The sequence below is a fragment of the Balaenoptera musculus genome, chromosome 14 (assembly GCF_009873245.2).
Source record: "Balaenoptera musculus isolate JJ_BM4_2016_0621 chromosome 14, mBalMus1.pri.v3, whole genome shotgun sequence".
Classification (NCBI taxonomy): domain Eukaryota; kingdom Metazoa; phylum Chordata; class Mammalia; order Artiodactyla; family Balaenopteridae; genus Balaenoptera; species Balaenoptera musculus.
The window spans coordinates 12,890,210-13,466,925 of NC_045798.1; the positions used below are offsets into that span (position 1 = coordinate 12,890,210).

Consider the following 576,716-nt stretch of genomic DNA (forward strand, 5'->3'; position numbering starts at 1 on the left):
GGAGTGTTTTGTTTCCAAGATGCTACAGTGAAAGGCAATGAAAGGTAACAGAGGAAAATCCCTCACTTGAACTCAGACATGCGGGCCAATTTTCCTGTTCCGGCCAAATAACATAGCAGTGGAGAACTTGGGTTTTGTAGTCTCTGCCACCTGCTAGCTTTCTGACCTTGGGCAAGGCATTTTTCACCCCTCTGAGCCTCAGTTTCCTCATCTACAAAAAGTGGTTACTAATAGCCACCTGAAGGTGGAGATAATAGGTAGCATGGTTCTTCGCACAGGGCCAGACTCAGTAAATGCGCAGTAACAGGTAGCCATCACGCTTACCGTTACAACATCACCTTGGCCTCTGTGCCTTGCTTATCTGTTTACTTTGGTTTCCCAGCCAGACTGTGAGTCCCTGAGGGCTCACTGGTGTTTACAGTCCCAGCCCAGAGCACAGAGCCGACCCAGGGAATGCGGGATGTCTTCTGGACTCCACACAATGCACCCCACACAATATGGTGAAGGGAGCTGGGAGGGGGGATTCCATATGCCCTCGGGGATCTTTTCCTTCTTCCTTCAAATTGCAATCCCAGGAGCTTCCTTGCTATCTCTGGGGGCGGGAGGGAAAGCAATCCCCACCTCCTCCCTTTCTGGTGAGATGTGCAACCCACGTTTCTCTGTGCCCCACCCTTCCACTCAGGGGTAGATGGAACACGCTGGTAAACATCTTTTACCCCCAAGCACTGGGGACTCAAAGGGGCAGATTTGCATTTTAAGAAACCACTGAGGAGCGAGGGCAGTGCTAAACACAGAGAAAGTGCTCGCTAATGCTAATGGGCCAGCTATCTAGGGAGACTTTCCTAAAGAGAATAATCTCCTACCTGCTCAACCTACAGAGGGCTGGTGCTGTCAGCACCCTAAGTATTGGTTTCTGTCCCCTAAACAAAAGTTGACAGAGACCAGAACTTGGAGAGGAAAGAAAATAACTTTTACGACACCTATTTCATCTCTGACTTCGAATCTTGCCGAATCCCCCAACTCCCAGCAGTATGACCTCCACTTTGCAGATTAGGAAACTCCTGCTCAGAGAGGTTAAGTGACTGGTTGGAGAACACACAGCCTACAAGCTGCAAAGCCGGGATCCAGACCTGATCTGTGCCACACCAAGGCCAGTGTGCTTTCTTGCATCTTTCCCTCAGGCAGAGGCCATGAGGCCAACTCAGAGGAATGGAATGTCTGACATTCATGGGCCTCTCTGACTCCCCTAGAAGCTCCTGGGGGATCTTGACTCATGTGTAGGAAGTCAGTCCCCTCAGCCCCCAGCCTGCCTCTTCCCCAAATCCACCAGACGTCTCAGCATTCTCAGAACTCACCTTGTACTCCTCGCGGTGCTTTGGTACACACTGTTCCTGAGTCTGGTTTTCCCTTTCCCCACCCTTTTGCCTTGAAAACTCCTTTATCTCCTTAATGATCCAGATCAAGTGTCTCCCTGACCCTACACATATAACTCACACCCTTATTTTTTCTCCCATTCAAGCAAGGCTTCCATGTACCTTTGTACAGGTTGTGCACTGCACAGCTCTAGAGGCAGCATTTGCAAAGATCACAGTGGTATTGTCTAGATGTTCCTTTATATGGGTTGCAATAATGTCTGTTTGTGGCTGTAAATCTGAGGGTAAGGATGAAGTCGTGATAGGCACCACACCCAGTGCCTAGTACAGGGCCTACTGCTTAACAAATGTTGAATGAATGAATGAATGAATAGATGAATGAATGAATCTTACAAGATACAACTCTAATGTACAGAGACCACAAACGTCCCAGTACTTGCCCTTCCAAACAAGTGTTTCCCCTGCCATAGTCATCTCTCCAGGGACTTACTCTCTTATTCCAGGAAAGCTCTCAATGCTTAAAGCCCTTTTGGAACTCCTCTCTGGGGATTTCCTTCAGAGCCAGGCTCCAAGCCACGCAAGTCACCCCTGCTCGTTATTTTGCAATCACGGATCTTTTCTCACCCAGAGCGATTCCAGCCAGCTTCATCTCCTACCTTGTTCATCAGACCGGGCTCCATTTAACTTTGGGCTCCATCCAGAAAGCAAGTCCACTCTCCAAGAGCAAGGACCTGCCTGTCTCTGAGGAAACATCAGGACAAACTGCTGAGGTGCCGAAGACTAGTCAGCAGCCAGATCCCGAAATACTGTGCCAGGGCTGCTGTGTCCGGGCAGCCTGGCTGGCCAGGAGTCGGGCTTCCCAGGGACCTCCTTTGAAGGAGCATGTTTACTTCGCCATGTATGTTCTGGTGTGCAGACTTCAAAAATTCACTTTTAATTTCACAGCCTTGTCAGGAACTAACTGTGTTAGTTACTGAGCACTCACTGGGTGCTACAATTTTTATGAAAATTGTCTCCTTTAATCTTTGTAACCATTGGGTGGGATGGATCTAACTCTCCCCATTTTACAGATGAGGAAATTGAGGCTTGGAGAGGTAAAGAGACCTTCCCAGGTGCTGTACTGGGTCACTGGGGAGCTGAGACTTGGACCCGGATCTGTCTGCCTTCAAAACCAATGTTTTTTGTTGTTGTTGTTTTGTTTTACTATAAGCACCAGCATTGCCCTTTTACCCTTCAGACACGGTTTCCTGTGCTGTTTTACCGTCCGGGAGGTAGAAATCTGGATTTCATGTGATTCGCCACTCATGAGGCATCGATGGCTCCTCTCCGTTGCCAGCAGGACGTGCTGGGCTCCTGCCCCCAGTGCTCCTCTGATGAGGTTCATTTGTGTAAATCCCTCCACACTCCTCCCTCGTCCTCCTTGTGATCATGGGCGCCCAGATCTCCAGCTAGGACAGGGGTGCTGTCACTAGATATGAAACCAGGCTCAAAATGTGGGCCACATTTAGCCCTAGGCTCTAAAACAGGTAAAACTCACAAACTGGATTTTTTTTTGCGGTTAGATACCACAATTCTTCACCCTTGCATATTCAAGAGTGTGGGTCACAGAGCATTAGTGATGAGTTTTAGTTGTTTATTAATTTCTGTCCTGAGTCCATCCTCTGTGTTCAATACATTTCAAACACACTGAGGATTGAAGACTCAATCAACACTTACTAAGCACTTCTCCATGTTCTAGAACAGGGGTCAGTGATCTGTAGCCCTTGGGCCAAATCTAGACAGACACCTGTTTTTGTAAATAAAGTTTCATTGGAACGCAGGCACCCCCCATTTGTTTACAGAATGTCTATGGCTGTTTCCATGCTACAAGGGCAGAGTTGAATAGTTAACTGTATGATTCTCAAGGCTGAAAATATTTACCCTCTGACTCTTTACTGAAAAAATATTGTGACTGGGACTTCTCTGGTGGTCCAGTGGGTAAGGTTCCGAGCTCCCAATGCAGGGGGCCCAGGTTCGATCCCTCGTCGGGGAACTAGATCCCGCATGCATGCTGCAACTAAAGATCCCACACGCCACAACAAAGGATCCCGCATGGCACAACAAAGGATCCTGCATGCCGCATGAAGATCCCGAGTGCCACAGCCAAGACCCAGTGCAGCCAAAACAAATTAATAAATAAATAAATATTTTTAAAAAAGAAGTCTTTAAAAAAATATTGTGACCCCAGTTCTAGAAGACATTGGATGTTTTTCTGACTGCCCAGCCTCTGAACCCCCTTCTTATAATTAAGGAATCTCCCATCTAGTGAGGTGGGGCTCACTGCCTACTTTAGAACCTGAAAACACAGATACTCACTGCAGTGGGTTGAATAGTGGCCCCAAAAGATATGTCCACATCCTAAACCCTGGAACCTGTGAATGTGACCTTATTTGGTAAAAGGGTCTTTGCAGAAGCAATTAAGTTAAGGGTCTGGAGGTGAGATCTTCCTGGATTATCCAAGTGGGCCCTAAATCCAATGGCAGATATCCTTATAAGAGACACACAGAGGAGAGACACAGAGAGAGAAGAGGAGAAGGCCATGTGGAGACAGAAGCACAGAAAGGAGTGACATAGCCACAAGGAATAGTGACAGCCACCAGAGTCAGAAGAGGCAGGGAAGGATTCTTCCCTAGAACCTCCAGAGGAAGGGCAGCTCTGCCAACACCTGGAATTTGGACTTCAGGCCTGCAGAACTGTGAGAGAATAAACTTCTGTGGTTTCAAACCACCTCATTGGTGGTTATTTGTTACAGCAGCCACAGAAAACTAATATGCTCACTTTCCCAGCTCCCCTTGCAGTGAGGCACAGACATGTGACTCAAATCTACCAATCAGATGTACCTTCCTAGGTTAAATGGAAGCTAATGATGAGAGGAAGCAGGGACCACACCTGTCCCGTACCTTCTCTATGCTGGCGAGAATGGCATTAGGAGCAGCTCTGTGGTGTTTTCAGAGATATCAGTGGCTGCAGTTTTAGCGGCATTGACCAGTGTCCAGAACTGTTGGTGGTGACAGACATGTTACTGTAGCTGTGCCAGAGGGGACAGTAGCAGCATCTTCACTATTAGACTGCTTCTCCAGTGATTTAGGGTATAACTCCTGGCTGCACAAACTCCAAGTTTAATTTACCAGCTGGAAATTCTGCAAGCTACCCCATATCCTCTGGGTGCATTTTCTTTTGTGATAAAATTAGCCAGAGTTTGTGTCTGTTGTCTTCAGGGCTGTACTCACGCGGGCTCACTCATCTCAGCTCAGAAGACCCAGTGGTTCACTCCTCTTCCCAACTCCTCATTCAGCAATGTCATGTCGGTAGCTTAAAATTGGCAGCAATGGGAGTATTTACACCATAGAAATTGGCAAGTGCTACAAATCAGAGCTTTTTCTTTTTCAAGGAGTTGATTTATCAGCAGCACCACAGGATCTTTCCAACTAAAGCTCTGATTGATAGCCATGGAGTATCTCATTTCATCCTTGTATCCCTCCAATAAGATTTTTAAAATATATATATATTTATTTATTTGTTTATTTGGTTGCACTGGGTCTTAGTTGTGGCTCGCTGGCTCCTTAGCTGCGGCAGGCGGGCTCCTTAGTTGCGACTTGCTGGCTTCTTAGTTGCGGCACATGGGCTCCTTAGTTGTGGGATGCGAAGTCTTAGTTACGGCTTGCATGTGGAATCTAGTTCCCTGACCAGGGATCGAACCCAGGCCCCCTGCATTGGGAGCGTGGAGTCTTAACCACTGTGCCACCAGGGAAGTCCCCCGCCAATAAGATTTTATGATCATCTTTCTACAATGAGCAATCCAAGAGATGAAGGGACTGTTCAATGTCATATGTCTATGAGGTGATAAATCAGAGACCTGAACTTCTGATTTCCCATCCTCTAAATCAAGATAAGGCTAATGACCACTTTTTTTTTGAAAGTGAAGATTTAAAGATAGACTGCACCAAAAAACAAACAACAAAAACCCCACAAACCTCCACAATACCCAAGGGACACTGTCTGGCCTAAACTCATCCAAATCACCAAGGGTCTTGCAGAAGAGGGGTCCCTCCTGGCAGAAAGTTTTCAGGTGAGAGCCTGGATTCAGAGGCATTTCAATTGGATCTGAAGCGCAGTCTGCTTTGCAGTTAAAACTCCCTTGATGCTCTCAATGAAGAAGGAGACAGCCTTCCACGTTTGGAGAGGAGTAGATTGCAGGTGCAATGAACAGGCTTGAGGGAGGCAGACAGTCTCACCTTGATGCTCTCAGAGTCCAGGTCTTGCGCTGTGGGCGCTGACAGATTTACCATTAGCAGGAGACATAGAGAGCCTCGGTGCTCATCTCCAGGGGAGAGATTTATAATGCCCACACAGCTGTTGGAGCGCAGCTCTAGCCAGATACCATGTCCTGGGCAGCTTCCGGTCTGAAGACACATCTTCACTCGTGCCGGCTCAGCCTGGAGTCTGGAACTTGGGAACAACAGAAGGAATCCTGTGGACGTTTCCCTGATGGAATCACACCACCTTATCCCTTTGGCTTCCCCTGGACACGTGCTTGCCTATTGTGAAGAATGCCACATCCTGACCTCTGCCCAGAAGACGGGCAGGTGCACAGGGGTGCTGGAGGTGAGGACAGGAGACTGCGCGTGACCCTATGCCTGCGTTCCGCTGCTCCCTGCAGGTGCCTGGGGGCGCTGCTGTGGGTCAGGCTGGAAACACCTGGAGCCAGAGCTTTATACCAGCTGCAGGGGGTGGGCACCTCCAAGACAAGAGTCCTGCAGCAATAAAGATAAAGGCCTCTTCTGTTTTGTGAGACGTACTACGTGCTCTACATACATGAGTTCAAATCTTTACAACGGCCCTGCTGGGCATGCACTATACCCCCATTTTTCTGATGTTGAAACAGAGGCCTGGCGAGATTAAGAAGTATACCCAAGTCCACAATCTGTAAGTGCAAAGGCAGGATCAGAACCCAGGACTGTACGATTCCAGTGCTTAGGTGTTGAACAGGGTTGAACAGTGTCCCCCCAGTTCATGTCCACCCTGAACCTGTGAATGTGACCTTAGTTGGAAATAGTTTGTGATTAGTTAAGATGAGTTCAGGCTGGAGTAGGGTGGTGTCCTTGTGAGAAGAGGGAGATTTGGGCACAGAGACCACAGGGAAGGCAGTGATGGGAAGATGGAGGGGTTGAGACGGGGGTGATGTGTCTCCAAGGAACACTAAGGATGGCAAGCAACCACCAGAAGCTAGAAAGATCAAAGAAGGATCCTCCCCTAGAGACTTCGGTGGGAGCACGGCCCTGCTGACGCCTTGCTTTTAGAATCCTGGCTTCCACAACTGTGAGAACAAATTTCTAGTGTCTTCAACCATTAGTTTGTGGTACTCTGTTACGGCAGCCCTAGGAGACTAAAACAGCTACTTTGGCAGGATGGGCTTTCATGCCAGGGGGCCTGGGAGAGGCAGGGGAGACTGCTCACACACCCTGCCCTCTTCTGTCCTGACTTCATCTGTGCTCATCTCCTCTCTGCCAGGACCACACCTGGGAAGCTGTAGGACCGGGCTGCTTCCCGGCCCCTGACCAGAGAGAAACCCAAGAGAACTCTCACTGGGCCCGAAGACCCAAGGCCCAATGACTAGCCCCTTCCCCTTCCCTTTCCTTTTCCTCAGAAACCCTCCTCAACCAACCCTGTGGGCCTCTGCAGCTGCAGGTTTGATGTAAGGTGGAGGCGTTGTGGGGGAGGGAGACCCACTTCCGTCAGTAAACAGCCCTCTGGGGGCTTCTTGACTGGTAGCTGGTGGCCTGGAGGGCCTTGTGTCAATTTGGTGTGATGCTGGGCGAGTCATTTTACCTCAGAGAGGTTCCTGAGGAACCGAGCTGCACCTCAGCCTTCCAAAAACAGGTTCCACAGGCAGGGACGCCCTCCTAAGTGACAGCTCGGCAATGTTTTTCTTCTTCTGTTCTTGTTTGTTTGTCTGGGATGGGAAAGCCCTCTGCTGTCACCCTGTGTCTCTGGAGACCACCACAGCAGTTCCAAGACTCTGTGATTGGGTCCACCCTCCCAGTGGGCCCGTCTGCCAGGGAAGCACTGGAAAGGAGCGTGCCACCCTCTGCTTGAGCAAATGTCTCTCAGGAGAGGCATGGCGAGCAGACTACATATGTAACCACCATTCAATGGCATCCTTCTCTCCTAGACGGTGGTCCAGTCTCATTTCCCATTGAGTTCCCCAGATCGGGCACATAACAGTTTCTTTGTAAACATGTGTGGACTGAACAAACCCCCAACTCACCATAATCATTTTGATTGTCTCAAACCAGTCCATTCACTGATTGAATTGATCCAACCAACAGAGCTGCCATTTTGGACCTCCTACTATGGGCCTGCAGTCTGATATTTGTCATCCCAAGAGAGTGTATTACTATGGCATTGTTTGCTCAGGCCCACACAGCTGAGATGCAACAGAGGCAGGATTTGAAGCCAGGTCTGTAGAACTCTGGGGTTCCCTCCAAACCCAATCCCTTTCCAGGACACCTACTCCCCTCAAGCCAGTCACCTATTTGGGGTCTGTGGACACACAGCCTTAGTCCAGATCTTTCAGAGAGTAAATTTTTAAAAGTTCCATCTTGAAGTCAAACATTCTTGATACGGGGTTTCTCAGAAACTCTTCAGCCCACAAAATTCCCCGGGAAGCTGGGGGACGGCGACCTCTTACCAGGAAATCTTGTCGCTATTTTTATGGAGTTGATCTCATCCCTCAGCAAAAGTGACCTGGAGGGTCCAGGAGTGTGGGGTGAGTTTTCTTAGCCCCCTCAGATCATTGAGCTTTGAGTTTCTCAGGATCTCCATTGCTAGGGAAGTAGTCTTTTCATGGGGAGATGATGATGATGATGATATTATGACACTAACGATTACGACTTCTTAGGTCTGCGCCATACACTGTGCTAAACTCTTCCGCATCTACTTAGTCCTCAGTGAATCCTGTGCCAAAGGACACTATCCCCATTTCACAGACGAGAACACTGAGGTCACTCTCACAGGATTCAAACCTTATTCCAACCAATAAGCTGCCTCTTATTCGATGACACACGGATGCCTCTGGACAGAGCTGACCACAGAAGGGTCTTTCGGAATGATCTAACAGTAGCCTGCCTCCTTGGCCTGCAGAGTTTTGCCCTGGAGACATCAATAAGAGACTCAATTTACTTCTGTCCAGAAACCAGCAGGGCCTCCTTGTGCCGTGGCCCCCAGGTAAGTGGGACCCAGCATGGGGCCAAGGTTTCCTTGAGGCTCCCTTTGACCTGTCAGTGGATTCCTTCAAATCAGCCCAGTTTTCCTGTGTTTAAAAGGAGACTAATCACAGCTAAGCAGTTTGAAGTCCTGGTCTGAAAAGCATCATTATTACTCGCTTGAGGGTCTTGGCATCTCAGGGCCTGAAAAAAAAAAAAAAAAAAAAAAAAAAAAACCCACATTGATTTCTAATGCAAATTGGGTTTGAAGAGGATCCCAGGCTCTCTGGAGTTCCCAGTCACCCACAGAGGAGGGCATACCCCAGGGGGGACTGTTGCCTCAGGCAAAGAATTTCCTCTTGTCAAGACAAAACCCAGATATGGTCCTTTCCCGCTTTCAGACCCCACCCGCTGCCTGCCCCTAGGAATGTGCAGCCTCGACTTGACTTAAGTCAAAGCAGAATTCCCATGTCTGTGATCAGAGGGCTGCTTTTCTCTCCCTCCCCCTTCCCTCCCACCGCCCTGCCCACCATGTGTGCACACACGTCCTCACATATACACGCACGTGCGTGCACTCGCAAACACACATAGTTCTCACACGGACACATACAACACACTTACAGACATTCACACACACACACACACACACACACACACTCATTCCCTCCCTGACCCTTCCCTGTTAGTACTTGTTTCTCTGTGGCATCATTTTCCTTGCCGTTTTCTTTGTGGTTTTGCCTGCTAATCACTCCCTCTCCCCAGACCCTGGGATCTTCAGCCAATATGTCGAAATACCTGATGTATTCGCTCAGAAAGACAAGAGCAAATGCAACTCGGGTTTGATGGAAATTTGCTTCTCGTAAGTCTGCTATCAACTTCACCCTGCCCCCACCCTGCCGAAAAAGAACAAAGGGAAGGAAGTGGATTCTTGAAGACCTTCTCCCTTCCTGGCACCGGGCACAGGCTTCTCTCCCTCCCATCCACCCTCAGAGATCGAGATTATTTTTCCCATGTCTTGGTTGAGGAAGTCAAGGCACAGAGAAGCTCGGTGATTCATGTTAGGTTAATTAATTCTTTCAAAACATATTTCTTGAGTACCTACTGTGTGCCAGGCCCTGTTCTGGCAGTGGAGGGTGCCACGTTGAACAGGACAAAGAACCTGGCCCCTGCGCGCACGCTCCAAGACCAGTGAGTCGGAGAACAAGGAGCCGCCCTCTGGTTTCTGTAACTCCAGGTCCTTAATTTTTCTATGTCCCTGCAGGGCCACTTTGGTGTGCCTTACTCACTTTTGCCTTTGTGGATCCCTTCCTCCATAATTACATTTTATGGCTTCTTTGGTATAAAGACAAATATAATCTAGGCCAAATTCAAAATTAAAACATTTTCTTTGACTCTGGAAGTCAGGTTTTTTTACTTCTGATTTTCAAAGAAATGAAGACATTTTCCTGGGCCCTAGGCACTGTGCTGCTGTACATAACAGGTCCGTCGGGGCCCTGTGTCCCTAAACACCAGGGCGGGGTTACCTCCCCTTAAAAAGTGAGCCTTGGGACTGTTCACCGTAGCTGAAAGGTGAAAATACCCAGATATCCATCAACGGATGGATAAACAAAATGTGGTCCATCCAATGGAATATTACTCAGCCATAAAAAGCAATGAAATAATGACGGATGCTACAGCATGGAAGATCTTTGCAGACATGACGCTAAGTGAAAGGAGCCAGTCACAAAAGGCCACGTATGGTAGGATTCCATCTATCTGAAAGGTCCAGAATAGGTAAATCCATAGAGGTAGAAAGCAGAGTAGTGGTTGCCGGGGGCTGGGTTGGGGGGACAGGGAGTGACCACTTAACAGGTACGGAGTTTCCTTTTGGGGGTGATGAAAGTGTTTTGGAACTAGATCAGGATGGTTGTACGACCTTGTGAATGTTAATGTTATGTTCTGTGAATTCCATCTCAATTAAGACAAAATAACACTGGTGCCTGCGATTTCCCTCTCTAACTCACGCTGGAGGCTCTGGGTAGGAGCCTCTGGCCGTTCCCCCCATACTTCCACTCCCACCTCCCTCCTCCCATGTCGTGGCCTTTTCCTGGCGTGATAGAAATTACCTTGGCCGAGGAATCCTGGCTGTGCTTCCGATGTCCTGTGGGGCACAGGCCAGAGATTGCACGTGGTGACCCCAGGGCCCAATCTGGCCTGCTGATATATTTTCCTTGGCCTGTACAGCGTTCTTAAGAATTTCCAGTTAGGTGCCAACATTTCAAAACCGAGAGATTTCACATGAAACACACCCGCATATTTCCAGCTTCTCAGGAGAATTTTAGAGGCGCTCACCACTCTGGGCCCCCTTCCCTCATGGCTGTGGGAAACAGGCCGCTGCTGCTGCCCCGTTAAGAGGGGCCCTCCTCTCCAGTTTGCCACAGTTCCCACCACTCCTCATCATCTTGGACAGTGTTGGTTGCTCCTGGCTGACCCCTGTGGCATTGGATTTTGTGACCCCAGCCTTAGACAAATGACCGAACCTCTCCAGGCCTCCTCAGCAAAATCAGAAGGTGGATTAGGGGATCGTTAAGGGTCTTTTCAGCTGACAGTCTGTGATTCTTAGCTGCAAACTTGATTGTCTACCTGCAACTTTGCTGGACCTGGGAGTCTGCCTGATGTGAAGGTTTGGGGATGGAGAGTGAGAAGTTGTTCAAGGATACTCTTGGTGCCTTGCTTAAAATCCCTTTAGAGTGGTGATGTGCACCGCCCCCCACCCCCGACTCTGGGAGGAACTGGGAGTGTTGACTGTCCTTGAGAGGCATCCGTCAGACACCATCACAGTCTCCCCTTCTAGGACTGCCAGATTTAGTGAAAGACAAAAACACCTGGCACCCAGTTCGTTTGGCGTTCCAGAGGAACAATATTTTTAGTATAAGCGTATCCCATGCAGCAGTTGGGATATACTTATACTAACAAGGCAGCTTGTGTTTTATCTGGCAGCACCCCTTTTACAGAGGAGGAAAAGGAGCCTGGGAAGGGTGAGTCAGTTTCCCCAGTAAGTGGCAGATCCAGGAGCCCAAGCTGGGTCAGTCTGAGTCTAGAAGACTCCTCAAGCCTGTGGCCACTAAGACTTCTGGGAGAATCAAAGTACTTGATGCACAGGAAACATGATTTTAAAAGAATAAGCCCCGCTCAGGTGGGAGAGGTGGCTACTTTTTTGTGCATCTCTCTTGCTCTCCAGACTCTTCTGTTGCCTTTCTGTTGGCACAGCGTCCAACATGGGACCCAGCACACAGTAGGTGTTCGTGCAGCATTTTGTCCCAGGGAAGCGAAAGATGGGTTCTGCAACGTCCTGGCATTCAGCACAGTGCCTGGTGCATAGTGGGTGCTTGATAAATATTTGATGACTGGGTGATCGTTTTTACAAGGACAGGTGACATTTCCCTGTCTGATCACTGTCAGAGGCCACCACAGTGCAGGAAGCCCACGGTGGCCGCCCACTGAAACCCATAAATCACCGCATACCTTAACGGCTGTGCCGCCACCTACGTCTGTCTCCCTCGCCTGTGAACATTCTCTGAAACTCACTCATAATCATGACTGAAAGCAACATGTTCCCGATTTCCATATTATTAGAAAGAGGTGGAGCTCGCCATAAATGATTCAAGACGTGTCAATCAAATGACAATACAAATGATGCATTTATTTATTTTCGCCTCTCGCAGCAGACTTGCTTTGTTCCCACGTTCTCCTTCTTGGGGGTTTCTCGCGCCCTCCTTTTCTCTTTGAAGTGCGTTGGCTAATATTTTATTCATTATAGAATTTAACAAAGGCTGCATGGTGAAAGAATCCAGCGTGGTATCTCTAAGACAGTGGTTAGCAATACCATGTGGAGACCTCAGGGCTCCACTTGGTTCCAGAAAATTCTGGTTCTTCTTCTGAGTTGATTCGGTCATTGGGGGAGCAGGGACACAGCAGTGAGCAGGGCAGACACAATCCCCACCCTCGTGGAGCTGACATTCCAATGGTGACGATTTTTGTGTGCCCTAGATGGGAGTCTCAGCCCTTCTGGGCCTCTCCTCTCTGATGGTTGATTAGGCTGCCAACTCCTACTTCAGCAGAAATCCCATGTAGCCCATTTTAAACAGTTCCTGAGTGGGGAAGGAATGAACAAATCCATCAAAATGTGCATCCTCTTTGACACTGAAGTTGCACTCCCAATAATTTATCCTGAAGAAACAATTAAGGATGTACCCAAAGACTTAACCATAAGGGGCTTCCTCTTGCTGTCTTTCTCAGTGGAGAGAAAACAGAAACCCTCTATCCGTGCAACAGACTTACAAAGTGGCTCCAGAGCCTGTGGTCTGAAGCTCTGCACCATACGCACTTGGTACGTAGCTTCTAGAAAACTCTGGAAGGGTAAAGGCAAGAGCAGTGCTCTCTGGTGATTGGACCATAGGTGGTTTTGATTTTTTTCCTTTTGGCCTATGTGTGTTTTGAGTTTTCTACTAAGACCATCCACTACTTACATACCTTACCGAAAATAGAAAGTAAAAAAGAAATATCAGTATTGAAGCCAATCAATCGATGTGCTATTTCCGTGCGCCTTCTGTTGTGAATGAACCACCCCGTGTCACAGCCAGAGGCACTTGTCCCCAGACCTTGTGGCCACGGGGGTTCCCTCCCTGTGCCGTCAGCCAGGGTGTACATCGCAATCCAAGTTGCCTCCTGGTGCCATGTGGGGCTTTTGAAATCAAGGCAGGTTGCATAAGGGTGGCTTGCCCTGGAGACACAGAGCTGTTTATCACCCCTGAGTTATTTTTATTGGTGTGTAAACCGAGCTCTCCTCCTTGGGAACTTCCTGAGGCTGTAGAGAATCCTGAAACCCCTGCCGAGGGAGGATGGGGTTGGCCAGAGCTGGCCTGGGATTTTGCAGGAGGCCCCCTGTCCAGAGTCAGAAAAAGGTGTCAAAAGGAACTTGACGCCTGGCCTGGCATCCTGGGTGTCTGCCAGACCTGTCTGGTGGAGGAGATGATGATGATGATCACGGTGATGTTACAAATAAAGCAGATAGTCCTTGCTTTACACAGTCATGCAGACCGTAAGAACATGCAGCTGAAATTGTTCAAAACGATCTTTAAAATCAATGCGATAAAATAAGATTATTCTGTGACCTTTAACATTTTTTGTCAAAACATTGAAAACTCTCTTACTGTCAGTTATAAACGTTTAAGGAAATGAAAAACTAGTAAAACTAACATGTATTTAGTATACTTCAATTTAGAACATTGCAAACGTTTAGAACTAAGTGTGGTATTTCCTTGTATAAAAATTATCAAGAATAGTTGGAACAGCAGTTGCCTTCTTCTTCTGGTTGTTTAACTCATAATACAGAGGGAGCATCTTTTATATGCCTTGGCAAATTGTCATCTTCCTTTCTAAGACTGGCTCGGTTTCCAACATTTTATCCTTTGTACTTTCAATGTTGTGAAATATCTCAGAGTTCCTGCCGGCCTCACTTCCTCTGGGATACCTTCACCCTTTCTGTCACAGCCACTTCCCTCATTCATGTCAGTAAATCTGTCTTCCTCTGGCAGCAGGTCTAGAGGCTCTTAAATGGATACAGTGTCAACATTCCCATGACGATCTATTTCTTCTATAAGCCTGTAATCCTCTCATGGTTAATTTTATATCAATTTGGCTGGGCCCCGGTACCCAGATATTTGGTCAAACATTATTCTGGATACTTCTGTGAAGGTATTTTTCAGATGCAATTAACATTTAAATTGGCGGACTTTGAGTAAAGCAGATTACCCTCCTTAATATGGGTGGGCCTCATCCAATCAGTTGAAGGTCTTAACAGAAGAAGACTGACCTCCCCCAAGGAAGAGAGAATTCTGCCAGCAGATGGCTTTTAGACTTAAGCTGCAGCATGAACTGTCTCTCTAATCGGCCAGCCTACCTTGGAGATTTTGTACTTACTAACCTCCTTTATCTGTCTATCCATCTATCTATCTATCTATCTATCTATCTATCTATGGAGAGTATATCATATCTGTGCATAACTGATATATATGTGTATATATACATGTATCTCATATGTATACATATATACCTCATATATCATCTATTATTCCTGTTTCTCTGGAGAAGCCCAACCCCTGATGTTCCCCAATGACAAACCCCATTGAAGCTTGATTCAAATCTCATTTCCAGCTTCACTTCTTCATTTCTTTGCTGCACTGCACTTTCATCTTTGTTGGCCAATTCTTTCTTTTTATTATCTATTTGTGTAAAATGTCTGAGAGACAGGGAGGGAACACAGCTACACGCTCAGCTGTCCGTATGTCGACTGAATGGCAGATGCTCAGTGACCAGTCACCAACAGACTTGGAAAGAAGTGACGTGACGGGTCACTGACCGTGACGCACATCAGTGATTTACATAGTGATATGGGAACTGAAGAGCTAGCAGCAAAGTTTGTACTTTGTGCAATCACTCACACTTAATATGCTGTGGTCAGTGAAATTTGAACCATATGGTGGGGGGGCGGCCAGTGCTATTTTTTTAAACTTGGTAACTGAAGTTCATGCATATCACAACCATGCAAAAGCAAGGACTGCTGTAATAATAAATAATAGCCAAGACTTCATGCCACCTATGAGTCATGAGCCCTTGGGCCAAAGACATGGCCTTTCAGAGCCTTTCAGAGCCTCAGCGTCCCCATCTGTAAAAGGAAGGATCAAGTCCTACCTCATAAAGATCAAATGAGATAATAATACATGTAAAGTGCATCATAACTGGCACACGGCAAGTACTCAATAAATGTGAACTCGCCTCCTTGTTACCAAGCAGACGTTCCAGCACTTACACCGAACTGGAATTGTCTGCTCTCCATCTCCCCAGTGCACTGGGAGCTACTTTAGGAAAATGAACTTTTCAAGCTCTGGCCTCTGCTTCCAGAGCAGTGCCTGGCACAGAGTAGGTGCCCATTAAATGCTTGTTAAATGAGTGAATAAAAACCAAGACGAGCTTGTTCCCCAGCTGCCCATGTTAAATGTAGCTGCAGAGAGTAGCCAATAACATTTACTGAGAACTTGCCATGTGCCAGCAACTCATGGTGCCAGGTCCTTTATGTGCATTATCCAGTTCACCATCCAAGCAGCCCCGTAAGGTGGGTGTTGTTACCATCTATGTATTTAAGTTCCAGAGAGGCAGGGCTGGGGTTTCCACCCAGCCTGCAGGACCCACCAGTGTATGAGCCCTGTCCAGCAGGGTCCGGCATGCCAGCAAGTGGCAGGGGGAGGCAACGGGGTGCGGGAGGGGCGGGGGAGTGCTTTCTAAAGGGTGGGTCCTCATCCACAGGGTGCAGACCTGCAGTGATTGTGGAGCTATACCAGCCTTTGGTACTGCCCTTTTTGCTCAGAGAGGCTTCTTGCTGTAACACTGCACCTCGCCAGTCCTTACCACCTCCCGCTGAGTCCCTTCCCTTGTGTCTCCTCCCGTCCAAACCTGCCCGCCCGGCCCAGGTTTCATGGCTCCAGGCTCCTGCTCCCTGTGCTGATCATGGGCGGTGCTGGGTTACTCAGCTAAACAGATCCTTGCTCCCCCTTGACCACCCAAGTCACTGCTGAAGCAATTAATTAGGGAACCAGATGCAGCCGCGGGACAACTCATCTGTTGCTAAATCGAGCCGTTATTTAATTTTTTATTGTTCTTCAAGTTTTCACAAGTGGGTTGTTTTGTAAGCTTCCCTTACACTCCCTGAAGTGGCTCTCCCTGCCACTCCAGGCGCAATGCACAATAGGTATTCAAGAAATTCTTGTTTGGTTTTCCTGTTGTATTATCTCTCCTGGAAAATCGAACAGCTTGCACCTCCAGAGATAGAAGAAAGGGGAGTAGATCTTGTCGCCATGTCTGGGGAGCCCGAGGACTAGTGCCACCCACCTGTCAACCCTCTCCCACCTCCCAGTACCCAGGGGACCCCTAGGGCACCAAGTTTGAAAAGCCCTCAACCATTTTCTCAATTGGCTGACTTGTCTTGTTTTCTGTAAACTTCCTGAGAGCAGCAGGGATGAAAAAACAAAACAAAAAAACAGCAAGAAATTGGAGCCAGACCCAATTTGCCTGCTCGCTCTGCTACTTACTACATGCTTGAATTGCAATAAGCCCCTTAACCCTTAACCTCATGGGGCCTCAGTTTTCTCCTCTGCAAAATGGGGAGAGTCATAAATACCTGCTTTATAGCATTGTTATGATGATCAAATTAGCTACTCAAATACCGTTTAAAATTACCAAACATGAGTGGATCTTTCTCCCACAATGGTCTGTACGCAATAGGCACTAAAGAGGTATTGGATGAGAGTAAGTTGACAGATCACATTTCCTGAGACCTTTAGGAGCAGACTGAATGGTGGAAATCTCAGGTGCAGTGACTGGCCTGTTGGTGATTTGGGGGTGGGGGGGTGGGAGGGGGGATTCCTCTGTGCCCCTTCAATCATCTCCATGGAACAACTACTACTCTGTTTACACGTCAGACTAGTCTTGTCTCCAATACCTCTCTGGGTCTAGGCAGCAGTTCTTCCCTAAGAGGGAGAAAGAGGAACTAGTGAATTCATAGATAGCATCATCCCACCCCACTTCCCAGGGCACCCCTCCAAGCTTCCTTCTCTGCTTGGCATATGTTGGGTGGAGCCAGCTTCCTGTGGCCCCAGAAAGGAAAGCTGGGCTCCAGTCTACACGAATTTAGGTGCCTGGGGTTTGCCAGCTCACAACTGGGTGATCTATTCCAATACGTTTCTCGAGAGATGCATTAGCTGAGCATTTACTATGTGCTAAGAATTTTACATGTGTTCATGAATCCTCACAACAAACCTGCAAGATGAGCACCATTGTTAACCCCATTTTACAGATGAGAAACTGAGGCTTAGCAATGAAAGGGAACCAGGAAGGGGCTGAGTCAGGATTTTGGGCCAAATCTGATGGACTCCAGAGCACTTGCACTAACCACTGCCCTGCACTGCTCCTAATGCCTAAGCCTCCCTCAGGACCCATGGTCACACCGTCATGGTCTGGGTAATGCTCACACTTCCAATGGGGCTCCCTTGTTGGTCCTCATAAAAGGAGAAAAACAGGCTATTTCAGCCCCAGGCTCTGACCTTGTGCCTGAGGGTCTTCAGGTCTGACTCTTTGTGTTTTGCAGCTGGGTTTCCCTGATCCTCTGGGGGCCTTGGCGCTCACTCATCAGTTTAAAATTTGACACATGATGATGGATCAGTCATACTATGCCATGCAATATGCAGGGCACTGAGATTATAGATATGGTGCCTGCCTGCAGGGGACAGAAAGTAAACAGATGATGGTCTTTGGGATGAAGGCCCTCCTGCTCTCTCATGGGGTGGAGTCCAAACCCAGTAAAGGAGACTCATAGAATCCCAAAGTTTGGCAATCTGTCCTTTTCTTTTAGTTATCTATAGCTGCCTAAAAATATTCCCATGGCTTAGAGGCTTCAAACAACACATATCTATTATCTCACAGTTTTTGTGGATCTGGAGTCCAGGCAAGGTTTATCTTGGCCCTCTGCTTAACATCCCTTACTACAGTCAAGAGGTCAGCTGGGGCTGTGATCTCATCTGAAGCTGCAGCTGTGGAAGGAGAGGGGCAAAGGCACCCATTAGGGTCTTGCCTCAGAGGGAATAGCTAAAAGGTACCTTTATCGCTGGGAATACTAACCCCCATTGGCTTTTCTACAACTTACCAAGCTGGAAGAGTATCTATCTTCTTCGTAGCCTTAACTTACATTACAAAATATCCTCCACCAAATGCAAATTAAGAAACAATGAGATACCATTTTACACCCATTAGATTATCAAAAATGAACAAAATCTTATGATTTCAAGTGTTGGCAAGAATGTGATGAAATTAGAATTCTTATTTGTTGCTGGTGGGTTGGCAGTTGCTAGTGGATTAGAAATTTGGAAATATCAAGCAAAACTAAAGATACATATACCCTATGCCTCAGCAAATACATTTCTACATGTATGTCCTAGAGAAGCTCTCACATGCATACACAGACACACGCAAAGATGTTTATTATAGTATTATTGATAAGAACAAAAAATTAGTAAACAATAACTGTCTCTTACTAAGAGGGTAGATTAATAAATGGTGGTTTATTTACAAGTTAAATACTATTCAGCAGTTAACATAAATAAATTTGGTCTCAACATACATATAAAAAGGAAACCATAAGAGAACAAGTGGACTGTTAAATTTTATACATGTATGGGAGCACTTCCAGAATGGGAAAGGACCTCTGAAATCCTGCCTCTCCATAAAAGCAATGAGAACACTAAAAAAAATTTGTCAAAATCAACTTTTTGAGGACTCTGGAAATTAACTAAAGGCTTACAACAACCTAAAGATGATTTTTTTAATGGCTGAATTTCAGCGACAACAGTGAGCTTCGCAATGTTTTAACTTACCCTAATTCCATCCTCCTCCCCCTAGCAGCTGCTGGAGGGATCAGATGAGTTTAGAGCTCCCCAGAAGTCCCATCCCCAGAGAACTGTCATCATTTAACCAGTCTGGTGGCTTGCTGGAAAGCTCCATTCTTAGGGCTTTTCTTTATCTGACCTGACTCAGAACTCACCCAGTTCTATAGCCATGGCATTTGTCAAAAACAGTCAGTGGCAATTTTTTAACATCACAGTCACCCAAGGCAGATTTACCATTTAGGGTTAAAAGAGGCTGACCAGGGACTTCCCTGGTGGTCCAGTGGTTAAGAATCCACCTTCCAATGCAGGGGACGTGGGTTCAATCCCTGGTTGGGGAACTAAGATCCCACATGCCATGGGGCAACTAAGCCCATGTGCCACAACTAGATAGCCTGTGCGCCGCAATGAAGGATCCCACATGCCACAACAAAAGATCCTGCGTGCCGCAATGAAGATCCCACATGCTACAATGAAGATCCCGTGTGCCGCAACTAAAAAAACCCGATGTAGCCAAATAAAGAAATATTAAAAATACATATATATTTTTTAAATGGCATTAAAAAAAAAAAGAGGCTGACCAAACAACTGAAAAAAAAAAAAAAAAAAAAACCAAAAAAACAGAGCTATCAGCTGTCTGTAGGGGGCTTTGAAAAGCTCTGATATAAACCTGGGAATCTAGAAGGCCATGCACGCATGCAAGACTATGTGTATGCTCAAGAAATACGTTAGAAGGCCCTTATGTCTCAACTCTAGCTGACCTTGAGGAGCTTTACAAGCAGAAGTGAAGGTATTTAAGGTATTTATAAAAACTGCCTGCCACAGCATGGAACATATACCCCAACACACATAAGCCTTCAGCAAAGATTGGGAGACTAACTGGTTCAAGGCATTTAAGAAAATCTCTGTTCAATAAAAAACTGACCACTAAGCTAGCCAAGTAGAGATTTCAGTGACCATGCACAACAAAAATCAAAGACTTCACAGAATAAGTACAGGAAAGTCACTAAACAAACAATAACAACAACAAACAGCAAAAGCAAAAGCCCTGGGGGAGGAAGTCTGATTTCTAGAGTTGCCATATTATATTACTAAAAATGTCCAGTTTTCTATAAAAAATATAAGACATTCAAAAAACCAGGAATATATGGTTCATACACAGGAATTAGTCCCTTGGAAAACCAAGACATGGGACTTACTAGACAAAGATTTTAAATCAGCTGTTTTAAATTTGTTCAAAGAACTAAAATAAACTATGTCTAAAGCATATAAGGAAAGTATGAGATGAGGTATTGCCAAATAGAGATATCAATAAAGGGATAGAAATTATTTTTTAAAGACCCACATAGATATTCTTGTGTTGAAAATTGCAGTGCCATAATTAGAATGAAAAGTTCAGTGGAGGGACTCAAGAGCAGATCTGAGTTGGCAGAAGAAAGAATTAGCAAACTTGAAGACAGGTGAGTTGAGAGCATCCAGTTTGAGCAACAGAAAGAAAAATGAAGATAAATGAACAGAGCCTCAGAGACCTGTGGTATACCATCAAACGTACTAACTATGCATAATGGGAGTCCCAAAAGGAAAAGAGAGAAAGGGGCAGAAGGAATATCTGAATAATAATAAAATCACAAATTTGATTTAAAACAAGCTAATCTCACATCCAAGAAGCTTAACAAACTCCAAGTAGGGTAAACTCAAAGAATCCATATCTAGACACAGATATGTTGCAGATAGTCAAACTGTCAAAAGGGAAGACCAAGAGAAAATCTCGAAAGCAGAGAAAAGTGGCCCATCACCTCAGTAAGATTCACAGTGGATTTCTCATCAGAAATCATGAAGTTTGGGAAGCAGTGGGATGACATATTCAGGATACGGAAAGGAAGACTGCCAACAAAGGATTCCATACACAGTATATCTATCCTTCAAAAATGAAGGTGAAATTAAGACATTGACAAATAAACAAAAACAAAGAATATTTATTGCTAGGAGGCCTGCCCTACAAGAAATACTTTAGCATTAATCATTCCGGTTAAAATGAAAGGAACCTAGGCATTAGCTTGAATCCACAGAAAGAAATTAAGAGCACATGTACAGGTAATTACATAGGTAAATATAAAATAATGCATAAATGTATTTTTCTTTTCCTTTCTTATTTAAAAGACAACTGCAGGGCTTCCCTGGTGGCTCCGCAGTTAAGTATCCTCCTGCCAATGCAGGGGACATGGGTTCGCGCCCTGGTGCAGGAAGATCCCACATGCTGCAGGGCAACTAAGCCCGTGCACCACAACTACTGAGCTTGCGCTCCAGAGCCCACGAGCCACAACTACTGAGCCCACATGCCACAACTACTGAAGCCCACGTGCCTAGAGCCTGTGCTCCGCAACAAGAGAAGCCACTGCAATAAGAAGCCCGCGCACCACAAGGAAGAGTAGCCCCCGCTCGCCACAACTAGAGAGAGCCTGTGCGCAGCAATGAAGACCCAACGCAGCCAAAAATAAATAAAATAAATAAATTTATTTATTTATTATTATTAATAAAAGACAACTACATAAAGTCATAAGTACTAACTTGTGTTAATGGGCTTATAATGTGAAAGATGTAATTTTTCTGTGCATTGTGTTCTGAGACAGCAATGCACAAAGGAGGGAGTAAAGAACAAGCTATATTGAAATAAACTTTTTTTTTAATAAATTTATTTATTTTATTTATTTATTTTTGGCTGTGTTGGGTCTTCATTGCTGCACATGGGCTCTCTCTAGTTGCAGCGAGCGGGGGATACTCTTCATTGCAGTGCACCTGCTTCTCATTGTGGTGGCTTCTCTTGTTGTGGAGCATGGGCTCTAGGCATACAGGCTTCAGTAGTGTGGCTCGTGGGCTCTAGAGCTCAGGCTCAGTAGTTGTGGCTCACGGGCTTAGTTGCTCCGCGGCATGTGGGATCTTCCCGGACCAGGGCTCGAACACATGGCCCCTGCATTGGCAGGTGGATTCTTAACCACTGCACCAACAGGGAAGCCCTGAACTAGATTGTTTTAAATGAAGGTGTTATATGTAATCCCCAGGGCAACCACTAAAAAATAACTCAAAAAATATAGTAAAAGAAATAACAAGGGAATTAAAATGGTATACTAGAAAATATCTATTTAACACAGAAGGAGGCTGTAATAGAGAAAAAGAGGTAAGAAAAAAGGACATAGACTCATAGAAAACAAATAGACAAATTACAGACACCTCATCTGTAATTACATTAAACTCTACCTTGTCGGTAATTATATTAAATGTAAGTGAACTAAACATGCCACTCAAAAGGCAGAAATGAGCAGGGTGAATTTTAAAAATCCAACTACATGCTATCTACATAGACACAGTTTAGATGCAAAGATACAAGTAGATTGAAAGTAAAAGGATAGAAAAAGATATACCATGCAAACAGTAGCCAAAAGGAAACTGGAATGGCTATACAAATATCAGGCAAAATGGACATTAAGAAAAAAAACTGTACTTGAGACAAAGAAGGACATTTCATAATGATAATCAATCACGGAGGCAACAGAGCCCTGAAATGCATGAAGCAAAAACTGACAGAAATGCGAGGAGAACTAGACTACTCAGCAATAAAAGCTGGAGCCGTCAGTACTGTACTACCCAAAAGGGAGAAGATTAACAGAGAAATAGAAGACTTGAACAGTACTATAAACCAACCAGGCCTCTTAGATGTCTAGAACACTTCACCCCAAAACATCAGAAACCATTCTTCTCAAGTGCACATGGAACATTCTCTAGGCTAGACCATATGCTAGGCCTTTGAAAAATTCTCATTAAATTTTAAGGGATTTGATATGTAACTAAATAAACTTCCTGTGAAGAAAAGCCCAGGCACAGGTGGCTTCACTGGTGAATTCTACCTAACATTTTTTTTTTTTTTTGGCTGTGTTGGGTCTTCGTTTCTGTGTGAGGGCTTTCTCCAGTTGCGGCAAGCGGGGGTCACTCTTCATCGCGGTGCGCGGGCCTCCCACTATCGTGGCCTCTCTTGTTGCGGAGCACAGGCTCCAGACGCGCAGGCTCAGTAGTTGTGGCTCACAGGCCCAGTTGCTCCGCGGCATGTGGGATCTTCCCGGACCAGGGCTCAAACCCGTGTCCCCTGCATTAGCAGGCAGACTCTCAACCACTGCGCCACCAGGGAAGCCCTCTACCTAACATTTAAAGAATAATTAACACTGATCCTTCATACACTCTCCCAAAAAATAGAAGAAGAGAGAATACTTCCCAAATCATTCTATGTGGCCAGCATTACCAAGATACCCAAACCAAAGACATCAAAAGAAAAGTATAGACCAATATCTCTTGTGAATATGGATGCAGAGCTTCTCAACAAAGCAAACCAAATCCAGCAACATATAAAATGGATTATACACCATGACCAAGTGGGATTTATTCCAGGAATGCAAGATTGGTTTAACATATTAAAAAACTAATCAATGTAATGTGCCATATTAATAGAATAAAGGGGAAAATCCACACAGTCATTTCAATAGGTGCAGAAAGAGTATTTGACAAAGTCCAACATCCTTTCATGATTAAAAAAAACACTCAAAAACTAGGAATAGAAGGGAAACTTCTCAATCTGAGAAAGGGCACATCTATGAAAAAAACCCCACAGCTAACCTCATACTTAATGATGAAAGGACTGAATAATTTCTCTCTAAGATCAGAAGCAAGACCATGATAATCCACTGTCACCACTTCTATTCAACATTGTAACTGAGGTTTTAGCTGGGCAATTACGCAAGAGGAAGAAAATAAGAGGAAACCCAGATTAGAAAGGAAGATGTAAAACTATCTCTGCAGATGGCATGATCTTGTACAATAGAAAATCCTAAAGGAATCCACAAATGCAAAAAGCAAAGACAAAAAACTATTAGAACTTTAAAACGAGTTAAGCAAGCTTGTAGGTACAAGATCAATATACAATAATCAATTGTATTTCTATACATTAGCAATAAACAGTCTGGAAATAAAATTAAGAAAACAGTTCCACTTACAATGGCAAAAAAAGGATAAAATACTTAGGGATACATTTAACAAAAGAAGTACAAGACTTGAATATTAAAAACTATAAAATGCCATTGAAAAATTAAAGACCTAAGTAAATTGAAAGAAATCCCATGATTATAAGCTGAAAGACATAATATTATTACGATGGCAATACCACCCAAATTAATCTACATATTCAATACAATCTCTATCAAAATTCCAGCTGCCTTTTCCATAGAAATTGACAAGCTGATGTTACTATTTAGATGGAAATGCAAGAGATCTAGAAGAGCCAAAACTCTTGAAAAAGAAGAACAGGGGACTTCCCTGGCAGTCCAGTGGTTCAGACTCCGCACTTCCACTGCAGGGGGCTTGGGTTTGATCCCTGGTCGGGGAACTAAGATCCCACATGCTGTGCGGCACGGCCAAAAGAAAAAGAAGAACAAAGTTGGAGGACTTACATTTCCTGATTTCAAAACTTACTGCAAAGCTAAAATAATCAAGACAGTGTGGCACTAGTATAAGAACAGACATACAGATCAATGAAATAGAATTAAGAGTCCAGAAATTAACCTTTACATTTTGTTCAATTGATTTTCAACAAGGGTGCCAAGACAATTCAGTGGACAAAGAACAATCTTTTCCACAAATTGTGCTGGGACACGTGTAAGAATGATGTCCACATGTGTAAGAATGAAGCTGGAACCCTACTTTATACCATCTACAAAAATTAACTCAAAATGGATCAAAGGTCTCAACATAAGAGCTAAAACTGTAAAATTCTTAGAAGAAACCATAAGCATAAATCTTCATGACCCTGGACTAGGTGGTGGTTTCTTAGAAATGACATGAAAGTAAAAGCTAAAGTGACAAATGGAAAAAATAAATTGGACATTATCAATATTTAAAACTTTTGTGCACTCTTCCCCAGAAAGGGAGAAAATATTTGCAATTCATATATCTGACAAAGGACCTGTATCCAGAATATATTTTTATTTATTTATTTATTTTTAATTAGGAAATATATTTTATTTTTTTAATTAAAAGAATTTTTTAATGTCTTTATTGGAGTATAATTGCTTTACAGTGTTGTGTTAGTTTCTGCTGTACAACAAAGTGAATCCGCTATATGTATACATATATCTCCATATCCCCTCCCTCTTGAGCATCCCTCCCACCCTCCCTATCCCACTGCTCTAGGTCATCACAAAGCATCGAGCTGATCTCCCTGTGCTATGCAGCAGCTTCCCACTAGCTATCTATTTTACATTTGGTAGTGTATATATGTCAGTGCCACTGTCTCACTTTGTCCCAGCTTCCCCTTCTCCCCCGTGTCCTCAAGTCCATTCTCTACGTCTGCCTCTTTTTTTTTTTTTATAAATTTATTTTTGGCTGTGTTGGGTCTTCGTTTCTATGTGAGGGCTTTCTCTAGTTGCGGCAAGCGGGGGCCACTCTTCATCGCTGTGTGCGGGCCTCTCATTGTCGCGGCCTCTCTTGTTGTGGAGCACAGGCTCCAGATGCGCAGGCTCAGTAGTTGTGGCTCACGGGCCCAGTTGCTCCGTGGCATGTGGGATCTTCCCAGACCAGGGCTTGAACCCGCGTCCCCTGCATTGGCAGGCAGATTCTCAACCACTGCGCCACCAGGGAAGCCCTACGTCTGCATCTTTACAGAATATATTTTTAAAAATTCTTACCACTCAATAATAAAAAGAAAAATAACCCAATTTTTTAAATAGGCAAAAGGATTTGAATAAATATGTCTCAAATGAAAATATACACAAATGGCCAATAAACACATGAAAAGGTGCTCAATATCATTAACCAACAGAAAAATGAAAATCTAAACGTCAATGAGATACCACTTCACATGCACTAGGATGGCTAAAATCAAAAAGATAGCCAGTAACAAGTATTGGCAAGGATGGGGAGAAATTGGAACCCTTATCATTGCTGGTAGCAAAGTAAAATGATGCAGACACTTTGGAAAACAGTTAAGCAGTTCCTCAAAAAGTTAAACATAGAGTTACCATGTGACCTAGTAATTCCACTCCTAAGTATATACTGAAGAGAATTGAAACACATGTCCACACAAAAACGTGTACACGAATGTTCACAGCAGCATTATTCATAATAACCAAAAAGTGGAAAGAACCCAAATGTCCACCAGCTGATGATAGGATAAACAAAATGTGGTCTATCCATACAATGGAATATAATTCAGCCATAAAAAGGAATGAAATATTGATACATGCACGCTACAACATAGGTGAACCTTGAAAACATTATGCTAAACTAAAGATCCCCAATGACCACATATATTTCATTTATATGGAGTGTCCCAAATAGACAAATCCATAGAGACAGGAAGTAGACTAGTGCTTGCCAGAGGTAGGAGGGAAAGGAAAGGTGGGAGCAGGGGTGTGATTGTTAATAGGTATGGGCTTCTTTCTGGGGTAATGAAGATGGTCTGGAATTAGATACTGGTGATGGTTTTACAATTCTGTCAATATACTAAAAGCCACTGAATTGTACACTTTAAAAGGATGAGTTTTATGATGTGTGAATTATATCTTTATAAAGCTGCAGATTTAAAAAGGGATAAATACCATGTGATACCATTCATGTAAAATTTTAAAAACATACAGGAACTGTCAATTGTTTAAAGTTACATACACATGCAGTGAAAGTATAACAACATGCACGAGAGTGAAAGACCAAATTCAGGACTGTGGTTCTCTCTAAGGAGAGAAGGAAGGGAAGGGATGTGTTTGTTATGTTTTATATCTTTTTTTTTGTTTTGTTTTCCGAGACAGAGATCAGGACAATTACGGGAAAATGTTAACATCTGTTAAATTGGGGTTCTGGGTAGATGGATGTCTGTTATTTTATGTTCTGTACTTTTTAATGTTTAGAAGCATTAATGATTATAAGTTTTAGGGGGCAAATGAACCCTTCTATTTCCTAAGCCTGTAGCAAGTTGAATGGTGGCCCCCAAAAGATATTTCCACTTGTGGATGTGACCTTATTTGAAAAACAGGTCTTTATAGATGTAATAAAGTTAAGGATCTCAAGATGAGATTATCCTGGATTGGGGGGGGGTGTCCCTAAATCTGAAGACAAGTGTCCTTATAAGAGGAGAAAAGAGAAGGCGGGGAGACGCACATAGAGGAGAAGGCCACGTTAAGACAGAGACTAGTTTGCGGTCATTTGTTACAGCAGCCACTGGAAACTCATACACTGCCCGTTTCTTCCTGCTCAGCTGGCCCCTCCTCCCAGGCACTGCTCGCACCGTCCCAGAAGTCCACAGCGTTTCCTCTCTGCTCAGTTTCCCTCTTGCTTAGCCAAATCATCTTCCCCGCTGAAAGTAGAAAGGAGTGGTGCCTTTGTGGCTATACCCAGTGGGGCCACATCACACGTGATCTAGGGGACCACTTTCACTGGTTTTGCTGGTGGATTTGGAGGTCTCATCGCTCATCCCGCCAAGCTCTCTTCACCCTTCTATGGCTGCTTCCTACTTCCTCCAACCCCTGCCAACGCTCTCAGGCCCCTTCTGATCGGCTGCTTCCTGGCCTCGGCACCCCAGAGTCTCTGACACACCCAGACACGGGAGCAGACCTCTGCTTCCAGCTGCCAGCAGCCCGAATAATGCCTTACAATTAAAACAACATGCAAGATGAAATGCAGTAAGAGCAAATGATCATTTAGCTATGTTCACATATATCATCTCACTTAAATTTATAAACTACGTACTATTACTCTTCTTGTCTTCAGATGCTCAGAGAAGTTAAATAAGTTGCCCAAGATCATACAGCCAAGCTGAGCTGGGCTTTGAACTGGGACCTGGCTAATTCCAGACATGCTGGGTGAGCATCCTGGCACAGCTGCTTGCTGGTTCTGTGAAATCAAACCTGTTACTGAACGTCTCTGCTCCTCCATCTCTGCATGTGTACAAGAGGTAATAATGGTCATTTCTGTCTCAGAAGTGTGTTGTGAGGATTAAACGAGGTTTCTGTAGAAAGCCATCAATTGGCACCTAGGAAGTACTTGATAAATGTCAGATAGTATTCTCAATGTCAGTGATGGCTCCAGCAGACTTTCGGTCAGCATACATTTTACTCAGTTCAGCACTCTGTGGGGAAATAGTTTTGTTTGGTTGGTTAATTTTTAAAAAACAATGGCTCCGGGCTTCCCTGGTGGCGCAGTGGTTGAGAATCTGCCTGCTAATGCAGGGGACACGGGTTCGAGCCCTGGTCTGGGAAGATCCCACATGCCACGGAGTAGCTGGGCCCGTGAGCCACAACTACTGAGCCTGCGCGTCTGGAGCCTGTGCCCCGCAACGGGAGGGGCCGCGATAGTGAGAGGCCCGCGCACCGCGATGAAGAGCGGTCCCCGCACCGCGATGAAGAGTGGCCCCCGCTTGCCGCAACTGGAGAAAGCCCTCGCACGAACCAAAGACCCAACACAGCCAAAAATAAATAAATAAATAAATAAAGTAGCTATAAAAACAACAATGGCTCCTTTTAATTTTATTCCGAGCCAACATTATCTCTCCGAGTGCACCTAGATGTGCATTTCAGGGTTTCTGTTCACAGCCTGAAGTCAGGGTTGGTGCTTGTGGCTGTCTGTGCCCCTGTGCTCTGGGACTAAAGGGAAGGTTCTCAAAGGGGCTGGCTGTGAGTGGTGAGGGGCTCCGCAGTGCAGCACACCTTTTGCAGCAAGCTTGCTTCCTTGCAAAGTTGAAGATCTCCCAGGCTCTAAGGACTCTGTCAGAGGGAAAATGCCTTCTTCTCTGGCTTATTTGCTCAGGGTTTAAAAGGTATTTCTGGGCTTTGGCTAAGAGGAAATTTAGCTTTCGAGCAAATCCTCGTGCACTGGTTTTCTGTAAACATCTGAATGTAGTGTGTGCAGCCTGGAGCCCAGTCTGCTTGGCTTTTCCCAGATTTGACGGCCAGTTAGGATGGAATGAAGTCAGCTTGATATTTGTAGAATGACGTCAGCCTTGACAAGCAGGTTCTAGATGTTACTGCTGGGGTTGTCTCCCCAGCACCGTACTGGGGACATGCAGGGAGGTAGATGAGGTTAGTTAGCATGAGTATAGGGAAAGGATGAAGGATTAGGTGGCATGATTAAGACCTCCTTCCTGCATCACCATCCAGGAAGCTTCCCAGTGGTCCAAGGGCCTCTGAGATGGGAGGTGCATTTGGTCACTTCCACAAATATTTCCTGAAGACCTACTGTGTGCCAAGCCCTGCACTTGACACAGGGGACTCTATTTTTATGAAGCTTGAGTTCTGGTGTAGGTGAGTCCTTTCCCAAGGAAACCCTAGACCAGAATCTCATTGTATCAAAAACCCTTCCAGTAATATCTGTATGAGTGAGGATAGTCTAGCTGCTGTAACAAACCCCCATCTCAGTGGGTACCCCAATAAAGGTTGAGGTGCACATTAAAGTCCAGTATGGCTCATTGGAAGATCTTGTCTCCAGACAGTCACTCAGGGACCCAGACATCTTCCAGTTCAGTGGTTCCACCCTCCCCTAGGGTCTCCGAATCTTCCATGGGATCCTCTGCATCTAAGCAGCAGATAGAGGCTCATGGGCTTTTTTCAGAGCCAGGCTTGGAAGTGACCCTCATCACTTACCCCACATTCCATTGGTCAGAATTCAGTGGCATGAACCTGCCTAACTGCCAGGGTCCATCTGTGTGTCTTAGAGAATGAGGACATGGGGTTTGGTGAGCACACGGCACTGTCTCTGTCACAGGATCTATGTGCCCACGACAATGTAAGGGTCCCAGAAGGAGTGTCCATGGTGCTGATGGTGAGTGTGGCCAACAAGAACGGGACACACACGCTAAGTGCCAGGCTCTCTGCTCACAATGAGGACAGAACGTCTTCTGAGCCCAGAGTGCCTGCTCTCCACCCAGCTCTTCTGGGTAATAGCCATGCCTCCTTGGGCAAGTTGCCCTGCTTCTCCAAAACGTAGTTTGCTCAGCTGGAAAACAGATGCTGATTGCAGTCCCGACGTCACAGGTTCCTGTGAAGAACCAAGTGGGCTGGGAGTGGAGAAGCAGGTTGTAAGTCCAGTGCCTGCTACGTGGTCAACACCTTATAAATATGGGTCATGATAAGAGGAACCTGGGCTTGACTTCCCTCTGCCACTTATGAGACGTGTAATGCCTGTGGCCAGGTCACCTTGACCCCTTTGAGCTTCAGTCTCTGAATCTCCAAAACAAAGATAATAATCATCCCTGCCCCAGAAAGCAGCGTCAGGATTAAAGGCATTGAATAAAGCCTGCTTAATTTATTGCCTTATTTATTTTAAAAAAAGCTTAGCATCAGCTTGACACATAGTAAGTGCTCAATGAGGATTAGCTATTATCATTATTATTGTCATTATTGTTATTATTTAAGCCTTTTTACATATATTACCTCATTTAAGCCTCACATCTACTCCCTGAGATAGAAAACAATCAGTGAGTCTGCCCACGTGTGTCTGTGAGAGATGATTACGTGCTCTGGGAATAAATGAATGAATGCAAGGAGGAATGAATGAATCACCACAATAACCTGTCTTCTGCGGCAGTAGGTGCACAGTCTCCATTTCTCAGAGCAATGGTGAAGTCTGCCAAAATAAATTAACTTTCCCACATCAATGACTCATTTGGCAGGAATAACAGCCTTGCAAACCGAATAGAGAATGGAGAGGGGGGAGGCCACAGGACTGAGGGTGGGATGGGAAGAGGAGCTTGGTGATGACTCAAGATAGAAGAAGCAGCTTCTCGTTCTCTCGCTCTCCCTCTCTCTTCCTTTTTAACCAAAAACATATTATCAATATATAAATGTGTACGCTTAAACTTTTGAAGTGGGGGACGTAGAGGCTCCAAGCTATCGAGTGGCTTTGGATCTCAGGAGCAAAGAAGGGGGCTTAGATACTGCATCATCAAACCCCTCGGGGGTGGTGAGGGTCCAGGGATCACCATGGCTACATCGTGTGTGGCCAGGACAGGCCTCCAGCCAGTGCTCCTTCCTTATCCCAGTGGCTCTGGGTGAGTCCTGGGTCTCCTCGGACACTTGCCCTTGCCCAGCCATTCTCACACCCTGCTATTCTCACACCCTGCTCACGCCTCCTTCAGTGGCTGGGGAAGCTTTAGGGCAGAGGGAGGAAAGATCAAAGACTGAGACCACAGGTCCTAGAAAAGAAGGGACTTAATTACCTGCTTCTCGTCCAAGGGGGGGTTTATGAGGAGGCCTCTAGGAGGGGTTCTGCCTGTCTCCTAGAAACCAGGCCAGGGGCAGTGAGCCTAGGATAAAAGAGATTGACGACAGACACAAAAAGGAACTTTTTGATCTCTGCAATGATGACATTCCACCTGAAACGTGGCTCGGACGGGCCACGCAAACTTTCTCCAGCTCCCAGCTGCCTGCAGTATACAATCCATTTTAGACTTATTGGTTAAGACCATGGGCTTTGGGGTCAGAGAGACCTGGGTTGGAATCAGTGCTTGGGAAATTCACTCAACTTTCCCAGCCATTACTCTGTAAACTGGTGTCTTCTTTTGCTAGGTCTGCCGTAACAAAGTACCACAAACTGGGTGGCTTAAACAACAGAAATGCATTGTCTCACAGTTCTGGAAGCTAGAAGTTGGAAATCAAAGTGATGGCAGGGTTACTTCCTTCTGTGGGCTGTGGAAGGAAGGATCTGTCCCAAGGAAGGATCTGTCCCAGGCCTCTCTCCCTAGTGTGTAGTTGGCCATCTCCTCCTTGTATCTCTTCCTACTGCCTTCCTTCTATGTGTGTCCAAATTTCCCCTTTTTATAAGGACAACAGTCACATTGGATAAGGTCCCACCCTAATTACATCATCTTATCTAATTACATTTTTTTAAATTAATTAACTTGTTTTTGGCTGCGTTGGGTCTTCATTGTTGCACGCAGGCTTTTCTCTAGTTGCAGCAAGCAGGGGCTACTCTTCGTTGCGGTATGCGGACTTCTCATTGTGGTGGCTTCTCTTGTTGTAGAGCACAGGCTCTAGGCGCACGGGCTTCAGTAGTTGTGGCATGCGGGCTCAGTAGTTGTGGCTCGTGGGCTCTAGAGTGCAGGCTCAGTAGTTGTGATGCACAGGCTTAGTTGCTCTGCGGCATGTGGGATCTTCCTGGACCAGGGCTCGAAGCCACATCCCCCTGAATTGGCAGGTGGATTCTTAACCACTGTGCCACCAGGGAAGTCCTAACTACATCTGCAATGACCCAAATAAGATCACATTCTGAGGTACTTGGCAGGGGGGCGGGGGGGGAGTAGGACTTCAACATATGAATTTGGGAAGGACATAATTCAACCCATAAAAAATGGGTACTAGGTAGAACATATCTCATAGGGTGGCTGCAAAGAGTGAATGACATAATGCCTGTGCAGTGCTTAGCCCAGAGGCCGGTGGGTTGTAAGTGTCCCCCAAAAATGTGACCTAAGATAATCATCATTATGGTCGTGGACACTCTTGGTCACTTGCCCAATGACCCCTTCTTTTTTCTTTCTTGATAAATTCCCCTGACGTTTTTCAGGATAGCAGTCTGTCCAGGCCCAGTAATGGGTCATGTCTAAATTAGAAACAAACAAAAAAAGGCAGTGTTGTTTCTCTTTGCCAGTAATTTGTTTAGAGGTAGGCAGGTGACCTAGTTCTGCCCAAATAGATATAACAAGAAGTCTTCTGTGGGAGTGGTCTTGGAAAGATTTTCTTTCCCAAAAGAAAAAGAATTGCCTAAGAATAGCACATGTAAAAACTCAGTGAATACCTATCAAATGAATGACTAAAAGAGGCTTTAATAAATAACAGAAACCCAATACAAAATGACTTAAGTAGTACACAGTATTTATTAGATTATACAACTAAAATTTCCATAGGGAAAGTTTCAGGCAAGGCTGGATCTAGGGGCTCACACAGTGTCATCAAGGCCTGGAATCTCTATCTCATGGTGCCATATTATTTCATTCTCAAGTAGATCCTCTTCACAAGGTAGTCTTTGGCAGCTCCCAACTCCAAGACCAATGGACAGAGCATCTCTTCCCTCTCTGATCTTATAATAGTGCCAGGATTAGTCCTAACCCTAACGCTAACACTAAATCACATGGACAGCCCCGAACTAATCATTGTAGCTGGGGGAATGCAATGCTCTGGTTGATTAGAGCATGTCTACCCTGTCTTAGTTATCTATTACTACATAACAAATTATCCCCAAACTTAGCAATTTAAAACAGCTCACATTTATTATCTCATAGTTTCCATGGGTCAGGAACCCGGGCACAGCTCAGCTGGGTCCTCTGCTTCACATTTTCTCACAAGGCTGCTATGAAGGTGTTAGCCCTGAGTCCACAGTCTCATCTGAAGGCTCGACTGGGAAAGGATCCACTTCCAAACTTACTCAGTGGTTGTTGGCAGGGCTCAGTCTTTTACAGGATGTTGGACTGAGGGCCTCAGACTCTCACTGACTGCTGCCTTGGCTGGAGGTTGCCCTTAGTTCCTCACCACATGGTGGCTTATTCATCAAAGCATGCAATCTGAGAGGGAACTAGAGGTTGCCTGCTAGCATCACAGAAATCACCACCGTTTGTAACTTAATCACAGACATGACATCCATTACTTTTGCTGTATTCTATTGATTAGAAGCCAATCATTAGGTTCAGCCCACACTCAGGAGGAGGGGATTATACAAAGGTGTAAACACCAAGAGACAGGGATCATGGGGTTGGGGGACAAGGGGAGATCTTGGAAGTCTGTCTACCACACACCTGTACAAGCCAGAGGTGAAAGCAGTTCCTCCTGAACTATGGTGGATGGAGAGTGGAGGGAGTAATCCCCGCAAGGAATATTGGGATGCTTTTACCAGAAGAAGGGAGAAGGGGTCCAAGATGGACAAAACAGCAAAGGCCTCTGCAAAGCAACTGAGGACATTTGTGGTGAACACCAAGATCAGGATAAGCGTTATCTACCTGGCTTGTTTCTGAAAGGTTGTACCGTTTACCCTGAATGAAAACTGACTGGCTCACCAAATCCTCACCAGCATTGACCACCGTTGGGGTTTTTTTTTCCCCTTAACTTTGCTAGCTTGAAAGTCTAGGGACTTCACTGGTGGTCCAGTGGTTAAGACTTCACGTTCCAATGCAAGGGGTGTGGGTTCGATCCCTGGTTGGGGAGCTAAGATCCCACATGCCTTGCGGCCAAAAAACCAAAACATAAAACAGAAGCAATATTGTAACAAATTCAATAAAGACTTTAAAAATGGTCCGCATCAAAAGAAAAAATCTTAAAAAAAAAAAGTCTATACAAATGATTTCCAAGTGTTGTTTGAGGTTGCCTCTCTTGAATAATAGTTGTTGAATTGCCCTCCAGATTTTTAAAATATCTGCATCTCCTCTCTCACTTTTCTTCAACCATTTAGTATAGGGTTGCCTTCGAGTCCCCAACAAGATTATAAAATTCCCAGGAGCAAGCATCTGGTCTCTCCAAGGGCACCCAGGCCAAGGTCTCTGCCCTCCTAGACACAGAACAAATGATATTTACCAACCGATGAGTTTCAGGCTTTTCTGATATTTGCTGAGCTCATGATTCTTTCACAAGAGGGACCTTGAATCTACATAAAAATACATGTGTAACTGAAAGAAGCAACAAACCATGCCGGGTCCACAGAGTTCAGAAGAACTGTAGTTGCAGTCTGCGATTAATAACGTTAATTTAACACCGCACCTCATCATTTGAAAACAGTGGGTGGGAATTTTGTTTTGTTCTTGGGATAAATGAAAGATTAATTTTTAAGGCTTCTTTAAGTAACCTTCAAAGAGACGCTAGAGATGAAATTACCTTTAATTGGCCAACTTAGCACTAGCTCTTGAAGGCTCAGGTGAGTGGAATGTGATTTCAGTCTGTTGAAAACTTGACCTTGTCTCTTTTTGTCTCTTTCTCTCCCTCCTTTCCAGGCCAAGGATTTACCTACCACTCTTCTCTCTGAATCAGAGGACTTTTGCATGACTGGCGTCTCCAACCACCTTCAGATTTTACTCACCAAACACAAGGCAGCACCTGGAGGTTGGGGTAGGTTGGAAAGGAGTGAGCTTCTGTATTTGTTTCCTATCTTCAGTAGACATGAAGGTGTATCAGTGCAGTGGAAATGGCATGAACTGGGATCTTATCCCAGCCCCATCACTTTCTAGCAGTTGACCTTGGGCAAATCACTTAGCACCTCTGAGCCTCAACTGCTTCATCTGTTCAAAGGGGATGATTAATACCTACCACAAATGTTGTGATCGGTGGTATGCAGGTAAAATTTTGATAACCGACTTCCCAGAGGAAACCCCTGATTTGCAGCATTTGCCAATTACAATGGTGTAAATACTCCCGCCATGGCCAGTTTCAAGCTACCAAAATGAAGTCACTGAATACAGAGTTGGGAAAAGATTGCAGATGTACAATAGCAAATACCATATAGTATTTTCACCATACAGACATAATAGACATAAAAAATCTCAAGAGCATAGATAATAGAATAATGCAGTCAATTTATTAAGTGAGGAGTTTTGAATACTTATTTCCTTTGTTTTTAATAGAATTTATTTAATTGTAAATTTATATAATTTCTTTTAAAAAATGATAGCTGTGCTTCTCTGCTTTCTCAGAGTCTATACCCTAGGGGACATGGGGACCCAAGGTTGAGAGAGCGGGAGAAGTCTGCAGGTAACTGAAGTACAGGATGGCTTATTGGGAAATTTAGGACCCAGAATGTGAAGTCGAACAGAATTGTTTTCAAACCCTGCCTCCCTGGGTGGGTGAGCTTTGTCAAGTAGCTCATTCTCTCTGTAAAATAATCCTCTAGCAGAGAATAATTATTTTACACTCATCTGTAAAATAATCCTCTTCTCTTGGGGTTACCGCCAGGTCTAAATGAGGTAACGTAGGAAAGCTTTTAGCACAGTGCCTGGCACATAGTAACAGCTCAATAAACGATAGACGTGCTCATTAAGAATGCGATAATTGTGCTAATGGAAAAGTGTGAACCTCACATCGGGAGCCTGGCAGAGGGACAGATTAAGGAGCTGGGTTCAAGCCAGACGTGAGCAAGCAGGCGGGGGCTGTAGTTTGAGCTGGAAGATTGGGAGGGGGTTGCCTTGGGCTGATGGGCATCCACACCCTTAAGAGAAAAAAATACCCAAATAGGAACCTGGAGCCTGCCCCTTGCTTTGGATGTTCTCTGTCTGGGTCAGGAGGGCAAATCAATGAGCTTAAAAAGTAAGAGCAGGTAAACGATGTGAGGCCCTGTCTTCCTTCCTCACCGGGTGGGCGGCAGTTGTGGGGCCTGGCAGCCCACTTGCCGTCAGCCCGGAGAATTGTGAACTCATGGTGGTGAGGACAGGAACCTCCACCACGGGCAGGGCATCAGCCAGAGCTGAACTTTAGAAGAGATCTGTCGCTCGGATAAGGAACAAATTTGGTTGCTCAACCCAACCTGTCCTTGTCGCCAGGGACCCAGCCCGATGTCCCCTCTGGCTCAGACAGAAACGCCAGGACACTGGGAGGTGACCAGCTCACATCCTCAGAGCTGAAACTGGGGTACCTGGGACTCTTTCTCCAGCGCTCCCCTACCTGGAGATGGTCCGGGCGGTGCCCACAGGAACTTCATGGCTCCCGTCCAGACAGGAGGAATTGGCTGGCAAGTGTGCCTCCCTGCAAAGGGCTGTGAAGATTCCTAAAGAGCTGTGTGCACCAGCTGCCTCGCCCTTCCAGTCTGAGCCTGGATTTTTCTTAAACAAGAAATTACCAGTTATCGTTCACTCTGAAGCTACACCCAACCGGCTCGTCCACTTGGCTGGCCACCTCTGATCTGCCAACAGATGCAGCCATTACTCACGTTGCTACCCCCCAACTTCCTCTTTCCGAGCTGCAAATATGGTAGCAATAGCTTTAACCAAGTGCCAGGCATTTCTTGTGTCAACTCATTTAATCCCCACCACAACCGATGAGGTAGGTTTTAATCTATTATCCCCATTTTATAGATGAGAAAACTGAGTTCAAATAAGAGAACAGACCCATCCACGGTCATCCAGCTAGTAAGCGGCTAAAGCCAGGATTTACACCCAGATCTGTGTGGCTCCACAGCCCACTTGCTGCCAGTAGCCCAGAATGCCCTCTGTTCCTCTGATAAGTTACCCCCAGGGCAGGCCAGGACTGGGGTGAGGCAAGCAAAATATAAGGAGGCACTCACTCTCAGGTTCATGCCACCCGGGACTGGGCCCTGGCATGACCCCGAGAGCAAGTGCCTCCTTGAATTCTAGGTCCTGGGCACCTGCCCCAGCCCTGCCTCTAGGTAAATACCCAGGTTTAGTAGCAAGGTCAGGGCAGCTCCTAGACAGGAAGACCAGCTGTGACCAGAATTTCTTTCTCTCACAATTACACTGGTGGAATTTTCAAACCCCACCCCCACCCCCGGCCCCGCCCCCGCCCAGGGACTCTCAGCCTAGGAAAGGATCCCTGAGATCCCATCTGTCAGACCCCTCAGCACAGCTACCTTGACAGCCTCTTAGCTGGGGGCAAAGGAAGCCAGCACTTGCCTTCCCTTCCATCTTTCACAACATCTGACCCCTGCAGAAATGTCCCTCCTGGGTGAACTCAGCAGAACAGGCTCCGGGGACCAGAGTTAGACCTGGGTTTGAATCCTGCCTTCACTTCCAACCAGCCTGTGTGATTTTGGACAAAGGACTTTCCCCTCTCTGTGCTTCGACTTCCCCATCTGTAAAATAGGACCAGTGATGCATGCTTGGCAGGGTGTATTAGTTCCTGTGGCTGCTGTAACAAATTACCACCAACTGGGTGGGTGAAAACAGCAATTTTTACTGTCTCACAGTTCTGGAGGCCAGAAGCTGAAAATCAAGGTCTGAGCAGGGCCGCACTCCCTCTCAAGGCTCTAGGGGAGGATCCTTCCTTGCTTCTTCCACCTTCTTGTGGCCCCAGGCGTTCTTTGGCTTGTGGAGCATCACTCCAGTCTCCGCCTCTGTCTTCACAGGGCCTTCTTCCTTGTGTCTGTCCTTTTCTTCTCTTATAAGGATATTCTCATTGGATATAGGGCCCAACCTAATCCACTATGGTCTCATCTCAATTCTAGCTTAACTGTGTCTGCAAAGACCCTATTTCCAATGAAGGTCACATTCTGAGGTTCTGGGTAGAAATGGATTTGGGGGGGACACTAGTCAACCCCACTGCACAGAAATGGGCCTGACGCTCAGCCCTCAAGCAGCCCTCTCCTCTGCTCTCTCCTACCCCAGTTGGAGGCTGTGATGTTCAATTTCCTGTGTCAACTTGATGAAGCCCCAGGGTGCCCAGTTATTTGGTTAAACATTTTCTGGGTATGTCTACGAGGGTGTTTAAGGATGCGATTAGCATGTGGATGGGTAGACTGAGTAAAGCAGATGGCCCTCCCACATCCAATCCCTTGAGGGCCTGAATAGAACAAAAAGGTGGAGAAAAAGAGAATTCACTCTCTGCCTGATGATTTTTGAGCTGGGAGGCAGTCTTTTCCTGCCCTCAGACTGGAACTTACACCACTGGCTCTCCCGGGTCTCCAGCTTACAGACAGCAGACTGTGGGACTTCTCAGCCTCTATAATTGTGCAAGCCAATTTCTTATAATAAAATCTCTTTCTCTCCCTCTCCCTCTCAATAGATAGGTAGATAGACAGATAGGTAGATATAGATATAGATAGATGTATAGGTATATGTGACATCTGTATCATATATATATTTACAGTTGTCCCTTGGTATTCGTGGGCGATTGGTTGCAGAGCCCCAGCAGATACCAAAATTCAAAGATGTGAGTTTCCTGGTGGCCTAGTGGTTAGGACTCTGCGCTTTCAATGCCGTGGCCCTGGTTCAATCCCTGTTTGGGGAACTGAGATCCCACAAGCTGTGCGGTGCGGCCAAAAAAAACAAACAGGGCTTCCCTGGTGGCGCAGTGGTTAAGAATCCGCCTGCCAATGCAGGGAACACGGGTTCGAGCCCCGGTCCGGGAAGATCCCACATGCCGTGGAGCAACTAAGCCCGTGCGCCACAACTACTGAACCTGCGCTCTAGAGTCCGCGAGCCACAGCTACTGAGCCCACGTGCCACAACTACTGAAGTCCGCGTGCCTAGAGCCCGTGCTCCGCAACAAGAGAAGCCACCGCAGTGAGAAGCCCGCACACCGCAACGAAGAGTAGCCCCCGCTCACCGCAACTAGAGAAAGCCCGCGCGCAGCAACGAAGACCCAACACAGCCAAATATAAACAAATAAATTAATTTTAAAAAAAAACACAGAAGAAACAACAAAAAAAAGATGCTCAAGTCCCTTACATAAAATGTCATAGCACAGAGAATACAGGCAGCCTCCTGTATCCGCGGATGAGAAGTCCACGGATAAGGAGGGCCGACTGTACATCTAAATCTATATATGGATTTATCTATATCGTATCTATCCTACATATAGGGTTTCTATCTCATATCTATATCTATATCTCTACGTACAGAGTATCTATATAGATACAATTATAGAGAAACGCATGTCTCCATATGGATAGTTCTGTTTGTTTCTCTGGAGAACCCTAAGACAGAGGCTTTTCTTTCCCCTGTGGAAAGAGAAAGGATGCTTCCAAGAGCCCTGTACTTGGACGGGTGGCAGACGTTCCCTGTGCGGGTAGCCAGTTCCCGCCTCATCCCAGCTTTCCTCTCTGGCTTCTGAGTAAGTGTGGAGGAGGGTGAATCCAGGCCAGATCCTCCCCTCATCTGAACTGTACTTTCCATGGAAATGAACTTTCCCAAGGAGGCCACTGCCCCCCACTATTCTTCGCCCAGAGGCTGAGTTGACAACCATGTCAGTCAGAACAGGAGAGACACCCTCGCGAGGTCCCGGCTTGTGGAGTGTCACATCCAGTTGTCACAGGCCCGTCGGGGAAGCATGACAATGGCAGTTTGCAGGGGAAGAGCTGAGGGTCGGGAGTCCAGTAAGGAGCCCAGGGGCACACAGCTTCTATTTCCGGGGTGCGGGGGGTGGTTTGAAAGTTACGACAATTGCACTCCACCCCAGCCCTGAGCCCAGGCCGCTTGAGATGAGACACGCTTTGTGCCGGGCTGGGCACGATGATTTGCGTTCACCTGCTTCATCCTCATAGCCGCCTTGCGAGGTGGCTGTCACCCTCCGTCTGCGAACAGGGCTCAGAGAGGCTCGAAGAAGGGCTCTCCTGACTCCGGGCTCCCGCAGCTGTCAGAGCCAGGGTCCAGCCTGAGTCCGCCCATCCCCAGAGCTCTCCTCCTCCCTCTCCCCGACCCCCTTCCCAGCTCACACTTCTCTATCTTCCTGATCCTTCCCCGGGTGGGGCAGGTGAGGGAGGAAGGGCTCCCTGAGGAGGGGGCGGGGCAGGTGGGCCCGCTCCTTCATCTGGTCTGCTTTCTGCAGAGAGCGAGAAAGCGCCTGGATGTGTGAGTGTGTGAATGTGTGTGACTGGGGGTCTGGGTGTGTGTGAGCCTGAGTGTGTATGTGAGAATGTCTCCGTGTGTGAGTGTGTGTGTGTGTGTGTGTGTGTGTGTGTGTATGTGTGTGTGGGTGGCTTGGGTGGGGGGAAGGGAAGGGACAAGGGTGGGAACGGACATTCCTGGGAGGTTGGGCCAGGGCTGGGGAGGTACCCCCCTCCCCCCTCCCTCCCCTCTCTCCGCCTCTCCTCTCCTTTTCCTCCCCTGGCCCATTCCCCGAGGATTCTGTCGGGCAGCCTGGGACAAATGAAGAGAGCGAAGCTAGGGTGGACACACCGCAGGGGGGTCAACGGGGGCTAAGCCCTCGTCAGGGGTCAGGGCCCTCGTCTCTGCCTCCCCGGGTTCCTGAACGCCGAGGATTACAGCTTCAACTTCTGCTGTTTAATCAGCTGGTAGCAATTTAACCATTACACCCCAGTGAGAGAATCCAAGACATTTCCTACAGGAGGGGGAGAGGGAAGACTAAGATGGGAGGAATGCAGGAAGGGGGAAGCGGTGGAGACACAAAACGGCTTTATGAAAAAGAAAAAGGGGGGAAGAAAAGGAACATGATCTGTAATTGTATCTCAGATTGAAATAGAGCTCCCAGGGCTGGGTGGGGAAGCAGACCCCTGGAGACGCTGGGGAGGGGGAGGCTGCAGGGTTGAAATGGGGAAGTGGGTGCTGGTGGGGGGCAGGGGCGGGGGACACCAGAGGAGCTTGGCTGTGGGATGTGGGAAGTTTTGTCTCCTGCATTGAGGGGCGGTCTCCAGACCCAAGGAAGGCCCTGCCCCTTGCAAGCCGTGCTGGGTCTGGCCCCTCTGAAACTGCAAACAGCAGAGCAGCTAAGCAAGGATTGATTCACTTTACACCACGGGTTTATCTGTAAAGTGCTTGGAAGATGAGATGGGCAGGCTAGGTGAGATTCTTTATCAAATGCATTTTCATTCTGTAAAAACCAAAAATTTTCTCCAGCCCACTCCCTTTTTTTCTGGGCCTCAGTGCGCCTTAAATGCTCACACCTGAGTCCAGGTGGCCCTGTTGTCAGCTACTGCACTTGGCCCCCAAGCCAGGTGGGAGGGAGCCTCCTCTGTGTGGCTTGATGCCGAGCACTGGGGAACATCTGTGGAAGGGGACTTGGAAGAAAGCCAGGATGGCATTTGGAGCATAGAAAGGGCACCACTTTGATGCCTGGGGTTCCAGGTTTGAACCCCAAGGCTGTCCTTGGCTGGCTGAGTTAACCGGGGCAAGTTGCTAAGCCTCTCTGAACTTCAGGTCTTTACTTTGATTTACAGAGGCCAGCATACTTTTTCTACAAAGGATCAGATAGTAAATATCTTTGCAGGCCATGTAGTTTCTGTGGCAACTATTCAACTCTGTCTCTGTAGCATGAAAGCAGCCGTGGACATACAAAAATGAACAAGCATAACTGTGTCCAACACAACTTTATTTACAAAAACAGGCAGCTGGCCCACAGGCTGTAGTTTGCTTTCCCATAATCTAGAAAATGGAAATGATGATGCTTCTGGGGCTCCATTAATTAAACACAGTGTGATAGCACATTGTCAGGGTCTGAAACGCAAGGGCTGATTGTCATCCAGCTGGGGTGAGCAAGACAGCTGAGACTTCTCTGACCAACAAACTTTCCACCAACTTTCCATCATTTCATGGCAGGCACGGGCAGATGCTATGATTAAGTCAGTAAAGAAGCCACTAATGGGAGTCTAAAGGGACAAGGGCCTGGACATTAAGGAGCTGGGCTTTGCAGGGTGAATAGGAGTTTTCAGAGAGAGAGGATGTAGGGTGTAAAGGGAAGGTCACTATGTTCCCTTGAGTAGGGAACATACATGCATGCATAGACACAGAGGCAGGAGGGTCCAGGGTGGGCAGTGGGTGTGGGAGAGAAAGGGGAGGGAGAAAGGCAGGTGTCAAATATCAGGCCCCTTCCCATGCCCTACCATGGGATTGTTCCAGGCTGGAGCCAGTGTTCGAGGCCTGACAACCAGAGGGCTTCTCAGCTCTGCCCACTGACCTTCCCTCTCCATTTCTTCTGTAATGCCTTACAGCCCCAAGTGACGCTTCACTCCTTCCAGCCAAGGAGGCTACAGGGCATTGTGCTAAAAAGCATGGACATTGGGGTAACACTGATGGGGTTTCAAATGTCCCATTGAACATTTGCTTGCTGTGTAGCCTTTGGTAAATGTCTTCACCTCTCCGGGTCTCCATTTCCTCATCTGCAAAATAGGGGCTATGATCTCACTTACCCAGCAGGTGTCCTGCTGGGGGGTTACATGGGATGAGGAAGGACAGTGCTTTCCTGGCACATAGTAAGCACTTAATAAACAGAAGCCATTATTAGTATTACCATTATTACTATAATATTTTATAATTATAAAATATTTTACAATGTAAATATACTGCTTTATAATTATAATATAGTACCATTATTATTATTACACCTCTTGTGCTCCTCAGCCCCCACTGCCAAAGGGTCTAAATGAGCATGGGGACACGTTGGTGCCCAAGACTGGGAGGTCTGGGTGGTGGCCTCAGCCCTTCACTCTGCCACAGGACATGGATTTTGAGCACTTCAAAAGCATCCGGTGGGACTCCCTCATTGTTAGTTCAGGGAACCAGGAGACTATGTAGTAGGTGTAGAACACACATCGCTTCCTCCATCAATTACAGCACTTCTGCGCAATATACTTTCTCAGCCCCATTTTCCAGATGAGGAAACTGAGGTTTAGTGAGGGCTTAAGTGACTTCCTCAGATTCAAATGACTATTATAGCATTGGCAGAGCTGGGGTTTGAAACTAAGAAGAGGGCATTCCAAACTCTGGGCTCTTTCTATGTCACACCAAGAGCTCCCCCACCTGCTAAGAACCAGCCTATTCAAGCATCAAACCTGCCGTCTTGGTAGGGTGACCAACCATCCTGCTTTGTCCGGAACTGAGGGGGTTCCCGGGTGCCAGACTTTCAGGGCTAAATGGAGCAGAAGCTCTAGGCGAACACAGGTTCCCCCTACATCTTGGTGTTACGGACACCAGGCCCGTAAGCCATTGGCCTCCCCAGTCTGCCTTCAAGTGTGTCTGCTTCCTGCCCTGTATTCAGACCCTCTTTCCTCTGTGCCGTGCTGTGTGTGGGTAGAGCCTCCAACGGCCACCACTGTGAATCCCTGTTGATTTTCCAAAGTGAACTTTTGTGAAATCACCAAAGGGCACAACATCGTAAAATTAAAGCATAAGTTAAAATACATAAAACATGAAACAGCAAAAGCAATGGAAACAGCTGAAATAGTATAATAAAACATGTCATTACAGCAGATTAGGATGAAAAATAGTTCTTGCATTATGCCCCGAAGGTTGGCAAACTGGGACTTCGTAAATATGTCAAGAAATGTACACACAAACGCACACACAGAGATATTTATATACGAAATCTCAGAAGCAGTGGAAACAGCTGAAATGGTAGAATGATGTGCGTTTCGAGTATATAGTGTGCGTTCTTGCCCCGGTTTATATAACACAATCAGGTACATATTGCGGAGTGGGGTGCAGAGATTCTGGACTCTGCAGAGTGTCACCGGGCTCTGCAATTTTCCATCAAGAGTTCTCTGGGAAGTTAAAAGCAGTCTGTACAAGATCAGCTTTCGGACCCCCGCGCCTTTGCCTATCAGAGGTCTCCCTGGACGTTTACCTCGGTGTGTGCAGCTCTCCTGCACTAGTCCCACGTGACCCCACATTCCTGCTACTAATGGGTTCACAGTCTGTTTTGCCATATGGGGGGAGGTAGAATTTCTAACGGGGAAGCCACAAGCCAGCTTCTGCCCACTATTACCCTGACCAGGATTGACTGATACTCATACTTGGGGCCTGGGGGAGGGGACATAAGCAGGGTGACCAACAATCCCTGTTTGCCCGGGACTGTCCCAGCTCTAGCACTGAAACCCCTCAGTCCCAGGCAAACCGGGATGACTGGTCCCCCTACAGTCAAGTCCCAATGCCACTGGCTCTTCTATTACCTTTTTAAATCAAAGATGGACAAAGCCAGTGAAATCACCTCAACCCATTCCTGAGTCATCTTTCCCCCGCTGGATGCAAAAAGGAACGCGTAACTCAGGTTATAAAAATTAGCAGAAAGACATGAATTTTTGGTGTGCCACCAAAATCCTACTGTCCACTGCTGATCAGCAAATTAGCGAATTGCTTCTGGGTTGATCTTTCCGGTGGGTCTTAGTGTCTGTTTTATTTAACTGACGGCATCTGTCTCTGATAGCAGGGCTCTCTTGGAGTGATAAATTGCGTCCATATTTACTCTTCTTCCTAAAGCTAATTGTTGGGGGGTTGTGTTTTAAATACCTTTTTGATGTGCTAAGAGCTCCCCGTGAGGTAAATAAACAGACCGTTAGGTTTCGCCCAGAAGTGTCTGCAGAAGCGCCATCTCCTAATTCGTGGTAGTTAATGGACATTAACCTCTCCGGCTCCCTCTCTCTGCTCAACCCTCATCCTATAATCATTGTCATTACTTATAATAACATTTTACACTTGTAGGTCAGCTTTTCTTTCTAAGTGCCCGAGTCTCGCCTAATGAGTAGCTTTTGAATCTAAATAATGAAGTATTTGCCCTTCTCAAGTTTCCATGTCTAGGAACAAGAACGCTCTTCCCCTGACCTTTGGCTGGAGCCTGTGCGCGAGTGCACAGACACACATATTCACACTCACGGGCACAGGCACACATGCGTACATGCACTCGAACACACATGCGCACACACACACAAACACACACACACACCCTGAGTTACCAACGGGAACTAATACCACTTGTCATTTCCTTATCTTCAACATGCAAATAATCATGATAGCCACCATTTCTGGAGCGCATCGGCCCAGTTACTGTGCTAAAGGCACTCAGCATTCGTTTCATTTTTATAGCAACACTTTGAAGTAGATAATCAGCCCATTCTCCAGGCGGGGAAACTGAGGGTCCCAGAGATGCAGTAACCTTCTCAGGTTCACACAGCTAATAAGTTCCTAAACACCATCCCAACCCCCATGACTGTCACCAGGGCCCACACTCTTAAGCCACCAATGACCCAAATGACCCCAGCCGACTCAGATCCTTCAAATGCCCTTGACCACTGTCCTGGGGCAAATCCCAGTGAGATAAGAGTGCCGGGGAGCCCCTTCTTCTGGGTAGCATTTTGCAGCTCCAGACCACTGGAGACAGTTTGCCCAATTACAGGGGCCAGGAATGGCGCCAACCTTTCTGGACCCAGCATGGGGTTGGGGCAGTCTGGACCCGGAGCTGCCATCTCCCAGAGGAGGCTGAGATGGGCCTGGCTGGACCCTACTGAGCCCCGACCCAGTCCCCTGCCTCCCCTTCTGGAAGGATATAGCACTCTTCCCTCTTCCCAGCCAGGAAGGAGGAGAATGTCTGTGGTCTGTGTCACAGCTGCTACCACAAGGGAAGGGCCTCCGAGGGACAGAAGCCCTACAGAGACAAGACTGTGGCAAAGAGAAAAAGAACCAATCCTCTCAGCATCCTTTCTGCTGGCAGCTTGAAGCTATTTGAGGCGTCAAACGTCCCCCATTTGGTTTCGAGGCAAACGCCACTTGGCTGGGGAGGGGCCCCATTTTCAGCAAGTGTTCTAGCAGAATGCCAGAGACCAAAATTATATGCCTTCCCCTCACGGCTTAAAAAGCAGCCTTCAAGGGGGTTTTGCCCATGTATAATTCAAGAAGCGCCAAAGCTGGAAACTGCAAACTCGGTTAGATTTTCCTTCCCCGGGAGGATCTTTGTCTCAAGCCACAATTGTTTAAAATTGCAGTGTCGCGTGCGTGGAAGGGAATGGCTCTGACCCCTCGTTCAGGTGACACTTGTCAGGACCTCCTCCTTGAGGAGCCCGCAAGAGGACACACAGCGGAAAACCTGAGTGGCTTTGGTCTGCATCCAGAGTTCTTTTTCTCTCTTTTTCTTTGTCCTTTTGAAGAACACAGAAGCATGAAGCAAATAGCAACCCGGTCTGCTGGAGTTTGGTACTCGGTGTCTCAGAGGCCCTGAGGACATCTTGCTGCTTGGGGGTGGCAGCTTAAACGCCCAGAGACTCTCAAACAACCAACTTGAGCATGTCACCCAGCCCCCACCCAAATTAGCAGGCAACCAAGAGGCCAGGACACTGGGGTCCTCCTGCAGGTTGCTTCCACATTATGGGCCTCGCAGGAGCTGGCCCTGAATATAATCATAGTTTCCATAACCGAGGGACACAGTCACTCAGGGTTGGCAGCCCTCCAGATTATCTCACTTCCTGGGGCATGACAGCAAGGCAGACTCCAGAATCAGGGGATCTGGATTCAAATCTCTGCCCTGCTACTCAGTGGCTGTGTGACCTTGAGCAAGTTGCTCAGCCTCTCTGGGCCTTCTTTTCATCATCTATAAAATGGAGCTAATAATGTCTGCCTTGTGGCATTGTGAAGATTAAAAGATTAAGTGCTTGCCTGTAGTGCCCAGCACTGACCTCTCCATCCGGCACAGCAAGCACAGTGCCGCGGCCATGGTACTTTCAGGAGCACCCCCCCCAAAATACTTTACTTCTTGAAATAAGCAAGATGCATACCTTGACTGCATTGGTATAAAGGTGAATATAATTGAAGCAGATTGCATTCATCTTTATAACTATACAGGGATAAAAAATAATTTTTAGTATTTTTAACGGAGAAAGGAGCCCACAAAAATCAAGATGTGGCCCTGTTGAGTCCCACTGAGCACATTATAATCATCTCCTGTAAACCTCACAGCCCACGGTGGCAAATATTGTGAGCCCCATTCTAGAGGTAAAGAGTTTGGCACTCAGAGAGGTTTGGTGACTGTCAAGGCCACACTACTGATAAGCCGTGTTCTCTTCTTCTTAAGCTCCTGCTTTAAATCAGAAGTCACCTTCATACAACAAGGAATAGAAGAGAAGGTTAGCTTGGCCCTGCCTTCGGAGGGGTCACAGGTGGAGCCTTTGCCCAAGTATCCCCCCACCAGGATCTTGGCACCATCCACAGACCACTGGCGCTATTATTCACTAAATAAATTTCTTTAAATTATTTATTGAAATTAATGTATTTTAAAAAGAAAAATGGTATATCTCTACCACGAATAGAAAGCTGGGATCGCTTGCCATAATTTAAAAAAAAATACATAAGTATTAAAATTTTAAATGTTCGCATGTGAACCACTTAAAATCATCTTGCATTAAGGCTGGAAATATAGAGAGATGAGTGAGGGTCAAGAACATGCAAGTGAGGGTCAAGGCCATGTGAGTGAGTGTCAAGGTCATGTCAATGAGGGTCAAGGTCATTTGAGTGAGGGTCCAAGTAGACTGAGTAAGGATAAGATCCCTGTCTTTATTATAAATTTTGTTATTATGTTCATCAGGGATTTTTTCATTAATCTTATTTTTTTTTATATTGCCTGTATTTATTTTATCTTGATGACTGAGTTTTTTGTCAACCCGTTAAGTTTTGGACCAGAGGCGAGTGCCTCACTTGCGTTATGTCACCTGTGTTGCATACAGAAGGAACGTGCTCCCCACTTTGAGAAACCCAGTCCAAGGTCAGTGACTTCCTGGGCCGGTGCCTTGGAGTAAATCAGACCAAGGAACAGTGAATGGAGATGTTCCAGGGAGGCATGGGCAGGGTGTGGAGATCAGTGTGGGCCGAAGTGGTCAGCAAGTGGATTTTGAGAACTATTTTCAAGGCCGAATTAACTACCAGGCCTGGAGGGACCATTAACTTCTGCTCTCAGACTCCCCTTAATGGACTGAAGGCTCGCTCCCGACACAAGGTAAGCCGTTTACCCCACCTCCCTCGCGCTCGCCCTAGGCCTGGTGTTTATAAAGCCATTTGCACTCCCAGGAGAAGGGAGAATGAATGGTGATTGTTTCATCATTAAGTTAACTCTGCGACAACTCAGACGCAGCACGGGGGTGTCCCCATTCCTGTCCTCCTGCTGACCCACGAGTGTCTACTGTCTGTAAATACCACCCAGCGCTGTGAACAGGTGTAAGATCCGGCTGAGTGAGCCCAGGCTGGGGCTGGAATGCAGAATTGCACCTTGAGTGTGCAGGGTTCTCCGGCTGCAGAGTTCCAAACATTTCACAGGCCCTTTCTAGCAAAGCTAATTAACTTCCCACTCCCCCAGTCACCGGTGTAGAGCAAGGCATAGGAATTATTGATGTGACCGAGTTTCCTAGTAGCTGGTGGGTTGGGGTCGCCTTCTTGCACTGATCTGAGGGGGGAACTGAGGACCTCGAGGTATACACACGTGCATGTGAGCACAGGAACGTACGGGCCTGAAATCCCACCATTTGATGTCATTAAGCTTGTGGGGAGCTTTCTGAAATGCACTATGCAAATGCAGGTCTCCTTGAAAAGGGGGCCCCTGAGCCTTTGTGGGTAAATAATCTCACATGGTTGAGGGACATTCTCAAAGCTAGGGTTTGGGATGCATGGGACACCAAAGGGAAGACAGGAAGCCTCGGGGGTGGGGGGGAAAGAGATGCTAAAATACGTACAGGGAACGTGTCAAGAACGTAGGAGGCAGTGTGGGAACACATTCGTCCATGGATTCAGCCAATATTTACTGAGTACCTGCCATGTGCCGAGCACTGGGCTAGAGGCTAGGGTTACAGTGGTGAACAAGAAGGACAAGGGCCCTGCTCTCATGGAGCTCACAGTCTAGGTGGGAGACAAACCACAAACAATGAACCAACTCCTTATCTCAGCCTCTAAGGCCTTTTATGATCTGGCCCCGGCCTTGTCTCATCTCCTGTCACCCTCCCCTGGACTGCCAAGCTCTAGCCACTTGGCTTTCTTTTACTTCTTGAACACACCAAACTCATTCCCACCCCAGGGCCTTGGCACGTGCTTTTCCTTCTGCTTGGAGCATGCTTTCCTGGATTTTCATATGACTTTCTCCTTCTCACTTCTCAGATCTCATCAAAAACATCACCTCCCCAAAAAGCCTTCCCTAACCACCCACATCTAAATTTCCCTTTCTCTCTCTGGCACTTTCCAGTCCGTTGCCTAGTTTTATTTTCTCCTCAACACTTATCACCATCCTGGATAACTATTGGTTTCTGGGTTCCGTGTCTTTCTTCTCCATGTAAATGTGAGCTCCTTGGAAGTAAAGCCTTTGTCTAGATAAAGGAAGCAAACAAAAAGTTAATAAGTGATTGTGCTTGTGACGCAGTGAGCAGCTCAGTGAGAGAGGATAACGTGGACAGGTGTGGCCTGTTCAGGGCTTGGGGGATGGGGGTGGTCAGGAAAGGCCTCCCCAAAGGGCGATGTTTAAACTGGAGCCTGCAGGGCAAGAAGGAGCCAATGTGGAAAGCAGATGGGGGCTGGGGAGGGTTCACCCGGAGGAGAGGCACCTGCAGGAGAAAACCCCAAGATGGCATTCTTTAGTTGACATTTTTCAAGGAACCGAAAAAGACACCCCTCTGGACAGTCAGGCCTGGGTTTGAATTTCAGCTCAGCTGCCTCCAGCTGTATGACCCTCGGGCAAGTCACCTCCCTCTCTTGGCATTAATCTCTGTCTTTATAAAATAGGGATTAAAATGCCTTCCTTGAACTGTTACTAAAATTACATAAGATAATATATAGAGAGAGTTTGGTACATAGTTGGAGCTTAATAGATGTTCACTTCTACCTCCCTACCCTTCACAAGGTTGCTAGGAGACACCCCAGGCTCCTAGGATTGGCCTCCTTTAAGACAGGACCCTCTCCACCCCCATGCCTCATACCTGCTACCTTTGCCCCTCTCCTCGTGTCTGAATCCCAAGCCTCCCCCCACCTCCACCCCCGCTTCTTCCATCTGTACAGCCCACTTGGCCCCCCGCGGGCCTTTGTCTACACTCCCCTCACTGAAGGCTGCTCAGAGATGGCAGTGACAGCCTGTCCCACATCAGAGCTGAGCTGGAATCAGACCCCAGATCATCTAAATCCAAGACCAGCGTTCCTTCCATTATACCAGACTGAGGTTCAGAGCCGGGAGGTTGTAGTTGTTCACTATCAAGGATGCTCCCTCCTTCGCGTTCAAGACCCAGGGAGTAATAACGCTGACCTGCCCACTCTTGAGCTGAGACATCGCCAGCAGGATACTAGTAACTACCAGTTACCAAGCACTGTCAAGGAGCTAGGTGTGCTTCTAAGTTCTGTACAGACATAATCTGATTTTGCAGTCTCAGTAATCACAGGAGGTATTATATAGTCCCTCTTTATAAATGAGCACGTTAAACTCAGAGGTGAAGTGACTTGTACAAGATCCCATAACTCTGAAGACACAGAGTTTATAACCGAAGCAGGGGTAATGTTACAAGTCTTTAATAACTGGCACAGCATGACCACTGGCCAATCAGAAGAGACATCAGCTTTGCAGACCTGGCATGGCATACCTATGAACATCAGCTCCCATGAGGCCGACTGCAACCCATGATGCCGTGGGGCCCCCTGGGGAAGCCAGTGCACTTGGGGTAAAAATGAGGAAGCTCCCTGCCGGGTTAGACAGTTTGGGAGAAGACCAGAGAGCTGGCCCCAGCACCAGGGTGTAGAGAATATGATATCCAGACAAGAGGTCATCTCCCTGAGGCCACTTAGCACAGTTTGAAGTAGGAGGCAAATCCCAGAAGCATGGCCCAGAGTCTGGGTGCAGTCAGGTGGAGGGACATGGCCTGGCAAATCCAAGTAGAGGAGCTGAGGTTGGTGTTCAGAGACCCACAGGGGCCTGAAGCCACCAAAGCAAGTGAGGCCTGAACATCTAGGCCAAGGTCCATGTCTCTGAACCCAGTTTGAGTTCCTTCACATTATTCAGCCATAATTCCTTTACTTTCATCCAAGACGGCAGCCCTTTGGTCAAACTGCCTGGACTTAAAGCCCAGATTCATTATCTGTTAGCTCTGCAACCTTGACTAAGTTGCTTAATCTCCTTGTGTCTCACATTCTTCATCTACAAAATTGTATTGCAGCAACGATTACATAAATTGTACTTTTTAAGCCCTGTGAGTAGTACTCAATAAATAAATAATTTTCCAGGATGCTTTATGAAACACCAATCATACCAAACTATTTGCTTTTCTCCTGTCACTTTCACACCTTGTATTGGTTAGGAATTGTGCCTGGCTGCTGGTAACAGAGACCTAAAATAACAGTGGTTTAAACAAGATAGGGGTTTATTTTCTTCTCACTTAGAAAGAAGTCCAGGCCTGGCATACTATGTCCTCAAAATCATCAATGTCCCATGTTCATTTTTTTTTCCATTATCCTTGGTGCATGGTTTCCATTATCAAGGTCACAAAATCGCTACTGCAGCTCCAGCCATCATGTCTTCATTCCAGGCACACAGAAAGAGGAAGAGAGAAAAGCAAAAGGGCGCAGTGGCTGAGTCAACCCATCTTTACGGAGCTTTCCTGAAAGCTCCACCCAATTACTTTCCACATACTATTGATTGGAAATGGCTTGTGTATCTGCAAAGGAAGCTGGGAAATATAGTTTTTTTAGTTGGTCTGTTGCCACTTAACAAAATCAAAGTTAGATTGCTAAAGAAGGGGGATATAGATATTGCGTGGGCAACCAGCAGACTTTGTCTCTTTTTGTCCATGGTGGTTTGTGTACTTGACATATTCTCTCCCCGTTAAAATCATACTGATCCTTTGAGGTTTGGCTCAAATGCATCACTTCCTTAAAGTCTTACCTGGAATCCTCTATCTAGCACACATCCCTTTCTACCTGCATTGCTCAACACAGTAGCAGCCACTGAGCAATGAAATGTGGCTAGTGCAACTGAATAATGGAATTTTAATTAAAATGACTTAATTTTAATTAATTTAAATTTAAGTTAAAAAAACTAATATTGCATTCAGTTATTGGAAAACTTTAAGTATGTTTGGTACAACTTGGGTAGGCAAATCTAGCTTTTCAACCATAAATTATATAATCTAAATACAGATCAAGTATTTTCAAGGAAAATTTAACATCTGAATTGAGATGTGTTATATTTACACACAGATTTCAAAGACGTAGTACCAAAAAAAAAAAAAAGAACGTAAAATATCTCATTAATTTTTATATTGATTACATGTTGAAATGATACTGTTTGGGGTATATCAGCTTAGATAAAATATCTTATTAAAATATTTCATCTGAAAAAATATAATTGCATCTGTTCCATTTTACCTTTTGGATGTGGCTACTAGAAAAATTTTAATTATATATGTGGCTCTGAGTATATTTCTACTTCACATCTCTGCTTTCTATTTTCTGTATTTCTTTCTATTTTCTGTCAGTTATTAATATATCTGTCTCTCTCCTCCATGTACATGGCTACATAAGAGCTGGAATCCTAGTAGGATTTATAGCAGCTATTTACTGAGCACTCGTTCTGTGCTAGAAACTATGCTTTTTTTTTTTTTTTTAAACTTAAGAAAAAAATTTAAAGTAATTATAGATTCACAGGAAAGTTTCAAAAAAAAGGACAGGGAGGTCCCATGTACCCTTCACCCAGTTTCCCCCAATGAGAACGTCTTGCATAACTATAGTATAATATCCAAACCAGGAATTGGCATTGATACAATTGACCAATTATTCAGATTTTGCCAGCTTCAGGTGTACTCGTTTGTGTGTATGTGGACATTTCTATGCAGTTTTAACACATGCAGATCTGTGTAAACATCAGCACAATCAAGATACAGACTGTTCCATCACCACAAAGCTCCCTCATACTACCTTTTATAGCTACTATTCCCCTCCCCCAGTCCCTGACAACCATTAATCTATTCTCCATTTTGTTATTTTGAAAATGTTACATAAATGAAATCATACAGTATGCAAACTTTTGAGATTGGCTTTTTTCACTCACTGGAGATACATCTGAGTCATTGTATCAATAGCTCATTCTTTTCCATTACTGAATAATATTCCATTGTATGGATGTACCACAGATTTTTTATCCATCCTCTAATTGAGGGACATTTAGGTTGTTTCTAGTTTTGGGTAATTATGAATAAAGCCACAGTAGACATTCATGTACAGGTTTTTGTGTGAACATTGGTTTTTATTTCTCTGGGATAAAGGCCCATAAGTGTGACTGTGCACTACGTTTTTTCATGTGACATCATTCCACTATATACTCTCTATTGTGGTAAACAGCATGTGAGAGGAGAGGGAAGAATATGGACTTTGAAGAAACACACCAGGATTCAGATCTTGACTCCATCACCCACGGTGGGCAGTGCTCAGTTTGCGCCTCTGTAAAATGGGTGTGTTTAACACAACTCTCAGGGTTCCTGAGGCCAGCATATAAGCAAAGGCAATTGTGTGGCAGGTGGTAGGTGTTTTACTAATGCAGATTTCTTTCCTTGTACCCCCTGTGGATCTAGCATAGGCACTAGCATAGTGCCTATGGCGTGGAAGGTGTGGGATCAAGGAAGGAAGCTGGGGGTGGGAGGTGGGACAGGCAAGAACGGAGCCAGCTGGGTTTCAGAACAGGTGGGTGGGCTCACGTACTCAGCACACAGCCAGGATCTGGCCTAGGATGGAGGCCGCCTGCTCTGGCTGGATTGAAATCCCTTCTTGGAGTGGCAGGTGGCAGGTGCACGCTGCCTGCTTAGCAGGTGCTTGTGGCTGGCAGTGTCAACAGAGGCTCAGAATTGTTGGTTAGAACCACAGTGAAGGCTTTCAGAGCCCTCGCCTCCATTGTCCCCACATCGCACCGGAGGCCGGGGAAGAGAACCCATCTCTTCTACGGTGGGTTGTCTAGAATTAGCTAATGGCTGCTATTTCTTGAGCATTAACTATGCACCAGACACTGAGCATAAAACATCCATACAATGGGGAGAGACTTTCATTCTTCCCGTGTTACAGATGAGAGAAGTGAGGCTCAGAGAAGTGATGTTAGTTGCCCAGCCCTATCTAACCCCAGTACCCTTCGTTTGATCCTTGTGCTCTACCACTCCAGAAGAACCGGTCTCCTCTATCTGTCACCTATATGCCATCACACCAACACTTCCCTCCCTCCACCAACTAGGCAGAAGGAACCAGTAAGAAACCACACAGGAAGGGTCTAATGTAGCCTTAAATCCATCCTTGAGAGTAAGAGTAAGCCTTGCCTGGTGGTTGGATATATAAGAGATGACTCTTTTTACCAAGTTAACAGATACTCAGCCTGATCTGACTTACACCAAAATGAAAATATATTGGCTCCATTGACTAAAATGTGCAGGGCACAGCTGGATCCAGGTGCTCCAACAACATTATCAGAAATCTGTCTCTCTCTTTTTTTTTAGTATTGACTTCATTGTTGAATAGCTTCTTTCTCTCTTTCTTTTTGTCTTTTTGTGTCTGGTGTATTTCACTTAGCATGTTTCAAGTCCATTCATGTTATAGCACATATCAGAACTTCATTCCTTTTTATGGCTGAATAATACATACAGACATATCTATACATTCCTGCCTGTCTGTCTACCTATCTATCTATCATCTCACATTTTATCTATTCATCTATTCTTATTTTCAGAACGGTTGGGTTATATGGTAATTCTGTTTAACTTTTTGAGGATGCTTTTTTTTTTTAACATCTTTACTGAAGTATAATTGCTTTACAATGCTGTATTAGTTTCTGCTTTATAACCAAGTGAATCAGCTATACATAAAATATATCCCCATATCTCCTCCCTCTTGCATCTCCCTCCCATCCTCCCTATCCCACCCCTCTAGGTGGTCACAAAGCACTGAGCTGATCTCCCTGTGCTATGCAGCTGCTTCCCACTAGCTATCTATTTTACATTTGGTAGTGTATATATGTCCATGCCACTCTCTTACTTCGTCTCAGCTTACCCTTCCGCCTCCCCATGTCCTGAAGTCCATTCTCTACATCTGCGTCTTTATTCCTGTCCTGCACCGAGGTTCTTCAGAACCTTTTTTTTTTCTTTTTAGATTCCATATATATGTGTTAGCATACGGTATTTGTTTTCTCTTTCTGACTTACTTCACTCTGTATGAAAGACTCTAGGGCCATCCACCTCACTACAAATAACTCAATTTGCTTTCTTTTTATGGCTGAGTAATATTCCATTGTATATATGTGCCACATCTTCTTTATCCATTCATCTGTCGATGGACACTTAGGTTGCTTCCATGTCCTGGCTATTGTAAATAAAGCCGCAATGAACATTGTGGTACATGACTCTTCTTGAATTATGGTTTTCTCAGGGTATATGCCCAGTAGTGGGATTGCTGCAGCTTCTTTATAGGGGCAAAGATGGTCACCATCAGCTCCATGGCTGCTTTCTATCAGTTTAGCAATCTCAGTGAGAAAGAGAGCACCTATTCTCACAGAGTTCCCATCAGTGTCCCAGGATTGACCCTCACTGGACCACACATGCATGACATGCCCAGTCCTGATCGGTCACTGTGTAGCCAGGAGAATGGGACATGCTAATCGCCAGGCATGGGACACATACCCATCTCTAGAGTTGGTGGAGGGCTCCCCCCTCCATTCAAACAAAGACTGACAGTGATGACAGGATGATTCCCCAAAGGAAAAAAAATGGATGCTATTCCCAGGAGATAAAATGGTATCTGGCCAAACCAAACAAACAACGTAGAGTGTCCCCCTGCCCCCCAATTCCCATGAAATATTTCAGCTGTGTCACATCTCTGCCTGTGCCAGTTTGGGGAGGAGGGGTTCCCTGTGGTGAGAGATGTTGGAAAAATTCCTAGTGGCTTTAGGAGACCAAATAGGCAGTGTCATAGGAGCTGCCAGACATTTCAAGGGCAATTGTTTGAGAAGGACAAGCTTTTAGGGTGTGTGAAGCTTGAAGTTATCTATTTTGTTACCTCTACATAAGCTTTCTCTCTCGTTTCTAATAGATTTCAACTCTTCAGAGGTATTGAAATTGGGAACTTCACACTGAGGGGCCAATTGCCAGAAGCTCACAAGTCAGGGAACTTGATTCTCTCTTTGCCTTGAACCTGGCAAAGAGAGGTAGGGAAAAGCCAGGGAGGCCCCAACCTCCTATGCTTGCATTTCTTTCGCTTTGGAGTCAAGATCACAGCCAAAGACTTCTACTAGCTAGCTGGCTCACAGAGTTTGGGTCAGGCTGGGGCTTCTCAGAAACCACTAAGCTGCAGAGGTTCGTGAAGTCCCCATGGCTCATTTGGAATTCACCGCTTTCCCTCATGTCGTTTTTGTTCAAAACACCAGTCAACCATAAGTAAAGGGATAGAGCCGCCACACAGAGAACAAAATGCTCTTCGGCCCTGCGTCTTTCAGCTCTGGCTGTACAAGAGCACTTTTCTTTTCCCCTAACAGGAAATTCAGGAAACCAGCACCAGCTGATTTTTTTTAAGGGGCTCACACATTAATAAAAATAAAAATAAAAAAAAAAATAATAATAATAATAATAATAATAATAATAATAATAATAATAATAATAACAATAATAAAGCTTTTCAACTTATCCAGAAACTTGCCCAGGGCAATTCTGACCACGTTTGGGCTGGGCCTTTGTGACGTCACACTAGCAATCAGCCAATGGACAGGTGGCTCCGACTTCCTAATCTGCATATTGCCTCGCATTGGTTCAAATTTCAGGACCATCTGTATTGTGGTGGTTTCTTTATGTTCAAGGTTACCCACGTCAGGCAGAAGAGAAACTCCGCTTCTGGCCTTCCTGCCTGGTTAGATTTAAGGATCGGAATCAAGGCAGTCAGTCGCTTCTGGGAAAGGGGCCTCGTGGTTATGAAATCCAGCGGGGCGTGGAAGGAGAAAGTGTTGGCAATCCAGAAGGGTTGGAGGCAGGAGTTGGCTCGGTGAACCCGTCTTTATTTTCTTGACCCTACCAGCACTCCCCCTGCATTTCCCAAGTGATTTAATTATCTATTCTTTGGCTCAAGGGCGGTCAGCCCTGAAATTTGGGTGAGGAGAAGTCAGACAGGTTACTTAAATTATTATGCTTGATTTTATCTTGCTGACTGGTAGCTCAGGCATGTGAATTGAACACATGCAAATGTGAGCACAACAACATGCATAATTTAAGATCCTCAAATTAACAAGAGGGAAACAATTGCAATCTTACTGCTTTCGCAGAAGCCCAGTTTTCTGAGAATGTTGTAACTTTTTTTTTTTTTTCCAGCTGTCTGAAAGGAGGGCTTGGAAAACAAGGAATTTGAAACAGAAGGGTGTATGTAGCTACCAGTGGCAAGGGAAAAAAGCAGGAAGACTGTGATATTAAAATATAGTCAGATTTCACATAGGTATCATTTAATTTGGGTCTGGTGTAAATAAACTCAAACAAGCTTTTCTTTACTTTGTACAATCAATAAATATGGCATCTACTAGAGCTCTGGTTCTCAACCCCCCAAGGTTTTAATTCAACAGGTCTGGGCAGAAATAAAGACATTTAAACAGATGTCCCAAGTGTTTTCTGCCAGAAGAGGACTACCCTTGAGAAGCTCTGCCTTGATTTTTTAAATATTTACCCCAATGGTCTTCAGAAACTATTGAAATATCTCAGCAACTGAAATATTTTTGCATGCAGTCTTTATCTCTTCAGTTGCCTCTCATACCCAAAAGCTATGCAGAAACCCCTAATCCAGACCTTCACAGATCTGAAGTGGAAACTGGAGCCACCCTAACTATGAAGAGAGGTGGAGCAACCATGACAATGTGCCTTGAGGACCTCTTGCCGCAGGGCTTGTAACTGATCAAGGGCCCCAGGGCTGGCCCTGACGTTCCCACTGCTGCTCCCAGCCAATGATTGAGCACAGCAGCTGTGCTCCGTGGGCCTTGCCGCACCTTCCTCAGACTGCATGGTGGTCCAGGATGCTTCCCACAAGACCTTTCTTCCCTCTCCTCTTCACTGGGGGTCTGATGGTCCTCCTAACTTCCCTGGCTCCCTCCCTGTTTTTTCTCACAGGGACCTTCCCCCTAATAAAATCCTTCTGCTTTAAATCCGGCAAGGTTTTGACAAAGAAATTAATAGTGTAACAAGTATAACAGGGATGGCATTTTTGGACCTTCCTTTATTGAGAAGCTTCTCCCCCTGCACCTTGTCTACCTTATGTTCTAAGAGGAAGAGCAGAGTGAATGTCATCTCAAGAAAGCAGACCATATGATGTAGGGGAAGCCCATCCAGACAGGAAGAGGAAGGGCAAGCACTTTCCTGAGGACTTCAGGCATCATTTCATGAACACAATTATGTTCTATTACCAAATAAGCTTCCTACATTCATTTGAGGAGACCCCTCCCCCACTTCCTGACATTCCTTCTTTGGCAACTATACTTTCTTCCAGGTAATTAAATCGTTTCTTTCCAAATAAATTCTAGCATTTGAACTACTTACTCGTTTAGACTTTCTCTCCTCACACAGGTCATATTAGTGAGTTCAGATTTCCAGGTGCCATGCTGTGAGTATTAGCTAAGAATAGGCATGTGGGAGAGGGGAACAAACCTTACTTTTATGGCATTTATTTTGCTCTTTCCTTTAACTTGGTCGGACCCCAGGACTTCCATACTGCATTGTCTCTTGGTTTCTCATCTCATGGAGACAAAGAGCTCAGCTTCCTTCTAATTTTTTTCTTAGAATCAAGGAGCTCTTTCAAAGCCCTGTCCCCATTATCTCAGGGCAGAATTTAACATCATTGTGTTTTCAGTAATTTCTCCAACTCTTTCCTTTTAGGCAGAAACACCATGTTTGCTTTAGAGCAATATTTCTTTGGAGAGGGGGGGCTCGATAAAGTCTCCCTCTGTGCGGACAGTGGCTGGCTGGCCCTCCAGAGTCTATTTATCAGACCAGCTCACGTGGCCTTGGTGGTTGCCATTCTTGGACCATCAGTACTTCCCCCCCAGAGGAGGAAGTGGCTCTGGTTTCCAGGGCAGGGAACTCTGGGGCAGTAATTCCCTGGGGTTTCCATTTGGAGCCCATTTGGCGTCTGGCACCATTTTCATCTCCTTTATTCTAGTTCTGACTTCTCCTTGTTGGGAGGTGCTGTGATGGTTCACAGAGCTCTCATCCTTCTGTTTTGGCTCTTAACAGCTGCATTGCAGTTGCCTGTTTACATATCTGTCTCTTTGAGAGGTTTTCATGTAATGACTGTATATGTCCAGGCTGCAATTAAATCCCTCAGGCCTGGTACAGTGCCTGACACATAGTAGGTATTTGATAAATGTTTGATGAAGGAACGCTGCCAAGAGAGATCAGGAAAGGCTGGTGTTGGGGACCTAAGCAGATCCACAGGTGTAGACATCCTCCTCTCATTCCTAAGGCCAGATGGACCCAGGAGAGAGAAGGCTACAAGATGCTATGGGTGTAGGGTCCTGGATTTGGCTGAATGTTAACCCAAAGCTGCCAAGGGTGATGTAATCAAAGGGATTGGCATGCACCTTCATTGAGGAGAGAAGGCAGAGCTCAGTGACACAGTTTTGGTGTAGGAAGTCAAGTGTGACCCATTGTCCCAGAGGGAACTATGAGATCACTGCCAATATGGAAACATAAATCAATCTGGGGGTTAATATAGGGGCTGGAGCCAAGATACCTAGAGGATATTAGGAACAAAAGCCAAGCTAACCAGGTCAAGGTGAATGATCCATGACAAAGGCTGTGAATGAGTTGACAGTGTCAGTGGTTCATCTGGATTGAATGCTAGCCATGTGGCTAGGGTGAGACCTGCCAGCTTAAAGGCACATGGCCAGGCCAGGCCCCATCAAATGTCTAAACATTGAAACAAGCCCAGGAACCAGGCATCCTAGACCCAGGCACACAGGGCCAAGAATCCCCAGCTGAGTTGGGCACTTGGGATTCTTTCCAGGGGAAAGTAGAGCCTATTAATCAAGATCCAAGTGAACCCGGTCCCAGCCCAAACAGAAGGGTCAGTCAGTGGAGATCCAGGTGGATGGAGTCAATACATCAGCAATTATCTCTGAAGAACCAAGATTTGAGACTCGGGACATTTTTTTTTAACATCTTTATTGGAATATAATTGCTTTACAATGGTGTGTTAGTTTCTGCTTTATAACAAAGTGAATCAGTTATACATATACATATGTCCCCATATCTCTTCCCTCTTGCATCTCCCTCCCTCTCACCCTCCCTATCCCACTCCTCTAGGTGGTCACAAAGCACCGAGCTGATCTCCCTGTCGGGACATATTGTATAGAGTTCATCCACCCACCCATCCATCCATCCAACCATTCATTCATTCATTCATTCACTCATTCTTTTATGTATTGGGCAAGCAGGAGGATAATGCAGTATCCCTGTATCTGGTATACTAACCTGGGAACCTAGTCCGTGGCATTGAGGTCCTGAAGTCTGAGCAGGACCAGGTGTAATCACACTCCTTTCTGGATCTTTGAAGCTGTAGACTATCTTGTAACTCTCAGAACAGTGACAGGATAGGTCAGAAAGTCTAGACCAAGACTGAGCTGGAAGGCAGGGTTTTAAGTAGATCCAGTTTCCATGGATTGGCTAATGCAGAAAGAGGATACCAGGCACACACAGACACACACATATGCACACACACTCCCCATGCTTCAAATATCAGTCTAGTTGACCTTCCTGATATAGACAGCTCTTGACTGCCAATATATGGATTATCTACCTAACGATCCCAACACCTAGCAAACTTCCCTCCGCCATCACTCAATCTGTGCAAAGTAAGTTCTGTGTTAGCCAAAGAAGGACCTAATTAGGAAGGTAAATTTGCAGAATTCAAATTATATAATGCACTCCAAAGTCAAATAGAAATTATTACGGATTAGCACAGACAGTAGCAGGATGGAATCTGCAGGACCTGCTCCTTCATGCATTCAGTCACTCACTCAGCAAATGTTTATGCATGGGGGGGGGCAGTGGGGAGAAGGAACTACAGCCCCTTGGAGTTTTAAGCCTGCTGCCCTACCATCTTTCTACCTTATTCTGAGCAGCAAGTGAATAAAGGGAGAAGGTTGTAAAAATAAGACCTCATGAGAGGCAATCAGAGAAACAAAATGCCAGGTCTATTGAGGAAACAGGGCATGTGGTAGAGTGGGAACCTCAGATCCAGTCAGGTGTCAGGGTGTTTGAGCCCCTCTTGTCCCAGCTGGAGACCCATTCTTCTGACCTCGACATGCCCCAACCTGCCAGGTTGGATGGAGGCACTTCTTCCTCCTCCAATTAATCTGCTGCCGAGTTTCTGGCTTAGGAAAGGGGCAGTCAGCTTCTCTGTGTTCCAGTCTTGGCCTTACTGCCAGGACCGGAGTTCTAAGTTGCTGAGCTTGCCTGGTAACCTGGCTCTAGGCCCCAGACTCCCATGACTTGGTGCTTTGGTTTGGTGCTCTTGGCTCTGAACAGAAAGCCTGTCCATGAGCAACCCTGCTCAACCAGTCAGGATCACCTTTGGCACTGACTGTAACCAAAACCATTACAATGGCTAAACACATGAGGGTCTATCTTTTCACCAAAAAATTGTGGTGTTGGTTGAGTGGCTCAGTCATGTCAGGACTAGTCTCTGAGAGTCTCTTGACCACTTGCTCATGACCACATTGAGGCTGCCACAGCTCCAGCCATCACTTTCCCAATTCAATTCAGGAAGACGATGGCAGAGGCAATGCCAGCTGGGACCTCATTTGTCAAGAAAGCAAAAGCCTTCTGCTTTGGTCTCATTGGCCAAAACTGGGTCACATGGCCAGACTGGCTTAGACCCATCACCACCCAATCTCAGAGGCTGGCACATTGCTAACCCAAACAAAATTGTATTCTGTTAGCAAGGGAGAATGAGGGAATGGATATTGGGTAAACAACTAACAGGCTCTACACAACTGTCAAAGCTGCTAAAAGGCAGGAGTCAGATTCCTCTCCGAGACATAGTCATTAATAAATAATAACTGTCAGTATCATTTAGTAACTGTCTAGCATCCATCCCCCCTTCTCTTGACTGTGGGTGGGGAGTAGGCAGGAGGGAGCAGTTGGTAAAGATAAATATACATAACAATATCTAGCTTTTACTAGCCCCTAAATGTTTTGCTGCATCGTTACCTTTTATCCCGATGACAGCCCTGCGGAGCTCTCTCATCACCTCCACCGTTTAGATGTGGAAACTGAAGCACAGAAAAGCTTCAGCATCTCACCCGGCCTCCCACAGCAGCCAAGCGTCAGACATTGTGGGTCTAACCAAAAAAAGGCAGGGACCTAGCAAGCCTTTCAAACTACATTCAAGAAGGAGCTACCGGTGTAACAATATGCCAGAATCACAAGGACCGTCTCTACTTTTCCCTTGCGCTGGCATTTGGATGCCTGAGCCCCCTTCACATCTGGGCCACCCCCCATTTATCCTTCAAGGGCAACTCACACTCTTCCCCCTCTAAGAAGCCCCTTGGGCTGAACCTTTAGGGTGAACCGATTCCTCTTTCCGGCAAGCCCCCTGCACTGTGTGCCTGGCCACCTCTCTCAACTTTCAGCTCCTTGACACGTCACTCTTGTCTAGAACAGTGCTTCGTCGCTTAGATGTTCAGTGACACAGTTTTGCTAAGTCTATTTTTTTTCTTTTTCTTTTTTTTACTTTTAAAAAACGTCAGTGTCTCTAGTGCCTATAGAAGAGTCCAAGTTACTTAACATGGTACGGAAGCCCCTCACTGTTGAATGAATGAATGAATGAATGAATGAAAGAAATTGATTATGAACCATTTTGGTACGGCAAGATATTGATTGCATTTGGGGTGATGAAGTTTGACCAATAGACAGTCCATACCCCTGGGAATAGGGACAAGCCTGCAAATCGTAGGCACTGCTATTTAACACATCTACTGAAATGATACTAACAGCTGTCCACCAAGCCCCACCGTGGGCCAGGCACCAAGCCAGGCCCTTCATGTACTTTGCCTCATTTAATCCACCCAAAAAGCCTATGATGGAGGCATCATTAATCCATTTTACTTTTTGGTGGTCTGCTGTGACAGAATGAAGTGGAAGAATTGGGGGGCATGAAAAACTAGGTGAAGCTGAATAAAACTGGAAGGTTAAGACATGGGGTGTTCTACTCAAAGGGCACAGGTGGGTGATACAGGAGGTTGGGTGGTGAAAATTTCAGGAAAACTGCAGTGAGAACAGAGGCAGAGCGATAAGGAAACAGCAGAACCCACAGGCTCTGTTGAGTCAGGGGCTTTCGGTCACATATGAGGCATCCGCTGTCTAATATTTGTTTTTATTTCCCCACGTGGTTAATTATTGTAGCCAGTGTCTGATAAGGCAGGTTCCCTCCCGCCCAGAGAGCCAGAGTTATCTGCAGTTTTATGGCCCTGTCACACAGTAATGAAGCAGATAAGCTGCTAGGTGGCGGCTGCTTGGACAGTCATTACAAACCCTGCTGAGAAATATGAGTGAGAAGTGGGGATTATGGATGGCAGAATGAGACAAAGGGGTGATGAGAACAGAAGTAGTGATCAGAGCTGGTCCAGCAGCCCCTGGGCCTCCAGAGCGAGCTGCCTGGGGCCTGGCTCAGCACCCCTGCTCCTGATGATGTGGGGAAACTCAATCTTGACACCCCAAAGGGAAATTCTGTTCTAGGTGCATAGCCCGTATTCCCCCAACTTATCCCCAAGTATTATAGGTATTAATACGATAGGTATGGGCAGGTAGCCCATCATCTGTTCAAGGAAACAGCCTCAGAGAGGCCAGTGGACTCCTTTAAGCTTAAACCATTGCTCGTCAGGTTTTGCGTCAAGCGTTTGCCATGTTTTAACTCAGGAGTCAGCAAATTATGACCCGTGGACCAAATTGGGACTGTCATCCATTTTGTATCACCCATGAGCTAAGAATGTTTATACACCTATAAATTGGAGGAGTGAAATCAAAAGAAGAATACTTTTGTGATATGTGAAAATCACATAAAATTCAAATTTCAGCCACAAATAGTTTTTAAACAGCTCCACTGAGATATAATTTTTATATTTTAAAGGTCTTTTGAAAGTGCACATTTCAATGCTTTTCAATACAATTAAGGGGGTGCCAAAAAAATTGGGATCAAGGTAAGTAATATTTTAATATGATATTTTTAAAAAATAAAAATCGATGCTCCCAAATCTGTAATGAATAAAACATCAGCATTTTATTTATTTATTTATTTTTAAACATCTTTATTGGAGTATAATGGCTTTACAATGATGTGTTAGTTTCTGCTTTATAACAAAGTGAATCAGCTCTACATATACATATATCTCCATATGCCCTCCCTCTTGCATCTCCCTCCCACCCTCCCTATCCCACCCCTCTAGGTGGTCACTAAGCACCGAGCTGATCTCCCTGTGCTATGCGGCTGTTTCCCACTAGCTATCTATTTTACATTTGGTAGTGTACATAAGTCCATGCCACTCTCTCACTTCGTCCCAGCTTCCCCTTCCCCCTCCCCAATATCAGCATTTTAAATAAGGAGAGTCACAGTGCAGTGCCAAGCCATATTGTGCCCTGAGGCAAAAGGAAAAATCAGTCATACTGATCCTGTCTTTATTTAAAATGTTAATATTTCATTCATTATGAATTTTTCCCATTTTAATTTTTGAAAAATGCAGTATTAAAATATTTATCGTGACCACTGAGTTTTTTGGTGTCACCTTAAATTTTGAACCCAAAGCAAGAGCCTCAGTCCCCTCGTGACCTCAAGCCTGTGTCAGAGAGCCTCAGGCTGGAGGATGTAGCATTTAAGGTGGAGGCAGTGTTACAAGGCGGCCAGCAGCTGGGAGGGGACATTTTTACTCAGATTCCTGTGACTTTGGCTGCGTTGTAAATGGCACATTTTTCTTTTTTACTGTAAAAACATTTTAACAACATTAAAAGAAGTTTTTATGAGAATACTTTCTGATTCTAAAAATAATAAATGGTCCTTGCAAAAAAAAACCCTAAATCTTCAAATAGCAAAAAGAAAAAAATTCACCCCAAATCCCATCACCCAGAGATACCTGCTGTAAGCATATTCGATGTCTCTCCTTCCAGATTGTTCTCCACCCTTATACATAGAGATGGATCCGTATTCAATGTAAAGGCGAGACACTTTGGGTTCAGTTCTAAGATCACTGTGCTAAAGCGAATATCGCCATAAAGCGAGTCACACACAATTTTTGGTTTCCCGGTGCAAATAAAAGTTATGTTTATACTATACTGTAGTCTATTAAGTGTGCAATAGCATGATGTCTAAAAAAATAATGTACATACCTTAATTTAAGAATACTTTATTGGGACTTCCCTGGCGGTCCAGCGGTTAAGACTCCACGCTTCCACTGCAAGGGGCACAAGTTCCATCCCTGGTCAGGGAACTAAGATCCCGAATGCATGCGGTGCCCTGTGGTGTGGTGAGGAGGGGGTGGGGTGTGTGGCAGAATACTTTGTTTCTAAAAAATGCTAACCACCACCTGAGGCTTCAGCAAGTCAATCTTTTTGCAACAGTGACATCAGAGTTCACTGGTCACCACAACAAATATAATAACAAAAAAGCTGAAAATATTGCTAGAATTACCAACCTGTGACACAGAGACACAAAGTGAGCAAATGCTATTGGAAAAATGGCACTGTTGCTACAAACCTCGAATTTGTAAAACATGTAACATCTGCAAAGCACAGTAAACCAAAGTGCAATAAAACGAGGTGTGCCTGTATTTAAATGAGATCACACTGCACATACTGCTGTATAACGTGCCTTTTCACTTGACATATGTCATGAGTATCTTTCCATCTCAGTAAGTACAGACCCACAGCATCCATTCTTGATGGCTGCATAGTACTCCATCATAAGGCCACAGCATTTACACAATAAACTCCCTACCCTTGAGCATCTGGGCTGTTTCCAATAAGAAGGAATTCTTTTAAGAAAAATAAATCATTTAAAATTACTCCCAAACAACAGGTTTCATTTTCTGCCTTCTCTTCCTCTCTGTATGGCATGACATATTTTTACATGGTTGATATCATAGCAAGCACTCCATTTATATTTTGCAAAGCTTATTATAAACATTTCCCCGTGTTGTTTTACGGTCTTCATGCAGTTTTCTCTTCCTCCAGGGTCTGCACTTCACATATCCTTTGTTTGCTTGCTTGTTTTAACAATCTTTTCAGAATGCTTTAAAAAAAATTTTTTTTTTAGCTTGTTGGCCATATAAAAACAGGTCTCAGGCTGAACTTTGTCCAAAGATTTGCCAGCCTACAGGTTATTTTGCCACCCCTGTCTCTATGCTGCCGGGAAGGTCTCTATGTATACAGCTTTTTCCTTCTTTTGAACCACTTCCTTTGGATAACTTCCCAGGAATGAGATTACTGGATCAATGGACAGCACTGTTTTTAAAGGCCCCTGTTATATATTGCCGTACTATAAAACTGTGCCAACCAGCAACTTGTGAACATATAAGTTTCTTACAACCTCACCAAAACTTGTTATTATCAGGTTAAATCTTATGCTAATTTAGTAGATATAAAATGACACCTTGTTTTTATCTCCACATCCAATTGTTCTCAAAGTAGGGGATTTTTTTCATGTGTTTGATTGCTCTTTGTTGAGTAACTTTAGAGAAGCCGAACGTTAGAATCAGCTAAAAAGGAGCTATCCCGAGCCCCTTTCTTCAGTTCAAGAAATGAGATGCTCCTTTGGTTCAAATTTGAGTTTGCATGTAACTTCTCAGTGAGTTCTGCTGCATTAAAATGACAGAGAGAAACCCAGTGAGGCCTTATCCCTCTGTGGCAGCAAAAAGGACTGGAAAGTAGGTCGAGGAATTAATCCTGCTGGTTCCAGTAATTAGAGTAGACAATGGGGTCGAAAGTTCAGGCTGAGCTGGGGAATGCAGCTGAAGAGTCTCTTACCAGCCTTGGACGCATTGCCCCCGGCCCTCTGCGCTGTCCCTGGACCAGGCTTCCCCATCATGGCAGTCCCAAAGTGTATTTTCTTTTTCCCGCTCTTTAGAGAGGCATTTTTTTGCTTTTCCTCCCATGAGAAGTCAGGTGGTCCCAGAGGTAGAAATGATTCCCACTGAGAACCTACTCCCTTCCAAAGGGGAACACCCGAGGTTATTTTCCTCCTCAAGCTTCAGCAACTGGTGAGAAGTATTAGTTCTCCATCTGTGATTGAGTCCAAAACAATGTGAGATGCTCCTTTTGCTTTCAATGCAGGTTTGCACCTAACTCTTTAGCAAGTTAGATGCATGAAAATGATGAACAGAGGCTGATAAGGTGGGAGGGACTCTGGTAGAAAGATTTCAACTGTGAAGTCAGGGTTGAACTTAATGATAGAGTCCTTCTAACCCTTTCTTACCAGGTTTTTTTTTTACATAAAGCACAGATGGTAATCTCAGTTGGCTGCAGAAGCCAGACAAGGGAAGGAAGCATTGGATGGAAGATAATAGGGAGTGGTGAGGACTATGGTGAACAAAAGTGCTTTCCTACCCCAAAGCATTTACACTCAAATGTTTGAAAATCATAGTTCCAGCCCAAACAAACATGTTTGCAAGGCTGAAGTTGGGCCCCCAGTCACCCCAGTTTCTGAATTCTAGAAGCACTGCCAGCCTCTTCCATCCATCCAGCAGCCTCCATTGTCATGTTTCCATTTCATGTCTCCACTTCCCTATCCTTCCTCAGCTCTTCTCTACTAGGCTCACCTTGACTCCACTATGATAAAAAGCCAAACCTTCTAGTTGAACACTCTCCCAAAGGATCAGCTTAGGGTGGGCAGACAGTACTTCTCCAGATAATGACACTCTGGGCTCTACTGGATAACACAACTGAGGGCAAAATTGAAAGCGGGTGGTCTAGTCTGAACGTAAGAAACAGAGACCCACTCAGTCTCCCCAGAGCAATACAAGATTTATTGTAAAGACACAATTCTCTCGGGAATCAATAAAGAACTGAGAAGCCTCCTGAGAAACAGAAAGCCACTGGGAAGCATTCCAGGGCAGGGTGGAGGCAGGACCTCAGCAATGGGACCTCTGGGCAGGCAGGTGTCTTAAAACGAATCAGTTTCATAGGATTTAGGAGCAGATTTTTCATTCAGTTTAATAAGCTTGGGATTTTGACTGTTTTAAACTGAAGATCCAATGAGTGCCCACCAGGAATTCAACTTACGGCTGAGAACCACGCAGACACACCCACCCATCTGTTTTCCCAGCCTGCACGTAGAATTCAACTTTACACCAAGGCATCAGAAATAAGTTGATAAAGGCTCATTAATTAAGCTTAACGAGCTGTGTGTGGCCACTAATTAAGAGATATGTGGAAGGATTTCTCCTTCCCTGGTGCTGAATTGGAGCTCCACAAAATGAGCCTGGCTAGTGGGATGGGGAGAAAGCCCACCTTGTCTGATGCCTGGCCTTGTGTTTTCAGAGGGTCTCCACTGGGTTCAGGCTGGGGTTTTGTTCATGGGGTCAGAACTGGAATGGGCAAGTATGATACCCCAAATAACTAAGAGTGGGATGAGCCAGAGACAACTGAAAGCTGAGTCCTTAGAGAACTGGATGGTCAAGGAGAGTGAATCTGAGTTGGGTCAGCAAGTCCAAGGACATGAGAGTGGCACCAGAAACATGAGTCCAAGCTAAAGGCTTGAAAATAGAGAAAATGGAAACAGATTGAGGATGTTCAAGCCATGCTGACCTTCTTTCAATTCCTAAAAAATGCCAGGTGCTTTCCTACTTCAGATCTTTGAGCATGTGATTCTCTGACCTAGAACACTTCACCTGATTCTTTGACTGCCTGATTACTTTGCAAGCTTTAGGCCTCAGCATTTTTTGGTCACTTTCTCAGCAAGGTTTTCAATAGTTGACACCCATTAATTTTGCCTGCCCAACATCCATACCAATTTTGGGGTACCAGCATCATTTTCAGTGTATTGGTCAGTTTTGTTGCAGTAACAAACAGCCCCAAATTTTGTGGCTTACAACAACAAAGATTTATTTCAGATTTGGCCCATTTCAGCTGCTGCAGCTCAGCTCCATGCATCTCTCATTCTGGGACACAGGCTGAAGGAGCAGCCTGCATTTGGGACAAGTTGCCTTGCGGTTGACAGAAACAGCAGGTAACAACTGAAATGCATAATCTCTCTTAAAGCTTTTAGTTTGGACTTGGCATGTGAAAGACAGTCATATCTGCTGACATTCCATTGGCCAAAATAAGTCACATGCCCAAGTCTGTCAGGATGGGGAAGGATAGAACACCTCTGGGAGGGACTGCAATTCATGTGGCAGTGGACAGGGATGTATAATCTTGCTATAGGGAAGGGAGCAAATGGTTGGGAACAGTGATACAATCTACCACAATTTGCTGAAAATATGGTTGGCTGCAAGTAACAGGAGAATGCCTGACAAACAATGGCTTAAAAAAAGTGGTTTATTTTTCTCACGTAACAAGGTCTCAGGTGATTCCAGAGTTTGTTTGGCGACACAGCAATATCCAGACCAGTATCTCTGTAATTCTCTTGGGCTTTCTCTCGTGGTTGTTAAGAAGGCTAATGGCTGCCATTCCAAGCTTTTTTTCCACATTCAAACCAGGAAGAAGTGGGAAGTGGTAGTACTGGCAACTTCTGTCCCTTTTTATTCAGAAACAAAAGCTTTTCCAGAACCCTCTGCCTGACCCCCAGCTGCTTGTTTCATTGGCCAGACCTGTGTCATATGGCCACCCCTTCCTGCAAGGGAAGCTGGGAAGGCAAGGAAGTAGCTTGCATTAGCTTTGACAATGGAAACATGCAGAAGGGAAGGAGGTGGAGACGTATATTGGTCTGGCCAGCCAAGGGGATCTGCCATAGAACCCCTATTTCCCTCCCCCTGTTCCATGTGGTCTTGGAACAACTGTCAGTCAAGGTGTCCTGCCCTTTCACTACTTCTCCAGCAAGGGAGGGGCCCTTGACTCAAATGAACCAGGAATGGGAAATGGTCAGCCCTGATAAATCCTGTCTATGAGACATTTAAGACACTCCATTCCTCTTGCACCCTAGATCCCCAGCATTTCCCTGGTTCCTGTTCTTCCTGCACCTTGTCTAGTTTTTCCATTGCTTCTGTGAGCCACCTCACATCCTTCCAACCAAATACCAGCATCATTTTCTGTTGCTTGCAACCACAGAAGCCTGGCTGATAACACCTTCGTTGACACGCGGTGTTTAAATAGGGCCTCCCCTGCTATTCTCTACGTCAATACCTTGTTTAGTATTTTAAGCCCCTAGAATTGTATAACTGCTTTGCTGTTCACTTGTGTCATGTCTTTTTCTGACACCAGACTGTAAGCTTAATGCAGACAGGGAATGTGACAGACAATTATCACTGTAATGCCCCAGAACTAACACATACCTTATACATTTTAAAGTCTTAATGAATATTTATTAAATGTATGAAGGAGGTCTTAGGCATCTGGAGGTCAGAACTGGAATTTTAATGTTATTTACGGATACTTGTTGTCTAAAACGTGTTGTGTGGGTAACTCATGGTTTAAATGTGTGGAGTCAGTATGATGTAGGAGCAGCTGGAAATGTCAGGGCTACTGAAATGTGTTGTGGGAGCACTAAAGCACCCCAGAGAGGGGATTTCTGAATTTCCAGATCCTAGAAGAGTGGCTCTCAAGTTCTTTTGACCTTTGGCTCACTTAGGCATGGCCAAAGACCCTCCATCCCGTCTCCATCACCAGTTCCCACTTTCTGATTTGTGCAGTAGGAGTTTTACAATGTTGGCAAACATGGAGCAGGAGCCAGACTTCCAAGAAGAACACTGCAGCTGAGTTCTTAGTAAAGCCTAGTAACGTACTAATTTTAGTTATGAGTAGTAAATTGTAGTAACTCAGTTAGTAGTTTCCTAGAAAGTGGCACTTAGTCATGCATAAAGCTGGAAATCCATGGATGTACTTGTTACGTTCTCGGAAGAACTAGAAGAAGAGATGGCCTTTCGGGACCAGGTCACGGCCTTCAGGAGGGAGCGGCAGACCCTCTCAGTGGGCTGCAGGCCACAAACTGAGAACGGCTCCATTGTGACCTCCAGGCGGCAGACGTCTGGGGTGGGTGGGCTCCAGAGTCACAGCGAGTCACAGCCTGCACGTCCAAAGTGCAGCTGGAGTTGTCCATAGAATGAATAAACAATACCTCCCACACAAAGACATATGACTAGATTTTCAGCGCTAGTGAAATGAAAAAAAAATTCCTTTAAAAGCAGAGAATAATTCATAGTGGCTTTTTGTTGTTATGCCTTCTTTCAAGCAACTGTTTCATGAGCAGGTTGGTGAGATTTTGAGAGGTTTTAAAAAGGGCATCCGAAGGTGCTGAACATTGGGATGGTTGGGAACCAGAGGGGAGAAGGGAGGGGCTTGGCTTCGAGCCTCCCTCGGCTATGGACGCCACTGAGGGACAGATTCAGTCCTCACCTTTCCAGCGGGCACCCAGCACCTCCTACCTGGCCCTTTGCTTCCTGAGGACTGCACTCACTTCCTCATCACCAAGGCGAGCATGTAGAATTGGATTTGCATAAGTTAAATGTGTGTATGGTGCAAGCCCCTGGTAGTCAGTTTTTTGGGTTAATTTGGGGGGGGTAGTTTTTAAAGTTACATTTTTTAAAAAGTCGTCACTTTCTGTCCACCTCTCAGCTCTGCCTTCTCTGGGTTGGCTTCCTTTGCAGGCGGGACCTCCCACAGATGGCCCCCAGCAGCTCCCGGCTCACATCCTACCAGTTTAGCAATCCTACGGAGAAAAGAAAGCCTCTCTCCCCATGGTTTTGGCCAAAAAATAGCTGCCATTCATTGAGTGCTTCTTCAGAGCCAAGCCCACCTCCTGAGCACGTTCCAGGATTCGCTCACTGATTCCTCACAATGACTGTCTGATGTCTTTGCTATTATTATCCCACTTAAAAGCGAGGAGACTGAGGTTACATAAACTAGCCCAAGGTCACAGGGCTACTAAATGACAGCTGATGCTCTTAATCATCACGCTTTACTGCCCGCTGCTACCTCGGACTTCCCTGTAGTTATTTCCCAAATCTCTGGGATTGGGCAGGGCCTGTTTTTAACACTTACTGAGTATTAGCTCTGTTCCACCTGCTTTGTGGGTATTATCTAATTTTTATCCATTTCCCATATAAGGAAACTGAGGCTCAGTGAGGTTAATTAACTTTCCCAAGCTCACACAGACAGAAAGTAGAGCATTAGCAATTGGAACCCCGATCTGCTGGATTCTAAAGCTCTTCACTTAGGGACATTGCACTTATGGGCCTGCAACACCCTTACTCCAGGCACCCGTGTGACGCAGCAGCTGTTCTTTCCTCCAATTTCTCCTTAGTGAGGCCACCGCTGGCTGAGTACAGGTAGACCTCGTTTACTGTGCTTCGCTTTATCGTGCTGCACAGATACTGCAATTTTTTTTTTTTTTTTAAATTCAAGGTTTATGGCAACTCTGCATCAAGCAAATCTATAGGCGCCATTTTTCCCAATAGCATTGGCTCACTTCGTGTCTCTGTGTCACATTTGGATAATTCTCACAATATTTCAGACATTTTCATCACTGTGTGTGTGATGGTGATCTGTTACCAGTGATCTTTTATGTGACTCTGGCAAAAAGATCCCGACTCATGGAAGGCTCAAATGATTGTTATCATTTTTTAGCAGTAAAGTATTCTTAAATTAAGGAATGTGCATCGTTTTTTGACATCATGCTATTGAATACTTAATAGACTACAGTATAGTGTAAACATAACTTTTACATGCACTGGGAAACCAAAAAATTCATGTGACTCGCTTTATTGCAATATTTGCTTTATTGTGGTGGGCTGGAACTGAACCCACAACATCTCAAGGAATGCCTATAATCTGTTTAAAACTGTAACCTGCCCCTCTACTTCTTCCTAATCTCCTTACCTTGTCTGACTTTTTCTCCTAGAGGATTTATAACCTTTTAATATACTAGATTATTTGCTCATTTATTATGATCTGTTACTTATTATTTATTCCTCCTGCTGTAAGCTTGACAAGGGCAGGGATCTGATATATCCCAACTTTCCAGAACAGGGCCAGGCATAGTAGGTGCTCAATAAATATTTGATAAATGAATGATGCTAAGACATGACTCTTGACAGATGGCAGGTCAAGAAATCATCTCAACATTATGTCATAGATTCTGTAGAGTCCAGTGAGAGTTGACAGGAGCGTGGAAAGGGGCTAAGGGCATGTGGGACCAGAACATCAGATGGACCGTAATAGGTGTAGGAGCCAGGAGGAACCCAAGCCCGAGAAGAGAGTGGCTTAGTTTTGTGTCTCCTTCAGTTATGGAAGCCACCAAGGAACAAATTCAGTCCTCACCTTTCCAGATGGCATGCAGCACCTCCTACCTGGCCCTTTGCTTCCCGAGGATTACACTCACTTCCTCATTACCAGGTGGAGGTCAGGCTGCCAACAAAAGGGTGGGCACTTGGAAAACAGAGTAAAAGGGCTGCGTCTTGTTCTAAGTTGGCTATTGACCAGCCAAGCTCAACAGGAACTCAGGAAAAGCTCCTCAAAGCCCACAGGTGATGCTGGCTCTGGGATGTGGGGCAAACCCATGCCTCAGTTTCCTCCTCTGCAAATGAGCAAATGAGCCTTAGTTATGAAGATCAGTATATGGTTAGAGTTCTGTGATGGAGGAGCAGAAACAGTCACATGGACAAAGAAAGAATTGATTAGAAGGTTGTAGGGTAGTTCTGGAATTAAAGAAGAGATGAGCCCCTGGGTCCCAGGAAGAGGGTGGACCAAAGCAGACCTGCAGCCCTCAGCCATGACCAATGACCACCAGATGACTGGGCAGGTACCCAACTCCTGGGTGAAATCTTTCACTGGCCTTGCTTACGTGACATCCCCAAGACTGGGTCAGTTGAGACAGGTTTTTTGAGCCCCTACAGTATCTGAGGCTCTGTTCTAGGAGCTGGGGATGCAGCTGTGAACAAGACAGACAAGATCTCACCCCAGGAGCCTCATGGTAGGGAAGACAGATCATAATCACATAAACAAGTAAGGGAGCCTTAGGTCCTGACCAGTGCTTTGAAGAAAATAAAAGAAGGCAGATCAGGAAAAGGTTCCTGGAAAAGGTGGCCTTCGTGACGGGCTTGTAGGATTTCCATAGGGAGAGACAGAGGGAGGAACATGCTGGACTTGAGAAATAGAGTAAACGCACAAAGGACAGAAAGTACAGGGCACATCCTGGAAATGGGAAGAAGCCAAGGAGGAGTGTGTAGAAGAAGGAAAAGAATGTTGGCCTCACACCATGGAGAGGCCCTAAGGGCTGAAGGGTTTATCCTTTACCTCTCAGTTCAGGTGGGTCTAGGGGACAGCACCAACTCATACGAAGTGGAATCTGCCTTCCTCCTGCCAAAACTACATTTTAGAATTACCCACTGGGGCTGCTGCTACCAGAAAAAGGAGGAAGGAGTACTGAACACAGTATAAAAAGAGATCCGTTGTAAGCAAATCCATTCATTCATTCAACAACAAACACATACTGAGCCCCTACTCTGATGCTGCAAGCCTGGGCTTGACATAGAGCCGTGGAATCTTGGGCTACAGACTCTTCCCTTCCCACCAATGGACTCAGCTCTCTCCACTTGCCTTCAGTTGTTTCACTTCTTCAAGTTCAAATCCCCCAAAGATGTCTGATTCTCTTGTGTTTTGAGTCCAACTAAATTACAGGACCCACCATGGGACACAAAATAGCCGACAGTGGCTCCTCAAAGCATGGCTGTTTCCATACAAAGGGAAGTTGGGTGGATGGGCGCCATGTCAGCGTAACACTCACAGCCATAAGCTAGGATCATTATAGCAGGTCAGCCTCATATCCTCCTTTACTGAAGCCAGTGCGTAACTCCTGACTCGTAACCAGAGTTACCTTAATGGTACTGGCCAGAGTCCTGTGCCAAGACTGTGGATCCAGTCCCACAGGCTGGGGGAAAACGGGTTATGAACTCTCCCAGCGCAAGCAGTAATGATGAAAGGGGTGCAAATTGTTACTGACAGATTTTTACCGCTGCATTTTCATTAAACCATTTGAATACTATTAAAGAATTTATACTTTGAAAAGGTCCCCATTCCCCATTACAGGGGGTGGGAGGCACAGTTAGCTAAGGACCAGTAATCTCTGAGGAAGAGGCATAATGGGACAGAGTGCAAAAGCAGAAACTCATATGTTGCTGTGGGATTGTACACTGGGCCTGCCTTCCTAAAGAGCAACTTGGCAATACACTAAAACACTAAAAATACCCAATCCCTTTGATCCAGCAATTCTAGGAATTTATCCTAAGGACGTAATCAGAGATGTATTTGAAAATGTTCCTCCAAGGTGGCTCACTGTAGCACTTAATATAATCCTGAAAAATTAGAAGTAACCTAAATGTCCAATAATCAGCAATTAGTTGAGTAAATTATGGCACATCCATATGACAGATTCAATCAGTCCAAAAAAATTGCATAGAAACATATTAAATAACATGGGGAAATGTGCTATATGAAAAAGCAGGCCATAAAACATTATGAACAATATGTCCTTTTTGTAAGGTTAATTTTGGAAATCTTTGGGTAATAGGATAGAGTGGAGGAGTAATAGAGGGGGTAAGGATGAAGGCTTGGAGATCAGATTCAGTTTCCAGTTCTACCACTTATCAGCTGGAATGCTGTAAGCCTCAGTTTCCTCATCTGTGAAATGGGGCTAGGATGGTTCCTGGACTATACCTAGGGCAAGGTACTCATTAAATAGATATTTCTAACTAAAATGGTGGATGATGGTATTTCTAACTAAAATGGTGTATATGTGTGTATGTGCTCACTGTGGTGCTTTCTGGATGTGTTCAATTCTTTCTGAATTAGGTCGATATTGCTTTTGTAATTAGGAGCAAAGTCCATAACATAAAAATGGAGAGGCAGAAAGGAACCCTGAGAATATTATTCAACATAAGAAATGTCATCAGGACCAGAGGAATGTCAACAGTGTGTTAATTTGCCATCTCTGTCTGCTCTCAGAGTTGTCTGTTTTGAATCCTTCTGTGGCATTTCTGTTCCTCTTTTTTTAAGGACTAGTTCCAAGAATTAGAAAAACAAAAAACAAAAAAAAGAAAGATAGAAAGAAAACCCCCCAAACTTCAAGCCATGTGGGTGAGTGCAATTTGCAGAAAACCATTTCCAAAATGTTGCAGCCAATACAGGTCACATTTTAAACCTCAGATATCTAAGCAAATATCTAAATTATGCTTGTAAAGTTTCTCTGCTTGATAACACCTTGCTTGTTGGAGATAATTTAGAGAGAAGGTTCCAAGGACATTCATTGGTTTTGCCTGCCCAGCATTCACCCCCTCTGTACCCCTGCCCCCATTGTCTGGAATCAGAATTTGGATACTTCTCTGGGAAAATGCTCCTGTCCCCCTTGATCCTTGTGGCTCCAAGTGGGCCTGCCCATGTCTTGGCTTTAGAGGTAGGCATGATCCAGTCCTGACTAATAAGAGTACAGTGTTGTTCTGGCCACTGGGATTGGCTCAGGGATGGACATGTGACCCAAGCTGGGCCAATTAGAGCCAAAGAATCTTAGCCCTGTGATTTTTTTTTGGTGGAAGTATTGATAACAAGAGTGCTCTCTTTCCACTGGGATGCTAAGCTGGTAGAATGTAAAGCTGAAACTGCCAGGAATGGCTTTAACATCATTTAAGGGAAGCCTGCTTGAGAATGGAGCAAACACAAAGGAAGAAAAGCCAGGAAACGACAAAGTCAGATTCCTGCTGACATCCTTTAAGCACAGGGATTCAGCCCTGCCTAATGCTAACAAACATTCCTTTCTGTTTAAGCCAATTTGAGTTGGTTTTCTGCTGCTTGCAATTGAAAAAGTCCTGACCGCTCCAGAAGATCAGTCTGAAGTGGCAGATACATTCATTTCATTTTAAGTTCTAAGAGTCTATAGTGTTTATAGTATTTCAGGTGCTAATGACTCATTCAGTGTTTCTTAAGTAGAGCTCCTCCAGGACTGGCTGCAGTGAACACCTAAGAGCCCTTTGCAATTAGCTCATTAAAGGAACCCTGGCAAAGTGGTTGTCAACTTGCTTGAAAACAGTTGTCTTGAGTAGGCTAAGCCTTTTCCCTGCTACCTTGCATACACGATTGGGCTTTGCAATGCATTTTTCAGAGTTAGGACAAATATAGGCCCACATTCAACTCCTGGCCCAATTAATAGAATTCTCACTAAAATATTTAACTCTTTATTTGTAATCCTTTCACACTAACAGAAACAGTAACACAAACAAAACATTGCAAAGAGGTTGTGTTTTCTATAGAGAGCAGACCAGCCACTGTTATGCATTATAATGTGCTCTGCAGATAATGGTAAGGCTATTTATATTTCATTTCATCACCCTGTTTCCACTCCTTTTGGTGTGTTTACCAAGCTATAGATTGCTTGAAATGTTGAGCTCCTGTGTAATTGTTCTTTTTGCCTTGTCAACAATCTAAGAGGTTGATTCACGTGAAAACAAGCTTTATTGAATTCCTAGGGTCAGGTTTGGGGGAAACAGAATGATGAGGAACTCTAATCTAAATCTCCTGCGGATCACTGCCTAGCTGGGGAGAAGGGAATATGGTTTAGTGTAGATGGCCCAGTCTCTTGGGGTTCAAATACTGGTTCTGTCACTTCCTAGCTAAGTTCTTGGGCAAATTATGGAATCTCTCTATACCTCAGTTTTTTCATCTGTGAAATGGGGATAATAATGATAGTACCTACCAAATAGGCACGTTTGTTTGATGATTAAATGAGTTAGTATATATGAACTTCATAGAACAATGCCTAGCACTCAAAAAAATATCAAAGTTGTCTTTCTTTCTTGTTTTATGTCTTCATAGATCTCTTGCATAAGGTCTGGTTTTGATGTTTTCCCAATAATTCTCAGGTATATCTTGGGATCAGAAATCGGCATATTTGGTGATAGTCACACACATCCCTCAAAAATCCCTTAGGAAGCAGCCACGTTGGTCATCCACAGACAATCTCTCAATACAGTAAGTTCTGCCCAGCCAGTTTATCCCACATTATTCTTTGGTTTAGTACCAGATGAAGCAATATCCTTGTATTTAGGGGTCAGATTGGATGAGAAATGATGACCCTTAAATACTTTAAAAGCATTTATAAACACTGGACTCCCACTCAGGGCAGCCAAAGGACACATATGAGAAGAGGCCGATAATTCCTCAGATTGGGAATCAAGGGATCAGCCATCCTCGTGCCCCACCCAAAAGGCACCACGGACATGCCCACATCCCATAGCTTGCTATGAGAACTACCTGTACTCGTTACATTGTTCTCTCTCTCTCTCCCCAAGCATGTGTGGCTGAATCCATGAACATTAAAGGCTTGTAGGAAGCAATTTCCCTATGTTTAATTTGCTTCATAGTAAGACAGTTCAGAAACGTTAGACATCAGGGCCAATGCTAGCACCTGGGGTTCCCAACCCACCTTTACCTTGGAAGCCCTTATTGTAAAAAAGCATGAGATCTGGGGTTCAAAGCCTGAGACTTGAGTCCACAGTTTTCCACAGGGTGACCTTGTTACTGGTCACTTTATCTTTCTCAACTTCTATCTCTTCCTATGAAAAAGAGGCTCTTGAAAATATATGCCACCCACAATTAATGAGAGAGTGGAGATAAGGTATGCGTGTTAGGTTAAAAAGTGTATTCATGTATTATTCACTAACTCAACAATTGTAGTATGGGACCAGGGTCTAGTGATGATGAGTAAGTTGGTCCCTGACCTCAAGAAGCACTCAGCCATGTGGGAAAATGTAGTAGCAAATGTGTAATGATACTACGATGTGGCAAGTATGATGGTGATTATTTTATAGTACCTGCCAATACTCCAGTCTTTCCGTAGTTCCAAAGGAAATGATCTATTTTATTTTGACAGTTAGTTAATGCATGTTTCGGTAGCTTCTGTTTTGTGTTTTAGAAGAGAAACACAGTTTGGGGTGTATATACGTATATATCCTGAATATCCCTGCCCTTGCTAGCCATGAGGTTAGGAGGATTGCGCAATCCAATCAGGCTTCTTCTCTTCAGGGAAAGAATTTTGAATAACTGCTCGTGATCAAATTAGACAGATTTGTTTCCCACTAGTAAACAGTCACTAATAGTTATTGAGTGTATGCTGTGCATATTTTCTTCTGAAAAGCCATACAGCTTGGCATCAGATGGGTTCCACCGTCTACTAGCTGTGTAATTTGTGACAAGTTATTTAACCGGTGTGAGCCTCAGTGTCTCCTCTTGAAATGCGGCAGAAAAAGTACCTACCTCACGGTGTCAACGTGAGGATTTAGTGAGATGGTGGGACACCAGGGGAAGTGTTCAATAATGGCAGCTGTCACCTTTGACTTCATGGGAAAGGCCTGGGCATGAGAGAGATTCTATGCTGGAAAGATCTTTGTGATCACTGCAGGGCTCTTCAGGAGACCAGTGGTGTTAAATTTAAAGGAGGTTTTAGGTTCTCATGTCAGCACATAAGGCAAAAAAGGATGCAGTCAAGTTAGCCTTGAAAATGTCCTGCCCATAAAGTTGGGTATATATGGTATTGTGTATAAACCACTAAGGTTTGAAAACCACTGAGTCAGACCATAGGAGGGAATAAAAGGAATGTTTATCTACTGCTGCCTGAGGATTCAAATCATTCTGTCTCTAAGGAAGAGGGTCTCAACTGGGGGCAATTTTGCTCTCCCAGAGTACGTTTGGCAATGTCTAGAAGGCATTTTTGGTTGTCATAACTAGGACGGGGTATACTATTGGCATCTAGTGGGTAGTGGCCAGGGACACTGCTAAATATCCTACAATGCACAGGACAATCTCCCAAAACAAAGAATTATCCAGCCTAAAATGCCAATAGTGCTGAGGTTGAGAAACCCTGCTGTAAGGTAACTATCAAATCCACGTTTAGGAATGAGAGATGAAGGAGTCTGCTTGGATGGTTCTGCTTGTCAAGGCTGGAGGTTGAGGTGGGGTGGGGAGATTAATGAGATGCCATATGTAAGGGTCCTTAGTACGGGGCCTGGCACAAAGTAGGTGCTTAATAAATATTTGCTGGGTTTATAGTTAAATCTTGCTTGATGGGTCCCATCACATACACTCAGTTTTTGAGATGTGGTGGAGAAATGCTGGGCCACCTGCTTCCTGTCTTCCCAAGCTGGCACTTCCACTTTTGCCCCACTAATCAGTGATGGACCTCATGTGGGTATCTTCCATGAGGGGGAGGTTCTGAAGCCAGCACCAAATTCAGATGTGATTCTGCTATATCATTATTACCCAAATTTTCTAATTTGGATTCAAAATTAATGACCTCTCACCTCTCCGTGGAAAGCCTTCCCTCACAGCCACATGATTTTAAAAAGGAGCTCTCACGAATACAAACTCCATTTTCCCCCCAAACAGAATGGGTCTGAAATAGGAGTCCATGTGTCCAAAGCAAAGCTGGGGGATGGTGGTTGGCACTCACAACCTAGGAAATTCTCAAGGACCACAAAGGCCAGAAAATTGCTTTTAAATGAAAGAGATATTTCCATTTCATTGTAGCCCCTAATGTATCACATAACTCTAATATCATTCCTTGTCCAACTGAAATACTTGAATCCAAATAATTCTTAAGTCATTTGGACTCTATTCAAATGTGAATTCATCTCTTTAATCATCCTTCCCCTTATTTTTGAAATAAAGACTAATATTGAAAGTTGAGTCTATTTGTGGATTCTTTTTTTTCACTCTAAGGTGTTTCTTTTTTTATGGTCACTGTTGCTTTCTTCCCCATCATTACTTACTCATCAGTGTCTTGAAAATCCTAAACTTGTCTTTTTCCATTTTTTCATTTCCCTTCATTTAAATATTGTGGACAGCAAGCAGACTGAATAATGATGAATATGATTAATATTCAGACTTAATAAGTCTTATGAAAAGACCTTTTTATTCCAAGGAAGGAGGATGTGTTGTTTTGGCAGCATATGGTGTCACGGTGACAGAGTCGAATGTAGGGTAACCGGATGGGGGGAAACGGCATGTCCTGGCCATACTGACCCTGAGACGGGGGGGTCACACATATGGTATCATCTTCCAACATGTCCAGAGGAGGAAGGGAAATGTCCCCCAGAAGTGCGTTTCTATGTCATGTCTGTCTTGGGAACTTTCTTGAATTGAAAGATTGTCTTGGTGTGTCTCTGTGACATGGAGTGAGACACATCATGCTCAGATGTGCAGCACCTTCTCCTGATGTTCTCCTTTTCCTAAAACACCTATGATAGAGAAGACCATATGAGTATCCAGAAATGGCAAATACTCAGCTATTTCACCACAACTCTCCACTACTCTGCCTATGGCAGACATCACCAATTGATCATAGCACTGTTTTCCAAAAACCACACATACAGCCACTACCAGTTTATTGCAGAGTAAGCACACAAGATAAAGAAGATTTTCTGCCTCTACTAAGTAAAGAAGGATAATACTTAGAAGAGCATTGGAATGTCACCACCACTGTATCCTTTTCCAGAAACCTCTTCAGTGCTCCAAATCCCAGTTGCCCAAAGGTTTGAAAGAGAAGGGGGAGAGGTCAGCTTTGCTTTCTACATAGCAATTTGGTTTGAAAACTTGTCTCCAAGTCTCTGAGTGTGTAGAAACAAGCAAATTGAATGAATTCACTTTTTTTCTTAATAGAACCCCAGTCCATAGCTTTTGAGCAAGGTGCAGATTTATCTTTATTTATTTGCAATTTTCCTCTTGAAATCATATAAGATTACCCCTCCCCCCTCCCAAACCCTACAACTACTGTTTTTTCCTCAAATTCATGATGTTTTTACTACAGGGATTTTTTTTTTTTTTCAAATAAGTTCCTGATGTTACTTTATCCATGAGGCCTCAGTCTGAGGTGGAGTTTTAGTATCAATCTAGAACCAAAATTAATTCTGCCATCTTATAATTTGCCCAGTCAGATGCAAAAAGAAAAAAAGTATATGATTTTCAAGTACTTTCTACACTTGAGGCTAAAAATGGCATTTTTTTTTTTCTTTAAGCAAATGCAACTCTCTGGGTACTTACTGTAAGAGGATTTTAGTCACTGGAGACTTTTAAAAAAAGATCTCAAGCGAGAAGCTTCATTTTTTTTTTTCAAAAGGATATTTACTTTGGAAAATGCTACGTTTAGAAAAATTGTGCCTTGGATGACAACTGGCCCACTAAGTTTCACTGTTTTTTGAGGGGTAGAGTGGGGCGGAGGTTGGAGACTGTGTGAAGGCAGTTCTGTTCACCCACCAGCCAAGCAGGATTTGGGAGTTCATTTTCATTCATTTATTTTCATTCATTCATTCAGTCAGTCAGTCAACAAATGCATATTTAGGGTCCGCCATATACAGAGCGCTGTGCTAGACAATGGGACTATAGCCATGGGCAAAACACTTTCCTTGACTTCCCACTCTTCTCAGCTGGGCACGCCAGAGGATGATGCCCTAATGTCCTAAGGCAGTAGTTCTTGTAGGGGCAATGTTGCCTCCCAGGGGACCTTGGGCAATTTCTGGAGATCTTTTTGGATGTCACAATTGGGGGATGGTGCTACTGGCATCTAGTGGGCAGAGGCCAGGGATGCTGCTAAACATCCCACAATACACAGCCCCTCAGCACAAAGAGTTATCCAACCCTGAATGTCAACAGTACGGCTGTTGAAAAACCTTGCCTTAAGGCATACAAGATGTTTAAGGAACTAACTTCTAGTCAGTGCTTCTAGTTAAGCACCATCCTTAGGAGAACTGAGAAGATAGTAGCTCAACTCATCTTCTGTCAGGCTTTCTTCTCTCACCGAACTGTGATTGAGCGAGGTTGGTACCATTGCTCTCAGGGTGTGGTCCATAGACCAGCAGCACCAGTATCCCCCGGGAGCTTGTTAGAAGTGCACACTCGCAGACCCCACCCCAGGTCAGCTGGATCAGAATCTGCACGTTAACACAATCTCAGATGATTCGTGTGCACGTTATAGTTTGAGAAGTTACAGCTCTAATCAAACATGAAACAGAAGTTTTAAGTTACAATTTTGATAAGTGCTAGTGCCATGGACTGAACGTTTGTGTCCTCCTCAAATTCATATGCTGAAATCCTAACCGCCAATGTGAAGGTATCAGGAGGTGGGGTCTTTAGGAGGCAATTAGGTCATGAAGGCAGAGTCCTTACGAATGGGATTAGTGCCCTTGCAAGAGAGACCTCAGAAAGCTCCCTCATGCCTTCCATCATGTGAGGACATGGCAAGAAGACAGCCATCTATGAACCAGGAAGTGAGCCCTCATCAGACACTGACTCTGCCTTGATTTTGGATTTCCCAGCCTCCAGAACTGTGTGAAATTAATGTCTGTTGTTTAAGACACCCAGTCTATGGCATTTTTGTTACAGCAGCCCAATGGACTAAACAGCTACAAGGAACCCAGTCTGAGGGGTCAGGGAAGCCTTCCATGAAAAATCAGCCTGTAAATTGAGGGATAGATTAGGAATCAGCCAGGAGAATAGGGTTCCTGGCAGGGGGAATATCACGTGCAAAGGCTCAGAGGCAGGAGAGAGCTTGGTCAATGGAGGATCTGAAAGAAGATGCTTTGTGTCTAGAGTCCTTTAGCGTGGTGTCCTAAGTAGCTGAGCGAACTGGTCAGACCAGGGTTGGAATCCCATGAATGAGAATTGTCCCAGGTGCCCCAAGTCTTCTGTGAGACAAAGCAAGAATGATCCTGATGAGAACAAATGCTGCTCCCCAAGCCCTCTGACTTAAGGCTACAGAGCCATTATGTCGATACATCTCAGTACAGATTTTGTAGTTTATGACACATTCTGGCAACGTTTAGATGCAATTTCAATGAGCCAGAATGTAGTATTGTAAACCTAAAACTGGATATCCCTTGAAGCTGTTAGAATCTGGCAGGAGACCTGCTCCCAATTACAAGCACAGTTTCCAACTTCACTGTTCCGTCCTCAAAGCGTTGAAAACAAAATCAATTTTTAATGAGGGACTACTAAACACTTTGCATTCTATTAACGTCCCCTTTGGACTTCCAAGCCCCAGTATATCTTACACCCAAGAAATGAAATGACCCCTGCTAACTGATTTGCCAGGGCAAGCGGGTATCCTGGGGACCTTGCTGCCAGTGCAAATATGGCAACAAATGGATGGGAACTAAAGCATTCTGTTCCCATCCCCCCTGATTCCCATCAGCGCGTGGCCAGCCTCCCAGGGCTGGGTGGGAAATCGGGATCAAGAGAAGTAATTTCAATACGCACAGACAGTATACCCTTGGCTGCTTGACTCCTCATCCCTAGCCTATTACTAAACTTACAAACCATCCATTATCCACTCGGTATCTGGCAAATGTGAACTTGGCCCACGTCAAAGCCGAATGATGAGATCCAAGTTAGAAGAAGTGGGAGAAAGAAGAGAAAGTACAAAGATGAGCCAGACGGTTTTCCAACCTGTAAGGACGTGTTGTATTTACCAGGCCGGCTACGAAAGCCAAGCTCTGTTCCCGTTGTTTGTCTTCTGCTCGGGGCCTGGGTTATGTTTGGTGCAAACAGGTCAATGCTCCCCCTCACTTCCATCTGATGATTGGCGTATTGTTTAGAGCCGACGAGGGATGATCTTGTGCTCTGGAGGAAGTTGGCAAGAAAGTTTAATTCTATAAAAAGAAACGCGCGGTCAGGATACGGTTTTCTATTCTGAGTCAAGGCAGAGAAGGGAGTCAGAAATTCCAACCCAGAGGGTCAGGACGGGCTCCAGGACCTGTTGAATCACATCTGAAACATGTTCCCCATGCTCCTTTCTCCTCCCTGTTCTTACAACTGGCCAACTGGGATTACACAACTCGCACTAATTTTATTCCACATGTGGCTGTTTCTTATTAGGAGGCTGTATCTTATTTTTTCCTGTACCATGTCATCTCTCCCGATTCAGGTGAGTAATTCCATTTCTTAACAGGGGGATTCTGTTCACACTCCTGGCTGGACTCAAAAAAACATGTGCACTCGAACTTTTTCATAAGGTGAGAACCTTTCTGTGTCTTTTAACCCTAGAATCTTTGTGGCAGAGCCTTTGTTTCCCCATTCTGAAGAGCTCAACTCTTCAACAGGAACCGATGGAAAAGTGAATATTTGAGTCAATCAGCAGAATGGTTTTGGTCACCCAATACCCAACAACTGTTTCTAAAGGGTTTTGTCCCCACCTCCACCCCCCAGCCCCCAACTGGAGTGGCGCGTTTTCTTTTTAACTGAATTCGCCAGATGTTTTGGCGGTGCATAAACCTGGCTTTCCTGTCTTCCAAGTAGATGAAATAGGATCCAAATCACAGCATGTCGCCTCAGCTTCTCCAACCAAGTACTTAATGGTTCTTGAGAATAATGTAAAGATTGAGTCCAGTTTTCTTTAGGCCTTGGGCCTATCGGATCCAGGTGTTGGCATTTTCTGGCCTTTGCCTTAGAAGGTTTCTAGGGAAACCCCAGATTCATGAGTATGAGTCGATTTCCCCCCTGTTACCTTTCTCTATCACTTTAATGTTTCCGTCCATGTATCACAAACTGTAAAAGTACACCCCCAAATCCCCCGAAGGGTGAGCTTCAGGAGTGGCACACACATGATTCAACCACATCTGGAGAAAAACTGCTCGCGATTCCCCTTCTGTCTTTGCAGCTCCGGGCCCCCCCGAACCAAAGGGGAAATAGGACCCTTTCATCGGCCTCCAACCTCCCCCTGCCTCATGCCCTGTTTTGCTTCGAACAAGCCTCAGCATGCCATGCCACCTCGCCAGCCCTTTGCCAAAATCCACGAATGGCACAGAGAGCACATTAAACAGATGGAATGCAACATACATGTAAAGAAATAAGAGCTCTGCCAGGAAAGTTGGCAGCAGCGCTGGAATGCTTTAAACAGTGTGTGTGTGGGTAGAAAGAGTGAGCCCAGAGTCGGCGAGGCTGCCTCATTCTCAAGAGCTGTTTCTTTTACAGCCATGACCTGTTTTGCCAGTCAAAATAAATACGGTGTTAAATGCCCCCTTTTACTGGCTCCCGATACCTTGGCAATGCAGTTTGAAATATGACCTGCTCTCACTGGAAAAATGGCCTTTTAACTGAGTGGAAAGGATGTGCCCCTTCTAGGCAGTAAGTAGGAGGGTCATGGATGGCGGGGCCTTCTGAACACAGACCTACTCAGGAAGCAGGAGCAGGAATGGCTGTGGAGTCAATATTGCTTGTTTAGAAGTCACTGCCTTTAGAAGGTTCCTGGCAGACACAGGGCGACACTTTGGAAGCACAGGGCTGACTTGCAAGGCTTTCTGTCCCCTTTGATTTCAGCAGGAACAATAAAGCAGGAGGCCTGAGTGTGGGCTACCTCACGAGGCACCTCGAGACAGTCAGGCCCTTCCTTCTAGCCATGCTAACCAGGAACGGCCACAGGGTCAACCCGCTCATGCCATTTAGCTTTGTGCACACCCCATGGCCACAGTCACCCCATAACCACATTAGCATCTTGCCTAGATGGAAGTAGGTGGATTTCCCCCCAAGAGTCATCATCGCATTTTCTGCATACTAGGCACATCAGATGTATTTTCTGAATCATCCCATTACCTCATGAGATAAGGATATTGCTACTCCTATTTTATATATGAAGAAACTAAAGTTCAGAGAGGTTGAGTCACCTGTCCAAGATCGCACAGTGGTTAAAAGGGAAGCTGGAATTTGAACCCAAGTCTGTCTGTTCTCAATGATCAGGCTGTAAGGGCCCCATGCTAGCTTCTACCCAAACAGCTCAAGGCAGGAAACCTGCAGAATCACCCTTCTTCATCCTCAGAACCGCCCTGTGAGGCAAGGTATTGCATTCCCCATTAAGGATGCCATAGGATGTGTTAGTTTTCTGGGGCGGCTGTAACAAATGATCACAAACTGCGTGCTTAAAACAACAGAAGTATATTTGCTTGCAATTCTGGAGGGAGGCCAGAAGTGAAGGTGTTGGCAGGGCCATGCTCCCTCTGAAGGCTCTGGGAGAGGATCCTTCCTTGTCTTTGAGTGGTGGCCGGCATTCTTTGGCTTGTGGCTCCATCACTCCAATCTCTGCCTGTGTCTTCACGTGGCCTTCATATGTGTCTCCTCCCTTTCTCTTCTCTTCTAAGGACACTTGAATTGGACTTAGCGCCCCTTCTTATCCCAAGACGCTTAACTTAATTACATCTGCAAAGATCCTTTTTCCAGTAAGATCACATTCCCAGGTTCCAGGGATTTGATTCTAAATCTTGGCGGGGGCATGAGGGGGCATTTTTCAGTCTACCACGTTGGGAGATGATTTATGCAGTGAGGGTCTTCCTGATTTTGCAGGTCTGCAGGGTATATTATAAAATTTTTAAGTATTTTTGCCATCCCATATCCTTTTTTTAAAAAAGATTTATTTATTATTTATTTATTTATTTTCTTTATTTTTGGCTGCATTGGGTCTTAGTTGTGGCACGTGGGATCTTTCGTTGTGGCGTGTGGGCTCTTACTTGGGGCACGCGGACTCCTCTCTAGTTGTGGCGTGCAGGTTTTCTCTCCCCAGTTGTGGTGCGCAGGCTCCAGGGCACATGGGCTCTCTAGTTGTGGCCTGCGGGTTCTAGAGCGTGTGGGCTCTGTAGTTTGCGGCACGTGGGCTCTAGTTGAGGCGCACGAGCTTAGTAGTTGTGGCGAGTGGGCTTAGTTGCCCAGCGGCATGTGGGATCTTAGTTCCCTGACCAGGGATCGAACCCTCATCCCCTGCATTGTAAGGCAGATTCTTTACCACTGGACCACCAGGGAAGATCCCCCATATCCTCTTTTTTTAAAACAATGAGTATAATAACAACCAACGCTTCATGAAATCTCACCAAGTTCTGCCACTTAGTGTCACTTAGTCCTCACAGAAACTCTACCATATAGACATTGTTCTTTCCTTGCCGGACAGCATAGGAAAATAAAACTGTGACAGGTTAAGAGCCTTGTCCAAGATCTCACAGCCAGGAACTGGTAAGGGTAGGATTGGAACTCCAATCTGATTCTGTAGTCTGAGTTCTCAGGCGGGATACAAAACTGCCTTTTCTTGGAAATTCAGGACTTGGTTGGGAGACCGTGGTTTGGAAAGAGGTGGAAGTATGGGGGCAATGGGACAATTTATGCCATGTTTAGCCAAGAATTATTCTTGGACAGAATATCCATAAAGGCAGAAAACAAGGCGTTTGATTGGGAAGGCAATCAGTGCATTGGTTTCTCTCTTTATTTTTGTGATTGAGGACCACTGTCTTCTCTCTCTGGGCTGAAATTGGAGTCTTCCTACAGAGAAACAAGAAGGTGGATGCCAACGAGGAAATGCCCATTTTTATTGTCTTCCAGATTTCGGTTCAGTGACATCTGCCAATAGTTATATTCTTATTGCAGAGAAATTTTCACTTTTGTTGTGCAATCATCTGACGCAGATGAGGTAGACCATGGAAGACAAAAGTCAGAGCTGCCTATCTGAGGATGGCTGCGAATGGCAGACGACTTCTTTTCCTATCATCCAGTGACCACATCTACCGATTCAGGCTCCCTGGTGAACAAGATCCAACTTCTCTTTCAGTCAGAGCTACTGATGGCTAAGTGTTTTGCAGATATTGTCTCCTTTGGGCTTCTCAACAACCCTGTGAAGCCAGTTCAATACTGACCTGGTCTGATGCTCAGGGAGGTCAAGTCTTTGCCTGAGCATGCCAACCAGCAAGTGCTAGGATCTCTCCAGGTTGCCTGAGTCCAGAGTCTGAGATCTTAGCTGCTGCAATACCCTCTCACCAAACCCATGTACTAAGTCTCCCCACTGCCTCAATTAAAGGAACTATAGATAAGGTAAAGAGGACATTTCACTCATTCATTCGTTCACACATCCATTCACACGTGTGTATCTGTGTCTGCACCATGTGCCAGGAAAGCCAAAAGAAAACCCTTTCACTCATGTGTGCACCCTGGTCTCTGTGGGTCTGGCACCTTGCTGGACTTTGGGAATAGGAAGACACCAGCTCAGCCTTAAAGAAGTGGAGAAGACAGATGTCAGTTCATCTAGGACAGCGTGCTAGATGCTATTATGGAGATATGGAAGGAGAGATCAAGAGAGAAGATGGGGTCAGGGAAGGCTTCGTGGAGGAGAAGACCCTTAAGCTGAGATTTGAAGGAGGAGGAGGAAAGTGTCAGCCAGAGAAGGAAGGACTGGCCCGCATTTTAGGCGGTGAGTTGAAGATCAGGAGGCACATACGAATGTGGCTCTGCCAGGTCACGTGTTTGGTTACCTCTGTATTGATTGGTAAATAGCCAGTGCCTGCAGCCCACCATGTGCCTCTCTCCCCACCCTCTCTCCCCTGGGACTCCATCCGCTTCCCTGTAATGTGGAAATGGAAGGGTTAACACCCAGTACAGCAGGAAGCTCCAGGACTCCAGTCCAGCTCCTTAGTCCTTTCCAGGTAGTGCTGATGCCCTACCGGTTATTAGTATTTGATTTTTTACTCCTGGGTGGCCAGGAAGCAGTTGAGTAAGAAGGCACAGAGGTGGGGCACGCTGCAGCCAGCACAGCTAAAAAATAGGGAGCCACAGAAGTGCTGGAGGTGAGACTGGAAAACTACGAATGGCCCCCTGGGGAAGGACCTTGTGTGACATATAACAAAAACAGACTTTATCTTGAGGTTAATGTGGAGCTATTGGGGGTTTCTTAGGCACGCTATTTCTTATTTGATGTGTAATGATACTCAGTGTAATGCAGTCCTCTGAAGTCTAGTTTGATGAGTTTTGACAAGTGTTTATGCCCCGTGACCACCACCCCTACATCGATATAGAACATTTCTGTTCCTCCAGAAGGTTCCCTCTGTCCCGTCCACAGGAGGACAGGGGAGCTCCATGATGACGCTCTGCATTTTTCAGGCTTGCATTTGGAAAATTCTTTTGCTCATTTCTTGAGCCCCTCTTGGATGCCGCACACTGTTCCAGCTGTAGAGAAGAGGGATGGGGTGCTTTCTGGTGGGGAGATGCCTTTGGGGAAAAGGCAAAAGGCGATCATGGTATGCAGAACTGGCTTCACCGGCAGGTGACCTAAGCAGTCACGGGGCCCCACGTTGGATTTAATACTCTGCTGTCACCATCTTGAAATCCCACATAATTTTTAACCAAGGGGATCCATGTTTTTATTTTGCACCAGACCCCGCAAACAATGCAGGTGGGCCTGGTGGTACAATAGAAATTAACAGTGAGCCACGAGAGAGAGGATATAGAGGGTCTTACAGAGAAGACCATCTCAGGAGGAGTAAGGAAAGAGGTCAGGTGAAGAATGAATGTCACCCGAAGGATCCAATCCCCCAGAGTTCTCTTTCTAGGCATAAGCGCAAGGTGGTGGAGACCTTTCATATCTGCTACTGTTCCTATAACTCTCCCCACGGCACCAGTAAATGTACATGGACTCAATTAATTACAATGACTAACACATCTGACAAGCCAAATATTAGCTCGCAAGAACTGAGCACACTTATAAGTATTAAGTACAGATACAAACAATTAACAATAATCTCACTGGCATTATTATCTTCTAAACAACTGTAAAAAAAAAAAAAATCACACCTTAATCCAGAGCAAAATGAAAAAAAAAAAGGGAAATGAGACCTTTGCCAGCTCTAGAAATGCGATTTCCAGGTGATATAACGAAGAGAGATACGGTTTGGTAGGTTTTATTTGCTCTCATGATGAATTTAATCAGCCTTCCTTTGCTGATGTCAAAACCAAAGTAAGTGCCTTGGTCCCCGGTTCTCCCTGCTGGGGCCAGATGTCTGATGGGAAGAGGCTGGCAGAAGGCTTCCAGGAGGCATAATTACCAGAGGCTCAAGGAGTGATGCTGGCATCCCCCTTGGAAAAATCCATCTGATCAGCCTCAGAAACGAACTCTTGTCTCGTCTCTGGAATTTGGAACGAAGAGAAGGTGAGTGGCAAGGAATCCAGTTGACTCTTGGCGATTGCTTCTTCTTCTTAAAAGGAATTCTGGAGTTAGGCATTCAATCGAAAACCCCAAAATAAATACCTGGGCTGCAATGATATTGCAAGTAAATATTTCCAAAGCCAGGGAATCTCGAAACAAACATTTTTCCCAACTGATGTTGCCTTCCACACACTATGAGAAGGAAGCTTTTGCAATTATCTGAAAAGCTTGCCCCTAAAAATCTCTATTTTGGCCTAAATGATGTGGTTTTGCTGCTTTGGGCTTCCCAGTTCTCTGGAAGGTGCAGAAGCCCTTGTCTTCATCATGTTAAAGTCTTGTTACCTTTGGTGGCCTTATGACTCACTGCAAATCACACAGGAAACTGAATACGTTCTCTCTTGCCCACCTTGATAACAATGGTGGCTACCATTATTTTGTATGAACTACATGCAGGCTCTATGATGAGAATTTTGCCTGCATTATCTTATTTAATCCTCCCAATAGGAAATTGTGTTGGCTCTGCCTTCAGAATGTATTCTGAACCTGGCATTTCTCACCACCTCCGTGCCAGCACCCTGGTCCAAGCCCCCAACTTCTCTCACCTGCATGACTGCAGTGTGTGCCTAACTGGTCTGCCTGCTGCTGCCCCTGTCTGTCTGTGGTCTACTTTCAACATAGCAGATTAAATAATGCCTTTGAGACAGAAGTCAGCTCAGGTCAAAAACCTACAAGGGCTCGTTATCTCTCTCAGAGTAAAATCGAAAGTCCTCAGCATGGCCCACAAAATCAGCTCCTTCCGTTCTCCCCCAAATGCACGCTAGGCCCGGCACACCAGTTTCCTCTGCTTTCTGTGAGCGTGGCAGAACACTCGTGCCTCAGGGCCTTTGCACGACCTGTTCCTCTTCCTTCCCCGATAGCCACATGACTTATCCTCTTTCTTTCTTCAAGTCTTTGTTCAAATGTCACCTTCTTAGTGGGGCTTATGCTGATCACACCATTTAAAATGCAGACCTTCCCTCAGCTCTCCTGGTCTACTTTTTTCCTCATAAAATGTATCACCATCTAACTACTTCATAACTACTTATTGTTATGTTTACTTTTTGTCTCTCCCCACAAGGCCAGGGACCTCTTTCTGTTTTAGTCAGTGCTGGTTAACAGTATGTGTTGCACAGTAGGTGTAGTGATATAATAAATGTTTGTCAAATGAGCCATGAAGTATGTCCTATAACCATATTACAGAGGATGGAACTGGGGGACTCAGAGGGGTTAAGTGACTTTCCCAAGGTAAGTTAGTTGACGGCAGAGTTGGGACTTGAACCCAGGTCCTACTGTCCCAAAGCAATTTAACTACTACGGCTTTACTGATCCCAAGTTAAGCCCACCTTAAGATACGCTGATTATTGCAAGCTACCGTTCAGCAAAAGCCCATTTCAAGACCCTGCTCACCTGGTCTGGTATTTGGACAATTCAAGGTTAGTGCGATTGTGCTTAGTCATAGTCAGAAATGTTAAATTTCCACAAGTGTAACAGAAAGTGAAACTTACATGAGAAATCCTGGGTTAACCGTTTGATTAGTGTACTTTGAATAACAGTTCCCCAGTTGCTCATGTGATAGTGATAGTTGGAATATTCTAAAAGTGAGATCTTAGCAGATGGAGTTTAAAGCATAGATAAGGTAATTACATAGTAATTATCTTCATCTATGTACTTACCCGCCTAGACTCGGGGGACGTGATAGAGAAACTTAGGGGAAGTTTTTCCCACTCAAGCTATGTCCTCTATGGTCAGGAGACCAGCCTTCTGAGATTTTAAAAGCAAATCTTGGGCTTCCCTGGTGGCGCAGTGGTTGAGAATCTGCCTGCTAATGCAGGGGACACGGGTTCGAGCCCTGGTCTGGGAAGATCCCACATGCCACGGAGCAGCTGGGCCCGTGAGCCACAACTACTGAGCCTGCGCGTCTGGAGCCTGTGCCCCGCAACGGGAGGGGCCGCGATAGTGAAAGGCCCGCGCACCGCGATGAAGAGCGGTCCCCGCACCGCGATGAAGAGTGGCCCCCACTTGCCGCAACTAGAGAAAGCCCTCGCACAGAAACGAAGACCCAAAACAGCCAAAAATAAATAAATAAATAAATAAAGTAGCTATAAAAAAAAATTAAAAAAAAAAAAAAAAAAAGCACATCTTGATAAGGTTAAACATATCACCCCACAATTCCATTCCTACGTATATACCCAAAAGAGTAGAAAACAGGTGCTCAACAAAAATATGTATGGGAATGTTCATAGCAGCGTTATTCATAATATCTAAAAGATAAAATCATCCAAAATGTCGATCAACTGATGAATACATGAATTGCGGTCTATCCATACAATGGAATATTAGCCATAAAAAAGAATGAAGTACTGATACATGCTACAACATGGATGAACCTTGAAAACATTATGTTATGCCAAAGAAGCCAGTCAAAAAGGCCACGTGTGGTATGATTCCATGTGTATGAAGTGTCTGGAATAGGCAAATCCATAGTGACAGAAAGCAGGTTAGTGGTTTAAGAGGGGCTGGGGAGAGGGGAATGAAGAGTGACTGTTAATGTGTATGAGGATTTCTTTTGGAGTGATGAGAAAATTCTAGAACCACACAGTGCTGGTGGTTGCTTAACACTGTGAAAGTACACAATGCCACACTTTCAAAGTACACTTGAAAATGGTTAAAATGGTACATTTTATGTTACATATTTTTTTGCCACAAATTTTTGAAGTAGATCTTTAAATCCTGGCCTTGGTAGCAGGACATTTTGGTTTGGTTCTGATTTGGTACGCAGATAGCTAAGGTTGAAGTCTCTTTGTGACAACTCTAGACTAAGAAGAGCTACAACCTGTCAGATTAGGCTGTGTAACAGCCTTACATCTGTGGCTTGATTGGATGGTAAGCACTGTGGAATAGAGGCCTGATTCTCTGCACCCTCAGAAATGGTGGTGAGTACAGTGCTATTAAGACATGCCGGAAAGCCAATTCTTCATTTCCTTTACCATTGCCAAAGTCATATACCCTGTTGTAAAAAATCTAAATCTATAGAAGGGATGTTTTCCCTCTCATCTGCACTATTCCCACTTCTGGGTTTAGCCACCACCATCTACAACCATGTGTATATCCTTTTAGACCTTTCTCTACTCAGGTAGAATCATCTACATACAAATGTGCACATCGTTGAATAGGTTTTTTTTTTTTTTTTAACAAAAACAAACTTATACTCTACGTATTGGTCTGCAGTTTGCTTTTTTTCACTCAATATCATATCACAAAAATCTTTCCACATGAATACATACAGATTTATCTGTTTCTTCTTAATGGCTACGTAGCCTGGAAATAACAGCATTTATTTAACCAGTCTCCTCTTGTTGGACAAATTATCTTTCACCCTCACAAACCAGGTTGTGAGGAACACCCTGTTCATGTATTCTTGCTTACTCGTGGGAGTTTTTCAGTGGGAGAGATTCCTAGAAGTGAAATTGCTGGGTTGAAGTCAGATCCTTTCTGTTCTGTGACTTTTCAAGATCACGTCAGTTTGGGACACAAATGTGTACTGTCTGTGGCCTTAGGACAAAAAGTCTAGAACTTAGAGCTTGTGATCAGGCTTTGCTCAGCTCTACGTTCTACCCTGCATTTTGCAACTGTAGCTATTTTCATTCATTTTATAGGCTCACTGTCTTCAGATTGATTCCAGCAGAGGGAAAAGAAATCAGGTCCTTCTGTGCCATTCTTCAAACATTTAGAGGAAATTGATTTTCCACATGGGCTGTAGCCAAGCGAGGGATGCACTGGCACAGAAGTCCCTGCGACAGGCTATTACAACCAACACTTGCAACAATTAGACTCAACCCAACTTGAGATACTTTATTAGTGAGTGTAATTCCTCATCAGGCTAATATTGCAGATTGCCAAAAGCAGCAGCAATTCTAAAATAGGATTTCCTTCATAATCCCTTTTAAAGGGAAGAACTTGAGGAGACTTGAAGTGTCTGGAGAAAGAAAGCTTTTATTCTCTTGACTGAGGAAAGAAAGCAGTTGGTCCAAGAAGCTGATAGCCTACCTTCCCTTTCTGCTCTTACCTCTTTAAGGTGCTTTCTCATGGCATTAGCTAGGAGGATTTCACCTGCAAAGAACAGAAACAGGCAGGTTTGGGGTTGGTTGACTCAGCATCTCAACAATCTCACTGGAAATCCAGGTTCTTCCCAAACTGCTTAAGAACACTGACTCTGGAGCCAGACTTTTTGGTAGTGAATCTCAAGTCTACCTCGTAATAGCTGTGTGACCTTGGACAAGTTACTTAACCTCTCTGAGCCTCAGTTTTCTCATCTGTTAAAAACAGGATAGTAATAGTACACCAACTCATAGGGCTGTTGTCTCTGCTAAAGCAAGGGCAGGCAAACTTCATAAAGGACCAGGTAGTAAATATTTTAGGCTTTGCTCTTGGCAAGGTAGTTGGTAGTTTCTGTCCAACCACTCAGCTCTGCTCTTGTAGCATGAAAGCAGCCGTAGACACCAGATAAATGAGTGGGCATGGCTTTGTTCCAATGAAATTTTATTTATGGACACTAAAAGTTGAATTTTATATAATTTTCATGTGTTGTGAAATACTGTTGCTTTGATTTTTCTTTAACCATTACAAAATGTAAACACCATTCTTAGTTCACGGGCCACCAAAATAGGTATGACCACCCCTCTAAGCTAAAGCACATAATACATTTAGAATAGTACCTGGCAAGCCCTAAATGCTCAATAAATGTTTGCTGCTATTATTGTTGTTATTATTACCACATCCACCATCATCCTCTGGCCATTCTTCCACCTCTCCATGTTGCCTTCATCCCCCAGCCTGATAGCAAGATGGTGGCCAGAGTTCAAGGTGGGGCATCCAGAGGGAAAAGAAAGACTCTCCTTTCCTGTGACACTTTGTTAGGAGCAAGGAGATCTTTCCTCACATGTCTCACACGTGCCCACTGTCTCAGTCACCAGCGTGGGGTCACATGGCCTCTGCAGAACCAATCACTGGTAAGAGGAGGGATTATTCTTTGACCAATCAGGCCCACCCCTGCAGCTGGGGGTGGAGTCAGTTTACCCTGAGTCACGTGCTGAATGGGGACTTACTTGGCAAATGCCTGACCCAAACAGAGCTTTTGTTAGGACAGAGCAAAATAGGACACGGATACTGGGTAGACAACCAGCAAAGCCTGCTACACCCACTCTTTCAAATCCCCATGAATTTATCACAAGCAGAGGACCTGCTAATCCGGTTTATATATTGATATATCATCTTTAACAAGAGCCAGCCTTTTAAAGATTTGGGCTGGAGAGCATTGGCTCTGCTGACCTTTAAGTCTTTTTAAATAGACACTGTGGTCGTAACTCACTGGATCATAAGCATTCCAAATAACTTTATGGCTCTTTTGAGTTTACTACACACCCTCCCCATCTGATCCCTCGTTTGACCTTCACAGTTCTCTGAAGCAAGGACTATGGTCCTCATTCTCCGGGAAAGAGGAGAAGTGACATGACCAAGGGCATGCAGTTAGGCCCTGAAGCTGGACCCTGAGCCCTGGTTTCCAGCCTCCAGATTCCTGGCCCTTTTTTACTCTACCTCCTGGTTGCAGTGGCAGCTGCTGTATGGCAGGAAGAGTTGGTGGCTGAGAAGGTACTGGTGACAAATAGGGGATTTGCTGGGAGTCAACACAGCCCAAAACATTTGTTTTGGGTGAAGACGTTTAGGTATAATTAAAGATTTTCTCTGGAGCATCCACAGGTTTTGTATACTATGAAATCTCAGGAAATAGTAAAATAATTATTATAATAATAATAATAACAATAATATTATATTATTATAATAATAGCAATAATTATTCTGATGGAGTACAAACGTGCCTTTTTCTGATCTCAAAAGGGAAACATAATTGTCCAAGCATCTCTTTATATTTAAGTCATAATTGTAATGTGTGCCTCCTTACATTTAAGCCCTGTTTTGGGCTTACTGACTTGCAAGATGAGAAAAGGGAATTCCCCCTCAAATAAAAGAAATCTCGTTCAGTAAACTGGGTGTACACAAGTGAAGGAATATTATGCAACCATTAGCTTTAATGCTTATGAAAAATTTTTAATGCCTTGAGAACCCTCTGAAGATAGAGCATTAAGGGATAGAAGCAGGGCACAAAATTACATGCAGAGATGAGATCAACTTTGTTATAAAGACCATGGAAAAGATTGGCAGTCAAGAAACCAAAGCATTAACCCATTTGCCTCTGGGTCGTGAAGTCATGAGTGGTTTCTTCCCCCCAGCTTCTTTATATATTTTTTCTATTCTTTCTAGTCTGTCTACAATACTCATTTTTATGATCAAAGAAAAACATAAAGTAAAAGCCAGAGGAAGACTGGGTAGTTTTGCAGGCTAGGATTTCTTATTATATAGACAGATCCTGGCAAGAAAGGACTAAGTGAGGCAAACCAGGGCTGTTTGCAGAGTGAAAGGATGAAAACCGCATCTCGAAGGATGCTCGTCCTCCAGAAGTAGCTGTGCAGCCTCAGCACAGCTGGCTGACAAGGAGAAAATGGACAGAATCCTCCAGCTGTGGAGTTGGAAACTCACAAGCCGTGTGGCTTTGAGCAAATTAACCACTCTGACCTTCAGTTTCTTCATCTGTTACATGAGAATAATAACACCTAGTACATTCGGTTGAACTTCTTTCAATTACATAACATATTTTTATTGAGTTCTTACTGTCGTAGGAGCTAAAGATGCAACAGTGATCAAAGAAATAAGGTCCCTGTTCTCCAGCGCATTCATTCTAGTGGAGGGTTAGGGTGGGGAGATGAGTTGAGTATTGGGGGAGCAACAAAAGCAAATGTCCTGGGACAGACAATAGCTTGGCACTTTATATCAGAGAGGGGTCTTATGTGTCTGGAGTTTAGTGCGTAGGTGGGGAGTGGAGCAGTTAGGGAGAAGTAGACAGGGGGCGAGCCTGGCAGGCCAGGGCAAGAAACTTTGATTTCATTCTAAATATAATGGGAAGCCACTTAAAGGTTTTTAGCCATAGACTAGCATGATCTGATTTAGAGTTTATGTCTTAAAAAGGCCACTTTGCTGCCATGTAGAGAATGGATTGTAAGACTGTGTGGGACAATCAATACACGAAAGCACTTAACATTGGGTCTGGCACAAAGTAAGTGTCTTAATAAGTGGTAACTGTTTTTCATTATTATCATCATTATCCTCATTATTATTACTACTCTTTTGTCTGCCTAGAGCTGGCTCATGATTCTTGGACATTTAGCTTCATGAGATATTGACAAAGCATTCTGATGAGCCGGTGAATTTTTCAAATTTGTTTTCCAGGTGTTTTCACATCCTCAGAGAGGTGATAGTTAGATGCCAAACACAAGCTGATACTGTAAACTGAAAAGAAAAAACCAAACAAACAAAAACAGTGAACACTTGCCTGAATCCAGTATTCTTTCATCCTTCGAGGGTGAGCTCTGGTTATCTCGTAGCTCAAAGAAGACCCTGGGTCTTGATTACAGGTTTTAATCTCCACCAAAGTACTGACGAAGCACCATCCCTGTTGTGAAATCCAGCATATTTGGGTATATTTAAGAATACCTCCCCTCCTGCCAACTTCTCCTTCCTCCAGACTTGGCTCAGAGATGACTTTCTCTGGGAAGCCTCCTGTGACCTTGTCCCAGGCCACACCCCACGCCAAGGCTGTCTTCTCTTCTCTATGCCCTTGGAACTTGGGCAGAGCCATAGCATAACACCTACTGCCTTGATTAACGTGAATTTCTTCATCTAGACTCTGAGTTCCTAGAACTGTACTAGTTAATGCAAGAGCCACCAGCCAACTGTGGCTATTTAAATCTACATTGAAATTAATACAAATTAAATAAACTTTAAAATCCAGTTCCTCGGTGGCATTAGCCACATTTCAAATCCTCAGTAGCCACTGTATTGGACAGCACAGAGAGCAAATATTTCTGTCATTGCAGAAAGTTCTAGTGGACAGAACTGCCCTGAGGAGGTGGGGCAGGAATCATGTGTTATTTATTAGTTTAGAGCTAGCAGAGTGTTTAAGACATAGACTTGAGAGGTGGGCAGACCCTAGTTCAAATCTCAGCTCCTAATCTTACTAGCTGTGTGATCTTGGCCAAGTTCATCTTCTCAGTACAGGTGTCCCCTGCTTATCAGAAGTTTGCTTAACACCACTTCACTTTTACCAAAGACCTACATCAGTACCTGTTTTGCTAACTGAAAGAAATCTGAAGAGGATTTTCACTTTTACGGAAAAAAAGGCTAAAAGCCAAAATAGGGTTCAGTGTTCGTTTTGCTGTTTGGTTGTTTATAGAGGCAACAGGTGTCCCAAGCAGCAAGAGTGGTGCCGCCAGTCTCCTTCCCCGGGAGCTACGCTTGGCATCTCGGCATCAAGTCACCATAGCGCTGGACTGTGTGAGCGTCTGTGCTTTATCTCGATTTATTTTGTGCAACCGTTAGCAAGATGTGTCCTAAGGTAATTGCTTCTTTTCTTTAAGCCGTTTTGGCTTGCAAAGGTGTCATAGGAACGCTGTACTTTCAGACAGCGGGGGGAAAATGTACCCACCCCACAGTGTGCTTGTGAAGCTTGTATAAGTTAATATATGTGAAGGGCTTGCAACAGAGCTTAACTCAGAGTACGCCCCAAGCAAGTGATAGCGGCTATTATCATCGCCTCCAGTAAAATAACCAGCACATAGTAGGCCCTGATCACTGTTTACTGATTGCCTGAACAAATGAATGAAAGAACAAGTGAATGAATGGACTTTAATTCTGGCTTTAATGAAAACAGACTACCTCTTCTGAAACCAAATATATTGCCATTAATAATAGCTTCTACTTATTCAGCACTTACTACATACCAGGCGCCGTGCTAAATGCGTTGCACACATTTCTCCCAACAGCCCCGTGAGCAAGGGACTATTATTAACCACCTCTTTTTAGTGATGAGGGCGCTGAAGCTCAGAGATCGGAGGCCAAAGGGTGTAACGCTAGCACGATGGGGAGCTGCGCCTCTCTGCCTTGGTGGAGATATTACTGCTTCTAGAGTATTGGCTGCCGTGATTGCTTCTAGAAGTGATTCAATCTCACCCTCTCTGCTTCCTCTCTCTTGGAGGGATGGGGGCTGTGGGCAAATGCAGGCAGGGGCCTTGATGCTCCCCTTCCTCCCTGACCCTTGGGGAGGGCCATGGCTCCGCACGGTGAGAACACACCTGCAAGGAGCAAGGCGGCCTGCTCAGTTTTCTTTCCTCTTCCCAGAAAGACTTTTGACCCTGGTTTCTCGGATTCTTTTCTTTCCCTATCCATCCCCAGGGTTGCTGGCCCTCTGGCCATGCCCACCCCTCCCCACCGCCCCACGCGTACCACCGAGCAATGGCCAGGCCGCAGACAAGGGCGCCTTTCTTCAAAGTGGTTCCCCTTCATCTCATAAATTCTCAGCCCCGGCCTGATTGGCTGCGACAAAAAGGAGCTAGGCCCCCGCTCTGCTCCTCAGATACAAAGTGAGTTGTGTGCAGTTTTTGCCCACATGAGGCCAATCACAGGGGCCTGTGCCTCTCAGAAATCCCAAAGGACAAAATACCAGCAAGCCCTCAACACAGCAACTGCCCGGTCACAGGATCAAAATTATCTCTGGCCAGACAATGGACAGCAGATAGCTGGGAAAACCAAGACAATGAAGGGCACCTCCCCAGTCACTTCTAACCTGAAGACTGGAAGGACGTTTAACCCTTTCCCACCTGAACCTTTTAACTTCCAGCCACATTGAGTCTGTGTACAGATTGGGATGGTGCCCATACCTTAAGGGAACGGTTCCCAATTCAACCCATCCTGATGGTTCCTTTTGCCACTTTCGAGAACTTGCCTTTCCTATGAAGCGTGATTCCAATGTTTCCAATTTTTAGGCACTAAAATTAGTCCAACTGTGCCTTCTAATTCTGTAGACACAACCCAGCTTGTGCAAATGTCCCTCTCTCCCATTTCTGGGTGAATTTTTGCATAGTACAGACTGCCAATTTTGTCGCGTGTTCTTGGGGGAAGATAGAAGTTTAAAATCATCTAGCTGCTTACCATGAAACAAATGCTGTGGAACACAAAGTTCTGATTTAGAATGCTGCATGTAACACTCTCATGAAGAGAAAAATACAAATGTCTTACATGGATCACTGCTGAACATAGCAGTAGGAATATGAACTAGAAGTTATTGAACAGTTACTATATACCTACTCATTCTCCAGGCTTTTATTTCTTTGTCAGAATTTTATTTGATCCTCCCAGCCACCTTTCCTCTGAGGTAGATAACCCTTTATCCCCATTTTACAGACGAGGAAACTCAGTCCCAGCAAGATTAAGTAACTTGCCCAAAGGTATAGCTAGAAATTGACTGAGCCGAGATTGGAACCCAAATCTGTCTACAAAGGCTGAATTCTTAACCACGTGCTTAATAAATGGCAATCATTATTGTTATTGTCATAAAATACAACACTTTATCTGCAGGAATACAAAGATGCTCCCAACATATAAGCGAAAATACAGGCAACAAGATTGCACATAGTCTGTGGTACTATTAAAAATAGGTAAATGATAGATAGATGGATAGGAGGAAAACTACTAGAACAATCTTTGCCAAAAGCTTGAGTGATTTTCTCTCGTGATTTTTTGCTTTTTTCTCCCCCTTGGTGCTTTTCTTTGCCTTCCAATGTTCTTCGTGAAGCATGTATAAATTTTGCCATTAGGAAAGACGTGTGTGAGTGTGTGTGTGTGTGTGTGTGTGTGTGTGTGTGTGTGTGTGTGCTTTAAAAGCCAGAGGGAATAGAGAAGATGGCAAAGTAGGCCAAAGAAGCTGGAATTGCAGTTATTTAAATCTTGCCCACAATTGCAATTTGGGGAGTTCAAAGTTATCTCAAAATGATGAAGCAAAAGTCTTAAGCCATCTGCCCGCTAGACCAAGTGAAGCCAAGTGACAGTGACAGAGAGAAAGTCCTTTAAACAATGACCTAAAGGGTGTGCTGTGAGCGGGGAAACAGAATGAGGGGAAAGTGGTAAAGTTCATCTAAGGAATGATAGAGGTTTTCTTCCTAACGACCCTCCCTCCTAAGCCATTGTATTTGCTGCTTGGATTCAGTCAGCTCCAGCTTGACTGAGAAAGACCAGAGCAGTCAGGGGAGAAGGGGCAGAAAACCTTCAGCCTGGCCCCCAAGACAAATCCCTAGGAGTCTGGCAGGAGGCAGCCTTGCTGATTCCAGGCCTATATTTTTCATTTCTTGTTTTAACAGTCATAAACGCCTTCCGATGCCAAAGCAGAACATGACTTTAATCCAGATAAAATAAAATTCCCAAACCCTGAAAACTATACAGAGATTTACAAGCCAATTTTAAAAAGCAAAAGCCTCGGTTCCAAGAATGGCACATTCCACATGGCCAGCACCGGGGGCTGCCCGGTGGCCTGGCCTCCTGGGGACGAGGTCCCAGGGCTCACCACTCAGCCCCCAAATCCACAGCCCCTTTGGCAAAGAGAATGCAGGCAAACTCGGCCCTTGACGTGGACTCTTCTCAGATTCCTGGGCTCTGGGGTCTCTTGGCTTTCAGGAGTCCTAATAGATTCCAGCTCCCCTCTCTCCGCCTCCCCTCCACCCCCCAGCTGTTGCAGAAAACCACAGTCAACCTCTTCTTGCTCTCAGCTGCCAACTTTTCTCTAAGTAAACACAGAATGTAGCAGGAGATCAGCTCAGTTCCATTCCCAGCACTGGAGGTTGGGTCAAGCCTGGCCTGATACCAACCTCAAGAACCCAGGCTAGGGTGGGTTCTGAGGTAACCACGGGCTGCCACTTAGCGAAGCCTTATTATGTGCTAAATGCCGTATGGATATGAACTCAGTTAACCCCATTGATCCTCTGAGGTGGGACCTTTGTATATTAGATTTCATCGCTTTGCTCCTCTAGGTCTTCTGGCCCCTTTCACCTCTTGCTCTGAGCCCAGGAGGCTGACCTGTGTGAATGGCACCACTGGGCTCGCATGCATTCTGGCCTCTGGTTGGGTTTGCCCAAGAAGAGAAGAGGCGCTGGCAGGAGATCAGAGGAAGGAAGCCAATGAGTTGGGGCCGTTCATCCCCCAGATTCCTCCTTGCTGTGTGGCTATGGGCTGGCTGTGCCTCTTCCAAAAGCCACAGCTCCTGTTGAGTGATTCTCTCCATACGGCTCCCCTTTCCAGGTTCTGGAATTAACCCTTCTCCTTGCTCCTGCGGACCCAGGGCAGGAACAGCGCCTCCCTCTGCTAGCCCCAGGTACTGCACTCTGCCTTGATCTCTCCCAGCACTGCCCACACCTGCGCAAATAATCTCTCTATTAAACTCCCCTCAGATTACCTGACTTCAGTGCGCCCTCTGTTTCCTACCAGGCTGCTGACCAGTGCATTTGCATCATCTCTGGTTTATAGAGGAGGAGACTGAAGCTTGGAGAAATTAAGTCACTTGCCCAGGGGCAATTATCTGGGATTTGAATTTGGATCAGCCTGACTCCAGAGCCCATGCTCTTAACCTCCTAACTACTTTGTAAAAAATAAAATGAAATAAGCTTTTATTCGGTGCCTATTGTGTGCCATACAGTGTGCTAAGCCCCTCATGCCTTCGTTTCGCAGGCACTCTGTGGACAATACTATTAATGCTTACTATCCCCATTTCACAGATGAGAAAACTGAGGCTCAGAAAGGGGAATTCATCTGCCCATGGACACAAAGTTAAAGAGAGGCAGAGCTGAGGCATGAACTCAGGGCTACCCCAGCCTTCTCTCCAGCTTAGGTAACCTGCTTTCCACAGAAACCGTGGGGATCAGTGGAAGCCAGAAGAGAGAATGAATCCATGTTCCAAGAGGACCTCCCAGGGTAGGGCTGGAGAAGTGGATTCATTCATCATGTCCAAGAGACAAGCTGGAGTGGAAGCTGGAAGGCAGAGCCAGAGGCTGGGGGACTGTGGGAACAGAGGCAGGGCCAGGCCAGGAGTGGGAAGGTGGTCCAGGCCTTTGCCAGGAGGAGGGCTGGGTCCCTTGGGACACCTGTGTGATAGTGCTGACTGCATGAGGCTCCGATGGGGACTGTTCATATTGACGAACATTTACTGAGTGCCCACTGTGTGCCAGGCAGAGTGCTTGGCTCTGGGGCCACCTGTGTTGGGGCTGAGGGGCCAAGCACAGGTCCATCCCGTGGACGGAAACTACTGTGGTTTGGGGCTCAGATATGAGGCCATTTGCCTTGCCCATCTCCTCATCCCTAGAAGCCCTACCATTCAAGGCTACCCCCAAAACACCTCTCCACACTGTGGTGTCCCACTGCAGTCCATATTATACTCGACTCTTCCTTTTTCCCCAGTCCCCAGCCCAACAAACTAAACCGGTCTCTGCCGGATCTCTTTTCTCTTGTTGACCTTAAAATGTACCACCCCCCAAATGTCTGTCTATCACCATCTATTTTATAGCTTTATTCAATTATAACTGACATGCAATAATCTGCTTGCATTTAAACTTTGTAATTTGATACATTTTGACATATGTATATACCTGTGAAAATATCGCCACAATCAAGATGATGAATATATTACCACTCAGAAAGCTTCGTCGACCGCCTTTGTCATCCCTCCTGTCTACCTCACATCCCAACACCCAGGCAACTGTTGATCTGCTTTCTATCTCAGATATTATATAAATGGAAGAATATATATATACATATATATATATATATATATATATATGTATATATATATAGAGAAGTCTGGCTTCTTTCACTCAGCATAATTAATTTTAGATTCATCCATGTTGTTGTGTATATCAGTACTTCATTCCTTTTTACTGCTGAGTGGTATTCTATTGTACGGACATACCACAATTTACTTGTTTATTTGTTTCTCTGTTTATTTCCTTCCTTCCTTCCTTCTTCCCTCCTGTCTATCTATTTATCTACCTACCTATCATCTATCCTTCGTCCACCTATCTATTCACTTCCTTTAGAATTGAGCCTATTTGTAAGGATGTTCATCACAGCATTTATATTTAATAGCAAAAGCACTTATAACAACCTACATGTCTGCCCATAGGGAAATGATTAAATAAAGTTTAATGAGGCCTTGGAACCTCGTCAGAGGAGAGCCAAATACAGAATCCTAAGCCAGCTTGCTGCAGTTGCCAGGAGGGCTGTGTAATTCTTGGTTCATGGCTAACTTTCTACTGTGCCCTGCCACAGTTCTTGATTGGATGGAGATAAAACCATTCACTGACACCTGGCTAGCATGTCCAAAGTGCCACCTCTCCTTGTTTCTTTGCTTTGTGAATATCTATCTATCCGTCCATTCATCCATCTATCATCTATGCACCCACACATCCATCAATCCATCCATCCATCCCTATCTATCATCTATCATTTCTTTATTTATGTATATTTTCTTCCTTTTCCTTTGACCATCCTTTATCTGTCCACTGATACCCATGAGGTCAATAGATGTCAATGTCCTCCTGTAGCTGGAAGAAGACACAGATTACTTTAATAGTAAATATGACCATCTAGTAAGAACCTATTAGTTACCAGGCACAGCATGAAGAAATCAGAAAGTGCTTAGCACGCAGCCTGACACACGTAAGTGTCATGGTAAAGAACATTATATTGAGTTCCTTCCTTTGTTGGTGGTTGTAATTACAGATCTTTGCTACTGCTTAAATAAAACCTCATTCATTCATGACAGTATGTATGAAGGGCAGGTTAAGAGATCCGTCTGCGTTAAAAGACCTGTTTAGAATCCTTAAACAAAATGAACCTTTCTTTCTTTTGGTACAGAGCAGAATTTGACAAAGAAAGAGTTCCCAAGTAGTATTACTTCCTGGCTGCTCTAATCAACATTTAAAACTCATCTGGATTTGGCAGGAATTTCTTTGGGTAAGATGAGGTGCTAAAAGCCTTAAAACAGTTTATTCTTTTAAAGACATGAAACGCTCCTTACACAGTCTTTACATGGTTATGCCGATAAAGTTTTCTTCACAGGTGGAGCAAAGGTAAACTGCAACTTAGGCCAGGCTGACTTATAACAAATTCCATTATTAGCACAGTTCAAATTAATGAGATTTTCCTTTACTTGGTTTCAAAAGAGGCTCAAAGCCACTTAGTAACTTGAGACCTCTTGTGACTCTCATTACTAGAAGAGTTTTTAAAACACAGTTTGGTCTTTGGTTACCATAGGAAATTGCGAAGGCCCAATGACTGTGTTTCATTCTGGATCCAAGTTTCATGTCGGGTGATTCATTTAAGCTTTGATGATTTTTTAATTTAAAAAATTCCCCATTAATGCTCAAAAAAAGAAAAAAAATCTATTAGCACACGGTGAACACATGAGAGGGATACTGACCAGTCGAGTTCATTGTCTGAGTTCTATGCCAAAAAAAAAGGATGAAAAGTAAACAAAACTTTCAAACTTTACAATATTTACCTTTAAGCTCTTAGTAGCCACAGATGCAAAAGTCTTTACTTGTGTTTTAAGTCGGGAAACCTCCTAAATTAAGTTGGATTTGTCCCAAGGACCAAATCAGAAAATTAATTCATGAACTAAGGCCCTCCAGAAGGTTTTTTCCTTTCATTTTGTTTAATCACTTTTATAGTCCTTTCCTTCTTCGAAGTAATTTGGATTTGATTGCTTCTTCGTGAAATTCTAATGTCAAGACTGTGTCTAATTTCTGTTTTATGAAGAAATCTGGAAACTATACAAAGGAATGAATTGAGATGCAGAGTCAAATAAAATCTGTAATGTGATAACTCTATCAACCCTGCCTGGAAAGATACTGTATTTCAATTAGATCTTGAGACATGTTCTTACATAAACTGACAGCATCGGATTGACAGTGTTCATCTTCCCAGAGAACACAATTTACAAGGACAGAGTAGTGAATTTGGTTCGGTATTCCAAAGGTACGTTGGATTGCTTACCCCACCCCAGCCTGAATAGAGGTGTGATTTAACAGACAGGCTCCCTTTCAGCATAAAATAAAAATGGCAAATATATGAAAAATTCCCACCAGCACGCAAAAAAAGGTATTTAAGATTTAAAGTAATAATAATAATAATAATAATATTTAGCATTTAAACAGTACTTTACATCTTCAAAGCACTCCATAAACATTGGTTCCAATTCTCCAGGCGTTCAGTGGTCTTTGATGTGGAGAAGAACTCCAGGCACAGTGGGGGAGGTAAAGCTACATCCAGAAGAACTGAGTCCAATTAGCTAATTGTAACACTTTCATTTCTTCCCTCGTTCAGTTTCATTTTTTTTCCAACTACTTTTTGTTGTTCTCAGGTAAAGCCCTTGCAGGGTCACCTATGCAGGCCTGCTGGTATTAACCAGGCTCCCATCCAAACTCATCTGCAAGACCCGGCTGCATTCTTTTCCATTCTTTTCCCCAATTCACGGTGAAACGGAAAAACCAAGTCCAACTGGATGACAATTAGACTGATTTTATTCTCAGAGTTTGCCTTTCCAATTTTTCAATGGAGCGAAATATCCTTTTATTTATAAGACCATAGGAGATACTATGTTTTATAGATAGATTTATTTTAGTCTTGATGCTTTTTTTTTTTTGGTCTTTTCTTAGCAAAACAAGAAGCTAGCTGTCTTGTGTCAGTCTCCACCATTCTTTCTGGAGAGTATGAAATCCAAAAATCCAGGAAGCCCTGGTCTTGATGACTCTGACACCTCCAGCAGCAAAGATTTAACGCTTATCCCAACTGGCCATCCTCACTGTAGGTAAGGCTGTGGCGAAGCAGGTAATCTCTTGCAGCAGGCTATGTCCTCCACTCTTGGCAGAAGTGTAAATTGGTGTAACCTTTTTGCAGAATCTATGAAAGTTGCAATCTTTTGTATCCTTTGACTCAGCAGTTCTACTTCCAGGAATTTGTTTTAATGAAAAACTCACACAAGTTTGCAAAGAAATATGCAAGCCCATCAATTTAGCCTTGTCTTGAAGTGAAAAACTGGAGGGTACCAAGGACTCACAGCAAGGGAACTAGTGGAGACAAGTGAGACACAGCCAGACAGCAACATCCACGGCGCTGGCGCTGGTGGGTTAATTACATGGTTCTATGTTTCCTCACACGGAGGGAGGTCTGTGGGCTCAGGACTCATTCATCCTACTCAAGTTTCTTGAGCACATACTATGTTCCAGGCACTGTTCTAGAAAAAGGATGCAGGAGTGAAGAAAGGAGACAATGTCCTTGCCCTCATGGAGCTTACGTTCTGATGGGAACGTTTTTCACAAACAAATAAATACGTATTATCAGGTAATAACATATCTGCTAAGTCAAAAGTAAAAACAAGGAGTGTGGAAAAGCCCCTTTGGAACAGAGTTTGGCAGTTTCATATAAAGATAAATATATATTTACCATATGGTCCAACCATCCCACTGGTGAGTATTTACCCAAGAGAAATGAAAACTTATAGTCACCCCTAAAACTTGTGTGTGAATGTTTATAGTGACTTTATTTGTAATCACCCTCAAAATGGAAACAACCCTAATGTCATTCAACTGATGAATCGGTAAACAAAATATGGTATATCCATACAATGGAATATTATACACCAAAAAAAAGAAGGAGCCACTAATTCATGCAACAAAATGGAGGAAACTCAAATACATTATGTTGAGTGGGAGGCCATGTACTCTGTAATTTCATTTATAAGACATTCTGGCAAAGGTAAAACATAAGGACAGAGAACAGCTTAGTCATTGCCAGGAGCTTGGGGTGAAGGAAGGGGTTGATTACAAAGGGGCAATTGGGAGGATATTGGAACTGTACTAAATCTCTATTGTGGTGATGCTTACACAACCCTAGATGTTTTGTCAAAACTTGTAGAACTCTACACTAAGGCCAGTGGATTTTACTATATGTAGATCATACCTCAATAAACCCGATTAAGGGAAAAAAGCAAAGTGCAAAAGCTGTATACAGTATGATCCCATTTTTGTAAGTAATAAGAATAATAGCAAATGTTAGAATATGCTTAGGGGGAAAAAAATCTAGATGAATATCCAGTACGCTGAATTGTTAACAGTTAAGTGACCTGGGTTGGGGGAAGGCGTGTTTCATTTTCTAAATTACACATTTCTTTGATGCTTGAATATTTTATAGGGCATGTGTTACTTTCAGAATTACAGGGAAAATCGAATTACGATACAAAATTTAATCGTCCGTGCAGGCCAGTCTGTTGTGGTGAGGCACAGAACTCACCTGAGATGCGCAGGCTACATCATGTGACTCTGATTCTGGCTCTGGAGGGCAACTGTCTGCTCAGGCTATTAAAGATACACTGCGACTTTGCAGACCCCTGAGAAGCCTTGGGAGACGCCCTCCTCTTTGGCTTGGGACCTCTGCCCCGCCTCCAGGCAAGGAGGGGCTGCTGTCCCCTCTAAGCTGCTCCTGGGGAGAGCCAGCCCTTTGGTAGCTCCCATGGGACTGATTTTTCTGGACAGAGGTGGAATGAGGCTCAGGGCTGGCGCTGCCCCAGTCCTCCTGCCATGGAGAAGAGCTGTCTGTGGCCCAAGGTGGTTTAACACCTCTGATAATAACAGACAATGTTTATTGACACTTGCTCTGCGCCAGGCACTGGCCAAGGACTTACTACTTAGTATCAGTTTGTAATTCCTTCGTTTAACAAACATTTGTTAAACACCAACAATGTTCTAGGCACTGAGGATACAGTAGTGAACAAAGAGGAGAAAAAAAAAACAACCTTATATTCTATCACCCTGATATTCTAATAGGAGGAGGGGGAGACAGCAAAAATATATAAAAACGAATATATGTCAGGGGATTTTAGATGCTAAGAGAAAACTAAACAGAGTGAGGGGTGTAAGAAGGAGGGATGGGGCACACTGTCTTAGGTACAGTGGTCCGAGAGGGTCTTTCCACTGTGGGGGCCATCTAAGCCAAGGGGAGGAGAGGCCTGCAAGGCCCAGGGCCCTGAGGCTGAGTCTGTGAGAAGAGCTCCAGGGAGGTCACGGGCCTGCAGCAGAGTATGCATGGGGGACTCTGGCAAGAGAGCAAGAGGCCAAGTCACACGGGGCCCTGCAGGCGCTGATGGAGTGTTTGGCTTTTACCTTGAATGAGGTGGGAGTCATGGAAGGGTTTAGAGCAGAGGAGTGACATGATCTGACTTAGGTTTGATTAGGCTCCCTCTGACTGCTGTGTGGAAAAGAGAACATAGTTGGGGTGGGAGCAACAGAGGGGCCAGTGGCTTAGGCTTGGAGGTGGCACATTCTGGATATTTCCATCTCAGCCTTCACTTTCCCAATCTGCAAAATGGGATGATAATAGTATCTCCCTCACAGGAGGATTAAACAAGCTCATGGTATTAAAGTACCTGGGCCAGGGCCTGGCACATGGGAAGTGCTCAATAAATATGCCCGTGCTTGTTATTATTATTACCAACGTTCCCATGAAGCCAGGATAATTATGCCCACATTTTGGATGAGAAGACTGAGGCTCAGAGGGGTGAGGCTGCTTCTCCAAGAGCAGATGGCTGGTAAGTGGCAGAGCTGCATTGCTCCAGACCCCTGTGGAACATTTGTGGGGAGGCACAGTGGGCCTATGAAGAAGACAGGAAGCCCAAATAAGGGGCAGAGGGTGTCTAAGCATGGGGGGGCCCTCTAACCTCATCTTAGTACAGATGGCAGCAGTGGCCAAGCTTCAGGTAGGATAGGATCCTAGGATAGGGGTAGGATCTACCTCATAAGATAGTTCTGACAAGTAGATACCTGGCATAAAATGAGCTCTGTAAGCACGTCCAGAAGACAGCCCCCTCCTGAAAAGGTGGTACAGTAAGTAGGAGTGTAACTGGGTATATGGTTGGTGGCATGTCTTTACTGGCCTCCTTCTGGTTGCACCACACGGCAGTGCCTGGGAGAAGAAAGCCCGTCTTCTGCTGGGATTTTGAGAAGTGGCTGATTAGATTATAATGAACAGGCGCATTGGGGTGCACGTGCTGTGTAAACAGTGACCTCGTCATAAAGCCACAGATATAGAACAACGCAAAGTGTGGTTTGAGTTATGGCATGGTTAACATGAAATAAAGTCTGCTCACTGGAAAATCGTTTTAAGGGTCTATTATTTTTTTAAGTGAGGGGAATATTTACCGAGGTATTTTTGGTAGAATAAAGAAGGGGCTTCTATGTTCAGTAACCGTTGTGAAATGCCGGTAGCAAATCCCCATAACACAACTCGCTAACATTTACAGAAGCTGTTGTGATTAAGTGGGAACCAAGCTACCGGAAAATCTACAAGAAGTCAGCAAAGTAAGATCAAGAGACTATAAAGTAAACAATATATAGAGAATGAAATGTAATTTATGTCCTTGGGGAAGGGATCTGTACCGACAATAGCAACAGAGTGACTCTGTAGATATACTCCATTTCCGTCCTCAACCAACTATTGCAGTCAGCACATTTGAAAATGGAGAAATTGTGTACGCAATTTAAAAAAAACACCAATGGATTATAACTCACCAGCGTCCTGAGAGGTTGGCAGCCCATTTTAAAAAGGAAAAACTGAGACTCAAGCGGGAGATATGAGTTGCTTGCCTCATCCTTGCTGAGAACCTATAACCCAGGTGACCGGAGGAGCCCAGTGAACCTGTCACTGAGGCCACGTGAAGACCTCAAGAAAATGATGACTCAAGTTTCACATGTGGCATTTTTCCTGCCTCCAAAGTGCTGCCTGAGCAAAGGAGTGTGCTCTTTCCAAGGTTTGCTTTTAAATAAAATGATCTGTTGCAGAAAAGCAAGATCTGGCCCCCAGGCAGGGACCCAGCCAGCAAGGAGCTGGCACCCCTGTGCCAGGGAGCAGGAAAAGTGTCCTCTCAGGCTGGGAAGTTAAAGTGCCAGATAGTTTGGAGGGAACTGGTCTGGTCCCTGGAGGATGGTGGCCTTTGTCTAATATGCCAGGACCTGGATGTCACTTCTCAAAGAGCAGTATCACACGGGTGGGGGGGCTCCATCAGTTGCCTTCTCACCTATCCAGACCTCAGCTGAAGTCCCTGATTTAGGCCACCAGTGAAAAGACCTTTTCTTCCTTACAAAACCCCTGGACACTTGGGTCTGGCCAGGAGCACAGAAAGCAGAAAGGGTGAGATAGGCTGGCACAGTTGCCAGAGAAGTTGGCATCTCCCCTCCCAGTGCACAGTCTGGCTCTGGGCCACCCGGGCAGGCCGTTTCTTTCGTGAACATTGAATTCGCACTTGCACAGCCCTGGAGAGGAAAAGTTATGGAATCCACCTTGTGAACACCCTCTTCTCTTAGAGGTGATTTTGTTCACCCTAAAACCAGAGTTGGCTGTCGTAAGTGAGGCCGTTCAGATTCCAAGAGAGTGTGTGTGTGTATGTGTGTCCATCCAGAGGAAGCAGAATTTAGTTTCATGTGATACATTTCACCACCTGCCACGGCCAGAGCGTGCAATATGTAAACTTAGTGGAGGCCGAAGATTTATGAATGTGGTCACTTGTTTTTGGTCAAGTGGCAGCGTAGTCAAAGAAAAATTTCAGGGGACATTCACACACTTCTTTATTATTGGCTATTAGAAAGCAATTTATCGTGGGCTGCTAAATTCATTCAAAAATCAGCACTACCAGAAGCAAGAGTCCTTTGTATGTAAGTGTAGGTAAAATGCCAGTGAGTACAGTTAATTTAAGCTCATTGGGATTTTTAAAAACTCAAATCATGGCTTAAATGATCTCTTTGGTGGTGTTTCTTGGAGTTCCATCTCTGCCTACATTTTATAAAAAGCTCTGGGTCTGAAGAGTCACTGGCATTTATTGAACACCTATTATGTGTTGGGTGGGTGCTGAGTGCTTTGTGTGCAGTAACTCATTGAATACTCACATTGGCTGTAAGAGGCAGATACAAGAATGACCCTGCTTTAGGGATGAGGAAACTGAGGCACAGAAAGGTTAAATCACCGTCCAAGAGGTCAAAAATTCAGTGGCGGGCTTCCCTGGTGGCGCAGTGGTTGAGAATCTGCCTGCTAATGCAGGGGACACGGGTTCGAGCCCTGGTCTGGGAAGATCCCACATGCCGCGGAGCAACTGGGCCCGTGAGCCACAATTGCTGAGCCTGCGCGTCTGGAGCCTGTGCTCCGCAGCAAGAGAGGCCGCGATAGTGAGAGGCCCGCGCACCGCGATGGAGAGTGGCCCCCACTTGCCGCAACTAGAGAAAGCCCTCGCACAGAAACGAAGACCCAACACAGCCATAAATAAATAAATAAATAAATAAAATTAAAAAAAAAAAAAAAAGTAAAATAACCCAAACTATTGAGTTGGGGAAATGAAACAACTAAAAAAAAAAAAAAAAAAGTCAGTGGCAAGGCTGGGATCTGGACCAGGTGTCCTCCAGCCCTAAAGTTCTTGCCCTTCGCCAGACCTCAAGCTGCGCTCTGAGCCAGCAACAACTGCTATTGTTTTTACTTCATCCTCTGCACCGCCTTAGGGGAGGGGTTGGAACAGTTAGGAAATCCTTGATGGTTATGAGCAGAGCTGTTATTGCCCAAGGCACCACAGCTTGACTGGTATAAGACCATTCTCTCAGAGGGAACGTAAAACCTCAACTTAAAAACTGAATTATGAAAATGAAGGAATGAAAAGGATAGGCCTGCTTCGTGGAAGCGTCTATAAGTGTCTTTATGGAATTATGGAATAAATGGCCTTGTCCACACCATGTGAGAGCGACCCAAGACCAGTGTTTGTCATTGTGCCAAACCCCTGACTGATCTCACTGGGACTGCCTTTGTTTCTCTTTTTGTTCTCAGCTGCTGACTTGAATAGCAAAAAAAAAAAACCTCAAGAGGAAATGCAAATGGTCAAGAGACCTAAGAGAAGATCTACCTCACTGGAGTTTGGGAAAGCAAATTCAAACAGCAATGACACCATTTTTCACCATCAGGTTGGCAAAAATTAAAACAAGATTGGCAACATCCAAATGCTGGCAAGGTGGTGAGGAAGTATCCTCTCTTCCGGTATTGCTTGAGGGAGTGTGAATTGCTACAATGTTTGGGGACAGACTTCTGGTTGTATTTCTTAACAGTAAAAATACACATTTATTAACAATAAAAAAGCAATCCTATTTTGGGGACTTTATTCTACAGAAATAAAAGTGTCAGTACATAAGGATATATGGATAAGGATATTTACTGAACCCTTATTTATAGTAGGAAAAAACTGGAAACCACCCGAAGGTTCAGAAATAGGGGAATAATTGGATAAATTATGGCACAGGTGTTCTATGAAACACTATACAACGAATAAAAGATGGAGTTGGATCTAGATATATAGGCCTAGAAGTATATTTGTGATAAATTAAGTGAAAAAAAAAGCCGCTTGCAAAGTAATATATGTGACATGATCCCTTTTTCATAAAAAGTAAAAAAAAAAAATTCCCTTAGGAGTGTGTGTTTACATTGCATGATTTGGTATGAGCTTGTAGAAAGCAGAGTAAGGATTCATAACAATTTGGTTGAGTTTGGATAACTCAGTGGTAGAGAAAAGAGTGTTCCTTTTTCCTTGGCATACTCCTGTGTTGTTTAACTTGTTACAGCTAGCATTTTGTAACTTTTGTTATTTACAATAAGATAAATCTAATAAAGCTGAGGTTAAAGGGAAAAAACCCCCAGGTGATGTGATTGGGTGCCACTTTCCATTGTTCGAGGATGGCCAAGTGACTGTGCTTGTTATAATTTATTGATCACTGCCGATGGGGCTGTGCAATGTGCTAAGACCTCGCCCTGTGCGGTCACTCTGGGAGGTCAACCCACCGGGAGAAATGGGGGTCACAGGGCTTAAGTGACCTGCTCAAGGCTGCACAGTTAGTGCACCACAGAGCAGAGATGGGAACCCAGGTCTGTCTTACTCTGAAGCTGTATTCTTAACTCCTACAAAATACTCCCACCCTGCAGCTGTGGCGACTTCCTGTGGTCTTTCTAATAGGGTGGTTCCTCCTCTGGTTATATTTTTGCTTCCATTTTCTCTCTGCCATTACATTTGGTAACCATGAAAGGGAACTAAACTGTCATTCTCAGAATAAGACCTGAGACTTGTGCAGAGGGGCACGGTCTATTTCCTGCCTGGGCAGTTAGGCGTTTTCACAAATGGGGAAACTTGGTCATGAACAAGGATGCTTCTGACGAGCCCCCCACATGGGGAACTGGACTCAGAAGTACCTGGTGTCTTGCTGCTTCCTAGTCACCAGTATGGGTTTGGGTTGGTTTTGATCTTATCTCCTGAGGCTCTCCATCACCTCCCATTGCTTTCTCTATTAAAGACTTTGCAGATATTTATCAGTCATCTCCACAGTGCAGAGTCAAGGGTTTCTTTGCTAGAAATGACCTAGCATGGAGTATCACCCAGGTTGCCTTTTCACACAGGAGGAAACTGAGGCCCAGAACAGTCGGGAGGCTTGTCTAAGATAACAGGGCCACTCAGTGGCACATCTGAGACTAGAACCTGGTTCCCTTGGGTCCTCATTCTGTACTTATGTTGCCAGGGCAATTGCACACTGCACTTCTGACCTTTTCTCTTCTACTCCGGGGCCTTGGCTTTGACAGTCAAGGAAATCTCCCCAGATGAAGTTTTTATCCCTTTTGCATTGTTTATTTGCTTTTTTGATTGATTATTCTGTTTTCAATTTTATTGATTGATTTGTGTTGTTTATAACTTATTGTATTCAATAGGTAATATATATATTTGGCTAAAAAAATGTAAACAGTACAGTGAAAAGTAATTTCTCTTCCCACTGTTACTCTGTATCCCCAGAGGCAACTGATATTACCATTGTCTCTGGTGCAACCTTCCGTGGATATCTCAATTAATAATCTCTTTTTGTGCTAATGATAGTTAGCACTCTCAGTACACATAGTGCTAACTCATTATTTTTAATGGCTGCATGGGATTAAATTATACTGTTAACTACTCCCCAAATAACGGGCATGTAAGTTGATTTCTACAAGCAGTACTATAGTTCACGTCCTTGCACTACAGGTCTTTATACATCTGTGCAAGTATCTCTGTAGGATAACCTCCTAGAAGTAGAATTGCTCGGTCAAAGGGAATGTCCATTATAAATTTTGATATTTTCCAAATTGACACCCAAAGCTGTGGTGCTAATTTATATTCCCACTGACAGAGTTCTGCTTCCCTTCACAGTTGCCTAAGCTTTTAAAATATTGTCAATATTTATTATGCTTTTTTTTTGTTTTTTGGCTGCACCACATGGCATGCGGGATCTTAGTTCCCCAACCAGGGATCGAACCCACGCCCCCTGCAGTGGAAGCTCAGAGTCTTAATGACTGGACCGTCAAGGAAGTCCCTTATTATGGTTTTAATTGCTGTTTTTCTTATGATGAGTGTCTTAGTCTGCTTGTTGGGCTGCTCTAACAAGTTATCATAGACCGGGTGGCTTAAACAAGAGAAATTTATTCCTCACAGTTCTGGAGGTTGGGAAGTCTAAGATCAAGGTGCCAGCCAATATGGTTCCTGGTAAGAACCCTTTTCCTGGTTCTGTCTTCACAGGGCAGGGGGGTTGGGGGGTGGGGCAAGGTGGGGAGAGAGTGAGATGGAGGGAGGTTAGGAGGGAGGGAGGGAGAGTGTTTGAAGGCTGGAAATCTTTCCTGTCTCTTCATACAAGGGCACTAATCCAATCATGAAGGCTATACCCTTGTGACCTAATTACCTGCCAAAAGCTCTGTCTCCAAATACCATCACAATGGGAAAGTTACAGCGTATTAATTTTAGGGGGACACCAACATTCCGTCCATTGCAGCAAGTGAGGTTGAACATCTTTTTACATATTTGAAAGCCATATGTCTTTCCTACTCTGTAAACTGTCCATGTCCTGTTCTCATTTTTCTAATATTAGGTTGCTTTGGGAGACTTTTAAAAAACTTACTGAAGAATGAGAATTTGGTGACCAGGTGTGTAAGATGATATCCTGGGATATAAACACACCTGGATATGATGGACCATCACACTGTCTGATTGCTCAGGCCGAAGTAACACCATGCATGTTGATAAAGTGGTTTGACTGTTTTTTCCTAAACATTTTCATCAACAAATCTTAATAGAAATGCACAAAATTGGCCTGAGGTCAGTGGGTCAGCAATTGGGACCCCTTTTTGACAGATTGAGAAATGAGGGTCAGAGAGTTGAACCATGGTGGTCAAGGTAACACAACAGGGGGTGCCAAAGTCATCTACAGGCCTCTGCTCACAGAGCCTTCTGGATTCAGGTTTGGGCTCTGGAGCCACATACACCTGGGTTTGAGCCACTCACTAACTGGAGAGTTTGGAGGTGTCACTGCACTTCTGAGCCTTGACTTACAGTCTAAGGATAATAACAGTATCTTCTTTATGTGACTGTTCTGAGGACTATGTGAAATAATGTAGGTACATTCGTTATAACAGTGTCGGTGGGTTATAACATAGTGTCAGCCATGATAATACTACACTTTATAACATGCTGCTCCTGGGTTTTGCTTTAGCAGTTACTTGTGGTAGTTCCAAAGCTCAATTCGCATGTCTAAGACTTCTTTCCTTTTATTACACTCCATCTTTCTGCTGTTTTCCCACTCTTCCTTTTTTTTAATCCAATCTACATGGCTCTTCCACGTTTGGGGGCTTATTAATGAAGTTATCTCCTCCCCACCTTTGCAGGGAGCACACACCTTGAGGGCTGGGAAAGAGCCTCCTTATACTGGCATTCCTTCGGACTCCCATGCCGTATGCTCAAGAACTGTTGGTTATTGACTGAATGGAGCCAGGAGGGAAGGTCTGCTCCCAACCAGCCCTAGTACAGTGTCTGGTAGTTTAAAAAAAAAAAAAAAAAAAAAAAAAATATATATATATATATATATTCTTGCACAAAGCAAGAGATCAGGAAGCATTTATGCAAAGAATGAATGCATACACACACTGCCTAGGAGTAAGGGCTCGAAAGGCATTTCTGTATTCACAGTAAGCGCTCCCTGGGTGAGGCTTATAAACCTTAACGCAAGACCTTAGCTGCGCTGTGCCTGGGTGCAGGGGTTCGAATCCCACCTCCTCCTCTTCCCAGCTGTGCAACCTCGGGCAAGTGACTTAATCTCTTTGTGCTTCAGTTTTCTCATCTGCAAAACGCGGAGGACGGAGTGAGACCTCGAGGAGACACCCCCGAAGCACTTGGATCTTCTGCTTGGCCCACGGCGAGCCCTTGCCACCCAGCCGGCCGGGGCGGTACGGGGCACAGGCAAGGGGCCCCGAGCCCTCCGCAGCCACCTCCACGGGCATTCCCGGGGCTCGCAGTCGCGCCCAGCGGAGGTCTGTGCACCCGAGGGGGCGGGGCGCGGGGCCGCCGGCCCGGCCGCTGCCCGCGCGCCCTCCCCAGAGCCGCGCCGCCTGCACTTCTTTCTCTCCCTCTTCGTCTCGGTCTCCGTCTCCCTCCCTCTCTCGGCCGGAGAATCCGGCCCCACTCGGCTCAGCAGCGCCTCCCGCGAGCCGCGGCGGCCGCCGCTCCGGCCCCTCCCCCGCCCCCTTCGTCCCCCCCCCGCGCGGCCGGCGCCCGTCACGTGACGCAGCGCCAGCCAATGGCGGGCCGAGCCGCGGTCGGCGGCCGCCATTGCTGTCAGAGCGAGAGAGCCCCGGGAGGGAGGAGAAGCGAGGCTGACTGGGGAGGAGGGGGGGGTGGGGGAGGAAGAGGAAGGAGGGGACGTCGCTCGGCTGCCGGGGTCGCCCGCTGGCTTCGTCCGCACCCCCCCCTTCGCGAGTTCGCGCTCCGCGGCGGCGGCGGCTCCGAGGCGGCGGCGGCGACTCCGGGGCTCGCCTCCCCTCACGCGCCGGCGGGGGCCGAGGGGGAGTCGGTGGCTGGAGATAAACAAGGCGGCGGCGGCGGCGGCGGCGGCGGCTGAGGAACAGGGAAGGCGGAGGCGGCGGCCGGCCCGCAGCGCCGGCCCGGGAGGCAGCGGCGGCCCTGAGAGGCGGGGAGGGCGCCGGGCCGCGCGGACAGCGCCCCCCGCCGCCGCTGGAGCCGCGGGAGCCGCCGCCGCCGCCCGAGCAGGAAGGAGCCGCGCGGTCGCCGCGCACCCCCCCGCCGGCCCGGGCCCGCCGCCCCCAGCGCGGCGTCGCCGCGGCGCCTCCCGCCCGCCCGCCGGCCCTCGCGCCCTCCACCGGCGGCGGCGGCGGCCCGGCCGCCCCGCGCTCCCCGGCGAGGCGCCGCCGCCCGGCCCGGCCTCGCCTCGGACGCCTCGCTCCGACATGCCCCGCTCTGGCGGCCGGGCTCGCGGAGGATCATGACTGCGGCAGCGAACTGGGTGGCGAACGGGGCGAGCCTGGAGGATTGTCACTCCAACCTCTTCTCGCTGGTGAGTAGTCGGGCTGCGGGGAGGGGGTTGTGTCGGGGGGGGGGTCCCCGACCTCTGCCGCCGACCTCCGCCGCCGACCAACTTTCTCCTCCCGCCGCCGGGACTTCGCCCCTCCCTCGCCTCTCCCCGCCGTTCGCCTCTCGCCGATTCTCCCCCTTTTGGATCGTCTCTCCCTCGCCTTGGATCCCATCCAGTGTTTATTTGGCTCTTTAAAAATCATTTGTGAGCGCGGCGCTCGGCGTGGAATTTGCATGTGGAAGTCTCAAAGCTGCGGATTCTGGGTCGCACTTCGAACGCCCACCCTCTGTTGCAATCGCACTCCCCTTCCCCTCCCATTTCCCCCCTTTTCTTCCCTAAATGTGGAAGGCTTTGCCTTGTGATGCCCGCGCCTGCGATAAGCAGCTTTTTCCCCCTTGTGTCGGATCGGCTGCCCGCCCGCCCGCCTTTTGAATTTTAAAAAAATTCCATAATGACACCTGCAATTTCGCCCGAAAACAGTTGATTGAATGCGATTGTGTCAGTAAAGGACTCTTGCACCCGAAGCTCCCGGGATTGTAAACATCGACAGCCGTCTGCCTCTCGGGGCTTACTACGCTGGAGAGCCGTAAAGCCATTGCACCGAGCCGACGGAAGGTGGAGAAAGCTTTTTCTTCTTTCTCTCCTCCTGTGTCTTTTAAAAACTGTTTTCTCTCTCCTAACAACGAATCCACACACACACACAAAAGCAACAAGCTGGGCGGTTTGATAACATCGCTTTTATCTGCCTTCGCCTCTCTCGCGCTGTCTCTCTGATAATTGACAACTTTTCCTTCGGATTTGAATCGCCTGCCTTAATCTTGAAGCAGTTAGGGTGTCAATTGTTCTTCTGGAAGCCTGGCACCCGACGACGCCGTCTAGGTTCATCGAAATTAAAAATGCATAGGGCTCCAGCAACTCTTTCCTGGCGGTGGCAGTGACATTTGGTGGTAAATGCCATCTTTGCTTTTTATTGGGTCGTATTACCTAGCTCTGAAAACATTCACGTTGTTAAACCTGGCGTTTAGGCTAATAATTGCAGTGCGTGGTCTTTAAATATGTGCTTTGTGCATGAGTTACTGTATGTAGAGCTATGTGCCCGGGAGACTACGAATTTGTTTAAATATTGAGCAAAGATTTGTAAACAGATGTAGGGCAATTATGTTTCAAGCGTAGAATATAATTGGAAAATTGGCTGAACGGTTTAATTTAGGCTTGAAAAAACCCAACTTAGTTTAAGTTGTGTACCCTTTTGGGGGGACTGGCTTTGGGGAACATGCATTTTGGAAATGTTTTCTGTAACCTCTGCTGTAGATAGAGCTTTATTTCCTCTTAATCCTTGTTTACACTGGATAAATAATTTAGTGTTCAAATTGTAATTAGTTACATTTAATTATGGGTAGCATAGATTTTTTTTTCTTTGCGACTAGTGGAGAAATACAAATTCTTGCCAACTTTTCAAATGGAAGCTTTATTTTATTAAATATATTTCATTATGCAGATAAAAAAAGTCAAAACGTGATTTTTACCTACAAAGACCGAGTGACATAGTATCTGTGCTTTGTGTACTAGGATCAGGTCATTTTTTTTTCCCAACATTTTTATTCGGATATTTAATCTTAAAATTCAATTATAAGTTGCGATTCTTACTCTCCGTACTGTGATAATTTTCCCTTGATCTTTTGATATATGGGAATAAAACTCATTTTGTCTCCTGTTTTCTTCTCTCAGTCTATCATTTAGTATTAGTCAGATTCAGGGACTTCCATAGATTAGCAAACATATTGATTAAGGGGTATTTAAAAGGTTTTTGTTTGGCGGCTGGTGACCACGTTGACACTTTATCAGGGAATTAAAATAACCAAGTAGACCAATATTAGTGAGGAGAGATCCCCCAAATTACCATATATCATGCTGACTGGTAATGGCTTGTATATATGTGGCTAATTTATATACAGTATGTTTTGTAGACAAATGAAAATCCATGTGTAGCCAGTCTTTAGTATATATCATTTCTTCTACCTTTTTTCTTTTTCTTTTTTTTTTTTTTTTTTAAAGCTTAAGTAAGGATGATAATGTTGATAGAGATAAAGATGTTTAAGATTCTTTTGTAGAAACAATTTGTGGGAGCGGACTCTGTGCTTTATGACTGACTAAAGGTTTGTGCTTTGGGTATTTCTCTCCTAAACCTTTAAACCAGGAATTGATTTTTGAATATACTTTTTTTTTTTTTAAACAGAATTGCTCTTTAGGTAGCAACTTTGAAATGCAGAAATGCATGGGTTGATTTTTTTAAAGGACTATAGAATGTCTACATTCTCTTTTAGGTGGAGGGTGGATTGGTGCTAATTAAAAAAATTACGAATGGGTTAAAGAACTGCTGATATTGTAAATTTTTCTCATTCCAAATTGAGCATTTTCTTGTAAATTAGATATAGTAGCAACCTGGAATATCAAAAATATGTTGCCTGAAGTACATTGTATAGAATAATTCCAAAGGAGATAAAATCATTACCCGTTCAAAATAAAGCATGTATTATAAGAGCCCTTGGTGCTTTATAATGGCATGTATTTTTCTTTTTGGCCTGCAGTTTTTTTGAGCAGAGAAAAGTATTGCTTATAGAGAATTTACCTAGATACTCATATTAATGTAGATTGAAATGTAAGCTAGAGATTATAAAATTCTGTAACACAGTAATGACCCACCCACTTTCTGTTACCTTGAGGTGTTCATATGGCTTAGCAAAAGTTGATTTGTGCAGTCAGATGCCTTAAGGTTTTTGTCAGTCCTTTACTTATTTTGCTTTCTGATATTTCTGCTGCATGGCATCACATTTCCTAAATTCTTTGTCACCCCCTGCCCCCTTTTCCTAACATGTGAAAGATGCCATTGTGTATATATGATATGGGTCATTGTATGTGTTTCTTATTCTTACAGTTGTGAAATTTGTAGCTACTGCATTAAATGCATGCCTGGCTGTGCCTTTGTGACTCAAAACTGTTTTCTCATGCTGTCCATCACATTTCCGGGAGACTCTTGTTATATATTCACACAGTTATAATTCAGTTAAGTGTGTTAAATCTGCCCTTTTGGAAAGTGTACCAGTGCACCCTATGGTATGTCAACTCACCCTTGTGGAAAGACATATTATAATTTCCAGATGTAAGTATATCTTTAGTTTTGTTTCTTTACTTTTGTTTCTCAGTCGAGGTGATATGGAGAAAAGTGATATTGTGTCCTTTAACTAGATTTAAGTATATATTCTTTGACACACAGCAGTCTAATTCTTAGTTATGTGTGCTCCACATTCATGTTGTTTTATTTGCTTAGCATCTTCCGGACTATGGGGTAGTTGGGGGATGGTATCATTCTTCCTTCCTCAATTGAAACACACATTAGTACATAATTCCTATTAAGGACCACTCATTCTATGTTTGAAGATTTTAAGGTAATCTGTTGTTGACCTGCTTTCTTTTTTCTGAGGAGATTTATTATATTTTTTGCAGAGAAGGAAGATAGTTGTAAATATAGAAACTTTGAGATCTATTCCTTTGAGTTAGAACCAGATGGGGAGGACTATCAATTGAAAATGAGGAAGAAGGAATGATTAATCTTCTCAAGTGCCAGTAAATATACAGGGTATTTTTTCATCCCAATTTCCAATTTTAGTATTTACACGTAAAGCATCTTTTTTTCATGATGGTTCATTTTGTTTAATGAAAATGTTTATAATTTGCTAATGTATGTTTTCTGTTCAGTGTTTTGTTGTTAGTAGCACATGGTGTTGCAGTATTTATATATTTTTAATAGCAATAATAGCTACCCAGTAATAATTGCCATATTAACCTCCAATTGCTAGTAAATATTTTTAAGTACATAATAGACAGCAATTTAAGGCATAGTGTAGCAGTTTACTGGACCGTTTTAAAGAGCCATTTGTACATGTGATGAGTTCATAATTTTAAAGAGAAAATAATGTACCTAAGACTTGTATGCTGCAAAATATGTCTGTGTTATTGCTTGAAGTGCTCATTGAGAGGAAGTTAGGTTGGGGCTGTTTCTTTGTGAGAATAAAGGCAGGGGAGGGGTGCCTTAGGACAATGAGTGTTGAGTTTATGCCAGGTGCTTATGTAGTTTAGCACTTTCTTTGGAATATTTTGGCATTTTTTTTCATGATTGTGTTAGGTATTTGGAGAAAAAAATCTCTTAAGGCATTCTTTTAATTAACATTAAGTTATAGTAGTGGATTATATTAATTAGGTTTGGAAAGATTGATTCATCTTTTTTGTTCACTGGCTAATTTAGCCTAGTTAATTGTGAGTTAATTGTATTCATCAAACACTTTCAAAGGTCTCCTCTGCTCTTGAGATTAATAAGAAAGATACTGTCACCAGTTTATATTATATTCTCTTTATCATATATTTGCAAAAGATAGGCATATTCTATAGTTATATTTGTTAAATTATTTAAAATTGAAGTGAAATTCAGTGTAAATAGTAATAAGATTGTTTATGTGGATTTTTTTTTAATGAACAGTTAATTCAGCTCTTCCTCAAAGTTTGATTCAAAGGTAGACTAGATATTTTTCTTTTTTTTGGCCATGCCGCCTGGCTTGCGGGATCTTAGTTCCCTGAACAGGGGTCGAACCCGTGCCCTGGCAGAGAGTCCTTACCACTGGACTGCCAGGGAATTCGCAGGCTAGATATTTTTCTGACTGGTTTCACTTATTTTCACTAGAAGAAAATAATAATCTCCTCCTCTGAAATAGTAGTAGAAGGTACTGATTTGTTGGTTTTTTTTTCTGAAAGAGGGTGATGTATTAATTTCACAGAAGTTAGCTAGTGAGAGAGATTAGACAAAAGTTTATAAGAATTAGTAATATGGTTGAATATTAGGTATTGTTACTGAGCTGTGCATTGCAGCCGTTTATTAGAAATGGAGAAAAAGGATTTCTGTGACATTTCTTTTAGTGTCACTTATTTAAAATGTATTGTGTGCTAATCTGCTTTACAAACCGTGTGTGTTGTAGCCACCAGAATTCCTATTTTGTCATTGTATAAACATTGCTATTTCGAGAAATTACATTTAATGCATTGCAAAGTGAGGTAATTAGGTAGATAGCCTAAAAATGTGCTGTGGGAATAGTTAAAAAAAAAAAATTTGCACTCACATTTATTTCATAGGACTTGCTTAGAGATTTGGAGTCAATGAATCAATATTTGTAGTGTGTGTTGGAATTTCAGACTTTTCTTCCCACTTGAATCATTTAACAACTTTCTGATCCTGTGCAGATAATTTCCTTTTATAGTATAAGCTTTCATTGTTTATTCGAAAGATTTGAAGGTGTTAGCTTTGTTCTGTTGGGGGAATTCACTTCATTACATAGGGGAGATGATTTTCCATTAATCTTGGTAAATATTAACATAAATGAGGAATTGTAAATTCACGTTCATTTGCATGAATGAAATATATATGCTTGCCCAATTTTTGTTTAGTATAAAGTCACTTATGTACATCAGTATAGTTTTCTATCTTTGCTTTAGCTGATACAAAAATAGTTTTAAATGCTTTTAAAATGTTATGGTTGGTGTTTATTTCAGAGGTAGCTCCCCATCCTACTACAGTGTTTTGTTACTTAATTTTTGAAATCGTTGGATTCTGTCCTCATAAATTGGCTATCATAGTCTTCTTTTAGGAACTTCTGTTTTACTTGCATTTATATTAGCATGTTTTAGTTATGTTTGTTGGAGTAGAGTTGCTTTCCTTTTTTAAGCTGATAAAATGTCTTTTAGAGTGCATTTGGATTCTAGTCAAGAAAGATGAAGTTTTTTTGTTAATTTCTAGGTGAGAATTAGAAGAATCAATGGTGTCCAAGGGAGAATGTTTATGTCACTGGCATTTTCATACTCTATAGTTTATTATGTATATTTCTGAGTGTTTATTTTCTCATTCCAGATGAATTGTGGTAGAAACTTATTAAAACCGTATTTCTACTACTGTGAAACAGCACAGAGCCCTGGTTGACAGCTTTCTGCATTTTGTACTTTTTCCAGTACAGTGAAATTCCATTACTGTTAAAGGAACCTCCTGACTTGATTATTTTAAAATTTCATTTGTGCCTTTATTTTACATTGTTTAGATTTGTAACTTAAAAAAATGAAAAGGGGAAGATAAAGAGAATTAGGTAGGTTTGCAGGTAAATATTTTTTCTCAGTCTTGACTAGATTTCTTTACTGTAATAATTAATTCTTAATTTGTATTAAGTCACCACATTAATTGGATATATTTAAGACATTTGATATTAAAATTAAATTTGAGGAAGTGATTCGTTTCAAATAAAATATGTAATTGTGCATAGAATTCTTTATGATATTGAGTGGAAATTTTAAAGATTGATCATGTAAAAGGTATTAAATTGCATGAAAACTGTGGTCCCCCTCCCCCCCAAGATCATTGATACATTTCTGAGGAAGTATTTTTGCATAAGACACATAAAGCTTCCTCATATAGTTCCACTGTCCATCAGCGCTTAATTTGAGAGGTAATAAGGTATTCAAAAGTATAATTGGTGTGAAAAAACATTTTGTGTTGGTAATTCTCATGATTGAATGTTAATGTCCTAAAGAGAAATAAGGAAGAACATACATATATCCAACTCAGGAACCAGCTCCTAGTTTTTTTGCACGTGTATATGTCTGGCATAATCCTACTCATCTTTTAAGGAGGTCAAATGTCACCTCCTCTGTGAAGATTTCCTAGACTCCCACAGATAGAACTTGTCACTCTTGTTCCTTCCGTGTACCTCCTTCTGTCTACCTCTGATAATCATATGAGCTTCTGTAGGGCTATGACCCTAAGTCATCTTTCCATTCTCTTCACAGTTAAGTGTTAATTAACTCTTTGTTAAATGAACGAATGACTGGACAACTATTATCTTCACCACCTTGTTCCCTAAGGGATTTCTCTTTGCCCATTTAGGTCCTGATCACAGTATGTTATTTATTATTATTTTAAACATTTATTTAGCTGTTTAGCTCTGTGTTCTGAATATACATTATCTAGGCTGTATGTACTGTGGCTTGGTAATATTTTAGATGAGTTCTAGATAATCTTTATTAAGAATTCCAGCTGATCAAGGGAGACATGCTTATACCTCAAAGGAATAGGAATTCAGTTAGTATTTAGGTTTTGTCTAATGTGGTAGGCAACCTATAGATTTTGGAACCTGTTGGAGATTTTGTTTGGGGCTTGATCCAGAATTCCTTCATTTCCATTCTCTAAGCCATATAAGAGGGCTTTTGGTCAACCTTCAGTTATAAGATTACTTTGCATGAGCTCAGTAAAATGGGTAGTAAACCGGTCGGTAATAGGGAAAGTTGAGTGGTATTCAAACTTTTTTTTTTTTCTACTAGTGACTAGATCTCCTTGCTTGCATAATGGTTTTGTGCCTCAGTTCCTCCTATAAACTTGAAGGAAATATGGAGGTCAGGAGGTGTGAAAAATCATTTTGAGTATCTTTTAAGAAAAGTATTTTGGATGACTAGATAATGTTTGTTAATAGGAAGAGACTTCTGGCAAATTACAACTGAAATTATAGAGTAGCCCTAGGCAGTTAACCAGGAAGTTGGAATGGCAAAATTACTTATTTTAAGTATGGCAGCTATATTGTATTTGTGCTTTTTTGGCGGGAGCAGAAGATTAAATTGTTCTTCTGTTTTTCTTCGTAAATAAGCCATCTTTAGATGTTAACAACTTTTCACTTGTTTATATGATTCTCAGTTGTGTGATGTCTTTAATAAGCTAGGTGATTCTGCTGTACCAGCCCTGAGCTCTGACTGGCTGAGACTGGAGATTGAACCGTGGCTCTTATTTAGTAGTGAAAGCTATTAATTCCTTGGCAGCTCTGGAGTGCTCTTTGAACTTTAAATAGCAGTGCTATTAACATTTTGAGAGTTGTCTCAGGGAATGTCAGAAATAGTACTTAATAAATATCTTTTTCTTTTTAAAGACTAAATCATGTTTTAGTTTGACACACATGTCACAACCCTTACTTTGTTTTGAACAAAGTATATATCCTCAGCTACCAGCCAGTTTCTATTTTCCATTTAATAATGTGGCAACATCTAAAAATATTGTTTAGACTTTGTTGAAGGAAGGAAGGTCCCTCCCCCATCTGTAGTTTTTGTCTTAGTCATGTCGAATATGAATAGTGTCCTAAGTTTTTATCCAAAGTGTAGAATTTTACATGTAGGTGGGTTTCAGCATTCTAAATATCAGAAAAAGTTAATTTGTATGTAAGTTTGCTTTCACATAAAAACCTACCCTTAATTCTGTTGCTACAAATGATAGTTTGCCTATTGTATTGTACTTAATTACTTGTGTTATAGAACTTGAATGCTATTTATGGGAGCATTTTTATGGGAAAGCTTAGGATATTAGGAGTACCTTTCCTCTGAGTAGTTTGCTGTCAATCAGAGTAGGCACTCCCTAAAACCCATCTTAGATGCTGCAGGCAGTGGGAGTGAGGATGACCCAGACTCTAGGCCCACTTCAAGGCCTAGGAGAGGATTGCTATCTGAAAGAGAGGCTTGAAGAGGGTGTTGAGAGGTGAGGGCGGTTCCTTCCCAATGGGAAGAACAGCAATTTTGGAGCAAGGATTGAAGCCGATTTTCCCATCCCTACCTGAAGGTATCCGCTGCTCTGCTGCTTCCTCTTTACTGATATACTTTTATTAAAATGTAGGGAATAGTGATAGGTTCTGTGATGTCATCAGGAAAAGATTTTGTATTTCTTTGCCCTTTAGCTCTTCCCTTTCCTCTTTCACTCACCCCTAGAGAAAAACTTTCTACTTGCTATTTTGTGTGGTAAATGAGGACTTAACGAGCCTCAGTGAAGTGAAAAGGGAATTGGGGGTGAGACTGGATGGTGTAACCAATAAATTAGTATTTAGGTATTAATTTTTTGTATGTTATGCTTGAGAAATTTAGGACAATATATATTCATTTTCCAGTCATGTACATACATGAGAAATGATTGAAATCGGGCTTGGGCTTACAAAAGGGCTAAGGGTCTGATATGTAGGATAAAGACCTACATATACTGTTTAGTTTTTAAGATTGTAGATGGTAAGTGCAGAGGGAAAGCAGCATGGACAGATAGCATAGTAACTCAGCCAGAAAAACTCAGAAGAGGAGTTTTAAACTGGATCTTGAAGGAATGGATGGATATGGCTTGCTAGAGGGGAATGCAAAGGATATTCTTTGGAAGCTCAGTTGACAGCTCTGGGTCTGTCCTTGAGAATATTTCCTGAAGTGGTATATAGGAGAGCACTTCTAATTTATGGTCTTGCTTCTTGGTTTCCTTTTAAAAAACAGTACAGAAACTTATTGAAATCTGGTTTTTGTTAGGTGGAAAATTTCAAGTGTGGGCAGGCTGATTTAGGTTAAGAAATGGTGATGTTAAAATAATCAGTTTTCTAAAATAATTCGGTTCTGAACTTTAAAAAAAACAGTGCTATATTACACAAAATGCTAATGACTAAAGTGACAAATATTTCAGTAACTGGACAGACGTGAATCTTAAATGAGCAGATGGGATATGAAACTAAAAGCGGGAGATAATCCAAGACAATATAGAAACTATTATGAGAAATGAATTGAGGAAAAACAAGTGTGTTAAATGGTATTATATTTACTAATATGTTTAAAAGCTCTTCTAGGATTGCTCTCTTACATAGACAAATTGGAATTGTTGAACTGTGTAACCTATCATTTAAAAAATTTCGTTCATTTAAAACAAATTAGATTTTGATCCAGAATTACTTCTCATGAAGCCTAGACATTTAAGTCATGAATATATATGTTAATGTGCTTTCAGTAGGCAATATAATTTGCTTTATCTGACTTAAAAATTAAAAAAAAATAATAATCATAATTTTCAAAGACAACTGTGGTGGACCTTGAAGGGGAGAGGTTAGGAGTGAAAGATGAGGAAGTTTGCTGTTTGGGCAGCTTGGTACTTAGTTGAAATCATTACATATGACTGTTGAGGGTAGAATCTGGATTACAGTGGCTTGCAGAATGAATGAATGGTACACTTTTCAGTTGAAGGAGGTTGATATGAGGCAAGCAGTGATGTGGGAGTCGGGAAGGTAAGAGATTGAAAGGTAGATGAAGGAAATTTTTCAGAAGGCAAGAGCCTCATTTGTGTTTATACATTAGTAGCAACAGTAGTGGAGAGATGGAAAGAAAGATGAAAGATATAAGAAAAGTTGATAATTGATGAAACAATCTGGCTGGAAATGGTATTAGGAACCCAGGTGATGGGGTTAGCACTGGAAAAGAGCAAGACACCTGTGAGAAATAAGGTGTGAGCATATAAGAAATGAATAAGTGTGGACAATCTCAGCTGTAGCTTGAGTGCTTTTTAAATTCACAGATTAAAGATACTGAGCTTGAGCCTGAATAAACACTTAAAAAATTTTTTAGCTAAAAAATGTGCATTTTACTTGATGTGCTTGTTACTATTAACCATTTTTGTTTTTATTTTCCTTTAATGGTTGTTTTAAGTAGGTCAAATGTCACCTCCTTCGGTTGTACACTTCACAGTTATGAAACTGATTTTGAGCTAGTCACACCAGAACAGGTACACATCTGCCCAAATGAGAAGCCTTTTTCAAAATAAGCCCCCTTGAAATGAATCAGATATTGATGCCATTGTCTGTAATATTTTTTTGGTCCTTTTCCTATGGAATTTCTTTTAGAGACAGTTTAGTCAGCCACCCCAGAAAGTCTTATAAATTTTAAAGTATACTTCTTTGGTCAGTGTCTTTTCTTCTCTCTTCTCTTAGTTCTGCTTTCTGCTCTAAATTGTTGCTTAAGTCAGCAATTTAGTGCCTTCTGATAGGGGTCTTACAGGTGATGAGCAAAAATCCTGGGAAGAACTCTACTTTTGGATATACAGTTGACCCTTGAACAACATGGGTTTAAACTGCATGGGTCCATTTATACTCGGATTTATTTCAATAAATAAATACTACAGTACTATGCGATCTGCAGTTGATTGAGTTCGTGGATAAGGAGGGCTGACTGTAAAGTTACATGTGGATTTTCAACTCTGCGGGGTGGGCAGTTCAAGCGCCAACTCTGTTGGCATGTATACATTATGCATGTGTGCCAAGAGTTCCAGCCTTGCTTGTACGGTTGCCTCCCAGGTTCTTTGTCTAGTGCTTCAGTGTGCTTTGTTTCAGTACAGTTTCAGTGGAGGTAGATTTAGTGGCCCATTGATTGGTAAGACTAGATATTGGGACAGATTAAGTGGGGGTGGCATTTTTGCTTTCTGGGGATCAAAGCAAATTATCATAAGAGGAGGAATAGAATTGTAAGTTGTGCCCTGTCTGTGTCTGTCTAGCAAACGTTAGATATCCTCCTGAGGTTCATTTTTGGCTAGACGGAAGTAATTAAAAAGAAGAGCCTTGGGATAAATAAATTGAGATAATTTCTTAAGGTTTTAACAGAAAGTTTGGTCTGTGAGACCAAAGTACTTACCTTTTCCCACTTAGCGTTGCTTTACTCATTTGAGACTGCCTAGGAAGTCATCCAGTGTCCCATACATGTTCCTTCAGCAGCTTCTTCCACAGGCGAAGATTAGCACTCATATGTATTCAGGATTTTAATTTCTCATGGTCTGCCTTAATATTCAGTGTTAGGGGAGGTGCAGAGGATGTTTTACCTACAGCAGGCATGCCTATATTATTTAGATTGAGTTGCAATGGCAAGTATGATTTTCTGCTTTTGAATTCAATGAGGTTTTTCTCAATAATGGTTTTCATGTTACATAGATGATTTTATTTATAATTCCTTTTCTTCTTAAAATACTTTTTCACATTAAAAAATGGGAATTGAAATCCTGTCAGAAAGTGTGGCAATATAATCCTAGAGCTATAGATATTTTAGGAAAATTTACTTAAATGATAATTATGCTAAGTAAATAATAGGCACTTTTAAATTGTACAGATTTATTTAACACCTGAACAGTCTAACATTTAGAATTTATACCAGAGCATAAATCTACATCATAGCTACTAAAGACCATAAATATTTACCTTCTGAAATATAAATCCTAAAGTCTAAGTTACTAAAAACATTTTTCAAAGTATATTCGTTTACATACAGAGTGTACAGAGTGTAATCATCTGCATGGATTGAATCAAGTGTCGTGATCCCAAATGACTAAATTCTTTAGTTGTCTATAAATTAACTTGAGATATGTATGAAAATAATATTTTGTTGCTGTTCGGTGCTATCATGGTGAAACTGAGCCTTGTAACCCAGACAGATGGTGCTATTCTTGAGTCTGTCTGCAAGATCCTATAACATTTAATTAAACAGAATGATTCTCATGAGAACCCATACTTAGATATGTGTAAGCTAATAAACTGTCTTCTTTAGTAAATTTTGTAAATTTGATTTGAAAAAGAAGTATTTACTTGTTCTTAGGAAACTTTTCTAATGACTGTGTTAGGATGAGTAGTCTGGTTTGGTAGTTTATATGGTAAACTCAAAGAATAGTCTAGATGGAAAACAAATGGGATTCACTAAGGTAGGTGCTTATCTCCTACAGTAACTTTGATTTTGTTGTCAAACTTTCTCATATGGTAGATGTGATACACTGTTAAGAACTCCAAGAGCTGACTTTAACAATTTCCAGAAAACTGTGAGAAATTTGGCAATATATGTTAACATTCATTTTAGAAAATAACTATTGATTTAAAATCCTTGTGATCTACCTTACATTTTAATATTAGAATTGAAAATAGAAACAGCTCAATCCAGTTTTAATACATTAGGTGGATAGAACTTTATTTAGCTGTTTTGTAGAAGTTTGAGTTTGGAGGTAATAGTATATGGTTGAGATGAATAAATTTATCAGTTACCTAAATAATTACATAAATAATACATTAATAAGTCGTACAATATTTCTAGATATCCTTGGAAATTATTCTTGTATTAAATTTACTTATTTTTATTTAATGCTTAGTCTTTAATAGACAGGAGACAAGCCTGAAAGGTGATGTTTGACGCCAGATTGGATGACATGAAGGAGCTGGAAGTTTATTCTGTATGCACAGGGGAATGCCTGGAGGCTTTTGAGGAGGATAATGACCTGATAAGATTTATGTTTCAGAGAGAAAACCGACCTGGGCTCTGTGTAGTGTTGGTTGTAATAGTGGAGAAACCAAAGGCAGAGAGAAGGCTCTTAGAATAGTCTAGATCTGAGAAATTATGCAGGGCCAGTAGGAATAGAGAGAAAGAAATGGGTTCAAGTAGTATTTTGGAGGTAGAATTTGACAGGACTTGGTGACCAATATTGTATGTCATAGGAGAGGAATCAAATGGCAAACAGATATTCTTGGTTTTATAACATTTGCTTTCTCGTTTATACAAAACAAAGAAGAACTGTTGACAACATCCATGAGCTATAGTTGTTAGCAGAAGACCTGCACTTTGATCACAGGCATATATGAAAGTATTCACTGAGCCTGGGTTCTTGCTATTAAATTAAGCCTTGTGGAACTCAAAAGTTTTAAAATTAACTACGGACAAGAGCTGGGGGCAGAAAGACAAGAGATAGTGAAAAGAAAGTAAAAACAAACATTAGCCTATGTAATCTGCCTATTTTCAGAAAAGGTTTGAGGCAGTGGGAACAAGATTTTATTCCTAAATTGAGAATAAGATTTATGAGAAAGGAGGGGTGGATTAAAAAGTTGGGGAAGAAAGGAGAAGGCAAGACTGGTGGGGTAGGTGCAGAGGTGTGGGTTGTGAGTGGTGGTGGTTGTAGGTGGGAATCAAGAATATTTTGGTAGGGGAAGAGCCCTTGAATTTTTGATTATCAGAAATGGGCATGGAGAAACTCTGATAGAAAGAAAGAAAATAGAGGGGGGAGTGCCCTAACAGCAATTGGCTCTATCAGCGTTTGTTCCATAGAGCCTCTGCTTTTAATAGTGGTAAGCTCACAACATCATGGATGAGCCTCAGAAACACAATGTAGAGACCAACAGCTGACTACCGGCTCATAAGGAATGCAGTAGAGGTCAGAACAACTCTCCACTGTATATTCCCTTGTAATAATAAAGACGTTGAATTAAACCAAAAAAAAAAAAAAAAAAGTGGTAAACTCAGAAAGCAGATTGCATTCTCCCTCTGTAAATCTGCTTTGAGTTATTTTCACTTAGTTTTTTTTTAAAATTTAATTAAATTAATTAATTTATGTATTTTTGGCTGTGTTGGGTCTTCGTTTCTGTGCGTGGGCTTCCTCTAGTTGCGGCGAGCGGGGCCCACTCTTCATCGCGGTGCGCGGGCCTCTCACTGTCTCGGCCTCTCTTGTTGCGGAGCACAGGCTCCAGACGCGCAGGCTCAGTAGTTGTGGCGCATGGGCCTAGTTGCTCCGTGGCATGTGGGATCTTCCCAGACCAGGGCTCGAACCCGTGTCCCCTGCATTGGCAGGCAGACTCTCAACCACTGCGCCACCAGGGAAGCCCTCACTTAGTTTTTTATTTAAAGGTTTTTTTTCTATCAATTTCATATTAGTGATATTTTTGGTAGGAGGATGAAATAGACTTTTACCTCTATTTTTCTTCTTGCCTTTGTGGAAATTGCCGGTTTTTAGGAATTGGCATAGAGGATAGAATAGAGAGGACATTTGTAAAGACCACAAAACAGTGTGTATTTTGGTGCTATTCTTCATTCTCATTCTGGGTTCCTTTAAATTTTCATTCCTATCATTCTATTCTCTGTTCCCTCAGCACTTAGCTTTCTGATTGGACAATATTTTTATAGATACTGAGAGTGTAATTGTCATGCCGTATCAGATTTCTGCCTCGCATATTGGGAAAACTTTTCCCTTCCTCTCTCCCTCTCTGCCCATCCTTCCATACCCCTTTCCTTTTTCAGCACATTCCTGGACTCCCTGTGCTCTGGAGCTTTCCCTACCCTGCTTCACTTTTACTTGGCAGCACCAGTTCTCAGTTAAGAGCTAAAATGTACATATGCACTTCAGAACCTTTTGATGTAATCTTCTTGCTGTGGTGGGGATCCTCTCCAGTTGTTTTGAGTGCACTTACTGGCACAGCATGTGCTATCCATTGTCAGTTGGCTGTAATTCATTCAGCCTTCCCATGTGGGTAGATTTTTCACTTGGCTACCCTGAAGGTGGAGAGTTGGCTTTCTTGCAGTTGTCATTTTTCTTTAATTTCTCTCCAAGTGAGGTCATAGTAATGAAAAACAAAATATTTCCAAGAAATAAAACTTCCAAGAAATTAAAACTACATATAAAAAAATTACACATAATCCAGGCACTCCATTAGATCATATAAATTCCAGCTCTTCCTGTTAATGTGCACATTTTTTGGTAAGTAGATGTAATCACAGGGTAAATATAGTTCTTTATTCAGCTGTATGCCTAACATATTTTCCATGTGGTCACCATTTTCATAATTATAATTTTTAAGAGAAAAGTACTTTATAAATTTAATTAATTTTATAATGTATAATTTAATAATCCAATATTGTTAATATTGGAGGATCTGACATAAAACATGAAGGTTCTCCTCCCCCATATAGAGGTAACTACCGGTAGTTTAATTTTTATCATTCCAGATTTGTTTTTTTTTTAATATGTTTGTGTGCCTATACAATGCAGTTTCAAAATTGTTTTCATTAGATAATAGTGTGTATAAATCATACATAAGGTAGAAACAATCATGATACAGTGAACACCCATGTACCTAATACTCAGAGTAAGAAAAAGAACATTTTAGCATTTGTGAAGTCCTTATGATATCTTTCCTTTCCATTCTCTTTCCTCTCCTTTCAGAGGTAACTATTCTGGATATTATGTATATCATCTTCTATTTTTTAAAAAAGGTTTTAATCATGTGTATTTAGTGTGTGTATGTATATATATACATATATATATAATTTTGGTTTTTGGAACTTTTTATAAATGAACTATATTCCTCTGCAGCTTGCTTTTTTAATTATTATGTTCCAACAATGTGCAATTATACTTCACTCTTACACCACAGTTTATGCATATTGCATATGCATATTGATGATGGACATATTTGTAGTTAAAAAAATTACAGGTAGGGGCTAATTCTCCAACGTTTCCTGCAACATGCTTTTTCTGCTTAGCATTTAAAACTATTAGTCATAAAATCAGTCTCAAAATATTTTTTAGTCAGTAAATTTAGATATACTTCACTCTTTTTTATTATTATTATTTTTAAACAGTTGTATCCTGTTTCACAGGACGGGATGTACTATTGTTTATTTAACCATCAACTGTGAGAAACATTAAGATTCATTTTTTTTCTGTAACAGTACAGTTACACATTTTGATAGTTATAACCATAAATTCCTTAAAAAGATGTGTCAGTTTACATTTCTGTGGGCAATATATAAATGCCCAATTCTTCTATCCTTGCCTATTGTGAAACTTACTCATTTTAATTGTTTATACTCTGAGCAAAGAAAATCTCAGTATTAAAATTTTCAGTTTCTTTATTCCTAATGAGGTTATGAGCATCTTTTCATACAAACGGACATACATATTTTGTGAGTTTTATTTTTCAAAAGCATTTGATCTCTAAAAAGCCTTTTGTTTTCTTTTTCTATTTAAAATTTCCAACCATTCACTAGCAAGAGTCTTTATTTCAAGTCAGATCTTTACATGTTATACACATTCTCATCTCAGAGATTTTGCTCTTTCTAAGAGTACTTACTGAATGCCTGTAATTGCTTAACTGCTTGCCAGCTACATAAATTTTCTCATCAAGATCCTGATGAGATAGGTACTACTGTTCCCATTTTTCAGATAAGAAAACTGAAGCAAGAGTTTAAAGTACTTGCCCTGGGTCACACAGCCAGCCAGTGATGGGGCCCAGTCACTGACTTCAGCGCCCGAACGCTTAACCAGTGCATTGTATTGTGTTCTCTTCTTTCTTTTCTTGTCTGAATCCTTTAGAGCTTCTGTGAAGCTCCTCCTAACTATTCCAAACATTATTGGTCTCTTTCTTTTCTGAGCCTTTTAAAAATTAACAGTGTAGACCATATAATTTAGCATAAGCATGAAGGTAGAAATCACTGGAGCATATAGATTTGCCTGAGATGAATGGAGTGATAATACAGTTTACATTTTTAAAAAGTTTCATCAGATTAATGGAGTAATAAGGCAGCTTAAAATTTCTTCCCACGGATAGGCAGATTTTTCTCTCCTAGACTACTTTATTCCAAATAGAGAAACCAGATGGAAAATGAAAAATTAAGATAGTTTATTTTGATCAATGACTGGGCAAGATAAAAACCTCGGTAATAGTCTCAGAAAAATTCATCACCTCACTAAAAGTCTTTTAGTTTTTTAAAAATAAAAAGCCAGTTGCTGAAATGCTCATCAGAAATGATTTATTATGGTAACATAATCATGTGCTTATTAAAAAGTAGACAAATAGCTTAAAAAAGATAGAAATTTCTTTTTTGCATACACGCAAGCTGGAGGCAGCATTTCAGAACTGGTTTGGTTACTTCTCAGTAATCAAGGGACCCAGGTTCATTCTTTATTATTCCATTATCTCTAGTTTATCACAAGTAGCATATTGTCCAAGATGGCTGCTCAAACTCTATAATCATCATGGTGGCATTCTAGATAGAAGGCAGAGGAAATGTAGGAAGGCCACACCCCTCCTTTTAAAGGAAACTTCTCGAAAGTTCCTTACAACACATCTGGCCATGCTTAACCTCAGGGAAGCTGGGAAATGTAGTTCTTCAAGTGAGCACATTGTTATCCCCAGCAGTGTAGAGTGTATGTTACTGTGGAGGAAGGAGCCGTTCATGTTTGGGTCGGCAGCCAACAATGTCTGCTATACTGAGAAAGTAATATAAATTTGTGTTTATAGTCTGTTATTGCAGTTGGGTAAGAAATCATCCCAACTTCACTAATGAACTTCATTAAATAGTTCAGTTCCCAGAAATTTCACGAGTTCTCTTTTAGTTAAGGTTAATAAATATAAATCATTAACCAGTGTTATGATGTAGTTAGGCATGAAAATAATTTTTTCGAAAATATCTTTCTAAGAGAGGTTCACAGTTACCTTGGAGATACAGAAGATGGTTACTTTGGCTATATTAAAAATAGATTTTTTTCTTTGAGAGATTTTTTTTTTACATGGATTCTTCCATTAATACATAAATTTTTGATGATCTTTATTGAGGTATAGTTTACATACAATAAAATGTTACCCAGTTTAAGCAAGTGCAGTTTTATGAGTTTTGACTAATGTGTAGTCTGTGAAACCACCTCCCACCTCCAGGCAACCACTGATCTGCTGTTACTGTAGACTCATTTTGCCTTTTCTAGAATATTTTATAAATGGAATCATATAGTATATAGTCTTCTTTGTCTGGCTTCATGTAGGTAATTCCTTTTTAGTGCTAAGTTGTAGTCCCTTGTATTGATAAACCACAGTTTGCTTATCCATTCATTTATTAATGATTATGAACTTTCATGTACTGGTTTTTCTGTGGGGCATATGTTTTTATTTCTGTAAACAACCAGGAGTGCCCTTGGTGAATCATGTGGGAAACACAGATTTCACTTTGTAAAGTACTGCTCAACTTTAAAAAGATGATTGTACCGTTTTACATTCCAGCCAGCTATATATGAGTTCTAATTGCTATTCCAGGGTAGCAAAGATTTCCTTTTATGATTTCTTCCAGAAGTATCACAGTGTTCATTATTAGGTTTAGGTCTGTGATTAAGTGATCCATTTTGAGTTTTTTTTTGTGTGGTGTGAGGTAAGGGTTGAAGTTCTTTTTGCATGTGGGATATCTAGTTATTCCTGCATCATTTGTTGAAAAGACTATGTTTTTCCTATCACTGTCAAAAATCAATTGAATGTATTGAATGTATGTGTGTAGTGCGGCTTGTGGGATCTTAGTTCCTCTACCAGGGATCGAACCTGGGCCCTCCGTAATGAAAGTGCGGAGTCCTAACCACTCCGCCAGGAAATTCTGCCAGGAAATTCCCTGTATTCTGTTCCTTTGATCTACATGCCTCTTCTGCCACTACCGCACTGTCATGATTACTGAAACCTTACAGTATATCTTAAAGTCAGGGTAAATTCCCAACTTTGTTCTTTTTCAAAATTGTTTTTGCTCTCCTGGGTACTTTGCATTTCAATATAAGTTTTAGAGTCAACCTGTCAATTTGTTAAAAAAAACAAAAAACAAACAAAAGAAAACAACCTGCAGGGATTTGATTGTGGTCTTGTTGAATCCATAGATCAATTTGCGGAGAATTGATAGGTTAACAATTTTAGGTATTCTAAGCCGTAAACATGTTCTGGCTCTCCGTTTCTTTAAGTCTTTAAATTTCTCTGAACATTGTTTATAGTTTTTGGTGTACAGGTCTGCAACATGTGTTATCAGATTTATCCCTGAGTAGTCCATGTTTTTCAATGCTCTTATAAGTGGCATTGCTTTTAAATATTATTTTTAAATTGTTCACTGTTAATATGTAGAATATAATTAACTTTTGTATATTTATTTTACATACTATGTAAATTCCCTAAACTCAATTACAGTTAACCCTTGAACAATATGGAGGTTATGGGAACCAACCCTTCCCACAGTTGAAAATCTGAGTATAACTTATAGTCAGCCCTACATACCCACAGTTCTGCCTCCACAGATTGAACTAACCACGGATCATATAGTACTGTAGTATTTTTAAAAATCTGCATATAAGTAGACCTGCACAGTTCAAACCTGTGTTGTGGAAGGTCAACTGTATTAGTTTTAGTAGATCTTCTGAAGTCCTTTAATTTTTGTAAATGTACATGATGATGTTGTCTGTGAATAAAGATGATGTTATTATTATCTTCCTTTCCAATCTGTATGCCTTTTATTTCTTGCTTTATTGCATTGATTAGGACCTACAGTACAAAGTTGAATAGAAGTGTGTTAAGAATGTGCATCCTTGCTTTGTTCCTGATCTTAGGTGGAAAGTGGTCAATTTTTCATCATTAATTGTGATATTAGCTGTAGGTTTTTGAATATCCCCTTAATCAGGCTGAGTAAGTTCCCTTTAATTCCTAGTTTGCTAAGTCTTTTTACCATGAATAGGTGTTGAATTTTATTTATTTATTTATTTAATTAATTTATTTTTGGCTGTGTTGGGTCTTCGTTGCTGCGCGTGGGCTTTCTCTAGTTGTGGTGAGCGGGGGCTACTCCTCGTTGCGGTGCACGGGCTTCTCATTGCGGTGGCTTCTCGTTGTGGAGCACGGGCTCTAGGCGTGCGGGTTTCGGTAGCTGTGGCTCACAGGTTCTAGAGCGCAGGCTCAGTAGTTGTGGTGCACGGGTTTGGTTGCTCGCGGCATGTGGGATCTTCCTGGTCCAGGGCTCGAACCCATGTTCCCTGCATTGGCAGGCGGATTCTTAACCACTGCGCCACCAGGGAAGCCCTAGGTGTTGAATTTTGTTAAATGTTTTCTCTGTTGATACGATCACAGGTTTTGTTTTGTTATAATGGGGAATTTTATTGATGGGTTTTTGAACTAAGCTTGATTCAAATTACATTGATGGGCTTTCAAACTAATGCAACTGAGCTTAAATTCGCAAGATAAACTCCATGTGGAGGGTATGTTATCATTTTTATATATTGCTGGATTTGATTTGCTAATATTTTTTTACTGATTTTTAAATCTGTGTTCACGAAGGATATTGGCATGTAGATTTCTTTTCTTGTAATGTTTTTGGTCTTAGTAATGTTGGTCTCTTAAAAATGATTTGGGAAGTAGTCCCTCTGTTTTTTGAAAGTTTGTGTAGAACTGGTGGTATTTCTTCCGTAGATGTTTGATAGAATTTACTAGTGAAGCCATCTTGCGTTGGAGAATTCTTTGAGGGAAGATTTTAGTTTATGAATTCCATTTCTTTAATAGATACAGGGCTGTTCAGATCTTTGTGTGTGTGTTACTTTGGTAATTGTTGCAAAGGACTAGTCCATTTAATCTAAATAGTTTTAATTATTGACATACTGTTGTTTATAGTAATTTCATTATCTTTACAGTGTCATTATGATGTGAAGTAATTTCTCATCTCTCATTCCTGATGTTGGTAATTTGTCTTTTTTTCCCTCTCTTGATTAACCTAGTGAGAAGTTTGTCAATTTTATTGATCTTTTAAAATAACCAGCTTTTCATTTTATTGGTTTTCTCTATTGTTAGTCTGTTTTATATTTCATTTATTTCTTTTCTTCATCATTTCTATCAATCTACATTTGGCTTAATTGACACCTTTTCTAGCTTCCAAAGGAAGAAGCTTAGAGCAATTTTATATCTTTCTTCCTTTCTAATGTAAATATTTAAAGCTACAGATTTCTCTTTGAGCACTGTTTGACTTGTACCCCTCCTATTTTGGTATATATTTTTTTCATATTCTGTTCAAAATATTTTCTGGTTTCCCTTGTGATTTTTTGGGGGGCGGTTCTATGCATTATTTATAAGTATTATTTATTTACAGATTTTGTGGGAGAGGGGAGCATTAGAGGTATTTTGTTAATTTCTAACTTAATTCTATTCAGAAGTTTCAACTTGTAAAAATATATTGATAGGGGACTTCCCTGGAATCCACCTGCCAATGCAGGGGACATGGGTTCAATCCCTGGTCCGGGAAGATTCCACATGCCGAGGAGCAACTAACCCTGTGCGCCACAACTACCGAGGCTGTGTGCCACAACTGCTGAAGCCCGCATGCTCTAGGGCCCGAGTGCTGCAGCTACTGAGCCCAAGTGCTGCAACTGCTGAAGCCCGCGCACCTAGAGCCCGTGCTCTGCAACAAGAGAAGCCACCACAATGAGAAGCCCGCACACCGCAATGAACAGTAGCCCCCACTCACCGCAACTAGAGAAAGCCCACGTGCAGCAACAAAGACCCAACACAGCCAAAAATAAATAAAAAATGAAGAAAAAAATTAAAAATATTTTGGTATTTATTTTATGGCCCAGCATATGGTTTCTCTTGGTGAATGTTCCATGTGCATTTGAAAAAAAAAGTGTATTTTTTTGTTGAGTTATAATGTTTTATAAATGTCAGTTTGGCTTTGTTGGTTGATAGTGTTCACGTTTTTCTATATTCTTATTGATTTTCTGTCTACTTGTTTTATCAGTTGCTGAGAGGAGACCTGTTGAAATCTCCAATTATAATTCTGGATTTGTCAGTTTCTCCTTTTAGATATATCTGTTTGTGCTTCATATATTTTGAAGCTTTGTTATTAGGTACCTACACATTTGGGATTTACGCCTTCTTGAAGAGTTGACATTTTTATCATTATAAAATTTCTCTCTCTATTCCTAGTAATGGTCCTCTTGGAGTCAAGAGGTATTGGTATTAATCCAATCACTGCAGCTCTCTTATAAGTTATGTTTGCATGATGTATCTTTTTCTACCATTTCACTCTTAATCTAGCTTGTCTTTAAGTGCGTTTCTTGTGAGCAGTATGTAGTTGGGCCTTTAAAAATTTTATCCATTCTGAGAATTGATATCTTTTAATTATAGTAGACTATATTTAATATAATTATATTGATATGATTGGGTTTAAGTCTACTACCTTGGCTTTTTTTTTTTCCTGTCTGTCCCATCCATTTTTTGCTCCCCTCCTCCTTTTATTTTTGTCTTTTTCTACTTGCTTTGGATTATTTTGGGGTTTTTTTTTTTTTTAACAAGTCCATTTTGTCTTCAATATTGGTTTATTAGATATACCTCTTTGTTTTACTTTTTAAGGACTGGTCAAGGGTTTATAATACACATCTTTAACTTATTTCAGTGTGCCTTTAAATAATAAATTTTTTCATTTATAATGTTAAAACCTTAGAACAGTATACAATCCATTTTCTTTTTCTGGTCTTTGTTCTGTTGTTGTCATAAATTTTTCTTCTATATCTAGTATACAGTCCATGATCCATTATTTTTGCTGTAAACAGTTAATTAGTTTTTAAGGAAATTTTTAAATTAGAAAACATGTTTTGTATTTATTTGTATGTTAACTTTCTGGTGCTTGTTATTCTTTTGTGTAGATCCAGGTTTCCATCTATTTTCCTTGTACCAGAAGAACTTTTTAAAAAAACATTTATTCTAGTTACATTTATTAAAGTGCAGTTCCATTGGCTTCTGTTGAGCTAAGAAAATCTGTATTTTACCTTCATTTTTGAAAGATATTTGCTTGATTTAGAGTTCTAGATTTGGAGTTTTTTTTTTCTTTCAGCTTGTTCCATTGTTTCCTGCTTGCATATTTTCTGATGAGCAGTCTGTTGTAAATACTGTGTTTGCTTCTGCTTATGTAATGAGTCTTTTTTTTCTCTCAACAGCTTTTAAGATTTTCCTTTTTATCACTGGTTTTCAGAAATTTAATTGTATATATTTTGATTTTTTTTTTCTTTTTTCTTTTGGTTTATATTGCTTTGGGTTCACTGAACTCCTTGGTTCTGAGATTTATTGTTCTCATGAAACTTTGAGACAGTTTGGCCATTATTAAATAATATTGTTTTTGGTTTTGTCTTTTTTCTGGTCCTCCCTTTCCCCCTTTGTGTGTCAGGACCCTAATTACATGTATGATAGACTACTTGATATTATTCTGACTGCTTCGGCTTTACTCATTATTCTTTGAGTTTTAAAAAATTATCTATTCTTAAGCTTGGATAATTATATTGTATGTTTTCAAGTCCCCTGATCTTTTTTTTTGGCAGTGCCTAATCTGTTAAATCCATTCAGTGAATTTGTCATTTCATATTTTGAATATTTGAGGACTAGAAATTTTTTGGTCTCTTTTTTATATCTTTAATTTCTCTCTTTAAGCTTGTTTTTCTTTAAATCCTTGACCGTACTTATAATAGCTGTTTTTAAACTGATTTTTAATTCCATCATCACACTCATTTCTGGGTTTGTTTCTCTTCAGTGATTTTTCTCCTGGTCATGGGTCTCCTTTTGCTGTTTCTTTGAATGTCTAGTATTCTTTTATTGGATACTAGACATTGTGAGTATTATGTCATTGAAAGTTTGGATTTTATTTTTTCTTTTAAAGAGTTGAATTTTGTTTTGGCTGGCAGTTAAGTTACTAATAGATAAGATGATGATCATACTACTAGATAAGATGATGGTGGTGGTGGTGGTGGTGGTGGTGGTTGAGGCCTGATTATTAGGATGGGTTAAAGCCGTCTTTATGTTAGGCCTAGGTTTCTCACTTATGAGGCTTGACTTTTCTGTGGTCTCTATCTTATGCCCAAGGTGTTTAACAATGTTGTGGGGGTTTTTTTTGTTTGTTTTTGGTTTTAAACTGGCTGTTCAGAACTAGATTATTTCCCAGCTTCCGCTCCCCTCCCTGTCTCTCCCCCGCCACCTCCCCGCCCCAGCTTTGTGTGAGCTGTTGGAATGATAGCTCTCTAGTAGTTCTTTGCCTGGCCCCACTGAATTTTGTTGTTTGAATGTGCAACTTGGTATTTAGGAACAGTCTCAAAAGAACCCCTATGAGGTCCCTGGAGCTCTTTTTTTGCATAACTTTTTCCTTTCTGGTGATCTGCTTTCACATATTCTAGCTGCCTTAGGCTTTATAGAACACACTTCATTTGTTTTCTTTCTCTCAGATATTCTACCTCTGTGTTGTTTGCTGTCCAATGTCTGAAAACAGGAGTTCCATATTTTTTTGTTTGGTTTTCTAATTGTTTATGGTGGGAGGATAATTCTGGTGCTTCTTATTTATATTTTAAATGTCATATTTGTCTATGTATATTATCCTAGCTTAGGGATGAGCAGACTTTTTCTTAGAGAACCAGAGAGTTAATTACTTAAGGCTCAACACTGTGGTTGTAGTGGGGAAGCTGCCACAGACAATATGTGGTGTAGTTGTGTACTAATAAAACTTAATTTACAAAAACAAGTTGCCTGCCTGTGGGCCCTAGTTTGCTAACCCCTGAGCTAGTTGACTGAGATACAAATGATATTAGAGTTATGAAATCTTACGCTTGAAAGGAAGGAATCTTTGAGATTCATATTTCAGGTTTGAAAGGAACCTTATAAATCATATTGTTTAACCAGCTCTTTGGTGTTTGAAGCCACATCTACTATTGACCAACTTCTCCCTAACCCCCCACATCTATGATTCTCAGGGATGTCAGTCAGGGGTTTTTTCTTGAGTGAGCTCTCACTGTTGTTGTTTTAGTTTTTTCCATTTGATTCTCTGCTACCACTTGGGTTAGTTCTGAGCAAATTGAATCCATCTTTCATTTATCTGTCTTCTGTGTAACTGAAGACTTTTCAAATTTCTTCAGAATCTTAACTTCATATTAAATTCGTTCAACTGTGGCTTTATTATTTTATTTTATTTTATTTTTGCTGTTATGTTTATTCGCTTGAAAGGATTGAACATGAGGCCATATAGCCTCTAGCCATTTGACATGTTTAGATTTCCTCACTAACCCAGTCCTTCATCTGTTAATTTGTTCCACCATATGTAGATTCCTCTCAAACTCTGGAGCTAGGAGTTAAAAGCAATATTGACTAGTGACTCTTATGATCTGTTATGTAGGATCTAGATACTATACTTCTATCAAAGTAGCTTATTAAGATGACAGTAACTTTTAAAATAGTTACTTGACATTGTTTAATTGTGTTAAAGTCATTGTCAATAAAACCTTGGCCCTTTTCATGGGCCTTTTCTATAACTCATGCTTACGCTAAATTCCATTTTTTATTTTTATATTTTTGAATTAATATTGGTAAACTGAGGGCTGGAAAAATTATAGTTGAGGAAAAAAGTTATTATGAATCAGCAAAAGTATATATGTGTTAGAAAGCATCTTTAATCTACAACTTTATTGTATGGAGAGTTATCACATTGCATTTCTCACAACATGAAAATACCATGTTAGATGAGAGTCAGATGAGAGGCCCAATGCCCTGCTGTCCTCATCCCCTCTGCGGACGGGATCCCTGGTAAGCCACTTAGCTCGGAGTAGGAAGAGCTTGAGCAGAGCTAGGTGGGGGGGAGGGGGGGGAGCATGCAGCTGGAAGTGTGTCTCTGCCCAGCTAGAGTTTTAATAGTCTAAAAATGGAGAGAAGAAAGAGACAACAACTCATTTTAACACCTGGTAAATAACTCTTTGGCTTTTGCAACATAATTTATGGGATGCTAAGTTGTTCTTAAGGTTAGGAATTTGTCTAGAATCAATCTATAAAAATGTGTGAGTTCTCAATATTAATAGTAACGTTTCGTATATGTTAAATATGTTTTGTTACCACATTTTGATTAGTTTAAAAAATTTTTAAAGCATAGTGGTACTCTGACATAGTTAAAGAATCAAATAGTTCTACAAGGTTTTTTTTTTTTTTTTTTTTTTTTTTCTTGGCTGTGCCATGCAGCCTGTGGGATCTTAGTTTCCCCACCAGGGATTGAACCCAGGCCACGGCAGTGACAGCACCAAGTCCTAACCACTGGAGCACAGGGAATTTCTAGGTTTAGTGAATAGTGTTCCCCTACTCCTGGCCCCTGTTTTACCTTCTCCAGAGACACACATGTTCACCTACTTTTGTTGATTATCTTGATTCTTAAATGTTACTAAATACTAAGTTTATAGTTATTTTAGCTTTTAAAAATGTGGATCTTCCACTATTGAAGATGAGGATTTAGCTTATTCTCTCTCCCTCTTACTAAGCAAATATGCCTTTTTCCATCCTTCCATTTTACCAAAATAGTTGTATAGTAATTTTGGTTAGCTTAATATTCAGTGTTAACATTCACTTGATTATGTTAATGTATGGCAAAGCCATGCAGTAAACTCTGATTACTTTTCCTTCTGTGTAACTCGAAGATGGTAATTATCTGGATTTTGTTTGTTTGTTTGTTTTTGGACTGTTTACTATGTATTTTAAACTAATTCATCCCCAAACTTTTTGCCTATTATTTGAATCTTCTTTTAAGTCTTTCAAATATCGGGTGTTCTTTCAGTTTCAAATTCTTTAACAAAAGTCTTTCGTGGAGCCATCTGACCTGTCATAATCTGGATTGGTTGCCCTCTACACTGGTGCACAGTTCACAACCTGGAATCATCTGATTATTGACTGTAATCTTAGGGATTTGTTTTGCTCCCTTCCGCGTTGGATCTATTTCCTAAACCGCATGGCTTCTTACTTGGTTTATTCCCTCCTTTTGGTGGGGTATACCTACAGTAGCTTCCTGAGAAAGGGTGCCTTTTTTTTTTTTAAACACCTTGCATATTTTGAAATGTATTTATTCTGCTTTTACATTTGATAGATAATTTAGATTGGCATAGATATCTAGTTTGGAGTACTTTTTCTTTAGAATTTTGGAGTTATTGATTGCATCATTGCCTTCTTGCTTCCTAGTATTACTGTTGAGAAGTCAGAAATCCTTCTGATTCCTGATTCTCTGTATGTGTCCCCTTTTTACTATATGGCAGCTTTGAGGCCCTTCTCTTTGTCTGCAATGTGTTGAGAGTTTACAGTAATATGCTTTCTGTGAGTCTCTTTTAGTCTATTGTTCTAGATACTCAGTGAGCCCTTTCAATCTAGAAATTTGTATTCTTCTCTCATCACCCCCCCCCGAAATTTTTCTGAATTATTTTATTGGTCATTTCCTCTTTTTCATTTTCTGTGTTTTCTCTTTCTGAAAGCTCTTGTATTTAGTTTTGAACTTCTTGGGCTGCTCCTCTAGTTTTATCCCCCCCCCCCCTCCTATTTTTTATGTTTGTTTATTTGCTTTACTTTCTGGGGGAAACTTTATCTTCCAGCCCTTCTGTGGAGTTTTATCATTTCTGGCATCATTGTTTTAAAATTTCCAAGAGCCATCTTTTAGGTCTCTGTGCTTCTTTTCTGAAATAGCATCCTGTTCTTTTTTAATGGTTGCACATTTTATCTCTTTGAGAATATTAATGATAGATTTTTTTTAAGTTTTCTTCTCCCGACGTAGTCTGTTTCCTCCAAGTCACTTTTCTGTGTTTTTGTCTCTATAATTCCTCAGTGGTTTTCCTCAACTTTTTAGTAATTCCCAGTCATCTGTTCATGTTTAGGAAAGATGGACTAAAAAACTGCTTCGAAGTAGTATGTGAGTGACATTTGTTTACTGTGCAGTTCACTGATTGGGGTGGACTCTTTAGTTGGGGAACCTTTGATGTCATTATCTTGAGGTCTTTTCTGTTGAGCTGTCAGTTTTCCCAGAGAAGACTTTTCCAGACTCCTTTCTGGGGGATGAAAGACTGGCTGCCAGCTTTCTAGGTGCTTAGAGGGAGAGGATTGGAGAGGGTGATTTTTGGCCTTCATTCTGTACATGGTCACCTGATGTACTGTTTTCACTCTGGTTTCCTGCCTTCATTTGTGCCTGTGTCCATGAGTTCAGATACCCTGTGTTTTACTGGCCCCAGAGAATACCCTTCCAGTGATTTGCTACTATAAAGACAGGCAGTGGGGAGGGTACCTGGGTTCTGAGTGTCTTCTAGGCAGGCTTTCAACTAGTTTTCCTTATTTGCTCTTTTCTCTGCCTTTCTACTTCCACAAGATACCCATATCTGTGGGTTCTGCATTTGTGGATTCAATCAACTGCGGACCAAAAATATTCAGAAAAAAAATTCCAGAAAGTTCCAAAAAGCAAAACTTGAATTTGCTTTGCACCTGCAACTATTTACATAGCATTTACATTGTTTTAGGTATCATAAGTAACCCAGAGATTACTTAAAGGATATGCATAGGTTATATGCAAATACTATACCATTTATATAAGGGACTTGAGCATCCACAGATTTTGGTATTTGTGGGGCATTCTGGAACCAATCCTCCATGGAGACTGAGGGACGACTGTACCTGTATTTATAATTCTGTGTAAGTTGGGTTGTAGCTCCGCTTTCTCCACAGTTTTCTTTGGTATTATAAGTCTCTTGACCTCTTGAGCATCTGCTTCTTACCTTTCAAAACCTGGATGCGCTCATCTCTACTACCTCTACCATTGTGATTTTATGATTTAAGGGAAAAAACACAAAGCAAAGAAACAAACTTCTTTACTGGGTTTTTTTGAGGGATTTAAGAGAGAGCAAAAGCAGATGTGTGTGTTTACTCTGCCGTCTTTACCTGGAGCTGATTAGTTATGTTTTAACAGACGTTTTCTATGATCCTGACTTTTTTCCTTCCTATGACTCCAGTTGAGAGGTGACTTAATATGTTTGTTAGCTGTATTTCCTTGGTCTACTAGCGTAGTAACTCTATCACAGGAGGAAGTGAGGTGAGGCAGACTTGGAATTTCCTAGTGTACTCATGTTAGTCTCAAGTGATCACAGCTGCCTTTTCGACATACCATCCTAGAATCCTGCCAAGGATTGATATTAAGCTAATTGTTCTGTAGTTGGAGAAATCTTTCTTTCGACTATTCTTGAAAATTCATAATATCTTCTGGTCGTTCTCCTGTTCCCGCTGATCGTTGTAAGGCATCTAATAAGGGTTACTCTCATTTACAGGTTGCCTTTGTGAGTGGGATGTAATTAGCCTGGGTCAGGAGAATTGAACTCATTTATAGTATCTAGGTCAACCATATCACCTTACAGGCCAGGAAGCCAAGGTGCCCAGAGATGGAGATTTCCTGATATTGTTTAGGTAAATAGTTGAAAAACTAGGACTTGAACCTAGATCTCCTGACCTGCAACCAGTGTTCTTTCCATGATACTACACCCTGGGTTCATTCTTACCAAGTTACATTAGTTTTATTCTATTCCATGACCTCTGAATACAGGTTTAACTTTGGAGAGCCACGTTGCAAGTATATGTTGGTCATGAGGGATCTGATTGCGATGGGTTAGTGCAAATAAATGACCTCCATTGGGAAAATTTATCAGCTCATTTCCTATGTATAGTACCTAAAGAATAGGATATTAAGAATCAATATAAATTTTCTTTAAATACATTCATGTCATAAGAAAGTACATTTATCCTGATTCTGTTGTAATCTTTTTAATTAGAACCATTCTGTATTGAACTTCTGTTTAGACCAGGGGAGTCTCTGCCAGTTCAGTTCAGTTCCCAGAGGATGCTGACTACCTGTACAGCTGATACCAGCCACTGCTGAGAAGACTTTCCTCCAGTCTCTCTTGCTATTAGAATAGTTATTTTCTTGGTTTGTTATACATATCCTCTAAAAATTAGCTTGTGTGGGTATGGTCTTACAGTGGTAACATGTAAAGAAGGCATATAATTATCTGAGTGAAATAAAACAGGTCTCTCCTATTCATGGGATGGTGTAGTGGGCAGTCTTATACTAGTTTTCTTAATAACTCAGGAAGAGTAAAGAAAGATTCATGAACTTTCTTAAATTAGAAAGTTTGGCCGTGAGCTCTTGTCATTGCTAAATTGAGTTGATGACTGTTTCTTTGTACTATTTTATATCCTCTAGGGCTAATTTTTACCGTTAGCCCTGTGAAACAGCATGGCAGAGCGGAAAGAGTTTATGCTTTAAATTCAGTTACGCTTTAAATCCAGTTATGTTTGGGATCTGCCAGTCGCTACCTGTGTGGTTATTGGAGAATTATTTAAACTTTGTGTTTCTGAGAATTATTTTAACTGTCTGTTTGAGAAATTAGGAATTATATATGAAGACACTAGTATGGTGCCTCATGTTAGAAATTCTATGTGAAGACCCTAGTATGCTGCCCGGTATTAAGCAGGTGACAAATAAATGATGATGGTTGTGGTTATTGTTCTATCTATGTGCAATACTGATTTTTTTCCTTGCATGTTTTTTTCCTGATTCTGTATTTTAAAAACCATGTAATCTTAAACTTAAATATAAATATGTATTGTTCATCTTTGACAGTGAGAAATAATTGCATTTTGGGGATAATTTGCACCTAGAAATATTTTAAAGGGTTGCTTCAAGAATTTTGAGTCTTGGAAATACACATTTGTCAGAAATTGGGTCGACAGAACTTTGTGGGGAATTGATTTTTAACTATAAACATGGTCATGGTATATGAAGATATATTTTAATAGTGTAATTGAATATACATCCATGATAGGATTTTTTTTTCTTGGACAAAGTGTTTCATTCGTTTTTCCTCTTAATCAAATATTAACTCAAAATTTAAAGCTAAGTCTTTGAACATTCATTTTATACCTAGGTATCTGTTAGGCTTGAATGGTGTTTCATTGTTACGTTTTCCAGTGAAGACTGGTATAGTGATATTTAATTTTAGTTTTAAGGTAAAGGGATAAATTGTTTTTAAATGATTGGACATTTTTAGTACTTCTGGCTGAATTAGTTATGAAGAGATTAAGTTTGTAGCCTTGATGTTATGTCACTTGCATTTGTATTACATCACTTGTTAGAACAACTCCATAAAGATATAGAGCAGGTGGCAGCGGCTTTCTTTTACCACTGAGACCATAGAAGCACTGATAGGAAGTTAGTGGAAGTGCTAGGATTAGGAAACCATTCTCCTGAATCAAAGCCAAGTATTTTGTTTGCTGAACCATGCATGCTGGGTGTTACAGGTAGAAAGTATTCTTGTAAGTTGCTGTTCGTAGATTTTTTTGGGGACTGACTCACCTGATATTTAAATCTCTGATGTATTTTAATTTTCTAACCTTTTAAATATGGTTAATGTAAGCATTAGTGATTCATAATTATTGGTATATTTTCCCCCTCTTCTCTTCCTCCCCCCCACTTCCTCAGGATCCTTAGGCACAGAACACTAGCTTAGGTGATACAAGAAAAGTTAGTCTTCTACTTGACTTTTCTGATTTCAACTGCCCCCACTTAGTCTTTTTATTTAGTTTCCTTCTTTGATATTTATTTAAAAATTGATCTTAGGCTTTCTGATTAAAACATAAATAGACATACACACACACTGCTTTTATTTGAGGAAACGAACTTCTATGATAGAAAAACACAAACGATGTGAACAGACAACTAAAGGGAAGTAGTACTACTACACTAGTACTACTAGTAATGAACCAGTATCATTTATATTTTTTGCCACGTGCCAGGCACTGTCCTAAGCGCTTTCTGTATAGACTAACTCATTTAATCAACTCTGAATACCATTATTCTCATTTTACCGGTGAGGCAACTGAGAGACAAAGATTAAATAATTTGCGAGGTACTTGCTACTTTCAGCTAGTAAGTACACAGCTGGGAATCAAACCCAAGAAGACTGGCCCCAGGTTATACTTCTGATCAAATATATGATAATAATTTCCTCTTAGTAGAATGAAGACTACCAGTTGGTACAAGGGCATACCATTTTATTAAATCGACAGGTATTTTTAAAGATATGCAGTTTGGCAGGAGGTTACTTGTATGGGTGAGACTACTAAAAAGCAGTATGGAAACATTCTTTCATGAGTCCTAAAATATTTGTATTCTTTGGTAATTCTACAGCAAGCAATCTCTCCTAAGGAAAGTAATCAAGAAAATAATGTTCAAGGATGTTCACCAATTATAATAATAGTGAAAAAGGAAGATTGTCCAGTTGTTATGGAATAAATTGTTTTCTCCAAACAGTGTATAGTATGAAAACATTAAGAATTGTTTTTGAAGAATAATTAGTAATATATAGAAATATTTATAGTATGTGAAAAAGGCTATAAAACCATGCAGTATGATTCTAACTTCAAAATGTATAAGTACAGAAAAACAGGAAGAACATAAAGTACGATGCTAATAATTATTTCTGATGTGATTATGGAGAATAATTATTTCTTGTGTGATTAGTTTACTCTTTGAACTTTTTCATTGGCCAGGTAGTTCTTTTATAGCTGGAGGAAACCAAGTGGTGCAAAGGGAAAGCCTAAATGATGCCAATACCAGTTTTTATGAAGAATTCATTAAAGATTAGATTTCCATATCTCATAGTGTGAAAGGAAAAGTTAGTGACTTTCAGACAGTTTTAGTTTGGATATTAATATTTTTGGAGTCATTTAAGTGAAGCTTTTTTGGGGGATTGAAGAAAACTGATATTTTTTTCTTAGAGATGTTCATTATAGTGATTATTTTAGCACTTTAAATTTGTTTCAGTTATGGTAGTAGAAGATGCAGTTATTTTTCTCCCCTGTGGTACTTGTTTTTTGAAAAACAACTTCTTGACAAAAATTACTAACTTGGTTGTGGTGGGAGGGTGAGGAGGGGGGACGATGAGTGAGTAAGGATTAAATGCAAGGGACACATGGACTGTTTGGTACAGAATTATATTATGGAATCAGTTTTACTATCAGTTTTGAATACATAGTTGTAGTTTACAGTTATTTAAGTAAGGAATTTAACTTTTGTTTGTGTTGAAACATCCTTGAAATTTAGTTCTTTTACACCTAAGATTTAAAAATTTTAGAATACAAATCCACGTAACAGAATAAAGACAGAGGATTAGCTGTCAGCTGGTTTAAAGTTACCATGTTTTAAAATGTGTTTAAAAAACAAAAGACGAAGCTGTGTTAGGGAATTGTTACAGAAGCAAAGCTTTTCTGTGTGCTGCATGTTAAATAACATGAATAAATTGCTGATAATTTTCCATCAGTTTTATTAGCAGGCTATTTTGGCTTTCATAATGAAGCACTGTGGTACTGCATGCTGTTTCCCTGATTAAAAAAGATTTAAACTGCAGCTTCTGGATGGGACGAAATTGAGGAAATTCTTCGAAAGAAAGAATTATTTCAATTCTACAAACTTATTTTTTAAACTCTTACTTGATTTCTAAATATAATTTATGAATTAAATAAGGCATAATAATATAGAAAATTTTATTTATAGGGACTTTAAAGTAAATGTTAGGTAAAAAATGGTTCAACAGGAAATAATGATTATCTGTTTGCTGTATTTTGGTATTTAATATAAAGAGCTATGTAGAAATCTTGATAGGAGGAAATGAGTTGTTTTCCCCTTAAAAAAATCAAGGGTTGACATAAATTTTTCAGTGGAAGAAATCTTACTATATGAGGTATACTGTAAATATTTATTTTAGCAAATTAATTTATCTGTATGGCAGCCTGTTTTTAGTGTTAAGTAAAAAGAACAGTCAAAACTGTTGTAATTTTCTTTCCTTTTTCCAGGCTGAACTCACGGGAATCAAATGGCGTAGGTACAATTTTGGAGGGCATGGGGACTGCGGACCCATAATTTCAGCCCCAGCCCAAGATGATCCAATCCTGTTAAGTTTCATCCGCTGTCTGCAAGCCAACTTGCTGTGTGTATGGCGTCGTGATGTCAAACCAGATTGCAAAGAGTTATGGATATTCTGGTGGGGAGACGAACCCAACTTAGTGGGTGTAATACATCATGAACTACAGGGTAAGATTTTTGTTTTTTCTTAAAAATTAATTTGCATTGTATATTTTTTGAACAGTGGTGAATTCTGAAAAGGTTATTAAGACTTCCTGAGAAGAAAAATCCAAGTGTTTAATGGGCTGTGTGTCAAAGGAACATCCTTACTCTCACCCCTGTTCTTTCCACCCCGGTTTTTTTCAAATTTTCTTGTCCTTTCTCAGTCATGCTGGGAATCAGAACCTTGTGAGCCACTCTTATTAAAGGAAAGTATAGTGTCCCCTGGGTGTTTGGGTTGGGATTGAGGCTAAGATCCACTGTTTTAAAATGATAGTGAAATGTGAGTAATTAGCAAGTCAGTGAAATGAACAGAGTTGTTTTTTTTTGGACTGTTGCTGTTATGGTTTATTGCCAGCTGAACTCTAGTGGAAAATTGTAAAGTGATAATAGAAATTTAGTGCAAGCCTTGTTGGACAAAATTATGAGATGACATTGGATAATATTTTGTAGAAAGATTTATGTAAAGAACCTACTCCGATTTTGGCATAGCAAGTTTTCCTGTGTCTTGTTTCTGCTTTTTATGTAATTAGGTGATTCCAGGAAATATTTGCTCCAATGCTGCCTAATTTTTAACTTCAGATTACATCTGATATCTGGAAATTTTGAACTAATGTAAGAGTTTCATTATTCTGAGCTACTTTTTGTATTTACCACAGATTTATAACCAGAGGAAATTTTATCGATATTCTTTGAATTTCTAGTAAAACTTTTCACCTCTTCACCTAAATCTTTCCATCTCCTATGCTAAAGAATTTTTCTAAATCAGGACTGATTCTGATCTTTAGTTAGGGTAGGGCATTAACTCTTTTTGACTTAGTCTCCTAGAGCCAGCTTTTATTATGTCTAAGTTACTCTATATTTTATTAATTAGTGGTTGAAAAATTTCAGATAGTGTTTGAAATGTTTTGTTGCTTCATATACTTCATATTGTTTTTAAAGGAAGGGTGAAACTAACTTTAATGTATTTGAGGATCTATTCTAAAGTGTTGAAATTTGCCTAAAGGATTTCCTGCCGACTTCTGCCTGACACCTTCCTAGCTTTTCTTTACAGCCATTTTTGATCTGTGATGTCTCCTGCCACAACAGCCAGAGGGCAGTAAACCACAGTGGACTAACTGAGCTGTTTACTTTATGGCCCATTTGTTCAACTCAAACCTTTCTCCTATAGTTTTTAGCGTATTTGGTTTATAAATATAAGAATCTATTCTGGGTAAGATTGCTTACTTAGCTGGTTAGTCAACAATATCTCAGAATTATATGCATCTCAAAGCTTATTTCATGTAGTTAGCAGTGAACTCAGGTAAAATTAGTTTTAAACATCTGGTTTCTGGTTATCAGAATTTTTAAAGTAAAATACCTCCTGAAAGATACTTATAACATTTATCTTTGTCCATTTAAGTATCAAAACATATCTTTTTGTTCTTTAAAAAAATTCTTGCACACGTGGTAGAGGAATATAGCTTTTTTGTTTGTTTTATTAATAGTTTCATTTTCCTTCATTTTGCGTGATTATTTCTGGCTCTTAATCTCCTTCCATTTTTCTACTCCCTATTGATCCCTTATGTTTTAACTTTTTGGTCTGGTCTTTATTTGTTAGCAACACAAATCATCATTTTACAGTGATGATGAAACCAAACCCAACGGTTATTTACGCTTATTTAGTTGATGTATAAAGTTATTTATCCATACCAACAAAGCACAGGATCAGTGTTTTTAGAAATCACTTATTAAGTTATTGTATTATTTCTCATGGACTTTGTTACTGAGTTAACAAAAAGCTGTAGGCTGTTTAAATATTTTATAGCTGCTTTATTCATTAGTGTATTGTTTTCCTGGTAAAGAATTAAGCAAAGATTAACTTCTTTTAAATTGTTTTTATAAATTACAGAAATACTGCATTTTAATTAGAAAATTAGGAAAGTAGAACCACCAAAGGAAGAGAACAAAGAAACAAAAATCCTGAAGTCCAAAGCAGAGTTTTAATATTTGGTGTTTCTGTGTATAAATGAAAGTGGTATCGTACTGTTTTGTAACTCAGGCCTTTTCACTTAACAGTATCTTGTGAATGTTTTTGCCTCATAATGATTACTTTTTAATTTTCTTTCCTGTTGAGTCTGAAAAGGGTGTAAACTGTTTATTTTTTTGCATGCCACCAGGGAAGTATTACAGTGATGGACAATCATAACTTTGTTAAGTACATCTACCCTTTTTATATGTTGAATTTGTGAAAGTTATTAGATTGAAGCAAATGAGCTTTTCTGTAGGTAAAAGTGGTTGTAAAGGATAGTTTTGTGTTTCAACCTAATATTAGAAAATATTTGAAACTTAATTAGAAAAATGAGTGGCATAAAGACAACTTTGTTTCAAGTGAGGGAGAATATGACAGAGCAATCATGAAAAAAGGATACCAGGGGAATATTTTAATTGGTAGTCTTACACATTGAGGATATTTTGCACTCTGTTTCATTCTCTAGTATATATGAGTCATTTCATTTTGGCTAAAATAAATTTTATCAGAATCCTTTAATATTAAGATGATGGTACTATTATTTGTAGCATTCTCTTTTTTAGGGACATTTTACTGTTCTTTAAAATGCTTTTTAGTTATGTTATTAGGCATTTCCCTTTGTTTTTACAGTGTAGCCCAAATAGCATACTATTAAGAAACCTCACAAAGCACCATCTTGGATTTAAATGTATAAAGTAATCCCTACAGAAAGAGAATAAGCCTATGGGATACACGCAGTTTTATACTAGACTTTTTGTTTAAATGCTTTGAATACCTGTGAAATAGCCTGTGAGAAGACCAAGACACGTTTATCACCTGTTCCTGTCACTTGGATAAACACTTTTGGGCTCTTGTTTGGGGAATTGCTGTTTATATTGTATGGCATAGTGGTTCAGAGGCTTGGGTTTGAATCCCTGCTCGTTGACTTGCTAGCTCTGTATCCTTGGTCAAGTTATTTAACTTACCCGTGCTTCAGTTTCCTCACTCTAAATTGGGTTATAAGGATAAAAAAAAAGTTAAAGTACTTAGAACAGCACAGAGAACGTTAATCTATAATTGTAACTCTTGCTGCTGCTACTACAATGCCAGCAATTAACTCAGACATCAAAATTAAAACATTTTGGCAATTGGTCCATTCTGTATAACATTCAGTATTTGGTAATGTTTGTCAAATATTAGTTTTCAAAGTATACTTTTAGGTTGAAGTAATCATTTTTGAGTTTGTTAATGTTTGGTGGAATAACTGGGAATAATAAAATATTAGAGAGGAGGGAAGATACCCCTGCTCATAGGAAATTTGTCTAGATTTAGGCTGTAAACGGAGTTTCATAACAAACCTTAAATTATGTTATAAAGAGGTCAGAACTTTAAGATTTGACTCTGTTGGATCCCTGTAAAGTAGATTTGTAACTTAACTGCCCTCTCTGCATAGTGGTATTGAAGGGCACTGCCTGAACACTGAATATACGCATATTTCCTTCCTTGTGTCCATCCATAAGTACCTGTATCAGCAGGTCCAATTATAGGGGTTTGATGGAATCTCTACCGTTGATAAGTTATAGTCTAGAAAGGGTATAAGACAAGCACACAAATATGTATAATGCAGAGAACACTGTAAGTATATAAAAGAAGTATAGTAGATTGACTACTTTCCACATGAACGGACATTCAATTCCAGGACTAATGCATAAATAAGTGTTCTATAAACTTATAGCAAGAACACTGTGAGCACTAGTGAGAAGCCTTCTTGGTTTCTGGTCTGTTTACTCAGCCTCTATTAGGCAAGAGCTGTGATGCAGCCCTGGATATGTAAAATGAGTCCTCATCCTTAAGGAGCTCACAGTCTTACTGGGGAGGTAGCTAAATGACTCCATAATTATGATACAGTGGAGTAAGCAGCAACTGATTAAGTTAAGGATCTTGCAGAAGTATCAGATTCAACCTCAAGGGAAAAGAATAGGGAGATAGTGGTGAAGCTCAGAGTTGGTGAGGCTTGAGGTGAGTCTTATAGGATACATACGTTACCTAGGTTGGGATGGAACTTGTCCTAGTCAGAGGAAGTAGCTTCTATAAAAGGGCCTGAGGGCAGTGAATGAATTGTGGGAAGGGCAGGTTTTCCCAGAACATAGTGTGTGAGTGAGATAGTTGGGGGAAACTGAAAGACTGGGGAGGTGGGCCATAGTGTGGAGTACACTGAAGCAAGGACTTAATCTGATAGATTTTGAGGAATTGTTACAGGTTTCTGATCAGGAAAGAGATACGATTAGATTATACATAAGATGAATATGGACAGGAAGACCATAATATTTTAATAAATTATTTTATTCTCAATTGATCTATGAACTTAAACATTCTGTTTAGGATGTAGATTTAGTTAAAAAATACCAGTGACTATATACTGAACTTCATATTGATAGTCTTTGCCAATTTTATTTTATTATAACTTTGCTCTTTTTGCTTGATTAAATTCTTTCCCACATTTTCAATTTGAATTTTAGAGAATAATATAGTATGCTAAATTGACTTCTCCTAATCTACCAAACAAATCATTTTACAAACACAATCTTTTGGCCATTTCATTGCCTGTTAGTAATGTGAAAGACGTGCAGTCTTGAAACCCCAGAATGGTACAAACAGCAAGCACAGACTTCTAGGGGTTGGAGATGGCTTGACCCAAAGCATTAAGAGTCCCTGGCCCAGAAAAAGTATCGTATACAGATTAGTAGTATGTGTGCTTAATAACATTTGTTGAATAAATGAATGAAACCTATCTTAAATGATTCTAACATAGCACAGTTTGTACTCTCAGAAGGTTGACTTATAATGAATACACTTAAAATTTTTAATGAGTTGGTAATGTGAGGAGATTGAAACCTAGTTAAAATAAGGCATTATTACTTCTGTTTTTAATTCCCAGTGAGGTATAAACATCCATTTTTGGGTATATGTTCTATAAAGAAATTTAGCTGTAAATACCTACTGTCTGTACTTTTAAAATTTAACTTATCTGTGCTGTGCCCTTTCCTTTTGACGATTACAAATAGACATGTAAATTGTAATGGGAATACATCTGTCCACCTCTATGATTGTCCCACTATGAGTATTAGAAATCTTAGGAATTGGCTTTATTACCATTGTAGAGGCAGATTGGCAGTTGTTAACACTTTGTTGTTGTATTAGTCATAAGTATTGCCTTTCTTCCATTTTTCAGTGTACTGTCACCTATGCCAGGAGCTGTGGGCCATTGCAAAAACAGCATTAGATATTAGAGAGCTAGGAAAAATGGATCTGGTTTTCTGACATTTACCAGTGTAAGATAATTTAGCACACTCTCATACTATTTTTTATACCACTGAACTGACTGCAAGCCTCTGGAAGAAGTGGACATTTTGTAGGGATGGAGAAGGGCTGAAAGAAGAGAGTGGAGAGCCAGTTTGCTATTATTATAATCTGCATATATAGATTATAGTCTGTAATCTCAAATGATGGGATTGATGTAACCTTTGTTTAGATATCTCCAAGGAAGGATCTAACTCCCTCCCCTCAACTTTTTATTTTGAAAAATATTTACACACATACGTATATATACCTTTTATTCTGGCTAAACCATCTGAGGTTAATTTACAGAGTTCATGAATCTTTACCCCTGAATACTTTTGCTTGTAACTCCTTTAAGAATATGGGACTTTTTTTTTTTTTTAACATAACCATAATATAATCATACTCAAGAAATTTAACACTGATATAATTAAATTATCAACTTTTCAGTCTACATCCAATCTACATCCTCAGTCTTCTCCCAGTAATGCCTTTTATAGCCTCCACCCCCCAATCTGGGATCCAATCAGAAATCACATGTTGCATTTAGATGTCTCCTCTCTTTAGTCTCCCCTAATTTAGAACATTCCCTAAGTTGTCGTTTTCTGCGGGGGATGATCCTTCAATGATACGGATGTTATTTGAAGGGAGAAGTCCTGTCAAATGTTCCATATTCTAAATTTGTCTAATTGTTTCTTCATGGTGAGATTCAGGTTAAACATTTTTGGTAAGAATATTGAGTAGGTGATGTGTACTTCTTGTGGCATCACACTGTAGGCACATCATGTCAGTTTGTCCCAGTATTGATCCTGCTAAGTTCGATTGCTTGGTTATGGTAGTGTCTGTCACATTTCTCCAGTGTAAACATACCTTTTTACTTTTGTAACTGTTCAATAAATTTGGGGCAGAACTTTGAGACTCTGATTATTATTTCCCCAATAACTTTTCACTCTGGCTTGAGGAAAAACCTAACTTTGAGCCTGTTTAAAAATAACAGAAAACTTTTTTTTTAATTAATTAATTTTATTTTATTTATTTTATTTTTGGCTGTGTTGGGTCTTCGTTGCTGCACGCAGGCTTTTTCTCTGGTTGCCGGGAGCGGGGGGCTACTCTTCGTTGTGGTGCGCGGGCTTCCCATTGCGGTGGCTTCTCTTGTTGGGAGCACAGGCTCTAGGCGTGCAGGCTTCAGTAGTTGTGGCACACGGGCTCAGTAGTTGTGGCTTGCGGGCTGTAGAACGCAGGCTCAGTAGTTGTGGCGCACAGGCTTAGTTGTTCCGCGGCATGTGGGATCTTCCCGGACCAGGACTCAAACCCATGTCTCCTGCATTGGCAGGCGGATTCTTAACCACTGCGCCACCAGGGAAGCCCCCAGAAAACTTCTTGAGTCATATGCTTTTACAAAAGCAGTTCAGATGAACACTATTCTTAAGTCATAAGAAAGAAGTGGGGCGGGCAGAGGAGAGGAGAAATGAAGAAAAACATTCAGGATATAGCAAAGGCAAACTATGATGGTAAAGCCAAGCTCTGAAAATTAATAGCCACTTATTGCTTAGCATACTAAAAAGAGAAGTATTGACATTGAATTTTCTAAAATCATAGAAAATAAAGTATGCACGAATGTATTACCATGTATGTTATAGTCTGTGAATTTTCAGTTGATTTTTGGTGATTTCTGGTTATCTTTGACTAAATGAAATGAATTTTAGTCAACATTGTGAATGGGTTTATTCTCAATTGAAATGAAAAACAATTGCTTTCTGTGAAAATAATGGCCCCTTTACATATAAAATTAACAGGAATGAAATTATCTTTAGGTAAAATGTCATCCAGCTTGAAAATTTCTTCTAAAGAGAAAATCTGATTCCTGACTTTCTACTCTGTTTTTATGTTTTTTTCATCATTGATGGTCCATTTATGATTCATGAAAATTAATCTCTGACTAGCTTGAAAAAGACTTTTTTACACTGTTTGCATTTATTTATTCTTCAAGTATACAAATCTGATGATTTTGAAAACAGGTGAATTGTATCATTCTACAACATTCTATATTTGTAGTATTTTATGTATCAACATTTATATGAAGATTTCATCACATGGCATTAATAATTCTTGAGATTGTTAACACCATGTACCTGAAAAGTAAATTTTATTTTAATTTTCATATTTGCTGTTACTTTGTGGAGAATAATATTCAATAGAAAAATACATTTGTGTTTCAAGAGAAACAAACACTTTGAGGGAAAACATGGACCCAGTGGTAAATGGTAGCTAGTTCTAAGTAGTTATAAAGTAAGTATTCCTTGTTTTCACTGTTCAGTGTTGAAAGAATTAGTTTGCTAAAAAACTATAAAATAGTAATAACTTTCATTGTATGATTATCCAAATGATTCTACTGTATAATTACTGAAATATTAGATTTAATAGAAAATTATACATTTTATCCTTAAAAGAGAAAGTAAAATACTTATTAAGACTTTGGTAAGCAATAAATTTATATTATAAAATTATGGTTAAGATCATAATCACTTCAGAATTCTTTCATATGAAGAATAGGAAAAGATCTAATGGGTTAGAGAGAATTATTAATCTAAATGTGCTTGAAATTGAGAGAATAAGCTAAAGTCTAACTTTTGAATGTAAATAAAATCGATGTGTTACCACAGGCAACTTGCTGACCCATGTAATTAGTTTTTTTCTATGAAAAATGAACCATTTATACAGAGATTGTAGTGAAATAGCATGTAAAGGGCTTATGTTCTAATGATCTGAAAGTTAAACAGTTGTTAAAAAAATTACACTTTAAAGATTAAAGTTAAATCTAATCATTTGATTTGCGGGGTGTATGTTTGTGGAGATTTATGTTTTGGTAAGTATAGGCATTATATATAAAGTTACCTACTCTGTAAAGTAAACCTGAGTAAAACTCCCCAGTAAGGAGGTATTAAAATCACCACCACAAGTAGGGTTGAAAATTAACCTAAAAGTAGGTAAACTGTCATTTGGTGTATTCCAGCTTTTATTTTTCTTTTTTTCTTTTTGCTTTACATGTAAGTAGTTTTAGTGATGAATACAATTCAAAATCTTGTTCTTTAATGGAAAACTTTAAGATTTAAAAGAGGTTCCTATACATTAAAGTAGTATAAAAATTTCTTTGCCCAGTAAAGCAATTTCTTTGTTTTATCTCTTGTTCAGAGAGGTTGATCTAAGAATCTAACGTGTTAAATTGGAGAAAAAGTTAACGTATTAGTTGAATTAAAGGCCTTATTAATTCAAGAAAAAATCTGTATTTGGACATTAAAATTGAATGACGTGGAGATATAAAATTACACATATAGAGAACAAACAACACTTTTTGATACAAAATTTACAAGCAGATTCTTTGCTAACATTCAGATGGCATCAGGTCAGTCTTATTGTTTGGAGTATTTTATATAGAAGATGGAATTAAAAGTCTCTAAAATAAAACTGGGCTTTTTTAAAGGAAGGAAGAAAGTGGGACTGGATCTTAGTGGTTCATCATTGAGAGGATTCAATGAGTGTCTTCTCCCATTCATATATTTAAATTAGCATACCCAAAGGGAAACTGAAGCTTATAAAAAGCCCATGACTTAGTCATGTCACTAATTGTAGGGGAGCTCACAGTTGTACTTTGTATCTTTTAAAATTAAAACCATTGTTGCCTGCAAAGCTATATATGTAATGCAAAACTACGTGATTTACTCATTTTAAAGAGTAATTCACTTTTACCGTATCATTTAGAATAAAACCCATTTAACTATTAGAGTTCTATTTATATCCAATCAAATCCATTTCCTGAACTTATAGAAAGAACACTGGCTTGCATAATTCTGGACAGAGGGCTTATCTTTTTAAATTTTATTTATTATTATTTTTAAAAATTTAATTTTTATTTTATGTTGGAGTATAGTTGATTTACAATGTTGATTTACAATCAACTAAGCCCGTGCGCTTCAGGTGTACAGCTTCAGGTGTACAGCAAAGTGAGTCAGTTATACATTTACATATATCCATTCTTTTTCAGATTCTTTTCCCATATAGGTTGTTACAGAATATTGCGTAGAGTTCCCTGTGCTATGCTGTACACTAGGTCCTTGTTGATTATGTCTACTTTATATCTTTTTTGATTTTAAATGTTTTCTGTGACACTTGGCAAATACTGATTTCAGTAATGTCAGCTCCTTCATTTCGTCTGGGTCCTCTGAACTGAGCACACACCTAATTGATAACAGGGAAGTAACAATAAAATAAATAAAAATAGTTTGGGAGTCATAAAAACTTGACATGCATACGACACATTTGAATATTTAGACTTGATATGAGATTAGCATTTGCTTTTATAATCTTACTGAAGTAACTGAAAAGCTAGAATTATGTATCTGTTGTCATTAGAGGTCTTTTTTTCCTCCTCTTTTCTTTTTATAGATCTATTCTCATAGGCCCAGTTCTTGAAAAATCAGAAATATCTAGTAAAAGAACAGGATAACTGTTGAGTGAAGCAGGAGATAGTTGTAGAGACTACATTTAGTTAACTTATGTGGTTTCTGGACCTGTTTAAATTATACTAGAGTAAACCAATTTATAGATGTCTTAACTTTCGTAGATAATTGTTTGAAAAGATATTTATTTACAGATGGTTTCCATTTTGTTTTGTTTTATGATGTTTGAGCAAATGCTGACTAGAACTTGATATCAATATACTCAGCCATGAGCATCATTAGGAGCTAAAACTTTTTGTTCTGTATAAAAAATGTTTTAATGGCAGAAATAACACATAAATATGCTTCTTTCCTCCCTCCTCCCAAAAGATCCCAAAGGTTTAGAAGTGTTTCAGGTACTAGAGAATTATGAAATTGGATTCTGTTGTTTTAAATATTTCATACCTGAGCTGGCCTGATGCTGCCCGAAGAGTTTCTCATTGAGTATCGTTATGGCAAGTGTTTGATAATTTTCTTTACTGCTCCATCTATATAAATACTTTTGTACAATTTTCCGCAAGTACTGGGTGGGCCACATACCTATTTCTTATAAACCCAACATTGATAAAATGTACTCTTTGTATAATTGGGTCTTTTTTTAAAAAAATAAATTTATTTATTATTTATCTATTTTTGACTGCGTTGGGTCTTCATTTCTGCACACGGGCTTTCTCTAGTTGCGGAGAGCGGGGGCTGCTCTTTGTTGCTGTGCACCGGCTTCTCATTGTGGTGGCTTCTCTTGTTACGGAGCACAGGCTCTAGGTGTGCGGGCTTCAGTACTTGTGGCTCGCGGGCTCTAGAGCGCAGGCTCAGTAGCTGTGGTGCACGGCCTTAGTTACTCCGTGGCATGTGGGATCTTCCTAGATGAGGGCTCGAACCCATTTCCCCTGCATTGGCAGGCGGATTCTTAACTACTGTGCCACCAGGGAAGTTCCTGGGTCTTGTTTTGATCCTGGCTCTTTCATATTGTGATTTGTGAGTTCAACAGAATAAGCATTATTCTCTTGAGGCCCATCTAGGATTGATCTAAAGGACTTCTGCAGTATCCACATGATCATACAATTAGGTTTTTTTTTTTTTTTATGGGTGCTGACAGTGTAACTGAACATGAGCTGGTTGCCAGGGTGTTGTGGTAGAATAATACCCTGTAGTTTGCAGTTAATCGTGCAGCAAAACTGGCTTGACTTAAAAATATATTTAAGAATAAAATTAAAAATTGGATAAAGATGAAGTGTCTTTGTGTTGAAAAGGATTGTGTGGATACAGTGATAAAGCGAAGTAGAGCATTCACAAATCTTTTTGTCATCAAAAACCTCTTTCTCATATTTAATATAATGTCATATGCAAAATATATTTCATTAAAAAAACTGCTTTTGTTTATGGCTTTACTAGCCTTCGGGGGGAGGTAAGACTTTTTGCTAATCTTCTTGAAGGTTTATTCTCTGCCATCAGTAGGAAATAAGTAAATATTTGTGGAGTGACTGCCTGAAGAAGGAAAGTATGAGCATCATCAAGATGAGGTCTCTTCATTAAGATTATTTTTTCACTGGTAATCTTGAGCTTGTTTAAATGTTAAGCAGTTTTGATGTTTGCTGTTTATAAGAGGGCATGTTATTCACATTGAAATATATTTAGTCTAAAGGAAAAATTTAGATTCATTTCAGTTTCAGGCAGTATATTTTTAACTTATTTTAAAAGTAGCCTAGTAGATATTAATAATGGAAAGGATGCCTGCCTTGGCATCCTTGGACAAATTGCATACAACTCTGTTTAGGGAGGAAATAACATTGGTGGCAATGACTGTTATGGAAAAATTTATCATGCCATTTATTGGTTTCATGAAGAGTGTAACAAGGAGGGACCCTTGATTCCAGTAGCAAATCTGGGGCTGGGGCAGTTATCCCCATTGTTACCGTAAGTAAAGGTTTCGTTAACCACAACTCAGTTTGCCCGAGCCCTCACTATCAGTTTGATTCACAGTATGATTGGGACAGTGAGGTAGACTATACTCAGGGGGCAAAAACATTTTTCTGGGATGTCCTGGAGTACTGATTCAGCTCAGTTGCCCACACATTTAAATTTATAATATTTTGTAACAGCAATAAAATAATGTGTGGAAGGATGTTTTAAAAACATTCTTTGAGCCTTATAAATTGTTATCACTCTTTAATGATCTTTAATATTTAGAATTACCACCGTGTATTTATTCAAAAGGTATTTATTGAGCCTACATTGTTTTAGGTGCTGTACAGAATACAGAAATGAATCAGAAACATGCTCTGTTTTTCAGAAGCTGACAGTCTAATAGGGGAGATAGCATACGTACCTAGAGCATTATTACAAATGTCCTAAGAGGGGCACACAGTATTGGAGTTATTTGGAAGGAGACAGAGCTTTGAGGAACAGTTAATTCTTAAGCTGAGCCTTAAAGAATGGGTAGAATTTGGGTATTTGGATATATGGCTATGTCAGGGCAAGAACATTTCATTTGTATGAAATTCCATGTGCCAGGACACAGATTAGGAAAGTTTGGAATATCTGTTGGGGAAGAGTTAAAGTTGATTGAAACTGCATATTTGTGCCTGCTGGTGATGGACCTTAAATACTAGGCTGAGGAGTTTGGACTTACAGGTAGTTTGGTGGTTTTGAGAGTTTTTGGATAGGATTAGATGGGAAGCTCCCTATAGGCTGTAAACTGCACTGGGGGCAAGACCTGCATCTGGCTTTGCCCATTATTGTGATTGCAGGACCAGCATAATTCCTGACACATTTATGGGATAAATTAATTAGTAAATGAATGTGAGTGCAAGAGAAGTTTGTATAAAGATTATCAGTCTAGCACCATTGCATACTATGAAGTCCTTCTAGTATTCTGGATCACATAGGAAAACGTGCTGTTATAGAATACTGTTTTAAAGAATGTATATGACCACATTTGAAAGATTTTCTTGGTGCATTGATTTCTTTTTAACTGCGTATTAAAAAGACAGTGATATAATTTTCTTCACTTTTTTTGGGGTAGTTGCTTATTTTTTATAGTTTAATTTTAAAGGTTTTATTAAACTTAATTGAATAAGTTTATTCAATTATTTTCCATAAATTTTCCGTAAATTATTTTTATTAGTTTGTAGATAGCAAGTAGTTTGGGCAGTTGGAAAAAAGCTTGTGTCATGTATTGATAGAACAGGGGCTTCAGAAGAGTACTATTTACTGGATTAAAGTGCTTAATGATATTTATATGTCAGAAACCTTGTTAACTTACAAATATGTCATGGATTGAATGACCTTGGCTGTCCTACATGTGTTATAAATTGCCAGCCCAATACTAAAGTTCATTATTTGCTACATAGAAATGATTAGCTGAGATTGCTAGGCCGAGGCTCTCACTGGTAACTGCATGTTTTACTATAGAATTAAATTGACCAAAAGCTTTCATTGAGCTTTCTCACCCTAAAATCCTTAATTAATTACTAACCTCTTTAAAAATCATGTCTATAGATTACATGATAAAATGAGTTAGTATACAATTTAGGCAAACATTTTCAAGGAAATCTTTGATAGACGTTTTTTAGTGTCAGTATACATCTTTTTCTCTTTTGTTATAAAGATAGCCTTTTGGTTCCATCTACTTTGTAAATATTTAAGATAGCAAGTTATTGCTTTGTTAGTTACATAATTTTAAAATGGCATTTTTCAAAGACAAAGTTGATCTGTCCGCTCCAAAGATGCTTGAAACATAGTCACATATATACCCGCAATTACTCGAACTTCCTGTGCTGGTTGAAGTTTCCATTTGGCAGCACGTGGAATGCAGCCCTGTGTCACAGAGAATGCTTGAAGAGCCCTTCCACCTTCAGCAAATCACACCTTCTTGGCTAGGAACCATTTCTCATTCTCTTTTTCTATTTGTGACCTTAGCTCAGCTGGCATTCAGAAGAAGTATAGGTCACAGATTGTGGATTACTCCCTCCTATTCAATCTCACATATCCAAAATGCAACAGAGGCCAGGAGGAAATTTACCATTCTTTTGTTATCTTTTACCTTTGTAGAGGTAGAGACCATAAGTATGATAAGTAAACTAAAAAAAAGATTGAGTGTTCACAGCATGTCTCTTCCTGTGATACTTGTCATGACAGACAAGTCATTTAAATTTGCTTCGTCTTTTATTCTTGGCTGTAAAATGGGAATTACAGCTTTACTTTATGATACAACATGAAGTGAATACAAAAAGTTCATAGATTTTAAATGCTGTATAAATGCTTTTCATAGTCATACTTTTCCTTTAATGAACTCCGCTGTCAGAATATTTAAATCTTTATGCACTTATTTTATAATTCATAGTTTTGGTCATAATTTCTGCCTGTAGATAAAATTTGAATTCTTTTTCACATGGCATTGTCAGTGTCATCTTGGTTAAATTATATGTAGCCATTTGATTTTTGAAAAAGTTGTCTCTTATAACTGACTGTTTTCTGGCTTTGGCAGTACAAGGATGATTGATAATATCTATGCCTGTGCTGAAGGGATTTTAGAATAAAAAATTAAAATTGTGTCCCATATTGTTTTAAATAGGGATTGTGATCTGATCCTTGATAATTATGTTAAGTGTATGGTGTATGTGAATTATTAATTGACCAGAGTGTTTGGGACTTTTATTGACTGTTGCATATAGAGAATTAGCAAGAATATTTGATTAACAAGGATTACTACAGATTTGTGTTACATGCCATAATCAGCCTACTTCTCTTTCCACATTTGGTTTTTTATTTGCAGAATAGTTTTTATTTATGCTTATTGTTTCTCATTTTATGGTAGTAATAAACTAAGAGTAAATGATAGCTTGAAATAATTATATGTTGAAACTGGGAACCAGACAAAAATCAAATATTTATAGTTCACTTGTTATGTGCTAGGCATCATGCTGGGTGCTTGATGATCAATCTTGCATTGGAAAATAGTTTTCTTTCTTTTAAATCTTAATTTGAATGATTTACAGGGAAAAATGTAAGATTCTGCTGATACTTTTTGTACCTTGTTTTGTGTTTATTAAATTCATTTTTATTTAATATGTGGAATAGATTTAGTAGTTAAGAAATAAACAGTAGTCTTTACCATTTCGAGACTGTTAATGTAACTAGTTGAACACTAGAGGGACTGCAGACTAACCACTGACTTTTTAGTTCAGTAGTATGTTAATTGAGATGCTTTATTTAAATAGCAGAGCCACACAGCTTTTTCCAGCTGTTAGTTTTCCTAAGGTTAAATATTGTGTCCAAAAGTTTACCTGGCATCTTATTTGGTTGATTCATTCTCAAGTGTATGGACTATAAAATTTAAGCTCTGCCAGTCTAGGTCTATCAAAGCAAAAAACCTTTGATTGGTTGTAGCCTTCTTTAAAATTCAGTCTATATATTTGTCCTGCTGAAAGAAGTGGGAAATTATATAAATAAATAGTTTTCTTTTGGAAATCTCTGAGTAGAAGAAAATAAGAGTTTGGAAAAATATTCATTGGAACAATAATTCAGATTATCATCTTATGGAGATTTAAAATGATCCTATGATTATTGAATATGTATTTTGTGAAAAGATTCATCAGTTTATAATAGCACTAACAGAGCTAAGGTAATCCGTACATTATAGTTTTAGTCTCTATAGGTGGCTTTACAGATATTTTTGCTACTTCACATGAAAAGATGTTTGGCAGTTGAACTTAATTTGAGAAGAGCTTTCTGGAATTCAGTCTTTAGGCATTAAAAGGTTGAATACTTCTTGAAGAAGAACTGTGGTTCAACTTTGCTATTAACATTTTACTCTCAAAATTATTTTGCCTTGGAAGTGACGTAAATTTGAAATTACAAAATTCAAATTACAATTGATGTACAATAGATGAATGCTTTTGATTTGTTGGTTTGGTTTGTCAGCTATCCAGGGATTTTATTTGGGGTCACATTATGAACATAAAAAAAGAATCAATCTCCATATTTATATATTTCTCTTTAAGAAGTCCCAAAGATTCATAAAATGAATGGGTTAGATGTAGAAATCTTTATTTTCTTCTGAAATAAATTTATTTCATCATTTTTATATTTGTAATGCTGATCTAAAGTTTATCCCCTAAATAGTTTGTTATAATACTGGAAGGCTGGTAAAAATAGACATTTGCCTTTACTCTTAACAGTTTGCTAGATTTTTTTTAATGCGGCAGAAATATGTATGTACTACACTAATAACATAAATTTAATTATTCATGTTTGTTTTAATTTCATTTTCCTTGATTATATATTTTAAAAATTAAGTGTAAATTAAAAATAAGTCTAGTTATATATAGGAAGAGAAAATTTTAAATCCCATCTCTTTATTATTAATATTCTGTCTGCTTCCAGAATATTTTGAGCTGACTAAAATGGTGTATGGAATTGACTATTATACCTTAAATATCCATTGATACTTTCATTCTAACTTATAAGAACTATGATATAAATTCTTAAGGTATACATTTGTTTAGATCATTTAAAAATTATATATGTATCCAATTCATTTGTGTTCCTTTTATAATTGGCAGTCTTTAAAGTTATCCTTTGTGGGCTTTTGGATTTCTGAAAATAGTGAGGAAAATATAAATTACCATGGAATTCTAAATGTAGTCAGTTCTTTGGTAAAAGCAGCATTAGAATATTTTACTGCTAGTCTTAAGTGCTTTGCAAAATGCTGATAAGCATTGTATTAAATTACAGAATTTGTCTTGGGTTATTTGAAGAAGAAATTTGATATTAGAGAGTCTTTTTTTAAAATTTTATTTATTTAATTTATTTATCTTTGGCTGCATTGGGTCTTCCTAGCTGCGGCGAGCGGGGGCTACTCTTCGTTGCAGTGTGTGGGCTTCTCATCTCGGTGGCTTCTCTTGTTGCAGAGCACGGGCTCCAGGCGCGCAGGCTTCAGTAGTTGTGGCACACGGGCTCAGTAGTTGTGGCTCGCGGGCTCTAGAGTGTGGGCTTAGTTGCTCCACAGCATGTGGGATCTTCCCAGACCAGGGCTCAAACCCATGTCCCCCCTTCATTGGCAGGCGGATTCTTAACCACTGCGCCACCAGGGAAGCCCTAGAGAGTCTTTAACAGCTTCATTATTCTTTTCTCAGAAGTGTGGTCTCAATGTCATAAAAAAATCCTGGTGTGTCAAGTATGAAACTGTTTTCTGGAGACTGAATTTCTGGAAAATGCCAAAAAGTACAGAGTACCAAACTGTGAATTGTAGAGTTAGGATAAAGGCATGTTGGATATAAAAAGCATGTTTTTATTGTTAATGTTGGCTAGTTGACATAATTATAATTGTTGGCATTGCAGGAGTTGTCTTCAAGTGCCTGTTGTTGTTGTTGTTGTTTTAATTAATTTATTTATTTTTGATTGCATTGGGTCTTCGTTGCTGTGCGGGCTTTCTCTGGTTGTGGCGAGCAGGGGCTGCTCTTCGTTGCAGTGCGCGGGCTTCTCATCTTGGTGGCTTCTCTTGTTGCAGAGCAAGGGCTCTAGGCGCGCGGGCTTCAGTAGTTGTGCATGCGCACTCAGTAGTTGCCGCTCGCGGGCTCTAGAGTGCAGGCTCAGTAGTTGTGGTGCACGGGCTTAGTTGCTCCACAGCATGTGGGATCTTCCCGGACCAGGGCTCGAACCCGTGTCCCCTGCATTGGCAGGCGGATCCTTAACCACTGTGCCACCAGGGAAGCCCGTGCCTGTTGTTTTGAACAGAGTTGTATTTAGGGGCAGTGGGTAATAATTGTTTTGACTTGGTTATATTTAGAGGCAGTGGGTAATAATTGCCTAATGTATTGAATAATAGATTTAAAAGAGTTTTTTGCTTATAGAGCTAGATTAAGGTTAAGATTAAGGGCGCTATTAAGGAAAGTTAGAAGAATTAAAATCCCGTCTTTTATTCTGTGTTTTAGCTTAAAAAAAAAAGTATTATTTGAGGTAAACTTGATCACCGAATGCCTCTGGGTTAAGATAAAATTCTGTACCTCCTAAAATGACCTGGCAAAGGTTTAATTAGAAAAAGACTAATTAGATAGTTATTTTACTGAATCTCTGTATTATATCTCTCATACTTGGAGGAGGAGGGAAGTGTAGAATTCAGTTCAACACGCATTTGTCGAGTGCTAGGCAGTCCTGTGTGCTGGGAATGACATGATTATTGCCTTCTAGGATCTTGACATATGTAATTACTTGTTCATTTTCCCAGAAATTTAATTAATGAAAATTTGAATTTAGATCATCTTATTTTGATGTAATTCTCAGGAGCTTGTGAGGTTTTAGTGAGTTTTCTTTACTCTTGCTTTTTGTTTATTCAATCTTCAGGTACTTTGAACATGGGCCAGATAACATGCTGGGTATTTGGCATGCACTGGTAAATTGGACAACTCAGTTCTTGATCTCTCAGATTTATTCTTTAGTGGGACAATTAGATAAGTACACACTACAGTGTGACAAATGCTCTGATATGGGTAGTACTTCTGTTCATGTTTTGTTTCTCCTCCAAGTTCCTTCTGTGACATCAGAGATTTGTTTCTTTAGTTTAAAATGCTTAGCCAGCTAAGTTTTTCGAGTCTTTGTCTTTTGTAAGATACCATCTTGAGATGATAGAAAGATGAGCTAAACATGAACTTTTTTTTTTCCTGTGGGAAGAAGATGATAGAACTTTAGTACTCATCTGTGTTTGAAACTCAAGGGGTATGTAGTTATGGTTCAAGACAGCTAAATTTGCAGGTCCAAAATATAAAGTTTAAAAAAAATTGCTTATTTATCTTCTCCTGCATCCCAAAATTGTCTTTCCATGTTGCGTACTTAGTAGCAAAAGACAGATGGTTATAAAAACTCAACTTCTCTCTCTGGACTCCTGCTTCTTTCCCACATAGGTTGTTACTTTCATCTAGATAGATAGGTGCCCAAGCAACTTCTTAGTCATGCTCATGTGTTGCACTGTCTTTGTTGGGTAGTGATAACCTTCAGAGGGTGAGAGTAACATTTCAACCCAATTGAGTGAGGGTCTTCAGTTAATATTCTATAAAGCTAAAGGTTAAGACTTGCCAAGTTATCAGGTTTGTCAGAAATGTCAGAATATTAAAGCTTTCTTCGAGTGCAAGACAAATGGATTTTGCCCAAAGTTTCCTGTCCTTAATATCAACCTTGCTATCATATATTATTATGACATGTTTTTATGTATTACACATACCAGATCTCCTTGTAGTTAGATACATCTTTGTTGGGGATTTTCAGTGTCAAATCGGACATAGTAGTAGCATGTTGGTTTTTGCTACAGTTACTGTCTCTCAAGCCACTGAATTTCTCTTGACCAGCTGTAGTTCTCTTATGTTGAAGACGATGTTTGTTGAGTATGGAATGCAGTAGGATGGATTCAATACTCAGCGTGGCTCGTGCTTCTTACATTGACCAGTAAAGAAAAATGATGCTTTTGAGAGTTGGTTTGGGACATGTGACTTTAAGGGGCAGGAGGAAGAAAAGATAATCTAGTAAAAGTGACTAACCAAGGGCAAAGGCAAAGTAGAGAAGTATTGGTCATAGCTAGAATTTCAGCTTGGCTGTTGAGAAGGGTGTGATAAAGAGAAGAGGAAGAAATAAGATTGGAAAGGTAGTTCAAATCAGATAACGGGGGACCTTGAGTAGTGGGTCAAGGCATTAGCACCATTCGGAAGACCATTAGTAGGATCTCTTCAAAGTCTTGAGCAGTTAGAAGGATTAATCTGGGCTGCAGTATGTTAAATAAATTGGAACAAGGAAGTTGGTGGCAAGGAGAATATTAGGAGTCTGTTCTACCATTCTTGGTGAAATACAAGAGCCATTAAATAGCTGTTTTGTATATTTTTAATCACATCTATTTTTTTGATTCTTTAGTGTTGAATTTATGTGTTAAAATACACATAAATTCAACACTAAAGATATTAAAGATATTAAAGATACTAAAATTAATCAACCTGAAGTGTAGGGAAAGAGGCTGGATCCACATTTTGTCTATTAAACATACTTTGAACAATTACTCTCTCCTAAATACTGTGTTAGGCATTGTGGATCTAAAAGTAAGAAAGATATGATCCCAGCGCTTTAGGTTTTTGTATTTTAACAGGATAGGAGAAGTTGAATTGAATTGAGGCTGATTAACTCCATTTGTTCAGGGCTTATAGGATATGTGGTAGAAGAGGTGACTGGATAGGGGAGAGTGGTTGAGGCTGGAAAGAGATAGATAGGAATCAGGTTGTGCAAAGCTTCCTTGGGTTTACCCCTGAGACGGTGGACAGAGCCACTGAAAGTTATATGGAATGCATGGTAACCGATTTCTCTAAGACTGCTGAGAAAGATAGCCTGTAAATATGCTTTTGTCATTTCTGAAAGAAAGATATTAGGGAATGTTCACTTAAAGGAAGTATTGATTATCATTTAGACAACTTCATTTGCGGGCGAGAAAGAACAAAGATCGTATTATAATATGCTGGATTATTGAGCATAACTAAAGCAAAAATAAAATCTTTTAAACCACCCCCTTCCCCCAAAATGTTTTTATTGGAACATTTAAAGAATTAACCTATTATTAGTTCAGTTTGTACATATATAATGATATCCTTTGAAATTTTTATGTAGATTTTGATAATTTGTAAGATTAAGAGTGCCCCCAAAACATTAGGATACACTATTTGATAGTAGTTGTATGAGGCCAGATTGGTGGGCATACATTTTCAAATAAGGCAGCCTGAATTTAGTTTGTCAGTACAATAAATACATATATCTGTGGGGCAGCAAAGATTATTATGTATGAGGATATTTTTTAGTGATAAAGTAGCGCAGAGCTTACCAAATACACTTTGGGGCCACTTTATAGCAATTACAATGAGCTAGATAAAAAGTTTTTAGTTGTAATATGGACTGGGCTATTTTATTTACTTTTGCATATGTTGAATAAAGTGATTTTGAGCTAACATTTTTACTCATTCCTATCTAAGATGTTTGATAGGAAACCAAGAGAAGGAAGCTGTTTCTGAAAACCATGTTTTCCTTAGATATTGCTGGTGCATGAGTGGGGGGAAATTTTAGTGTTACTTCTACTTCATCCAAATTGGGGATGAATATAAATATAGTATTGAAGTTTTGATTTGGGGTTAATTGGGTTTTTAGTTAATATTTTGAAAATATTTGATCCAGCTTCACACCTTTGAAATAGGTGTTGCAAAGCTTTTTTTCCTTTTCCTTTCCTTTTTGTTTTTTAAAAAATCTTTTTACAGTCTAAGGGAAGATAGATGGTTTCTTTGTAAGTAATTCCAGTTTCATTAAGTGGCTCTTGACTCTCAGAACTGAGTTATTACATAACAAGATGAGTCAGATGGGAAAGAAATAGTTTAGTATTTTGTTGTTGTTGTTACCATGACTACAACATATTGGCAGGAGAATATTATATTTTGTAGCTGTTATTTAACTTGACCTGTTGATTAGAAAAAAAAAGTTTCAGAACTTTGTATCCAGTAGAGTTGTTTACATCACTAAGGAATCCTACACTTTGTGACTTAATTGTACTTTTAGAGATACCTCAGGTTTTTTGTTTTTTCCTTAAGGGGGTATGTGTAGGGGGCAAGGGGGTGACAGAGGGAATCTATACAAGATGGATGTATGCTTTTTTGCCTAGATATAAACTTTTAATTTTGGGCTTATGAGCATTTCTTGGCTTTTCTACCTTGTAACTAAATTTAGTCTTCACCAGAAATATGCCCTTTGAAATAAAAGGATCTCTTATTTGGTAGTGATCATTATGTGCAAGTAAATCAGAAGCATCAAATTTAGGAATTTGGAAGAATAGGTTGCAAAATGTTAGGCAAGGGGCTTCCCTGGTGGCGCAGTGGATAAGAATCTGCCTGCCAGTGCAAGGGACATGGGTTCGATCCCTGGTCCAGGAAAATCCCACATGCCGCGGAGCAGCTCAGCCCGTGGGCCACAACTACTGAGCCTGTGCTCTAGAGCCCGCGAGCCACAACTACTGAGCCCGCGAGCCACGACTACTGAAGCCCGTGTGCCTAGAGCCCGTGCTGTGCAACAAGAGAAGCCACTGCAATGAGAAGCTCGCACACCACAACGAAGAGTAGCTCCCACTCACCACAGCTAGAAAAGGTCTGCGTGCAGCAACGAACACCCAAAACAGCCCAAAAAAAAAAAAAAGTTAGAGAAAAAAGTAACCTGTACTGCAGGAGAAACTTGCAAATAATTTTAGCATTTATTTATTTTTTAGTTCTAAGATATTTTGCCTTCCATACTTGCTTTTGCCTTTGACTTGGAAGCAAAGGTAAAAACTCAGGGTTTGTTTTTATACAGCTGGGAGGTCTCACCTCCCTCTCTGTTCCCCTTCCTTTCCCATCTATCTCTCAGTCCATTGGTCCCTGTATCCTTGTGAAGGGGAATTGGTGGGAAGAAAACCTGCTTGGTTTATTGAAGGAGAATGAAAACTGAAGTTTAAACTGTAAAAGTTCATCAGGCCATGCAAATTACGGGAGCAGTAGGTTTTATACTTCATTTATAAAATGGCTTTTCTTCCAGTATTGGATTTGTTTTGAGATGTTAGTATTGAGACTATAATTGATAATGGTAGCTGCTTTTTTCTTTTACGGATAGCCATCTCTGATTGCCATAGCAACATCCCAGAAGACAGTCTACTTGATCTAATGGCAGCATGTCAAGGAGTTGCCTTGAGCATTACTCTCGACTTCTGAGATTGTATTGGGATTTTTAGTTTCAGAAGGAAGGCGATAATGTTTGTTATAGTTCTCTCAGTGTCCTTTCTGCTGTAGTTCTGTTGTCTGTGAGAACTATATATTTTTAGGAATCACTTGAGTTTCTTGATATTATATAAAGCCTGTTTTTTTTTTTTGTATAATTTGATTATTAGGGCAGAACATATTCGATTTTGTTTCCTGTACATGTGTTTTGCTCAGGCTGTAGGTTAAAATTTTGTGTGTGTGTGTTGTTGTTGTTTTTGTTTTGGCTATATGAGTTGCAGGAGATGAAGTGTGAATACTGTATTAGGTTGGAGAAGTAGATTTTATTTAACATGCTCCATATGTACTATATTTATGGAATAGTTTTAACTATCTGTAATTGTTTGGCTTAAAAAAAAAATCTCTCTAGTAGAAAGGCCAAGTTGTAAGAAATATCATCATAGTTGAAAAGACCAGAGAAAATTGTGGGGTCAAATTCTGTGGTTCTCAGAAGTTTTGATGATTTCAGATGAGAGAAGGTATTATTCTTGAGTTATATTTTTCAAATAGGGAAGTAATAATAATATCAATTTTAATCATTTATAAACATTAACTTAATATCATTATTTTCATTTTTTATAAATTTATTTATTTATTTTTGGCTGCGTTGGGTCTTCGTTGCTGCGCGCGGGCTTTCTCTAGTTGCGGTGAGTGGGGGCTACTCTTCGTTGCGGTGCGTGGGCTTCTCGTTGCGGTGGCTTCTCTTGTTGTAGAGCACAGGCTCTAGGCACGTGGGCTTCAGTAGTTGTGGCTCGTGGGCTCTAGAGTGCAGGCTCAGTAGTTGTGGTGCATGGGCTTAGTTGCTCCGCGGCATGTGGGATCTTCCCGGACTAGGGCCTGAACCTGTGTCCCCTGCATTGGCAGGCGGATTCTTAACCACTGCACCACCAGGGAAGCCCTTAATATCATTATTAAACAATTAGCAACTTAATCTCGTGGGTTTCTAAGAGGATGTTATTTGCAAACTTTAAAATTTAATTACAGAAGTATAATATGATTATCTGGTAGATTTGGCTTCCTCAGGGAAAATGTTATATATACACTTAATTTAATAAGCATTTTAAAAAAGCTGTTTTTCATTATTTCAACTTATTTCAGTGGTTATTTATTGAACTACTGTAGTCCTGTTCACATGTTGCCTTACAGTGTTCTTAAGAATATGTTACAGTATTCTTAGACAATGTTACCTAACAGAGCAATGTATAACAAAGTTTTAAAACTGAATGTAATGAAAGATTAAAATATGATACAGACAGTAGTATAATTGAGAAGGAAACTTTTTAATAGAGATGTAGTGATTGGCACTTTGGGACCTGCGATGAGTAGCTACTTTTATTTTATTTTTTTGGCCGTGCCACGGGGCTTATAGGACCTTAGTTCCCCAACTAGGGATTGAACCCAAGCCCCGGCAGTAAAACTGCCAAGTCCTAACCACTGGACCGCCAGGGAATTCCTGCTTTTATTTTTAAACAGGTTAAACTAAGAAAAATCTTGGAACTTTCTGATTTATTTTTTATTCTATTCTTTTGTCATTTATCTTTCTTGCATATCATAAAAATTATTTCTGACTCCAAAATTCAGCTGTCTTAAAGTATAAATAAAGCAATTTCGGGGTATGCCTTTCAGTACAAAGGACCCTGCATGGCTGATGTATAGAGAGATGTAGTCAAGAAAAAAATTTTTTTCTGGGGCTTCCCTGGTGGCACAGTGGTTGAGAATCTGCCTGCCAATGCTGGGGACACGGGTTCAAGCCCTGGTCTGGGAAGATCCCACATGCCGCGGAGCAACTAGGCCCGTGAGCCACAACTACTAAGCCTGCGCGTCTGGAGCCTGTGCCCCGCAACAAGAGAGGCCACGACAGTGAAAGGCCCGCGCACCGCGATGAAGAGTGGCCCCCGCTTGCCGCAACTAGAGAAAGCCCTCGCACAGAAACGAAGACCCAACACCGCCAAAAATTAATTAATTAATTAATTAATTTAAAAAATAATTTTTTTTTTCTGAGTTTATGCCTCAGTCAGCCACATTAAAGGTACCTTTTATCAGTAAAACTTCCTTCAACAATAAAATATGAGATTACTCATTTTGACTCTAGGGTTACATTGTTCGGCGTGGTAGCTACTTACTGTGTGTGGTGTGGCTATTTAAATTTAAATTAATTAAAATTAAATAAAATGAAAAACTTAGAACCTTTATCACACAACATATTTCAGGTGCTCAGTTGCCATACGTGGCCACCCTGTTGGATAGTGCAGACCTTTCCATCACCACAGAAAGTTTGATTGGCAGGGCTGGCTGGTCAAGGGGGCAAAACCAACAATGGTTGGAAATGGCAGAAAGGCCATTTTTGACACCATCTTTTTAAGGCAGAGGCACTAAAGGGTTCTAACAGAAGGCCATTGATCAGGGGAATGTGGTAGAAAGTTTTCTTCATCTGGCTGGGGGCTTAATAAGGGTATCCTGAAGTTTTTCCTAAGTCCTCTCTTGGCCCCTCCCTCTTTTCTTCTGTGTGTTTCCTCCTTTTCTTCCTTTTTGAGATGGTGGTGAACTTATTATGCAGGGAATTAGTTTTCTTGATGATTTTCCTAGGCTTTTCCAGTTTACAGCTTCAAGTGGTAAACCTAAGAGTGGTTTTCAACATCTTCTTTTCACATGATTTATCTTGATCTCCTGATGAGCTTTCATTTATAAATACCTCTCCACTTCCATTAGCTTTAGGTGGAGGTTTCTTTATTCATGATCTTGCCAGTTTACTATTTATATTTTTCCTAAACCCAGGCAGGATTTGTGAAGGCTTATTTTGGTACAATTCTGCTTGTGTGCAAATATAAATAAGATAGATTAATTGTGCTAGTTTTGGATTTTAGAATCCTTGGTGGCTTTTTTGTAGTCTGTTTGTGCAATGAATGTTAGGTGCTATACAGAACATACACATTTTCCCTGAAGGACATGTGGTTGGATTTTAGGGGTCTGTGATACCATTATGGAAACGTCATATATGTTGGTTACCTTCTACGATTGATTTTGGGCAGTTCTATTTTGGGGAAATGGTAGAAAGATAATTAGGAGCTATGATATGTATTGCATGAAATAAGGCGATTCATTCAATAAACATTTACTAAATGCCCTCAGGTTTGGGAAAAGTGAGAATGTTATTCATACCATTTGTTTAGTGGTTTTTCTGATTTCCTTTAGAATGTAAATGTGGCAGCATTTCAAAGCAGTCTACTTTCCTTCAGTGTAGCTGAAGTTCCAGATGTGCAATTTAACTTTCACTCTATCCTGAAATGATTTCACTGAAGATTCTGATCCTTTGAATGTAGTATAGAGAATGTCTGTGTGCTATTGTGGTGATTGGAATTCATTTTGAGGTGCCTCTGCTAACTAACGAGACTTATGAGGCTTATTCTTTAGAGTAAAATCTGCCTGCCCTCCCTCCTGTGTTGCTATATCTCATGTAGTGTGTAAGTTGAAATGGGAAGGGAAAGCAGTTGAATTTGTCTTCACTTAAATTGGCTTAGTGTAGTTTGTGGCAATTGACTGCCCATAACATTAGAGAAATTTAGGGGAAAAATAGTTAACTTTCTTAGAGTTTTTAGAAGAGTATTTCAGGAGGAAGGCTAATTTTGGTTATGCCATGGTTAAGTGTTACTAGCATTAAGAGCCTAGATTAGAGTAGAACCACTTGAAAATCTTCAGGGCTTACCACAGTTTGAGGACTCTGTATCATTTGAGGAAGTGTCATCTTGGTTTTATTTTGGCTTTGGGACCATGTAAGTAGGTCTGGAACAGATCTCACTGTGGTAGGAGGTTGGCCCTAATAGTTATCTGACCACTCCCTTAGCAGTTGATAGGAAGCAATGAGGAATAGTAAGAAAATTACTTAGGAAAGAAAGCATGGTAGAGGATAGTTGGATTTATATACTCTAGTATGTAAACTGGGAAAAGAGCAGTGATTTTTTTTTGAGTCAGAGTTCGAAAAAAGTGTGGGATGCTCTTGGTTAGCTGGACAAGGCATCAGAAAAGTCCTGAGATCGACCATGCGGCACAGTTGTAGTAGTAATCTTTTTTTTTTAAACAAAGCCATAAAATTTAAGAGGAATAAACCTCTAGCGTGTGTGATTTTTCTCGGGACAATTTAAAAATATTTCCTCAGTGTGGCCTTAGGGTTCTCATTTAGTCCAAAATAGAAGTTATTAAAGGATGTTGAACGTTGAGATGTTTGTCCTTGGTTTGTAATTTTTACTCAGGAATCAGAAACTTCAAGGCCTTCCCCTCTCTGTAATATACTTGCAATATTTAAAGTCCACTGGTAACGGGTACCTAAAATGTTGGCAATTTAAAAAACCATTAGACTCTCAGCACTCCCCTTAATCATTGATAATTCTTGCATAGATTTTTTTTAAAAGCCAGGACATGTATATGTAGACACGTTGATTGGAATGCATAAAATATACACGACGACCCTTTTTGGGGTTACTTTTGACCAGGTAACACCATTTCTTCTTTTTTCTTTTCTTTTTTTTCCCTGATGCTTTACTCTTCATACGGAATATATGAATTAGTTTTGCTTCCATTCCCCTATGAATAGAACATTTGAATCTTATTAGAGTTATTATTGAAATGGCAGGTGTGATGTGACTAGTATTTGCAGAAAACTCTTTTAATTTATGGAGTGAGAGTCAACTGTTCTTCAAAAACTGACCTGTGAGTTTTAATTTTTGAATGTTTTGAACTCGTGGATTTAAACACATTGTTTCAATTAGTTGCAGTTGTCATCCTTCTTGATGTTTAAATTGTCTTGTCTTTGGTCAGTAGAAGCCTATGCAAGATGGCTTCTGGGTCCTTTTTGATGTAACTCTAGCAGTCATTGATACAGTCTAGTAATTAATAACCCCTGTCTTTGGTCCCAAGTAACTGATGAGAAGAGGTCTGGTCCTAATTGAGTGTCAACTAGGTGAAAAGAAGCTAGGGGAAAAGAGGTAAGAAAAAAATGACTTGGAAAACAATTTTTTTGCAGTACATCTTTTTGAAGTGCCATCTTATTTTTCATGCATTATTGGAATACACTAGGGTTTTATGCTAAGTTAGGTTCTGTTAAGTTCACTTCTCTCTCAAAGTAGACAGATTTCAAGATTGTGGTCCATAAAATCTTCATCTGTATGCAGACACTTCAAGTTATGTTGACTTTTGGAAGCAGATCACTAGTTTATTGTGATATAGTACATCATTGACATTTGGAAGAGATGCATCTTGAAGCCTTCTGAAAGTCCCATTTTTTTGCAGATACCATTATGACATAGAATTTTCCTCCATAAAATATAATTTTTGCCCTGGCTGGTCCACTTACCAAAAATACTTTTGCAGATGACTTTTTCTTGTTTCTGACTAAGCATATGGTTCACTGGTTCAGTTCATAAGTCTGAGTGGTCCCCAATGACTTTCCTCCCTTGTATTTTTGGCTAACACTAGTCATTCCTTAGACCTCTTCACATCTACCACCAGCTCTAACAATTGGCTGGTTTTTTATTTTTATGTCCATTTCTGATTAAAAAAAAAAACTTTTAAAGCAATAACTTCAGGAAAGTTACTGTATTTCTGGCAACAAGTAGAGAGAAATAAACAGCAAAAAACTGTAAACAATCCACTTGTGGGGCTTATTTGCAAGTGAAATGACTGCTCCCTTTCACCAACCTCCCTGCGCCAGCAGTTCACATTCTAGCCTTTGCAAAATTGCAGGTAACTACATTGCAGTGGCCCTTCTTTTGCGTCTTGAGTAGTTGGAAGTAAAAACTTTAAATCTGTCAGTGCCAAGGAATTTCTGTGTATTCTTATTTTCATATGTGGGTTTTCTTTGGAAAAAATTCAAAGCAATTCATTTGTAAATTAACACTAACTTTAGCAATAATTGGGTTGCAGGGATTTTATGATTCTAACCATATTAAATAAAGTTCTTACAAGAGACATAGAAGAATTAAACAGTGTGTATTTCTGTATCTGACTTTGTTAGTTTTCTGGTATTTCCCTCTAAAACTTCGTGAAGATAGCATTTTAGGTGTTACCTTTGTCCCAAGGTGGGGATAAATGTAATGGTATAATTTTCTGACATCCTGCTTATCTGGAAACATATGTTTGTGATTTCTTTGGGTTATTGCTTGCTTTTTTTTTTTTTAATTTGGAAATCTCATCAGTTTATAAGTTACTGTAGCTATTGTCATATATTGGTGCATTACCTTCTGTTATCCATGTTTTCTACTCTCATCCTACCACCACCATTTTTCATAAACTCTATCAATTAGTAATGTCATGGTCTGAACGCGGGTTGGAAAAGAATTTCCAGACACAAGGCAGAATGTAAAGAAGAGAGAATTTATTAGAGGGAAGGGTCGCTGCCAGAACAGCGGGCCGACTTCCTAGTAGTCTGGGAGAGTCGAGCCCGAATGTGTGCTATTGATCAGTTTTTATAGCCAGAAAACAAAGGAATGGTCCGAGGTGAAAATTCCGTTTACTAATTGGTCGAGGCACATATACCTTCCTTCTATAGGGTGGGAGTGGGACAGGGCTTATGCCTTTCCTTATTTGGGACAGGTCCCCGTTGCCCAGGTGGGCGTCGCCCAGGGGGGCTCAGGAATTTCGTAACCATCGCAACATGGTTGGAGGGCAATTAAGAGTCCAGTAGGGGCTGTAACGCTGAAACTTTTTCAGGCAGGGTCGTCCTTTGTCCTTGAATCAGCATTGTCCTTGGAGTACCACAAGTAACATTTCCTGCCCATAGAAGTAAGAAAGTAAGCATGATTGTTTGGACCTATCATTAAGGAAAGGCTAAATGTTTATTGATTTTTCTTACACGTCTTTAAAAGTGAATCTCTTGCATTGTCTTTGAAGATATATAGATCAATTTTGATACTACATTTGAAAACCATGGTTAAATATATTTAATACTTCAGCTGTGTGATTGAGAATTCTTCTTGATATAGAAGAATTTTGAAATTTTGAAGTTTATAAAATGTTTATTGCATATTTTGTTCAATGAATTTCATTTCAAAATTCTTTTGGTGGAATAAAATTGTGTCCATAAAATATTTAATTGAGTACAAGGACTTTATCTCTCTCCTCCCCTCCTTTAAATTTTTGCTATCAAATACTTTGTCTATAATTTTCAAGTTACAGTTTCTTTCAAAGTTTGGTTTTAAATGTTATGTACCATAATGTTAAATATATCTTGATGCTGTAGTTATTGGGACTTCTTATTTAATCATTTATCCCTCACTGTGTTGCTTTTGGGGGATCCCTATGCTATAATAATTTACAGGTGGGGGAGGGTCCCTTTAGTTGTAATGCCAGGCTTTCAAGTTTATAGCATTTCAAACTTTTCTTAGTTCTGACTGAAAGAATTAATGAGTTTCAGTAAGAGTTTTAACATTCAATAAAGAAATTCATCTTTATTTTACCCATTCTTTGGAATTATGTTGAGGCTTTCAATTAGCTTTTATAGGTGGCACCACACCATGATATTACTTGAAAAGTAATGCTAGGTATCTCTTGCAGTATTATTAAATAGATGTAGCCTATTGTTGTATCTACTGCAAAAGCAAATTTCTCTAAAGCAAATCTCATTTTACTGTTAAATTCCATTTCAAAATGATAGTCATGAACTTAGAGAATGTCAGAACTTTAAGAACTATTTATTTTGTGCATCATTTGCCAGCATTTATAACCAGAACCTATTTGTAAGACAAAATCTTACATGGAACACTTACATGATTTTAACCTTAATGTAAAACCAACTCATACATAAAACAATACAACTGTTACTTTTCCTGCTTGAAGATGGTGTGAAGACATTGGTCCTGAGACCTATGAGGTACTTTTCACAGGACCTGAGAGTTCAGAGGAATGTGGTTTGAAAGCCACTGATTTTAGTGCATACTCTACCCCTCACCTCCCCCTACCACACACACATACCTTGGCTGGTGAGGAAACTCATACTAAAGGTCTCACATAGATTTCTGTGGAAAGCAATCATGAATCAAATCTGAAAAGTTTTAGCAAAGCTCATTCCTCTGGTTTCCAGGTATTTAGCTTTGGTCCTGGCAAAAACAGCAGTGCTTTTGTAAAACTTCGTAATTTCTTTCTTTTGTCCTTCTTTTGCAAGATGTTTTTACATTTTTGAGAATCTTCTAGCTTTGCATTTACTCCCACGTCTTTTGTGAGAAGGAATTTAAATTTTCCTAAAACATTAAAATTGTCTTATTAAGGAAGACTTGAGCTATGGGGTGGATAGGGGTTGGTGGTTAATAGGGGAGATTGGGAGTTCCTTGTGCATGACAGCTCCAGGCAGCTTATTTATTTATTTATTTAAAATTTATTTTTTATTGAAGTGTAGTTGAATTACAGTGTTGTGGTACTTACTGCTGTACAGCAAAGTGCCTCAGTTATACATACCTATATATATATATATGTATGTATACACACACACACACACATTCTTGTTCATATTCTTTTCCATGATGGTTTATCACAGGATATTGAATATAGTTCCCTGTGCTATACAGTAGAACCTTGTTATGTATCCATTCTATATATGCCAGTTTGCATCTGCTAATCCCAAACTCCCAATCCATCCCTCTCCCTCCCCTCTCCCCCTTGGCAACCACTATTCTATTTTCTATGTCCCCGATTCTGTTTCTGTCTCATAGATAGGTTCATTTGTGTCATGTTTTAGATTCCACATGTAAGTGATATCATATGGTATTTGTCGCTCTCTTTCTGCCTTACTTCAGTTTGTATGATAATCTCTAGTTGCATTCATGTTGCTGCAAATGGCATTATTTCTTTCTTTTTTATGGCTGAGTAGTATTCCCTTGTGTATATATACCACATTTTCTTTATCCATTCATCTGTCGATGGACATTTAGGTTGTCTCCATGTCTTGGCTATTGTGAATAGTGCTGCTATGAACGTAGGGGTGCATGTATCTTTTTGAATTATAGTTTTTTCTGGATATATGCCCAGGAGTGGGATTGCTGGATCATATGGTAATTCTATTTTTAGTTTTCTGAGGAACCTCCATACTGTTTTCCACAGTGGGTACACCAACTTACATTCCCACCAACAGTGTAGGAGGGTTCCCTTTTCTCACACCCTCTCCAGCATTTGTTATTTGTAGACTTTTAATGATGGTCATTCTGACCGATGTGAAGTGGTACCTCATTGTAGTTTTGATTTGCATTTCTCTGATAATTAGTGATGTTGAGCATTTTTTCATGTGCCTATTGGCCACCTGTATTCTTTGGAGAAGTGTCTATTTAGGTCTTCTGCCCATTTTTTGATTAGGTTGTTTGTTTTTTTGTTGTTGAGTTGTATGGGCTGTTTGTATATTTTGGAAATTAAGCCCTTGTCCATCGCATTGTTTGCAAATATTTTCTCCCATTCGGTAGGTTGTCTTTTAGTTTTGTTTATGGTTTCCTTTGCTGTGCAAAAGCTTGTAAGTTTGATTAGTTTTGTCTGGATATATGCCATTGTTTATTTTCCCATTTGTTTATTTTTGTTTTTATTTCTATTGCCTTGGGAGACTGACCTAAGAAAACATTAATACGATTTATGTCAGAGAGTGTTTTGCCTATGTTCTCTTCTAGGAGTTTTATGATGTCATGTCTTATGTTTGGGTCTTTAAGCCATTTTGAGTTTATTTTTGTGTACAGCGAGAGGGTGTGTTCTAATAACTTCATTGATTTACAGATGGCTGTCCAACTTTCCCAGTGCCACTTGCCAAAGAGACTGTCTCTTTCCCATTATATATTTTCCCTTTTTAAAGATTAATTGACTGTAGGTGTGTGGGTTTATTTCTGGGCTGTCTATTCTGTTCCATTGATCCATATGCCTGTTTTTGTGCCAATACCATGCCGTTTCGATTACTGTAGCTTTATAGTATTGTCTGAAGTCTGGGATGGTTATGCCTCCTGCTTTGTTCTTTTTCTTCAGGATTGCCTTGGCAATTCTGGGTCTTTATGGTTCCATGTGCATTTTAGGATTATTTGTTCTAGTTCTGTGAGAAAGGTCATGGGTAATTTGATAGGGATTGCATTAAATCTGTAGATTGCTTTGGGTAGTATGGCCGTTTTAACAATATTAATTCTTCCAGTCCAAGAGCATGGGATATCTTTCCATTTCTTTGAATCATCTTCAACTTCCTTTATTAATGTTTTATAGTTCTCAGTGTATAAGTCTTTCACCTCCTTGGTGAGATTTATTCCTAAGTATTTTATTTTGGGGGGTTGTGATTTTAAAAGGTATTGTTTTTTTACATTCCCATTCTGATATTTTCATTGTTGGTGTAAAGAAATGCAACTGATTTCTGTATGTTAATCTTGTATCCTGCTACCTTGCTGAATTTGTTTATTAGTTCTAGTAGTTTTTGTGTGGAGTCTTTAGGGTTTTCTATATATAGTATCATATCATCTGCATATAATGACAATTTTACCTCTTACCTTCCAATTTGGATATCTTTTATTTCTTTTTCTTGTCTGATTGCTGTGGCTAGGACTTCCAGTACTATGTTGAAGAGAAGTGGTGAGAGTCAGCATCCTTGTCTCGTTCCACATTTTAGAAGGAAGGCTTTCAACTTTTCACCATTGAGTATTATTATATTGGCTGTTGGTTTGTCATAAATAGCTTTTACTATTTTGAGATATGGTCCTTCTGTACCCACTTTGGTAAGAGTTTTTATCATGCATGGATGTTGAATTTTGTCAAATGCTTTTTCTGTATCTGTTGAGATGATCATGTGGTTTTTTGTCTTTTCTTTTGTTGATGTGGTGTATCACATTGACTGATTTGTGTGTGTTGAACCATCCTTGTGAACTTGGGAAGGATCCTACTTGGTCATGGTGTATGATCTTTTTTATGTGTTGTTGGATTCAGTTTGCTAATATTTTGTTGAGTAAACCAAGGCATAAAGAGGTGAAGTAACTTGCTCAAAGCCATATAGTTTGCTAGTGGCAGAGCCAGAATTACAGCCTGATCTATAATAAGGCTGTGCTTTTTCCTTTTCCACTGTGCTCTTTTGTCTCTAACTGTTGGCTATAATATTTGAGAGGAGGCAGTGTTATATTTCTCAAGTAGATGACATTTCATCCTTAAATTCAAGACTTACGTCCTATAAATTGGTGTTTTTCTTTCTCTTTTAAAGAATCTTAAGCTGTGTAAAATGATTCTGCTTTGAATAAGGGGTACTGATATCTGCCAGAATCATTATTGAACTTCTCTAGTCATTTACTTTCTTGAAATTGAAATGAAACTTTTCTGAACACAGCCTTACTGAATATGGATTTCAGAGCCATAATAATGCTTCTTGCCTCTGCAGATTTTGAATTGATCTGAGTTTGGCAGTGAATTATGTATGTGTTATTTCAGGAATTTTGCACATGCCCTGCTTTAAACCACTGATTATTTTTGTAAAATGCTGTTGTGTGGATTCGGCTCATTCCATTGACGCTGAAATCATCAGATGGCTATATTGTCTTCTAGGAATGTGACTTGAATTGATTAAGTAGCATAGGCAAAAACATCTGTTTTGTAAAGCTAGTTTAGTTTCATAAAACTTTAAATTTTCAAATTTACAGCTTATAAAGTGAATAAAGTATTTTTCTTTTATGCTGTAAAAAAATTTCCACTGAGTTTTATGATAGCTTGTTTTAACCTTATTCTTAAGCTAATTCTTCTTACAATTTGTTTTCTTATTGTTCATTGTCAGGGAAAATTAATATCAGGAATGTTGGAAACTTACAATCTTAGGTGAGTGACTCTTAACTTTTTTAGGTCACTTATCCATTTGAGATCTGCAGAAAGCTTTGGGTGGTCTAGAAAAAGCACCTATGCACATGCTTCTAAAACTGTGTACAGTTGCAGGGAGGTCGAGCTCCCTAGGGCAGATCCCGTGAAGTACATTGCTTCCTGGTTGATGTCCTTTGTTTCACATGTGTTATTATTAAGTACATTAATAATGTTGTTGACTGTGGACCAAAGTTACCTTCTTTATATGTGGATTTTAGATTCATTGAATATTTGAGTCACTGTTTTAAATAAAATGTATTACGTTGATCTACATATGTATCATTTTTATTTCCCTGTCTTACTGTCTATTTTTATTCTTTTTCCTCATTCTTACAGTTTTTTCAGTGAAGGAAACATATCCATCATCAGGGTTTCTTGGTTTCTACAGCCCTTATTTGGATACATTTGATCACCAAAGTTTATAAGATAGATTATATGGTATTAAAATAAGAATAGGCTTATCTGATTTCATCTTGTAGAGGTTCTTTCCTTTATGCTTTCTGTGTATAATATTTCCAAATGGTATTTTCAAATTGGGATAGAATACTTTAGAGAAAATTAAGACTTAGGTGGAGATAGATACTCTCATATGACAAGCCGTGGGGGCTCGTTTATCAAACCAGTGGATGTGTATTATTATATTTCGTTGATTCAGTAGTCTTTGTGTAGTCAGTTTTCTTTTACAGTTTGGAATCTTGCCAGTGGCTTCAAGGCTGGCATGTATATTTATTAATTTATCTTGAGGGTGACTGTTCTTCTTTTGTAACCTCCTCTCCAAATTGGATCTCTGTCTATTTTAAACTCAGAGGATGGGCCCATTTGTATGCTACTCCCCTCTCCCCCTTTTAAGTTGTAACAACAACAGTAGCTATCATATCTACTGTATGACAGGAACTTTTATGATATTCTCTATCTCCAGCCCTTTATTTTAAAATTTTAACTTGCTGACTAATGTTCTCTAATTTTATCATTTATCTTTACTCATTAAAACAATCAGAATTTATTGATAGAAAATTGAGGTCCTGTGAGGGTACTGTCTCTGAAGCGTGCTTCATGTGTATGTATCAGTTGTGTTACCATAGGTTTCATGCACCAGAACTGTTAGCTTACTCACCCTCCCAGTGGGCTGTAGGCTCACTGAGGATGGTCTCCATACATACTCTTAGCACTGTTAACATAGTGTTTACTAAAAATTCAACAGTAGTTGAACAGTTGCTAGTTGAATGAATTCCCAAGAGTTTTACCATTTAGACCTGGTAAGAAAGATTACTTCCTTTACTTGTTTCTCTTGATGGTTCAAATTATTTTGAACTACAAATGGTGGTGTTCTAATAACTGTGATAATTTATTGTGAATATAATTGATGTCTTGGTTTAGCATCATTTATGCAGCCTGTGATGAGAACGGTGGCTAAATTATATTGAACTGTTAACATTATAAAAAGCATAAGAGTGCTTTTGGGACTTCCCTGATGGGGCAGTGGTTAAGACTCCACACTCCCAATGCAGGGGGCCGGGGTTTGATCCCTGGTCTGGGAACTAGATCCCACACGCATGCTGCAACTGAGAGTTCGCATGCCACAAGTTAAGGAGCCGGCGAGCCGCAACTAAGGAGCCTGCCTGCCACAACTAAGACCTAGTGCAACCAAATAAATAAATAAATAAATAAATATTTTTTTAAAGTTATAAAAAGTGCTTTGGAAATGTTGAATGACTGCCACGTGGCCATTATTGCTTTTTTTCCTCGTCTAAGAAGGAAATGAGACACTTAAAAAAGGCAGAGGATTGGTGTCACTTTATCAAACAAAACTTTATGTTGGTAAGTGAATTTAATTACATATGATGTTTTCAATAGGCTGCTTAAAATATGTTTGTTTTTCCTCCTTTATTTCAGCCATAGCAAAGCATTTTGGCTCTTTGCTGATTTAAATTATATTACCTAGATGACACAATCTAGGATAGAAAATGCTCATATAGGGAATTCCCTGGCAGTCCAGTGGTTTGGACCTGGCTCTCTCACTGCCGGGGCCCAGGTTCAATCCCTGGTTGGGGATGTAAGATCCCACAAGCCATGTTGCGTGGCCACAAAAAAAAAAAAGAAAAAGAAAAGAGACAGAGAGAGAGAGAATGCTCATATAACCTTGAACATGAAATTATTTTCCTGAGAAAATAATTTTCCCTTTTAATTGATGTCCTTTACTGTATAAAGTTAATAGTTTTAGTTGATTAGCTTCTTAAATGTGGGAAGTATGGTGTTAGGGAAGATATTGATACATTTCTTTATTTGGGGGAATGTGGGGAAGAGTAGAATTTGATACTGGATCAAAATATTATTTTTCTTGGTACAGGTTTGACATCCTCTCCCCCCCCCGACCCCCCACCAAAGTGTGTAAGTATGGAGTCCCAGTCTTAAAATTTGATGACTGTTTAACCAAATAGGAACTGTTTTCCTGAAAGTGCTTTAGGGCAATCAGTGGTAATGTTTTTACACTTACTGAAAGTAGAAATTTAGGCATTTGATGAAAGTATTTTCTAATAGAGAATGTTTAGAAGTCAGATGATAAGCTTCTGTATGCCTCAGGGGTGACACAATTTAGCACTACTAAATAAGGACTTAGTGTTTACTACAGATGAGGATGTTGCTATAGGAAGCTACTTGACATAAAAATAAAGTGTGCATGAAGCCTGTATCACTTTTCTGTAAACTCTTTTCTCGATTTTCTTAGGCAGACATGGCTGAGATTATGTTTACAAAGTCTATTAAAATCAAAGCTTGCTTTACTGCATAGAATAAAATGTGTTTCCCTGGTTGACTAGCATTGTATAAAATGGGCCAGCCCTCTCATGTAAAAGCTGATATATGAAAGAAGATAGAAGAGATGGGAGAGACGAATGGGACTGGAGAGGGAAGGGAATCACGGAGGTGGCCAGTATCAGATGCTTACAGCAGACAGAAAAAACAGCAGATAAGAAGATTGTAACTTTTTCTCTGAATGGATCAGACAGTAACCCATACATACTTTACAGTCCCAGGTCAGTGTGTCAAGCTGTAGATATATACGTTTTAGTGGTTCCTAGGGGTAGAGAAGGGTGGGTATTAGGGCTTAGAGAGACATAGTAGGAGACATTAACTTTGTGTAATTGTACTCTTAAAGCCTTACGTTCTGTAGCATCTATGTCTTTATCCAAAGATATAGCTGTAATTCATTTGTACTAATTTTCTCGAAGTGTGTTCATGCTTCCAGTTTTCATTATTCATCAAACAGTTTTTGCATGGTCATCATGTGGAGAGCTGTGAGCTCTACGTGGTCAAAGGCATTTCTTGAGGCCCTGCTTTTAAGGAGCTTTTAGTCTAGAGGAGGTGTTAGAGGCAGGATGACTGATACTGAGAAAGGTAACCATCATGCTGTACGTTGTGGCAACAGTAACTTCTATTCAGGATGTTTTCCAGTTGAAACACTCTGCTTGCCCTCAACCCCATGAGTGAAGTTGTCAGACAAGTCTCAGTGTAAGGAGGCAGGCCTAAAATTCTGCATGGGGTCATAGGAAGAAAGCAATTTATTCTATTTGGTTATTGATGAAAACTTAGCAAAAGTGGGTGGAGCTACCATCTTTAAAAAGAGTAGGATTTCACTAGGAAAGGAAGGAAAAGTCACTCAAAGCAGACAGTACAGTATAAGAAAGGCATGTTTTTTGTTATTTGTTTATTTATTTGAGTATATGACACACACAGGATACATTGAATACTCTTAGGTCACTTGAACATAGAATATTATGTCAGTGGGGGAGGAAATGGCAGATTGAGGCTAGGACGTGATGTTAGATTGATGGTACAGTTCAGACCTAAGCAGGAAAAAGGATGAAATACTTTTTTTTTTTTTTTTTACATTCAGTGAAGAATTATTGGGTTTGGTTTTTTTTAAGATTTTTTTTTGATGTGGACCAATTTTAAAGTCTTTATTGAATTTGTTACAATATTGCTTCTGTTTTATGTTTTGGTTTTTTGGCCCCAAGGCATGTGGGATCTTAGCTCCCCCACCAGGGATCGAACCTGCACCCCCTGCATTGGAAGGCGAAGTCATAACCACTGGACCTCCAGGGAAGTCCCAATTATTGGATTCTTGATGTGTGGAAGGAAAGTAACAACAGTTGATATTTTGGTTATCTGTTATACTTAAATAAACACTGTTGAAGTTATTTCTTATTGTTAATGAGATTGTGATTTCATAGACATTTTCTAAGTAAGTGTTCACTTATATAAAATTTTTATTAGTGGTTGCTTTTATGGGAACATGTTAATATGTATATATTGATACATATATGTGTGTGTATATATATATATATATATATATATTTGGCTTTCTATAAAAGAGGATGGATTGCTGGGTGGTAAATGCCAATTTGAAATGTTATGCTCCTTTGATTAAAAAAATCACAAAGTGTTGCTTTCTAATTTTCATGATTTTAGCTGCCAGCTGGTGAGTAACTGCTTTTGAAGCAGTTGGAGCTCTCATTTTTGTCCCAGAAGAACATCTTACTGATGAAAATAGAGTAGTGGTTATGCTAAATGACTGAAGAATGGACAGAAAGATAAAGCAGAGAACAGAGATAGGAGCTCCTTATGGCAGTGAGCCAGAGGGCTACTGACATTTACAGATAACTGAAAAAAGCACTTGGAGTGTTTCTGTACTGTCAGATAGATGATGCCTGAACTTGGCTCGTTAGCAAGGCCAACCCCTCCACTGCATACACAGTTTCGTTTTTGCAGTTAGGCTGCATGTCTTCTGCTGTATTTTCATCAGTTGGAACTCAGTGTAATTTTATGGATCACCTGGGTGGAGTTTTAGACTAACGCCGAACTAATGTTCTATCTATAGTTGGCGTTTCATTCTTGCGTAATTTTCAAACTATATCTCTGAAAAATGCCTAAATATGTATTCCTGTCAAAATAAATGATTAGTGCAGATGATTGTTTGAAGCCATGTCTGCATAATGATAAATGCAGTAGTCCTGCGTTAATCTAGTAGTCCTGCTAAAATACACAAAACTTTACCCAGTTGTGTATCTTTACCAGTTCAGGTAAAATCAGCAGATTCTGCAGCCTTATAGATAGCTGAACTACCAAAAACTTTACTGTAAATGCAGGCTCCATTGTCAGCTTTACAGTTTTTCTGACTACTTGTTTTAAATATAGAAGGGAAAGTTTTTTTTTTTAATATAAATTTATTTATTTATTTGTTTGTTTTTGGCTGCATTGGGTCTTCATTGCTGTGTGTGGGCTTTCTCTAGTTGCGTGAGCGGGGGCTGCTACCCTTGGTTGCGGTGCACGGTCTTCTCATTGCGGTGGCTTCTCTTGTTGTGGAGCACGGGCTCTAGGCGCACGGGCTTCAGTAGTTGTGGCACGCGGGCTTAATTGCTCCGCGGCATGTGGGATCTTCCCGGACCAGGGATCGAACCCGTGTCCCCTGCATTGGCAGGCGGATTCTTAACCACTGCGCTACCAGGGAAGTCCCTAGAGGGGAAAGTTAACAGATACTTTTGCTTGAATAATTTATTGTTGACAGCTCTAGTTTTACTTTTTGTTTATTTATGTGATTTTAGTAAACAAGAAATTTTATTCTTTGTTGGAATTCCTGTTATTCAGTTCTATAATCTACTATTCTATTATTTTTCTACCCCATTCACAAATTTTATTACTACACTTTTGACAAGAAAAGCACTCTCATCTGGTGCCTCATTTCTCTGAGTGTTAAAACTGAATTTCAAGGACTATTGGGATGCAGCTGAAGACTGGGCCAGCTGAACTTTTTTGTTAATTACATCTTATTTATTGGCCCTCCATTTCAGTTTTACTCTATAAAAACACCCAGAAACCCCTGTGGTGTTCTTGGGTAGCATGTAGACGATACAGATTTTGGCTCTCCAAGGCAAGGTCACCTTTAAAAAAACTTTCACGGACTTCCCTGGTGGTCCAGTGGCTAAGACTCCATGCTCCCAATGCAGGGGGCCCGGGTTCGATCCCTGGTCTGGGAACTAGATCCCACATGCCGCAACTAAAGATCCTGTGTGCTGCAACTAACAGCCCGCATGCGGCAAGTAAAAGATCCTGCTGGCGGCAACAAAGATCCTGCATGCTGCACTAAGACCCAGCGCAGCCAGATAGATAGATAGATAGATAGATAGATAGATAGATAATTTACACACACACAAAACCTTTCAAAATATAGTTTTAGAATTAGGTTAGATGAGTTGTTAGTATTTTTTTCCTTGCCGCTTGAAAGATTTTACATTAGTTTAGAATGTTCCCTTTGTGTAAGATATTTTTATATTATTCATCCATCTGGATAATATGTGATTCATTGTAATTTTTCTCTTTTCTAATATAAGGTTAAATCTCTTACCAGTGCCTCTTTGCTTGTTCTGAAACTGCTGTTAAATACATTTTGAAACCTCGGTATCTGTCCTTCATAGTATGTATTTTTAAAAACTCTGTCTCTGTTACACCCTTAGTTAAATTCTTCATTATTATCTTCTAGTTCATTAATTCCTTTTCAGCTTTTCCAGTTTAAACTTTATCTCTTCTATTGAATTTTAAATTTCATTACTTATTTAAAATTTTAAAAACTTAATTTTCAACCTTTCAGATTGATTTTCTCATTTCCACCTAATCTTGTAATCTCAGGTAATTTTCTGATTCTCTTTTGTTTGGAGGGATTTCATATTGCATTTGCTGTATTTGTAGGCTTTCTTACTAGTTTTCCTCATATGTCACGGTACAACTTTACTAAGAAGGCACGTCCCTCACCCCCCCAGTCCCTTCTTAGCTAGTGGTTTTGCAGGTGTTCTTAACTGGCCCTCCCTACTGTCCTCTTCCCCCCAGCCCCCAATCCAAAACCAGGTCTTAGATTGACTGGCCCTCCTGTGATGCTAGATATATCTTTGTTCCATTGGCCAGGCAACTAGATGGTGTGGCTCAAGTCCTAGTTGTTAAGTTGGATATTCTCACTTTCTTAGACAGTTTAGAAGCCACACTTCCATGCACACAGCTTACTTACCCGTGGGCAGCTGTTAACAGCAATTCTTTTTCGGCCCAATTTCGGCCCTAGTCTCTCATCTTGGGTGGGCCATTTTTATTTCTTTTCTCACGGGATCTGAAATCTATGCCTCTGTGGTATCCTTCTAAAACCAGAGCCCCAGGAGGCTCACAGCTTACTCTTGTGTGTTTCTTTGTCATGATGTTTGTCTTTTTTTATTTTATTTTAAGTGTAGTCATGCCTTGTAAATTTGTCTTTCTATATTTTATCTGTCATTGCTATATATTTGGAGCAGGATGGGTTTCCAAAGCAATTTATGATGTCATCTTGACTGGAAGTCCTGCGGTTTATTACTTTAAGAATGACTGAATTAATTAAAAAATTAGAATGGATTCTAGTTTAGTATATTCCCAGTCATAGTTTATATTTAACTCCTTTGATTTTTTTTTTAAAAACAGTCTTCTGAATCTCTTTATATTCTGTAACACATATAACTTTTTGTCCTTATGTAGTTCAGCCAAAATTTATTTTGCTTTGTGGGCTTTATATTTTTGAAGTACTTATCAGTGCGGTGAAAGTGAATTTGATCAGATGGATTAAAAATTTACGGATGAAGTAGTCTTAAAATATATGATTTTTACTATCCCTCTAATGATTAGAAATTGCCCTGTACTTAAAAAAAAATAGGGGTGTGGCTACAGACAGGATTTTCTTCCTTTTCTTCCCCTTCCTTTTTTCCTTCTCTCTTCCTTCTTTGTCATTTTTGTCTCTCTCTGTTAAAAAATGGAATATAGAAGAGACTCTGCTTTAATATTCTTATTTTTGAGATACTTGTCAAGTAATCAGTTTCCTGGTGAATTGAATTTCTTCTTTGGACTAGAGGCAGTTTCTGATTATCACTCACTATCCCCAGGATGATTTCCTTCTGAGGCATACACATGTGGTTTTCATTTCTTTGTGCCTTTTCCTTTAATTTTGGGACTCTGATTATGAGGAATTAGGAATTCTTACTTATCTTTTTTGGGGGGGGTATTGGCGATTGTCAGGAGCTGGGTTTTCCTGTGAGGAGCTGGGTTTTCCTGAGATTTCTATTTAATGCTAAATGTTCATCTTGACCAGATTTGATAATGTATTTAAATATGCTACTTGAGATTTTCTTTTTTTTGTAGAAGTAGATGGCTCACATTTCAAGTTATTTCTAAAATAATAAATTAATATGTAGACATATTTTCGATTGATATTTGTGCTTATTTAAATTTAAAGTTCAAGGTTTTAGGTTCTAAGACAAAACACTGGCAATATCATACTTCTATTACATTGAAAAATACTTCTAATTATTTTAAAAATAAATTAGTTTTTAAATGATTTAATTTAGTGGTGAAGTATAAAAACAAGAGTCAGTTTTTCTTGTTTCCTTCCCTTGTTCTTGTCACTGTCCTGGAAATTGAGGAGTATAGAACTGTCCAGTTCCTGAGTACGTTTGCAACACAAGTTTAACACTGGTGTATTCCGGTCCCCAGTATATCTTATGTAACTTAAGGAAGTACAGTTCTGTATTTGTACAAAAAGTCCTATGAAATCATAGACAATAAAACCTTTTATTAGTGATATATTCTGTTAATTGAGATTAACTTCTAATTTTCATTTCTGTTTTTCTCAGTTTTGTTTTTGCATTTGTATTTGTTTTCTTACTCTTCTTTTGTTTACTCTTTTAGATTAAGCAGGTAGAAATCCTATTTATTTCCTTTATCTTTAAGGCAAACATAACTAACAGATATTAGAGAGCTAAATTTTCTCCAACTGTGCTAGCTAGCAATTTTCAAATTTTGCTACAGTTGATTTAAAAAGTATTTTATTATGCTTTGTCATTTGGGGTGCAGAAGCACCTAGCTGCAGTAGATCAGGGGTGGGGTATCTTCACTGAGAGGAATATGCGGAGGGGGCTGGTTCTCCAAGGGCAGCAGCCACAACTCTTTCATAGCCCTGTAAGCTTATTACTGTTGGTTTTGTTTCTCTTTCATTAATTGTTTTAGTGGATGTTAAACTTTAAAGAAATCTTACCTTAATAATTTTAATCTGCTTTTCTAGCATTTGAATGTTAACTAGTTTAGCATACCTGTTTTAACTACTTTTTTTCTATTTATTGCCCTTATTAACTAAGGAAATTACTACCATTTTAGGTAGGATACAGATTATTGATACTTCGGGTGTATTTGCCTCTCCTTTGTCTTCCCTTTGATAGTCCCTTGGTGATTTGAAATAATTGGACTTTTAAATTTTGATGCTATAGTTTAAATTTAAATTAAATTTCTATGCCCTTAAAATTCTCAGTTTTAAAATTGAGTTAAAAACAGATGCATGTTTAAATTCAGAGTTTGATTAGTGTTTTACCACTAATCCTTGAGTGGTACTCCTTGAGAGTACCACTGCAGTTTAATACTAGATAAATAGTGTCTGGAGGATAGAATTTTGTTTGAGGTATTTGACAGGAAATGACTGTTTCTTGACTGAACTAAGCTGTGATTTTCAAGGTAGCAGCAGAAACATCCCAGGATAAGAAAATCACTCACCTTTCCATTGACAAGGTCAAATTGTGTTGTTTTTATATGTTTAAAATGGTACAGTACATCACATTTTATGCTGAAATTAAAACAAGTTAACTTTTAAGAGCCTAGAATGCAAAGCAGTACTTAGTTTTGATGAGTATCAGGGTGTTGACATGTTGCCCAAATGATCGTGTTTTGGACTGCTTCCTGGAAAAAAAACCAAAAAAAAACCCTGGAAGCTACTGATATAAGGCATGGTTGTATAATAAAGAAGAATGCACTTTAATTCAGACTTGATATAGTGAGCACCTTTCTCTATTCACAAGCTTCATACTTAAAGAACAAACAGTTGAAAACTACTTCAGAGCAATACTTCATTAATTCCCTTTGCAAATAGTGACAAACTCAAGTCCAAAAATTAATATCCATTCATTGTAAAAACTCTCAGAAAAACAGTAATGGGGGAATTTCCTCAATTGGTAAAGAACATCTACAAAAATCAACAGCTAACATTATATTTAATAATGAAAGACTGAATACCTTCCCCCCTAAGATCGGGAACAAGGCAAGGATGTCTGCTTTAACCATTCTTTTAGTCAATTTAATGTTGAAGTTCTAGCCAGTGCAGTAAGGCAAGAAAAAGAAATAAGAGGCAGATCAGAAAGAAGGAAATAAAACTGTCCCTATTTGCAGATAAAATGTTTTTTGTAGAAAATTCCAAGGAAGCTACCAAAAAAAAAAAAAAAAAGACAAGTCCAGAACTAATAAGTGAGTTCAAGGTCACAGGATACAAGATAAACATACTAAATCATTTGTATTTCTATACATTAGCGATGAACATGTGGATAACAAAATTGAAAATACATTACCATTTATAATTGTCCCCCAAATCTAACAAAAATTGTATAGGTCTCGGGCTTCCCTGGTGGCGCAGTGGTTGAGAATCTGCCTGCCAATGCAGGGGACACGGGTTCGAGCCCTGGTCTGGGAAGATCCCACATGCCGCGGAGCAACTAGGCCCGTGAGCCACAACTACTGAGCCTGCGCGTCTGGAGCCTGTGCTCTGCAACAAGAGAGGCCGTGATAGTGAGAGGCCCGTGCACCGCGATGAAGAGTGGCCCCCACTTGCCGCAACTAGAGAAAGCCCTCGCACAGAAATGAAGACCCAACACAGCCAAAAATAAAAATAAATAAATTAAAAAAAAAAAGTGTATAGGTCTCATATGCTGACAGTTCATACACCTTTCCGACCATTGGTAGTGGAGTAATTGAACATCCAAAAACCAAAAAAAAAATGTACCTTGACCCAGGTCTCATACCTTATCCAAAAATTAACTCAAAGTGAACCACAGGCTTGGGCTTCCCTGGTGGCGCAGTGGTTAAGAATCCGCCTGCCAGTGAAGGGGACATGGCTTCGAGCCCTGGTCCGGGAAGATCCCACATTCCACGGAGAAACTAAGCCCGTGCGCCACAACTACTGAGCCTGTGCTCTAGAGCCCACGTGCCACAACTACTGAAGCCCGTGCGCCTAGAGCCCATGCTCCACAACGAGAGAAGCCACCACAATAAGAAGCCCGCGCACAGCAACAAAGAGTAACCCCCTCCTTGCCGCAACTAGAGAAAGCCTGCGTGTAGCAATGAACACCCAACACAGCAAAAAAAAAAAAAAAAAAGTGAATCACAGGCGTTGAATGTAAAATGTAAAACTATAGAACTTTTGGAAAAAATAATGTATATGAAAATCTTTATGATCTAGGAGATTTTAGACCTGATAGCAAAAGCACAATTTATAAAAGGAAAAATTAACAAATTGATTATTAATTTTAAAAACTGGTGCTCTGCAAAAAACCCCTTTGAGAGGATTAAAAGCTAGAGTGGGGGAAAGTATTTGCAGACCCTGTATCTGACAAAGATCTAGTGTCTAAAATATGTAAAGATTTCTTCAAAGCTCAGTTGTGAAAAGCCAAATAGTTCACTTAGAAAATGGCCAAAGGACACGAAGAGACAAATACACAGGCAAATATATATATTAAAAGCTTTTCAGTATCATTAGCCATTCAGGAAATCCAAATTAAAACTATAATCAGTTATCACTACATACCTATCACAATGGGTAAAATGAAAAATAGTGACAACACCAAATGCTGGGGAGGATGTGGAGAAATGATCACATATGTTTCTGGTGGGATTGTAAAATGGTATAGCCACCATGAAGAACAGTTGGGCGGTTTCTTAAAAAACTAAACATACAACTACCATACAACCCAGTAACTATACTCCTGGGCATTTATCCCAGATATATGAAAATGTATGTTCACATAAAAACAAGTTTTAATGTGTATAGCTATAAACAAAGTAGCTGCTTTATTCATAAAAGTTCCACATTGGAAACAATGCAGATGTCTCTCAACACGTGAAAGGTTAAACTCTGATACAGCCATGCAGTGGAATACTACTGGTTAATAAAGAGGAGTAAACTGATACACACAACAACCTGGATGAATCTCCAGAAAATTATGCCGAGTGAAAAAGCAAACCCCAGGTTACATACTCTATGATTCCATTTATATAGCATTCTTGAAATGACTTAATTATACACGTAGAGAACAGATAAGTAGTTGCCAGGAGTTTAGGTCAGGGTGGGAGAGGTGTAAAGCTAGCATGGCTATCAAAAGGGAACATGAAGGATCCTGGTGGTGATGGAAATGTTCTCTATTTTGATGTATCAATGTCAGTATCCTGGTTGTGATATTGTACTACGGTTTTGTAAGTACTTAGCATTGAGGACACTGGATAAAAGGTACATGAGATCTTTCAGTATTTTTTTTTCTTACAACTGCATGTAAATACACAGTTATCTCAAAATAAAATGCTTAATTAAAAATTAATATAAGTGAATTATTTCCCCTTTTACTAGATAGGGACTTATTTTCTGTTTTACTTAGCTTCTTGACATCTGTATCATTTGCTGGCTGTATAAAATTTAAACTCAAATCATTATCTATTTCCATGACTATTCTTATCCTTTTAGAGTTGTTGAAAATTGAGGATCTTTGAATAATATATCCTTTAATCTGGGCACAGATTTCCCCCCCTTTTTTAAAAACATGAATACTTAGCTATCCTCAGACTACTCAAAAAAATACGGTTTTAGAAATGTAAAATTGGTCTCACTGGTCATAATACAGTTTTTTCCTTCATGTTTAGAATTTCCTTTCAGGACAAATAATAGCAGCTGTGATATGACAGTGATTTTTATGATTTGTTAATTATGTTATGTAAAATGTAATACTGGTGAGGAGTTAATAACGTTGCACAGATTATTGTAGTCCTGAAAAAACAGGAATAAATCCAATGAATGAGAAAAGTGACACTATTGTTGGCACTCTGAAATTCTGTAGGGGCTTACATTGTATCTAAAATCAACCTTATCTTCTTGCTGTGTTCAAGAGGCTTTTCATTAATTTCTGTTGAGAGGAAAAGCCTTTTTTAACTTAAAAAAGAAAAAGAAAAAAGGCAGTACTCTCCAGGCCCTGTGAATTATTAAGATCTTTTAGCAGGCACTTGCTCTTTCTCTGAGAAATTGGCTGTTAAAGTCAGAAGGAACTCTTAATAGTCTGCATGGTGTTTGATTAAATGAAGGGAACAGTTGGATGAGTACAGATTCCAGATTTAATGGAGCAGATATTCATCTCTATTCATCCCCTATGATTAGCATAGTTATATCTTCTATATTATTAAAAATAAACATTTAGCATGTACTGGTTTGCCTTATTAAACAAAAGAGATCTCAGAGAAAACATGATAAATTGAACTTTTTTGGAAAGACTTAAAAGCATATTATTTATTTTTTTTAAAAAATTATTTATTTATTTATTTATGGCTGTGTTGGGTCTTCGTTTCTGTGCGAGGGCTTTCTCTGGTTGCCGTGAGCCGGGGCCACTCTTCATCGCGGTGCGCGGGCCTCTCACTGTCGAAGCCTCTCTTGTTGCGGAGCATAGGCTTCCAGATGCGCAGGCTCAGTAGTTGTGGCTCACGGGCCTAGTTGCTCTGCAGCATGTGGGATCTTCCCAGACCAGGTCTCGAACCCGTGTCCCCTGCACTGGCAGGCAGATTCTCAACCACTGCGCCACCAGGGAAGCCCAAAAGCATATTATTAAAATATAACTTATAAATGAAACAATATGTGTGTAGCGTTGTGGGATAGTTAATAGTTATGAGGAGATAAAACTAACCATGGTACTGGAAGAAATGACAATGATAGCTGCTAACTTTGGAGCATTATTTACATGTTGGGCATTGTTCAAAGCATTTTTAAAAAATTATTTATTTTTGGCTGTGTTGGGTCTTCGTTGCTGTGTACGGGATTTCTCTAGTTGCAGCTAGTGGGGGCTACTCTTTGTTGTGGTGCGCGGGTTTCTTATTGCATTGGCGTCTCTTGTTGCGGAGCACGGCCTCTAGGCACGCGGGCTTCAGTAGTTGTGGCATGTGGGCTCGGTAGTTGTGGCACACGGGCTAAGTTGCTCGGCGGCATGTGGGATCTTCCCGGACCAGGGATTGAACCCGTGTCCCCTGCATTGGCAGGCGGATTCTTAACCACTGCGCCACCAGGGAAGTCCAAAGCATTTTTTTTTTTTGTATTAACTCATTTTGTCATGATATCATTACTGTGAGGTAGGGACTATACTATGATTTCCTGTTTATAAATGGGGAAGTTGAGGCATGCAGAAGTTAAGAACTCCTAGAGGACACATAAGTGGGAGAAGGGGCATCTGGCTCTGGGTCTTTGGTTTTAACCACTACTGTATACTGACTTCTGCAGAGAACTAAGAGCACATATAATAAAATGTAAAATGTGATTTCATAGGTAATAGGCATTAAGGCAGTTTGCCTGGAGGAAACAAAAAAGTAGGACACGTGTACATAGGAATGTGTTAGCAGCCTGAGCACAAAGCATTGAGTATTACTAAACATGATGCATGTGGCATAGCAGTAAGCAGCTGTTGGGAGCTGAAAGTTTGTTTGGGAGAGCAGTAGAAATCATGGGTTAGGTTAGTTAGGGTAAGAATTTTGAATTGCAAAGTGTGGACTTGGGAACACATTTTCTAGGTTGCTGTTTAGAGGAACAACAGCAACAAAATCTGTCATAGATACATTGTATGCGGACTCTTACAGCTGGAGCTGACTATAAAGGTTGCTCTTTAGTCTCTCTGCCCCTAGGCTAAGTTTTGTATTGGTTATCCATAGGCGGGTAGTGTGGTGAAACAAAAGCAATAAACCAAGCATCACAAAGCTTGGACTCTGGTACCAGCTTTTCCACTTTCTTGCTGTAATGACCTTGAAATGGGTTACTTAATCACAAGATTTAATTTCCTCAGCTGTATAATGGGCTAATTTCATACACCTAATTTAGGATTTCTGTGACAATTAAGTGAGATATTCTAAGGCTTTTAAGTTATTGGATCCATATAAATTATTCCTCAGAAAACAATTTGCTAAGCAATAAAGCTGCTAAACAGGAGTTAAAATACAGATGAGTGGGAAGACGTTGCTTCTTTCTATATACCTGATACCTAATCTCTTCTGGCTTTGCGGTTTATGGCTCACTGATGTTTTTTATTCAGTAGGTATGATTCGGTCACAGGACACTCAGTCAAGTAGAGGAGAGAAACATATTCAATATAACGTTATATACAAAATGATGTTTATGAAATAATTATGGCTACGCTATGCTAATTCAAAAGAGATTATTGCTGCTTGGGAGAAGTGGGAAGGCTTTGTGGAGGAGGAGGAAGTACTGAAAGGGGTATGATGAGATGCTGAAATGAAGAGGCTTTATGTATTTCAGGAGAAGAGAATACAGTGAATAAAGGCACAGAGAAAGAAAAGTGTGTGGCCACAAAATTTGGTATTTTTATAATAAGTGGGCTGGGCCAGAAGTAATAAGAAGTAGATCAAAAAGGTAGGGTGGGACCAGATTACCAAGGGGCTTGATTGGTATGCTCAGGAACTTTGGACTCTACATGTTAAATGTCATGATCAGCAATCCTGTTGATTATCATAAGTTATTACCTGAGAGCAATTTATTGCTTTCCACTGACTACTTTTTAATAGAGTACAGATTCTGTAGTTTTTCAAAGTTTGGTTGAATTATATCCCAGTTTTCAACAGTTACGAATTTTTATCAGATGAGACACTTCAGGAATAAAGATGTTTGGGGACTTCCCTGATGGTCCAGTAGTTAAAGACTCCACGCTCCCAATGCAGGGGGTCCGGGTTCGATCCCTGGTCAGGGAACTAGATCCCACATGCATGCTGCAACTAAGACCCCGCGCAGCCAAATAAGTAAATAAATATTTTTAAAAAAAGAATAAAGGTATTTGTATGTTAAAATTTCTTGGTGATAAAACTTCCTGCTGATAATACGAAACAAATCTTTTGGGTGTGCTGGCTTCTCTTAGGCCATTTGTGATTCCCTAACGCCGGAGACACTTACTATGATGATATTCCTGAATGTTTGAAATCCCACTACCACGCACAGTACTATTTCTGACAGGCATGGGTCATAGATGTTTGGTAGTGATTGTCAAGTAAACCTTATGTAGTACTGAAACTTGAATAGGAATGACTTTTAGTTCTCTTGTAAAACTGAGAATGCCAGTTCAAGTGAAAAATAGTTATGGTTTTTAGATATGTGATTTAAATCAAAATAGCGACTTGTATTGATTTTGTGTGTGAGAGAGAGAGAGAGAGAGACGGAGAGAGAAAATATTTGACATCAGAAAAGTATTGATAGCTCCAACCTGCAGCTTAAATAGAGGTCTGGTTTAATTGACGTCTCCGGAAATTGTTCATATTTGAGGTTGGATAAAATGATTTTGTTACTTTACTGATATTTTGAGTATTTGCCACAGAATTTTTTCTTAAGCTGAGTTTCTTTGAAGCCTACAGTTTTATTATTCTTATTGCTTCCTGGAAAACCTCATTTCAGTCACAGATTTGATTCAAAGTGAGACGTTGGCTAGTTGCCACTTAGCTGAAAACATCCCTCTCTTTGTTATACAAACTCCACATTTCCTGAAAGTATTCAGTTTCCATTTGTGCACTTTTAAAAACTCTGTTTTGCATACCATCCATGTTCTTTAATTGCTAATTTACTTCTGTTAGTTTTTGTTATTTAATATTGCAGTAGAATATTGTTCACCACATTTACTTCAGATTGATTGTAATTACTATAAAAGTTTAAGGATTAACTAAAGTTTGTGGCAGCCTTACCAGAGGGGGTCTGACTTTCTGAACGTTGAATAGCCTTCTCCAGTTTGTTCTCTGTAACTTATGAAGAGTACATTTGCTGAAACCTCATGTTTGTTTAGTCAGTTCTTTGGACTTAGACTGAAGCAGGGGCAACAGTGAGGTTAGACTGTAGGCAGTAATCCTGAAATGAGACTTAAGGGGAATTGGAATGGTGGTTTGTAAACTATTTGGAGCTTTTCTGGTTTCCCCCCAGCGTAATGTTCAAATCTCTGAGAGTTCTCTCATTTATTTGCCAAAGAATCTGTTGTTTTGTTTTGTTGTTCATCTTCTTTACACTTACACACACACACACACACACACACACCCTTCCTTTTTTCTACACAGGGAGAATGTATAACCCACTTAGGAAAGAATCTGATGTTGATTTCCCCCTCCCATCACACTAAAAAAGTAGTGCTGTTTAATTTCATTGACTCCTATGAATTTTATTTTATTTTATTTTATATTTTTTTAACATCTTTATTGGAGTATGATTACTTTACAATGGTGTGTTAGTTTCTGCTTTATAACAAAGTGAATCAGTGATACATATACATGTATCCCCATATCTCTTCCCTCTTGCATCTCCCTCCCTCCCACCCTCCCTATCCCACCCCTCTAGGTGGTCACAAAGCACCTAGCTGATCTCCCTGTGCTATGCGGCTGCTTCCCACTAGCTATCTGTTTTACATTTGGTAGTGTATATATGTCCATGCCACTCTCTCACTTTGTCCCAGCTTACCCTTCCCCCTCCCCATATCCTCAAGTCCATTCTCTAGTAGGTCTGCTTCTTTATTCCCGTCTTGCCCCTAGGTTCTTCATGACCTTTTTTTTTTTTCTTCTTAGATTTCATATATATGTGTTAGCATACGGTATTTGTTTTTCTCTTTCTGACTTCACTCTGTATGACAGACTCTAGGTCCATCCACCTCACTACAAATAACTCAATTTCGTTTCTTTTTATGGCTGAGTAATATTGCATTGTATATATGTGCCACATCTTCTTTATCCATTCATCTGTTGATGGACACTTAGGTTGCTTCCATGTCCTGGCTATTGTAAATAGAGCTGCAATGAACATTGTGGTACATGACTCTTTTTGAATTACGGTTTTCTTAGGGTGTATGCCCAGCAGTGGGATTGCTGGGTCGTATGGTAGTTCTAATTTTAGTTTTTTAAGGAACCTCCATACTGTTCTCCATAGTGGCTGTATCAGTTTACATTCTCACCAACAGTGCAAGAGGGTTCCCTTTTCTTCACACCCTCTTCAGCATTTATTGTTTGTAGACTTTTTGATGATGGCCGTTCTGATCGGTGTGAGATGATATCTCATTGTAGTTTTTTTAAGCTTTTTTTTTTTTTTAAATTTTTTATTTATTTATATTTATTTTTGGCTGTGTTGGGTCTTCGTTTCTGTGCGAGGGCTTTCTCTAGTTGCGGCAAGTGGGGGCCACTCTTCATTGCGGTGCGCGGGCCTCTCACTGTCGTGGCCTCTCTTGTTGCGGAGCACAAGCTCCAAACGCGCAGGCTCAGTAATTGTGGCTCACGGGCCTAGTTGCTCTAGCGGCATGTGGGATCTTCCCAGACCAGGGCTCGAACCCGTGTCCCCTGCATCCGCAGGCAGATTCTCAACCGCTGCACCACCAGGGAAGCCCTCTCATTGTAGTTTTGATTTGCATTTCTCTAATGATTAATGATGTTGAGCATTTTTTATGTGTTTGTTGGCAATCTGTATATTTTCTTTGGAGAAATGTCTATTTAGGTCTTCTGCCCATTTTTGGATTGGGTTGTTTGTTTTTATGATATTGAGCTGCATGAGCTGCTTGTAAATTTTGGAGATTAATCCTTTGTCAGTTGCTTCATTTGCAAATATTTTCTCCCATTCTGAGGGTTGTCTTTTCGTCTTGTGTATGGTTTCCTTTGTTGTGCAAAAGCTTTTAAGTTTCATTAGGTCCCATTTGTTTATTTTTGTTTTTATTTCCATTTCTCTAGGAGGTGGGTCAGAAAGGATCTTGCTGCGATTTATGTCATGGAGTGTTCTGCCTATGTTTTCCTCTAAGAGTTTAATAGTGTCTGACCTTACATTTAGGTCTTTAATCCATTTTGAGTTTATTTTTGTGTATGGTGTTAGGGAGTGTTCTAATTTCATTGTTTACATGTAGCTGTCCAGTTTTCCCAGCACCACTTATTGAAGAGGCTGTCTTTTTTCCACTGTATATTCTTGCCTCCTTTATCAAAGATAAGGTGACCATATGTGCGTGGGTTTATCTCTGGGCTTTCTGTCCTGTTCCATTGATCTGTATTTCTGTTTTGTGCCAGTACCATACTGTCTTGATTACTGTAGCTTTGTAGTATAGTCTGAAGTCAGGGAGCCTGATTCCTCCAGCTCCGTTTTTCTTTCTCAAGATTGCTTTGGCTAGTCGGAGTCTTTTGTGTTTCCATACAAATTGTGAGATTTTTGTCCTAGTTCTGTGAAAAATGCCAGTGGTAGTTTGATAGGGATTGCTTTGAATCTGTAGATTGCTTTGGGTAGTATAGTCATTTTCACACTGTTGATTCTTCCAATACAAGAACATGGCATATCTCTCCATCTATTTGTATCATCTTTAATTTCTTTCATCAGTGTCTTATAATTTTCTGCATACAGGTCTTTTGTCTCCTTAGGTAGGTTTATTCCTAGATATTTTATTCTTTTTGTTGCAATGGTAAACGAGAGTGTTTTCTTAATTTCACTTTCAGATTTTTCATCATTAGTGTATAGGAATGCAAGAGATTTCTGTGCATTAATTTTATATCCTGCTGCTTTACCAAATTCATTGATTAGGTCTAGTAGTTTTCTGGTAGCATCTTTAGGATTCTCTGTGTGTAGTATCATGTCATCTGCATACAGTGACAGCTTTCCTTCTTCTTTTCCAATTTGGATTCCTTTTATTCCTTTTTCTTCTCTGATTGCTGTGGCTAAAACTTCCAAAACTGTGTTAAATAATAGTGGTGAGAGTGGGCAACCTTGTCTTGTTCCTGATCTTAGTGGAAATGGTTTCAGTTTTTCACCATTGAGGACGATGTTGGCTGTGGGTTTGTCATATATGGCCTTTATTATGTTGAGGTAAGTTCCCTCTGTGCCTACTTTCTGGAGGGTTTTTATCATAAATGGGTGTTGAATTTTGTCAAAAGCTTTCTCTGCATCTATTGAGATGATCATATGGTTTTTCTCCTTCAATTTGTTAATATGGTGTATCACATTGATTGATTGGCACATATTGAAGAATCCTTGCATTCCTGGGATAAACCCCACTTGATCATGGTGTATGATCCTTTTAATGTGCTGTTGGATTCTGTTTGCCAATATTTTGTTGAGGATTTTTGCATTTATGTTCATCAGTGATATTGGCCTGTAGTTTTCTTTCTTTGTGACATCTTTGGTTTTGGTATCAGGGTGATGGTGGCCTCATGGAATGAGTTTGGGAGTGTTCCTCCCTCTGCTATATTTTGGAAGAGTTTGAGAGGGATAGGTGTTAGCTCTTCTGTAAATGTTTGATAGAGTTCTCCTGTGAAGACATCTGGTCCTGGGCTTTTGTTTGTTGGAAGATTTTTAATCACAGTTCCAATTTCAGTGCTTGTGATTGGTCTGTTCATATTTTCTGTTTCTTCCTGGTTCAGTCTCAGAAGGTTGTGCATTTCTAAGAATTTGTCCATTTCTTCCAGGTTGTCCATTTTATTGGCATATAGTTGCTTGTAGTAATCTCTCATCCTTTGTATTTCTGCAGTGTCAGTTATTACTTCTCCTTTTTCATTTCTAATTCTGTTGATTTGAGTCTTCTCTCTTTTTTTTCTTGATGAGTCTGGCTAATGGTTTATCAATTTTTTTTATCTTCTCAAAGAACCAGCTTTTAGATTTATTGATCTTTGCTATAGTTTCGTTCATTTCTTTTTCTTTTTTTTCTGATCTGATCTTTATGATTTCTTTCCTTCTGCTAACTCTGGGGTTTTTTTGTTCTTCTTTCTCTAATTGCTTTAGGTGTAAGGTTAGGTTGTTGGAGATGTTTCTTGTTTCTTAAGGTAGGATTGATTGTATTGCTGTAAACTTCTCTCTTAGAACTGCTTTTGCTGCATCCCATAGGTTTTAGGTCATCGTGTTTTCATTGTCATTTGTTTCTAGGTATTTTTTGATTTCCTCTTTGATTTCTTCAGTGATCTCTTGGTTATTAAGTAGTGTATTGTTTAGCCTCCATGTGTTTGTATTTTTTACAGATTTTTTCCTGCAATTGATATGTAGTCTCATAGCATTGTGGTCGGAAAAGATACTTGATACGATTTCAATTTTCTTAAATTTACCAAGGCTTGATTTGTGACCCAAGATATGATCTATCCTGGAGAATGTTCCATGAGCACTTGAGAAGAAAGTGTATTCTGTTGTTTTTGGATGGAATGTCCTATAAATATCAATTAAGTCCATCTTGTTTAATGACTCCTATGAATTTTAAAACAGAAATAAACTTTCAGAGATTGTGAACATATTTATCTTATAGTTGCAAGTTGACATTTCACCTTAATGGTTGTTTTGCTTGTATTACAGAATTGACTTAAAGGTCTTAGTACCAAAGTACCTATTTGTTAATAAATGCTAGGAATTGGCAGTTAAGGAATTTATAAGGTGGTGTTCAGAAATTTGAAATTCGGTATTTTAAAATCAAATGTCATTCTTGGTGGTACTTAGTCATTGTATTTGGTATGCTTTATAATACTATTTTATGCATTAACTCAGTTTTAGAGATTGAGATTTTAAAATGTGCATTTGAAAATTTAGCCCACTGATCTTTAAGTATCAGTGAAAAGTTGCTCATAGGTGATGTTTCATTTAAGAACTGTATTAAAATATTTAATTGCCCACAGCAGGGTTTGTGAAAATCTCAGAAGTTTTAGCACTGTCAAAATCTGCACAGCTGCTTTAACAACTATGAATTTATTTGCCAATATTTACACCCAAGCAAGTATCTGTTATTAAACTATTGTCAGTTGTGGATTCGCATTAAGTTCAAGTCGTTCTCCGATCCTTTTTAAAGGTGCTTACAATACATTTATTTAAATCAGCTTTTCTCTCAAGAGATTTTTGGTCATGTTTTTTCAAATTTGTAAACTACAGGAAATATATGCAAAAATTCATTCATTTCTTCCTTTGATGAACATTCACACACATCAGGGAACTTAAAGTCTCAAGAGGGGTATAAACATATGTATCTTTGTGCAGTACTTGAAGAGCAGCGTGTTAGCAGGGTGATCAAAGTGCTCTGATAGTGCCCTGCAGGAACTTTAAGGGGGAGGGCACTTTATAAAGGGGGCGGTCCTTGAATAGTGACCAAGATTTCCCAGTGGGGAGAGTAATCATGTGATGTTTGTTGTTTGGAGTCCATTGCTTCCCACGTTGTGTTTTGTGGATCTCTACGTTTATGAGAAGGTATCTCTGTCTCTCTGCTTCTCCCTTCTTTTCTTTACTTGTTTTATATGTTGGGAATGATACAGTAGAGAATGAGAAATTGACAGTGCCAGAGGGGATAGGTAGAATTTTTTTTTTTTTTAATTTTTTGGCTCTCATCCCTCTTAAACAACCTCTATCCTCTTAACAATGGAAGTGTCTTTCAGCTAGCAAAGCACCCCAGAGCTGACCACATTCTGGCAAGAGATATAGGATTCTTTTTCTTTTTTTTTTTTTAATTTTTATTTATTTATTTATGGCTGTGTTGGGTCTTCGTTTCTGTGCAAGAGCTTTCTCTAGTTGCGGCAAGTGGGGGCCACTCTTCATCGCGGTGTGCGGGCCTCTCATTATCGTGGCCTCTCTTGTTGTGGAGCACAGGCTCCAGACGCGCAGGCTCAGTAATTGTGGCTCACGGGCCTAGTTGCTCTGCAGCATGTGGGATCTTCCCAGACCAGGGCTCGAACCCGTGTCCCCTGCATTGGCAGGCAGATTCTCAACCACTGCGCCACCAGGGAAGCCCAGAATTTGCTGGAGCAGTGTTCCTTAGTAAGCCACAGGAAATCGGGAAAAGTGCAGAAGTGAGAGGTTGGCTTTAGATAAGAGCAAGGACATACGTGTAGTAATAAGAGAGAAGATGGAGTTGATGAGTACGGATGCAGGTAGGTGGTAGATGTGGAATGTGGAATTTCTCTTTCAGTGGTTTTTAACTGTCATTGAAAAAGGAAGCAAGGTCATCACTTGAGAGCAAAGATAGAGGAAGAGGTGTCAGAGGTTTGTGGAGGGTAAAGAAGAAAAGGGTTAGTCTTCTAGGAGAGCAGTAAAGTGAAGGGCCTAGGGAAAGGTGATTTAATTCTCTGCATGATGGTAAGAGCCCACTTAGTTGTGGTTTTGAATTTACAGTATGACCACTTTGTGGTTTTGTAGTCATATTCAACTGTACAGGTTGAGGCACTGATTAGGTGGGGAGTTGGATTTAACTAGAGTTTTTGTCAGAGTATACAAGGAAATGAGAGAGGGCCAAGGTAGATGAAGGTTTACGCACAGGAGTGACTGTAATGAGCGACTATGGAATTTAAACTAGGAGAAAGCATGAGAGTGAGGGATGTGAAAGGTGGTGGGACCTGTGGGTTATGAACTCCACAGAGTTTTCCAGTTGCCTGAAGTTCACTATGGTAATACCAATTTGAAATATGACTTTAGGTCTTAGCATTGGTAGTAAGAGTGTGTTAATCTCCCCACCCCCCCAAAAAAAAGTTTGTTTTGAGATTCTTCTAGCGTTCCAATTTTTTTAAAGGCGTAATCTGTAGAAATACAATCTTTTCCCCTTTTGTTCCATCTCACAAACATTATTTTAGTTAAAACTTTGATTTACTTTAAAGAAATGATGGTTTTACAGTGTAATTTGTGATGACATGAGAGAGTGTTTTGTATTCTTGTTGTCTAAATTGCTGGTGCCAGATTCCAGTTGGATGATGTGCAAAGGAAATTTAGGTTTAGCTGATGTAATGTTTAACCTCAAACAGAAGACCGAATGTTTGCATGAGAATTTTTTAAAAAGTTAGATTGTACTTTTTTTTTTAAAAAAGAAAATGTTCATAAATGGTGTATTTAGATAAAAATTACAAGACTTGTTTCTATTTAACAAAGAGCTTCTTTCCAAGCTCTTTAGAAGTTTCTTCCACATACAAACAATGTAATTATATAGTAAGGAGGAACTGCTACAGTTTTGATTAGCCCTTTAGGTTTGATTAGTACTGTAGATAGCTTAAAATATATATTACTTTAAATAAAATTCGATTGGATCCCCTGAATTAAGATTCTGCCTTTTATTGCGCACAAATTGATATAATAGTGATGGTTAGAATTGTTGGACCAGTGTCTTGTAGTAGTTGAGGGGGGTGGGATCTAGTGCATCCTCTTAGGGACTTGCTTTAGCTAGCAGCATGGATAATTCATTTGTACCAGGGTTTCTCAGTCTTGACACTGTTGACATTTTGGGCTAGATAATTCTTTCTTTGGGGGGCTGTCCTGTGCACTGTCTTGACAATCAAAAACTTTGACCTTAGAGGTCCAGATTGCCCCATGTTGAGTACCAGTGATTTATGGTGATAGAAGAGAGACCAAGGTTCTGGTACTTGGGTAGATGTGGAGTTCTGAGTCTGAGGAAATTATTTTCCAATTACTTTCCTTATTGAAGTTGGAAGTGAGGTCATGAGAGGAAGTGGCCTGCAGGTGAATATTTCTTTAGCTTTGTCTTTGTTCTATGATAGTTGACACTAAAACGCTGGCATTTTAGAAATTTATGTTGGTTGGTCAAGATACGGTCCCAGTAGCACTTCAGCTTGCCATGGTCAGCTGTAATCTTTATAGACTTATTCAACAAGTCATATTTTTCTATGTATATCCGGTGGACTTATTAAAAAATAAAGTTCTCATTCTTTTTGACTTGACTTCAGGCACATCTAACCATTTGTTCTATCCAGAAAATATTTCCATTCTTGCCTTCTATTGAGCCTCACTTTCTTGGCTTTCTTTCTTCTCCACTTTCTTGAGCTCCATTGCACAGATAGGCAATAATAGTAATAAAGAGTCTTCTGTTGTAAACAGCACTAGGTTGGGGATTTATGACCAAGGCAGTGTGGCCAAGCCACAGAGGCTGAGGTGAAATCCTTACAGTTGCTCCTGTTAGCAGTTTGGAATGGAAAAAGCCACGAAGTAAGTCACTTAGATTATAGAGACACTCAAATAAAGAATGTTGACAGTTATGAGATGTGACCAGCATCTTAACTGGTGCTTACTGGTATGTCATTGGAATCTTTTACAATAACCCTTTCAGGTAATTACTTAAATTCCTTTTAATAGATATGCTTATAGATTCAGAATATAGCTGGTGGTAGCTGGCTAAACAGCTGCTAATTGTGTAATGAGGGACTGTTCCATGGAGAATGGCCATATCATCTATAGTTGTACTTCAAGATTTTGCCCTGAATCTCTTTGGTTTCTCTTCCCTTCTCCCTTTTCTTTCTTCCAGTCTACTCTCCTATAGCATTTTTAAAAAAAATCAATTTATTTATTTATTTATTTTATTTTTGGCTGCGTTGGGTCTTCGTTGTGGTGCGCGGGCTTCTCATTGTGGCACCTTCTCTTGTTGCAGAACATGGGCTCTAGGCGCATGGGTTTCACTAGTTGTGGCACGTGGGCTCAGTAGTTGTGGCTTGCAGGCTCTAGAGCGCAGGCTCAGTAGTTGTGGTGCAGGGGCTTAGTTGCTCCGCGGCATGTGGGATCTTCCTGGACCAGGGCTCAAACCCGTGTCCCCTGCATTGGCAGGCGGATTCTCAACCATTGCACCACCAGGGAAGTCCTTCCTGTAGCATTTTAGAAACAGTTTGTTTCCTGCTCAGGTACATGAATGTCCCCATTACTTGACACCAGTGTTTGACCTTGAGAAGCTTTCCCAGTTATCCTTAACCCATATACACAACGTTATTTTTTATCTGTGTCCACAGTTTCTCTGAGTTTAAATACAGGCAAAATGAGTTTTATATTAAAATTCTATACTGCAATATGAGTTTTTAAAAAGGAGATAATCGCTACTACTTCTTGACACGAAAATATTCTCTCTCTCTTTTTTTAAATATTTATTTATTTATTTTTGGCTTATGTTGGGTCTTAGTGGCGGCATGCGAGCTCCAGAGTGCGTGGGCTCTGTAGTTGTGGCGCGCGCGGGCTTAGTTGGCCCGCAGCATGTGGGATCTTAGTTCCCTGACCAGGGATTGAACCCACGCCGCCTGCACCAGAAGGCGGACTCTTAACCACTGGACCACCAGGGTAGTTCCCCCCAAATATTCTCTTTTTAAAAAATTGTGTACATATACACACATAAGTAAATTGGAGATTTTAAGTCTTTTTTGGAAGAACTTCTTAAACAACTCTGTCTAGTCTTAAGAAGCATAACCATAATTACTCATTACCTTTCCAGTTTGAACAACTGTGTTCTGCTTTCAGTATTCCCCTTTTACTTTTGTTTTATACAAACAATATATGTACGTATTTTTGAAGTGCAAATTCTGTGGAGAAAATAAGTATACTTTAAAATGGGCAGTGCAGAATATTAATTCACTTTACAAAAATTCATTCCAATACAGATTGCTTTGCTAACAGCAAAACTATGTAGCCTCTAGTAAGTTCTTTATATTAATTCAGAACCCACTTAACAAAAAGATGAGTTAGATCTTTTTCTCATTTCAAACTGCCTTTCAAATGCTAAGTAATCAGAATATTTTAGGAGTGAAAAGTCATCAGGAAAAAGTTTGGAATTCCTAGTATGTGCTGGGTGCTACAAGGTTGATTAAGACACTCCTTTGTCAAGAGGCTAATAGGTGGTCAGTCAGGAAGGATGTTATTCTTTACTAAGAAGTGAAGACAAGGGAAGTGGGTTATTAAGAATGGTATAAATGTATCACAGGATTACAGCGTTATTTTGCTGTCAATAAAAATATATTCATGTTCTTCTGTTTGTGTAACGTGAGTAGGGAAATTAATATTTTTTCTTTCAAATGACTGCATAGCTTTCCATAGTTACGTAGTTGAGTTTAGCTCTAAATTTGACTTTAATTTTCAGGATTATTTATTACATATAGCTTTGCAGGTTAGTCTCAAAGAACAGTTTGCTCTGCAAGTCCTTAGGACTCTAGGTCTTCCTAACTATGCAGAAATTAGGATCTTTTGTCAAATTGTATAAAGTTAAATTTCTGCAAATATTTCAATACAGAATATTCTGTTATCAGAGTTTTTGGCTGAGTACCATAGAGTACTATAATATCTGGCCATCGTAAATATAACACAGATCTGTGGAATTAATTCTGAAAATTCTGTGATCTGTATTAAGAATTCTGTCTTGGGAATTCCAGTGAAAGAATTGATCTTATAAAATTTAAGTTGCTGTTAGTAAATATTTTTTCTGACACTGGCTTTCTTCTAAATGTTATAATGTACTCTTTTAATGTAATAATTTTTTTCACATGACAGATTTATCTTTTGGTGTGTTTTTAATAACACAAAATTAACTATGCAGGGAGATAATCAGTAATGAAAGAGGCCTATTAAATATACTAAGAATAGTGTGGTTGGGTACCAAATTAATAATATCAGTATAAAATGAAATTTTAAGATTATACTAATTATACTTGAAAAATTTTCATGTGAAGTGTCTGAGATTTAAGGCAGAGTGATGTTTCTAAGTACTTAGGCACAGGGAGAACAAGAATTACATTGGGGAGACAGAGGAATAACTATAAAAATGGGTATAAATTATGTAAGAAGCCTTGCATCTTTTATTATGTGGTGACTTTTTCTAGTTTGTATATTTGTAGCTGGAATTTTTTCTGCTTAGCCAGTGAGAAACCTTCATCTCTTTATGTTATTATCTTGTCTATTTATATTGTGTAGTACTTTGGTTAACCTTTGCCTGCAAATATGGAGTTATGTTCTCAAATTTAATACCAGTGTTTGCACTGGGTTATCCTGGCTTTGCCATTTTTCCTCTTTCTCATATATAGTATAGTGTGGGATTATTTTCTCAATTGACCCTTTATATGGATAGTCCTTCTTCCTTTTGATTCCTGTAATGCAAATTGTGTGATACTGAAATGTTTAGTTTTATTAATTTGTTGAGGTGGAAATAATATGTGATATTTTGTTTGTCAGTCATTGGGCCAATATTTAGAAATAGTTACCGATTTCACTGCATCTCGTATTTCTCTATCTTGATACCTAACAAATGTACACACTATAAGGCAGTTGAGGAAAGGAAATGTAGTATGTTAAACATCCCTGATTGAATTGTCTTGCCATGCTTGCAAGGGAAGAAAGAAACAAACTATGAAACAGGAATGTATGCTTTTTATTATAGCATATATGTGTTTTATTATACTATATTTAAAATATCTCTTTTATTACCCTGTATCCTGCCATGTTAAAATAAGACAGTCAGTCCTATGTCTTTGTCTCTGGATCATGGTGACATAGTTTCTTGATCTTGTTGTTCTCTTTGCTTGTAGTGGTTTTATTGTTGTATGTGATAATTATATTCGAAGAACACTTACAGTGCCATACCTAGCCAAGTTATATTTAGCCATTGAAATTTTTATTTTGAGGTCTTACAGTTGTGTTTTTAAAAACATGCGATGGGTGCTTTTGATTGAAAAAAATTCACTCTTAAATCTGTACTTTTTTCCATGGGTGATAGTTTTTTAGGTTGAGGATCACTAGTTTGGCAAACTTTCTCTTTTCTTTTCTTTTCTTGTCCCTCCCTCCCTCCCTTCCTTCCTCTTCTAGTGTGCCATGCACCTATATCCAAAGATGAGCAAGGCCTATTTTCTGATCAATTTTATCACAATCTGTAATGCTCTGTATGAAAGCTGTTATCTCTTGGACTGGGAGTGATAGCTTTTGTCTTCTGTGGGAACTCAGAATAGTACTTGGTTTTTACCTTAAGTGGGTTGGAAGGAAGCACAATGCTGTAATGCGGGAATGCTTACTCCTTGGAAGATACTGTGGCAAGAAGGATAGAAACTCATGTATATTGAGAACTTTCCTTTATGCTAGACAGTTTATGAGGCATCTTCATGTTTGTTATCTCAGTTATTATTCTTTACAGTTATGCTATGATGTATGAAATTTTCTGAGTCTGCTGAGGTTCCAATAAATGGACAGATTCAGGGTTACACAGATGCAAAGTGAAGGCTCACGGTCACCCAGTTTTAAGGTGGTGAAGCTAGGGCTCTAGGACTTTTTGACTTCAAACCTTTTTAGTATGCTTTGTAGCTTTGGGGGGAGATGCTTAGCATTCCAGATAAAGTAGCTAGTAGGGAGTAGAAAATGGCCTAAATTCTATAAAATGTATTTTCATTTTCTGTGGCCATTTACAGAAAACAGGAGGTTTCTCATTTCTAGAGCATAGAAACAGGAAGATGTTCTTTCAGATACGTTTACTAGTCTAGGATATATGACAAAAAGGATCTCTTTGGTAGTGACATAACTGGCTACCTGAAATAATACAATAGCACTTTGCTATAACCTTTCTCTTTGAAGCTGAAGGGAGGAAATCACATGCTGGTATCTGACTGAATATTTTACATCTGAAAACGTGAGTCTTTCATTTTAGAAAGGAGCTCTTCGGTCCTTTTCTAGAGTCATTGACTTAGAGGTAAGCAGTTGTACAGACTTTTAACTTCTGTGAAATTTAGGGGTATGTGTTAGGGGGACTTATACCCAAGTGGGTCTTGATTGAGTTTTTTTGTGGCCCAGAAGGAGACTCCACAGTTTGATGTCACTGGGCTTTGCCTGAGGTTTTGTCTTATTCAACACGTGTTGATTTAGAAACAAAAACAACAGAAGTCTTGGATAATGAGAAAGAAGTCATATTTGTAAAATCTGCTTAAAGCCGATTTAAAAAATAATAATGAAGTTGAGAGTTTTCAAAAGATTACCTTTGGTCTGTGTATCTGATCGACAGGGTAAAATGTAATAGGGATAAAGGCGAAGCCCTGCATTGACGTTTTAAAAAAACAGATTGGCAGGTATAGATGGAGGAGATGGGGCTTGACAGTATTGTGAGTGAAAAAAAGCTTGTTGCTGTTTTGGTATGTGACTACTGAAGTTAATAGGCTGTCTTGGTATGAGCATTGTGTCCAGATCAGGGTACTTCAATAGTTTCACTGCTCTCTATCTTCATCAGAGATGTCTGGAATTAGATGCTCATTTTAGAAAGCTTCATTTTACAGAAGGACTTTGAAAACTGGAGCCATGACAGGACAGAAAGGGTGGTTGGGATGGGGCTAAATCGGGGGACCATGACATATGGGGAATGGTTATAACAATGATATATTTAGCCTAGAGAGGAAAATAAAAATATTGGTCTTTTGGAGACCTATAAAATAGTCTCCACTGTAGGCAGAAACTTATTTTGTGTTATTCTACAAGAAGTGGATGTACTAACAAGAACCTGCAGTATAAAAAAAACAAACAAAACAACTAATATTAAACTTTCATTGGGTTATTTGTATGGAAATATGTTAATATAAATGTTTCAGACATTACATGAAATTTCTAAAAATCTTATATGTTCTGGTATAATGTTATAAGTCATAATTCTAGTTATTACTTTAAAATGTATATCTCAGAAATAAAAAAAAAGTGGATGTAAATTACTGGACTACAGATTTAACTCGGTATAAGAATTATTAGAGGTCTTTGTAAATCCATTGTCTCACTAGGTAGGGAGCCTCCATCTTTGCAGCTAAAAGAAATTTCTGGGAGAGAAGCCATTTGGCTATTTCTAACAAGGCTTTCCAGTGGATATTTTTTAGATGCTCGCTCAAGAAACCTTAGAAGTTGATTTATAATCCATCAGTTTCAAGTATGGTCTGCAGTCACAGGGGTGAGAGGGAGTCCTTTAGACTCTTTTCAGGGACTGAAAACAGTTTTTGTAGTATTTGCCTTTTTCACTGTGTTGACATTTGCACTGATGGTGCAAAAGCAATGGTGGGTAAAACTGCTGGTGCCTCAGCATGAATCAAGGCAGAGGCATCAAACTGTACTAGTAGTGATTGTATTATTCTTCACTGTCACACATTCACAGAAGACAGTACCTTATATTTAAGAGTGTCATTGATCAAGATGTAAAAATTGTTAATTTTATTAAATCTTGCCCTTGAGTACATGTCTTTAATATTCTGTGAGAGAAACTAGCAAGTATATACATACATAAAGCACTTCTGCTGCATATGGTGGTTATCTCAAGGGAAAGCATTTGTGCAGTTATCTGAGTGTTGTGTTAAACCAGCAACTTTTTTGGTTTTCAAAGAACAACTGGCAAACTATAGTTTCTCAGATTTAGGTGCAGATATTTTCTCCAAAATGAACTTGAAGTGAGCTTGTCAAGGAAGACTGACAGTATTTGTTGCTTATGATAAAATTCATGATTTAATGTGAAAATTATGGTTTTAAAAACTTGTATCAGGGACTTCCCTGGTGGCGCAGTGGTTGAGAGTCCGCCTGTCAATGCAGGGGACACAGGTTCGATCCCTGGTCTGGGAAGATCCCACATGCCACGGAGCAACTAGGTCCATGTGCCACAACTACTGGGCCTGCGCTCTAGAGCCCGCGAGCCACAACTACTGAGCCCGCGTGCTGCAGCTCCTGAGGCCCATGCACCTAGAGCCTGTGCTCCGCAATGAGGGAGGCCACCGCAGTGAGAAGCCCGCGCACCACAACGAAGAGTAGCGCCCGCTTGACACAACTGGAGAAAACCCAAGCGCAGCAACGAAGACCCAATGCAGCCAAAATAAAAACTTGTATCAGCTACTGTGCGTTGTTAGGTTCCCAATACTTAAAGATTTTTCTGATGAGATCATTGGTGATAACAATAAATGTGATTTTTTTTTAATATTGTATGGTAAAATGTGTCAGCATATAGAAGATCTGCATAACTCAGAACGAGTATTTTCCAAACAATCAATGCATGATATTATAAAATCTTGCATGGGTAAAAGGGTCCATTCAGAGGGCAAGACAAACTGTTGGATTTTAATGTGACAGACTATGGAAAGTTCATTGATACAGGTGTTTAGATTCTACTAATGTTTTGGAAACTACCATTTATTAGCTTTTGGTATGGTAACCACAGTTAACTGAAAGGGTTATAAAAATGCTCCTGTCTTCTCCAGGTACCTATTTGTGTAGAGGTAGATGTTCTTTGTAAACTTTAACCAAGACAACATATTAAAACGTATTGCATTTAGAAGCAGATTGACAATCTAGTTGTCTTCTATTAAGGCATACATAAAAGCGTACCTGAGACACTTTCAGAAAGAAGTTGGTTTATAATCCACAATACTTTTTAGTTAATTGACAGTGGAATGATTAGGAAACCTCGTTGCTCTCCAACATCTCTTTTTCATGGTGTCTTGGTACCTGGGAAACTAAACTAGCAGTGTTAAAGGGTTGCTTGGCGAACGTGGGATCAAAGGAATTGGATATGTTTCTAGGACATTTTACCTGGATTATGAGAAACCTGATACTGTGTTCCTGCTCCACAGTAGTGAGCTCCTCTCTGCTGTCTAGTGTCTGTATGTTTACCATTGTTTCTGCTTTGGACAAACTCCTTTTAAATTCTTTAAAAAACATATATTCCCCAAAGCCCCATTGTCTCATAATTGATTCAATGCTGTAACAATTGTATATAATATTAACACTTTAGTAATGTTTTTCTAAGGCCAGAGTCTGATCATTTTGATTCGACTCACCGGGTGTTTTTTTCCCCACCCTGACCTTGTCTGTAGCATCTGGAGGGTTTCCATTTTGGATCATGTTCTTTCAAGAAGTATTTCAGTGTCTATATTATATGCCTGGCACTTGTTTTTTTCTCCCTCATACAATCATTGTTGGAATTGTTTAAACAGAAGACTGTCTTTTCAGGGATGTTGAAGAAGAAGATTCTAATTTTAGTTTGCATCTTGGATCATGGGAGTTTATAAAACAGGGAGACTTCCAAGAAGTATCTGGCAGGATTAAATAGTTGTACATGTAGAATTAGTTGGATTCTGTAGGCTGTATGAGACAGGTGTAGTTTTCTCACCTTCCTTTTGGTGAGAGTCCAGGGAATAAGTGGAGAAGGAGCCTAATAGCTTCTCATCACAAAGATTTGTGCCATTTGTTCATGCACTTAGAAAATGTTTATTAAGCACCAGGTACTATTCTAGCAGTTAAAGAAGTGTGTTCCTTCTGTTTAGTACTCTTATTTGTTCTCATGACTAATTTAGTTAAATCTTTGTCACATTTAGGATTTTATATGTAGGAATAACAATTTCTTCATTTTGAGCTTCAAGAACTACAGTCACATAAGGCTCTTTATTTTGTACTCCTGACAGGTGGGTAACACAAGATTAGGTTGGCTTAACAGGTGTTGGTGATAGACTTGGTACACCTTAGGTGGTCTGTGAAAATTACATGTGGTAAATTTGTTATAAAGTGTTAAAAGATTCTATAAGTTACACTTTTTTTAAAAGAAGGTAACATATATTTTATCTTGAATGTTTTAAATGTGAAAATGTCTTAGAAAATGTTATTCCTTTGAATAAACATCATTAAACAAACTTGTTTGTCAGTTCATATGGATTTTTATAAAATACAGTCCGTTTCAGGCACAAAAAGCAGTATTATAGCTATTAGCATGATCAATACACATCAAAAGGAAATGTTAGCAATGAAGCAGTAATGAATAAGGAAGTCAAGAAAATAAAAATCTAGGTGAGGAAAGAACACACTGGGATATCTACATGACAGTAGCGCAGTCTTTTTTAAGGTAGCTAAGTTTAAATGGTTACTATTTGACATTGTGTATTCGGGGTCTCTGGTAAATTGTGTCATAAGGGAATACACGTAATATGATGAATTGATCTCTTGACACTTCATAGTGATCTCTACATAAAAGAAGTACTTGTGATGGCCCTTACTTAGAGAATGAGATTTTTAGAAGTGTAAATATTATGCGGAAATATTAAACCTCCACATGTTAAGTCAATATAACTCTAACAAGGAAAAATGAGTGTTATGCAATATATGCTGGGCTGTTGATTATGACACTTTTATAATAAAGTATTACATCCTTAACAGTCTTGCATCTAATCTGCATCTTCACAATTAAAAAAAAAATCAGTTGTTTAATCTGCCTTCATTTAGGGGATCCTTTTTTTAAAAAAATATTTATTTATTTTTGGCTGCTTTGGGTCTTCTTGCTGTGTGCGGGCTTTCTCTAGTTGCGGCGAGCGGGGGCTACTCTTCGTCGCGGTACGCGGGCTTCTCACTGCGGTGGCTTCTCTTGTTGCAGAGCACGGGCTCTAGGCGCGCGGGCTTCAGTAGTTGTGGCTCACGGACTCTAGAGCGCAGGCTCAGTAGTTGTGGTGCACGGGCCTAGTTGCTCCGCGGCATGTGGGGTCTTCCCGGACCAAGGCTCGAACCCGTGTCCCCTGCATTAGCAGGCGGATTCTTAACCACTGCGCCACCAGGGAAAGTCCCAGGGGATCCTTTTATGTGTAAAAAAATCATATTAATCTTTTCTTGCCAACAATTTTTAGTATCTTTTTATTTTAACAGTGAATTAAAATATATTCTTTTCTGTAAACCATTTTATTCCCTTCAGGAAGTTGCTTTACTTTTCTGAGTTTTTTTTTTCAATCCCTTCTCCTATCCATTTCTTTATTTTTATAAACTCATCTTTAATTCTTTGTCTCTCTAAAGCACAGTCTGGTTTTTAAAGATTTAATTCTAGAATAGCCTATTATTTTTGTGATGTAAATTCATGGGGTTATGTATGAAAAATTTTATCTTCATGCTTTAAGTCAAAGCATGAAAAATTTGTTCTCTAAAGGGTATTTTCACAAATTTCCAATTCAGTAAAAATAAATTGTTGTGAGATTGCAGCTGAAAATGTGGTAATAAATTTTCCTACTGAAAGATGTATATTGATTTTTTAATCCCCCCTCTTAACTCATTCGTTCAACAGATATGTATTAATTGCTCAGTTTGTACCAGTCACTGTGCTGTAAGCACTAGGCCGTATAGTGGTGGGTGCAAACTTGGACTTGGCAATCTTTGAATTTAGACTGTGGGGGAAGGGGAGGCATTAATAAAGTCACATAAATAAATGAAAACAATTGCAACTAAGTTAAGTACAGGAATTGTGAACTGTATGGTGCTATGTAGATAGTATGGGACTTAGTAAAACAAAGTTAATTATCTGAGGAAGTGGTGTTTGAACTGAGATGTGAAAGTAGAATAGGCTTGAAGTAGATGAAGAAAGGAGTGACAATATTTCTATGGCAGGTAAGACAGCAGCCCTTGGTGGCAGGAAGCTTGGTGTATTGCAGGAATGAAAGAAGACCAGTGTGGCTCTAGCAGAGAGAGTGACTGGGAGTGTGTTATCAGATGAGGCAGATCTGAGTGTCAGTGGGGGTTAGACTAGGCAGAGCCAGGCTACAAATAGATTTCCAGACATGATAAGGACTTACCCTAAGAACAAGGAGAATCCATGTCACATATTTTAAGCAGGAATTGGGGGTGGGGGAGCTGGGGGAATGTGTACAGATGACGTTTGAGACAGGAATGGTGTGACTTCGGCAGGCTCTAGTGTGCAAGGTGGGCAGAAGTGGATGTGGCCAAAAGGGTGCATGGGCATTCTGGTCAGGAAGCTCTTGTAGTCGTCCAAAGAAATGATGGTGCCTTTTTTAAAAAAATTGTTGTAAGCCCTTTTTCAGAGTCAGATTCTAATATGTTTTTGTGTTAGGAGTCTGGATGTTATTTATCCCAGCGTTTTACCGCAGCACCAGAGCAGAAGACTGCTTGTTTCTTTAGATTATTAGCACAGAATCATAATCCAAAAGCAGGTATACGAAGGCTAGTATTCATAAGCATGCCTTGTAATGTGCTTTTGGAAGACTGACTTAAAAATGTAATTATATGAGTATAAGGTGATCCTTAATTGGTCTATACTCCAGCTACACTTTTTTTTTTTTTAAGTAAATTTATGTATTTATTTTTGGCTGCATTGGGTCTTCGTTGCTGCGCGCAGGCTTTCTCTAGTTTCGGTGAGCAGGGGCTACTCTTCCTTGTGGTGCACAGGCTTCTTATTGCGGTGGCTTCTCTTGTTGCGGAGCACGGGCTCTAGGCGCGTGGGCTTCAGTAGTTGTGGCACGCGGTCTTAAGTAGTTGTGGCACGCGGTCTTCAGTAGTTGTGGCACGCGGTCTTCAGTAGTTGTGGCACGCGGGCTCTAGAGCGCAGGCTCAGTAGTTGTGGCGCACGGGCTTAGTCGCTCCGCGGTATGTGGGATCTTCCCAGACCAGGGCTCGAATCCGTGTCCCCTGCATTGGCAGGCGGATTCTTAACCACTGTGCCACCAGGGAAGTCCCCAGCTACACTTTCTTCTAGTTATTACTTTGGCAGTGTAAACTTCTGATATAAACAAATGACTAAAAGCGACCATAACTTGAAATATTTATTAGTACAGAGTAGTCTTTGAATTGTGTGTTAGCTGTAGCCTACATTTAAGGCATTAATTCTTTACCTAGGCTTTAAATTTTGCTTCTTGCTTTGTCTTTGAAACTAGCAACACTCTTACCGATGTAAATTATGGTAGGTAGCATTTATTTATCATTAATCTGTGGTCTTGTGTGTAATATCGTCAGTGTTATCTATACTGAAGCTGTAGCAGAAAACTAGTGTCCTCTTCTTTGGCAAATGTGACTGAGAGTGGGAGATAATGCCTGAAGCCTTTAGCCAAATAGCCGTCTGTTCAAAGTGTGTGTTTTAAAATGTAGGGACTCATGTTAGAGAAGAGGTTCCTTGCAGCTGCAGCAGCTTCTGTTTTAGTTAAATAAACAAAAAGTGTTTCTCCTTCATATTTTATTGCTCTGTTCCTAAGTCTCCTTTTTGTTTTTTTAATAAATTTATTTATTTTATTTTTGGCTGCTTGGGTCTTTGTTGCTGTGCATGGGCTTTCTCTAGTTGCGGCGAGCGGGGGCTACTCTTAGTTGTGGTGCGCATGCTTTTCATTGCGGTGGCTTCTCTTGTTGCGGAGCATGGGCTCTAAGCGTGTGGGCTTCAGTAGCTGTGGCGCGCAGGCTCAGTAGTTGTGGCTTGCGGGCTCTAGAGCACTGGCTCAGTAGTTGTGGCACTCGGGCTTAGTTGCTCCGCGGCATGTGGACTCTTCCTGGACCAGGGATTGAACCCTTGTCCCCTGCATTGGCAGGTGGATTCTTAACCACTGTGCCATTTAGCGGACTCAGGAAGTCCCCTAAGTCTCCTTTTTGTTGTTGGATTTTTTTCTTTTGTATACATAGGATTTTGGTTGAGGAAATTGAATTGTTTATAGACAGGTGGGTTCAGTTCGTGAGTGAATGATCTGAGAGTGTTGAATACTTTTTTATGGCAATCTGAAGTAATAAAGGTAAAACTATGTGGGAGGAACGATTTAATTTTTTTTTTCTTGATGCGCATGTTCACAGTGCCTTGGCACATAGTACTGATGGGAAAAGAATGACATGGATAGGATCAGAGATTATGCTTGAGGAGCAGCAAGTAAGTACCTGTGGGGTAAGCAAACCCGCAGCATTTGAACCCAGTATAACTTAGGAATCTGTGAGTGGACCTATATTTTTTTAAAGATGTAAAATTTTATGATAAATATTACATAGGCCATCTTGCCATTCCAAATTAAAGTGTTTTCCCCCTTTCCCCAAGATTTTCAGTTTTACTTCTTTTATCATGTGATGCATTCAGTGATTAAAAAAAATCATTATTTTGTTCTTTTGATATTATAGCTTTGGAAATACATTATTGTGAGTTTGATTACTATAAAAGGCTTAGCAATTTGAAATTATTACTGGAAAGTCAGTTTATATTCGTCTGTTTTATAAAAATTTTAAAAACTCAATTTCAGGTTAATTCACCTCTAAGCAGATATTATGTGTGATATGTGTGTACTTTTCTATTTAGAAGACCTTTACTATGAATCTTTTAAAAACCCTTTCCATGTACATTTAAAAATTACTCACCTTATAAACAATGCAGTTATTCACAAATTTTTATTATATAAAGAGAGGTGTCGTTAATGAGTATCTTGGACTTGATATATATATTTCATTATTAAGGGTGGTATGGTAATAAGCTTATTGATTTTAAGTAAATACCTGCTTTGGGTGTCTTCTATTATACCTAAACCTTTGTGGGGTTTTTTTTCCCCCAAGTATATTAAGCAGTTTTGTTCATATTTGTTACTATTTGAGAGTTGTAAAATGTTGTGTTTTGCATTGAAAAGGTCTTGATTTAGTAGGACTTTAATGGCCAGTTCAACTTGAATTTTTTCGTCAACTAAAATGTTAAGGTGTAGTAAAAGAGAAAAATGCGTAAAAATCACTTGCCCCCAAACTATAATTTATAAGGAATTAAATATAAAAATTGAAGGTCAAGATAGCAAATTAATCAAATTATATTACTTCCATCATAGGGTTATTTGGAGACATAAGATTTTATTGGTTCTGAAAAAATCTCATAGTTAATATATATATAATCCTCAGATCTTCTCAAAACATTAATTAATTTCTCTGTTGGGTTGAGACATGTGACAGCATTGAAACATTTAAAATATCTTTGGACCTTAAGAATATACTGAGCACAAAGTAGCCCGTACCCTCAGTAGAAATGCATGGATAAAGTTTACATCAGCAACCATGCGGCCTTACTCCTCTGCAGCCCTCTCGTGTTAACTCACACCCATGTGGATATTTCCATATAGCACTCACTCTTTTTTTTTTTTATTTTTTTATTTTTTTTTAAATTTTTTATTTTTTTTTTATGGCTGTGTTGGGTCTTCGTTTCTGTGCAAGGGCTTTCTCTAGTTGTGGCAAGCGGGGGCCACTCTTCATCGCGGTGCGCGGGCCTCTCACCATCACGGCCTCTCTTGTTGCGGAGCACAGGCTCCAGACGCGCAGGCTCAGCAATTGTGGCTCACGGGCCCAGCTGCTCCGAGGCATATGGGATCTTCCCAGACCAGGGCTCAAACCCATGTCCCCTGCATTGGCAGGCGGATTCTCAACCACTGCGCCACCAGGGAAGCCCCTATAGCACTCACTCTTGAAAGCATATTATTTTTCTTAAATGAGATACTCACATGGACATACCCATTGTCAGTTTTACTGAGAACAGTAGAATAAAAGTGAGTAGGTTAGGGGCTTCCTTGGTGGCACGGTGGTTAAGAATCTGCCTGCCAATGCAGGGGACCTGGGTTTGAGCCCTGGTCCAGTAAGATCCCACATGCCGCACAGCAACTAAGCCTGTGTGCCACAACTACTGAGGCTGCGCTCTAGAGCCACGAGCCACAACTGCTGAGCCCACGTGCCACAACTACTGAAGCCCGCGTGCCTGGAGCCCGTGCTCTGCAACGAGAAGCCACTGCAATGAGAAGCCCGTGCACCACAACGAAGAGTAGCCTCCGCTTGCTGCAACTAGAGAAAGCCTGTGCACAGCAACGAAGACCCAACGCAGCCAAAAATAAATAAATAAAATAACTTTATTAAAAAAAAAAAAGAATGAGTAGGTTAGAATGTGTGGGGAGTAAGGGGGAGACTTGCGAGGAGTGGTTAGAAAAGTGAGTGAATTCACTCAAGTTAGAACACTCATTTATGACATATATGGCATATATAGCCTCAGTATATATTTCATTTGTTAGCTTAGATGTAATTTTTTCTGGCAAGCCTTTCTTGACACTTCCAATTTGAGTAAGCTGCCCCTCCTATGTGTCTTAGTAGCAGTTTCTGCTACTCCCACAATAGCTTTTGCTTGTTTGTATTGTAATTGGTTGTACCTGTGTCTCCTATAGCTTGTTGGCTCATTTTAAGGGAGGGACTATGTCTTATTTGCCATTAATCCTCAAGATCTAGCGCCTGGTAGATAATTCAGTAAATATTTATTGCATATAATTGCTTTATCCAGTTTCTGATTGATATTTTTGGGAGGGGCAATGCATTGTGATTGTGTTAATTTAATCTCAGTACAAAGCATCTGGGAGTTAAGTGCTGGAAGGTGTTTGAGCAGTAATAAGTATTTTCAAACCCCCAGATTTCTGATTGCACTCTACTGAGGCCCTAGGTGCTTGCTCGGTACCGCTTCAGGAGTTGCTGCTGGAGAGAGTTCAGTGCAGGTCTACTTTTATCTGTTTTATTCTGGGGGCATAATTGTAGCCAGGATTCTCCTTTAAAAGTCTGCAAACTAAATTTCTAGTTCAGTTTCCTCCTACAGATGAGAGCCAAGGCCCAAGGGGCTAAGTGACTTGTCCAGTTCCATAGAAAGTAGTAGGAGAAGAGGATCTTGGTTCCCATCGCTTTGCTCTTGCTGTTTCCTGCTATACCATAGTGCTTCTGGGGTGGCTATTGCAGTGCTTACAGACCTTTGGAAGAATAAGAGTTGGTCACTACTGTGATGCTTTCATGGTTCATATTAACTGTTTCATGTTGACTAGGTTTGTTTCATTCAGTAGCATTGAAATGTATGTTCATATACATCATAACAGTTAAACTCTATTGCTTAAAAATCAATTTTTTTAAAACTGTGAGTTAATGAATACTTATTTGGGACTTCTATATTCCTTTGTGAAAAATTTGAAATTTCTCTTGATTTCATTGTAATGAAATTTGACCTGATAATATGTTGATGATTTGAATTGTAACGGAATCATTGGAAAACTCAGCTATAAAAATGGTATAAATTATTTCTTAGTTTATGTTATTTTTGTTGCTGTGCAAGTAGTGAAGTATTGTTTATGGAGAAGAAATCACAGAGTCTGCATAACTGACTCCATATGGCTAGAAGCATGTAGTGAGTCTTTAAATGGGACAAAGAGATGAAATTTTAATGAAACGTACAGTAATCGTTAGGACCACATTAGCTCTTTATTATTTCACACTGACACTTTGAAATAAAGAACAGGATGTGGCACATGTATAATTCTTTCCTCTTGAGAATTGGTTAGCATAAAGTTCAAGATTTAATTTAAAAAGCAAGAGAAGCTGTTATTATGGAATTGAATGTATAGATGCTGCACATATGATCTATAGATAACTTTATATATTTATATGTATTCACAAACACAGTGCAACCTTTCTAATTCTTTCCAGACAGTTAAATAAACCCATGTATGTTCTTTTAATATATCCTTTTCACAGATGTTACCTTACAAAACAAGATATCAGTTTTGGTCGTTTAGTGCTTTTTTCCTTAAATCTCCAAAATTCAATTCAAATATAACTTTAAAATATATAAGAATGTGAACTGTAAGTTAAAGTGATCAGATACGAATTACTGGATGTAAAAAAGTATTCACTTCCCAAGTCTAATTATATGTAAAAGTAATGAGAGGAAATTGTGGTGTTATGTAGACCTTAGTAGACTTAAAGTGGAGTTCAAATCTGTCCCACTTTGTTTTCTGTCCACTTGGTTAAAATGTATTCTGGTATTCTCTGGGCAGGCAGCCAGTACTAAAATAAACGCTTACCATTGAAACAGTTTTTGTAATGTCTACATAAGCTTTAGATTGGGACCTTCATTTGTTGGACATAAAAATCTCAGAGCCCCTACTATGACCCTATTGTATTCAATGATGCAGGAAAGAGAATTCATTTATTTATTTTATTTTAAGAAACTTAATACTGTAGATCTTCAACTCTTAATGTTGACCTTCTTTAAAACTTAAAGAAAACTCAGTAAAGAAAATCCTTTCCTAGAAAGTTGTGGTAGTGGGTTTTGTTGTTGTTGTTGTTGTTGTTGAAGGAAGGTGAAATTGAATGTGTTCTTTGGTTTCCAGAGAGAAATAAGATGTTAAGAACTATTGTTTGATGGTTGACACAAAACATTTCTTCTAAATTTCTGGGTTTGTTACAGACTAGAAAAACATTTAAATCCAAATGAACCACTCACTAGCCATGTGATTTTGGAAATGTTACTTTAGCTTTATGTGTCCTCATCTGTAATATGGGGATATTAATGGTATTTACCTCATAAGGTTATAAAAATTAATAAATGAGATAATATCCAATATCTTTTAATCATTATCAACATTATCAAAATGCCAGTCACATGAGCAGTAATTTTGGTTCCTTATCTCTTCTTCTTCTCCTTACTCCATTTCATCTCTAATTTATGCCTGCCGTTTTATTGGTGTTGTGTTTCCTTGTATTTGCAAATGCTGAATCTTTTATGAGCATACTCTCTTAGAGTGAGTCCTATATTCTCTATTTCTCTTTCTTTCAGATTCTCAGAGTTAATATCATGCATTGGTTTAAATAACACCAAATCTGCCTTAACTTTACCTATTGCTTCTGCATACATACACCTATAATTGTTGTTTATACTTTTGATGCTTTGATATTGGTAGGATAAGGGGGAGGTTGGTACTTGGAAACCTGACTTGCAGGGTACAGCATTTGTTCCTTAACTTACCACTGATGTTTGATTTGGAACGAACATCACTTTTCTCCCCTCAGAGGTATTGAACTTAATTTTGGACTATTAAAGCTTTTTCTTAGGCATTGGATATGCTTCACATTTATAGTTTGCCGCCTTTAATTCAGTATTCTTTCATTAGTTAACTTGGAGTAAAAAATGGCATCTTAATGGATGTACTCATGTGTTATGTATAGTATATACTTCAGTGAAAAGTTATGAGTTATAACTTATTTTTGCTGGAGAATGTTCATCATACAGTTGGAGAGATATTTAGGACCATTGCAAAACTAAAACTGAAGTCAATGAACTTGAACCTTAACATATTGCTAATAGTAATACAGACTTAAGAGATTTCACTTATTTTTTTTTTTGAGAAATAAAATCATGACAATTGTTTACAATAAAATAATGAAGAAAAATTCTTAGGCTCAATAAAAGGTTTAAGAAAAAAACATTCTAGAGTGAATTGTCTGTAGAAACATGGAAATAATTGATGTGCAGACGTTTTTCCTCTATTGAGTTGAGTAAAAAATTAATTGGAGTATAAATTTATATATACAATAATGGAAATAGTATTTTAAATTCTACTTACTACCTTGCTATTTTAATCATTAAAATATATAGTATATAGGGCTTCCCTGGTGGCGCAGTGGTTAGGAGTCTGCCTGCCAACACAGGGGACACGGGTTCGAGCCCTGGTCTGGGAGGATCCCACATGCCGCGGAGCAGCTAGGCCCGTGAGCCACAATTACTGAGCCTGCGCGTCTGGAGCCTGTGCTCCGCAGCGGGAGAGGCTGCGATAGTGAGAGGCCCGCGCACCGCGATGAAGAGTGGCCCCCACTCACCGCAACTGGAGAAAGCCCTCACACAGAAACGAAGACCCAACACAGCCAAAAGTAGATAAATAAATAAATAAATTTATAAAACTGTTAAAAAAAACCCCAAAACTTAACATTATCTTTAAAAAAAAAAAATATATATATATATATATAGTATATAGTCATAGAAATTGATGGGTATACTTACATATCTTTGATTATTTTATTAAAATGAAAGAATGAATACTTGGAAACAAGAATCAATATATTTATGTTTTTGTGTTTTGGAGGACAAAAAAATTCTATGAATAGAATCAGTAAAGAATACCTAATATGTCAACAGTTTCAAGTTTGTTTTTTAAATCTTGGTTATAGATAAGTGTGAACCAGACACTTGTTTAAGACAGTGTTTGGCAAAATGCTGCTCCCAACAGTTAAGTGAACCCCAGCACTGCCCATAGTACTAATAGGCTCAGATCAGAAGGCCTGTCCTACTTCAGGCTGTGAACATTTTTCATGAGCAAATATGAAATGCACATATTGTGACTGAATTGTGGTATATTTGCTTTATCTACCTCATTGGCCTTCCTTCATTAAATTTTATTAATTTAAAATAAATATGGGATTTGGAAGTATTCAGAGCCTGAAAAAGAGTATTTTTTAATTTTTTTATTATAAAGTATTTTTTTAAAATATTTTAAAATTTGAATATTTTATGTGGATGGGATTAAATATCTGTCTCTTTTAATAGGTTTTAAAAAGTAAAAGTTGAGTGTGTTATGTTATGCTAACATGTACTTCACATGTTATTTTATTGAATTACTAGTGCCTCTCTTAATCATTATTGGCACAAAATTTCCTTTCTTAAGTACACTAACGCTTTAATTGTCTGAAACCGTGAGAACGAATCATTGTAAACAGAAGTTTCTGAATAAGATGAGTTTGAACTCACAGCATGGGAAAAATAAGTGTCTTGCATGGAACTAATTCTAAAAAAACAGTAGAACTTTTAAAACATATACTTACTAGAATTAGCTTTTAACATTTTTTTTTTTTAATTGGGAGGTGGCAAGATGATTGTTGTTTATCATTGTCAGTGCCCCTAATTGGCCTTGGCAATAACAGAGTCATAGCTCCAGGCTTATGGAAGCTGTAGGGATCCATTCGTGAGAGGCTGTGAAGTTCAGTAATTAACAGCATGGGCTTTGGCGTTAGACTCAGGTTCAAATCCCATCTCTCCTGGATGCTAGCTGTATGACCTTTGGCAAACCACTAAATTTCATTTTCTTCATTTGCAAAGTGGGGAATTAGAGTCATAATAGTTCATTGAATTCAAGGATTACATGAGTTAACACATGGAAATCACTTAGCACAGCACTTAGTTCATAGAAAACTAAGCATAAGCTGTTAATGTGAATATCATCACTATTTCTGCTACTGCCACAAGAACAATGCTCCAGGCAGTAATGACTTTTCTTCTTGTTGCTGTTATGTCTACTATTCATTAGTTTTCCTTTCACTGACATTGATATGTATTAGGGTGTTTTCTATTTTCTATTTTTAATGAAGGGGTTGTTTCCTTTTTATCTGAATGTTGTCAGTTTGGGGAAGGGAAGAACCTGTGAGGCTATGGTGTAAGTCTTCAGCTTGCTCGTGGGCAAATATATTCTAAGCACAAAAGGAAGAATTAAGCTAAGTATAGTCTTTGCAAATTTAAGTTAGAAGGTTTTTCTGTTTGGTTACAAAAATTTTCGCAGTAAGGGGAATGGGTTGAAGTAGAAGCAGATGTGTCTGGTCTGTTTCTTTTGAGAGAAGACAAATCATTTGCTTCCCGTGTGCAGGTGCCATTGGAATACTGATGATCATTTCTTGTAGGAGAGTGAATTTAACTTGCTCTCGGCCTTTAAGTGTACACAACTCTTACCTTTAATTCTTTATTGTACGAGTAACAACTGATTTTTGTGGTTGACATATCAGATTCTTGCTGTTAGAAAAACTTGGTTGCTTCCAGTTCTCTGCTACTTGTTTGTGGAGATGGAGGTTGTGGCAGTGGGGATTTGTGGCAGCTGTCAGTCACAAAAGTAAGCTCTATGTCTTCTCTTGCTGATGGAGGTGGCACTTTAGCTTCTTCCTTTCTTTGTTTTATTTTGTGGCTTTTAGCTGCCACCGTAGTTTCTTTACAAATACTGGACCACAGAAAGTGGGTTGATCTTTTCCTCTAGGTACCCCCTCTGCCATCAGCAGTAAGTTCTGTATACAGTGGGAAAATACAACTGTTTAACCAGGTTATTCCACCTTCCAGCAGGAATAGTAGTAATAATAGCTAACACGTATGGTGTAATTACTGTGTGATGTCACCGCCCTCATTATGTTACATACTGATTTAATCCTGGAAGCTTTGTATTAATTTGTGTTTAATCTGAGCTTTGAATGATTGTCATTTTTTAACAAATGAAGAACTAAGACTCACAGAGGTTTAGTTTACTTATCTGTGTCCATCAGTACATGCCCTAGCTGGGACTGGAATTCACGTCTCACAGCTCAATATTTTTTTCAAGTTTTTTATTCTTTTTAAATTTTATTATGAAAAATTTGAAATATATGAAAAGCTAGATAGAATATTATACTGAATACCTCACATACATTTCACCTCTATTTAAAAGTTAATACTGTTTTGCCATATTTGCTTCATCATTTTTTTTCTTGAAAGTTTTAAAACAAGTTCCATAAGTTATTTCATTATAATTCTTTTTAAAAAAGGTTGTTTTCTTATAACCACACTGCACTGTTCACACATTTCATTTAGTTATTTCTCTTAGATTTGTTTTTGATTGTTGAACAGCTCTCCCCCCACCCCCTGCTCCTGTTTCCCTATACCATTGGGTTTTTGCAAAGACTGGGTCCTGTGGCTCCAAATTCTTACCCACGATCCCCTTTTGCTTTCTGAGGCCCGGGTGCGAAGGAAGTAGGGAGCGGAGGGCAAGTGTGTAGGAAGCCCCCAAGGTGTTGTATAAAATGTTACTAAATTGTGGCTTGCATTCTTTGAGTAGTAGATATGTGCTGGAAGTTGAAGCAACTTTAACTGCAGACAAAATTTGATACTTTAATCACCTATTTCCACCCCTCCCCCCCCAAAAAATCCACAAAATAATATCTTTTTATTACCTCCTGTAAGTTAGCAGGACATGGACCATTGTTGCTATTAAAGTTTGTTTAGATGTGGAACAGTAATACAATTATGCTAGAACATAATTATGCTAAAAATAATTTCAGACTTTGCAGAAATTACTTTTTACTTCCCTTTCATTCAGCAAACATTTACTGAATATTTACTCTTTCACAACTGTTTTGGGGCTTTATAAGAACATTCTGTCGACAGTGAGTTTGTAATCCATTGGGGGAATGAAACAAAAGACGTTTCCATATAATATGGAGCATGAAAGTACTACAAGTCAGGGTAAGTGAAAATGCTGAAGAGATTGTGAAGGGAGGGAGGGGAGCAGGAAGAGATGGTATTTGAGTGGTCCAAATAAGCAGAATTTGGCATTCAGGCATCTTGGACAAGCGAAGAAGATAAACGCAAGTATAGAGGTGAGAAAGCATAGGGAATAGAAGTTGAGTGTTAATGTATTTTACTGTCTTTCGAATTTAGGAAATACCTAATTTTTAGATTTAGGAAATGTCTTTGTAAAAGACCTACATTACCTTTTGCTTCCCTGTGTTTTTGTACTTACCATCAACTTTGGGAATGTTAACAATCAACATACATTGGTTTGCACCGTTTCCATAGCCATTGTAGGCAGAAGGCATCATTTTACTTTCTGACATTATGGTTAATTCTGATTTTCCAAAACTTGCTGTAGATTTGTTCCTGCAGTTAGGTCTGTTGTAATTGGCTTCCTGTTGCTCAGGTTCAGCTACTCCATGGGATGCATCACACCCACATTTTCCTACAGGCAGTGTATAATATATAGTTTCACTGTTTTATTCCAAAATCAGTGCAACAAAGGAATTCCATTGTATATATTTATTGTTAAATCTCTGTCCTAACCCCTTGCTAATGGAGTCTCTTCATGATACCTTTTAAAATAATTTTCTTTTTCATCGAAGAAGCAATTTAAAGATAGAATGTGAAGAAACATTTTCGCTTAAAGCATTTAACAGTTCTGACATTTCTATAGTAACTTAAGACATCTCTGATCTCTTAACCAATTATATGTAAAAACTGGCTTCTTCATGAAGACCTCTTATATATATTTCTTTTGAATAACAATGTTATAACTAAACAGCACTCCCCCCCCACGCCCAAGTGATTCTGGTGGCAGCAAGCCTGGTTAAGATGAAATTTAAATTGTGGGCCCAGTTTATTCTGTGTCATTTTAGTTTCCTCTCTCTCTCTTTCTCTCTCTTTTTTTCTTTTTTTTTTTTTTAATAGTAAGGTGATGTGATGGACCTGTGGGGAGTTGAGTGGAGGGGTATACAAAGCTGAATGACAATAATAACTACCATGTATTAGGTCTTACTATGTGCCTAGTATAGTGTCAGATGCTTTACATACACTAGCTCTAATTCTTTGAATAACTGGTACTGATATAGTATAGAGTGCATTTATAGAAAAAGAAACTTAGATTGAGAGAAATAAATGGCCTGCCTAAGACTATACAACCAAGAAACAGCAGATCTGGGTTTCAAATCAAGATCTGTCTAATTCCAAAGCTTATATTTTTTCCATTATTCTAGAGTACCCATTAATAAGGTAAGTTTTCACTATCTTCCCAGCTTTAGAATCCTATACAGATAACCGTAAAAGTTAGGAAATGCCAGATGTAATGGCAGTGTGCTTGAGTTCTGTGGGAGGGTCAGAGAAATAACAGATGATTCTGAGTGTCAGTGGAGCTCCTTCAGGGAGCAGCCAGTGGAATTTAGCTAGAGAATAGGGGTGCATTCAAGGGAGCAGTAGAAGATGAGACCAGGATGGATACTTGGGAGATTTGGAATGCCAGCCTGGTGAATTAAGGCTTTCTCATCTTATTCATTATAGAAATTTGGTTTACTAAATGATGACAATATCTAGATGTTAATAAGAAGAGCAGAATTGACTTTTTTTGGTATTCTTGGATTTCTTTCCAGACTTTGTTGTAATATTTTGAGTATGTTGGTAATCTACTCTGCTGTAAGTGAAGGTAGAATCTGGCCTTAGGCAGACACAAGAGGACTAGACACTTGGTGGCTTGTTGCATGTTGTGTGAAGTTAATGTCCAGTGACACAGTCTGCATGGTCAGCCAGAACAGGAGGTTTGGCTTAGGGCCATACTGGTATAGCAGCGATCTCTACGTCAGCTCTGATTCCAATTAGGTCTTTGAAAGATTTTTACAGTTAGAGCCATTCTTTTGACAGCTAAATCTCTCCATGTGTGCATTTATTAAATGTATATACTTAAGGATTTTTTTTTTGTACATGATTCAGTATAAGGGAAATGAGTGTATCCATTATGTCACTATGGAATTATCAGAGGCCAAAATGAAAGAAATGTCATACCTCTCTCTCCCTCTCCTTCTGTCTGTCTTTCCCTTTCTTCTCCCTCCCCCCACCCCCAGCCCCTTTTCCTTGAACGTCATTTTATTATTCATTCACCAAATATATTTCATTGCCAACTAGTTCCAGGCTCTATGGGGGCATCTGAAAGGAACCTAACATTTTCCACTCATTTCTTCTCTAGCCAAACCATTCTCAATGCCAATTCTCTCTGTGCCTTTATTCATGTTGTTTCCTCTGCTTGGGTCATCTCTGTTCTCCCATCTCTCCTTAATCTCCCTGTTGCCTTATTCCAATTATTACCTGCTCTTCAAGGTCTGATTAAATATTGGTGGAGGATTGGCATTTAGATAAACTGTGAGAAACTTCTGTCAAAAATACCAGATATCAATCTTTAAGTTGCTTTCTTATTCAGTCACAAGCCATTTGAGTTTTTGGACAGGGTGTGTCGTCTTCTTTATGAAACTAGCTCTCTTTGTCAGATGAGAATAAAAAGCAAAAACATGGAAGCATGTTTCACAGAATCACAGGTGAATCTAACATATTTATTGACTAAGACGTGGAATTCTTTTTTAGGGTTGTTGGGGGTATATTTAAAAATAGGAAGTGATTGCTGAACTCTAGGCAGTTCCTTTTGATAAGCTTATAATCTATTGGGGTGTAAGACTTATTTTACATAGCTAATTATAGTGTATGACAAGATGTGAGCAGGTCTGTAATATAAGAATGCCTTGAGAAGTCATGAAAGAGAGAAATTAATTCCATTTGGAGTTATATGAGGAAAATTATATGAAAAACATGGCATAGTAGTAGGCAGAGACAGGAGCTGGGTAACCTACTGCAGGTACATGGTATAGTCACTATACTATAGTGTATGAGCAAAGGCATGAATATAGGGTATGATCAAAGTATCTAAAATGGAGAACGGTTAGTGGTTGGGAATGTATAGACAGAAGGAAGAAAAGAACAAATAGGTGGGGCAAGAAAAGTGCAATTCTGAGATCATTGGACTTTATTTAGGCAGTGAAATTTTTTGAACAAGGAAGTCACATGATCAGAGCTGTGTGTAAGGACAGCCTGAGAAGTGGTGAGAAGAGTGTATCAAAGGCAGTAATGAGGAACAAATTTAGATGGGAAACTGAAGACAAGTGAAAAATTTGAAAGAGTCAGTATTGATTGAATAGATGGACACTGTATCCAATTCCCACCCCCCCCCCCCGCCCCACCCCAATGCAAGGCTGGCTTTCTCCAGAAAGTACCCTAAATTCCAGTACTTCCCCTTCCTTTTACTCTCCTTTCCCCAAGATAACAGAATCAAAATAAGCTACTTTTATTTATTTATTTTTGAAAGCAGGGTGGTTTTAGCTTAAAAATGCAAAGCGGGTTAGTGGGCATGCATAAAACAAGCAAACAAATTTCTGGTATAGATTGAAAACTGAACACATCACTTTGCTGATTTTATCTCTAGGTGGTTACTCTATAAAGCACTTCTTTGCTATTGACATAAAATTTCTTTTAGACTTTATTCCCTCTTTTTCATTTTTTGAGCTACCTGCACTAGCTCTCTTCATTTTGCAGGCACGAGAGAAATATAATCCACATTTATAGTTTCACCAACAACAATTACACAAATAATTTTAATGTAAGATATTTCATAGCTCCATAAAAGTACATTTAATATTTGTTCTTTTTAAAAAACAAAATGTAATTGTAGAGAGGACAGTTGAGTACTGGTACAGTGAGAAATTCAGGAAATAGTTGAATTTCTTTAGTACTTTTTTCTTTCCCACCTGAACTTTCATGTAATTAAACAAATGAACATGTGTGTATATGTATGCATGAATGATTGTAAACAAGTGACTTTAACACTAAATCACTCCTAGCAGCTTGAAAAAAATTCATCTTTTAGCAGTATATTTAACAATTTCCTGTTATCCAACACCAATAATATTAATAGGGTAGTTTCTTAGATTAAGGAGTCATTTTCATTTATAATTTACTTCTCATGATCACAAAATTTTTAACACATGCTCTCGGACTTCCCTGGTGGCGCAGTGGTTAAGAATCCGCCTGCCAGTGCAGGGGACATGGGTTCGATCCCTGGTTAGGGAAGATCCCACATGCCGCGGAGCAACTAAGCCCGCGAGCCACAACTACTGAAGCCTGCATGCCTAGAGCCTGTGCTCCGCAACAACAGAAGCCACCGCGATGAGAAGCCCACGCACCACAACGAAGAGTAGCCCCCACTAGCCACAACTAGAGAAAGCCCGCGCGCAGCAACAAAGACCCAACGCAGCCAAAAAAACCCCAAAAACCAAACCAAAAAAAAAAAAAACATGCTCCCTGTATAAAAGCATTTGAAAACTTTGTATAAAGTGTAAGTCCGCATCATTCTACCTGTAAGGTAACAAAATTATAGTTTGGTATACTAAGGATGAGTTATTTTAAAGCCTAGAAAGAAATCTTAGCGTTTATGTTTAGAATTTTATTCTTATAATAAGATTTGGATTTTGCATCTGTCACCTGAGTCTTTATCTGATTAGCCTAAAAAAACTTGAAAAAGACAATTTCATTATTCTTTTTCATCCTATAAAGGCTGTCCTATAACCTGTTCTCCCAATTTGTAGGGCAAGACTAAATCTTTATGCGTTTCTATGCTCATCTTAGCCTCAAATCCCACCCCCATCCCCCACCCCCACGGGCATTCTCTGATTTTGATTTTGTTGCTATTATTTCAGTGCCAGAGTAACAAGGGTGATCCTCATATACAGTGAGGGAGAAATTTTGTTACCATCATTAGGATATTAATAATAACTTGCCATCAAGATTTCTGTGGCAGATTTGTCAGTGCCAGATTGCCTTCTTCAGGTTGCTGTTAAGCCAGAAATTGCTCTGTTGTCTAGAGGAATGTTTATAGGTGTGGACATATTTTCCCATACCTTTTACAGTGGTTGTATCCAGCAAGGATAGCAGTTAACAGTAAAACAAGTCTGTTTTATATTTTATTGCTACTGATAAAAATTATTCATGATGTGAAAGAGTCCGATAAGATGTAACTATCTGGTATTTCTCTTAAGTTTCAAGGTCAGCAGTATACCCAGGCCATGAAGAAAACTAGATGCATAGATCCAATATAATATTGTTAAATTAGACAAGTATATGGAAGTAAGGTGCTGTTTTTTAGTATGTGGAATAAGTGATACCAGGGCTTCAGAAACATGGCTGTTCCTTACATTTGTAATAGGAAAAGCAAAAAAGTTGTTTCTCGTAAGTTTTTGATTGACTACCTTTTTTTCATTTTTTTTTAAAGATTTTTATTTTTTTTAAATTAATTAATAAATTTATTAGTTATATTTGGTTGCATTGGGTCTTCGTTGCTGCGCGCGGGCTTTCTCTAGTGGTGGTGAGCGGGGGCTACTCTTTGTTGCAGTGCGCAGGCTTCTCATTGCAGTGACTTCTCTTGTTGCGGAGCACAGGCTCTAGGCCGTGCGGGCTTCAGTAGTTGCAGCACGTGGGCTCAGTAGTTGTGGCTCGCAGGCTCTAGAGCGCAGGCTCAGTAGTTGTGACGCATAGGCTTAGTTGCTCCATGGCATGTGGGATCTTCCCGGACCAGGGCTCGAACCCGTGTCCCCTGCATTGGCAGGCAGGTTCTTAACCACTGCGCCACCAGGGAAGCTCCCTTTTTTTCATTTTTGCCAAAACCTGACACTGGATACATGGATTAGCACTCTCCTTCCCCCCCGCCCCCCGCCAGTGCAAGCTGTCTAAATAAGCACAAATTTTGCATAGTAAATATTTGTTGCAGGAATTCCCTGGTGGTCCAATGGTTAGGACTCCGTGCTTCCACTGCAGGGGACATGGGTTCAATCCCTGGTCAGGGAACTAAGGTCCCTCATGCTGCACAGCCAAAAAAAAAAACCACACTCATATATATATATATATATATGTATGTATTTGTTGAATATTAGTTAAATGGATATATGTCTCATCGTCTCTGAGGGCATGGGCCCAGGGGTATAATTATTGTTGTAGCTCCAGTAATACCTTCTTGCACATAAAAGGCACACCACAAATATTTGAGAGGTATTTGTCTTTGTTGTAATAGACATATATTTGATATTTTGGTCTGTACCATTGCCACTCTTCTTGAGTTGGGGCCACTTAGAGGATTTTATCAAAATTTAAAGTACAGTTGATCCTTGAACAACATGGGTTTGAACTCCACAGGTCCAATAGTATATACTACAGTACTACACCATGCACTGTTGGTGAAATTCAGGAATGTGGAACCCTGGATGCAGATAGAAGCAGATTTTCCACCGCACCAAGGGTCGTTGCTGCTAACCTGCGTTATTCAAGGGTCAGTTATAATTGTATTGCTAGCACAATTTTTGAACATTTCTTGTCACAAATAGGAAAGGATTCAATTTTTCTTATTTGTTGATTTGGTTAGATATTGCAGAGAACCTGGAACGTGCTATTCAAACATGTTATTATTGTGCGGGGGATTTTTTAAATTTCCCCTCATTAGGCTGAGACTAATTGATAAAGTACCTGAAACAGTTCCTCAGGAACTACTATATACTATTTACTTTGAAAACCGTATAGGAGTAGGAGAGAACATAGAATCTCAGGACTGGAAGGGGCCTTTAAAGATGAGCTAGGCCAAGCATCCAACTACCCTGGGACTCAGCTCTAGGAAATCCATCCCAAATTGTTTTTCAGCCTATGATAAGTAACTCTTAAAGGAAACATACTGATGTGCATAGAGGTTAAGTGTCAGAATTTCTTTTTGAAAATTTTTATCTGCCATTTAGACCTGTCATTGATTTGGTTGACATTAGCATTGCCTTGTCAAACAATATACCAAGAGCTATAGAAGAAGTAAACTTCCCTCCATCTCCTCCAAAGAGCACTTTGTCTTCTAGAAGTTTGGCTGCCCTATTTGGTATCAGATGGATAATAATTTGTTGATCTGAAGGAGATGATTTTGATAAGCCAGTTTTATTTAAATGGCTATGTGAAGGTAGTGGGATCATAATATGAAGTTAGTGTCCTGACAAGAGTCATTTGCCCTGCAATGTGATTTTGTTGGACACACAGACACATGTAATTACCTTTGTAAGTGGTATGGGGTGAATTAAGTGGAGCAACCATACGGTAGAAACACTGTAGCGATGCTGTGAAGTGCAACTTGAAAGCAGTGTAGCATAGATGTTGATTATTAGATAGCAAATAATTAAATCCGTTAGATGTATTAGCATACAGCAGTCAGACTGCTTATGTGCACAGACTACCATAATCTTTTAAGGAACATTTACTCTCTGCTGGAGACGCTGTTTTAGGTACCTTTAGATATTATCTCAGTTAATCCTTTCAAAGTCTCTCCATGAAGTTGTTGGAGTTTTAGAGAATGTACGTTCATAGTGGCTATGAATTCATGGTGAAAAGTACAGTACGTGCGCCATTAGTTATATTAGCCAAATTGATTAACCATTAGCATGCAGAATTTATATTGAGAATGCTTTGAGCAAAAGTTCCATGTTTTGGGGTAGGCTCTCTTATTAAAGGAAAAAAAATTTTTTTTGGTGGGAAAATAGATTTGGGACAAAGATCCTCAGATATGTCAGTGTCAAAATCACCCAGAATTTTAGAAAAGCTATCTGAAATCAGTCTTACTTAGCGTTGGACAGTAGGGGAGCCAAGCTCTTTGGAACAGTGGAGGGCAGGAGATAGGGGAATTTTCGGGAATACTTGGGCACCAACTTTGCTTTCTCACCCTAGATGAGGATGTGGCCTTGTTGCTGCTAAGTTTGATTTAGGAATCAGGAAAGCTTATTTTCAAACATAACTTTAAATGGAATCATGGTGTGAGTACTTCCAAATGGTGAGTTAAGCCTTTGGGACAGTGGAATAGCAAGAATTTCTCAGTTCAGTCAGGACCCTTGCTAGTGTGTGGCATGTGGAACCCAGGGGCAAAGGAAAAGCCAAACAAAGATAAGCTGCATATGTACCTATTCTGTGGCTCTGTCTAGCCACCTGGCTTTTATTAAGTTCTGTAGCATTGGCTAAATAATTGGGAATTTTAAGGAGGGGTATGTGTGCGGTCTCTTTTAGCCAATCTATAACCTAATTTTATAAAGGTACCAATTACTGTGATTTTCTTTTTGCTTGAAAATAGGTTTTGTATACTCAGTTTACATGGTTGAGGATTTGTAACTTTAATCTATCCCATTGACGGACATGCACAACTCATCCGGGTCTAGGCCTCTCCAGAGACATGAAGAACAGAAAGTATTCTCAGTTACTCTTCTTTTTTTGCCTTGCCCTTCAGTTTGCTTGTTTTCATAGCAATATATAGGAAGCATGGTGGTGATACCTAGTTTAGACCACAAAAGTCAATTAATACACAATTTAATTAAAACCTTTTAGAAGAAAGGGATCCCAGAGAAGAGTAACGGAGGTGAGTTAACTCTTAAGAGGAAGTGTAAATTAAGGTAGTATCAGCTGTTATGGATAAGCTGGAAGCCTAACTGCCATATTTTTAACATTGTTCCCATGAGAGAACAAAGTTTTGAATTCCAAGTTAGTGATTTACAAATGAAAGTTCAGAACACAACCCATTTGTAATGGAGATCTTTCTAAGCCAACTTTCAGGAAACAAGGCTATATCTAAGTTTACATGGCTCTGGTCATCACAGTTTCTTTGTAGTTAATTTGTGCCCAAGAAATAATTTTGTGTTGTATTTATTTGTTATGTGCATAAGATGTGGCATGATAATTTCCTGTGTACATTGCTGTGGCAAAGTAGCACATGGCCTTGTTTAGTTTGACACCGAAGGAACAAGAAAAATATTCCACATTCATTACATTCTAAAATTTCTCTTCATACTCTGTTACCCTTCCTCTCCCCAGTCCCTACTCTGAACAACAACCAAACAATACAAAGCAAAACAAAAACAAGAACCTTTCCCAAGCAATTTTATAACCTTTTCTTTGGAACATGTACAAGTATGCTTATGTGAAAAAAAAAGCAATTGCCACATATTACAGTTAAGAAGTGACAGTGATGGCTCTTTCACATATGTGTTTAGTTTAGATGCTTTCAAAGTCTCTTTTTTAGGAAGTTAGCTATAATATTGATCATCCTGACAAAGGACATGTGAGAGTTTTACAGGTATACTGTATTTTGAAGATTCCTTAAGGTTCTTTTCTATCTCTTGCTCAAATGTTTTTCTACAGAATGTAAACAGTAAAGAAAATAGACTAAATCTAGGCGTTTTATAATCAGTGGTTGGCTACTGATGTAGTTCAGAATTAAGCAGTCAGCACCGATTATAGAGTCATTTGGTGGAGAGCAAACCTGTAATTCTTTCTCTGAAGCCAGCAGAGCCTGAACCCACAAAGCTTGTCAGTAGACACGAGAAAATATAGCAGGCAATTTTGAATTCACCTGTTTGATTTGAGTGGAAGAACTTGGCTACATGCAATTCTAATATTTAAAGACACTAACAATAGTTCTTATTTTTAAAAAATATAATTCTAACTTATCAATATATCATATTTTAAAAATATAATTCTAACATATTAAGTCACTGTAACACATTTGACATAAGTTCATATTGCTTTAAAATGTATTTTAAAAAGTCACTTCATTTTTATACATACACTCAAATTGTGCATATTTGAACCTAAAAGTAGTGAATAAACCAGTAGTAGTCTTGAACTTTTAATGCAGTCTTATGTCTTAAGTAAGAAACAGGTGTAAAATTATTGCTATATGCTTGTTTGATAATAGGAGTCATTTACTGACAAATATTTGACTGCCACTACTTACATCCTGGTACTGTTTAAGGCACTGGACCAAATAGTGAACAAAACATACTAAAATGTTGGTTACTGTGGCTTTTAAGTTCTAGAGGAGGTGGTAAAGAAGTAAACACAAAATATAAAGTGTGTCAGATCCCGATTAGTATCATGGAGAAAAACAGACGCAGTTAGGATACAGTTGCTGTTTTAAATAGAGTGGTCATACAGAGTCTCACTGATCAAGGTGGCATTTGAGCAGAGACCTGAAGGAGATGTGTGGGAAAAACTGGATGGCTGTCAGAAGAGCATACCAGGAAGAGAGAACAGCAAATGCAAAGGCCCTTGAGGTGGAGAGTGCTTGTTGACTTGATGAAGGATGAATATGGTTGGAGTGGAGTGAGCTTGGAGAAGAGTAGTGGGGGTGAAGTTGGGGTAGGGTGTGCATGTGGTGGGGGGCAGTTCACAAAGGGTATTGAAGACAAAGTAGGACCTTCCTCTGAGTTGGGAAGTCATTGAAGGGTTCTGAGCAGAGTAAATGAGGTGACCTAACTTAACTTGTTTAAAGGATCCCTCTAGCTACCCTGTGGAGAGTAGACTGGGTGGGGCTGGGTGGGGCTGGGATGGGAAGGGCCAAGCACAGAAGCAGGGAAGCTGTTGTAATGATTCAGGTGAATGCTGATGGTGGCTTGGACTACGGTTGATATGGTGAGAAGTGGTCATATTGTAGATATAATTTTGAAGGTAGGAATTGGCTGCTTCGATGTAGATTGTGAGAGAGCCAGTATAAAGCAAAAATTTTGATACATTTATAGGAAATTGCCAGTGCTTTTTGATATTGCTCAGTTATTAAAGAAATAATTTGAAAAATCTGTATACAAAGAGATAATGTTATTTTTATGTTTTATTATTATATTTTCAGTTCCTTTTGCACATATTATATGTGAGATTATTTAAATGTAGCCCCATTTATGAATCAGATTTCTATATATGAGGATATAAAAAATCAATTTCAGGTTTATAGTACAGTGTACCGCTGCTGCCACCTAATGTTTATAGCCCTTCATTTATATAATTACAATAACTGGTTATGCATAGCTTTAATATTGGTTTGAAACAGAACGTTAACAGATTGAGGCTTACTTAATTGCCTTCCTATTAGATCCTGGTATGGATCTTTAATATGATAATTGAATTGTCTAGAAATAAGGTTGCAGATTGAAGATTAATTTTATTGGCATCTTGATCTCTGTATTGAATTCAGTTCAACAAATATTTATTTGTTGTGCTCAGCCCTGTCATCTCTCTGCCCTCATGATTATTATGTTCTAATTGACAGGAGACAGGTTTTTGGTTTTGTTTTGTTTTGTTTTTTGAGTAAACAAATAATGAAGTAATTAGCAATTGATGGAGACAAACAGGGCAACAGGTACAGACCCTGTAGACCAGGAACTTATAGTTGAACAAGGCAGGTAGACATTTAAAATGTAATTAGATTAAAATGTAATGACTGTCATTTTAGCCATTTTTCTTGCTGCATAGGAATAATGCTAGTTAGACACCTCCCTGAAATAACTTAAGAAGTTACAGGAATGGTGTTAGTAATGTGATACTTTCCAAGTCAGTGCTGAATCGGGTTTTTGCTGTTGCATGAGAGATATTTAACGTGAGGGATGACCAATTGTTATTAAAGGTTATAGTTTTACACTAGTTTTAGTAGTTGTCTGCTTTTCTGGGTCCTTTTTTATTGATTAGATGAGGATGTGATGGCTTGCTATCTCAAACATGCCTTTCTCCAGGTACCTGCTATATTACACCTCAAAGATAGCAGTATTTCATATGGGATGAAATAATTTTTGATTACGCGCATATACGTCTGTAAGACTTACTCATTTGTTGGTATAAAGCCAGAACACTAAAGATGTTGCTAGAAGAAATAAAAACACCATTAATGAACCTTGAAGATGGACTTGACAGATACTTACTGAATGTTTACTGTGTCCCAGGGAATCTTCTGAGCACTGGGAATATAGCCTTGAAACAAAACATGCAAATCTTTGCCTTCATTAAGCTTACATTCTAGTAGGGGATGGGGTGAGGAGACAGACAATAAACATACAAGTATATAGCAGGATAAGGAGGATAGCGCATGCTGGAAAAAGGGAGGGGGATATGCTTTTTGCTCACTTTATGCAAATTTTCCTTTCCAGATAATTTTGTTCCTAGGTGAGTTATAAAGTATACTTAAAATTGTTTTAAATGTCCTATCTGCCTTGGAAACTGGAACAGTTCACATCCATCTATTCATCTAGTGAATACTCAGCAAGCATATTACCTTGTCCTGTGTACTCCATGAAACAAAGGAGATAAAAGGCACATTCTCTACCCTTAAGGAGTTCAAAATCAGATTGGAAAGATATTTTTAAAAATAACACGTTATGGTAACTTGTAGGAGAATCATTTATCTTTTTTCTTTAAAAAAAAAAAAGGGTAGGTATAACGAAACATTTTAGCTTTGACTTTATATGACAAACTATTTCTCTTATGAGCTGGGACCCCGTGGTGGGATTATAATACCGACTGCTGAAAATCAGTATTTTCTCTAGAGACTGTGATATCTCTTTCTGAAAAAAGGGGAATCTGCATTATGATTCATTATTTCCTGCTGAGTGTATTTGGAAAACCTACCAAGTTTTCATCAATCCATCATTGAATCACCTTGTGATTTATCTTTTAGTTTATGTGATCAGGGCACTATATAAAGTTCCCTTTTTTCAAACTTTGAAATGTTGGCATAGTTAAAATTTGAGAAACATGCTCTATGATGTTCTTGGTTCAGAGGGCCTTTGGTTAAGCAGTGTTAAGGGTTGGCATATCATTGCATTTCTGTTTTTCTCATGAAAGCTCAGTGTGTCATCTGTAGCACACTTCCTTCCTTCCTTCTTTTTTTTTTATTGGAGTAAAATTGCTTTACAATGTTGTGTTAGTTTCTGCTGTACAATGAAGTGAATCAGCTATATGTATACCTATATCCCCTCCTTCTTGGACCCCCCTCTCACCCACCCCCCCCATCCCACCCATCTAGGTTGTCACAGAATGCCAAGCTGAGCTCCCTGTGCTATACAGCAGGTTCCCACTAGCTATCTGTTTTACACATGGTAGTGTATTTATGTCAAACATAACCTCCCAATTTGTCCCACTCTCTCCTTCCCCCACCCCGTGTCCACATGTCAGTTCTCTACGTCTCCATCTCTATTCCTGCCCTACAAATAGGTTCATCTGTACCATTTTTCTAGATTTCACATATATGTGTTAATAGACGATATTTGTTTTTCTCTTTCTGGCTTACTTCACTCTGTATGACAGACCCTAGGTCCTTCCACATCTCTACAAATGACCCAATTTCGTTCCTTTTTATGGCTGAGTAATATTCCATTGTCTATATTACCACTTCTTCTTTATCCATTCATCTATCGTTGGACATTTAGGTTGTTTCCATGTCCTGGCTACTGTAAATAGTGCTGCAATGAACATTGGGGTACATGTGTCCTTTTGAATTATGGTTTTCTTAGGGTGTATGCCCAGTAGTGGGATTGCTGGGTCATATTGTAGTTCTATTTTTAGTTTTTTAAGGAACCTCCATACTTTCTCCATAGTGGCTGTATCAATTCCCACCAACAGTGCAAAATTGTTCCCTTTTCTCCACACCCTCTCCAGCATTTATTGTTTGTAGATTTTTTGATGATGGCCATTCTGACTGGTGTGAGGTGATACCTCATTGTAGTTTGATTTGCATTTCTCTAATAATTAGTGATGTTGAGCATCTTTTCATGTGCCTCTTGGTCATCTGTATGTCTTCTTTGGAGAAATGTCTGTTTAGGTCTTCCACCCATTTTTTAATTGGGTTGTTTGTTTTTTTTGGTGTTGAGCTCCCTGAGCTGTTTGTATATTTTTGAGATTAATCCTTTGTCTGTTGCTTCATTTGCAAATATTTTCTCCTATTCTGAAGGTTGTCTTTTCCTCTTGTTTATGGTTTCCTTTGCTGTGCAAAAGCTTTTAAGTTTAATTAGGTCCCATTTGTTTATTTTTGTTTTTATTTTCATTACTGCAGGAGGTGGGTCAAAAAAGATCTTGCTGTGGTTTATGTCAAAGAGTGTTTTTCCTGTGTTTTCCTCTAAGACTTTTATAGTGTCTGGTCTTACATTTAGGTCTTTAATCCATTTAGAGTTTATTTTTGTGTATGGTGTTAGGTAGTGTTCTAATTTCATTCTTTTACATGTAGCTGTCCAGTTTTCCCAGCACCACTTATTGAAGAGGCTGTCTTGTCTCCATTTTATGTTCTTGCCTCCTTTGTCATAAATTAGGTGATTATATGTGCGTGGGTTTATCTCTGGGCTTTCTATCCTGTACCATTGATCTATATTTCTGTTTTTGTGCCAGTACCATGCTGTCTTGATTACTGTAGCTTTGTAGTATAGTTTGAAGTTGGGGAGCCTGATTCCTCCAGCTCCATTTTTCTTTCTCAAAATTGCTTTGGCTATTTGGGGTCTTTTGTGTTTCCATACAAATTGTAAAATTTTTTTTTGTTCTAATTCTGTGAAGAATGCCATTGGTAGTTTGATAGGGATTGCATGTAGCACACTTATTTCTTGACCCCTTGGTTACCTCTAAGGTGGTAATCATTGTAGATTCAGAGAATCCAGAAATGTTTCTCAACTATATTATGGTTTTGTGACATCTTCCATTAACTAAATGTGTTAATTGCTCTGATTTTCAGCAGTTACTAATAAAATAGGCATTTAAGGGTGGTTTGATTTGAAAATACTGGTTCTTTCCTTTTTTCTTATATAATAAAATGTCCTAAGGCAGAGATTTTAGTTGTCTTAAAACACCTTGGACATAGTGCCTTAGATTCATTGGTTAAACAAAACAGAACAAAGAAAATACTACTGAATAAAAATTTTACACCTTTCTGGTAGGTCACAGTATTACAGATGTATTTTGAGGAATTATGACTTGACCAGGGTCAGACATGTCTTAATTTGAGCTTCCCCAGATTTAACCTGATGGCCACAGACAAATGTTTGGTATAGGAAACAGCAGTTTAACTCACCACCCACCTCACTGAATCATAAAACTCTGGAGCTAGATAGAAAAAGTAAAAAGACACTGTAGCTGTAGGAGCATTCCAGCTTGGCCTTTGCTACTCCTGCAGAATAGAGGGTTGACAGACAACAGGGATCACCCAAGAGGTTTTTGGTTCTTTCCCTTTCTTTATAGTCTTTCCCCTGTCAGCCTTCTATGTCATTACCATCCATTCTCTATCCTGTACTCAGCCCCTCCAGTCTTTATACCTAACAACACCAACAAACTCCTATATGTTTAAAAAAAAAATCCTTGAAAACGTGGAAATTATCATTGTTTTCTAAGTGTAGACTGTATATACCTATAGAATGGGGACTGCATTTTATAAAATTTATCTTGTAGAGTAATTAGAACTAATAATAGATTATATTTTATATAATTTATATTATATAATTTTAAACTATAAAATTTAAATAATGGATTATTTTTGTCTATATTCTTTAGACAAGGGAGAGCTATATAATATTGTTTATATTCTGAAAAAATATAATCTAGATGGAGGCACCCAGTGCTATTCAGGTGCAATGTGTTTCTTAATCTTCATTGTATATAAGAATGTACCTGAGAAGCTTGTTAATAGATTCTCAAGATCATTTCCCCTAGATCTTAGTGTAATTTGGGGTACCTAAGAATTTCTGTCTAACTTACAGACCCCTGTGATTCTGATATTTCAAAGGCCCATTCTTTGATTAACACTGGTGTTACAAAACAGATCAGAGTTTTTGAATTCTAGCTCATCCAGTAGTTTTTGTGGCCTTGAGAAAATTTCATAATTATCTGTAAGATGGAGGAACTTCCCTGGCGGTCCAGTGGTTAAGACTTCGCCTTCCAATGCAGGGGGTGCGGGTTTGATCCCTGGTCTGGCAGCTGAGATCCCACATTCCTTGCAGCCAAAAAAAAAAACCCCCCAAAAAACAAAAAAACCAAAAACATAGAACAGAAGCAATGTTATAACAAATTCAATAAAGACTTAAAAAAAAAAAAAGATCGAGATTATCATGGAGAGTGAATTTTCTGCTTGGAATGTAAATTATCACTTAGTAAAGGATAGCTGCTGCCATTGTTGTCATTATTATCACAGCACCTACATCACCGTTGTCATCTCATCATCAGCCATCTTAGCGACAAGAATGCACAATGTCAGGAAGCATGCCTAGGAATGACGTAGACATTATCTGGGAGCTCAGAGGTACTGAAAAGAACTTGTGCTGGAGTGGCCTGGGATGTTCATGTAGAGAGATGGTACTTAAATTAGACTTTGAAGAATGAAAAAGATTTAGTCAAGTAAAGACAAGTTGGAAGGAGAAGACTATTCTTTAAAACACAGAATTATTTCAAAATAACCAACTATTGGTTATTTACTGTTGATTCACCTCAGTTACCTTGTGTTTATGCTAACTTAATATAATTACATAGGGATCTTAAGTTTACTCAGGAAAATAAAATGTTGATGAAAATGTGCATATAACATGTGTCATACTATATGATGTGAAAGTCACCGATTTATAATATATTCATACATATGACAGCATTTTATTATATTGTGATTTTAAAGACTTAAACACCACTAATTTGAAATAAATGCCTTATGCTTATATTATAGCATGTATAATTATAAAACTTAAAACTATAAAACAATTTTACAGGTTAAATGTAACTATCAAAACTAACCAATAAAAATAGAGTAACAACATAGTATTTTATGCTACCTGATGTTTACTTGAATGTAACTTTCTGCAAGAGTTTGGTACTGTCTGCTTTGAAAGAGATCTGTTATTTTGACTTGCCTATTCTGTGGATGGTGTGATGACTCAGTTCTTATGCCATTTCCTCCTGTTGGAACTGCTGTAAAACTTTCCTTTATGCAGCTTACTGGAGCTTCATTCTGCCCTCATGTGGTGTGAATGCAACACACACACACACACACACACACACACACACACACACACACTCACTCTCTCTCTCTCTCTCTCTCTCTGTGTTCTTTGCTCATTACACCTCCATGGGGGAAACACACATGTAAATGCATGCACACAGAAATTGTGTGGTGGCATTCAGTTATGAGGAGGTCATTCTGATGACCCAAATAAGTGAAAATACAAGGTGAATGTGGAGAGCTTAAGGATTTTCTAGATTTGAAAAACACTGAGTGTATGGATGGTAGACCTAAAGGAATCATGGCATTTAGTTCAGTTTCCTCATTTAACATCAAGAAATACAGCTGCCTAAAGGATCTTTGAAAGACTGTCCTACTTTTAAAGCATTACGGTGGCTTCCTTGTACACCGAAGATAATTTCTGAATAACTCATCAAGGCGTACAAAACTCTGTATCATCTAGCCTTTGCCATCTGATTGACTTATCTCATACCTCCAAGTTCCTTCCTGCTTTAGGACTTGTACTTGCTGTTCTCCCTTTTTGGACAGCTTTTTCTTCACATCCTCATGGCTTGATAGCATTAGTTCTTGGAACAGTTGCTACCTCCTTGTAGTGATCTTCCCCTTATCATTTTCTCCAATTATCTATTGCTGTGTAACAAACCACCCTAAACTTGGTAAATGACAACCATTTTTTTTATGCTCACAGATTCTTTAGGTTAATAATTTGGACAGGGCATAGTAGATCTGTTTTGTCTTTGCATCATGGTGTCTGATGCCTCAGCTGGGGAAACTAGGACACCTGAATGGCTGGGTGCTAGAATTATCTGGCGGCTTCTTTACTCATCTGTCTGAATACCATCCTAGTATTCTGTTTACATCATAATATTTCTCAGAGAAATTTCCTATATTAATATAATGCTATAATGCTGTAAATTACAAATTTACTATTTCATTTCACTGAATCTCTATATCTTTGTTTATATTGTGCTTGGTAATGAAATCATGTGCCTTTAAAATGTAACATTTTCAGTGTCAGTATACCACCTAGACCTTAATGATGTGACCCAGCAATAAATCATCCAGATTATGTTATAGCAAAACTAGTGTGAAATACCGTAATGACTTTGTTTTTGTGAATGAGATACTGAATCTTGAATTTACTCTGCCTAGGATGATGATTGCACTGGATGAGTTACTTAGTGACAAAAAACAGCTATTTTATTATGCCCATGGACTCTGTGGGTCAGAACTTCAGATACAACAGGGACTACTAGTTTGTGCTCCAGGATGTCTGAGGACCCCTAGCAAGACTCCAAGACTTGGAGTGACTCTGTGGCTGGGGCCTGATATTCTCTGGAGATGTCTTTACTCACATAGTGATGCTGGCTGCTGGCTAGAACCTGAGCTCAGACAGCCAGAACAACCACATGTGGCCTCACCATGTGAACTGGGTTTCCTCACAGCAAGGTGGTTGGATTCTAAAAATGAGCATTCCAAGAGGCAAGACGTAGAGACTGCCAGTTTCTGAAGCTTTGAACCTGGAGACCGGCATACTGTCACTTTGGCCAAATTTTGTGTGTTGAGGCACTCACAAAGAGTCATCTAGGTTCAGGGGAGGTGACATATTCCCTATTACTTGATGGGAAGAGTGATAATGTCACAATGTAAAAAGAACATGTAGGATGTTGTGCCAGCCATCTTTGGAAAATAGACTGTGTCAAACTGGGTGAGCTATGGCCTTGAGGGCCTGTCTATATCCAGAGGCCACAAATTAGTCACCATGGTCTTGAAGCCTGTTGAGGCCAGTTTTTGAGCAGAGCATGAGTTGTAGTACCAGCTCTATAGTCATCCTGGATCTAGCTCCCCTCCATGCTTACAGAGTTCCCAGATTGTTAGGAGTTCCTGTTTCTACTCTTAGATTGAGCCTTTGCATTTAGAGAGGGAAGCCCAGTATTGGACTTCTAGGCAGTGCTGACTGGCAGGGTGAATGTTGCAGGGTACAGTGCTATGTTTTATGGATGCACTTTGAGAATTTGAAAATAAAGGCTGCTCGTGTAGTAAAAAACACAGAGAAGTGTCGGAAGAAGAAGAAAATCTGTGGGGCCTGCCAGAAATTGGTTCTGGTTTTGTTCAGTATTGCTAATGGCCTCTACTAGTTGGGGGAAAATTTTCCCCTTCACTCATGTCCTTCTCTCAGATTACCAAGGATTCTTCTCTTTATGCCTATATTATCATTAGTAAATCCAATTTACTCATGGTTTTCAAAAATTTCTAGTTTTAATTTTTCGTAATCAAAGAATTGCAACTGTGCAGTAAGTAATGTTGAGTTCATTTCCCCCAGTTAGTCTGTTCTTCCCACTTCCGCTCTTTATCCACCTTTTTTGCCCAGTAGTAAAATTGCAAAAAGAACAGGCAGAAAGAGAATGAGGAGAAAGAGAACTACATTTCCAGGTGCAAATAGCATACTTAATTTGATTATGGGACATTTACTCCAAGTGCTAATATTTTGTAGTATCCTAAAACAATATTTTGAAAGAGATTTTGTGCTTTAGACTTAAGAAGAGCATTACATTAGAGGTGCTGCAAAAATGACAAACTAATCCTCTTCCGAATAACTTGAGAACATTTGGCAGGTTCCAGAGATGTGCAAGTAAAATAACATGGTCATACTTAATTTGGTACCCATATTTCTCAAATGTGACTACATTGGGATTTTGAGTATGTACATGCACACACATTTGTACGTATATGCATAAATATGACTTTTTAAAAAAAAAACAACATAAAACCTAGAGAGTTTCATCTCTAAGCATCTGTTAAAGTTGACAATTCTGTAAATCAGTGCCCAGCATAATGGAGAATTTATTTGATGAGGATTTGTGACGGAAGTATCATCAATATCATTTTTATACAGTGTTGTAGCAAAGCTATAAATTTTTTCCTGTTTTGCAGAGAGAATCAAGCACACTTCTCATGTTTGTTGATGGAAGTTGCCTTTCCAGTTCCCTCTGCAACCTGTTGAACAATTTTGCCACTGAATCTTTAGATGGCCTTTCCTCTTCATAGTAATATGTGCTTAGCTGATCCACTCTGTATAGATTATGTTTGAGTATTTTGCGTGTAATTTCCATGAATAAACACTTCCCTTATACTCTCTCCCTCCCCTCCAGAATGCACGTTAAAATTGGAAGAGTGCAATCCTAGACTGTCTTCTCCAGTGGTTCTTTTTTTGTTGTTGTTTTGTTTGTTTTTTTATACTGCAGGTTCTTATTAGGCATCAATTTTATACACATCAGTGTATACATGTCAATCCCAATCGCCCAATTCAGCACACCACCATCCCCACCCCACCGCAGTTTTCCCCCCTTGGTGCCCATATGTCCATTCTCTACATCTGTGTCTCAACTTCTGCCCTGCAAACTGGCTCATCTGTACCATTTTTCTAGGTTCCACATACATGCATTAATATACGATATTTGTTTTTCTCTTTCTGACTTACTTCACTCTGTATGACAGTCTCTAGATCCATCCACGTCTCAACAAATGACTCAATTTCGTTCCTTTTTTATGGCTGAGTAATATTCCATTGTATATATGTACCACAACTTCTTTATCCATTCGTCTGTTGATGGGCATTTAGGTTGCTTCCATGACCTGGCTATTGTAAATAGTGCTGCAATGAACATTCGGGTGCATGTGTCTTTTTGAATTACGGTTTTCTCTGGGTATATGCCCAGTAGTGGGATTGCTGGGTCATATGGTAATTCTATTTTTAGTTTTTTAAGGAACCTCCATATTGTTCTCCATAGTGGCTGTATCAATTTACATTCCCACCAACAGTGCAAGAGGTTTCCCTTTTCTCCACACCCTCTCCAGCATTTGTTGTTTGTAGATTTTCTGATGATGCCCATTCTAACAGGAGTGAGGTGATACCTCATTGTAGTTTTGATTTGCATTTCTTTAATAATTAGTGACGTTGAGCATCTTTTCATGTGCTTCGTGGCCATCTGTATGTCTTCTTTGGAGAAATGTCTATTTAGGTCTTCTGCCCATTTTTGGATTGGGGTGTTTGTTTCTTTCATATTGAGCTGAATGAGCTGTTTATATATTTTGGAGATTAATCCTTTGTCCGTTGATTCATTTGCAAATATTTTCTCCCATTCTGAGGGTTGTCTTTTCGTCTTGTTTATGGTTTCCTTTGCTGTGCAAAAGCTTTGACGTTTCATTAGGTCCCACTTGTTTATTTTTGTTTTTATTTCCCTTACTCTAGGAGGTGGATCAAAAAAGATCTTGCTGTGATTTATGTCAAAGAGTGTTCTTCCTATGTTTTCCTCTAAGAGTTTTATAGTGTCCAGTCTTATATTTAGGTCTCTAATCCATTTTGAGTTTATTTTTGTGTATGGTGTTAGGGAGTATTTTAATTTCATTCTTTTACATGTAGCTGTCCAGTTTTCCCAGCACCACTTATTGAAGAGACTGTCTTTTCTCCATTGTATATCTTTGCCTCCTTTGTCATAGATTAGTTGACCATAGGTGCGTGGGTTAATCTCTGGGCTTTCTATCTTGTTCCATTGATCTATGTTTCTGTTTTTGTGCCAGTACCATATTGTCTTGATTACTGTAGCTTTGTAGTAGAGTCTTAAGTCAGGGAGTCTGATTCCTCCAGCTCCATTTTTTTCCCTCAAGACTGCTTTGGCTATTTGGGGTCTTTTGTGTCTCCATACAAATTTTAAGATGATTTGTTCTAGCTCGGTAAAAAATGCCATTGGTAATTTGATAGGGATTGCATTGAATCTGTAGATTGCTTTGGGTAGTATACTCATTTTCACAATGTTGATTCTTCCAATCCAAGAACATGGTATATCTCTCCATCTGTTGGTATCATCTTTAATTTCTTTCATCAGTGTCTTATAGTTTTCTGCATACAGGTCTTTTGTTTCCCTAGGTAGGTTTATTCCTAGGTATTTTATTCTTTTTGTTGCAATGGTAAATGGGAGTGTTTCCTTAATTTCTCTTTCAGATTTTTCATCATTAGTGTATAGGAATGCAAGAGATTTCTGTGCATTAATTTTGTATCCTGCAACTTTACCATATTCATTGATTAGCTCTAGCAGTTTTCTGGTGGCAGTTTTAGGATTCTCTATGTATAGTACCATGTCATCCGCAAACAGTGACAGTTTTACTTCTTCTTTTCCAATTTGTATTCCTTTTATTTCTTTTTCTTCTCTGATTGCCGTGGCTAGGACTTCCAGAACTATGTTGAATAATAGTGGTGAGAGTGGACATCCTTGTCTCGTTCCTGATCTTAGAGGAAATGCTTTCAGTTTTTCACCATTGAGAATGATGTTTGCTGTGGGTTTTTCATATATGGCCTTTATTATGTTGAGGTAGGTTCCCTCTATGCCCACTTTCTGGAGAGTTTTTATCATAAATGGGTGTTGAATTTTGTCAAAAGCTTTTTCTGCATCTATTGAGATGATCATATGGTTTTTATTCTTCAATTTGTTAATATGGTGTATCACATTGATTGATTTGCGTATATTGAAGCATCCTTGCATCCCTGGGATAAACCCCACTTGATCGTGGTGTATGATCCTTTTAATGTGTTGTTGGTTTCTGTTTGCTAGTATTTAGCTGAGGATTTTTGCATCTATATTCATCAGTGATATTGGTCTGTAATTTTCTTTTTTTGTAGTGTCTTTGTCTGGTTTTGGTATCAGGGTGATGGTGGCCTCATAGAATGAGTTTGGGAGTGTTCCTTCCTCTGCAATTTTTTGGAAGAGTTTGAGAAGGATGGGTGTTAGCTCTTCTCTAAATGTTTGATAGAATTCACCTGTGAAGCCATCTGGTCCTGGACTTTTGTTTGCTGGAAGATTTTTAATCACAGTTTCAATTTCATGACTTGTGATTGGTCTGTTCATATTTTCTGTTTCTTCCTGGTTCAGTCTTGGAAGGTTATACCTTTCTAAGAATTTGTCCATCTCTTCCAGGTTGTCCATTTTATTGGCATAAAGTTGCTTGTAGTAGTCTCTTAGGATGCTTTGTATTTCTGCGGTGTCTGTTGTAACTTATCCTTTTTCATTTCTGATTTTATTGATATGAGTCCTCTCCCTCTTTTTCTTGATGAGTCTGGCTAATGGTTTATCAATTTTGTTTATCTTCTCAAAGAACCAACTTTTAGTTTTATTGATCTTTGCTATTGTTTTCTTTCTTTCTATTTCATTTATTTCTGCTCTGATCTTTATGATTTCTTTCTTTCTGCTAACTTTGGGTTTTGTTTGTTCTTCTTTCTCTATTTTCTTTGGGTGTAAGGTTAGATTGTTTGCTTGAGATTTTTCTTGTTTCTTTAGGTAGGCTTGTATAGCTATAAACTTCCCTCTTAGAACTGCTTTTGCTGCATCCCATAGGTTTTGGGTTGTGGTGTTTTCATTGTCATTTGTCTCTAGGTATTTTTTTATTTCCTCTTTGATTTCTTCAGTGATCTCTTGGTTATTTAGTAACGTATTGTTTAGCCTCCATGTGTTTGTCTTTTTTACGTTTTTTTCCCTGTAATTCATTTCTAATCTCATAGCGTTGTGGTCAGAAAAGATGCTTGATATGATTTCAATTTTCTTAAATTTACTGAGGCTTGATTTGTGACCCAAGATGTGATCTATCCTGGAGAATGTTCCGTGCGCACTTGAGAAGAACGTGTAATCTGCTGTTTTTGGATGGAATGTCCTATATATATCAATTAAATCTATCTGGTGTATTGTGTTATTTAAAGCTTCTGTTTCCTTATTTATTTTCATTTTGGATGACCTGTCCATTGGTGTAAATGAGGTGTTAAAGTCCCCCACTATTACTGTGTTACTGTCGATTTCCTCTTTTATAGCTGTTAGCAGTTGCCTTATGTATTGAGGTGCTCCTATGTTGGGTGCATATATATTTATAATTGTTATATCTTCTTCTTGGATTGATCCCTGGATCATTATGTAGTGTCCTTCCTTGTCTCTTGTAACATTCTTTATTTTAAAGTCTATTTTATCTGATATGAGTATAGCTACTCCAGCTTTCTTTTGATTTCCATTTGCATGGAATATCTTTTTCCATCCCCTCACTTTCAGTCTGTATGTGTCCCTAGGTCTAAAGTGGGTCTCTTGTAGACAGCATATATATGGGTCTTGTTTTTGTATCCATTCAGCCAGTCTATGTCTTTTGGTTGGGGCATTTAATCCATTCACGTTTAAGGTAATTATCGATATGTATGTTCCTATGACCATTTTCTTAATTGTTTTGGGTTTGTTTTTGTAGGTCCTTTTCTTCTCTTGTGTTTCCCACTTAGAGAAGTTCCTTTAGCATTTGTTGTAGAGCTGGTTTGGTGGTGCTGAATTCTCTTAGCTTTTGCTTGTCTGTAAAGCTTCTGATTTCTCCATCAAATCTAAATGAGATCCTTGCTGGGTAGAGTAATCTTGGTTGTAGGTTCTTCCCTTTCATCACTTTAAGTATATCATGCCACTCCCTTCTGGCTTGCAGAGTTTCTGCTGAGAAATCAGCTGTTAACCTTATGGGAGTTCCCTTGTATGTTATTTGTCATTTTTCCCTTGCTGCTTTCAATAATTTTTCTTTGTCTTTAATTTTTGCCACTTTGATTACTATGTGTCTCGGCGTGTTTCTCCTTGGGTTTATTCTGTATGGGACTCTCTGTGCTTCCTGGACTTGGGTGGCTATTTCCTTTCCCATGTTAGGGAAGTTTTCGACTATAATCTCTTCAAATATTTTCTCTGGTCCTTTCTCTCTCTCTTCTCCTTCTGGGACCCCTATAATGCGAATGTTGTTGCGTTTAATGTTGTCCCAGAGGTGTCTTAGCCTGTCTTCATTTCTTTTCATTCTTTTTTCTTTAGTCTGTTCCGCAGCAGTGAATTCCACCATTCTGTCTTCCAGGTCACTTATCCGTTCTTCTGCCTCAGTTATTCTGCTATTGATTCCTTCTAGTGTAGTTTTCATTTCAGTTATTGTATTGGTCATCTCTGTTTGTTTGTTCTTTAATTCTTCTAGGTCTTTGTTAATCATTTCTTGCATCTTCTCAATCTTTGCCTCCATTCTTATTCCGAGGTCCTGGATCATCTTCACTATCATTATTCTGAATTCTTTTTCTGGAAAGTTGCCTATCTCCACTTCATTTAGTTGTTTTTCTGGGGTTTTTTCTTGTTCCTTCATCTGGTACATAGCCCTCTGCCTTTTCATCTTCTCTATCTTTCTGTAACTGTGGTTTTTGGTCCACAGGCTGCAGGATTGTAGTTTTTCTTGCTTCTGCTGTCTGCCCTCTGGTGGTTGAGGCTATCTAAGAGGCTTGATGGGAGGCTCTGGTGGTGGGTAGAGCTGACTATTGCTGTCTCTCCAGTGGTTCTTAACGAGGGTGGTAGTGTTGTCCCCCAGGGGACCTTTAGCAGTGTTTAGATACATTTTTTGGTTGTTACCACTGGGGGTAGGGTGCCATTGCCATCTAATGGGTGGAGGCCAGGGATGATGCTAACCATCCTGTAATGCACGAGACGGCCGCTACAACAAAGGGTTATTTCACACACAATGTCAGGGTCACCCAGGTTGTGAAACCTGAAAATCAGGCCCACAATGGATGTGTTTTCTAGGTACACCTGTATTTCTAGTTAACCTGGTTATGAAACTCTAATAACTTTTTGAGCAATATATATTTTTCATATGTTTTTAAGTGAAAAATGTTACTTTAAGTTCTTTCCTGTTTTTCTGTTTAGTTCTTAGCTTGCCCAGTGTTTAATTTCTTTCTTTTTTCAAGGTGGCATAGATACTTGCAGAGAGCTTACATTGTATGATGATCCACATATATTCAACACCTACAGACTGTCAAAGGACTGCATGCAGTTACTTACTGAATGCCAGGATTGCTTGCATTGTCTGTTGTAGGACTTCTGTAGTCACTAAATTATCAGTCTCCATACAGTACATCACAGGAAGTTGGCAGATACAATGATCCATCTGTTATCACACCCATCAAGTGCATTGGCTCAGAGGGAAATGGCTGCAGATTGGCTCAGTGTGTGAGAGAAGTAGTGAGATTCCAAGATGCTTATCAGTCTTTCCAGAAAGTCCTTTCTGGTCTTTAGATGAGCTTGACTCGCTCATTTCTAAAAACCAACTTTCAGTTTATGCTATCATTACCTTTTCATTAGTATTTACAGAAAAACTGGATATGTTATCAAATATATTTCTTTTTCTGAGAAAAAGGTTTCAGAATATCATCTCCCCTCCTCACCAGAGAAATTCTTGGTCAGATTGTCATAGAAAATGAGCAGTGGAAAATTGAAACCGCACAATCTGGAGTTTTATTTTAAAAATAGTTGTTTTTAACCTGAACTAAAGCAAAGCAAGTATAAAACATCTTTATGTTATTTCATTGTGGCCAAGAAATTTTTTTTCTTAAATTTATACAAGTATGATCAATCACCTTCAAAGAAAGAGGTTGTGATTTTCATTGCTAATAAGAAATGTTTAGGCAGTTTCTTGTGAACTTAAGAAACCTGTTTGTTTCCTGGAAAGTCTTAGATATTTATGAAACCAAGATCACTTACAGTTTCTGAGATCTTTTAGACAAAAGCATTGATACTGTGTTTAATGGCACTTTGAAGTTTCAGTGACTACCCTGAAGGTAAATGGGCATGTGTTGATGCTTCCTATCTTGTGAATAGCCTTATTTATACAGTTTTTCCCTTGGCAAGGCATAATGTCTGGTTTGGGGAGGCAAAAATCCACTTCCAAATTACTGTCTGTGTATTATATGTTTTTGACTTAATTTGAGTTCACCTTCAAAAGGGCAGAATGGTTAGAGAAAAAATTAAATGGGACAGCATGTGACTGACTAATTGAAAGTTAGAAGGGGCCTTACTTTTTCCAGACTGAAGGATACAAAATGAATGTGAACAGTGAATAGTTGTCTAGTCAATTTAAAAGAGCCATTGTGTTACAGTTTCTTCTCTATTCACCTTCATTTTTAAACATCTCTGCTGAAAATGGGATTTTTAATACCTAGCTCAAAGTATAATATTTGGGTTATCCTCAGATAGATAAAATATGTCTTTTAAATATTGTCTCTCAAATTGAGAATATACTATTGGTAAATTGATCAAGTTATACTTTGATTAAAAACAATAAATTCAGTTAAATTTTTTTTTGAGAATCACAAAATTTGGTGTCCATGAATAAGCCAGAGATAAGTTGAGAATAATGGTATTGAAGCTGATGTTCCAGAAAGAAAATCATATGAAATTGCTAAAACTTACACAGAAATGATTCTGCAATATTTTTTTACAAAATTTTTTTTGCCCTCCCCCCCAGGGAAATAAAAAGTTCCTGTGGCCTTTGTAGATGTGGCTTCAGATAACTATAGTGAGCCTTTTGGCTCACTGTACCTTATAGAATAGAAAAGTAGGGCCTTCCCTGGTGGCGCAGTGGTTGAGAATCTGCCTGCCAATGCAGGGGACACGGGTTCGAGCCCTGGTCTGGGAAGATCCCACATGCCGCGGAGCGACTAGGCCCGTGAGCCACAATTGCTGAGCCTGCGCGTCTGGAGCCTGTGCTCCGCAACAAGAGAGGTCACGATAGTGAGAGACCCGCGCACCGCGATGAAGAGTGGCCCCCACTTGCCGCAACTAGAGAAAGCCCTCGCACAGAAACGAAGACCCAACACAGCCATAAATAAATAAATAAATAAATAAAATTAAAAAAAAAAAAAGTAACTGGAAAAAAAAAAGTAACACATTTATATACAGCTATATCAATATATAATATGAATTTAACAATTTAATATTGCTCCATAATTGTGTAGCTTTATTTTGTTGTTCTAAATTTGATGAATGTGACTGATAGTCATTAGAAATTTGAGGACAGTGTGAATTTATAGTGGTGAAGAGGCCTTATTAATAATAATACTAATAACAACTATCTATAGAGTTGATTACTAGAATGAATTATGCCTAGGAAAGATGAAAAGTTAATAATTCTATTTCTAAATGTTGCTTATTGGGATAGAAGTTTTATAATTTAGAGTTGTCTGATTTTAACACACAAAACTCATAGGCTCACATCCTTACATTAACTGCTTTAAATTGTGATAGTTTATTGTCATTATTTTAAAGCACTTTAATTTAATCTAATTCAATTGATTTTTTTTCCTGTCAAGAATCCTTCACATTAGTCTAATCTTGCTAATGATCATAGGTTCAAATAAGATCTTATTTTTATCACATCTTTCATTTATACTGTTTCTCTAGAAATGTTTTTATGCTTTAATTATGACCCTATTTGGTTTCCATGGAAACCGTATAAAATCACAACTCTGAGAATGCAACTTTCCTTAAATCATCAGTAGGAAAAAAGCTAAGCATTCTGTGGAAGTGTCTGTTTTGCATAGTTTCCAAACCCTTAGACTCATACTATACCATGCTACCATATCATATATAATTCCCTTGTCTGAAAGTTGAGTAACTTTAAATTGTCTTTGTGTCTTTGGGTGGTAGGTTGCCTTTTGTTCCACTTTGAATGTTTTTTATTTTTTTTTGAGATCACAGTGTTTTTCCTTGTGGAAGGTTCTGTGTGGTATACTAAGCACACAAGTATTGACATTCCCCTTGTGCATATGGAAGTGGCATTTTTCTGTGGATAAAAGACAGATGATAAACAAATAAACAATTTCATATGGTCATGGGCTACAATGCAAATGATGAGAAAGTGAGTGACTAGGAAAGGGCAGGGGTACTTTAGATAAGGGCGTTAGTTAGCAAAAGCTTCTGGGAAGAAATGACATTTGGGTTGAGACTTGAAGCCATCCAGGCATGCAGGCACAGGGAAAAGTAAGGACAAAAGCCTCCAAGCTCACTTTGTTGGAGAAACAGATAGAAGGTCAGTGCTGTTGAAACTGGTAAACTAGTGGGAGATGGAAGAGGTAGCTAGAGATGAGATCAGATGGAACCTTGTAGGCCACGGTAAGGAGCTTAAATAGATTATTAATGCCATGTGAAGCCATTGGAGTAGCGTTTTAAGCAGAGGAATGCTATGGTGTGGTTTAAGTTTTGAAAAGATCACCTTGGCTCTATCATGGAGAATGGACTTCAGGATTCGAAGAGTGAAAGCAGTTCAGAAGCTTTTGCTTCTTGATGAAGCTGGATTGTAAAACAGTATCTTTACATAGTGTTAATATATGTTTTGTCCAAACAACATCTATTTCATGTTTACTGCATTTTGTCTTCAGGCTGTTTTCTTTATTATCTGATAAACATTCGATAAGCCCTTCCTAGGAATAATATTGCCTTGAATATATGCATATTTTAGAGAGGGTATTCGCTGTTATTTTAAGGACTATATGCATGTACTTAAATTTAAAATTTATAGCAATTATTATAATTTTTGTTTATTCCATTACAAGATATTTGAACATGCATCTTAAAAGTTGTGATTATAGTATATATACAATTGAATTTTAACCTTGTATTATTCCATATATATTTTTTGTTTCTGGAGCATAGTTGAAAGCAAGCTTTAAAATTGTGAGCTATGATAGAGAATTACATTCAAAATAAATGAATTATTCTACAACAAACATCTAATATATAGCTCCTGAGAAATTTTACAGGCACCCCAGAAGCTTCCTGACTTTCTTCTTCACTATCAAAACTCTCTCCTTTTCCTTTCAGTAATAAATGCTCATTAAGGTAACTTAATTGTTGTATTTTTAATAGCTGGTTTTAAAAACTGGAAAGGAGACTCAACATGGGCAAACACCAGTTGACAAAGTAAGTATTAATACCGTGTTTTCCAAAAGGTCATTTATAAGTTAATTATTTGGAAGATACATATTTTTTTCCCCCATGAAAAACCTGTTCTAACCGGTAGATAGATTCTAAGGCTAGCCTATATAAACTGATTTAACCAGTAATGCTTAACTTTAGTGTTGAGTTGTGTACTGGGTTTTGTGATGAGAACCAGTGGATTGGGTAGGAATTGACTGTATTTGAAGTCCTCACCATCTGTCTTGGAAGGCTTTCCCACCTTCTAGAGCACATAGTTAGAATCATGCAGTTGCCGAGCTGGAAAGAATCTCAAGGAAAGTGGAGATAACTGTGAAGGAAGCAGCGGCGCCGGGGAGTGTTAGTGCTAGGGAGTGACCCAGGCTTTGTGGGTTTCTGGTCCTATTTACTCCTTTTCCTTTTCCAGTGGTTTGCAAGTTCTGTCCTCTTTACAAACTCTTTGTACTTATTTATGTTTTCAAACGAACCCTCAGCAGAACTCCATTATTTATAACTGGATAAAACTGTAGCCATAGTACTTTAAATGTGGAGGTGGAAAAGACCAGAAACTTGCTGGGGCTCTTCCACAGGATATCGTGCTCCCAGGATCACAGGGACTAAACCACTGCCTCCTGTGTTATTGAACCTACTCAGCCCTTCCCAGCTCCAGATTGTGCCCTATCCAAAATTACTGGGTCACCCCACCCTCCAATCAAAATGCCATTCTGGCCAAGTTTAGAAAGAAAATAGGATTGAACTCACTCACACCACTGTGTAAATAACTGATCTTCATTTCCCAAAGCACTTGTAAATTTTGTAATTGAAGCGTGTTATTGCAAAGGAATCTTTTAGTGTTGAAACACCTACATGAAGTAAAAATGTTGGCAGTGTTGGAATATTTAGGTCATTTATAAATTTTTTCGCTTATGAGTTGGAAACTGTTTAAAAGTTTGTCAAAAGTTTTGGAATAAAGACAACGTCTTTCTGGATATGTTTCAATTTAAAGTTTTGAGAAGCTTTTATTGCTTTCTAATAGGTTGTTTAAAAAAATTTTTTTAAGCATAAATTAACTTTGAAGACTTCAGGGGAGAATTATACATTCCACCTTATAAAAGTGAAAAATAATGATTTGAGATTCTTCTAAGAGCTGGGTTAATATAATGGAAATTCATATGTAAACCAACAAGTTATTTATTAAAGTAAGAATTCATTTATACTGGATTTTTAAAAATAATGTTTGTGGTGACATATTTGACATTGGTGGTTAATTTTATATTTTCCAAGCATAAAACAGGCCGGGAAAGCTTGTGGAAGTAATTTGATTAGTTTGGGGGGAGTCATGCTTTTTTACAGTAAAAAAGACCAAAATAAGGGAGGCAAGACTTGGGCACTTATAGAGTAGAAATTGTATAGATGTTATCTTCTATAGTAGATGTTATTTTATGCCAGATGATAAAAATTTTAAACGTGTAATTCTAACATAGTGTGGTGCACATCAGACTTCTCTTCAAAACACACTGTGTTTAAATGCGTATTAGGGGTCAGTGGTCCTCTTACAGAAACATTAAAGATAGGCAGCAAATTTCCTAGTTTTTAGCCTGGTGTGGTAGCTCAGGTCAGTAAACTCTAAAATCCAACAGCTAAAAATTGCTTAAGCATTTTGCTGTTTTACAAAAACTCATTTGCTCTACATAACCATTTTTTAAAAAGGCTATTTTTAGGACTCAAAGTTTAGTGAACCAGACTTTATTTGCTCACTTTTGGTTCTTTACTGTTTTAACAAATGTTCACATGTACAAATTGTTTTGGTAGTTTTGTAGCACATTCTTGGTGTAAAATAGAGTAGTGTTATAGAAAGCTTAAAAGAGAGACTAACCATCTTTTTAAAAATGTTTAATTATATAGTCTGCTAACCTTGAAAAAAATACTTTCCAATATTTTGGTTTAACGTATAAACTTTCAATTCCTGGCTAATAAATATATTTTTTATGTCAACTATCAAACTCTCCCCATAAATAATAATCCAGCAACATACGTAATGAACCCACAAAAGACTGCAATTGTATGGGTTATATGGAGAAGTAAGAAAAATCCTGTAAGAAAATTGACTTTACATGTTGTCAGTATAATGTGGCTTATGACTTTTTTCAGTTTAAATTAGGTCTTTTAAATTTATAATTCAAACCTTTGTTGGGTGCAGTGATTGAGGAAGCTGGGTGATATAAAATAATTATTCTATATTCCCGTTTTTAATCAAAATTACATTTTTTGCTATTTTACTTTAAATAGGAAGCAGGTTTTCTGTTTTGACCTAGCATTTTATGTAAAAGAGGATAAATTATTTTGTAGTAAAAGTAGAATAATGGAAAAAGAGAAGAGGATTAATACTACTGTTGAATTCTGTAGTCCTGTGGTGAAGAAGTGGAAAGAGGGAGGTCAGTAATAATTACACATGAAGTGACCAAAGAAATTCTGTAATTTTTACCTGTAAAGAATTAGGTGTATAGAATGAGATTGCTTGATAAGGGCCTGTTCTATTTGTCATAGACTGTGTAGCTTAAATATAAGCCAATGTACCCACCAGGTCTCAAGGATATGACACTGAGCCTGATCTAAGAAACCTCTGTGTACGAAGTCTTCATAGTAGTCATCTCCCCTCCCCAGTCCCTCCCCTCCCTTCCCCTCCCCTCCCCAGCCCCTCCCCTTCCCCTCCCAGCCCCTCCCCTCCCCTCCCCCTCAGGCAGATGTTATTTTTGCTACATTTGCTATTTTAACCTGTCAGTTAAAAAATAATTACTCTGTCAGTATGGCTGGCGGCTCATATAGGAAAAATATGCTGTCTCTTAATCAAAGGTGATTACAGTTTTTTCCTGTCTATAAATGTGCTTGTTGTGTAACGAGAATGCATTAGTCTCAGCCTGATGTACGAAATGAAAGGCAGCAAGAAGCAGCACCATTGTTATCACTCCAGGCGTGTCTAATGAATCGTGTTTCCATGTTCTCTCGGTCATGCCGTAGAGTGCCCTCAGCCAGGGCTAAGCCTCCTGTAAAATGCTCTGTAAGATTATTGTAGCAAGAACAGAAATGCTGGATGAGTGGGGGTGGGGAGAGAATGCCAACGAGACAGCTGCATTTCAAACAGTTACAGCTGCAAGGATTACTCACTGTAAGAGCAGTGACAGACAACTGTTTGAGCTTTAGTGTAAAAGGCAATCTGGGGACTTGCTCTGTCAGAATTTTAGTAGCAGTCTGGTGTGTGAGTGTGCTGTGTGTTGTGTTTCAAATCAGGTTGTGTCTGAAGAGTGGAAGGAAGTATTTTTAATTTTTACTGCTCAATTGTGCCAATCTTGAAATCAGTAGTTGAGTCATCTTGATTAAAGTCATTGTCTTAGAGGAAGTTTATAAAATGTTTGTTTTGCAGTGTTGACGGATTTAAATATAAACGTTCTACCTGAATCACATATCTGGTTTTCCTCCTCTTTCAAAATTTAATTTTCTCCTGTGGTGATTCCTGTCCTAAGAATGTTGATCTTTCTTGTAATTTATGAACACAGAGCATTATTTTTTTTTAAAGCATGTGGCTGTTTAATAAATAATAGTAGCCTTATTTTAAAAAATCTATTTCAAATATGATATATCTTTTTAAAGGAACATGTTCATTGAAGAAAATCTCGTAACGTACACAAAGAGGCAAAGAAGAAAATAATAATTATTCCAGCAACCAAAGATAACTTAATTTTGATGGCTGTCCCTCTAGGCCTTTATTCGTTTACGTGTATTATTAACGAAATTAAGAGCATATTAATAGCTTGAAAGGGTAAAAAGTAATAATTACTTAAAAATCTTTGAAAAGAGTAGCAAATAGGGGCAAGTTTAGTTCTTAGAAGTCAGTAACAGCCATTGTGCAAGATTTCTTTTTCACTGTGTGACTATTAAAGTAACACTGCAGCCTGACTGTTTTCTGTAGCAGTTATCTTTTGAAGGTCTTGTTCAATTTATCTAGAAATTTAGTTTTATGGTCTCCTTCAATTTAAAGTTTAGTGGCTTTACATGGAGTCCTGTGATCCATTGAAATGCTAACTTGGGTCATGTCTCAACTGCTACAGTGCTGTGTAGAAACCGTCATTAAAATTCTGGTTATCCTGCAACTGGCAGAGAACTCATGCTGTTAGAGATTCCTTAGTTAGACATTATACTGTTAAAATTTTGAATTACAACGGTGCTTCTGTCTGATGAATATTGTCAACGTTCATAATCATTTAAAGTGGCAAACAGGTCAAAACAAATGGAGCATTTTGATATATATATATCTTCTATCTCTAATTCTTATTTGATTGATGAATTGACATTGGGATAGTTAAAATCCGTTTCAACATAGATTTGTTAACTGATACCAAATATTCTACACCCACAAGCAAATCAAGGAAATCAGAACTCTAAGTGGGTTGAATTTGAATTAAGTAACAAGTCAGTCCATTTAGTTATTAATGACTTCAAATATAGATTTTACAAGGCAGTCGATGGCAGCGTAACTGTGATCAATCAATAGTGTTGTTATGTAATTGGATTTTTTATGGGTATAATGCTGTATTTCAGAATTAACATAGCATTATGCTACTTTGTTACTCAATTTTTTTGTAAGTCAGTTTTAAGAAGGCACTGTATATCAACTATACCCCAATTAAAAAAAAGAAAAGAAAGCAGACACTTCAAAAATCTCTATATATTTATCTTTAAAATATTTCATTTGTTGCAACCCTTAAAATTAAATGGATAAATGATAAATTGATAAATGTTATTATAATATTTGCTTAGTACAATTCCTAGGTAGTAGGTTTAATACTTAAATAAAAACAAAACTAGTGGGCTTTATATATTGCAGATAAAGGTTGAGCACAAAGGCAGTGGGAAAATTATAAATCCTGGATTCAGAGCTGCAGTATCTTTAGCATTTTGTCACTGAAATCTAACTGACAAATAATCTCCTCGTTTCATGTGCCTTGCTTTAATCTATTTGTGTTTCTGGAGTTTGGAGTACAATTTGATTTTCAGTAATTTTAATGGCTGAATAAGGAGTGCCATCCCTGAAAGTGTCCCTCCCCCCTCCAGTATTTGCAATGGCCAATGTGGTTACTGAACTCAATGTTCTGGATAATAGGTTTCATTAGTTTTGATGCCTGAGGTAAAAAAGCAGTAGGTGGGAGCAAGAAGTGTTTTTGATGTCTAGACGTTCATTTCAGCTGTTGGCTGCAATATGATACATTAAAAGGAAATATGTATCATAGCTCAGAGGAAATATGTATTCTTTGAAAGTAATTCTACTTTTAAACTGTGTAAGGCATGGTGACCTGAATTCTAAAACCATGAGCTTGAATTTCTTGAAGGTTTCACAATCTTTATGCTCCTCCCTACCCTATTCCATTCTCCCTCTTCCCATTTTTTTCCCCTTCAAGTAAAGTATGTCAGTTTCATTTGTCGAATTGGAAAAGATATCTTTCCATGATCTCTGCTGGGAAACACAAAATCATTGAAGTATATGCTGCTTTGATATTTTGCCATATTGACTTTTTTTCCTGAACCTTTTATATGATTTTTCTTTCAGAGAAGCTTATTAGTTCTGCAAGGAGCCATGTCTCGCAAAGTTGAAAGAAGTTGTATTACAATTTGTGATGATTTTGAAAAATTATTTGGGAACTAAGCAGTAATTAGACTGCTATTTAAATTTTCCTTTCGAAAACACTGTCTCTCTGCTAAAAGAAAACATTTATGTAATACTTTTGCAGTTTAAATATTTGATTATGAGGATTACTGTATTAAAAAAGGTTAAATAAGAGCCATTTAAACAAATTCTGATTATAGCTTTTGCAATTTAAGTGAGGTAACTTTAGTGCCAAAATAGTTTTTCTTTTTAAGTAGGCAGCTGTGGTAGTACTTAGTTTTATTTTTCAGTTTCAGTCTGGCTATAATTGACCACATAACATCAAGAGAAAGTTTTAATTTAGGAATTTATTTTGGTTGAGTTTTGCCAGTCATTTATTGTACATTCATTTTACTTCTCTTGGTGCTTTTATTTCCTGAGACTATTAACAAAGTTTTAGAAAAAATTTTGCATTATACCTAAGTATACACTATAGAGATAGTTTTCTTGCTAATTTATAATCTTAAGGAGTTGATAAACATTTAAGTTGAAACTTGAAAGATCAAAAGAATTAGAAAGGCTTTTTTTTTTTTTTTCTTTTCTTTTCTTTTAAAGATGAAGACAGTTATGCCCTGGGGAGATTGTAGGTTTCATAAGGATAGGGCCCTGCACCTGCTGGCCTTCTTGTAAAACTTCTTGGCAGTTGCTTTTCTTCTCTGTCCACATTGGAAGGGAGATAGAGAATTAAGTAGTAAATGCGCCTCATGTCATTTATAGAAACTTAACCTAGACCAACTATGCCCTGACTCCCCCCCCCCCGCCCCCCCCCCCCAAATAGGATACTTCCTGAAAAATCTCAATATGAAGCAAATGAAGTGTTGGTTTAAATTTTACCTTGGGAGGAGGATGTATCAGATAAATTAATTTAAAAACCTGTTTCTGTGATTTCAGTTTTGTTCAACCTTTGAAAAGGTTACTTTGCAGCTATTTAGAAAACAATAATTTAAGGTGCAAGTTGTGAATCCAAGGGGAAATTTTAAGTGTTGAAGGTTGCCTTTCTAGTCAGTCCTAAGAATAAAAGGGGGGTGGGGTAGTTTAACAACACAAGCCTTATGGAGAAGTGGTGTAATGGAAAGAGCATGGGCGTTAGTCAGAAAAGTTGGATTTGAATTCCATCTTTGCTACTAATCCTCTTTACTGAATATAAGGAGATTTTAGATTGAAGCTAATTCCAATGAAATTTGAAAAGTATGTGCACACGTAATAACAAGTCAGTTCAAAACAGGTTTATGAATATATGAAATGTCCTAGTCAGTGCAGTTATGAAAAGAAATTGCTTCCCCTGAGGAGTTTAATTAATGGAATAATTTGTATATTTACTATTTATAAAAGTAGATATAAAATGCATTTGATCCCGTTAGCTGTTGAGTATAGATACATTTAAACTAGATTTTTGAATATATTATGTGACCTTGGGCAAGTTTAAGGTTTTTAAGCCTTAGTTTTTTCATTTATAAAATAGAGATAAGAATAAACTATTGGTCATTGTTCTTAGTCGTAAACTAAGAAAAGGAGTTGGTTAAAAGAATACTGAGTATTCACTTTTAGGATCAGTGCTCCAGGTTGGTCTATGAGAAACTGGTGCTATCACCACCAAGCACTGGATGCTACAGTACCTCTGCTACTTTAACCTCAGGAAACTTGATCTTGTAGCCTCTGTTTTTAGTGCTGACAGAAAGATCTCTCCATCCACTCCCTTTTGAGTCCCTAGATCCATGGTCAAAGTATGGTGCCGGAGCATCTAGTAGTTAGGATATATATCCTTGTCCATATTGTAGGAGAATCAGCATTTTCAACTCCTGTTAAGGGTGACTGACCATCTTCGTCCCCAACCAGAACTCATGAAATAGGCAATTTGCAGTGATGGGAAGAAGTCAGGTACTGAGTGGCAAAAGTGAATGTTTTGTGTCCTTTACTCTGTCTCATAGCGTTGTGGTGGAAAGTAGCACTCCCCCTCCCCTCCATTTATTTGTAGTGCTTGGTTCAAACTTGGTACATAAAGCCTTATAAAATGAGAAAGATTGTTTTCTGGGTAGAAAACTAACCTTGACTGTTTAAGTTATTTTACTTTCTTCTTATTATTTTAAAATAAAAGACTTTTCAACATTCGATAGCAGTTCTGCAAAGTATTTAAAGTAATTTTGCCTCACAGTGGTTTTCAAAGTCTCTATTTGATTTTTGAGAGCATTCCTAATTTCTGTCCTGGTGCTTGAAGTATAACACAGCCAAGAACTGTTGGACAGTGATTATCGGCCAAATATCTATTATTAGACTCCAAAAATGTCATTCTAGATTTAACTTATTTTGGAATTTTAGAGATTCATTGAAATATACATCACTCTTGTATTTCTGGAAATTTTTTATGTGAAATAGATAAGAAATAAAGTATGGTCTGACTTATGTTCCTTTCCACAAGTTTATTTGCTATATATAGATAGTAAATTAAAAGGGTTAGCATGTTAATGCATTATCCTTAAATCCATCGCTTAAATAATAGTATTTATTAGAGTGGTTAATCTTGGATCACAGTTGTTGACTTCTAGTAAATTACTGACTGCTTTCAAATCTTTAATAAAATATGTAACTTATGAAATTTAAATGTTTATATGAAGTCCAAACACTGTATCCTTTTTAATTACCTCTACTGACTTATTTAAAATTTTACTGGTTAACTTACAGGATAATTCATAATTTTCTATTTTTTTCACTTTTAGTATACTTTTCTTAAACAAGAGCTTAATGTAGTGGGATCTGTTTTACTTCATGTAATTACTTTCTTCCCTGTTTTTTATTACATTGGTTCCTAAACTTTGAATACTATATGAGAGAGATATAAGAATTTAATTAATTATTTAATAATATTAATAAAAGTCCTTTTTCAAATTAATTTTTAATGTTTAAAAAACAAAAATATTTTCCTGAATTACTTTGTTCTATTTGTATTATTTATAGTAATTAACATAAAGTACATAATATAAATAACAGTATATTGTGTTGTTGGGGAGGAACACTGTGGTCGGGTCTGCGGTCTCTTTTTGCTTAAGCTGTTTTTTTGCTTTTTGCTTTTAATAATTTATGAGTGAAGGTTAACCAAATAGACACCAAACCTTTGGGTAAAAACAATTATGTTTAGAATACATATTTAGAATAGGAGTCCTTTTAATTCACACCCTGTTCTCATTTTTAGCACTAAAAATGTATTTCAAAAAATCAGTGTAAGCATAATCCAGAAGCTGTCCCCCCCAACCCCCATCCACCCCTTGCCCCAATTTCTCACGTCCCTTTGTTATCAGCCCTCCTCCAACCACCCCCCATCCCTGGAAACCATTGAGCAGTTTACATTACCTCGTTTACCTTTGCCAGGAATGTTATGTGCATGAAATCGTATAGCATGTGGTCTTTAGAGTATGGCTTTTTTCACTTAGCATAATGACATTCATTCATGTTTTGAGTATCAGTAGTTCCTTTTATTTCTGAATAGTATCCCGTTATATGGATTTTCCACTGTTTGTCCTTTCCCCAGTTGAGGGACAACTGTTTCCAGTTTTTGTCAATTATGGGGGGAAAAAAAACCAAGTAAAAACATTTGCTGCAGTTTTTCATGTGAACCTAAGTTCTTATTCTACTTGAATATATACTTAGGAAGGATATCGCTGGGCTGTATGTAAAGTGTAACTTTAGAAAAATTGCCAAAGTCAGCTTTTCCACAGTGACTGTACGAATTTTGCATTTCTGTTAGCAGTTTAGGACAATTCTAGTTACTCTGTGTGCTCACTAGCACTTAGTATTTTCAGTTTTTCTTTTAAGCCATTCTAATGGGTGTTATCTTACTGTGATTTTAATTTGCATTTCCTTAATGACTAGTGATGTTTTGAGCATATTTTCATGTTTTTATTTGCCATTCATGTATCTTCTTTGGTGAAGTATCTGTTCAAATCTTTTGTCCATTCTCTAGAAATTTTTTTTTTTTTTAATTTGTGGTGTTTAGGGCTTTTTTTCAAGAATAGCATCTTCTGAATACAAGTCCTTGTCAGATATGTGATTTGTAACTGCTTTTCCCCCATCCGTGGCTTATCTTCTCCATAGCTTAATGTAACTTTTGCGTGCTTTTTAAGGAACTGAGTTCTTCATACTGATGAAGCTCTTTTTAACAGTTTTTATTTATGGATCATGCTTTTGGTGTCGTATCTTTGAAGTCTTCGATTAACCTAAGCTTATAAAAGGTTTCTCCTATATTTTCACAGTTTTATAGTTTCAGGTTTTGCATTTTGTTTTCTGATCCCTTTTGAGGTTTTCTATATGGTGTGAGGTAGGGTTTGAGGCTGATTTTTTTACATTGAGATATTCATTAAATCCAGCACCATTTGTTGAAAAGACTGTTCTTTCTCCACTGTATTGCCTTTGCAAGCTGTGTTGAAAATCAGTTGACCATATATTTGTGGGTCTATATCTGGACTCTCTATTCTGTTCTGTTGATCTGTATATCTATCCTTTCTGTAGTGTACCATATTGTTTTGTTTATTCTAGCTTTATAGTAAATCTGGAAATCAGTTGGTGTAAGTCTCCCAACTGTAAGATTTAGATCCAAGGATTTCATGGGTTTTGGTGCTGTTATAAATGGTACTCAAATTTTTAAAATTTTCTAATTATTCATTACAGTTTATAGAAATATGATTGTTTTGTGTCTGTTGACCTTAACTGACTTAAACTCAGTTTTAGTTCTAATAGCTTTTTTTTTGTTAATTCTTTAGGACTTTCTAATAGTCATGTTATCTGCAAAAAAAAGATCATTTCATTTCTTCCATTCCAGTTAGTATGCCTGGTGCTTCTTTTTCTTGTACTAGCTGAGACCTCCACTTTAATGTGGAATAAGAGTGGTAAGAGCAGACATCCTTGCTTTGTTTTTGATATTAGGAGAGAATATTCAGGGTTTTAACCATAAGTACGATGTTTGGTGTAGGTTTTTTGTAATTGCTCTTTTAAGATTTTTTTTCAAGAAAAAATTTCTAAGACCTATTTTAAAAATTGTTAAAGTCAGGATAAAATCATAATGGTATCTTAAGACAGTGATGTAATTGGCATTGCCTGTGCATGCTCACGTTTGTTTAGTATTCCACATTGCATGTCTAGACAGCTATATAACCCTTCAACATTTCAGTTAACAAATTATTTGAGGATCATTTGAGGAAGAAATAGAGCTCTGTTGTTTGAGAACTTTCCTTTGACATCTTCTGTTAAGGTCAAAGTAGCGCCAACATTAAAAAATAATATCATGAGGAAACAATCAGATGAGAATGTGAGGTATTCTATAAAACAACTAACCTGGTTTCTTCAGTAAATAAATGCCATGTTTGAAAAGAGGAGATGAGTTGTTGCAGATTAAGGAGACTTAAGAGATATAACTTGAGAGGTAATTGATAGACCTTGTTTAGATTCTGATTTGATATATAATGAAGTACTTGGGAGTGGGATTTGCCTCAGAATGTATCAAGAAAAACAAAAAGAAAAAAGAAAGCAGGGTGGTTAAGCAGATGACACAATGTTGATAATTTGGTTTAGGAATTTATTTGAGGCCTGTTATTCTATATTAAAGTATGTTTGAAGGTTTTAATTATAAAAGTTTTTTTTTTTAATATGCAGAATAGGTGTCACCAACTTGGAAGAAAATCTTGGAAAGATGAATGGGACACTTTTTTCATTAAATACTGCATCACCAGTGCTCTTTATGGCACAAAAGACTAATATGTAGAAAAAACTGTTACTGGTGACTGATTTGAAGAGTAATTCAGAAGAGTTGGACTTTGAATGTTGATAAAGTTTTAGGAATTTTTAGCTTACATTAGGAAATAAAAGGAAATTAATATGGGATGTTCCTTTTATTGAAATGTTAGCTTGCTTTCTCACTCAGGAAAGCTCTACCCCCAAAGATAAATGTGTGAAAATAGAGACTCATGATGCCTTTAGAGGACTGTAGAAAAATTTTGGATGTTTTGTCTGAACAGAGATAATGTATTGATAGCAGGAATGTTTGCTTATTTGCTGTACTTTATTTCCATTTCTCTAGTTATAAATAATATAAAATGTCTCTGACAGAGGTTAATTTGGAAAAATTTGGTAGGTCATGATTAGCCACATAGTCAGGAAGATAAAGAGTTATCTGACATCCCAAGAAAAAAAATATTTATCCAGTTTTATCATTTAAAAAAAGTCCTGTAGAGAAAACCCTTAAATGTTAAGTACACTCTTTTGAATTCTTTCTGATTGGAAGATAAGGAGAGATGCATTTTGAGATGTCAGTTGGTGTGGTAAATGCATTAAAAATGCGTTGTGGATTTAACATGTGTTTCAGTTCTCTGTCAAAATTTTCTCTGGTGAGTACTTTTGTCAAGACACCAAGTAAAAGGCAGAGGAAATTTTCTTCTGCAAATGTCGTTTGCATCCTTTCAATTTTTTGCTGTGTTGAAATGAACTAATATAGTTTAGAAGAAAATTAGCTATCTTCTCTAGGGCATTTTATAATTTTTACATATGAAAAGAACGTTAGGAATACATGAGGCATTGTTAGTCTGTTGGATTCTCTTGTGTTAGAGTTACTTGTGGCTCTAAGTAATGCTACAACATATTTCAAAGGCAAATATGATACTTCCCAAAATGTTAAACATTAATGAAATCATGAGTTCAGGAACTAAATTTGATGTTATATTAAGATTTAATTTTCTGACATTCTCCCTAAAATCATGTCCTTAAAATCCTATTCATATACTGCTTTCAAAACATTTAAAGAAATTTGTGTAATGTCATTTTTGGATATTTTTTCCTGGTTTTCTCTCTTAAAATACATGATAACCTTTGTATTAATTTGTGACATTTTGTTACTTTAAATAGAACTTTAATAACAAAATTAGTCTTTGTGACACTTATTAGGAAGAAAGATTAATTTGAGAATTTTGGATGATTTCAAACTTTGAAGAGACAGGTTGGTAAGACCTTTATGTGGGGGGGATTGTACCATGCCTATATTTCAATAACTTTAAAATCAAAACACATTATTCCCTTCTGTACATAAGTATTTTATGACTTTGGGCAAGTATTTAACTTCTTTTCTGTGTTTCAGTGCGATTTAATCTACTTAAATTAGCTCATTAACTTTGCTTTAGAAAAATATTTTTAAAGTTTCTTTTATTTTTATTTGGATGCCCTGCTTACTGGTTCATTTTTTTGTTTTGCTTTGTTTTGTTTTATTTTCAGTTGTGGAAGAAGGACTCTGGGAAAATGGCCTTTCCTACGAATGTCGGACGCTGCTCTTCAAAGCGATCCACAATCTGTTAGAAAGGTAAGAGAAGGAATATCATCACGGTGGTTTTGACACACCCAAGTATAATGCTAGATACTCAGAGGGTTTCCTGTAATTCTGAAAACACTTTCACATACAACGTTATAAAAATGTATATAAACCTCTTCTTTCTTTTTATATTGATACAATTTCAAACTTAGAGAATTTCTAGGAGTGGCACAAAGTACTCCATATATCCTTTCACACAGCTTCACTAACAGTTTTTCTTTTGCCCAGTTTGCTTTATAATTTGTGTGATTCCTCACCCTCTCACCCACCCCGCTTTTGCACCCAGTGTGAATCATGTGTGTGCATGTGTGTGCATTCAGATTTATTCCCTCATACGCCTGAGAGTCATTTACACACTTGAGATTCTTTTTCTGTAACTCCGAAGTATTTAGGTGTGCGTTTCCTAAGGGCAAGGACATCCTCTCATATAAGCCCAGTACAATTATGAAAATTAGGAAATAAAACCTTGCTAAAATGCCATTATCTAATCCGTAGTTCAACTCAGATGTTACCATTTGTCCCAGTTACGTTCTTTTAGCTTAACCTCCCTCCCCCAAGGTTAGTCTGTAATGATGCATTATATTTAGTTCTCATGTCATTTTAAATCTAGAAGAGTTCCTTAACCTTTCTTTCTCTTTCTCAACATTGACATTTTGGATGAGTTCAGGCCATGTGTTTTATATAATGTACCTCAATTTGAGATAGTTTTCTCATGATTAGATTTAGTTTATGTTTTTTCAATAGGAGTACCATAGAAATTATGTTGTGTCCTTCTCAGTGTATCGAAAGAGGAGGCCCATTTGTTGAGCCTCTCATTATTGATGATTATTAACATTGATCCCTCTCGTGAGTGGTGTTCTGCCAAGGTTCTCCACTGTAGATTAATAAGTAACTATGATCTTTGTTATTTCTGTCTTTGAAATTAATAAGTAATTTGTGGCCAGATCCAATGAGATTGTGTTAATTATCCCATTTGTTATGAAATTCTGAGTCACTTGGTTAAGCTTCTATTGGTGGTCCTCGTCTATATCAGTTATTACTTGTATGACTGTAATGTCACCATTCCTTCTATTTTTATTAGTTGGCATTCTTTTGTAAGGAAAAGATTTTCAGTTTCTGCCATGGATTTATGTATTTCTCTCTCTCCCTTAATCTTTCTATCTATATAAATTTGTAAAAGAGGAATTCCTATTCTACTCAGTGAATTATAATTTATCACTATCATTTAATTTGATGCCTAAGTTCTTGCAGATTCAGCCGGGGGGAAGCCCCTTCATGATGGCTCCTGTGGTTTTTTGACCTGTCCTCATCATTGTTTGAGCACCTCCTTACTTGCTGGCATAACAATATGTCCCAGGCTCTGGATGGTGTTTTAAGGGGAGGCATAGATGAAAAAGGATGGATTATTTAAGAATTTCTATGGGAAAAACTTTGTACTTCCTTCCCTGAGTTTATATATAGTTCTTTTAGGTGATCAAAACTGGAAGGACATTCTAGTACCTTTAGGTTTCTTATCCAAGCTATTATCTAGGGTAATATCACTGCTTAGGATTCTTAAGTTACAGTTAATAAGTTGTCATAATTTAAGTCACTCAGAAAGACCTTTCCCACCAAATTTATCTATTTTTCATTCTCAACTTTTGTTCCTACTTCTGTGATTTGGAGTAGACCTAGAGGCTATCTGTTACTAAGGCAGTATATTTTAGAAGCATTGATTTTAAGAGTTGAGTACTCTTAAATATGCCAGATATTTGGCAGTTCTTTCTCCCATTGCAAAACAAAACAAAACACAAGTATACACAAAGTCCCTTCAGGAAAATGTGGAAAATTTACTATTTCCATAATCCTGTGCCAGAATAAAGCTCTTATATCTGTATAGTAATTAATGTACCTTTAAACACAGTCCTTTTAACATAATTTTTAAAAATTAATTAATTAAGTAATTTTATTTTTGGCTGCGTTGGGTCTTCATTGCTGCACGCAGGCTTTCTCTAGTTGCGGCGAGCAGGGGCTACTCGTTGTGGTGCGCGGGCTTCTCATTGCGGTGGCTTCTCTTGTTGCGGAGCACGGGCTCTAGGTGCATGGGCTTCAGTAGTTGTGGCTCGTGGGCTCAGTAGTTGTGGCTCGCGGGCTCTAGAGCGCAGGCTCAGTAGTTGTGGCACACGGGCTTAGTTGCTCTGCAGCATGTGGGATCTCCCTGGACCAGGGCTCGAACCCGTGTCCCCTGCATTGGCAGGCGGATTCTTAACCACTGCACCACGAGGGAAGTCCCAATAATTTTTTAATGTATATGGAACAAAGTACATATTTTTTAAAATTGTAGCTCACTGTGTTGTTTTTTATATCATAATTTATTCTTTTCAGAAAAATATTAATGAATTTGTGATTGAATTGTATTCTTTTTAGTATTTTGTGTTTTAAATGGTAGCATGTTTCTTTGTTGGAAGAAAATTAAAAGAGCAGAAAAACTGGGAGAAAAGAGAAATGCAGAAGATTTGTTTATTCTGTGCTCATGTATTCAGAATTTATGATAGAAACTGTAGTCTAGGTCAGATTGAATTATTATTTTATAAGAAAGTTAATTGTGTCATATGCAGTATGTCATGCAATAAAGCTTGAGACAGTTCAGAAGAACTTTGGGTTGGGCCTTGGTTTGATTTCAGGGTCTGTTATTTGGACAGTTGCCCTAACCTCACAAAGTCTTAGTTAATGCCCTTTAAATTACATGTAGGATACTATGCATCTTGAGTTTTTGTTAGATGTTGTATATGATGCCTGCCACATAATACTTGACTTGTTTTCAATGATTATTAATTCCTTTTCCCCATAAATTATTATTTTGCATATTTTAATTTGAATCCTCCTATAAGAGTTTATTTTGGAACAAAACAGTGTTTCTTTTAGAAAATAATGAATAATTAAGCTGTTCGGCCCCTTTTCTACTATTAGAATGGATGAGTTGAGATTCTTTTGAAAATTTGTAATAGTTCTTTTGTCCTTTAAAATAATGTTGTCTTTTCATCAAACTTTAAGTAACTATGTTCTATGAATGAAAATTACCCTACTCATGAGACAGGGAAGCATTTTACATGATTGTTTTTAGCTCTCTTTATTCATTGTCAACAGAAACTGGGTTGGCTAATACATGCTTGCCCTTTTGTTCTTCTCATAGCTTAGAGCACTTACTGTAACTTACTTATCTGTTTACAATCTAAATTTATTGAAATACAGTTTACTATCTTATTCTCAGCAATTTTCTGTTATGTCTTTGCATTTCTATTTAGATAAGATTGACTTAGTTTCCTATAAAATGGTGAAGGATTGTTTTTCTCAGCACAGTAACTTTCTCATTATGAGAGCTCAATAAATGGTTAACTCCTATTATTATTAGCTAACAGAAGTATTGATATTACTATTTCCAAGGTTGGACACAACATTAAAAGTCAGTTAGTCTGTTTACCCAGCTAATTCTGGAATACCATTCTAAATATAATATCCTTTTTATGTGGTCCTCCATCCTTTCCTCGAATACTTCTGATTATGTGAGCCGAACTTTCCAAAGTTCTTTTCATCTTCTGAGAATACTCACTGTTAGAAAGTCTTTCTTATGCCGAGCAGAAGTCTGTCTCCCTGTAGTTTTCTTTTCTTTACCTTGATTTTGTTCTTTGGGGGTCATATATAATTCATCTAATCCTACTTCCATGGGGTGGCCTGTTTACCATCTTGGTCCCCTAAGTTATTTATTTTTCCTTGTTTGTGGTTCTTACTATATATTACTATATATCTTTATATATTATTGCTATATATCCGCACCCCTTTCCTCCAGCCTTCCAGATATTCCTCTAGTCAGCTCAGTTCTCTTCATTTTGATTGCCACTGACCTACTTTAAAACTTCATAAGTGTTTCACGAAGTATTGCAGTGGCCTCTTTAATCAATCAGGTTAGACTCAGTTATGCTGCAGTAACAGAAGACCTTGAAAGCTCTTACTGTCTTTTGACAGTTGAGGTTCATTTCTTGCTCATGCTGCTTGACCATTGTGAGTCATTTACTGCAGCACTGCTCTATGTCCTCTTACCTCCAGGCAGGAATTATGCTGTTGGGGCACCCTCTGTCAAAGATTCCTGATAAAGAGCAAAGAGCAATGGCAAAATACATAATAGCGCATTCATTGAAGCTTCTGTTCAGAAGTGGTACCTGCCATCTCTGCTCATATTTCATTGACCAAGACATTTACCACCAAGCTTAAAGTCAAGTGGATGAGAAGGTGTTATCCATCAGTGGGAGGTACCAAAGTCACATGGCCAAGCTTGATGTCAGTGGGACAGGGAGGGATAGCACATATTTGGGAAAAGGATACAATCTACCATACCTCTTAATTGAGGTCTTCTCTCTTCTAATAACCTATACTCCAAACAGGTGCTGTTTATATTACTAAAAACACAGATATGTTTCTAAAACACAATTATCGGTGTATTTATACATGTTTTTGAAACCTTTGAGCCATATTGGCTTCTTACGGTATTTTCTTCACCTGTGATTTCTGAGTCAGAATTTCAGTATCTGAAAGTCTGTAGGCCTTCTAAGTCTTATGGTTTTAGATCATACAATCATGGTTATTTTCCCTCTTTTCTGAGAAGGTAGTGTGCTTCCTGTTTTCTTAATGATCAATTATCCCTTTTTGGCAAAATGACCAGAATAATAAAATACCATTTTGTTTTTTTACTTCTATAGAATCTGCTAATTTGACTTGACTCCCCCCCTCCACCCCTTTGTGCCTGCTTTCTCTCTCTTTCTCTTTTTAAAAATAATGCTCTATTCAGACTGTTCTTCATCAGTCTTTGCAATTTCATGGGATTTTGTATGTATTTCTAATGAACTTGTCAAAGGTTACACTTTGTATTTTAAGTTTAGGTTGTCTCACACTCCTCACTAATAGAAAAGCACTTTGCTGTGAATAGATTTTTGGAAAACAAAAACCTGCAGGTTTTTTCAGAAATTTCTTCATTTGGCATTTTTAATATTGCAGATTTAATGGCTATTAACTCTTATGTTTTTATAATTTGTATAGTTTTCATAATATACCATATCCTTCTCATGTAACTCTATTTAAATAAAGTAAAACATTTGGTTGAAAAGCTTTAAAACAAATCCAGGAAATGTGTGCAGTTCATATCACCCAGAGTTTTTATTAATGCTTCAGTGATTTGCACCACATATGGGACTTATGAAAATCTTGCTTTTGTGGCTTTGAAGAAATACTTAAAATGTCTGCCATAATGCTGTCAAATTGGCATTATGTGTGGTAGTATACTTTAATTATAATTTTCTTAAGTTTTTAAAATTAAACACAGCTGATTTTGATGGAAAGGTTTTATTGTGTTTTTTTTTCCCCCCTCTAAAATGCAAATCATTGCTTTGCACACAATGGAAGATTACATGGGTCTCTTGAAGCTGTTACGCTCTGTCCGGTCCATGCTTCCTTAGGGAGACTCTAGTCTGTGGGTATTTGATATTTGTGAAACATAATGGCTCTTTGGAGTCGTCCATTGGTGCTGCTTTCCTAATGGGTTGTCAGCCGTTCACCCATGGCAGTGTATGACACAGCTGTAAAGTGCCTTGGCTCAGAGCTTCTTCTTTGCCAAGAGTTGGTGTTTAGAGTGAAGATACTCAATTTGGAAAAGTACAGTAAAAATAACATGGAGAAAATTGGAATTGTATGATAACAGTAACATTATATTTGTAAATTAGTAGCTTTCAATGCCTTACGGTATTGTGATCCAATAGAGGTGATTATCAGAGGGCAAAGGAGCAAGGTCCTTGGATGTGGTGGTTCAAGGATTTCAAGATGATGAGTGTATTCAGTAGAGAATGGTGATAGAGTATAGCCCTAGTTGAAGAAATGGTTATGTGATCCTGCAACATTGAGGGTCCTTTGGTAAATAAGGTGATAAGAGGAGCTGGAAATGAGTAATTAATAAATTCCCATTTTGTTAAATTGCTACAGTGTGCAATTCTTTAAAAGAAGTAGAAAAATGAGCCTTTAGACCTAAGGGGCATGTGCATTAAAGGAAGAGACACTACAGACATTGTAGACACAAGTGAATGAAAGCATATATCTAATTGTAAATGTTTAGAGAAAAACATGTTCACCCTAAGACTAATTATTTCATCTATTAATATTTTTAGGACTGGGAAGGGATTAAGACTTTAACTTTTAAATTTAAATTTATTGTTATTGTTAGTGTGGTTAGAGAGTGGGATTAGACACTAAATGTTTGAAAGTCGAATGGATGTTTCAGGTGAGGCTAGTCCTACAAAAGACCTTAGCCTTACAGAGATTTTGGAGAGGGTGGAAGTAATAGGAATTACTTGGCCAGAGGAGACAGCATCCAGTAGAACAGCATCCACTAGGGCACAGTAAGAATCCAAAGTAATGAAGATAGAAGGGATTCGTTGCAAAAGGTGTCTTCAGCCTTAAATTATATGGGTTGTTTTTTGTTTGTTTGTTTGTTTTTTTTAGTTGGGAATGGGGAGCACTGCAGTTTCTTGGGAGGAGACTTCATACATGTTTGATGTAAATTGGATTGTGAGGTAAAGATTTTGATGCTGGTGAGGATGCTCTGGTACGAAGTTGTATAAAATTCAGTCTATGTGAGCAGCTCTGTAAGTAGATGATAACACTGAGGGGCAGTTTAGTTGAGGATGCGGTAGAGGAACACTATCCTTGGACTTTTTAAATCTACGAAAACTGTCACACCTGCGTAATGTGAGGGGCGCAGAAGATCCAGGCCAGCGGTGGCTCCCTTCTAAACCTCCCAACTATCCCGTCTGGGAAATGGCTTGCTGATTTCTGCTGTGGCTGCTGCTGTGGCTCTTGTAAACTTAGGTCAAGTCTGCCCATGGCTTTGGGGTTAGAGATTGGGGCTTGCCAGCTTCAGAGTCAAGTTGTTCTTGTAGTTAATTATTTAGAGCTGTTGGGCATGGCACAGAAACATGTACACACACACACAACCTGATTTCTTTTTTATTTTTCAGCACCTGTTTGTTTCTTTTCTTCTTGAAACAGTGATTTTTTAGGGAGGTAGTAGGGGGCTTGGAATTATTTCTAAAGATGAATACTTACCTAGAACTGTTGCTTACAAAACATTTTATAAATCTGAAATCACATTGTGATCTTTAAAGATAATATTGAACTACTTTACAGAATTTTGTCATATCTTAATAGTAAGGTAATTTTGAAAATCTCAGTAACAATGATTGGCGTTACTGAGTGGACAGCCAGGGTTAACTGATACATAGTCTTAGCACTATTTGTGATGTTGATTTAAAGCACTTTTTGGCAGATGAAGTTTGTCTGCTAGGTTTATATATTTATCAACTTAAATATAAATTTTGTCCCTCAAAAACAATAAAATAAAGGTTGATAGAGTTATAAAAGAGGGAAATTATATTTCTGATATTCTGTAGTTTTTATGCCTTAGCATTCTCTCTCTTAAAAATATTTGCTTAACTTTGTTCTTCAAGTATAATTAAAACATATGGGCAGTAGTGCCAGTCTTCCTAAACATTTATTCTATTCTATTCTGTTCTGTTCTATTCTATTCTATTCTGTTTATTTTTGGCTGCATTGGGTCTTCGTTGCTGCACACGGCTTTCTCTAGTTGCGGTGAGCGGGGACTACTCTTCCTTGCGGCGCGTGGGCGTCTCCTTGTGGTGGGTTCTCTTGTTGCGGAGCACGGGCTCTAGGCGCCCGGGCTTCAGTAGTTGTGTCACGCGCACTTAGTAGTTGTGGCTCACAGGCTGTAGAGCGCAGGCTCAGTAGTTGTGGCACACGGGCTTTGTTGCTCTGCGGCATGTGGGATCTTCCTGGACCAGGGCTCCAACCGGTGTCCCCTGCATTGGTAGGCAGATTCTTAACCACTGCGCCACCAGGGAAGTCCCTTCCTAAAATTTTTTAACACCTATGTGATTTCCCACACGTTGAGTATCTACTATGATTTTAGTCTGGAGTGAGTGGTGATGGACTATAAAGAAATGAAATACATAATTTTTTTCTACCTCAAACACATGCACACAAAATTCAAATAACAGTGTGAGTCTGGCCATGATTAGTGGTTACAAACAAGAAGGGTAACAGTATTATACTGAGAATAGGAAAATACTCATTGGTGTATAGCATTCATTTATCAGATATTTATTGAAGACCTATTCCTTTAGAGCAGAACATAAAGCATATTACATAATAGGCACTTAAATATTTGTTGAATATTGCCAGTAAATAAGGTAGATAACTGTGTCTGCCCCCAAATTGCTCATAGCTTCTTGGGAGAAAAGAGCCACAGAAATGATTCATTACAACTCAGTGGTGAAAGTACAGATTTGTAGATGTTAGAATGCTGTGCTGATCTGGGACAGGAAGGATGAATAGAATTAAATAGAGGAGGAAAGGATAGAGTGGGATAGGGAGGGATTCTAGGCCAAAGCAGGGTTAGTAGTGATTAATGGTAGTGTTTAGTACAGAAGTTCTCACTCTAGGATCTGCTTCAGAGTTCATCAACGCTATGGAATTGTATGCAGTATTTTGCTTTTCCTTGCGTTTTTTAGGAGAAAGAGTCTGTAATAACTTTCATTAGATTTTTTTTAACATAGAATCATGACCCCAAAATGATTGAGAACCAAGAGCTTATTAGTACCACAATATATTATCTGCTCCTGAGCCAGCATAGTCCCAGGTATCAATCAGGTGGTAGAACTGTCTTTCTTAGCAAAGCCACTTGTCTCATCACATTTCTTCCCGTAACTTAAAGTACAAAACACCAGATGGAATTACTTTCTGTACTGCTTAGTCTTGGAGGCTCCATGTGTATCTGTATACATGTGTGTGTATCTGTGTGTGTGTGTGTGAGAGAGACAGAGAGAGAGAGAGGGAGAGAGAGAGAGAGAGAGGGAGAGAGAGAGGAGAGAGAGACAGAGAGAAAGAGAGGAGGAGGGAGAGAAAGAAAGAGGGAGAGAGAGAGAGAGAGAGAGAGAGAGAGACAGAGAGGGAGAGAGAGAAACAGAGAGGGAGAGAGAGGAGGAGGAGGGGAGCGGAGGGGGAGAGAGAGAGAGGAGAGGGAGAGAGGAGAGGAGAGAGGATAGAGAGAGAGGAGCGGGAGAGAGATAGAGGCCTAGGCCGAGAGTTTCTCTTTTGGACCCGCCATAGTTTTTTAAGCTGATTAAGTAAAAATTGATAGTGTAGTTGCTGAGTTCTTTTTACCTGTTTCTTGAGTAAAAGAAACTTTGCCTTCATACTTAACCATATCTACATCTAACTCAGCAATTCTGTAATTCTCTGTTGAGTTGCACGTCAGGGCAGAGAAAGGGAGCACATTCAGCGTCTTCATTAATTTGGTCCCAACCTTCTCTGAGGTACTTGGTGACTTTGCTAACTTTCTGCCACATCACTGGTGACAGTATGACTTTTGACGACTCCCTTATGCAGAAATAAGTCAGTTGCAAATCCAAACTGTGTTAAAAACACTGCTTCATTCAGTGCAATTGTGTGTTTTCATGTTTTCCTTTCAGTGTGAGGGAAATCACTGATCACATAGAAGCTGATTAGTGGTTGAAAATCACATAAGTCATTCATGACTCTCATTTGGAACCAGATGATTTTGGATTGAAGAATCAGTAGTTTCCATGGCTGTTTTGTGTATTAGTGATAATAACCTTGTGTTGACATTGCCTGACAAAGAAATATGATCTGTAGTGGAAACTCCAGGAGATACATTAGCACAGAGAGTTAGGCTCCCAGCATTTTCATTAGCTTTTTGCCTTTTGCCTTTGTCGTTGAGTGATCTTGGCTGTGCACTGCTGCTCTTCCACTCCAATCCCTCATTTATTCTGGAATGAAAACAGTAAATAGAATTTGTGGGTTTTACTTCATAGAAGGGCAAGGGTTTTGAAACAAACCTTATACATTGTCCTCTTTAATCAGAGATATTTTATGTTTTTCTTTCATATTATACTGTCTAAAGTCTTGAAGTTTTTTCTATCCATAAACTGTAAATTCATGTTTTCTCTGTTGTTGAATAAATGATTCTTTTGAATTCTGACCTTCAGGACTTATGAGATAATGAAGTGGTATTTACTTAAGTGAAGATGTGTGTCAGTAGAAGACATTGTTTAATGTTTGATGTGATTCTGCACATGTCCTATTGCTTTCATTCTAAGCATTATTGATTTTAAGATACACCTTCAATTTAATAACAGCTTTTGGAGAATAAAGAAACATTAATCAATTACAAGATAGATCTGGGCTTTAAAAATGAGTGAAGAACTGAGGAAATGTGACAGCATATATGTAGTCTACCTAAAAAACACAGTTAAGTCCCTTAACTAGGGAATAAACTGTGGTGATTTTTTCAGTTTTGCTTCTTGAGCACTTTCACCCTTATTGTGTATTCCATATTTTCTATTCTAACTTTAATGGAGTCATATAGTCTTTAACCCTAAAAAGCAAGTTCACTTATAATCTTAGGAAAACAGACTGGTTACTTTGAAAATGATTTTTTTTTCATTGTGGACAAGGAAGATTGTTGTAGAAGTTCATTTTCAAAATAAAACTAGTTGAAGCAAGTGACTTTTTGATGAGACACTGCTTCAAATTGGCTCTGCCCATAGGGAGTTACATTGTGGCCAGCAGAAACTATTGCCATTTACTAAGGCAAATCTGTAATGAGTTGGGCGAAGGCTTGAATTGTTTCCATCCTCCTTGATGGAATGGAAATTACAGAGCCAAAAGCCACGTGCAGAATTGCCTGAATATTCAGCAAAGAATTACTGTGCTGCTCTTTTGCTGGTAGGTAGAACCTTGTATTGAAGAATTATATCCACCTTTCTGACAGGTTTTCTTACAAAATATGTATCATTTCATTGAATAGTATTAGAGATTACTGTATTTCATCAGTTTCAAAATGCACATTTTCTCCCACATATTTATGTTGTTAAAATTAGGGATGCTCTTTACAAATGATGGCATCTCACAATTGACTGGAGTTATGATATAGTTGTCACCTGCCTGTACTCTAGTGAATTTGAGCATAGCTACTTATATTGTTGTCACTTCAACTGAATTGTGTGCACTTTGGGTATTATATGAGTTGAGTTCAGTTGCCATTAACATGTCTTCAGAAAGAGTACCCTGTGATTTGACATGGAAAAACAATGTACACAAAATGGCATGAAAACAGAAGCGGGGCACAATTTAGATATGAAGAAAGCAAAATATTCATTACTGAAGAAATGACTGCAGTTCCTCATTTTTTTGCAAAGCCATAATCAAGTGCTTTACCATGTCTACAAAAAGAAAATACCTAAGTAGAAGAGGCTGTGCTATGCTTTTATTACCGAAATCCCTGCTAAAGAATTGACTACCACACACCACGCAAGAAAGATCCAGCATTAAAACTTGCAAAAAGGGCGTCAGTGGCTTGGAAGAATATCTCTGAGGTACTCTTAAGAAATGCTGCCTATATTCCCAACATCCTTGATCACACAAAAGTTAAAGTAATATAGAAGTGTGATTGGATTTGAAGCAATTCAGAAGTGTAAGATGTTTCAGGAACATATCAACCAATTAATTCTGATTTTTTTACATGTATAAGAATAATACATAATAAAAATCTATACCCAAAGTCAGAAAATTCTTTCAGTAAGTATAGTGTAAGAATTTTAAGTACTAGGAAAACGTTTTGACAGTTTAATTGGTGATGTTTTTATTTTCAATGGTGGATCTTATCTGTGATTATTGATTCAGCGACTTGCTAATTTGTTATTGAAACTGTATTCTTGATGTAATTATTGTAGGTGCCTAATGGATAAGAACTTCGTTAGGATTGGGAAATGGTTTGTCCGACCCTATGAAAAAGATGAAAAGCCGGTCAACAAAAGGTGAGTCTTTAGAATGCTTTTGGGTTTTTGGTTTCTTTTGCTTGACCACAGCTATCTTTGGGGAAGAGGTGAATGGAGGAAGTAGCTTTTATTTATTGTCCAATAATGTTAGTAGTTTAGATGTTTGAAACAGATTCCTGGATCACATTTTATTAAGTACTCTATCATTAAATTTTTGTGGAATATTAAATTTTGACTAGAAAAATGATTGTCAGTAACCCATGTCTAAGTCCCTTATTACCACACTATTTGGAATTGAATTACTCTATTTTGTTATTTTCATTATTCTAATTTATCTTTCTTCCTTATAGTGTTATGTGGCATAACTTTAAATCAACAGTCAAGTGAATTCAAATGGTGACAGTTTTTATAGAATTGTTTGATGCCCCTTAAAAGTCAGTCAACACATCCTTGACAGTTGTCAAACCAGGACTGGGAATTACTTCTCTAAATAACCCTAAACCTTTAACCATCATTTATTATATGCATGGCTTTAAAGGCAGCCTTTGATACTAAACAAATATGGAGTTTTAGATCAATCAAGCCAGAATCAAAAATGAAAACCGTCAAAATCTAATATTTATCTCACTTTCCTTTGAACACAGTGTAGATTTAATTGGAAGTTGGTGACTATTTCATTTTTGTAGAGCTGGGTACACAATCTTGATTCTATTTTACTATCCGTGAACTTGCCCTAAGCTAAGGGTCCCAGCTTCTGGCTGCAGACAGGTGCTCTTGAAACCTTATGTGGTAGATTAGATCTTTTGGATAGCTGGCCAGGATTTCAGCTGGCTGCTCCTGCCACTTCTTCCTGTAGGAGATTTAATAGCAGCCTTCTCTCCAGCCTGTATGTCTTAAAGCTTTGATGGAGTGGTTGTCTTAAAGCTTTGATGAAGTGATTTCTGAGCAATGTAACCACTTCCTCATTAACTAAATCTAATTTATGAAAATTGGGATTTCTTTTTTCAAATCAGATAAATTAGGGCCTGGCTTTTTTTTTTTTTCCCCAAATCACCATGAACTTCCTTGAAATGTTTCCCCCTTTTTAGTACATTTAGGATTTATTAAAAATTATATTTAAGTAGACAGGTATTATGTGTATCAAAGTTTGCCTGAAAAGGATAAAACTGATTTTAGAAAAAGGTACTAGTGTGCATGGGTGTGATTCTGTTTACAGATGCTTTGATTGATGGAGAGGAACTTTTTTTTTCCTTTTATTTTTATCGATTTGGTCTAACTAATGAATGTTTCATGGACATAATTCATCTTAGCATTTTCCTAAAATTTACAGAGGACTTAGATTTTCCTACTGGTTAAAGTTTGGGCTTTTATTGTCGAGGAGTCTGAATGGTTATACATGGATTTGTTTTAGTGCATTGTTCTTCTTTTCCATTCCTAGTGTGCCTCTCCATGCTTAGTGTGCATTCTCACAGCTGGTCACTGATGAATTGACTGAGCCAGTCCTAAAACTTTTGATCAATAGGTATAGATGTTTGTGTGATGATTTGAGAGGAATTTGGGGATGAAGAAGAAATGTAGAAATAAAAAAGGGATTGAAGGAGTAGCAATTAGTATTTTAATGTAAAAAATAATGTTTAAAAGTCAGATGTGCTTAATGATCTTTTGTATAGCGTGTATATCTTTACACTTTATTTAGATACTCTGAGTCTTCCTAACTTAAGCAAGCCAGATGTCGATAATACATGTAATATATTTGGATATTTGATTTTGTGTAAAACTGGGAGGCTGTTGATTTCTGAGCAATGTAATTAAGTTATTTTATTATTTTTAAGACTTTATACTTGTGGTTGAACCTCGTGGAACTTTGTTTTCTTGTAGTGTAGAAATATTGATGATTAAAAAAACTATTTCAGAAGACATTAACAGTTAGAAAACATTTTAAAGCAAAGATTCAATTTAAAAATTTGGCATTTGCTATAATAAAGCTTTATTAGGTGTAATGACTTTTCCACTCATTCTCTGAGTGGAAAATAGAGCATCCTGTTGGATGTTGAAACAGGATCTCAGTGCTTAAGTCATTTTGGATGGACAGAGTGGCCCTGTAGAGGAGGGCATTTAGAATAAGAAGAGTTGGGATCACATCCCGTACCTCTCTTTACAAGTTATTTGCTTTTAGAAAAGTTGTTTAATTTTTCTGGGGTGAACTTTTATTTTTGCTGTTATTGAATTGATAATAATTAGTATCTTAGATGGTTATTGTGAAGATTAAATGAGTTAATTTATGTGGCTAGTTTATAATTTAGTTGAGAAAAAGCAAGAACAAATTAATCTTGAAGCTTAATTTTTTTTTTTTTTTCAGTACCTACCAGTTTAGTAACCAGGGGAGAGGAAAATTTGCTGCCCAGTGTTAAACACATTGTATATACACATTAATATTTTTAGTAATTCTCTTATTTGATATCATTAGACCCAGATAAAAGGAATACACTTTTAAAGTAGTGATGTTAGCCTATAGATACTTTTTTTCAATAGATTAAAAAGACGATTTAACACACTATTTTATGTAAGCTAAAATAATTCTAATAGTGGCGACAAATGAATATACTGATGATTAGGTTTCACCTGCTCAATTAATAGCATATTATTTTTTGAGCTATCATTTCTCTCCGTATTGATAGCAAAACTAAATCATTTGCTGGTGGACTCTAAAAGAGTTCTCAGTGTTGGATATGAGATGAAGTTCGGGATAATTATAGAAGTTTGACCAGGCAGGTTCAAGAAGATAAAAGAAATTTATATCATTTTTTTGCTATAGTAACATATCTTTTGTTACTCATCCTTGGGAATATAATAAGTAGGAAAGAGAACTTGGCTTTGTCCTAAAGAGTTGTGACAACTAACATCAAGCATAAAAAATTTGTGATTTGTAAGGTATGTTGAACTTGAAAAAGCCTTTGCTTTCAGAATATTCTTAAAAACAAACCAGTAAAAAAAATGTTCTTTTAAAATAATTCAGTTGTTCCAATGGAGTTTCTTTCTATCAGAAAGGTGTTGATTTTCTAATTTAGTCTAGTTTCAACCCACATTTGACTACCACAGAATTTGAAGTTTGTATTCCTTAGTCTTTGAATGCCAATTTTAGCAAAGTAATTGATTGCCCCCAGTAACAGTTTGGACCTTTGATCTTTCCTGGTTTCAGGTGTACAGTAGCTGAGTTAACACAAATACCAACTTGCCAGTGCATTTTCTGAATTAATTCACCATTTCTTCCTCGTGAGCAAACCTGCCCTGCTCTAGGGTGATACTCCAAATAGCCTCACGTGTTTTCAACTATTCTAATTACCTTTGTGTGTGCTGTTAGCAGATGCACACGCACATACACGATGGGAAGTACGTCACTTTGGGTGCTTTTGTGTCATTTCATCTGGATATTTTCTTGACTCTTAAGCCTGGGATTATTTCTTTAATTTCTTTTTTTTATGTTCTCACACTACCTAATGTGCAAGAGATGCCCTTGTCTTTTGGTTTTAGTAGCAAAAAACCAGTTTTTGTGTAACAAGATGAAATATTTTGATGTAGGAGAATATTTTTTAGCACTTTAAAACTTTCATTCCTTCTTTTTCCTCACCCTCCCCTATCGCTTCACCTCTCCTTGTTTTCTATCCCATCCTCCTCTTTCCTGTACTTTCCTTATATTATAGCCCAGTCATCTGTGCTTCCTTCTTGAGATGCAAAGATGAAAAGTCAGGGAAAGGGATCTCTCATTAGAGGGTAGACAGACATGTAAACAATTACTTACAGTGTGAAAGATAAAGGGAATCTCTTACTAGTGTCCAGAAAAATTAAGGTCATTAGTGATGTGGTACCTTTAACAAGGACTAGCCAATGGGAAATTCATAAATAAAAGTAATGGGACAACTTGGATTTATTAATCATACATAACAGTTTTACCATACTTTTTGTCTGTTTTTGGTGGATCTATAAAAAATGTAGTCGTTCTCTGCTGGTTTATTTGATGGAAGATATATCAAAAGGTTCTGTGTATTTCGTCACTTGAATTTGAGAATTGTGTGAAAAGTGAGAAGACAGTGAGGTTAGAGTCCTGAGGAGCATCTACATTTACAGGATGGGTAGAGAAAAAGGAGTACCTAAAGGAGACTAGGAAAGGTCAGTGAGAAATGAGAACCAGGAGGATCGGTGTCACCAAAACCATGAATTTTTAAAATTTCAAGATTAATCAGCTGTGTCTACCAGAGAGGCCGTATAAAATACATTCTAAAAGGCAGTTATGCAGCCACTTTGGACATAACATGAGCAGTTTCAGTGCAGTAGTCAATTTCAGGTTGCAGTAGCGAATTTCAGGTTGCAGTAGCCTGAGTTACAAATGGCAGTTGAAATGAAGATAGGAATGTAGACTTCTTGTTATATTTTGTTATAAGTAGCTGCAAAGTAGAAAACTGTTGGATCTAGGAAGGGAGGAGACAAACTTTTAATAAGAGCCTATGATAAAACTAAGTGGTACTGTCTGTTGTTTTTAAAAGAGTCTTTCATGTACCAGGCACTCTGCTTTGTACTTTCACAGACATTATGCATAGAGTGTCAGATTGAAAGACCAGCTCAACCAGAGGTAGCTTGTTTACTTTTTAAAAATTACTTTTTTTCCTTAATAACTGAAAGGCAATTATCACTGTTAGTTTTTGTTTTTTGTCCTATTAGCAGTCTAAAAAGTACACAATAAAAACTTATATCCTGAATATCAATAATTTATTTTCGCAGTTTAAATATATACTGTCAGTTTCAAAAAGGATTTTAAACACCTTACAGTAAGAGATACACCTTTAAAAAATGTATATATCGGGCTTCCCTGGTGGCGCAGTGGTTAAGAATCTGCCTGCCAATGCAGGGGACACGGGATCGAGCCGTGGTCCGAGAAGATCCCACATGCCACGAAGCAACTAAGCCCGTGCACCACAACTACTGAGCCTGCGCTCTGGAGCCCGCAAGCCACAACTACTGAGCCCACATGCCACAACTACTGAGCCCGCATGCCTAGAGCCGATGCTCCACAGCAGGAGAGGCCACCGCAGTGAGAAGCCGGTGCACCACAACGAAGAGTGGCCCCCACTTGCCGCAACTAGAGAAGGCCCGCGCGCAGCAACGAAGACCCAACGCAGCCAAAAATAAATAAATAAAATACATAAATTTATTTTAAAAATGTATATATATACTAGAGAGGTTTTGTGAATATCATTGTTGTAATTCCTGCTAGAGGACTGAAACTAAGCTGGAAACAGAGCTCTCCTTGATCACCGGTCCATCTAGAAATATAGATGATCTTCCATTAACTATCTGACTTTGTGGGACTTACTGAATCCCTCTGGACTTTAGTTTTAGCATTTATTATTTCTAAAATATTTTTCAGTTTTTCGATTCTCTGATTCTAGGGAAATTGTAGAATCTAGGCATGTCCCCAGAAGGTACATAATGTAATTTGTAAGTATTTGGTTTACTTCTTTGATGTTTTTGGAGTGTTAGAGGATATTATAAAAATAAAGATTTATTAAGAGTGGTTCTTAGAAAGTATTAAATTCCTATCTGAGAACCTGACAGGAGAGAGTGACAGTGTACTTCATGTAGGGTTTTATTAATAGTTGTGTAAGTTCGAAGTATTATTATAACTTAATATTTATGGCTAAAGAATATAGAACGCTGTGAGTGCTGAGATGAAATACTAAATTATGTAACTGTGAAGCTTCCTCTTTGTTATAATGTTCATATCTGGTCTGTTGTTACAGTCTTCTGCTGTCTGGGTCTCCTGACTTCAAACTGCTCATGTTTCTAATCCCTCTGCTCTGTGTATCCTTCTGTTAGTCTACTTTTGGTGAAGCACTCTCCCACATAAGAACATAATGTGGCGTCAGTGTTTAGGATGTTACCTGAACTTTATCTGGCATTCCTGTTCCCCAGTAGAAGCCTTTTGTCCAGCCATAGTTGCCCTTCACAATTCCTAGCATACTCTAAACTCCTTTTCTCTTTTGTTCCTGTTCTTTTTTTTCCCCCCACTCTTTCTGTCTTCCCTGGCAAGTTAACTTTGATCTCTCTTCTTTGAGCTGCTCCCCTGAGGCATCTTTTCTAGCTGTTTGTTTCTGACATTTTACCTCTATCAATAGTATGTTTTTACTGTTCTTTTTTTTAATTTTATTATTTTAAAAATTTTATTTTTCTCTTGAATTTGTACTAAGGAAGATGAGAATTCACTCTCCTTCCTCCTTTTCCCATTCCTTCATTATTCCTAAATTGAATCTTTAAAACAGAATCATACTTATTTTGGTGTTTACTATACATCATTATTTCTCCTTTTATTCTACTCAACATCTATTACAGTCCCTAGTACAAAGGATATTACAGGTTTGGAGGAACTGAATGGAACTTCTTTCTGTTGTAAATCTAGTTTTCTAGGATCAAAATAAAAAATGAGGTCTTAAAACTCATTTAATGTAAAACAAAATATTGAGTTATGTCATTAAGACAACAACATTCTCTTTATCATTCTTATTTTAAAAGATGATCCTTTAAAATATTATCTTTTATAAATGGGTTAAAATCCTTGTTTCTTACAATTGTCAGTTTTGCATGAGTTTTTCCTCAGTATTATTTCTTATTGAGTGGTTTGTTCAAGTTTCAAGTTTGAGCAGTTGGGCTCTTTATGATGGTTACTTTAGTTCAAGTATTCCCTAGTAGAAAACATACATTATACCCTGTTGGACTTTGTCCCCCATTGCTAGCCCATGAATTGCAATTCTGCTAGTGGAAGCAGACTCAACACATTCTGAGATCTTAACAGGCCTCATAGAAAGAAGGAGGCCTCTCTAATTGGTTGCACACAGAAGAGCCTAGAGGGAACATTGTTGGGGAACATTTGAAGGATTATTATGTATCACTGAAATTGACCAGTGTTGTTTACAGAGTTTATCTGGTACTGAGAATCTAAGAAAACAAAGGAACGTCTTAGTATGTATAATTGAAAACAGTTGACTAAAGTATTTCTATGTTAGATGAATTTTTAAAAAATAAAAGACTGTAGAAGGTAAGTTTCACTGAAGGAGAAAATTGGACTATTAGCTGGAGAATTTTGAGTTTGTCTCAATGGTCTTTAAAGTATTACATCAATTTCAGTGTAGGATGCCACCTCCTCTCCTTTGTTTCTTACTTACAATTTCAAGATCTAGAACTGAAGCTTTCTATCAGAGTATGGTTCACATTCCTGAAATAAATAACAGCTTTCTTCTGCTAATGATTTGCTGTGTCCTTACGTATTTCTAGGCCTTGATTTCAACTAGAGTTTCTTAGGGAAAGAATAAGACATTGTGATAGCCCATAAACACCCAGTTTGTGAAAACAGAAAAATTGGGATTATATGCTTTTACTTTTCAACTTTATCCCAGTAGCCCCTCCTTTTCCCAGTCTCTAAAAACTTATAGTACTGGTTTGGGACACATGATTATGTTCAAGTATTAAATTAAACATGTACTGTCTTGTATTAACCTTGATCATTTTAAGCGTGTTTTGTAGGTTCAAAAAGGTAAATTACAATACTAAAGGACACTACTTTAATAATGGCAAGGCCTCCCTTTCCCCCAACCCTTAGAAACACATGCTGTTAAAAATACCCTGTGAAGACTCAATAAAATACTTGCTAAGTACATTTCAAACCAGAGGATGCTTTGGTTGAAGTATGTTATGGATATATTCGAACGTGACTGTGTGTTTGAAGTACAGTACAGGGTATGTTCTGTAGCTGCTATAGAACAAAGCATTCTGTATTTGTGCTTTGATTTTTTGTAAACTAAGCTTCCCAAGTTTCAGAGCTCTTTTAATTCTTCTGAGTATATCATGGAGAAGCCTTCAGTTGGGCCATTGGCACCTTGTGTATCTGATCTCTTTTAAGGATGCATGCAGTACTCTTGCAACTCCTTTGAACAAGTCAGTTATTTTCAGAAACAGCTGAAGTTACTGAGCAGCCGAATTGGAGCTGAACCTGGGGTGAGGCAGATGAGTAGGGGCCAATCATCCTGACCCGCAGTGTAAGTATTCAGAATCATAAACATTGACTTCAGGAATTAGAAGTTTTTGTGCATGCGACTTTTTTAGGAATCTGATGCACACACATATACATTATTACAAGTATTATTGATGGGAGTAAATGACAGAAGTTTAGGACTTTGTTATAACTCCTACTTATGCTCTCAGTGAACATAGTCAAACTGATCCACTTACTATATCCTGTGTTTCTGTTCCTGTGTTTTCTAAACTCTGAGTAGGAATAATAATAAAGGTATAATGATGTCTACCTTATATAGGTTGTTTTGAGGATTAAATGAGATAATGTGACTGTCTAAATAATTAGACAAATTATTTAAAGCCTGTTTCATAAATTTCTTCCTAGATTCTTATAGCACTTTATATACTATTCACTATATTATGAATGAAACCATTCAACTTTTCAAAATTAAATGATCATAATTCAGGAATAGCATTATGTATCATTTTATTTTTCCATTTTCAGATCATTTAATATTATTTTTATATATGAAAGTTATATAATTTAAATAAACCATGCATTAAAAGCACATGATAGAACTTCCATAAAATTCACCTCCTTTACACCAAGTATTTTCATAGGTTTGATTTTGGTCTCATATACCTATGTAGTTATAAAGAAGCCTGTTGACTATTAAGGTTCACTGTAAAGCGTGATAGTCTATTTTCCATATTTCACATATAAAATACACTTCTAGGTAATGTTAAGCCAAGTGTCTTTAGTAGTAAGGTGAGATAGCTACCCTGGATAATAAAAGGAGGCAGCATAGGTGAAAAGTGACCCAGACAGAAATGGATCCAGCAGTCACAATTACCAGATGAGGAAAGAAGGAAGCTCCTTACAAACCACCACCACTTCCAGGATTTTCTTCTCACTTGGATAGGTATCATTCAGACCTTCTAGAAACACATTTATGCACTTGCTTTTTACTTTGCTTTTTTCCCTACCATTCCTCATAAGGGTACCAAAAAGGGGAAAGTTTTTCCTATTCTTTTTCCTTCTTAAACACGTTTATCACTTATGTAGCTTGAAATGAGAAGAATGGTCTAGATAAGAATATTTGATATGGAGTGAAGAATAATAGAAAAAATAAGTGGGAGGTTGAGGATAAAATAAATTGTTATCTATATTTTTAGTTTACTGGCATAGTCTGGCATTAAAAGTACTAATTATACAAACGTGGCCATTTGTTATTTTGTTCTTAGCCCTGTGTTTAATGAATAATATTAAAATGTTTCCTTGGAGGGAATTTAATTTCATATTACTCACTCACTTTTTAAAGCTTTCCTTTATACTGCTTTGTTTGAAGAATGTGTTCATAAGTCATTCCAAACGTCTTAAAAAAATCTGTCGTGTATTTTCCTATAACAAAAGGATTGAATGTATTTATTAAAAATTGTAAAATTCAGGGGCTTCCCTGGTGGTGCAGTGGTTGAGAATCTGCCTGCCAATGCAGGGGACACGGGTTCGAGCCCTGGTCTGGGAAGATCCCACATGCCGCAGAGCAGCTGGGCCCGTGAGCCACAACTACTGAGCCTGCGCGTCTGGAGCCCGTGCTCTGCAACAAGAGAGGCCATGACAGTGAGAGGCCCGCGCACCGCAATGAAGAGTGGCCCCCGCTCACCACAACTAGAGAAAGCCCTCGCACAGAAACGAAGACCCAACACAGCCAAAAATAAACAAATAAATAAATAAATTTATTTTTTAAAAAAATTGTAAAATTCAGAAAACCACATAGAATTATGAGAGTTTAATTGAATTCTAACACATAGATATGTCCTTTATTTGAACATAGTAATGTATATGGAGTCTTTCTTGATACTTTATATATTCCTATACATACATCCCTCCATAGTGCTTGATGATTACTTAGTGAATTCTTGAAAATTTAGCTTTTAAAAATAGAGTTATTTCTAGATACACTGGAAAAGGGTCACTTCAGCACACTAAAGTATAATTTACAGAAAGGTAAAATTTGGACTCTAATGCAAATATAAAATGAACAAATGGCATACATTTTAATCAACTCATTAATTAGTGAAAGAACAGATAAGATGTGAAAACCAGTTCAAAGAGTATTTGAGTAGCTAGGTTTTTCTAGAAAATTAATAGGTATATATGTACCTACAACTTAGTAGCTGTTTGAACAAACAATGAACATAAATTGAAAGAATAAAATGTATTTTCTTCTTACCCAGAACTGCTGATAAATAGGACATGTATGCCTGTTGAGCACTGTACAACTTCTCAAACCTTGGAATCAGATTGGATGCTACTACTCTTATTTCCTGTCCATACTGATTTTACTTTATGTCATAGTCACAGCTGAGACACCCCACCCCCCCACCACCAAATTTAAAATATCCCACCACATCCATGTGAATTTCCTGCAGTGTTTTGGGGGGTTTGGTGCACAGTTGAGGAACCGAGGCACTAGATAATCCTTGGATGGGCATTTCCCCTATATGGCATTGAAAGGACAAGCTGTCTTCCATTGACCTTACTTCAAAGTTTTGAATAAATTTCTTTTATTTATTAGTTTGTTTATTTAGCTAGCTAGCTAGCTAGCTGTGTCAGGTCTTCATTGCAGCACACGGGATCTTCTTTGAGGCATGCGGGATCTTTCGTTGTGGCGCATGGGCTTCTCTCTAGTTGTGGCGTGCGGATTTTCTCTCTCTAGTTGTGGCACGCGGGTTCCAGAGCGCATGGGCTCTGTAGTTTGCAGCACGCTGGCTTAGTTGCCCTGCAGCATGTGGGATCTTAGTTCCCTGACCAGGGATGGAACCCGCGTCCCCTACATTGGAAGGTGGATCCTTTACCACTGGACCACCAGGGAAGTCCCTTGAGTAAATGTCTTAAAAAGTCCCCTGAGGAGCTCCTAATGAGAATTGTCAAATTTTCTTTCGAAAACAGCTTGAGGGATGGTGGTGTTGTCATTGATTGTCCTGGTAATGTCCATGATTAATAAACTACTCTGTGTTTATCCACAGTCCCTGCCCAGTGTATTGACTGTTCTAGTAGGCCAGTTAATCATGCTGCTGTGATGCACTAGATCTATAGTATAGCAGATTCTTGAACTTTTTGTTGTCAAAACACCTATAAATGTTAACTGAGCACCCAAAAGAGCTTTTGTTTATTGGGTTATACTTATCAATATTTACTCCAAAGAATTAAAACTGAGAAAAGTTAAAATATTTATGACTTTTTAAAATAACAGTAACAAACCCATTATATGTTAACACAACCTTTTTAACTAAAATAACACTTTTCTAAAAGAAAAAAATATTTAGTCAGAAGAGTGGCACTGTTTTTGCAAATCTCTTTAAACTCTGGCTTAAGGGAAACAGCTGTATTCTTGTGTCTGCTTCTGCTTGTAGTCTGTTGTGACATCACACACGATGTAGCCTCTGGAAAACTCCATTGTGCACTTGGAAAAAATTAAGAGTGAAAAGGATAAATAATGTCTTCGTGTTATTTTGAAAATAGTTTTGACCTGCTGCCTGCTCGGCATTCCTATACTTTAAAAAATTTCAACAAAGATGTTGTTTGTCTGCATTTTATTCTTAGGCTGGAGCAGGTAAACTTTTCCTACAGATAGTAAATATTTTCAGCTTTGCAGGGCATATGGTTTCTGTCAAAACTAGTCAAGTCCGACATTGCACTGTGAAAGCAGCCATAGACAATATGTAAGCAAATGGGCAATAGATTGTTCCAATAAAACTTTATTTTACAAAAAATAGGTGACTGTGAAATGGAGCAGGACCCTGTGGTCCTCCCCCTGCCCCCACCCATGTCCTCAGCCTGCCTTTTGTCTGTGGAAAAACTTTAGCCAAAGAATAAGTTTAATCAGAGAAGTGAGAAAATGCAGAAACAAAGGAAAACAGTCAAAGGAGACCAAATAATAATAGTTTACTCATTAAGCAAAGTCAAGGACCTTTAGCTCCTCCTCAAGGGCTATAGATAATACTCTGAGCCATACCCTGTGAGCTGTCTTATAGATACTAAAACCCCACCAGGTGAAAGCCGTTAACTACATGATGACCAGACTGTAGCCATGACATAAGCTACAGTTCCGAGAAATGACCTCAAAGAAATGGGAACAAACCAATCCTGGAACTGAAGATTAACTGTACTTAAAACAATCAAGGGCTTCCCTGGTGGCGCAGTGGTTGAGAGTCTGCCTGCCAATGCAGGGGACATGGGTTCGAGCCCTGGTCTGGGAAGATCCCACATGCTGCGGAGCAACTAGGCCCGTGAGCCACAACTACTGAGCCTGCGCGTCTGGAGCCTGTGCTCCGCAACAAGAGAGGCCGTGACAGTGAAAGGCCCGCGCACTGTGATGAAGAGTGGCCCCCACTCGCAGCAACTAGAGAAAGCCCTCGCACAGAAACGAAGACCCAACACAGCCAAAAATAAATAAATAAATTAATTAATTAAAAAAAATTTGCCAAAAATGTCACCTGCTGCCTCAAAAAAAAAAAAACAACAATCAAGTTGACGCTGGGCAGACCACCGCATGACCAATTTCAAGATGACTGTCAGAGCTGACTGTGCTGTTTCTACCTGTAGCCCCTTCCCCCTGTCTATAAAAGCTCTTGCCCACTGATTGTCAGTGGCAGGGAGTAGGCCTTTGGACAGGAGTCTGCCCTGCCCCTGGTTGCCAGCATCCGAAATAAAGCAAACTTTCCTTTCCACCAACTTGCCTCTTTATTGGCTTTAGAGTGGCAAGCAGCCAGACCCCCACTTCCGGTTACAATGGGATGGAATTGGCCCTGGTACCTAACTTGGCTGACCTCTGCCCTTAAGAGGAAGTTTGCTGTCCAGATGCGCTGAAGTGGTTAGCTGAGAAGCCACACAGCTAGAAAGCTGAGGATTCAGAGCTAGGCATTTCTAGTTTCACAACTGCTATTTTTCTCAGTTCTTCATGCTGTCTTCACGAATAAGGTTAATGATTATACCTTTAATGTAGGAGGAGTGATTATTGATTATAAATAAATTTTTAAGGTAAAAATTTATCTGATTACAAAGTTATATAAGGGCTAGAATTTAGAATCTTCATATGCCCGAGAAATGATTGGATGAGTGTGTGTCTTTGTCATAATAAATCTTATGCACAGCACAGCATTTTAATTCTTGTGATAATTCACTAAAATATACATACCTGAAAGTGTTTTCTTTTCAACTGATGAGCTCTCTGAGTAATTATTTTATCTTATTTAAATTATTATGTGGAATGGGCAATACATGTATGTAGTATAAAATTTAAACAGCACAAAATTATATAGGCAAAAAAGTCTGTTCCCCACTCACTGCCCAGCCAGCCAATTTCTCTCCTAGTGTTAAATCATATTACCTGTTTCTTTTTGTCTTTCCAGAGATTGGTTTATGCAGATATACAGTGTGTTGTATATATTTCCCTTTTCTATACACATAGTATAGCAAATGGTACACATACCCTACCCATTGTTCCATTGCTTTATTTTACTTAATAGATAGTGATGATGTGTTGAAGATCAATCCAAGACATGCATAGAGGACTATATAGGAAATTTTCTAATTTCAGAATTTGTTTGCTTTGTTATCTGTGTTCTGTGAGTAGCTTTTCTAACAGTTTTTTGTTGTTGTTCTTTTTGGGTTTTTTTACAAAATGGTTTTGTTTTGGTATTTGGTTGACATAAGTAAGATAACTTGACAAAGTCCTGCTAAAGAACTTGGTATTATCAGGAGGGTAAGATATAAACACTTAAAGCAATTAGAGATAAGACACTATATATAATTAGTGTCTTGGTTTGTGAAATATTAAGCGCTAAAGGTGAAAATTGGAAGATACTGATGTGGGTTCTAGTGAAGAGAAAAGATTCATGAAGTTAAATGTGTTTTGTCAAATCTGAGGTTTGGATGACTTGGGGTAGAATCGTGGAGAGGAAAATAGCAGTAACAAAGACATGTACACAATGGTGTCTCAGGGAAAGACTTGGCTTCTAGAGAGGAAAGTTCAGCTTAACAGCAATGAAAGATAGGAAGAGGTAACTTCTAATAAGAGAACTCCTCGAGTGATCTAGACAGTTAGATAGAAGTTCTGTGACAAAGTTCCAAATTAATGAAGCTTAGATTAATTGTGATGGTTCATGAGAATAGAGACTTAAACGTTGTTTTATTAATGACTAAATAGAGTAGTTGCTTGTTAGAATTTAAGAATTGCAAAAGAGCCACCAATAAGCGTTGTCCTGAGAGTTAAAGATCTCAAACAAACAAACAAACAGGAATACCAAGCCTTCTTTTGATGGCCCAGTCCAAACTTGCCACTAAATTATGACAATTCATGTATAACTTTTCCCTGTTGCTCTTGCCTCCTTGCTTCTGCAGATTTTATTAACGTATCCTGGGACTGTTTTTAGTTAGTGCCTTTTGTATTGTCATATTTTGTCTCTTGCCAAGGATTTTAGCATTTACAACCTGCAAGCTCTAATTGCTCATGATAAATTTTTTTTGAAGCTAGGGTATGCCTCACATTATTGCAGTTGAGAAGCACCTAAGCCTTATTATAGCATTAAAGTGAATTTCCTTATAGAGCTCCCTGGTGCCACTATAGCCTCTCTGTATGGGTTTAATCAGTTGGCCTCTACTTCAAACTTGAAGAGAAGGTACCAGTAGAAAGGTAATCATGCTTCCCAGAGTCCACAGTACAGGTTTGGATGTGCTCTGAAAGACAAATTGAAATGGTAGAATAAAAAGCAACCAAGATAGAGATACTCAGTAAAACAACTTCAAGTTGGAAGGAAAGGGAGCTAATATTTGTTTAATTTAAGACTATTATTTATTGAGATACTGTGCTAAATGCTCAACATAAAATATTTCCAGTCTTCACTATATACCTGGAGCTTTGTGTTATTTACTTTGGTTTTACAGATGAGAACGTGGAGACCTAGAGAATTTCAGTAAAAGACTAAGTAAGTGCCAGAGCTAAGAGCACATTTTCCGGGAGAGGGACAGGACCTTTCTGCATACTGCTTGCTAGGTACTTGTGTCTTGTTACTCCTCACAGCAGCCCTGTGAGGTCAGTGATAGGAGGAGTGGTGGTGAGAGATGGGGAGATGAGACTGCTACTGGGACAGAGCTAGGTCTCTGTGCTGCCAAGGCTCTTGCGCTTAATCTTTTTTTTTTTTTTCTTGCCCTTAATCTTAGCAAACAAATGATAAGTACTGTCTTCTTCCAAAACAAATAAAAAACAAATGATTCACTTTTTAGTTCCTGGGCTAACTGCAGACAATGGAAAAACTATTTGTGGAGAAGGGACACAAAGAGAAGACTGCAGAGATGGCTGTGCTCAAGGTTCTGAAGGAGATTCCTAATCATGCTTCTTCTGGACCTTGCTTGCACAATAAAGCCCCTAATAGGAAATTTCAATGCATATTTAGAAGGAAGAAAGAGGTTCCGGGCCTTGGGCATTGGTCAGGGCACTTGCCCTAAGGGGCTAAGCTGGCAGCTGCTCAGTTGAGGGCTCCCTTGTGGTAGTTACATGGTTTGCATATTCCCCTAGAGCTGTCAAACTGGAAGTCTTTCTAGGTATCAGTTTGAATCCTTGGGTCAAAGGAATAGAGATCAGGGCTATGGAGAGGTGAATTTCTGTCTGTCTTTTGAAGCTTTGCCTAAATATTCAGTGACTGGTACTTAATAGTAAATTTAAGAATACAATTTATTTGTGGCATTTAGCCAAATTTAGAATTACGGAGGAGAAAAATATTACTTTCCCCTCTTTTATTCACTTATCTATTAGGTGAGGTGTAAGAAAAACAGCAGCATCCTTTCAAACCTCAAAAATTGAACATAGCTTAAATCCTTAAGAAAACTTTAAGTTTTAATATTTAACAGTACTTTTTTTTCATGGGATGTGAAATGGGAGAAAAATACAATAGAGAGATGCATGTTAATAATAAGTTTTGAGAAAGCTGCTTTGATAACCACATGACCCTTTTATTGGTCACATAAAGCTGGGAAGGACAATACAATGACAAACCTTATTTTTCTCTGATAATAGGATGAATGTTAAGCTACAAAGAATAATTTCATGCATTCACATCCATCATTAGGAAGATCAATAATGGGGTTAGTATTTAGAGACAGAAAGTTTGACCATCAGTCAATTAAGAAACAGAAGACAGTATCCTAACCCCAGCAGAGTTGTAATTTATGTGATTGATAATAATTTTTTAATTTAATTACTTTACTGACATATGCTTAGAAAGCATTCTCATAAAACATTCAGGTCAAGGTCTGAGTATATATTTATTTACCTTTCTCAGTAATAGATTTTGGGTTTTCACCAAGTTTATCTTTTATCCCTTCTTTTTCTTCAGCAAATTAAACATTTCCAGAACTCTGTTAGATTGTTTTTGGCTGTTAATTATTTTTATTATAGGGAAATTAATTTGCACTCTGTCTTACTTTTGTTTAGTTCCTGCTGTTCTTTCAGTGTTTGCTGGACGCACTTAATGACTAAATAAGAGAAAAGTAACCTAAAACCAGTTAATATAAAATTGAGCCCAGCGGGATAGTTGACACACTGAGCAGTCTCATTCTTGTTTTCATGAGACAGCTAGAATGCTGTAGCTCAAGTATACTCCCCAAGGCCACGGAGCTAGAGAGGCAGACTAGTGATCTTTTCTCCCCTTCTGTAGTACATTGTACTTTCTGCTACGTTACATTGCCTTCTATGATTTAAGTGCTCATAAGTTTTTTAAAAATTGGAGGTTTAAAAAAATGATAAAAGTAATACATGCCCTTGAAAAAGGTAGGTAGTTTCGAAGGCAACAAAAACCTCCCTCTTCACCTCTTTTGCTCCCAGACTCGCACGAGATAGTCCCTATGAATGGTCTTTTACGTATTCTTTCAGAATTTTATTCAGAAGACTCTAATATTGTATCTCTGTAATAGTAATTTTTCTGTAATCTACCATAAAATTAAGGAAAATTAAACATTTTCCATCTTAATCCAATTTCCTAGCTTCCAAGTGTGGACTTTCAAACTACCCAATGCTACTTTTTAATAAAAGAATCCGATTTGTTATGTTACTGGAGCTGGAAGGACCTGTGAGGTAAGAAAGTCCCCTTAGCTTTTTAAATAAGAGGTTAAGTGATTTGCGTAGAGCTCCACAGTATTTAATTCCGGTAAGTGGTTCCAGATTTCTGTTCTTCCCACTAATCCATACTGCCTCTCAACTCATCTTATAGGCTTAAAAGTGAACTGTGTATCATAAACAGGCGTGTTTCATGTGTGTACTCAAGAAGTCTCTTTTAAAAATCTAATCCATAAACTAATACCCAGCACACAGCAGATACTTGAATATTTGGGTTGAAGTAATTTACACTAATTTTTCACTACAGTTCGTTAAGAAGATGAGGGGGTTGGACCAGATCATTTTAAGGACTTTTCCACAATAAATGTCTATGATTTTAATTTTAGTTTCATTCTGTCCTCAGAGTATCAAGCGGTTTTTCTTCAGACTCAAAAGCTATTGTGTTGGGTGGCTAGTCCTGACTACCTTTCCCAGCAAGACAAGAATCTACTGGTGCCCTGTGCAGTGTTTGGTGCAATCAAGTGCCAGGTTTCCTGTTAATCCTTTTCCTTCAGTTAAAGGGAAATTTAAAAATTATGTAAAGTTGCAGAATGGAACCAGGTTCTCATACATTTCAGATCAGATTACAACTCTGTCCTGCATACTTTAGTGAGCTGATTTATAAGCCAACAGTCCCCCTCATACCGGGGGTGGGGTATGGCTGGAAATTGGAGTATGAAGTTTGGGGCAGGAAGCTGGTTGGAATTTAAGTGGTGGTCCTGGTGGTGGTGTAGTGTTAAGCGGGATAGTAGTTTTAAGGGCCTGTGTAAAATAATGTTTACTGGCCAAGATTTGGCAGGAATGTATCTACCAGTTACCTTGACATACAGTGTAATATAGTGTGCAGTCAGCCATGGGTACATAAACATCTGTGAAGTTTAAGGGAACTCTCCGGTTTTATAAAATTCATTCATCGAAAGAATTCTTGCTTTGTTTTGTCACTGTGTATGAAATATAAAAAAAATATTCCTTGTGTTTAAACAGTGTGGTTAAAGACAGGGCATAAAGGGTCATTAACAAGAGTATCTGGCAGAATGGCAAGCCTGCTTATTCTTCACATAGCAGATCAACAACTTGCTTAGAAACCTGTTTGAACATATATTAAAAACCAGTGCTAGCTTGATTAACATTAAATCAAATAAGGTATAGAAGCTGAAAGCCTTTACAAGTTTAATTTCCTGACGTGTAAGGAGTCGCTTCCCAAAACTGATGTGAATACTGAATTACCACAGTATTGGAGTGCCTTTACTAACCTGATTTATTTGAGGTGACTCAAATTAATGGATTTAAAATTAAATTAAATTAATTTATTTAATTTAACTAAGTTAAAATTAAATTAACGGATTTCAAATGACAAAAAAAGATATTTAAAAGAATTATTTTAAGCATTAAGTCTTAATTGTTACTAGTTTGGAAAATTGGAAGGTACATAAAGAATCTTATCTGTCCTGTAAATTAGAGTAAGATAAAATCATATCAAATAAGCCTTTATTATGGTAGAAAACCCAGAAAGATTCCGTAAGACTATCAGGGTACAGGTGCAGGAGGAGAAGGGCAATTTACTTGAATACTTTTTAACACTATTTTCCTTGCCCTTTGTTGGAATTTGAAGGTTGGCCTCTGAGGACTATTGATGTTAATATACTGAAAGTGTAAATGCCTTTTGAATAGGTGTTCATCTAAATAGTATTGGTTTTGCCTGAAAGTTCTTTTTCATAGGGTACTCCATTTGGAAGAACAAAAGTTACTTTTCTCTTCCAATTTGTTAGCATATCTGGAACCAAGCTAAAATATGTTATGCTTAAGCGATACCAATTGAGTGATTTGGCCTTATCTGTACTGTGGAAGAGAATTAATTTTAATTCCAGTGTTTGTCATTAATTAGTAATCAGTTTTTAAACATGTGACTGATTTTATCAAAATTTGTTTAAATTGTTTTAAAAAACATTTTAGTCGGATTCAGTCAATCATGTTTGTTGACTGAACTTAGTTTATATTAAGCATAAAGAGTGGAGAAAACATTCATTATTTAAAACAATAGTAAGTGGAGTTAATGTTTCTCACTTAATTGAAGAACATTTCTTTTTGAAGCACCTTGACAATAATTACTTTAGTTCATGAAATTTCATCTGTTTTCAGAATTGAAAGAAAGCAGCTGTCATCATCTGAAAATTAAATATCTCAAACTGTACACGATGATACTGAATTACTGGTGATTCTTGTTTTCTTCTCCCAAACCCCCTGTATTTCTTAGCTTTCTATCATGAACATATATTACATTATTAATCAGAACAAATAACACTGGTATTTTTAAAAAGTAAACATAAAATAATACATTTAATTTTCTTCTGAATCTTTATAGTAATAAAGTACACTTGAGCACTTCCTTTTAAAAATTAGTACCTCTAGTTTGTAATTGAAATTGAGTGCTAAATGTTGATAGTACCAAAATATCAACTGCTAGTTATTTTTAAGATTCATTTAACAATGTTAAGAGAAAAACCAGGCTCTCAGTGGGAGAATGATTTATAGTATAGTTCATTAGTGATTTCTTTTTAAATTCTTAAAGCAGTATTATTAATTTGTATTTTTAGAGATTTCTGTACTGTGTAATTTTAATCTAGAAGTACTTGTGTATTTTATATGTCATCTTGATCAACATTGGGGCCCCCAGCCATCTTGGGGCCTCTAGGGGACTGTATGTTTCGATGCTAGGCTGGGCGCTGTGTGCTTTATCATCATTGTTATCATTATGCTGGGTGCCAAGCAAGTGCTTTTCAGTATTCTGAGAGACACTTAAGTGTGGTGCTTAAGAGCGTGGGCTTTGAGGTCAGACTGCCTGGATTCAAACCCTAGCTTTCCCAGTTATTAATGGTGTGACCTTAGGCAAGTAAAAGTTACCTAACCTCTTTTTTCAGTTTATCTGTGAAAGAACGGTAATTGTTGTCCCTACGTCATAGGATTGTTATGAGAATTAAATGAGTTAATATTTACATAGTACTTAGAAGAGTGCCTGACATATTTAATGTTTGTTTATTAGTCAAATTAACATTCATGTAATCCTCATAATAACCTTTAGAGAGAGATGATTATTTTACAGACGAGAGATTATGTGATTTGTTTAAGGTCACACAGCTAGTGATGTGGATCTGAGATTTAATTCTGGGCTGTCCAAAAATGTGTGTTGGGATTATAAGTGCCTGTCTTATAATAGCCCTTGCATTTGGACATGTCCCCTGGCAGTTATTTTATCTAGTCTATCCCTTAATGCATCATGTCAAAAGTGATTGATGCTTATGCTATATAAAACTTGACATAATTATAGTCAAGTATGCATGCAAAAATAATCAGGCATGATTCTAATGGGTAAAAAGGACATATGTGGGATTGTATCACCCGTTTCTAAGACATTAAAAAAGTACAAGTTGGTTAAATTTTATGATCTTAAAACCCAGCAACTCCCCCCCACACACAAAAAAAGTTACGCAGGATACATAGTTTAGAATAGAATCAACTGTATATGAATATAACAAATACCTGTTTGGGTGAAATAAAATTATTGGGAAAAAGAACATTATAATAAACTGAGAAAAGTGTGTTAATATGGAAAAAACCTGACACTGATAATTCAAGATATATATGTTGAAGTCAAATGTGGAATGAAACATCCTCATTAAAAATACATTAGAAAAATTTATTTATCTTGGCTGTACTTTAAAATAAAGATTTAAGAAAACCCTATTGAAGTAATAATAATTTATCTGTATTTTGGTGGTTTCATTAAAATTTTTTCAGAAAGTACTTCAAAACCAGCAATACTAAAAAAAGAAAAGCAACAGTCTGATCATGATAAATATATAAAGTATAATACCCAGAAAATACTAAAACTGAAAACATTAATTAGACCATTCTCCTCTGTACAAATGGTTGATAAATAAAAACAGCCATTATTTATGAAGCAAAGACTCAGTTTTAGTCAGCCTTTTTTTTTTGGCTGTGTTGGGTCTTTGTTGCTGCGTGTGGGCTTTCTCTAGTTGTGGCGAGCGGGGGCTACTCTTCGTTGCGGTGCGTGGGCTTATTGTGGGGGCTTCTCTTGTGGAGCACGGGCTCTAGGCACGCGGGCTTCAGTAGTTATGGCGTGCAGGCTTCAGTAGTTGTGGCTCACGGGCTCTAGAGCGCAGGCTTCAGTAGTTGTGGCACACGGGCTTAGTTGCTCTGCGGCATGTGGGATCTTCACAGACCAGGGCTTGAACCTGTGTCCCCTGCATTGGCAGGCAGATTCTTAACCACTGCGCCACCAGGGAGTCCCTCAGTCAGTCTTAACAATAATCTTTATAACAAACTTTACAAGAAAAGTATTTTGTTCATCCATCCTATTTCTTAAAACAAATGCAGATGGAAACAAATGGGAGGTACCCATTCACATATATTAAAGAAGCAAAAATAAATAAAATGGACAAAACCAAGGCTGGTGATATTTAAGGGCAGCCTACTCATTTATTGCTACACTTCAAAAAAAATGTCAATAAATCCAGTCTTTCTAAATAGTGATATGGTACCACAAAATGAGAACTGTAAAATTCATGTTATTCTTTCACCTAGTAATACCATTTCTGTCAAATGGCATTACGGAAAAAACTCTTTTTTTCATTGATGTTTCTAGTTGTATTATTTATATTTAGCCAAAAACTGGAACCTCCCTTAATTTTCAATAGCTACGCAAAAATATTTGTTCAAATATGGATTTATATTTTCACTATTGAGGTTTCTTAATAATATCTAACATGTGCTTCTAAGTAATCAAGAATACCAAATGTACATGATGCTTACATACATACAAAATAACTTATTAATAATGATAAAGGTTCTGTACAAATCTTCTTTCTAAATACCAGTTTCTTTATCTGTAAAATGAAGGTGTGGGACAAAATGATACCTGACACTGATTCTGTGAAGGCTGTGAACCAAGAATAGCAGGAGGGGATGGATTCTTATAATTATTTTTTGTGGCCATGAAGTCCCCCCTTCTCTCCCCCAACCCCTGCTTGCCTGATACTTGACTGATACTTGACACTTGACTGATGACTAATGTGTTAATAAGCACAGGGCCTAGTCTTTTGTGTAGGATTTCAGTAAGTCAGTGGACGATACGTGAATAGATGAATTAATGACTAATCCTGTTATAGTTTTTATTTCTTTAAATTTTTTCCAGTTTTATTGAGATATAATTGACATTAACTAGTTTTTATTTGTTTTGTAAAGCTGGTTAAATAAGGAACAAATAATACTCTTGCAGTATTTTTTTGCAGTAAGCCTTTTGTTCATATATAATATAAATGAAATAATATCTTAACATTTATTGATTAAAGTAATACTGTGTACTACTCTTCTAAGCATTTTTTCACCGATTCTTTAATCCTGATAATAATTCTATTAGGTAATAATTATCCTCAGTTTATGGATGTAAAACCTAAGGTGCAGTAAGGTTAAGTAACCTACTCAAAGTTGGACAGCCAGCAAGTTAAAGGGGGCTGGGCTTTGAGCCTGTCTTCATACCTTCTGCTCTCCCGTAACTCTGCTCATACCTCAGTGCCCTTGACTTTGGCGGGTTCTGATAGGCATGTGTTGAGACTGGGTAGCCTGGGCAAGAATGTGGGTCAGGCAGGGTTTTACCACTAGACCAGGCAGTGCACCTGCTGGTTGGAGATGGGGAGCCCAGGCCAATTGAAAAAACTCATCAGGACTTGAAGAGTGAAGGAAGCTAGGCATCATCTTTTAGGGAAAAAGACTAAAGCTAGGATTGTTTTAAATGAGGGATGAGTTTGGCTAACAAGTCTTGGTTCCAAGTATTGGCTTTAACAGGGCTGTTTAGGATTCCTTTGTTATCATTATCCATTTGTACCACTAAGTTTCTGGCTGATAAGAAGCATCTACCTTATGAGCTGTTGCAGTGAGAAGATGTTAAATCTTCAACTGAGCTAGAACCTCCGTATTCCTTGGCCCTTGAGTTTTTCTCAGTCACTTTTGGAAGCAGCACCTTTATCATTCTCATGGACTAGGTCATGACATCAGTGCTGCATTCTTTTGAATACCTTGGCCTTGTGCCCAGGTTATTTCCCATGTTACAACCAGAGCTCTCTGGTGGTGGACCTCAAATTGGGGCCCTGCCTTTTTTCCCCCATTCGATTTTTATATCTTGGAAACATATGCTTTTTTAATGTGGGCCACCATGAGTACATAAAAGGTGATGCCGGTGCTAGCATATGGTTGTGCACAACAGTAACAGACTGGTATTATTTCAGGTTAGAATCCTAACAGTTCTAGAGAGAGCACAGACTGAGTGTCCTTAAAATGTAATTTAAGAGTTCAAATCCAAAACACTGACATTCTGAAAAGCATATGTGGCAAGTCAGTTCAAGGTAGTACATAGAATTCAGATTTCTTATTCTGAGAAAAGCTATTGCCAATCCTAAGGCAATAAAATAAACAGAGGCAGCAGGGGTCAGGAAACAAATTTATAGGCCAGTGATTCCTGTTTACCACAAACATTGTCAATATTTCATCATCCACATTTGGGTTTATGCCCAGGTAGAATTCTTTAGTTGACCATTTTGGAAATTCTAAACCATATATCAAGAGTGTTTATATTTGAAAAATGTTAGTGTTTGAAAAGTGGTAATCAATAGAATACATTCTTACAGAACAGATTATCAATAAATTCTTACTTAAACTGGTATTTCTTTTAAAGACACTTGTTAAGAAGACCGTGTCTTGTTAAAATGAACCCTGCTGTTTTTGGAGATTCTTCTGGCTTTGTGTTGTTGACGGTGTACTTTGCTGTCCCATTAGTATTGTCAGCTGTCAGACACATCTGAGGCCTCCCCAGGGCTAGATTAACAAAGCACCCCACCACCCAGATCCTGATGTCAAATAAAGAAGGCAGTATGTAATTTTTGGCGCTGTTCCCTTATTTGATCTTCCCTCAAGGTTATAGATAAAAATGGATTTTGATTTAAGGATTCATCCCATGAATATTTTGTGTTAGAGTGACATCTAAACATGGTCTTGGTGAATAAGACTGGTTTTAAGTCAAATACTTTCAAATATCATTTTTGCACCTGTCACCTCAGGTAATCTAAAGTAATTTAAAAGGTGAAATTAATTCCCATATATGATCCCTGTGTTGCCATTTATTGAGTCTTGTTACGTTCTGAGAATCTGCTAAAAGCTTTATGTGCATTTACTCATTTGATCCCCCATTTTAATCCTGTGATGTAAGAACTGTTACCTTCATTTTATAGGTGAGAACACTGAAGTATCCATGGTGTTTTTCATAGTGAGTGGCATAGTCATGCTACAAATTGAGTTGTTCTGCTCTAAAATCTGTGCTCTTTACCCCTACATTTACTCTAATGAAGAAGTTAAGAGGGGTGGTAATTTATGAGAAATATTTATTGTCTGCTTTTCCTCCTTTTTTCTTGTTGAGTTCATCACAGATCATGTTCATGTGATGTGTAATAAACGTAATAGAGGAGATAAAGCATCTACTTCTTCATTCAGTAAGCATTTATTTATTGAGATCTAACATCATCTTCTGCCAGTTTCTTTCTTTCATTCTATATTCTGATAAGGATCTCCAAACTTGTGTGCAAAAGGCAGTCTGTTAAAGTGCACAAATAAAAATGTTACTTTGTTTCTTTTTTCCCTTTCTATTTAAAATTCCAACTTTGTGGATGTTTTAGAGCTTACAAATAGATTAGTGTTAACCACATACTACATTTCATTGGCTCTAAGATGTATCCCCCGCCCCCCCCCCCGCATTTTAACATCTCAAATTGTGGTATTTCTTACGTAAGAATTAATTAGTGTTTTTTATTCCTTAGTGGTTAATAAAATCTGCAATTTATCATTTCTTAGAGTCAATGAAATACAGAGTTATGTGTAGAAAATTAGAATGTAAACAAATGGACACATATTGGGGGATGTGTGCTCATTTATTATTTAGCTGATAGGAGTATGTAGTCAAAATGTTTTTTTTGACTTTTATCTTGCCTGCTTAGAATTTTCTGATTTCCCATCATCTGTGTTACAGGAATGCTCTTGCCAATATAAGTGCTACCCAAGTGTCTTTTCCCAAGGCATACTAATGTGGACCATTTTAGAATTGTTGAGGCAGGTAAACTCCCGTCCGGATGATCAGCATAGGTGTCATAGAGAGCTATGTTGTTGTGGCACCCATTTCAGTGTTGTGTAGATTTCATCTGGCCTTGAGCCCATTCACTGAATTCTTCCTCTGAATATTTTAATTCTGTTTATCCTCTAAATTCTCCTGAATTAGTATTATTGGGCCAGAAAGCTTTCAAACACTGATGCTATTCTTCATACTGTGTTTTCCCATCTTACACCTTTTCCTTAGCTCTTGTTTTGTTTTGTTTGTTTGTTTTGTTTTGGCCACGCCACGTGGCTTGCAAGATCTTAGTTCCCCAACCAGGGATCAAACCCCAGCCTCCTCCCCCTGGCAGTGAAAGCACTGAGTCCTAGCCACTCGACCGCCAGGGAATTCCTGACCTTAACTCATGTTGATTATTGTTGTTTCCAGTAGTGCAGGGCTCACTTTGTATCCTCCACAGTTATTTCCACTGATGTTCATCACTTTCTCATCACTTTTAGTTTTAAAAATGATCTCGGATTTTATTTACGTAGACTACACATTTTTTCTTTGTCCTGCTTTTTTGTTTGTTAAACACTATAGGGTCAGTCGTCTTATTAAAACTCCGTAAAACTAAACATGAACCTGCCGATTATAGAGGATGAGATAGCAGATACTGGAGTGGCTGCTTGTGACCACCTGTGCCATCTGTTGGTAGGTGGTAGAGTTGATTCTTTTGCTAAAGAGACTTTTCTTATTTAAAATGAAAATTTGAAAGTTGAAAATTCATAAATAAGGGTTTTCTGGGTTTTGTTACAGATAAAACTCTTACATGATTTTGTAATGAGATTCTATATGAACTTAAAAGTAAAGCTCTTACATTTTTATAACCATAGTATTGAAGGGTTCTTATAATTTTTTCTAAAAATTTAACAGTATAGTAGTGTATAAAATAAAGATCTCACACAGTACTTTAAAATTGCACAATAAAGAGGTTAAAGTAAAGCAGTGGTCTTTAGAAGTAAATCTGATATTTTATAATATCTTTTAAGCAAGGTTAAAGGTAAGAGTCCAGTTTTATTCTCTGAATCCCATGAAAATAAGTCACTCATTCTTGCTATTTTCCTGTACAAGATGTGACACAAATTGGTTTTCTTTGTCTAGAAATTAAGTTGGTTTCTTAGATCATAGGCCACGTTAAAGAAATATCCTTCTTTATTTTTATGTCTTATTATTTTCATGGGAAAATATTAATGTTCCCTCCAATAAAGAGTATTGACCTTTTTACCTGTGTGTTTCCCAGGGGCATGTGCTTTTTTCCATGGTGGCTGCCCATGGTAGTCTTATTTAGAAGAGAATGGAAATGCATGTGTGTGACTGAATCTGACTTGTGATCGCTTTTATAAAATAAATTTCCCTCTTCTCTCACCTTTCTCTTCCTTATGCATTTACACCCAGATTCTGCAGAATTACGTGCTTATATAGCTCCTTCTCACACATGGCCGAGTGCTCTACTTGAGCAGAAAAACTACCACTGATGCACTGTTTTCTTTACTGCAGTTGTCCAGTGCTGCATAGAGCAGCTGTCATTGTTTTGCACAGTTCTGTTTTTCCTCCAAAACTGCCTGTGGCAATTTGTACTCATTCTTTATTACCCAAGGGTTTTGCAAGCAATAAAATAATGTATCTGACTACTTAATGGCCTAATGTGATTCCCTTTTCAGAGAAGCAGCAAAGTAGAAGACTCCTTTCACTTTTCCTCTTCGCTGACCATGCAATATTAGGCCTGTTGGGACAGGTTTTTTGATGTGCTGCCAGAATGCAGAAGGAGATTCTACTGTATTGCAGTCGTATTTTCTTCAGATTCTTAAAAACTGTTTATAAGTTAAGCTCAGATCTGGTCAGAAATAATATTAAATATTCTATGTGTAATCCTGCCATGCAGGGAAATTTATTAATGTGATAGCTTATATTTAACATAATTTAAAAACTATCTTCAGGTCATATTGTAAAAAATCAATATGACATTGTGATGGTGAGCGTGAAAACACTTTTCTTTGTTCTTGCTATCCATTTATTGTACTCAGCATATATGTATACATATACATAGATTCCCCCCCGCCCCCCTTTTAAAAGAGCCTGCTGTATGCCATACACTGTGCTAGATGCAAGGGGTTTAACAATGGACAGAAGTGACATAGCCCCTGTCCTCACGCTGTTTATAATTGAATAGTTCACTATAAAGGAGAGATTGACTGTGTGCTGCTGTGATGAGTCTTAATGCTGAAGGAGTGTCAGATGGAAGAGCTATAAGGAGAGGAATCTGCCCTTTCGGCAGCTTAGTACTGTAGAAGGCTCAGTTGCTTTGTTGTGTGTTTAAGCAGTCTTCCTTGTCTGCCTTCGCCAAAGCAGCCCTCTGTTAGACTAGCTGAGTATTAATGAGACCCTGGGAACGCCCTTCTTAGTCTAAGACTTAACTAAGCTGTTGTCAAAGCCTCTTGCTTTCTCAATCATGCTTTCTTCCCCAGACAGTCATGCTCCAGACATCCGGGGCACCAAATTCCAAAGATTTTAAGAGCAGAGAAGTTTAATCAAATTAACCTCTTTCCATAAATAGTAAATACTAACTATTGTTTGTATTTTTGTGTTAGTAATAACGTAGCAGTACTACTTAATGGAACTAAGTGTTTGTAGCACAATTTTAAATCTGTATATTACAATTAAAAAATTTTTTTTATGTTGGCGGTTAAAAAAAGCTTTTGCCTGATTAGTCTTAGGCTCTACAGATGTTAATTTATCTAGGTCAATGAGAGTGTTTTGGAGGTATGTGAAACCAGCAGTAGCTTAGATAATCCAAAACAGTGCGTTAATTATAATAAAATGACTTCCCCCCCCCCGCCCCCATTTCTCAAAGCACACTCAGTGCCTACTATTAATACAAAAAAGTGATCTGCTGGGTCCTCTTCAGGACTGTCCAGAGGCTAACACATACCTTGTTCTCATGGGTGGGACTAGGTATGCAGAGAAGACAGAAATGCCCCAACTTGAATAATATTAAGCAAGGTGCTGTCCTGAGGGTCCAGATGAGTGATACAGAAAGAATACTCCAAGTTCAAAGAAGGGTATTGTTCTGGGCTATCCTGTAGAGCCTCTGGGAACAATCTTGATCTTCTTTTGAGGAATAAAGTAGACAGAAAGGTGGAGGAGCTGGTACCTTGCAAGAAGGCAGGAAAGGCACGAAGTGTGTCCACTTTCTGTATGGGACATCATGTAGACAGATTAGACTGGCATAGAGTAAGCAGTTCTCAGGTAGGGGGTATGAAGAGCTCTGGGACTTTGTGTGGTGTGCAGGACTGTGAGGCCATCTGAGAGAAAATAGCCTTCACTCCAGTCTGGGCCACTCTGGTCTTTCCTTTTTAAAATAGATTCGGATGCTGTGTAAAATTTTGTATGAAAGGAAGACAGTATTGCTCAGAAGAGTTTAAAAACCAGTGGCACAATTGATTTAAGGTTTGGATGTGACTTTTGTAATACTTTGTTATTTGGATTTTGGAGTGGATTTTCCTTTCTAGTATGTTTTTTCTCTCATTTTTTAAAAGTTATTTATTTTTTTGGCTGCATGGGGTCTTTGTTGCTACGCGTGGGCTTTTTTCTAGTTGCGGCGAGCGGGGGCTACTCTTCGTTGTGGTGCACGGGCTTCTCGTTCGGTGGCTTCTCTTTTTGCAGAGCACGGGCTCTAGGCGCGCGGGCTTCAGTAGTTGTGGCATGTGGGCTCAGTAGTTGTGGCTCACGGGCGTATGGGCTTAGTTGCTCCGCGGCACATGGGATCTTCCCGGACCAGGACTGGAAACCCTGTCCCCTGCATTGGCAGGCAGATTCTTAACCACTGCGCCACCAGGGAAGCCCTAGTATGTTTTCTAATATGTTTATTTGAATTGTAAAATTTGAACTTACATTCCCAAACTCACATTAGGTAATTTGAGATGAGTACTGATGAGTAGATGATTTCATTCTGATTTGTGGTGAGAACTTTAATTAATTTCAGTAACTATTATATCCAGAGCATGATCACATCTTATCTTGTTTAATGTTTATATCTCTGTGAGTTAGGCATTATTATCTCTATTTTAGAGCCTTGAAAACTGAAATACAGAAAGGTTAATTAACTTAAGGCAGTTAATAATGGATCACATTTGAACTCAGGTCTGCCTAATTGTAAGAACCTCTGACATTGCCTTTCTTAGTGCTGAACAATTGAGAATTGATTTTATAGCCTTGCATTAAAATAGGCATGTTATGTCTAACTACAATTTTTTTAAATAAGTTTTTATTTGAATACCTGGGCTTTTGTTTGTTTGGTTTGGTTTGGTTTGGTTTTGGCTGCGCTGGGTCTTAGTTGCGGCACGTGGGATCTTTAGTTGCAGCATGCGGGCTCTTTTAATTGCAGCATGTGAACTCTTAGTTGCGGCTTGCAGGATCTAGTTCCTTGACCAGGGATCGAACCCGGGCGTCCTGCATTGGGAGCATGGACTCTTAACCACTGGACCACCAGGGAAGTCCCTAACTACAATTTATTTTCAAATAAACAAAAAGTGCATCTGGGTAAAAAATGTTTATGTGGACAACTTTAGAAGGTGGAATTTAAAAGTTAGGCAGGACAAACAGTGAAGGTTTAGTTTTGGAAATAAGTGAGTCTCATGACTTGAAAGAAACCTTCCCCCTCCCCCCAAATTGCTTTAAAATTACTTAGAATTTTTTAAGTTAAAGATGAAAAAAAGTAATCTATATTCTTATCAAGTTAGTGATAAGAAGGCTTTGGGTTAGTGGTTAACATGTTTATAGATGTGAGCTGAGCCTCAGAGATGGAAGGGGAAGGAAAGCAGACTGTAGAGAATAACAGGAGACACAGATACTCTTACACCACTGTCTTCAGTTTCCACTTCCTCTTCTTAAAGATGACACCATGCTTTTATGTCTTTAACTTTCTTCTCATCTCTGTCCTTTCACTTCCATTTATCTTCAGTGAATTAATAATTCTGTGAAAGTCAAAGCTCTACAAAACAAGCGTCATTTGTGTTGGTGTGTGTATACTTAAGATATGGTTGAATCTAGAATCTTTCCTCCCAATGCAATCTAATAATTGTAATCTATAGTTAAATTATCAAATTATCGGTGTACATATGGTTGCTTTTTAACACCTTAGGCCTTAAAATATTTCTCAGATTTTTAATACTGAGTATATTAATACAAAGTGACACCTCCTGGCTTATTAGAAATTTGCCTAGTTGGCACAACTCCGGATACCTTTAGGGATACACAGAGATGTTCTCCAAGTTCAGAGAAGGTAATCCTGGACTGTTTTCCTGTGGAGTGTGCAGGAATAGTCTTGAACTTATTTTACTTTTCTCTCACAATGTATGAATTTCATATGTGGAATTGTATAGTATTTGAAGGGTTTTTTTGCCTCACAGTTGAGAAAAAGACTTTTTCCAAGTATTTCGTTTAAGGTGATAATGTTGGATTTTATGACGTTGATTTATTTTTGTTACTTCTGTAACTTTTTTATTATGTTAAAAATAATAGCTCATACATCAGAATTAAAATATAATTTCAAGCCCTTTTCTTGGTGCCTCATTTATGTTTTTTGTTCCTCAGTGTTTTTTCTTCTGTTTCATTACTCTAATATTTTCCCTCAATATTTAAACAATTACATTTTACATATTTTATGCTATAAAACATTTTTCTGCAGAGTTGATTTTTGGGGGGCATTGCTTGTGAAATCAAGCTTATTTAAGGAGACTTGACATACAAATTTAAAATTTTTGTTCTATTACATCTATTTAATATAAACCTATAAATGGAAATGATTGTTTCATGTGTCTTTATAAGCATAACAACTTATTACTTTATTAAGTACCATCTACATATACTTGTACCATATTAAGATCTTTAATTAACGTACTTGTATTTTATGTTTGTGGTTATAAGACACTCAAACTAAAAGGGATGAAAAACTACTGATGTTTTAGAATGTTAACTGAGGGGGAATGGAGGAATATGATAGTATTTGAGAATACATAAATGCTAAATTTGGAAGTCCATAAACCACTATGTACTCTGTTATGCTGTCCTTGTTTTACAGTTGGCTAAATTGTTTTTAATTCAACTTTCCCAATTGGACAGTATTCTCTTTCCAGCAACACTGATTAAAAACAGTTATTAGCAACTTATCTCTGAAAGAAAGGCTTCCCATTTCATCTTTTGATGACCTTAAAAAATATTTGGGGAGTTAAAAATAGCTGTATAAATGGTTAACAAGATACCAGATTAGCCTGTGGTCTGTTTCTTTTCCATTATAGAGATGAAAAAGTGAAAGGTCTTATTGCCGATTTATGCTATAGTATAAACTTCTTTGGACTTTTAATAATCTCAACATTTGTTTTAATTTTACTACTTATACAGACGTATGAGTACAATAATTACATATACTTATCTCCAGAATATATATGAGAGAAATAGTACTTTTGAATTTTAGAAGTTTAACATTGCTTAGGTTGAAAATAAACAAATGAAGGTATATTTTCTTTGTGTCCTTGTTCACTTCTTAAAATGAGAAATCAGATCAACTGAGAAGGATGGGTGCCTCAAATCAGAAGCTGATGCTGTTCCTTTAGAACTTAAGTGGGAAATAATCGCCACTTTTCAATTTAAGAGTGCTAGCTGATTCCTTTTCTTGGTCAGGAAGAAAATATAATTTATGTCTTTTGATTGGCTACAGTTGAATTCTTTTAGTAATTTAAAGGGCTTAAAAACTTTTCTGTTATACATCTTGCCAGAAATAAGTAAGAAAAATATGTGAAGTTTTGGTTGAGTCCTTGACTAAATGATAAAGTTATTTCAGAATGCATAAGACATTGGATCAAAAAACATATGCAATAATACATTTTAATGAACTGAATCCTGTTTATAAATATGCTAGATTGCCAGGTGAATGTAGAGGTACTGAAATTGACTTTCGGACTGTCTCCATGTGTAAACTGTTTCAGAGATTGCAATAAGGACCATTAGTCTGAGTATGGGATAGACTAGGCTTATCCAGCAGCAAAAGAGCAGTCACCAGTATTTCATAAACAGAATGCTACATCTTCATTTATTAGATCATTATCTAGAAAGCTCTCCCTGGAATTTAAGTGCTGATGACAGGGCTGATGGCAGAGATGGCATGCAACTCTGGATAGCATGTGAATACTGAACTACTCATTTAATGCAACTAATTAGCTCTGCTGCACGAAATACGGGTAGATAGAGCTTCGGAGTTTGGATGCTGAAGATTTGGCTTCTCTTCTGAGGTTTACTGCTACTGTCTTTGTCATCCTTTAAGAGTATATTGTATCTTTCGTGTGGAGTGGGCCTCGGCCGTTTCAGGGGGATTATGAAATGTAGTCTCTTTGAGCTCTTGTCTGCCTCATAGGGCTTTATTTTATAGGCTGTGTATCTGAGCAACTTGGAATAATCTACTACCATTAATCCTTCAGGTGTTAGCCAACTTCATTTTCTGTTAAATCTCTCTATTACTTTTCTCCAGGGATTCTCCTGCTGGTCACTTTTGCTTCTGGGTTAACTTTGTTTCACACAGTTATATATTTAATTATGGGGAGTGGTAAAAAAGACAGTTTTTATTCCTTTACCAGAACTGTTTGCTCCTTTACTATTTATGTCAGTTGTGGAGGAGATACAGTAACCAAATTCACGTAAGTAACTGCAGCATATTCCTGGTTTTAGTAAATCTGCCAAATTAGAAAGACAAATTAAAGAGGTCTGTTAGGTTTGGTTTTTTTTTTAATTAATTAATTTTTAATTTTTTTGGCTGCATTGGGTCTTCGTTGCTGCGCCGGCTTTCTCTAGTTGTGGCGAGCGGGAGCTACTCTTTGTTGCGGTGCGTGGGCTTCTCATTGCGTGGCCTCTCTTGTTGCGGAGCACGAGCTCTAGGCACGTGGGCTTCAGTAGTTGTGGCACGCAGGCTCAGTAGTTGTGGCTTGTGGGCTCTAGAGTGCAGGCTCAGAAGTTGTGGTGCACAGTTGCTCCGCAGCATGTGGGATCTTCCTGGACCAGGGATTGAACCCGTGTCCCCTGCATTGGCAGGCGGATTCCTAACCACTGTGCCACCAGGGAAGTCCCGGTCTGTTAGGTTTTAAGGAAAGAAATAAAGATCAGAAACCCAAGCAAAATTTATCTTTTATCTCTAGTAATTCATTTCTCTAGGATCATTAAGTGCAATTTGAATTAGTACCCAAGATATTAATTTTATCTGTTAATTATGCAATCATTTAAGATTAGATAGAATGTAATTTCTTAAAGAACCTTAGAGAATCTCATCTGATGATGATTCCCTTCTTCATGTCATTGCTACTTGGAGAATTTGTAGAAAACAAATGTAGTTATTAGATTGTGAGTTTATCATCACCAGCAATAGTTGGAACTGATTCTTATACTTAACAGTGTCTTAACTAAGGACCTACAGATGTTCACCTTTAATAGATGCTGTCAAGAAGTTTCCCAGAAGTGGCTGTGCCAGTTTAGACTCCCACCAGAGGATATGAAATTTTCTGTTTTTCTGCATCTTGTCAGCACTTGGAATTGTCTATTTTAATTGTTTTAGCCATTTTGGTGCCTGTTTGTTTAGCCAGTTTGGTGAACTGTTTACTATTGATGGTGTTATTTTAAAAGCATTTCACCTTGACAGAATCTTTATGGATTTAAGTGTCTAGTTATTAAAATATATATGAAGGCTACTTTTTTTCATGCCAGTTCAGTTAAGGTTGTAAAGTTCAGTGTTTTGAGAGTATAGTGCTTTTGTCAGTCAGATTTGAATTTGAAAGATGGCCCTACTCTTGACAAATGATGTGACCATGGGCAAGTTACCTGAACTCTCTGTATCTCTGTTTTCTTATCACTTCAAAGTAGGGAGAATAACATAATGCCTATCTCAGAGTTGCTGTGAGATCTTAAGGAGGTGATATATGTAAAGCACTTAGAATAGTGCTTGCCAAAGTGAGCACCCAGTAAACATTAGCTACTGATTAGTATTTCCTTTCCTGCAATGACTTCCTTCCTAAGCTTTCAGTCTCACATTATCTCACTAAATCCTTCAAGGCTCAACCTTAGTCCTAACTCCTCCACAAAGCCACTTGATTCTCACAGGTAGAATAATCTTTTCTGACATTTTAGAGAAACATATACTTGTCCTCTGGTATTTATCTGTGCCCTCTATTATACTTATCTGTGGTCATATTTTTAATTTTCTCCTAGAGCATAAGTTCCTTGAGGATAGAGATTATGTTTTATTCATATTTTTAACTCCCTAATTGTGTGACATCTTTCCAAGTATTTAGAAGTCACCCAGTAAAAAAATTTTTTTACTCTTTAAATAAGAAACTCTAAAGTTAGTACTGTAGGTTTTTTTTTTTTCTTACATAGTGCATGACACATGGAGAAACTGTTTGCTGTAAATCTCTCAGAAAGATAGATATTTGCATAATAAGTGGAATAATGGATTATATATTTTATTTCTTGCAAAATGTCGTAGGCTTTTTCAGTGCTTTTCTAAGACATTAATGATGAGGTTTACCTTATATTACTCATTACATTGCCCATCGCTTTGTTGAACTGTATTTGACTTCCTCATTTAATCGAGACATTAAACTCTCAATTATTCCCATATCGATTATTCTTGTAAATTCTTTCTTACTAATTTTTCATACTTGTTTAGCTTCTCCTATGCACCCCAAACCATGTTCCACTACTCCCTCTTCCCAGTCTCTTGAGTATGTCTTTAAGACATATAACCGGGTTGTAATATTAGATAAAGCAAAACAAGATTGGAATGGTTAATTTGTCAAAACCGTGTAATGCAAACCAGAGTCCAACACATGACTAGTGATTTTTGTTCTTAACTGGCTGTCTTTAAGAGTGAATGATGCTTTCCAGCTTTTCCCCCCACAAAGATCACAATTGATTTAACACCATTTTCGAATGACACCAAAACGTTTTTCTCAATGGATGATAAAGAATTAATTTCTACAGCAAAACTCAGTAAAATCTTGGAGCAGTTTTCCCATTAGTTAAATGCCTTTAGGTTCTCTCTCTTGCAGAATGAAACAGATGCCGTTAGGCATCCAAAATTGAGTTTTGGCCCAGTAAGACCCACTTCCAGTAATATTGGACCTAACAACACTCCCTCTCTCTCAACCTTTGTATTTCCTAAAGACAGTCATCATCCTTTCAGTCTGACCTTTTTGTGTCTCTGTACTATGTATCAGGTCATCTCTTTGACCTCACAAAAGACAAGTCACTCATGGCTTTGAATTCTAATCCTTGCCCCCTAATGACTCCTTTGCGCTGTGAAAGACATTTACCCCAAGAAACTGTCTTTCTGCTTCTCAGCCAAATGAAATGTGCTTTTGAAAGTTAGTTAAGCACGTAATATACTTTAGACTTCAATAACAGAAAACTGGTTGGCTGCTGCTGTTAAATTGAGTGGCAAGCTATCATTTGATTGTGGCTTTTTGGCATGTGGTTTCTTAGCGTACACATCTCTTTAAATGCTAGAAGTATGGCTGTGGTTCACCTTGTTTCTTGTCTTCTTATCAATTAGCGTGCCTCCTTAAGGACTATCTCTTGATAAAATTTGTTGCCATTTATCATTACTCTTTGCATATGACCCTATTAGCCAACTTTTACTCCTAATGACAGAGTTAATATCTAGGTTAATTAGAATTCATTTTTCATTTATGATTTTAAAATCATAGAGATTATACAGACGATTTACTCCCCTTATAGGGAGAGTAAAACTGTATTTCTAGTTTAAAAAAATTATTTAAATGAAATACTGACTAATTGGATTCTACTGTTTTGTCTTGGCAAAATATATCTTGTTTCTTGATTTATATAATATTCTTTCATATTTTCATTCTGTGGGAATTGCTTATGATATAGAAGAATCTACAAATAACCCATTTTTTTAGGATTAGGCTTTATAAAACATTGGCTTCCTAATTTAGGTATTTTTATGTGTTTGTTTTATGAATACAGTTTTGTACAGTATATGTTTTTAAAGTATATTGTTAAATATTTGAAAAATGAGCATTTTTATTAAGTTTGAAGAATGTACATTTCTTGAACTATAAACTTAAAACAAGTGAATTTGGATATCTATAAATGGAGCTTGCATAACGATTTAATGAAAAAAAGAATTACCATCTTCTATGTAAGATGTGCTTTTAATTCAGAGGGAGAAGTCTTTAGTTAAATTTACTGCTTTTGTATGAACCAAGCTTGGCTTCCTGCCACTGGCTATTAGAATGTCTCAGTGGTGTTGGTTTGTAATTTCCTATTCAGTAGATACATTTAGTTTATAGAGAGTTTTAGTATTGATGGTCCCTATTCCATGTGTAGACAGAGAAATTTTTTTTTAATTGTTTTTTTAAATTTATTTATTTATTTTTGGCTGCATTGGGTCTTTGTTGCTGCGCGTGGGCTTCTCATTGTGGTGGCTTCTTTTGTTGCTGAGCACGGGCTCTAGGAGCATGGGCTTCACTGGTTGCGGCACGTGGGCTCAGTAGTTGGGGCTCGCGGGCTCTGGAGCACAGGCTCGGTAGTTGTGGTGCACGGGCTTAGTTGCTCCATGGCATATGGGATCTTCCTGGGCCAGGGCTTGAACCCGTGTCCCCTGCATTGGCAGGTGGATTCTTAACCACAGTGCCACCAGGGAAGTCCCGCACAGAGAAATTTTATAGCACGCACAGACTGGTCTAATAAATTTTAGTGAAATTGTTATTTCTATTTTCAGACTTCGTGCATCTTCTCAATTATTTTCTGAGTGCATATACTGTCCTGGCCTGCTAGGATACCAGTATTAGAAAAGCAGTGCTATGTCTTGTGTCATGAAGGAGTTCATTGAACTCTCAGAGTCAAAATTTTAACTTTCATGGAGTTATACCTCGAAGAATCTAGTTGTGAATTATGGTTTGGGGCTTTAACAGCATTTTCAAAGGCCAATATAATGAAAAATCTTCATGTTATTGGCATATTAAATTGAGGTTTACCACAATATTTGATCTTTCAGAGAACTTTTAAAATTATTCTTAACTGCATTGAAAGAAATGAATCTTACATTGCAACCAGCGTATATGTGTTTGTGTCTCTCTCGCTTTCTTGAAAACAAGTCTGAAATTCTGTTGTTTTCTATTCTATTTTATTCTGTTCTATTTAGTTAAAAGATATTGGTTGAAATTCACTAAATTGGTTTCATGACCCCAACTGTTTGAAAAATCCTGTCCTAGAATTTTATTCTCCAGGGATTTCCTTTTTTCTTTCTTTTTTCTGTTCTCTCCTTTCTTCCTTTTCCCTTTTTCTTTCTCTTTCTTTTCCTCTCTTTCTCTTTATCTCTCTCTCCCTCTCTTTTTTCTCTCTCTCTCTCAAAATTCCTTTTTCATTTTCCTCTTTTTAATATAAATCTCTCAAATATGTTCCCTAATTCTCTGTCTTTGTAATCAGTATATTCAGAATATATTTAATAGCTCCCGGAGGATGTGGGACCATCATCATGAATCTTGGTTGTCACATCTGAAATCATATCATTATTATGCTCCCAAAACCATTTCTCCCCATGTGGAAGGGCCCTGGATGGGTGCACTTTCTGTAAGGTTCTGTCTCCCAGGTGTTTTCTTAATGTTTATTTTAGTTTGTTGAAGTATAGTGGTAAATGAGGCTAAGTTTTGAGTTAACCAGGCTTCCTTTACCATTTGTATATTTTGGGCAAAATAAAATGTCCATGCAATGTTACATTTTTAGACTCAATACCAGTTATGTTAGAACTGCCTGGTTTAAATATTTCTAAATCTTTAACAAGAAAACATTTATTTAGAAGTATAGAGGTTTTGACTGTAATTATGGAAAAGAATTCTCTGTATTTCATTTACTTTTTCCTAAGTCTGCAAATGATTCATGTATCACTCTTTCTTTGGCTATGCCAAAATGTTAAATGCTTTCTCTAGAAAAGGGCTGGTTATAAAAGGTAGGAGATCCACAGTTATATTATTAGAAATTATGTAGTGTATTCAAGAAGATTTATGCTTAATTGTTGTTGGGTTCTTTTACTAATATAAAATGTGTAAAGTTTTAAAAATTTAAATCATTTTAATTTCAAGCTATTTGGTCATGGGAAATATGTTCATCTATGATGGTTTATGAGCAGTTATCTCCACTTTTAACAGAATGACTTCAAAGCTGAGTTTCTTCCAAGAGGCAGTCGCTAGTATCTAAAAATAAAGATGGTTTCAGTTATGTCTTTGTTTTAATCTAGAGTAGAATGCCACTGAAAATAGTAACATTCCGCACTTGAGAACATGTTAAGTAATGTAACCTATTCCTGTCAGCATATGCTTAGTAGAAAGTATTGGTCTTTATATGAAAATCAGAGACTTTTGTGTGATATTAAGGCAAAAACCAAGCTGGTCATTTTCATTCTGCTAAAGTGCAGTGTCTCATTGTAGCATACTTCCTTCGTTGTCAACAGTTATGCAGGGTCTGATTTTGAGACTTAAGCTGTTTCCTTGGGACCAAGGTTAAGTAGAGACAATGTTAAGTATCATTGTCTACTCCTTTAAAAAATTATTTAAAAACAGCGATTTAAAAAATAGAAATCAATAATAATAATGGCTGTCTGTAACTTGATGCACTGCCCCACCTCCCAGTTAAAAGGCATAAGAAAAGACTGCAAGTAAGATGTGGATAACTTAGCTCATTATTCTGCAGAAAAATAATTTTTCTGGATATTTAAAAAGACGAAGCTTCATTCCGATTTATAAATTAGTTTATGTCTTAAGCATTACCAGTTGATGAATGTACCCATTATGGTATCACAAGGTTATACTTGTTGGTTTATCTACCTATAAAATGTATTTCCTTTTCATTTTCACTGTCATGTTCTAATCTTAAATTTTCCTCACTGCACTCTGGGGTACTGCACTAGCCTTTTAATGCTTTGACTCCCTACTCCTTTCCCTATATCTCATCACACACCCCACCCCATGCCCCTTTCCTGAAATGATCACATACAAATATCAGGGTTACGGGTTCTCATAGGTGCGATCTACTGGAGAGACGAGAACTCACTCTTTCTATCCCAGTTTCAAGTGCTGGGAAGGAATTGGCAGGGTGGGTTGGGTTCCCACCCCTCATTCAGCCCAGTGGTTTCTGAGGAGCCACCCCCACGACTATTTCTACTCTTGGTTCCCTGAGTAGGTATTAGTGCCTGTTCCCCTTTGTGACTAGTGATAGTCAGGGATTTATTTATTCTCTTCCAAATTTTTGTCCCCAGATTTTTTCAGATAGTAGTAAATGGGTTTTTAAGTGGAACAATTAAAAGTAACATATCTTTGTAAGCACAGCTGTTACTGTAGGTTTTTCATAAAACCAAATAAAAACTAACCTGAATAAAAACACATTCCATAAATGTTGTAGTTAAACTTCCCTTTTTCTTAACACCATCTAGCCTTTCCATACTATTGAAAGAGAAAGCGAGAGGGAAGACTGGAACCCTACCTTTAACCTTTTAGTGTCTCAGATACAATGTACAGGTTATTCAGATAGAAGGGCAAGGGGAAGAGTTCCGGTATTGAGGACTGGGGTTTGCTCACAGGGACTTTGCTAGAGGGTGGAGTGGGACAGGAGCTACTAGCAAAGATCCCTGGGTCTCGCTAGGAGACCCTGGAGAATATCCTTGCGCTGTCTCTGGATAGTGGTACTGTCAGCTTCTGCTTCCCCATTATCTTAATCTAGTTTCTTTAATTCTGCGTTTTTAATCACTGACATTATTTTACCTTAAATTATATTGACTATCAAGAACATGTCACTTGTACCATGTAGCTAACCTAGGCAGATTTGTTGGATAAAGGGAACCCACTTATCAAATAAAATGAAAGCAGTAGTTTTTTCCCACTATCAACAACATTTTTCTATAAACCTGTGAAACAGCTAGCTCAATATTTTTGTCTTTATTTTTTTTATGTCCTTGTCAGGGTGGATGTCCTACTTGTGTGCTGAGGAAAGGAAGGCATTTTCTTTTTTCTTTTTAAAAAGAAAATTTAATTCACTGTACACAGGTGGAAATGAAAAAGAAATACTATGCTGATTTTCCCTGCTATTAAAAATTTCCTTATGAAAGAGGAAGACAAATACCATATGAGATATCACTTATATGTGGAATCTAAAATATAACACAAAGGAACATACCTATGAAACAGAAACAGACTCACAGACATAGAGAACAGACTTGTGATTGCCATGGGACGAGGGGAGGGGAGGGTGGGGAGGGAAGGTTTGGGAGCTTGGGATTAGCAGATGCAAACTAGTATATATAGGATAAATAGCAAGGTCCCACTGTATAGCACAGGGAACTATATTCAATATCTATGATAAACCATAATGGAAAAGAATATGAAAAAGAATATATATATGTATAACTGAGTCACTTTGCTGTAGAGCAGAAATTAACACAACATTGTAGATCAATTATACTTCAATAAAGTTGTAAAAATAAAAAAAAAGTAGTATAGATTCCTAAAAAACAAAAAATTTCCTTATGAATTGAACAGGTATATTTAATTATATTTTCACGTGTTACTACATATATGTTAATTGTTAAAATATTCTAATATATATAAAGTACTGTTGGAGGTATCTTTGAATGTTGAATTAATTCCATTTAACAAAGAAGGTAACGGAATATAAGATAAATGCATTACATATGCAAAATTTCTTTTAAATGGCCATTCCAGCTATTATTTTGGGAGGTAGAATTATTTACCTCCATTTGGCTTTGGATTTTACATCACAGTATTAACTATTTCTTTTGTGATTTTTTTTTTTTTTTAAATGAGTCAGTGGAGGGGCATTCCAGTGCCTTTCAAATAGATACTCAATGTGTTTGTGTTTGGTTTTTTTTTTAAAAAAAAACAATGACTATTTAAAATTAACTTATTCAACTTTTTAAAATAAGAGAAGAATCAAGAATTCTTTCCCTTGTGTGAGTAACTATAAGCCATCCTATCATATTTTGATTTAGACATGGTATATTAAAGAATATGTAGAGAATAATGATTGAATTTTAATTTTAGCTTTACAACTAAGATGTTTTTATAAACCTGTTTTTCCTTTTTTAAGCATTAGTCTCTTCCACAGTAACTTTTATATGTTGACTTAGAAATATCACCATTTATTCACCTAATTTTTATTTATTACCTACTACGTCTTGTTATTGATGATTTTGAAAGGCTGGTTAAAAACTTTTTGTGAATTAATAATTTTTGTTGCATTAATATGCTTCTTTTCCCTTTTTACTTGTAACTTGTCTAAAGATGACTGCTAATATAATAGTAACTCTAAATTGGATCCTCTCTGGTAATCATAATGCTTACTGGGTTATTTATTTGACAGTCTGGTGTCTTGATGTTGATCAAATTATGTTCAATGTAAGATTTATAGAAGAGCACCAAATATGCTGTGCCTCGTACTTTGTGTCACACTATAGTTTTCAGTACTGACTGTCCATAGATATAAGTTAGTCGCAAGTACACACAGCCTAGTAAAAGAAGATAGAACCTACCACGTTGGAGGCTCTTAAGAAGTACCTGAGGGACTTCCCTGGTGGCGCAGTGGTTAAGAATCCGCCTGTCAGGGGCTTCCCAGGTGGCGCAGTGGTTGAGAATCTGCCTGCCAATGCAGGGGACATGGGTTCGAGCCCTGGTCTGGGAAGATCCCACATGCCGCGGAGCGGCTAGGCCCGTGAGCCATAACTACTGAGCCTGCGCATCTGGAGCCTGTGCTCCGCAGCCAGAGAGGCCGCGATAGTGAGAGGCCCGCGCACCGCGATGAAGAGTGGCCCCCACTTGCCGCAACTAGAGAAAGCCCTCGCACAGCAACGAAGACCCAACACAGCAAAAATAAATAAATAAAAAATTAAATAAAAAAAAAAAAAAATAGTGCTCCTAAAAAAAAAAAAAAAAAAAAAGAATCCGCCTGTCAGTGCCAGGGACACGGGTTCGAGCCCTGGTCCGGGAAGATCCCACATGCCGCAGAGCAGCTAAGCCCGTGCGCCACAACTGCTGAGCCTGCACTCTAGAGCCCATGAGCCACAACTGCTGAGCCCGCGTGCCACAACTACTGAAGCCTGCGCACCTAGAGCCTGTGCTTCGCAACAAGAGAAGCTGCCGCAATGAGAAGCCCGCACACCACAACAAAGAGCAGCCCCCACTCGCTGCAACTAGAGAAAGCCCGCACGCAGCAACGAAGACCCAATGCAGCCAAAAATAAATAAATATTAAATAATAATAATAGTATAAAAATTTTTTTAAAGAAAGGAAGAGGTACCTGAGATCCCCATCTAGAAGCTGTGCAGCCTCTGCTGCCAGGATGATGGGAGGGAATTGTGCAGAGCAGCTCAGCTGGGGGCTGACCCTGAGAGAGGAGCACTCTGGGGACATGGTAAGGTTTTCATCTGCTGTCTCAGCCAGGAGACGTCAGTGCCGTCTGGGCCCAGAATTAGGAGAGCTAGATTAGAAATCGAGAAGAGAAAGGAAAGATACACCAGTGTTCAAAAAGACTGTCTAGCATTTTATGATCTTCTTTTGAACACTATCCTAAACTGAATCCAGAAAGCATGTAGCATTTTACCCCTTGGGATTCACCATCTGAGAGGTACAGTCGCTGAAATATAGTAAGAGTGTATTTTACCCAAACACATACAGGAGACTTTTTTCCCCCTTGCATTTAACTCCTGGGATTTGTTTTTTTTAGTGATCTGTATGGTCTCTTACCATCTCCTTATCTATTTGTGGCACTTTTAATTCTCGCTTAGCAAGGGGAAACTAGACTGAGGAGTGTGAATGAATCCCAACCATTATGAACTCAAGACAGACACATCCTGCTGATGGCAGCTTGTTAGCTGGTGTGACTTCATATTCTAGGGACAAGATGATTTTTGATGATAAGCTTTGGTTCACTTGTTTAATCTCGATTAGTAGTGTTCTATTCTTAGAAGAAAAAAAGACAAAAGGCTTGTGTTCTTTCTAAATGTTTCTTTGATATGACTATTCTAGGGATTAGAGAGAAATGACACTATTTTTCCACCTGATGATTATTTGTAGGTCATAATTGTCAAACAAATTCTCAGAGGCCGTCACAGTTCACACACCAGAGAAATATTTCTTCAATGTGACAATTAATGTAGTCAGGCTTTTGAATTTCTTTCTTTAGATGCTGTGTGCTCTTATGAGTTCAGATTACCGCCTATATCATGGCCTCTTTTTAAATTATTCTTCCTACTAGTATTATAGACCTGATCTTAAACTGTTGCCATTTGATTTCTCTGTGTAGGTGTGAAGTGAACACAGAGCTAACATTCACTGTGTGCTTCCCTCCCTTTGGAACTGTTTGAACTGGCAGAGCTCCTGAGTCAGCAGTGCATTTGGGTTATGCCAGGATACAGACACCACTTTTTTCAGTGCTGGATTTACATCCAGAGTTAATCAGTTAAAAATTTTTGAAAATACTCACTTATGGACTGTTTGAAAAGTGCTTATATTTGCTTTGAAATTTCTGAAACTAAACCCTGCATTTGTAATCCATGGTGTGGCCACTAGAATACAAAATTGACTTATTCTTGTGGTGAATAAGATCCAGGAACAAAAAGGAGCACCTCCTTCTCTTGCTGTTGGTCAGAGTAAGAAGTAGCATTCTAAATCACATGAACTCTTAATGCTTTCTTGACACATTTACTTAGGGAAAATATTCTTAAACATGAACAACTGCTTTACATGCAGTGGTAAGGATCTTTAGACAACACATGACTATCGCATTGAATTAATGCTATTAATTAGGCTTCAGAGTTATTCAAGGAAAAGGACACAGCTTTGTGGCAAGGTGCCAAATACAGGCCAGTTTGAATAAAATACATGCTTTTCTGTTACTTTTCCCGTTTCCCATTGTTTGAGCATCATCAAGTCATTCTGCTTTTGGTTGGGATGGGGGAGAGGAATCTGACAGCAGTGGGGGGGGGAGGGGTTGTATAGAGTGGCTTTATTCCTGGATATATATTTTATACATAATCAAAATACATAGATACAAAAAAATAAAAATAAATAGATACATGCATTTCGCATACTGCAAAAAGGCAGATGAAGGGTACACCCTTAGCTCCAGGTTCAACTTCCCTGTTTTACTTAAGAAAATGACAACACATACTGATTATGATAACATGTTTTAGAGCATGTTTTACTTTCTGTAAGAGGTTTCCCTGATAATGCATTTCTTTTTCTATTACTAAACATGATTAACGTGCCACATAAGTGTTAACTGTGCTTTTTCCCCAAAGACATCAAATGGGAGGCAGCATGTAGAAGCTAAATTATTCGGAGAGGAGTCAGTGATTGATTTAAATATAAAAGGATTAATTGGTCCCTGAACCAGACTATTAAACTGTACTGTGATCTTGACTGAAAGTGGAAGAATTACAAGTGCATTGCGTAGAATAAATTAATACATTTTTCATGGCTTTAATCCTTTTTTTCTGTATTGCTTATTGTGGTTTTACGTACAGCACTCTATTGTATGCTTAACTGATGCAGAGGGGATTCAGTGTGTAATGATTAAATGGGATAGAGGGATGGAACCATTCATTGAGTCTTTGTTTTTTTTAATTAATTTATTTTTGGCTGCCTTGGGTCCTCGCTGCTGTGCATGGGCTTTCTCTAGTTGTGGTGAGCGGGGGCTACTCATTGCAGAGCACGGGCTCTAGGCACGTGGGCTTCAGTAGTTGTGGCTCGCGGGCTCTAGAGTGCAGGCTCAGTAGTTGTGGCACACAGGCTTAGTTGCTCCGCAGTATGTGGGATCTTCCCGGACCAGGGCTCAAACCCGTGTCCCCTGCATTGGCAGGCATATTCTTAACCACTGCGCCACCAGGGAAGCCCCATCCATTGGTTTTAAGATGGTAGTTCTTCCAGGGTAGCTGAAAATATCTCCAGAGAAAGAATATTTCTAAGAACTCCTACCAATGATGACCCCGGGCACAGAAGTTAAATGTTACTGAATAAGAAATTTAAAAGTTTGTTCTGTGAGTACATTGTTCAAGATGAACATGGGCTAACAGTGGGTAAATACAACCCTTTATCCATGAGAGAATTGAATTGAGCCTTCAGCTTTTGAGGGTAAACAGTGTAACGGCACCATACCCAGTGAATGTTTTCTTCTTTTTATAACTTCCTCTATTCAAACGATACTGATTTTTCTCATTCTAACTCACAGGCTGATACTTCAGTCTGACAGGATGCTGCTCTTGAAGGCTATCAGATCAGTCTCATGTCTCCTTTCCAGGGAGAGTAAATTTGTGTTTATTCACCTCTGTTATATTGCTGCTTTTATAAATAGGTATTCATGTAAGCTCTGCTTTCAAAAAGTAATCCTGGTAACAAAAGGAGAGCAGAAAAGTTTGGTTTGGCAGACTAGATTTAAGAATTTATAGGGATAGGGATAAATTAGGAGTTTGGGGCTAACATATACATACTACTATATATGAAATAGATAAACAACAAGGACCTAATGTACAGCACAGGGGACTATACTATATTCAGTATCTTATAATAACTTATAATGGAGAAGAATCTGAAAAAGAAATGTATATAACTGAACCACTTTGCTGTATACCTGAAACTAACACAACATTGTAAATCAACTGTACTTCAATTAAAAAATTAATGAAAGGACTTCCCTGGTGGCACAGTGGTTAAGAATCCACCTGCCAATGCAGGGGACACAGGTTCGATCTCTGGTCCAGGAAGATCCCACATGCTGTGGCCCAACTAAGCCCATGCGCCACAACTACTGAGTCTGTGGTCTAGAGCCCATGAGCCACAGCTACTGAGCCCACGTGCCGCAACTACTGAAGTCCACGGGCCTAGAGCCCGTGCTGTGTGCAACAAAAGAAGCCATCTCAATGAGAAGCCCGCGCACCGCACTGAAGAGTAGCCCCCGCTCGCTGCCACTAGAGAAAGCCCACGTGCAGCAACGAAGACCTAACACAGCCAAAAATAAATTAAAAAAAAAATTTTTTTTTAATTAAAAATTCATGTATTTGTGGCTTTACTAGCAATATACATTTCAAGTTTCAAGAATAGTGTCTTCAAGATACTTCTCTTTACCCTGTCTCAGTACATCTTCCCTTTATAATTTGATGTGCTTTGCCTTTCAGTATTCTATCTGCTTCTAAGTAATCAGTCCATATGGGATATTTTAAAGTAGGCACAACTTATCTGAGAATCGAAATGTGGGATCATTAGAATCTCAGGATCAAAGGCACCATTAAAGGTCATCCTGTCCCTTTCCCTTTTCAGTACTCTTGAGTTTCCTTTGTCACACCTTCAGGTACAGCAAATATATTACCCTTCTTGTAAGCCCATTTTTTTATTTAAACAACCCAGTTAGAAAGTCTTTATACTGAATTGAAATCTATTTTTCTGTAGTGTCTACATCAGTGGTGCTTGGCCAGTGTGCCTGTGTTCTCTAGTATACCATGAAGTATTGACCAGTGTGTTGCCACATTTTGATCAGTGTGTAAAATTGATATTTGCCACAATTGAGGACAGCACATACTGTTGCAACAATGATTGTAAAATACCATGCTGAGCAAAATAGGTTTCATGACATGGTATACTTGAGTGTGGCTTGTGTATGATTGTTTATGTCTCTTCCCTAAGTTGTCTCGTCTCTTGGTTAAATATCTCCACTTCCTTCAATTGTTGTCATGTTGGGTGGCTTTAAGTTCTTTTGGTCATTTTCTTTTGAGTGTGTTCCAGTTTGCATAATATCCTTTTAAAGTGTGGCATCCAGAATTAAATCAAACACTCTAAGCATTCTCTGACTAGCATAGAGCTGGAGCAGAGTAGATCATTAGCTCCCTTTACAAGTTTATTATCTTTTCAGTTCTGGAAATCAGAAGTCTGAAATGGGCCTCACCAGGCTAAAATCAAGATGTTGGCAGGGTTGCATTCCTTCTTGGACACTCTAGGGGCAAATCTATTTCTTTGCATTTTCCAGCTTCTAAAGGCCACCCACATTCCTTGGCTTTGGCTCCCTTCTGTTGTCAAAGCCAACAGTGGCTAGTTGGGTCTTTCTGACATTCTGCAGCTCTGACATTGACTCTTCTGCCTCCTTCTTGCACAATTAAATAAATTTATTTAAATAAACAAATTATTTTAAATTATTTATTTTTAAATAAATGAAATAAATGACAAAAATAAATAAAATTATTATTAAACCATAAATTAAATTAATGACTCGTAATTACATTGGGCTCACTTCATAATCCAAGATAATTTCCCTATTTTAAGGTTATTTGATTAGCACCTTAATTCCCCATTGCTGTGTAGCATAACATATTCACAGGTTCTGGAGATTAGGACACAGGCATATTTGGGAAACCATTATTCTGTTTATCATAGTGAGTAAGATAAATACTCATGCTTTTACAACTCATTTAACCTAATGAGGTCCAGAATGTTTACATTTTGCTTTATTTCTTTCATATTTCATGTGTATAACTTTTTATTGAAGTATAATATACAGTATAATGTATAAAGCTCAATGAATTTTTTCCAAATGGAGCACATTTATATAATCTGCACTCATATCAAGAAATAGAATATTACCAGCACCCCGAAAACCTCCCTCATTCTACTTACAAGTCACTGCCTCTCCCCTCCCAAGCATGAGCACTATTCTAACAGTTTAGTTTAATTTGTTTTTATATTTCATATAAATAGAATCCTACACATGTATTTTTTTATTTCTGTCTTCTCGTTCAACATTGGCTGTGCTAGTTACTCAGGTTGTTGTGTGTAGTTGTAGTTCACTTATTCTGGCTGCTGTAGAGTTTTCCATTGTGTGAATATACCCCAGTTTATTTCTCTCTTCTACTATTGATGGGAGTTTGGGTAGTTTCCAGTCCTGATATATGTTTAAAGTTAGTAAATGACTTTGTCAGAGTCATTCAGTGAGAAGGTGGTAGATCTGTTGGAGTCTGGTGTTGTGAGTGATGACCCAGCCTGATCCGTAGAAAAGCAATGACTAACACATTCCTCCGTCACCTTTATTAGCATTATGAAAGGGGAAAATTATTTTAAGTGGAAATCTCTGAATTTAATGTAAAATAAATTGTATGATTGCTTCATTTACTGTTAAGATTGTGATATTAATCGGAGTTGTAGGTGTGATTACTAATTAGAAAAACTGGTATTCAGATGATAATTTGAATCAAATAGTATTTTATAACTTCATTATTTGTTTTCAGTTAATTTTATTACTAAACTTAGCGAATTCTACTTTTTAAAAAGATGATTTTGAAAGGAGAAAATCTGAATGGGTTGGTTTGATTCAGTTAAATTCGTTAAATGTCAGATGGAAGTCAGCACGTGGGGGTGGAGGGTGGGGGACCTTCTGTCACAGAAACGAATAAAAATTAAGAAAAATATACCATAACTTTCTTTCTCTCTTTACCTATTGTTTGGAGAAAGATCATTAAAAGATACGCTTCAGGGCTTCCTTGGTGGCACAGTGGTTAAGAATCCTCCTGCCAATGCAGGGGACACGGGTTCGAGCCCTGCTGTGGGAAGATCCCACGTGCCGCAGAGCAACTAAGCCCGTGCGCCACAACTGCTGAGCCTGCGCTCTAGAGCCCGCGTGCTGCAGCTGCTGAGCCCACGTGCCACAACTGCTGAGGCCCGCGCTCCTGGAGCCTGTGCTCCGCAACAGGAGAAGCCACCGCAATGAGAGGCCCGTGCACCGCAGCAGGGAGTGGCCCCCGCTCGCCGCAACTAGAGGGGGCCCGTGCCCAGCAGCGAAGACCCAACACAGCCAAAAATAAATAAATTAAAATAAATAAATTTAAAAAAAAAAAGATATGCTTCACACACTGGCTTACTGAAAACACGGTTGCATTTTCCCCCCTCCCCCTCTTTAAAGAACCAACAGAGGTTGAGTTGTATCATTTTTCTGTATCTGGTGTCTTTCAGACTCAGACCTGTGTGCTCTGACTTATCCCCTTGGCTTTAACTACCATCTCTAAGTTAACATCTTCCAAGTATGATATGTCACCCTTACCTCTTTCCTTACTAATGTGTCTGACTTCCTTCATAGTGTGTCTGCCTGCATGTCCTGTCAGCTCTCTTTTTGAAATACATTTTGAATCCATGTCCCTTAGTCTTCACTGCTACCAACCTACTCTAAGCCGTGTTTTTCTCTCACTTGGGCTTCCAAACTAGCCTTCTAGCTGGGCTTCCTGCTTCTACTCTTAACTCCTTCATAACGAATTATCGAAAGAGTAACTAAAGGTGATCCTTTCAGAATATAAATGATACCATGGTGATTCCTTTGCTTTAAAATCCTGCAGGGTTTATCAGTGTATTTAGAATAAAATTCAAGCCCCATCTCATTGTTGAAAAGTTTACATGATCCAACCCCTGCTCACCTCTTTGATCTCATTTTGTACCTGTCTCCTTACTATTTATGAGCTTTCAAACACAGTGACCATTCTGTTCCCCAAACATATTAAGCTTGTTCCTGTACTTCTGGCTTTCGTACGTGCCCTCTACCTAAACTCCTCTCTCTGAGGTCTCACCAGGGCTGACTTCTCGTTTGCCCTTACTCAAAGAAGGCGCCGTCTGTGCCCACCACTGCCTCCCATCTATGTGTCATCTCTTCTCCCCTGCTTCCCTCCACTGCCACTCTTAAACACAGCATCTTGTTTTGTTTTCTTCAGAGCTTTTTTTTCCCCCTGAAATTATCTTTTAAAAAACTTCTAAACTGTCTGAAAGGTGGCTAAGCTACTGATTCTTGATGATGAAAGGAGATTCTCTGTCAGAATTTTTTTTTCCTTGAAACCTTTTGCAAATTGGTGCTCTCAAAAAAAAAAAAAATCAAACATCCATAATTTAAAGCATTCATATTTTTGGTAAGGACCAGATGCTGATTGTATGTCATTATCATTAAATAAATGTTGATGTAACAACTGTATATATTAGAATAGTTTGAAGAGTGAGTTTTTATTGGGTGTGTCTGGGGTATACACCAACTCTTAGGTGCTGCATCCATCACCTGAAGGATCTTGTGTATTCTGTTGATCTCTTAAATGAGATGCTAATGCCATCCTTATTTATAGCAACTAATGACTTTGTTAGTTCCAGTATCTACTTTTTCTTTTATATCCTCTCAGCTGAATTTTACCTCATTAGGAGAAATTGCTTTTAACTGTTAAGAATCAAAGTTAATTCTGTTCAGAATTTGTTTAACATATTGCTAAACCTGTAGCTATCTTTGACTTCATAGTTTTAAGTACACTATAAGAAAAGTATAGAAGCATCTTATGTTTATTTTTGTTCATTTTAGCCAACAGATTTATTTTTCTTATATTAGGGTTAGGGGAGTTGGGATTGCAAGCAGTGCTGATGATTAAAGGCTGCACTGTGTTTTGAATAAAGAAGAGAAAAAGCGAGCTTCTGGTGTAGGCCTGTGGCATGGGAAGAGTATGGAAGATAAATACTTGCTGATAATAGCATTCTACCAAATAAGTGTCAGCTCCAATTTTATTTTCCTTTGCTGGGAAAGCTGTGACCTCCTTTGCGTACTGGTGAGTGAGACATTTTGCAGCAAAGCTGAATATAAAAGGCCCTGCTCTCTGGTAGGTTAATGCCAAATTTTGGAAAGCCTTTAAAGAACTTGCCAAGCTACATTGAGTGTCAGCTGCTAGATCTGAAATAGAGCAATACAAAAAGTTAGATGTTCTTCCTGCTTTACTGTAGACAGTATCTTAAAAATATAGCTAGAACCGTCACTGTAAATAGAGACATAAAATAATTTTGTTGTTGTACTGTTTCTTTATGTATTAGCTCTCATTAAATACATACTATAACATAACTCTGTAACACTATCAGTTCCTTAAATATTGGTTTGGCCAAAAAGTTCGTTCAGGCCTTTTGGTAACATGTTATGGAGTAGAATTAGGGTATGAGACAGAAAGAAAATCTCAGCATGGATCCTTCCCTCCTTTACCTGCCTCATCTTGTTCTGGAAGTATTTAAGGTAGTTTACATATAATAAATATAATGAGGCAGGAAAAAATAATAAGGGTTGATACTCATATGTGATGGAAACTGTAGTAATGGAGTATGGAAAAATAACAGTCTATGAAAGCAGAAAGGCTATATACCTAGCACTTATTTGTTAACAGATTTCCTTTCTATTTTTGTCTCTGTTTTTTTGTTTGACCACATAGGTAAAGTCCTACTTGCTGCTGTTCACCTGATGAATGGCAGCACAGTGGAATTCCCATCTGCTTTATGCTTTTTGGCAGGTTATTTCTCCCACTGTGAGCTGCTTGTGGGAATCTAGACAGATGTCAGAGGTCTGTCCCTATGTTTCTTTCAAGCTGGCAAGAACTCCACCATGTCTGTCACTCAGGCTCCTCCTCCAGCAGCAGAATCTGTCATGGTGGTTGGACATTTGTGTAAAATACCAAGTAAACAGTCACTGATTTTAAGATGTACTGTACAAATGTATTTTGTAGTTTGGGAAGATATAGCATTTCAGTTTAGCAGTAAAGAGTGACAGAGAAAGGCTAGTTTATGCTCTCAGGCATATATATAAAATCTTAGCTATTTTAGTGTCAGTTGATCCTTTTTTGTTCTTAGCGATATATAATGCCTAATTAGTACTTCATGAGAAAATGGTAGAAAAATGTATGTGGTTCCCTATACCCTTCCACTACTCTACTCCCCACCCCTACCCCCCAGTGCTGTTTACTGTCTTTTAAAGTAACCAAAAAATAGATTAAAGGTTTTGTTTTATACTTAAAAAAAAAAAAAGAATCCAAGCACGTCTTAAAGTGAGCAGTAAAAGTACTTTAAAGGTTATGCGTTACCTAATATAAATGTCACTTTAATCTGTATTCCCTGCCAGGCAGTCTCCCATTGAATTTTCAAAGGGTTATCCAGAGACTGAGACTAGATAACCTGGCCTAGCTTAGTAAACCTCAAGAGAGATTTTAATAAGATGACTTTCATAAGTCTCCTCAAATATTGTGTATATTAGCTTCTGATTTCCAAGCACACATCACTGACTAGAGCAGCTCCTATGTCTATTTTGGCATCTTGAAAATTATATAGTTTGTACCATCAGGATGGGAACCCTCACACTCTTCCTGCCTTTGGATCAAAGATATACTGAGTCAGAGCCTCCACACTGTCATTTGCTTCTGCTAAGTGAGATACCCAGGGAGAAACATTAAGTCCTTTAGGCCAGTAGAGCATTGTTTTTGCATTAATGCAAGAGGTGTTGCTGCTCTGTTACCACAGTGCCAGGAACAGTACCCTTGTGATGGGGAAGAATTAATGCACCACCACAGTCCCGAATTTACTGCTGAGGAGGACCGACTTAGCTTTGAGGTTGGAAGGGTAGAAAGGAACAGTCATAGAGCTTGCTGATTTAATTTCTCTTATATATATTATATTGCATGTGTGTGTATATTTATAAATATATACATATGTGTTGTATCACATATGTGTATACCTATATACTTGAAGAAAAATTGTTCACTGAGGCAATTTTGTATTGAAACAATGTAACTGGTAACTTTCTTAGAAGGGTGATTATTTATAGAGTTGTAATGATAATTTTTAACAGTTATAATGCAAGTACTCTCATTTAAAAAAAAAAATTATGTGCCATTAACTTTCCTGGACATTTTCATTGCCTTTGTAATCAGGTTTAACTTCTAATTTAAAGGGAAGATACCTGAAATAGTGAGAGCATCTCAGGGTTTTATAAAATAATTTAATCAACTCTTATTTGAATATTATATAATGTCACCATCTTTTCAAAAGGAGATGAAAGTTAAGACCTGTCCAGTAAGAGAAAGGTCAGTATGCCAGTGAGCAAAGGATCTCAACGTAGTCTTTGTGAAGGCTGACAAAGTAAATGGTATATTTTTAAGGAAAGGAAATGATAAAGTAACATTAGCAAAACATTCCCAAATGAGGATGTATAGAGTGAGGCAAATTACTTCTTGCAAGAGATTGGGTTAGTGACAACTTGGAAAATTTTAAGATAATAATTTCATAACACAGAAAGCATTTAGATGAAATTATCTAAATGCATTCTGCATTGTGAATCTGTTACCAAAACACTTTTACACTGTGAAAAGAACAGGAGTTTATTAATATTCATAATGCATTTTGAAAGAACATGTAATACTTGCATTCTGAAGACTCAATGTAAGAAGTAAAAAAAAAAATTGTTCTTAAGATTTAGAATATTGTAAGAGAATAAAATGATTTAGAAGACAGTACTTCCTTTTTTGCATTTTTGCAAATCCTTTCCCACTACACAGGTGCAACCCACACCACCCCCCTTGTGTTCCCTAAGTAAACATTTTTTAAAGTTCCCGTTTTTCTATCACTGGAAATTACATTCACCTCCTTCTATTAGTAATAATTAATCTTCCCACTTTAAAAATATTCATTGTGCACATCAACTGTTCTTGTTCTCCTCATGATGGAACTCGCTAAAGAAAAGTCATTTAGTCTTTGGTTATGACTAAAACTGCATTCATCCATTCAGTGACTATTAAGTGTTATATGTCTAGGTGCTGAGGATACAGAGGGCAGTGCGACAGACATGGTTCCTCCTTTCAGGGGGCTTACATTATGGTGGGGGAGACCATCAAAATAAATACTTGCAAATTATGACAAAGGCTTATGAAGGAAACAAATTGGGTGATGGAACCACTGGATGTATGAATTAATGTAGCAAGAGATGACACTGGAAGATAGATTGAAACCGGCTTTCTTGGAATATAGTTTAATTTTACTTACTGGACCCCTGAGAAGACAGAATTTGAGTCAATTATAACACTAACATGGAATATATAATATTTTATAAATCACAGGAAAGTTTGTTTTGTTTTGGTTTTTTTGCTAGACCTCTCCTCATTCCCATGGGTTCATTTCATTCCTTCTATAAACTGTTAATTCTTTAAGGTTGCATAGGGTACAAACCAATATAAGATATTATAATTATATGATGACCCTTTTTTGAGATTTATTATTAAAGTACACAATTTTAACTGAGGGTAATCAGAATGTCTTAATCTTCGTATTTCTACCCCTTTGAAAGTCTCTGGGGTCTTGCTACCTTTTAAAGTTTTCAGGTACTTTGCTTAAGAAACTATAAAATACCCAAGGGCTGATTCTGGTCTTGTTTATTTCCACATGTCTAAGTCCAGCAGAGTGTTTGGTACAAGATAGGTAGGTGTGCTTGGTAAATACTTGTTAATTAAATGGGTTCTTTTGATAGTATGGGTGCCAAACAAGGGTAAATACTCTTGGTAGCACAGAATGAAGAGGTCTGTGTGAAAAGAGCTTATATGAGAAGGCTCTATGGAGAAAGTAGAAGTGATATTGGAGTTTGAAAGATGGGATTTAAGGAGAAGGAAGGAGTAGGAAATTGTGTGGAGTTATAGGAATGTAGGTGGGATATGCACAAAGTATTAACCATTCCAAACTGGCTGTCATTGAGAGCTTATACATGGAAGTAAGGTTTTAAATACTACGTTAAAAAAAAAAGTGGGTTGTACCAGAGTCTAGAAGGCCTTGCCTGATATGAAGAGGGGTGTAGTTTTTTCTCTCTGGGCAGTGGGGACTATGACATGGGATTGATTTAGTAGTATATAGATTTTGATAATAGATGTTTTAGGAGGACTGATTTGGCCATACTACTTAGAGTAGGTAATAGACAGAGTAAAGGAACAGAATTCCTCAATGGCATTTACAGAAGAGAATACCCTGTTGATCTGTATGGTTAGTCCTTATTAATTCTGTGTTAGTCTCCTTTCTAGTTCAGAGAATATAAACTATCTTGGGTCCCAAAGAGAGTCATACCATATTATACTCCACAGCTGTCAGTGATATCCCCCAAGCAGGTTCCCTCTAGAAGAACAGATAGAGGGATCGTCAGAAATTCTCAAGACTAGGGGTAGGTTTCCCCTAATAAATTCTTGGCTGGAATATCACAGCTTTTTTTCCCCCTCATATTCTTCCCTGTCTCATGACTCAGAATTCCATCCATGGTTATTTTACACTCTCCAAATAAAATGCCAGAAAATTTTAGAAGAAAGGTACAAAGTATCACAAACTCAAGTAAGTGATTAATGCAGCATCTACCCAGTCCAAGCACCATGCTAAGTATGGGGGTCCAAAATGATAGATAAAACATGATTTTTGTCCTCACAAAACTTAGTCAGATGGACTAGACATAAAACTTAAGAACACTGAGGTGCTTTGACTGAGATATATACAGAGTAGTTTGGGAGCATTTTGCCTATTCTGGGGCTTTAGAGATGATTTCTTGAAAGAGATGAGTAGGAATTAGATGAAGGAGAGGGGAAGTTTATTCTAGACAAAAGAACAGCATGAACAACAACAAAAAAAGGTATTTGCAGTAAGTGTCCAGTCTTGGTGCCCAGTGGTCAGTGCCTCAGGTTCCTTCGTCGTTTTGGTTTTCAGGATTGTTTGATGGTGACCCTCCCTCCTTGCATAGGCATCTTCCCTACTTCCCTTCCTCGAATCAGTTGGCTTAGTGGTTTGTTTTCTTTTAGTGTGCTCAAAGAACAAGTTTTGATTTTGTTTTTTAAATAAAGGATACATTTCTTTTTTTAAATTAATTTATTTTATCACTGGCTGCGTTGGGTCTTCGTTGCTGCGCGCGAGCTTTCTCTAGTTGCAGCGAGCGGGGGCTACTCTTCGTTGCGGAGCACGGGCTCTAGGCGCGTGGGCTTCAGTAGTTATGGCACGTGGGCCCAGTAGTTGTGGCTTGCGGGCTCTAGAGCGAAGGCTCAGTAGTTGTGGCGCATGGGCTTAGTTGCTCCGCAGCATGTGGGATCTTCCTGGACCAGGGCTCAAACCCGTGTCCCCTGCACTGGCAGGCAGATTCTTAACCACTGCACCACCAGGGAAGTCCAAGTTTTGATTTTGTTAATCATTTCTATTGCCTCTCTTCTTCCCCCCGCTAAGTTTTTGTGTTTTTGTCATTATTTTCATCCTTCTATTTCCATTGAGTTGACTGTTTTTTGTTGTCTCCCCGTCCAACTTCTTGATTTAAAAACTTATCTCACTTATTTTAAGACTTGCTTTTAGGCATATAAGGATATAAATTACTCTCAAAGCACTGCATCTCTCAGATTTTGACGTGTATTACTTTTGTTGTCATTCAGTTTAAAAAATTTTTTGATTTCCATTGTGATTTCCTCTGTAACCCATGATTTATTTAGGGAGTACATATTCAAGTTTCCAAACAAAGGGTTTTACTTTAACCTTTATTTTTTAAACTGTTGATTTCTAACTGAATTGCACTTCTAACTGAATTGCACTGTGATTAAAGAATGTATAGTCTGTGTGATATCAATTCTTTGAAATTTAGGACTTGTCTCGTATCCTAGTTCCCAGTCCTTTCTTGTACATCTTCCATGTGTCCTTGGAAAGAGAATAGATTATTTCTTGAAAGCCAACATATATATTTAAGCTTGTATATTTTTGTCTTTTTTTTTTTTTTTGGTACTCTGAATAATTTGCTTATTAAATACTGAGAAAAGTGTGTTAAAATATTTATCAAAGATTTATAAGTTTCTCCTTGTAATTCTACCATTTTTTTCTTTATATATTTCTAAGTTATGTTGCATACCATATGGCTGTGTACTTACTCAGGATTGTTTAAATTTCTTATTGGATTCCTCTGTTTATTATTCTGTAATGATGAACCGAAGTTTTAAAAATATTTTGTTTATTGCTGTTTCTATACCAGCTTTATTTTTATTTGGATTTACTTGGAATATCATTTTCTACTCTTTTTTTTTTTGGTGTGGTTTGATTTTGTATGTCTTGTGTAAGCATTATATAGATGGATTTATTATTTTTCAGCCATTCTGATGATCTTTATCTTTTTGATAGGCAGAGACGGAACAAATTATATCCGTATTTCCAAATTCATCTTACAGTTGTCTTCATTTTCACTATGATGCAGCCATTAAAATGTTTTTAAATTTTTTTAAATTTCCTTTTTTAATCAACTATACTCTAATAAAAATTTTTTTAAAGAATAAATGCTTTAAAAATTTCCTTTTTTAAATTTCCTTTCCTTTTAAAAAGGAAATATCTCTAATTCAATATCTTTGCACATATAATTTTCTTAAGATTCAAACCTCAGTTTAAATGCTCCCCCTTCTTTCAGAGAAATTTTTCTCTTGACCTATTCCTTTTTAAAATAGCACTCCCATTATTTTATATCTTAGTATATTTATTATTTATTTCTTTTTTCTTTTTTCTTTCTTTTATAACACAAAAGTTATTTATAGACAGGTTATTTAGTGATATTAGTATTAATACTACTATTATACTAATCATTTTATTTACATGTTGATTATTTGATCTTAGTCAATAGAGGGAGAAAGATAAAGGAGCCCTAAAGGAGTAACATGCTCAAGTGAAGAGCAAGTAAAGAGGTAGAAATAAAGACTACTCAGGAGTGGCAGAGAATGAGAATGGGAGTACTTTTAGAGAGAATAGGAAATCTGTAATCCTCTAGGACTCTGGGGAAGAGTGAGGTAAGTGTAACTACACACATGTTTAAGGCAAAAAGGAGGTTAAATGAAGAATTGCCTACATCAGACCTTATTTACTGAGTAAAGAGGGGAGAATAAACGGAGCTGAGAACGTTGGAATATTTGTTAAGTGGAGCACCCTAAAAGAACAGGGGTTAGGCTCCAACTTTAGTTAGGGTGAAATTACAATGTGTATTCATTTGAATAGTACCTTCTGGTCCATGGCAGTAGGGGGTTAATAGAAATGATGCAGAGAGTGACTTAAGTTACGAAGTATGTGGTCATGCTGATGATGGAATGTATTATACAGGGCGAAGGTAGCACTGACCTAAGGTAGAAACATCAAAGGTAGAAACATCATGAATGCACTGTGAACACCATGGTAAGAGGGGGACCTGAATTCTTATTCCAGCTGTGCTCTAAACTATTGTGTAACTTTGGGCACAGATTTGCCTTCCCCCGAATTAGAAAGGGGTTGAGCCTGATCATCTCTAAAGCCCTTTTCAATTTTCAGGTGATGAGAGTGTATGAAATAGATGGAGTTGAGTGATTAAAGGTTCAGGTAAAAGTGGGTAATGGGTGAGAAGAAGCAAGAACATGTATGAAGCTTGTAATAAGTTTTACCTCCTAACTTTGTAATAAATGTTACAAAGTTCATTGTAATCAATGAACTTGTTTTCAGTGTTCATTCACAATTCTTTTTTTTTTAATTTTATTTGTTTGTTTATTTATTTATTTATTTTTGGCTGTGTTGGGTCTTCGTTTCTGTGCGAGGGCTTTTTCCACTTGCGGTGAGGGGGGGCCACTCTTCATCGCGGTGCGCGGGCCTCTCACTGTCGCGGCCTCTCCCGTTGCGGAGCACAGGCTCCAGATGCGCAGGCTCAGTAGTTGTGGCTCACGGGCTTAGTTGCTCCGCGGCATGTGGGATCTTCCCAGACCAGGGCTCGAACCCGTGTCCCCTGCATTGGCAGGCAGATTCCCAACCACTGCGCCACCAGGGAAGCCGTTCATTCACAATTCTGATCTCATTTACCTAAATAAAAATATAAGTTGGTAGAGATAGAAAGTAGTATTCTCATTTATAGACAATCTAGCTAGAGGAAAGATCACTAAATTTCAAGTCTAATTCCAGCTGTGTTTCTAAGAATGGCATTCGCAAGCCACAGTTTTTATCCTTATTTTCTCATCTGTAAATTAGGTGGGTTGACTTCTGTATCATACTGCCTGAATTTTACTTTTAGGCAGGTTTCTAGGTCAGGGTAATATGGTAGTTGTTATGTATCTGCTTTTTTTTTTTTTTTTAATTCTATTTATTTATTTATTTATTTTTACTGTGTTAGGTCTTCCTTTCTGTAAGAGGGCTTTTTCTCCAGTTGCGGCGAGCGGGGGCCACTCTTCATCGCGGTGCGCGGGCCTCTCACTATCGCGGCCTCTCTTGTTGCGGAGCACAGGCTCCAGATGCGCAGGCTCAGTAATTGTGGCTCACGGGCCCAGTTGCTCCGCGGCATGTGGGATCTTCCCAGACCAGGGCTTGAACCTGTGTCCCCTGCATTGGCAGGCAGATTCTCAACCACTGCGCCACCAGGGAAGCCCTGTATCTGCATTTTATAAAGACATTTGACATATTAATCTTTTAGATTGTCCTTTGTAGACAAGAAATAGTAAATGTGTGACAGCACTTGGGAGAATTTGCAACTTGGGAATTACCTCATAAAATGACACAGGATTCTTTCCTCAGTATAGTCTTTTTCACTGTTTTTAGCAATGACATGGATAAAGATATTGATGGCTTGCTGATTAAATATCCTATATGCTGGATAACAGAATCAAAATCAAAGATGATCTCAGCAGGCTTCAACTAAGAGCCAAATGTGGCGAGATGAAACGCTGTGGATTCCTCTAGTTGGGCCAGCAAGCACACTGCACAAGATGAGAGGCAGGGGCTTCCTTCAGATCTTGCCTCCATTACTTCTGTGTGACACGTGGCCCCACATGCAAAAAGTATAAAAGAATATTGTGAATTCTTTCTTTATCCTGGAGTCATGCCACTTCATTCCCCAAAGGCAACCAAAATTATTAGGTTTTTAAGTGTATACTCTGAGAAATTGTATGCCAGGGTAAGCAAATTGTGTGTGCATCCATTTTCCTCCCCACTTTCCCATTTTTATACAAATGGGAGTATATTATTCACGGCTGTTTTGTACCTTGTTTTTTCCTTATCTTTATGAGTTTATGTTGGAGGTTTTTATGTATCCTGATTATTTTCTTTTAAGTGGTTGCACAGTATTATTTTGTAGGGATGTATCATGGTTTAGTTAACCAGTCCTTCACTAATGGGCATTTTGGCTGTTTTAGTCTTTATTACAAGCAATGCTGTAGTTAATAACGGAACAATAGTATTATCTGTGGAGTAAAGTCTTAGAAGTGGTATTGCTAGGTCAGAGGAGAATTCCACTCTCTCGTGTCAGAGTTGTCCTCCTTGCCCTCTTGTTTCATGTAATATTAGAGAAAAATAAATTTTATAGCTGGAAAAAGGTTTATGTGCCATGAAGTTCAGTGATTCTCAAAGTGTGGTCCATGGGCTAGGAGTAGCAGCAGCAGCGTCACTGAGAACTTGGTAGAAATGTAGCTTCTTGGGGCCCATCCTGGACCTTCTGAATTATTAACTTCTGGGGGGCCCAGCAATTTGTGCCAGCAGCTGATTTTACATATGAGGAAACTATGATCAGAACAGTGAAGTAACATACCAAACATTATATAGTTACTGGTGGCTTCTGTTGTATTTCACCCATAACTTGCTCTTTTTCTTGTGTAGTTTTGTCTCTTTTAAAAAACATGTTGTGTTTTTAAAGTTATCAATATAAAAAATAGGTCATTGATTCACTTCCTACCTTTTTCATTTGTGCTTCTCTGTGTCTTTTGGGACATAGCAAATTCAGATGAATGCTATTTTGAGGTTTTTATCACGATTCTTTAGACTTAGCTGACTTTTAAAACCAAACCTTAAATTGGCTCCCTGCTATTTTTTACATGCAAGACTTTTGGTTGTCTCAGGGGTGACCTCTGACTTCTTTTCCAGACTCCTTTCCCGTCATGTCATGTCTCTCCTCCTTTTAGAATTTCTAAGCTATATCCTGTTCTCACTGCGTCTACTCCTTGCCTCATATTTCCTCTCTTTCTTTTCTCTCTACACTGAAATCAGACTTTCATTTGATTTCATCTTCTTGAAGCATTTGGATCTTCCAAATTGAAAAAATTAGTATCCTTTAGCCTTCCCATAGCATTTTGGTTTTTCTATTTCTGTATTTGTGCTTGGCTTTATTTTGTTAATATGCATTTATATCAATCTTTTGTTAGTTTATATGCTCCTTGAGGACAAGGATCGTATTTTATTTGTTGTCACTTCAGGCTTCTTGCACCATTCTCCTCACTTACTGGTTGATAGACAAATGTTGGTTGCATTTGTGTTCAGTGGAAAGAGAACATACTCTGGGCTGTACTCACTCAGTATCTGTAACTCTAACCAGTTGTCTTATAAATATTCTGATGACTGCATAGGATAGTAGGCACAATAGGGATAAGTCAGCTCCAACTCCTCCACTGAATTTTCCAAATGGAAAATTACAAATCCACAATCAGTTGATCTATATTTTGGTGTTCTTATGTGCCTGGCATAATGTTGTGCATGGAGGATGATATGTTTTCAGTGTCATTTCCATAAATAAAGGACAGCACATTTTTACTATTGATACTGCTTTATACCTATATACATTTAAATTACATGCATTGTTCCTCTTTGTGAACTTGAAACTTAGATGTATGGTGTTAAGGAGGTGTTTAAATTTTTCAAAATTCTTAACAAAATTTTAGTTGCTATCTTAACATTAAGATACTCTGTTGTGGGGCTTCCCTGGTGGCGCAGTGGTTGAGAATCTGCCTGCCAATGCAGGGGACACGGGTTCGAGCCCTGGTCTGGGAAGATCCCACATGCCGCAGAGCAGCTGGGCCCGTGAGCCACAAATACTGAGCCTGAATCTGCCTGCCAATGCAGGGGACACGGGTTCGAGCCCTGGTCTGGGAAGATCCCACATGCCGCAGAGCAGCTGGGCCCGTGCGCCACAAATACTGAGCCTGCGCGTCTGGAGCCTGTGCTCCGCGACAAGAGAGGCCACGACAGTGAGAGGTCCGCGCACCGCAATGAAGAGTGGCCCCCGCTCGCCGCAACTAGAGAAAGCCCACGCACAGAGGCGAAGACCCAACACAGCCAAAAATAAATAAATAAACAAATAAATTTTTTTAAAAAAAGATACTTTGTTGTGCTAAATACCCAAATATCAAGACTAGGTGTTTCCTATTGACGAAGCTTCACATTCTAGTAAAATACAAAATTTTCTCAGATCATCTCAACATACTTGTCAAGGAAGAATATATATGCTTCACTGTGGGATAGAGTGAAAATTTTATCATTTTAATTTCAGTTTTTCTGTAAAGCATTATAATTTTATACTTAAATTTTAATTTTTTGAGTAGTACTCAAAGTACACTTTATAATATTTTAGAGAACTTTTGAAAAGAAGGAAATGTTGGAGATGAGTTTTTAAATGGTGGTTGCCTGGAATACAGTGATTTTGGTTCATCAGGCAAATGTTCTTATAAGCTGTCTTGAGAAATGGAGATGTTATGGGTGGCTTAGGGCCAAAGTTAACAACTTTGAAAGAATGTGCCACTATATTAATTTTGAAATTATTTTTCTCCAAGACACATCATTTTTTATCAATTTTTAGCTAACTGTGTGGAAAATGGAGAAGTGGAATGCTTTAATAAAATTTTGTGATCAGAGGTAAATTGTAAAAATTAAATATAATAGATTACCAGCCCATTTAGAGGCTCATATTACCTTAGCAGTTGTATATGGGGAATTTACATACAGCAGGGTTGTTGATTGCTGTTTTTAGATCAATAATTTTAACATTGTTGTAACATTGTAAGCTTGTAAATTTGATCTTATTGTTATGTCATACCAAACATATGCAAAACTCTTTTGTCATTGTTCTAGAGTCATTTAAAAGGCAGTTCAGATAGTAATACATGAGAAGGTAGAAAAATGTTATGATTTTTCTTCTGTCCTTAGGAGTTTATAGTGGCATGGGAGACTTTATGCAAAGGAAACAGAAAGCATTCTGCACAATAGCTTTCAATTTCAGAGTGGAACATAACTAATTTTTCTATTTATCTGGCATCTTTAATTTAGTTTGTCAAGTTATTGTTATTTGTCCACAGTCAACTAAAAGTTTGTGCTTATTAATATCATCAGGGGCAGGCTTTGCTGGATGGTAATAAGGTAAAGCTGTGTCACATCTGTAGTTCCTGTCTCTAGCACCTGTTTCCTACCAAAATGTAGAGCTGAGTTTCTCATTTTTTCTATTTTAGTGAGCATTTGTCCTGTGCTTTCACATTCTTTCTTCATGGGGAAAGTAATGTATGCACAAGTGTGGAGATTGCCCAACATCAGCCAATTTATTTGATCAATGAGGAGCATATACACATGGCTCAGTCTTCACCTGCACCATTTCAAGGTAAGTAAAAGATGATGTCCCTGCTCTCCACCCCTCCCCACCAAGTGGATAGCCACCTTTCCCAGTAACGTTTTACAGAATGAGATACTGTCTTGAATAGTTAAGCTAAGCAATAAGGATCGATTTCTGAAGAAGAAAGAGAAGACCACAAGTAAGTGATAATAGCTTGCTAGTTTTTTACTGAAAGCTTCTCACGTACGACATGGTCTTATGCGTATTGAGGAATAAAATGTGGAGAATTTCCTTTATATCAAAAGAGGATTAATAAGTATTTGAAAAATATAATCCAGTGTGTAATTGACAAATATTATAAATTAAAGGTTTTCATTGTCCCATGGTTTTAGGAATGTAATGACTTACAGAAAATTACTGTTAAACTTTGTACTATTTGAAATTTCAACCAAAATCAAATTTCTAGAGTTGTGTAGTATGTAGTTTCTTCATTGATATTAATATCTTATTTTCTTTTAATTATAGACTACATTGTTTGTAGATATTTGGTTGTAATTTAACTTACATTCATATTTTCATTAGTTCTCAACTAATTACCTGGATATCACCAAAATAATGCTTTGTCCCTTTTTCTCTAGATGTGCATTCTAAAGCTTTGGTTTTGTGTTTGGAATTCATAATTTTCTATGGATAACTCTTTTTAAATGTTATAATATTAAATTGAACCATATAGAAATATCTTTTTTAGTTCAATCTAATTTATCAGTTCTAGCGATGTCTGGTTGAAACAGTCTTAGTATATCACAAAATGTAATTTAAAAAATTTTTTTAATAAAATTGACAAGTATTTTTATTGATATAATAGTTTGTCAAATGAGTGTTTAGCCTGCATATTATTTATGATGGCTTTTTGGTTTCCTACAAATTATTCTGATTTAATTTGATGAAAGCATCTTTTTCTTACCTTAAAGATTATTAAGTTTTTTTTAAGGTAAAAAAGAACATTGAACCTCATGTAATTGTGTCCTGATTATTGCCTACATTTTCCTCCATCTTGCAACACATTTTAAGCTATCTACTTTATTATTCTGTAGTTTTTGGATGTTTTATGTATGAACTGCTATGTAATTCGAAACGACCCAATTCTCAAACCGTACACTTAAGAGTTGTACAGTATGTGCATATTTTAAAACTGTGTTATTTAAATACTGTGTCAGGATTATTTAAATACCGTGTTTCCTTCTTCTAGAGTCATTTAAAAGGCAGTTCAGATAGTAATACATGAGATTATTTAAATACTATGTTTCCTTGACTCTGAAAGTGAGGATCATCTGACTTTAGATTTTTTAAATTAATTTATTAATTTATTTATTTATTAATTTATTTATTTTTTGGCGTTGGGTCTTCGTTGCTGTGCGCGGGCTTTCTCTAGTTGTGGCGAGCGGGGGCTACTCTTTGTTGCGGTGCGTGGACTTCTCATTGCCGTGGCTTCTCTTTGTTGTGGAGCACAGGCTCTAGGCACGCAAGCTGCAGTAGTTGTGGCACACGAGCTTAGTTGCTCCGCGGCATATGAGATCTTCCTGGACCAGGGCTCGAACCCGTGTCCCCTGCATTGGCAGGAGGATTATTAACCACTGTGCCACCAGGGAAGTCCCTGACTTTAGATTTTGTCAAGCAAAATAAAAGCATTTACTTATGATAATAACAGAGGGCATTACTAGTCATGAGGAAAGATAGTATTGGCAATACCAGGTCCCTATAGACTACTTATTTTAAATCTTAATGGTTTCTTACTAATACCTTGAATCATGGAAGACTTTGTGGGGCATTATCCTGCCTATTTCCCGTGATTGGTGCGGAGAAGGTACATTCTTAGGGCAGGTGTTGGCATATAGATAATTATAGTGAACATAATTAACCATATTGATGTGGAGATTTCCAAGAAGTGTTAAAACAGGAAAATTGCCCTTGATTGTGTGTGTTGGTTAGATCAGTATTTTTATCCCATTTGGATCAGTACGGAACAGCAGAAAGCAACACGAAATATGTGATGTCTACAGCCATCTCTGTCTTGATTGATGTGATACATCATCCAGCTGTTAAAAAAATAAAGCCATCCCCAAAAAAGGACCTCCCAGTTAATGCCTATGCTGAGATTTTTTTATAAATCAGGATTAAGGAAAAGTGACCTTTATCCCCAGAAAAGTGTTATTCGGAAGGTCACAATACTCACCATGAGACTAAGAACTGGCTGAGTTATACAGTATTACATTAACTACATTTTTGTGTCTAGCTCAGTGAAAATGACATCAAGGTCAAACAGTGAAAGAATAAGAGAGAGGGACTTTGAGTCCTTTACTTTGCGTAAAATAAATTTTATTTAGAGTTGTTTAATCAGCAGACCTCCAAAACAGTCATAATTGAAATTATACATAATATTATGTTTCAGACTTGGTCCATTAAGACTTTCCTGCTACTAGATGTTTTATGTATATATTATTTTAAAATTACCTCAAATATTTAGGAAGTCTCAGGAAACATAGGAAGAATGTTCAAGTCCTAGACTGGTTTTGGGGTATGTGTATTGAATGGTCTTCTTCTGTCATGGAAGATTCAGTATTCACATTGTATAAGCTATTACCAAACAGATGTTTATATGCTTTAATGTATAGGTAGTTTATATAATGTGTGTTGATATAGCTGTCAGACAGTGTTATACCTCCCCCATCTGATTTCCTTCAAAAATTGATTTGAGTTGAGAGGCATATAAATAAGAAGTACTAAAATGAGAAAGTTTTAAAAATTACACTTTAAAAGGAGTTAGGAAATAAAGAGCAATATACATTAAGTGATACTATGCTTCACCCTAAAAATTACCATACATGTAGCATTACACTTAAGCAGGAATTATTACTGTGATCTGTAACATATGTTTCTCCTCTCTGCTTTAGTACTGGTAAGTCCTTATGGCTTAAATGGCACGCTAACAGGCCAAGCATACAAGATGTCAGACCCAGCCACCCGTAAGTTGATTGAGGAATGGCAGTATTTCTACCCAATGGTGCTGAAAAAGAAAGAAGAATTGAAAGAAGAGGAGGAGTTGGGGTATGATGATGATTTCCCCGTGGCAGTAGAAGTAATTGTTGGTAAGAGAAAATATTTTGCCTGAAGAACTTAATTCTATCTTCTTCATCTTCCTTAATTTAAAAAGATAATCATTGAGATTCATCAAAAATAATCTCCATAATTTTCCCATCTTTTTGAATTCTCTTGACACAGTGGTATTTGCTGAGTAGTTATCTTGCCTGAAGCACCAATGGTCCCCGTATTCCAAATGCTATTATGATAATGTTGGAACACATGTTTAAATAGCTATTAACTTATGAAAGGACGAAACCTATCACTTTTGGCAGTACCTAGTGAGTTTTGACTCTGACCACTGGAATAATGAATTTGGCGGTTGAATGTGGACTTTTTCTCAGGCCTGCTGCTCTCTCTCTCTTTCCTCACAGGTGGTGTTCGGATGGTTTATCCTTCAGCTTTTGTTTTGATCTCTCAGAATGACCTCCCAGTTCCTCAGAGTGTTGCTGGTACCGGAGGCCATATTACAGTTGGGCAGCAGGGACTTGGTAGTGTGAAGGACCCAAGTAACTGTGGGATGCCGCTCACCCCGCCCACCTCTCCAGAACAGGCTGTCATAGGTGAGTACAGTCCGGGTGTGGATCTCTTCCTGGGTGGAAGAGATCCCAGAAAATCATGTAGTTCCCTTGCCATGGAACAGATGAGAAAACACATTGAGAAATTCCTGGTGGAAGAGATGGAGATAGAGTAATGTGGTGATTCTACAAAATGGAGAAGGAAAATTGTAAACAAACAGAATTTATGAGCTTCAGAATTTTAATTGTGCCTGTATTAGTCTTTACTCCAATTACACAGTTTAATTGTTTCTCGTAAGTTCTCCACGTGCATCTGCTCTTTTATACTGATGTGGGTGCATTTAGGAGACAAGATGTGAGTTGCTTTTCTTTCTTTTTTTTTTAAAAAAAAAAACAAATGGAAAATACGAAATCAGAGAATAGTTGATGCCTTTGCCTAGTTGGCTGTTGCCAGCCAGTGACAAGTCTTGGATGAATTCTCTTTCCTTATTATATTATAAAGTTAGTCTAACATCCAGGATCTCTGAATAAATGCCTTGTCCTTTCAATAATCTGTCTACAGTAATGACAAATATTAATTACATTTGAAAAATTTGTCAATTTCAACATTCTTCCTTCTTGGAAAAATACAGAAATTGTTTAATTCGGGAGAATGTTGCCTTCTTTGTTGAGTAGTATATATCCTATATTAACTTTTTTGTTGTTGTAGTTGACTTCATTTTAATTGAAAATCTAGTCACTAAGAAAAGGATACTCATCATACTTGAGCTGAAATGAGATTAATTATAGGTATTTAATGTGGGCCGTGTTGGCAGGAGCATCAGAGTAGATAAAGCCTTGGCTGCTAAACTTTGAAAACAGACTCTCAGGCATGATACATGCTCATCACGTGGTAATTTTCGTGAGGGTTAGATAAGACAGGTTTTCAGAGTTTCTAGCATAGCGCTTGGCATGTAGTGGCATTCAGTAAATGTTCATGGTTAAATAATATATTGGGGAAAAGTATAGACTTTGTGATTGAATCTAATTTTAAAACCTAGCTGTAGTTTCAACTAGGTGAGTGACCTTATTTAATTCTCATACTTGCTCTGAACACCAGTTTCCTCTGTTAAATACTATATAGTTTCCAGGGTTATTATGCATATTAGATCATGTACTTGACAGTGCTTGGTAAACAATAAAGCAGTATACAAACAGTAGTGTAAGAAATTTAAAGCAGTGCTCAAAACTCCAGTTTCAGCACACAGTATTAAGTTACCTGGAAGGAATTACTCAGATACTGTGTGGGAGACATAGAAATGGACAACACGTAGCCTTTGGGTTTTTTGGGGGATGGGGTGGGGAGGGGGAAGGGTTTGGCCGTGCCACATGGCTTGCGGAATCTTAGTTCCTCTGACAGGGATCGAACCCCTGCCCCTTGGAGTGGAAGCGTGGAGTCCTAGCCACTGGACCACCAGGGAAGTCCCTAGCCTTTGTTTTTAAGAGCCTTGTAGTTGCTAAGATGGTGAAAAAATGTACTACGTCTGGCTCTAATATGGTAGAGCAGAGAATTTGGATGATCTCTTATGAAAGGATTTACCATCAATCAGTTTTTATTGAAACTACTTTAAACTGAAAAAGCATAAAAATACTTGTACAGTTTTTTATAATAATATCATAGAGAAGATATATTAATAAAAAGTCTAGAATTATCAGTATTTTGAAAAATGTTAATCATATTTCATATCAAAGTTTGGATTTGGATTTTTAACAGTTAAACTTATGACAACTTATGTAGTATTTGTTTTTGTTTTGCCTGGTACTTAGTGAAATTTGTGTTCATCTTAAAACTGAAGGCCTGCTGTGTGCATGATGCCTTGACCTTTGATCAGTTTAGAACTCTAAATCCATAATTCAGAAAAAAGAAGTTTGGGGACTTCCTTGGCGGTCCAGTGGTTAGGACTCTGTGCTTCCACTTCAGGCGGCACGGGTTCGATCCCTGGTCTGGGAACTAAGATCCCACATGCCGTGTGGGGCAAAAAAAAAAGAGAGAGAGAAAACCTAAACAAAAAAGAAGAAGTTGTTTTGTTATGGTGGGTTTCAAGTGTGTACTTTGTAACCATAGATATTCAGATTTCTTCCCTTCTAACTCTGTGTATGTCATTGTGCTAGGCCCTGGGTAAATAAATCTCTTGATGCCTCCTCATTCCCAAAAACAAACAAAAAAAACTAAATAAAAGTGACTGATATATTTGTCATAAAATTAATTTGTCCAAGTTTATACATCATAATAACGTTGACTTACAGCTTAGGACTCCTAATACTCCATCAGCAAGAGCCCTGCTCAACCTTGTCACTCTGCACTTGACTGATGTTGAGCACTGCCGTGTTTTCCTAGACATAGGACAAAGTGGGCTACTTTGCCCCTTAAAATGGCCAGGAGTCTCCTAGATTAGCATGGATTCTCGGAGGGCCAAACAGTTCTGCCTCGTGTGGATAGGTACATCAGCTTGCGTTTTCTGTTTATGGAGATAATTGTGAGAAGAAACATTCAATATGCATTTAACAGCATGGAGTACAGTTCTCATTTAATTCCATATAAGGTCTAACTCACATTTTAGTTAAATCATTAAAAGCTACTGAAAAGCATTAACCCAACTTTAATCAGAAAAGATTCTGTGGCTTGCTTTCCCCATGCCCTCTCCTGTTTTCGTCATAAATAATTCCCTTATGATACCATGGATTTACGATCTGTTTGGCTGTATTGTAGGGTGTTTGGGGGCAAAGGGCTATGTTATCTACTTCTGTTTGTTTCTTCACTTTGCCTAGTTTTATAATAGGCATTTGAAAATCCACTGTAAAATCAAAATGATTTATTTTGTACCATGAACCAAGTCAGAGAACTTTTCAGATAAAGGTAGCAATGAAAGATCAAATTTCTTGTCTCCGTTAATTTATCTCATTTGTATTATAACAGTACTTTTCTGGGGAACAAGTTTCTGTTTCTAAGAATGTAAGCATTGGGGTTTGTTTTTTCTTTCTTTTTTTAAAAAATAGAGCTGAGACTAACCATTCAACTCATATAATGGTTGTATTGCAGTGATACCAAGAATATTAGTTTGTGATATAAGGTTGTTTCTTTCTTTTTCACACGAGAGTGGAGGCCTTTCAGAGTGCTTAAAATTGATTATTTCAATCAAGATGTTTTGCATCGTAGTTCTATCAAGAGTAAAACCCACAATATGTTTATGAACTCAAATAGATAAAAGTAGTTGAATCAGAATTTAATACTGGAAATTGACTTCAGTATTTGTCTTGTATGAGACGGAAGTAGTAAAATACTTATAACCAATAACTAGTATTATCAGCAATTATAGTAGACATAGTAGAAAATGGATTACAATACCAAGTACAGTTGGAAAAACTAAGTGGAGTTATTAGAGAGAAACCAGTGAATTTTTAATCCTCTGATATAAAATGTTGGGTCAACTTCTTTCAGTGTTTTAGTATTAAGCTTTCATAAGTAGTGTCAGGCATAAGGATGAACAGTTCCATACACAAATTTGAGATTTGACCTTCTTAAGAATTTCTTTCTCCTACCCAGGTCACTGCGTGCAGATGTTACACAGCCATTTAGCTACATGAGCATAAAGCTCCCTCTACTGTTTTGTTACTGCATTGGGCTTTAAAAATTCAAACAACCCATGCATGTTTATAGCTTTAATATTGTCATGTTTGAATCCTCCCATGTAAATTGTCTCCGATACCTGTGGAGTAGGAATGCCTCTGGATGGATGTGCCATTGAGGGTATGTGAGTGTGAGTATTGATGCGATTGAAAGCCATACTGATGCAAATTTACTCATAGCTACAGATAGTGTTATTGTCAGGGGGGGTAGCAGCAAAGCTACATGATCAGTTTCAACAATTATATATTTATGTTAAATAAGCCAGCAGTCTGTGCACTAGGAGACCTTTTCAGAAAATTCTGACATTCCAAATTGTCTGTCTTTCCTAGGTGAGAGTGGAGGGACACAGAGTGCTGTCAGCCAGCTGGGTTCCCACGACGGGGGGATGATAACTGTGCACAGCCCGAAGAGGTCGGGGAAGATCCCTCCAAAGCTCCACAACCACATGGTCCACCGAGTGTGGAAGGAGTGCATCCTCAACAGAACGCAGCCCAAGTATGTTTTTTGCATTCTGTCTGGATGGTGGTTTAGTAACCATGTCTTTTATTACTACATGAAGAGGATCAATCACATTGTGCTCTTGTGTGACCAAACCCTGAGGGGGTCAACGGGATTGTTAGTTCATCTTTTTGAACATAATGGGGTAAAATTCAAAACAAAGATGTTAAAATAATTTGACTATCCAGGAAAAATTTGAAGTTCCTGATCATCTCAAGATTGTCATGGTGTTCATCTGACATTTTTTAGCACAGCTGGCTCAGAGATTCACTCTGAGTGTCAGGACAGTAATTGTGGGTTTGGTTTTTACCTGTATACCTACTAATGAATGTTTCCTGTTTACAAAGGGAAATGACCTTCTTTGCCATGTTTTCTATTATACATTAGCCTCATGCTTTAATTGACAATGCATTTCTGAACTGAACTGATGACAATTAGAGGGGTATGTAGTAGCTGCTGTGCTTCTGTTTGTTGACTTGGGGAAATTCTTTTCTTCCCCTACCCAACTTCCCTTCCTTGCCCCACCTCCCTCCCGTCCATCCCCTCTGACCTCCCTCCTTCCTTAACATATTTTTGGAAAAGAAGAGGAATTGATTCTAAGAAGAGATGGCTGGTGATTATTTTAATTGCATGAATGATAATGTCAAACAGTAGTCAGTAAATACTATTTCGCTTATCAAGATTTACATGAACATATTCAGCATATTTTCACATCTGTTTTGATATGACTGAGATGTCCAACTTTTTGACTGATACAGGTAAACAAAAGAGTCTTCATTCTCTGGAGCAGAATAAATATGGACATTCTTGTCAGTAATTCCTAAGAACTCATTTAGAAGCCAATTAAGTGTTTCTTCAGTGACTGCTATTCAAAGCTTTATATACACAATTAAAACCTGTCCTTTGGACCTAGCTTTTAGCAAATTCCTACTATATATTTATTTCCCAAATAGTTGGCTCTAGAATAGGCTACTAAAGAAGATTTAGTAGAAAAAAATCTAAAATAATTGCAATGGGAAATCATATGTCAAGTTCTAGATTTAAAAGATATCTCTATTCACTTTAAAATGATCCTTTCCTTTAGAATTATTGGTACAGATATTTTCACGTATGTCTGCAATGCCTAGACAATTTCCATGTTAACATTTTCTTTTTCTTTTCCTTTTATTTACCATCTTTGATTTTTATCACCACTAACCTTTCCACCAAGTCTAACAAATCAGAGCCCTTCTATCAGCAGCACCGAACAGGGAAGTGAGACACCCAGAAAGGCAGGGGAGGGTGGAGAGCAAGCGAAGTCCTTGCAGAGCCATCAGTGAAACACTTTGCAATATCAGCTATAGCAAAATCAACAGTACAGAAATACTGCGCACTGTTCTTATTTATGCAGTAGTAGACATCTACTTTTTGCTACCAATTATTAGTGACATGCAGGAGATATTTTTGATTCTTGTGTTTTAGTTCACATCACTCGTGTGGAGTGCTGCCCTTAAATGCTAGTAAATATAGGTGTTTTAAGAGTGATTTAAACAGTCTGGGGGTATATAATTCATAGATGCTGTGAAAAGATAATTTTTTAAAATCTAGGTTATTTCTGCAGAATTTAGGTGACTTTTTAAAAAACAACAGATAATAGTGCCGGGTAGTGTTTTAATTGCTATGTGTACCACCCATGTTAAAATGTATATTAAACTTAAATAAAAATATTTGGAATCCTGACTTTTCTAGGGCATGGCAGTAGTAGTTGCCTTTCCCACCCCCGCAACCTCCCACCTTGAGTTGCTCTCAATCGTCTATCAGCAAGATACCATTATTGTGTAAAATGTATTCATGTCTTTCTAACATTTTCCCCCGCAGAGGTATGGATATTATCTAATGTTTACACAAGCCACATTATTTAACCTTTTTTAGGAGGAGCCAGATGTCAACTCCAACTCTTGAAGAAGAGCCTGCTAACAGTCCTGCTACTTGGGATTTTGTGGATCCAACCCAAAGAGTCAGCTGTTCTTGCTCTAGGTAGGTAGGGGCCAAGGCGGAACAGTCTGATAGAACATTTTGTTGGTTGTCTCCTGGCCTCTCAGACCACTTCTTCTACATCATTTTGCTTTATTATTTATGTATTTATTTATTTTAAATTTTTTATTATTTTTAAAATATTTATTTATTTATTTGGCTACGCCAGGTCTTAGTTGCGGCATGCGGGATCTTCGTTGCGCCTTGCGGGGTCTTTAGTTGAGGCATGTGAACTCTTAGTTGCGGCATGCAGGATTAGTTCCCTGGCCAGGGATCGAACCCGGGCCCCCTGCATTGGGAGCGCGGAATCCTAACCGTTGGACCACCAGGGAAGTCCCTGCTTTGTTTGGTTTTAAATCTTCTGCTTCCAGTGATGGAAAAAAGCTTGGTGTTTTTCTTCTATGCAGATGCTACAGTTTTATTGTCGGGACTCAGAATGAGCCTTTTTAGACAACTGGCCCTGTTACCAAATTGCTCCCACAGATTTCTTCAGGATAACTTCTTCAGAACTGAAAGCATCAGTTTGACAAGACAATCTCTTGCCATTTAACTGAGTTTATTTAATTACTCTTAATTATGAAGTTGAGATAAATATCAAGCAGGTTGGCTTGAATTAATAGGATTTGGATTAAATAGACCTTTCATAGAAAATTTTTGTTGTTGGTGCTCGTGTTTTTTGGTGACTGAAGTAGGTATGTGGTAATAACACCTGCTAAAAACTAAAATTGTTGCTCATTCATTTAGATATTTGAATAGAAACCCAAATTATTTTCTGTAGAAAATTTTTGCACTCCTCATTTATATTCCCTTGACTTATCACTCCTTGGGGTAATAGAGAATCTTATTGTCACAGATTTTCATGGGGGTTCTTAAATTTCTTAAGTGTATATCAGCCTTACCCCCCTCCCCTGCCAGCTCAGCTGACTGTAGGAGCATGTGGTGATGATTATTCACTTAGTGAGCAACTTAGAGTATCTTTGCTTCCATTTGATACTGCTCAATACTTAGGTCAGTTGAGATAAGTGTACTTGGAAGATGGCCATTCATTTCTCTAGTTTAGATCACGGGGTTCTTAATGTGGCACATATGAATAGGCTTTGGGCTAGGGAGGCGGTCATGATGCCCGAGAATCTCTGCAAACACACACACACACACGTGTGCACATGTGTGTTTGTACACTTAGGCAGCAGTTTTGACAGCTTCTTCCTGTTCCCCCTTCCCTATAAATTGATTCTCTTTTATCAAGCTCTGCCTTGGTAGTCAGCTTTTTGTTGAGATGCTGTAAGTACTTTATGAAACTCTTCGATTTTTCAAGGAGGATGTTTTCAATGATATTATTTGCTCATTAAGGGTCCTCTTTCTGAGCACGTGAGAATCTCTCTAGTCTCAGGATAGGTGTGGTATACCAGCTGAATACCTGGTTTACTTTCATCTCTAGGCCATTGTAAATTGTGTGACAAAAAGTATTTTCCTGTTAACAGTGACTTCTAAACAGCTTACAGCCAAGTTATGGTCCACCTTTAGAAAGTACATAGGATAAAAATTTTAGTGTATTTTACTTCACTTGTGCCTTCATCTTATTTTTCCTGCTCTTTTCCTTAATCTAGATTTTTTTCACTTTTTAAAAATAACTTTTTTACTGATTTCTATCACATTTTTATTTACTACCTTGCATTATTTTTACCTGAAGTGTAAATAAACAAATAACACTTTTTCTTCTGTCCTCCGGAGTTATTGCTCCATTTCCTCACCAAATTCTTATACCCTTCAGGTCTTATTTGTAGATATGCATTCTATTCCATTGACTTCTAAATGTTTATCTTTAGACCTGACTTCTTACATGTACTCTATTCTTGTATTTTGGGGAGTGCTTTTAAGATAAACCCTTAATATCGATATACCTGGTTCCTCACAAACCAGGTACCCGATTGCAGTCATTTTTGTCGCAGTTTTCCCCTTCTCAGCCTAGAAACTTTATCATTTATTTATTTTTCTTAATTGTCTAGATCAATTTTATCATTGCATTTCACAATGATTTCCTTTGAAATGTCTGTTATAGTCATTCTACTTTCCTTATTCTTTTAGTCACCATGTGTTTCTACACTATTTGGCCCTGCCTCTGATTTCCTTCCCATTAAGGCCAAACCACTCATATAGTTAGCCTTCTGAGCCCACTCTTCCTGCTGCCTGCTTCAATGAGGTCCCTTACCTGTTCACAGATTTGCAGTGATGGTCTCTTACTTACTGGTGTATCCCTTATTCTAACCATTCCACAATGTAGTTGAGTTGTTAAATGCAATTGAAAAAAAATGACGTTATAAGATTATCCACTTTGCACACACACACACACACACACACACACACACACTGTATTTTATTTTTACAAGAGATAAATAGACTGACACCAAGCATTGTACATGGATGACCACAACAAAAGCAACAATGATTGCAATTACCAAACATGAAACACACTCATACTATGTCATAATATTGACATTCAGTCCAGTAATCCTCCACTGTAACAGCTTCTTTACTTTGCGGTGAAAATTGATTTGTATATTCTTTGCCTCTGAGTCCTTGTGGGATTTTTTCTTTTTTTTAAAAATTCAAACAGAAAGTCACAAAAATTATACTCATCCTCATCAGTTCACTCAGTCCCATGTAATTAATTTTTTTTTTTTCATCTTGATCTTTTGTTAGCACTTTTATGAGTTCATCAGTTTTTCATTAGAGTTCTGAAAATGCTTATTCATTCAGTTCAGCAGTACAGTCAGTTACCAGAAACCTGTACTTGTCAGAGTCTTTTCCATGAATTTCCTGAAGATGAAACACTTTTATAAGAACATATTTACAAAAGCATCAGAGTACACCCAGAACTGTCTGTAAATGACAAAAGACTTAAAAATGACCACGGTTAAAGATTTGATGAAACTTCATAATAATGCAGTTGACAAGAAAATTAGTTATTTCTGAGATATACATTTTAAAGTAAAAAAAAAAAAATTCTTTGGACTCTCTTCTTGGATCTAGGGATTTATACTATTAATCAAATTAGGAAAAAGATTTTGCCCATTATTTCTGAACCTCCTTCCTGCATTAGGAGACTCCAATTACAAGAACGTTAACCTACTTGAAGTTGTCTTACAGTTCACTGATGCTTGGAATCCTCTTGCTGCTCCTCTGCCTTCTCCTTTGACATTTTTTGTTGCTACGTCGTCAAGTTCACAAGTACTTTGTTCTGTAATCTGCTGTTAATCCTATCCGATGAATTTGTTGTTTCAAAAAAAAAAAAAAAAAAGATTATCCACTTTGCAAAAAGTCCTTACTTTGAAGAGGCTACTATAAAATATCTATCAAAGGACTGGTGTGGTTAAATGCTCTCTGAGAAAATCCAAATCAAAAAGTTTTATGTGAAAGACTTTTAGAGCCTAGGTCTTAAAGTAAGCACCCTTAGAAGATATTGAGATAATTGAGATATTTTCAGATGAGACATTCGTCTCTTACTGTGGTACTTTGCCCTGGAGATTTAAAGTCCAATTTTTGCCTTATTGACAATAGCCTTATGCACAGACAACCTTCTTCAAAGTCAGGATTTTTTTTTTTTTTTTAAGTGTAGCAAAGACTTTGGCAAGAGTGTTTTCAGATTATCTACTGCAGGATTACCGAACCCATTATGGAATGGTCCCCTCCTCACACTATTTAACGGCCTTATGGGGCAGGGTGGCCATCCTGCTGTCCCACTAAACCAACCCATTATGCCACACAAATCCATTTTACTTCCCACTAGGGCATTGTTTAGTGCAATGCAACAGTAATTTAATGCCACCCTAGTGGCCTCAGAGAGTTACTGATACACCAGCAGGAGAGCTTACATTTTTCCTGGGAGTGATTTATATATTGGGAGGAATTGGCTGACCTGCTATATAACTTTTTTGCACAGATTAAACCTTAGGATCATCTAGTGGGCCCTTACTGAGCAATTTCTCACGTGCATACTTGCCAAGAAGTGTGTTAGGATGTGAGCAGACTTGCTATTCCTGCTTAGATAGTACAGATGCATTTGTATGTGTGTGTTGTTTTAATATTCACTCACAACCTTCTTCTTCTGTCTCATTTTAACATGTTTCTGTAAGATCCAAAGTTGTCTTTTAGCCCTTCTTTCTTGGATAATAGTAGCATATAAGGTTCCTAGTATATTTATCCTATTAAATATTCTTATTTATTTATTTATTTATTTATTTATTTTTTGCCTGCTTTGGGTCTTTGTTGCTACACGCGAGCTTTCTCTAGTTGCAGCGAGTGGGGGCTACTCTTCGTTGTGGTGCGCAGGCTTCCCATTGCGGTGGCTTCTCTTGTTGCGGAGCACAGGCTCTAGGGCGCGCGGGCTTCAGTAGTTGTGGCGCACGGGCTTAGTTGCTCCTCGGCATGTGGGATCTTCCCGGACCAGAGATCGAACCCGTGTCTCCTGCACTGGCAGGCGGATTCTCAACCACTGGGCCACGAGGGAAGTCCCCCTATTAAATATTCTTAAAACTGACCCTTAGTTTCACACTTTGGGGGAGAGTTGCATAGTTATCTTATTCCTGATTTACAACACTATAAGCTTTTATAAACCATCCTTTTTTTTTTTTTTTTGGATAAGCCATTCTATATTGGAGTTAGTAGAGTGTTGTAAAATAGAAATCAGAAGCTTTTTTTTTGGTTCTTTTTTTGACAGATGATCTCATTACTGTTGGTTTTAATATGAATAGATTGTCTGAGGCCCTCACCAAATTTGAAAGATTTGGGGATTTTCAAATTAGTATTTTTGTAGAGGTTAGCAGCATATTAATTAATGTTTCTTAAGTTCATCTCTTATCTACTTAACTTGTATGTAATTGGTTCATCATATTCTGTCAGGGTGTGTTGCAGTTTTTAGTCATTATCAATATATTTAACACCCAGAGTCCATTTAGATGTATTATTGCATATAATGTGTGCTTAAAAAGACATAACCTTGTTAGAGGCACCTCTTTTGTAATTAGAATGATGCAGTTATTTTCATCTGTGTATTTACGGACTTCATTTTAATTCTCATTTCAGGCATAAACTTTTAAAACGTTGTGCAGTAGGACCCAGTCGACCTCCCACAATATCACAACCAGGGTTCAGTGCAGGACCATCATCATCTTCATCTTTACCACCTCCTGCTTCTTCTAAGCACAAAACAACAGAAAGACAGGAAAAGGGAGACAAGTTGCAAAAGAGACCCTTGATACCATTTCACCATCGGCCCTCTGTGGCCGAAGAGTTATGCATGGAGCAAGATCCACCAGGACAGAAGCTAGGCTTGGCGGGGATAGACTCCTCCTTGGAGGTGGCAAGCAGTAGGAAGTATGATAAGCAAGTGGCCGTGCCTTCCAGAAACACAAGCAAGCAAATGAATCTGAATCCTATGGATTCACCTCATTCCCCTATTTCCCCTCTGCCGCCAACACTCAGCCCTCAGCCACGAGGTCAGGAAACGGAGAACTTGGACCCACCATCTGTCCCTGTGAATCCAGCTCTCTATGGAAATGGGCTAGAACTCCAGCAGTTGTCTACTCTGGATGACAGAGCTGTCCTCGTAGGCCAAAGACTGCCTCTGATGGCAGAGGTCAGTGAGACCGCCTTATATTGTGGGATTAGGCCCTCGAACCCAGAGTCATCAGATAAGTGGTGGCATAGTTATCATCTCCCATCCGTTGATGATGCTGAGTTCCGGCCTCCAGAGCTCCAGGGTGAGAGATGTGATGCCAAAATGGAGGTAAACTCAGAGAGCACTGCATTGCAAAGGTAAGGTGACTCTCCACCCCATCCACCTGATCACCCATCAGAAGGCCAAGGCCGTAGGTTCCCAAGAATCGGGGCCTTCAGATCCAAAATTGAAGAGGCCTTTGTTCACCATTCTAGACTCTGCATTTGGAAAATGTTTAAAAGTCAAATGCTTTATCCATTGTGAGGTTTAACACACATGTCATTATTTAAATGCTGGCATAAAAAGGTTTCATCATAGGATTAGCTATACTAGTATCGCTTTATTTTTGGCCTGCTGTTTGTTAATCAAAGAATATAGCTTTATGGGACCTTCCATACTGCGGTCAGTGCCCTCTTTGTATGTTGACACTTTTAAGGAAGGCTTTGCATGCATTCAGGTATGTGTCACACATCTAGTAATAATACTTCAGAGTGCTTTTGAGCTACCCATTATTCTAAACAGTTTACACAGATTATCTCATTTAATTTTCACCACAACTGTATTGCTACCTTAATTTCATAGCTGAGAAAGAAACTAGGGTCATGCAGTTAGTAAGTGACACAGGTGGAATTTGAACCTGGACAGTCTGTTGTCAGAGCCCGCCTATGCTCTTAAGTGGAATCCATGGAGTCAGAGACAAAAGTATATGTTCTTGATAAAAGCTACTGAGATTTATTTAATTGTGAATACAATCTCTAAAATACACTTGTAGGTGAATTTTTAGGTGTTTTTTTTAAAGTTTAGTTTAAGCTTTACAAATGCTTTAAATCATTAAATGTTGCTTAAAAAAAAATCTAATCTTTTTATGCTTCTTGCTTAAATTGTCATTTGTTCTCTCTTTCAGACTCTTAGCACAACCTCACAAACGGTTTAAAATCTGGCAAGACAAGCAGCCCCAGATGCAGCCACTCCACTTCCTTGACCCATTGCCTCTATCACAACAACCTGGAGACGGTTTGGGAGAAGTCAATGACCCATACACCTTTGAGGACGGTGACATAAAATACATCTTCACAGCGAACAAAAAATGCAAACAAGGGACAGAGAAAGATTCCCTGAAAAAGAATAAGGTACCATTTAACATAGAGAGAGTCCAGCCGGGTGTGGGTTTCAGTCTATGTCAGTACAACACATGTGGGAAGACTTTGGAGGCAGAATGTTTGAGATAGTCTTGCCTGATTGCTCTGTCCCCATATTCATGCTCTTGGTACTATTGTATCGAACAGCGTATTGTTCCTTTTTATGTCATGGCTCACCTTTGTTCAAAAGTCAGCCGAACATAAATGAAGCCTCATATTTTCTGGGCTATAGCTTGTACAGTGCATGTTTCCTCTCATATGCTAATTCTTGTTGGCCTATGCTCCCTGCTTATTTCTTTTTAATTATTATTCCAAAATACCCAAAATGTAAGAAAAAATCTTGGTAACAATACTGTTTATTGAGCGCTCACTGTGTTTACTGTGCTAAGCGCTTTACCTCTATGTCTCTCTGAATTAATACCAACACCACTCCAAGACTGTGTCAGTATAATTTTACTGGTTCCATTGTCATAAAAATGAGTACTGTGGGTGTCTGCTGTCTTTAGCCTTAAGTTTTAAAACATTCTAAAATACTGGGCCATTTAAAGAGGTATTCTTAAGAATAGAGGAAGTAAGACAAAAGAGACCAGTATAGTTCAGGAGAATACTTCTTAGAGTCCTTTACAGAGATCTGTCTAGATCCAAAAAGCTTGAACCATAGTTCAGCATCCAAAATATTATATTAAAGGCAGCTTTTAACACCATGGCAGGTCTGTAATCAAATGCCACCAGTACCATTGAGGCATAAAACCCTGACTGACTCAGATTGAGGGGAAAGCGTGGGAGTTTTTGGTTCGGTTTAAATTCAGGGAAAAGGACATATCTTTTATTTCCTTTGGTTGCATAGACCATGGTTTATCATACTTGTGCTCATAACAAGTTCCATTCTACCCTCTAATTCTTTGTGTTCTCCCTCATATTCCACACTTTGGGTTGGTGTTCATGTGTTTTGTTTGGCTGAATTTATTATACAGTCAGAGGATGGATTTGGTACCAAGGATGTCACTACACCAGGTCATTCCACGCCGGTGCCTGAAGGGAAAAATGCCATGTCCCTTTTCAGTTCTACTAAAACAGGTGTGTACAATGATTATTTGCCTCACTTGGATTGTTGCTAAAATAAAATGCGAGGGAGATGCTTCTCTATTTAAAATTATATCCTTATTGTAATAGCAATAATTTGATCTCATCTTTAATATATTTTTCAGTTTGTTTTTCAGTTCCTTTCAAAACTGATAAACGTATTTGGCAAAAATTGTCTCTAAATTTAACCGAAAACATAGGGAAACAGTTCACAGGCAGGGCTTGCTCATTGTCCTCTCCTCACTCCTTCTCCCTTGATGAAGTTGCTCATTCTGTGCCTTTTGCCTCCTTTCCCACAGATGTTCGGCAGGATAGTGCTGCTGGCAGGGCTGGCTCCAGTAGCCTTACACAAGTGACAGATTTGGCACCTTCCCTTCATGACTTAGACAACATCTTTGATAATTCTGATGACGACGAACTTGGGGTGAGTCTGCTGTGGCTACACAAACAAAAATTCACTTAAGTGCATGGACTTATATCAGCGTTTCAATATTTCTTTATAGTTTGGTCTACTGGATTGGGGGCTCTTATTTCAGGTTCTGAATGTTCTTCAAAAATGTTTGCATACCTTGAAAGGATTCTAAAAGTTATTAGTGTAGTCTGTAATACCCCTTGGGTTTTGTTCGTTGATGGCTTTTTTTCCATGAGTGTTATTCCTGTTGTAAATATTAAAATCCTACACATATTTAAAAAAATCCTTCTCAATATCATGAGACTAACAGGAATGTATTATGTAGTCCCTTTAGCTCAGATTTTAAAAATAATGCCCATATAACTTTTTATTCATCTAATAAGTCATAGGTTAGTCAACATTTTGAGAGAGATTACAAGTATGATCTATACTTTTTAGGATTATAGCATCGTAAGTTGGGAAATAGAATTTATACACATAGACGTTAAATAATACAAGGCGTCATATGATTAAAGTGACAGATAAGAATTTATAATTCTCTGGAGAGTAACTGAGCTAAGTCAGGAAATTTGTGTCCTCGTCCTCCTAACCAACCCTCTACCTTTGTGCAAATAAAAGCGCCTGTTATTTCTGGGGGACCTAGAGATGAGTAAGATAGGCCCCTCTTCAAGGAAGTCAATTTATTAGTTTATTTTTCTTTTATTTATATATTTACTTTCCCATCTGTCCAGTTTACGTGTATTCGTTAATCATTTAATGATCAGTTCCTTTGTGGCAGGTACTCTAGGTTTACAGATACAATTAAATTACCACTCTTATACTTGAGATACTCACAGACTTCAGGAGAAATAGCATATAAATAAAGTTAAAAATATACTGAGTCCTGTGAGGGCAGTAATTGACCTGAATCTAAAGATGCTGCATGTTCAAGTACAACATGACAGGCAAGCAGTGTCTAAGTAAAGGCTTGAAGGTTAAGTTAAGTAGGAATCAGATTTCTACAACCCCTTCTCACTTTAAAATAAAATGTATCTGATTAACAGATATTGTACACCATTACTATTCTAAGTACTTAGAAGATGAGAAGATAATAATGACCTCAAAGAACGAAATTGACTTGAAATGTGGAAAGACTAGGTTAGGGGGAGGCAGGGGAGGAATGTTACTTTGAGCCTGGAAGGAGCCTTGGTTAAGCTACAAGAATGAACTAGCTGGGCTTTGGGGGACAGTGTGCACATGGATCTGTTTTCTGAATGGAGGATAAAGATTGGTGGGGCTGGGAAGGTTTTTGGCCACTCTTAAGGCTTTAGACTTCAAACTCTTCTGGTAATGTGCTCTTCTGGAGGCTGCTGAGTGTGGAACTGACCTGGTAGAAGTGAGTGTCGTTTTCCATCAGTCCGATACACAGAAAGCAGGAGTACTATTTGGTAACTTGTTGGATTGAAACATGAGGACTGAAAATCGGGCAGTGGCTGCATGAAGGGAAAGGACATGGCAATGTGAGAAACTTTGGTAGAAGAAAGGACATGTTTCCTTATTCTGTGACCCAGGCATTGGAGATCCTTTTTGAACTTGACTGTCTCCATTAAGCCATGCATTATCTAGGATTAGTTTTAACGAGGGTTAGTTCAGATGCTTTGGTGTGGTGACAGTGGGAAGAAAGTATGAAAAGTAAAGGAATCAAAAAGAAGTAGAAAGGGAGATGTAAGAAAAGAAAATAAACAAACGGTAGAGTAGCCTGGTTTCTGTTCACAGCCACCACCCCTAGTGATGGCTGTGCTCTGAGCCATTGTCCTTCCTCTCTGTGTAAGTTACGAATTACTATTGGACTAAATGAATAAATGTTTACTCTGCTGTTTGAATATATTGTTAGTAATGTTAATATGCAAAGGAGATTGGACATTGTTTATCTAATTTTCATTTCTCTGAAATGATTGTTTCTACTTTGAGTTCTAGCCTGACATTTAATCAAGGGAACAGTTTACCTTAGAATCATTTTACTAATTCATCTTATTAGTAACTGGAATTGGGAGACTGTTGTCCAAGTTTTCATCTCATAGGTTTTAAAGTTAGTTTTATGTTTCAGCTCTATGCTATTGAATAAGTGTACATGAATAAAAGGCCTTCTATTTGTGAGAATCTTTTTGCTTTATTTTATCTTGCCGTCAATTCATTTGAGTTCTTAAAGATAATCTTGCCTACTAAGGGACTTAATTTGTTTTGAATAACATCAGAGAAAAACCTCTGTGTATTTCAATAATTTTGTGAGATAAGGTTATTTTTCATGAAGATGAACAGTAACTGTAGAAATAGGAATAGGAGATATGTATTTTTTTGTGGTGAAAAATAAAAGAATAATAGTTTGGGAGGGCTTGAGGTCCTCTCTTTTAGCTGCCTGCTTCCAAACAGAAGGAAAACCAGACTGATAACCAATCACTACTCGGAGGCACCACCCTAATGTGATTACTGTGTCCCTGAAACTGCGTCTCTAATGACCCGAGAGGGAAGATTTGCTGAAGGTCTGCAAGCTCTGCTTTGATGGCACAGTCTGCCCTCACCAGATCCATGACAAGAAGACTCAGTCAGTCTGTTTCTCATACTTGATAAGCTTGTAACCATCTCTTCTGTGTCACTGTCTGCTGGTATTTCTAGAAGTTCACCTGATGAATGCTATATAAGGAAGCATCTTTCCTTTATTTTAAAATATCAATAGGCATACACTCTAATGAATAGTGGACTATCACCCTACTTATATACAAATGTGTTGCTCCGCTTTAATAATAATAATCTGTTCTTAGGCTGTGTCACCTGCACTACGGTCATCAAAAATGCCTACAGTTGGGACAGAAGACCGACCTCTTGGGAAGGATGGAAGAGCTGCTGTTCCTTACCCACCAAGTAAGAAAAGGAAACTGAGCTTCAGCTCACTGCTTATAACTTACATATAATGTTTTCATACTCAGTGGTGCCTTGTCTGAGATTCCCCTCCTTTTTTTCCCCCCCATTTTAACAAATACTGGCAGTGAATTAAAACTTGTATAAATTGGTGTTCCTAAGGTGGCAGGCAGCTAAGAGACCCATTTAAATTTGAATTCCTTTTCCTTTTGTTTTCAAATTAACTTCTGTGGTTTAAAATGTGGAAAAACATGTTTTAGGTTTGTTTTTGTAATAGCCCTTTCCTAGTAGGAGAAATGCTGCATAGTGGTTTTCAGAGCGATATTCCACTGCAAGAGCTTGTGTAAAATGTTTCAGTTTTCATAAATTTAATTCACACAAGGATAATTAATGTTTGTTTTCTGTGGTCCTTTTTCCAACAGATACTGAAGTTTTTGTGTTTCCTTAAGAGATCAACTAGTTTTATTATGTATGTGGACAAAAAGAGAAACTTCCTTTTCTCTACCTACCTTTACCCTAAGAAACATTCTACAAGAGAAAAGAAAGTCAGGATAGTTTATATGGATACTCTGAAGCTGAAACACAATTCCATTGCAAATCATTCTTTAATATCTTCTCATTAATTCAGCTGGTAATGCGAACAAATTGAGGGGAAAAACCACCATGTCATAGGGATGAGTCAAAAAGTTTTATGAACCTATAAATGTAGTGCTGATTTACTCAAATGTAGAAGTGTCAAGTATACAGAGATTGGATTTTGACAGCTTTAGTGGATCCATAGCTTTTTAAAATATGCAAAGCTTTCTCAAGCATGACATGTATGAAAATGAATAATGATAGCCAGCCAGTTGCTGTAGTTTTTTTTAATTAAACATTTTTCTTTTTTTATTACTCTGTACTGCAGAATTTTACAAACATGAAACTCACAGATTAAAAGAAACATTATTAAAGCAGATTCATCTGGAATAGGGCAGATGAATGAATTTTTCCCTTGTATTTAACCAGTTACTCCCGCTTTTTTTGACATTAAGTGATATGTAGCGATGTTAAATGTTAAAATGTCTGATAATTTGTCCAAGATTATTCACTCACAAACCATCCTGCTAGTAAGTGTCATTACCAGTAAAGTATATCGTGTACTCTCTCTTTCTCTCATTTTTATTCCAAAAGGAATTGTTTCAAAAAGAAGCTACTCAGAATTTTATGATAAAGTACAGGTTATAAAAATTAATGAGTTTGAAATATAGCAAAAATATTGGCATGAGGAAAATATAGATAAACCAAGGTCAAGAGGATCTTATTAATGTGTCAAAGTATGTGTGTATAAGTGTGGGGGGGGACATATACATAGTATTTCCTCCCAAGACATGGCAGTGAAAATAACATGGCAAGAAACTATCATCTCTGCAGTAGCTTACTGTACATGGAAGTGGAGAGACATATAATATGTAATGTCTAGAATAACACCATCCAACAGAAGGGCAAGGTAAGCCACAAAGGAGGGCCACATAAGTAATTTTTCATTTTCTAACAGTTACATTAAAAAAGTAAAAAGAATCATGTGAAATTAATTTCAATAATATATTTTAACTCAGTGTATCCAAAACAGTGTCATTTTTATATGTAGTCAGCATAAAAATATTGAGATGTTTTATATTCCATTTTTGTACTAACTGTTTGGAATCTGGAGTATATTTTATACATGCAGCTCATCTCAGGTTCGATGGGCCCATTTTGAATGCTCTGTAGCCATGTGGCTACTGGATACTGTGTTGGACAGCATAGGTCCATAATTATTCATTTGTGTATATAATAATGGAAGAAAGCGACACACAGTATCAGTGAGGTTTAGTTTAGTATCAAGTCTGTGTTAAGATAGTATTGTGTTATATTAATTAAAACAGAAGTGTTTCTCTTAGGTTTTATTGTTAACCAGTCGCTTACGAATTTTTGTCTTTGAAAGCATGTCAATTTTGAAGTATGGGTCTTTGAGGAGGCAAAATGAAAGAGTTGGACATTTTATTCTACAAGAACACTTACTATTTGTAAGGGACTCTGCTAGGTGCTCTGGGCTGGGAAGAATACTGAGAAATTAGTGATGATGCTTTTGTTGGAGGGCTTCAGTCTTGTGCGTGACTACTTGATGTTCAGAACGGGAGATGGTTGGTGTCCTTGATGGTGAGCTCCTGCTGAAGTGCAGTGGATCTTGAGGATAGGTGGGTATAAGTAAGTGGAGCATTGTGGGAAAGACATGTCAACTCCAGTCCATCCTGGTAGCTGTTCCCCACACTCACTTTAGTCATTTTATGGGAAGAAGGTTGAACAGGCAAGCCATGTATTTCTACTTTGGAGGATCAGAACGTTTCTCTGGGTTTCTATTTTCTTTCTGCCTTACCCACTTTGAGTCCAGTTCCCTGTTTTTCATCTCAAAACTTCTTTAGGGTGATTTCTTTTCAGAAATTCATTCCCTGTGACTGAACAGCATTTCCATCTTTTTCTAATCAAACCAAAATTGGGAGGAAGGACTAATTATTGCTGACTCTCATCACTTTATGAGTGTTTAGATGTACGTGGCAAAGTGTTCACTTCAGTGCATACTTTATCTCATTTATTGTGCAAAAAAAAAAAATGAGGGAAATATTATTCTCATTTTGTAGATGAGGAAATTGAAGCCAGAGAGGTTAAGAGTCTTCCTGAAGAATATCTGATAATAAGAATGGTGAAGACCACTTTTTAATGTGAATCTCTGGCAGGTGGAATCTCATTTCATCCACGCTTTTTGTGTATGTTCTCTTTTACCTTTGACAAAAACTATCAAGGTGGCTGAGGCTTTGAAAACTGAGATACATAACTGTGTTAGGTAACATCAAAGAAGTTGAGTAGCCCTGAATGGAAAATGCCTTTATTACATTTCTTAGGGAAGATTTAAAAACAAATTTAATAAAATAATTTGAGGATAAAATTTTGTACCACAGCCCAAATACTTAATAAATTAAGGAAAGGCTATGTTTAAGTTCATTGTCATTTTAACTCAAAGTGAATTTATATAGTTTCATATTTTCCAAATACTTTGTTAATTAAGATTTGTCATGTAATATGAGTTTGAAGATTTTATGAAGCAGACTTGTGGTTTAAAATACTCCACTTACAAATTAATTTTATATTAAAATTGACCAGTAGCTGCTCTTTGGCTTGGGAAAATGTTTAGGGACTAAAAGTTAAAGATGATGAATGTATTTCAACTTTATATTAAAGTCTTTAGCCTTGTTTTAAAAAAAAATGTGTTGATCTGGTTGGTGTTACATCTGAAGAGGTGTTTTTCAGCCACAGAACTTACCAATTATATAGTCTGTCCAGTGGTTCTATGATAGTTTCTGGCTTGGCTTGTATCCCCAATTCTGTGAATTGTTATATGTTCTTAAGGATAAAATACTGTCACAGCAAGGTGACTTGAAGATCAACTTGGGGGTTTTAGGTTTTCTTCTTCTTTTCTGTCTTTTAAAACTTTTTTTCCTTAGCAGCAGCAGGTACCATTTTGTCTAATGAAATCTCATACAGAATTGTATTGTAGAAAATAAATAGAAGTGCAGCTTCTCTTAATGGAAGTGAAAGTTTAGATCTGAAACCCTGCCTGTTGGCCTTGTTCTCCCCTTGTTGCCCCTGAGGCCAAGAGAGGGTAAATTATTCAGGATTATATAATTGTTTAACTAGGAAACGTGGTAAAAATTGTCTAATGCAGAGGTTCTCACCTTTTTTCTGCTCCATATCGTGGAGGCTGTCCCCTCCCCCCATAAAGAAAGGAAAGAAAGCAAGCCTAATGAGAATCACACATCTAGTCAAGCCTTCCCTTTTAGATGATGGAACTGAGGCCCTGAGGGAGGAAGTGACCAGACCACAACAGCGCTGTGCTGGGAGCACGTGGGTTGGGGACCAGGCCCACTGCTGCTTCTCTATACAGCTCTACCTTAGACTCTAGCTCAGGTCAGAGCATGGTACAGCTATTCTTTATTAATTTCTGATTCAGAGCTATAAGTCATATTAAGATCTGTTCAGTGGTTACTACTTACCTGTTTAAATATTGAAGTTGCTAGAAAGAGCAATGTGATTGGAAATTGGGACACCAGATATGGTTACAAATCACTGATTTGAACTTGTGGCTCCAAATGTGTAAATATATTTGCTGTACAGGACACCCCCTAGTGGCCAAATTTCACAACCGCAACTTGCATTTCATTGCATACACTCCTACTTAAGAATCAGTCCCTTAATGAGACACTATTAGTGATGTTGGTTAACCTCATGTATATAACAATGATTTTTTTTTAAAGGTTGAGAATCACTGATCTAAGTATTTCTTAAAAGATACTTTTTTTCCCAGCTGATTTTCAATAAATTGTCTTTTGGTTCTAGATAGGATTATTAATCCTGACTATGAAGTTTCATCTCCTTAGATTTTTCAGGGAATCAATTGTTGGAAGAAAAAATGTATGTTATGTAGACTTTGTTCACATAATTAATGTGAAGCCAAATCATAAAGCATCAAGAGGATAGTAATAAAGTTGCAGCAAAGGATAATTTTCTGCTGATGGCCTTCTTCTTAGATACTTCCATTATTAATAGTCTATTATGTAACTGATATGACCATTCAATCGGCATTATTTCTGATGCCAACTAGAGGGCCTGGCTATGAACTAGGTTGTATTTTTTTTTTAGAAGTCAGGCCTGTTACAAATTTTTTTTTTCTTATTTTTTATCTTTATTTTTTTTAGCAGTTGCAGACCTGCAAAGGATGTTCCCCACCCCTCCTTCTTTGGAACAGCACCCTGCATTTTCTCCTGTGATGAATTATAAAGATGGAATCAGTTCAGAGACAGTGACAGCGTTAGGCATGATGGAGAGCCCTATGGTCAGTATGGTTTCAACACAGCTTACTGAATTCAAAATGGAAGTGGAAGACGGGTTAGGAAGTCCCAAGCCAGAGGAAATAAAGGTAATTGCCAATATATTAGTTATACAAAGACAAGGTGGTTTTTTTTTTGTTTTTTTTTTTATAATTTTTATTCTTATTTTTTATTTATTATTTATGGCTGTGTTGGGTCTTCGTTTCTGTGCGAGGGCTTTCTCTAGCTGCGGCAAGCGGGGGCCACTCTTCATCGCGGTGCGCGGGCCTCTCACTGTCGCGGCCCCTCCCCTTGCGGAGCACAGGCTCCAGACGCGCAGGCCCAGCAACTGCGGCTCACGGGCCCAGCCGCTCCGCGGCACGCGGGATCCTCCCAGACCAGGGCACGAACCCGCGTCCCCTGCATTGGCAGGCAGACTCCCAACCACTGCGCCACCAGGGAAGCCCGACAAGGTGGTTTTAAAGCAGATTTTTATACAACTTCTTTAAAATAGTATTGTCTGTATGCCATGTATACATAAGCTCCTAAGAGTTCTCTGAATTAGGTCATGAGGTAATTATAGTGTCTTTTGATTAATTTAAAATTTTGGCTTTAGCATTTTTCTGTTGATCAGATAAAAGAGAAGTATTAAATTATAGTGATTTTTGGTGCTATTATGGTGTGTCCTAAAGTTGTTTACCAGCATTATCACCAGCCCCACTTTGTTGTCACAGGACTTTTCATATGTGCACAAAGTTCCAACTTTTCAACCTTTTGTGGGATCCTCCATGTTTGCTCCACTGAAGATGTTGCCGAGCCAATGCCTGCTACCTCTGAAGATTCCTGATGCCTGTCTGTTTCGGCCTTCGTGGGCAATCCCTCCTAAAATTGAACAACTGCCCATGCCACCTGCAGCCACTTTCATTAGAGATGGCTACAAGTATGTGCTGGGATTGTGTCGAGTTATCTGATGTATTTAATATGATTTTTTTAAACATCTTTATTGGAGTGTAATTGCTTTACAATGTTGTGTTAGTTTCTGCTTTATAACAAAGTGAATCAGCTATACATATACATGTATCCCCATATCCCTCCCTCTTGCGTCTCCCTCCCACCCTCCCTATCTCACCCCTCTAGGTGGTCACAAAGCACCGAGCTGATCTCCCTGTGCTATGCGGCTGCTTCCCACTAGCTATCTGTTTTACATTTGCTAGTGTATGTATGTCCATGCCTCTCTCTCACTTCGTCCCAGCTTACCCTTCCCCCTCCCCGTGTCCTCAAGTCCATTCTCTATGTCTGTGTCTTTATTCCTGTCCTGCCCCTAGGTTCTTCAGAACTTTTTCTGACTTACTTCACTCTGTATGACCGTCTCTAGCTCCATCCACCTCACTGCAAATAACTCAATTTCGTTTCTTTTTATGCCTGAGTAATACTCCATTGTATATATGTGCCACATCTTCTTTTTTGTTGGTTTTTTTGTTTTGTTTTAATAGTTCTGTAGTGATCTTCTTCTTTTTAAATTTTTATTTATTTATTTATTTTTAACATCTTATCCTTGCACAGGGGCCATGCTAATCTTCTCTGTATCGTTCCAATTTTAGTATATGTGCTGCCGAAACGAGCACTGTGCCATATCTTCTTTATCCATTCATCTATCGATGGACACTTAGGTTGCTTCCTGATTTTTCTCTTAACTAAATATTTACTTCAAATGATGACAGCATTTCATTTGAAACTTTCGTTTATTGGCCATTCATGTTTTTGTGCATATTATTTTCTGTTGAAAATATACGTTGAAAATTTTCTAAACTAAATTTCATATACATGGAAAAATTAAGGTTATTTGTATAGAGAACCATGATGTTCATGGTCATTCAATGTCAAATTGGTGTTTATCACAGAATCAAGCATTAGTTGGAGTGGGTAATATTTTTAGGGTGATGGTGGTAAGTACTTTGTTTTATATAATTTGATGATTTCAAATGTGTTTACTTAAGGCACTTTAAAATTAAGTATTCACATGATAATTTCTCTGTTGCTGACCCCATGTCACGTAAGAAAGCAGCAACAGAATGGTGCTATGATACGGGGGAAGGAAAAGGAAGTGTTTATTGTAGCTTGGACACGTTTCATACTGTCACCAAAAAAGTTCTTACTGCAACAGTGTAGAATCAGTTTCCCCTTTGAGTGATAATTTCTTAATAAAATAATTTAAATTCCATAAAATAAAAGGCCACAAACTCAAATTTCTGTCAGGACCAGGTAAGCAATATGTGGATGAAATGGACTGGGCAAAGCAAAAGACTTGGCACTACTGATGCTCGGCGTCATTGTGAGAGGCAATGGGAGCGAGCAGGGTCAGTGATGAACTGTTGAGAGTACACCCCTTTTAAAGGGACTTTTTGTTTGTTTGTTTGTTATTCAAATACAGGGGATTGTTCAAGCAGGAGTGTGGGAGCCTGGAGACCTGGAATTAAATGTCTCAATGTATTTCCTTTTTAAAAATGTTGACAGTTGCGAATTCCCTGGTGGTCCAGTGGTTAGGACTCCGTGCTTTCACTGCCTAGGGCCCAGATTCAATCCCTGGTCGGGAAACTAAGATCCTGCAAGCTGTGCGGCAAGGCACACACCCCCACCACCACCACCACCACCACCCCCGGCAAAAAAAAAAAGAAATGTGTTGACAGTTAATCCAGAGTTACATTCTAGGAGCTAAGAAAAATTTATGATCCAGGTCCAGTCTGTGGGCTACTTCTTTGTGACCTCATATAAAAATCATCTTGATGAAATCAAGTTTAATTTTATAAACAGGCTTTATGCTTGTGTATATAAAGTCTGTATGGGAATGAAAAAGTGTGGCAGAGAAGTGGTTTAAAAGAACCTTAGACTTGGGGAAGTACAGCTATAGAGTCACAGGGCTCAGATTCCTGCCTTTTTTGTTTAGTCTTTGTATGGCCTTAAATGACCATTTTACTGGGTCTTCCCTTCTTTAAAATGGGGTTATCTTGCCCTACTTCCCACATAATATTTTTTCTGAGAACTCTGAGTACTTCCACAACCACCAGCAGTGTGAAAGCATGTGTTCAAAAGCACCCTGGATAGGGGGGGCCTGGCTAGTTCTCTGCTGCTGTTCTGCAGTTGTACCCTAGCTTATTTAATTTGAGACTGGTCCAGCACAGCTAGAGCAACTAGCACACCAGGGGTTAGCAGGCCATTCGCAAGTAGTGCAGCAGCTTCCGAACCCATTCCACAGCTTAATCTCTTACACACACAAGCATCTCAAAAAGTGACATGCAACCCTTTGCTGTATGATATGCAACCCTTTGCTGGTTTCAATAACAAATAATTTAGATGATTTGTTTGCTGGTTTCAATAACAAATAATTTAGATCATTGTTTAGATCTATCAAATCTATCATTTGCCACCCCAAAGATTCTTGGTATTCTAAACTGGTGCTGTTAATAGAACTGTCTCTGATGAAATAAGTGTTTGTATCTGCACCTTCCAGTGCAGCATCCACTGCCCTTATGTTGTAGCTCTGCACCGTTTGAAATGTGGCTAGTTGAGATCAAGACTGAATTTTTATTTTTATTTAAGTTGATTTAAATTCATCACATGGAGTAGTGACTACCTTACTTACTGGACAGGACAGTTCTAGGTTATGGGAAGTCCTCCTGCTGTGGTCTCCGTCGCCCTGGACCCCCGCTTTATCACAGAGCACACCAGCACTCACTTGATGCCTGTCATACTTGCTATGAGCTAACTTTTCTTTCTCTTTTTCACTGTTGCGTATGCAGCATCTAGCATGGGGTTGGTACTCAATTCATTTTTATTGAATGGGAAAAGTCAGGTTACTGTACAAGATAATAAACCATTTTTACTGCCTCGGGAGGAATTAAATTATTTAGGTTTTCAGTTAATCGTCATAGTTCCTTTTATGATATGAACTGCATAATAATTAGGGGATTTTGTTGAACAGAAAAATTTGAAAGGAGTCCAATTAGAGTAAAGATCGTTATTACACTCTTATTATTTTGGTCTCTGAGATAGCAGTGATTGCTGATCAAGGTTTCTGGGTCATTTGTTATCTGTACTCAAAGATACCACTGTGCCTCAGATTTAACATTTCGTTGCAGTGACTGATTTGGATTTTCAGGTTGATAAGTTAGGCATAGCTGATTAAAAATCATAAGAAAGTGATTTGAAGAGCCATTACTTTATGACATTCTTCTTTCAAATTATAAGTGAATGAATACGTACTTTATTGGAGGAACATTAGTTTAAGCACAGTATTAATAGATTTCAGAGGAATTTTAAGTATTTAAAAAATCTATTTCTTTTGATACCTTCTAACTGGAAAGAATAATCCTGCGCTGTTTTACATGTACATGTAAGAATATATATCAAGAAAATTTTATTACAATAATAAAATAGCAGAACATTGCAGACACTGTTTTGTTTTCCATGTGGCTATTCCAAAAAGAAGTCGCTGCTTATGAGAAAATAGGTAGCACAGTGTGATCAGTCTCTGGGGCTAAAAATAATTGTGCTATATAATGCATGACATATTGAAAAATTAAAAAATGAACGAATTGCCTACCACCCTACAGAGATCTGTTAGAAGTTTGGAAACTATGATGCAATATATATACTGGGCAGCTACCTAACTAATACTAAGTCCTTTTAGCAGCATGTGTAGTATTTGTATTAATTGTAATATAGTACTGGCCAGTGGGTTTCCTAAAATAGAATTCCCTCATGGTCACTCATTACTATAAAAATGCTAGCCTAGATAGGACTACATTTTGGAAATTAGAAAAATGTTAAATTTTCATGTGCATTTGATTATAACTACTTTAGAATCATATGTAGATTATAGCCTCAGAGAACAAGTAACACTGGCAGAATTTCAATTTCAAAAAATGACAAAAATGTAATTGCAAATTAGATGGAAATTTCATCCTATGGTCTTCTAGCTACTTTGGCATCTGAACTCAAGTGTTAAAGTTCTATTTAGTAGTTATAGTTTTTCAAAACTACATTGCCCAAATCCAGCGTCATGCTTTCTTGTAAAAATAGTTACAGTTCCCTCAAAAGACTAAGATGAGGCTTAATTGAAAACTGAATAAACCAAGTGATAGCGTGCATAAATAAATGCACAGGCCAGGTTGGGGTGATTATGTGTGTACTCCAGCACCTGTGACCTGCCTCACTTGGTGCTGTCTCTTTGTTGCAGTAATGTGCCTAGTGTCGGGAGCCTAGCAGATCCAGATTATCTGAACACACCACAGATGAACACCCCGGTGACGCTGAACAGCGCTGCCCCAGCCAGCAACAGTGGAGCAGGAGTTTTGCCATCTCCAGCAACCCCTCGCTTCTCTGTCCCCACACCACGAACCCCCAGGACCCCAAGAACTCCCAGAGGAGGGGGCACTGCCAGTGGTCAAGGGTCTGTTAAATATGACAGCACCGATCAGGGGTCACCAGCCTCTACCCCCTCTACCACACGGCCTCTTAATTCTGTGGAGCCCGCCACCATGCAGCCAATTCCTGAAGCTCACAGTCTCTATGTGACTCTGATTCTTTCTGATTCCGTGATGAATATCTTTAAAGACAGAAACTTTGACAGCTGTTGCATCTGTGCCTGCAACATGAACATCAAAGGGGCAGATGTTGGGCTTTACATCCCCGATTCTTCCAATGAGGACCAGTACCGCTGTACCTGTGGGTTTAGTGCGATCATGAATCGCAAACTTGGTTACAATTCGGGACTCTTCCTGGAAGATGAGTTGGATATTTTTGGGAAGAATTCTGATATTGGTCAGGCTGCCGAAAGGCGCTTAATGATGTGTCAGACCACCTTCCTTCCGCAGATGGAAGGAGCCAGAAAATCCCAGGAGCCACCGATAAGCCTTCTCCTCCTCCTGCAGAATCAACATACACAACCTTTTGCTTCACTGAGTTTCCTGGACTACATTTCCTGTAACAATCGCCAAACTCTTCCCTGTGTGAGCTGGAGTTACGACCGGGTGCAAGCAGATAATAATGATTACTGGACGGAATGCTTTAATGCCTTGGAGCAGGGTCGGCAGTATGTGGATAATCCCACAGGTGGCAAAGTGGATGAAGCTCTGGTGAGAAGTGCCACTGTGCACTCTTGGCCTCATAGCAATGGTAGGTTTCCCAGAATACAAATTTGATTTGAAAATTGTCTTGGTGTGACGATAACTTGCAAACTTTCTTTACTTTGTTATATGACAAAATTTTAAATTTCATTTATTTAAAAATAGACATAACTAAAGTGAGAGCTATCTTGATATCACCCTAAAGTTAAGAATGGGGAGATGTTTTATATTGAAACATTTGGAGAAGAGTAATTATTTTCTGGAAAAAAAGTTGTCTAGATTATACAAACTGATAATTTGCATACCCTTTCATGTTTAAGTCTACGCATTCTTCTGGGTCAAGCTTCCATGATACTTCTTCCACGAAGCCTTCTTTCCATTTACCAGAGTATTTTCTCTTTCCTCTGGTTTCCCAGTATTTTGTGTCTCTGGTAACAATGATCATGTTTTACTTGGCATTGTGGACTGGGGCACGTCACTGTCTTAAAAACTCCAGTTGATAAACATCTTTGGAGTTGGGCTCTAAGAGGGCTGAGCGCCTTGCTGTTCCCTTTCCTTGTTGATTCACTATCTATGCTATGATGTGTCCTGGGGGGATAAAATGGTGAATGAAAGAGACAAGGCACCTGCCCTCAGGGACTTTCTAATCTATTTTGGAAAATGGATAAGCCTTCTCCTCCATCCTCCAATTAAATAGTATGCTTATTTATTTAATTATTCGAATCAAATAAATAAATAAGCATATTATTACAAACCATTATAAGTGATGAAAGCACGGGATGTCAGGGGACACTTCCTTGAAGAAGCAGTAACATTTGAGATCCCAACGATGAGTACAGGTTAACTGGGTGACGAGGGAGGGGGCGGGGAATCGTGTCCCAGGCAGAGGAGGGGCGAGTGCAACGGCCCAGAGTTATGTAGAGCGTGGGGCCTTCAGAGAACTCAGAGAAGCCTAGAGACCAGCAGGGCCAGCTTGTCAAGAGCCTTTTGAGACATGCTGGGCACTGGGTCTTCATCTGAAGAGTCTTAAGTCAGTGATGGGTTTTATGAAGAGACATTGACATCAGATTTGTGTAGTCAGAAAAAAATGTACTCTGACTATAAGGTGGGCTGTGGATTAGAAAATGGCGAGAATGGATTTGAGGAGACTGAGAAGTTCCTGTAGTAGATGAAATAAGAAACAGTAGCTTGGCTTAGTGTCCTAGCAAAGGAGATGGAAAAGAAGTGGAAACATTCAAGAGATGTTTGGGAAGTATTATTGCAGGACTTGGAAATGGGTTGGATTTGGGGTATCAGGGAGAGTGAGATATTAAGGAAGACACCCAGGTTTGTGACATGTATACCTGGACAGACAGTGGTGTCGTTCAAAGACAAGTGTACTGGGAGCTTCCCTGGTGGCGCATTGGTTAAGAATCCGCCTGCCAATGCAGGGGACACGGGTTCGATCCCTGGTCCGGGAAGATCCCACATGCCGTGGACCACATGCCGCAGAGCAACTAGGCCCATGCGCCACAACTGCTGAGCCTGCGGGCCACAGCTACTGAAGCCCGCGTGCCTAGAGCCTGTGCTCCGCAACAAGAGAAGCCACCACAATGAGAAGCCCGTGCACCACAACGAAGGGTAGCCCCCGCTCGCCACAACTAGAGAAAGCCCATGCACAGCAACAAAGACCCAACACGGCCAGAAATAAATAAATAAATAAATAAATAAATAAATAAAATTATTTTTTTTAAAAAAAGATGAGTATACTGGAGGAATATCAGGTCTGGGGAGAAAGGTTTTGGAAGTTTTAAAGATTTCTCTTGAGATATCCAGGTAGAGGTGTCAAGTAGACACTTGGGACTTCATGACCTGGAGCTTAGGGGAAAGGAAGTATATGGCACATAGATGATAACCCAAGTCAGGGGCGCAGAGGAGGAGGAGAGCTCACTGGGGAGGAGGACTATATGGAAAGAGAGGAGGGCCTGGGGCAGAGCTTTACTGAGTTCTGCCATGTAACCAAGTTTCACGAATGAGAGTGTGGTCAACAGGCATTCAGATTCAGCCAAGCTTTTAAGATAAAGATTAAACCAGTCTTTTGACCATGGTGAGAGCTGTTTCTGTAGACAGGTGCGAGCAGAGGCCAGGCTGGAGGAGTCTATGTGTGAAAGAAGCATGGACCCTGCTTCAGAATAGTCATCAGTCTTGCAAGGGAGAAGGTTATATAAGCAAGGAGACTTCTTGGAGGTGGAGACTCCTGAGGAAGTATTTCAAGGGCTCTACTCATTTTTATAACTGCTTAGGTTTAAGTGGAGTGCCTTATACTTAGCAGGCCTTTAATTAATGTCTGCTGCATGAATTTATGAATTAAAGTCTTTCCCCTAAAGAATTCTGGGTGATTAGCTTAGGTGGTTTCTTTTACTCGACAGTGGCCTTCAGGTAGAAATGCAGTCTGTGTGGGTAGATCAGTAGTGGCATCTTTGGATATGAAGAATAGCACATTTTATTGTAGGCGAGATGTGGGTTCCAAATTCAGATGCTTAAAGGTACCAGACAGATGATGTCAATAAATGATGTGGAGAGCCAGGTTTGCAGAAGGCAATGACCTAAATTGTGTCCTTTTGCAACATACTTTCTATTTTGTATGCACAGGAATAGAGTTCACAAAGAATTACTTCTACTTTTATTTTTCTCTAACCTGTGGTTCTCTTGGTCTGTCATTTTCCTACTTCTGAGAGAGCCATGGGTACAAGAGGTACTTTACTTTTTTCTCTCCTAGAAGAAGAAAAGAAGTACAGGCTTGAAGATCAAGGTGATAAATGCTGCTTCAGTCTCAGGCCAGCTGGGGTGGGGGGAGGCGCGGGGGGAGCGTCGAGAACGGTCTGAAGGGGACAGCTACTCCTTGGCTCCAGCAGGTGGTGGTCATCCCGGAACATGATGGTCTCAGCCCCAGGGCTATCAGGCAGTTTTCCGGTTTTTCAAGAGAAGCTGGAAATCCAGATTTGCATATGAAATTTCCTGAGAAATTCGTTCCAGATTAAAAAAACAAAAACTCTGAGCCATCAATTTGCAGCCTGTGTTTGATGTGAGGACACATCTAAAAATGTCTTAAGACCCCTTAACCTTAAGCACCCTGTGTTTCAGATTTAGTTGGTAAATAAATCACAGATTTCCATCCATGCCACTTTCCTCATCAGCTAGAAAAGCAAGAGGAAGGAAAGGTCTTTAGGAACCCAGCGGTGCAGATTCATAGCTGACCATCTCTAGCTTAAGTAGTCTTTCTTCAGATCTTTTTGAGAATTTGACGAGCATTATGGACCTTCTCCCTTGGGGTAAAATACACCTATGCTCATGCATGCATGTGCAGTTTGGGGTAGAGTTTCAGAGGTTTTTCAAATCCTAGGTTAAGAAACCCTCTTGCTAGCAGGAAGAACATATGTTCTGAAACCATGAATCTCCTACCTTCCTCTCTGTACAGATGAATTTCAGGCCTGTCATTGCCTCTGCCCTGTTTTCATGTGCCTCTGCCTGTGTAGAAAGAAGGTCATCTTTCTCTTTATGCATTTTGTATTTTGTGAAAATATTTTCATTAAGAGCAGTTTTTAAAGTTTTTAAAAGCTTCAAGTTCCTTTTTCCCACTCATCATATAATCAAAACATGGATATTTGTAAATAAAAGTAATTAAGAAACTAAAAGTAAGAGACAATAATTAAGAAATTTTTGCTGCTCTCTTTTCTTAAGAACAACCTTGGAAACAAGTCTGTATGATTTTAAAAAGTCAGGCCTATCTACCTTTCCACTTTTAGGCAATCCTATAGTTAACCTCTTTTATATAGAGTAAATTATTTCCCCTTTTATTATTTCCAATAATAAATAATAAACTATCTTCTACTTTAGAAGATTGTCTTTCCTCTTGACTCCTAAGTCGGGTATTTTAGAATCTACTATAAGTAGACCCTGCTGCCAGTGGTGTCTCTGTCATGGAGTATAACTGAGGTCCACAATGATGGCAAGAAGAGGAGTGGGCCAGTCCCCCTTTATGATTCCCGTTCCTTTTCATTTCATTTCTCTTCCAGTGCTGGACATCAGCATGCTCTCCTCCCAAGATGTGGTCCGTATGCTGTTGTCCCTGCAGCCCTTTCTCCAAGACGCCATCCAGAAGAAGCGCACGGGCAGGACCTGGGAGAACATCCAGCACGTGCAGGGACCACTCACCTGGCAGCAGTTCCACAAAATGGCAGGACGGGGAACCTACGGTAGAATCTTTCCCCTGTTTAAATTCCTTCAGATTTTTGTTCTGTGAAAAGCAGCTTTAGTTACTGTCAAGTCCTTCCTTCACTGACAAAATAGAATCTTTTTCCTCCTATTAAGTTTTATAATCTCCCTGTTTTCCAGTAGTCAGTTTTGGAAATAATTTTTCTAAATGTCTTTGGCATAATCAAGGTCAGTGGGGCAAATAATCCCTAAATAGACTGTTTGTTAGTGTCTCCTCATCTTCCTGATCCTCACTGCATTTTCATCTGGGTGAACTTCTGGACTAGTTCTGTCAGCTTCTTCACAGTCAGGATTATAGTGCTTTTCTTAAAGGAAATGACATAGTGCTGTTTGGAAAACTAACTTTAACCTGCTCTAGTCTGCTCTCTGATCTTACTGAAACTTTATAACCATGTTCTGACTCATTTAATTAAGGTTCTTCATCAGGGGCCATTTAATTAGAGGATTTGAAGAGTACTTTTAAGAGTATCATGTCAACCTACAATAAAATTTCTGATGCCAGAATTAAGACTAATGCACCAGAGAATTCTCAGTTGTCGAGGTTGTGGGAAACAGACCCTCAAGCACTCTCCTAAACTGCAGTCTTGTTTTAGGTTCTGAAGAATCTCCTGAGCCGTTGCCCATCCCCACTCTGCTGGTAGGCTATGACAAGGACTTCCTCACCATCTCGCCATTCTCCTTGCCATTTTGGGAGAGGCTGTTGTTGGACCCATACGGGGGCCACCGTGATGTTGCCTATATTGTGGTGTGTCCAGAAAATGAGGCCTTGCTCGAAGGAGCCAAAACTTTTTTCAGGGACTTGAGCGCTGTATATGAGGTGAGAAAGACATGAAAGATGAAAATTGTTTGTATGATACGAGTCCTCAGGTTGTTTCTAGTTATGACTAAATTTTAAAGAACAAATATTTTCAAAGTAGGACTCAAAGAAAATTTTCACATAGTTGGAGGATGAAGAAAAGGATTACATTGGCAAGTTTTTCAAGGAGTACATTGCTTTCCCATCTTAGCTTTTATATTTTATTAGATTTAAAGATTTTCCTCTACCAGCCTTACCACCCATCTTAAAGTCCCGTCAGCTGTTTTTTCCCCATTTATGTGCTCAAGTTTAAAAGTATTACTCACCAGGGGAGAGTGGTTGTTCAGAAGATGAGCTTTACGAAAAGAAGGCACATCTACTCTTGGGGGGGTGGGGGAGGGGAGTTCCTGAAAACAGTATAAAAATGTTTAGCTTGAAAATTTCTGAATCATAATAGGTTTAATGACTCATGTCCCTGTTATGTTTTATTTAACACTCCATTCATCTTAATACTAAAATTTTGGTACAGATTAATAATGTGATAACCATAGTAATGTAAAAGCCACTTAGATAATTTTATATATTTAGTACATAAATTCCTGTTACTTTTGAAAAATTAGAATCATGTCTGTCTTTGAAGAGTTAGTGCCACATTTCTTCTGCTAAAGTACATATACACTAAGGTTTTCGTACCTTATACTTCTAATATCTTTATATTTGACAAGAATAAATGAAACTAATATTTATAAAGTATTTAGAGCTGCGACAGGCATATTATAAGCATTACAAAAGTGTTTGCTAAATAAGATGCCAAGTTGAATTTCAAAAATACTCCATAACGGAACATTCACTATCTATACATGTATGAGTACACACGAAATAGTAAACTTACGTGTTGCTACAAAGAAGTGAGAAGATGCTAAAGTATGAGGTAATGGCATCAATTAAGCCACTGAAGGAAATCCTTGGATACAGTAATTTCTAAACAGTGCCTGGTTCATGATGCCTAATAATATTAAATCATAATTACCCTAACACAGAAAACTTGTCTAAGCAGTCTTAAAGCCCAGCCATTCTTTTGAATGAAGCTTTCAACATAAGTTACAAAACATAAAAGGACTGCCAGATCATTTTAGGATTGCTCTTTTGGCAGTAATACATACCTGCTTCAGAAGAGTGTACACTAGAGAATTTTTAGGGGCTTGGTAAGCCTCCTGTTCATCAACTCTAGTAAGGGCTAATAATATGGGCTCTTCTGCTGGTGAACAGGTAGCTAGGTAGCTTACTTTTTGCAGGTATATTAATTCTCTGCCATAAGCACCCATTTAATGTCCTGCATGTCAGTAACAGAAACTCATTGTTCTAAAACAACTATTTACTTTTAAAAAGTGATCAGCATATCCACTGTTTCCGTGGCCTCTGCTATTGGTGATCTCCAAATGTCTGTAACAATGTAACAGATGGCCCATAAAATTTTAATGTTATCTTATGGGAGAACATCATAAGTTGGGATTACTTAAGAGGTTTTAGTGGACATATGTCTCAGTCAGCCTAAGTAGGCAGGAATCTGGTTAATTCTTTATTTGACCATTAGCAATCAGGTAGTGTGCTCAGCAATCTTCCCTTGTGCTGGAGGAAGCGGTTGGGGTGAAGAAACATTCATTTTTCTTTAAAAGAAACTTTTTTCCTTAGCCTAGTCCAGGTTTTGGAGAGACAGAGGACAGTTTCAGGTACATTATAATTACCAGAAGGGACCAGCATATAATGTTGGTTTAGTTGCGTGTGGTAACGCTAAAAGACAAAGGAAAATGCTTCCATGTGTATGGTCAAGAATCTCCGTGGTAACGATGTGTACTGAACGAAGGAGTGGTTCCTGTTGTAAACGGCGATCTGGTTTGTGCCGTCAGATGTGTAGGCTTGGGCAGCACAAGCCTATCTGCAAAGTGCTGCGCGACGGGATCATGCGTGTGGGGAAGACCGTGGCGCAGAAGCTGGCGGAAGAGCTTGTGAGCGAGTGGTTTAACCAGCCGTGGGGCAGCGAGGAGAGTGACAATCATTCCAGACTCAAACTTTATGCGCAAGTTTGCCGCCATCACCTAGGTACATGGGGATGTATTTGGCAAAGTAGAATTTGAGAAATAGCAGATTGCTCCCCCTGCTCCCTGTTAGACACGCAACATTATACTTCTTTTGTCTCAGAAAATGTTAGTGTTCCATTACTGTGTTGATATAGGTCTAATTTTTGCATTCTAAGTAGTTAAATGCTAATTTTTATGTGCATGTATATTCTTTAAAAGCTATTTAAAGTAGCCTAAGGAAGTCATATCTAATTTACTCCACATTTCAAAAATGTAGCAGCATGACTTGGTATTAACTGCTTAATTTTAACCCAGATTCCCAAGAGAATCTTAGATGCTTACAAAGCCTTATGCACATAGGAGCATAATATACCATGATGGCTGTAGAATATACGGCCTCTCAGTTTTCAGTGAAGGCGTGTGGAATCAGTCTGAAAGGAAAATGTTACAAATGATTGATTTTCTCCTCTCCCCCCCCCCAAATTAGGCTCTTCCCCAGAATTTATAATAAGTAGCTCCATGTTTATTTCCATGTTTACAGAACATACAAGCTTATGTTCAGTGGTAGAGATAGCATTTTGGGTGTCATAGAGTAATGCAACCTGGAAGCATAATTTTTTTAAAAGTGACTATTCTAAATATCTGCTTCAGCCAGACACTGCAGAACATTCCTAAAGTCACCTCTCTGCGTGTACACTTTCAGCACCTTATCTAGCCACTCTGCAGCTCGACAGCAGCCTGTTGATACCACCTAAGTACCAGACCCCACCAGCAGCAGCACAGGGACAAGCTACACCTGGGAATGCGGGGCCTTTAGCTTCAAATCCAGGATCGGCAGCTCCCTCAGCTGGCAGTGCATTTAATCCCACCTCCAATGGCAGTTCTGTGAACCCGGCAGCAAGTAGCTCCGCATCTGGTTCCTCTGTGCCACCGGCCTCGACATCTGCCTCTGCTCCCATTATTAACCAGATAAGCACTACCTCTTCTTCAGGATTCAGTGGTAGTGTCGGAGGGCAGAACCCCAGCGCTGGGGCCAGCTCTGCAGAGAGAACGCAAGGGAGCATAGGCTGTGGTGGAGACACTGAGCCTGGGCAGAGCTCCTCTCAGCCCTCACAGGATGGACAGGAAAGGTACGGTACTCTGACCAAGACGAGTGGCTTCAGCTCGGACCCCTTGTCTGCTCTTCCTCTGCACCCCCAGCCCCCTCAACTTCATGAGTCTCTAAACCTTGTAAAGTGTGTATTTCTCTTCTTCCCTCAAGAGAGTAACAACTGTCAGTCTATAGTTCAGTGTTAAGAAACTTGAGAACTTCTTATAAACTTATTATATTACTAGTATAATGGTAATATATACTTACTAATTAATATACTTAATGTAATTAATATTACTGTTAATACTCTTATTATATGAACATAATATATGGATAATAGTAATAGTAAGCTCTTACTATTAATGTAACAGCATTATAAAACATCTTTGTAGAATGAAGCCACGATGTGGTGGGGGGGAGTTGAAAAAGATCTCCCATTTTAGAGGAGCATATTGTTGTTTTCCATCCATCTGGATGCTAACTGACTTGGTTTGCCTTCATTTTGGTACATATTAATGTTGCATTTAATCTGTAATCATTGTCCAGGGAGTCAGTGTGCTCTGGAATTGATTTATTTTGTATAATTTATATTTATGTTGTGCATCTCATAAGTGACTCTCTCTGCAGTGTTACAGAAAGGGAGAGGATAGGAATTCCCACGGAGCCTGACTCTGCAGACAGCCAAGCCTACCCTCCAGCTGTTGTCATTTACATGGTGGACCCCTTCACTTATACGGCAGAGGAAGACTCCACTTCTGGAAATTTTTGGCTGTTGAGTTTGATGCGCTGCTACACAGAAATGCTGGATAATTTACCTGAGCATATGAGAAATTCTTTCATTCTCCAGGTAACTATTTGCAAGTTTATTTTTTACTTTGTTGTTGTTTTTATGAAAGTAAACAGGTTCATGATTTTTTAAATAATTGTATGTATATGAAAATAGAAAAAAGTATTCTTAATTCTACCTTTTAGATTCAGCCATTATTAGCATTTTGGTGTTTTTCTAGCCTTTTTTCTGTGTTTGTTTACACAATTGAGATCATACTTTTCACGTAATTTTTAGTCTTTTTGTACTTACAGTTATTCATGAATACTTTTCCACCTTATTTAAAATTCTCACCAAGCAACATATTTTTTATAGACTGCATATTTTCCATGTGTAACTGTTTCTCTACAGTTAGATATAATTACTTTTTTTTTTTTTTTTTTTTAACCTTTTCACTGTTATAAATACAACTATAAGGCGGTCCAGTGGTTGGGACTCTGTGCTTCCAATTCCGGGGCTTGGGTTCAATCCCTGGTCGGAAAACTAAGGTCCCACAAGCTGCACAGCGTGACCAATAAATAAATAAGTAAATGAATGAATGAATGAATAAATAAATAAAGCCATAATAAACATCTTTAGGTATAATCTCTCTTTCACATTTCAAGTCATTTCTTAAAGTGGATTCTTAGATAAAGATACTGATAAATAATGCCAAATTCCTCTCCCAAAAGGTTATAGTTATTTACATTTCTTTCAGGAGTGAAGGAGCATGCCCATTTTCACTGCACCCTTGCCAGCTTTATAGTGTAATAAGTTTTAAAAATTTATAATTTAATAGGTGAAAAATGATGTCTTGGGTGTTTGGATTCTTGTTTTTCTGTCACTTTAACTCAAGCCATATTATAGAATTAAAAGATTGAAATTAAAGCTACCAGTATAGTTTGTTGGTAGTTTTTCATTGATTTGAAGTTTGTGTCTCAGATGACTAGACAGTAATTCCAAAGATGCCGTGCATACTATGCGTATACCTTACAAAAGTGAGAAGTATATTTAAAAGCAAGTTTTTAAATTTTGGGACATGGCAACAATAAATTGAGAATTTATCTCTAAAATGGGAACAGGGTAATTTCTAAGTGACAGTGTAACTTGACCAGCAGAGTGACACCTCTTCTTAAATTGCTGGTATATTTGGAATATAGGACTTCATGTCACTGAAAGGAATTAAGATTGAATTATACTATGTTTGGCATTTCTGTATTTTAACACTAAAGTTGCCTCCCCCATTCAAGTAAAGAATTCATACCATTTCATTTTCGAACTGCCTTGTTAGCATATTAGATCTCTATTTCTAGTTTTATTTGTATTTGTGTCTGTAGATTGTGCCTTGCCAGTACATGCTGCAGACAATGAAGGATGAACAAGTTTTCTACATTCAATACTTGAAGTCCATGGCATTTTCAGTGTACTGCCAGTGCAGGCGACCTCTGCCTACACAGATCCACATTAAATCCCTCACAGGATTTGGGCCTGCCGCCAGCATTGAGATGACGCTCAAGAACCCAGAGGTAGGTAGCAGCAGGGCAGAAATTTGCAAAAACACTACTTTTATGCTGAAGATGCAAGCCAGGAGAGTTGCTTGCTTGGTTGGTCTTCTACCTTTATTATAAGAGTGGTAGGTGTCTTTAATCCTTAAGTTGAAATAGAGGAGATACTTCTCTGAACTTGTATAATTTTTTGAGAAAAGAGGCAAGCAAACTCTTGCCATTTTTTGATGTAAGACCTAAGGCAACAATACACTTATCCCTTTTACTTATGAAAGTTCAATTTTCCTATATTTATTTTGTTCATTATTGTTTGAAGCTAATCTGTGTCTTAAATCACTCTCTACCTTTCCCAGCTCATTTTTTTCTCCTGGAACAGCCGCTGTGTATGTGTTTACTCTGCACGGGCCCCTCATTTTCTGATGCTTCCTCCTCCCCTTGTCTCAGTGCTTCTGTGTGTAAATGAACACTTTTTCTCTCCATCTTTGTAAGCCTATTTCCCACAGATAAGTACCTCAGGGGGAATTCTAAAACACCAAAGCAAAACATGGTTTAAACAGAAGTTGTACACTTCTTTTGTTTTACTAATCACCTTATCCTGAAGGTAGATATACAGGGCAGTGTTTAGAACTCTCAAAGCCTTCAAAAATCAGTTCCCACAACTTTTGCATGAAAAATTACCCATTAATAAAGGCCAGCAAACACCTCTTCACCATTAGAGAACTTAAAAACACCAAAAATTGCTAATTTTAGTTGGTAATGTAAGTTTTTCTGGAAAACTAAAAAAATGACGCACTACTTAGTACTGCATTTGTTGTAACTTGGTTCAGGTCAGCTTGGTCCCAAGAGAGGAAACTGCATAGCTGACAACTTACATTCACTCTGGGGTTATAGAAAATTTCTATCTTTGGCAGTTTTAGGTTAGTTTATTCTTTTGAGTTTGTATTTTTTACTTTTGTGAGCATGTCATATGTTTTCTCTACTACTAGCTTTTTCTAGAATAAAAATAAATATGTTTCTACTTGTTTCAAATTTGTGTCCAGAAATTGAGTTTGTGCCTTTCTTTATAAACTTTGAACCTTTTAGTTTTTCACCTCTTGTGGTTATTCTGCAATTCAGGTGCAATCATTCCTTATGCTTTGGTAAGAAGTTATCACAATTTCAAATGACAACTAATAGTAGTCTGCATTTTCAGAGAAGAGAGTAAAGGCTGACTACCTATATTAAGATCTGAGGCATTATGTAATGTTTTAAAAGATTATATAACGTACTGGCAGAACACCATGGGAGTTCATGAGATATATAGTGAGGCTTAGATTAAAATAAATCACAAAAATTATTCTTTCTTTCCTTTTGCTTTGGAATAGGAAGAGAGAAATCAATCATTTGACTTAATGAAAAATGTAAGAACCAAATGCTGTGAACATTTACTGAGGTTTATAAATTTTTACTTGCATTAAGGTGCAATGGCTAATTGCTAAATGCTGCCTCTCCCTCAGTCTGCAGCTAGAATTTTGTACTTTCATTCAGCAACTATAGCTGAGTGCCTACCGTGTGCCAGACACTGTATTAGGTGTCAGCTGTGCAGTGGTGAACAAGACACCAGTCCCCTGCTTCCAGGAATTCTCATTTTCTGCAGTGGCACAGTCTCGTGCAAGCTCCTGGCAGCCACTGTTCTACTTGGTGTCTCTGTGGGGTTGCCTGTTCTGGATGTTTTTTGTAAATGGAATCTTCCAATATAGAATGTTTTATGTCTGCCTTCTTTCACTTAACATAATGTTTTCGAGGTTCATCCATGTCATAGCATGTATCAGTACTTCATTTCTTTCTATGGCTAAGTACTATTCCATTATATGGATAGACCACATTTTGTTTTTCCATTTATTAGTGGATGGGCATATGGATTTTTCCACTTTTTGGCTATTGTGACTAACCCTGCTCTAAACATTTGTGTATGAGTTTTTGTGTGGCTATATGTTTTCAGCGTTCTTGGTAAGTACCTAGGAGTGGAATTTCCGGGTCTGTGGAGAGTGAATGGATCAGTGATAAGGTTTGAAACTTGAGCAAGTTGTTGAATATGTATCCCTAAAATGAAGGAATTGGATTAACTTATCTCCAAGGTCTCTTTTAAGTTTAAAATTCTGTAATTCCATTATTACTGTTTCTTATGCTATATAGTTCAGGGGTTGGCAACTCTGTGGGCTAAATCCAGCCTGCAGCCTGCATTTGTATGACCAGCTAGGTAAGAATGATTATTACATTTTTACAAAGAGAAGATTATGTGACAGAGACTCATAAAGCCTAAAGTATTTACTGTCTGATCCTTTACAGAAGTCTGCTGACCCCTACCGTAGTTTACTAGATATTGAAATGTATGTCAAGCTGGAAACAGAGATGACAATTAAATTTCATCACAGTTTATCTAAAATATTTGTCTTAGGTAACAGCTAACACTTTGATCTCTTAAATTACTTACACACACACATCATAAAGTATAATATACATACTGAAAAGTACCCAGTCTTAAGCATACTGCTTGATGAATTTCCACTAAGTAAAAATATTACATAACTAACACTAGAAACAAAACATAACAAGCATCCAGAAACCTCTCTAATGTCCCTTCCAGTCACTCCAATGGTGATCACTATTCTGACTTACAACAGCATAATTTTGCCTGTTTTTGGCTTTATATAAATGGAATCATAATTTACAGTGTTTTGCGTCTGGCTTCTTTTACTCAGTGTTGAGAATCATCCATTTTGTTGCTTGTAGCAGTAGTTTTTTTCATTCTCTTTGCTGTTTAATATTCTGCTTGTGTAACTTTATCACAATTTATCATCCATTTTACTGTTGATGGTTATTTAGGTTATTTTCTCTTTGGAGCTATTGATAGTGTTGTAACCATGCTTATACCTGTCCTTTGTAAACATATATGTGCATTTTGGGGGGTCAGAGGGTATGTGTTTGTTCAGCTTTTACAGGTGTTGTCAAATGCTTTTCCGAAGCACATCATACTACAGCAATGTGTGAAAGTTCTAATTGCCCTGTATTCTCACCAATACTTGATGTTTTCTGTCCTTTATATTTCAGACATTCTGGTGGGTGTGTAGTGGTTTTAATCCACTTTCCTAATGACTAATGAAGTTGGGCCAATAATAATTTCTTTTAATAAGGAAATAATTGGCTTGATTGGGTTCCCTACCTTATATAACTTAAACAATATTTTTTGTATCATTATTATTTGTATATATAGGACTAGTTGGGAGGCAATCTATTGTCATTTCTCCCTGTTGGTTTCCCTCAGTGCTGTATGGGTTTTGTTGTAAACATGGAGTGGCTTTGTGTTGATACTGATTTTGATTTTGATTTCAGCGGCCCAGCCCAATCCAGCTTTACTCCCCTCCTTTTATACTGGCCCCAATCAAAGACAAGCAAACAGAGCTGGGAGAGACATTCGGTGAAGCGAGCCAGAAATACAATGTGCTCTTTGTGGGCTATTGTCTGTCTCACGACCAGCGCTGGCTTTTGGCTTCCTGCACTGACCTCCATGGAGAATTATTAGAAACATGTATTGTAAATATTGCTTTACCAAACAGGTGAGGAGCCTTGGTGTTTATGGTGTGTGTAAATTGATGCTGTGCCTTTTCTCAGATAATGGATCTTTCTAACTTTCCTATCTAAATGCAGTGGGTAACACGTGGGTGGGTTCTTTGGAATTTTCTTGGTTTTGTCTTACTAAATGATAGCTTTGATTCATTTGGGGACCCTTTTCCATGTCTGTTTTAGATCACGGAGGAGTAAAGTATCTGCACGTAAAATTGGACTACAGAAGTTATGGGAATGGTGCATAGGTATTGTCCAAATGACATCTCTGCCCTGGAGAGTTGTAATTGGGCGACTTGGGCGTCTTGGCCATGGGGAACTTAAAGGTGAGAAATTCCTGAAACAAAGGAAAGGAAAAGGGCTGAGCTAATGTCATTAACTAAGCTGAGGGAGAAAATTATAAAGTTGGTAGTAAGAATAAAGCAGATTATATTTTCTGATTCTTTTAAATGTACAGGATAAACCAGTGGCTTTTAGACTTTTCATTAGCAAAATCATTTACACAAAGAAAATCTTAAATATAACATTGAACCCCAGTATATAAAACAGAAAAAGAATTTTTTTAATATGAAAATGATACTTGGTAAATTAGAATTTCTAACATTTATATATTGTGAGAAGAACAAGTCAGTTTTAACTGGAAAATTTTATAACAGAGATTATGGATGAGAGGAGAAGTCATATACAGCCTTTACTTTCATTTGCTGGTTTGTTTTTGGTGGTTGACGGTGATGAGCTTTGTATTTATTTTTGTTTTGGTGGCATGATTGCAAGATAATCCTGATTGACAAGGACAAGTAGTTGCAAATTGGAAGAGTCTTTATTCACATTGCCACTGTCTGATAGTCTTCAGTCTGGAAATTTAAGAGAGCAGATTTTTTTAAGTTGAATCTCCCAATATATCTACCAACTGCTTGTATTTCTTATCATAAATATAAGAAAGCACTAAAAGTAACTGCAACATAACACAACTGACCACTGGCAGCTGCCTTGCCTGGCGTTGAGCCCAGCTCATTTATTATCCTAGTGTAGCTACTTGTACAGTTTTATATGAGCAATATGAACAGGCCTAGATTATTTTTTTAAAACCCTATCGATTAATGACACATTTATAAAAAGTTCAGTATATGCATATAGATGGGAGAAGTTTTTGTTTTTGTTTTTAATATTTATTTATTTGGTTTTGCCAGGTCTTAGTTGCAGCAGATGGGCTCCTTAGTTGCAGCTCGCGGGCTCCTTAGTCATGGCATGCAAACTCTTAGTTGCAGCATGCATGTGGGATCTAGTTCCCTGACCAGGGATCGAACCTGGGCCCCCTGCACTGGGAGCGCGGAGTCTTAACCACTGCGCCACCAGGGAAGTCCCAGGAGAGGTTTTTTTCTAACATCTGCACAAAAGCAAACATATGTCACAAATTAGCTTGGTGGTTTTGCACATGCCAAGTATATATTAGAACAGAGTTGGTAAACTTTCTTTATAAAGGGCAAGGTAGTAAATATTTTTGACTTTGCAGGCTAGCTGGTCACTGTTGAACTACTCAACTCTGCTACTGTAATGCCAAAGCAGCCATAGACAATACCCCAGTGAATTGTGTGTGGCTGTGTTCCAATAAAACCTTGTTTACAAACAGGTGGTGGGCAGGATGTGAGCTGCGGACCGTAGTTTGCTGACCCTTGCGTTAGAGTGTGCATCTTATTTCTTTACATGAAACTTATATCCGGTATTTGTGGAAACCCTGAAATAAAACCCCTGATACAGATATAACTTGCCTTGTAGTAAGTGTAGTAAGTGCCTAAGTGAGTTAATTATTAGGGTTTAACAGCAGTTTATACAAATATTATATAATATATATGTATAATATTTATATTATATATAATACATATTATATAATATGTATTAATATGTATTAAGTAAGTGTTTTCTTAGGAATCTATTATACACAGAATTTTTTTGTATTAAATTATACTGTAGACCAATAGAAAATATTATCCTTTTCATTTTTAAAAGAATATTATACTTATAATGAATCTGTATGAGTAGCCTGGAGGTCTAATACATCAGGGGATTCATCATTTCATTTCTGTCAGAATTCCTATCTTCTCTCTTAGTATGCCTTTTAGTCAATCTTATTTCTTAAAGGCTTTGAGCTACTCTTAACCCTTGGGAAAAGTTAGAATATAATAGAAAAGAAGTAGAGGGGATAAAAATGTAGCCTAGTAGTCTAGTTACTTGGTATTTTGGAAAATTATTAAAGCCATCGCCTTCCCTTTTATGATTTTTTAGAAGGGACATACTCTTCTTTCTTATCTCTTGGGGGAGAAGAATGTAAGTGTGACTGGGGGCTCCATCAAAAGACTGAGAGAAAATGTACTTTCAAGGAGTAAAAACACGGAGAAAAGCCTAGTGTCCAGGACATCAGCTTCCCAATCTACAGTTTCTTCCTTTGGGGAACTGAGGTCTGCAACACGTTGCATTTCTGTGGGGCAGTATCAGATGTGAGTCCACAGATTTCAGAGTCAGTTTTGTGAGTCTCTGTTCTTTATCACCAGTGTTTGTGATAAAAATAATCATACCGTCTTCTCCTTCTTACTTGGTTTTTATGTACCGAACTCACTTCTCTTTGGTATTTCTGTGATTTTTAAAAATACTCCCTCCTCCATGTTCCTTGACCCTTTTATTTCAGCCACTTCAGTTCAGTGTTCATTAGGAATATGAAATGTGAAAGTTTTTTTTTTTTTTCCACGTGCTTTTTAAGGGGAGAGCAGGTTGTTTGAAAAAAGTTTGTGGAGGTAGAGAGGTGGAGTGGTGTTACATCAGTGGGATGTGCCATGACAGCAGTGTATGGCTGCAGTAATGTGACGTGCTTCATGTGTGTCGGGGGTCAAAATAAAGGGAGGACCAAGTGCTTCTCAATTCCCGGAGTAACATTACCCTCAACAGTTCTGTGAGGAGACATAGTGCCTTTGTTTGGAGGCAATAAACAGATGATAGAAAGAAAATTTGTGGCACCTTTTTAATCTGAACAATTAATGTGGCATCATTTGGAGCACTTTACTTGCACCCATTGCTTATCCGATCTTTGGGCATGCCAGGAAAGGGTCCCCTTCGTTTCTTCTGCTGCTTGCGTTTCATGAAACCACCAATCTACGTTAGCAGTAAACAAAACTGAGGTTCACCCCAAACTGTGCTCTCTTCTGAAGAAAAGTGTTCACAGGGGTAGTGAAAGAACCGGACCTGGAGAAGGAGAAAGGACAGAACATACTGGCATCACCATTGAAAAGTATTTTAAGTGCCTAAGTCTGCCCGGGTCTGTGCCGGACTCACAGGTCATTTCAGACATGATTTCAGTCTCTGTAGTCGTTGGCCTTTGTTTCTTTGTTAATGAAGTGTAATCGAGGTCAAGTAACATTTTCTTTGTAGCAAGGAGGGGAACCTGTATAAAGCCATATTCCCTTCAGGGCCCAATCCTAGAAATTCAATTATCAGGCAAAACTGGTAAAATGCTCAAACCTCACATCAATATGAATTTCTGAAGACTGTGTGATTGTGATATTTGATTCCAGATTGGAGTATCCTCCTTGGAGAATGTTCACTACAGACAATCAGTAAACGGCTCAAGGACGTGTGCCGGATGTGTGGAATCTCTGCCGCAGACTCTCCTTCTATCCTTAGTGCCTGCCTGGTTGCCATGGAGCCCCAGGGGTCCTTTGTAGTGATGCCAGGTAAATCTCACCAGTTTTGTTAATTAGGTATCAGAACAGTTCCGTCCATTCAATCTTAAGTCCACACACAAGTATAGAATGTATCTTTGTTATCTTTATGAGAAAAAATTGTACTTAGGGCTCAAAATGGAAACCATTTGGTCTCTTCCAAGGGGAGTGGTTTGTGATTTTATTATCTTTGTTGACCATCACTTGGGAGAGAGCCCAAGTCCTGGGTGTGATTGAGAGCTCTTACAGTCATGGCGAATTATTTGACCCCAACCTGTTGTTAGTGTATGAAGTTCACCCTCCAAAAGTGACTTAAGTGGGCACCAACATGATATGTATTTTAATACCCTTTTGAAGAAAGGTATTTGATAGACTCTTCAAGCAGCCTCAAGAGGACGTTTAGAGTCTCTCTGTGGTTGAGGATGAATGTGAAGTAGACGGGGTAGAGCATTGAGCACAGTGCGTGCTAGCCACAGTAACTCAGTAAGTGCCAAGATGTGGGCAGCCGAAACATCATGGCCACAGAATTTTTTTAAAAACAGCAACTAAGCTATTTTATAATTTAATAGCTAAGCAGTTTTATATTTTTTAAACCTGTTTTTACCACCCAGGTATTTCTTTGATCAAACAGGAGACCCTTGTCCCCTCCCTGTAAAAATCAACAGAAGTGTTGTGGTATGAGAATGTGGTTGCTTGTGGTCAGTCTAGAGAGAGACAGATGTCTGTACTGGCCTGCTGGTCAGACCCTGGGTTCATTGTCACCTGCACCAGTTGGGCAAGTTACATCATTTCTTTGTGTTCTGTCCTCCTCATGAAATGGGGGTAGTAGTTCCTACCTCTGAGGTGTAGCTTTGATGATTGAATGATATGATATGAATAAAGAATTCAGTACAGAATCTGGCATGTAGTACACATTCAATAAATATTAGTTGTAACATTTATTAGTTGAATGGTACCATTTCTACAGAATTGCATTGTTTGGGAGAACAGTCCGTTATAAATTATTAGCAGTCACAGGAGGAAAGAAAGTTTTATTTTTAGAAATACTTCTTATTTAAGTAATTAAAACATATTTGATCGACTCAATCCAATTTTTTCTTAACCTTGCCAGTGTGAAATGTGGCTTGAGTTATCATAGCTAATCTGCTCTGAGTCAGTTTCTTGAAACTATTTAGACAAGTGGGCTCAACTGTGAATGTGTATCCGTCATGGCAGCTGTGTCAGACTCACATCAGTCCAGCTCAGGTCATTTCTGGAGTTGTTCACTGCTGCACAAAAGGCATTGATACATTTTTTTCCCCCTTTTTAAGATGCTGTCACAATGGGCTCTGTTTTTGGCCGAAGTACTGCACTGAACATGCAGTCATCTCAGCTTAACACCCCTCAAGATGCTTCTTGTACACACATCTTGGTGTTCCCAACATCGTCAACCATCCAAGTGGCTCCAGCCAACTATCCCAATGAAGATGGGTTTAGCCCCAACAACGGTGAGTGGAAGACCCTGTATGCATAGAGCGGCTCCGCTCCCTCAACAAGACACAGTGCTGGAGTAAAGAGTCGCTGGGCCGCTGCAGGTTCTTCTGTGTCGTAGTGAACAGCATATGAAATGTGAAGAGGGAATTGAAGGTTTGAGAATCTTTTTGGTTTTGAAGATTTAATTTGCACTGTTGCCAAGACCAAATAAACACTTTCCTCTCTTGGGTAATTAGCTTTCTCCTGTTTTTCATTAAAGGCAAAAAAATAGTATCTGCTTGATAGTGTCCTGTACATGGGTGTCACTCTTTCAATAAAGATTTCTTGATCTGATTTGAAATGTATGAAGACTGCTAGGCAGTATGAAGATAGCACCTGTCTTTAGCTGATCACTGGGAATCTAACTTGCTCTAAAACAACTCCTTATTTGATTAGTCTTGAAATTTTTTTTTAAGTAATTTATTTTTGGCTGTGTTGGGTCTTCGTTGCTGCGCGCGGGCTTCTCCTTGCGGTGGCTTCTCTTGTTGCGGAGCACGGGCTCTAGGCACGTGGGCTTCAGTAGTTGTGGCATGCGGGCTCAGTAGTTGTGCCTCGCGGGCTCTAGAGTGCAGGCTCAGTAGTTGTGGCGCCCGGGCTTAGTTGCTCCGCGGCATGTGGGATCTTCCCGGACCAGGGCTCCAACCCGTGTCCCCTGCATTGGCAGGTGGATTTTTAACCACTGGGCCACCAGGGAAGTCCCCTTATTTGATTATTCTTAATAGATTTTTATGGTTTGAATATCTTAAGGCATTTGTTAGGCAATGATTATTTATAAACTGTAAAACGCTCAGTATTATGCAGCTGTTTGCATTGTTTTTTGAAGAATTTTTAGCAGCTACCAACATTTACTCCTGTTAAACGGGAAGGGTAAAAGGATACCGTCCTCTGTGTGTGTATATAGAAAACACACATAATATGATCACAGTGTAATAATAAATACAGAAAAAGAATCAGCAAAAATGTTCATGGTGATTGGGTTTCCCCTTTTATACTTTTCTTTCCAAATTTTCTGCTGTGCGTGTACCTTACTTTTATGATACAGGAGAGAGGATTTCTTAACAAAAATATCATGCTTTGATCTGCTCGTATAATAGGCCTCCAGTTTGAGGGCAAGTTCACACTTATTAACATGCATTAATTCAGCCTTAAGTATTTTAGATGCTAATTGGATGCATAGATGGTGTCTGCTGTTTTCTTGGATGGTGTCAATTTTAACTTTGTTTAATAATTAAATTGCTTCTTTAGCTAATGTTTTGCCTTCTTTTTATGTGCCTTTGGAGGCTGTACAGAGTGTGGAGTTTTACGTTCTTTATTTCTCCATTCTGTTAATACTTCACATTAGGAGATCATTGGAGAGAGTACAAAATGCAAGAATAATCTGCAGCACCTTGAACCCAGTGGGCACGCGTTAAGTCTTACTAAGTTGTTAACAACACATGCCTGTAATAGTCATAGGCCAGTAAACCATGCATTGGTTTAAATTGGGGCTATGGATTAGCTTTTTAATTTTTGTCCTTTTTTTCTCTCCCTCTAGATGACATGTTTGTTGACCTTCCATTCCCAGATGATATGGACAATGATATTGGCATATTAATGACTGGGAACCTCCATTCCTCTCCCAACTCCTCCCCAGTTCCCTCCCCAGGCTCTCCTTCTGGAATTGGTGTGGGCTCTCACTTCCAGCATAGTCGGGTAAGGACGACTTGAAATAGGTTGTTTAACACCACCTCAGCCTTCAGGAAAATCCTCTAGAAGTGCCGTCACCTTTTACTACGTGCACCTTTCTTCCTGATGGTCTTGGTCCCTGGTACAAGAGAAGTAAGTGTGGGACCGTGACTCTGTAGTTCCATTTTGAACAAAGCCGGAATTCTAAAGACATGTTATTATTATTCCTGATGAATGTGCTTAATCAGAATAGTCCCATTACAGCTGCAAGGGTTTTATGCAATTACTGTTTTTGAGCAAAAATTAATTTTGGTTGTTTGCTGCTTCCCAGTTATTTTTTAATTTTTTGCCAGAACAGTGGCTTTTCAGAGGCTAGTTCAATAACCCTGCTTATTTAACATGCAGAGTAACTGTGTTAATTGAATAACACATTGTTGATGGTTAATTATTGGGAAAGGAGCTTAACTGGTCTTGGTTTATGTCATGGTGACTTTATTTAGGCACGTTAGATGTTCTCTGTAGCCAGCTTGCAGGAGTGGGAAGAGCCCACAGGAGGCTGATTTTGGAGAAGTGTCCAGGTTAATACCAGAGTATTAAGGAAAAAACAGAGCTTACAGCTAGTTTCATCTTTAAATATCCCAGGATATTAGAGGTGAATTAGCAGAAGATTGAAGTGTTAAAGGTTCTGCCATCAGCTCACGTTAAGTTTCTTTAGAAGCTGGGTAATTCATGCCTTGTCACTGTATTACACTTTTTACTTAAAATGTTAAGAGATTGAGGGGTTAAGACAGAAAAATAGCTATGTCTAGTATCTTAAACTGGACAAGTATAAGCAACCTGCTTACACTCATTAGGCACAAAGACGTTCTTCGAGGACTTAGGTTTCTGTTAGGTGGGACTTTTATTGCCAGCCCTGAGTTCACTGAAGGACAGTCTAGAGAAAAGAAGATTGAAAACTTTACTTTCAGAGAAGATGAAACCAGGGAAGGCCACCTCAGTGGACTGCCCTCATGTTATGCCTGCCCCCTAATTCTCCCTTCTGCAAGGAAGGGATTGTAAATGTGTTTATTTCCTCCGGTCATTTGCCAGTTAATGACAATTTATTGGTTCATTGGAGATTGTTGTGATGGGGACCAAGAACACAAATTTTACATTGGATAGTTTTAATTTAGGATTAATGTGAATTCTAGAGGCAAATAGCATTACAGCTAAGAATGCATGCCCTGGAGCTTGATAAACATCACTCTGAATTACAGCCGAACATCTTCCTAGCTTTGTGACTTTGGTCAAGCTTACTTTACCTTTCTCAGCCTTAGTTACCTTATCTGTGAAATGGAAATAATAGCAGCTACCTCCCAGTACTGGTTTTTATAATTTAGCTCCTCCGATAACAAAGAATTGGTAACTGAAGTGTAGTGTTTTAGTTTTGTGAGAAACAGAGGCGTGCTTTATTTTCTCCCTTTGTTGGCACCTCGAGCCGTTGAATGTCACACTTCAAACAGCACTATGCTGAAGCTGGTCAGGTGGCCTTTTCTAATCCTGAGCACCTGCAGCCAGGTGACCCCTGAGAGGCTTTCGGCGTTTCCTCTTTCCGAACCATTAAACATTCTTTGATATCCAGTTAAGAAATTACCACAGGAGAAAAAATTTGTTCAAGGTTGCAGTAAGTTTTTATTTTTTAACCAACTCAGCAATGATACAACTTGGTGTAGTAGTTGAGGATTTTTTTCTTCCTTGAAACAGAAGGCTTTTGAGAACAAATGGATTACTTATTATTGCTTTTGCATAAAAGGTACATTTTCAACTCTTGAAGCTAGCTAAAAGAGTCAAAGACAAGGAAAATGTCAACTGCAGAAACGCCCGGTAAGGCTCTCACGGGAGTCCCTTATTACCGGGACTGCTGTAAATTGAAACAAGGCTTCTTCAGGAGCAGATCTCACGCTGCTGGCAGGTCAGATACCGGTGAAGTGTTAGAACGTTATTGACAGTGGACAGTCAGGTGTGCGCGTGTATTTTTGGTTGGTTGCTGGTGAAAGAGCACGTGGGTGTGGTGGTACCTTCAGCTGTCAGATTCCACTCTTTCCATTTTTAGTTTATTAATTACCTAATAATGCCACGGAGCAGATTTTACATTCTGCAGAAAAGGAACCAGAGAAAATAAACCTGTATTTACTTGGCTGGTGTTGTTAGTTTTACTGGTACCTTCTGCCTGAGCCGTAGTTTTCATCAGATATCTGTGTGTGCAGCAAAGACACTGCCTCCCCTGTTGACCTTTCTTGGTCAGTTGACATTTTGGTGTGAGATGCTGCCAGGAAGGGGATTAGTCACTACAGTGTGCAGGGAGAATTGATAAAAAGTTGGGTGAAGGTGGTCAAAAAGTACAAACTTCCAGTTATAAAATAAGTGTCCTGGGGATGTAATGTATGGTGACTTTAGTTAATAATACCATATTGTATATTTGAAAGTTGCTGAGGGTAGATCTTTTAAAAGTTCTCATCAGAAGAAAAAAAAATTGTAACTCTGTATGGTGGTGGATGTTAACTAGACTTATTGTGGTGGTTATTTCCCACAGTTAGTTAGAATCATTATGTTGTACACCTGAAACTGAAAAAGTTGTTGGTTTTTTAAAAAGCTGTATTTGGTAATAAATGCTGACCATGCTTTCGGGACTTTGTTTTTCAGAGCCAGGGAGAGCGTCTTCTTTCCAGGGAGGCGCCTGAGGAGCTGAAACAGCAGCCGCTGGCCCTTGGGTATTTTGTATCGACCGCCAAGGCTGAGAATCTCCCCCAGTGGTTTTGGTCATCGTGTCCCCAGGCTCAGAACCAGTGTCCCCTCTTCCTCAAGGTTGGTTTGGTGTCGTATTTGAAGTTGGGGGGTGAGTGACGTATGCTCAAAGTCAGTCTTGGTTAGAATTTGCCTTGGGCACCGTAGTCTTATTCTGCTCCCGACTCTCTCACATCTACTTAAGAGTCTGAGGGTATGTTCATTACAGGCAGAGGTGGAGAGCAGAATTTAGGAGAGGAGCCCAAAACCGTGTCACAAAGAAATGAATGACCGGCATTCACCCAAGGAGGAGACTTCACGCGGCTCAGCGGACACATCTAGGGTGGCCATGTGGTTCTGTATAAGCCACTGTGGTCAGGGAAGTTACGCCGGGGGGCGGGGGGGGGATAATGATGACTAGTTGTCCTCTTCCTCCACTGCCACAGGCAGTCAGCGTTCCTTTTTCGAGTAGGGCAGGAGTCAGTCAGCTAAAAAATTCCATGTTTCTGCTTGCGCCTTCCTGTATATTTCTTGGAAATTTTTAATCCAAATTAAGAGTTAAAAACAAAAGATCTCTCACTTCCAGTTTGGGTGAGAGAACCTAGAATGAAATCCATGGATTGGCAAAAAGCCAACGGTTTGACAACACACTGTTGGCAGAGCTGTAGGGAGATGGCCCTGGTACGGTGGGAAGGCCAAATATTACAACCCTGCACATTTCCCTTTGGATTCAGAAGTCCCACTACAGAGTAATCACTAAGATACACACACGTACACATACATACACACACACACATAAATCTGGAAGGTTAAAACCAAAAACAATTGAAGTAATTTTATTTTCCTGATGACTTTAACATAGTATTATGAAATCAAAGAATTTATATAAAAATCCATGCAATCTCTCAATTAGAATTACTAGTCTGAACCTAGATTTATTTATCTTTTCCTCTCTCTCTAAAAAGTGTACACATTCTTTAGCTCTGTTTACTGAAAAGGCTTAGGAGCCATGATAGCCTAGCAGCAATAAACACCTTTATTGACACAATTATGGTTTCTCAATACTGTTTATCATTCAAAAGAACCAGAGTTCTTTGAGGAAATGACTGATTCCAGGGCTAAAGTAAGAAATATTCAAGGTGTACCTGAGACATCTTGTCACGCCTAAAAGCAAGGAAGCTACCAAAGATTATTAGAGTCTTATCAAAGGACCCAGTAGCCAACTTGGAGGGGTTCCCATTGCCCAGGGATGGGATCATTTAGTCATTAAAATGAACAATGGTGGCAGTAGATTGATATCAATCTATGGGTTCATAGTTGTGCTGAAAAACAAAACATTTATACGTCACCTTTTGAAGCTGCCAGAGCAGCAGCTCATTAATCAGAAAATCAAAAAGTAAGGAGAATCAAGCATTTATATTGCCTCTTCTTATATTTTACAATTAATAAAGTAAAACTATACTAAAACTATTACGTTAAAAATTGATGGGGAACTTTATAGTAGATGGACCGTGCTGGTACCTGCTGGATCCAGGGATCTGTCATATTACTGCTGATGACAGCAGACATCAGGTGCCTTTGGATGTGATACTGTAAGAAGGGCACAGCGCCGGTTATGAAGTACGGGGATCAGGATAGAAGACCACCACCACGACACAGTCAGCCACATCCCGACTGTGGAGCCTTCTACAGATGAAAACCTGAAGAGGGACGCTATTTAATTATTTGCAGTCCATTTGCAAAGCTAGCTTTTTTTTCTCCTCTACTCTAGGATATGGAGTTATTTGGGATCACATTGGGGTTACTGAGCAGCTTAAATTCATGGACTTAGAATAGAAGCCCTGACTACAAAGGACTTTAGAGAGCATCTCCTTCTGGTAGACGTGGCCTTATTTCTGCCCCATGGTTGACTAGACCAGGAAGGTAACTGTCTTTGTTCTTTCACCAGGCTTCGCTGCATCACCACATTTCTGTAGCACAGACAGACGAACTTCTCCCTGCCAGGAATTCTCAGCGGGTTCCACATCCTCTTGACTCCAAAACCACGTCTGATGTTTTAAGGTAGATTCAGACCTAGGCAACATAGCAGTACAGTTTGAAATTATATACTTTACTCTTGTTTTTCCAAGGTGTTTTAATTAAAGTGTGGTATTTGTGGAAGAGGTGCTACCTTTTGTGCAGTGGAGCACTGTCTGATTAGCCAGTGAGAGCCACATCCCCCCAATACCTGCATAGGACAGACAGTGTAGCATACTTTGTTAAATCCGGCAGTTATGTGCAAGTACAACTGCCCTCGCTTCCCATTCAGAGGAGGCATTTCATGGTGATGAAAATAGATCAGAATAAGGGGGTGGATAGTTAGAAGACAAAGTCTGGAACTTAAAGCACTTGACTTTGGAAACATTTTCTGCCCTTCCTGACATAGATTATGTAAATAAAGTTAAGTAAAACATAAATTCCATAGCTGGGAAATACCTCCCAGAATTGTCTTGTACTTTAGCAGGCTGTAAACATTCTTCATGTACCTTGAGAAAATATGCAAGCTTTTCCTAATGTTTTCTAACTCTTAAATGATTTGGAAATTATAGTTAAAGCAAGAACCTACCTAATCTACATGATTTTGGCTTCCAGGGCCTCTAGAGCAACACTGTCCAATAGAAGTATAACGTGAGTCACATACAATTACTATTTTAATGTGGCTACTAGAAAAATTTTAAAAAGAAATCAGTGACGTTAATTTTAGTAATAAGTTTATCAGTTATGTAAAAACGTGATAACAATGTCAAAATATAAAAAATACTATCATTTGAACAGTAATAAATATAAAAATACTCATGAGCTATTTTCCATGCTTTTTTAAATACTAAGTGTTTGAAATCCCGGTGCCTGTTCTCTATGTACAGCATATCTGAGTTTACGGAGTGGGGGACCGGTGGCTGCCATATTGGGCAGTGCAGGTCTAGAAGGAAGGGGGGACATGAGGAAACGAACTCTGGGAAAGAGCCTGGGGCAACCTATGGAATGACATTAGGGCTTCTGTCGTGCCTGGTGCCCTGACCCGTGTGTTCTCTCCGGCAGGTTTGTTTTGGAGCAGTACAACGCTCTGTCCTGGCTCACGTGCAATCCGGCCACCCAGGACCGTACCTCCTGCCTTCCCGTCCACTTTGTGGTGCTCACTCAGTTGTACAACGCCATCATGAATATACTCTAATCGGAAAAGCACTTGTTCTCTCTGGCTCAGTTCCTTCTCCCCGCAACCTCAGTCCAAGGAACCTGCTACACTCTGCAAATACCCCACTCCCTCCTCTTGAGACCACTCTGCACAGTCCTGCACTGTGATTACTTCTCAGCAGGCACATGTCATTTCTGCAGTGTTCATTACCAGAGTGACTCACAGACACTTCTCTCACGGACCTGGAAACTTCCACAAGCAGTGACTTTCAGCCAGTGTTGTGGTGTGTGCGGCCCCAGACCACTGGGCCACAGGAAGTTTTTTGTTGTTGGTTTTCAAGAGGGAAACAGAAGAGACAGTATCCTTTTGCACAAGAGTCTGTGTCTTCAGTCTCTGTTTAATAAGGGCAGTTTAGCCCTCTGGATGAAATCCTCTAGTTATTGGTGTATGGCCTGTGGGTTACCTGAACTCCATAATCTGGGACTTTTGAACAAGAACCAGCTCAAGTACATGATTTCATAATGGGGTTTCTGTCTCCCTAGTGCTCCCATCTAGATTGGCATGAGTGCTTTGGTTGACTTTATACCTGTGTGTAGATACAAAAGGTCTGGAGACATCTTCATTTTGTTTATTTATTTTAGGTTGTTTTGTCATATGGTGTTTGTGACTTTCTTTTAATTTTTTTAATTCGCAAGGACCAGGTACAGTAGCTGAAACCCAACTCAGATCCACCATAGGATTCTTTGACTACATACCTCTGTCCTAGAAGCCAGAAAAGGAGTGAAAACAAATTGGGGAGATCCTGCTTACAAGTAATATATTCAAAACCACCCAGCAGTAGGTTTTGTTGAGAATAAACTGGGTAAACATTCTGCCATATTCCTTATTAAAAGTGGCCAGCGTTTCATGAAGGACAACATTTTTATACAGAAGGCAGTCAAGCTCAACCCAGAGCCATGGAGGCAAGTACCTTCATTAGTTTTATATAGTCACAATGGAAATATATTTTCTAGTGAATTCTTACTGAAAGCCAGGTCTCTCCTCTCATTAGATCAAAAGGGACTCATGTATATATCACAATCGAAAGTGTTGGCTCATAAAATCAGTTATAAATATGGTAAATTTTTTCTGGACCATAGGAATATTATTTCAAAGAAATATTCAACTTAACCATTAAATTAGTACTTGAAGTTGAGCCTTCGTGGTGGGACTTTTTTAAAAAAACATGCCTTTTTAAATCATTAAGGCTAATTGAAGTATTTTATCCAGGCCCGAGAGGGTTGTCTTTAAGACTCCATTTCTACCCGTACCTTGCTGTGCGTTTCTGTCTGAGGGCAGTGGGCGTGGGCTTGCCTCCCATGAGCCGCTCTGGTCAGGCTGTTGAGCTCTAGTCATCTGTGGAGAGAATCATGCAAATTTTAAAAGTTCTTCCAAGAGACTTCCATATTCTGGTTATTAACAAAAAAAGGAAAAATGTAATAACTGATATGATTTTGTAAAAGTATTTTTCTTGAAATAATCTAACGTTTAAAACATATTAAAAAAAAAGTTGTGTGGTGGGAATGTGAAAGCAGAGAAGTAACTTGTAAATGGATACTTTTGTTCTCTGTACCACCAATTGGGGGGGAGGGGTCGACTTTCGCAGTGTATAGGTTAAAAAAATCTGATATATCAAACCATTTGTATCTAATGTGTACAGTGTAAAATTGACTTTAAAAATATTGCAGTGCTATTTTTTCTTAATCAGAAAGGAAAAATTCTCAAGGCCTTTTGAAGAGCATAAGATGATGAAGATTGTAAACTTGTATAAAATTATCTTGGTGAGAAGACAAATTGTAAAGTAGATATTTGTAATCTTTTACCACTTTGGGGTTGCTTTTTTTCCCAGAATTCATCAGAACTTTGAATTTTTTTTTTTTAATGGGCTGTTTTTAATGCAGGGGCTTTTCTTCCCTAGAAACCCAATTCTCAGCAAAAAAAGAAAAAAAAATACAAAAAACAAAAAAACCCCTACAAAAATTAAAAAAAAAAAAAAAGGCAGCAAAGGGTAGTTTTCATCTGGTGTCTTTTATTTAAGTTTTTTAAGTTAAGAAAAGCTGGTGACATATTTATACGTTTTTGTGCAAAAATAAATGAATGGCAATAGATTTTAAAAAATCTTATTATGTACTTCTGTGTGAAAAAGTCTGTATAATATTTCCCTTAAATATGCATTATTTTACTTGTGAGTTTTTTACTGAATTAATCTGAAATGTACAAGCCCTGGATTTGCTACAGAGTGAGAACTTATTTTATTTTTTTTTTATTTTTAATTTTGGAAATTCTGCAGAAATCAGAACTCTTACCATGGTTTGAACTAAAGAGGGGAATGGGGGAGGGGAGAGGGGTGGGATTGTCCAGCATGCTTGTATGTATATTTCAGAACCTTTTTTAAATGTAAAAGCTGTACATTTCTGGGAAGTTCTGAATTTCTTTTGTTTCCTTTTTTTCCTTCAAGCATTTTGCAGTGAGCTTCTTTTATATATAGCAAACAATTTGAAAGAATACAAAAATATGTGAAGTTCATTTAAAAAAAAACTACAGTATAGCGCTGGTACAGTACACTAAAAGACTTTGATAAAAAGAAACAATACTAAAAGGCCTCCATTTTAAATGTCATTCATATATACCTTGTGAATGAGAGCTATATACTTTTACACACTTTTTTAGAGGAATAAATTATTGAATTACTGAAACGTTGAGTGGCTTTTTTCCCCTTCCATCCTGCTTTTGTAATGGGAGTGATCTACGCCTATTCAAAAGGTGTTAAGTATTATGGATTGAACAGTCCTTGACCAGCAGCCTGGCTCTACCTTCCAGAGTAAAGTTTTACTCCCCTGATCAGCACATCTCATAGATGTTCTCAGACGGTTTTCCCATATTCCAGGATACAAGGGCATTCCTGGATCAGTTTTAGCGTGCACACACACACACACACACACACACAGAGCATTGGATTTGGAGCTCTGGTGTTTAGTTCCTTAACTGTTCTGTGTAGATCACATCTAACAGTGATCACACGTCTAACAGTGAGCTACTTGTCTCCTAGCTCTTAAGATTGCGGTCAATACTAGAACAGATTACAAGTCTGTTTTCTACTTGCTTTCTCTTCATGGTCTCAGCCAGTTTCTTTTGATGTTCCTGAAAAAGAACAGTTCCATCTCTTTGCTGTTTTCCCAGTTCACAGCCTGGTGACAGCAGTATGCCATCTAACACACATCCAAGCAAGGCGCTCATTGACTGCATGGCACCCACTACGTTGTTCTCTTCTCCTTGGGTCCATTCCGTAGGAAAAACCCCTGTGGGGGCAGAAGCTCTCGCTAAAATAGTAAACGCCAGGACCTGGCAGAGCCTACTGTCGAAATTTGAATAAATTGAAAGACCTTGCCTTTAATCTTCCTCCGACTCTTTGGCAGTATACATTGTTCTGAATCTAACGATAAAGTGTTGAGACTGCTCAGCCTCAGTTATTTCATCTGCAAATGAGGGATGAGGGCAATTCCATGAGAAATGCTTTGCAAACTAAAAAGCTGTGTCCATGTTATTATAGTTGTACTATTGAAGAAGCCTGAGAAAAGTGAGGCCACTTTTCTGTTAACAGATAATATCGGTCTCTGTCTCATCCAGTTGCCACTGCCTTATGCATAGTTCACGGCACTCTTGGGAACGCTGCCTGCCCAAAGCATTAAAGAACCACACATTTCCTAGATCCTATGTGATCAGGTCAGTCCGAAGATTCCTGTGTCCCATAAAAATCAGAATTAGGTGGTATTTTTCCAACCAATTGATTTGCTTGGGTTCTGTGCTCATACAGCGGATGGCACTTTATCCAACAATCAATGAATGTTGGTTTTATTTATACTAGGAACTTTGTTTTCATAACCACTATTTGCTGTGCCAATTCAGCAATACTAGCTAAATCTCCTTGAGGTAGAAAAAATTACTTGTCAAATGCATTGAAACATTTTGCAAATTAGATGTAGGTAAATCTGACCTGCCACTCAAGAACTATCAGCCTCCAGCCGTTTGCACCCCTCAGATCCTGCTTAACACCAGTTCATCCCCTCCAAGGATGCCATCAAATAGTTTTATGTTCCTGCTATTCAAGAAGTCACAGGGCCAGGAATTTGTCCCCAACTGGTGTCAAAGAGCTAATAAAAATCTTTAAAAAAGTGCAGTTTGTCCATAGGAGTTTTTAAAGACAGACTTTTCGTAAGACTTAGTGCCTAAGCGTGAGAGCCACATACTGAAAACAGCCTTTGCCGCTTGTCATTTCTTTCTCTTCTGAATTCGCCACTTGCTAAAATCCTATGAAGAGGCAATTTGAATGTATTACCATTAAAATTTTTATCTTGGTGTTAAATGATTCGCTTGTTTATATCCCCTTGACAAAAATGTCACTTTAACAGTAATTATTTCATGTCATTAATACCTAATGAGACGCCATTAGAAAATTCTGTGGTGCCAGGTAATACGTGGTTGCAGCAGTTGCCCTGGGCATCTTACTCTGCTGGGAACCAGATTTACAAGTCTCCCACCACTTCACTTGAAATTCTCAGATCAACTTTATTAAAGATTTTTTGGCACTTAACTGCTTCTGGTTAGAACTCCAAATTAATGAAGCAGGTAAGAAATAGCAGTTGATGAGGAAGGCGGCTTGGATAAGACTAAAAGTATTGATTTTTCTCTGCAAAGGTTATTTCCTCAATGAGCATTAGTTACCAGGGAAGATGCAGACAGACATTGGGCTCAGCCTCACTTTTTCCTTTAAGAAAAGCAGGGAAGTGAGAAAAGCCTGTTTTATCTTAATAATCTAAAAACAGTGTTTGTATGGGCTGTGACTCAATGCTCTGTTCAGATATAGGAATCAAAGCAGGTCTGTTGCAGAGTGCTTAAAATCACCCAAATCTCAGAACAGGCGAACACTTTGAAATCAGCAGCTCCTTTCAGCATTTCTCTGGCTATTGCTATTTTATGCCTTCATTGCCTTACTAGCAAATTAGGCAGGTTTCAATCTACCAGTTTCATAAAACCACATGATACTCAGGAAAATTGGCCCTGCAAGAGTTAAGATGAGAGGGCTGACACAAGGAGATGTTTGCTGTGGGACTAATTAATTTAACGTGTAAGATAGTAATTGTCTTATTTCATTTGAGCTTGAACGTTTTTCAGTAAGCATTTACAAGTAGCTCCTCTTACTTAAATCTTACTCTGTTCACTTAGAGGCTTGGCTTCGTGTAGCTCTTATTAACATATGCATTATTTAATACGTAAATTTCCTATCTGCTTCAAGTATGATTTTTAATTGTAGAAGAGAATGTTTATAGTTATACATGCACACACCAATATTTTTTTTCCCTGTTGATCTCTCATATCACCACAAAGCTTAGGAATTTATGTCCTTATCAGGTCTAGAGATCAAGGTCATTTTTGTTTCACAGGATGAACTAATGACCTTCCAGTCATTTCTGTGACATGGGAGAGTTTACCTTACCTGACAACAACTTTAGATTGGGCCAACTATATACTGCACTGAGAGTAGGCACCCAGGAAATGTTTGTTGAAAGAGTGGAATGCACATCAATAATCTGAAATTTACCAGCAAATTCATCCCATTCTGCTGCTTTTTGGAGGAGCAGAAAATATATATTTTATATACTAGAAAATATAAGAATTTCTTTTATTTTTCTGTTGCTGATTTAGGTTTTCTATTTCTTATGTCAATTTTGGTAATTTGGATTTTTACAGGGGAAAAAAATTGAGTTTGTCAACATATTACTATGCAATTGTGTAGAGTATTCCCTTAATTCTGAACCTATTGTTTTTGGTAACGTATGCTCCTCCTCATTTCTAACTGTTTATGCCTTTTTTTCCCTTCTCCATGGATTATTCTAACAGTTGCTGTTTTTTAGTTTTGTTTGATTTTTCCAAAGAAACAGCCCATGCATTTAACAATTCTGCTGTTTTTATCCTGGCTTTTAATCTTGTTCCTTTTCCTAGTTTCCTTGAGGGTTTTGTTTTAGTTTCCTTCAATCTTAATTGCCTGCTTAGTTAATTTATTTTCCGTTTTGATGATACAGGCATTTATAGCCTGGGGGCTTTTGGATGTGTGCGGCCCTCCTCAAATTATATGCAAAATTCTTTGTATTTGCATTTTTTCTAGGGAGGGGATCTATTGTATCAGATTCTCAGAGGTATCTGATCCTAAAAGAGATAAAAATTACTGCTCTGGGACTATGTTAAAGCTGATTGCATCCTACAAGTTTTGATGTTTAATGTTTTCATTTTTATTTTTAGACTCAGTGTTTTCTTTTTTGATCTGCCCTTTTTTTAATAAAGGAAAGTTCTCTTTGGATTTCAAGTCTCTTGGACTGTAATTTTCTCTTCCTACACATAATCTAGTAATGATTGGGTTTTGCAAACAGTCTCCAAAGCCTTCAAAGCAAGGTGTATCCTATTTCCTAGTGCTGTCCAACAGAAATATAATGTGAGCCATATAAATGTAATTTTATATTTTCTAGTAGCCACATTAAAAAAGTGGAGAACAGGTGAAATTACTTTAATATTTTTATTTAACCCCATATATCTAAATTTTCATGTTTCAACATGAAATATAGAAGTTATCGGTGAGATATTTAGCATTTTTGCAGTGTCTTCAACATCCAATATTTACTTTATGTTTACAGTGTATCTAAATTTGGATGCTAAATTTTCAGTGGTTAAGGCAAAATGTAGTTGTACCAAAACAAGTTGGATTTAACAGAAAAAAATAATTGTATACTGCTTCTGGTTTTAAATTTAAAATTTTTTTAAATTAACTTGTCCCTGATAATTTTTTTTTTAATTTATTTATTTTTTATGTATTTATTTTTGGCTGTGTTGGGTCTTTGTTGCTGCACACGGGCTTTCTTTAGTTGCAGTGAGCAGGGTCTACTCTTCATTGCGGTGCACGGGCTTCTCATTGCAGTGGCTTCTCTTGTTGCAGAGCACGGGCTCTAAGTGCGTGGGCTCAGTAGTTGTGGCTCACGGGCTTAGTTGCTCCGCAGCATGGGGGATCTTCCCAGACCAGGGCTCGAACCCGTGTCCCCTGCATTGGCAGGCGGATTCTTAACCACTGCACCACCAGGGAAGTCCCTTAAATTTAAATTTTAATGAAAATTAAATAAAATTTAAAAATTAGTTCCCTCAGCCATGCTCACCACATTTCCACGTGTTCAACAGCCAGCCACACACTAACCTGCTGGACAGGGCAGTGCCAGCCTGTAAGATTTGAGATGGATTAATTCTGCCTCAAGTATATTTTCCATATCTTCTGTCTGGATCTCAACTCTGTCTCAGGCAGACAGGAGTCAAAATTTCCCACTGTGATTTTGGGCTGTCCTTTTTTCTTTTGCCCTACATTATTGCTGCATAAAGGTTTATGATGTATCTCTGTATAATGACTATTCTGCATATATTTTTTGCTTTAACTTATCCTTTGATATTATTATTACCACCCCTATTTCTTTTTTATTTTTTTGGCTGTGTTGCGTCTTCATTACTGCGCACAGGCTTTTCTCTCTAGTTGCGGTGAGCAGGGCTACTCTTCACTGCGGTGAGCAGGGCTACTCTTCATTGCAGCGTGAGGGTTTCTCATTGCAGTGGCTTCTCGTTGCAGATCACGGGCTCTAGGCCTGTGGGCTTCAGTTGTTGCAGCGTGCAGGCTCAGTAGTTGTGGCACACGGGCTTAGTTGCTCTGCTGCATGTGGGATATTCCCCAACCAGGGATCAAACCTGTGTCCCCTGCATTGGCAGGCAGATTCTTAACCATTGCGCCACCAGGGAAGTCCCCCCGCTATTTCCTTTAATTATAATTCTGGTGTTATATCTTTGACCAACTATTTATTTCCAAACTCTGTCATTTTGTGTTAGTTGTTCTTCATACAAATCATTGCGTTTCATTGTTCCATAGAATTATAATCTCCTTTCAATAGGGTAATTTTTACCATTTGCATTTCCTGTTCTGTGTTACCCTTTGACTTGTCAGCCAGTTTTTACAAATGCACATATATATTTATTTGCTTCCTTTTACTTTTCAATTTTGCCTTTTTGTGTATGAAGTCTGCTTTTATCTTTCAAACATTTTGGAAAGAAACCTTCATTTTCAATTAGTGATTACAACAGTCCACAAACATTCACAATGCACTTCTTACTCTACATGTACCCATTCTAATTAAAAAAACAAAATCCTCTCATCCATCAGTCCCACCTCCATCCTATTCTCTCAAGACTCACTCGCCTGTGTTCATTTCCTAGGCCCCGGGGAAATCTGTGAATCAGAGCAGAATTTTTGTTCATCTCTGTCCTCCTTTTCCTTGGATGCTGCCCTTCAGTCTTGAGTAGCTCCCTTAGTTTCAGGCTTCTCTCCCTAAGAAATGCAGAAGACACTTCACACCGGAACATTTTACCATCAGGTCCCCTCAGTCCCTGTCACACAGAACCATACACAGAACCATAACGTATCTGCAGAATGAATCTGTTCTGTCAACAGATACCCTGTGCCTCTAAGGTGCCAGCCCTGTGCTAGCGAATGAAGAGATACCCCACCCGTATCCTGAGGGTCAAGGAGGCCAGTGTCCGTGACACAGTGGTCCCGCCTCTAAAGGAGCCCGGAAAAGGAGCGTGCTTCCCAGCCCAGCCTGGGCAATGAGTAACCCCCATGCCTGTCTTCAATTTCGAGCCTTCTGGGCTCTGTCCCCAACCAGTTTCCATCAGAGTGCCTCTGTCATAGGGCGGAAATATTCCTCATCCAGTTCTGTCACCACAACTGAGCCATCCAGCACTCTGAGCTCCTATCTTGCTGACACCCTCAATTCCCTACCCCGATGATTTTTTTTAAAATTGAACTATAGTTGATTTACAATGTTGTGCAAGTTTCTGGTGTACAACAAAGTGATTCCGTTTGTGTATACATATATATATATATATTTTTTTTTTAATATATATATTCTTTCTATTATGGTTTATTATAGGAATTGAATATAGTTCCGTGTTCCACACAGTAAGTCCTTGTTGTTTATCTATTTTATATATTGTAGTGTATATATGTTAATCCCAAACTCCTAATATATCCCTCACCCACCCCCCCCTTAACCCCTTTGATAACTGTAAATTTGTTTTCTATGTCTGTGAGTCTATTTCTGTTTTGTAAATAAGTTCATTTATATATTTTAGATTCCACATATAAGTGATATCATGTGGTATTTGTCTTTGTCTGACTTCACTTAGTATGATAATCTCTAGGTCCATCCATGTTGCTACAAATGGCATTATTTTATATATTTTTTACAGCTGAGTAGTATTCCATATTGTGTGTGTGTGTATGTATGTCACATCTTCTTTATCCATGCATCTGTTGATGGACATTTAGGTTGCTTCCATGTCTTGGTTATTGTAAATAGTGCTGCTATGAACATTGGATGCATGTATCTTTTCAAATTAGAGTTTTCTCCAGATATATGCCCAGGAGTAGGACTGCTGGGTCATATGGTAGTTCTATTTTTAGTTTTTTAAGGAACCTCCATACTGTTTTCCATAGTGGTTGCATCAATTTATATTTCCACCAACAGTGAAGCAGGGTTCCCTTTTCTCCACACCCTCTCCAGCACTTGTTATTTGTAGACTTTTTAATGATGGCCATTCTCACCAGTGTGAAGTGATACCTCATTGTACTTTTGATATACATTTCTCTAATAGTTAGCGGTGTTGAGCATCTTTTTATGTGCCTTTTGGCCATCTGTATGTCTTCTTTAGAGAACTGTCTATTTAGGTCTGCTGTCTTCTTTTTTGATTGAGTTATTTGGTTTTTTGTTATTGAGTTATATGAGCTGTATGTATCAATATATTTTGTAAATTAAGCCCTTGTCGGTTGCATCGTTTGAAAATATTTTCTTCCATTCTATAGGTTGTCTTTTCTTTTTGTTTATGGCTTCCTTTAAGCTATTTTAAGTTCATTTGTGTGTATGGTGTGAGGGAGTGTTCTAACTTCATTGATTTACATGCAGCTGTCCAGCTGTGGGAAAGATGTTTTTGCCCATATCACAGAGGTGCCAGTGAGGGATCTCCATTATGGGCTCCATTATGGGCAAGTCTCCAAAGAACTCACCAAAGCACCCATGACACAGAGTCAGACTCACGTGCCTGCCGAGACTGCGTTTTGTAACTTAAAGTAATAGTGATCAGAAAACTTATGAGGCCTACCCTAAATTTTATCTAGGAGCAAGGGGAGAAATAACTCTGTAGAATAAATTTAAGGGGTCAGTGGAAAACAAAAATAAAGCTGCTTTAAAGTGACCTCCCAAATGTTGTACTTGTTCAAAGTATTCGTTACATTTGGAGTGATGCTGCACTGCAGGTAAAATGGTTAAACTAGAGGAATCAACATAGATTAAGCTTTCCCAACACCACTTGCTGAAGAGACTGTCTTTTCTCCATTGAATATACTTGCCTCCTTTGTCAAAGATTTATTGACCGTAGATGTGTGGGTTTATTTCTTCATTTTACCTATATTTATCTGACTCTAAGTTTAGGAGAGACAGTTATCTACTGTTGTCTTGAAGGGCTGTTTTGTTTTGGGTTTCTTTTCATGAACTTACTTATTTGTTTATTTTTGGCTCTGTTGGGTCTTTGTTGTTGCGTGCGGACTTTCTCTAGTTGCAGCAAGTGGAGGCTACTCTTCGTTGTGGTGCGCAGGCTTCTCATTGCAGTGGCTTCTCTTGTTGAGGAGCACAAGCTCTAGGCATGTGGGCTTCAGTAGTTGTGGCACACGGGCTTCAGTAGTTGCGGCACGTGGGCTCAGCAGTTGTGGCTTGCGGGCTCTAGAGGACAGGCTCAGTAGTTGTGGCACACGGGCTTAGTTGCCCTGCGGCATGTGGGATTTTCCCGGACCAGGGATCGAACCTGTGTCCCCTGCATTGGCAGGCAGATTCTTAACCACTGCACCACCAGGGAAGCCCCAGGGCTGTTTTTTTGTGGGAGCGTCCCTGTGTAGCCTGTGTGAGTCTGATATTTTCGGTGCGAGGACTGTTTTTAGTGTGGATGCCTGCCTTGTCTTTCCTCAGTGTGTGCTGGCCGTTATCCCCTTGAAAGGGGGTGTGATTGGTGTTGTGGTGACCAGAGCCTGCACTGGATGTTGAGCAGGGCCTCCTCTTTGCTCTGTGGTTATCACAGCCCTGTCAGGGGCAGGGACTGTCCCTCAGTTGTTGGATCCCCCAGATCCGTTTCTGCTGTGCACTGTGAGGTAGGTGCACTGGAGCACTTCTGCGGGGGGAGAAGCCACTGCGGATTCCTCTACAGGAGCTGTCCACCAGGGACTGCGCTCTGTAGTGTCACCTGTTACCTGATGTGCAGACTTCCAGGTGAGCCCTGTTGTGGGCACTGCCCTCGGCCCCTCCTTAACGATGGGAGTGCAGGCAATTGGCCTGAGTGTCCCTTGGGCACTGTGCTCACAAAGCCACCAGCAGAGATCTGTTGGCCCAGATCCACTGAAGTCAGGCACTGGGACCACTGCAGTCACGCACCTGGACCCTCCACGGGGGCTATGGAATGGGCCCAGACCTCAGTCCCACCTCCGTGTGCGGGTGCAGGCAAAGCCCACAGCTGCTAATTCCAGACGCGCCCAACCCCCGGAGCACCGGCAATCCACTCGGATGTCCCACAGGCGCTGAGCTTACAAAGCCACAGATGGCAGCGTAAATCTGCGGGTGGCACAACCGCTGGGACACTGCTCAGGTTTCAGCCCCGCGTCCGCGTGCGGGCAACCCCCTGGTGTGGTGCGCTCCCGGCACTTGTAGAGGTGGAGCTGTGCCCCCTGTGAGAATGAGGCTGCTACGGCGGGGCCCCGCCCCTCCCTTCGTGCACGTGTTAACAACGGTGCTCCTATGGTGGACCCAGGCTCCAGCCTGCGCGTACCCCCAGTTGCAGCCCAGCCCACACTCCAGCCCCTTCAGGCTGTCTCCGCACAGCCAACCCCAGTCCTCTTTCCAGGTCTGTCCGCTGAAGCCCAAGTTGCAGCACCCAGCCCCATGTGCACCAGCAGACGTACGTCTGTGGCTGGGAGTGCAAGGATGTGGCCAGGACCGTCTGTGCTGGTCTCTCTCTGTTCTGAGGGCTGCAATCCAGCTGCTGCGTTCTCCTCTGAGCCTCTGAAGCTCCCTTTCTGTCCTGGCTGATCTCCCAGCCAGTGAAGGAGGTTTCCAGGGTGAGGGAACCTCTCCTCTTTCACAGCTCCCTCCCAGGGGTGCAGGTCCTGTCCTGATTACTTTTTATTTTTCTTGTGTCCTACCCAGTTGCCTGACGATCTTTCTTGCAACTTAGGTTGTATGAGATCTTCTACCAGCGTTCAGTAGGTATTCTGAGAGAATTGTTCCGTGTGTCGCTGTAATTTTGATGTATTTGTGGGAGGAGGTGAGTTTCAAGCCCTTCTATTCCACCATCTTGACCTCCTTTCCCACTGAGGATTCTTCATGCCTCTTGGCATAGTCTCAGCCCTTGATCTGCTGGGAGCTGATTAACATGCAGATTCCCAGACCACCCACAGGTTCTGGTCCAGTCAGTGGGGGGTAGGGTCCAGGAGTCTGCATTAAATGCTCTCTACACCCCAGGTAACTCTGATGCAGGGGTCAGTAGACCGCAGTTTGAGAAATACTTGTCCAATTCAACTTAACTTTTTTGTACTAGGGCAATATGGGCAGGCAGGAGTTAGCAAAGGATACCTTAGTACATCAGACTGCCTTTACTCTGTTAAAACTTGGGATATTTTTTCTCCTATACACTTTTGTTAGATGAGCTCATCCTTCCCCACAACTCCCAAATCTGTAGCTATGGATTCCATACTTCCATCTACCTACCAGATAGTTCCACCAGGAAATCCACAGTCACTCTAGATTGAGTCCATCCTTCCTTCAAACTCTGTTCTTTCTCCTCCTCATCATCAAGCCTGTACAAGCCTCTAGACCAGCCTCACCCAGCCGGGGACAGACACCAGAAGCCAGAAAACTACAGTTCCGCAGTCTGCAGAGTAAGTCCACAAATGCAGGCCAGACACTACTCTGGGACCAGCTGGCCCCTGGCCCTTGCAGGACAGGAGGGGATTGCACTGCTGGGACACACAGGACATCTCCTATGAAGAACCACTTCTCCCAGGTTGAGAAATGTAACCAACCTGCCACATACATAAAAATACAAATATCAATTTAGGCAAAATGAGGTGACAGAGGAATATGTTTCAGACAAAGTAAGAAGATAAAACCCCAGAAGAATAACTAAGTGATGTGAAGATAGGCAATCAACCCGAGAAAGAGTTCAGAGTAACAATCGTAAAGATGATCAAAGAAGTCGGGAGAAGAATGGATGCACAGAGCGAGAAATTAAAGTTTTGTTTTTTGGCCATGCCACGCAGCTTGCAGGATCTTAGCTCCGCAACCAGGGATTGAACCTGAGCCACAGCACTGAAAGCACCGAGTTCTAACCACTGGACTGCCAGGGAATTCCTAGAAGTTTTAAACAAATAATTAGAAAATATAAAGAAAAACTAAACAGAATTAAAGGAAACAATAAGTGGAATGAAAAATACACTAGAAGGAATCAGTAGTAGAATAAATGAGGTGGAAGAATGGATCAGTGAGATGGAAGACAGAGTAGCAGAAATCACTGCCACCAAACAGAGAAAAGAATGAAAAAAAATGAGGACAGTTTAAGAAACCTCTGGGACAACATCAAGCATGCTAATATTCACATTCTAGGGGTTCCAGAAGGAGAAGAGAGAGAGAAAGGGCCTGAGAAAATATTTGAAGAGATAATAGCTGAAAACTTCCCTAACCTGGGGGAAGGAAATAGTCACCCAAGTCCAGGAAGTGCAGAGTCCCATACAGGATTCACCCACAGAGGAATCCATCACAACACATTATAATCAAACTGACAAAAATTAAAGAGAGACTATTAAAAGCAACAAGGGAAAAGCAACAAATAACATACAAGGGAACACCCATAAGGCTATCAGATGATTTTTTTTCAGCAAAAACTCTGCAGGCCAGAAGGGAGTGGCAAAATATATTTAAAATGATAAAAGAGAAAAACAGACAAAAACCTACAAACAACCAAGAATACCCAGCAAAGCTCCCATTCAGATTTGATGGAGAAATCAAAACTTTACAGATGAGCAAAGCCAAAAGAATTCAGCACCACCAAACCAGCTTTACAGCAAATGCTAAAGGAAATTCTCTAGGCAGAAAAGAAAAGGCCACAACTGGAAACAAGAAAATTACAAAATGGAAAATGTCACTGGTAAAGGCAAACATAAAATAAAGGTAGGAAATCATCCACACACAAAGCTAGTGGAGAGGTTAAAAGACAAAAGGGGTAAAATCATTTGTATCCACAATAAGCAGTTAAGGGATACAAAAAACAATTAGATGTAAAATATAAAAACAAAAACAGTAATCGAGAAGGAGAGTACAAATGCAGTGTATCTAAAATGTGTTTGAAATTAAGAGATCAGCAACTTAAAACAAGCATGCATAAATATAGACTCCCATACAAAAACCTCATGGTAACCACAAAACAAAAATCTATAATAGATATACACACAAAAAAGCAAAAGGAATCCAAACGTAACACTAAAGATCATCATCAAATCAGAAGAGAAGAGAACAAAAGAAGGGGGAAAAAAGACCTACAAAAGCAAATCCAAAACAATTAACAAAATGGCAATAGGAACATACATAATGATAATTACCTTAAATGTAAACAGCCTAAATGCTCCAACCAAAAGGCACAGACTGGCTGAATGGATACAAAAACAAGACCCATATGTTTGCTGCCTACAAGAGGCTCATTTCAGATCTACAGACACATACAGACTGAAAGTGAGAGGATGGAAAAAGGTATTCCACACAAATGGAAATCAAAAGAAAGCTAGAGGTGCAATACTTACATCAGACAAAATAGACTTTAAAGACTGTTTCAAGAGACAAGGACTCTACATAATGATCAAAGAATCAATCCAAGAAGAAAATATAACAATTATAAATATATATGCACCCAACATAGGTGCACCCGTGAGTCGCCTCAATATATAAGGCAAATGTTAACAGACATAAAAGGAGAAATTGACAGTAACACAATAATAGTGGGGACTTTAATACCCCACTTCTATCAATGGACAGATCATCCAGACAGAAAACCAATAAGGAAACACAGGCCTTAAATGATACGTTAGACAGATGGACTTAATTGATATTTATAGGGCATTCCATCTGCAGTAGCAGAATACACATTCTTTTCAAGTGCACATGGAACATTCTCCATGATAGATCACATTCTGAGCGACAAAGCAAGCCTTGGTAAATTTAAGAAAACTGAAATCATATCAAGCATCTTTTCCAACCACAACACTATGAGGCTAGAAATCAACTACAAGGAAAAAAATACTGCAAAAAACACAAACACATGGAAGTTAAACAATATGCTACTAATCAACCAATGGATCACTGAAGAAATCAAAGAGGAAATCAAAAAATACCTAGAGAAAAATGAAAACACAATGATCCAAAACCTCTGGGATGCACCAAAAGCAGTTTTAAAAGGGAAGTTAATAGTGATACAAGCTTATCTCAGGAAACAAGAAAAATCTAAAATAAACAACCTAACCTTATGCTTAAAGCAACTAGAGAAAGAAGAACAAACAAAACCCAAAGTTAGTAGAAGGAAAAAACATCATAAAGATCAGAGCAGAAATAACTGAAATAGAGACAAAAAAAAAAAAAAAGATCACTGAAACTAAAAGCTGGTTCTTTGAAAAGATAAACAAAATTGATAAATCTTTAGCCAGACTCATCAGGAAAAAAAGGGAGAGGGCCCAAATCAATAAAATTGGAATGACAAAGGAGAATTTACAACCAACACTACAGAAATACAAAGGATCATAAGAGACTACTATAAGCAACTATATGCCAATAAAATGGACAACCTGGAAGAAATGGACAAACTCATAGAAAAGTTTAATCTACCAAGACTGAACCAGGAAGAAATAGAAAATATGAAAAGACCAATTACCAGTACCGAAATTGAATCAGTAATTTAAAAACTCTCGGGGGAGAGGAGAAGATGGCGGAAGAGTAAGACGCAGAGATCACCTTCCTCCCCACAGATACATCAGAAATACATCTACACGTGGAACTGCTCCTATAGAACACCCACTGAATGCTGGCAGAAGACCTCAGACCTCCCAAAAGGCAAGAAACTCCCCACGTACTTGGGTAGGGCAAAAGAAAAAAGAAAAAACAGAGACAAAAGAATAGGGAAGGGACCTGCACCAGTGGGAGGGAGCTGTGAAGGAGGAAAGGTTTCCACACACGAGGAAGCCCCTTCGCGGGCAGAGACTGCGGGTGGCAGAGGAAGGGAGCTTTGAAGCCGCGGAGGAGAGCGCAGCCACAGGGGTGCGGAGGGCAAAGCCAAGAGATTCCCGCACAGAGGATCGGGGCTGACCAGCACTCACCAGCCCGAGAGGCTTGTCTGCTCACCCGCCAGGGCGGGCGGGGCTGGGAGCTGAGGCTCGGGCTTCGGTCGGATCGCAGGGAGAGGACTGGGGTTGGTGGCATGAACACAGCCTGAAGGGGTTAGTGCTCCACGGCTAGCCGGGAGGGAGTCCGGGAAAAGGTCGGGAGCTGCCGAAGAGGCAAGAGACTTTTTCTTCCCTCTTTGTTTCCTCGTGCGCGAGGAGAGCGGATTCAGAGCGCTGCCTAAATGAGTTCCAGAGGCGGGCATGAGCCGTGGCAATCAGCGCGGACCCCAGAGATGGGCATGAAACGCTAAGGCTGCTGCTGCCGCCACCAAGAAGCCTGTGTGGAAGCACAGGTCACTCTCCACACCGCCCCTCCCGGGAGCCGGTGCAGCCCGCCACTGCCAGGGTCCCGTGATCCAGGGACAACTTCCCCGGGAGAACGCACGGCGCGCCTCAGGCTGGTACAACGTCACACCGGCCTCTGCCGCCGCAGGCTTGCCCCGCATCTGTACCCCTCCCTCCCCCCGGCCTGAGTGAGCCAGAGCCCCCGAAGCAGCTGCTCCTTTAACCCCGTCCTGTCTGAGCGGGAACAGACGCCCTCAGACGACCTACACGCAGAGGCGGGTCCAAATCCAAAGCTGAACCCCGGGAGCTGTGCGAATAAAGAAGAGAAAGGGAAATCTCTCCCAGCAGCCTCAGAAGCAGCGGATTAAAGCTCCACAATCAACTTGATGTACCTGCATCTGTGGAATACCTGAATAGACAACGAATCATCCCAAATTCAGGAGTTGGACTTTGGGAGCAACGATATATATATATATCTTTTCCCTTTTTCACTTTTTGAGTGTGTATGCGTATGCTTCTGTGTGAGATTTTGTCTGTATAGCTTTGCTTTCACCATTTGTCCTAGGGTTCTGTCTGTCATTTTTCTTTTTTTAATTAAAAAAAATTTTTTTTCTTAATAATTATTTTTTATTTTAATAACTTTATTTTATTTTATCTTTATTTTATTTTATTTTATCCTCTTTCTTTTTTTTCTTTCCATTTTTTCTCCCTTTTATTCTGAGCCGTGAGGATGACAGGCTCTTGGTGCTCCAGCCAGGCATCAGGGCTGTGCCTCTGAGGCGGGAGAGACAAGTTCAGGACACTGGTCCATAAGAGACCTCCCAGCTCCACGTAATACCAAACGGCAAAAATCTCCCAGAGATCTCCATGTCAACATCAAGACCCAGCTTCACTCAACGACCAGCAAGCTACAGTGCTGGACACCCTATGCCAAACAACTAGCAAGACAGGAACACAGCCCCATCCATTAGCAGAGAGGCTGCCTAAAATCATAATAAGGCCACAGACACCTCAGAACACACCACCAGACGTGGACCTGCCCACCAGAAAGACAAGATCCAGCCTCATCCACCAGAACACAGGCACTAGTCTCCTCCACCAGGAAGCCTACACAATCCACTGAACCAACCTTAGCCACTGGGGACAGACACCAAAAACAACGGGAACTACGAACCTGCAGCCTGCGAAAAGGAGACCCCAAACACAGTAAGATAAGCAAAATGAGAAGACAGAAAAAAACACAGCAGATGAAGGAGCAAGGTAAAAACACACCAGACCTAACAAATGAAGAGGAAATAGGCAGTCTACCTGAAAAAGAATTCAGAATAATGACAGTAAAGATGATCCAAAATCTTGGAAATAGAACAGACAAAATGCAAGAAACATTTAACAAGGACCTAGAAGAACTAAAGAGGAACCAAGCAACGATGAACAACACAATAAATGAAATTAAAAATACTCTAGAAGGGATCAATAGCAGAATAACTGAGGCAGAAGAACGGATAAGTGACCTGGAAGATAAAATAGTGGAAATAACTACTGCAGAGCAGAATAAAGAAAAAAGAATGAAAAGAACTGAGGACAGTCTCAGAGACCTCTGGGACAACATTAAACACACCAACATTCGAATTATAGGGGTCCCAGAAGAAGAAGAGGAAAAGAAAGGGACTGAGAAAATATTTGAAGAGATTATAGTTGAAAACTTCCCTAATATGGGAAAGGAAATAGTTAATCAAGTCCTGGAAGCACAGAGAGTCCCATACAGGATAAATCCAAGGAGAAACAGGCCAAGACACATATTAATCAAACTATCAAAAATTAAATATAAAGAAAACATATTAAAAGCAGCAAGGGAGGGCTTCCCTGGTGGCGCAGTGGTTGAGAATCTGCCTGCCAATGCAGGGGACACGGGTTCGAGCCCTGGTCTGGGAAGATCCCACATGCCACGGAGCAACTGGGCCCGTGAGCCACAATCACTGAGCCTGCGCGTCTGGAGCTTGTGCTCCGCAACAAGAGAGGCCGCGACAGTGAGAGGCCCGCGCACCGCGATGAAGAGTGGCCCCTGCTTGCCGCAACTGGAGAAGGCCCTCGCACAGAAACGAAGACCCAACACAGCCATAAATAAATTAATTAATTAATTAATTTAAAAAAAAAAAAAAAAAAGTAAAGAATACTGAATTTATAAAAAAAAAAAAAAAAAAAAAAAGCAGCAAGGGAAAAACAACAAATAACACACAAGGGAATCCCCATAAGGTTAACAGCTGATCTTTAGCAGAAATTCTGCAAGCCAGAAGGGAGTGGCAGGACATATTTAAAGTGATGAAGGAGAAAAACCTACAACCAAGATTACTCTACCCAGCAAGGATCTCATTCAGGTTTGATGGAGAAATTAAAACCTTTACAGACAAGCAAAAGCTGAGAGAGTTCAGCACCACCAAACCAGCTTTACAACAAATGCTAAAGGAACTTCTCTAGACAAGAAACACAAGAGAAGGAAAACACCTACAATAACAAACCCAAAACATTTAAGAAAATGGGAATAGGCACATACATATCGATAATTACCTTAAATGTAAATGGATTAAATGCTCCAACCAAAAGACACAGACTGGCTGAATGGATACAAAAACAAGACCCATATATATGCTGTCTACAAGAGACCCACTTCAGACCTAGGGACACATACAGACTGAAAGTGAGGGGATGGAAAAAGATATTCCATGCAAATGGAAATCAAAAGAGAGCTGGAGTAGCAATTCTCATATCAGACAAAATAGACTTTAAAATAAAGACTATTACAAGAGACAAAGAAGGACACTACGTAATGATCAAGGGATCAATCCAAGAAGAAGATATAACAATTGTAAATATCTATGCACCCAACATAGGAGCACCTCAATACATAAGGCAAATACTAACAGCCATAAAAGGGGAAATCAACAGTAACACAATCATAGTAGGGGACTTTAACACCCCACTTTCACCAATGGACAGATCATCCAAAATGAAAATAAATAAGGAAACACAAGCTTTAAATGATACATTAAACAAGATGGACTTAATTGATATTTATAGGACATTCCACCCAAAAACAACAGAATACACATTTTTCTCAAGTGCTCATGGAACATTCTCCAGGATAGATCATATCTTGGGCCACAAATCAAGCCTTAGTAAATTTAAGAAAATTGAAATCGTATCAAGTATCTTTTCCGACCACAAAGCTATGAGACTAGATATCAATTACAGGAAAAGATCTGTAAAAAATACAAACACATGCAGGCTAAACAATACACTACTTAATAACGAAGTGATCACTGAAGAAATCAAAGGGGAAATCAAAAAATACCTAGAAACAAATGACAATGGAGACAGGACGACCCAAAACCTATGGGATGCAGCAAAAGCAGTTCTAAGAGGGAAGTTTATAGCAATACAATCCTACCTTAAGAAACAAGAAACATCTCAAATAAACAACCTAACCTTGCATCTAAAGCAATTAGAGAAAGAAGAACAAAAAAACCCCAAAGTTAGCAGAAGGAAAGAAATCATAAAGATCAGATCAGAAATAAATGAAAAAGAAATGAAGGAAATGATAGCAAAGATCAATAAAACTAAAAGCTGGTTCTTTGAGAAGGTAAACAAAATTGATAAACCATTAGCCAGACTCATCAAGAAAAAAAGGGAGAAAACTCAAACCAATAGAATTAGAAATGAAAAAGGAAAAGTAACAACTGACACTGCAGAAATACAAACGATCATGAGAGATTACTACAAGCAACTCTATGCCAATAAAATGGGTAACCTGGAAGAAATGGACAAATTCTTAGAAATGCACAACCTGCCAAGACTGAACCAGGAAGAAATAGAAATATGAACAGACCAATCACAAGCACTGAAATTGAAAATGTGATTAAAAATCTTCCAACAAACAAAAGCCCAGCACCAGATGGCTTCACAGGCGAATTCTATCAAACATTTAGAGAAGAGCTAACACCTATCCTTCTCAAACTCTTACAAAATATTGCAGAGGGAGGAACACTCCCCAACTCATTCTCCGAGGCCACCATCACCCTGATACCAAAACCAGACAAAGATGTCACAAAGAAAGAAAACTACAGGCCAATATCACTGATGAACATAGATGCAAAAATCCTCAACAAAATACTAGCAAACAGAATCCAGCAGCACATTAAAAGGATCGTACACCATGATCAAGTGGGGTTTATTCCAGGAATGCAAGGATTCTTTAATATACGCAAATCAATCAACGTGATACACCATATTAACAAATTGAAGGAGAAAAACCATATGATCATCTCAATAGATGCAGAGAAAGCTTTTGACAAAATTCAACACCCATTTATGATAAAAGCCCTACAGAAAGTAGGCATAGAGGGAACTTTCCTCAACATAATAAAGGCCATATATGACAAACCCACAGCCAACATCGTCCTCAATGGTGAAAAACTGAAACCATTTCCACTAAGATCAGTAACAAGACAAGGTTGCCCACTCTCACCACTATTATTCAACATAGTTTCGGAAGTTTTAGCCACAGCAATCAGAGAAGAAAAAGAAATAAAAGGAATCCAAATCGGAAAAGAAGAAGTAAAGCTGTCACTGTTTGCAGATGACATGATACTATACATAGAGAATCCTAAAGATGCTATCAGAAAACTACTAGAACTAATCAATGAGTTTGGTAAAGTAGCAGGATACAAAATTAATGCACAGATATCTCTTGCATTCCTATACACTAGTGATGAAAACTCTGAAAGTGAAATTAAGAAAATACTCCCATATACCACTGCAACAAAAAGAATAAAATATCTAGGAATAAACCTACCTAAGGAGACAAAAGACCTGTATGCAGAAAATTATAAGACACTGATGAAAGAAATTAAAGATAATACAAATAGATGGGAGAGATATACCATGTTCTTGGATTGGAAGAATCAACATTGTGAAAATGACTCTACTACCCAAAGCAATCTACAGATTCAATGCAATCCCTATCAAACTACCACTGGCATTTTCACAGAACTAGAACAAAAAATTTTACAATTTGTATGGAAACACAAAAGACCCCGAATAGCCAAAGCAATCTTGAGAACGAAAAATGGAGCTGGAGGAATCAGACTCCCTGACTTCAGACTATACTACAAAGCTACAGTAATCAAGACAGTATGGTACTGGCACAAAAACAGAAATATAGATCAATGGAACAGGATAGAAAGCCCAGAGATAAACCCACGCACATATGGTCACCTTATCTTTGATAAAGGAGGCAAGAATATACAATGGAGAAAAGACAGCCTCTTCAATAAGTGGTGCTGGGAAAACTGGACAGGTACATGTAAAAGTATGAAATTAGAACACTTCCTAACACCATACACAAAAATAAACTCAAAATGGATTAAAGAACTAAATGTAAGGCCAGACACTATCAAACTCTTAGAGGAAAACATAGGCAGAACACTCTATGACATAAATCACAGCAAGATCCTTTCTGACCCAGCTCCTAGAGAAATGGAAATAAAAACAAAAATAAACAAATGGGACCTAATGAAACTTAAAAGCTTTTGCACAGCAAAGGAAACCATACACAAGACCAAAAGACAACCCTCAGAATGGGAGAAAATATTTGCAAATGAAGCAACTGACAAAGGATTAATCTCCAAAATTTACAAGCAGCTCATGCAGCTCAATAACAAAAAAACAAACAACCCGATCCAAAAATGGGCAGAAGACCTAAATAGACATTTCTCCAAAGAAGATATACAGATTGCCAACAAACACATGAAAGAACACTCAACATCATTAATCATTAGAGAAATGCAAATCAAAACTACAATGAGATATCATCTCACACCAGTCAGAATGGCCATCATCAAAAAATCTAGAAACAATAAATGCTGGAGAGGATGTGGAGAAAAGGGCACACTCTTGCACTGTTGTTGGGAATATAAATTGATACAGCCACTATGGAGAACAGTATGGAGGTTCCTTAAAAAACTAAAAATAGAACTACCATACGACCCAGCAATCCCACTACTGGGCATATACCCTGAGAAAACCATAATTCAAAAAGAGTCATATACCAAAATGTTCATTGCAGCTCTATTTACAATAGCCAGGACATGGAAGCAACCTAATTGTCCATCATTGGATGAATGGATAAAGAAGATGTGGCACATATATACAATGGAATATTACTCAGCCACAAAAAGAAACGAAATTGAGTTATTTGTAGTGAGGTGGATGGAGTTAGAGTCTGTCATACAGAGTGAAGTAAGTCAGAAAGAGAAAAACAAATACAGTATGCTAACACATATATATGGAATCTAAGGAAAAAAAAAAAGTCATGAAGAACCTAGTGGCAAGATGGGAATAAAGACACAGACCTACTAGAGAATGGACTTGAGATATGGGGAGGGGGAAGGGTAAGCTGTGACAAACTGAGAGAGTGGCATGGACATATATACACTACCAAACGTAAAATAGATAGCTAGTGGGAAGCAACTGCATAGCACAGGGAGATCAGCTCTGTGCTTTGTGACCACCTAGAGGGGTGGGATAGGGAGGGTGGGAAGGAGGGAGATGCAAGAGGGAAGAGATATGGGAACATATGTATATGTATAACTGATTCACTTTGTTATAAAGCAGAAACTAACACACCATTGTAAAGCAATTATACTCCAATAAAGATGTTAAAAAATAAAATAAAATAAAATAAAAAAATAAAAACTCCCAACAAGCAATAGTCCAGGACAAGGTGCCTTCACAGTTGAATTCTACCAAACATTTAGAGTTAACACCTATCCTTCTGAAACTATTCCAAAAAATCACAGAGAAAGGAACAGTTCCAGACTCATTCTATGAGGCCACAATCACCCTGATACCAAAACTAGACAAGATATCACAAAAAAAGAAAATTAGAGGCCAGTATCAGTGATGAACATAGATGCAAAAATTCTCAACAAGATACTAGCAAACTAGGACTTCCCTGGTGGTGCAGTGGTTAAGAATCTGCCTGCCAGCGCAGGGGACACGGGTTTGAGCCCCGGTCTGGGACGATCCCACATGCCGCGGAGCAACTAAGCCAGTGCGCCACAACTCCTGAGCCTGCGCTCTAGAGCCTGCGAGCCACAACTACTGAGCCCGCATGCCACAGCTAATGAAGCCTGCGCACCTAGAGCCCGTGCTTGCAGTGAGAAGCCTGCACACTGCAACGAAGAGTAGCCCTTGCTCACCGCAACTAGAGAAAGCCCATGCGCAGCCACGAAGACCCAGCGCAGCCATAAAAAAAAAAGATACTAGCAAACTGACTCCAACAATACATTATAAAGATCATACATCATGATCAAGTGGGATTTATCCTAGGGATGCAAGGATTTTTCAGTATCCTCAAATCAATCAATGTGATACACCACCATCAACAAACTGAAGAATAAAAGCCATATGATCATCTCAATAAATGCAGAAAAAGCAAAATTCAACATCCATTTATGATAAAAATTTCTTCAGAAAGTGGTCATAGAGGGAACCTACCTCAACATAATAAAGGCCATATATGACAAATCCACAGCTAACATCATTCTCAATGGTGAAAAGCTGAAAGCATTTCCTCTAAGATCACAAACAAGTCAAGGATGCCCACTCTCGCCACTTTTATTCAACATAGTTTTGGAAGTCCTAGCCACAGCAATCAGAGAAGAAAAAGAAACAAAAGGAATCCAAACTGGAAAAGAAGAAGTAAAACTGTCACTGTTTGCAAGTGACATGATGCTATACATAGAAAATCCTAAAGAAACAACCAGAAAACTACGAGAGCACATCAATGAATTCAGTAAAGTTGCTGGATACAAACTTAATATAGAGAAACCTGTTACGTTTCTATACACTATCAAGAAAATATCAGAAATAGAAATTAAGGGAACGATTCCATTTACCATTGCATCAAAAAGAATAAAATACCTAGGAATAAACCTACCTAAGTAGGCAAAAGACCTGTACTCCAAAAACTATAAGATGCTGATGAAAGAAATTGAAGATGACACAAACAGATGGAGAGATATACCATGTTCTTGGATTGGAAGAATCAATATTGTGAAAATGACTATACTACCCAAGGCAATCTACAGATTCAATGCAATCCCTATCAAATTACCAATAGCATTTTTCACAGAATTAGAACAAAAAATGTTTAATTTGTATGGAAACACAAAGGACCCTGAATAGCCAAAACAATCGTGAGAAAGAAGAACTGAGCTGGAGGAATCATGCTCCCTGACTTCAGGCTACACTACAAAGCTACAGTAATCAAAACAGTATGATATTGGCACAAAAACAGCCATATAGATCAATGGAACAGGATAGAAAGCCCAGAAATAAACCTACACACTGTGGTCAATTAATCCACACAAAGGAGGCAAGAATATACAATGGAGGAAAGACAGTCTCTTCAATAAGTGGTGCTGGGAAAACTGGACAGCTACATGTAAAAAATAAAATTAGAACATTCTCTAACACCATATATAAAAATAAACTCAAAATGGATTAAAGACCTAAATGTAAGACCAGATACTATCAAACTCCTAGAGGAAAACATAAGCAGAACACTGTTTGACATAAATCACAGCAATATTTTTTTTGGATTCATCTCCTAGAGTAATGGAAATAAAGACAAAAATAAACAAATGGAATCTAATTAAACGTAAAAGCTTTTGCACAGCAACGGAAAACCATAAACAAAATGAAACGACATCCTACAGACTGGGAGAAAATATTTGCAAATGATGTGACTGACAAGGGATTAATTTCCAAAATGTACAAACAGCTCATACAGCCTAATATCAAAAAAAAAAAAATCTAATAAAAAATGGGCAGACTACCTAAATACACATTTCTCCAAAGAAGACATACAGATGGACAACAGGCACATGAAAAGATGCTCATCATTGCTAATTACTAGAGAAATGCAAATCAAAACTACAATGAGGTATCACCTCAAACCAGTCAGAATGGCCATCCTTAAAAAGTCTATAAATAATAAATGCTGGAGAGGGTGTGGAGAAAAGGGAACCTTCCTTTACTGTTGGTGGTAATATCAATTGGTGCAGCCACAATGGAAAACAGTATGGAGACTCCTTAGAAAACTAAAAATAGAACTACCATATGATCCAGCAATCCCACTACTGGGTATAAATCTGGAGAAAACTGTAATTTGAAAAGATACATGCAATGCACCCTGATGTTCATAGCAGTACTATTTACAACAGCCAAGACATGGAAGCAACCTAAATGTCCATCAATAGATGAATGCATCAAGAAGATGTGGCATATATACACAATGGAATATTACTCAGGCATAAAAAAGAATGAAATAATGCAGTCTGCAGCAACATGGATGGACCTAGAGATTATCATATTAAATGAAGTAAGTCACAAAGAGAAAGACAAATATCATATGATATCACTTATATGTGGAATCTAAAAAAATGATACAGATGAATTTATTTACAAAACAGAAACAGACTCACAGACATAGAAAACAAACTGATGGTTACCAAAGGAAATAGTGGGGGCAGGGAGCTAAATTAGGAGTTTGGGATTAACATATACACACTACCATATATAAAACAGGTAAACAACAAGGACCTACCGTATAGCGCAGGGAGCTATACTCAATATCTTGTAATAACCTATAATGGGAAAAAATCTGAAAAGGCATATATACACACACACATATATGTGTGTGTGTGTGTGTGTGTGTGTGTGTATCTGAATCACTTTGTTGTCCACCTGAAACTAACACAACATTGTAAATTAACTACACTTCAATAAAATAAAAACAACAAAACACACACAAAAAACAAAGCCTGGGAACCAACGTACTGTGGTATTACAGTAGTGCTGTCAGTGCATTTCACCTCCCTTACCCTAACCTGAGAACACTACATTGAGTAGGATTCTGAAGTCCTGTCTGAGCTCATAGGAAAGTGTGCAATGATTGATTAGTGATGTCTGCATAGGCGCAGGACATCAGTGGAGGCTGGGCTGCCTTCACCTGCCATCTTTAATGAGCATTATTATCAGCAAATACACATTTCTAGGTCTGATTTTGAGGTCCAGACGGTTCCTTGACCACCGAGCCCACAGCCTGCTCACAAGCATGCCTGAAGGCAACAAGAGAGGGAAATCAGGTGCAGCCACACCCACTGCAGAACACAGCTCATTGTAAGGACCTCAGAGATGGCCTCAAAGACGGATGCAATCATGTTATCATAAAGTAGATCCCACTTTCCCAGAGGAACAATGTTACACTTGGTGCACGGCCAATGATTGGGCCCCAAGCAAACCAAAATAGGACACAAAGTGGCACTATGTACACAATTTGAAAATGTAAATAGCATCTAAGATCTTTTTAACCCCCACCCTCACTGCTCTGCCAAAGAACCAATTTTTGCCCCCTTAGGGATGACGTTACCCTTTTCTCATGAGAATGCATGGTCTAGACTAGGTCGGGAGAAATTTATAAGAAGCTGTCTTCTTCAGGGAGAGATGCTGATCATGAGAGTCAGGGAGGGAGGAAGGGAGATTCACTTGAACTGTTTACCTTTGGAGTCCTTTGAACTCTGTACGTATATTGCCTATTCACCAATAAGTTCCAAAAACTGAAAACCATCACCGCTATCATTTCAAAGAGAAAGGGCATTTTCTAATCACCACGGGAAAAATAAAAAGGACACCGTCACCACAGAGTATAAGACCATCTTTCCCCATTAAGAAGAGGTGGCAACTTTACACTGAAGAAGACACAAAATGTACAGTCATATTTTTGTGTGCTTTTTTCTAATGCAAAAATAAAACTTTTATTTTGCAATATTACATTGCATGCAATAGTCTTCTTAATCAAAGGTTATTTGGGGGGAACTCTTAGGTGGTATAACTTGAGTGTAACCGAGCAGGACGCTATGGGGCCTTCCTGGGACAGACCCTTCCCCCATCTCCTCTGCTTTAGCTTCTCCCTGAAGTCCCTGGATAACAGTATCAGATGCACATTCCCTGAGTTGTTTTTCAGCTCCTAAAACCACCACCAAATGGAAGAAATTAACTACGTGATGATCACGAGCACGTAGCCCCAACCTTCTGGCACCTAAGGATTGATCACCGTCAACCAGTCAGAACTGTGCACGAGCTGATCACATACCCTGGGAAGAACCTCCCTCACCTGGCTTTTAAAATGTTTTGCTGAGGGGCTTCCCTGGTGGTGCAGTGGATAAGAATCTGCCTCCCAATGCAGGGAATACAGGTTCGAGCCCTGATCCGGGAAGATCCCACATGCCACGGAGCAACTAAGCCCATGTGCCACAACTACTGAGCCTGCGCTCTAGAGCCTGTGAGCCACAACTACTGAGCCCACGAGCCACAACTACTGAAGCCCACGCACCTAGAGCCCGTGCTCCGCAACAAGAGAAGCCACTGCAATGAAAAGCCTGCGCACCACAACGAAGAGTAGCCTCCGCTTGCCGCAACTAGAGGAAGCCCGTGCACAGCATTGAAGACCCAACACAGCCAAAAATAAAATAAATAAATAAGCAATCATTAAAAAAAAAATGCTTTGCTGAAAGCCTTAAGGGAGCTCAGGGTTTTGGGGCACAACCACCTGTCCTCCTTCTACTGGCACCTTTACAATAAAGCTGTACTTTCCTTCACCACAGCCAGGTGTCAGGAGATGGGCTTTACTGCTTACGGGTGAGCAGACCTGAGTTTGGTAAAACTCGTGTAATTTATTCTGGCCAATTATTTTCATATCATTGACTGAAAATCCGTTTTCCTCTATGAATGTGGGAAACACCCACAGCACCTTCATTGACCTTTCAGAGTTTTAACTATTCTGGGCAAAGCTAGAAAAATTCAGGAACCAGGCCTGTAGGTCTCTGGCTATTTCTCCTGCCTTCTCACTTCAGGGCCTTAACAAAACAAAAGTAGTGACTACAGGTCTGAGTTCCAACCAGCAAGTGTTACAGTGAATACATATTTCTTCAACTAATTTATTTTTAAAAGACAAAAAAACTAATCTCCTCCAGGTCCAGGCACTTTAAGAGCTTGTTAAGGTCTCAAAATGGCCATGTGAAGTAGACAGTACATCACCCACTTCACAAAGGAGACAATTAAAGCTCAGAGCAGTTAAGTGACTTGCCCAGGAACACACAGCATGAAAGGAGTGAAGACAGATTCAAACCCAGCTCAGCCAGATGGCCAGGCTCACTCACTCAGGATGCATGCACGTGGTGCTCACTCAGGGCTGGTTCCCTTCTCGAATTTCTACTCCCGATGGGTCCCGCCAGGAGTATGCCAGCTGAGGGAGAAGGAAGACAGTGAAGAGACACAGGCCTGAAATCATTTGGGCTGGAAGCAGGGTCAGACACTGGCCCATCCTTGGACTTGGTGCTACTTCCAAGCACACAACCCGAGTCCAGCTGGGCTTCTCCATAAATACAACGCCCCGTCAGGCCCCCTGGTCCAGGTACCAGTGAAATCCAACCTAAAGAAATGACTCAGGGGACACCAGGCCCCACAGGCTTGATGAGCAGAAAGGGCCTCTAACGATACACATATTCAAAACCCACTAGGCCAGGTCCCGCGTACCGCTCCCTCCACCCGGCCCTGAGCCTGAAAACCTTTTCTTAAATATTAAAACGTGGCCTCTAAGCTGGGCGATTAACCGAGACACAGCCTTCTTATCTCAGGTAGGAGTTTCAGAGGCCCTCCTGGTGGAACCGTAAGAAGATCCCTCCATGAGGGGAACTAATCACCGTGAAAGCTTTTGAGGGTGGAAGGGAAGCCAGGGGCAGAGAGACAGCCCCACCCAGCCCAGCCTCATTCCCCACAGTGACCCAAAGAAGGGGAAGGAATCTACCTGCTGCAAACCTGGGCCTCAGCCTCCCCGCAGATGCAGAGCCCAGAGCTGTAGACACGGAAGGCAAGCTATGGCCAGACCCATTTCACAGATGGGGCTCGTCAAGTAACGCTCAGTAAGCCATCCAGGGCCCAGGACGTGCAGGGTGCTCTTGCAGTTGTAATAACCAGCGTGGTTGGCCTACCGCCCAATCTGAAAGGTGATCCAGGAGCGTGCTGGACTCAGATAGTTAAAGAGTCAGGGGTTTTGTGAGTCAGTAGTAGAACTGTCGTTAGCTTGAAATCAGCCAGCACAATCCTTCTCCCAGCAATTTTTTTTATGGCCCAGATTGCGGGCGTCCTTTGAAAGCCCACGTGCCTGAGTTATCATGATATGAAGGCAGAAGGAGGTAACTGAAAGAATTTGAACTTTAGAACCCCCAAAGACCCGTGCAGCGTCCCAGCGCCTCAGCAACTAACTCTCTGCAGGTGCTTGATTGAGTCACGTGACTGCTCTGACCCATGCTGTCCTCCTGAGTTAAAGCGAGAGAGGATACCTACCAGCAAGGCTGCTTTGAGGATTAAATGAAATAAATGTTTGTAAAGCATACGCAGGGGATTGCTGCAGGGCATGGCGGCTGATGAAATTGACACGGGGGTCATTTTCAGGCCCATCCTCCCCACCGAATTGTGAGTCTTGCAAAGGCAGGGTCTGTTCCTGGCGCACCGTAGGTGCTCAGTGAATTCTAATTAAAGGAAATCAACACCGAGGCATTAACAACTGCCTTTCTCACCTCCGCTCTCCCGGGGGGGCCATCAGCTCTGTTGCCAGCAGCAGAATAAATGTTCTCTTGAGAGGAGCCAGTAGAATGGGCACTCATCTGGGCAGTGCCCTTCAGAAGCCAGAGGCCTCACGGGACCTAAGCCACCATTCTAATCAATACCAGCTGGTCTGGTTTTTTTAAATTATAATCCCCATTTTCCAACGAAACATACACTGTGCCATCTGCACAAGTTTGCCCAAGCCCTTCCCTCCAGTCGGAATGCGTTCCCTCCCCTGCTCTGGGAGTCCTGCACATCCTTCAGGGCCCAGCTCAGGTATCTCCTGCCCAGTGAAGCTTCCCTACAGAGGAGGGAACCTCCCTCTGGTTAAGGACACGCCGACCTTCTCGGCTCAAGGCTGAGACACAGGCTCCAGACACACAGACCTGGGTCCCCATCCACTTGGGTGACTTTGAGCAAATCATGTGATTTCCCAGAGGCTTGAGTTTTTGAAAAACTCCCCAGAACTACTGCAGGCCTTGAACAAAAGTATGTAAAGCACAGGACCTGGGACTTAGTGAGCCCCTGATAAATGGGACTTGTTATTTTTACTGAGGACAAGGCCCATATTCTCCAACTCTACCACCCACTCCCCAACACACACTCAGACACACACACGCACGCGCACACACGAGCACACACACGTACACGTATGCTCACACACGCAGGCCTCTCTAAACACACGGGATGCTCAGCGTGGCCTGGTTGGTGAGTGGCTGGTGGTGCAGGACAGCAGGGGGCGAGCAGCACACCTTGTCTCTATCACGCACCTACTGTGCGCCAGAATCACACACTGAGAAAAATGGGGATAAAGGGATGAGCTGGGGCGTCTGGACGTGAGGGAGGCCGATTTGCAAGGGGAACAGGATCTGTCTGCTTCAGGAAACAGGACCAAGCTGTCAACCATCAAGCTACAGAACTGCCCTGAGTCCCAAACTTCCTCATCTGTAAAAATGTTCTAGGATTCACGTCATGGGATTATGTGAGCATTAAACAACCCACATAAAGTACTAACACAGAGGAAGTGTTAAAAAATGTTAGCCTTTATCAATGTGCTTGTTACTAGTGGTAATAATCCCTGGGAGGTATTAGCATTGGGCACCTTGAAGTCAAGGGAGAAAAAAGTGATGAAAGAAACCCGGGGCCTCGGGCTTTCCTTCTGTCTTCAAACGGGAAACGGACCCGCGCTGGGAAGAGCTGTATTAGTTAGGATGTGCTCAGCTGCAGGTAACAGACTAGCTCGCCTTAAACAACCGAGTTTAACTTCCCAACTAACGAGACAGAGCCGGCTGCCAGGGCTGTTTGGGAGCCCAGGGAGGCCAAGGTTCTGGATCGATGTCACTGAACTCTCTAGACCTCAGTTCCTGGACTCAGCTCCACGATGGCCCTCACCTGCCAGCCTCCAAAAGCAGTGGGGAGGGGAGAGGAGGGGTGGGACGGTTCCTGGAGCCCCAGCCCCCAGAGCTGCCAGCGGGGGTCCCACGGGCCAGAGCTGCGTCACGCGGCTTCCCAGAAGCCAAGGAAGCCCAGGCAAAGGGAATGGTTTTACCATGACTACTTAGGGCCTCAAGGTGAAGGTGGTTCATCCCCTGGGGCTGCGCCCACCTCCCCTGCAGACTAGACACCCCCCCTTGTTTCCCACAAGTGATGAGATTCTATTAGCAGGAGCACCAGGGGGAGGCTGGAGGTGCCCACCATGGTCTTCCCTGGATGCCCATGTGGGAAGAACAAACGGCGGGGGCGGAGGGGATCCCATCCCCAATGCCCCCCAGGAGCTGAAGGTCAATCAAGGTCTCAGGTGGGACTTATTAGATGCCTACTGTGTTCCTGGTCCCATGCCTGACACGGTGGGGGGTACAGGAGACCCGGCTCCTGCCCCTAAAAGGACAATAAAGTCAAGTCATAGACACAAGACATACACACAGCTGTCTAAAGAGCGGACCCCTCGATTGCTCCAGGCTGGCCAGATTCTGTGGGTCTCAATGCCCTGGGCCTGCAGAGCAAGCCGGGCCAGCGGGTGTGAAAGAGGCCAGGGCAATGAAAGTAAATAAAAAGTAATTCAATTAAAAATAGGGTGTTATTTGGGATCTAAAAAAATGGTACAAATGAACGTATTTATGGAACAGAAATAGAGCCACAGATGTAGATAACAAACTTATGGTTACCAGAGGGGAAGGGGGGAGGGATAAACTGGGAGATTGGGATTGACATATACATACTACTATATATAAAATAGATAACTAATAAGGACCTACTGTATAGCACAGGGAGCTCTTCTCAATACTCTGTAATGACCTATATGGGAAAAGAATTTTAAAGAAGAGTGGATATATGTTTTTTTTTTTAATTTTGAAATATCAATACATTGGTTTAGAACAGTGGGGGAAAAAAATTAGGCTCTGTCCCTCAGAAGGTCAGAACCTTGTGGGCAAGCAAGGGGAGAAACCTGGTCAGAGCTCGGCTTCTGGAGGCAGACCTGGGTTCAGATCTCTAGTCTGCAACTTGCTGAGTGGGTGCTGTGTGACCCTGAGCAACTGACCTCACCTCTCTGGTCCTCTCTCCTGCCTCTGTGAAACGGAGGTAAGCAAACTACTGACTTCAGAGAACTATCCTGAGGCTCGAAGAGTAAATGCACGCAATACACTGCTTCATGAGTGAAAGTTATTTCTCAGAACCACAGGAAAGCACCTCAGGGGTTTGACGGAGACCAAGAACGCTGGGGCGGGACTTGAGCAGAGTCACCCAGCGGGGTAGAGAGCCAAGAGCACAAGCCTCCAGGTTCCGAGCCTGGCCACCTCCCTCCACCCGCGGGGCCAGGGAGCCTGACTCACCTGGTCCCCAGGCGCGGGGTGGGGCTTCCAGCTCTCACCTGGCGCTGCAGGCGGCCCACGCCCGCCACCCGCCTTTCATCTCCCCTCCCCGTGGCTCCGGGCGCTGCTTTCCCAATTGCCCAGGTGACGCCAGGGCCCGGGCTCTCGGCTTCCGCGGGGTACGGGGTGGGCAGGTGCGGCCGCCGCCAGGTGAGGCCGCCCCGCGGGAGGCCCGCCCACCGCGCCGCTTCGCTTCCTCCCGGTCTGTGGCGCCATCTGCTGGCCTTCCCCGGAAGGACACAACCTCTGCTCTGACTTCTGCCTCAGTTCAACAAATTAATGGGTATGGTGTTAGGTGTCCGGGATTCGCACCATCCCATGCTCTCCAGGAATCTGCAGACTACCAGAAAGCTCGGATGTAGAGAAGACAAGCAAAGAAAAAGATGCAAGTTGCAATCATTCCTTGTTCAGATACAGAACAACTTTAGTTCGGGAAGTACCAGCCCATCCTCTCTGAGGAGATGACAGGGGAAGACTTCAAAGAAACCAAGAAAATCTCCACGGAAAGGGGGTGAAAGTAATCCACGCAGTGGAAACAGAATGTGCAAAGGCCCTGAGGTAGGAAGATACCTGGCTTTTTAAAGAAAGTGAAAAGCCCAGAGGCTGGAACATAATGGCTGTGGTATGAATGAAATAGGTAGAGATCAGATAAGACCCTCTATCTATACTTTCACTGTTCCCACGAGAGAACCAAGATCCAGGGAAAGGACTTGCCCTACTTGCAGAGTGAGGCAGTGACAGCCAAGCCTAGAGGACTCCTAGCCCAGAGCTCTTTCCACCACTCCACCACCCTCTCCAGCCTTGACTGCTGTTGGTGTCCGAGAATCCATTCATTCATTCATTCAACGAACATTTCTTGAACAGCTATTATGTGCCAAAGACTGTGCTAAGCATTAAGGACAAAATGGTAAATGAGACATATTCCTTGAGATCCTCCTAATATAGTGAGGGCATCAAACCAGTCTAGGAAGATTAGAGAACGTTCCCCATCACTCACAAGAGACAAACCCAAAGGAATGAAACTGTAATGGTGGAAATCTGGGACAAGTAGAGGCCAAAAGAGGAGATATCTCAGCATTCTGCTAAAGCATACCACAGGAACAAATTATTTTAATCAAACCCTATCCCCACCTTTTTGTAGAAGTGAAACATTAGGTCATAGAGGGATTGAGTCAGGATACACAGATGGACCTCTACTGAGATGCCAGAATCCTGGTGGCAGATTCAACCCAGGGGATACGTTAGTAATAGGCGTTCGCCCCAGTTCCCAGAGGAGACTGCTTGTCCTCAGCCTTCTGCAAAAGGGTCCTCAACACATAGTGGGTCAGTCAGGCCGATGGGGCTAGTGTGACCCAACCCCATCCTCCTCCTCTTCATCATCATTTGGAATCATCATCATTGGCATTATTCAGAAATTACTCTCAGCCACCTTCCAATTCTTTATTTATTCAACCAAAAAGACTTATTGATCACCGCCCCTGTCCCAGCATTGCATTTGGGGTTGGGACACACTTAGAAAGGTAAAAGCCGCCCTTGAACAGCTCACGGAAGAGGCAGGTTGATATTTAAAACAAATCATTTCAGCCTGGTGTGGAAAAAGTGCTGCAATGGTGGTACTTTCCACTTGGGAAGAAGCACAGTAAGACCATGGATTCATCCTGCCTGGGGAGGTCTTGAGAGAGAAGTCCTATGTGAACCACAAAAAGCTTCATCTGAATCTTCAGTCCCGTGTTTCTTCAAACTGTGGTCTTGAAACAGCAGCATTTTCACTGCTTGGGGACTTGTTAAAAATGCAAATTCTGAATCTGAAACTCTGGGGTGGGTCCCAGCAATCTGTGTTTTAACATCCCTCCAGGTAATTCTGATGCTGCCTTAAGATTGAGAACCTCTGGGTGAGGCAGAAAGATGCAGAGGAGCTTGTAAATCTGTGTTTTCACCAAGCATCCAGGTAATTTTCCATGATCCCAGTGTCTGGGAACAGTACTGAGGTTGAAACTACTGATTCTTCTTTTTACCCAACTTTTACATTCCCTTTTACTTCTTTTGTCTCAGAATTATTGTCTCATCTTAATTCTGTGAGTGCATTTGTTTTCATACACGGTCAGGGCCACACCAAAAAGAACAAATGTGGTCAAATAGGGGATAGAGTGTCCAAACGTTCATTTGCCTGGGACACTCCTGTTTTAACACTGAAAGTCCCACGTCCTAGAAAACCTTTAAATCATGGACAAACCAGGAGAGTCATCCTATGTGGGCATTTGTATATGTGCTTTACTATGACTAAATAATAACGCAAAATGCTGAGAAAAAATTTCCAATTATAATATCTACAACCTTTTTACGCCAGTCCGAATCCTAACCCCAATTTTGTAATCTTCATCATTGTCATCTTTATGGTTCCTATTTCTGATCCACTTTAATTAACAAAACATAGGCAAAATGTTACACATTTCATTTTTATATCCACTGGACTTAAAAATATCATGAAAACTTGACTGTGATGTCGAAAATGAACATTCTATGATACAGCAGTTCGCTCTTAGGAGAAACTTCTTGAGAAACTAGGTGGAAGAAAGTTCATTGCAACACTGGTGATAAGGAAACAACAAAAGTTATCAACAGGAGAATGGGCCACCACATGGTACCGAAAAATAAATGAACCAAAGCTATTCCTGTCAACACGAATATCTGAGAAACTCAGTGTCGCAAGAATAACGCACAGTACAGAAGGCTGAATCTAGTACCCCATTCATATAAAGCACAAGTGACTACAAAGAGTACTGGATACATTTGGATATACATGGATGAATAATATGTAACAAAAGTATCAAAGTAGGCACAAGAATGATGAAGAGGACAAGGATTCTCTCCAGAGGCAGGGAGGAGAGGGCGGAGAGAATGGGAGCTGCAGGAGGGTTTTAACTTTTTTTTAAACTCTTTTTTTTAACTGCATGTTTTATTTCTTAAAGCTGAGACACATGAAAAAAAATCATTTTATTCTCCATACTTTTTGGCATGTCTGAAATCTTTCATAATAAGTGTGTGCATACTCTATGGTTTGCACCATGCTGCTTTAAACACAGAGTCTCCAAGACTTGGATACAATTTGAAAACATCTAGGCTGATGAAGACAAACAGGAGTTTCTGTGCTGTATGGAGTTTGTATGTTTTCTTTTCCCTTTTTTTGGCCATGGCACGCATGCGGGATCTTAGTACCCCGTCCAGGGATCGAACCCAGGCCCCCTTCAGTGGAAGCGTGGAAACCTAACCACTGGACCGCCAGGGAAGGCCCTGTATGCTTTCCTAAAGAAAAGATCTGTGCATTCCCTGTTCATCACTGAGTTCCCCCTGCCTAGCAAAGAGCTTCACACCTTGTAGATCCTCAGTTAACGTTTGCAAATGAATAAGTATTGAATGAAACTCTTCACTGTATAGATGAGAAAGCTGGGGCTCACAGTGAAATGGTTTAGCTCAAACCAGCTGCTGATATAGAGGGAGAACACAGGCCCAGCACCTGAGACCCTCAAATTCTCCAGATGGTTCCTGCATTAGCACTTCTCAAAATGTGTTCCCCCGCTCTGTTTAATTTGGGCAGGGCCAGGAGTAAACCTGCACAGCCTTGCCCCAATTCTCCTGTTCTCTGCCCTAATATAGCCCACAGAGACCTCCATTTCCCTGGTTCACTACACTGAGAACATCATGCTGATTGGATATGCTGAGCAAGAAGTAGCAAGGTCTTCGGAAGTTTTCAAAACACATGCAAACAAGAGAGAGAAGAGAACCGCCACAAGCACTCAGGGCCCCATCCTCAGTGAAGGGTCTGGGACACAGTGGTCTGGAGTAGGTGGAGATCTCTCCCCCAGGGTGAAAGACAAGTTACTGCACCTCCTGCCACCTGCAACCCAAAGCCAGATGCCACGCTTGCGTGCCCTCTTAGATTCTGGAGGCAACGGAGAACATGTGCGAGTGAGCTCCTTACCCATCTACACAGTCACCCAGAAGGCTGCCAGCTTCGAGTGGGGACCAGAACAGGGGGAAGCTCTGCAGAAAGTCCAGGCTGCAGCACAAGTTGCCTGCAACCTGGGCCCGTGATCTGGTGGAGACACCAATGCAACAACGGCTGCACAAGAAGGAGACCACCCACTGGATATTGTGTGCTCGTTATGCTACTGAACCAGCAGGGGAAACAAGAAGGAGTTACCTTACTGGCCGGGGTGGTTGATCCCTATTACCAAGTGGAAGCTGAGTTGCTTCGACTCGGTGCGGGTCAGGAGGATGCTGTCTGGAGCCTGGGGGGTCTCTGGGTGCCCCGGCACTTCCAAGCCAGATAGTAAAGGTGGATGGAAAACCACAGCAGCCAATAATGTCAGGATGGTTGAGGACTCAGACCCCTCAGAGATGAGGGCTTGGGTCACACCACCAGGTAAAATATCCGCACCAGCTGGCATTCCGGCTGAGAGTGGGGAGAATACAGAACGAGGCGGTGGAAGGAGGAATTTGTACGTATCTATGAGGGCCTCACAGCCAGGATTACAGAAACGAGGATGTAATGACTTGGCATATCTTCTATTGCTGTGTTTTAGGGATGTATTTGTTTTTATGTGCTAACCATCCTCTTTTCTTCCCATCATTACTTTATACACGATTGTCGGACGCTTAGTTTACGATTTAGCCTGTAGGGACTAGAATATTCAGTGGTGCTGTGACTGAATTTCAGGAGTGACGTATATACGAATCAGTTATACATTCAGCGACCCTTGAAACCGTGCATCCCCTCATTTTGGGGAAAAGAGTGAGAATTTATTTGGAGGAAGCATGGCTGTATCTTGTCAGATAGGAACATAAAGTTGTTTGCTGTGTATAAAATTACAATGTACGTAGCAGGTACATATGGAAGCTGAGTCATGGAAGGAGGAGACGGTGCTATTTTCAATTTCTTGCCTCTAGTTCCAAATTCACCCATTGTCGCCTGTTCTGTGGAGAGGAATCTGGGCCTCTTAAGCATTTTCCCTTTCCCACGTGGCACGATGTTAAGTGTTGCCAGGAGAGGGCGCTGGAGAGACACTGCGGGAGGAAAGGGCTCTTCCTAGTGGTGATGGGTTGCTCACCAGGCTTCTCCAGCACGCCCCCCAGTGGCCGGCTGCTGCAGTGCATGGCAGTCAGCAGCATCCAGAGGCTTCCCCCGCTCCCCCGCCGCCCCAACCCCCGCACAGGGCAGTTTTGTAACAGAGTGCCTCCAGTGAGACCCCTGCCAGTGCCAGCTTTCCCTGGCACCCTGGGAGGGGCAGGTGTCCAGTGAGTTCCTCCAGCATGGCGCCACAGCGCTTCTCTGCCATCACTGAACCAGGGCCATGCCCTCCCAACAAAGTCTGGATCTCAGCCCTGTTGGGGTCCAGGGTGTGAGGGTCTCTTGGGTGCTCTACCTCAGCCCCAGGGGGAGGAGCTAGTCCTTACAGCTGCTCTTCCGGGATTCTTTAGACCTCTCTGTACTTCTTACTTATTTCTCACTAACAACTTAAGGCAAATACAAAGTGCCTTCTAGGAGGGGGGCCACCAGGAAGTCATCTCAGGACTGTCCTCCCTCCACACCCCCTCTTCTACCTTTCTGCCCCTCCTCCCATGCCCCCCATTTCCGTCCTTTCCTCTCTGCCCCCTGTTCTCCCTCCTCCTCTTCTTGCCTTCTCACCGTCCTCCCACCACCTTTGAAAAATAAACAGTCCAATTTTCCTGCACTTGAGATGAAGGTTGCATCAAACCCCTTAGTGCCTGGCTGAGGGCTCCCTTCCTTCCCTGCGATGTCACACTGGGAAGGGCTGGGCAGAGGGCACCAGGCAGCCCCCAAGGGCCCTCATGGTCACCTCCCCAGCCCGGAGGCCCATACAGCACTGGCCTCCCTTCAGGCACTTCCTGCCACCTCCCTCTCCACAACTCCTTCAGTGACTGGATTGAAAAATGTACACAGAAGAGTCTAAGGAAAAACTTGAGACACACGAAGACGCCCCAAGGCACGGAGGGGCTGGAAACTTCCTTCTGGAACCAGAGTTCATTGTTCCCCCCACCCCGCCCCTGTGGGAGTGAGGAAATTGGCAGAGTGCGGGACGGTCAGTGTGCCCCCTACTGGCCAGTTGTATGTATGGACGTAGAGAAACGCGCACATTGTATGTTACGTGATAACGTGAGTTGTATGTTATTGGGTGACTCTTGATAACAGATTGCAGGATATGCTGTGCCTGTCCATCAACCAGGGGCTGTTGGGTGGATCACAGGAGACCCACACGTTGCACTGCAAGGCAGCCATTTAAAGAAAGGCCTAGATCTGTGTATTAGCATGGAAGCGTTTCTGTGATGCATTGATGAGGAAACAGAAACAGTCTGTAAAAGTATATGTAAACATGACATTTTCTGTTAAACCTGGAAGAGTTAAGCCCTACCTCGTTAAAAATCATAATCTCAAGGACGAAGGTGTTGAGGAGCAGACACCATCACTTTCAACCTAGGGTCTGGTGATATTTGACTACAATGTGCATACGAGCATTTTGAAATAGAACTGAGATATTTCCAATCTGGAAAATGAATATATGAAATACACAAATAGACTTAAGGCCAGTCGAGTCCCCTCTCCAGGCCTCAGTTTTCTCATCTGTAAAATGGGGATGACCTTCTCTTCCTCTCGTAGTTTTATCTATGTAACAAAGATTTGTAGAAACAGTTTCTCTGTGCCAGGTACCATTCTAAGCACTTTCTACATATTAACTAAATCAATCTTTATAACAAGCTAACGAGGGAGGGACTATTATTATCCCCATTTTATAGATGGAGGAACTGAAGCACAGAGAGTTTGAGTGAATTAGCCAAGCTCACCCAGCAAATAAATGGCAGAGCTGGGATTTGAACTCAAGAAGTCAGGCTCCTGGGCCTGGCTTCTTAGGTACCATACAATGTAGCAAAGAGTCAGTGAGAATGTATGTGAAGTGCATTCCGCATAATATGTGTCAGTGATATTTGTGGAAGGTGACAATGCTTCTCAGATCTACCTAAAGTGTGTGCTCCCCACAAACTCCTAGAACGGCCCCTGGCCCAAAAAAAGCACACAGGACCCAACTGCTGAATTAATGAATGTGTGAATGAATGAATCCACCGATATCTGGATTAAAACCTTGCTTTTCTAAGCAGTTTTTTGCATGGCAGCATCTAGCCCAAGAGTTGGCACATAGTAGGGCTAAGAGATGCAGAGATGAATAGTGAGATGAACAGCATTTGGCACACAGTAGTCCCGCAGGAAATGACGGATGAATTACAGCAGAATGGTTTTTCTTCTGTTTCCTACAGCCCCATCCTGACTCCCGCTCGCCTGGGAGCTTCAAGCAGGCAGGGACCCCGGCACCCAGCCCAGGGCCTGGCACACAGTAGGCGCTCAGGAAAGGCTGAAGAACATGTGGCTGACGAGAGTGGGGCCTGCAGGAAAAGAGGGGGTCAGAGCTGAGCGAGCCTCCATCCTGAGAGCTCAGGCAGGATGACCGCAAGGGGCCAGCCCACAACCTCCGTGGGCAGCTCAGGATGGCGCCTGGCTGCGCCCTGGGTGAGAGGCGGGGGGATCTGCCTCTGTGAGGGGAGGAAAGTGGAGAGGAAGGCAGCTGCGGGGGCGGCCGGAGCCCGAGGCAGGTGGGGCCCAGGAGGAAGCCCGCCGGCATCAACTGCGGGTCTGAGGCCAGGAAGAGCTTCTCCGCACCATGTCTTCTGGGAGGACCTCCTCCTGGTTCCCTCCAGCAAAAACCATCCTGACCTCAAGGAAAAGGCTCCCGAAGGAAAATACATGCAGGCCCCCCGCAAAGTCCTCCTTCCACCCCGCAAAGCTCCCATGTCCACCCTGTAAGTAATCCCATGCCAGGAAGGGTCTCCCTGCCTTGAAGCCCCCAGAGGCAGAATTAACAATCCAGCTTCCTTCTCCCTGTCTGCCCAGGCCCCACCCACCCCTCCTGAAACCTGGTCCCTTGCAGCCCCTTCCACCTCCTGCCCTCCTGGGGAGGAGACTCCCGTCACTCATCGTCGCAAACGTCCGTGTGCTGGCCGAGAACGTGGGTCTCTAACTGTGCCGTTCTAGGCATGTCCATTAGCGCTGGGCCGTTAATTGTGTGGTTCCAATCTCCTGCGTTCTCACCTCCTTGTTACACAGCTGTCAACTGCTGAGAGAGGCCTGTGAAAATCTTCCGCTGTCATCGTGAATTGGGGATATGATAAGTGCGAGCAAGTTTGAAATTATTATAGCTTCCAGTGAATTAAGTCGTTGGACATTGTATCCTAAGCCTCTTCCTTTCTCACAGTGCTCTTTGCCATAAAGTCTTTTTGGTCAGATGTTAATACAGTCTTACACGCTTGCTCTGAGTATTTTATCTTTGCACTTGTAGTCTTCCTGTGCCCTTATAGTTTTAGCTGCATCTTTTACAGACAGTGTATTGCTGATTATTATTTTTATTTCTGTTGTTAATCCAACATGACGTGGCTTCTTCTGGCTATTACTGATATACTTAGATTTACTGTGATTGCTGATATATTTGAATCTAGATCTACCATCTTCTTTTTGCACTATTTTTCATGCTTTTTCTATGCATTTCTTTTTTTCTTCCCTTTTCGGCCTTCTGCTGGACTGACTGAGTTTTCTCTATTTCCCCTTTTATTTTTCATGTTGGAAGCTGTACATCCTGGCCCTATTATTTTAATGTTGACAATGACATTTAAATTTTTCCCCTTGGCTTCAAGCTAATTGTGGGTAATTGAGTTAATCAATATCTATACCTTCCTCTCCAGCAATACAAGGACTTAGATCACTTTTATTCAGATTATCCTGTGAGAGGATTTATTTCCACATGGTTTTATAACCTCAAAAACACTCATTGTTATTGTTGTTTTCTATAAATTGTGCATTTTGTTTTACCCACATATTTACTAATTTCCCTACATCACTTCTTCCCGTGGTCCATGCTTCCTCTTGCATTTGCCTTCCTTCTTCCTAAAGCATGTGTCTCAGCAGTTATTTCAGTATGGCGGGTGATGATTAACGCTCCTTAAAAAAAAATTATTTATTTATTTGGCTGTGATGGGTCTTATTTGCAACACGGGATCTTCGATCTTTGTTGCAACATGTGGGATCTTTTTCGTTGTAGCACGTGGGATCTAGTTCCCTGACCAGGCCCATTGCTTTGGGAGTGCAGCGTCTTAGCCACCGGACCACCAGGGAAGTCGCAAAGCTGTTCTTTCGTCTAGTTGAAACTGTCTACTTCAGCTCTCATTGTTGACTGATAGTTTCACTGGGTATAGAATTCCAGGTTGTCAGTTACTGTGTTCTTGGCACTTTGAGGACGGTGACTTTTATCTTCTGTTGCTGCTGTTGAGATGTGTGATGTCAGGCCTTCCTTGGCAATCTTTCCTTTCAATTGACTGTGATATTTTCTTTGGCTCTGTGTTCTGCAGTCATATTATGTCATGGATTTATTTTTACTTATCCTGCTTGGTTTTTATATATGATCCAAAATTTTTAGGTGTTTTGTAAACGCAGGGGTTTTTGGTTTGGTAGTTCACAGTATAGCAGGGGGGGCGGGGAAAGCCAAAATCACTCTCAGAGGTGCAAGTGTGTCCCCAGCACTGCCTGGCCACTGGCCATGGGCAGGTCTGGCAGGAGAGGGATGGAGTCAGAAAATTACAGGCCTCAGCTCTCAAATGAGCCTGGCCTTCACTTAGCCCTCTGGGTGCAGGACATCAGGGTGGGAATAATTGGCACAAGTAAGTAAGATAACTTGCTAGATACTCAGCAACGTTCTTTTGGAAGGGGATCTCCATGACTGAGAGCAGAGAGAGGGATGAACTCCTGCCACGTGCCAGGGCTGGTCCAGGCGCTGAGAGAACAGGGACAGATGAGGGGAGAACCCCCTTTGCGGAGCTCACAGTGCAACAAGGCCAGGGCCGCTCTAATGTAACATCGGGCTCGGGGGAAGCTGAGACCCCCCAGTGCTCCCCCAGTTGTTAGCAAACACGTACCCACGTGGCAGGCGCCTGGTGCAGAGGCTGCCTTTCGGCAGCAATGACGCACCCGTGCGACACTCTTCACAGCTTGCAAGCTGCTTTCGTCCTCACAGCCGTCTGCTGAGCCCCTCCACTTAAGGACGGGGAAGCTGAGGCTCAGAGGGCAAATAGTCTAACTTCTCTGTGCCTCAGCTTCCTCATCTGTCAGATGGGATAACACTGGTACCAATCTCTTCCGGCTGGTGTGAGAATGCAGTGAGTTGATATCTATGAAGCGCTTTCAGTAGAGCAGGAGTTAATAGTAAAGGAAGGCACCACACAAGTGTTAGTGATGGATATTACCCACGTCAGCCCAGAATCCACCCCTCCCCACTGCCCCTCACCCCCTCGACCGCAGAGCCCCGTCATCGTTTTCTTCGTAGCACTTGCCCCTGTGTGAAATCACACGTTCATTTACTTCTGCACCTGTTTACTGCGTCTCCCACACGCAACACACGTGCCATGAGGGCAGGACCTCACCTGTTTATTTACTGAGTGTCCCTGACCAGGTGGCACTCCATAGATGTCTCTGAGTCTGAGAGTAACTAAGCAACTGATGGAGGTTACATTTCAAGGAATCCCAATTGACCTTGATCCACGGGCCAACCACTCACCCTGAACCATAGAAAATAGCCTCTGAAATGCACATTCCCGGTCAGGCACAGCCACACTTAGAGTCAGTGTCACCCCACCCAGCCCCGCTTCCTCCAAGGGCATCCACATCCCTGGGCTACATTTACTTTGTGCTCATAATACTCTCTCCTTGGACCTCTATTTGTTACACCCATTGGCAGTTACTGATCCCCTGTAGAGCCGGGGAAGGTTCTCACGGGCAGGAACGAAACCAGTCATCTGAGTCTCCAGCAGGTGCCAGGTATCTGGAAGGTATTCCTTCACCCGGATTCTGCAATTATCAAAGTTTTGCCAACCTTATTGTATTTATGCCCTCCCCCCCACCCACAAGCACGCACTTATTACCCCCATGAGTATTTTTAAAGCAAATCTCAGACGTTGTATCATTTTATCCAACTTTACAATTCTAAGGGGTTTACACACCCACCGGGTTCTCTCTGAGAGGTGGGTGCTGTAATCCCATTTTACACATGTGGAAACTGAGGCCCAGAGTGCTGAAGTTCTTGTCCAAAGTGACAGAGGTGAACGGTGGTGGGGCTGGCACCAAGCTGTCTGGACCCCCGGTCCTAAGACGCCCCTCCCTCCACGAGGCCCTTGGCCAGCCCTCCTCCTCTTCCCCGGGGCAGGGCTCCCAGGGCCAGACTTTGATCTCTTCCAGGGCCGAATTCCAGATGGAGGCCTCACCAGCCGGCTCGGGCAAGACGATTGATGGGGTGTTGATGACGTCAGGGTTTACAGACAAGCTCCGGGCTGGGCCGGGGTGCTGTGGGCTGATTGTCAGCCGTGATGGGAACCAGACACCTCGGTCCCTGGGCTCCCGGAGGAGAAGGCGAGGGGCCAGGAGAGGGGCCTGGGGCTTCTCACCCTGGAGCAGCCACAGAATCAGGAGTACTTGTCATGTGACAGCAGGCTTCCTGGTTCCTCGAGGATCTCAGGGTGGCCCTCGAGGTGTCAGGGGTGCCCTGAATCCCCTCCACGTAGGATCTAGCAGGAAGGGCTCTCAACTCAGATTCCAGTCTCGGCCGCTGAAAATAACCTCACTCCGTCTTTCCCCCTCTGGCCCTCAGTCTGTTCATCAACAACAAAAGAAGGTGAGGCTAGACTGGGGGTCAACACACTTTTTCTGTAAAGGGCCAAATACTTCAGCTTTGGGAACCACACAGCCTCTATTGCCACTACCAGACTCTTCCAGTGTAGCCTGAAAGCCACCAGATACAAGATCTAATCAAGTGGGAGAGGCTGTGTTCCAATAAAACTTTATTTACAAAATCAGGTGGTGGGCCAGATTTGGCCCTCCAGCTGTAGTTGGCTCACCCCTGGAGTAGCCAGTCACTAAAGGCCCTTTGAACTCTGAAAATGTGCAAGTCAGAGATTAGGGGGGCTTGTGGGGGCCGGTAGATAATGTGAATGAACCAAGCAAAAGCCAGCAGAGGCATTAGGGAGTGGTGAGGACTGCAGCAAACTACAGAGCTGTGCCTTGACTCAACGGGGATGGGGTGGGCTATTCCTTGCTCTCGCCAATCATGGCCAGGTGGAAACCAGCTTACTCCCAGATATAAACGAGTATTCAAAAGAAGCTGGAAATCTGCTTGTTAAAAAAATGTGAGTTACCCGATTCTGAACTGTTACTTATAAACTCAAACTTGTAAAAACCATTGGGTGGCCCAAATCCCATCACACAGGCTCATGGGCCATATTAGGCCCAAGGGCCACCCTTTGCAAACTCTGCTCTCCATTCAGATCTTTCCCCCCAACTGCAGATACCGGGTTAGTGTTTGCAGAAGCACAGAGATGATGTGGGGGCTCACCTCGGTGGGCTGGCTTTTTTCTTCCACCCTTGGACGTCCACAGGGCGATGGGAAACTTACAAACACTGATGAGGGAAGAACCCGGCCTCAGCTCGTGGACCTTCATAGGCTTCGGGGCCCTGGACCAAAGAATCCCCTTGGGAAAGCGGCTTTGCTGCCAGCCTGGAAGGAGTGATCTGCCAGGGTTCCCTGCCTGGGACTGGGGGCAGCACGGGGGCTTCTCGACTTGGGAGGGAAGCAAGCAAGGCTGTCACTCCAGCCACCTGCCCCGATGTCCCCAGATGGCCAACCAGCTCAGGCCCCTGGAGGCTTGTCCCTCTGAGCTGGCTCCCCTGGGAGGCCCACGCTGCTCTTGTCAGTCGCCGTTCTCCTGCTGGCATGGAAGGGGCCCGGGTCTCCAGCCTGTTGGCGTTTTAGTGCCAAGTGTCTCTAAGGCAACATCCAACCAAGATGTGCGAGTCTGGAAATGGCTGTGAGAGGCGGGAGACCGTGGGCGGAGGCGGAGGCGTGGGGCTGGCCCGGGACGGGGATGTTTATTCTTCCTTCGGGGCCTGTGGGCCTGGGAGCCATTAAAAATGCCGATTAATCTTCCTGCTGGTCTCAGAGGGTAAAATTAGAGCCAGAAATGAGTCTGGAGCTACAAGGACATGGGAAGGATATGCAGAAGCTCTGCCCGTGTGAACTGGTGAGGAAAACAAGACGCCTTCCATTGCCACTCCAGAGTGATCCAGTGGGTCTGTCTTTTCATCTGCCTTTGAAAATCAGGTTTATTGAGGTATAATTTACCTTCCAAAAAATACACCCATCTTGGTGCAGCTCCTGTGGAAAACAGGAGAGGGGACTTCCCTGGCGGTCCAGTGGTCAGGATTCTGTGCTTCCACCGCGGGGACATGCGCTGGTTCCCTGGTCAGGGGACTGAGATGATTCCGCATGCCACGCTGCGTGGCCGAACAGACAAACAAAAACACTAAAAAAGAGAATGACTGTATGATCCAGCAATCCCACTTCTGGGGATCGACCCCCAGAGAACTGAAAGCCGGATCCCCAAGAGAGGTCCATACGGCAGCAGAAGCCTTCACAGCAGCCAAAGGCGGAAGCAACCCACACGCCCGTGAATGGACAAACAGAACGCCGTCTATTCTAACAGTGGACTATTATCCAACCTTAAAAAGGGAGGAGATTCTGACACACGCCACGACTTGGACACACCTTGAGGATGTGATGCCCAGTGAAGTAAGCCAGTCCCAGAAGACACATGCTGTGTGATTCCACGCGTATGAGGTTCCTGGAAGTGTCAGATTCATAGAGACAGAAAGTAGATGGTGGTTACCAGGGGCAGGAGGGGGAGGGAGGGTGGGGAGTTGTTGTTTAACGGGGACAGAGTTTCAGTTTTGCAAGATGGAAAAGTTCTGGAGATCAGTTGTAGCAAACTGTGAATATACTGAACACTGCTTAAAAGTGGTTAAGATGGTAAATTTTATGTTGTATGTTTTTCCCCACAATTAGACATTAAAAAATTTTAAATGTGCCCATTTTACGTGTACAATTCCTTGGACTTTGCTAAATAGAACATCACCCCAGTCAAAATAGAAAGCGTTCCCTCACCCGGAGAGTCCTTTGTGCCTCACTGCAGTCTATGCTGGTTTTCAACATCCTGCTGAATTCAAGTTTAATTAAAAGGGAATGATACCCCCGCTGCCCTGGGGTCTGGGTCAAGCCTAAACCGCTGTGACTGCTGGGAGCTGTGTCCCACTCAGGCTCCTTCCTACCTGGGCCTCGAACCTGTGTGTGGGAGGGGACGGCAGGGAGCAAGGGAGACACATTTGCTTTGGCTTCTGAATTTCTAATCAGCTGCCCAGGTGTTGAAAGGAGCAGCATGAAACACTGGCTCGACAGAGGCAGACAGACACACACGTGGACACGGACACACACGCACGGACACACACACATGAACATGGACACACACACGTGAACACGGACACACACACACTCCCCCTGGCGGCTCCCCAGCCTTTGCTCGCTGCCCGCTGTGCTATAAATTGGCCACGTAGGAGCCAGGCTGCTCTTGAAAAGCACCCCCACCCCTGGCCCTGGTGTGCAGCCGGGAGTGTGTCCCCTGGGGCTGTTCACCCAGGCGAGGGCTCCCCTGGGACAGTGAACTCAGACCAGCCTCCTTGAACGCCGCCTCCTCACTGCCCCCCCTAGCCTTGACCTCTGGCTTTCAAACTCCCTGACTTCTGCCTGTGAAGATTGGTCAGTGAAGGTCGCCCCCTGGTGGAACATCTGGGACATAACAAAAATTGGTCTCTGCCTTCGTGGTTCGTTGAATTCATTCAATTCCAAATATTTGAGGGGGGGAAATAATGACAGTGGAGAAAGCTGGAAGACACCTTAACCAAGTGATCAGGTTCATGTCACCTGGAAGGGGACAGAGGGACATCGTGTACCCCTGACGTGATGCACTGAGAAGGGCACCTCCTTTCTCAGGTATTCTTACCCCCCAAGTCTGTACTACTTTTGCAACTTTTCCGTGAGCCTAAAATTCTTTCAAAGAATTTTCCAAAATTTCAAAATTATTTCAAAATAAAAAGTTAGAGTATTTGTGGACCTTCTTTTATATGTGGAAGGCACTGATCTTTAAACTGGGGATACATGCCTTCATGGAACTAATGTTCTCATGGGAGAGAAGACACACAAACCAACCCAATGGTTGCATCTGTGTCAAGTAATAAGGGCTGGGAAGCAAAAGAAGGGAGGACAAAGGGTCAGGGGTGAAGGGCCGGGGGCAGCTGGTGGCTGGCGGTCAGGGGCAAGCTCTCTCTGGAGGTGACTAAGTGGCAGGGCCCTGAGCGGCTGAGGGGGGCACACAAACTCATTCATTAATAAGTAACATCGTGTGATGATCGTGCTCAGTGCTGTGGGCAGGAAGCAGGGGAGCGGGCTGGCAGCATGGAAAGGGGGTGCGTGTGCTTTTCAAACAGAACATGTGTGTGACACAGGTCTTGCTGGGCGAGTGATGGGCGAGCAGAGGCCAGAGGAGGAGAAGGAGTGAGAATTTCTGGTGGAGGGAACAGGACGTGCAAAGGTCCGGAGGTGGGCTTCTCGCTCACAGCACTGAGCACGATGTGACACACAGTGTTACTTACTGAATTTTTTTCTCTGCCCTCCTGGAAGGTAAGCACTGCGAGGGACACAGAATCTGCTCACTGCTGTGTCCCCAAGCGCCTGGCACATAGCAGGCTCTGCGATAATATCTGTTGGATTAATGAATGAGTTCGTGTGCCCCCCTCAGCCACTCAGGGCCCTGCCACTTAGTCACCTCCACAGAGAGCTTGCCCTGACCGCCAGCCACCAGCCGCCCCCGGCCCTTCACCCCTGATCCTTTGTCCCCCCTTCTTTTGCTTCCCAGCCCTTATTACTTGACACAGATGCAACCATTGGGTTGGTTTGTGTGTCTTCTCTCCCATCAGAACATTAGTTCCATGAAGGCATGTATCCCCAGTTTAAAGATCAGTGCCTTCCACATTAGTTCCATGAAGGCATGTATCCCCAGTTTAAAGATCAGTGCCTTTGGGGCTTCCCTGGTGGCGCAGTGGTTGAGAATCTGCCTGCCAATGCAGAGGACACGGGTTCGAGCCCTGGTCTGGGAAGATCCCACATGCCACAGAGCAACTAGGCCCGTGAGCCACAATTGCTGAGCCTGTGTGTCTGGAGCCTGTGCTCCGCAACAAGAGAGGCTGCATTAGTGAGAGGCCCGCGCACCGCGATGAAGAGTGGCCCCCACTTGCCGCAACTAGAGGAAGCCCTAGCACAGAAACGAAGACCCAACACAGCCATAAATAAATAAATAAATAAATAAATAAATAAATAAAATTTAAAAAAAAATCAGTGCCTTCCACATATACAAGAAGGTCCACAAATACTCTAACTTTTTATTTTGAAATAATTTTGAAATTTTGGAAAATTCTTTGGAAGAATTTTAGGCTCATGGAAAAGTTGCAAAAGTAGTACAGACTTGGGGGGTAAGAATACCTGAGAAAGGAGGTGCCCTTCTCAGTGCATCACGTCAGGGGTACACGATGTCCCTCTGTCCCCTTCCAGGTGACATGAACCTGATCACTTGGTTAAGGTGTCTTCCAGCTTTCTCCACTGTCATTATTTCCCCCCCTCAAATATTTGGAATTGAATGAATTCAACGAACCACGAAGGCAGAGACCAATTTTTGTTATGTCCCAGATGTTCCACCAGGGGGCGACCTTCACTGACCAATCTTCACAGGCAGAAGTCAGGGAGTTTGAAAGCCAGAGGTCAAGGCTAGGGGGGGGCAGTGAGGAGGCGGCGTTCAAGGAGGCTGGTCTGAGTTCACTGTCCCAGGGGAGCCCTCGCCTGGGTGAACAGCCCCAGGGGACACACTCCCGGCTGCACACCAGGGCCAGGGGTGGGGGTGCTTTTCAAGAGCAGCCTGGCTCCTACGTGGCCAATTTATAGCACAGCGGGCAGCGAGCAAAGGCTGGGGAGCCGCCAGGGGGAGTGTGTGTGTGTCCGTGTTCACGTGTGTGTGTCCATGTTCATGTGTGTGTGTCCGTGCGTGTGTGTCCGTGTCCACGTGTGTGTCTGTCTGCCTCTGTCGAGCCAGTGTTTCATGCTGCTCCTTTCAACACCTGGGCAGCTGATTAGAAATTCAGAAGCCAAAGCAAATGTGTCTCCCTTGCTCCCTGCCGTCCCCTCCCACACACAGGTTCGAGGCCCAGGTAGGAAGGAGCCTGAGTGGGACACAGCTCCCAGCAGTCACAGCGGTTTAGGCTTGACCCAGACCCCAGGGCAGCGGGGGTATCATTCCCTTTTAATTAAACTTGAATTCAGCAGGATGTTGAAAACCAGCATAGACTGCAGTGAGGCACAAAGGACTCTCCGGGTGAGGGAACGCTTTCTATTTTGACTGGGGTGATGTTCTATTTAGCAAAGTCCAAGGAATTGTACACGTAAAATGGGCACATTTAAAATTTTTTAATGTCTAATTGTGGGGAAAAACATACAACATAAAATTTACCATCTTAACCACTTTTAAGCAGTGTTCAGTATATTCACAGTTTGCTACAACTGATCTCCAGAACTTTTCCACCTTGCAAAACTGAAACTCTGTCCCCGTTAAAACAACAACTCCCCACCCTCCCTCCCCCTCCTGCCCCTGGTAACCACCATCTACTTTCTGTCTCTATGAATCTGACACTTCCAGGAACCTCATACGCGTGGAATCACACAGCATGTGTCTTCTGGGACTGGCTTACTTCACTGAGCATCACGTCCTCAAGGTGTGTCCAAGTCGTGGCGTGTGTCAGAATCTCCTCCCTTTTTAAGGTTGGATAATAGTCCACTGTTAGAATAGACGGCGTTCTGTTTGTCCATTCACGGGCGTGTGGGTTGCTTCCGCCTTTGGCTGCTGTGAAGGCTTCTGCTGCCGTATGGACCTCTCTTGGGGATCCGGCTTTCAGTTCTCTGGGGGTCGATCCCCAGAAGTGGGATTGCTGGATCATACAGTCATTCTCTTTTTTAGTGTTTTTGTTTGTCTGTTCGGCCACGCAGCGTGGCATGCGGAATCATCTCAGTCCCCTGACCAGGGAACCAGCGCATGTCCCCGCAGTGGAAGCACAGAATCCTGACCACTGGACCGCCAGGGAAGTCCCCTCTCCTGTTTTCCACAGGAGCTGCACCAAGATGGGTGTATTTTTTGGAAGGTAAATTATACCTCAATAAACCTGATTTTCAAAGGCAGATGAAAAGACAGACCCACTGGATCACTCTGGAGTGGCAATGGAAGGCGTCTTGTTTTCCTCACCAGTTCACACGGGCAGAGCTTCTGCATATCCTTCCCATGTCCTTGTAGCTCCAGACTCATTTCTGGCTCTAATTTTACCCTCTGAGACCAGCAGGAAGATTAATCGGCATTTTTAATGGCTCCCAGGCCCACAGGCCCCGAAGGAAGAATAAACATCCCCGTCCCGGGCCAGCCCCACGCCTCCGCCTCCGCCCACGGTCTCCCGCCTCTCACAGCCATTTCCAGACTCGCACATCTTGGTTGGATGTTGCCTTAGAGACACTTGGCACTAAAACGCCAACAGGCTGGAGACCCGGGCCCCTTCCATGCCAGCAGGAGAACGGCGACTGACAAGAGCAGCGTGGGCCTCCCAGGGGAGCCAGCTCAGAGGGACAAGCCTCCAGGGGCCTGAGCTGGTTGGCCATCTGGGGACATCGGGGCAGGTGGCTGGAGTGACAGCCTTGCTTGCTTCCCTCCCAAGTCGAGAAGCCCCCGTGCTGCCCCCAGTCCCAGGCAGGGAACCCTGGCAGATCACTCCTTCCAGGCTGGCAGCAAAGCCGCTTTCCCAAGGGGATTCTTTGGTCCAGGGCCCCGAAGCCTATGAAGGTCCACGAGCTGAGGCCGGGTTCTTCCCTCATCAGTGTTTGTAAGTTTCCCATCGCCCTGTGGACGTCCAAGGGTGGAAGAAAAAAGCCAGCCCACCGAGGTGAGCCCCCACATCATCTCTGTGCTTCTGCAAACACTAACCCGGTATCTGCAGTTGGGGGGAAAGATCTGAATGGAGAGCAGAGTTTGCAAAGGGTGGCCCTTGGGCCTAATATGGCCCATGAGCCTGTGTGATGGGATTTGGGCCACCCAATGGTTTTTACAAGTTTGAGTTTATAAGTAACAGTTCAGAATCGGGTAACTCACATTTTTTTAACAAGCAGATTTCCAGCTTCTTTTGAATACTCGTTTATATCTGGGAGTAAGCTGGTTTCCACCTGGCCATGATTGGCGAAAGCAAGGAATAGCCCACCCCATCCCCGTTGAGTCAAGGCACAGCTCTGTAGTTTGCTGCAGTCCTCACCACTCCCTAATGCCTCTGCTGGCTTTTGCTTGGTTCATTCACATTATCTACCGGCCCCCACAAGCCCCCCTAATCTCTGACTTGCACATTTTCAGAGTTCAAAGGGCCTTTAGTGACTGGCTACTCCAGGGGTGAGCCAACTACAGCTGGAGGGCCAAATCTGGCCCACCACCTGATTTTGTAAATAAAGTTTTATTGGAACACAGCCTCTCCCACTTGATTAGATCTTGTATCTGGTGGCTTTCAGGCTACACTGGAAGAGTCTGGTAGTGGCAATAGAGGCTGTGTGGTTCCCAAAGCTGAAGTATTTGGCCCTTTACAGAAAAAGTGTGTTGACCCCCAGTCTAGCCTCACCTTCTTTTGTTGTTGATGAACAGACTGAGGGCCAGAGGGGGAAAGACGGAGTGAGGTTATTTTCAGCGGCCGAGACTGGAATCTGAGTTGAGAGCCCTTCCTGCTAGATCCTACGTGGAGGGGATTCAGGGCACCCCCGACACCTCGAGGGCCACCCTGAGATCCTCGAGGAACCAGGAAGCCTGCTGTCATCTGACAGGTACTCCTGATTCTGTGGCTGCTCCAGGGTGAGAAGCCCCAGGCCCCTCTCCTGGCCCCTCGCCTTCTCCTCCGGGAGCCCAGGGGCCGAGGTGTCTGGTTCCCATCACGGCTGACAATCAGCCCACAGCACCCCGGCCCAGCCCGGAGCTTGTCTGTAAACCCTGACGTCATCAACACCCCATCAATCGTCTTGCCCGAGCCGGCTGGTGAGGCCTCCATCTGGAATTCGGCCCTGGAAGAGATCAAAGTCTGGCCCTGGGAGCCCTGCCCCGGGGAAGAGGAGGAGGGCTGGCCAAGGGCCTCGTGGAGGGAGGGGCGTCTTAGGACCGGGGGTCCAGACAGCTTGGTGCCAGCCCCACCACCGTTCACCTCTGTCACTTTGGACAAGAACTTCAGCACTCTGGGCCTCAGTTTCCACATGTGTAAAATGGGATTACAGCACCCACCTCTCAGAGAGAACCCGGTGGGTGTGTAAACCCCTTAGAATTGTAAAGTTGGATAAAATGATACAACATCTGAGATTTGCTTTAAAAAATACTCATGGGGGAAATAAGTGCATGCTTGTGGGTGGGGGGGGAGGGCATAAATACAATAAGGTTGGCAAAACTTTGATAATTGCGGAATCCGGGTGAAGGAATACCTTCCAGATACCTGGCACCTGCTGGAGACTCAGATGACTGGTTTAGTTCCGGCCCGTGAGAATCTTCCCCGGCTCTACAGGGGATCAGTAACTGCCAATGGGTGTAACAAATAGAGGTCCAAGGAGAGAGTATTATGAGCACAAAGTAAATGTAGCCCAGGGATGTGGATGCCCTTGGAGGAGGCGGGGCTGGATGGGGTGACACTGACTCTAAGTGTGGCTGTGCCTGACCGGGAATGTGCATTTCAGAGGCTATTTTCTATGGTTCAGGGTGAGTGGTTGGCCCGTGGATCAAGGTCAATTGGGATTCCTTGAAATGTAACCTCCATCAGTTGCTTAGTTACTCTCAGACTCAGAGACATCTATGGAGTGCCACCTGGTCAGGGACACTCAGTGAATAAACAGGTGAGGTCCTGCCCTCATGGCACGTGTGATGCGTGTGGGAGACCCAGTAAACGGGCGCATAGGTAAATGAACGTGTGATTTCACACAGGGGCAAGTGCTACGAAGAAAACGATGACGGGGCTCTGCGGTCGAGGGGGTGAGGGGCAGTGGGGAGGGGTGGATTCTGGGCTGACGTGGGTAATATCCATCACTAACACTTGTGTGGTGCCTTCCTTTACTATTAACTCCTGCTCTACTGAAAGCGCTTCATAGATATCAACTCACTGCATTCTCACACCAGCCGGAAGAGATTGGTACCAGTGTTATCCCATCTGACAGATGAGGAAGCTGAGGCACAGAGAAGTTAGACTATTTGCCCTCTGAGCCTCAGCTTCCCCGTCCTTAAGTGGAGGGGCTCAGCAGACGGCTGTGAGGACAAAAGCAGCTTGCAAGCTGTGAAGAGTGTCGCACAGGTGCGTCACTGCTGCCGAGAGGCAGCCTCTGCACCAGGCGCCTGCCACGTGGGTACGTGTTTGCTAACAACTGGGGGAGCACTGGGGGGTCTCAGCTTCCCCCGAGCCTGATGTTACATTAGAGCGGCCCTGGCCTTGTTGCACTGTGAGCTCCGCAAAGGGGGTTCTCCCCTCATCTGTCCCTGTTCTCTCAGCGCCTGGACCAGCCCTGGCACGTGGCAGGAGTTCATCCCTCTCTCTGCTCTCAGTCATGGAGATCCCCTTCCAAAGGAACGTTGCTGAGTATCTAGCAAGTTATCTTACTTACTTGTGCCAATTATTCCCACCCTGATGTCCTGCACCCAGAGGGCTAAGTGAAGGCCAGGCTCATTTGAGAGCTGAAGCCTGGAATTTTCTGACTCCATCCCTCTCCTGCCAGACCTGCCCATGGCCAGTGGCCAGGCAGTGCTGGGGACACACTTGCACCTCTGAGAGTGATTTTGGCTTTCCCCGCCCCCCCTGCTATACTGTGAACTACCAAACCAAAAACCCCTGCGTTTACAAAACACCTAAAAATTTTGGATCATATATAAAAACCAAGCAGGATAAGTAAAAATAAATCCATGACATAATATGACTGCAGAACACAGAGCCAAAGAAAATATCACAGTCAATTGAAAGGAAAGATTGCCAAGGAAGGCCTGACATCACACATCTCAACAGCAGCAACAGAAGATAAAATTCACCGTCCTCAAAGTGCCAAGAACACAGTAACTGACAACCTGGAATTCTATACCCAGTGAAACTATCAGTCAACAATGAGAGCTGAAGTAGACAGTTTCAACTAGACAAAAGAACAGCTTTGGGACTTCCCTGGTGGTCCGGTGGCTAAGACACCGCACTCCCAATGCAAGGGGCCTGGGTTCGATCCCTCGTCACAGAACTAGATCCCACGTGCTGCAACGAAAAAGATCCCACATGTTGCAACAAAGATCGAAGATCCCGTGTTGCAAATAAGACCCGTCACAGCCAAATAAATAAATAATTTTTTTTTTAAAGGAGCTTTAATCATCACCCGCCATGCTGAAATAACTGCTGAGACACATGCTTTAGGAAGAAGGAAGGCAAATGCAAGAGGAAGCATGGACCACGGGAAGAAGTGATGTAGGGAAATTAGTAAATATGTGGGTAAAACAAAATGCACAATTTATAGAAAACAACAATAACAATGAGTGTTTTTGAGGTTATAAAACCATGTGGAAATAAATCCTCTCACAGGATAATCTGAATAAAAGTGATCTAAGTCCTTGTATTGCTGGAGAGGAAGGTATAGATATTGATTAACTCAATTACCCACAATTAGCTTGAAGCCAAGGGGAAAAATTTAAATGTCATTGTCAACATTATTGACATTTAAAAATTTAAATGTCATTGTCAACATTTTATTTTTCATGTTGGAAGCTGTACAGCTTCCAACATGAAAAATAAAAGGGGAAATAGAGAAGACTCAGTCAGTCCAGCAGAAGGCCGAAAAGGGAAGAAAAAAAGAAATGCATAGAAAAAGCATGAAAAATAGTGCAAAAAGAAGATGGTAGATCTAGATTCAAATATATCAGCAATCACAGTAAATCTAAGTATATCAGTAATAGCCAGAAGAAGCCACGTCATGTTGGATTAACAACAGAAATAAAAATAATAATCAGCAATACACTGTCTGTAAAAGATGCAGCTAAAACTATAAGGGCACAGGAAGACTACAAGTGCAAAGATAAAATACTCAGAGCAAGCGTGTAAGACTGTATTAACATCTGACCAAAAAGACTTTATGGCAAAGAGCACTGTGAGAAAGGAAGAGGCTTAGGATACAATGTCCAACGACTTAATTCACTGGAAGCTATAATAATTTCAAACTTGCTCGCACTTATCATATCCCCAATTCACGATGACAGCGGAAGATTTTCACAGGCCTCTCTCAGCAGTTGACAGCTGTGTAACAAGGAGGTGAGAACGCAGGAGATTGGAACCACACAATTAACGGCCCAGCGCTAATGGACATGCCTAGAACGGCACAGTTAGAGACCCACGTTCTCGGCCAGCACACGGACGTTTGCGACGATGAGTGACGGGAGTCTCCTCCCCAGGAGGGCAGGAGGTGGAAGGGGCTGCAAGGGACCAGGTTTCAGGAGGGGTGGGTGGGGCCTGGGCAGACAGGGAGAAGGAAGCTGGATTGTTAATTCTGCCTCTGGGGGCTTCAAGGCAGGGAGACCCTTCCTGGCATGGGATTACTTACAGGGTGGACATGGGAGCTTTGCGGGGTGGAAGGAGGACTTTGCGGGGAACCTGCACGTATTTTCCTTCGGGAGCCTTTTCCTTGAGGTCAGGATGGTTTTTGCTGGAGGGAACCAGGAGGAGGTCCCCCCAGAAGACATGGTGCGGGGAAGCTCTTCCTGGCCTCAGACCCGCAGTTGACGCCGGCGGGCTTCCTCCTGGGCCCCACCTGCCTCGGGCTCCGGCCGCCCCCGCAGCTGCCTTCCTCTACACTTTCCTCCCCTCACAGAGGCAGATCCCCCCGCCTCTCACCCAGGGCGCAGCCAGGCGCCATCCTGAGCTGCCCACGGAGGTTGTGGGCTGGCCCCTTGCGGTCATCCTGCCTGAGCTCTCAGGACGGAGGCTCGCTCAGCTCTGACCCCCTCTTTTCCTGCAGGCCCCACTCTCGTCAGCCACATGTTCTTCAGCCTTTCCTGAGCGCCTACTGTGTGCCAGGCCCTGGGCTGTGTGCCAGGGTCCCTGCCCGCTTGAAGCTCCCAGGCAAGTGGGAGTCAGGATGGGGCTGTAGGAAACAGAAGAAAAACCATCCTGCTGTAATTCATCCGTCATTTCCTGCCAGCCTACTGTGTGCCAAATGCTGTTCATCTTACTATTCATCTCTGCATCTCTTAGCCCTACTATGTGCCAACTCGTGGGCTAGATGCTGCCATGCAAAAAACTGCTTAGAAAGGCAAGGTTTTAATCCAGATATCTGTGGATTCATTCATTCACACATTCATTAATTCAGCAGTTGGGTCCTGTGTGCTATTTTGGGCCAGGGGCCGTTCTAGGAGTTTGTGGGGAGCACACAGTTTAGGTAGATCTGAGAAGCATTGTCACCTTCCACAAATATCACTGACACATATTATGCGGAATGCACTTCACATACATTCTCACTGACTCTTTGCTACATTGTATGGTACCTAAGAAGCCAGGCCCAGGAGCCTGACCTCTTGAGTTCAAATCCCAGCTCTGCCATTTATTTGCTGGGTGAGCTTGGCTAATTCACTCAACCTCTCTGTGCTTCAGTTCCTCCATCTATAAAATGGGGATAATAATAGTCCCTCCCTCATTAGCTTGTTATAAAGATTGATTTAGTTAATATGTAGAAAGTGCTTAGAATGGTACCTGGCACAGAGAAACTGTTTCTACAAATCTTTGTTACATAGATAAAACTACGTGAGGAAGAGAAGGTCATCCCCATTTTACAGATGAGAAAACTGAGACCTGGAGAGGGGACTCGACCGGCCTTAAGTCTATTTGTGTATTTCATATATTCATTTTCCAGATTGGAAATATCTCAGTTCTATTACAAAATGCTCGTATGCACATTGTAGTCAAATATCACCAGACCCTAGGTTGAAAGTGATGGTGTCTGCTCCTCAACACCTTCGTCCTTGAGATTATGATTTTTAACGAGGTGGGGCTTAACCCTTCCAGGTTTAACAGAAAATGGCATGTTTACATATACTTTTACAGACCGTTTCTGTTTCCTCATCAATGCATCACAGAAACGCTTCCATGCTAATACACAGATCTAGGCCTTTCTTTAAATGGCTGCCTTGCAGTCCAACGTGTGGGTCTCCTGTAAACCACCCAACAGCCCCTGGTTGATGGACAGGTATAGCGTATCCTGCAACCTGTTATCAAGAGCCACCTAATAACATACAACTCACGTTATCACGTAACATACAGTGTGCGCGTTTCTCTACGTACATACATACAACTGGCCAGTAGGGGGCATACTGACTGTCCCGCACTCTGCCAATTTCCTCACTCCCACAGGGGCGGGGTGGGGGGAACAATGAACTCTGGTTCCAGAAGGAAGTTTCCAGCCCCTCCGTGCCTTGGGGCGTCTTCGTGTGTCTCAGTTTTTCCTTAGACTCTTCTGTGTACATTTTTCAATCCAGTCACTGAAGGAGTTGTGGAGAGGGAGGTGGCAGGAAGTGCCTGAAGGGAGGCCAGTGCTGTATGGGCCTCCGGGCTGGGGAGGTGACCATGAGGGCCCTTGGGGGCTGCCTGGTGCCCTCTGCCCAGCCCTTCCCAGTGTGACATCGCAGGGAAGGAAGGGAGCCCTCAGCCAGGCACTAAGGGGTTTGATGCAACCTTCATCTCAAGTGCAGGAAAATTAGATTGTTTATTTTTCAAAGGTGGTGGGAGGGCGGTGAGAAGGCAAGAAGAGGAGGAGGGAGAACAGGGGCACAGAGAGGAAAGGACGGAAATGGGGGGCATGGGAGGAGGGGCAGAAAGGTAGAAGAGGGGGTGTGGAGGGAGGACAGTCCTGAGATGACTTCCAGGTGGCCCCCCTCCTTGAAGGCACTTTGTATTTGCCTTAAGTTGTTAGTGAGAAATAAGTAAGAAGTACAGAGAGATGTAAAGAATCCAGAAAGAGCAGCTGTAAGGACTAGCTCCTCCCCCTGGGGCTGAGGTAGAGCACCCAAGAGACCCTCACACCCTGGACCCCAACAGGGCTGAGATCCAGACTTTGTTGGGAGGGTATGGCCCTGGTTCAGCAGATGGCAGAGAAGCGCTGTGGCGCCATGCTGGAGGAACTCACTGGACACCTGCCCCTCCCAGGGTGCCAGGGAAAGCTGGCACTGGCAGGGGTCTCACTGGAGGCACTCTGTTACAAAACTGCCCTGTGGGGTGGGACAGGGGTCAGGGGAAGCCTCTGGATGCTGCTGACTGCCATGCACTGCAGCAGCCGGCCACTGGGGGGCGTGCTGGAGAAGCCTGGTGAGCAACCCATCACTGCTAGGAAGAGCCCTTTCCTCCCGCAGTGTCTCTCCAGCGCCCTCTCCTGGCAACACTTAACATCGTGCCACGTGGGAAAGGGAAAATGCTTAAGAGGCCCAGATTCCTCTTCACGGAGCAGGCGACAATAGATGAATTTGGAACTAGAGGCAATCAATTGAAAATAGCACAGTCTCCTCCTTCCACGACTCAGCTTCCATATGTACCTGCTACATACATTGTAACTTTTTACACAACAAACAACTTTATGTTCCTATCTGACAAGATACAGCTATGCTTCCTCCAAATAAATTCTCACTCTTTTCCCCAAAATGAGGGGATGCACAGTTTGAAGGGTCACTGAATGTATAACTGATTTGTATATACATCACTCCTGAAATTCAGTCACAGCACCACTGAATATTCTAGTCCCTACAGGCTAAATCGTAAACTAAACGTCCGACAATCGTGTATAAAGTAATGATGGGAAGAAAAGAGGATGGTTAGCACATAAAAACAAATACATCCCTAAAACACAGCAATAGAAGATATGCCAAGTCATTACATCCTCGTTTCTGTAATCCTGGTTGTGAGGCCCTCATAGATACGTACAAATTCCTCCTTCCACCCCCTCGTTCTGTATTTTCCCCACTCTCAGCCAGAATGCCAGCTGGTGCGGATATTTTACCTGGTGGTGTGACCCAAGCCTTCATCTCTGAGAGGTCTGAGTCCTCAACCATCCTGACATTATTGGCTGCTGTGGTTTTCCATCCACCTTTACTATCTGGCTTGGAAGTGCCGGGGCACCCAGAGACCCCCCTGGCTCCAGACAGCATCCTCCTGACCCGCACCGAGTCGAAGCAACTCAGCTTCCACTTGGTAATAGGGATCAACCACTCCGGCCAGTAAGGTAACTCCTTCTTATTTCCCCTGCTGGTTCAGTGGCATAACGAGCACACAATATCCAGTGGGTGGTCTCCTTCTTGTGCAGCTGTTGTTGCATTGGTGTCTCCACCAGATCACGGGCCCAGGTTGCAGGCAACTTGTGCTGCAGCCTGGACTTTCTGCAGAGCTTCCCCCCATTCTGGTCCCCACTCGAAGCTGGCAGCCTTCTGGGTGACTGTGTAGATGGGTAAGGAGCTCACTCACACATGTTCTCTGTTGCCTCCAGAATCTAAGAGGGCACGCCAAGCGTGGCATCTGGCTTTGGGTTGCAGGTGGCAGGAGGTGCAGTAACTTGTCTTTCACCCTGGGGGGGAGATCTCCACCTACTCCAGCCCACTGTGTCCCAGACCCTTCACTGAGGTCGGGGCCCTGAGTGCTTGGGGCGTTTCTCTTCTCTCTCTTGTTTGCATGTGTTTTGAAAACCTCCGAAGACCTTGCTACTTCCTGCTCAGCATATCCAATCAGCATGATGTTCTCAGTGTAGTGAACCAGGGAAATGGAGGTCTCTGTGGGCTATATTAGGGCAGAGAACAGGAGAATTGGGGCAAGGCTGTGCAGGTTTACTGCTGGGCCTGCCCAAATTAAACAGAGCGGGGGAACACATTTTGAGAAGTGCTAGTGCAGGAACCATCTGGAGAATTTGAGGGTCTCAGGTGCTGGGCCTGTGTTCTCCCTCTATATCAGCAGCTGGTTTGAGCTAAACCATTTCACTGTGAGCCCCAGCTTTCTCATCTATAAGATGAAGAATTTTATCGGTCAATGAGCAAATCAAAGAGGAAATTTAAAAATACCTTGATATAAATGACAAAACACTACTATACAAAGTCTATGGGATGCAGCAAGAGCAGTCCTTAGAGAACATTCATAGCAATTCAGGCCTTCCTCAAAAAACAAGAAAAACCTCAAAGAGCCTAAACTACCACTTAAAAGAATTGGAAAAAGAACAAACAAAATCTAATGTCAGCAGAAGGAAGGAAATAATAAAGATTAGAGGGGAAATAAATATTTAAAAAATAATAGTAAAAAAAAGATAAAACAAAGAGCTGGTTCTTTGAAAGGGTAGACAAAATTGACAACCCCTGGCCAGGCTCACCATGAGGAAAAGAGAGAGGACTCAAAGAAACAAAATACGAAATGAAAGAGGAGAAATAATAACTGATACTTCAGGAAAAAAAAACCCATAAGAATACTGTGAACAATTATATGCCAACAAACTGGACAACTTAGAAAAAATAGACACGTTTTTAGAAACCAAAACTGAATCATGAAGAAATAGTTTGAACAGACCAATTACTAGAAGTGAAATAGAATCTGTAAAAAACAAAAGAAAACAAAAAACTCCCTGCAAACAAAAGTTCATGACCAGATGGCTTTACTGGCGAATTCTACCAAACATACAAAGAAGAGCTTATACCTATCCTTCTCAAACTCTTCCAAAAGACTGAAGAGGAGGGAACACTCCCAAAGTCATTCTATGAAGGCACCACCACCCTGATTCCAAAACCAGATAATGACGCTACCAAAATAGAAAATTACATGTCAATAACTTTGATGAATACAGATGCAATAATTTTCAACAAAATATTAGCGAACCGAATCCAACAACACATAAAAAAGATCATATACCACAATCAAGTTGGATTCATTCTAGGGTCACAACGATGGTTCAACACACGTCACGTCACATCAACAAAAGAAATTTAAAAACCACATGATCATCTCAATAGATGCAGAAAAAGCATTTGATAAAATTCAACATCCATTCATGATAAAAAAAACTCTTACCAAAAGTGGGTACAGAGGGAACATATCTCAACATAACAAAAGCTGTTTATGACAAACCCACAGCCAACATAATACTCAGTGGTGAAAAGCCAAAAGCCTTCCTGTTAACATCTGGAACAAGACAAGGATGCCTACCTTCACAACTTCTATTCAACATAGTATTGGACGTCCTAGCCACAGCAATCAGACAACAAGAAGAAATAAAAAGGTATCCAAATTGGAAGAGAAGAGGTAAAATTGTGATTTTATGCAGATGACATGATACCATATATATAGAAAACCCTAAAGACTCCACCCAAAAACTACTAGAACTAATAAATGAATTCAGCAAGGTAGCAGGATACAAGATTAACCTACAGAAATCTGTTGCATTTCTTTACACTAACAATAAAATATCAGAAAGGGAAAGTTTAAAAAAATCCCCTTTAAAATTGCATAAAAAATACTTAAGAATAAACCTGACCAAGGAGGTGAAAGACTCATATGCTGAGGAAAAAAGAAAAAGATTGATAAAGGAAACTGAAGATGATTCAAAGAAATGGAAAGATATCTCGTGCTCTTGGATTGGAAGAATATTATTAAAATGGCCATACAACCCAAAGCAATCTATAGACTTAATGTGATCCCTGTCAAATTACCCATGACATTTTTCACAGAACTAGAACAAATAATCCTAAAATTTATGTGGAACCATAAAAGACCCAGAATTGCCAAAGCAATCCTCAGGAAAAAGAACAAAGGTGGAGGCATAACCCTCCCAGACTTCAGACAATACTACAAAACGACAGTAATCAAAACAGTGTGATTGGCACAAAAAGAGACATGTGGCTCAATGGAACAGAATAGAGAGCCCAGAAATAAACCCACACACCTATAGCCAATTAACTTTCAACAAAGGGGGCAAGAAAATACAATGGAGAAAAGACAGTCTCTTCAGCAAGTGGTGCTGGAAAAGCTGGACAGTCACATGTAAATCAATGAAGTTAGAACACACCATACACAAAAATAAAACTCAAAATGGCTTAAAGACATAAATATAAGACGTGACACTGTAGAACTCCTAGAAGAGAACATAGGCAAAACATTTTCTGACATAAATTGTAACAATGTTTTCTTAGGTCAGTCTCCAAGGCAAAAGAAATAAAAGCAAACCATCAAAAAAAAAAAAACCAAAACTAAATGGGACCTAATCAAACCTTTAAGCTTTTGCACAGCAAAGGAAACCATAAACAAAATGAAAAGACAACCTATGGAATGGGAGAAAATATTTGCAAACGATGCAACCAACGAGGGCTTAATTTCCAAAATATACAAACAGCTTATATATCTCAATAAAAAGCAAACAACCCAATAAAAAAAATGGGCAGAAGACCTAAATAGACATTTCTCCAAAGAAGACATACAGATAGACAATAGGCACATGTAAAGATGCTCAACGTCACTAATTAAGAGAAATGCAAATCAAAACTGCAATGAGGTACCGCCTCACACCAGTCAGATAGGCCATCATTAAAAAGTCTACAAATAACAAATGCTGGAGAGGGTGTGGAGAAAAAGGGAACCCTCCTGCACTGTTGGTGGGAATGTAAATTGGTGCATCCACTATGGAAAACAGTATGGAGGTTCCTTAAAAAACTAAATAGAGTTATCATATGATCTTGCAATCCCACACCTGGGCATATATCTGCAGAAAACTCTAATTTGAAAAGATACATGCATCCCAATGTTCATAGCAACACTATTTACAGTAGCCAAGATATGAAAGCAACCTAAATGTCCGTCAACAGAGGAATGGATAAAGAAGGTGTGGTATATATACACAATGGAATTCTACTCAGCCATAAAAAAGAATGAAAATGCCATTTGCAGCAACATGAATGGACCTAGAGATTATCATAGTTAAGTCAGAAAGAGAAAGACAAATAGCATATAACATCACTTATATGTGGAATCTAAAATATGATACAAATGAACTTATTTACAATCAAAAACAGACTCAGACATAGAAAACAAATTTATGGTTACTGAAGGGGATGGGGGAGGGGTAAATTAGGAGTTTGGGATTAGCAGATACAAACTACTGTATATAAAACAAATAACAAGGTCCTACTGTATAGCACAGGGAACTATATTCAATATGCTGTAATAAACCATTGGAAAAGAATATGAAAAGATATAATTGTATAAGTGCATACATGTATGTCTATATATAACTGAATTACTTTGTTGTACACCAGAAACTAACACAACATTGTAAATCAACTATACTTCAATTAAAAAAAAAAGCAAATACAAATCACTTAAAGGCAAGGAAATTCATACCATGTGTTATCAAAATCAGCATTCTAGGGCTCCCCTGGTGGCCCAGTGGTTAAGAATCAGCCTGTCAATGCAGGGGACAAGTGTTCGATCCCTGGTCCGGGAAGATCCCACATGCCGCAGAGAAACTAAGCCCGTGCACCACAACTACTGAGCCTGTGCTCTAGAGCCCACGAGCCACAACTACTGAGCCCACATGCCGCAACTACTGAAGCCCGTGTGCCTAGAGCCCGTGCTCTGCAACAAGAGAAGCCACCACAATGAGAAGCCCATGCACCACAAGAAGCGTAGCCCCTGCTCACCGCAACTAGAGAAAGCCCACAAGCAGCAATGAAGACCCAATGCAGCCAAAATATAAATAAATAAATTAATTTAAAAAGTTACAATTTAATAAAAAAAATCAGCATTCTAAGTATACTTGTTCTCTTGAGAGGAGCAAATCTAGTCCTGCACCAGCCTACTTTTCTTTTTTTTTAATTAGTTGTGACAACTTTATTTCAGAATGATGGTAGGATTGAATTTCACAGGTATACAACTAATTTATAGCTCTAAATCACAATAACACTGAGTCAAAAACACTTTATCCTGCAAAGAAACTTGACACAGAAATGTTCATTTGTAATCTACTTACGTTTCACATTATACAACTGTACATATAAAAACACTAACACAACTGGGGAGACAACAGCTTACAGATTTAAGTAAATCATTTGTAGCAATATCTCAGTTATCTTGGGGTCACAGATCTGACAACTGCAGACGAGGATCAGGAAGTAAGTTAGAGGAAGTAGCAGAGCCCCTAAAATAACGTCACCGAGTCAGTGCAGCAATTTTCATCCATTTCACTGCTAAAGAAAGCCTCCCAAAGACTCTCAGCTCCTGTTTACTGTTACTTGACATATAGTGTGCAATTACAGCATTTCCCAACTCCATACAGTAAAGGAGAGCAAAGTTCCTGGAGACAGGCAGAGTTAAGGAGGAGAGAAACAACAGGGACGGAAAAGAAGAAACTATGAAAAACATGGCAAAACTCAAAGAGCAGAGCCATTCAGTGGAGGGGCTTTAACAAACCTAAATAGGACCTGAAAGAATTCAAAACATAAATGATGACCCTGGAATGATTTCATTATCTTCAGTGCATTCTGTTTGCAAAAGCAGGGAAATGTATACTAAGAGAAGGCTCAAGATGGAGGGGACATGGGGATACACATATACGTAGAGCCGATACACCCTGCGGCACAGCAGAAACCAACACAGCACTGCAAAGCTGCCACACTCCAATAAAGATGTGAAAAAAAAAGAGTTCCGTGTAAATGGCTGAAATAGAGCAAAAAAAGATGTGCGACTGAAAAGAAAAAACATGAGTCAGCTATACCATGCACCACGATGTCGATAAATGGGATATTACTACACAGGTACTGTTTATAAAATACACAAAGCAATTTATATCAAAAGAATATAGCACCTTTTTTATCCCCATGACCCTAAATCACTGTTTCTCAAAATCTGGTCTGTGAAACAGCACAACCAAGTCTCCTGGTGAACTTGTTTTAAAATGCAGGTCCCCTGAGTCCCATATGAAGTTCCATGAATCAGAATCTCTGGGGGAGGCCCTGGGAACCAGCAGCTGAGCCCACCTACCCAAGGATTTCTGGTACAAGTAGAAGCCTGGGAATCACTGTAACACATCCGCACCTTCCTGTGTAGGTTCAGCAATCCAGCCAGCAGGAGCCTGGCCAGGTCTGTGAATTAACCCTTCTCACCCTTGTTCCTAATGTACCCAGTAAGGCTACACTCCCGGTACTGACATTTTATACATAATCAAATTAAATGTGGACTTCTAAATGTTTTATCACAGGAAGAAGATTCTGACACATAATAAAGTTTAACAAGCCCTAATTAATTTTAAAAGGAGCATACGATTTCTAAGCCATATATGTGAAGCTTGAAGTAATGGATGCCTGCAGGGGGGGAAAAAATGAGGAAAAGTGTCTGATGCAAGTTCAGAGGATTGCTTGGGAATGGGGAGCAAAATACATGTAAAAGCACTCTTGGAGGAGAGGCAGAAAGCAGCTTACATCCAGAATAGGGAAATGAAAATCTCTTAAAAGTTGGCTGAGATGTTTCAGCTGGTCCTTAACACTCTTGAAGCAAAGGCTGGAAACTACTGGCAAACATGTTTTGTTTGGCCAGCACAATGCTTTAAACAATCCTGAATTCGTTGCCAACACATAAAAATTGGGCGATTTCTTTCTTTTTTTTTATTCTATCTTTTCCTGGAAAATTGGAAATTGGAAGAACTGGGAAAACCAGCCAGTTGGCAACACGGTGCTGGAGCCCAGCAGCAGCTGCCCACCTTTCGCCAGTCACGTACTCCTGGGGTCTCCCCAGTGGCCGCCAGCCTGCTTCACGCATCAGGTCACCTGCCAGACCCCTGTAGGCATTTCCACTGGCCACCCCAGCTTCAAGGAATTAAGGCAAAAAGTCAGCCTCTCTGTGCTTCACTCTTTCTAACAATAATTCTTGCTACAAAGATACTTTCCTACCCTGGAGGTGTTAAGAAAGGAATCAGATAATATCTGCAAATCACCTAGAATTCACTGTAGTGTTCGCTGCCCATTGGAATCACCTAGGGAGCTTTAAAAAATACTGATGCCTGGGTTCCACCCCCAGAGATTCTGACTTATTGGTCTGGGATGTAACTTAGGCAGCAGGAGCGCAGAAAGCTCCCAGGTGGTTCCAATGGACAGCCAAGGTTGAGAACTCCTGCCTTCACAGAATGCAAGTTGTTGATATGAAGGGTTACGTTTATTCTTTTTTTTTTTTTTGGCTGCACCACGAGGTTTGTGGGATCTCAATTTCCCCACCAAGGATTGAACCCGGGCCCTGGCAGTGAAAGTTCTGAGTCCCAACCACCAGGCCACCAGGGAACTCCCAGGGTTACATTCATTCTAACATCAGCCTCCAAGTACAGATTTCTTGCCTCTCACCTCTGTGATAATTCACATCACCTTTTATTTTTGGAAATGCGCCATTATTCCAAAAGCCTACCAACTGCCATTTACAAACTGGAAAAGGAGGTCAAAGGGTGTTCTGGTTTCTACCGTTCATTTTCCCTCCAACACAATTGAGGAATGAAACACTAAGGAAATGAAGGGAAATTATCCTAAGACACAAAACTCAGGCAGCACAACAGCTCAAATACAATAAGAGGAGCTCACAGTGGCAGGCTTGTATTTAAAAAATAAACAAAAAAAAACCAAAAAAAACAATTGCTTTGAAATTCATTAATTCGCTAAATGGAAAATTTTTCAAATATTAAAAAAAATGATTTCCCCAAGACTTTCCAGTAATGGACCAATTTTTTTATTTTAAGAAGATGAGGGCTTCCCTGGTGGCGCAGTGGTTGAGAATCTGCCTGCCAATGCAGGGGACATGGGTTCGAGCCCTGGTCTGGGAGGATCCCACGTGCCGCGGAGCAACTAGGCCCGTGAGCCACAACTACTGAGTCTGTGCGTCTGGAGCCTGTGCTCCGCAACAAGAGAGGCCGCAATAGTGAGAGGCCCGCGCACCGCGATGAAGAGTGGCCCCCACTTGCCGCAACTAGAGAAAGCCCTCGCACAGAAACGAAGACCCAACACAGCCATAAATAAATAAATAAATAAACTACATTCCTTTTTTTTAAAAAAAAAGATGAATTCCAAATTATTGCCCCTCTTCAAGCTTTCTTTTAGGTAGTGTGCATTTACATCTTGGCTTCCGATCGTGGGAAATGCAAACTACCGTCATCTAATTTTCAAACAGTAATACTACGTTACATTACATTAGAAAAGTACATTTCCAAACTGGTTTCGTGTACTAATAATAGCTTCTATTTACTTCTGTGCACCAGGTGACATGGTAGGCACTTTATCACATGATCTCCAATTGTTCCAACAACTTCATAAGGTTAACTCTATAATGTCATTTTACAAACCTAAAAAATGAATTCCAGAAAGGTTTTAAATTACGTACATGATCACCGAGTTATTGCGTGGCCATGCTCAAATTCAAACCCGAGTCTCTCTGACTCCCAAACCTGTGCTTTTCATACCAAACCACCTTGTTTAATCATCACAAGTAGAAAGATCTGTGCCCGATTATCCCCCTTTGCCCAGTGAAAAGCAGAGTGGTCACATGATCTGCTCCAGCTCCCAGAGTGAGTTAGAAGGAGCCGAGATGACAGCCCACCTCCCCACTCGCCAGGTTCTTTTAAGGAACAATCACAGTTCACGTGTTACGTTATGAAAGTCAGCTGATGGCAGTTATGTAGTACTGATGGGTAGAAATCAAATGCTCCTGATTTGTGAGAATCTTCAACATTACTATGAATATGGCTTAACTTCAACACAGGTCTGGTATATTCCTTTCTGTTCCAGGCCACCTAAGAATCAGGTATCAGGTTTAACTCCTTTATTTGTCCCAGAATCCTCTCATGAATCCTATGAGCAACGATGTCGAGAACAAACAGGAAGAAGCAGCACTTTCCAGGCCTCTGGCCCGTCCTTGGCTGCTCCAACACCGCCACCCGGCGACCAGCAGGATATCCTGAAGAAGGGCAGGCATCACCTTCTATGGGACTTTTCCTTTATTTGTAAAATCATAGAGATTATGCCATAAGAATCAGCCAGAAGGTCTCAGCTCCACCAGAGCCGCTATTTGAGGCCAGCTCCCAGGCGAGTGTATCTTGTCATGTCCTGGCAGGAAGGTCTCCTCTTCTGTAAGCTGCCAACACCACATCCTTAAACCTGTATTTCGAAAATTGTGTCTTTGGATGTGTTGTGTCTGAGAAAAGATTGTCGAGAAAAAGTAGACACAACACAACTTCCTGGTGATTCTTTATTCAGCTAAGGGGGCACCACACTGCTCCTTTAGCAGCATCTCCGTTATTCTAATTCCCTTCTGGGCGCCCTGTCTTAAAAATGTGCTGGCAAAAGTTTCCAAAACGCAGTTGAGAAAACCAGCCCCTGTGATTGAAATCCTGCCTTTTTGAGTGAACTGTCCAATTTGGATTTTTCATACTTTCCCGGAAGACAGACTCTTCCTTCATGGATGCATATTGTGTCCACGTAAGACAGTGACTCCTTATAGCCATGTTCCTTTCCTGAGGACTGAACCACGATTCCTCTTCTAACTGGATATTAGGTACCCTTAACATGTTCACCTTCCTTAAAATTTCTGGAACCACATTCTGACAGACTGCAATCCTCTTTCTATAGATGATCCCTGTTGACACATTTTTTTCCTACACGATTTTTACAGAGATGACATTTTTATCCATGGGGTTCAGATACTTTCGGAGAAAGCTGGTGACCACCTGCTCGAAGGGGTGCTTGAACACCTCGTGCACGTCCACGGTGACCCCCATTCTGGCGTGCCAACCACACCTCCACAAGCACACTACTGCTGGAGCTCTCCACCAGCCTACTTTTAATAACAAAATCCATTTACCTAATTAGGTTTACTCTAATCTCAGCCAGACCATGCACAAAACTTTTTCAGGGCTCCCTTTCCACACAAACCTTCCACAGCCTTCTGTATCCATATTAGTTTTGTCCCATATTTTTTTCCCCATCTAGAAACAACCAGCTCTAGGACCAAATCACTTTCTCTTCCTTAATAAAATGCAACTCCATTCCTCATACCTTCTTTTACTCAAAACATATATCCTACTTTCCTACTGTATACTGAAATGTTTCCTTTATTGTTTTTAGTAGCTTTAATGACATACGTAAATTGGAATCCTCAACTCTTAAAAATCTTTATTTCTAGTGAAAACCAAGAAGCAATTATAACCTGTCTTTTACATTAGCATTCTGTAAATTGGTAAACATAAATACCAATAATAATTTCTAAAAACATGTGCTTTTTATAGAAAATATCTCAGTGTGGCACCAAACATTTAGTAATAGTCCTAAACACCTTCAGTTTCTCTGTAAAGGGAAGCCAATGTTTAGTAATTAATTTTCAGTATCTTATTATGTTTGGGAATGAGTTAGCTATTCAATAAACTTCCATCATTTAACTTAATGTAGCACAACTCTAAAATTTCAACTTGCCAAATACTTGGAGAGATCATTTTAAAGTAGACATTCCTAAAACATAATTATTTCTAAAGAGTTCACCCAAAAGCTCTTATCCCATTTTCATTTATTTATAAGAATTTCATCATACCAAGTTAATTTTTTTCTTTCTGCTGACAAACTGCAACACAAGTAACAAATTTATTGACCTTCAGTAAACCTAGGCACAATAAGAGACATCTGTATTGAGTACACCAACAAGCTTAAGCTAGGTTTAATACCAGATATTAATTTAATAGTGAATATTTCCTAGATCATGTGAACCCGAAATTTGTTCTGGCTAGCATCTTTTATACTTAGAAGTATTTAATTTGCAAGGGCTTACTTTTAAGTCAATTAAATACAGCTTATTTACTAGGTAAGTTTTACAGAAAGACAGAACCAGAGATCTTAGTTTTTCTGCTTGAGAAAAAAAGAGCCTCTTTTTTTTTTTTTCCCCCTCAGCCTCAGGGACACAGATTATTAGATAAGTTCCTGAGATCCCAGGTAGATGCTGAGATCCCAAGTAGATCATTTACATCTCAAAGGAGCAGGAAGAGAAATGTAGATTCCTCCTTGAAAACTGCCCAGCCATCTTGGCCATTTTCAGGATTTCCCCCCACCCCCCACCCCCCACCCCCGCCCCCCGCCAATTTCCAAATACCCAATTCAGTTTAAACAAATAACAGTAATAGAAAATACTATATCTATCATTTGCTCACATTCGCATGCCTCACTTTCAGCAAAACCAGGAAGAGAGAACAGGACTTGGACTCAGGTACCGAGACACACACCCCCCCAAGGTAAAAGCCAAAGCAATTGAAAAGGCTCCCTAGAGACCAGTGTTCTCCAGATCTCAGGGAGCACTGAGGCCACACAATGTTACAATAAAAACATCATTTTCTTTCCTTTATGAGAGCACAGCTGAAGATCTCCCAGTTTTGCAAAATTCACCCCGGGGGATTTTAAGATGAACAGAGCTCTGATTACCCATAATTAACTATTTACGGCAGGTGTCATGAAATATATCCAATGCAAAACTGTCTCTCAGGGTCAAAGTTCCTGAGCCCCAGAAAGGGAGAACCCCAACTAACGGCCCCTCAGAGATGAAGCTGAATGAAATACCAAAGCTGGTCCAAAAGGGAAAATCCCAAATGCTCTGCCGCAGGCAAAGCCAATGCGATAGGGAAGGGTACCGGGGTGTTATCACACCGCAAGCCCCATTACTCACCAAAGATGGCTCCACTGGCCAGTGCGAATGCCTTGTTTCCATCACCACCAAAATCCAAAGCGCCGAGGGCCAGGGACGCCCGCTGGCCAGTTCTGGGGGCGTCTCTGAGACAAAGGTGCTCAGGCAGCTGCTGGACAGGCCCCCAGGAGCAGCTGCCAGCCGGGGCCCATGTGCCAGGGTGAGGCGTCCACGCGCGACTGAGCCCCACGTTGGTTACCAAATTGTTACAAACCAAACTCAGGTCCGCTTGCTCATGCGCAGTAAAAGCCAATCTACTGACACCTGGTTGTGGTGACGGAAAGTTCAGCCTAATGGTAAACACAAGGCGGACAGGTGCTTCCCCTCAAACCCGCCCCCGCCCAGTTCCCTGAAGGCTTACAGCAAAGCATTTTATTTTATTTTTTTTTAATATCTTTACTGGAGTATAATTGCTTTACAATGGTGTGTTAGTTTCTGCTGTATAACAAACTGAATCAAGCTATAGGTATACGTATATCCCCATATCCCCTCCCTCTTGTGTCTCCCTCCCACCCCTCTAGGTGGTCACAAAGCACCCAGCTGATCTCCCTGTACTTTGCAGGTGCTTCCCACTAGCTATCTATTTTAGAGTTAGTAGTATATATATGTCACTGCTACTGTCTCACTTCGTCCCAGCTTACCCTTCCCCCTCCCCGTGTCCTCAAGTCCATTCTCTACGTCTGCGTCTTTATTCCTGTCCTGCCCCTAGGTTCTTCAGAACCTTTTTTTTTTTTTTTAGATTCCATATATATGTGTTAGCATACGGTATTTGTTTTTCTCTTTCTGATTTACTTCACTCTGTATGACAGTCTCTAGGTCCATCCACCTTACTACAAATAACTCAATTTCGTTACTTTTTATGGCTGAGTAATATTCCATTGTATATATGTACCACATCTTCTTTATCCATTCATCTGTTGATGGACACTTAGGCTGCTTCCATGTCCTCGCTATTGTAAATAGAGTTGCAATGAACATTGTGCTACATGACTCTTTTGGAATTATGGTTTTCTCAGGGTATATGTCCAGTAGTGGGATTGCTGGGTCGTATGGTAGTTCTAGTTTTAGTTTTTTAAGGAACCTCCGTACTGTTCTCCATAGTGGCTGTATCCATCTACATTCCCACCAACAGTGCAAGAGGGTTCCCTTTTCTCCACAACCTCTCCAGCATTTATTGTTTGTAGGTTTTTTGATGATGGCCATTCTGACTGGTGTGAGGTGATACCTCATTGTAGTTTGGATTTGCATTTCTCTAATGATTAGTCATGTTGAGCATCCTTTCATGTGTTTGTTGGCAATCTGTATATCTTCTTTGGAGAAATGTCTATTTAGATCTTCTGCCCATTTTTGGATTGGGTTGTTTGTTTTTTTGATATTGAGCTGCATGAGCTGCCTGTATATTTTGGAGATTAATCCTTTGTCAGTTGCTTCATTTGCAAATATTTTCTCCCATTCTGAGGGTTGTCTTTTCATCTTGTTTATGGTTTCCTTTGCTGTGCAAAAGCTTTTAGGTTTCATTAGGTCCCATTTGTTTATTTTCGTTTTTATTTCCATTTCTCTAGGAGATGAGTCAGAAAGGATCTTGCTGTGATATATGTTATAGAGTGTTCTGCCTATGTTTTCCTCTAAGAGTTTTGTAGTGTCTGGCCTTACATTTAGGTCTTTAATCCATTTTGAGTTTATTTTTGTGTATGGTGTTAGGGAGTGTTCTAATTTCATTCTTTTACATGTAGCTGTCCAGTTTTCCCAGCACCACTTATTGAAGAGGCTGTCTTTTCTCCATTGTATATTCTTGCCTCCTTTATCAAAGATAAGGTGACCATATGTGTGTGGGTTTATCTCTGGGCTTTCTATGCTGTTCCACTGATCTATAGTTCTGTTTTTGTGCCAGTATCATACTCTCTTGATTACTGTAGCTTTGTAATATAGTCTGAAGTCAGGAAACCTGATTCTTCCAGCTCCATTTTTCTTTCTCAAGATTGCTTTGGCTATTCGGGGTCTTTTGTGTTTCCATACAAATTGTGAAACTTTTTGTTCTAGTTCTGTGAAAAATGCCAGTGGTAGTTTGATAGGGATTTCAGCAAAGCATTTTAAAAGGCCAGATGAGGGAGGGTCTCCCCACAGTATGTGATCAGCTCGTTCACAGTTCTCTGATTGGTTGCTGGTGATCAATCCTTAGACACCAGAAGGTCGAGGGCTACTTGCTCATGATCATCAAGTAGTTAATTTCTTCCATTTGGTGGTGGTTTTAGGAGCTGAAAAACAACTCAGGAAATATGCATCAGATACTGTTATCTGGGTACTTCAGAGAGGAGCTAAAGCAGAGGATATGGGGGAGGGGTCTGTCCCGGGAAGGCCCCAATAGGGTCCTGCTGAGTTAAAATACATATAGCTTTGGTTCATTTGTGTTTTGGTACCATGTGATGGTCCATCCTCCTGTTGATAACTCATGTTGTTTCCATATCTCAAGACACTGACAACTAATATAGCAATTAACTTTCTTCCACCTAATTTCTCTAGAAGTTTTTCCTAAGTGAAACTTTTCAACCTTACAGTCAAGTTTTAATGATATTCACATAAAAATGAAATGTGTAACATTTTGCCTATGAGCATTGTTAATTAGAGTGGATTAATTAATTAGAGTGGATCAGAAACCATGAAGATGACCATGATGATTACAAAATTGGGGTTGGGATTAGGACTGGTGTAAAAAGGTTGAGGACATTATAATTCAAAACTCTCTCTCAGCATTTTGGGTTGTTGGTTATTTAGTCACAGTAAAGCATATATATAAATGCCCACTTAGGATGACCAGCTGTCCTGGTTTGTCCATGATTTAAAGATTTTCTAGGACGTGGGACTTTCAGTGTTAAAACAGGAGTGTCCCAGGCAAATGAACGATTGGACACTCTATCCCCTATTTGACCACATTTGTTCTTTTTGGTGTGGTCCTGACAGTCTATGACAACACTCACAGAGTTAAGAGGAGACAATAATTCTGAGAAGTAAAAGGGAATGTAAAAGTTGGGTGGAAAGAAAAATCAGTAGTTTCAACCTCAGTACTGTTCCCAGACACTGGGATCATGGAAAATTTCCTGGATGCTTGTTGAAAACACCAGTTTACAGGCTCCTCTGCATTTTCCTGCCTCACCCAGAGGTTCTCAGTCTTCAGGGAGCAGCAGAATTACCTAGAGGGATGTTAAAACACAGATTGTTGGGACCCACCCCAGAGTTTCAGATTCAGAATTTGTGTTTTTAACAAGTCCCCAAGCGGTGAAAATGCTGCTGTTTCAGGACCACAGTTTGAAGAAACACGGGACTGAAGATTCAGATGAAGCTTTTTCTGGTTCACATGGAACTTCTCTCTCAAGACCTCCCCAGGCAGGATGAATCCATGGTCTTACTGTGCTTCTTCCCAAGTGGAAAGTACCACCATTGCAGCACTTTTTCCATACCAGGTTGAAATGATTTGTTTAAATATCAACCTGCCTCTTCTGTGAGCTGTTCAAGGGCGGCTTTTACCTTTCTAAGTGTGTCCCAACCCCAAATGCAATGCTGGGACAGGGGCGGTGATCAATAAGTCTTTTTGGTTGAATAAATCAAGAAGTGGAAGGTGGCTGAGAGTAATTTCTGAATAATGCCAATGATGATGATTCCAAATGATGATGAAGAGGAGGAGGATGGGGTTGGGTCACACTAGCCCCATCGGCCTGACTGACCCACTATGTGTTGAGGACCCTTTTGCAGAAGGCTGAGGACAAGCCGTCTCCTCTGGGAACTGGGGCGAACGCCTATTACTAACGTATCCCCTGAGTTGAATCTGCCACCAGGATTCTGGCATCTCAGTAGAGGTCCATCTGTGTATCCTGACTCAATCCCTCTATGACCTAATGTTTCACTTCTACAAAAAGGTGAGGATAGGGTTTGATTAAAATAATTTGTTCCTGTGGTATGCTTTGCAGAATGCTGAGCTATCTCCCCTATTGGCCTCTACTTCTCCCAGATTTCCACCATTAGAGTTTCATTCCTTTGGGTTTGTCTCTTGTGAGTGATGGGGAACGTTCTCTAATCTTCCTAGACTGGTTTGATGCCCTCACTATATTAGGAGGATCTCAAGGAACATATCTCATTTACCATTTTGTCCTTAATGCTTAGCACAGTCTTTGGCACATAATAGCTGCTCAAGAAATGTTCGTTGAATGAATGAATGAATGGATTCTCAGACACCAACAGCAGTCAAGGCTGGAGAGGGTGGTGGAGTGGTGGAAAGAGCTCTGGGCTAGGAGTCCTCTAGGCTTGGCTGTCACTGCCTCACTCTGCAAGTAGGGCAAGTCCTTTCCCTGGATCTTGGTTCTCTCGTGGGAACAGTGAGAGTATAGATATTGGGTCTTATCTGATCTCTACCTATTTCATTCATACCACAGCCATTATGTTCCAGCCTCTGGGCTTTTCACTTTCTTTAAAAAGCCAGGTATCTTCCTACCTCAGGGCCTTTGCACATTCTGTTTCCACTACGTGGATTACTTTCACCCCCTTTCCATGGAGATTTTCTTGGTTTCTTTGAAGTCTTCCCCTGTCATCTCCTCAGAGAGGATGGGCTGGTACTTCCCGAACTAAAGTTGTTCTGTATCTGAACAAGGAATGATTGCAACTTGCATCTTTTTCTTTGCTTGTCTTCTCTACATCCGAACTTTCTGGTAGTCTGCAGATTCCTGGAGAAAATGGGGTGGTGCGAATCCCGGACACCTAACACCATACCCATTAATTTGTTGAACTGAGGCAGAAGTCAGAGCAGAGGTTGTGTCCTTCCGAGGAAGGCCAGCAGATGGCGCCACAGACCGGGAGGAGGAGAAGCGGCGCGGTGGGCAGGCCTCCCGCGGGGCGGCCTCACCTGGCAGCGGCCTCACCTGGCGGCGGCCGCACCTGCCCGCCCCGCACCCCGCGGAAGCCGAGAGCCCGGGCCCTGGCGTCACCTGGGCAATTGGGAAAGCAGCGCCCGGAGCCACGGGGAGGGGAGATGAAAGGCGGGTGGCGGGCGTGGGCCGCCTGCAGCGCCAGGTGAGAGCCGGGAGCCCCACCCCGCGCCTGGGGACCAGGTGAGTCAGGCTCCCTGGCCCCGCGGGTGGAGGGAGGTGGCCAGGCTCGGAACCTGGAGGCTTGTGCTCTTGGCTCTCTACCCCGCTGGGTGACTCTGCTCAAGTCCCGCCCCAGCGTTCTTGGTCTCCGTCAAACCCCTGAGGTGCTTTCCTGTGGTTCTGAGAAATAACTTTCTCTCATGAAGCAGTGTATTGCGTGCATTTACTCTTCGAGCCTCAGGATAGTTCTCTGAAGTCGGTAGTTTGCTTACCTCCGTTTCACAGAGGCAGGAGAGAGGACCAGAGACGTGAGGTCAGTTGCTCAGGGTCACACAGCACCCACTCAGCAAGTTGCAGACTAGAGATCTGAACCTAGGTCTGCCTCCAGAGGCCAAGCTCTGACCAGGTTCCTCCCCTTGCTTGCCCACAAAGTTTTGACCTTCCTAAAGACACAGCTTATTTCTAATTGAATTACTTAATTTGTATTCATTTTCTTTTTTTTTGTGGTAAAATATACATAACAAAATTTACCATTTTAAAGTGTACAATTCAGTGGCATTTATTACCTTCACAGTGTTGTGCAACCGTCACCCCGATGTAGAGCCTGGATATTTTCATGTCCTTTTGGAAACTCAGACCCATTGAACAGTCTCTCCCATTACCTCCTCCTCCCAGCCCCTAGCAACCACTAATCTGCTTTCTGTGTCTATGGATTTGGCTATTCGGGATATTTAATTTAAATTTGGCTCAATCATCTTCATTCTATACCAGTCCATCCTTGTACTATCACAGGAGGCCAGGAAATTTCCATCCTTATCCCCAAACTTGTAGGAATCACCTGGAGAGTTAAAAAACAAAACAAAAACAAAAAACCGCAGATGCCTGGCTCCCATGCCCAGACTTTCTGATTTAACTGGCCTGTGATCTGACGAGGGTATCAGGAGTTTTGAAAGGTCCTCAGGTGTTTCTAACATGCAGCAAAGTTTGAGAACCCCCGCTCAGAACCTTCTGGCCCATGGAGCATCCCTTTTATAGGCAGGAAAGCTGAGGCCCTGAGAGGGCCTTGCTCGATCACGCAGAGCGTCTCTGGCTGAGCCAACATTGGAACGTAGAATTCTTTCCTCCCACTGACACACCCCTCCCATCCTACTGCTTTTCTAGATACTTAATGTCTTCGTGCCTCAGTTTCCTCATTTGTAATATGCGGGCCTTAATGGTACCTATGGGTAGGGTGGTCGTGTGGACCAAATAAGATTATACCTGGGCATTGAGACCCACAAAATCTGGCCAACCTGGAGCAATCAAGGGGTCCGCCTTTAGAAAACTGTGGTGCGTTTTGTTTCTAGGACTTGCCTTTTTTTTTAAAAAAAAAGTTTATTTATTTGGCTGTGTTGGGTCTTAGTTGCAGCTTGCGGGATATAGTTCCCTGACAAGGGATCAAACCCAGGACCTGTGCATTGGGAGCTTGGAGTCTTAACCACTGGACCACCAGGGAAGTCCCTAAGACTTGACTTTATTGTCCTTTTAGGGGCAGGAGCCGGGTCTCTTGTACCCCCCACTGTATCAGGCCCAGGACCGGGAACACAGTAGGCATCTAATAAGTCCCACTTGAGACCTTAATTGACCTTCAGCTCCTGGGGGCATTGGGGATGGGATCCTCCCTGCCCCCGCTGTTTGCTCTTCCCACATGGGCATCCAGGGAAGACCATGGTGGGCACCTCCAGCCTCCCCCTGGTGCTCCTGCTAATAGAATCTCATCACTTGTGGGAAACAAGGGGGGGTGTCTAGTCTGCAGGGGAGGTGGGCGCAGCCCCAGGGGATGAACCACCTTCACCTTGAGGCCCTAAGTAGTCATGGTAAAACCATTCCCTTTGCCTGGGCTTCCTTGGCTTCTGGGAAGCCGCGTGACGCAGCTCTGGCCCGTGGGACCCCTGCTGGCAGCTCTGGGGGCTGGGGCTCCAGGAACCGTCCCACCCCTCCTCTCCCCTCCCCACTGCTTTTGGAGGCTGGCAGGTGAGGGCCATCGTGGAGCTGAGTCCAGGAACTGAGGTCTAGAGAGTTCAGTGACATCGATCCAGAACCTTGGCCTCCCTGGGCTCCCAAACAGCCCCGGCAGCCGGCTCTGTCTCGTTAGTTGGGAAGTTAAACTCGGTTGTTTAAGGCGAGCTAGTCTGTTACCTGCAGCTGAGCACATCCTAACTAATACAGCTCTTCCCAGCGCGGGTCCGTTTCCCGTTTGAAGACAGAAGGAAAGCCCGAGGCCCCGGGTTTCTTTCATCACTTTTTTCTCCCTTGACTTCAAGGTGCCCAATGCTAATACCTCCCAGGGTTTATTACCACTAGTAACAAGCACATTGATAAAGGCTAACATTTTTTAACACTTCCTCTGTGTTAGTACTTTATGTGGGTTGTTTAATGCTCACATAATCCCATGACGTGAATCCTAGAACATTTTTACAGATGAGGAAGTTTGGGACTCAGGGCAGTTCTGTAGCTTGATGGTTGACAGCTTGGTCCTGTTTCCTGAAGCAGACAGATCCTGTTCCCCTTGCAAATCGGCCTCCCTCACGTCCAGATGCCCCAGCTCATCCCTTTATCCCCATTTTTCTCAGTGTGTGATTCTGGCACACAGTAGGTGCGTGATAGAGACATGGTGTGCTGCTCGCCCCCTGCTGTCCTGCACCACCAGCCACTCACCAACCAGGCCACGCTGAGCATCCCGTGTGTTTAGAGAGGCCTGTGTGTGTGAGCATATGTGTACGTGTGTGTGCGCGTGCGTGTGTGTGTCTGAGTGTGTGTTGGGGAGTGGGTGGTAGAGTTGGAGAATATGGGCCTTGTCCTCAGTAAAAATAACAAGTCCCATTTATCAAGGGCTCACTAAGCCCCAGGTCCTGTGCTTTACATAGTTTTGTTCAAGGCCTGCAGTAGTTCTTGGGAGTTTTTCAAAAACTCAAGCCTCTGGGAAATCACATGATTTGCTCAAAGTCACCCAAGTGGATGGGGACCCAGGTCTGTGTGTCTGGAGCCTGTGTCTCAGCCTTGAGCCGAGAAGGTTGGCGTGTCCCTAACCAGAGGGAGGTTCCCTCCTCTGTAGGGAAGCTTCACTGGGCAGGAGATACCTGAGCTGGGCCCTGAAGGATGTGCAGGACTCCCAGAGCAGGGGAGGGAACGCATTCCGAGTGGAGGGAAGGGCTTGGGCAAACTCGTGCAGATGGCACAGTGTATGTTTCGTTGGGAAATGGGGATTATAATTTTAAAAACCAGACCAGCTGGCCCCTATGTACCTCTTATGATAAGAGGTATTGATTAGAATGGTGGCTTAGGTCCCGTGAGGCCTCTGGCTTCTGAAGGGCACTGCCCAGATGAGTGCCCATTCTACTGGCTCCTCTCAAGAGAACATTTATTCTGCTGCTGGCAACAGAGCTGACGCCCCCGCCCCCCACCCCGCCGGGAGAGCGGAGGTGAGAAAGGCAGTTGTTAATGCCTCGGTGTTGATTTCCTTTAATTAGAATTCACTGAGCACCTACCTTGCGCCAGGAACAGACCCTGCCTTTGCAAGACTCACAATTCGGTGGGGAGGATGGGCCTGAAAATGACCCCCGTGTCAATTTCATCAGCCGCCATGCCCTGCAGCAATCCCCTGTGTATGCTTTACAAACATTTATTTCATTTAATCCTCAAAGCAGCCTTGCTGGTAGGTATCCTCTCTCGCTTTAACTCAGGAGGACAGCATGGGTCAGAGCAGTCACGTGACTCAATCAAGCACCTGCAGAGAGTTAGTTGCTGAGGCGCTGGGACGCTGCACGGGTCTTTGGGGGTTCTAAAGTTCAAATTCTTTCAGTTACCTCCTTCTGCCTTCATATCATGATAACCCAGGCACGTGGGCTTTCAAAGGACGCCCGCAATCTGGGCCATAAAAAAAATTGCTGGGAGAAGGATTGTGCTGGCTGATTTCAAGCTACCAACTGTTCTACTACTGACTCACAAAACCCGACTCTTTAACTATCTGAGTCCAGCACGCTCCTGGATCACCTTTCAGATTGGGCGGTAGGCCAACCACGCTGGTTATTACAACTGCAAGAGGACCCTGCACGTCCTGGGCCCTGGATGGCTTACTGAGCGTTACTTGACGAGCCCCATCTGTGAAATGGGTCTGGCCATAGCTTGCCTTCCGTGTCTACAGCTCTGGGCTCTGCATCTGCGGGGAGGCTGAGGCCCAGGTTTGCAGCAGGTAGATTCCTTCCCCTTCTTTGGGTCACTGTGGGGAATGAGGCTGGGCTGGGTGGGGCTGTCTCTCTGCCCCTGGCTTCCCTTCCACCCTCAAAAGCTTTCACGGTGATTAGTTCCCCTCATGGAGGGATCTTCTTACGGTTCCACCAGGAGGGCCTCTGAAACTCCTACCTGAGATAAGAAGCCTGCGTCTCGGTTAATCTCCCAGCTTAGAGGCCACGTTTTAATATTTAAGAAAAGGTTTCCAGGCTCAGGGCCGGGTGGAGGGAGCGGTACGCGGGAACTGGCCTAGTGGGTTTTGAATGCGTGTATCGTTAGAGGCCCTTTCTGCTCATCAAGCCTGTGGGGCCTGGTGTCCCCTGAGTCATTTCTTTAGGTTGGATTTCACTGGTACCTGGACCAGGGGGCCTGACGGGGCGTTGTATTTATGGAGAAGCCCAGCTGGACTCGGGTTGTGTGCTTGGAAGTAGCACCAAGTCCAAGGATGGGCCAGTGTCTGACCCTGCTTCCAGCCCAAATGATTTCAGGCCTGTGTCTCTTCACTGTCTTCCTTCTCCCTCAGCTGGCATACTCCTGGCAGGACCCATCGGGAGTAGAAATTCGAGAAGGGAACCAGCCCTGAGTGAGCACCACGTGCATGCATCCTGAGTGAGTAAGCCTGGCCATCTGGCTGAGCTGGGTTTGAATCTGTCTTCACTCCTTTCATGCTGTGTGTTCCTGGGCAAGTCACTTAACTGCTCTGAGCTTTAATTTTCTCCTTTGTGAGATGGGTGCTGTAGTATGTACTTCACATGGTGGTTTTGAGACCTTAATAGGCTCTTAAAGTGCCTGGTAGTAGGTTAGATTTAAAAAAAAATAAATCAGTTGAAAAAATATGTATTCCTTGTAACCCTTGCTGGTTGGAACTCACACCTGTAGCCACTGTTTTTTTCCTAGGCCCTGAAGTGAGAAGGCAGGAGAAATAGCCAGAGACCTACAGGCCTGGTTCCTGCATTTTTTTTAGCTTTGCCCAGAATAGTTAAGACTGAAAAATCAGTGAAGGTGCTGTGGGTGTTTCTCACATTCATAGGGGAAAACGGGTTTTCGGTCAATGATATGAAAATAATTGGCTGGAATAAATTAGATGAGTTTTACTTTAAATTACGCCACCTAAGAGTTCCTCCCAAAGAACAACCTTCTATTAAGAAGATAATCACATGGAATGTATATTGCAATATAAGTTTCTATTTATGCATTTAAACAAAACATGAAACTATGACTGTACATTTTGTTTCTTATTCAGTGTAAATTTGCAATCTCTTTTATATATTTTTAATTAATTTATTTATGTATTTATTTATTTTTGGCTGCATTGGGTCTTCGTTGCTGAGCGCGGGCTTTCTCTAGTTGCGGCGAGCGGGGGCTACTCTTCGTTGCATTGCGCGGGCTTCTCATTGCGGTGACTTCTCTTATTGCGGAGCACGGGCTCTAGGTGCACAGGCTTCAGTAGTTGTGGCAGGCGGGCTCAGTTGTTGTGCTCACGGGCTCTAGAGCGCAGGCTCAGTAGTTGTGGCGAATGGGCCTATTTGCTCTGTGGCATGTGGGATCTTCCTGGGCCAGGGCTCGAACCGGTGTCCCCTGCATTGGCAGGCGGATTCTTAACCACTGTGCCACCAGGGAAGCCCTAAATAACCTTTAACCTACAAGTTCAAAGAGAGCAGGAGAGAAGAGATTAGGTTACAAAAGATCATGACTCTTATCTCGGGTACTTCGTTGCTTACCTCCTCCTCCAGACACACCATCAAGAAATTTCAGAAGTCTACTGATAAAATAGAATGGAGATCAGCAAACTTTTTCTATAAAGGGCCAGATTGTAAACGTTTTAGTCTCTGCAGGCCACACAGTCTCTGTTGCAACTACTCATCTCTGCCATTGTAGCAGGAAAGCAGCTGTAGATGACATGTGAGCAAATGGGTGTGGCTGTGTGCCAATAAAACTTTATTAACAGAAACCATCAGTGGTCTTGCCAGTGTTGAACCACTGATTGTCTCCTGACATAGTATTGTCTAAGCCAGTGGTTCTTAAAGAGTGGTCCCTGGTACCCGATCATCAGCATCACCTGGGAACTTGTTAGAAATACAAATTCTTGGGTCCCCACCCCAGACTTTCTGAGTCAGAAATGTTAGGGTGGGACCCAGCAATCTGAGTTTAACAAGCCCTCCACTTGATTCTGCTACATGCTCAATTTCAAGAACCACTGATCAAATTCTTGCTCCGTGTGAATCTTGGCTGCTCCCTGAGGATACTTTCCCCCTACAGCACTCTTCAGGGAGGCTGTGGTTTCCTCCTAGCTCCCAAGGAACTCCACACCTGGAGATGGCGTGGGTGTCCTCTTTGCTTCCCATTGACGCTTTGAAATGATCTCTAGTCCTTCCTCCATAAAAACTCCCAGCTAATGTGAAGGGCTTTGCAATAAACTCCTGCCTGTCTTGGCAGCTGGTTCTCTGTCCCACTTTCCATCACTTCTCTTACCATCATGCTTCTGGCTTCAACCATGACATTGCAGATCAACACTCAACACTCTTCCCTCTCAGTTCCTGGACCTTCTTGGCTCTAGTGATTATTTTCCTTGCCCTTCAACCATCCACTTATGTTGTCATTACTCTGGACTTGACTTAAATGTCACTTTCTCAGAGAGGCCTTTTCTAAGCTAGCTTCCACCCGCAAGCCAGTCCTTTCCATATTTACCTTATTCCCAGCACCGATTAGCACCTGAAAGTATCTCATTTCACAGTTAACTTGCATGTCTGTTGTCTGTGGTCTTAGGTCTAGTTCTCTGAAAACAGAGCCTGTGATGGGAATGTTACCCAAGAGATTTATTAAAGAGTTCTCTTAGGAGGTGAGGGGTGAGGGAAAGATGGTAAAGCAGGGAAAAAAATCTAAGCAAGAATATGACCTCAGGGATAGACAAATAGATCAATGCAACAGAATCCAGAAATAGATTCACACACACATAATTTTCAGCAAATGCCCCAATTTCATTAGCAAAGTCTTTTCAACAACTGGATAAATGTTTGAAAAAATGAACCACAATCCCTGCTTCACATTATACACAAAAACTAATTTGGGAAGGATCGTAGGCCTAAATGTGAGAGCTAAACTATAAAATTTCTAGAAGAAAACAGTGGGGAATACCTTAGCAATTTTGGGGTAGAGAAAGACTTATTAGAAAAAACACAAAATGCACTAACCATAAAAAAAATAGATAAATTGTACTTCATCAAAATTAAAAACTCCTGCTTACCAAAATACCCCATTAAGAAAATGAAAAGGCAAGCCACAGATATGAGAAAATACAACACATATATCAGTTGTGGACTTGTATCCAGAATATATTTAAAATACTGACAAATCAATGATAAAAAGACAACTCAATAAAATGGGCAAATACTTGAATAGACATTTTGGAAGGAAAAATACATGAATGGCTTGTAAGCACATGGAAAGATGCTCAACATTATTATCCATCAGGGAAATGCAAATTGAAACCACAATGAGATATCATTTCACACCCACTAGAGTGGCTAAAATAAAAAATCTGACAACACTAAACGTTGACAAGAATGTGGAACAATTAGAACTCTCATACATTGTTGGTGTAAATTGGTACAATCACTTTGGAAAACTGGAGGGTTCTTATAATGTTAAGTTATACATCCACCTATTACCCAGTCATTCCACTCCTAGGTAGTTGCCCAGGAGAAATAAAAGCGTGTGCTCACAGAAAATCTTGTGTAGGAATGTTTATAGCCGCTTTAACCTATAGTAGCTAAAAATTGGAAACCCAAATTTCCATCCACAGAAGAATGGAAAAATAAATTAGTGTTTATTCATACAGTTGAATAGTACTCAGCAATAAAAAATGAACCTCTGATATATACAACACAGATTAAACTCAGAAATATTATGTTGATGGAAATCTATATACACGAAAGAATCCATACTGTGTGATTCCATATATATAAAGCTCAAGAATAGACAAAATTAATCTGTGGTGATAAAAATCAGAAAAGTGGTTGTTCAATGGTTGGGATTGACTGGAAGGGGCAGGAGCTGATGATGGGAATGTTTAATTGTTGATTGGGTTGTTGGTTACATTGGAAGACATTTGTCAAACTCATTGAGTTGTACTTTTAATACCTGTGCTTTTTACTGTATATAAATTTTATCTCAATTGACAAAATACAAAGCATCAAAAAAAGAAACAAAAGAATATAACAGCTGGAGACAACTTCAGTCTGATCCCAGGGGGAACTCTGGAACATAAATTGCACCATGGAGTTGGTCTCTCTTTATGGCAAGGGGGCTGGGATTTTGTACCCCCATGTCATTTAGTCAATCTCCCGCATGGGGGGGGCGGGTAGCTTAGCTTCCTGGAAGAGGTTGTTCCATGTCGGCTTAGGGCAATTATCTGGAGAAGGAGTCAGCTATGAGTTGTATTGAGCCAACAACAGTGCAGCTGGGGGATGGGTGCACAGTCCGGTTAAGAGGATCTGGATGGGGCACCAACATCTTTTCCCACACTCCACCCCCAGCACAGCCTGGAGCCATTTGCTTCTCACATACGTTCATTCCATCCACGTGTGGTTTCTCCAGGACTCTGGTTGGCCACAATTTCTGAAGACGTTTCTAAGTGGAGGGGTAGTGGGCTGAACGAGAGCCCCCACCATTGCAGGTGGTGTCCATGTCATCACGAATACTCATCATCTTCCTCCACCACCACTCATTCCAGGTTCCCCTCTCCCTCTGGTTGTCTGAGTGGCTGGCCTGGTGAGGTGACCCTCATCCTGGAGGGTTCTGAGCCCCTGGTGACACCAGCTGTATCGCCCACGTACAGTTACTCCTAGGCACGCAGGCACCAAGAGATGTCCTAGCAAACTGCCCGAGCACCAAGCAGTTACCTTCCTGTCTCCACTGTGTGTCTGCAGCCCCTCCTCCTCATGATGATCGAGGTCAGTGCCCTATGCCAGCATGGTGTCTGCTTCGCCTTCTGGATGACTGGCACGTGTTACTCCAGTTGACCAGGAGGCAGCCATAGCTTTGCGTTGAGTGGGATTGTTATTGAGTCCTGTGGGGGAAGCATCCTCCCTCTGGGTACTAGTGTTTCTAGACCCACCGAGTTCCAAGTCACAGAGAATTCCTCAAGCAAGTGGCTGGAGAACGTGGTGGGCAGAGCTGGTCCTGCCCCCGTCTTCCTGCTGTTAAACTGTCAGACCTTTGAAGTCAGCTGCTCTCTGTCTATTCACCACTGTATCTTCAATGCCAAGAACAGTACCTGGCATGTATTTAGCATTTGGTTATTATACTTACAGACCGATTGCCAGGAACTGACTTGATGCTTTATGGGGTATGTTTAAGGAATATCAAACAATGCCAGTTTTCTCTGAGACGTTCCAATTTATTTTATGATTATGGAGTTATAAATGTTCATCGTAGAGAATTTAAAATACAGAAAAAGCGGAATAAAAATCAAAATCGCCTGGAGATAACCTACATTAACCAGAACTATGCCATGAACTTGGCCTACATAGTGGTTTTCGAGCAGCTTTTGGGAGCACTTGTGTTTCAGAGAAGGCGCCCCAGGAATTGTCTTGAGAGTAAAGGGGAGGGTATGTCTCCCCCAGAACAGGAACGTTTTTCACAATTTTATTGAAATTTTGTTTGAAAAAAAGGATTTGCAGCAAAGACAATAAAAAAGGTGGAAACCCACCAGTCTGCACTGTGGAGCTGGCAGTTTTCATTCAGCTGACTTTCAATTTCATATCACCATCAATAAATAGTGCAGATGACCCAGGCTCTGCTATCGTACATGGCAGTTCCTGGCATTTGACCAGCCCCTGGTGTAGACTCTTCTCCTAAGAACACCGCAGAGTTATGTGACAGACAGAGGGAAACTTTTACTGCAAAAAACCAGATGTTGCGACTGGAAGCGACCAGTGGTGGTGGAAAACGGAACCATGAATGAGTCATGTTCAATCATCTCAGACAAGCATAAAAGTATATAAAAGATTAGTGCAGAAGAGAATTTATACCAGGCTCTGTGCTGTCTGGGAACATGATTTAGATTAAAAAGAGGAAAAAAAAAAAATCTCTGAGCCACCTGGAGTACCGTAGTCAGAAGGTTTTTAGGATTTGGATTTCAATATCCATCACTGTACCTCTTAGAATATTTTTATTTTTGAAAGGCATTTGGATGCCTATCAAAACAACCAGACCTGCGTTCGGGCAATATGTCAGAGAGAGATGACTGTCCACGTACCCATTGGCTCTCCAGACACAAGGTTCAAGCATGCAGCTGTATCAGAGATGGCACATCCATCTCTGCCCCTTTGGTTTGGTGCTGAGGTCAAAATATATGCCCCTATTCAACTGTGCTTGGGTTTATAGCCTTAATGGGGAGAACCAAGCTGGATGAGGGGCTTAGGAGGGAGAATGGTAAATTTGAGGAGAGGGAGGGCTGGAGAATTTGCCTGGTGTCTGTGTTTATATTGAAGAGCTACTTGGTTGATGTGAAGTCTGTAATCAGTTGCTGTGGTTCTTGGTTTCCTTTGGTTTTGGTGAACACAGTCAATTTCTCATCCAGGAACCTGGTTACCACACAGCTTGGCTTGATGAAAGAGGAATGCTGTGGTACCGCATCCTTACCAACACTTGGTATTTTCCAACTTTTAATATTAGCCATTCTGGTGGGCATGTAGTAGTATCCCCTTTTGGTTTTAATTAGCATTTCCCTGGTAACTAATGATGTTGAGCATCTTTCATGTGTTTATTAGCCATCTGGAGAAATTCTTTTACTACCTTCCTGTTGACTCAGAAGTCCATTACAGTAGAATGGAAAATTGGGTATCTTTGTGCTGAGGAATATTATACAGCAATAAAAACGGGAGGCCCAGGCCTTTATACCTCGGTGTGGATCAGTCTTTGGATGTGGGTCACCCTGTATTAAGCATGTCTTTGTATCCTGATGTTTTGACATCTGGGCCCTTGCTGACCCTGCAAGGACTGTCCCTCCCAGGGCTAGCCAGTCCTTAGAGAGAGTAAATGATCCACCTGTGAGCTCACCTTTCTTATGCAGACCAACCAGTCCAGAGTTCACACCCCAAGGACCTCCTTTATGGGGCTCTCCCATTCTGGGCTACTATCCACCTGCCTGGATCACCCCAGGGCCAGTTACCAGACAACTGGGGCCAGCCCCTTACACCCCAGAGCCTGCCAAAACGATACAGACCAGCCAATCCTAAGCCCGCTTACCCTGCCTCACCTCGCCCATGTTCCTTCCTGTGGAAACCACAATAAAGGCTCTTGTCCGTGTTTCCTCCTGCTCTGCCCGACCCTGGTGCTTCCCCAGGTGGCCCTGTGTGGTGTGGTGAGCCTCTCCTCTTCGAATCTGTGAGTATAACAAGCTATCTTTTCAATGGCAATCATCTCCTGATCTGCTGGCCTTACCATACCTGAAAGATAACAGCATCCTGATTTAAAAGCACACCCTGGGTGGGACTTCCCTGGTGGTCCAGTGGTTAGGGCTCCATGCTTCCACTGCAGGGGGCGTGGGTTCGATCCCTGCTTGGGGAACTAAGATCCCACATGCTACACAGTGCGGCCAAAAGGGAACAACAACAAAAAAAGCACACCCTGGGAAGGGGTGGGTCCCTGGAGGAGGCAGGTCCTTGCACCTAGGGCCATCCCTATGGGGCTCAAAAACTGGAGACCATCTGCCAGCAGCACCCCCTGGTGGGTGGGGCTACGAGGCCTTCCTTGGAGGGGGTGGTTGGTGTCCATCGCAGATTCCTCGCATAAAGGTGTAGGTGACCCTTTGTTCCAGGGCCTCACCCGCCTCACCCTTGTCCCTGTCAGAGTGGTCCTGTTGTCCCTCCTCTGTCCAAAACCCACCCAGGACCCCCTTCTCACTCAGGATAAAAACAAAGGCCTTCCTGTGCCCTATGAGGCCTTATGGGATCTGCTCCTTCTCCCACTGGCCCCCCTACTTTGCCCCAACCACACTGGCCCCTTCACTGTTCCTCCACAGGCACGTCCCACCCCAGAACATTTGCATGTCCTTTGCCCTCTGCGGGGAATGCTCTTTCCCTAGATCTACCCTTGGCTCATGCCTTCACTCCCTTCAGATCTTCGCCCATCTATCACCCCCTTCTTGGCCACCTGCTCTAAAATTCCAACACTTGCCCCATCCGTGACGCTTCCTATCCCCCTTCCCTGCTTTCTTTTTTCTCTGCATAAGGTACCATGCATTGTACTCACTATTTCACTTAATGTCTGTTTTCCCCACTTGAGTGTGTCAGCTCCAGGGAAAAGGGGAGGGATTGTTGTCTATTTTGTTCATCACTGCATCCCCACTACTGAAAACAGGGTCAGGCTCAGAGCATCAGCAAGTGATCTGTTGGTTGAAGGCAGAGGTGCACATTTTGGAGAAGGTGTTCAGGTCTGTTCTCGCTGCTCCTTTGGATAAATGCTGGTCCAACACCCAGAATGTGCAGTTTAATTACAGATGCATCTTAGTTTCACCCGCTCTGCCCTCTCATATTCCTCTTTCATGTCTCCCCCCTCCCTCTCCTCTTTCATATCCATTTTCTTTCTTTCTCCCACTCCTTCCCGCTTTTTGGTACTTGATGGAATCACATTAAACTAATAAAGCTTTCATTACTCGGTTGTACCCGCAATTACGCACACTGAGAGCCAGGTTTGTTTTGATTTTCTGTGGACTTTTGGTCGCTGATGCTTTTGAACACTTGCTTTTATTCTTCAGTTGCCACTTGACCCCCCCATGTTTTAAAAAGGATGAAAAGCTTAGAAAAACATCAGAAATATCCTTTTATTTTTTCCTGCAAATTGATCTGGAGGGTTTTGTTTTGATTTCCCTCTTGGAAATGGTGGGTGTTAAAAAAGAATCACACGTTTCTAAACTGGCCACAAGGCTGTGAATTCTGAGATGGGAAGGAGATAAAGTTTATCATTTATTGGGGGGCTCTGAAAGAATCCCCACTAAAGGGAAAGTGTGGTATAGTCCCTATATGCCCACGGAGGCTGGGAGAGGTTGGATTAGAGCAGGGTCTCTCTGCCGCAGCACTAGTGACATTGGTGGCTGGATCATACCTGTGGTGAGGGCTGTCCTGTGCGCTGTAGGATGTTGAGCAGTATCCCTGGCCTCTATTTAGTAGATGCCAACAGCACCTTGCCTCATTTGTGACAATCAAGAACGTCTCCAGACATGGCCAAATGTCCCCCTGGGGGGGTGGGGCACAAGGGCCCTCTGTTGACAACCACCGAATTAGATCAAAACTTGTATGATAAGTGTTCATAACATCACTATTTAACAAGAGCTAAAAGATGGAAACAATCCAAATGTCCATCAACGGATGAATGGATAAACAAAATGTGGTCTATCCATACAATGGAATATTATACAGAATGATGTAGTGATACATGCTACAACATGGATGAACCTTGAAAAAATCATGCTAAGTGAAAGAAGCCAGACACAAAAGATCATATATCATATGTTTCCATTTATATGAAATGTCCCAAATAGGCCAATCCATAGAGACAGAAAGTAGATAAGTGGTTTCCTGGGGTTGAGGGAAGGAGTGAATGAGGAATGACTGCTTAATGGGTAAGGGGTTTCTGTTTGGGGTGATGAAAAATTTATGGCATTAGGTAGTGGTGGCGGTTGCATAATATGGTGAATGTACCCAATGTTGCTGAAATGTACACTTTAAAATGGTTAAAATGGTAAATTTTATGTTATGTGTATTTTACCACAATTAAAAAACTCAACAACACATGTGAGCTGTTTCACCGGCATGTATGAGCTTGAAAGATAAAAGGTTTGGTCCTTCTGTCCCCTTCTAGGAGAAGAGGGGTCCTCCCATCCCCCAATCCCTTTTACTCCACCCCAGAGATAGGAATCACTGATTTGCGTAACTGAGATTCTAATACACTGATTGGAGACTCTTTCTTGGGGATGGATGTTTATTTCAGTTATCTCTTGCTATAAACAAGCAACCGTTTGTTGGCTCAGGGCTCTGCTGGGACCGCTCACTTCTGCTCTGCGGTGTGTTGGCTGGGGTCATTCATGTGGCTGCAATCTGTTGAGAGCATGGCTGGGGCTGGAATGTCTGAGGGGGCTTCATTTTCACAACTGGCCATTGGTCTGGCTCTTGGCGGGGGGCCTCGGTTCTTCGTGTGGTCTCTCTGCCTCCAGTGTTCTGGACCAGCTTCTTCACAGCATGGTGCTGGGTTCCCAGGGGATAAATGTGGAAGCTGAAAGTATCGTAAGATCTAGGCTCTGGAGTCCCCAAATGTCACTCCTACCATTTTCTATTAGTCAAAGCAAGTCACAAGGACATTATGCTAAGGGAAATAAACCAGACACAGAAATACAAATACTGCATGATCTCACTTACATGTGGACTCTAAAACAGTTAAACAGTAGACTGGTGTTTAACTATTTAAACACCATTAAATAGAAACATAGAAACAGTAGAATGGTGGTTTCCAGGGGCGGGGGAGGAGAAAATGTGGAGTTGATGGTCTAGTGGTACAAAGTTTCAATTATGCAGTTAAGTTCTGGAGATCTGATGTACAGCATGGTGACTGTAGTTAATAATACCATATTGTAAACTTGAATTTTGCTAAGTGGGTAGATCTCTAAGTGTTCTCAACACACACACCCACACACCCACACACAAAGGTAACTATGTGAGATGGGGGCTGTGTTAATTAGCTTGATTGTGGGGATTATTTTCACAATGTATTCATATACCAAATTGTATACCTTATACCATCTTTATTTGTCAATACCTCAATAAAGATGTCGAGAAAGCATTAGTAAACATTAGAGAAGGTTCAGGAAAAACACACAGAAAGCCCAGTTAGAAGTCTGTTGTGATGATCCAGGTGGGAAATAGGGCAGACTTGGAGGGGACCAGTGAGTGAATCCCTGCATCAAAAGTAGTGATGCTGAAACGTAAGCTTGAATGTAGGGGATGAAATAAATGGAAAGGGCTCTGGTCTGCTTCTGTTCTAGGGCTACTGTAACTGAAGTTTCTTTCCACGGCCCAGGTGTGATCATTTGAGTTAGGCGTGAGAGTTTATGGTCAGTCTGCAGATTCACCTTGGAATTCCCTCAGGACCTCCTGTGGGCTGGGGCAGGGTTCCAGTATTCCTGAATCCTCTGGCCATATCATCTAGTAGCATTCCAACTAAATTAGGTTCCTGGACCCAGTTCCAACTTTCCCACACCAACAAGCAATTCTCAGACACCAACAAGGTTTCAACTCAGTCCTGACACTATCTATATTGAGATAGAATCAGATTCCACAGGAGCTCAGTCCCTCAAGACTTCAAATGCCAATCCAATCGTAAGCCCAGGTCAGAAGCCCTTCTGACCAACCGACTACAAATTGGAGGTTTCAACGTCCCCCTTCTTGGGTTCAATTAATTTGCTAGAACAGCCCGCAGAGCTCAGGAAACCCATTAACTCACTAGATTACCAGTTTATTATAAAAGAATATAGAACTCAGAAACAGCCAGATGGAAGATACATAGGACAAGGTCGTGAACAAAGAAGCTTCTGTCCTCCTCGGACTTGGAGCCCAGCATGACGGCACGTGGAAGTGTTTTGGTTCCCCAACCTGGAAGCTCTCTGAACCCCCTCCTTTTTGGGTTTTTATGGAGGCTTCATTATATAGGCATGATTGATTAACTCATTGGCCATTGGTGATTGATTCAACCTCCAGCCCCTCTCCCCTCCCCAGAAATCAGGAGGTGGGATTGAAAATTCCAACCCTCTTGGTGTGGAGAAAAGGAAGCCCTCTTGCACTGTTGGTGGGAATGTAAATTGATAGTCACTATGGAGAACAGTATGGAGGTTCCTTAAAAAACTAAAAATAGAATTATCATATGACCCAGCAATCCCACTACTGGGTATATACCCTGAGAAAACCATAATTCAAAAAGACACATGCACCCCAATGTTCATTGCAGCACTATTTACAATAGCCAGGTCATAGAAGCAACCTAAATGCCCATCGACAGATGAATGGATAAAGAAGATGTGGTACATATATACAATGGAATATTACTCAGCCATATAAAGGAATGAAATTGGGTCATTTGTAGAGACATGGATGGACCTAGAGACTGTCATACAGAGTGAAGTAAGTCAGAAAGAGAAAAACAAATATCGTATATTAACACACATATGTGGAATCTAGAAAAATGGTACAGACGAACCGGTTTGCAAGGCAGAAATAGACACAGATGTAGAGAACAAACGTATGGACACCAAGGGGGGAAAGTGGGGGTGTGGTGGTGGGATGAACTGGGAGATTGGGATTGACATATATACACTAATATGTATAAAATAGATAACTAATATGTATAAAATAGATAACTAATAAGAACCTGCTGTATAAAAAATAAATAAAATAAAATTCAAAAAAAAAAAAAAGAAAGAAAATTCCAACCCTCTAATTACATGGTTACTTGGCAGTTAGTCCCCACCCTTAGGTGCTTCCAAAAATCACCTTCATTATCATAAGCCCAGTTGAGGTGGAAAGGGGCTAGTTATGAAAAACAAGACACTCATTTCACCTTTAAGGCTCTGAAGCATTTTTTAAAGGAACTGAGCATGAGACCAAATATTATAACAAAAGATGCTCCCATTGCTTTTATCTCTCAGGAAATTCCAAAGATTTTGGAAGCTGTGAGCCAGAACTGTGGATGAAGACCCAATATTGATATATATGAGAAATATATTTTTATAGATCACAACATTGCACCAACATTACCCTGATTTCCAACATACTTTCTATAAATTCAATGACGAGCAAAACAACCTCAGTAACAAAACGTCCTGGCCAAAGCAGCAACGTAATGTGCCCTCTTATTTCTCTTCTCATAGGACTAGAAGAGGCTCTAGATTGCCCTTAAAAACCTTTCCCTGATAACTATTCCATAACCTTTGGTGAGCTTTCTTGCTTCTCAAGGAAAGAGGGGGGAAATGTATCAAAGTTGGAGATGATGCGAACATTGGTAGGAGGCAACTGGGGAGAGCAGCTCTTAAAGGTAACGATGGAAGTTTCTCAGAAATGATTGTGTGATCGAATAGCTTCACTTCCGAGGAAAAAGCATGTCAAATCAGAAGACTTGAAGTTCTAGAAAAGGGTCTTTGGGATTGTCATCTTCTACCTTCCTCAGGGAAACAAATGAGGAAGCGGGGTTCCTGAGAGGGGACAGAACTTGCCCAAGGACACACAAGGCGTTCACTTCAGTGCGAAGACTAAAGTCCTGGGCACTTGCCCCAGAACCTGAGGATCCTGGATGGCTTTGCTTGCAGTGGGGATTGCAAACACGTGGCCCTCACATAGGTTTTCTGGCCCCCATGATGGGGTTTTGTTTTGCTTTATTTTCGTGGTGCTCATTGTGTTAGCTGCCTTCATTTAAAAAGGGCAAGATTCCACATAAGAATCTGGATTTCTGTCTCTTAGTTTTTTCCTCTCTTGGGGACTCAGTATACCTGTCTGTAAAATGGGGACACTGATATGGTGGTTGTTATCCATCTGCCCCTCCCCTACCCCCATATCTTCCCCCCACCCTTCTCTCCCTGCTCTGTGCATCCTGGGGACTGACTTGCATGGGCTAGTTTCTCTTGCCTTCTGCTTCCTGGGATGGGAGCCCAGCATGGTAGCACGTGGAGGTGTTCTCGTTCCCCAGCCTGGAAGCTCTCTGAACCCCCTCCTTTTTGGATTTTTATGGAGGCTTTATTACATAGGCATGGTTGATTAACTCATTGGCTATTGGCGACTGATTCAACCTCAGTCAACTGGCCAGTGGAAATCACTGGTGAGAGACTGGAGGGTAGTAGGAGGGAACAACTGGCATATTCTATTTCCCCAGCTCCTGTTGGGTGGCCTGTCTCCCATGGTCTCTCACCAGGGAGCCCTACACCCCTTCAGTTGGCTGAGGGTGGTACCAGCTCCCCACCCATTGCTGGCCCCAGGAAATTAAATATCCCTTGCTGGTTCCTTTAACCCTGTGAGCACCTGTGAAAATATACCCCTTTATTAGATCCCTAGAACTTATCAATACTGTATTATGTACTTGAAATTTGCTAAGAGAGTAGATCTTACATGTTCTTACCACAAAAAAGAAATGGTTATTATGTGACATGATGGAGGTGTTAGGTAAGGCCATTGTGGTGGTAATCTTATTGCAACATATAAATGTCTCAAATCAACACTTTGTAGGCCTTAAACATATTCAATGTTACATGTCAATTACATCTCAATAAAGCTGGGGAAAAAGAAAACCATGGCAATACATCTACAAAAAAAGAGAGAGCCTTTATTAAACTCTCCTCAATTAAACCCTTTGAATGTACCACCTATTTCCCACTGGGACCCTGACAGATGCCATAATATCCCAGAGAGATCATGACACATGGGCTGGTACTTAGCAAACGCTCAATCCACTTGTTATTGTCATATTATCACACTCCTGTTATTTTCATTACTGTCATCTTGGTGTAATTAGAATTATAGACTCTGCTAGTTGGAAAGAACCATAGAAATAATTTCCTGTGCAGTGCCAGGAGAATAGTACCTGGCCTGTTTGTTGAGTGAATCAATGAATTTTTTCAACTGGGGATACCTCTCCTTTCACACCTCCTGTCATGGGGAGCTCACTAGTGGAAAAGGTAGCTTCTTATTTCATTGGATGGCTTTGTTAATTTTACCAGGAAGATGAGCAAACACGGGGCAGGTTATCTAGTGTTTTGCTGCCCTTGGCTGGGTGGTTGGAGGTGGGGACACAGGAATCATGGGGACACAGAGCTGAGAACACAGACACTGTAGACCAAAGACAAATTCTCACCCAAATCCTCAACCCTCCCAGGCACCTCGCACGGCCCAGGAGGAAAAAGTCAGTCCCCAGTTCAGTATCAGCTAGACTCTGCAGAGTCCCCAAGATGGAAAAGCATCCAGAGTTTTCCCAATGCCCCCATTTCCCCTGATTTCCCGCATAACTTCATAGGAGACACTCTGACGAGCAAAACAACTTCTGTCGCAAAATGATCTGCCCAAACCAGCAACTGAGGGGATGAAGACTGAGTAAGGAAGGATGCGCTATTATTTTTATTCTCAGGGGACTAGAAGATACTGGGAGAGACTCTATATACTGTCCTTAAAGATTCTTACTGATACCTTTGCTGCGCCTGTCATGAGATATACACTGCAGATGCCAGATCCAGAGGGGAAAATAAGTAAATAAACACACGCATAAAATCAGACAACATCGCCGCCTCGGCTGCCAGCCCCTGTGGCCCCAGGTGTGCGGGGTAGAGTGCATCACCTTGCCTTTGGACCGCAATCAATGGAGCAGGCAGGAAATGAGAGGAAATTAATTTCCACCCCCCCCTCCTCTTTTCCTCCCCTGCTGTCCCTCCTGTTTTTACACAAGGGCCTTTTAAAATGTTGGTTCCTCTCTGATTAGAGCGCCATAGAGGTTCGAAACAGCCTCTTCTGGACTAAACCCCCTCTGCCCTTAACCAGAATGATTGGCTGGTTGCCTTGGTAATTGTCCTCGTTCGCTGTGTAGAAGCCACAATTATGAAGGTTTTTCTGGGTACTGATCCTCTTAGTGCCTTTTTCTTATAAGTTCACAACAAGATGGGACAAAGGAGACCTAATAGATTTTATTGCTCTGGGCTTCTTGGAGTACTCAGAGCCCATGACCTGCGGGCATGAGCTGTGAGTGCCGTTTAAATTGGTTGGCTTTGCCTGGAGATAAAGCTTTACATTCAAGAGAGTGGCTGAGGTTCTATTAGCTGGAGAGCCAGGGCCAGAGAATGAACTCACAGACCCGGTTGGTCTACCTCCGTTCATAATGGAAAACCCAGATGGGCATCTGAGGCTGAGGGCTGGAGCACTTAACCTTTCACTGATAATCGAAGAAAATGGACCTGTAACTGCTCTCTCGAAACTCAGGCATGATTCAGGTTCAAGGCAGGAGAGCTCTGTGGGTTGTTGAAGAACCCAAGCTGGAAATGTTCTGGGCAGAGGCTGCTTTCTACACTTTAAAGAGAAACAGGACTCCATTAGCTGTGGTAATTGGAGAGCAGAAACAGGGGGAAAGATGATGATTATGATGATGTCGATAATCACGATCACTATAATCATATAATTTAGCCGTAAAGGGTACAAGATGCTCACAATCATTACCTTAGCTGGTCCTCCTAACAGCCTGGGGGTTGTCTGTTCCTTATTGGAGATGGGGAAACTGAGGCACAGGAAGGTTAAAGCAACTTGTCAAGTTGGAAGGTGTGTTGGAAGAGATGGTATCAGACACAAAGAAATCTGACTGCTAGAATCTTCTAACCACATAGACCCTCCTTTCACCAAAGTAAAATCAATTCTAAGTTTTGGTGGAAATAAAGTTTTGAATGGTGGTTTGTAGACCCTCTACCTAGGTGTTCCAGGGGCTAATGCGCCTTCATTAGAAAGGCTTTGGGGAATTCCCTGGCGGTCCAGTGGTCAGGATTCTGTGCTTTCAATGTGGAGGGCCTGGGTTCAATCCCTGGTTGGGGAACTTAAGATCCCGCGAGTGTGACCAAAAAAAAAAAAAAAAAAAAGTGTAGAAAGGCTTTGAATTTTGACGAGTTCCCATTGGAACCGAATACTCTGAGAAAGGGGTCAAGTCCATGGCTATTTCATCCAGAGAGTCAGCTCATTTGCTTGGTAGTAGCTGTGTTGAGAAGGATTCTGAGTTTGTGTCTGGATTTACTATTCAAGATGCCATCTTGATTGGTAATGTTTACCCCGAAAGAGGGATCGGGAATCTATGTGTTTGCCTCCTCTGCAGGCTTATTTGCTGATGCCCTACTGGAGATTAGCTCACTAGATAGTTTTTCAGGTGTAACTGTTATCTGAAAACCCAGAACTGTAATTTGGTGGTTCCAGATTCATTCCATAATTTGCAAAAATCTTTCTATCTGGAAATAATTTCAAACTTACTGAAAAGTTTCAAGAATAAGAATAGCATGAAGAATACCTATAGTCCTTTACCTGGAGTCACTTGTCAACATTTTACTCTGCTTTTTCCTTTTCTCTCACATGTGTATAATTTTTCTGAAACATTTGAGAGTAAATTGCATATATCATGGTCTTTTACCCCTGAACATTTCAGTGTATATTTCCGAAGAATATGGATAGCCTCACGTAACCACACTAGTTGTCAACTTCAGAGAATTTAGCATTGATACAATACTTTCATCTCATCTTCATCTGTAGCCCAGCTTTGTCAATGGACCCAAGAATGTCCTTCTTAGCATCAGCGATTACATTTAGCTGTCACGTCTCTTTAGCTTCCTTCCATGATGCTGACATGTTTCACATTCTCAGAATTTTGAAGCGTCCTGGCAGAGAGGTTTAAAATATCCATTTAAGTGTTCAATATTTTTCTTTTCAAAGTTTAAAACAGCAAAGGGAAGTCAGTCTTTTCCTTTTTTAAAAATCTTTATTGGAGTATAATTGCTTTACAATGGTGTGTTAGTTGCTGCTGTACAACAAAGTGAATCAGCTATATGTATACATATATCCCCGTATCCCCTCCCTCTTCAGCCTCCCTCCCACCCTCCCTATCCCATCCCTCTAGGTTGTCTAAGTGTTCAAGATTTTTGAGCACCAAATGTGTGTACTCTGCTAGGCGTTGGGCCTTACAAAGATGAATTTGACAATTCTTGCTGAAGTGAGATAATAATCAGAACAATAAAGCTAATGTTTACTGAGTACTTGTGATGTGCCCAGCACTTTACGTGCATTATCTCATTTAAACCTACAATCGTCCCATGAGGTGTGGGCAGTATGAATGTTCTCCTTTATAGATGGGGAAAGGGAGGCTCAGAAATGTTAACGAGCTTGCCCAGCACCATGCAGGTGGTAAAAAGAGTTAAAATTTCGTCTCAGGCAGCCTGACTCTAGAAACCACACTTTTTTTTTTCAGTTTATGTTATTGAGCAGAGTTGATTTACAGTGTTGTGTTAATTTCTACTATACAGCAAAGTGATTCAGTTGTACATGTATACATTTTTTTCATATTCTTTTCCATGATGGTTTATCACAGGATATTGAATATAGTTCCCTGTGCTATCTAGTTGAAGCTTGTTGTTTATCCATCCTATATATGCCAGTCTGCATCTGCTAATCCCAAACTCCCAATCCATGCCTCCTCCACTCCCCTCCCCCTTGGCAACCAGAAGTCTGTTCTCTATGTCTGTGAGTCTGTTAGAAACCATACTTTCAACCACTGCATTATTCTGTCTTTGAAACATACATTCAACAGCATGGTAGAGATTGGATAAATAGCATATAAATTATTCATTCATTGATTCCTTTGATTAATCCATTGATTCATCATTCATTCATTGTTTCATTCACTGGCTAATTCATTAATTGGTTCACTCAACCATTCATTGATTAATCCATTTATCCATCCAACCATCCAACCATCCATCCATCCATCCATCCATCCATCCATCCATCCTTCCATCCTTCCATCCATCCATCCTTCCATCCATCCATCCATCCATCCATCCATCCATCCATCCATCCTTCCATCCTTCCATCCATCCATCCTTCCATCCATCCATTCATCCTTCCATTCATGCCTCCTGTGGTCAAGGCACTGTGCTAGGTTCTAGGGATACAGCCATGAAACAGAGCAGATACAGTCTCTGTTCTCATGAAACTTACTGTCCAAAAGGGGAAGACAGATAATAAAGAAAGCATAATTAGTGATATGAGAGTAAAAGTATAAGAAGTAGGAAAATCTAACCTCATCCAGAAAGTCAGAGAAGGCTCCCCTGACAAAGTAGCATTTAAACTAAGTTCCCAAAAGCTGTGTGGAAGTTAGCTCAAGAGAGGGAGGGGTTGCTTCTGTGTAGGAAAAAGAAAAGAGAGCTTCATGGAGGAGGTTGCATGCGAGCTGGGTTTTAAAATGTGGGTGGGATGTGAAGATTCAGAGGTGGGTGAAGCATTTCCCAGGTGAGAGTAACAGCGGAAACAAAGGTAGGACACTGGTGGGACTGCATTAAGGGAAGTCCCAACCATTTAGTCTCTTCTCCTAGCTGCAGAGATTCATCAGGGGTCATCCCTGCTTCTGGGACTGTTAATTGGGAAGCCATGTAATAATCTTAATGCAAATGAAGTACATTGGGCCTCTAGATCTCTTGTTTTCCTGACTTGGTACCCCAAATGGGTACCACTTTGGATACAAAGCCTACTCGGCACTACATGCATTTCTTGAATCCAGGGACAGTTGCTCCTGAAAGCTTATTCCAGAGAAATGTATTATCTACCACACAGCAGCTGCTATTCTAGGTGCTGAGGTTACGGTATTGAAGAAAGCAGAAAATAATGCATGGTGTTGTCAAGTTTTCATTCTGCAACTTTAGTTTGTAATTTTAATCACAAACTTATTTATAATTTACAGTTAAAGGGCATTTTGGAGTTTGAAGATCCCTCTGGTTTGGGTGCAACCAGATAAAGTGGGAAACTTAGCACCCGACAAGCAGGTGACCTACAGTCAAATCTGGAGCAAGTCAGCCCCTCCTCTGAGCCTCAGTTTCCTCATTTGTCAAATGAGTGGGCTTGGTCAGACCTTTAAGACCTTCCTAGCCTTGAAATTCTTGGATTCTACAAACCAGAGGAGCAGACGCACCCTGGGAACCGCAGGCGTCTGTGTCTGGGCGAACCTGGACATTTACTGCTTTTGTTCCCTGCTTTGACAAGGGGCTCCGGGGGCTCCTCCTGACAGTTCACCCCTCTTGGCTAATCAGAATTCTCTTTCTGTCTGCCTTGGTTTTCTGCACTTCAACTTGCATCATAAATTATTCTTTCTCTAAATGGCAGGCGTAGGTAAGTTACCAAAAGGTCACTCAGAACCCCAATCAATCCCAGCTGCTTTAATTACTTTAGTGCTGTTTGGACTTGTGTGTGTGTATATGTGTGTGTGTGTGTGTGTGTGTGTGTGTGTGTGTGTGTGTGTGTATTGTAGCAGCAACTCGAAGGAGAGGATCAAGAACCATTTTTCTCAAAGGTGATGGAATTTCCTTAAGGAAAATTAATTGTGTTGGCTTTTGTGTGTGGTAGGAAAACCCCCATCCAAAGAGACATTCATATATAGTATATGAATAACAAAAGAGAACATATTTGCTGAGGAATCACTTGTCTTTGACAAGCTGATGGCAAATTCTGGAGACTAAATAAAAGCTGAAACAAATGTGAAACTAAGATTAAAACCAGATGAAAATAATCCATTTAGTAAAATAGTCACCCCCCCACCCCCCCAATCCCATAACTTTGTCTCAAAGCTCCCACGAAGGTTCTAAATGTTATGCTTCATCTTTAGTAGGAATTTAGAGGCAAAGCAAAGTGTGATAAATACTATTCAGCTTTGACCCTGCTGGTTTCAGTGTGGCTCTCTCCTGGCTGGCCTGTGGGTGCAGAGAAAGACATTTTTACACTCAGTGTCTTCGGTGAAAGGCTCAAGTCTTAAAGAGTTTTTGGGAAAGGCAAGGTTCTTGGTGCTGTTTTCTTTGCTTGTGAAGGAATTTTCCCCCTTACTCTGTTGATTCAATCTCTTCTCTGTGAGAAACATTATAAAACAATAATTTATAATTTATCATATTATAACAAAACAATAACTCAAGCTAACTTTTGAGTGCTTTTACAGGTATTATTCTAAATATTTTGCATTAATTGTTTTAATTCTCATGACTGTTATTATTCCTACTTTACATACGGGAAACTCAGGCACAGAGAGGTTTCATCACGTGCCCAAGGTCACCCAGCTGGGAAGGGGTGGAGCCATGTTCAGAACCTTGGCAGTCTTGACCAGACAGTGGTAACAGCTGACTTTTATCCTGGTGTACTGAGTTCCCAGAATGATGTGAAATACTTTGTATTTAAAATGTGAGGATTCTCACAGCAACACGGTGAAGCTGGTACTCTTATTTTTCTGAATTTTCACATGAGGAGACTAAGGCTCAAGAGACTTAGGTGATATACAAGGAAACACAGCACAATGCAGCTGGGATTTCACAGCTGTTCCATTTGGATCTAGATCCTGGGTTGGTAAACTTATGGCCCAGGGGCCAAATCTGGCCCACTGCCTATTTTTGTAAATAAAGTTTTATTAGAAAACAGCTATACCCATTTGTTTTTGTGTTGCCTATGGCCGCTTATGTGCCACAGTGACTGTCTGGCCTGTGGAGCTGAAATATGTACCGTTTGGTTCTTTACAGAAGAAGTTTGCCACCCCCTGCTCCAGGCTCTGTGTTCTCAACTTACTTCCATCTCCTGCTTTTCCATGTACCAAGATTCCTACAGCTGGTGGTTCCAATGCTCTGGTCTGATATTGGAATGCAACCTGGTCTTAGCCAGAGGTGGAGAAAATAATCTCATCTGAATTCCTGCCCCTCTTGGGGGAAAAAAAATTGTAAACTCTATCTTGTTCAGACTCTCTCCCTTGCTGGCTTTGATAAAGCAACTTGCCATGTTGGGGAGACCCACGTGACAAGCAACTGAGGTGGCCTCTGGTTAACGGCCAGCTGGGAACTGATGCTCTCAACCCAATAGCCCAGAAGGAACTGAATCCTGACAACAACAACATAAGTGAGCTTGGAAGAAAAACCTTCCCCAGTTGAGCTTTCAGATGGGACCCCAACCCTGGCCAATACTTAGATTTCAAGCTTGTGAGAGACTCCAAAAGAGGGAGCCTAGGTAAATTATACCTGAATTCCTGATGTGCAGAAACTGTGAGATAATAAATGTGCATTGTTTTAAGATGCTAAATTCATGGTGATTTTTTATGCAGAAATAGATAACTAATACAACCATGGAGAAGGAAGATCTCATAAAAAGAGATATAAATATATAATCTAAATATATTGATTTAGACAATATACTTTATTGACTTTACTCTGTGAAATCCATATAGCAAGTCTAAGAGCGTGTTGTTTCTATTCACATTTATATAGATGAATAAACCAAGACTCATAATTTAAGGGACTAGTCCACAATCATACAGCTACAAAGTAGCAGAAATGGGATTTGAACCAAGTCCTGTCTGACTCAAAAACTACCATGCTCAAACATTTTCTAACATATTTCATCCAGTTCCATAAAGACTGGGGACTAATGTCTTTTTCTTGGACTAGTTAGAGACCCAGAGAACTGAAAATATACCCTTTAAATTCAATTTTTTAAATATAAATTTATTTATTTTATTTTTATTTATTTTTGGCTGTGTTGGGTCTTTGTTGCTGCACGCAGGCTTTCTCTAGTTGTGGCGAGCGGGTGCTACTCTTCGTTGCTGTGTGTGGGCTTCTTATTGCGGTGGGTTCTCTTGTTGTGGAGCACGGGCTCTAGGCGAGTGGTCTTCAGTAGTTGTGGCTCGTGGGCTCTAGAGTGCAGGCTCAGTAGTTGTGGCGCATGGGCCTAATTGCTCTGCGGCATGTGGGATCTTCCCGGATCAGGGCTCGAACCTGTGTCCCCTGTGCTGGCAGGTGGATTCTTAACCACTGCGCCACCAGGGAAGCCCTAAATTCAATTTTTAAATTTTATTTTACGGTTTTTTTTTTGGCTGTGTTGGGTCTTCGTTGATGCGCGTGGGCTTTCTCTAGTTGGGCAAGTGAGGGCTACTCTTTGTTGTGGCATGCAGGCTTCTCATTGCAGTGGCTTCTCTTGATGCGGAGCACAGGCTTCAGTAGTTGCGGCGCATGGGCTCAGTAATTGTGGCATGTGGGCTCAGTAGTTGTGGCTTGCAGGCTCTAGAGCGCAGACTCAGTAGTTGTGGTGCACGGGCTCAGTTGCTCCGTGGCATGTGGGATCTTCCTGGACCAGGGCTCGAACCCGTGTCCCCTGCATTGGCAGGCGATTCTTAACCACTGTGCCACCAGGGAAGTCCCTAAATTCAATTTTTGCTATTATGATTTCTTGTATGGTTTTTAAGGGGGGATATAAAATATGAAATTTTCTTTTTTTAAAATTTATTTATTTATTTTTTGGCTACATTGGGTCTTTGCTGCTGTGTGTGGGCTTTCTCTAGTTGCGGTGAGCGGGGGCTACTCTTTGTTGTGGTGCACAGGCTCTAGGCATGTGGGCTTCAGTAGTTGTGGCATGTGGGCTCAGTAGTTGTGGCTCATGGGCTCTAGAGCTCAGGCTCAGTAGTTGTGGTGCATGGGCTTAGTTGCTCTGCGGCATGTGGGATCTTCCCGGACCAGGGATCAAACCTGTGTCCCCTGCATTGGCAGGTGGATTCTTAACCACTGCACCACCAGGGAAGTCCCTAAATTCAATTTTTGCTATTATGATTACTTGTATGGTTTTTAAGGGGGGATATAAAATATGAAATTCTTAAAAAAGACTTTCCTTCTTAATTTTTTGATGCCCTTGCTTTGCTGATACTTTAAGTTCTATCTTTTTAAAACATTTGTATTCATCAGTGCCTATCACAATGCCTAGCACATTGCCAGCAATTAATAAACATTTGTTGAGTGAATGTATGCAAGAACTGTCTTCAGGACTGATGCAGGTTCCTGCTACCTATACAAGACTAGGGTATGCACAATGAGCCCAGAATTGGTTTATAGGGAGAGGTGAATCTATTTTGGGAACCAGATCTAAATTTGGCCTTGAGGAACCCCTGCATGGAATATAGGCTTCCTCAAATGTGTGAGTCTGAAGATGGCCTTGAATTTGTAAACTCCTAGAGGGGAAGAACCCTGTCCTTTAAAACTGAGTGTTCCCTGAAGCCTAGGGTTCTCAGTCAGGTTTGGTTGATTTTAACTGCATGATGGGAAGAGGCAGATGACGATGACTTTGGGGCAAAAAGCTATGGGCCAATGGAAGGTCTGCTTCAGCTCGGTGAACGCTTTCCTGGAGGGGTCCTATGCACTCGTGTGGCATGGTGGTCAGGAACCTTCCTCAGCACTGGGGTCAGTTAGCCCAAGTTTGAATCTTGGCTTCTCCCATTGCCAGTTGGGGGACTTTGAGCAAATCATATGTCCTTCTATGGAGATAGCTTCCTCAGTGTGTGTTGTGAGGATCAGGAGACGTCATGAGTGCAGGAACCGTGTTCTCAATGGTAACTTCTATAACCATCCACCCCTCCTGTTTCTTGAATCTCTCCTTGTCTTTCTCCAGTCTCTCTCCTGTCCCCCCTAACCATCTGCTCCGTGAATATCCACCCCCCTAGATGTCCCACAAGCCCCTCAAGCTCACCATGTGTAAATCTAACCTAAACTCATTACCCTAACTCCCTCCTGTGTCCCCAAACCTGCCTTTGAAAAAAATGTCCATCTCTGTTAAGGATGCTGACATTTACCTGCTCCCCTGGAAACCTCAGAATTATCCAGAGCTCTTCCCTCTCCCTTACCTCCCACATCCAGCTGGTATCCAGGCATTCCCACTTCTGCCTCCTGAATGTTCCCATCCCTTCCCTAATCTCTATGGCAACTGCGTTAATTGAATCTGTAGCCATTTCTTAGGTACCAGCTTCCTAATTTTCTTCCTTGCCTCCCCCAGTTCTCTGTCCTCCTTTTGAGTCCGGAATGATTCTTCTCAAATCAAGCCACATCATTACCCCTCTGTGTAAACATCCCAATAACTTCCCTCCTACCCTCTGGAGTCCAATTTCCGTAACAAGGCATACACAATCCTTCAGATTAAGATCTCTCTCTCTCTCTTTCCCTCTCCTCTTCGTTCTTCTCTCTCTCTTTTCAAATCATAATATAATTTACACATAATAAAATGCACGTATCTTACTAGTTTTATTTGGCACGTTTTGACAAATTTGCACACCCATCTAACCACTACAACAATCAAGATATGGAACATTTCCACCACCATGAAGCTTCCTTCATTGTCTTTCTAGTGACACGTCCCCTGCAGAAGTAACCATTGTTTTTGATTTCTCTCATTTAGTTTTTTTGTGCTAGAATTTTATTTAAATGGGATCATACAGTATGTACTCTTTTGTGTCTGGTCTGGTTTCTTTCAGGCAACGTAATGGCTTTGAGATTCATCCATATTATTGCATATACTAGTTGTTTCTTTTTATTGCAGAGTAATATTCCATTGTAGAGTTCTGCCATATTTTTAAAAAATTGATTTACCTGTCAGTAGGCATTTGGGCTTTTTCCCCACTTCATAATCTAGCCAACTAGACATCCTTGCTGTTCTTTAGAGACACACACAGCATGCTTCATAGCTCTCCCCTCACACTTTGCTATTCTCCCTGTTGAAATGCCTTTCCCTATCTTCATTTCGTAAACTCCTGCTTATCCCTCAAAACTCAGCTCAGGGCTTCCCTGGTGGCGCAGTGGTTGAGAATCTGCCTGCCAATGCAGGGGACACGGGTTCGAGCCCTGGTCTGGGAAGAGCCCACATGCCGCGGAGCAACTGGGCCCGTGAGCCACAACTACTGAGCCTGCGCTCCGCAACAAGAGAGGCCAGGATAGTGAGAGGCCTGTGCACCGCGATGAAGAGTGGCCCCCACTTGCTGCAACTAGAGAAAGCCCTCGCACAGAAACGAAGACCCAACACAGCCAAAAATAAATTAAATAAATAATAAATTTTAAAAACCCCCAAAAAAACAAACAAAAAAAAACTCAGCTCAGACAACGTCTCTCTTTTTTTTAAATTTATTTATTTAATTAATTTATTTTTGGCTCCACTGGGTCTTTGTTGCTGCGCGCGGGCTTCCTCTAGTTGCCGCAAGCGGGGGCTATTCTTTGCTGCGGTGCGCCGGCTTCTCATTGCGGTGGCTTCTCTTGTTGTGGAGCACGGGCTCCAGGCGAGTGGTCTTCAGCAGTTGTGCCTCGCGGGTTCTAGAGCGCAGGCTCAGTAGTTGTGGCGCATGGGCTTTGTTGCTCCACGGCATGTGGGATCTTCCCGGACCAGGACTCGAACCCGTGTCCTCTGCAGATTCTTAACCACTGGCCACCAGGGAAGCCCCTCAGACAACATCTCTTGATAGTCTTTGTCCAACTCAGGTTGTTATTTGCTTCCTCCTTCACTCAAGCATTTTTACACTGTGTTAAATTCCCTATGTATGTGTTTGTTTCTTTGATGCACTGGTGAGTTCATGGAGGATCGGTGGAACCTCTCACTCACCCAGAACCCTGTGGGGTCTTAATCAGTGTTTGTTGATGAATGCTATTCTATAAAGGAAGGAGAGCTGAAGAGTTAAAAGCTCACATTCTGGGGACTTCCCTGGTGGTCCAGTGGTTAAGACTCTGTGCTTCCAATGCAGGGGGCGTGGGTTCGGTCCCTGGTGGGGGAACTAAGATCCTACATGCTGCACGGTGCGGCCAAAAAATTTAAAGAAAAAAGCTCAGATTCTGGAGTCAGGCTGCCTAAGTTTTAAAATCTTACTTCCGCCATTTACTAGCTGTGTGATTTAGGTGACTAACTCAGCCTCTCTGAGCCTTAGAAATTATCTGTGAGGTTTTGGTGAAGATTGAACAATGTTGTATTTATAGATATATAAAATGCTTAGCACAGAGCCTGACACGTACAAAGCACACAGTAAAATGTGGGCCGCTTTTATTATTACTATGGTTGTTACTGTTGTTATTTAAAGAAGGTGTTCTAGGAACCAGGAAACCGATAATCCCAGTCTGTATTTAGGCAGGACACTTTCCATCTGTGTCTCAGTTTCCACATCTATAAAATAAGGAGAGTTTCTTCTTCTAAGATACTAACCAGCAAGTCTCCCTCCCTGTGTTTTCTACCTGCTATAAAACATTCAAATGGTGAGTCAGCATTTATCTTCTAAGTCCATCACAATATTACCCCCAGTCTGACCAGTTCAGCCTGTCAGAGGACCTTCTGCCCTGAACTGTGCTGGGAAAAACAAACAATGAACAAAAATACCCTTTCTTTCCAATTTGGGCCTCACCAAGCTCTCTGCCCTGACACCTTTATAACTTCCCTCTGCTAGATTCCATCCATTTCCTCCCTTCTAGGTTGGATGAGGCCAACCTCGATTGAGAGACCTGGGTTCAAATCCCAGCTCCACCACTTAACTAGCTGGATAACTTTGGGTGAGTGACTTAACTTCTCTGAGCCTCACCTGTAAAATAGGGATAAAAGTAAGTACCTCTTAGGGCTTTTGTATTAAATGAGAGAATGCATCTAGAGTGCTCAGCAGGGATGTCTGGTGCACACAAGTGATTTTAAAAGGCTCTGCTTGTTATGTTTAAGTCATTATTCCAAAAGTTTGGGATTAGAGCTTACTCTTGAGGATCATGGGTCCCATTTAGTTTTACTGCCTCGGTTTCTCCAAGGCAGTGATTTTACCAAGGAAGTTCCCCCAAGGTCATCTCAGTTTCCCCAAGGTCAAAGTGATTCAGGCAATGCTTCCGATTGAGGGCAGGTGCCCAAGGGTTATTTATTGGCCATCGTGGGCTGGAGAGAAAGATCATTTCCTAGAGAGGCTCATCTCTGACCGATGGGTCCCAGTGTCCTCTAGGACAAAGCACATTGTTGGTGCATTTAGAAAACTACGCTCATCCCTGGAAGCTCAGTGGATCAGAATCCCAGCTGATTGCCTTCCTGGGCTCTCAGTTTGTGACCTTTTAAATGCCCTGGAGCCAGCCTGTCTGCTGCTAGTGTCCAAAGCTCCACTAATGGGTAAACAAGGCATTCTGATATAAGAGGGATTGGGCTGGATCCCATCTGAGAAAACTCTCAGCCTCCGCGTGCACCTTTGCCCTAAATGACACTGATGGTTCTGAAGTTATGGAGGGGGGGGAAACAGTTCATTCTCACCTCAAGGATATGTAGTGGGAGCGGGAAGAAGATGCAGAGAATGTTTGTTTTGTGAGCAGGTGGGGAAGTTGTGGACGCTGATGGCTGGGAGAGGAGAATACTTGCTTTCTCCAACTCACCTGCCTGCTCCAGGTGCTACAAAACAGCGATTTGTAGCTATTAGCTAAAACAGTGCAGGCAGTGATGAACATCTTTGCTTTAGGTGTTTCCTGCCTCAATCAATGATTAGACCCTCCTACGGAGTCATTACTTGGACCCTCCCTGCATTTTATAGAGTGCCTATAGCAGCCTATCGTGTCCAGCAGGAGCTTAATAAATGCTTTGTGGGTCCCAGTACTTATGTATGGGGACTGTTAACAAAAGTTGGGCTCAAAGAAGGGTGTTCAGAAATACATGCATGAAAAGAGAGGCCAGTTCAGTTTGTTTCAGTGTTTTCATCACACACCTTATTTAATGCCTTCCAAGATCGGGGGTCAATTTTCCTTTTCAGCTTTGTCCTGCTATATACTTACCATGTATGCAAGGCTTCCTCAAACCAGAGGATAAAGGGCTAGTAATTTTGGGTTAGAATCCAGCGAATCCAGTTCTCAGAATCCTAGGTTGGAGTTTGGAACTCACTCACAAGCTGGAAGAATAGCAGCATATTTTGAAAGCCATCATTGGTTAATAGAGCATAGCAGTTAAGCATCTGTGCCTGGAAGTCCAGAAAACCTGAGTTCAGTTCCTGCTTTTCTCACTATCATCATCTGGAAAATGAGGATGTTACCTTCCTCGTGGGATTGTTGGGTAGGTTTGATGAGTACCCACCCATCAACCCCACGAGGAAGGTAATATCCTTAACGCAAGGTGCATTAAGTACCTTGCCAAGTACCTGCCACAAAGTCTCTCCTCAAAAGGTGGTCATTATGATTGTAATATTATTATTTCTATTATAGCACCAATCATTATTACAAACTATTTGTTATTATTATTATTAGTTTTCCTAGAATCATGGCCATGGCCATGGCCATCCAAGAAGCAAGCTGCAGGCCCCTTCTCTGCTGGGACGCTCCCCTAGGTCAGTGGTTGGATAACGCAATGCTGCGTAGGCGCTAGAAACAGATGCCAGGAACAGGGTCCTGACATGAATGGGGCACGGCGCCTGTTGCTGGGGCTTAGTCTGATTACACCTGGCGGCTCCTGGCCCCCCAAGCGAGTGGTGCCTGCCTATGGGAGGACAGACCACGTCTCTGTCTTCTGAGTAAGCTGTCTTGTGTCATCTTCTGAGTCCTGCAGTGTTCTCACCCCCGCCCCCGCCCCACTGCCCCCTCCAGCCTCCGCATTTTGGCATCTGGGTGAGCTCTCCCAAGGGCAGGGAGAGGTGAAGGGGAGTGCATGGGAGATCATGGCTGCGGGGAGACTGTGGAGGGGGGCAGAAATTGCGAAGCTCCTGGAAACAACCCCTGGATTGGAAATGGAATGATCAGGAATGTTCAGCTGTTTGTGGGTCATTTTGACCTCCTCTCAGATCAGGTCACACATGTGCTTCTCCCGGCCACACATGCCAGCAGAAATTAGATACCAGACACACGCCCACGCCTACCATGGGGTTCTAGGCAAAGGTCCATTCCTGCTCATCCCTCCCCGCATGTGTGCTTAATCTCCCTCTTTTCCCCCTCCTCCTCCCCCCTCCGCCTCTTCCTCTTCTCCTCCTCCTTCCCTTCTTCCTCTTCCTCTTCTTCTTCTTCCTCTTCCTCTTCTTCTCCTCCTCCTCCCTCTCCCCCTCCCCCCCCTTCTCCATCTCTCTCTCTGCTATGTATGGAATACAATGTCACTTAAATAATTCCTCTTATTGACTTGGCTTAATAAGGCTGCAGAGCCCCAAATGAATCAAGACATATGTTCCCAATTCCATCACTTGAGAAATTTCTTCATGGTTCAAACCAGGCAGAAAGTCTTTGAGTCTAATTTGGAGGCCTTCCCTGACAGCTATGGGTTTTAAGAGATCTGGGAGGTGCTTTGTCTTTCTCTATTTTGAATTAAACCTCTCATCACTCTTTGACGTATTTCTTCATGTACAGGTTGTTAGATGTTAATCTAGGTACTTCCTGATTTGTGTAGAAAGGAAAAAGAAGAAGGAACAAATGCTCTGGCATACTTTGATCTTGGACATCTCAAAGTGCCTATAAAGATTGATTGGTTGGCATGGCTGGGGCCAAAGACTACCCAGGCCAAGATGACTTAAAGAAGAGACCAAATGAACCACAGAAACTCAGAATTTGAGTAATAGTTATCAGTTGTTGAACACATTGTGTGCCAGGCACAGTGCCAGTAGTTCCTTATGGATCATTTCATTTAATTCTCTCTACCAGCCTGTGAAGGTGGTACAGTGACTCCCAGTAAGTCCAGACCTGGGCTATGGGTCATAATTGGTCGAAGTTCTGATCCCTAATTTCCCAGTTTTCTTTGCACCTGGAGGGAACGTGACCCAGTTCTGTCCAAAAGGTCTGTTGCAAGAGATTCTGGGAAAAAATTTATTCTCCTAGAAAAAGGGGACAGATGTGGCACTTTCCCCTTTCGTGTTTTTCCTGTCTTGAATTTAGATGTGATGGCTGGAGCTGTGGGAGCTCTTTTGTCAAAACTTTGGTCAGGACATTGTTGAGCTGCTGAATCAAGATATGTAGCTGACCACCTCCAGAATTCTTATGTAAGAAAAATGAATGCCTGTTAATTTAAGGCACTGTAATGAGATATTCTGTTACTTGAAGCTGAATGTATTCCTAATGGATAAAAGGATATTTCCAAACCTTTCCCTCAAATGTGAAATAAAGTCCTAATATTTATAGGCTTACACTGACCCCGCCTCCCTTCCCTCAAAGACTTTAAGACCTTTTATTCTGTGCCAGAATAAAACACTGCTGTACCCATCTAAAAGATGATAATGCAGAGGAATGAGGGGCAGAGTTTCGCCATTCAGAATTTCAAAGTGTGTCCAAGAGCCTTGAAGTACATGCTGTGGCTTCCATTGAGAGACCACATGCTATCTCTCATTGGCTTAACACACTATCCATATCCCTTGGAAGGATGAAAGGGCCATATCGATGCTGCCAGAACCCCAGACAGTGGTTCCAGGGAGTCTAGAGGGTTGAAACCCAGCACTTAAGGCTTCCATGCTTTTCTTCTGGCTTGGAAATTTATGCCACAGCTTTGAGATCCTGGAATCCATCGAACGGTGATTTGTGACTGTAAGGGGGTGCTTAGGCAGTAGAATTACTTGCATCTTCATGAAGGTGGCAGATACTGACCTGAGCCTACAAACTGCTAACATCCTGCATATCAACATACGCACACCCATCAGTGCTCAAGCAGGGACATTATGCTGACAGAGAATGTCGTGGAGAGCAAGTGGGTAGGAAGGAAGACTTACCAGGAAATGTCAAGATATTTTCTTCCCCAAAGGAAACCACCAAGTCATCAATTCCAAATGTTGAATACAGTGGAGCTTTCTCTAACAAAGAGGCTGACTTATGTTCAGTCTTTCAAGCCTGACTCCTTTATGCATTTTCAGCATCTTTTCACTTAGTCAAAACCCATTTTAACTCAATTTTGTTAGCTATAAATATCTTGGTCCAAAATGTAATCCCATCATCATAAGACACTTTATTTTCAGATTTGCGATTTCCCTTTGTTTTTTTTCCAAGGCTTTATTTGCTTTACATTTCACTGAAGATGGTTCGTACGTTGCACTTTCCCCAGGCTCCTTTACCCATTCCATTTCTCTTTTTACTATTTCCAGAAATTTCCTGTCCTTTATGGTCATTAAAAAAAAGCTAACTCTTACATAGTCTTTACTATATGCTGGACACTGTTATAATTGCTTTATATGTAATAACTCACTTAATTCTCACAGCACCCTATGAGGTAAGTACAATTATTGATCCTCATTTTACAGAAGAGAAAACTGAAGCACAGAGAGGTTAACTAACTCACCCAATGACACACAGCAAGTAGGTAGCCAAGCCAAGAATCAAACTGGACAGTGTTTTGCATTTCCAATGTCAGTTCTCCACTGGAATGTCCTCTCCCCTCCACCCCACCTCTTTGCTTGGCTCATTCCTGCTTATTGCCCTCTCTCTGGAGACTCTTGCATGGTATCCCCACAGTCTGATTTAGATGCCCCGGCTCTGTGTGTACATTACCATATACTGTAGTAGCTGATTTCCTTATCTATCCCCCCACCAGACTGTGAATTCTTTATACAATATATATTCATAGTAAAACAAGTATTAAAAACACCACAAATTATGAAGAGGAAAACAAAGACCACTCCAAGTCCTTGGCAGCATCTAGGCATCTCTCCTATTAAAAAAATATATATAGGGCTTCCCTGGTGGCACAGTGGTTGGGAATCTGCCTGCCAATGCAGGGGACACGGGTTCGAGCCCTGGTCTAGGAAGATCCCACATGCCACGGAGCGACTGGGCCCGTGAGCCACAATTACTGAGCCTGCGCGTCTGGAGCCTGTGCTCCGCAACAAGAGAGGCCGCGATAATGAGAGGCCCGTGCACCGCGATGAAGAGTGGCCCCCACTTGACGCAACTAGAGAAAGCCCTCGCACAGAAACGAAGACCCAACACAGCCATAAATAAATAAAAGAACGTGAATTTCTTTAAAAAAATATATATATATATAAGTACACATATTTTATATATTTGTAAAATAGACAACATAAAATTTACCATTTTAACCTTTTTGACCATTTTAAGTGTACAATTCAGTGACATTAAGTACATTTACGATATTGTACAACCATCACTGCTATCTGTTTTCGGAACTTTTTCATCATCCCAAACAGAAACTCTGTACCCCTCTTCAACATTAACATCCATTTCCTCCAGCCCCTGGTAACCTCTATTCTACTTTCTTTCTCTATGAATTTTTCTGTTCGAGGTACCTCATGTAAGAGGAATCATATAATATTTGTCCTTTTGTTCCTCACTTCTTTCACTAAGCATCGTGTTTTCAAGGTTCATCCATGTTATAGCCTGTGTCAGAACTTCATTTCTTTTTAAGGCTGGATAATATTCCGTTGTAGGTACATACCACATCTTGTTTATCCACGCGTCTGTTGATGGACACTTGAGTTGCTTCCACCTTTTGGCTATCGTGAATAATGCTGCTATGAACATTGGTGTACGAGTATCTGTTTGGGTCCCTGCTTTCAGTTCGGTTGTGTGTATTCCTAGGAGTGGAGCTGCTTGATTATATAGTTAATTCTATGTTTAACTCTGAGGAGCCACCAAACTATTTTCCACAATGGTTGCACCATTTAACACTCTCACTACTAATGTATGAGGGCTCCACTTTCTCTACATTTTCACCAACACTTGTTATTTTGTTTTGTTTTTGATAATAGCCATCCTGCTAGGTGTGAAGTGGTATCTCATTGTGATTTTGATTTGCATTTCCGCATGACTGATGAAGATGACTGTTTTTAAAATACTTTAAAAATCAAAACATAATTTAAATACAGTAGAATTGTAGTGAACAGTTCAATGCATCTGGTCTGGTGGCCACCCTGTATCAGTTTCCTGTGACTGTTGTAACAAATTAACACAAGCTTGGTGGCTTACACGACAGAAATTTATTCTCTCACAGTTCTGGAAGCCAGAAGTCTGAAACCAAGGTGGCAGCAGGGTCACCCTTCCTCTGAAGGCCCTAGGGAAGGATCCTTCCTTGCCTCTTCCAGCTCCAGGCATTCCTTGGTTTGTGACTGCATCACTCCGATCTCTGCCTCTGTCTTCCCATGTCCTCTTCCCCATGTGTATCAAATCTCCCTTCCCGTCCTCTTACGAGGACACTCTCATTGGATTTAGGACCTTCCCTAATCCAGGATGATCTCATCTTGATCCTTGCCTAATTACATCTGCAAAGACCCTGTTTCCAAATAAGGTCATAGTCACAGGTACTGTGGGTTAGGACTTGGACGTATCTTTTTGGGGGATGCAATTCAACCCATGACATAGCTCCCACAATCAAGATAGAGAACAATTCTATCACCCCTCCCTCAAATTCCATTATTTTTTTCTTTCATTTAAAAAAAAATCAAGATGGAACCGTAGTGTCCTTACTGTTTTATAACCTGCCTCATCCATGTAATGCTGGACTCTACACGCCTTTTGCATGTCAGTCAATTCAAATCAAAGTGCTCCATTATCATGTAAACTGAATGCATATTTATAGATGTGAGTTTCTTGAATGATGTGTTGTACTGAACTTGAACCCTCAGGGCCTAGTACAATGGCCAGTGCATAGTAGGTGCCTGATCTGTGTTTGTTGAGTGACTAAATGAAGGAATGACCTTTCCAGCAGCGGTGAGGAGGTTGCCTATGGCTGCGGCAGGCCTGGGCTCTCCGCATCTCCAAGCTCCCCCTGTCCTTTCTAGGTGAGACTTGCATTGTCCAGTCCCAGATCGGACCAAAGTGACTTGCTTCCCTTGCCTTCCCTAGAAACCTCCAGAGACTTTGCAGCCGACTGCCTGGGAGATCAGAGGTGTGTTTCTCCCCACTTTGGATGCTCCCCCCTTGAGGGTTTTCATTCCAGAGAGGGCTAAGTCGACTCTCTCCAGGTTTTATAAGCTGATAGAACAGAGCTGTCAAATGCTTTTTATGGGAGAAGAAACAGGAAGATGGTTTGTTTTGCAGACAGCGGGTTATTGGGTAATTACATTTTTATAGAGCGGTTGTGGGACAAATCAGGGCCCTGCTGTCTCCTTTGATGCTAAAAAGGCAGACGGCCCCATAAAGATCAGAACAAGGGAAGGTGAAAGGGGTCAGGGACAGAGCCTCCCCTTGGGGGTCAGCTTCGGCCTGGAAGCCTCCCCACCAGGTGCCCCTTTGGGAAATGTCCTCCTCTTCCTAGGTGTTTTGATTAGAGTCGTATGCATGCCAAACTCTCCTACCTCCTTCGCTAATGGCATATAGAGAAAAGGAGAGACAGAAAAAAGGTGTGAAGCCTAGGGCCACCCCTGAGGGAGCCATCACTATTCATTCTCAGTCTTTTGCTTACTTATTCACTCATTTAATCACCCATTCATTCATTCTCTCACTCATTCATCTCTCACTCTGATTCATTCATTTGCTCATTCATTCTTTTCGCTCACTCATTCATTCATTCGCTCATTCGTGCATACATTCAAGAGTTTGGACGCTTGCCCCGGAGCCTGAGCGCATTTTTTTCTGAGGGTCCATTTATTCATTCATTGAACCCATATTAATTGAGGGCCTACTGTGTGTCATGCACTGTGGCCCTCATGGTGAGCACGGCAGAAGGACTGGAGAAGATTGGCAATAGACAGTTGCACCTGTATCAGATGTGAAATGCTAGCTGTGATAAGCACCGGCAAGGTAGATTTTGGAGAGAGGGTAGGTACAGGAGAGTCCATTACATGGCATCTGAGCTTGTCAGAGTGATCAGAGGAGGCTTCCCTGGAGGACCGAGGTCTAAAGGATGAGAAGGTGGGGATGGTGGGGATGGTCGGGGTGGTGTGGAGAGAGTGTTCCAGACAAAGTGAGAAAACTCTGCACGGCTCCCTGGAAGAAGAGAGCATGCAGCTTTCAGGAAAGGAGAGCAGCAGTGCCCCAGAGCTTTCCTGCCCAGGAATTCCCTGTTCAGACCTTGTCTTGGTTCCGTTTCAAAGACAACCTCCTTTCGCAGAAACAAAACACTCCACTGGGCTACCATCTTAGCTCCAGCCAGAAACCCAGAGGAAGCCGTGTGGGGACAGGTCTGGTGGGAGCTCAGGCAATGTAGCCTGCGTGGTGGCCTGGAGAGGGCCATTCTTCCGGGCCTGGAAGTTTCTAGAAAGCTGTTCACTGCTCTTCCTTTTCCTGCAAGGTTTGAAACCAGGCTGAGGGCCTGCGTTTTTACTGGTCCCATCTGGAGACAAGTGTTTCAAATCAAGTTTTCTTCCCCCCTCTCTCTTAAAGATGCCTGCCCTCTTCGGGGAGGCTCCTCCACCCCCATGCTGATTTCCTGCTGTGGAGACAAGTACCTTAATAAATGACTATTTATTTGGCTGGGCAGCCCTTCTGTGTGTGTTTGGTTTCCTGCTGGGACCTCCAGCCAGAGTCCGGAGGTGTCTTTCTTAAAGGGGTAGAGAAGATGCAGGCCCTTTCTAGTATTTTTTTTTTTTTTCTGTTTGTTTGCTGTGAACTGACAATGCTCCACTAGGCGGCTTTGCTCTAGGGATGCATCCCTCTCCCCCAGAATCTCTCCCTCATCCTGCTAGATACAGGCCCTCCCAAGGCCCCCCAAGCTGCTGGTTGGGACCGGCTGGCTGTACGTCTAGCCTTCGGGGCTGGAGACTAAGGCAGCAGCGGCCCTGGGAAAGGACGAGGGAGATAAAGAAGGGTTTGGATGACGTGTCAGTCCCAAGTGTTTTAGCTGGGATTCTAAGGAATCAACGCATCTGAGTTTTTGGTGGTACCCAGAGGCCCTTTCCCGTAATTGAGGAGGTGGAGCCAGGTTAAAGGAGCCATCTACGGCTCCTACGGGGGTCATGCTCTGTTCCCCGCTGCCATGCCTTTGCTCAGGCTGTGCCCCCTTTGCCCGAAACACCCTTCCCTCCCGCCTCTTGGGGGAGCTGTTATTTACCAGGGGCCCGAAGGGTGAGAGGTCCTGTTCTAAGTGTCGGGGATGCAGCGATGAACAAAACAGAGGACGTACCTGCTCCCATCAAGCTTATGTTTAAGGACGAGATATGAATCCACAGATAAACAGATACATGGTGAAAAGTGTCAGGGAGAAATAACCCAGCAGGATAAGGAGGTAGGTGGTCAGGGAAGATCGGCTTGATAGGGGACACTTGTGAGAGATTTGAAGTGGCCAAGGGAGCCACGGGGGTACCTGTGAGAAGGGCCTTCCTGGCAGAGGGAACAAAAGGTCCAAAGGCCTGCAGGTAGGGCGGAGTTGGGTGTGTTTAAGGCACTGCCAGGAAGCCGGTTGATGGATGAGGAGTGAGTTAAAGGATGAGACCAGAGAGGGACGTAGCTGGACAACCAAGCCCTTGTCAGACCTCGTGGGCCCCTCCCTGTACGGAACTAGGGTTTTATTCCAAGTGAGATAGGAGCCAATGAAAGCGTTTAGTGGAAGAGTGATGTGATCTGATTTATGTTTTTAAAGGGCTCACTGGCTGCAGCAATGAACACGAATGAGCTCATCTCATCTTCACATTTCTAGGAAGCAGTACTTTTATTGTTCCTATTTTACGGATGCAAAAATGGAGGCACAGAGAGCTTAAGAAACTTGCTCAGGGTCCCACAGTGAGTGAACAGCAGAGCCCGGATATGATCCCATGCATCTGGTGGCAGAGTCTGTAGTCGGGCACCGCCACCTCCAGGAAGCCCCCTCCGTGTTCTCCAAAGCTGGGTGAGGAACCCTTATGGACTTAACCTTTCTGAGCCTCAGTTTTCTCTAAAATGGGTATGATAGAAACCATCCTTGTCTTATTCAATGCAAAGAGCTATTGGCAAAACCAAGTGAGGTAACCTGTAAAATAAATTATACCACTAAAAAATATTGTTTTAATAACTAGCTCCTATTTATTGAGCACTCATGGGGTGCAAATTCCTGCTTATTGGGTGTCATTTAATCACCAAACCACCCCAAGGCACAGGTGCTATTATTATCCCACAGAGCCTGGAGTAGAGAAAATGATCACGACACTTGGAGTGAATTAATAGAGGTGATTTCCTTGGATTCTTTTCTTTTTGCCCCAGTGGGTCTTCGAGAATGCTCTGTTCATAGTGTCTTCATCTCCAATGATTATAATAATATTTTTTACCTAAAAAGATTGTGAGGCTGCCCTGCAGCCACTCAGGTCCCTTCCTAGGAAGCAAGGAGTTACCCGTTTCTTTTGCTTTTTTCCAGAGATAGTCTACACAAAGAATGCATGCAAAGAAGTTACAAAGCTCTAAATATTTGTAATGCAAATGGTATCATACAAAAACCTCTTATTCATTTCATTTAACAATAGGCCTTGAGACGATTTCATTATAATACAATAGACTACTTTGTGTTTTTAAAGAGTTACCTAGTATCTTATCCTATGGCTGTCTCATAATTTAACCTTTTGCTATTAACCAGAGCTGCAATGACTATTATTCTATGTCTGTCTCTTGGCACACAGGTGAGGATATTGGTTGGGTAAATATCCAGAAGAGGATGTGCTGGGTTAAATGATATGTACATTAAAATTTTGGATAGACATTGCCAAATTCCATTTCCTAGAGACTGTATCAATGTACACCACCCACCAGTAATGAATGAGAGAGCTTATTAGTCCACAAGCTTGCTAACACAGTGTATTATCAAACTTTAAAAAAGCATGCTGTGAGAACTTGTTATACATACTAGTTTTTTGATATGCTTATTTTTGACTTAATATTAAATTACAAACGTCTTTCTGTTTCAAAAAATATTTTTCAGCAAAGTAATTTTTAATAGCTATACAATATTACACTGCATGGGCATACTGTAGTTTATTTGATCAGTTCCCTCTTGTCAGATATTTAATGTTTTTTGTTTTTTTTTTTTTAAAAGAAAAAGATGGATAAACTTGACTGTTAAAATCAAGAATTTTGCTCATCAACAGAAACCTTAAAAGGTGAAAGACACATTACCAACTGGGAGAAAATACAATACACAGAACTCACAAAGGAGACTATTATCAGTCATATGTAAAGAATTTTTAGAAATCAATAAGTATAGCTCAATGACCCAATAGAAAAATGGGCAAAATACATGAACAGACATTTCAAATGAGGGACATATATGGCTAATAAATACATGAAGAGATGTTGGACATCATTAATCATCAGGCACATCAAGACCAGAATGAGATAGTATTTTACACTCATTTGTTTGGCAAAAATTAAAAAAGAAAAAATCTGACAAACCAGGATGAAAAAGGATGTGGGGTGCAGCGGGAATGCAAATTGGCACAAGTGCTTTGGCAAAACAGCTTCATGTTATAGTCTCATGTTGAAAATTCATAATCCTCTGATCTAGTAATGTCTCTCCTACATGTATATCCAAGAGAAATAAGAATGATCCCAGCTACTGTTTACAATAATGGCTAGAGACAAACTGAGTGCACATTGGTGATAAAGTGGATGAAAAAAGTGAGGTGTTTTCAAACACTGAAACATAACACAGCAGGCAAAACAATGAAGGATGCTGATGGCAACAGTGTGTGAACTTTGGTGCAGGTGACACTGTTGACACCTGCTCTACCTATGACTCTGTGCTTGTATCTTCAGCGCCACCAGCTGGAGCCCACTTACTTTGCCATTTCCATTGCAGGCTGGAAGTGCCTGCGAAATCGCATCCCTTAGGGAGAGTTCTCAACCCTGGACTGACATTTGACACCCCAGATCCCTCACCACTTGGGGGAGATAACTCTGCTGTGCGTGGATGACACACCCTGAGTTTCCCCAGAAAGATTAAGCTCCACAGCGAGTTTAAGAAATTAAGAGATTAAATCATCCACAGTGTGGTAAAATTGATAAAACACTTAAAAAATGAGACAAAATTCGTATCACGTAAGTTAACCATTTTAAAGTGAAAGATTCAGTGGCATTTACTGTATTCACCATGTGGTGACCACCTTTTCTAGTTCAACCACCGCCTTTTCTAGTTCCAAAACATTCTCATTATCTCCAAAGGAAATTCATATCTATGAAGCTGTTGCACCCCATGTAATGTGCATTTACTGGCTGTCTTCCTCTCCGTGATGGTCTGAATGTTTGTGTCTCTCTCCAAATTCCGGATATTGAAACTTATCCCCTCCACCCAGCAGGCGATGGTATGAGGAGGCGGGGCCTTTGGGAGGTGATGAGGTCAAGAGGGTGGGGCACTCACTGATGAGATTAGTGCTCTTTCTCACCCGAACCTGGACCATACTAGCTCCTCGATCTGGAAGCCATAAAGATGAAGAGTCAAAAAATTATATATTACTTAAGTATGTGTAATGGTAATCAGTTCTTTTACTTGTATAACTGTGTTAAATTCTTCAGAGTGTATCCTCAGCCATTCTCTCTTTGCCTATGAAAGTGGGTAAATCCACACTGTCCTTTAAATTATGTTGCTTTCGTCCCACAGGATCCACATTTTATCACCAATGACTCTTCCTCCCCATCTTTAAACCTCTTTGAAAAACATTTCCCTTCCTGCTTGCTTCTTTTTCCACTCTCTTAGCCAAGTCTATGTCCTTTGGTCTAAAGTTGCATTTTTTAAAAAAGCCTAGTTGCTCTAAAATATGATGTTCATCTGTGACATAGATGAATGTTAACGGCATTGTCGTCCAGTGTATAATTTGATGACAGTGTTCTGGGAGATTCTGTATGGAGAGAAAACTTCTGCCCCTGACATTTGAAAACCCAGAGCTGTAGCAATTTTAGAAAATTGAAAACATGAGTGGCAACAACAGAAGAAAATGAAAATTACTCCATGTCTTGTACAGAGTGGTTATTCTTCCTTGCCTCACTCTGCCTGGAATGATTTCTCCTTTACGTGTCCCCTGGCACACTGTTATTCTTCTGCCTTGACATGGAGACTAGGGCTTTTCCAGTGGCTGAAATGGTAAGGAAATTAGATACAACTATATTTCTTTTTTTTTTTTTTATTCTACTAAAATATACATACCATAAAACTGAACATCTTAACGATGTTAAATATACAGTTCAGTAGCGTGGAGTGCATTCACAACGTTGTACAAGCATCATCACCATCCACCCCCAGAACTCTTTCATCATTTCAAGCTGAAGCTCCATACTCCAAAAATACTAACTCTCCGTTCCCCTCTCCCCCCAGCCCCTGGCAACTACCACTACTTTCTGTCTCTATGAATTTGAGTATTTTGGGTCGTATGAGTGGGACTGTGCAATATTTGTCCTTTTGTGTCTGGCTTGTTTCACTTAGCATAATGTCTTCAAGGTGCACCCATGTGGTAGTATGTGGTGGGATTTCCATCCTTTTAAAGGCTGAATAATATTGCATGGTAAGTAGATACCACAATTTTGTTCATTTTTTTCATCATTTGGTGAACACTTGGGTTGTTTCCACCTTGTGGCTGTTATGAATAATGCTGGTAGAAACATGGATGTACAAATATCTGTTCGAGTCCCTGCTTTCAGTTCTTTTGGGTATGTAGCTAGAGGTGGGCTTGCTGGATCACATGGTAATTCCATGTTTAATTTCTTGAGGAACCACCATACTATTTTCCACAGTGGCTGCACCATTTTGCATTCTTACCAGTGGTAATGCAGGAGGGTTCCAATTTTTCCACGTCCTTGCCAACATTTGTTGTTTTCTGTTTTTGTTTGTTTGTTTTCATAGTAGCCATCATGATGGGTGTGAAGTGATATCTCATTGCGGTTTTGGTTTGCATGATATTTGTTTTGAATGCAGTCTGGGGACCTTTCTTCCTGTGAGTGTGGTTTTAGGTGTCTTACCAGGAACCTGGGAAGTGCTTTTTTTTAATGATATCGGCTTGTCACAATCTGTGTCTGGAATTACCTGGACCTTATCTGGATCCTGATTCTTAACAAATCAAAAAAAAAAAGAAAAACTTGAAAAAATGGTGATTAGACTTATCATGGAGATGATTTTGAAATGTCTAGAAATATTGAATTACTGTGTTGTGTAACAGGGACTAACATAGTGTTGTAGATCAATTATACTTTAAAAACAAACAAACAGCCTCATAGAAGAAGAGATCAAATTTGTGGCTAGCTGAGGCTATTGTGGCTAGCAGAGGGAATTGGATGAAGGTGGTCAAAAGGTACAAACGTCCAGTTATAAGATAAATAAGTGCTAGGGATATAAGATACAACATGATAAATATAATTAACACTGCTGGATGTTATAGACGAAAGTTGCTAAGAGAGTAAATCCTAAGAGTTCTCATCACAAGGAAAAAATATAGTTTTTCTGTTCCTTTAATTTTGTATTTATATGAGATGATGGAGGTTCACTAAACCTATTGTGGTCATCATTTCAGGATGTCTGTAAGTCAAATCGTTATGCTGGACACCTTAAACTTCTACAGTGCTGTATGTCAGTTATATCTCAATAAAATTGGAAGGAAAAAAGAAATAAATATGAAAAAAAGTTTAAAAACTGAAAAAATAACTAATGACATATGAGATTACTAGAAATCTGAATACTGGACTGGACATTTGATAATATTAAAGATTATTGTTAAATTGTTAAATTTGGGGGTGTGACAGTGGTATTGTGGTTATGTTAAAATAGAAAGCCCTTATCTTTTAGAGATACATTCTGAAATATTTGTGAACGTCTTGATGATGGGTATGATGTTTGGGATTTGCTTCAAGATAATGCAAGAGATGAGGGAGGGAGACGGAAGGTGTAGATGAAATAGAATAGCCATGAGCTGATAATTGTTGAAGCTAGGAGATGGGTAGGAGGGATTTGTTATATTGTTTCCTCTACCTTCCCTACTTTATTATATGTTGAAAATTTCCAGAATTAAAAAATGCTCACTTGAATTAGGTTATGAGTGTACCATTGAGCCACCTTAAAGCACATGAACTTTGGGGTCAGAGCAACCTGGGTTGGAGTCTGACCCTGACTGATCTCAGATGGACAATTCTGTGTGGGGCTGGGACCAGCTGGGGGGCTGGGGCTTGGAACGTGCGGGAGACTAATTTGGAAGGAGGTAATCCCAGACAAAGGAAGTTTTGTGAGTAAAGACACAGAAGTGACAATGGACGGGAGAAACGAGGCTTGAGGCAAGGAGGCTAGTTTTGAGGCTGGTCCAGGCTTCTCCAGAGAAACAGAACAGATAGCATGCATATATATAATTTATAAATATAAATAACCCATATATTATTTATTATATAGTACATAATCTTTTATTATAACCTTTGAATTATAATTACTATTCATAAACTATAATTTATGAATGTGTATACATTTATATACAACTTATAATTATATAAATATCATGTTTATGTAAATATATAAAAATATAAATATGTTCATAAAATAGAAAAAGTATACATAGAGAGAATGAGACATAGAGAGAGAAAGAGATTTTAAAGAATTGACTCACGTGATTGTGGATGCTGGTAAGCTCAAAATTTTCAGGGCAGGCCAGCAGGCTGCCTGGGGACCCAGGGAAGAGTTGCTATTGCAGTTTGAGTCTGAAGACACTCTGGAGCAGAATTTCCTGTCCCGGGAGGAATCTCAGCCTTTTTGTCACAAGGCCGTCAACTGATTGGGCGAGGCCCACCCACATTGTGGAGAGTAATCTGCTTTATTCAAAATCTACTGATTTAAATGTTAATCTCATTTTTTAAAAAAATGCCTTTACAGTGACATGTGGACTGACGTTTGACCAAATATCTGGCTACCGTGGTCTAGCCACATTGACACATAAAACTAACCACGACAGAGGCCATTGAAGTGCTCCAGACAAGATGCACTGAGAGTCTTATCCAAGACACAGGCAGGGAAAATGTAGATGAGGGGATGGATGTGAGTGTTGTTGAGGTAGTAGAATTGACAGCACCGAGTGGGAGATACACGTGTAGACCCGGTGTCTAGCATGAGTGCTGGGGCAGATGGTGTTAATATTAGCACGATGAGAAGAAAGAGGATTCTAGATCATTCACAGGTCATTACTGAGCAGCTGCTTTGTCCCTGGCACTGTGCTGGGTTCTTGGGATGTGCAGCTCTGGAGGTCAGATGTGGTCTCACTGGGCTAAAATCAAGGTTGGGCTGCGTTCCTTCTGGAGGCTCTAGGGAAGAATTGTTTGCTTGCCTTTTCCAGTTTCTCAAGGCTGCCCCCACTCCTTGGCTCATGGCCCCTTCCACTTTCAAAGCAGCACTGGCTAATCAAGCCTTTTACATCATATCACTCTGACACTGACTCTCCTCCCTCCTTCTGCCCACCTCCCTTCCCACCCCCCAATTACATTGGGTCCGCCCAGATAAGCCAGGGTATGTTACAGTCAATTGAGTAGCAACTGTAATTCCACCTGCTACCTGAATTCCCCCTTGCCATCATGGAACATAGCAGATTCACAGGTCCTGAGGATTAGGATGTGGCCATCTTTAGAGATGCCTACGACGCCCTTTTAATTTCCTTATGGTTCAGATTAACCTGCAGTCATGGTGTGTGCAGTGGGAAGAGAGAAGGAAGGGAGGGGCAAGGGCCCATTGTAGGTAGGGAGGACCTTCCTCTGTAGATCATACTATTGTAGAATGTTAGGGTTGTTGCCTAAAACATCAGACTTTTCTTGAAGCGTTGATGTCTCTCCTGCTTCTCAGATCCTGGAATGGATCTCCCCTAAAGAGGACTGGACGTATATGAATTGATAGCTGGGGTTTATTTTCCCATCTGGTCCATTGGCTGCTGACGGATGAGCTTGGTACCTCTTCCATAGAAGACACTGCGATACTGTCATGTCACGGTGGTGTGTGGGGTGAGGGCTCCCTTCTCCCCACTACCTTCCTTAATTAAATGGAGGCTCAACCTCTGCCTGATTTGCATCTCTTTTCCTTGATTCTCCCTCACTCACCCTCTGGTTCAAAACTAAGAAAGGAGGAAGAAGAGGATGCAGGGCATGCAGTGGGTGATTAAGTACACGGGCTCCAGGTTAAGACACATCTGAGCTTTTAGCCCAGCTGCGCCACTCAAGAGCTGCGTGACCTTGGCAGGTCACCTACCTGCAGCCCAGATTCCTCATCTGGAGCCTGGGTGTGGCAGGACCACCCACAGCCTATGCCCATTGGGTGGATTAAAAGAGGTAGCCATTTGGAAATCCCTCTGCATGGCGAGTGCTGCATACAGTAGGTGCTCAATAAATGCTCACTCTTGTTATCATTGTTCTTGTGTTATTGAAATTACCTGCTTCACGTCCCAGTTCAAAATTTACCTCCCCTCAATCAGGAATTCTTTCCAGGTGTCCCTGCCCTATTCTGAAAACAGCCGTACTCTGTGTTATTCCAGAGAGGTCTGTGCTCCATTATGGCAGACTGGACGATATGCTTGATTCATCTTAGTGCACGTTAAAGAGTGTGCCAGGCTCTGACATGTTCCCAGAGAGCAGGAACAGCGCCTGCTGATGTAGGTCTAGGACTTGTACCGGGTAGGTGTTTGGCAAACTGCTGGAGGGAAATGATGGCCAATGTGTGTGGCTTGTGAGCCCTGCTCCCCAGAAGCCCCTTTCCCATATTTTCCACCTTTTAGGAGAGAGGGATGACAGGAAGGGGGCTTTGGACCACTCCACGCATAATAGGGAGATTCCTACAGAGAGAGGTATTTACTTTATCCTAAGGCACCTCCAGGCACTTAGCTTCACTCCAGTTAACACAGTACCCAGCTACTGGATTAACCTCTAAGCACAACCTGGGCTATGTCACTCACCCCCTTGGTGGTTCCCCTCCGCCCACAGGACAAACCCACGCTCGTTAACCCTGACTTACAGAGTCCTTCCCCACCTGGATCCCACCCTGTGTCCTCTGTCTGTCCTCAAATGCACCCTTTTTGTCTCACCTCTGGACCCTCTCTTTGGCTGGTCCCTCTGCCTTTAGCACCGTTCCCTCCCAGTCTATGTCTAGCCAACTCTAATCATCTTTACACTTCAGCAGAAACCTCACCTCTTCCTGGAAGCCTTCCATGATACCTCCATGCTAGGTGCCCCTCATCTGCCCTCCAGATAGCCCTGGGCTCTCTCTTTCCCAGAACTCACCATGTTGCATTATAACTGCCTCATCCTTGTCTTTCTCCCAGGGACACTGGAGGCTCCTGTAGGTAGCACCTGGCTCTGTTTTACTCACCGCTGAGACCATGGTGCCTGTTCTAGCGTCCTGGGGCTGATGTAACAAGTTACCACAAACTGGGTGACCTGAAACAACAGAAATGTATTCTCTCATGATTCAGGAAGTCAGAAGTCCAAAACCAGGGTGTCAGCAAGGTTGATTCCTTCTGGCGACCTCCGAGGGAGAATATGTTCCATGCCTCTCCCCCAGCTTCTGGTGTTGCCAGTGAGGCTTGGCCTTTCTTGGCTTGTGGCTGCATCACTCCAGTCTCTGCCTTCATTGTCACACGGCCTCATCCCTGTGTGTCTGTCTTCCTCTAAGGACAGCAGTCATTGGCTTTAGGGCTCACCTGAATCCAGTACTACTTCATCTTAACCAGATTACATCTGCAAAGACTCTATTTCTGTTTTTGTTTTTTGTTTTTTTTTTGGCCTCCTCGTGGCTTGCAAGATCTTAGTTCTCCAACCAGGGATCAAACCCGTGCCCCCTGCGTTGGGAGTGGGGAGTCTTAACCACTGGACCACCAGGGAAGTCCCCCTATTTCTAAATTAGGTCACATTCACAGGTATGAGGGGTTAGGATTTGAAATATATCCTCTGAGGGGCACAATTCAACTCGCAACAGTGCCTACCATATCTATTCATCCTAAATATTTGATGAGTGAATGACTGCATGGAGAAGTAAATGAATACATGCATCGTCCGGGAGTCCCTGTTTCTCTAGGAAATGTCACATCTAAGCTGGTACGTGAAAGGTTCTGTGGAGAGTGGAGACTAGGAAAATAAATTGTACGAGAGGATTCGGGTGAAAATACACACACAAATACACACTCTCAGCCCCCCTGCACGGGCAGCGCTGGGAGGAGGCTGGGAGTGGCGGCCTTTGGGCGGGACCCTGGATGGCTCTTCCACCCCCCGACCTGTCCCGCGGGGCCACGCTGCGGTGGGGCTCAGGCACCGTTTTATTAGTTGTGATCTACTGTCGTTAATTCCCTTAATCTAGACTTGCTTGCCCATAAAGCCCAGACCTCAGGTATTGGATTTCCCTGATCAAAGGGTGGTGTGTGGAGAGCACTGCCCAGGAGGGCTTGGCGAGGCTCGTAAACACGGCCGGCCCGGGGCACAGCACATACCCTCCCAAAGATGGGCCGATGGATGTCTGGAGCAATCCCATGTGAAATATTACTGCTGCTTAAATGCTGCTTCTGGGATTTACAGCTGGGTATTAATCGGCCCTGCTTAATGCATTGACCATTGTCCTCCAGCAATTCAGGGAATGGCACTGGTAGGGCCAGAAGCTAATTCTGTGGATTAAAGCAGAAAGAGCCCCCAGCATTTGGAAGTGTAAGGGACAGTTTTGACACCAGCAAAATGTCTACGACTTTCCCCATCACAACAGCCGAAAGTCAGGCTTTTCCAATAGGCTACATGTAAAAGGAGAGGAAAGTCCCTTTTGCTAAATGCCATCAGTTTCTCCGTCTTGTTCAGCCCTACTTTACTTAACCACTCTCCCCTTCTGCTCCAGGACTTTGCGCATCTGTTTCCTACCCACTGCAATGCTCTTCCTTCCATGCATCCTCAGGTTGTGCCTTGGAAGTCACCTCCTCCAGGCAGTCTTCCTAACCCCCAAGTTTTGTTCAGCCCATCATCACGGTCATAAGGTTGTCTCACAATTGTCATTGTGATTTTTCTAGCCTGGCTCATCCAGCAAACTGTAAGTTGCTGGAGGGCAGGAGTTGAGTTGTTGCCCAGATCTCCTATTTACAGAACCAAGCTCAGAGCAGACACTCAGTAAATCTTTATTACATGAATGAATCAAAAGAGGCCAGGACTTCCCTGGTGGCGCAGTGGTTAAGAATCGCCTGCCAATGCAGGGGACATGGGTTCGAGCCCTGGTCCGGGAAGATCCCACATGCCGCGGAGCAACTAAGCTCGTGTGCCACAACTACTGAGCCTGTGCTCTAGAGCCTGTGAGCCACAACTACTGAGCCCACGTGCCACAACTACTGAAGCCTGCACACCTAGAGCCCGTGCTGCGCAACAAGAGAAGCCACCACAGTGAGAAGCCCGCAAACCGCAACGAAGAGTAGCCCCCCGCTCATGGCAACTAGTGAAAGCCTGCGCACAGCAGTGAAGACCCAACTTAGCCAAAAATAAATAAATAAATAAATTTATTAAAAAAAAAAAAAAAAAAAAAGAGGCCAACAACAGCCAAGGGTGCAGCTGACAGTTTTTAGTGATGACATAATTGCATTTGGTGTGTTAAGTCTTTTGACCAGGGATGAATAGGTGGAACACAGGATTTTTAGGGCAGTGAAACTATTCTGTATGATATATAATGGTGGATACATGTCATTATACATTTATCCAAACTCATAGAGTGTATAATACCAGGAGTGCACCCTAATGTCAACTATGGTCTTTGGTGATGACGGTGAATCAGTGTAGGTTCATCGATTATAACAAATGTCCCACTCTGCTGGGGGCTGCTGGTAATGGGTGAGGCCGTCTCTGTGTGGGAGGTAAGGGGTGTATAGGAAATCTCTGTACCTCCTGTTCAATTTTGCTGTGAACTTAAAACTGCTCTAAAAAATAAAGTCTGTTAAAAAATCTATTGAGCCAACACTAAATATCAGATTTCATATAATAATGTCAACCTCTCAGCTTGAAAAGGTGGGAGATCTAGCCACACCGGGCTCATGTCCTGATTGCCAGCAATCTGTAGAAGGTGAGCAGGGGCGGCCCTTTCAGACGCGGCACGTGGCTCCGAGTTTGCCGGGAGTCCCCACCGCTCCGCGCCGTGTGCTTGTGTATTTCTACTCAGATGCCTGCGGTGTTGGTTTGTGTTCCTCACTTGGTGTTGACCCAGAGGGAGAAGACAGACCTAAGAAAGGGCACAGGGACTTCCCTGGTGGCGCAGTGGTTAAGAATCCGCCTGCCAATGCAGGGGACACGGATTCGAGCCCTGGTCCGGGAAGATCCCATGTGCCGCGGGGCAACTAAGCCTGTGCGCCACAACTACTGAGCCTGCGCTCTGGAGCCCGCGAGCCACAACTACTGAAGCCCGCGCACCTGGAGCCCATGCTCCTCAACAAGAGAAGCCACCGCAGTGAGAAGCCCGCGCACCGCAAGGAAGAGTAGCCCCCGCTCGCCGCAACTAGAGAAACCCCGCACGCAGCAGTGAAGACCCAACACAGCCATAAATAAATAAATAAGTAAATAAGTAAATAAATAAAAGGGCACAGAAGACAGGGCAGGGCAGTCTTCCTGGAAGCAGAGCAGGCAGAGGGGGCTGACCTCACAGCACCCATCCTCTCATTGTCTCCCTCTGCAAGCTTGGGCTGCCCTCTCAGCCGGACCCATCCCAGGTAGAGCTCCAGGAGGGGCACTGCTCCTCTGTGGTTCTACGAAGTTGTGGGAAGCTGATTATGGACAGATGGGAACTTTCCGCGTGGGGGGCAGGGATTGCAGGGGTGAGAAGCATCTTGATCTCAGAGGACAGTCATGCAGGGGATTTGCATCCAGGACAACTTGTGCTGTCCAGTACAGCAGCCTTTAGCCACGTGTGGCCATTGAGCACGTGAAGTGTGGGTGATCCAAACTGAGATGGGCTCTAAGTGCCACACACGCGCCGGCTTTCAAAGACTTGCAAATGACGCAACGGGTAAAATTCCTAATATTTTTCACTTGATTGCATGTTAAAATGACACCATTCCTCCTCTATGTAGACATAAATAGCTTTGGGAGAGAGCTATTCGTGGAGCGAGGCTGGAATGAGATAATGTTGGGAAAAGACTCACTCAAAAACTGGTAGGCACTCAGAGACGTGTTGTTGATTCAAATTAAAGGACAATACAGCCCATGAATGAAAAAGAATTAAACCTTAATATTTATGGAGTACTTAGTATGTGCCAAGCACTTTGCACAGACCATCTCACTTAGGTCTTCCAATATTCCCAGGAGACTGGAACTATCCCTATTTTATGGATGAGGTACAGAGAGGTTAAGTAAGTTGCCTAAGGTCACACAGCTGGTAACTGGTGGAGTCAGGATTTGAACCCAGGTCCGTACAGCCTTCCTATAAATCCTTGCTGATGCCAGCGTATATCCTGGGAAGAACTGAGTTAAGAAGTATTAAAAGGCAATGTATAGTTTTTCTTATTTTGGTCTTTATCTGGTTTTAAAGTGGCAGGTGGTATAATCCAGATCAGTTAGATAAACCTTTATGAAAAGAATTTAGGAACTACTCATCCCCACTCTGGATCTGTGATGGAGGTGGGTGACAAACCTAGAAGAAAGTTCTCTAAGGTTATGAAAGTTGGGTGAGCAGCTTTCTCACTCTTTTTTCTGGGCTGTGGATTTTACATGGCAACAGTGCTGGTCTCCACCTAGGGATCTAGTTTGGGTATTTCATATCCTACCTTTGGGCTCAGGTGTGGTTAAGATTCTTGAAGAGAAATCCTGGACCCCAGGGGGCTCCAAACCCTCTGGGTTCATCTGTCCCTTCTGAGCTCACATGGAAAAGTCTCAGGCTTTCAAACCACAGGGACTGGGGTGACATACCAGCTCTGACACCTACCAGCTTGGTACCCCCGTAAATTAGCTGACCCCTCTGACCCTGAGGTCGCTCATCTGTAAATTGCATTAATAGTAACTTTTGCTTAACTATGTTATGAAGAACATTTTTAAAAAGGTCATATTTATCATGTAATTCCTTGAAAAAATATTTGATTGCCAACTGTGGCCCAGGCACTGTTTAGGTGCAGAGGACACAGCAGTAAATAATGCAAACAAAACCCCTCATCTCAGTAGGACATACCTTCTGGTTTGGGGAGCCAGACAAGAAACAAATGATAAGTATTATAAAGTCAGTTAAAGTAGGATATAGGGCTTTTATAAATAGGGTAGTCATGGATAGACCTCTCTGATAAGGTGACGTTTGGGTGGAGACATGTAGGAAATGAGGGAGTGAGACATGCAAGTATTGGACTAAGGTGTTGCAGGCAGAAGGATTTGCAAGTGCGAAGGCCCTGGGGTGGGCTGTGCTTGGCATATTCAGAGAACAGCCAGGAGACCCATGTGGCTGGAGCAGAGTGAGTGATGGGAAGGCGGGTAGAAGATGAAATCAGAGAGGTCCAGGGGGCCTGATCACATAGGTAGACCGTGGTAAGGATTTTGGATTATACTCTGAGTGAGACAGGGACCTGATCTGACTTAACCTTTATGAGGTTAACTCTGGTGGCTGTGCTGAGTGGACAGTAGGGTGCAAAGGTGGAGATGGGGAGACTTAAGAGATTATCGCAATAATAATATACATCAAATTATTGGCGACGTTTTAGGGAAACAAAAGCATCACTATTATCAACTGTACACATCAGTTTTAATACATATTTGGATTTCAGAATTTTTTTTTGGGAATCAAGGCAATAGGACGCTGAACGTTTTTAATTGAAAGAGTATGTACTGGGAACTCAAAGTTTGTTCTCTTTATTTCCAAGTTTGGTCACCTTTGGAGCTTCTAGTAGGTCGACAGTAAACACTGTGTTTCTGTAACATCACTGGAGTTGCTTTATGTAATACATTATATGTATGTATTTACGTGTATGAACTCTTTTGATTTATAAAAAGAAATCTCAAAAACCAAAACATTAGGGTTTTGGGACTACCCCAATTGACTGGAAATAGGAGACGTGCTCAGTGATGTGATACTGAACATGGGATTCTGGTTAATCCAGTGTCATGGTGGACTGAGCTTTCTGCTTTGCAGTTTTGGGGTATGGCACCTTAACTCTAATGCTGCTAAAGATGAGGTGGAAATTGGACCTTAAAAACATCTGTTTGGCCTTATGACATTCCCTGGATCCTTGCTGCTCCCTCCAAATATTTGAGGACCAGCAGCCTGCATATCACCTGGGACTTTGTAAGAAATGCAGAGTGTCAGGCACCAGTTAGAATCTACATTGTAACAAGGTCCCTAGGAGATTTATATGCTTTTTAAAGCATGAGAAGTACAGGTTTGGTTTGGTCCCAATCTCCAGTAAGGAACTGAGACCATCAGTTGTACAACCTGCAAGATACTGGATCCTGCTAATGACACAGGAGCTTGGGAGTGGATCCTTCCGCAGTAGAGCCTTCAGATGAGACCCCAGCCCTGGTCGACTCCTTGACTGTTGCCTCATAAGAGATACTGAAGCAGAGGCTCCAGCTGAGTCATGCTCAGATTCCTGACCCACAGAAACCATGAGACAACACGTGTGTTGTTTTGAGCCCCTATGTTTGTGGTAATTTGTGATGCAGCAATAGACAACTAACACAATCACCTAAGAAACTCAGAGAGCAAACACAGTACAGCCGAGTCCAACTTTTGGCCAAATAAATCAGAATCGCCAGGGTTGGTCCAAGCAACGGTATTTAAGAAACTCTTCCCCCGTGATGTTAATGCACAGCTGAGGCTGAGGAGTCCTGCCCAAGATACTGCTGTTGGAAAACAGTCTCCAGTGATTATAGGTTCCCTGGGCACTCTCCCCCCACACCCTCACCCCAATGTGTGGTCATTTGAGCTTTCTGATTGCTCACCCCTGGGTTAGCAGGAGTTTAATCTTTCCCCCAGCTTTCTTCTTCCGGCCTCACTCTGGGTTGAGGGAGTTCTGGTGCCCTTTCTGTCAGAAAGACAAAGACCTTTGGGAAGATGGCGCCACTGCAGTCATGTGTGATGGCTCCATCCATCCATCCATCCATCCATCCATCCATCCATCCATCCATCCATCCGTCTGTCCGTCTATGGGAAAGGACCTTAATGAAGAGCCTGGGGACCAAGAGGCCGGAGCCTCAGTCCACAGGGGCTTTGAAATCGGAGCTTTCATATCATATTCACACATCTGAAAAACATCAGAGGGTGAAGGACAGACAGGGGGTAATGGATCTGGCAAGATTGGGGACGGATGAGAGAAGACCTCTGGTGACTTCCCTGTGGCGTCTCTCTGGGTCAGGCCATTTTGCAGGGGGAGGGGAGAGTTGGCTGGTCTGCTGCCATCGTCCAGCTGGAATGTCAGGAGCTTCACCCAGATACTCCATGTCCCCTGGCCATCTGCTTTATGACTTGGCCTGCCCCCACCCAGCTTTATCCCGGGTCATGTATTCCAAAGATAAGCTGTTAAGGGGCGTGTGAGAGACAGGGAATTTATGGCCGAGAAACTTAACTTCCCTGGCCTGGCTGTCCCCTGATCCTGCCTGGGGCTGCCAGGACTGACCTATGGAAGAATAATGTGCATAAGAGGATTTCCAGGAAGCAGGATGAAGGGTGAGTCTACACCTGAGAACTGTGCAATTTTGAGATCTGGAAAGGGCTTGGACATCAACCAGTGAGGCTGCTGAGCAAAATGTTCTAAATGTGTAGCATCAAACAGCCCAGGGTTCAAAACCTGCCTCTGCCACTTGGCTTAACCAACCTCAGTGTTCTCATCTGTAAAATGGGGGTAACAAGAATATATGCTCCAGAGGGTTGATATGATGCTTATGTGAGATGTAATGTATACCAATGTATGTAACCACTAGTGTAGTATCTGAAAAGGATAAATGCTCAATAAAAGGGAGTTGTTAACCCAGTTTTTCTTTCCATAGCCAGGAGAGATGAGGTGTCCAATGCGGATAGAGCATCCTTGCAGTATTATTGCAGGGAAGAGGGGGCCACACAGAATATCCCAGCAGGAGTCTGTCTGCTAGCTTAGAACCTGTGTGAGCAGACTGCTCCCAGATTTAAGTTCATATACATTTTTTCCCCTGATTAACCAATGGTTCATCAGATAATTTATTTTCTGTAGTGGTTTTTCCAAAGCTTGTTTGTTAAGGGTCTTTCCAAAATGGGTTGATGCCTTGTCTGGTGACTGCATTTGACTTTTTATGAAGGAAATTCTTGAGGAAAGCTCATTCATGGCTCTAATCATAGTTAGAGCAACGGTAAAGGCTAACTTGGCAGAGCACAGTCTACACACCAGGGGCTACATTCAAGGTCTTGTGTTTTTCATGTAATTCTCAGGCTAGCCAGTCTTTTTACAAAAACAGGCTCAGAGAGGTAAAGGTAAGCTTGGCTAACATTACAGATGGGAAAAGTATGGGAATGAGGATGAAAATATGGGTCCTGATCCATAAAAAGTTACTTAAAAAATGAAATTCCTGACAACCATTTATTTTTTTTCACCTTTTCCAGTTGAGAGTGTGGAAACCAGATTAGAGTTAATTGAGGCTCCTACTGAAAATGTCCTCTTCCAGGGTCACCCTGTGTGTTTGTGAGAACGGTCTTAGCACAGAATGGCATGTGGGATGAGACAATTGGGGCAAAGACAGATGGTTGCTCCAGAGTGGCAGTTGGAGGTGGCCCATAGGCGCACTGGTTTAGGAGCCAGAAAAGTGGAGTTCAAATCCCGCCTTTGGCACTATGAGCTCTCTGCTTCAGAGCAAGACATTTCACTTTTCATGGCCTCAGTTTCCCTTCTAGGAAAATGGGGATAATAATACTTACCTGGAAAGTTGAAGGGAATCATAAATAGAAAAGCAGAAGTGGAGGACTTCCCTGGCGGTCCAGTGGTTAAGGCTCCGTGCTTCCACTCCAGGGGGCACAGGTTCATTCCCTGGTGAGGGAACTAAGATCCCACATCCTGGGCAGAGCAGCCAAAAAATAAAACAAAACAAACAAACAAACAAAAAAGAAAAGCAAAAGTGCTGTGTAAAGGCAAAGCGATAATAATACTCTGGCCCATCCGCTTGTCCGGGGAACTGTGCTTAAGCCATGCATGTCTATCCCTCACCCCCACCTTATTCCAACCTCCTTTCCAAAATCTCTCCTTATCTTCCTTTTGCTTATGCAAGCAAACAAACAAAGCAAAACCCAAAACCCCTAAGTTAAGACACGTCAAGGACATCCTTTGCTGCTTGGGCAAGTGACTAAACCTCCTTGACCTGGGTTCTTACCTGTGAAATGGAGCCGAGATGTAGCATCAATCTCATGAGCCTGCTGCTACCTTCCAGCCCTATCTCATTCCTTGCTCTCCATAGCCCTCCTCCCTTTCCGCCCTCCAGCAATACTCCCTGTAACCACAGGGCCTTTGCACCAGCTGTTCCCGTTGCCTGGAACACTTTTCCACTCCCCTCCTTGCCTGCTTAACTCCTATGTACCATTCTTCAGCTCTTAGCTTTCCCCAATCAGTCCCCTCTCCTGACCCCATGGTCGGATCCCTCTATAAACACTCTCATTACCTTGGATAACTTCTCCTTGGTGTACTTGTCTATGGTCTGAAATAATATACTTATCTGTACAATAAACAGAGCTATTAGCTCCATGATGGGAGGGACATTGTCTGTTTATTTTTCCCCTTTATCTTCCTGGAGCCTGGAACAGTTCCTAACACATAGAGATGCTCAACAACTACTTATTGAAAGAAAGAAAGAATGAATGAATGAACAAATGAAGTGATCTTTCTTCTTGGGTCTGAGGGCACAAGGGAGCTTGCAAAGTCCCTGTGTCCTGTTTCTCTGTTGAGCGCCATGATTGATTAGCTTGAAGTCACTTGTAAGATTTATGGCTGTCCTATCACTCCTGTTGCATTTCTGGGAAGCCGGGGCCATGTCCTCAGGGCAGATTCCCACGGTACAGGAGTGGGACGATTTTACCCCCAGTCCTTTGTGGTCCTGAAAAATCTTTGCTGATGGTTGGAGGCCTCTAAGAAGGATGCCAAGGAGAGTGTCTGCGGGCTGAGATTGAGGGAGAGGAAAAGGATGGTCCGTTTGCATCTTTCTTCCACAATCAGGGAAGCTCATGGCCACACAGATGTTTCCAGCTCACCCAATAATAATAACACAAATAAAAATGATGGAGAACATTTACTGAGTGCTTCCTACATGCCTAGCATGGTGCCTGGCCCATATGTGGGTCCAACAATTATGAATGGAATGAATGAATGAATTCCAGGCATTATTATCTCAAGCACTTTCTACACCAAGTGTCATTTTACCCTCAGAAAATCTTATAAGAGAGATTCTATTATGATCCCCATTTTGTGGAAAAACAAACTGAGGCTCAGAGAGATGCAGAGTTGTGTCTCAGGCCCTCTCAGAAGCATCGGAAGGAGCATGATCTTTTTTTTCTTTTAGGTTTTCTCTCTGCATTTCTCCAGCCTGTCTCGGGGGTCCATTTCCTCCCCATGTACATCATCTGAGGTCTTCTCTGCTTTTATCCTGCCCTTCCCAGCTCTCACCTCTGATGTCTACAAGAATGACACATTGCTCCCTCTTCTTCCCTTTGTGTGTGCTAGACAGTTGTCTCAAGGCATGGGGATAGTCTGTTCATGGCTCTCCCCTCTGTAATTGATAGGCTTGTAAGAATTATAATGACAGCAGCCCTGAAGACAGCCTTGAATCGAATCTTCCTGCCACCCCTGAGGGGTAGATGTTACTATTGTACCCATTTTAAAGACAAGAAAACAGAGGTTTAGAGAGGAGAAATGAAATGGCTTGCCTGGTATCACATCTGTTATTGGTTTCTAGGACTGCTAAACTTGGCGGCTTAACACAACAGAAATTTATTCTCTAAGTTCTGGAGGCGAGAAGTTTAAAATCAAGGTGTCAGCAGGGTCATGGCTGTCTCTGGAGGCTCTAGGGGATGATCCTTCCTTGCCTCTTTGGTTTCTGGAGGTGCCTGGCATTCCTTGGGTTGCAGACTCATCACACCAGTCTCTGCCTCTGTCTTCAACTGGGCTTCTCCTTGGGGTTTCTCTGTGTGTTTTCTCTTTTCTTTCTTTTATAATGACACCCATCATTGGATACAGGGTTCACCCGAATTCAGGGTGGTCTTATCTTGAGATTCTTACCTTAATTACCTTTGCAAAGACCCTTACTGCAAACAAGGTCACATTCTGAGGTTCCAAATAGACACAGCTTTGCGGGGACTGGTATTTAACCCACTACAACATCTCTGCCAAGTGCTAGAGCAGAGAATTACCACCAGATGGGACTAACTCCAAAGCCCATGCATTTAACTGACACATGATACTAGGATTGTTCCTTAGAAAACTCACAATGGTAGTGAGCTTCCTTTACTAGGGACCTGGGACCTGTGGCTCGCTTCCGGCTTCTCTTTTTGCATGAAGTTGTCTGTGTCAAGCATAGATTTGTAATTTTCAAACGAAAGAGAAGAAACTTGACTTTGCATTTAGATTCACTCTTTCCCTGGTCCCCACCATGAGCCCCTGGTCCAGCCACTGGCTAGATGTGTGTCTGAGCTCTTCCTGCCTCCACACCCTAACTTCCTTCACATCCCCAGGTGCCTCCTCATTTCTTACCTCCTGTCCCAGATGGAAGCCATTATGGTGGCATTTTCGGCTGGAACAGAGGGGAGGAAAAGGGAAGTGCTGAGATTACCTCTCGTGAGAATGTTCCATTGACAATAGGCCAGTCACTTGCAGGAAGCGCAAAAGAAATCAGAGGAACCGCCGTACTGTTTTCCATAGTGGCCACACCATGTTACATTCTGACCAACAGTGCACAAGAGTTCCCTTTCTCCACACTCTCACCAGCACTTATCTCCTGTTTTTTTGATAATAGCCGTCCTAACAGCTGTGAGATGATGTCTCATTGCGTTTTTTTAAAAAAATATTTATTTATTTTAATTTTTTTGGCTGTGTCGGGTCTTCATTGTGGCGCTCGGGCTTCTCTCTGGTTGAGGCGCGTGAGCTCAGTAGTTGTGGCACGCGGGCTTAGTTGCCCCGTGGCACGTAGGATATTAGTTCCCCAACCAGGGATTGAACCCACGTCCCCTGCATTGGAAGGTGGATTCTTTACCGCTGGACCACCAGGGAAGTCCCCTCATTGTGGTTTTGATTTGCATTTCCCTGATGATTAGTGATGTTGGCCATTTGTACATCTTTAGAGAAATGTCTGTTCAGGTCCTTTGCCTGTTTTTTAATCAGATTATTTGCTTTTTTTTTTTGGTGTGTGTATGTTTTGGGGTTGTATGAATTCCTTACATATTTTGGATACTAACCTCTTATCAGATACATGGTTTGCAAATATTTTCTCCCATTCCAAATTTTCAGTTATGTAAGATTAATACCTTCTGAAGATCTAATGTACAGCCTGATGATTATAGTCAACAATACTGTATTGTATACTTGAAATTTGCTAAGAGAGTAGATTTTAAGTATTCTCATCGCACAAGAAAACAAAAGAAAATGGTAACTAGGTGAGTGAAGTGATGGATATCTTAGTTAACGTGATCGTGTTGATTATTTCACAGCATATATGTGTATCAAAACATCATGTTGTACACCTATATACAGTTTTTATTTGTATATATGTATACAATTTTTATTTGTCAGTTATACCTGAAGGGACTTCCTTGGTGGCTCAGTGGTTAAGAATCCACCTGCCAATGCAGGGGATACGGGTTCGAGCCCTGGCCCAGGAAGATCCCACGTGTTGAGGAGCAAATAAGCCTGTGCGCCACAACAACTGAGCCTGAGCTCTAGAGCCCGCATGCTGCAACTACTGAGCCTGTGTGCCGCAACTACTGAAGCCCATGCGCTTAGAGCCTGTGCTCTGCAACAAGAGAAGCCACCACAAGGAGAAGCCCGTGCACCACAATGAAGAGTAGCCCCTGCTGCCCGCAATTAGAGAAAGCCCGCATGAAGCAATGAAGACCCAACACACCCAAAAAAAAAAAAAGAAAAAAAATTATACCTCAGTAAAGCCGGGAAAAAATAAAAAATGAAATTAGGTAGTCTAAGAATGAAAGGGAGATTTGAGCCAAACCTGTTTGCCTGGCTGGGTTATATAAAAATTGACTAAAGAGTTGGTGGGGGGTTGGAGGTGGGTCAGGAGAAATGGAGGAGCAGCTGCATTTTCTCCTGACAGGTGTTCTATACACTTGACCCTGGTCCCTGAAGGAAAGGGGCTGTTGGTAGGAAACACTAACTTTTGATCTACCAGAAAGATTTCCGTATACTCCATTCACTCATTCACCTGGTCCAAGTATTTTTTGAGCCTCCGGAAGGAAACAACTCTGCAGACACCTTGATTTCCGACTTCTGGCTTCCAGAACTATGAGAGAATAGATTTCTGTTGTTTTAAGTCACCCAGTCTGTGGTAATTTGTTATGGCACCCTAGGAAATTATGACAGAGTCTAAGACACAGACCCTGCTCCCATCCTGGTCGGGAGCAGATTGACACATAAACACAGGAAAGTATAATAAGAACGTCAGTAGGCACATTAGCCCAGAACTAAGGGAGCACAGGGAAAGGATCACAGCATCTTCTTAGAGGCAGGACAGGAAGGCTTCATGGAGGAGGTGACCACACTGCATTCTCAAAAACTGAATTTTTTAGATAAAGGGGAGGGAAAATGGTGATACAGGCAGGCAGGGAGTGACTCTATACAGAGGCACGGAGGTGATAAAGAGCATGTTAACTTCTTTGCGACTGGAGAGCAAGGCAGTTGGGAGGAAGGTGGGAGTGAGGAGAGGATTTTATTCAGGCTTGGAACATAAGTTGGATTTGATCCAGGTTCTGAAGAATCTTGTGAAAGGGTTTAGCGTTTCAATGGCAAGAGGGAGCCATAGAAGGTTCTTTTTTTTTTGTTTAATTAATTAATTTATTTATTTTTGGCTGTGTTGGGTCTTCGTTTCTGTGCAAGGGCTCTCTCCAGCTGTGGTGAGCGGGGGCCACTCTTCATCGCGGTGCGCGGGCCTCTCACTGTCGCGGCCTCTCTTGTTGCGGAGCACAGGCTCCAGACGCGCAGGCTCAGTAGTTGTGGCACCCGGGCTTAGTTGCTCCGCGGCATGTGGGATCTTCCCAGACCAGGGCTCAAACCCGTGTCCCCTGCATTGGCAGGCAGACTCTCAACCACTGCGCCACCAGGGAAGCCCCATAGAAGGTTCTTGAGTAGAGGAGTGCATCAGTCAGAGTTCATAGTGGCCAGCAACAGCATCTGCTTTAGCCCAGGGGTCCCCAACCCGCAGGCTGTGGACCGGTACTGGTCCATGGCCTGTTAGGAACCAGGCACACAGCAGGAGTGAGCGGTGGGTGAGCGAGCGAAGCTTCACCTACTGCTCCCCATCTCTCCCCATCTTTCACATCACCACCTGAACCATCCCCCCCAACCCCGGTTCATGGAAAAATCGTCTTCCCCAAAACCGGTGCTTGGTGCCAAAAAGGTTGGGGACCGTTGCTTTAGTTAGTTTAGGCAGAAAAGGATTGCGTTGAGGGTACCAGAAAGCTTACTGAATTTCCAGGACAGAAAATAAGGCTTAAAATCTGCACAGTTTGAATTGTACCCCTGGGTTGCTCCACCAGGCCTGGGCACTGCAACGTGACCCACTAACACTACCGAAAACAGCACCACTAAGACACCTGTCACTGGTCCCTCTGCAGGCTGGATGTCTCCCCACCACAATATCAGAGTGCATCCCAGGCCATCCCCTTTCAGTGCAATGGAAGTTACACCTGAACACATCTGATTGGCTGATCCTGGGTCACATGATTGGGTTCTAGCTGCAAGGGAAGCTGGGAGAGTGAGTTTCAGGCTCTACCTCTAGGAGACTGACTTCATAAAGTGGGTGTGCCCTTTTTGTTTGTTTGTTTTGTTTTTTTCCATTAGTGCTTCCAGATCCACTATCTCATCCTGGGAAGCTGTCCCAACTGGAATGCATCAACGGGGTTACCTGCATTCTGGCTTTGGTTGGATTCAGCTATTGGGAGGAACCAGCGTGAGATGTGGGGTTGGTTTCAGAGAGGTGGAGCTGAGTGTTTATGATCCAGGCTCCTCCTGCCAGGTTGATCATGGCCCTCCACCAAAGCTCTGTTCTTATCAAGGCTGCCTCATCTACTTGACTTTCTTCTTTCAGGTTTTAATATCACTTTCCCCCTTGACTCTTGAGAACCAGGGTAGTAATGGCTCCCAGCTGTTGTCAGCCCCTGGGTACTACACCATCCCTTGCTGAATCTCCTTGATCCTGCTAAACCTTTGTAAATAATCCTCTCAGCAGCACAGATGGAGTGGGTCATCTCTTTCTTTCCAGGACTCTGACGTACACTAGGGTCACTCCCCGAAGGATCCTGGACAAAGAGGCAGATGAGATATTTCACCCTGGCAATCTGGTTAGGTGATGAATTTATATTGTAGATTTTTTCCCTTTAGGATCTTAGAATCTTTTCTTCTATCTACCCTCCTAATAGCCCAGAAAGAAGACAGAAAAAAATATCAGTGAGGAACAGGAACAGGAGCATGTGAAAGGCCAGAGGGTCTCCAGAGTCGAGAATAAATCAAAGGTTGGCTGATTCACAAACTCTTACACACACTTGACCCAGACTTGTTCCCTCTTGGAAAAAGAGGGTCAAAACTTGTCTTGTGGGGCTTCCCTGGTGGCGCAGTGGTTGAGAATCCGCCTGCCAGTGCAGGGGACACGGGTTCGAGCCCTGGTCTGGGAAGATCCCACATGCCGCGGAGCAACTAGGCCCGTGAGCCACAACTACTGAGCCTGCGCGTCTGGAGCCTGTGCTCCGCAACGAGAGAGGCCGCGATAGTGAGAGGCCCGCGCACCGCGATCGAGAGTGGCCCCCGCTTGCCGCAACTAGAGAAAGCCCTCGCACAGAAACGAAGACCCAACACAGCCATAAATAAATAAATAAATAAAAAACCAAACCAAAACAAAAAAAACTTGTCTTGTATTCTTGGCTAACTTCTCTGAGTTAGTATGGTGCTATGGTAAAAATCAGGCTCAGGCATCACACAGATCTGAGCTGGAAACCCAGCCCTCTGGCTTGCTGGCTGCGCAGTCTTAGGCACGTGACTTAACGCTCCTGAAGCTCAGTTTTTTAATCTGTATAAAGCGAATTAACGTCAGGCTTATTGTGGGTATTCAGTGACCTGGTAGAGAGAGAATGGTCAGAACAGTGCCTGGTGCATACAACAGCACTCAAAAAATGTTGGCTATGACTGTTTATCGTCTCTGTGCCCTACACACCTCCCATCCAGGACAATCCTTAGAGCTTCGAGTGTGAGTGAGGCGGTGATTCATGCTCTATCTCCCACCCACATAGGGCAGCTGGGCCGAGTTCCTGGTACTCTGTGTCCCTGTGCTCTGATCCCATCTTGAGTCGGTGCCATCCATTCCCATCTCACCGTGAAGCATGCAGCTTTTTCTCTGCTTGTTTTTTTCTTTCCTGTTTGCTGAGGGTTGATGTCATTAGTTTAATGCAGGCTCCCAGACATCAAGGTCTGCGTCTCTGTAACTTGTTTTGTATTTATACTGAAAGAATGCTTAACAGTGTTTGGTGACGCTGGTGTATTACAGATGACAGATGAGTCAAGAGTGCACCCCCACTGGCTCGAACTGGTCAAGGGAGGGCTTGAATCATCATTCGTACCACAAACAGATGTTTAGCACATAGTAAATGCTAGGTGGGAGGGATGTAAAGATGATTAGGATAGGTCTCTATCTTGTTTACTTATCTGTCTAATCTGAGCTTTTTGAGCTCAGGGACCATGTTTGATCACTGTCACCAAGTCTAGGGCTTAGCACAGAGTCTGACACATAATGGGTAATAAATACATCTTTGTTTTATCCATTGTTAATTTGAGAATTATTTTTGTACTATCTACTGTATGTGAGCCTCTGTCCAAGACTTTGGAAGACAACAGTGAAACAAAATAGGCAGTCTTCTCGGGGGGGGGGGACAAATGTGTAAATAAGTAATTAAATTCACGATGACAAGTCTTGGAGTAGAGGTGAGCTGGGACCCCAGAGAACAACTGGTCAGCTCTATGTGGAGGAGTTGCAAAATAGGAGTATTTGAGTTGGGTCTTGACAGAGGAGTAGGAGTTCACCAGGTGAAGGATGGTGACAAAGGTGTTCCGACAGAGGGGACAACATGTGCCAGGTCATAGAGGTGAGAAAGCACCTGGTATTTTAAGGAATAGCAAAAGACTTGTTATGGCCAGAGCTCAAAGGATGAATAAGGGAATGAATTTGGAAAGAGAATTTGAAGGCATATTCGCTATGGAAGGATTGATATGGAATGCCTGAGTCAGATTTGTGTTTTCTGAGGATGGATTGGGGATGGTAAACAGATCCTTCTCTGATCCTCTGGGTGGATATGAAGAATAAAAAAGGTCATGATTTGTAGCTTTTGCCAGTTTCCAGGTAAATATCCCACCATGGCTGATTCCAGCTCCCAACATTATGTCGACAAATGGAGAGTGGGAAGAGATGTGTGCCCTCTTGGTGAACGTGGTGGGAAACATCAGAGCCAAAAAACTTTATTATGTTCCTTACAGAGCCTTTGTAAGGTTCCATAGGGATCATCTGTGGGAAAGAGCTTTGGAAATTGTAAAAAGGTAAACTAAATGTGAGGTGGTGGTGTGTAGTGGGCATACTGTCATTCAGTCCAGTCTTTCCCCACTAGCACTACCTAGAGTTTCTCTCTGCAGGGATTTGTCCCTCTTAGCCAGAAGGTTTGGGTGGGATGGGCCCAACACCCAGCTCCCAGGTCCAACTGGCGCAAGCAATGAGCAGATCTCTATCCGGACTGCAGTCATTGGCTCAGGGATGAATATCTAACCCGTCAGAGCCTGTGAAATGCAGGAAGACATTTGATTGGGTTTCTGAGAGACAGGGTGCCTTCCCCTTCTGAGGGGGCTGCCAGTGGAGACCCTCTAACTTCCTCAGAATGGAGGCTGAGCCATTGGCAACCACGCTCCTTGAACGTCACAGGGTGGTCTTGTATAGAACTCCAGCAGCAAACTAACGCTACCTAAAGCTATCAGTTTCCAAGACAGAATGGAAAGATGGAGAGCAGCTGGGTGCTTGTTTTAACTCCTGGGTCCTTGTTTTAAGTTGCCTGACCTGACTTGGAATTTTTGGTTAGGTGGACCAATGCATGCCCCACCCCCCCGCCTCTTTTTTGTTAAGCTAATTAGAATTGGGCTTCTATTCTTTCTAGCTGATGGTATGATTCTCACTATCACTGGCACTCACCACCACTATCATGACTCAGTTTATGAAATGACCAACCCTGAATGCACAGCCTGTTTATAAGGCAGATCGAATGGCTGTAACCTCAAGGAGGTTTCAGTTTGTACAATCCACCCCATTATTGGGCAGATGGGGCTGTCAATCAGCTCCAGTGGGATTGTAGAAGACATTGCTTGGGTTTCAATTTCATTATTACTTATACAAATATGTATTAACATTTACTATGTGTTAGGCTCTGTTCTAGGGGTTGGAGATATAGCACAGAGAACCAAAATTTGCCTTCATGAAGTGTATATGCTTTCCCACCTCTTTGCTCATTTGGACTTGAGGTGACCATCTGAGATGTGCAGGGGAAATCAGATTACCCTATCTTGCAGTAGAGGAAAGCCATGAATTGTAGACAACAAGAAGCAGCATAGTATAGTAAGTCTTTATATCTGAGAAGGAATTGCAGATCTGAGCTCCAGAATGTGACATGTGGGGCAGGTCACATGATCTGGGTGACCACTGGTACAAGGAGGATGAAAGACACTTGAAACAGATTTGAACTCAATTCACAGCCTGGAGCCCACAGTCAGAATCTGGAGGCTGAAACCTATCTTACCTCTGCTGGTCGCACTCAACTCACTGATCTGCAAACATAAGAAGGGTGGGAGGGAGATGCAAGAGGAAGGAGATATGGGGATATATGTATATGTATAGCTGATTCACTTTGTTATAAAGCAGAAACTAACACACCATTGTAAAGCAATTATACTCCAATAAAGATGTTAAAAAAAAAACCTGATTGTCCTTATAATCCACTGAATTTTGGGATATTTTGTTATGCAGCATTGTTGTGGCATGGCTGACTAATACAGATGGCTTGGGTCGCTTGGGCAATGGTTCTCCTATGCAGCAATGTTGGGTCAATGACCCCCGTATATTGTATTTGATAAATCAGCCAACCTCCCATTCCAATTTTGCAATCATGTGCCTGCCTCTGAACCTCATGCAGATTAGCTCTGTTATTTCTTTTCCTGATAACCTCTGTACTCCATGGTGGATGGGGCTTATGAACATATCATTGGAAACAAGACCTATGGGATAATGAATTAGAAAATCAGAAAGTCCTTTCCCCAACCACCTTTCACCCACCTTCCTGCTGCCCCTTAAGCCACGCAGTTTAGGATACCTCTGAGCTTTGAGTGACTCAAAATTTATTTGGGGGAAGGACACATGGAGGGTGACATGTGGAAGAAGTTACTTACCCAACACTGATGACGTCATTTAAATGTAGGAAGGCAGAAACCCACCAAACCAGGGTGAGACATTTCCTCTAGGAAACAGCGTGCCCTGATGTATTGAGTGTTTGGCTGTGTTCAGCACGAACACAACTTAGGTTTTCTTTTTATGAAAGCAATCAGCATTTATAAAATTCTACCCCTTCCACCCTTCACCTAACTTATGAGCCCTTTAGCTATAACCTTCTTATGACCTGCAGCTTATATGGACCCAAGTCATTTAAAACTCAATCCAAAGTGAAACACGTTTCAGCCGTGGTAAAATTAATTCCCTCACTCTTCATTGGTCTGAGACCTCATGGGGGAATCTGTGGCTTAAGGGGGGTTGAGGGGAAAAAAAAGCAAAGAAGGAGAGTTTTGTGAATAGAAAGAGGCTTCTAACAGGAAAGATATTTATAAAGCTGCATTTGGGTACCGTTCAGTTTGGAAGGAATTTGTTATAATGGCAATATATAAATCTTTGAATGGTCTCATAAATCATAGCTTCATGCCCAGCCAATCAGAAGCCACGAAAACCTGGCGCTTTAGAACACTCAAATCGTTACTAGAAAGATCCAGTGTGGCTCCTTGGAAGTGGAATCGGAAAATCTGGCTACATTTGGGGATGTGTGGAATGTCTTGAATTACTTCTCAAACATTTTAGATTTGATAAAACCCAAGACACGGCTTTTCCAGCCCCATTTCCCTTCTCCCCCACCTCCTATAATTATTAAACCCATGTGTACATCAAGAGAAGCTTAATCCATGTGTTTCTGATTCATTTACACTTAACTCATCAAAATATTGTTTTTAAAGGGCTGTTTGTTGTCCAAAAAGCCTTTTCCCCTAAGCTTGAAAGCTTTAACGTCGCAGAAGCAGGAAGCTGCTTTTTGCCAAGAGTAAATGGGTGAGAAATCCAAGGGATAGGGTTTTTGAAGTATGTGCAACGAATGTTCAAACAGGTTCTGAATGGAGCCAAACCTACTTTTCTATCTCTGAGCAATCTTGGGAGAGCCACGGGGCGGAAGTTTCAAGGAACATCATATCTTCCCAAACCGCGTGAAATTGCATTCCAGGGAGAAGCATGGCCAAACCAACCAGAAATACAAAATGCAGGCATGGAAGGAGACTGGGGCCAGTGACCTTGTGAAATGAGAAAGCATTGCCTTGAAATTTAGTAAAAGCCACATGGTTTTTGTCACAGCAAAGTCACTCATGCTTTTTTGTTAATAAATTATTTCATTTATTTATTTATTTTTGGCGGTGTTGGGTCTTCACTGCTGTGCGCGGGCTTTCTCTAGTTGTGGTGAGCGGGGGCTACTCTTGGTTGCGGTGGGCAGGCTTCTCATTGCGGCGGCTTCTCTTGTTGCAGAGCACGGGCTCTAGGTGTGCGGGCCCAGTAGTTGTGGCACGTGGGCTTCAGTAGTTGTGGTGCATGGGCTTAGTTGCTCTGCAGCATGTGGGATCTTCCCGGACCAGGGCTCGAACCTGTGTCGCCTGCATTGGCAGGCGGATTCTTAACCACTGCGCCAGCTGGGAAGTCCCACTCATATGCTTATTTGGGCGTTCCCTGCCTGAAGGGCTATCATTGTGTTCTTGCCCTGCTTTAGGCGCCGGTATCCATATTTTCCATGTGTATTAATTCACTGAACATCCTGAGGAAGGAGGTACCGTTATTATTCCTATTTTATAGAGGGGAAAACTGAGTCGTGGACCAAGATCATTCCTCCAGGAAGGAGTGGAGGTGGGATTCAAACCCAGGTGGTCTGCCTCTGAAACCTGAGGCTGTAAACCTCACACTACCCTGTTTGTGGCTAGTTTGTGACTGGTTAATTCATTGAACAAATATGGGTGGAGGTCCTACTATGTACTGGTCACCAGAAATAATACATAAAGGAGGCAGTACAGTCCCTATGTCATGGGACTTAATCTGGTGGTGGGGGAGAAACATAAAACAAATAATTTATTTGAGCTCTGAGAAGTGCCACAAAGGGAAAGCACAGGTATAATGCGTATGGGGATGGGGGAGGGGCACTACTTAGTCTGGGGAGTCCAGGGAGACTGTCTTGTGTGACATTTTAATTTCAGACTTGAAGGATGGTGTTGTGGGTTGAACTGTGTCCCCCCCTCCTTACTCCCCCAATTTACATGTTGAAGTTTTAACCCCCAGTACCTCAGAAGGTGACCTTATTTGGAAGTAGGGTCATTATAGATGCAATTAGTTAAGATAAAGTCATCCTGGAGCAGGGTAGGCGCCTAATGCAGTATGACTGGTGTCCTTATGAAAAGGGGAAATTTGGAGACAGACACGCACACAGGAAGAACGCCCTTGAGAACATGAAGGCAGAGATCAGGGTTGAGGCATCTACAAGCCAAGGAACGCCGGAGGTTGACAGCAAACCCCCAGAAGCCAGGAGAGAGGTGTGGAACCATCGTTCCCTAGCACCTTCAGAAGGAGCCTGACCCTGTCCACACCTTGATCTTGGATGTCTAGCATCTAGAATTGTGACCCAACTCCAGAACTATGTTTCAGCTGCTCAGTTTATGGTGCTTTACCATGGCAGCCCTAGTAAACTCATACAAGTGGGAAGGTGGTAGCCAGGTGAAGGAGGCGTGGGGCGTAGGAAGGAGGGGGGAGGAAGAGAAATCCAGGAAGAAGAATGGGCTTTGCCAAATCCCCGAGGGAGGAGGGAACTTGTAGCATTTGGGGACTCGGAACCAGGGAGCGAGGGAGAGAACAGGCAGAAGATGAGGCAGATTGAAACCAGACCCTGGCATCTGAAATACATCATGCGGCATCTGTATAGGGGAGAGCGTGGAACCAGTGAAAGGCTTTAACTGGGGGATGGACGTGATTGGAGGTGAATTTTATTTATTTACTTATTTATTTGGCTGTGCCGGATCTTAGTTGCTGTATGCGGGATCTTCGTTGCGGCATGTGGAGGCTTTAGTTGTGCCATGTGGACTTCTTAGTTGCGGCATGCGGGACCTAGTTCCCTGACCAGGGATTGAACCTGGGCCCCCTGCATTGGGAGCATGGAGTCTTGCCCAGTGGACCACCAGGGAAGCCCCAGAGGTGAATTTTAGAAGCAGTGCACTGACTGCTGGAGGGGGATTGAACTTGGGTGGCGGTGAGCAAGAACGGGTGTAGAAGTACCATTTGGAAGTACTGTGTCATGCCCAGCGGTTTCGGCTTAATTGCTCTTCTTAAAAGGCCATATTCATCAAGTCATTCCCTCCCCGCCCACCCCCAGGCTTCATGTGCCTGAGGAAGAAGGGTAGACTAGGATACGGAGGGACAACCAACCACGTATTCTGTGCACCGTGAGCTGCTCTGACCGTGTGCTCCTACGTCAGCTCTGAGCCCTAGCACATCCTCTGCAGCGGCAGACATCTGTGATTTCCACCTGCTTGGCATCCATTCCCCCTTCTTTGCAGTAGACATCTGTCTGCTTTTGCTCTGGGGAAGCCACCCCTCTCCCAAGGGTGGGCATGTCAATCAAAGTTCCATCCTCCCCGAGTCGTGGGGTGAGCGTGGAACCCAGGAGGATCAGTTGGGCTCTCCAGAAAATTGAAGTCTTGAGTGGAGTGATGCAAGGACTAAAAAGGGTTGGAGCTGATTCATCCAGAGTGTGACGCCTTGAAGAGTGTCACCATTAGTTCTTGCTTTTGGACATAGTGCTCTGCTTCTTGTTTTCTGAGTCTATTCTTTAGGCTTTGTGAGCTACCCAGTAATCCTCCAAAAAAGTCCTGCTTTGCTTATGGCATCCAGAGTTGGCATCTGTTGCTTACAACTGAGAACACCCTAGACGAATACTCTTGTATAGAGTCAGGGCTCAAAGATGGATAGATGGAACTAATCAACATGGCTCACAAAACCCTCCCCTTGCCAGCTTCAGAAAATGGCTGTGTTTGAATTGGGTCAGGACGTGGATGATTTATGTGACCTGAGGCACCATTCAAAGAGGAGGGAACGTTTGAGCTCATGGGGTTTTAGATGTCACAACCCCCAGTCCCCCAGTCTAAGAGGGTCTCATGTTTTACATGCTTGTCAGATTCATAAATCTGAGATGGAGAAGGTAAAAAAAAAAACCCCTCAGTCCACTTCCTGGAGACCCATGCCAAATATTTCCCTGCCATGGATTATTTATCTTTAGATGCTCCTTGGTCTGGATCTTTGTGAAAGTTGCCCTCTACTAATGATGGTGCCCTTATTTCTGGACCATCAAATTCATCCTAAACTGTGAGATCATTAGGCAAACTAGTTAAAAAATTTAACACTCAAGGATTAGGCTACTACCTTCACCTTTCACCTTTCCCAAGATCGGGAGCAACTCTGCGAGTCTTCCTGTCTATTTCCAACCATCACCATCACCACCACTCCATCTTAGGCCCCACAAGCTTTTGAGGGATTCAGACAAATGCCACCTCATGAGTGGCATGTGTTCCAAAAATTTACAGTAAGTCAGTGGATGGGAATAAATAGGTATTTTACCATAGAAGCAATGTTACACATGTGCAGAGTGATATGCTTAGAAAGATCTCATTTTTGTTAACCGCCCTCAAAAACACCCCGTCACGCTCACACACACACACATATATATCTGTGTCTATATAAAGATATATAAAAATGTAGGATACACACCAGATTGCTAATGCAGATATCTTTGAATAACAAGATACTGGGCAGTTTCTCTTTCCACCTCTTATGTACATTAAAATTTCTTTCCTTTCAATGAGCACGATTAGTTGTCTAATTAATCAACCAACAGCTACATAACTATGAAAAGAGAAAATATACAATTAACCAAAAACTACAAAACTATGAAAAGAGAAAATATATTTCCAAAGGTATTGCATGCTCCAGGCCAGCACTATTCTAATACATTTTTTTTTTTAAAGATTTATTGATTGATTGATTGATTGATTGATTGCTATGTTGGGTCTTCGGTTTCTGTGCTAGGGCTTTCTCTAGCTGTGGCAAGTGGGGGCCACTCTTCATCATGGTGCGCGGGCCTCTCACTATCGTGGCCTCTCTTGTTGCGGAGCACAGGCTCCAGATGCGCAGGCCCAGTAGTTGTGGCTCACGGGCTTAGTTGCTCCGCGGCATGTGGGATCTTCCCAGACCAGGGCTCGAACCCGTGTCCCCTGCATTGGCAGGCGGATTCTCAACCACTGCACCACTAGGGAAGCCCTATTCTAATAATTTAATTGCAGTGGTTTTAGAATATTAATATTTACAAACCAACACAAACATAATGCTGATTCTGTAAGTGAGCTTATTTAAAAAATGGTTTCTGAGTATAACACTAGGCTGGAGGCATGAAGGCAGGGACTGTGTGTTTGTGTACCGTATCCCTAGTTGTTTAGCACATATTAAAAAGAGGAAGACAGGAAGCAAGGGAGGAAGGGGCCATCTAGTACAGTGGAGAGAGTTTTAGAAAGTGCAGTCAACATTTTAGGCTTTCAGATTAAGCTCTGACTTGACCTAGGTGTGTGGCCTTGGGCAAGTCATTTCCCCCCTTGAGCCTTGGTTTTTCCATCTGTAAAATGAGAAGATAGGACTAAATTGTCCTGGATCAGGGGTTGATGAACTCTGGCCCTTGGGTCAAAGCTGGCCCGCTACTTGCTTTTGTCAATAAAGTGTTATTGGAACAACTCACACTCATTTCTTTACATATGGTTATGGCTGCTTTCATGATACACTAGCAGAGTTGGGTAGTTGCTACAGAGACCTTATGATATGCAAAGTCTTAAATATTCACTATCTGGCCCTTTACAGAAAAAGTTTGCTGGCCCCTAGTCTAGAGGACTCTCAATTGAATCCACATAGGAATCTGTACTGCTTAGGGTTTGTTTTTCCACTCCTGTGGCCTTGGGTTTGTATTTTCCTCCCTGATCGCTCCCCATCTCAGCCCAGTGATAGGGAGGGAGGGTGGGCAAGGGTTGCCTTTGAACTTCTGTGAGTCACTCTAGTGCAGGGTTCACCCCCTTCGTCTCCTGATCTGCTGTTGGAGGGTGAACAGAATCAACTGACCTGGGAGGAGGGATCTGAGGGGTGGGAATGGAAAAATCTGCCTTTTGCATGATGCTCCTCAAATTAGAAAATTGCCTGAGTAATTGATCATGCCGTCAGCACCTTTAAACGCTCTGTAAAATAGATACCCAGATCCTTCCTGTCTTGTCTCTTATGCCAGCTTATGGACATTTCTGAATACGAATCTTCATTGACTATTGGAGACATTTTTCCTTCCTGTGCAAAATAATCATAATCATTTTCCTAAGACGGTCAGGCGACGGAACCCGTCCTGCATGTGCATGTGCTTTTCCCTCTGATGCAGTTCTCCTGCTCTGGTTGGGTTCATGAATTATAGATTATATTCTTCTCTTTGCCTTTTAATTTGTCCCATGGATGCTGAAACCATTTCAACCGACCCTGCACTTTCCCCGCTTAGGGCTTTGTAGGCAAGATAGACCTAATTTTCTGGGCAAATAACCCCTTGCTGCACCAGCTGTGTCTAATCAAATTCCAGGGCCTTCTCCCCACCAATGATAACACTGATTCACAAGCATCTCAATCTGATTCTTCGGGGGGAGACAGACCTCTGGTCCCAAAGGCTTGGAGATGCTGAAGTTGTGTGTAACCAATGCCGGTAATTGCTCCCCTTTCTGGGACCTTACAAGAGCTTATTACAAAGGGCTCTCCCACCTCCTGGAAAAGCACACTAGTCATAACTCAGTGTGGCTGTTTGGTCCTGGTTTTTCTCAGGGGAATCTGTCCCCATTTGACTCTGATTTCTGGGGTAAGCTGAACAGAAAACGAAGACCAAACATTTCTTGAGTTTCCTCCCTTCTGAGCCCTTCTGACTGATGAGCCCTTTCCAGATCCAAGCATTTCTCCTGAGTCGTGCCTCTGCAGCCCACATGGTCATTGTATTTCTCCAGGGCTATTAACAGACGTTACAATAAGTCAAAGAGGAGGGAGAGGATGATGTAGTCATATTTTGCTGATGGGTCCATATCTTTTAATGTCTTTCTTCCAAGGATGAAATTAAATGATGGGTCCAGAGTGTTTTGTAGAACAATGAGTCTCAACCTATAATGGTCATACAAACCTGTTAAGAATGCAAATTCTGACTCTGTAGATCTGGGTTGGACCAGGGATGCTGCATATCTAATAAGCTCCCACATGATGCTGACGTTGCTGGGCTGAAGGCTTTCATTAACAGGTTGGGTAACATAACAAGGTTTGAATAAAAGGCATCCCATTGGATAAATGTTGGCTTTCCCTTACAAGTACGCTAGACCCTAAGAAATGGGGTAGGGATCCAAACCCAGGTCTGCTGGACAAGCCTGCTACAGTGCTCTAGGGACTTCTGGTATACCTACAACAGCTTGACTGGGTAAAGTGAGGATGGCACAGGACTAAACAGGTGAGTGTTTCTTCTGTTCAAGCAACAAATAGGTACTGAACACCTACTCCTTTTTTCAAACCCAGTGATAATTCTAAGTTTTGGCTGGAGGGGCTTTTGTATGTCCTCCTTTCTCTCTCAGTGTGTTTGAACTTGTACCCCCTTCTTGAAATGTTCTTTCTCCAGGTCTTCCTGTTGGCTGGCCCCTGAAGTTCTTTTAGGTCACAGCTAAAATGTCACCTCCTCTTAGAGACCTTCCCTGACCATCCAGTCAGTCCAAATTACGCCTCCCATCATGCTCTGCACTATTTTGTTTCCTTCAGAGCCCTTGTCACTCTTTGACATTGTCTTGTTCACTTGCTTATTTTCTGCCTCTGTCCACTAGACCGTCAGCCCCATGAGAGCAAAATTTGGCATGCTTTGTTTACTGTTTCTCTCCCGGGGCCTGGCACAATACTGGATACACAGTTGGTGTGCAATAAATGTTTGTTGGATGGATGAATGACCCACGGGAAAGTTAACAGGGACAATGTTTATCCTGCTTCTAATAACCCCTTCTGATCATACCTAGCAGGATTGATAGGACATCTACTAATAGAGTAATGGTAAATTACTCTTAAAGGGCCAATAAAGCTACTCCCATTAAGACCTTTGTGGTATGTCAGTATTAACAGAGTCTCAGGTAATATATATAACTGAAAGCCACAAAACCAAATACACTTGGTGTGTTAGTCTGCTTGGACTGCTGTAACAAAGCCCCATGGACATGCTGGCTTAAACGACCGAAATTTATTTTCTAACAGTTCTGGAGGCTGGAAGTCCAAGTTCAATATACCAGCAGGATTGGTTCCTAGTGAGACCTCTGTCCTTGGTTTGCAGATGGCACTTTCTTGCTGTGTCCTCACGTGGCCTTTTCTCTGTGTGTACACACAGAGAGAGCTCTGGAGTCTCTTCCTTTTCTTAGAAAGACACCAGCTCTGTTGGCTTAAGGCCCCACCCTTATGACCTCATTTAATCTTAATTATGTCCTTAAAAGCCTTATCTCCAAATATAGTCACATTGGGGGCTAAGGTTTTGCATAGGAATTGGGGTGGGCAGGGAGACACAATTCAGTCGATAACACTTGGTTTGTAGAGATTCTGACTTAGGCTAACTCAAGGTAAAAGGGCTTATTACAGGAATATAAGGGGGAATTCAGAAGGGTTTCCTGGCGGAAGGGGCCCTAGGGTCCTCAGAAGCTAGTCTGTGATTTATATTCTAGCTTCTGCCATCAAGGTGACTTGGCTCTTTACTGAGCATCTGCAGTGAGAATCCACTTCTTTCCATCTCACTTCTTTTTTTTTTAAAGAGATGTTATATATATATATTTTTAAAATTATTTATTTATTTATTTATGGTTGTGTTGGGTCTTCGTTTCTGTGCGAGGGCTTTCTCAGTTGCGGCAAGTGGGGGCCACTCTTCATCGTGGTGCGCAGGCCTCTCACTGTCGCAGCCTCTCTTGTTGCGGAGCACAGGCTCCAGACGCGCAGGCTCAGTAGTTGTGGCTCACGGGCCTAGTTGCTCCGCGGCATGTGGGATCTTCCCAGACCAGGGCTCAAACCCGTGTCCCCTGCATTAGCAGGCAGATTCTCAACCACTGCGCCACCAGGGAAGCCCCTCACTTCTTTTTTTAAACCACTTTATTCAGGTTTGTTTGACAAACACAAAGCTGTACCTATTTATTGTACAACTTGATGAGTTTGGAGATAAGTAGGCACCTGTGAAACCATCACCACAGTCAATGACATAAACATATCCATCACCTGCAAAAGTTTCAAACACTTAACATAAGATGTATCCTCTTAGCAAAATTTTAATTATACAATACAGTATTGTTAACTATAATCATTATGCTTTACAATAGATCTCTAGGACTACGCCACCAAGGAAGTCTGTCCCTTTTCATTGTTATGAACACCATCCTGATTTCTAATTTTTGCTGAATTTTAAACCATCAGGGCCCCAAATATTATAGAGTAGAATGTTAAACTAACGTGACTTCCTATTTGCAGAGCACACTTTTGCAAGTACTGGATCCCAAACCAAAGCATTTCACCAAATAACAGGAGTTGATTCTGTCCCAGAAAGCTTGTTAGTGTGGTCCTGTTCCCTCTCCTCACATCACCTTCATGAGTTCTACTCTTTTTGGTCTTGAGTAGACAGGCTTTGACAGATAAGGAATTACAAAGATACTCTTGAATGCTAAATACCTTAGCACTCATTGTAAACCTTCCCACGCGCAGGGTATGCAAGCATCAGAGCTGATGGGGATTATTTTGCATTTGGTTGATTTCACTAAACATCTTTTTCTCTTGTTGCTTTATTTTTTGCTTTATTTTTATCTTAAAATCTTGACCCAACACTGTCTGCCAAGTTTGAGTAGAGATGCAGAAAGATTTTTAAATCAAATTCCCCACCTGTCCAGAATCTAGGAAAAACCCCACAGGATGTTATGTCAAAGGCCACATGACTAGTTCCTTTCTGGGGAGGGTTGGAAATACACGGAGAAGTGTGTTTCCTAGAATCTACTTTATTGTCCAAGCAGGGCTTGGGCCCTGCCCTCAAGCCTTAGTCAGAAGCCCTGGGGTTAATCTTCCTAAATGACGATTAACAGGTGGGACATCTTGAAATCCCTGTGGCAAGACCTCTGGGTCTATAAATCTGCAATGGGACCAATGCTCTGAATTCTTAATCAAGCCTGTTTCCTTTATTAATCTCTAAGAGCGGCAGTGATTTATAAGATGGGTTTCCATTTGGTCCAGAAAATGAAATTCATTTCACAAACCTATAAGTGTGGTCCAAATCAATTGGCCATGAGACTTTCCTATTTCATGCTCTGTGTCACGCTGCTCTTTTAACTTGATTGTTCCATTACCAAGTATTCACTTAAAAGCCTCTGCTGGGTCTCTGTGTCCGACGCAAATAATATCAACCCCAATGCAATGGTCACAACTGTGACTAAGGCTGGACTTTCAGATGGCTGCAGTTGGAAAGGAACAGGGGATGAGCTGAGAAAAGAGGGGGAGGTAATGGAGACCTAAATCATCTGGTGCTGAGGCTCCTGAACTGATGGAGAATGGGGTGATCATGGGGAGCCCATTCAAATGCAGGTTTCCAGGTCCCACCCATGCCCTGTCACATTGGAACCTCTGGGAATGGGAAAAAGACACCTTGAGAATCCTACATGTGAAGCCAAAGAATCTAGGGATACGGGGAATTTCGCCCTCAGTCTAACAAGACCAGCTTGTTCATTCATTCAGACATTTATTGAACACCTACTATGTGCCAGGCACCATGGTGGGAGCCTGGGCTACATCAGTGAACAAATAGAAAAGAATCTCTAGCTTTGCGGATATGGTGACCACTTCATCGATAGTGGAAAATATAATAATAGTGATTATTAGCGCTCCTTGAATACTCACTAGAATATCTTATTTAATCCTCAGTGTAGCTATAAGAAGTGGTGAGGCTACCCCCCATTCAGAGATGGGAAAACTGGGACTAGAAAAGTTGAGTTACCCAAAGTCACTGCCAATAAGTCGTGGAGCGGAGATCTGGACCAAGGTCCGCCGATCCAGGCTGCTACAATGTGCTGTGGACTGTATGTCTTCATCTGCTTCAGAGTGTAAGGTGAGGATGGTATTTGACTAAACACGTGACTGGTCCTGGTGTTCAAGCAACAGGCAGTTATAGAGCATCTGCTCTGAGAAGACCCCTTCCCCAGAGGCGAAGACCCAAGGGTGAATGAGATCGCACGTCCGGCAGATGGGAGAGCCTCATCAAGGCACAGTATGACACAGGTGGTAAGAGCTGCAGTGGGGTTCTGGACTGGTTACTCAGGCGCACACGGCAGGGGCTCCTGCGCATGGTTAGGAGGTCTGCAGAGGATTTGTGGAGGAGGAGGACCTGTGAGAACAGAACGGCCTGGATGATGGGGAACTGCATGTGTAGTAGTTCTCAGGTTCTTAGCCTGGCCAGAGGGGCTGGTGGGAGATGAAGCTGGAGAGGAAGGCAGAGGCCAAGTCATGGTGGTGTTCTAAGGAGTCTGAACCTTCCCGAGGGTGTTTGGAACATGTTGAATAGTTTGATAGTTCCGCACTTAAATTTCAAAAAGAGACTTTCTGCTGCAGCGGATTTGGGAAATGAGTTTCGGTGAAGCAAGGAACCCACTTAGCCAGGTCAGAGGTAGTGGGAGGAGACATTGTCAAAGGATATCTCAACAACCTCACACGTGTGTGTGTCCATGAGCTGGAAATGTTGGGGGATCTCCTTTCTGAAGAAATGGTGCTATGGTACCACTCAGCTGGGGTGCTAGTCACCTGAGAAGGATTAGTTGCACTTTGGAATAGCTTCCAGGAGTCAAGAGCCAGGATGAGGCAGGCACTGGTTAGATGATGTCAATACTGATAGCCTGGAGCCTTGTCAGTTGCTGTTAATAATATCCAGATAATTTGGACCCATACACCACATATTACCCAGGCAATGATCCACTTGGTTTGGGCAAAAGGCCATGAGTGACAAACACATGATATCCATGGGGGCAGTTGGTTGGATTCAGGGAATTTCTGCTGATACCAGAAGGAAGTGTAGAACAGGGATGTGTAAGCAGAACAAGTGTTAGTCCTGCTAATGGGTGCCACCTGGTGACCTTTCGGTGATAATGGTGTCAGGCACATGATAAAGACTTGCGGTGACAGGAAACACCCTATGTTTACAGAACGATTTTCTCAGCATGGGTTCAAAGTGCAAATTGCCTGTGTTAATTTGGAAATCCTCAGAACAGCTCAGAAAGGTGAGAGTGTGTCTTTGTTAAGCCAGGATGCTATTGCTGGAGGGCTGGGTGCCACGTCATATCACATCGCTGTCACCATTGCCATCATCACCGTCAGCATCTTCATCACCACTCTTCCACTTCTTGGAATCTTCTGTGGGCCAAGTTGTGGTGATCATTTCATATGCTCGTGTCCTTATAGTGTCCACAAGGTCCTGCAGGATCGGATCCCTTGTTTCTTCTCTGTCCATCTCCTTGCTTACTCTTCTCTAACCTCAATAGGTTGCTTGCTACGTTTGACTATACCAGACACATTCCCACCTCAGGACCTTTGCACTGGCTGCTTTCTCTGACTGGACCACTCTTCCCCACCTCCTCACCCCCTCACTCACCTTCTTCAAGCCTCTGCTCAAATATCGCCTTCTCAGTGAGACTCACCCTGACCATCTTATTCAATACTGAAACTTTCCTTTCATATACTCTTAATTTCTGCTACTTTGATCTACATTTCCCCCCTATAAAACTTATCTTTTAACACTCAAAGTAACTTACTTATTTCTTAATGTCTATTGTCTGTTTCCCCTGCTAGAATATAAGCTCCATAATGGTGGAGAATTTTGTTGATTTTGTTTCTTTTTATATTTCCCAGTACCTAGCACTGTGCCAGGCAAGTGTAGATGTTCAAATAATGTTGAATGGATGATTAATCCTCAGAACAATTCTATACAGTAGAGGTTATTTAACCTCATTTTATGGATGAGAAAATGGAGATTCAAAGAGGTTAATTCACTAGCCCCAGGTTACACAGGAGAGCTGCCAATTTGAACACAGCTCTGATTCCAAAGAAGCTTTCACCCACCACTCTTTGTTGGGTAGAATCGAGTGAGGGGCTTAAAGAGATCATTGGGCTTGATGAAAGTTACTCCTTGAGATGAAGAAAGAAATCCATCTTTTTGGAACCTAACCCCACATGTTCCCTATGGGGTCAAGCCTCTTCTCATTAGCAGTTTGTCTTTGATGTAACATTTAAGCCACAGTTAAGCCAACTGAGTTGAAAATTCAAGAGGATCAGCAAATTTTAGAATATCAGGAAATGGGGTAAAACTCCAGAGGGGGACTAACCTGTCTTGAGGAGGTCTTATGGGGATCATTGAAATTAGTCCTGCCTCTGTATTCACCCACCACTGGGATCTAGAATTTTCTATGTGAGAACTCAGAACAATTTACTGCACTGGTCTATTTATGAGCCTTGTAGGGACCCTGCTGCTTCCTTGCCCAGAATCCCTTCCTTCTTCACTGGAAGCAGCCTCCTCGTTTCTCTTTGGAGGATTACCCTGTTCCACTTACAGGTCATGTGGCTTGGGTGGGGCTGACACCCATCAGATTCAGAGCTGTGCTTGAGACTTAGTCTGGCCAATTGGGCAGTCCATCCCTGGGCCCCAGTGATTGGTTGAGGGACGGGTGTGAGACTCAAATGGGTTCAATGAGAAATAGCTCTGGGACTTTTGCTGGACCTCTCAGGAAAGAGTTATTCTCCTTCGAGTGGGTTTCTAAGCTGGCAGAATGCGAGTCTGGAGCTCCCTGTGGCCTTTTTTGAGACTACATGTGGAAAGTCTGTCTAGGAATGACGTTAACAAAGAGGGAGGAGAAGAACTGAGAGCTGGAAAAAGGTTACTGGCATATAATTTGAGCCCCTGGATCCAGCCATGCCTGAAATCAGTCCTCTACACTTCGAAGCTACACAAGCCAGTAAAGTTTTTCTTTTGCTCAGGCTGGTTTCAATTTGATTTCTGTCACTTGCAATCAAAAAAGATTTCTGCTTAATACAAACGGGTTTGGGTTTTAAGTTGGAGAAATAAACAAGTGGGATTACTTGTGTACCAACACAGTCCTAATAGGAAAGTCCACTGAAAGGGAGGGGATCGTTTCAGACCCTCCTTAATAGAAATGAATGATACTCAAGTCACTTTATAGCTACCTATATGAGCCTGTGCTCTTATTCCTTTAAATAGGGGTTTGAGCTGGAAGGTTCATGTTTTTCTGCATTTGGGATCCCTCTCAGTCAAAAAGCCTGGGTCCTTTTTCCTCCACTTTTATACCTTCCTTTCCCTTCCATTGAAACTTGCTGTGACCCAACTGTGCAGAGAATTCAACGCCTTTGTACTCTTCAGTGTAGCAGCCCTCAGCCCTCCTTTCCTCCAGATAGATTTCTATCTTCCCTCCTTTCCTCCAGATAGATTTCTATCTTCTGAACGTATCCTTGTATGTCCTGTTCCCAGAGCCTTAGAGTGGACAGACTAACTCATACTAAAGTGTAAATGGCTAACAACTCAATATTTTAAGTGGAGTATTTGGATAGGGCAATACTTTAATCCAAAAGATGGGAATGGTAGGAAATGTTAGAGGCTATTGAATGTGATTCCTTTCGGAAGGAGTGGGGAGATTCCCAGCATGGTTTTTGGTCTATTCCACCTGTATGTGAGTTTAGCCTCCCCCGTGTTGGAGGACGGTGGGGGCATTTTCCAAACCTCGTATGCTGTAAAAAGTCAGAGGGGTAAAGGAGCAATGACAGGCCAGCCTGGGCCTCTGCATCGCTCCCCACACTCCCATCCCATGAGGTTGGGCGTTGACACGCTGCTGACCAGCAGCCGAGAATAGCCTGGCACTGGTCCCAGAGGCCATCCTCCCCCATCCAGGGCTCGGAGGACAGAACAGTCCATGCCCTGTAGCAGGAGGGTTTCCACCTAGCACCTGATAAGCTGGAGCTGAGTTTAAAGAAAGCCCATCAGATGGGACATGTTTTCAGGAATAAGACGCCCCTATCGGTCCCAAGTGGGGGGTGATGGAGACACTGGTGGACTTAATGCATTGCTGGCCCAGACCCAGGCTCTGGCGGCCCATTCCTCTCAAATTCCTCTGTAATCAGCTAAATTAGCCCATTGATAGTACAGCTCGTCAAGGGGCAGCTCGGAGGAGGGATTGATGGACGGTCACCTTTTCCAGGAGCTCCGGACTGGGGGATAAATGGCCCATTTACTCATGAGGTTGCAATCGAGTGCTCTCCCTAGGTCAATAATTTTTTCTTTCTTGCCCTCACTCTTCCTGGTCCTGGGCAGAAAGAAGCCCATGCCATATCAGGTCTGACTCTTTCCCAAGCTGGAGTGCAAAGCTTGTCCTTAACCCACTCATTGCCGACAGAGTACAGCCATCCTTTTAGAGGGGAGGTCCTTCCTTTACATACACTGCACATGCACAACTATAACGTGAGAGGCCCCTCTCCATAATTATCCTGCAGGAGAGAAGAAGTTGCAAACACTTAGGTCCCTGTGAGGTGTCTCACACGATGGGACACTCCTGCAATTATTTTATTTAGACCAGCAAGGTCCTATTTAAGAATAACTTGGACATCAAAGCTAGTTCTTTGGAAGATTTCAGCATTCACCTGTCAGAACCAAAGAGACGTAACAGTAATTCCAGGAGCTATGACTCAGAACTGCCAGTATTTGATGTCAGTGTAAACAAGCCTTCTAAAGATGACTTTACAAACAACCCTGTAAGCAGTGGTGTTGTAGAGGTCACATCGAGACACCTACAGGATGCATGAGGGAAAAACACAATTGTCCCAGCTGTCACCATGTTGTGTTTATCAGTACCTGTGGTCTGAAATAACATTTCTAGTGATGGCATATTGCATGGGTTAAAAACGGCTGCGTTTCTAAAACACTTGGGCAGAAGTGAACGTGACTTGAGCTGGAACGCCACGTGAGATGGTACAGAAAGGGGCTTTCTTAAGACAACGATGCAGGCAAAGAATTTGAATGAAATTGTTTCATGGTATGTGAGAGTGGGAGAAAGTAGATTTTCTACATCAACATTATTTTACATTATATGTAATTTAAAAATATATGTCAGACTCAATAAATTACATATGATAAGTGTAAACACTGGACTCTATCTAGTCCCTAAAAGTTGTAAAGTCAAATTATATATACATGTATATGTGTACATATACATGTATATATAATTAAAAATTATTTTTAGATTTTCCCATTGGGAAAAGCATGGGTTCGTCTTATAGGTGGGGTCACCTTATATTTGGAATTCTCTTATATTCAGGTATATACCTAAGAATCTTGGGTATTTCTGAAGGCACACGGATGATTTCTTGAGAGACCTGGATAATTTTTCTTTCGGTCTTAGATTTAAATGTGGTTAAACTTTTCTACTGTTTTTTTTTTAATGTGCTTGGAAAAACAAGCAAGGAAAAAAGAAGGTATGTTTGATTTGGGATAGCATTTTCCAAAGTGAATTCTGTCCTGGGAGATGCTTCATGAGAAAAAGGGTTCCATCATCAAAAAGTTTGAACAGCACCGTACTCAGTTGCACCTTTTTGAGGAGTCAAATGTACTTGGCATATCAAAGGCTCTGAAAAGTCTTGCAATAAGGGAATGTACCCAAGAAAACGAATTTAACTTAGAGCTCCCTAAAATCACTAGATCTTGAAACTCTTTTCTTACAAAACACTTATTACCATCACACAAAATAAAACTGAATGGTATCCCGGAAACAATGAATTTGAGCTGGCATTAAAAATTTCAAGGGAGGTCACAAATATGAAATATTTTGCACTTATCTTTGGTATTATTTATATAGTAGAGGGCGTCTAGGTATTTAATTGACCATGTAAGAGTCCATCCCTTTTCTCTCTGACGGAGTACACAAATTGTGTACCATGGAAGGCTTAAATTTTGTGGCCAGGTAGGCGTAGAATCAAACTCTGGCTTTGCTGCTATCAGCTGTGTGTCCTTGAACAAGTGTCTTCACCTCTCTGAGCCTCCATTGCTACCTCTATAAAATAGCAGACCAATCAAT

General features: G+C 40.8%; 1 protein-coding gene, 1 non-coding gene and 1 pseudogene across 3 annotated transcripts; 1 reads left to right on the forward strand and 2 right to left on the reverse strand.

The window, feature by feature from the left end:
• The first annotated feature begins 119,866 nt into the window (after positions 1-119,866).
• MED13L (mediator complex subunit 13L) lies at positions 119,867-414,979 on the forward strand. 2 transcript variants are annotated; one of them, XM_036874359.1, is made up of 31 exons: positions 119,867-120,063; positions 154,224-154,461; positions 278,271-278,355; positions 290,214-290,297; positions 353,809-353,954; positions 356,858-357,052; positions 357,419-357,607; positions 361,559-361,724; positions 363,639-363,743; positions 368,823-369,554; positions 370,361-370,586; positions 371,570-371,672; positions 371,978-372,102; positions 374,889-374,988; positions 379,758-379,975; positions 380,600-380,805; positions 385,102-386,039; positions 390,046-390,225; positions 390,838-391,061; positions 392,948-393,140; positions 393,822-394,248; positions 394,836-395,055; positions 396,351-396,539; positions 399,891-400,114; positions 400,305-400,447; positions 403,685-403,843; positions 405,142-405,318; positions 406,878-407,035; positions 409,691-409,852; positions 411,720-411,832; positions 412,850-414,979. In XM_036874359.1, exons 1-31 carry the CDS (start codon positions 119,992-119,994, stop codon positions 412,980-412,982), a joined length of 6,630 nt encoding a protein of 2,209 aa, XP_036730254.1. In that variant the 5' UTR covers positions 119,867-119,991; the 3' UTR covers positions 412,983-414,979. The 2 variants fall into 2 exon arrangements, with proteins under 2 accessions (XP_036730254.1, XP_036730253.1); XM_036874358.1 differs by having other exon boundaries at positions 119,868-120,063; positions 379,755-379,975.
• On the reverse strand, positions 381,382-381,490 carry LOC118880438. The gene has a single exon (XR_005016308.1). It is a non-coding gene; the product is annotated as a U6 spliceosomal RNA (small nuclear RNA).
• Positions 414,980-482,844: 67,865 nt separating the features above from the next.
• LOC118880399 lies at positions 482,845-483,373 on the reverse strand (annotated as a pseudogene).
• Positions 483,374-576,716: the final 93,343 nt, after the last annotated feature.

Excerpts from the sequence above, each read along its gene's own strand:
- MED13L (XM_036874358.1), top strand. The coding sequence starts at position 119,992 with ATGACTGCGGCAGCGAACTGGGTGGCGAACGGGGCGAGCCTGGAGGAT. Across the intron at positions 369,555-370,360 it reads GAGAGCACTGCATTGCAAAG|ACTCTTAGCACAACCTCACA; the intron begins GTAAGGTGACTC and ends TCTCTCTTTCAG. Across the intron at positions 386,040-390,045 it reads CTCTTGGCCTCATAGCAATG|TGCTGGACATCAGCATGCTC; the intron begins GTAGGTTTCCCA and ends TTTCTCTTCCAG.